At 46.2% G+C, this 576,716-nt stretch overlaps 10 protein-coding genes, 2 long non-coding RNA genes, 1 other non-coding gene and 3 pseudogenes across 32 annotated transcripts; 6 read left to right on the forward strand and 10 right to left on the reverse strand.

The window, feature by feature from the left end:
* The first annotated feature begins 6,716 nt into the window (after positions 1-6,716).
* Positions 6,717-24,760, forward strand: Pcgf6 (polycomb group ring finger 6). 2 transcript variants are annotated; one of them, XM_028874670.2, is made up of 11 exons: positions 6,717-7,176; positions 8,116-8,215; positions 8,306-8,402; positions 9,712-9,767; positions 9,866-9,925; positions 11,788-11,896; positions 15,268-15,295; positions 15,950-15,967; positions 17,858-17,956; positions 22,472-22,558; positions 23,689-24,760. In XM_028874670.2, the coding sequence occupies exons 1-11, from the start codon at positions 6,817-6,819 to the stop codon at positions 23,743-23,745; spliced, it is 1,071 nt and encodes a 356-aa protein (XP_028730503.1). In that variant the 5' UTR covers positions 6,717-6,816; the 3' UTR covers positions 23,746-24,760. The 2 variants fall into 2 exon arrangements, with proteins under 2 accessions (XP_028730503.1, XP_028730504.1); XM_028874671.2 differs by lacking the exon at positions 15,950-15,967.
* Positions 24,761-29,831: 5,071 nt separating this feature from the next.
* On the reverse strand, positions 29,832-30,198 carry LOC114696741 (annotated as a pseudogene).
* Positions 30,199-32,507: 2,309 nt separating this feature from the next.
* On the reverse strand, positions 32,508-43,001 carry Ina (internexin neuronal intermediate filament protein alpha). Its single transcript, XM_028874680.2, has 3 exons — positions 41,853-43,001; positions 36,656-36,780; positions 32,508-34,462 (listed from the first exon to the last, which is right to left on the reverse strand). The coding sequence occupies exons 1-3, from the start codon at positions 42,915-42,917 to the stop codon at positions 34,147-34,149; spliced, it is 1,506 nt and encodes a 501-aa protein (XP_028730513.1). The 5' UTR covers positions 42,918-43,001; the 3' UTR covers positions 32,508-34,146.
* Positions 35,322-35,428, forward strand: LOC114696760. Its single transcript, XR_003735058.1, has one exon. It is a non-coding gene; the product is annotated as a U6 spliceosomal RNA (small nuclear RNA).
* Nt5c2 (5'-nucleotidase, cytosolic II) lies at positions 42,498-175,271 on the forward strand. Of its 13 annotated transcripts, none has more exons than XM_037206322.1 (20): positions 42,498-42,974; positions 117,887-118,006; positions 142,028-142,101; positions 152,896-152,954; positions 157,604-157,721; positions 158,719-158,814; positions 163,591-163,682; positions 163,818-163,875; positions 163,976-164,179; positions 164,871-164,964; positions 165,985-166,038; positions 167,741-167,824; positions 168,637-168,678; positions 169,650-169,757; positions 169,995-170,061; positions 170,866-171,036; positions 172,625-172,676; positions 172,783-172,843; positions 172,976-173,152; positions 173,822-175,271. In XM_037206322.1, the coding sequence occupies exons 10-20, from the start codon at positions 164,905-164,907 to the stop codon at positions 174,053-174,055; spliced, it is 1,110 nt and encodes a 369-aa protein (XP_037062217.1). In that variant the 5' UTR covers positions 42,498-42,974; positions 117,887-118,006; positions 142,028-142,101; positions 152,896-152,954; positions 157,604-157,721; positions 158,719-158,814; positions 163,591-163,682; positions 163,818-163,875; positions 163,976-164,179; positions 164,871-164,904; the 3' UTR covers positions 174,056-175,271. The 13 variants fall into 13 exon arrangements, with proteins under 13 accessions (XP_037062217.1, XP_037062205.1, XP_037062207.1 ...); XM_037206326.1 differs by lacking the exon at positions 42,498-42,974 and adding an exon at positions 99,042-99,078 and having other exon boundaries at positions 163,955-164,179; XM_037206324.1 differs by lacking the exon at positions 42,498-42,974 and adding an exon at positions 99,042-99,078.
* Positions 82,336-83,296, reverse strand: LOC114696742 (annotated as a pseudogene).
* Positions 175,272-179,670: 4,399 nt separating the features above from the next.
* Positions 179,671-321,196, reverse strand: Cnnm2 (cyclin and CBS domain divalent metal cation transport mediator 2). 2 transcript variants are annotated; one of them, XM_028874673.2, is made up of 8 exons: positions 319,370-321,195; positions 219,081-219,224; positions 215,559-215,696; positions 213,435-213,604; positions 199,872-199,965; positions 196,484-196,549; positions 185,933-186,117; positions 179,671-185,296 (listed from the first exon to the last, which is right to left on the reverse strand). In XM_028874673.2, exons 1-8 carry the CDS (start codon positions 320,988-320,990, stop codon positions 185,087-185,089), a joined length of 2,628 nt encoding a protein of 875 aa, XP_028730506.1. In that variant the 5' UTR covers positions 320,991-321,195; the 3' UTR covers positions 179,671-185,086. The 2 variants fall into 2 exon arrangements, with proteins under 2 accessions (XP_028730506.1, XP_028730507.1); XM_028874674.2 differs by lacking the exon at positions 196,484-196,549 and having other exon boundaries at positions 319,370-321,196.
* Positions 308,746-308,890, forward strand: LOC114696761 (annotated as a pseudogene).
* Positions 321,197-323,435: 2,239 nt separating the features above from the next.
* On the reverse strand, positions 323,436-327,384 carry LOC119088093. Its single transcript, XR_005091679.1, has 4 exons — positions 327,035-327,384; positions 326,003-326,128; positions 324,954-325,025; positions 323,436-324,107 (listed from the first exon to the last, which is right to left on the reverse strand). It is a non-coding gene; the product is annotated as an uncharacterized LOC119088093 (long non-coding RNA).
* Positions 327,385-334,547: 7,163 nt separating this feature from the next.
* On the reverse strand, positions 334,548-380,312 carry As3mt (arsenite methyltransferase). 2 transcript variants are annotated; one of them, XM_028874684.2, is made up of 11 exons: positions 379,853-379,930; positions 379,584-379,624; positions 379,209-379,336; positions 378,311-378,461; positions 377,719-377,855; positions 375,788-375,857; positions 372,424-372,505; positions 368,810-368,941; positions 368,169-368,311; positions 351,556-351,690; positions 334,548-335,193 (listed from the first exon to the last, which is right to left on the reverse strand). In XM_028874684.2, coding segments are annotated over exons 1-11 (1,128 nt in total). In that variant the 5' UTR covers positions 379,854-379,930; the 3' UTR covers positions 334,548-335,085. The 2 variants fall into 2 exon arrangements, with proteins under 2 accessions (XP_028730517.1, XP_028730516.1); XM_028874683.2 differs by lacking the exon at positions 379,209-379,336 and having other exon boundaries at positions 379,853-380,312.
* Positions 380,313-386,104: 5,792 nt separating this feature from the next.
* On the reverse strand, positions 386,105-396,729 carry Borcs7 (BLOC-1 related complex subunit 7). The gene is made up of 5 exons (XM_028874685.2): positions 396,530-396,729; positions 388,169-388,231; positions 388,007-388,050; positions 387,218-387,238; positions 386,105-386,387 (listed from the first exon to the last, which is right to left on the reverse strand). The coding sequence occupies exons 1-5, from the start codon at positions 396,665-396,667 to the stop codon at positions 386,336-386,338; spliced, it is 318 nt and encodes a 105-aa protein (XP_028730518.1). The 5' UTR covers positions 396,668-396,729; the 3' UTR covers positions 386,105-386,335.
* An 18,081-nt stretch (positions 396,730-414,810) lies between these two features.
* Positions 414,811-420,733, forward strand: LOC114696710 (steroid 17-alpha-hydroxylase/17,20 lyase). The gene is made up of 8 exons (XM_028874634.2): positions 414,811-415,148; positions 416,427-416,565; positions 416,778-417,007; positions 417,691-417,777; positions 418,126-418,335; positions 418,625-418,794; positions 419,785-419,888; positions 420,291-420,733. The coding sequence occupies exons 1-8, from the start codon at positions 414,852-414,854 to the stop codon at positions 420,581-420,583; spliced, it is 1,530 nt and encodes a 509-aa protein (XP_028730467.1). The 5' UTR covers positions 414,811-414,851; the 3' UTR covers positions 420,584-420,733.
* A 10,524-nt stretch (positions 420,734-431,257) lies between these two features.
* On the reverse strand, positions 431,258-494,127 carry Wbp1l (WW domain binding protein 1 like). The gene is given in 5 exon segments (XM_028874686.2): positions 431,258-434,489; positions 434,491-434,581; positions 436,408-436,569; positions 446,475-446,577; positions 493,972-494,127. Coding segments are annotated over 5 exon segments (1,098 nt in total). The 5' UTR covers positions 494,062-494,127; the 3' UTR covers positions 431,258-433,837.
* A 3,086-nt stretch (positions 494,128-497,213) lies between these two features.
* Positions 497,214-517,630, reverse strand: Sfxn2 (sideroflexin 2). 4 transcript variants are annotated; one of them, XR_005091682.1, is made up of 13 exons: positions 517,518-517,629; positions 510,908-511,082; positions 510,550-510,720; positions 508,356-508,454; positions 505,528-505,681; positions 505,218-505,303; positions 503,207-503,267; positions 502,822-502,888; positions 502,227-502,276; positions 501,824-501,873; positions 500,972-501,019; positions 498,647-498,831; positions 498,013-498,053 (listed from the first exon to the last, which is right to left on the reverse strand). XR_005091682.1 is itself a non-coding variant. In XM_037206350.1 (12 exons), exons 2-12 carry the CDS (start codon positions 511,066-511,068, stop codon positions 498,732-498,734), a joined length of 1,047 nt encoding a protein of 348 aa, XP_037062245.1. In that variant the 5' UTR covers positions 511,069-511,082; positions 517,518-517,629; the 3' UTR covers positions 497,214-498,731. The 4 variants fall into 4 exon arrangements, 2 of the variants coding, with proteins under 2 accessions (XP_037062245.1, XP_028730521.1); XR_005091683.1 differs by lacking the exon at positions 498,013-498,053 and adding an exon at positions 498,980-499,127 and having other exon boundaries at positions 498,747-498,831; positions 517,518-517,630; XM_037206350.1 differs by having other exon boundaries at positions 497,214-498,831.
* A 158-nt stretch (positions 517,631-517,788) lies between these two features.
* Positions 517,789-566,547, forward strand: Arl3 (ADP ribosylation factor like GTPase 3). Of its 2 annotated transcripts, XM_028874693.2 has the most exons (7): positions 517,789-517,939; positions 531,543-531,686; positions 538,934-539,050; positions 553,737-553,787; positions 556,200-556,385; positions 557,353-557,420; positions 566,278-566,547. In XM_028874693.2, the coding sequence occupies exons 1-7, from the start codon at positions 517,937-517,939 to the stop codon at positions 566,285-566,287; spliced, it is 579 nt and encodes a 192-aa protein (XP_028730526.1). In that variant the 5' UTR covers positions 517,789-517,936; the 3' UTR covers positions 566,288-566,547. The 2 variants fall into 2 exon arrangements, with proteins under 2 accessions (XP_028730526.1, XP_028730527.1); XM_028874694.2 differs by lacking the exon at positions 557,353-557,420 and having other exon boundaries at positions 517,795-517,939.
* A 232-nt stretch (positions 566,548-566,779) lies between these two features.
* On the reverse strand, positions 566,780-570,541 carry LOC119088097. Its single transcript, XR_005091685.1, has 2 exons — positions 570,065-570,541; positions 566,780-569,893 (listed from the first exon to the last, which is right to left on the reverse strand). It is a non-coding gene; the product is annotated as an uncharacterized LOC119088097 (long non-coding RNA).
* Between the last annotated feature and the right edge of the window lie 6,175 nt (positions 570,542-576,716).

Here is a 576,716-nt window from a genome sequence, read left to right on the forward strand (position 1 = left end):
GCCTACACTACCAGGGTGAGTTTCCTCAGACCTCAGTAAAGGAGTTCTGTGTACCGTGATACACAGTCTAGGCCTTAGCTTGTTTGGAGTTCAGGCCCAGGGATACCATCAGGGAAACTCAGTGATGGTTAAAAGAGTCAGACACTGGATTCTGGAGGTAGGCATGGTGGCACATTCCTGTAATCTCCGCAGTTGGGAAGTAGAAGAAGGAGAATTAGGAGTTCAAGATATCCTGGGCTACAGATACTTAAGGAATCAGAGGCCATCCTAGGCTATTTGAGACTCTGGCTCAAAACAATAACAACAAAAGAAACAAACAGGCATGGTGGCACACACCTTTAATTCCAGCACTCAGGAGGCAGAGGCAGGATCTTCTCTGAGTTCGAGGCCAGCCTGGTCTACAGAGTGAGATCCAGTACAGACAAGGCTAATATGTCAGAGAAACCCTGTCTCAATAAACAAAACAAAAAACCCCAAAAAGAAAGAAACAAACAAAAAACTATGAATTCTAGCCAGGTGTGGTGATACATACTTTTAGTACCAGCACTCTGGAAGCTGATGGATCTTTGAGTTTGAGGCTAGCCTGCTCTATATAGCAAGTTCCAGGAAAACTAGGGCTATATGGTGAGATGCTATATCAAAAGTAAAATAAAACAAAACCCAAACAATAACAATGAAAAAGCTGAGTTCTAGTTTCCTTTGTCAAGTTGGCTGTTAATATTTACATCCTAGAGGCCTCAGAAGTCATTATGATTCTATCAGTTTTTATCTGAATTCCACTGTAAAAACAGGATGAAGTGTTTTACCATTTTGACCACAACTCAGTCTCATTGTCTTTTTATTTAAATTTATGTTTGTTTGTTTGTGAGTGTAAGGACATGGGTGCCACAGCACATATCCTGAGGTCGAGGGATAATCTGGGGACACTCGTTTTCTCCCTCTACCTTATGGGTCCTGGGACGCAAATCCAGATCAAAGGAACTGCCAGCATCTTCACCGAAAGCCATTACACCAGCTGCTCAACACCTGTTCTAATTTATATTCCCCGCATGGTTAGAGACTTTGAACGTTGTCGTCGTCGTCGTGGTTTTGGAGAGACCCTTCTCATGTTGCTCTTTATTCCTGAGTTGTGAGTGATGTAGTGATGAGTGTAGCTGAGTGGTAGAGTGCTTGTCTAATGTGCGTGGAGCTCTGAGTGGATCTCTAACCCTACAAACAAAGTGGCCCCTGTCTCCTCTCAGAAGAGTCTATCCAAAAGGGCCTGTCAATCATCTGGACAAAAAAAAAAAAAAAAAAAAAAAGCCCCTGAGGAAAAGCTGCTTGTTTTAAAATAATTGTTGTAAGGTTATATGAAGCTGGACGCTAGAGAGATGGCTCATTGTTTGACAACATCTACCGCTCTTCCAGAGGACCTGAGTTTGGATCCCAGGACCAATGTTGGCCAGCCCACAACTGTCTGTAACACTAGCTTCAGGAGATCCAAGACCTCCTAGAGTACCTGTGGTCACATGTGCATACTCACATGCAGATACACACACACACACATATCCATAATTTAAAAAAATAAAAACGAATTGTCTAAAAAGAAATAGTATAAAGACTGTTTGACATGTATATCTACACAATGGTCCCTTTGGTCACTATTCATCTTCACTCCTTATATTAGCTTGCTCTCCATTTCTGTGATAAAACACCATGACCAAATGTTTATGTCAACTTATAGTTTATAGTCCATCATGGAGGGAGTCAGGGCAGGAACTCAAACCAGGAACCTGGGAGCAGGAGCTGAAAGCCCATGGAGGTGTGTATGTGTCCCTTATTGGCTTGCTCCTCGTGGCTTGCTCAGTCTGCTTTCATATACAACTCAGGACCACCTGCCCAGGAGTGGAACTGTGTGTAATAATAGGTCAACCCTCCTACATCAGTCATTAACCAAGCCCCCACAGACTTGCCTGCGGGCCAGTCTAACAAAGGCATTTTTAATAATTTTTTTTTTTTTTTAAACAAAGGCATTTTTATAAGTTGAAGTTGCCTCTCTGGAGATGACCCTGGCTTGTGTCAAGTTGACAAAAAAAAAATCCTACCCAGGATACCTCTTCGGAGTGTGCTCTGCTCTGCAGTAAACTGCCTTATCCTGTACTAAAAACCTAACTTATACACTAACAAATTATGGTCCATATTACAAGAAGTATATGGAGCTATTCAGGCGGCACACCTGTAATTCTAGCACTTGGGAGCCAGAGGCAGGAGTATTGCTGCAAGTTTGAGCCTAGTCTGGTCTATAGAGAGAGTTCCAGCCAGCCAGGGCTATGCAGTGAGACCCTGACTCAAGAAACAACAAAATGGGGACCAATGAGATGACTCAGGAAGTAAAGACTTGTTGTGAAACTCCACATCCTGAGTTTAGTCCCCAGGACTCCCACAGTGGGGACACGGACACACAGATACAACACATAAGGAAAGCAAGTATAATAGAAATAAAATACAAGCTGGGCGGTGGTGGCGCATGCCTTTAATCCCAGCACTCAGGAGGCAGAGGCAAGTGGATCTCTGTGAGTTGAAGACCAGCCTGGGCTACAGAGCAAGATCCAGGACAGGCACCAAAACTACACAGAGAAACCCTGTCTCGAAAAACAAAAACAAAAAAAAAAACAAAAAAAAAAAAAAAAGAAATAAAATATACTGTCATATTTATATAGCAATAAAACTACAGAATTGACTCTCTGAGACAGATACCAGAGTTTTTTCATGTGTGCTTTTACATGAAGTCAGATTTATCAATATTTTACTTCATCTGGATCTGGAATCACTGGTAGGATGCCTTTAAAGTATGGTTAAAGAGAAATTCACCCATGTTTCTCTCTACAGCCTAGTTTCTTTTATCTTTAGTTCATGAATCAGTTTAGATTTAGTCTTGTGTATGGTATGAGGTATGATGAGGTGTGCATCTCAATGTCTTTTGCAAAAGCTTTTCAGGGTTTGGGGATGTGGCTCAGCGGTAGAGTCCTTGCTTAGCATTTACAAGGCCCTGAGCTCAATTTCCAGGACTGCCAGAAAAAAAAAAATCCAATCAGAAGTATTTAAGGGGTGTCAGGATGGCTCAGCAGGTAAAAGTGCTTGCCACCAGAAGATGATCTGACTCTGATCCTCGGAACCCTCCTGAAGGCAGAGAAGAAGAGAACCACACTCTGTGTAAATGCACCTCCTAACACACACATGTATCATGCACACACACGCACACACACACACACAATAATAATGCTAATATTAATAAAGTTGAAAAAAGTATTCCAGAAGCGCCACAGCTTCTAAAAGCCTAGTAACCCTCTGAAAACACACATAAGATTCAGTGGCGGGTGAGGGCCGGCTGTGGCGCACGCCTTTAATCCCAGCGCTGGGGAGGCAGAGGCAGGCGGATCTCTGTGAGTTTGAGGCCAGCCTGGTCTACAGCGTGAATTCCCAGCCAGCCAAGGCTGAATAGCAAGTACATGTCTCCAAAAACAGAAAAGGAACAAACAAAAAACAATGGCTATCTTGCTATATAGCCAGCCCCAACTGTGTCTCAGAAGCCAGTCCTCCAGCAATGAAGCCAGATGCAGGCACGCCATAAATCCTGCTGTTTGTACAAAGTGATGTGACAACCTGGCACATCGTGGTCCATTGCCCCAGGTACACACAGCAAAGCCATCAATCATTGACAGAAAATAAACACTAAGATGACCACAGCTCCAGGGCTTGGCCAAGAGCCAGCCACAGTTCTAGATTTCCTTGGAGATAGAAAAGAATAAGCAACTTCGTCTGCTTTTTGAACTTCTCTCACCAGATGACTAGCCATTTTCCCTCAGGATTGCTGTGAAAAAGTCTGTATGTACCTCAGTAATTTGAGATGCTGCTCCTACCAGTACTCGGGGTCCATGTGCACCCTCATTTCTTCCTGGAGTTTCTCTCCTGTTTCTGGATTACTCAAACAATGGGATATACAGATGCCAGGTAGAAATGTTCAATGATTAATAGAGGATGCCCATCACTATAGTTTTCCCTTATGGTGTTTATCAGTACCCTTCAACACATAAAAGAGCTATATTTTATTTTTCCAATCTATGTTTTCTTTTTGACATTTTAGAGACAGGAATGGCAAGGCAGTTCATGCCTGTGATTCCAGCACTTGAGAAGCTGAGCAAGAGGGTCACTGTGGTTCAGTGCTACATAGTGAGTTCCAGGTCAACCTGGGCTACAGAGGAAGATCACTCCTCAGAAAAACAAAACAGGCCGGATGTGGTGACATGCAACTTTAACCCCAGCATTCAAAGGAAGCCAGGTCTCTGAGTTTGAGGCTAGCCTGATCTACAGAGTGAGTTCTAGGATAGCCAGAGCCAGCAGAGAAAAACTGCCTCGAAAAAACAAACAAACAAACAAACACCAGGGCTAGTGAGGTGGCTCAGAAGATACAGGTGCTTGCTGCCAAGCCTGATAACCTGAGTTCCCCCCTGGGAGCCACATTGGAAGAGAGAAGCAGCTCCATCATGCCGTCCTCCACCTTGGTGCCAGACAGACACACAGACACACTAAAGAAATGCCATGAAAACTGAAAAAAAAAAAAAAGGCTTCTTTGAATTATCTTGGCACCCTTGTCAAGGGTTCTCATGACTTAAATTGAGACTTCTCAGTTTTATTCCAATTGATCTATATGGCAACTTTTAAATTTTGTTTGCTTTTTGCTTTTTTTTTTTTTTTTTTTTTAAGGAAGAAAGGATTTACTTTGACTCACGGCTTCAAAAGATTTCTATAGTTTATGGTGAAGCATCTCTGTGGTATCAGGAGTGTGTAACTCCTCATGTGTCAGGAAGCAGAGAACTCACACCAGAACCAGAAGTGAATATCTTTCAAATCTGCCTTCAGTTACCAACCCATTAGCTAGGCCACACAACCCAAAGGTTCGTAACTCCTAAAGCAGGACCACCAATCGGGGACCAAGTATTCAAACACAAACTTGCAGAGGGACCTTCCATATTCAAACAATAACATTCTGCCTCTAGGTTCTTGGGCTATCTCATATGAAAAGTGTGTTTAGTCCAACTTTAGGAAGCCTCCAAATCTTTTTTAAAATAATATTTTTATTGATTTTTATTTTTTATATTTAGGCGTGTCTTCCATGCATATATGTCTGGTGCCCAGGGAGGACAGAAGAAGGGATCAGATCCTCTGGAACTAGGGTTGCAGATGGTTGTGAGCAGCCATGTGGGTGCTGGGCCAAAGCAGGGTCTTCTGCAAGAGCAGACAGTGCTTTTAACCACTGAGCCACCTCTCCAGCCCAAGATGCCTCCAAGTCTTAATAGTCCCAATAGTGTTCAAAAGTCCGAGGACAGTGGCGCACACCCTTCAATGGGTAAGGTCTTGAGACAGTCACCTCTTCCCCGCCTTTTGAGACAGGTGGTTGAAATGCTGCCCAAGTAGCTCTCAAATTCTCAGACTCTCATATTCTGCCTATCCCAGCTTCCTGAATGCTGCAATTAATAAACATGTCATCACAGTTGGCTTCTGTGGCTATCAAAGCTATCCTTTAACTTTTTCTCATTTTTCAGAATTTTTTTTGACTAATCTGGGTCAGGTTTTTTTTTGTTTTTTTTTTTGTTTTTTTTTTTTGGTGCTAGAGACGGGGTAGGCAAGCACTCTATTTTTGAACTATTATCTTCATTCCAGCCATTTTCTTTTTCATATTGATCCACTGCCTTTAACTGGATTTGGTATGGTTCTTATAAACTTCTACAATGGGGACTGGAGAGATGGCTTGGTGGTTAAGAGCACTGGCTGTTCTTCCAGAGGACCCGGGTTCAATCCCCAACACCCACAGGGCAGCTCACAATTGTCTGTAACTCCAGTTCCAGGGGATCTGGCATCCTCACATAAGCATAATGCAAGCAAAACACAAATGCACATAAACTAAAAATAAATAAATAAATAAATAAATAAATAAATAAATGAAAAATGCCGGCTGGGCCGTGGTAGCGCATGCCTTTAATCCCAGCACTCGGGAGGTGGAGGCAGATGGATCTCTGTGAGTTCAAGGCCAGCCTTGTCTACAGAGCGAGATCCAGGACAGGCACCAAAAGTACACAGAGAAACCCTGTCTCGAAAAAAAAAACCAAACAAACAAACAAAAAACTTCTACAATGGATTTTTGTTTTTACTATTATTATTTATTTTTGTGGTGTTGGAACACACGAGCCTTGGACACAAGTGGAAGTCCCAGAACAACTTTCAGGAGTCGGTTCTCTCCTTCTACCACATGAATACTGGGTATTGAACTCAGGTCATTATGCTTGGCGGCAAATTCCTTTACCTGCTGAGCCATCTTAACTTTTGTTTTATTTTGTTTTGTTTTTTGAGACAAAGTCTCACTAAGTAGACCTAGCTTGGATAGATGCCATTAGCCACGGAAGGAAAAATGTAATTAGTACTCAAAATGAAATCATCATTTCTAATTCAACACCACAAAGCATCTATGAATAAGCTGGTGTGAGTAAAATACTGAAACTGTATCATTGTAATCTTTTTGAAAAGTGCAAGGCAAGCCTTAGACCAGAAAAATTGGGTGAGCTTCCTTTAAGGCGCGGCCCGCAAGCCCCGCCCCCACCTGAGCAGCTCCACCTCACCTAGGCAGTCTCTAGGTAAACCACATTTCCCAGAGGCCCCTGCAGAGCGCCTGCGCCTGCGCACTGAAACGAGAGGGGGGGGTGGTGCTCGTGCTCTCCTCGCGCGCTAGCTGTCCGCCTCGCCTCGCCTCGCGCTCACCTCGCCTGCTTTCTGACCCCCGCCATGGAGGAAGCTGAGACGGACGCCACGGAAAACTCCCGCGCCTCCGAGGCCAAGCGAGCCTCTGCCATGCCGCCCCCGCCGCCTCCCATCTCTCCGCCCGCCCTCACCCCGGCGCCCGCGGCCGGTGAGGAGGGCCCGGCGTCCCTGCCCGAGGCGGGCGCTCCGGGCTGCTCCCGCTCCCGGCCCCCGGAGCTGGTGCCCGAGCGCAGCCTGGGCCGCTTGAGAGGCCGCTTCGAGGACTACGACGAGGAGTTGGAAGAAGAGGAGGAGATGGAGGAGGAAGAGGAGGAGGAGGAAGAGATGAGCCACTTCTCGCTGCGGCTGGAGTCGGGGCGGCCGGAGTCCGAGGACGAGGAGGAGGTAGCGACCACCCTTCCCGACCCCGCTGCGCCTGAGCGGCCTCTGGGAGCCAGCGGGGCGCAGACCTGCCGTTGTCGCTGGAGCGAGCGGCACTCGTGTCGACCTCCATCCCCGCCCACCCAGGCGTGGCCTCTCGCCAGCTTGATTTATTTTGCGAAGTCCCCGCAGATCACTTAGGGCACGCTGGGTCCGGCTGCTTCGTTCTGTAACGAAGTCTGCGTGAGTCAGAGGGACGTCTAGGGCACCGTGAGCCCATCCGGCTCGAGTCAACTAGTCGGACCGGGACGTAGTCATTTTCTGCAGAGTGTTGCGAGGGTGATAAATCCTTCACTAACAGTGGAGAGGGTTTGGGTTTTTGTTCCGTGGTGTAATTTGCCCATTTTTGTAACTAATGTGTAAAGAAAGGCATCTCGGGGATGGGGTGTAGCTCAGTTGGTAGTGTTTCCCTGGCCAGCAGGAGGCTCTGAGTTGGATTCTCAGCAGCGCTCACACTGCTCGAGGTAGTGGACGCCTGTAATATCATTGTTCCCAGCATTCGGGAGGAGGAGGCTGCAAGTTCAGGGTCGTCCTTGGTAATATGGGGAGTCCGGGCTGGTCTAGGGGCTTTTCGTAAAACAACAAAAGAACGGATGCCCTTCCCTATCAGTGTAAAATATATGCCAGATAATTGGGATCTCTGAGAAAGTGTTTTATTGAGTATTTTGAAGGTGCAATTAAATTACATTGCTTATAATGAAATGTTGATATGGCTTAAATTGTTTTGAAATGAGGCCTTGTAGTGTTGCTTTGGCCTGGACTTGAACTCCTGGGCCCAAATGTGCCCCTGTCTCAGCTAACTTGAGTAAGGGGGAATATAACACAAGATTACCTCACCAGCTGGTTTATGGATTTGAGAAGGCAAAGGCTTGAATTCTAAAACTGTTACCATTGCATTTCCAGCGCCTGATTAACCTTGCTGAACTGACCCCATACATCATGTGTTCCATTTGCAAAGGTTACTTAATAGATGCGACTACCATTACAGAATGTCTTCATACCTGTAAGCATAAAGTTCACATTTCTGAAAAGTATTTTTAAAATTTGAAATGTCTTTAAAGCATCCTAAATTAAACATTTTCTCTTCCAATAGTTTGTAAAAGCTGCATTGTAAGACATTTTTACTATAGCAACAGATGCCCAAAATGCAACATAGTTGTCCACCAGACGCAGCCTCTTTATAACATAAGGTAAGAATATATGCATTTAAAATATATTCACCTGAAAATAACTATTTTAAGTATTTTTTTCTGAAATCTTGACATTGTGTGGTTGAGAATAAATTCTTGGAACTCTGTCAGAATTGGAAGAAAGGGAACTGCATAAGCAATGTGTGTAGAGAACTTACTGTGTACCAGGCACTGTGTACCAGGCACTGTGTACCAGGCACTGTGATACCTGCTCGAGATTGTATGGCAGTTAGTAAAAGGGAAGAGGAAGAAATGAAACCAAATGCAGGAATTTGGGGTATTTTAACCTAATATAACTAATTATATATTTATAACCTAAAATAACTAATCCTTCAAGTTAGGGTGGAGATGCTCTCAGCCTGTCGTTTCAACTCTGCAGCATTTAGATGGTTCTTGGAGAATTCCTGAAACAACTAGCCTTGGTAGTAAAACTTCAGATCGTTATAGCATATTAACTGAGTTTTCGTTTCAGTGTGTTTCCTTGGAGAAGAGGGGGAAGTTCGAGACAGGGTTTCTCTGTGTAGCCCTGACTGTCCTGGAACTCAATTTGTAGACCAGGCTGGCCTCAAACTCAGATCCTCCTGCCTCTGCCGCCTCCTACATGTAAAGGAGTATATGCCACTGCATCTGGCTTCAGTAACTTTTTTTTTTAATGTGTACTTGGAGCCCTCAGAGGTCAGAAGAGAGCATTGGATCTCCTGGAACTGGAATTACAGATGGTTATGAGCTGCCATGTGGGTTCTGGGAATAGAGCCTGGGTCCTCTGGAAGAGCAGCCTGTGTTCTTAACCATTTTTCCAAATGAGATGCTATACAACAGTTAAAATGGAGTCTCTGATAAAAGGGTGGGTGGTGGTGGTGCTGAGGGGTGATTCTTACAGAGGACCCAGGTTGAATTCCCAATACCCACAGACACACATGCAAAACACCAATACAAATAAAATAAAAAATAAATAATTAAAAAAATGTAGTTTCTGTCCTCAAGCTCATATTCTTACTGAGTGCACAAGACCAAGGAACAGATCTATTGAATACTTAAAATTACATGTACTTCCTGGGTTTTCTGAGATGAGGTATATTTTAGGCACTTGTGAGTACTGCCTCACTCTGAATCAAGATCTTCTAGCAGGTGTGGTGGTACACACCTTTAATCCAAGCAAAGAAAAACTTTGTCTTGCAAAACTAAAAAATTAAATAAATAATTTTTTTTAAAAAAAGATGTCTGCTCCTGAGGGAAAATAGTGAATTGACTTTGTACCCAAATTTGTTTTTCTAAATGCTGAGATATTCTCTGTCTTTTCTTTTATTAGGTTGGACCGACAGTTACAAGACATAGTATACAAATTAGTGATCAATCTAGAGGAAAGTAAGTTTCTGTTATTATATAGTTATGAATCCCAAAGTCTCTAACTCTGCTAGTTACATTTGACATGTAATTTAGTCTGTGTTTTATCATTTTTCTAGGAGAAAAAAAACAGATGCATGATTTCTATAAAGAAAGAGGTCTAGAAGTACCTAAACCTGGTAAGTTTGGATGTGCATCGTAATGTATTCATAGACTGAAGAGTTAAACTGTATCCTTGGGTCCTGTCCTTTCCGTTACGTGATACAGCAGACCTGGGAGAAGAGGTTTAGTTCAGCTCACAGTTCCAGGCTATATCACATCATTGCAGGGAAATGCAGCGAGAACTGGGAACTGTTAGTCACAACGTGTTCACACTCGAGCAGAGAGAAATTAATGAATGCACACAGGCCTACTGCTCAGCTCACTTTCTTATATACAGTCCAAGACTCAAACCCAGGGGATGCACTGCCCACTTTTAGGTTGGGTCTTCCCAGATAGATTAACATAATTAAAAAATTCCTCACAGGCGAGCTCAAAGGCCAGCCTGATACAGTTCCTCATTAAGACTCGTCCCAGGTGATTTTAGATTGTATCAAGTGAAAATTAATACTAACCATCACAGGTACTTTTTGGAAATGTCTAGTTACATCATCAAAGAGACGGATATTGAAGGTAATGCTGCAGTATAACCTAACTTAACAGTCTGTAAGAACTAAGAGGATTGGGTGTAGTGGTGCATGCCTGTAATCTCAGCACTCAGGAAATTGAGTCAGGAGGATTGCTATGAGTTTAAGGCCAGCCTGGGCAACATAATGAGACACTTTTTGTTTTTTTGAGACAGGATTCCTGTATGTAGCCCTGGCTGTCCTGGATCTTACTCTGTAGACCAGGCTGGCCTCAAACTCATAGAGATCCACCTGCCTCTGCTTCCCAAGTGCTGGGATTAAAGGTGTGCACTACCACCACCACCACCACCACCGATGAGACACTTTTTAAAAAAAGAAAATAAATCAAAAAGTGTGTGGGGGGAAATCACAAACAGACTCAGGAGCTAGATTTTGTGGGTTTGTTCCTAGAACTGCCACTTTATTAGGTTAGGTGACTTTAGGAAATAATATCAATAACAAACATCTATAAAATAAGGATGAATATGATACTTCATTAAACAAGTTGATTAATACCAGCACTTTGAACAGTGATGGGCACATAGTAACTTTTATGATGTTAGTAACAATATGGAAATAAGGTAAATTTGGGCTTAAATCCTGATTCTTCTATTACTTGGTGACCTTAGACAAATTGTTATCAGTTTTTTTAAGTGTAGATGTAGTACATTATAAGGATTAAATGAGAGTGCATGTAATGTACATGATATTGGTAACTACCTATAAGTGTTGTTCCTGTTTTGATGAACTCTCTATGGGCCTGATAAATCTATTACATGTCTGCATTCCATGGTGGAATGGTCCCTGAGCTTACAGCTAATTTTATTGTTTTTCTTTTCTTTCTTTTTTTTTACAATTATATTTATTTAGAGAGAGCATGTGCATGTATAAGTATGTGTGCAAGCGTGTATATGTATGTGCACATGTCAGCACCTCACCATATGAGTCTTAGGGATCAGACCCAGAGGCTTGGCAATAAACACCTTTACCAGCTGAGCCATTTTTCCCACCTTAAAATTATTGATTTTTGACAGATTAACTGATGTTATTAAGAAAAGGGAGCCGGGCGGTGGTGGCGCACGCCTTTAATCCCAGCACTCGGGAGGCAGAGGCAGGCGGATCTCTGTGAGTTCGAGGCCAGCCTGGGCTACCAAGTGAGTCCCAGGAAAGGCGCAAAGCTACACAGAGAAACTCTGTCTCGAAAAAAAACCAAAAAAAAAAAAAAGAAAGAAAGAAAAAAAGAAAAAGGAAATTTGATCAGGGCTTTATAATAGTTTAGTCGACATGGTGTAATACTTATGTGATTCATCCTTTAAAAGTCTCAATTTGTTAAAATTTTAATGCTACATCAGCTTCTTTGTTTCTGTCTCAAATAGCTGTTCCACAGCCAGTCCCTTCAAGCAAAGGAAAAACTAAGAAAGTCCTGGAGTCAGTGTTCCGTATTCCACCTGAACTTGATATGTCTTTATTACTTGAGTTCATTGGGTGAGTAACCTAAACAATCTACTGTTTGCTTATTTTCGGCATTTTGAGGCAGGGTTTTATATTGTAGCCTAGACTAGCTTTGAATTCAAGGCAGTCCTCTTGTCTCATCCTCTGCTATTTGGTTTGCAGTTTGTAAACCACCATGTTTGACTTGTGAATTACATTTGCGGGCTGAAGAGGTGGCTCAGTGGTTAAGGGCATTTGCTGTTTTTGTTGAGGACAGGTCCCAATCATGTCACATGGCTTACAGCTGTCTATAACTCCAGTTTGAGAGGATCTGTGTTGTTTTTAACAAAATCTCAAATTGTTTGATTTTACCAATAAAGACTTGGGGTGAAAGCCTGCTCACTCAGAGAGGCAGAGAAAGAACTCAGCTGACCTTCCTCCTCCGCTGTCATCCCAGAAACCTCTCTTCTCCTATGCCATCTCAAACTCGGTGTCCTCTCTTCTCTTTCTCTCTGTCCGTCCTCCTGACTCCTTACTCTTTATGTTTTCTTCTTATTAATCCTATGTTCACTCCTGTCACTGGTTGCTGGCTCTGCCTCTTTGACCTATGGTTGACTTTATTTAGCCCTTTTACAATATTCCAGCAGAAAGGTCGTGGATTAAAGATGTGTAATAGGACTGAGCCACACCACAACTACAAACAAGTTTTTCCGGTAAATAACACAATCTCAGGGTTCATGGCGTCATCAGACATCCTGTAACATATTTGACACCCACTTCTGGCCTTCTCAGGCTCCTGTAGGCATGTGTACATGTATACACTCAGGACACACACATTAAATAAATCTTTTATTTTTAGATTTATGTGTATGAATGTTTTGCTTGCATGTATGTTATATACGTGTACCATGTAAATGCCTGGGTACCCAGGGAGATCAGAGAAAGGTGTTGGATCTCTTCGAACTGGAGTGTGAGCTGCTATGTGGGTGCTGGGAACCAAACCCAGGACCTCTGCAAGAGTAGCAAGTACTTTTAACTGCTGAGATCTCCAATGTCAAATGATTCTTTACAGAAAGAAAATTGACATTTAACTTTAATGTAGTCAATTTTCTTTGTGAGACAGTTTCCTTATTTAGTCCATAATTTCCAGATTTTTAAAAATTATTTATTTATTTATTTATTTATTTATTTTGTTGTTGTTTTGATACAGGGTTTCTCTATGTAGCCCTGGCTATCCTGGAACTCACTCTGTAGACCAGCCTGACCCGATCCTCCTGCCTCTGCTTGGAATTCTTTTTTGTAGAAAACTGACCTTAAATTCTAGATCCTTATGACTGAGGGCTTCCCGAGTACTGAGACTACAAGCCTGTGCTACCAGGCCTCACTTAAAAAAACAAACAAACCCAAATTAAATCCCACCACTTATGAAATAATGAATTATGGAATATTTAAGGCTCAGAAAAATGTTTAAAAAGTAACACAGTAACTGTAGCACAAATCTTAAATGGTCTTATTAATAAGAACAAACCTGGAGCCAGGTATTGGGATGAACGCTGGAAGATCAGAGAAGCAGAACAAGCCACAGCTACTTCACCTTGCCAATTCCTCAGCTGATGCTGTTTCCTCCGACTGGAAGCCTCTGAGTCCTTATCCAGAATGAATCTTAGCTGAACTGTTGCTCAAAAGCCTAAAAGCTTAACCAGCTCTAGTTCTGGTCCTCATGCCTTATATACCTTTCTGCTTTCTGCCATCACTTCCTGGGATTAAAGGCGTGAGTAACCATGCCTGGCTGTTTCCAGTATGGCCTTGAACACACAGAGATCCAGACAGATTTCTGCCTCTAGAATGCTAGGATTAAAGGTGTGTGTGCCACCATTTTCTGCCCTCTATATCTAGTGGCTGTTCTGTTCTCTGACCCCAGATAAGTTTATTAGGGTGCACAATATTTTGGGGAACACAATATCACCACAAATAACCACTAGTAGTATCCTTATCTCATAGTAGCACACAAGATCTCAGCATGAAGGAGGATCACTGCATTCAAGGCTAGCCTGAGCTGTATAGCAAGACTTTGCCTGCTTTTATTCCCCATCTCCCCAAAAGGAAAACCTGACCAAAACCATTACTAATAGATCAAAACCAAGCAAGAAACAAAACTATTATTTTTGTTTGTAGTCAAGAAGCCTTGACCATATATATGACTGCTTGTTCCTTCCTTTATAATGACTCTCTGAAGAACAGTTATCATTCATTCCTTTGCAGTTTTTCATGTGGTTACTGAAGTTACTGATCAGTTAATTGCAAGGCACGTCTGAGATGGACACAAGAAAGCTTTTTGTTTTTGTTTTTTAATTAGACTGGGCAAGGTGGCACTTGCCTTTAATCCCAGCACTTGGGAGGCAGAGGCAGGCGGATCTCTGAGTTACATACAAGCCATCTAGGGCTATATAGTGAGACCCTGTCTCATAAAATACCGCCCCCCTCAGGAAACGAAGTTTAGAAAGTTTAGAATACTGTATTAAACTGCCGTTGTTTTACCACTAGGTGGCAGAAGTCACAATTGTATTTCTTCCTAAAGATTTAGGTAACCATGTTTTAAAAGTAAAATAAGGCCGTGTGTGTGTGTGTGTGTGTGTGTGTGTGTGTGTGTGTGTGTGTAGTAACGAGCATGACTTTGATCATAGCTCTTGTGAGGTAGAGGCAGGCAGATCTCTGTGCGTTTGTGGCCAGCCTGGTCTACATCTCAAGTCTAAGACAGCCGGACTACCCAGAGACTAGGTCTCAACCTGCCCCTCAAATAATAATTGTGTGTGGGTGTGTGTGCGCGTGCATGCTCTGGGTGTGGTAGCACACAGCTATAAAACCCCAGTGTTCAGGAGGTGGAAGCAGGAGAGTCAGGAATTCAAAATCAGCCTCAACTACATAATGAGTTCTAGGCCAGCTTGAGCTACATGAGCTCCTGTCTCAAACATAATTTAAAAAATGAGGCCAGTGAGATGGCTCAGCAGGGAAAGTCACTTGTCAAGCCTGTCCATCTGAGTTAGATCCCAGGAACTCTTACAGAAGGAGAGAACTGACTGCTGCAAATTGTCTTCGGATCTCCACATGGGCATCACTGTAATAAAAGATGAAAAAAAGTCTTTTAGCTGATTATACCTTTAATCCTAGCACTCAGGAGGCAGAGGCAGGTGGATCTTTGAGTTTGATGCCAGCCTGGTCTACAGAGTGAGTTCCAGGACAGCCAGGGCTACACAGAGAAACCCTGTCTTAAAACAAACAAACAAACAAAAACACTAAAAAGTTTTTTTTCAAGTTAAATGAATTGCTGCCTATGAAATGTTTATATTGTTAAGTTTCTTTTGTTTTATGATTAAGCAAGTAATTTAAAGTATTAAATATTGATTAACTTTTCCTTTATTTTTCAGTGCTAATGAAGACACAGGACATTTTAAGGTATTTCATTTTTTGTTTACTTTATAAGAGGATGCTATAGATATAAATTCTGAATCAAACTAGCAACCAAGTAGAGATTATCTTCAATTAAAATATAAATGTTTGATAAGTAAGTTATTGAAATTCAACAGTAATGCTATATTAGTTTCTCAGAGTAAGAGACATAAGCAGTGATTTGTTACTGATTCAGAATGTAATATAAGGAAAATAAGTAATAATTTACAAAACCAAATGCTATGTTGATTGGTAATTCATTATTTTTTTAGGTTTTTGAGACAGGTCTTATGTAGCCCATGCTGGCCTTGAATTTGTTATGCAGCCAAAAATGGCTTTGAACTCCTAATTGTCCTGCCTCTACCTTCCAGGTGCTAATATTACAAGCATGTACCACCAGGCCCAACTTTAAGGTGGTGATTTTAAAACATTCTAAGAGTCAGGTGTGGTCGAGGCTTGTTTTCCTACCACTCTAGAGGCTGCAGCAGAGGGTCCAAAATTTGAAGCCAGCCTGGGCTATTGCAGTAAGACTGAAAACAGACAGACAGAGAGAAATCCAAGGTGCTTTGTGTAGTAGGTGCTTAGAGTTTAACATGAATTTAAATTTTTATATTTAACATTTTTGGCTGAAGTTAACCTGCTTTAACTTGTCACTTCAAGCATTCACTGAGATTTGAGGTAAGAATAAACTACTTTGTATCATACTGCTTTGTCAGTTGTTGAGATATATAGCAAGCTGGAGACACCTAGAAATCTGTAATGTATCTCTGATTTAGACTGTTAATTTATAAAGAAATGGCAGGGTTGTTTTGTTTGTTTCTGGCACCTATATACTAGAGTTTTAAGGGAAAACCCATGGCTGTATGAGTCCCAACATACAAGGCTCAGATACCCATCCCGTTGTGACATTTGAAGAGATGGGTAGTTTGGACTAGGGATATAGTTCCAGTTGATACAGTACTTACTTGCATAGTACGCATGAAGCCCAGGGTTAAGTCCCCAGCACTCCATAAACTGAGTGTGGTGCCTATACCTGTGATCCCAGCACTTGTAAGATTCATATCAAGTTCAAGGCAACCCTGGATAGCATGAGATCCTGTCTGGAAAAAAAAAATTGATGAAAAGCATTAGAAAGTTTAATCAGTATTGCCACATTAGGAAAAGGAACAGATAAAGAGGTTCGGTGACTCATTTGTCTTCAGATCACTGGCTTAGCTTTTTGTGGTGGTTGTTGTGTGTTTTTGAGACAAGTTCTCATTCCGTAGCCCAGGTTAACCTGGAACTCATGTAGCCCATTCTGGTCTTGAACTCATGGCAGTCTGTCTGCCTCAGTCTCTTCAGTGCCAGGCTTCTGTGGGGAGTCATCGTGCCTGGCAACTTTAGGTGTAAATAGAAGACTTGAGACAAGAGGCAACAAGTATATACAGTTAAGTTCTGATCACATTGTGGTCTGAGAGGTCATTATCTTAGTTCTGACTCTTGAAGCTGGTTCAGAGAAGTTCTTATTGTTTGAGGGGGCAGTTCAGTTCTCTTGAGATGATTGTTCCTGGCTAATGATGTTCTCACAACGGGGTGATCTGTCTGTGAGGCTCTGCTGTGCCTAGAATCTAAGGTGACTGCCCTTTTACTGGAGATTTTCAGATGCCTTTGAGGAATCTGGAATATGATATTGTAAAAGGTTACAGCAGGGGGCAGGAGAGCTGGCTCAGCAGTTAAGAGTCTATACTGCTCTTGCAGAGGAGCCAAGTGTGGCTCCCAGCACCCACATTGAGTGGTTCACAACTGCCTGTAACTCCAGCCACCTGTGTCTAGAGAGTTTTTTTCATTTTAAATTTTAAAAACAAACTTTTTTTTTTTTTTTTTTTTTTGAGATAGGCCTGTAGCTTAGGTTGTCCTTGGCTCATGGCAGTTCTCCTGCCTCAGCTTCTAGAGTACTGGGGTTACAGGTGTGAGCCACCATGGCTTACTTTAAAAAAAAAAAATGTTTTCTCAGTATGTCATCCAGGCTGTCTCATTCCTAGCCTCAAGTAAACCCCCTGCCTCCGCTCTCCAGTAGCTGGAACTCCAGGCGTGTACTACTTTGCTGTAAGGTTAATACTCAAGTGATCCTCTTGTGTTATCTTCTCCCAAGTAGTTGGAGGCGATGCAATATCTGGATTGTTGTTTTGTCTTCTGTATGTATGTATGTATGTATGTATGTATGTATGTATGTATGTATGTTTGTATGTTTGGAGTAGGATGCCCTAGCTCAGGCTGATCTTGAACTTACAATCCTGCTTCTACCTCTCAAGTGTTAGGATTTCAAGCATGTAGCATTGTGCCTGACTTCTTTGTTTTATGTGTACTTTTAAAGTAAACCAATAAGCTTTTCTATTAAAAATTTTGTTGGCATATTTAAAAGATTTGCAGAATTTCTATTTTTTTCTTCAGCTACAAATTGACTCAAATTTATAGCAGTTTTTCTTTTAATAACCTACAGAATCTTTGCTTTAAAATTTGTTTTAAAGTTTGTAATTTTATGTGTATATATATATTCAATAATCTGAAAAGTCTTACCTGTTTTTGTAGCCATTGGAAAAGAAGTTTGTGCGTGTTTCAGGAGAAGCAACTATTGGGCATGTAGAGAAATTTCTTAGAAGAAAAATGGGTCTTGATCCAGCTTGTCAGGTACAGTACATGTATGTAAAAGGAAAGGTGAGGTTGCAAGACTACCTTTGACATATTGAAGAATTTTCTCTAGAATCATGTAGTGGCTTTTTTATGATGTAGATACTATGACTGTTAATGGAATGTTGATAAATTGTGATTTCCACCTCCAAAATTACATCTGATTTACCCTCTGTATTAGTCATAGTTCTCCAGAGAAACAAAACTGATAGAATGAATATCAATACAATATATGTATTAAATATGTATATAATATATATACTTATATATAATATATATAGGTATATACATATTAAAGAGAGATGTGTTAGAATGGTTTACAGGCTGTGGTCCAACTAGTCCAACAATGACTGTCTCCTGATGCAAAAGTCAAGAATCTGGTAGTTGCTCAGTCCATGAGGCTAAGACAGCTGTCTTCAGTCTGTACTAATACCAGTGAAGGAATGCCTCAGCAACAGGATAGATGAACTCGCCAGTGAGATAGGCTACCACAGAAGATACCACCCAGATACCTCAAATGATCCATTTAAGAAAATTCTTCACACTGGTCGGTGGTGGTGCATGCCTTTAATCCCAGCACTCAGGAGGTAGAAGCAGGCAGATCTCTGAGTTCAAGGTCAGCTTGGCCTGCAAATTTAATCCCAGGACAGCCAGAACTGTTATGCAGAGACCCTGTCTGGAAAGACAAAACAAAGAAAACTCTTCACAGGTATGCCCAGCTGCTGGGGTGTTAGTTGATTTTAAATATGGTCAGATTGACAGCAAAGATTAGCCATCACACTGTCCACTTCTTATTGCCATTGATGACCATCTCTTGATTTTAGGAAAAACTACAGATGGAGGGAATACTATTAGATTTCTGGGGCCTCAATTCCAGCTCTTTTGCAATTGGTAATAGAACAAGAGTTTACTTACTTTCTGCCTGATTGAGTTTCCCTGTTACACTTGCAGGAAACTCAAGCACCTAGAAAACTGAAATACTTGATATAGACCCTATTAGCTTCTTAAGGATTGAAAAGTACCACCCACTTATGTAGTATTTTTTTGTTATAATTTAGAAAACATCAAACTTTGCATGTTATTAAAAATTAAAGTGTCCCAAAATTCTAGTTATGGGTCAACTGAATATTACCTTTGCTTTTTCATTCATCAAATTTAACTGTCATGCATAGTTTGATAGAATATTTGTATCTAAATATGCTGCATATTGTTGACTGAATCATCTATGTGTTACAGCAATGACTGAAATTAATACTAATATTGATATCTCTTGATGGGTATATGTGCCTGCCTTCCTGCCTATCTGTCTATCTGTCTGTCTATCTATCTATCCATCCATCCATCCATCTATCTATCTATCTCCCTCCCCAGACCATTACTGAGACTGTTTTATATAACAAAATCTAGAACAAATAACAAATAACAAAATTTAGAACTATTACACACCAAGGTGACTTGATCAGATACTTTAACTAGGAAATGTGTCCAGATGGGCAGGTTCTAAGATATCTGTTGCTCCTTCTGTGACTAAATTTTGATCAGAGTTCAATTCCTATTTATTTATTTATTTAATTTTTGTTGTTTTGGGACAGGGTCTCTTGTAGCTCAAGCTGTTCATTCTCAAACTGCTAATGGAGCCAAGGCTGGGTTGAGTTCCAACTCCTCCTGCCTCTACCTTCTAAGTGCTAGAATTGTGGTATGCACTGCCATGCTTGCCACAACTCCTATGTATGAAAAAATAGAATACAGTTCCCATCTCCAAAGCTCAAGGCTGTCTTTAAAGGTTTCTCTCTTTGTTTATTTTTTATTTTACTGTTTTACTGTGTGTGAGAGAGGTCAGGGGGAATCTTTGAGACTTGGTTCCCTACTTCCACTGTGGGTTCTAGGGATCAAACTTAGGTTGTCGGGCTTGCTTGCTCAGCAAACACTTTTATCTACTGAGTCATTTACCCAGCCTATTTATTTATTTATTTGTGGTTTTTGGAGACAGGGTTTCTCTATAGCCCTGGCTGTTCTGGGACTCATTTTGTAGATCAGGCTGAGATCTGTAGCAGAAATCTTAAAAGTTCTTATTAATAAAATCAAACCCGAGGCGAGTTATTGGGGTCCATGCTGGTAGATCAGAGAGACAGAACGAGCCACAGCTAACCTCACCTGGTCAACTTCTCAGCTGGTCTTGTTTCCTCAGACTGGAAGCTTCTGTGTCCTCATTCCAATGGCTCTCAGCTGAACTGCTGCTGGAAAGCCTGAAGCTTAACCAGCCACATGCTTAACCAGCCAAAAGCTTAACCAGCCAAAAGCTTAACCAGCCAAAAGCTTCTAGTTTCTGGTCCTCACGCCTTATATATCTTTCTGCTTTCTACCACCACTCCCTGGGATTAAAGGCTGGCTTTCTGGGATTAAAGGCGTGTGTCACCATGCTTGCTATTTCCAATGTGGTTTTGAACTCACAGAGATCCAGAGGGATTTCTATCTGGAATGCTAGGATTAAAGGTGTGAGTGCCACCATTTTCTAGCCTTTGTATCTAGTGGCTGTCTGTTCTCTGACCCCAGATAAATTTATTAGAGTACACAATATTTTGGGGAACACAATACCACCACATTTCCTCTCTTTTTGTCTAAAATTAAAAAAGCTTATAACTAATACAAGAAAAACTATCTTCAATAAGTATATGCAATATACAGTTAAGATTACATTAACAGTCTAGTCCATTAACATTTGACAGATCTAGACAAAAAACTCCATTATATATATTAATGTCCAGTCCAGTAACATCTGATAAACTCAGACCAAAAAATCTTCATTACTTATCTTATTTAAAACAAGTAGTTCCTCTTCCTCCCAAGTGCTGGGATTAAAAACATGCACCACCATGCCCAGCTTCTTGACCAATATTTTAGATTAATTTTTTTCTTTAAGAGTATTTTGATTGTATGTATGTATGTGTACTGTGTGCATGCTTGGTGCTCTCAGGGGCCAAAAAAAGGGTATTGGATCCCAGAGAATTGGAGTTACAGACTGTTGTGAGCTTCCTTGTGGATGCTGGGAATTAATCCCCAGTTCTCTATAATAGTAGCAAGTGCTCTTAGCCATCTCTCTGGATCCCAGTTTATTATTCTTATTGATAAAAAACATCTATGTATTTGTGCAACATGTACAGGAATGTTTTGAATTGTGTACACTGTGAAATGGCTAAATTGAGCTAACATAGCATCTTTTTACATTCTTTTATTTATTTTTTCTGTTTTGGGGTGTATGTTTTAGGCAGGGTTTCTCTGTGTAACAGCTCTTACTGTCCTGGAACTCACTCTATAGGCCAGACTGACCTCAAACTCAGAGACCGTTTGCCTCTGCCTCCGAGTGTTGGAATTAAAGACCTGCACCACCATGCCCAGCAAACAAATGTTGACCATTTTAATTTTAGGTGTGGGTGTTCTTGTCCCGTGTTTATCTGTGAACCACATTTGTACAGTGCCTGCAGAGGCCAGAAGAAGGTGTTGGATCCCTTGGAGTCTTAGGGTTTCTGTTGCTGTGAAGAGACCATAACCATGGCAGCTCATTTAAGGAAAACATTTATTTGGGGTGACTCACTTACAGTTTCAGAGGTTCAGTCCATTATCATCATGACGGGGAGCATGGCGACATGCAGGCAGACATGGTGCTGGAGAAGTAGCTGAGAGTCCTACATCTTGCAGGCAACAGGAAATGGTCTGAAAGTCACACTGAGGGAAGCTTGAGCCAAAGAGCCCTCAAAGCCACCCCCACGGTGATACACTTCCTCCCACAAGGCTACAACTACTTCAACAAGGCCACACCTCCTAATAGTGCCACTCCCTTTGGGGGCCATTTCATTTCAAACTACCACAGAGTCCAAGTTACAGATTGTTGGTGAGCCTCAGTGTGGGTGCTGGGTATCAAACCTTGGTCCTCTGAAAGAACAGCAAATCCTCTTGACCTCTGGGCCAGTCGACTATGCTTTTTAAAAGATAATGAGAAACTTAAAATGTCTACTCTCTTGGTAGGGCTCAGTACCTATTGATCTGTAAAATGTGGGTTTGGGACAGAGAGATGGCTTAGCAAGTAAAAACACTTGGATTGCAAGCAGGTCACCTGAATTCAGTCCCTGGAACTAACATCATGGCAGAAGGAGAAAACTTACTCCATATAGTAGTCCTTTGACCTCCACATACTCACCGTGGCACACCGTGGTTCATACACAAATCTCTTTGTTTTTTTGTTTTGTTTTCCGAGACAGGGTTTCTCTGTAGTTTTGGTGCCTGTCCTGGATCTTGCTCTATAGACCAGGCTGGCCTTGAACTTGCAGAGATCCACCTGGCCCTGCTTCCTGAGTTCTGGGTTTAAAGGCATGGGCCACCACTGCCTGGCCAACGTTCTGATATTTTAAAAAGTCTACTATAAAATAGTTGAATATAATCTTGAAGTAGTCATGCTAATCTCCCCCTTGTGTGTTTTGAAGCAGGAAAGTGTTCTGATAGCCCATTGTTTTTCTGTAGGTAGATATCATCTGTGGTGATCACTTACTGGAACGGTACCAAACTCTACGGGAAATCCGACGTGCAATAGGTGATTCAGCAATGCAGGTAGGTCTTGGACTTTATCAGGCCTATGCCGAGCAGATTTACTATTTAATGAATGATGAAGTTCTATGTTGGTAGAGCTGAAGGCATGGCTCAGGGATTAAGAGTACTGCCTGCTCTTACAGAGGACCTTGGGCTACATATTAAGGCTTTGTGTCAAACAAAACCAAAGATCATAAACAAAAACCTTTGAATTTTAATTGAGTGTGGCAAGAAACTATTGGGGAGTTCTGAGCAAAATGAAAGTGACAATATGATTTATTATTCAAGAGTGCTAGTGGAGACAGCTGAAATTGCTTTATAACAGCCATGCTTGCTGGGTGTGGTGGTGCCCACACCATCACTTGGTAGGTGAAGGCAGGAGGATCAGGAGTCTAATGGTGGTCCTTGGCTACAAAGGCCTGCTGAGCTATTTGAGACACTCAGGTGTGGTAATAGGTGGTGTGAGCTGCCATGTGGGTGCTGGGAGCCCAACCTGGCTCCTCTGCAAGAGCAGTAAACACTCTTACTGCAAAGCCATCTCTCCAAGCTCCAAGAACCTCTCCTTAAAACAACACCTTACCTCCCGTAGAGTTGTTTGGGGTGGGTCACCTGAACTGCTCCGGAGGCTGGGGCAAAGGAATTGTTTCAGCCCAGAAATTCTTGGCCAAGCTGCGCAACACAGTGACACCCATTTTAAAAGGGACCAGGAGTCTGGAGAGATGACTCGGCAGTTAGGAGCATATACTGCTCCTGGAGAGTTTGCTTCCTTGCACCCATGGCAGGCAGCTCACAGCTTCCTGCCAACTCCAGCTCCAGGAGATTTGACACACCTTTTCTTCTTAGTCTTAAGAACAAGGGAGATAGGAGGCATGGTGGTGAAGGCCTGTATTCCTACCTAGCAATTATTCAGAGAATAAGGCTGGCCTGGGCCATATAGCAAGACTCCATCTCCAAAAAAAAGATACATCGGTAGTGAGTTTCTGGTGATGCCAGTAAATAAGCAGTTATATTTATCTATACTCCTTTTTTTTTTTAAACATTAAAGAATTTCTCGTTACTGTTAGATTATGAAAAATAAGCCTGTTTTGGTTTGCTCATATTGTACGTAACTAGTTTTCAAAGAACTGAATAGTCCCTTTTCCCCCTTTCAGGATGGTCTGCTTGTTCTTCATTATGGTCTTGTGGTTTCTCCTCTGAAAATAACTTGAAGACACAGGGTATGTGAGAAAGGAAACACAGTAAGGAGGCTTGCTTCTGCAGGTCTGCATTACACCAAAGAATCTCAAGAAACATGTAGCCACCACTACTTCATGCTGTTAAGAGCTAGCTTCTGTTTTCCGCACCAGAACCCTCACATTGTGTGTACAACTTGAAACAATAGAATGTATTTGCTACACTAGAGACTATGTAAAAAGCACTCAAAACTCAGGGGAAAAAAACTGAAAACACTGTATTTTATAATTCCTCGTGATTCCAAATACGAGGAAGTTGCTGGTTGCTTCCCATCTTTGAGGTAGGTTGGTTGTCTGGCAGCTAGGATTCTCCAGGCTGCGTGGGCTGGGCAGGCATCCTTGCAGAATAGCTCTGCTTTGAATTCAAAGCCAGTCCATTAAACCGCAGGGTGCACTCAGCACCAAAACTACTGGTCATTTATATGATCCTGTCCTATTCTAAACTTTAAAAAAGTGATCCTACTAAAGCAATGTTATTTAGCTCTGAGACAGTGGAGAGACTCTCTTGTTAGATACGGCTCTGACACCCCTTATTACAAGGTGCTTCTTTGTGATGGTTTATTGCATATATCAGTGCCACTGGGACAGGTGTCACTGTTCTGACTGTTGAGAATGTCACTTGTAATGGCACTGTTCTAAAGGCAGCAAACAATTCCAGGTGAATTACCACAAGTTCACAGAGTCCTATTGTTTCCTCAGTCGCTCAGCTTAACTGGTTCTGTGTTCAGTGTTTGTTTTCTCACCACTGGGGTAAAAATGAGGGTCTTGAGAACCTTGCTTTCACGAAGACTTAATTTTAAACATTATTTTGCCTAAAATTAGCGTCCTGATGCTTTCTAAGAGAAATATTTTATAGACTCTTATTTCACAGCAAAATTTCCAATCTGTACAGAAACTTACAAAATTAGACTTACACTGGCAATTATTTTGTAAAGAGTTTATGAATTGTGCATAAATCTCTTCTGATTTAATAAAAATTTATTTTAGCCAATTTTGAAGTGTGTTGACATTTTTTTCTTTATTTTTTTATTGTGTGTGCACGCACACGTGTGCCGTATTGTGGGAGGAAAGCAAAAAAATCATTTCTCTCCATCCACTGTGTGGGGTCTGGGGTTCAGACTCAGGTAGTCAAGGCTTGATGGCAACACCTTTACCCACTGAGCCGTCTCAGCAGCCCTTCACTGGATTTTCAGAAACAAAACACAACTCTTCAAAAGACGAGTGTCTGAATTAAACTGCCATAAATAGGTATTTAATCAGCATCTTTACACTCGATGCTGCTGTGTTACGCTAAGCCACTGTGACAAAGACAACTATAGAGTTCATTGCCACTTCAGCTGATGCCAGCATCTATTTAGGGATTACCAAGGCCATCCTCAGGTTCGTGAGTCACTGGCAAGGCTTGCAGGACTAAAGTAGAGATAGAAGCCAGCCAGCACTGGAGACAGGATCTCTGAGTTCGGGGCCAGCCTGGTCTGCATAGCAACTTCCAGGACAGCCAGGGGCTACATAGACCTTATCTCAAAAACAAAACCCCAAAATGACACAAAACGCCCCAAAAGTATGTGTGTACTTTTGTATGCAGGTGCATGCTCCTGTGCATACATGGGAGCCAGAAGAGGGTGAAGTTACAAGCATTTGCTAGAAGTTTGGATTGTTAAGAGTGCTGGGATCCAAAAACGCTGGTGCTCAAGACTTCGCAACGAGCATCTTTACGCACTGGCCATCTCACCAGCCCTCCACTATTTGTTTTGAGACAGGGTTAGACGTCAGCCCAGGATACAAGATATCCTGTGTCGAAGAAGAAGGTTCTCACTTTTTATCTTTATGTAGTGGTGTACAGAATGTGATTGTTGGCTTCTCTTCAAAACTAGACTGGAGAAATCTGAATTAATTTCCTACAGAGATTTAATGGTCTTTCCATAAATGAAATGCCATATTGATCTCCTGAAAGTCTGCCAAGCACTTACATAAATGGCAGTCCTACCTCTTTTTTTTTCTGAGAAGGCTGTCACTCTGGCCCATGCACAAACTCACAGTCCTACTTCAGTCTCCCAAGTACTAAGACAACAGATTTGTACCACAATGCCTGTTGAGTCAGTTCCTTCCTAATGAATAAGGGGATCTATCCATTAATATCATGAGATTGATATAGAATCATTTACTTTTCCCTTCTTGCTTTACCTAGATTTGCCACCAAGCAGGAGAGGGGTGAAAATACAGCCTGGGGAAAAACATCTCAGGCTCTCCTGCATTCTGCTTCCATTCTGACTCTAACCTTGATTCTTGGGCTTTGGACTAGAGTGTCCCATTGAACAATTTCAGGTGCTGGAAGAGCTGCTTTTCTTGGGCTAAAGCTTTATTGGCCCTGAAGGAGGTTGTCTGTCTTGAGACAGAGTCTCTCTATGCAACTCTGGCTGGTGTGGAACTTGCTATGTAGCCAGGCTGACCCTGAACAAAGAGATCTACTTAATTCTGCCTCCTGGATGCTGGGATTAAGGGCATGTACCATCACATCTGGCTAGGAATTTTTCCATCGTGTAGGAGTCCTTTTGTCCGGAAGTCAAAGATGGGCAGTCCATTTCCTCTTCATCAGTTGACATAGCAGACTAGTCTACGTGAGGTGAATTTGTTTTAATGTGCACTGCTGGTGGCTCAGCCTGTGGCCCCAGTTTCTTGGGCATCTGAAGCAGAAGAATCAAAAGACCCATGAGTTGAGCACCAGCCTGGGTAAAATAGACCTAAACCAGACCTAGTGGCATAGTCCTATAATCCCAGCATGTGGCAGGTAGGGCTAAGAATCTGAATATGAGGCTAACCTGGGCTAAATAGCAAGTTCCAGGCTAGTTTGGGCAATGGGGTCTTGTCTGGGAGAAGGGGAAAAGTCAGATGTAGGCTCTTTTTTAAAAAAAAAAATATTTATTTTTGGTGGTATATGCCTTTAATCACAGCACTTAGGAGGGAGAGGCAGGGTGATCTCTGAGTTCAAGTCCAGACTGGTCTACAGAGTTTGTTTCAGGACAGCCAGGACTACACAGAGAAACCCTGTCTCGGTAAAAAGAAAAAAAAAATTTACTTTGTAATCGTGTACATGTGTATGAGTGTGAGGGTTTCTGTGTATGATTGTGCGTGTAGGTGCCCATAGAGGCCTGTAGGGGGTATCAGATTCCCCTGGAACTGGATGGTTGTGCAAGTTTTTTAAATGGGTGCTGGAAACTGAATTTGTGTCCCCTGCAAGAGCAGCAAGTGCTCATAACTGCTGAGTCATGTCTTCAGCCCCTAGATGTAGGTTCTTAAACAAACCAGCAAACAACAACAAAACACTCGTTTGGAGTTCACCCTGTGCAGTTGTTAGCAACAGACTAGACCTGTTAGTGATACATTCCAAATTTCTAGCCTTTATTCTGTGATCTGGGTTACACTCTGCTGGGCACTCTAAAACAGCTCATTAGAGAGCTGGGATGAAATGTCACAAACATTGCACAGAGGCCACCTGCTTCATCAGGGAAGCTAGTGGCCATCTGGTAGCTGCAGAGACGCATCAATGAGGAGGAGAGATGAGAGAGTCCTCCATGATCAAGCTTCATTTTTTCCCTTTGTATCCAAAACTATGAGGAATCAGTGAGGTCCTGCAGAAGCATAAATCTTCAAAAATCTGCAGCATGACTTACTGTTTAATATAATTCCACTCTGTGTGTGTGTGTGTGTGTGTGTGTGTTTTGTGAGAAAGGATTTATAAATCTTAGTAATCTCCACCCCAGCCTAGGAAGCTTGGAAGATTTGAGCACTAAATGCAGGAGCAATCAAATTATCTTCTAGGAGATCGATAAAGGAGAAGAGAAGCCCTTTGATCTCTGTAGCAATCATTCTCTTTGTCTTCTAATGGATGCAGCGGAGCATGGTAATGTAATAAAAACAGTCCTTTGTTCGGCTGGGTTCGGCATTTCCCCTGTTTAATGGCATATCCATGTGAGATATTTGGAAACTGCAAAATGCATGATGGCATCGATCTAATATGTGTATCAAATTGGAAAACATTGCAAAGGCAGTATGGCAGGTTCTACGAAGGACATGTTTTACTTGTGTGCTCTGTTTTAACGGCTTATGAGTTCACCTGTCAGTTATTTTCATTTTAAATGACTATTTGCTTTCAGGTGTACAGGCTTATTTGGTTAGAAGAAAAAAAGGTGTGATCTTGCAGTGAGATGTTTGTTCAGGATCTTGGCGATGTCTGATATTATAATGAAAGTGACGGTCGAAAGCAGGGGCGGAGCTCAGAAGTAAGCAACATTGTCCGTTATGTTTTCTTCTATTACACCCAGGGTGACTTCTGGCTTTTCTCCAGGTTTTCCTTTAAAATCAATACACTTATTAGGTCTGCTTTCTGCTATCATAAAGGGATTCCTTCTACCTGGGGTAGGCCCAGGGGAAGGTGGCTGTATATAAGTGTCTCAGCTGGAGCAGAAGGTCCACTAGGCTTCCATGACTTTTTTTTTCCCTGATAATTTAATAAATTCCCTATCAGTGGGTTTTTTTAAATTGAGTTTAAATTTGCATAACACAAAAAGCAATCTTTTTAGGGCTGGGGAGTTGGCTTGCAGGTGCTTGTTCTATGCCCCGGAACCTAAATAAAAAGCTGGGTCAGGAGATGACTTGCTTACGATCGGCACATAGGAGGCAGAGACAGAGACCTGGAGCAAGCTGGCTGGTTTGATCAACCACAGCAATGAGCTCCGGGTTCAGTGAGAGTTTTGTCTCAATGTACAAGGTGAGAGCCATCAAATAAGTCACCTGACATCAAACTCAGGCCTGCACACACTCGCACACACTCGCACACACCACACACATGCACATCAGCCTCCTCCATACATAAAAATACAATAACTCATTTTATTTATTTGAGACAGATCTGTGGATCAGACTGTGTAGATCAGACTGGCCTCAAACTCAGAGATCTGCCTGCTCTGCCTCCCGAGTCAGGGATTAAAGGTGTGCACCACCATGCCTGGCTTAAATCATTTTAGAGTAAATGATTCAGAAGCTAGATGTGGTGGTACATGCCTGTAATTCCAGTACTTGGGAAGTTTGAGCAGAAGGAGTCTGAATTTGGCTGCTCGTACTACATAGGGGGACCCTGTCTTAAAAACCCGAGAGATTTGGTGTGCTTACAGGGGTGTGCAGCTGCGTCCTCCCTTATTCCAAAACATTTTCCTCAAAATGAAACCCTGTAGCAACTGACTAGTTACTGTCCATTGTTCTCTCTCTCACCCTGGGAGCTACCATCTATTTTCTGTTCCGATTGATCCCCTCCCTCCCTCCTTCTTCCCTCCTTCCTCCCTTTAATCAGAGCCTTGTGCATTTTCAGCAAGTGTTCTTCCCCGGAGCCACATCCTACCTCTCCAGTGGTTTTTTGTTTGTTTGTTTGTTTTGTTTTGTTTTTCGAGACAGGGTTTCTCTGTGTAGCTTTGCGCCTTTCCTGGAACTCACTTGGTAGCCCAGGCTGGCCTCGAACTCACAGAGATCCGCCTGGCTCTGCCTCCCGAGTGCTGGGATTAAAGTCGAGCGCTACCAATGCCTGGCGGTTTTTTTGTTTTTTTAAATACATTTAAAACACTGTTTCGTGATTGCCTTTAATGCCAGCAGCAGTGGTTCCAGCCTTCTGCTTGAGCTCCCAGGTAACATCTAGGACTCTATCCCCATGACTATTTGTGACTAATTTTGGAGCTAATTTGAACTCTGCTTCCAGATAATTGCTTAGCTCTTATACCCACTTTGGCCACGGCAGTACAATAGATAAGCAGTCTGGATTTATTATCCCTTGAAGATGTGTCTTTTTTTTGTAACCCTTCTTTCCTCTGGGCGGGTGATGGAAAGGTAACATTCCTTTTGCAAAGCTGTAAGCAATCCTGCTTGTCCTCACTTTAGTTTTAGTAGGGAAATCCCATCCACAGCTATCTAGTGTTTTAGAAGGAAAAGAAGTCATCCGTGGTCAACGGGTCCAGAGCCCTGGTTTGTTCTCAGTACTGCTTTTTTTTTTTAAATTATTTAAAAAAGCTGCATATTTATTTCACTTTCTGACTCTATGCTTGTGCCTTCAACACCTTCACAACAATTTTCTGCTCCTCAGTAAAGAAAGCCCCTTGATCCTGTCGTGGACACACTTGGCACACAGGGACCCACCGTAGACCCTGCTGACATGCTTCTTGGTCTTAGACAACCTCATAAGGACTTTCGGTCTCACAGCACGAACCCCTCGAAGCCTGCCTGGGCACACACCACATGCCGATTTAGGTGCTTTTCCAACCTTCTTGGTATAAAGGTAAACAATCCTGTTGCCAGGGGTTCGAGACAGCCTAGTTTTGTTAGAGGCTGTGTTGTAGGAAAGCCTACGATGGTATGTCAAATGCTGGACCATTCTGAGTGCCTCTAAGCACCGTCCCTGGAAGAGCTTTTTTTTTTTTTTTTTTAATTTGAGATAAGATTTGTCTGTGTAGCTCAGTCTGGCCTTGAACTTGAAATCTTCCACTCTCAGCCTCCCAAATGCTGGGATTATAAGTATATACCACCCACGCCTAAATTAGAGCCAAGTTTTTTTCTTTATTTTTTATTGTTGTTGTTGAGATGGGGTCTTATGTAGCCCAGGCTGGCCTCAAGCTTGCTAAGTAGCTATGGTGGTTTGAATAAGAATGGCCCCATAGGCTCAAGATTTGAATCCTTGGTCACCAGGGAGTGGCACTATTAGAAAGGATTAGGAGGTGTGGCCTTATCGGAAGAAGTGTATCACTGAGGGTGTGCTTTGAGGTTTCAAAAGCCCATGCCAAGCCCAGAGTCTCTCTTAGTCTTTGGATCAGGATGTAGCTCTCAGCCACTTCTCCAGCAACATGTCTACCTGTATCGACATGCTTCCCACCATGACTTGATAATGGACTAAACCTCTGAAACTGAGAGCCAGCCTTTAATTAAGGGCTTTCTTTTTTAAGAGTTGGCTTGGTCATAGTGTCTCTTCACAGCAATAGAGCATCAGCTAAGACAGTCCCTCTTGATCCTCCCACGTCTACATCTGCTGGAACTGCAGGAATGTGCCACCACACTGGACCCAGTACCCGTTTTGAGCTTGCACTGCCTTACAGCCCTGCAGGAAGGCAGAAGCTGAGGAAGTCTGCATCCAGAGCAGCTTGCCCATGGGACTTGGTACTGCCAAGGTTTCTGGGCAGGGAAAGCGTCTGTGAAACTTACAGAGAAAAAGAAGCTTTAAAAAGATTTCTACTCTCTTTGGCAGAACTGCCGCTACCTCATAAGCTCTGGAGTTGTAGGCTTGTGCCACCATGCTCACTGGGAAGAGAAGCCAGCATTATAGAGTGGGATAGGAAGATCTAAATCTTAGCTCAACCACTTACTGTGTGACATCCTACAAGGACCCAGGCTGAAATCTGCCATTGTGAGGCTCTGCTACCTGGCTCATAAAATGGGTGTACAAGCACAATCCCTAAAGTGTGTGTGTGAGATTTAATGAGATGATTCTGTTTATTGTCTAGTATGGTGTTTGACATTTATGACACTAAGTAGGCATTAATAGATAAATGTCTTAAGATGCAGGGAGGGTTGGAAGAATTGGCTCAGTGGGTAAAGCGTTTGCTACTCAAATATGAGGACCCAAGCACCCATGTAAGAAAAGCCAGGTTTGGTGGCATATATCTGTAACCCCAGTGCGGGGAGGCAGAGACAACAAGATTGTAGCAGCTTGCTGGCCAGCTAATGAAGATGAACCAGTGATCTCCAGGTTTAGTGAGAGATCCTTTTTTCCAAAAAATAAGGTGGGAGGAATAGGGGAAGACATCTGGCATGGACCTCTGGCCTCCATACATGCATACATGGGCATACACACATACCACATAAATCTTTTTGTTTGTTTTTTGAGACAGGGTTTAACTATGTAACAGCTCTGACTGTCCTGGAACTCTCTTTGTAGACCAGGGTGGCCTCGAACTCAGAGATCCACCTTCCTCTGCCTCCTGGGTGCTGGGATTAAAGATGTGTGCCACCATGCTGGGTGGTGGTGGTGGTGGTGGTGGTGGTGGTGCACGCCTTTAATCTTAGCACTAGGGAGGGCTGGGCTACAGAGTGAGTTTCAGGATAGGCTCCAAAGCTACACAGAGAAACCCTGTCTTGGAAAAACAAACAAACAAAAAGATGTGTGTCACCAATGCCTGGCCTTTTTCTTTCTTTCTTCCTTCCTTTCTTTCTTCCTTCCTTCCTTCCTTCCTTCCTTTCTTTCTTTCTTTTTTTTTTAATATAGGGATTCTGGGGGTTGGGGATTTAGCTCAGTGGTACAGCACTTGCCTAGCGAGCACAAGGCCCTGGGTTCCGTCCTCAGCCCTGAAATTTATATCTATAGATTCTGAGATCAGACTCTGGTCCTCATGCTTGAAAGGCAAATACTTTGGCCAACCAAGCTATCCCCCCGGCCTTCTTGTTTTTGAGACAGGGTATCAGGATGTAGCCCTAGGCTAACCTCAAACACACACTTCTACCTCAGCCTCCCGAGTGCTGGGATTCCAGGCTTTCACCATTATGCTCACATTGCAGAATGTAGGCACTGTCTGTCCTTCACTCTGGGCCCAGGTGATTAGTGGCAACTCATCAAAAACAATATAAAAAAAGTAGTCGGGGCCAGGAAACCTGTGAGTAAATGATGCTTTCCTCAGGGAACCAATAGAAACCACAGAACACAAACCATGTTGGTAGGATTAATGACCTTTAATTTCTTATATTAACTAACGTCTTACAGTAAGTGTCGGGGGTCAACAGGGGATGGTCAGAGAGAGGAGGGTGTCTGTTCAGGTCCTTGAACTACTGGAGCACGTGCGAGAATGGGAGCTCAGTGGAAGCATCATGTCCTTATCAGCACAGCTGGAGATGACGTGGGTGGGGACAGAGCACAGTTCTGTAGCTCTGGTGGAGGTGAGCAGAGAGAGACAGGGCAAATCCTGCCTCAGCTTTGGCACACGAGGCAGACAGGACACGTGGACGCCGCAGTTGGGTGCACGAGGAGCTGACTTTCCAGCCTGCCTCCTTGGATGGGGGAGGAGTGTGCACACCCCGCTGAACTCTGAATGTTTCTGCCTCTCCTGGGGGAGTGACACCCACTGCAGCCATGCGACACTGTTGGGGAAAGGCTCTGAGAGAAGAGATTATTTATTTTTTTTAAATATTTGCTGGTGGTGTTGATTGACCAGAAGTGTTTATTTTTTTTCACTTTTGGGCAGTAGCATTGTGTCTGGTGATAAAATATCCTATACGTAGCACTCTTAAAAAGCAAGGCCTCTTGAGAACCTAGATAATGGGAAGGGGACTAGATTCTAGGGCAGGGGTATGAGAAAGCTAATTCTATACCACTATACAGAAACCAACACAGAGGAGACCTTGGTCTTTCCATTCAGAGACGTACTCACTTCCTGTATTTACGCTACTAAGTCTAAGGTTGGCTTAACCACAGCGTAGGATAACTATCACTGTGCTTCTAAAGTTAAAGTGAAAAGCTACATCATTTAAGGTAGTTTTTTTTTTTCCCTTCTAATTAAGTGGATTTGGACAAGCTGAAAGCCTAAAATCTAGAGATCTTTTTTATTTTTTAGGAACATCCTTAAAATGAATCACTGCCATTATTATCTTTTTCTTTTTTTTAAGCTACAGATTTGAAAGGGCATAATGGGCAGGGATAAGTCATTACACAAATCACAGAATGGTCAACATGCATCTAACCTTACCCACCCAGCAGAGACTGTTAAAGGGAGGGAGCTCTGTTTGGGGGGAAATACTACACTAGCCTGTCTTCCCTCCTCTTGGGTGGGAGAAAAGGAAATATGGACTTGAGAGGAGAGGAAGAAATGTGCCCGTGAGAGAAACACCTATCCTTTGTGACTGAGCTCTGTCAGAGTGGAATGGGGTAATGGTGTCTGGACCACTGGTTTGTCCTCGGCAGTGACTTTATGTTTTTAGGCATCTACAGGAAGGTTCTATACTGGGTACTGGCGGGGTACAGTGGATAAACATAGGCGGTAACTGCAGCTCACAGCGAGTGATGACCAGAATTAGCACCTTCCTCTGCACCTGAGTCACCTGTCACTATGAAGCCCGCGCTGTGGGGGAGAAAGCTGTGTTCTTGGAGAACTCCTCTTACTGCTCCAGGAATGCCATTTGCCCCGTCCGTGGGTGCCTTTCCTACTGGAGACAGTAAGGATGCAGTGTTAAATATGACATTGCAGCCTTAAAGACATTCTATAGCGGTGATAGGCGGTGTGGTTCGGAAGTAAGCGGCGGAGTAAGTCAAGTGCATTCCCTCTTAGGCATTAACTTTTTTTTTTTTAAGCAATGGGATTACATTTTTTGGCTCGAAATGGTGCTTTCTTCTATATTTGACTTCTCGGTTTTCTTCGTAGATATTACCGTTTCCTCCAATGTTTCTTCAAAATTTTCCGATATCTTGGATGTCTTCTTAGAGGCGTCCTTAGAAGCCCCTTCTTCCTCCTCTTCCTCCTCCTTTTTAAGTGACAGCCCAGTGGATGAGGCTTTGGGGGTTGCAGAACTAAGGATTCTGGGAGGGAGCAGGTAACTGGGATTGGGAAGTGGATTCAGGCCTGAAATGCTCAACGCGCTGGTGCTGAACCTCGTCTCTTCGCCTTCCAGCAGCTTCCTGTAAGTTCAACAGAGAGAAGCTCTCAGGAGTCAGGCTAGGAACTTGTTTAAAGAACTTAACCCTCCATTCCTTTTTCATTTTAGAGACTCCAAAGAACACTGCAGTTTCTCCGTGAGCCTGAGGCCAGGAATACTGCATGGAGCTTGAGATTAGTATGCACATGTATGGATTCTCTCTCTCTCTGCCCCCTCCAATATCAATGTTGTTTAAAGTATCGTCAAAGGAAACCTATCCCATTCACAAGCTGTTTTCCTGCAGGAAAATAAAACCGTCCCTCGGCTACATTAGACACCCATTTTTGGCAATTAGAGTCCACAAAGCTCTGGAGAGAAGTAATTTCCCTAATTAACACCTTAACTGTAAAGGGGAAAGGAAGTGAGAAGTCCACAGAGGAGCAGGAAACTAACTGCCTAGTCTAGCCCACACTTGAGATCTGTGCCCTTTCCATGTGTGAAGGAAGGTCTGAAGGGAATAAAAGAATCATCACTTAGACACAACTTCAGGCACCAGTCTCCACTCAGCCTAGACTAGACAGTACAGATCAGATGGCTCTCTTATCTTGTTTTTCATAACTCTAGTAGGGTTTTGCTGTTGCTTCTTTATCTGTTCTTTTGTTTTTGGAGATAGGATCCCATATAGCCCTGGTTGGCCTTGGTATGTAGGGGAGGCTGGCCTTTAACTCCTTATTGTCTTACTTCACCTGGGATTACAGGTGTGTACCACCACGTCTGGCGTTTAACTCTAATAGTTTTTAATTATTCTTTTTCTAAAAATCAACTCAAGATACTATTGAATACTGTGGGGGCGGGCCTTATCTTGAAGTAGGTGCTATACATAGTGGAAAGGAGAAAAAAATGTGTTGGCTTCAGTAGCACATATACTAAAATTGGAATGATATAGAGAATGCTACCATGGCCCTGGCACAAAGATACCATACAAATTCATGAAGTGTTCCATATAAAAAAATGTCCACACTGCTGGGTGGTGGTTGTGCATGCCTTTAATCCCAGCATTTAGAAGGCAGGGACAGGTGGATCTCTGTGAGTTCGAGGCCAGTCTGGTCTACAGAGCGAGTTCCTGGACAGAGAACACAGAGAAACCCTGTCTTGAAAAACAAAACAAAGAAACAAAAAAGTCCACACTGATCTGAGGTTGAATCTGAGGGTTACCATTTCTTCATGATTTGGAGTAAGTTATAGTATATCAAAAAACTGTACCTGTAGTTACCTTTTATAATAAAAAGGTAAATGTTCACTTCAGTTATGACTTGAACAGGTATCTAAGAGAAAACCTCAGCTTGGATCATTTTCAACTTGGATCACTTTCTGTTTAATAGACTTTTTTTGTTTGTTTGTTTTGGTTTTGGTTTGTGTTCTCGAGACAGAGTTTCTCTGTGTAGCTCTGGCTGTCCTAGAACTTGCTCTGTAAGCCAGGCTGGCCTCAAACTCACAGAGATCCACTTGCCTCTGCCTGTAGAATGCTGGGATTAAAGGCATGCACCACCACCGCCTGGCTATATTTTTATTTTTTAAAGATTCATTTTTATTACTTTTAATTGTGTGTAGTGGTGAGTGTGTTTAAGCAAGTGCAAATGTCTGGGGGAGGCCAGAGGCATTGGATTCCCCTGGAGCAAGTTATAGGCAGTTGTGAGCCACCTGATGTGGGTGCTGAGAATCAAACCCAGGTCCTCTGTAAGAGCAGTTTGTGCTCTTAACCACTGGGCCATCTTTCGAGCCCCAACCCCGATTTTCATTGTTTTGTTTTTGAAGACAGAGTTTCTTTGTGTAACAGCGTTGGCTGTCCTAGAACTCACTCTGCAGACCAGACTGGTCCCAAACTCACAGAAATCAGTCTGCCTCTGCCTCCCTCGTGCTGGGATTAAAGGTGTGCACCACCATGACAGATTCTAACTCCTGTTTTAAACTTAGAGTCTGACAGACCTTCATTTTGACCTCTAGAAGCCTGTGTTACCTTTTAAGAGCTCAGCAGAGATATGTAGAATACTCTGGGACTAGCAAGGTGAAGCGAGGATATATTCAAGTGGAGGGACTGAAGGGTCTGCTTATCTGGACTGGATAGTGATGCTCTCTCCACGCTCCCTCCCTGGCCAGAAACAGACCACAGGGAACCATAGTAACACTGCCCCTGATGAGCATGTGCTCTGCAGGGTGAACGTGCCCCTTTGTGTACCTGTAAGCCGCTATCTCAATGTCAAGGGCCATCTTGACATTGAGCAAGTCCTGGTATTCCCGAAGGTGGCGAGCCATCTCACTCTTGGTGTTCCTTAGGTCATTCTCCAGCTGCCCAATGCTGTCCTGGAAAGTACATATCCCAAGTATTTAGACCAAAGTAGCAAACATTCATTGACATTTCCACAAGGCAGGATCGCAACCCTGACTACACATTGAAATCTTGTAAGGAACTGATAGAATACCTGCACAGCAATCTGTGTCCAGCCTAGGTTTTGTTTCACTTGCTCTGGGGTAGGGACTCAGCATTTGCATTTTCCCCTTTAAAGACCCTTGGGAAATTTAAATGCATACTGAAGGTTGGGAACTTCTACCAAGGGACACATAGTTTCACGGATCCTTCCTCGACTGTGTATGTATATGTACGTATGTTTATATGTCTGTGAATGTATAGGTACCCACAGAGGTAAGAGAGATTCTGGAGCTATAGTTACAAGCAGTTGTGAGCCACCTGATGTAGGTGCTAGGAACTGAAGTCCTCCAAATGAGCAGCAGCACACACTCTTCAACCTCTGGGCCATCTCTTCGGCCACATTTATATAATAAAAATGTAATGTTGGATAGATGGCTGCATATTCCGCAAAGCACCAGCTTTTAAAAAAATGACAATTTTGAATTTTTGCACATTGATTGATTGATTGATTGTTGACTTGTTTATGTGTGTGGGCATGTACATGTCACCAGGGATATGTGGAACCCGAGGACAACTTGTGGGAGTTGGTTCTGTCTTCCTGCCAGGTAGGTCTTAGGGATAAATTTAGAGTCTAGGTATCAACTCAGGCTGTCAGGCTTGGTGCTAAGTGCCTTTACCTGCTGAGCTGTCTTTCAAACATCCTTCAAGATGATAATTTATATAAAACCATTTTAAAGTGGCAAATATCACTTATTATTAGGACATGAAACTAATACAGTCTTTCTCAGCAATCAAGGTTGTAAAAATGATGTTATTTTTCTATGATTTCATGTCTGTTATCTTTTAGATATATTTGGGGTGTTTATTTCTACCCCAATGGTTCCAAAGAGCAGTGTTTGTCTTGATGTTGTAGTTTATTGCTCTTCTTTGTCTTGAAAAGTGTTCTGATGGGTGCTAGGCACCCTTGACAGTGCCTGGCTCTAGTGGTCTCCCATCTTTATCCTTCCTCAGATTTGAAACCCAAATGAGGAATCGTTTCTTTTGAGAACCATGTTAAGGGTGGTTAGGCTGAGCATCAGTGGGGCCAACTTCCCAACGTTTGATTCAGAGGCAGATGTTTGCCTCATCAGCAGGTTAATTCGATCATTTATTAAAAACTGCTTTTATTTCCCAGTTGTTTTTGGAACAAGAGGCTGCTGGGGAGCCGAGTTCTAGATAGGTGTGGGTTCCTTGCATGTTATACCTCTCACATGGCAACTTTACGGATCAGAGTGGACAAAAAGTGGAACCCAGCTCCTTCCAGAACGAGCCGACTGAAGTGCTGGCTGCTGGTGGCTCACCAAGCCTCAGTCTCTTTGTTTGTACACTCCTCCCCGCACTGGACGTCTGGCGCCCTCCACAAGGCCTCCAAAGATGGCCTCCAACGGGAAATGTGAGCAGAATGCTGCAGTCTGCCCCCTCCCCCAACCAGGCAGCGGCTGCAGGCTTAGCTTGGAGAACAGGGGAGAGGAGGCACTCCCTGCTCCAGCTGGGATCTCAGCATCTGGCCCAGGGGTGGAAGGAGGCAGCTGGGAAGAAGACAAAGCCTGGTCATACTAGCATCTGCAGTGAAGAAGAGGAAAAACCGTGTGCCCATGTCCTTACTTTGGGGTGGAGAGGGGAGACCTCAGCCAGGCAAGGCGGAGTGCGGGCCATACAGAACTAGTGCTGTGCACAATCAGTTACACGGGGAGGAGGTTTTAATGTGTGGTCGCCCACAGGAACCCACGTCCTTATTCTCACCCCCGTCTTGGCTTTACCCTTGCCTTCCATCACCCTCTACCATCGTATTTTATGAGAAAATGGGGTTTAAGTCAATACACCCCACAGTCAGTCTGAGACTAATCAACAAACGATAAAACACTTTCACTGAAAATGCACATTCCTAGCAGGGTGTGGTGGGGTATGCCTACCGAGAAGACTTTAAATTCAATCCCAGTTTAGGCTACATAGGGAAACCCCATCTTACAAAATGGAATAAAAAGCATGTTCCTGGCCCTGCCTAAGAAATACAAAATCCATTTCTTCAGAACTGGTCAGAGAATCTCTCTTTTAAAAAGCTGCTCTGTGGTCTGGGTGTGCCGTGGAGTTTAGATCACTGATTTAAACCTATCCCTATTAAGAAGCTATTGTGGTGGCCAAGGTGACAGCATGGGGGGGGGGAGACCAGATGGAACAGCTTTGAAAAAATGAGATTTCCCCTCCCGCCTTGAATCCTAATTTCAGAAATGGATCTTTCAAGCTATAGATTTATACGTAGCCACTGCTGCCTCCGGTCTCCCGAGGGCCAGATCCAGCCTGCTATTTAATTAGGCTGGGCTCCAATCTCATATTGGAGAAGAGGGTAGCCTTGGCATACCTCCCTGGAGGGCATTAACCGGCAGTGATCTTGACTGCCCACCAAGGTCTTTCAAGGAAAGCTTTGGTTTTCTAAGACACTCCACAGCACAGGTCTGAAATTCAGTTCCCTCTGAGATGGCCTCGGCCCGAGATTCTAGCCGTAGTGCCCCATCTATGTGGAGGCCGGAAAGTCCTCTGTCAGAACTGAAAGGAATGCCTTGTTCCTCTAGGCGAAGCATGGCTGCCTCTGGCCTGCACGGCAGCAGCCCTGTTCTGTGTGTTCACTGTCACCCTGAGTCACTCTTTGTCCTTTTGAAAGTATATCAAGCGTTCTGTCTTCAAATAGGCTATCAGCTCTCTGGGGCCGGGAAAAGGACATTAATCGGCGTTTTCTCTTGTCTTTGAGAGGGCTGAAAGCGTGCATAGGGAAAATGTGCTCACTAGGAGCCTCTGCAGCAGAGGGAAAGAACACCACCCACTGCTACTGCAGTGAAAGGGGAGGCTGGGTAACGGGCAGGAAGACAAAGGTTTCACAGTGAGGAGGCTTTCCACCTGGGCCAGGAAAACAAGCAGGGGTGGCAGGCCCAAGTGTCTGCAGGCCACGCCGTGAGCCCCACCCCAGCATTGGCTCCCAAGGGGCAGGAAATAGCTTTCTGTTGTCTGGCTAACGCTGATGGGAACAGCATTCAGAGCCTGCAGGTTCTCTTACCTTTTGTTTCCTCGACCATGTCTGGAGACCCTACTGTTTTCTAACACAGGAAGCCTGTATTTAGAGCTAAGAAGCCAGACAACATCATCACCACCTCTTAGAACCAGCAAAAAGAGGGCAGAGCAAAGCCCAAGTCAGCCGGCAGTTTGGGGGTAAGTTACCCTTTGTGTAGACTACCTAATTCAACATTTGAGGCTTCTGGAAGAGAAGAAATCTTAAGTGTGATTGATTCAGATCATCCAGGGCCTTGGACATGCTGAAAAGCTCAACTTACAGATTTTGTAGCAAAAAAATAATATTTATTTGAATAATAATGTAATATCAGACTAACCAAACATATTTCAAACAGACCTTTTCCCTTTATGACAGGGTGTTATTCACAAATGACAGTAAATACCTGCATATCAATAAATTCTTTAGCTTCTGACTAACATGGTACTTTTGAAATATGCCATTTCCTGGTTCTATTTTTAGTAATGTCGCCCCAACACATTAATTTATCAAATGTAAAATTCAATCCAGCTAAAATAATTTAAAATTTCTGAATTATAGACATTCTATTCAAAAGAGCTTTTATTGTTCCTTGTACTTAAACCATGTAATTTGTATTTCTTCTATATTTTCATTCGTCTGTCTTCTTCCTCTGTTCCCTTTGTAGTCACAAGCCCCAAATGTCCAATGTGGTGAAACTGAGGACACAGTGGCCTTTGTTGGGAAGGAAGAGCCAATCGTTACCTTCGTAGAGCTTATAGAGGAGGGACAGATGGAAAAAAAAAAGTCGCCTATAACAAAGAAACCATCTCTGTAATTTGCCACATGCACTTAAGCTGAAGAAATATTAAGGTAATGGGACCTTTCAAGTGAGACCACACAGCTGTGGAGCAGATTAAATGGTTTTTGTTAAGTGCTAAGCCATCCATGGAGGCGAAAATTGATGCTGTCGACAAGATGAACTTTGACTTTAGGAAGCCAAGACGGATTGTATTATAGAACTATATATATAAATAAATAAATTGAAGCAGTTAATTGCCTCGAGGCCCAGAGATTCCTAACTGGGACAGTTTGGAAACAATGAAGCAGGAGACGTTTCTGAGGCGGGAGGAACTCGAGATCAGCACCACGGACAGCGCCCAGGCAGTCTCAAGGCGGAACTGTCAGAACTGTCAATAGATGGACCAGGAAACCGCGCGCGTGCGTGTGTATGTGCGCGTCGCGGGTTGGGAGGCGCGGGAAGGGTGGGGCAAGGCAGTTGTCACGAGCTAAATTATGCCAGCTTTCATTCCTTTTTAGAGCAAAACTCAAGAAAACGAGCCCAGTTCCCAAACGTAAAGCACACCATACCCTATAAATATCAACTCTAAGGCTCAGAAAAGTCCTTTCAAAGCCAACCAAACAACCAGATACTTAAGGACCGGACCACACGGAGGCTGTCACCTGCCCCTCTGGGCTCGTCAGAGGGGTTGGGACTGTTCTGCTAGTGTGTTTATACTCTTGATGACAGGAAGGCACGCACGGTTAGATGCTTTGGACTTCCAAAAAAATTAAAGACTTCTTTGTTAGAAGAGTTCAGTCGGGAGACTAGGGTGGGGATTGTAGTTCGGTTTACAGCATGCGCCTAGCATCTGCATGAAGACTTGCGTTCGGTCCCTAAAACTTCCCCATCACCCAAAATAGAGTGCGGAGACATTAAGGGGTTGGAAGAGCTTCCAGGGCACATACAGTTCACGTTTTTTGGCTGCATGCGTGGGACCGTGATTTTTTTTGTTGTTGTATGTTTGTTTGCTAACACCTCCAGCCAACACTCCTCTCTCCTCCCTTCCCCTCTCCTGGTTTCCTTAGGTTCCCATTTTACAGGGAGAGCAGCTATGCGCGGAAAAGGACAGGGCAATCTTTCCTACGCAGCGTCCCAGCCCTTACCTGGTAGCCGGCCACCTCAGCGCTGTGCCGCTCCTCCAGTTCCAAGATCTGCCTCTCCAGGGACTCATTGGCCCCGCGCAGGCCCTCGATCTCAATGGTACGTGCCTGGAGCTGGCGCCGGTACTCGTGGATCTCCTCTCGGCTGGCTCGGATGGCTTCGGTGCTGCGCGCCGCCTGCTCGTTCAGGTTAGCGAACTTGGACTTGTACCACTCCTCGGCCGACTGCAGGTTCTTGGCGGCCAGAGACTCATACTGGGCGCGGATCTCCCTCAGCGCCGAACTCAGGTCTGGCTTAGCCACGGCCACGTCCACCTCGGCGGCAGCCTGCGAAGACGCCTGCAGCGTGGCCAGGAGCTCGGCCACCTCCTCGTCGTGCACCTGGCGCACGAAGGCCAGCTCGTCGAGCAGCGACTCCACCTTCTTCTCCAGGTCCAGGCGGGCCAGAGTGGCGCCGTCCACGTCGCGCTGCTGCGCCTTCAGGGCGCGCTCGGCGCCTTCGCGCCCGCGGCTCTCCTCCTCGCAGCGCGCCCGCAGCCGCTGCACCTCCTCGGCCAGCCCGTCCCGCTCCAGCAGGGCCTGCGCGCGCGCCGAGCTCGCCTCCTCCAGCTGCGCGCGCAGGTCGCGCAGCTCGCGCTGGAAGAGCTCGCCGACGCGCGACGGCTCGGCGTGGCGCTGGCGCAGCGCCGCCAGCTCGGCCTCGAGGGCGCGGTTCTGCGTCTCCAGCTGGTGCACCTTCTCGATGAACACGGCGAAGCGGTCGTTGAGGCCCTGCAGCTGCTCCTTCTCGTTAGTGCGGATGATCTTGTACTCGTTGGTGCGCGCCGCCGCCTGGCTCAGGTCTAGCCCGTCGGACGCCGGCAGCCGGCGGTAGGCCAGGCCCAGGCCGAGAGACGAGGCCGAGGAGCAGGCGGCCGTGGAGGCCACATTGCTGCGGGACAGCGACTGCGAGCGGAAGCTGCCCGAGCCTCCCGGCCCGGAGAGGCGCGTGGACAGGCGCGAGCCGTCCCCGAACACCTTGCGGTAGGAGGAGGAGGAGCACAGGTAGTGCTCTGATCCGAAGCTCATGGTGCCGGGGTCGGGGCCGGGCGCACGGCTGCGGCGGGACCTAGCGAGGACGCGAAGGTGCGGCAAGGCTGGGCGCGGCGGGGCGGTGTGCGGGGCTTTTAAGGCGCGGGGCTGGGGCGACGCGCTAAGGGCGGAGCTTCATCTCCCGATCTGGCGGGGAGAGGAAGGGGGGCCTGTGGGGGCGGGGAAGCGCAGTGCCACCGCAGCTGCGCGCCACCGACTTGGGCCGTCCGCGTGCGAGCCCCTCCTTGTCCGCAGCGCCGGTGCCCCAAGAATCTGCCTTGGGAAAGACCGGAGGGGAGGGGGTGCCCAAACAACCCGGACTTGCCAGTCAGAGAGCACTCAGCACTCTGGTGGCTTCATAGCGTGTCCTTCCCTTTGCCTTTATCCCTCATGGAGAGTAGGTGATCTGAAAGGTGCCCTCTACTCTCATCTGCACCCCCAGAATTCTCAAGGGTGAGGCCCTGTTGTTGTTTGTAGTGCTCCCCCCCCACCTCCCGGGAGAGCGGGCATCCCTTTCTTTATCTCCCGTCTTAGGGGTCTCCTGCTTCTCAGCAGGAAAGTGGGTCCACTTCAGAGAGCATCCTCAGCTCCGCAGCCCCAGGAGATGGTAGGATTCGCAGAAAGCTTGAGACGCCGGGGTCATCGGTGAAGATCATGAGCCCGAGTTTCTGAGGGTGCGAAGGGTTACAGAGAGGGAAGGGGCCAGGCCTGGACAAGGACAAAGCTCTGAGAGTTAGCAGGGTTCATCTCTAGGGCTCTAACGATGGCGTATGCCAAGACCGCAGACTGGTAGAAAGGAGGGTACAGGCTTTGGTTTAAACAAAAAGCAAACAAAACACATTAGATTTTAAAATGTTCCAAAAATGGGTTTTTAGCCATGAGGTTTTATCTAAAATGAAGCTGGATTGATTTTGACTTTTTAATGCCTGCACCCTGCCACTCTTTTGAAAATAGCTGGGGTGACTACAGTGGGTGGGAGTGAGGTGCCCTTTGTTTAAGTGACCTGTTTCCCACAGTCCCCGCCACTGTCCAGAGTCACATTTCTTAACCCATTATTTCTTCTCTCTGGCCCTGTATGCATTTGAGATTCTAAATTCTGAATTAGACAGGAGAGCCATTTTCTGTGGGGATCAATCTTTGAACCAAAGATTCAATTCCGAGAATGAGGTAGAAGAGACTGCTGGCCGAAACGCCCCCCCCCCCTCACCACACAGAAAGGACAAAAGAGTCTGAAAGACAAGGATAGATTGTCTGAGTTTACCGTGCAGTCACTCAGGGAAACGTGAAGCTTTTTGCTTTGCAGTTCAGAATTCCAAACTTTTGTGGTTTTTTTTTGAGACAGCTTTCTCATCCTGCTCCTCCAGTAGCTCAAGTTGGTCTGGTGCTCACTCTCCAGTCTAAGCTGGCCTTAAACTCCCAACAATCCTCCTGCCTCTTCGCGGCCCACCACAACTGGCTCTTTCTGCCTTTTTTGATCTTTGCATTCTAGACAAGTTTTGCTTCACTTTGTGGGAGGGATGCGTGTTACTTGTTACTTTAGGACTCTAAAGGTAAGAGAAAAAGAATTTGATGAGACTTTAGAACACATCCCCTGGCTTTAGGCCACAGCTGATCTGTCTCCTTATCATTCACCTAAAGGCCTGAGCTAAAAACAATCGGGGGTCTTTCAGGCTCCAAAAGACTCTGGGAAGTGGATGCTGGAAGAGTGCCAGCCCTGGGGAAGAATGGCAGCCTGTCAGTCACTGTATCGGCACTGTGTAATGTTCCTTCCTCTGGCCATTTTTTCAAGATGGCTGTCATTCCTGTTTTATGGATAAGACGCCGAGGCTCAGGATCAGCCCGTTTGCTCAGTGTCACCCATGAGCAAAGGCATGCATTCTTTCCTCAGTACGTAATTCCTCTTAGTGCGACCAAACTCTTGTCACTTTTGCAGGTGGGATAGGGCTCAGTGGGCTTCAGAGAATTTTGGCCAGTAACAAATGATCAGGTTTATAATTCGAAGAAGGCTGGACTCACGAGGTAATGGGTTTGAATTGTGACTCTTTCATTTACTGTGTGAGAGTAATAGCACCTACCTCTCCTGAGGGGTGGAAGGTTGATTCGATGCACATGGTGGTGCTTTTTAATCTGCTTCTGGATAAGGAGTTCCTTGTCATCAGCATTTTTTAAAATATGTATGAGTATGCATGTGCACCACTTATCTTCCTGGTACCCTAGAGGCCAGAAGAGGGTGTCAGATCCCCTGGAACTGGAGTTCAAGACAGTTGTGAGCCACCAGGTGGGTGCTGGAATTGAACCTGGGTCCTCTGGAAGAGCAGCCAGTGCCCTTAATTGCTGAGGCATCTCTACAGCATCATCACCATTTTTTTTTTCCCTGGTGGGATACTGCTTCACATCCACAACAGATGGCATGAGCAGGATTTGAAGACTGTAGGAAACCATCACATTTTGCACAGGCTTCTAGAATGCTCTCTGGAAGAGGATACAGGCAGCCCTAATCATGGTGCCGGCCTGGCTTGCATGACTGCAGAGTGGAAACACAGTTAGAGCTTCTCTAACTGTGTTTCCACTCTGCAGTCATGCAACCAGCCGCACATGATTAGCTGCTGTATCTTCAGAGCATTCTAGACTGTGCAAATGTGATGTTTTCCATCCACTCATTCATGCTTCTTGACACTACTAGAATTGTCTCATGTTCTGGGTGGAATTCCACTCTTCCTTTCCTTTCCATCCTTCAATCAAAGCAGGACCCCAAACACAGATGTACATAGGACAGGAGAAAAGTGAAGCAAAAGACTTAAAACCCGGCAAACGGGCAGTGCGCTTGAGAAGTTAAGGGTGAGCTCCGTTTTGCACTTTATCAACAGCTTGCTTAAACTTGCCTCCCTTTCTGGCATCCCACTCTAGCTCAGAGGTCTGGCTTTAACGATGTCAACACAGGACTCTCCTCCGGGGAGTTGTCTTGGCTGTGCCTCCATCCATACCTCCTTCCAGCTGGCCACATTTCCTGAGGGAGTACCCTGGCTGTGCCAGGGCTGTGTCTTCCTCTTCCTGTCAGCACTCAGGCCCATGGAGTTGTGGGTCAGCCATCCCCACTTATCCTCACGCCACATCCTCCAGTCTCTGCCACTTTTGGCAGGCTGACTGTTCGCCTTGGCTTCGATTCTCAGACGACTCCTGTTCTTCCCCATGAGCTCTGTTTTTCACATAGTAGGTTTTCCAGAGTCAGGTAGACCTTTGGCAAAGATGTTTTGCTGAGAGATCTACATTTGTGTCATGGTTCTTCCTAGCCATGTGACCTTGAACATATTACTGCTTTTTGCTAAACTTTAGCTTATTCATCTGTAAAACTGTCCATGTGAGTCATCTCCAAATTTGGCTGATCTTCAGAATTACCTAAAAACTTAATATCAGATCCTTGGGCTTCACCCAAGAACCATTTTCAGTGGGTCTTCACTTACCTCTCCAGAGGTTGCTGTGTGGTATAGTTGAGATTATATGTACCAAGTGGCTATCTCAAGGCCTGCTGTGTGACCGTTCAGTAAACACTGAGATGAGATCAGAAGTATCAACTCCATTCATTCAGCAGATAGTCACTGAGTGTTTACTGTGTGCCAGGCACTGGAGCAGGCATGTAGGGGTGGGGTGGGGTTGGGTTGGGGAGGATGTAACCATGGCCTCACCTGTGATGAGTTGTAACTCTACATTTCTGTTTTCCAATGGCCTTTTGGTATCTAGTGCCTCATGAATGTTGCTGGTCACTGTTTATCTAGAGTGAGCTTTCGTAGGGTGCTGTAGAACATCCCTGGATTCTCAGCTGTTCTGGAGGCAGAGGCAGAGGAGTCACTGGGGTTTAGAGTCAGAGCTAGCCTGAGTGACACAGTGAGAACCTTTAAAAAATGCAAATAAGCAAAGCATGGTGGTGTATGCCTGTGATCCCAACACATAGGGGACTTAGGCTGGAGGATTCTGAGTTCAGTGAGCCTGAGTTATGTGGCAGGTTCAAGGTCAGCCTGGACTATGTATCAAAACCTTGTCTCAAACAAACAAACAAACAAATAAATGAATAATCTCACTCCGGGGTCACCCTTCCCACTTTTTGATCTTGACTTAGGCTATCTTGGTCCCTCGGTTTATGTGATTCTCTTTTCCTGGAATTTCTTCCCATGCTCTTCCTATCAATGATTGTAATACTTTTTTCCTGTTATTGTTTTATTTTGAGATAGCAACTCTCTGTGTAGTCCTGGCTGTCTTGGAACTCACTCTGTAGACCAGGCTGGTTTTGAACTCAGAGAGATCTGCCTGCCTGTTGAAAGGATAAACTGTGCAATGGGTCGGTGGACACAGCGGGAAAAGTTACAAGCCACAGCTATGATTACCAGAGTTAGAAAGAGCTTTATTAGAAAGAAACCAGGCCTGGAGAGACAGAAAGATGGCGGAGCAGAGAGGAAACAGAAAAGAGAAGGGGAGTGCGGGGAGAGAGCTTGGGGGTCCGTGTGTGGCCTTTTAAGGCAGTACACAGTCGCCCGCGCCCCACTGATGATGTAAGACCCGAAGAGTGAGAGCAGGATCCTAACACCTGTGCCTTCCAAGTACTAGGATAAAGGCATGTGCCACTATGCCCAGCTGAAATACATTTTTTTTAAATGTAGGATTTTATTTACAAAGCTTTTCATTCTTCTTGTGCAGAAAGTTTAAAAAAAGTTATAATCTTAGTGTAAGTGGTAGCCATGGATGGTTGACTCACCAATCAAGCTATCCGTAGTACAGGAGTAGATGAAACTATTTTTTAATTAGTTTTATTTTATTATTATTGTTGTTCTTATTGTTAGTCTTAGGGTTTCAATTGCTGTGAAGAAATACCACAACCACAGCAACCCTTGTTTTTTAAAAAAGTTTAATTGTGGTGGCTTGCTTACAGTTAAGAGGCTTGTCCATTATAATCATGGCGGGATGGTGATGGAAGCGTGGTGGTGTACAGGCCGACATGGTGCTGGAGAGGTAGCTGAGAGTTCTACATCTTGACTCACAGGCAACAGGAAGTAGTCTGTCTCATTGGGCATGGCTTGAGCATATATGAGACCTCAAAGCCCGCCTCCACAGTGACAATTCCTCCAGCAAGACCACACCTACTTTAACAAGGTCACACCTCCTAATAGTGCCACTCCCTTTGGAGGGTCATTTTCTTTCAAACCACCACATTCCACTCCCTGGCCCCGAAAGGCTTGTAGCCATATCATATTGCAAAAATGCATTCAGTCCAACTTCAATTTCTTAATCTATTTATCTCCTTGAACACAGAACTTAGCTCCATTCCACTTCCTGGTGCTCCTTTTTTTCCTTAAATTTTATGTTTTGTAATTTACCCTGCTCAGCTTGCTCCTTTTCATTATAAATCTTCATTAGAGTTACCACTAATAACCACATGACAGAGTCTATGCTAGGCTGTTTTGAGATTTCCTCTGCCAACACAGTTAATCCAAAACTCTTCACTTTAGCCTCAGGCAGACTCTTTGGACAAGGGCAAAAAGCAGCCACATTCTTCTCCCAAAATATCACAAAACATTCTTTAGGTAACATGCTAAAATTCTTCTCTGAAACCTCTTGAGCCAGTCCCCTGCAGTTCAACTCATTCTCAGCACCATTGTCTTCCATGCTTCTACTGGTATGGCCCATTAAGCAGTTCTTAAAGCATTCCACTGCTTTCCTAACTCAAAGTATCCAAGTCCATATTACTCCAGACAAAAACATGGTCTGCCCTATCACAGCGATTCTCTAGTCCCTGGTACCACCTTCTGCCTTAGGTAGGGTTTCAATTGCTATGAAGAGTCACCATGACCACAACAACTCTTATAAAGGAAAATATTTAATTGTGGTGGCTTGCTTAAAGTTTAGAGGTTTAGTCCATTGTAATCATGGCAGGAAGCAAGGCAGCATGAAGGTAGATATGGTGCTCAAGAAGGAGCTGAGAGTTCTTACATCTTGGCTCACAGGCAACAGTAAGTGATCAGTCTCCCTGGGCATGGCTTGAGCATATATGGGACTTCAAAGCCCACCTCCACAGTGGCACACTTTGTCCAATAAGACCACACCTACTCCAACAAGGCCACACCTCCTAGTAGTGCCATTCCCTTTGGGAGCCATTTTCTTTCAAACCATCACATTATTATTATTATTTAGTTTTTCAAGACAGTGTTTCTCTGTGTAGCCTTGGCTCTCCTGGATCTTGCTCTGTAGACTAGGCTGGCCTTGAACTCAAAGAGATCCACCTGCCTCTGCCTTCCGAGTGCTGGGATTAAAATCATGTGCCACCACTTCCCAGCTAAAAATAAACTTTTGAGACAGGGTCTTTTATAGTCCAAGCTGGCTTCAAACATGTTGTATAGTGTTCAGAAGGACCCTGAGCTTCTGATCCTCCTGATTCTTTGCAAGTGCTGGAGTTATGGGTGTGCACCACCATCACCAGATCATGCGGTGCTGGGGAAATCAGGGCCTCACACATGCTAAGGAAACGTTCTAACTCACTACACTCCCTTTTCTGACCCTGAGTGCTGGGACTAAAGGTATACACCACCATGCTCGGCCACACCCAGCTTTTAATATGGGTTTCAGGGATTGAAATTGGGTTTTCAGACTTGTGAGTCTAGTCCCTTTGCCTACTAGGCCATGTCCATGGCCTTTCCTATAGCACTTTAATACACATATGTCATACTTTGTTCTTATTCGTCCAGCTCTCGGCATCCTAAGATTCAAATGCTACTTCTCCAATGAAGCCTTCCTTGGTATCTACAATGTAAAATGCTCTGTCTCACCTACGAAGTCTCCTCTTCCCCTTCCTCTTCCATCTGTACAGCCTTCGCAGCACTCACATGACTCATGTTTACTTATCATCTTCTGTTGTGATTATTCTAATATGAACCAAGGGTTCTGTGGTGCTTTGAAAGAAGATGGCTCCCATAGGCCAATGGGGAGTGGCACCAGTAGGAGGTGTGGCCTTGTTGGAGGAAGTGTGTCAAACAGGGGGAGGCTTTGAGGTTTCATATGCTCGAGCTATGCCCAGTGTGGCACACAGTCTCCTTCTGCTGCCTGCAGATCCAGATGTAGAACTCTCAGCTCCTTCTCCAGCACCATGTCTGCCTGCACATTGCCATGTCCCACCATGATGTCAGTGGACTAAACCTCTGAAACAGGAAACCAGCTCCAATTAAATGTTCTCCTTTATAAGATTTGCTGGGGTCATGGTGTTTCTTCACATCAATAGAAACCCTAACTAAGGCTGGGCAGTGGCGCACGCCTTTAATCCCAGCATTCGCGAGGCAGAGGCAGGTGGATCTCTGTGAGTTGGAAGCCAGCCTGGTCTACAGAGTGAGTTCTAGAACAGGCTCCAAAGCTACAGAGAAACCCTGTCTTGAAAAACAAAAACAAAACAAAAACAAAAACAAAAAAAGAAAGAAAGAAAAGAAAAAGAAAAAAAAAGAAACCCTAACTAAGACAGGCTCCTTATACCCACTCCATGTCTCTATCCCCCTCTCGCTATTAAAGGCTGTGTAATGGGAAAAAAAAGTACAAGTGCTTGTGAAAGTCTTTGGCCTGACACCAAGAATGAGATCCAGAAAGAAAAAAGTCAATAAATTTGACTTCATCAAAATTAAAAGCCTTTTGCTTTCTATAAAAGACTCTGTTAGAAAAATGAAAAGACAAGCCATAGACTGGGAGAAAATATTTACAAGTCACAGGAAGGGATTTGTATCTAGGATATATAAAGAACTCTCTAAATATAGCAGTAAGAAAACATGTTCCGGGCTGGAGAGATGGCTCAGAGGTTAAGAGCACTGCTTGCTCTTCCAAAGGTCCTGAGTTCAATTCCCAGCAACCACATGGCGGCTCACAACCATCTGTAAGGAGATCTGGCTCCCTCTTCTGGTGTGCAGGAATACATGCAAGCGGAACAAACAAACAAATAAAACATGTCCCAAATACAAAGTAGGAAAAGGTCCTGAACAGATATTGCTACCAAAGGGAACATTCAAGTGGTAAATGGGTACATGGAAAAAGGTTCACCATCACTAGCTCTTAGGGAAATGCAAGTAAAATAAAAATGATGTAACATTTGTTCCATACCTACCACAGTGGCTAAAATGCAGAATCTTCAGAATAGGTGGAAATCCAAAATGGTCCAGCTACTCCAGAGATGCCTTGGTGTTTAGCCTAGAAAATGAACCTGTGTTCACATAAAAAAAAAAAATGTGTCGATAAATGTAGTGGGGGGGATTCTTTCTTTCTTTCTTTCTTTCTTTCTTTCTTTCTTTCTTTCTTTCTTTCTTTCTTTCTTTCTTTCTCTCTCTCTCTCTCTCCCTCCCTCCCTCCCTCCCTCCCTCCCTCTCCCTCCCTCCCCCTCCTCTCTCTCTCTCTTTCTTTCTTTCTTTCTTTCTTTCTTTCTTTCTTTCTTTCTTTCTTTCTTTCTTTCTTTCTTTCTTAGTTTTTGTTTGTTTGTTTGTTTGTTTTTCGAGACAGGGTTTCTCTGTGTAGCTTTGGTGCCTGTGCTGGATCTCACTCTGTAGATCAGGCTGGCCCTGAACTCACAGAGATCCACCTGGCTGTGCCTCCCAAGTGCTGGGATGTGTCACCACGGCCTGGCAGGGGGAGTTTTCGTTGGGACTTCAATCAGCTTTGTTCCGCCAGCCGCTTCCCAAGTAACTACTCAGAGACATATTATTAATTATAAATTCTTGGCCGATACATCAGGCTTAATACCACCTAGCTCTTACAACTTAAATTAACCCATTTCTATTCATCTATGTGCTGCCCCAAGGCTTGTGACTTTTACCTCTCCTGCATGTCCTGCTTCCTTTCTGTCTTTCTGGCGACTCCTCTGACTCTGCCGTCTTCTTCCCAGCATTATCTCTGCTTAAAAGTCCTGCTTAGCTATTGGCCAATTAGCTTTTTATTAACAATGAGAGCAACACATTTTCACAGTGTACAGAAGGATTACCCCGCACATAGATGTTCATGACAGCTTTGTTTATAGTAGATTAACACAGCAAACAGCCTGTGATGTAAGTGTTCACATGTGACTGGATGGACAAGTTTCAGTACAGCCATACAGTAGAATGTATTCGGGATTGAAAAGAATGAATGACTGCTACACACAACCCGGGGGAGTCAGGCACATGCCTGTGACTCCATCACTCAGGACATGGAAAGAGCTTGAGTTCAAGGCCAGCCTGGGCTACAAGACAAGTTCCAGGTTTGTGTGGGCTGCTTATTAAAAGACCCTATTTCAGAAACAATCAAACAAAAACTTGAGTGAACTACAGGGCATTTTGTTGAGTAAAAAAAAAAATCTCAAAATATTATATATTTTGATTATATATGTTGTAGGATATTTGTGCTGAAGATGTATTTGCTATGGTTGGTATAATAAAAAGCTGAATGGCCAATAGCTAGGCAGGAGGTATAGGCGAGTTTCTAGAGAGAGAGAGGAAGTAGGAGATGAATCTAGGTGTGCAAGAGACACCAAGAGACATTGAAGAAGCAGGATGGGTGGTATGTGACAGAAGGTAAATTCATAGAAATGAGTTAATTTAAGTTTAAGAACTAGTTAGGAACAAACCTAAGCTAAGGCCAAGCTTTCCTAATTAATAATAAGTTTCTGCATCATTTTTTGGGAACTGGCTATCAGGACAGAGAAAGACTCATTACATAAATATAGGGAAATGTTCTTATGAGGTACATAATAGAGCATTTAGGGTTTTAGTTATGAAGTTCATGTCACTTTCAAATGTTGGGCAAATAGTACACACACACACACACACACACACACACGCGCGCGCGCGCACACATGAAAGAGGTAAAGCAGAAGCAACATAAAGTTAATGGTTGGTGAATTTAGTGCAGGGTGCACATAGGTTTATTGTGTTAAAACTAACTTGCAACTTTTCTCAGGCCTTAATTTTTTTCAAAATAAGTTCAGAAAATTATTAATAGATATGCAAGTGAATAAAGTAGAAAAAGGAAAATATCCTCTAAATCTGGGATTGATCCAGCAGCCTTCAGTGTCTGGGCTAATGTAAAGTGCTCCCCCCACTCCTGTCTGCCTCCCCACAGGAAAACCTGCTCATTCTGGAGAAAGGTCAAGCTCATACTCCTGTGACTGGGCTTAAAGAGATGCTTTCAGTTCTGGATGCTGTGTGGTTATCTAGCATGGTTACTGAACCTTGGCATTATTTTCCTTGGAGTAGTTTAATTTAAAAAATAAATATAGTCATGTGATATGTATTACTTACTATGCTGTACACACACACACACACACACACACACACAGCTAGAGGGATGTCTTGTTAGTGAGAACAAGACAACCCTCTAGCTGCATGAGTCTTTGGATAACTCATTTGATGGACTAGTTTATCAGTATTGTTGTTGCAGTTTGGCTCACACACTTGTGTTTATACAGTTGTGTTGTTTGATGTGTAGCCTTTCCACATATATAATTGTTACATGCTTTTTCATAGGGTGTTTGAGATTTCTTGTTAACCATTGTTTTTTGAGATTACAGAAAAATAATTCTGTGTATGGATATCTTGCCTGCATTCTTACCTAGTGCCCATGGAGGCCAAAAGAGGCATCGGATCCCCTGGACAATTGTGAGCTTCCATGTGGTTGCTGGGAATTGAGCTTGGGTCCCCTGGAAGAGCAGCCAGTGCTCTTAACCAGTGAGTCATCTCTCCAGCCCCAGCCATTATTATCTAAAAGTAAAATTGAAGCAAAAGCTTCTGTGTTTATACTTCAGCAGTGCCCTAATTATGGTTTCTGTTGTGATAAAACACCATGACCAAAAGTAACTGGGGAGGAAAGGGTTTCCTCTGTTTACCCCTCCAGGTAACATTCATCACGGAGGGAAGTCAGGGCCAGAGCCTAGAGGCAGGAGCGGATGTAGAGGCCATGGAGGTGCTGCTTACTGGCTTGGTCCCCATGGCTTGCTCAGCCTGCTTTCTTAGCAGGACCCCTCCCTAGGGGTGGCACCATCCACAGTGAGCTGGGCCCTCCCACATCAATCATCAACCAAGAAAATGCCCTACAGACCAGTTTGGTGGGATATTTTCTCAACTGAGGTCCCTCTTCCAAGATAACTGTAGCTGTGTCAAGGTGACCTAAAACTAGCCAGCACAGGCTTTTGTGTGTGTGTGTGTGTGTGTGTGTGTGTGTGTGTGTGTGTGTGTGTATGTGCGCGTGCTTAAACCTATCTGTATCCACATACCTGCGCTCTCTCTTCTCTAATCCCCTCTCCACCTTTTCTCCCTTATAGAATTGTCTCTTCATTTACCTGCTTCTAAACCCGAGGCTACACTGCGCCTGAGTTTTTGAGCCCTGGGATTAGGGAGGTAAAGGGCACGGGCAGGGTTCAGTTTCTCTTCAGTACCTCGGACAGCTCCAAGCCTCCCTCTGTAGGTGGTTGCTTCCTTTCTCCCCGCTTCTCTTCCTCCCCCTCCTTCCTCTCCTGATGGAGTCACACATTTGATTGTCATCCCTGTGGTGGGTGCCTGGCTTTTAGACGTCACAGAGTTGCAATCAGACTGAATTGGGAAGATTCTTTGCTGATTCTTAGAGGAGTTCCCATCGTGATGGTTCAGGGTTGTGAACTGATTAACTGGGGAAGAAACCAAAGATCCGAGGACTTACCTGTCCTTAGACTTCCCTGTGCTCACAAGCTTGTTGCTGGGAAAGAAAAATCTTTCAGAATGAATGCACACTCATTCTGGGAGCTAAATAAATAAATAAATAGTGAGGAGGCTGATGAGGTGGCCCGGCCAGCAGAGGCCTGTCACCAAGCCCCGTGGTAGGAGCTGTTCTCTGACCTCCTCGTGTGCTCTCTGGTGTATGTGTGCATCCCACCCGTCACAGAATAAACAAACGTAAAACAGAATTCTAGTGTGAGTAGAAAACAGAGGACGGAACAGCACTGCATGAGGGTGGGCACAGAAAACTTGAGAGGAAATGTCAGCATGGATGTGGGGAGTGTGGGGCCTCTGGAGGCGGAGTGAGGAGTCTTACACGTCTCATACCGTACATCCTGAACCCAAAGTTAAAGGATACACCTAACACTTTAAAATTATTGTTTGGGTGTACATGTGTAGATCAGGCTGGCCTCAAATTCACAGCCTGCCTACGAAGTGGTGGAGTCACAGTTGTGTGTCACTGTGCCTGGCAGTCTTCGTTTCTTTTGGATTTTTTTTTTCTTTTATTGAGGCCAGGTCTCACGGTGTAGCCCAAGCTGGACTGGTACTCACTGTATTGCCCACTCAGGCCTTGATCTCATGGCAGCTCTCCTGCCTTGGCCTTCGAAATGCTGTAAGTGCAAATATACTTGACAGTATCTTATGCTTTCCTGACATGAGAGATCTCCTGTCTCCTCATCCTCGGAGGCAGAGCATGAAACTTGTGACAGTCGGTGTCCATTGTCAACTCGCCAGAGTCTAGAGTCACTTGGGGGATGAACCTCCCTGCACATGCACGCAGGGGGATTTTCTCGATTTCCTGATTTGAGGTGGGCAGACAGCCCCCTGTGGGTGACACAACTGACTGGACCACGTAAGTGGAGAAGGAGCTGAGCAACAGGACGCGTGCACTCTTCATGCTCCGCTTTCTGACTGCAGGTGATGTGAGCAGATGAGCCTCAGGTTGCCTCTGTCGGGGTGTTCAATCAAAACAAGGGGGAGAAACTAAAACACTTGCTTTCTTTTATTTTTTTAATTAAAAGAATTGTGTGTGTGAGTGTGTGTGTGTGAGTGTGTGTGTGTGTGTGTGTGTGTGTGTGTGTGTGTGTGTGAATGCATATTGCCACAGTGAGTGTGTAGAATCAGAGGACAGCTTGAGGGGACTGATTTTCTCTTTCTACGTTGGAGGTTATGGTGTTTGAACTCAGGTTGTCAGGCTTGGTGGCCAGCACCTTAACCTGCTTAGCTGTCTCTCTGGGCCTTTTCTACCTACTTTCCTTTTTAAATTATTTGTTAGCATACAAAGTAATGGGTTTTCTTAAGACATTTTCCTACATAGATGTCATTGTGCTTGGTTTTAGTTTGCCTGTTTCTGTTCCCTCCGCCTGTGTCCCACACCCCCAACACTGGCTCCCTCCCTCCTTCAGACAGCCCCTCTGCTGTCTTGGCACGTACATTCCATTGTCTTGTTTTCTCCTCTTAAGCTCTCTCCCTCTTCTCTCATGATTCCCTTTCTAGTTTTATTGCACACTGTGTTAGTTAGAGTTTCTATTGTGGTGAAGAGACACCATGACTATGGCAACTTATAAAAAGGAAAGTATTTCATTGGGGTGGTGGCTTACAGTTTCAGAGGTTCAGTCCATTATCATCATGGTGGGATATGGCAGCATGAAGGCAGATGTGGTGCTGAAACTCAGAGTCCTACATCTTGTGGGCAACCAGAAGTCAGCTGAGGCACTGGGCAACATCCTGAGCATAGGAAACCTCAAAGCTCACCCCTACAGTGACATATTTCCTCCAACAGGGCTGTACCCACTCCAACAAAGCCACACCTCCTAATAATGCCACTCTCTATGAGGGTATGGGGGCCAGTTACATTCAAACTACCACACATAATATGTTAGTTTTAAAATTAGGTTCTGCATATGAGAAAAAGGTGGTATTTTCTTGGTTATCATTATTATATAAGTATGCATGTGTGTATGTCTGTAGCTGTGCATGTGCCTGAGATTAGACGCCTCCCTTGGAGCTGGGGTTACAAGTAGTTGTGAGCTGCCTGATGTGGGTGCTGGGAATTGAACTCTGGTCCTCTGCAAGAACAATACATGTTTTGAACCACTGAGCAATCTCTCCAGCCCCAAAAGGTGGTATTTTCTTTCTGAATCTGGCTTATTTTGCTAAACATAATAATCTCTGGTTGCATCCATTCTCCTGTTTGTCATAATTTCATTTTTCTTTATGGATGAGTAATGTTCTGTTGTGGATGCATAGCACATATTCTTATCTGTTCATGTGTTAGTAAGCATCTGGGTTGGTCCATCTCCCGGCTGTGATGAATAGCGGCAATATACATAGATTTGCAGCTGTCCATGCTAAGCTGACTTTAGCTCAGCGTCAGAGCTTGGTAATATGGCGGTTCTGTGGTAGAGCAGGGACTGAGATGAAGTATCCAGGTTAACATATGAGGAGACTGGAGGGACGGCTCAGCAGCTAAGAGCACTTCCTGTTCTTCTAGAAGACCAGAATTTGATTCCCAGCACCCATGTCAGGCGACTCACCTGAATATAACTGTGTAGCCGCATATCACTCCCGGTCCAGGGAGTCCAGTAACCTCTTCTGGACTCTGCCTCTGCCACCTGCACTCATGTGCACATACCCACGCACTGACATAAACATAATTAAAAACTAACAAAAAATATGTTTTGAACTGGGCAATGGTGGTGCATGCCTCTAATCCCAGCACTCGGGAGGTAGAACCAGGCAGATCTCTGTGACTTCGAGGCCAGCCTGGTCTACAGAGCGAGATCCAAGACAGGCACCAAAGCTACACAGAGAAACTCTGTCTTGAAAAACCAACACACACACACACACACACACACACACACACACACACACACACACTGAGACAGAGTCTCACTGTGTAACCCTGGCTGGCCTAGTACTTGCTATTTAGACCAGGCTGACCCTGAACTCACAGAGGTCCATCCATCTATGCCTCAAACATAAAAATTATTCTTGAAAAGATTAATATATGAAAGACGCCAGTTTGCAGAGGAAGACTGGATGCTGCTCTTTACCTGGGTTTCAGTTAACAAAGCATGTGCACACACAAACGAAAAGTCAATGAAATACAGAGGGGAAAGGGGGACTGTAAAGGTCCTGTAAAAGGCTGTATACCATTGGAGCTGGGTCCTTTTTGGGGTATTTTCTTAGTTTACTAGCTCACTTCCATTCCTGGGAATGCTTTCCCTTTCTTAATAAGCTGTCTGTCCCTATTTCTGTTTCTAATCATCAAGAAAAGCCCAGAGGAAAAGCAAGATTAGATAAAAGAAAAGTAAAAGGGCCTGCAGGATGCCTTGGAGGGTAAAAGCAATTGCTTCACAAACATGATGGCCTGAATTTGAACCTTGGAATACACAGTAGAAAAGAACCAACTCCCAAAAGTTGTTCTCTGACTTGTGTGTGTGTATTGTGACACACATGTACATGTGTTCAAACACATACACACACACACACACACACACACACACACACACACACACGATACACTAATAATAATAAAATTTAATTTTTGTAAGAGATTTGTTTTATTGATGTGTATATGTATATGTCTATGTGCATGAATGCCACATGTATTTGAATGGCTTGAGGGTCCAGAAGAGAGCATCAGATCTCCTGGAGCTTGACTACAGGTGGTTGTGAGCCACCTAACATCAATGCTAGGAACCAAACTCTGGTCCTCTGGACAGCAGCAAGTGCTCTTAACCTCTGAGCCATCTTTTTTTCTTTCCTAGACGTTTTCCTGGCTGTCCTGGAACTCACTCTGTAGACCAGGCTGGCCTTGAACTCACAGAGATCCATCTGTCTCTGCCTCCTGGGATTAAAGGCATGCACCACTACCACCCAGCATAACTTTTATTTTTTTAAGACAGGAACAAACGACTGGAGAGATGGCTCAGTGGTTAAGAGCACAGTCTGCTCTTCCAGAGGTCCTGAGTTCAATTCCCAGCAACCATGGCTCACAACCATCTGTAATGAGATCTGGTGCCCTCTTCTGACCTCTAGGCATACATGCAGGCAGAACACTGTATACATAATAACAAATCTTTAAAAAAATGAAAAGCTGGGCGGTGGTGGCGCACGCCTGTAATCCCAGCACTCGGGAGGCAGAGCCAGGCGGATATCTGTGAGTTCGAGGCCAGCCTGGGCTACCAAGTGAGTTCCAGGAAAGGCGCAAAGCTACACAGAGAAACCCTGTCTCGAAAAACAAAACAAAACAAAAAAAAATTAAAAAATTAAAAAATGAAAAAAAAAAGAAAGGAAAAACAAGAAGATGGCTGAAGAAGGATGTTATGGAGAACAGAAAAGAACAAGAGGTAGAAAAATGAAAAGAAGAAAAACAAAACTAAAGTTATCAATTAGTAAGAAAGTTCAAAACCAAAATTCAATAAATATAAGAGTAAAATATAAAGATAGGACATTTTAAAGTGCAAACTTGAGAGGTAGAGGTAGGTGTGTGCTGGAACTGAGGTTCCAGGCTAGCCAGGGCTGCACAGTGAGACGCTCTCTCAAACAAAACAAAACAACCAGGTGGTGGTGCATACCTGTGATCTTAGCCCTTGGAAAGTAGAGGCAGGAAGATAGGGGTAAGTGTCATCTTTAGTTTTATTGTGAGTTTAAAGTCAGCCTGAGCTGTAAGGGACACTACTCCAGGAAGGAAAAACAAAGGCTGTTAAGATAGCTTAATAGGGGGCTGGAGAGATGGCTCAGCGGTTAAGAGCACAGGCTGCTCTTCCAGAGGTCCTGAGTTCAATTCCCAGCAACCACATGGTGGTTCACAACCATCTATAAGGAAATCTGGCGCCCTCTTCTGGCATGCAGGGATGCATGCAAAATCTTTTTTTTTTTTTTAAAAAAAAAAGATAGCTTACTAGGTGAAGGCAGGTAATTGTCTTTAGGTAAGTTGCCAGGCTTGCCCGTCTGAATTTGATTCCTCACGTGGAGAAAGAGAATCTACTGCAGCAAGTTGTCCTCTGACCTCCACACACATTGTAAGTGATGTAAAAATATATCTTCCCTTCAAAAACAAACAAAAACAGCGAGGAAAAGTTTTAAAAGTCAGCAAAACTTAAGGATATAAGGAAGGTAATAATAAAAACATTAGCAAGATGGCTCAGTGGGTCACATGCTTGCTGCGTAAGCCTGGTGACCTGAGTTTGACCCCCGGAGCCCCCCCGTAGAGGCAGAGGAGAGCACCAGCGTCATGAAGCTGTTCTCTGACCTCCGCATGCTGCATGGCACTCAGGTGCCCTGCTAACAACAATAATAGTTTTTTAAAACCAGAAAAAAGTTTAAGTAGAAACAATACTAACATTATATTGAAAAGAAAAAAGGTGGGGTAAATACCAGAGTTAAAAAAAAATACAGGGGGCTGGAGAGATGGCTCAGAGGTTAAGAACACCACCAACTGCTCTTCCAGAGGTCCTGAGTTCAATTCCCAGCACCCACATGGTGGCTCACAACCATCTGTAATGAGATCTGGCGCTCTCTCCTGTATACATAATAAATAAATAAATCTTTAAAAAAAAATACAGGTGGTGTTGGAGCAGTTTTTTTTTTTTTTTTTTTTTTTTTTTTTTCCTGGATCCTGAAATTTGATGTTTCTGAGACTGAGGTTGGCAGTTACAAGCACGGAGGTAGGGAGAGTTGTTTGGAGCTGCAGATCCCTGGTCTCGGCTGTCTCTGCTCTTGCTGAGTCTGTGCTGCACGGGTGTCTGGTGTCCCTCAGAACTGGTCCACTGTGGCAGTTTTCTTCTGGTCTCTACCTAGTTTTGCAGCCTGTGAGATGAGCAGGTTGCCTCACCATTGTGGCACTCCTCAGATTATACCTCCTGGAGTAGCTAATGCTCTGCTGGGGGTAGAGGGGTGTGGAAGTGTGGGCGCCAACCACAGCATTGAGATTGTGTGGGTGGAGGGCCTGCGGGGAGATGTAACTGTGGGTATAAAGGACACTCTTGGAAGGACAGGTAGTTCAGAGGATCAGCCACTGAAGATGAGCCCGAGTAGCATCACACTCCAGGGCTGATGCCAGCTGGTGAGACCGCTTCACTGAGGGCAGGGCATTTCCCTGCTCTGCCAGCCTGAGTCAAGCCTCCTGCCTGCCGTCCCCTTCAGCGTGTCTGGTCCTCTGGTTCAGCACTGCCTCCCGGGGTTCGGTGTCCAGGAGCTGTGGCATTCACACTGATGCCTCTGATACATGATTTCTCCCTGTTCTCAGGTCCCCAGCGGGCTCAAATTGAAGAATAGGTTCTGTTCCAAGATGGTGCTGGTCTACTTCCCCATGAGTCACATAGTGGGACAAAGTGGGGCTTTTTTCCACCTCTGACCTGCTTGCCACAGTAATTCCTGCCCCACAAAGCCCACATCTGGGTTCAAGGCCCATGAGGGCTGAGTGCTTTCCCTGAGGGTAGGCTTTCCTCTGCTTTCTTGGCTCTCACACAGCGCCTACCATCTTATTCAGAAGCCAGGAAACATGTTTTCAAGAGGCAGTTTATGTAATGTTTTGTGTTTGTCTTTACCACAACAAACAGAGTTTTATTGTCCTCAATTTTCCAATTAATAAACAGTGAGAGGTTGGGTGATATGTCCGATGTGGCACAGCTAGAAAATGGTGGGTCTGGGTCTCAGATTAAATGTCTCTAACTCCAAACAGGGTTTCTTTCCGAACACGGTGTCCCTTGTTGGAACTTGTGTGTGGTAAAGTTTATAAATCAGTCATTCTAAGTGTGCCAGTCAGTGGCATTGGTTCACCCACAGCGTTGTGTGGGCACCACCACTGTCTCTAAAGCTTCTCGGTCATCCCAAACAGAAACTCTTTACTCACTAAGCAGTACCTCTTCATTCTCTGTGTTTCCGCCTCCTGGAAACTTCTGCTTTCCATATCCATGAATTTGACTGTTAGCATATCTCTTCTGTGTATAGAATCATATAATATTTGTCCTTTTGGGTCTGATTCTTCTCACTTACAGTGTCTTAAAGGTCTGCCTTAGTTCCTTTTCTGCTGCTGTGACAAAACGCATGACCAAGGTAACTTAGAAAAGAAAACATTTAACTGGGCTGACACTTCAGAGGCTGAGGGTTCACGGTGGTGGCTTTCAGGCATGGTGACAGGAACAACTGAGAGCTTGATCCAAAAGCTGGAGTCGGTGGAAAGAACACGCTGGGAATGGTGCAGGTCTTGTGAAACCTTGAAGCTTGCCCTAGTGACATGCCTCCTCCATCTAGGCCACACCTCCTAATCCTTCCCAACAGTTCCACCAACTGGAGACCAAGCTCAAAGATAAGAGCCTCATGGGGCCATTCCCATTTAAACAACCTAAGGACCATCCCTATGGTAGCATGTGTGAGAACTTCATTTCTCTTTGGGTCCTAATAGGGTATTGCGATTACAAATGAGAGAGATTCTTTCAGGTCACCAGAAGGGATGGGTGTTATTGTAAGCAACCTTTCCAAATGGAGAAATCTCATGCCTAGAAGCTCACTGACAGCCATATGGCATGGGGCCAGGGATCAAAACATCTCATTGTTCTCTCAGTAATAGGTTGTTGTCTCTGATATTTGACCATTGTGTCAACAGAGTGATATTCTGCCTGGTGACAGCCTTCTGTGTGATCTGGCACTTGTAACCAGCAGCTTCATGCCCTATAAAAAGCAACCTCCAGCAACCTTTTACTAATTCTGTTTCTGTCATTTCAGTGATAGGCTGTCTTCTCTTTCTTTGTGCCAACAGACAACCTGCAAAAGATTTTGGTTCTATTTTCTCATTGACCCTTGTTAATATCTAGTCATTTCATGTCACTTACCCAAAAAGCTACCTGTTTATGTGGCAGTTAGCTGGCCTTTGGCTCTTCTGCATGGGAAAGCACAGTCACACGTTATTGATCCTGGCTACTCATTGAGAAAAGTTCCTGGCAGGCAGGTGTACAGACAGTGATTGACTTCATCTCTGTACATCCGCTGCCCCATGCCATTATCAGGCTATGGATTGCTCTTTAGCCCTGTGGCCTTCACCTGCTTCTGGGGCTTCACATATCGGGGAGCAAAGACATCAAATCTGAGCTGATATGTCTTACGGAGGTATTTCTGCACATATTTTTAGACCATACATACTATTGCCATATGGCCATGCATAGTTGGAGTTGCTTAGAATATGCTTAGCTTACATCAGCTGCCTACTGTGTTTCTGAATAGGATTGTTTCTCTGAGACTGAAAGTCTATTTTCAGTTCTCTTGCCAAGTCTGCAGTAACAGGAAGACATTCAGAGCATAGGGTACACTGATTAGCAAATCAAATTCCAACTCACACACATCCGTTTGTACACACAGGTACATACCTGAACATGTATGAATACATGCATACACAATCTGAGTACAAAAGCCACCACTTTGTACAACAAACATAAAAAAATTCACCATCTCTTAAGTTTTAAACTGACTTATGAAAAAATAGAAAATCTAAATATGTGTATACTAAGCAGTGAGTTTCATCAATAATCAAGGACCTTCCAGAAAAGAAAATATCAGGAACATATTATTGATTGGTGAATTTTATAAGTGCTTAAAGGAAAATCAACAGTGTCTTAAGGCTTTTGGGAAGAAAACAGAAGAGAAAACATGTTCTTGCTCATTATATGAGGCCAGTATTCAGTATCATGAGTCAGACAAAGTATCTCTCGGAGACAGCTGCAGACTGACGTCCATTCTGCGTGCAGATGCAAAACTCTTCAATACTAGCAAGGTAAACCAAGCGGCCTGCTAGGAGAACTGTGCATAGTGACCAAATGGAACTTAGCCCATTAATTTAGTGGTACATCAACCAACGCAATACACCAAATAAATAAAAGACACAGCTGATCATTTCAGTAGACACGGGGAAGACACTTTTACAGAATCTAGCACCTTTTCATAATAAAAACACCAAGGTGGAAATAGGAGGGCACCTCTTTGATTTGTGAAGGACATCTACAAAAAAAAAAGAAAGAAAGAAAGAAAGAAAGAAAAGAAAGAAAGAAAGAAAGAAAGAAAGAAAAGAAAGAAAATATGATGTACAGCAACTCACTGGAACCCTGCAAGCTGCCTGGTTCAGAGGCACCATGGGAAACTGCACATGAAATGGGAAAGGAGTGCAGGAGGCAGGAGTCATCTGGTTATCAGCACCAACATCACCTCCTGTGCCTGGCACTGACCGTTGCCCTCAGTCACAGCCCTGTCGTGGCAGCTGCCTCTGTTTCCAACCCTGTGATTTCAGTCAAGACTGAATCTCAGGGCTTCAAGGGAGTTACTTGCCCACTTTTTTCCCCTTAAATGTCAGAATCAACTCCTCAAAGTTGTCCTCTGACTTCCTTTTTTTTAAAATTTATTTTTATTTCATGGTCATTGGTGTTTTGCCTGTATGTCTGTGTGAGGGTGTCAGAAGCCCTGGAACTGGAGTTACAGACAGGTATGAACTGCCATGTGGGTGCTGAAAATTAACCCCAGTCCTCTGGAAGAGCAGCCAGTGCTCCTAACGGCTGAGCCATGTCTCCAGCCCCTCATTGCCCTCTTTTATAACCTTAGTGGAAAGTATCTTTCCACATAATGGGACACAGTCAGCAAGCTGGTGATGGGACTCAGAGTCACTGCACATGTCTTCATCATGTTGGCCAATCACTGTTGTATACCAACTGCAGTATCCATTTTCTGTTTATTATTTAATAGCCAATCTAGCTGCTACAATTTTTTTTATGAGGTTGGCCTATTTCTCTCTAGTACTCAACATAAGACCCAGTACTTGGAGACTGACTGATAGCACACATTAATCACTCCACCAGGGTTTCCTTGCACCAACCTGCAGGTAATTGACAAGCTTACTGGCTACTTATTTTTGGATTTAAATTTTGATTTATTTTATATTTTTCAGACAGAATCTCACTATGTCCTAGTTGGCCTGAAACTCATTATGTACACCAGCCTGGCTTTGAACTTAGAGATCTGTCTGCCTCTGCCTCCCAAGTGCTGAGATTAAAGGTGTGTGTATGCCCCACTATGCCTGGCCAGCTTCCTGGTTGTTGAAATAGAGAGGCACATCCTGGTCTTCTGTATGTAGCTCTACACATGAATGCACAGCTGACCGCTGGCTGTGGTGATTGTGTTCACCTGGACAGTGGCCACTGTTACAGGTGCCATACAACAGGCCATCCAGGGACTTACTCATCTGAGTCGTTCTCACCTTGGTGATCTCTGTGGTAATGATGGTTCTCCTGGCTTACATCTTTGACTGTGTTGGTGAGAGGACTGTGAGGATAGATCAGCACAATTCTGGATCTAAGTGGAACTGGGATTCCATAGTGAGTTTTCTCAAAACTAGTCATTGTGCTTGGTACCTTTCTGATTGGCTGAACTCTGTGACTGGTCTGTTATAACTAGATGTGTATTTCCCATTGTTAGATTAAGGACTTGCTGCTTTATGAGTCAAACAGCAGGGATCTCTGTAGTCCTGGTCCATATTTTTAGCAACAATATGCTAACAAATGTTTTCTTTCATCTTGGCCTGCTACAGAAGCTCAGTTCCCACCCCAGTGCCACCTCACATCAAGTCAGACTTGAATTATGGCCCCACACAGTGCCTTCCTGCCTGTGACACCTAAGCCAGGCTAGGCCACATGGCATGGAGCTTACTCACCCCTAAAAACCTTGAAGAGTTAGAAACTCTATTTGCTCTCCAAAACTGCCTCTCACTTCAGGACCTCCATCATGCTATCCGTGGCTACTGTCTTGTCTAATGTTCTCTTACTTCAAGATCCTGTCATGGCTGCCCGTAGTTACATGACTCCTTCTTCTTCTTCTTCTTTTCTTCTTCTTCTTCTTCTTCTTTTCTTCTTCTTCTTTTCTTCTTCTTCTTTTTTTTTTTTTTTTTTTTGAGACAGGCTGTCACTGTGTAGCCCGGGCTGGGCCTGAACCATCATATAGACTAGGCTGGTGTTAGCGCCTTTCTTCAGACCTACTTCCTTTTATAATTTCTGTCATTCAGAGTGTGGATGTTCTGCCTGTGAGAAATTCTTCCTTCTTGCTGAGTTCATCTCTACTGTGGACCTCAATGTTTATTTCCACGGGGAGAAGGAGCTGGGACCCTCTTCAGGTAGACCTGCTGCTGGTACAGTGAGGATCTCAGTGACCTCACGGCAGGAACAGGCCTCTCTGCCTCTTCCCTGAACCACACCATCAGGCTTGAGTTTTCAGCAGGGGCCACTCTGGGCTTAGAAAGGAAGCTACAAATGGAAGCCAGTTGTCTTCCAAGGACTGATGAGCGACCTCCATGCTGACCTTCATCATAATCCACAATGGTTTTGAAAGTAGGAGTGGAGTTCTTGCAGTGGAATTCAGAAGAGTTTCTGGAGTGTCTGTTCAGACTGTGTAAAGTAGACTTTATAAAATTTGGTGCCTCTCTATGAGATAGAACCCATACTTGACACTGCTTGGATGACCCAGAGACTAGATAGCCCAGAGACCTAGAGTAAAACCAAATATTACTGAACTTAAAAAGAAAAAAAGTAGAGATAAAATGACTCCTAATGATATTCTAATATATTCATAGATCAGTGCCTTATTCAGTCATCATAGAGAAGCTAACTCTGTAGCAGATGGAAACAAATACAGAGATGCAGAGCCAGATGAGTGTGAGAGTGAGTGAGAGTGAGTGAGTGAGTGTGTGAGTGAGAGAGAGAGAGAGAGAGAGAGAGAGAGAGAGAGAGAGAGAGAGAGAGAGAGAGAGAGAGAACGAACAGTTCTTGGAACACACAGCTCTTACTGGGATGTCTCCAGCAAATCCTCCCCTCAGAGCTGAGGGAACCCGTGGAAGAGGAGACAGAGGAATGTAAGAACCAGGGGGGATGGAGAACACCAGAACAAGGCTCTAAATCAACTGAGCAAAGCTCGTATGAATCACAGAGACCAGAGCAGCACGCACAGGGCCTACGCTGGTCCGCACCGGGTCCTCTGCATAGATATTACAGCTTCCACTATAGTATTTTTATGGGACTGACTTCTGAGTGTGTGAGCAAGTGAGTCTCTGATTCTTGTGCCTGCTCTTGGGGCTCTTTTCCTTCTGTTGGTTTGCCTCGACCAACTTTGATGTGATGTTTTTTTTTTTTTATCTTTTTTTTTGTTTTTTTTTTTTTTTTTTTGGTTTTTCGAGACAGGGTTTCTCTGTGTAGCTTTGCACCTTTCCTGGAACTCACTCTGTAGCTCAGGCTGGCCTCGAACTCACAGAGATCCGCCTGCCTCTGCCTCCTGAGTGCTGGAATTACAGGCGTGCACCACTACCGCCCGGCTGGTTTTGTTTTATCTTATTATAGCTCATTTTGTTATGTTTTGTTGTTATCTCTTAGAAATTCTTTTCGAATGAGAGACAGAAAGGGAGTGGATCCTAATGGGAGGAGTAGAGGGAAGAGAAACTGTAATCAAGATATATTGTATGAGAAAAGAATCCATTTTCAATAAAAAGAAGGGGGAAAAAGATTTTGTCTAGTTGCGTATAAGGCAGAAAAAAATCTGAGTCCACACCTTCATGGTGGCACTTGGAAGGGTAAAGACAAGGATGATTGGGAGTTCAAGTCCAGCCGTGGCTACATAGTCAGTTTGAGGCCATCATGGGCTACACAAGACCCTATCTCAATTAAAGAAAAGTTGCCTTCTGTCACTTCTGTAACTGGAGGCAAGGCAAGTCCAATTGGACAAGGTTTTCTGTGTGTAGTATTGAGCCCTGGGTTGCCCCACCCGTCTTTAGTTGCTTGAATATGAGGCAAGGAGGAGTACCTCATTGCTTTACAGCAGGGTTGTGAAATGGAATCCTTTTGCAACCTGGTGGTAGTGCAGTACAGAAAGAGGTGGGGAAATGTGGGCAAAATAAATATCATGGAGTCTTGATAGAGAGATGAGACATTCCTCACCTCTCTTTTGAGAGTCTTTGTTTCCTGAATAGTGTACACTGGCAGGAAATGGGCGAAGAAAACCCACTGAAGGGAGGGAGAGTGAACACCTGGTGACTCTGGTGGGTGGTGGTGATGGTAGGTGGTGGTGACTCTGGTGGGTGGTGGTGATGGTGGGTGTTGGTGACTCTGGTGGGTGGTGGTGATGGTGGGTGTTGGTGACTCTGGTGGGTGGTGGTGATGGTAGGTGGTGGTGACTCTGGTGGGTGGTGGTGATGGTGGTGATGGTAGGTGGTGGTGATGGTGGGTGGTGGTGACTCTGGTGGGTGGTGGTGATGGTGGTGATGGTAGGTGGTGGCGATGGTAGGTGGTAGTGATGGTGGCGACTCTGGTGCTCATGCTGTTGGTGGTGATGGTGGTGGTGGTAGTGGTGGTGGTCAGGTGGAGAGTTCTAGCTGAAAATGTGCTAAGACTGGAAATCTCTCAGTCATCCATCACTCCCAAAACAAGAAACAATGGCCAAACATGTGAAGCTGAGTGTGGGGTCCAGTGCTGCCAGCCACAGGAAAACATGGAATTCAGCTACTATCACAAAAGTCAAGGACTTCTCCAAAGGTCAAGCCATGGCTTAAAAGTCTTGGTGATATTTTAACTTTTGTGTACACACACACACACACACACACACACACACACACACACACACACTGGTTCCTAAAATGATTTTCTTGAGTGCTTCCAAGAACTCCTAACAGTGTATTTATCTAAAATGCCTATCAAGCATCCAAGGCCATACGAAAAACACCTGTCTCCTAGGTCAGGCGGATAGCTTTATTTCTTATGTAATTTAAGGTGAGACCCTCCTTTCTTATACAACCTTACTAACAGACCCCTAACTTCTTACCTAACCACTTCTCAGAATGTAGACTGAGCACATAGACCCTCTTTTTCATATATTAACCAGGCATTAGCACTCAGTTGACCTCCTCTATTACCACTCCTGTTTTGGATTGTAAAAGAAAGCCTGGTAGTCACTGCCTGAGGAAGATTCTTACCTGCCTTTATGACCCTGTAGAATTCAAGCCTGGTGACCTTGCTCAGCCAGAGGATCACTATTGCTTGGGTTTATATCTGGATTCCTGGGAGACTTAGGAGGAACGTGGAGAACTTAGAGACCGAGAATGGAGAGGGATAGAGAGGATTTTGACCAGAGAGAACGTGTGGACGAGATGGAAGATGAGGAAGAGTCAGATGGGGAAGTCCTAGCTGGGTAAGAACAAGATGAAAAGGACCTAGATGAGGCAGAATTAAGACGAGAGAATTAAGATAGAACTTAGAGGGAGCAGTAGATAAATCTAGAGAGAAATCAGGCAAGAAAGGATGCTGTGGGATGATTTGTATGTCCTGTGGGAGCCCTTCTTGGGTTCCTTGTGGCGTTACCCAGCAGGTCCGTATAGAGGATGATTAGGACCATGGGCCTGAGTGCAGGTGTTTGAGATGGTCTGCACTTGGCTGTGCTGGGGGATGGTCTGTATGTCAAGTTGTTCTGATTGATTAATAAATAAAACCTGATCGGCCGTGGCTAGGCAGGGAAGATAGGCGGGACTAGCAGAGAGGAGAAATAAAAGGACAAAGGCAGAAAGAGACGCTGCTGCAGCCGCCGCCATGACCAGCAGCATGTGAAGATGCCGGTATGCCACCAGCCACGTGGCAAGGTATAGATTTATGGAAATGGATTAATTTAAGCTATAAGCACAGTTAGCAAGAAGCCTGCCACGGCCATACAGTTTGAAAGCAAAATAAGTCTCTGTGTTTACTTGGTTGGGTCTGAGCGGCTGTGGGACTGGCGGGTGGCAGAGATTTGTCCTGACTGTAGGCAAGGCAGAAAAACTCAAGCTACAAAAGGAGCTAGGCACGAGAACAGAACTGAAGCTGTGTAAATAGGATGTTATGTCAGAGGAATTAAAGCAAGTGAACTATAGAGCTCAGTGTGCTGAGATTCTATTTCCCAAAAACAGTCCTCGAAGTTCATAGTTTCTCTCCTGAGCCCCTGGGATGTATAATATTAAGGCTGGTCCCTCTAATATTATACAAGAGTCCAGTGTAGAACATTACTGGGACTCATAGCAGGAAGGCCCCTCAGCAGGGTCAGGGTTGGATGGGGGGGGCACTTTCTCCTTTTCTCCTCCCTTTTTTCCTTCTTTCCTTCCTTTCTTCACTCCTTCCTTTCTCTTCCTCCTTCTCCCCCCCTGCCCCATCCCCTCGACAGGGTCTTATGTAGGCTGGGTCTCACAATGGAGCTGAGGCTGGCCTTGGACTCCACCCTCCACCCCCCAAGTGTTGGGCTTCCAGGCCTCATACATCCCCTTCAGGGAGTCTTCAGCAGCTGCACCTGTGGCTTGGCAGATGCAGTCTTTTCTGTGTCCCCATCAGGCACAGACCCACACACGTGTTCTCTAATGAACAGAATGGCTTTATTCCCTGTCCTTAAAGCACGTGGAAGTGAAACCAGCTCCTTTGGATTGGGGAACCAGGGTTCTTAGACAACTCCAGGTGAGGCAAAAGCGACACCAGACTCTTTGCTAAACTTTCACGTGTGTGGTCAAGTTGGCTGTATTTTAAAAGTGGTTTCGTGTGTCCCAGGATGGTTTCAGGTCAATTCAGGTTATGCTGGTTGCGTAAATTAAAAGTGGTCTTCTGAAAAACTAACCACTGCTTTATATCTTCCCTCATAATTCCTTTCCAGTTTCTTTGGAGACCAAGACTAGGCCAAAGGAAAATAGGAACTCGAAAGTGAGTCGTCCGGCCTCATCCCCACCAGGCTCTCCCCGCAGCCCTCTGTAGCTGAGTTTTCGTTTGCATGCACCTCTCCCCTTCCCACCCAGCACTGCATGCCTCCCTTGCTGCCCTGCCACACTTCCCTGGTGCTGCACGAGTGCTCTGTGTGCTGCAGTGAATGACTAGTGACTTATGGTTTCTAGTGTTCACATAAGTTTTCTTTTTATTTTTGAGACAGGGCTTCCTATAGCCCAAGCTGGCCCCGAACTCAATATGTAGCTGAGGATGGCCCTGAGCTCCGGTCTCCCTCTGAATGCTGAGGTTACAGGCGTGTACTACCCTGTCCACTGAGCACATACATTTATTTAATTTTTCAAATGTTTATTTATTTTGTTTTATATGTGTGAGTGTTTTGTCCCATGTATGTGTTGGCACCCCCGCACAAGTGTCTGATGCTGGAGGAGGTTAACTGGAGTTAAGGATGTCAGTGAGCCACAGTGTTCTGGTAACTGAACCCATGTCCCCTGTAAGACCAACAAGTGCTCTTAACCCCTGAGCCATCTCTCTATCCTCACATAAATTTATTTTATTTATTTATTTATTTTAGTTTTTTGAGAAAGGGTTTCTCTGTGTTCTGACTGTACCAGATCTCGTTGTGTAGACTAGGCTGGCCCCAATTCCACCTGCCTCTGCCTCCTAAGTGCTGGGATTAAAGGCATGCACTACCACCTTCGGCAAAAAGACAAGGTTTCTCTGTAGCGCTGGTTGTTCTAGAACTTGTTCTGTAGACCAGGCTGGCCTTGAACTTACAGACTACACTTATTTTTGAAGAAATTAATTAGGCTGCTTATTCTACCTCTAGGAGTTTGTAACTAATGACTTGGAGCTTTTAAAGCATTTCCTGGACATGCAGGAGGTCTGGGCCTGATTCAAAGACTTATCTTTCTATTTCTTCTTTAAGAACAACCTAGGACTTCGCTCTCCAAGCCCAGGTTTTTTGTTTGTTTGTTTGTTTTTGTTTTTATAATTCTTTCTCAGTTCCAAGCAGGTTTCAGCTATAAATTGAGGTAGTATCATGTTTGTAGTGGACTCGCCTTAGAATGGTAATGAAAAGTAGTTGAGGGCATGTGCGTGCGAGTGCCCAGCCCCAAAGCTGGCCCCAGAAAGGGTGGCTCTTGAGAACATCCACAGGCCAGCTCAGGCTCTGAAGACTGTTTAAAGGGTTTTTGTAAAACCAGGAAATTGTTTTTTAAAAGCCTATAGTTTAGGAAGAATACATACAAGCTACTAACCCATAACAGACATGGGAGCCTGGGGAGATCCTGGCTGATGAGATTCAGGTTCTGGAAGAGTCAGGATCTGAACCAGTTTGCTGAAGATGTAAGCAGCAGGATGAGACAGCACAGAGAGCAGGCTGGCTCTAGGCTCGGCTTGAGCTCGGGCTCTCCTTGGGGCAAGGAATTTAGAGTTCTCTAAGAGTTAGCCAGCCCAGACAAACACTGGTGGCCTGAGTCGCTGTATAGTTGGTCAATACCACAAGGGGGCAGTGTGGACCAACAGCCTGTGCCTTGCCCCGACTGGTTTTGTAGATTCTTTTGAGCCCAGAGCTGCAGAAAGCAGAGGTTGGAAGCCATACCACAGACTTTAGTTTGTGGGACTCTTTTAATGGAGGTTGCAGTGACAGATTAATAACAGCTCCACCTCGTGTGGTGCGTGTCAGGGTGACACATTTGGAGGACCTAATGCTGAGGAGTTGAAGTGTATTGCCCAATTTTTAAATCTATTTATATATGTTCTAATTTTTGAGATGGGATCTCACTGTGGAGCACTTATTGGCCTACAACTTGCTATGTTGACTAGATGGCATTGAACTCACAGAGATATCTGCCTGCTTATGCCTCTTGAGTGCTGGGATGACAGATATGAGATACATGCCCCACTTTCTTTTTAAGATCTTGGTGTGTGTGTGTGTGTGTGTGTGTGTGTGTGTGTGTGTGTGTGTGTGTTTATGTCTGTGAGTGTGAGCATACCCTGCCATGGTGCACATGTAGAGATCAGAAATAACTTTGGATGTTGGTCCTTGCTTCCCATCATGTTTGAAATGGGGTCTCTTGTTCCTTGGTGCATATACCAGGCTAGGTGGCCACGAGCTTCTGGGAATTCTCTGCTTCCCATTGTGCTGTAGGAATGCTAGGATTACAGATGCACACTACACATTTGGCTTTACATTAGGTTCTGAGGATCCAAATCCAGGTTATTAGGCTTGTGCGGCAAACACTTTACCCACATAGCCCTCTCCCCATCTGGAAGATGTCTTTTTAAACAAACAAACAAACAAACAAACAAACAAACAAACCACTAGTGAACTTATTTATTTTATGCTCCTTTCTTTAATATCTCTTTATTTCAGTAGCCAAGTATTGAGGCAGGCATTATTATTCTCATTTAATAAATAATTTTACCACTTGGTTTCTAATTATTCCACACTTCCACCCAATGACTCTGATATGACCTGTGTTTAGCTGGCTACTGGTTAACTCACCGTAAAGTACAACAGAATGGAAGGACCATGGCCTTGGTGTTGGCTGATAAGGAGATTGTATAGGTCAGTACTTGACCAGTTGAGTCCACTAGGCCCCAGGGGTGACTATGCGTCATCACCTTGCCCTCTGTAAAGGCCTGTCCCAGATCAATGAATGGCAGGCAGGTTGCCATCCAGGGCTCCTCAGAGAAATGCTCACCTCTACCCTTTTTCTGCAGGAGCAGCCAAGCAGATCATGGAGCTGGGGGCTCTGCAGTTGGCTCCAGCCTCTGGGACAGGGGGCAAGGGGACAGATGGGAGGGCAGGGCCTGGGCACCCTGCCATGGCTGTGCCTTTAGTTAATATTTATCCTTCTCCTTCTGCCCAGAGACAGAGGGGAGCTTAACCACAGACTGAAGAAAACCCCAGGGCCTCAGAAAAGCCGGTTCCTGTGAGTGGTGACTCAGGCAGTGCCCCCCAACCTGGCTTCTGTGCAGGTCTTTTGTGTGGTTGTTAGAGACCACATTATTTATCTGCTGAGCAGGATTGTCTCCTAGGAGTCCAGGAGGGCCCGGGTGGGTAATAAATGCAGAACCTTGTTGCAGTCTGATTTCTGAACAAAATGACTTGCCCTGGGGAGACCCCGTGGGTCTCATCTGGGTGTGGCAATACCACCTCTAGCTTGGCTTTCTAAAACCTGTTTCTTTAGTGTTTTCATTCCCAAAGGAAGCTTGTAAATTGAGCTCCAGATTCCTTAGCACAATCTAGAGCTGATCAGAATTTCTGCCAACTCATGGTTCTTCCTCTCGTCATGTGCCCTGTCGCCCAGGCTTCTCCGTGTGGCCTGGGAGCCACCTTCTTCAGAGTCATTAAGGACATGATTTCTGGAGCCCAGACAAACTGAATTTAAATGTAGCTCCTCAGCCCCAGACCACAGCTGCTGGTGGGTCCTGAGAATCTGCATTTGGACAGTTATACCGATTCTCCTGAAGACTGCAGTGTCTGTTTGTTCAAACAAGATCACAGCTTTCCTGACTCATGAGCAGCCACACCCCAGTGGACTGCCTTCCTTGGGCCTTTTCTTCATTCTTCTGAGGACACGACCTACCAGACGTTATTTTCACCCATGACGTGATTCCTGAGAACCATTTATTTCAGATTCTTTGTTGTTATCTTTTTTAAAGCAGGGTCCAGGTGTAGCTCGCTGCATACCCCGCTGTGGCCTCGCCCTCTCACTAATCCTCCTGCTTTAGCTGCTTCATGTTGAGATTGATGTGGAGCTGCCATACCCGGGTCACTTCAGAATTCTCCACCTTCTAACTGTAATGATGTGATTACCACCTCAGTCAGGCATGCCTTGGACCTTGTCATGATGCTGTAGCTCAGAAATGCCAGCCTACTGGTTTCTGGCCAGAACTTCCTGCCATTAGCTTGCTTACTTCCCCAATACCCAGGCCGCCCTGTTCCTGGCATGCCTGTCTGCATCTCTTTTTGACAATGAATGGCCGGAGTTCCAGTGGCGCAGTGGGTTATGTGCGGTACTTCTACGAAAACGAATGGCTTTGGGCTTGGAGATAGATGGCTCAGTTGGTAAGGTGCTTGCACCTGATCTGAGTTCAATCCCCAGAACCTGCTTAAAAATTTGGGTCATGATGGTGTGCCCTTGTAGACCCAGCATGGAAGAGGCAGAGATGGGAAGATCTCGGGGGCTTTTCAGTCTAACTGATGAGCGCCTGAAAGGACAAGCAGATGCCATAACAGGCTGTCAGTCTTTTCTCAGTGATCAGGCCTCAATTTCAGTTTCCTGAGACTTAAGCAAGCAGTTTCTGGGAGGGCTATGACATAGTCCTTGCAGTAGCTCCCTTTCTGCACGTACTCTGGCTGCTCAAGGTTCAGCCAGTTGTTTACTGTCTGGGACCCCTCACCAACTTAGAGTTATGTGCATGGGTCAATGTGAATGTGTGAGGCCAGTCAGCCTCCATGGCAGCTCAAGGACAGAGCCTGGGACTTGTCCAGGCCTGCCCCAAAATGATAACTGTAACCCCTAACCAGTAAATTCAAAGGTCACACACCCTCACCCAATCATAGGACACAAAGGCTTGTACCACCCTGCTTGCGGTTTTTCCTTTAAAAATCCCTCACTCTGAGAGCTCAGGGCCGTCCTCCTTCACCTGCTGTGTTGGATGTTGGACTCGGACCAAGCCCGAGCTTGCTTGTTATCAATAAACCCCTGTGTGTTTTGCATCGGATATCGGCTCTGTGGTGGTCTTGCTCAGAGGTCTCACGATGTGACCACAGCACTCCAAGCCAAGGAAGACTCTGTCTCAAAGGAGGCAGATGGCATTCCTGTGGGTGACACCTGAGGTTGCCTTCCAGCATGCACATGTATGTGCATATACATGTGCATGCACCTTCATACAGAAACATGCATACACATGCATGCATACTTTTTCCTTTCTTCTTCCATGTCTTCCTTCTATCTGAACACATATGCTCACTTGGGTACCTTGGTCCTTTGCACCACCATCACTGTGGTCCTCTGCACCACCATCACTGTGGTCCTCTGCATCACCACCATCACTGTGGTCCTCTGCACCACCATCACTGTCTCCCTCTCTTACCTTCTGTCTTCTATCCTCATCACTGTGGTCTTCTGCACCATCTCCTGTCTCCTTCTCCTTCTCCTTCTCCTTCTCTCTTCTCCTTCTCCTTCTCCTTCTCCTTCTCCTTCTCCTTCTCCTTCTCCTTCTCCTTCTTCTTCTCCTTCTCCTTCTTCTTCTTCTCTTTTTTTTTTCCTTTTGGTTTTTCGAGACAGGGTTTCTCTGTGTAGCTTTGGTTCCTGTCCTGGAGCTCACTTGGTAGCCCAGGCTGGCCTCGAACTCACAGAGATCCACCTGGCTCTGCCTCCCCAGTGCTGGGATTAAAGGCGTGTGCCACCACCGCCTGGCTCTCCCTTTCTTCTTCCTGGCCTTTTCCTGACTGTCCATAAACACAATCAAGGTTCTCTCATCCCGACAAGGTATCTTCTGCAGCCGTAAGCCAATCTTGGAGGCTCCTCTCACAGCATAGTTTATCAGAACAGACAGCTCTGTTTGCTCCTGACTCGTCTCGACCCTATCCTTTTCCCACCAGTTCAGCGAGGCCTCAGGCAGTTTAGAGCTGCTGACGTGGGTGCTTGGATCCGAACTCACATCCTCTGGAAGAGCAGCAGATTTTCTTGATGCTGAGCCATTTCTCTGACACTTAAATTACATTTTAAATTGAGTTACTAGATATTACGTTTCCATCTGACTTTTTTCATACTTCTTTCAGTTGGGTTAAGCTCTAACCCCCTCCTTGCTTAAGCCTTCTCACTCTCTCTTACTGTCCTCCTTCTTTTAACCCATCCTTCCTCTCCAAGCCTTTCTGCTTTTCTGGCTTCTGTAGGTATGAAACACACACAACTAGAAATTCGAAGCTAGGATCTACATATGAGGGAGCACATGTGGCATTTGTCTTTCTGGGCTTGGGTTACCTCAGTTGGTATAAAATTTTCCAATTTCATCCATTTACCTAAAAATCCCATGTGTATACGTTTTCATTATCTGTTCATCAGTTTATGGACGTCGGGACTGATTCCATTCTAGCTATTGAGAATAGAGCAGCAGTGAACACGGATGAGCAGGTGTCTCTGTGGTAGGATACGGAGTCCTTTGGGTATTGGCCATGAGCAGTCACACTGTTCCTCAGCTTGTGGTCTGGCTGGAAGGAAGCTACTGTCTCTCCTGTGGTGTTATCAGGGATGCTTCTTGATTCGGAGGGATTGCTTGGTAGAGATGCATTCCTTCCTGCTCTTCAGTCACAGCCTTCTCTTTACACACACACACACACACACACACACACACACACACACACACACACACTACTGCTCTAGAGAGCAGCAGACCCGATCTTGGGATTCAGGTTTTCCTTCAGTATCTTCTTTAAACTGGGCAGCGCTGACTCAGACCAGGCAGGTGTGACTCTGGCCGGACAGGGCATCTGTGGAATGCCACAGAAAGAAAAGCATCCCTAGGGCTGTTTGGGTAGAAGGTCCCATTGCCTGACCCAGAGGGCTTAAGGGAAATGGGTCTTCTTTAATGTTTGTTGTTTTGTTTTGAGACAGGGTCTCACATAGCCCACACTGGCCTCAGTCTCACTATATAACTGAAGCTGGTCTTGAGTTCCTGATCCTCCTGATGCTACCTCCCAAGTGCTAGGATTATAGTCACATGTTACCATGCCCAGCCCAGGAAGTGGGCCTTTTGATAGTAGAGGTTGACAGCCTTGCTGAAGTACCATCTGGTGGTAGAACTGTTGAACTCTGATGCCACAGGGAAGTCCTCAGAAGAGTGAAGTCATCTCAAGAGGGCTGGCAGGAAGAGAAGGGGAAGAGGAAGTATAGAACTTAGAGGAGTCTTTACTATAACATGCAGCTTCATCCAGAAGCCATTGCTGCTTGTTCTGCATTGGGAACAGGAATGAACACAAGAGAAAGAGAACACTCCTTTCTCCCTTGTACACAAGTTCTCGGGCCACCCTGTCTCGAGCCTTCCAATCTCACTTGAGTCAGTCACCTTGGCCAGGACCTTCAGTTCCCAGAGGAGCAGGACTTTTTCCACTGAGAGGTCTGTGAAAGAGACAGTCCCTCACCCCTGAAACTGTAGGACTTGTCCACAAGGACCAGGAGAGCTTTGGATTGCACTAGACAGCTATCTTCTTCAGAAGTTACACTTCCCCATCTTCAAGAGAGACCTCCGAGGGTGCCAGGGTAGAAAGAAAAGTCTCCCGGGGAGATTGCGTCCTTCACCTCCGAGGGTGATGGTGAGCACCCACTAAAACAGAGACTTTCTGGCCACGCTGCAGAGTGACCCTGGCCACCAACCTTCAGCCATCTCTGTGCCTGTACAACTCACCAAAGGTCTTGAGACTGAAAAAAAAAGGAAGTGAAGAGTTGCTGGTCCCTAGGCCCTGTACAGAACACCAGAAGATGGGAAGGAGCCAACAGGTAGAGAAAGAATTCATCAGCCAGGACACAGTAGAGAAGTTGACTTGGTGCAAACAAGAGTGCAGCAGGCAAGGGCAGAGACGGAAGAGAAACCTGCGTTAGTCGGCTCTTTATGGTGGGGTTTACTGTGTGCTTGAATGCATGTGTCTCTATCTGTCTGTCTGTCTCTGTCTCTCTTTGTTTCTGTCTCTTTCTGTGTGTGTGTGTGTGTGTGTGTGTGTGTGTGTGTGTGTGTGTGTGATGAGGGATTGAACCTAGAACCTGAGGCATATTAGGGAAGCATTCTACCGCTGAACTACATACCCTCTCTATCGCAGCCTTTACTCTGGTGAATTTTCAACAGTTTCTCAAGTGAACAGAGTTGTGTAGTGAGGCTCCCACCAGTGCCTGAGGCATAGCCACCAGTTTCGTTAGAATGAACACTAAGCGAACTTCTGGCCCAGTGTGCTTGCTCCCCGGTTTGGGTCATGCCACACACTTTGTGCCAAAAGAAATTGTCTTACCAGGTTACTTTCACCTTGTTCATGCGTGTCTTTATGTAACACAGAAAATATTCTTTCCCAACAGAAGTGCATGCCTGTTACCTTAGCACTCCAGAGGTGGAGGCAGGAGGATCAATAGTTTAAGGTCATTCTTAGTTATATTTCAAGGTTGAAGTCAGCCTATGCTATATGAAATTGTGCCTCAAAACAAAACAAAAACAAACCTACCAAACCAAAAAACCCCCACAAAAACAACCAAAAACCTACCATAAAAAAACAAAACTTCCTTCCAAAATACTAATGTGTAAGGTATGTAGTTGGTTTGGTGATGGAGTATGATTGTTCTTAGCATGTGCAGGGCCTAAGGTTCCATTCTCCACCACACAAACATCAGAGAGCCTCACTGACACAGTTCAAAGACTAGTTTGCTTGAGTGAGGCCCGAGCATAGGTGTGTCTTAAAAGCTACCCAGGGGATTCCAGTGCTCAGTCAGAACTCAAAACCACTGATCTAAGGTTTCTTCCTGATCTGAGACAGGAGAAATTCTAGCTGCCAGGATTCCCAGGAGGTTGGGGAAGTGGAATGTCTCCAGACAGTCTGGTATCACCTGCTGTTGGCTCAGCTGGAAGCATTGCTGATCAGGCTCACTGAGCTGGAGTTCCAAGAGGATGTGTGAATGTTTAAATCTAGCAGCTGACTTCAACAAGGAGAGACCTGGGGAACCCTGTCTCTGGGGAAGAGAAAAACCTGTCCCCTCCCTCCTCTGCTGTTCTGAGCTTTGAGTCCAGATGTCCTGGAGTTCCAGTCAGGTCGAAGGAAAGGGTCTGTAAAGCAAGCAAGCAAACAAACAGAAAAAGGGCCAGTGAGGGCAACTGAGTCAGGGCACTTGCTGCCAGGTCAGTTAGTCTGATTCCTGGGACCCACCTGGTGGAAGAAAGAAAGAACTGACTCCTGAAAGTTGATTCCGCCTGTATGCACACCATGGCACACCCTCTCCAGATAGATAGATAGATAGATAGATATGATTAGATAGATAATTAGATGGATTGATATAATTAGATAGACAGGTAGATAGATAGGTAGATAGGCAGACAGACAGACATAATGAGAAGAAAACAAATACATGAATAGAATTAAGTCTCTAAATTGTTAAGAATCTTACCAGAAATTAGAGTGTGACAGCAGCAGGATCAGTAGGCATGTAAGCATAGGGAATAGCTTAGCAACCCAGGACTCCCTTGGTTGAGCTGTGCGTACACTCCAACAATGGCCATTCAAAAAAAAAAAAAAAAAAAGGGATGATTTCTCTCTCAAACTATGGGAGTGAAGGGGCTGATCTGGCCTAGACTGGTTTCGCTGCATGCTCAGTAAAGCAAACCTTCCTCTGAATGACCCTTTAGTTATGACCTCTATTTACCATCTTACACCTGTGCATAATTGGATGGACATATTAATAAGATCAGATGCATCTTGGGAAGGAATCTGTAGCCCAGGCCTGTCAATCAGAACAGAGACCCACTCTGATTATCCTCCTTAGCAACAAACCCCTTTTCCCTTAAACCCCGTAAAAGGAAGACCCCAAACAATTACTAGAGCCCTTAAGCACTATTTTTCTAAGATTTTAATTAATTACTATTGTTATTGAGTGTGTTGTGATAGGTATGGGCTGGAATGCATGGAGTAGAGGTCGGACAACTTTGACGTGTCAAACAGGTCAGCTTGAGTCAGTTCTCTCCTTTGCCCTTTCTGTGGGTTCAAACTCATGCAGCAGGATCTACTTACAAGCAACTGTATCTCTGAGTCATCTCAGTGGCCCAGCCTGAGCTTTTATTCACACCATCACTCTTGACAGCGTGACTGATCTGTGTTACTGCTCTGCATTTCAATGACGTTTCCTTGCCACTTTGCAACAATGTGGATCTTTATTTGAATTTCTTGACTATGATACCAAGAGCCTGGACACCTCCAGGCTGGACACTGACCGCCAGTAATAGACTCAAAATTCTGCACAGCAGGTTGCTGACAATCACTCTTGGACTTGGAGTCAAGGTTCTAAAATGGATCTATCATCTTTTGTAGAGCAGTGGTTCTCACCCTTCCTGATGCTGCGACCCTTTAACACAGTTCCTCATGCTATGGTGACCCCAACCATAAAGTTATTTTGGGTTGCTACTTCACAACTGTAATTTTGCTACTGTTATGAATCTTAATGTAAATATTTTTGGAGATAGAGGTTTGCCGAAGGGGTCGCAGCCCACAGGTTGAGAAGCACTGCTATAGGAAAAATTAAAATGCCTTTCAGTCTCATGGGGTCACAACTGTAGCACGAATCTTAAAAGGTCTTTTTAATAAAACAAACCTGGTGCCAGGTATTGGGGTGAACGCTGGAAGATCAGAGAAGCAGAACAAGCCACAGCTTCCTCACCTCACCAGTTCCTCAACTGACCCTGTTTCCTCAGACTGGAAGCCTCTGAGTCCTCATCCAAATGGATTTCAGCTAAACTGCTGCTAAAAGCCTAAAAGCTTAACCAGGCTCTAGTTCCTGGTCCTCATGCCTTATATACCTTTCTGCTTCCCACCATCGCTTCCTGGGATTAAAGGCGTGGGTCACCATGCCTGGCCTTTCCAGTGTGGCTTTGAACTCACAGGATGGATCTCTGCCTCCAGAATGCTAGGATTAAAGGTGTGTGTGCCACCATTTTCTGGCCTCTGTGTCTATCTAACGGCTGTTCTGTTCTCTGACCCCAGATGAGTTTATTAAGGTGCACAATATATTGGGGAATACAATATCACCACATTCCACCTCTGAATAATATATCTCTCACTCTCTGGGAGGCAGATCTCTGTGAGTTTGAGGCCATCGTAGTCTACAGAGAGAGCTTCAGGCCAGCCAAGACTACATAGTAAGATCCTGTCTTAAAAACTAACAAACATGGGACTGGAGAGATGGCTCAGCGGTTAAGAGCACTGGCTGTTCTTCCAGAGGTCCTGAGTTCAATCCCAGCAACCACATGGTGGCTCACAACCATCTGTAATGAGACCTGGTACCCTCTTCTGGCCTGCAGGTATATATGCAGACAGAATGCTGTATACATAATAAATAAATAAATCTCTAAAAAATATCAATTTTTTTTAAAAAAAACAAAACAAACAAAAAAAAAACAAACTAACAAACACAAACAACAAAATTCTGTATAAATGTTTCTGGCCCAAATGTGGCAGGGTCCTGTGCTGCTGTTCCCTTGCGGGGAGGGGGTCAAGTAGGTGCAGAGTCAACAATACACACTCTTGAGAGAATGTTGAAACAAGAAGCTCAGTTTATTCAGGAAGAGATAAGCCTTATATACCCTCTGCCCCACCCTGGGGGGAGGTCTGATGAATATGCATCTGCTGGCATGACATGGCTGCCTCTTGTTGGTCCAGGTCATCTCCAGCTCATGTCTCAGTTGCTGTTGCTAAGGCCCTTAGGCAGACCTAGGTTGGCTCTCAGAAAGTATCTTTTTACTGGTTTAGTCTGGCTGGCTCTCAAGCCTGTTAGGGATGAGTCATCCCACAGCCCAAGAAATCCCATGTCAATTAACCACTCATCACTTTGGAGTGTCAGAAATAACCTCGGGGTAGTGGGAGCCACAGCAGTGACAGTAGGTTTAACCGCGAAAGAACAGGGTGCTGAGAATTGGGCTTTGCTATCCCCAGGTTCATGTAGGAAGAAAGGAGCTGTTGTTGATGATGATTGTCTAGAGCTGTGTGAGATCTGAGTTCAGTCTCCACTCATTACCACCACTCAGACACACAAATAAATAAAAACAAATCACCAGGCACAGTGATGTGCACCTGCAGGCCCAGCTACTTGGGAGGCTGAGACGATTGGAGTCCAAGAGTTCAAGATTAGCTTAAGCAACATAACAAAGACTTATCTCAAACAAACATAATTTGTTTTTATTTGTTATTTCCATTTTAATGATGAAAACACCAAGACATGAGAACATTAAAAAAACTTGCCCAAGGTCAAAGCCAGTTAGCCACAGAGCAAGGAATTGAAGCCAAGAGGGGTTAGCTTTGGAATCCATGCTCTTAATCCCCATATCAGTATGCCTGGTTAAAAAGCAACTTGGGCCTGCTGGCCTGTAATGATCTATTTTTATCCTTTGATACCGCAGACAGAAAGTGCCCGTGGAACACTTCTGAGCAAGCTGCCTGGCCCTGCTGAGCTGCTGTCCGTGATCCGCTAGCGAGGTGTTTCCACAACGCTCCCGGGAAGTCAGAGCAGATAGACATCCCTTTGGCAGAGTCATAAAAACCAACAGCAGCAAAGACAATCAACTTTGTATAAGGTTAATAGGTCCTTAGAATGTGGAACCTGGGAAGTTATAGTTTGGGCTAGTAGTTTCCAAAAAAAATTTTTTTTATTACAGTAGACATTTATTTAGGGTAAGACAGCTGCAGAGCAAATCATTCTTAAATTGTGATTCAGGTTGAAGCAACTTTATAAACACAAGACCAGGCACATCCACAGATCTCAGCTACAGGATCACTTCTGTATCCATTGGTCTCTCACTTTTCTTTCCTGAACAACATCTTCAGATATGGTTCATAGGGTTTATTTCCTCATATCTCACCTACTGTTCCTTAGGCAAGAGCTGATGCCTTGTGGTCAGGTCCAGGGTCTCTTAATGTGAACTATTCTGTCATTATAAAGGTTCTCAGGAAACCTTCTTATGGCTTCTTTCACATCTTCAGTCTCGTATGTCATGTGACCTCACATTAACTCCAGGTTGTTGATTTCTGCAGCATTATAACAGACTTTCTAATACCATCCATCCACTGGCTTGACCTGAGCAAAAAACATTTTTTAAGATTTATTTTTATTTTTATTTGAATGTATGTCTCTGTGTGTGCATGCCACATGTGCACAGGTGTGCAGAGGCCAGAAGAGGACGTCAGATCCCCTGATGCTGGAGTTAATGCAGTTATAGGCCATCGGACTTGGGTGCTGGGAACCAAACTTGCATCTTCTACAAGAGCAGCAAACATTCTTCATTGCTGAGCTCTCCCTCTAGCTCCAGCAAAAGACAAAATTGAAAACAACCAAGCTTTCTTTTTTCAAACACAGCCTCAAGTGTAGTTAATTATATACATATATGTATATATATACACATGTAACATGTATGTGCACATATGTACACACAGATTAGCTCAGTCAGTTTCATCTGCTGCCTACTTCTCCTTGGCCAGGCTTTTGTTTCTTGACATTAGATCTCAGTATTCAGGCTGGCCTCAAACTCTCGATCTTCATGCATTCCCCCTCCCCTGAGTGCTGGAATTACAGGTCTGCACTGCCATGCCCATGCCCCTCCTCCCTGTGACTGTGACACAGTCCCAAGTCCTAGGAATTGACTTATTTCACTTCCCATATCTGTTAAAACAGCACTTAACCTGTCCTCTTAACATAAATTCCCTTTAGCTGGCTAATATCTGAACTAAAGAATTAATTGGAAAGAATTATTTTGGGCTCAGTGAAGTAAAAGTAATAAACTCACTTATTAGACCTGGAGAGGTGGCTCAGCTGTTAAGAGCACATACTGCTTTTACAGAGGATCTGGGTTTGGTTCCCAGCACCCATATCAAGTGACTAACAATGGCTTGTAACTTTAGCTCTTGGGGAACCAATACCTGTGGCCTCTGTGGATACCTGCATATACTCCACTCAGATATATACACATATACACATAATTAAAAATAAAGTAAGTCTTAAAAAAACCCTCAACTACTGGCCATTAATTTGAAACCATATTTACTTTCTGAAAATTTTTATTTGATATGTATGTGTGTGTGCCTGAGTGTATGTGTGTGCACCATGTATGTGCAGGAGGCTGTGAGGGTCAGAAGAGGGCATTGGATCCCCTGGAAGTGAAGTTACAGGCAGCTGTAAGTCACCATGAAGGTGCTGGGAACTGAACCTAGGGCATGAGCAGTAAGCACTCTTAACCTCTGAGCTGCCAATCCAGCATAAAGATTGATTTACCGTAGGCCTGGGAGTCAAGCAAGACATCTAGTTAGGAAACAGAAGGCACATGAGGAGGAAAGTCCTTCTCCCTCCTGGTTCTGATTCCCATCTCACTGGCTGACATCCAGGAGCTTCACACAGAGGTGAGCAGACCACTTCCATTTGGGAAACACCACCATTGAGGTGATTAAAAATGACTGACAACATGGAGGGCAGAGGGGCTCATGAGCCCCCACCCTAGGTGAGGAGCGACTGAGAGTTGATGGCCGCAGGGAGGAGAGAGAGCTAGGAGTGTGGCCCCCACTCATGAGTGTCTAGGCAGCACAAGTCGGGCTCAGTGGTTATCTGAAAAAGCAGGAGATGAAGACGGGGGTTGGGAGGCTGGGTAGTCGATCTGGGACGGGTGGGGAGAGAAGATGGTCAAAATACGTAGATTACATGTGTGAAGTTCTCCAAGAATAATAAAAATGTCCTGTTTTAAAAATGACAGGACTACAGCTCAGTCTTGCTGTGCAAGCATGAAGACTCAAGTTCAACCCCAGCGTCCACATAAAAGTCAGGGGTGATGGCGTGTGCCTGTCACACACCCCGGGCTGGGGGGTAGGCAGGAGCATCTCTGTAGTGTGCTGGCCAGTTAGTCAAGCCAACTGATGAGCTCCAGGCTCAATGAATCTGTTTCAACAAGTAAAGTGGACAGTGACTGAGGAAGACACTAGACATTGATCTCTGGTCTCCATGCATGAGCACACATGTGCACATGCATGTACACACACACACACACACACACACACACACACACACACACACACACTGGCTAATGATTAGGCCTTAAGCACAGCCTCCTGTGGCCTATGTATGTCACAAAGAGCCATGTGATCAGTGTTTTCTCGGCCAGCACACCCTTCCCCAGCTTCAGGCCTGCACAGTGTATCTAACAAAAGTCCCCTCTTCAAGGACGGCATCCTGGAGATAAGAAAAAGCACACATTTCGCCAACTATCTAAACTCAGTTGCTGACTAAGTAGCTTCAACCCCCATCACACACTCAATAGCTACTGCTGTGCACTTCAGGAGCTATTAACTTCTCCTCACGCCTCCACTTCACTCTCAGGGTGTCTTGTCTTCCTGTGTAATGACTTCCCCAACCTTGGTCCACTTTGACTCACTCTGGATTTCTTTTTTTTGTGGCAATATGTCAAGAACTGAGCTGTACCTTTATAGAGGCCTGGGGTCTCCGAGGGTGGCCCCTCAAGCTGCCCAGAGGCATCAGCAAATTCTAGTCCTTGCCTGCTGATGATGATAGAGGTGGCTTTTGGCGTGCGTGCGTGCGTGCGTGCGTGTGTTTTGTTTGTTTCTTGAAACAGGGTGTCAATGTACAGAACAGACTGGCTTTGAGCTTACTGTGTAGCTCAGGTTAGCCTCGAACATGAAGTGATCCCTCTGCCTCAGTACCCACCCATCCTCTTGAGTGCAGGGTTACGGGAGTGCACTCCTTGACCACATAGGAATCTTGTTACAGCAGGAGAGCTGTGGGTGTGCACTGGAGACTGCATCCTGTTCATGCTAAGTGCTGGGGACTGGCATCTGCCACGTGTAAAAAGAAAAGTGAGGGAGCTGGTTAAGAGACAGGTGCCCTGAAGGTGGTAACAGGGATTTATGACCCCTGGTCCCGCAGCCATTGTTGGTTGCTTTGGATCCGTTCTGTACTTTTTGCAATAAATATTCAGGAGATTGTTGTTCAAAATGTCCCCTTGAGCTATCAAACAAAGAAGCCCACAGAGTCAGCTGTTGCCTGGGCAGCAGCAGGCAGCCTAGAATAGTGCAGATTGGCTGCTGCCATGGCAACATTGATTTCAGTCACAAGCAGCCATTAGGTGTATAGTTAATGTCAGAGAACACATGGATAGACCACCTGGGAATTTGTTTAAATCTTCTGGGATTTTTTTTTTAAACATAGAGTCTCATCTAGCCCGGGCTATCCTTGAGCTCCAGATTTACTCCAGGCTGGCCTTGAACTCCTGATCGCCACTGTGATTTAAACTTTGAATTCCTAGGACTCAGGCCAGAGATTTTTTAACTGGCAGAACTGGCACAGAGCCTAGAGTCTACCTTTGAGAAAACTTCTGGGGCCTGAGGCTGTGGCTCAGTCAGTAAGGTGCTTGCTGTGTCTCCAGCGCTCATGTCAAAAGCCTGGCACAGTGGTTTCCTCTTGTACCCCTGGTGCTGGAGTAGTGAAGACGGGTGGACCTGGGCTCACTGGCCATTCAGTCTAGCTGAATCAGGGAGCTCCAGGTCCCGGTGAAGGACCTCAGATGTTAATTGCTGGTCTCCACATGGCCCGTCTGTTACACACACACACACACACACATACGCACGCACGCACGCACGCACTCACGCACGCACGCACGCACGCACGCACGTACGTGCACACACACGCCCACACAGACATGCACACAAACTCGCTAGGTCCCAGGTGTGGTGGCCCATGCCTATAATTCTAGAAGTCAGAAAAACTTCAGCTAACTATAGTTTGTTTGAGAGCACCAGGACACATGAGACCCTGATGCAAACTAGGAAAACAGTGTTACTCAGGTAAGCATATGAGAGTGAGACCTACTAAAGGAGGTGGAGTGTCTTTGTCACAGATCCGTGTCTCACTGATTTGAACTAGAGCCACCTTCCTTCTTACAAAGGCCTGGTATTTGTTATTTGTTTGTTTTGGGATGGGGTGCCACATACCCATCAGTCTTAGGAGAGGTGAAACTTGGGCCTTACCGGCAATCTTGATGACTTCTCATCCACCCCAGTGGCTGCCATTCCTCAGTGTGTGGTGTAAGCCTTTTTTAACCGGGTTTCCTGTTATGTATGGTAAAATTTCCTAACATCTGTGGTCACGAGTTTGCCTTGTACTCTCTGGTTTATATGTAAAAATGTAAAACAGAGATACCCCCACAATAGACTACTAGCAATGGTCGAGAGACAGCCTGAACTGACCTACTCTGGTGTTAGAATGGCCAAACACCCTAATTGTCATGCTAGAAACCCCATCCAATGACTGAGTGAACCAGATGCAGAGATCCACGGCCAGGCCCCAGGTGGAGCTCCAGGAGTCCAATTAGCGAGAAAGAAGAGGGTTTATATGAGCGAGAATTGTTGAGGCCAAGGTTGGAAAAAGCACAGGGACAAATAGCCAAACGAATGGAAACACATGAACTATGAACCAATAGCTGAGGAGCCCCCAACTGGATCAGGCCCTCCGATAAATAAGACAGTTGATTAGCTTGATCTGCTTGGGAGGCATCCAGGCAGTGGGACCGGGTCCTGTCCTCAGTGCATGAGCTGGCTGTTTGGAACCTGGGACTTATACAGGGACACTTGGCTCAGCCAGGGAGGAGGGGACTGAACCTGCCTGGACTGAATCTACCAGGTTGAACTCAATCCTCAGGGGAGTTCAACCCTGGAGGAGATGGGAATGGGGGGGTGGACTGGGGGAAGGCGAGGGGGGTGGGTGGGAGGGGGGAGAGCAAGGGAATCCATGGCTGATATGTAAAATTAAATTATAAAATAATTTTTAAAAAGATAAAAAAATGTAAAATAGTTAAAAGCAAAGAGAAGGCTTGTGGGCTGAGAGACTGGATGGTGGGTGGGATAAAGCCTGTTTACAGGAGAGCTGTGATGAGCGAGCTCCCCCCACCCCATATTGTCACACCTTTCACTTTCCACAAATGTCTGTGTCCAGAAAACAAATTCATTAAATCTTTTATTTGCATTTCTTGTCTCCAAAATAATTATGTTTGTATAGCTTCCTGGTAGCCAGCCAGAAACTTGTTTACTGTTGTTGAAGTGAAATGGCTTGTTGGGAAATGAAATCATTGAGGAAATGCTTTCACTGACTAATAATAGAAAGCCTAAAATTACCCGTATTTGTCATCAAATTGGCTCCCAAATACATGGGTACATGCTCTCTACTTCTAGCATGTCTCAGACTTTTGTTCCAATATGGGTGCCAAACAAACGATCAAGCACCGAGCCTGTGCAGGCGGAAGTCTTTGCAGGAGGCCTGCTGGTTCTGACTTCACAGTGGGAAGTCCAGCAACCTGGCACTTACTGTTCTAGCTTTGCTACTGTCTGGGTCTTGATTGGTTTGTTTTCTCCACCAATTAAAGAATTAGAAGACAGGGCTGAAGAAATGGCTCAGCAGGTATGAGCACTTGCTCTTCCAAAGGTCCTGGGTTAAAGGACCCGGGTTTGGTTCCCAACACCTACACAGCCTCCAGTTCTGGGTCATCCGATGCTCTCTTCTGGCCTCCAAGGGCACCAGGCAGTGTTTTTAGTGGCATGGGATGGGTTCCCTTCCCTAATTTTGGGTTAGTCAGCTTAAACAAAGAAAGGAGATTTGAAAGGCCCACAGCTTCAGGTAAATATGTGTTTATGGTTGACTAAGACAGAACCCCTTCCCTATTTTTGGGTTGGTCAACTTAGAGAAAGAAAGGGGGGCTGATACATTTACAGCTTTGAGTCAACATGTTTAGTTCTAGCCTTGAACATACCTGACCAGTCTGGAATGGTCAGCAGGAAACCCAGCTCTGCTGGAGGAGGAAAAAGTCCGCCAGGCCAGTGAATCAGGTCATAATGGTGAGGAAGAAGCCAGAAATTTGCTATCTTGGTTATCTCTCTAGGGCCTCTTTTCCTGTCTGTCAGGGATCTGTTTAGCTCCTAGCCCCTCAGTATGATCTCTGTCACTGTGGTAAAACATTCTGACCGAAAGCAACTTGGAGGAATGTGTTTATTTCAGCTTACAGGTTACAGTCCACCACTGAGGGAAATCATGGCAGGAACTCAAGCAGGAGCCATGGAGGAAGGCTGCTTGCTAGATCCTCATAGGCTCGTGCTTAGCCAGTTTTCTTATACTGTCCAGGACCACCTTCCCAGGAAATGGGGTGCCACCCACAACAGGCTGGGCCCTCCCACATCAGTTAACAATCAAGACAACTCCCCACAGACATGCCCACAGGCCAGTCTGATCCAGGCAATCCCTTGATTGAGGGCCACTCCCTTTTTTGTTGTTTTGAAACAAGGTCTTTCTGTATAACCCTGGCTGTCCTGGAACTCATTGTATAGCCCAGGCTGGCCTCAAACTCACAGAGATCCTCCTGCTTCTGCCTCCCAAGTGCTGGGATTAAAGTTGTGCACCACCATGCCCAGCTGAGACTCCCTTTTTATACAACACTAGGATATACCAAGTTGACAATTCAAACTAACATAGGGCACTTATTTAAGTGGGTATTTATTAAGAAGGTCAGAAGGTTGGTGATATGTCAGTTATTACTAAAAAACTTGTACTATTCTTACATTCAGATTTCTGAGGAAGAGAGCTCATGTCTTCATAAGCAGGAATATAATAATGAAAGCCGGGCAGAGGAGGCAGTTTAGCAGTTAAGAGTGCTCACTGCTCTTCCAGAGGACTTGGGTTCAGTTTCCAGTGCCCACACCAGGCAGCTCACAATTGCTTTTAACTTCAGCTCCAGGGAATATGACGCCCTCTTCTGGCTTCCTTAGGCACATGCACTCACATTCACATACTCATACATAGAGATGCAGACATATGCATAATTAAAAAAAATAAAACAAATCTTGATCTTGGCGGTGGTGGCTCATGCCTTTAATCCCAGCACTCGGGAGGCAGAGCCAGGTGGATCTCTGTGAGTTCAAGGCCAGCTTGGGCTACCAAGTGAGTTCCAGGACAGGCACCAAAACTACCCAGAGAAACCCTGTCTCGAAAAAACAAAACAAAACAAAATCTTAAAAAAAAAAGGAAGATATGGTTTGCTTCCTTTTTCCCAGCCCCTAATAACTCAATGAAATGTAGAGCATTCATCTAGTAATGTAGTTCAGTGTGTTTGCCTAAACAAGACCCCAGATTCAATACCTAGAAACACACACACACACACACACACACACACACACACACACACACACACTCTATGTTGGGATTAAAGATTTGTGCCACCATGCCCAGCTGACTCCCTTTTTATTTGACACTTGGTTATGCCATGTTGAAATTAAAACTGACTTAGGATATTTATTTAGAAGGGAGGAAGGAATTGAAAGGATATGTGTGTGTATGTGTATACATACATATATGCACGTTAATTTTTTTAGATTTATTTACCTTATGTAAATGTTTTGCCTGCACATATGTATATACACAAAGTGTATGTGTGCATATAAAATCAACAGGCATTAAAATATTCTCATAAGGTCAGTATACATTTAGTTATTAATCAATTGATTTAAAATGTATGTACACATTCAGGAGGTAGAGAAAGATGAGAAGTTTAAGGTGATTCTCAGCTATATAGTGAGTTTGAGGACAGGTATATGTGAGATATTGCCTCAAAAATAAAATATTCGAGACTGAAGAGATGGCTCAGTGGTTAAGAGCACCTGTTGCTCTTGTAGAGGACCCAGATTTTAGTTCCAGGACCCACATTTCCAGGACTCACAACCATCTCTAACTCCAGTTCCAGGAGATACAACAGGCACACATGTGGTGTGCATCATGCAACGCAGGCAAAACATTTATACACATAAGATAAATTTTAATGTGCATATATACACACACACATACACATATACATACATATACATGTATACGTAGTCTCTAATATGTCAGACCCTAGGTTAAGAACTGTGTATCTCTTAGTTGGTAAGATAAAATGGAAATTCTCCCTGCTTGAATTAGAGCGTATTAAAGGGAAGGTACTAAAGTCATGTAAGTACTTCCTTTGTTGTTCCTGTGGCAAGTTAAGGGAGAGAAAGGAAGTACATCTGACATGGGGGGAAAAGTAAGGGTAGGAGGGCCCTGTGCCTCATGCTGATAATTCCAGTACTCCAGAGGCCAAGGCAGGAGGATTGCTGTGAGATTGAGGCTAATCTAGGCTACCTAGTGAGTTCCAGGTCATCTGAGGCTGTAAAGCAAGACCCTGTCTCAGGAAACAAAACAAAACAAAACAAAAAAGGAAGTGGGGAGTTCTGCTTGATTGGATAAGGTGTTAGGATGGGAGCCAAGAAAGTGAAACTCTTCATAGAGAAAACATTGCAGGAACCGCAGGACAGGGTGCTGTGGGTGAGCGTGGATGAGATACATTCTGTACATTCTATAGTGTATTTGATTCCTTCTTCGAAAGTTAATTCCTTTTGGTTTGTGTTTTGAAACGGAATCTCTTATAGCTCAGGCTAGCCTTGAATTCAATATGTAGATAAAGATGTCCTTGATAGCTTGTAGGTACATGCTTCAGATTTAAACTTAGAGACTTAGGAAGAGACTCTCAGGAACAGGATTCAGGGAGAGTAGAATCCGTGTTTTGACAGTAGCTAAACATGTGATTGTTATGGTGTATGTGGTTATGTTGCTTCAAAGATATAAGTAACAACTGCATTTCAAAAATTAAATAAAGTCTGGGCCATCGAAATGGCTCAGCTTGTAAAGGTGCTTACCACCAAGCCTGATGACCTAAGTTCAGGCCCTCTTGGGGGCACATGTGTCCCCACAAACATAAATACAAAATAAATATTTAATCACTTAAATATTAGACAACATTTAAAAATTAAGTAAAAATACATGAGATGCTTTATTTACTTTAGCCTTTTGTCTTGTTTTTTGAGACAGCATTTTACTGTGAACTCTCAACATAGCACAAGCTGGCCTCAAACTTACAGCAGGATCTCTGCCTTTGTCTCCCAAGTTCCAGGATTATAGGTGAATGCCACCACCTCTATCTATCTATCTATCTATCTATCTATCTATCTATCTATCGATCTATTTATCCATTTTGTTTTTTGAGACAGGGTTTCTCTGTGTAGTTTTGGTGTCTGTCCTGGATCTCACTCTGTAGACCAGGCTGGCCTGAACCACAGAGATCCGCCTGGCTCTGCCTCTAGAGTACTGGGATTAAAGGCATGTGCCACCACCGCCCAGCTTTTTTCTTTTAACGTTGAAGAATTTTCTCAGGGACTGGAGATGTTAAACAGTTGGTAGAGTGCTTGCCTTGCATCCGCAATGCCTGGTCTCCATCTTCATTACCTACATAAACTAGTCGTGGTGTCACATGCCTATAATCCCAGCACTGGCGATGGAGGCAGGATGATCATCCTTGACTGCATAGGTAAATAGTTCAAGGCCAGCTGGGATTCGTGAAATTTGTTTTAAAAAGATGTGTTTTTATTCTATATTTATGAGTGTTCACTTGCCTGTATACCTGTGTACCATATGTGTGCCTGGTGATCTTGGAGCCCAGAAGATGTTGTCAGGTCCCCTGGAACTGGTGATACAATGGTGAGCAGCCATGTGGCTTCTGGGAATCAAACCTGGGTCCTCTGGAAGTATGGCATGCACTCTTAATCACTTAGCCATTTCTCCAGCATAAGGTCCTGTCTCAGAACAAGCACAAAACAACAAAAATTTTCCTTGTAAATGAAATTGTAGTTTTATAAGGTGCATTGCGTTGATTTATCAATGAGACAGGAGCCCTGGCCCAGCTAAACTCAGGGTCCCAGCATTCCTGCCCTGAGTGCTCCTCATTCATTTGTTGGTCAGATGTTGCTGTTTGAGATGTCCTTATGAAACAGCCATCATCTCTGTGGGCAGCTTTGATTTTATTGGTTGTACTGAAGTTTCTGATTCACAACCTGTCTGATGATATCTAGACATTCTGCAGCAAGGTGTGGGTGGAAGGTCTTGGAAAGTTCTGGAGTAAAGACTTCTCTCCTTCCTCATGTCCCCTAACTTTTCTTGTCATTTTATCCTGCCTCAGCATAACATTTGACCTTTTGTGTCTGTGTCTTTCCCTTAGTGTGATGTTTTTAGGTCCATATAAGGCCTATCAAAACTTATTCTTTGTTTTGTTTTGTTTTGTTTTGTTTTGTTTTGTTTTTCTGAGACGATATAACTGTATATCACAGGCTGGCCTTGAACCTACAATCTCCTCAGCTTCCCAAATGTTGTAATTATAAGCTTGTGCCAGCATACCCGTCTTAATTTTTTTTTTAATTTTTATTTTCTTCAGACAGCATCTCATATATGCCTCGAGTATACTGTCTAGCTAAGGATGCTTGACCCTCTGCTCCCATCTCCCAGGTACCAGGGTTATAGGTGTGTGCCACCACACTCAATTTATCATCCAGTTTGTAGCAGGTATCAAAATTTGAAAAGTTGTATGTCTATACCATTTTTCAATCCATTCCTATGTTAATGGACACCTGACTATCTGGAAATGGGATTATTAGATCATAGGTAATTTTATGTTTAACTTAAAAAACAACAACCCTGCTGATGTGTTTTGCACTGCAATTTGTTGTCTTTTCACATTCCCATCCCCAGTTCATAAGTGTAAGGATTCAGGTCTATCCACACTTAACACTTCCACTTTTTGTTGTTGTTGCTAATAGCATGGGGATGATGGGATCGCTCCCTGCCATTCTTGGTTTTTGAGACAGAGTCTTTCCTATGTGTAGCCCGAGCTGGCCTTGAACTCACAGCAGTTCTCTTGCCTCAGGATTAGAAGTATGAGCCGGCATGCTCCTGACAGACTATATGTTTGATCCTAATTCTCCTGTGTCTTCAGGAATCCTCCTGGGTCTTGTGGCTCAGCTCTTTATTCGCAGCCACTTGGAAAGCTAAGACAGGAAGGGAGCAGACTCAATACCAGCTTGGGTAACTCATGGAAACCCTGTCTCAACAGGGTGGCATTCTAGGGTGTGTGGGGATATTGGTCAGGAGTAGAATGCTTGCCTAGCATGCACCAGACCCTTAATTCAACTCACAGTCCTACAAAATAAGCAAGCAAATAAAATAACCTGTATCTCTGAAATTCTGAAGCACGTTGGGGTCATTAATCTGGCATAGGCCTAATATTTGAGACCTAATATTGACCTTGCTTCAGGCTTTACTCAAATAGCTCATCTCCTAAATAGTGTGTAGCAACTCTGAGACAGGCTGTGGGTAGAAGTTAAATTTGAATCTCTAGAGTCTTCTGTTTGTGAATGTTCAAGAAATAAAATAATTTTGCTAACAGTTGTAAATATCCAGTCGAAGCTTCCAAGAGATTTTTACCTGATTCAAATGAGTTACTTTTGTAACTTCATGAGGTAATTGGCTGGTGAATAACATTTAAATTGTGAGTCTGATTCCTGCCACTCCAGTCTCTTATCCTTTGAGTTCTTCTCCGGTGTACTGAAGGGAGGACTCTCGGTCATCAATGGTGTGTGGATTTGCCTCCTTCTGGGACTGTTTTTTTTGTTTTTTTAATTTTTTTGATACTTTTGTTGTTGTATTATAATGTGGAGGATTGAACCTAGGGCTTTGCACATGCTAGATTTGTAGTTGAGAATGGCTTTGAACTTCTGATCTTCCTGTTCCACCTCTTGAGTGCTGAGATTACAGGTGTGCACCACTAAGCATACCCCTGAACATTTAATATTTATTTGTTTATATGAACGTGGAGTTCTGATGACGACTTTGTGTAGTTGGTTCTCTCCTTCCACCAGGTTGGCAGGGTTGGCAGCAAGCTGGTCCTGCCCAGTTTTGTGTGGTGCTGGAGATTTGTGAGTACTAGGTAACACTTTACCAACTGAGCTGTGTCTTCAGCCTGATTGGCGTATTCCAAGTTCATCTTCCAGATTGTCAGCAGATTCTGTGAAAGCAAGCATTCACACCTGTATTGATCAGGATTCGTTAGGCACAAGGTCAGTACGTGATGTGCTTTTGGAAGAAAGTTCCTGGCAAGAAGCAGGAAAACTGCCAATGAGCTGTGGATGCTGCTCACAGTTTGGATGAATCGAGGCTTATTGTGCTTTGTGTTAAAACGGTGCTGATCAGATGGTGTGGTGGTTGGAATGAAAATGGGCCCCATAGCTCCTAGGGAACGGCATTATTTGAAAGGATTAGGACATGTGGCCTTGTTAGAGTAGGTGTGGCCTTGTTGGAGGAAGTGTGTCACTGAGGGTGAGCTTTGAGGTTTCAGAAGTTCAAACCAGACCCAGTGGCTCACTCTCTCCCTGCTGCCTGCTGATCTGGATACAGAACCTCTCCAGCACCATGTCAGTCTGCATGCTACCATGCTTCCCACCATGATGATAATGGGCTAAACCTCTGAACTGTAAGCCAGCCCCAACTAAATGCTTTCCTTTATGTTAGTACATATAGATCAAGATCTCTTTTAAATTCTCCACAGAATACCTTTATATGAATATTCTACATTTTATTTAGTTATGCCCCTTCAGTAAGCATTGAGGCTGACTCTAAATTTATATTTATATTTTATATATTTTAATTTTAAAATTATTTTCATTTTTTTTTATATGTAGGGGTGTTTTGCTTGCATGTATGTCTGTATACTGCATGAGTGTCCTAGGAAAAGAGGGAGGTGGATCTCCTGGAACTGGAGATGCTTGTGACCAGCCATGTGGGTACTGGGATTCAAACCTGGGTCCTCTAGAAAAGCATCCAGTGCACTTAATCACTGAGCCATCTCTCCAGCCACTACAATTTATATATTTTTTGTTTGTTTGTCGTGGTTTTGTTTTTTCAAGACAGGGTTTCTCTGTATAGCCCTGGCTGTCCTAGAACTTGCAATGTAGATCAGGCTGGCCTTAAACTCACAGAGATACATCTGCCTCTGCCTCCCAAGAGCTGGGATTAAAGGCGTGTGCCACTAGGCCTGGCCCTGCCTGGCCCATTTTATATACTTTTAATATAAAATATACTTTATAGCCAGGCAGTGGTGGAGCATTCCTTTGATCCCAGCACTCGGGAGGCAGAGGCAGGCAGATCTCAGAGTTCAAGGCCAACCTGGTCTACAGAGTGAGTTCCAGGACAGCAAGGGCTGCAGAGAAACCCTGTCTTGAAACACCAAAATACCATAAACACACACACACACACACACACACACACACACACACACACTTTATATTTTCTAATATATACACACAGTATTCAAGTACTTACATATGCAACAACATATGTATGTTTAAGTGTGTGGGTGTATAGACCTGTGTGTGTATGTAAGTGTATAGGTGTGCAGACCTGTGTGTGTGTGTGTGTGTGTGTGTGTGCACATCCATGTATGCACATGTGAGTTTATGTAAATGTGTGGGTGTTTACATAACTAAAAAAATGTGTTAACCTGTACGCAGCTGCCATGTAGATCCTGAGAACCGAACCTGGGTCCTCTAGAAGAGTAGCAAGTGCTCTTAACTGCTGAACCATCTCTCCAGGCCCTCCCCCAATTAAAAGAAAGTTTTGTAAATGTGTATGGGTGTTGTGCCTTGTAGCACATGCACACAATGAGAGGGGAGGCCAGAAGGGTCCGTCAAATCCCCTGAAACTGGAGTTACAGCCGTCACTGGAAGGGCAGTCAGTGCTCTGACTGCTGAGCCATTTCTTTAGCTCCTCAAATATTTTGAGATAGGGTCTCTCACTGAATCTGGCCTAACCTATTGGTAGACTGGCTGGCGGGGAGCCCAGGGCAGTCTCTTGTTTCCACCTCTTGGCCTTGGGATTATAGGCACACACAGCCAGCCTGGCTTTATGTGGGTGCTGGAGAGCCGAACTCAGGTCCTCACGCTTTAGCAGTAATATCACCCCAACCTCCTAGAGTTCTTTATTATAAAAGTAACACAATGTAGGAAAATTCATGAAGTATAAAGAAAAGCCAAACATGGTGGCTTCTGCTTATAATTCCAGCTGAAGCAGGAGGATTCCCATGAGTTTGAATCTAACCTGTGTTAAAGATTCCAATAAATAAACAGAAAAAGGAAAAACAATACTTTAAAAGAACACCTAAACTCTCGTCACGAAAGAAAAACATTGTTAACGTACCTAGTTGTTACAGACTTCTTTGTAGTCTTGTGTGTACTCTGCTTCATCGTGTTTCCTGATCACATTACACGTGTAGATAGCTAAATACTAGTCCACAAAACTGGACATTTTTTACTTATTTTGAGACAGGGGCTTATTTTGTAGTTCTGGTTGGTCCAGAATTTGCTCTGTATACCAGGCTCGCCTTGTCTTCAGAGATCCACCGGCCTCTGCCTTATGTGTGTGCCACCACCCCACGCCTATAAAACCAAGCTTTATGAAAAGATATACTTGTTTTAAAGGTGGTGTTAAACTAACTACAAACTGCTTTATATCATTTTCCACTTTGAAAAGTCTAGTAGGTGAAAGGTCCAGGGTTTATCCTCAGCTGACCTAGTCCAGTGTGAAAAACCCAGGAGGGGTAGGTGAAAGCCGTAGTGGAACCCTTACCAAAAGGACTTGGCTGTTCAAGTTGACTGAACGTTTAATATGAGTCAGAAGTGTGTCTGCCAAGAACGTCTCTTTTTTCCTTTTCTTCTCTTTCCCCCCTGCTTTCCTCGCTTTTTCCCTCTGGCTCCTTTGCTTCCTTTCTCCCTCTTCTTTTTTCTTTCTTTCATTATGTTGCTCAGGTTAGCATCATAATGAGCTCTGGCAATCCTCATGCCTGGGTCCCATCTCTCCAGCAGCTAGGACTTCAGCCAGGCACCACACTCAGTATGCACCAAGAACTTTACTGCACAAACACTAGGCTCGGTTACAAAGTGGAAGCCACAGTCCTGCTTGATTATGGTGTCCTTACAGAAACTTTGGACGATGCCGTTTAAAGGTCTCACAATCAAATCAGCCAAGTGCCTGAGGAGAAAGACAGATCCTCAGAATTAGGATGGGGGGGGGGAACAATGGAAGAGATCAAGTATCCCCAACTCAGAGAAGCCTTTGGGCAAAGTCCAGGCTCCACTGAGGTCAGTTTGTTCTCAAAGGCCTCCAGGGCTAGAACTTGGTCTTTGAGATGGAACTCCAGTGCTGCCCAGACTAAGGAATTCGGTGTTCTGGACGTAGTGGGCTGTCTGTCTTTGATGGCTCTTCTTGTGGTGAAGTGCAGTAATGGGAGTCTACACAACTACTACTCTTTGTTCACCACGAGCCAGAACTAAGCCTGGAATCGTGTATTATCTCATTCTATCAGTATAGTAACCAATGAGTTTATTGTGTGTAGTCACATTCCTCGGCCAAGTTCACTCAGTTGGTAAGTAGTGAAACTAGGATTTGAACTCATTCTGATGAATCCCAAAGCTGGTCCTTTCTGGTTACCGCCGAGTTGAGTTCAAGGGTCTCTAGAGAGGGTCTGGCCAGGGAGGCCCTCAGGTTCATTTGTCTACAAGACTCCGCAGCTAGAACTACTAAGGGACACTTCCTTTCACCTCAGGGAAAGCCTCCCGCAGAGTAGGCGGGGTCACCTTAGGTGGGGGCGGAGTAGCCAGCCCTCTGCGGAAGGGCGCAGGCAACACGCCAAGCGGTGCTTCTCCAAAGGAAATGGTTGGGTTCTTGACATGCATCACCCCAGAGCTCAGAAGCACCGGGGTTCTGTGCTGGGAAGTTCCTCGAGCCCCGTGAGGGGCTGAGGCGGGTCCACCCTCCAGAGAGCATCGCCGCGGCCGGCTTTTGCGGCAGAGCCCGAGAACGGAACAGAGCGCCGGTCCCTGGCCGGGCGCGAGCAGGGGGCGGCGCCGGGGCGGCGGGGGCGGGGAGGGCGCGCGCCGAGGCGGCTGCGGCAGTTGCGCGCTAGGATTGCTGCGGTGCGGCGGGGCCGGTGAGTGCGGCGGCACCCGCGGCGGGCGGGAGGGGGATTGGAGCGGGCGAGCGGCGAGCGAGCGGGCTGGGGAGGATGCGCGGCTGAGCGCGCGACCCCGCGGCCCCTGCCGCCCGCCTGGGGCGTCCCTTTCCTCAGGGCCCCTACCCGGGCCCGGATCCGCTCGCGCGCCCGGCCTCAGCACCCCGGGGTGGCGCACGCCCCTGGCCCCGGCCGCCCCCGCCCCGCCGCAGCCCCTTCCCCGCGCGGCGGCGACGCCCCCGGCCCACGTCACGCTCGCGCCATTGTTTCTCCAGCGCCGGCTCGCTGGGACCCCGCCTTTCTCGCGGAGCGGGCCGACGCGGCTCTCGGTCCCCCTGGTCTCTCTCCGCGGGCAGCCTGGTCTCAGTTCTCGTGGGGCGGGCGCGGGGCTTCTCCCGGGGGCTGCGAGCCTGGCGGGGTTTGGACCTGCCCGCGGGATGGCCCGCGAGCCAGTTTTGTGGTGTGCGGCACTTCCTGGAAAGCTCACAAGTCGCCCCCAAAGACGTTTGGGGACAGTCTGTCCCTTGCCTTTTTTTCCGGGGGGCCCCTGAAGCCCTGCAGGGCGATGTGCCGACATGGGGCCTGTTATAAGAATAACGTTTTGGGCGGTTGGCTTTGCCCGGCCGCCGCTTTTAAAAGCAGTAGGTGAAGGTTTGTGTCGGAGTTGTTACACAGCCTGGGTGGTTGAGGGCTGTGCTCCAATACAGCGCTCTGAAATGACTAGTCACTAAACACGGTTGCGTGTGCTCCACCACGTCTCTGCGCACGCCCATCCGCACATTGTTTCATAATGACCATAGACTTAATTTTTTCTTAAGGGATGCAAATTCCTTTAGCCGGCTTGTGAAGATGGTAAAACAGTGCCATTTATGGTAGACGTAGTGACTACAGGAGAGGCTTCAGGTCTTTCCTGCAGTCGCCTTAGCATATTCCACCAATACTTAAGAATTTATCCAAATGAAGACATCTGGGCTTGGAGGTTCAGTTCAAGAAGCCAGCGAGTTAGAAGTTGAAATAAATGCTTTGAGGGTGCCTTGCAGTGGCAAATTGATTATGCTGGGCCGTTGATACTTGGATCGGTGCTACCACACATACTTTCTAAGAGCATTTCCATTATAGCATAAGCCTATTCTGGGGGCCTTAAACCGGCTGTGTCCCCTAATGGCTTCGAACTTGGGATCTTTCTCTCTCAGCTTCCCCAAGTGCAGGCTTGTTAACAGGCTTGTTCCACCTTGCCTGGGCTTGAAAAATAGTTTTATTGCTTCACTTTTACCATAAAGCTCAACGAAAGCAAAAACCAAATACAGTAGTATTGGTTGTTGCATTATTCTCAACTTAGAATTCAGAACCAGCTAATCTGTAAAATAAGATGATGTCCTTCAAGGTTCTGTTCTATGAAAATGTACAGTCAGCCAGAAGTTTATAACTTCAAGAAGATTAATACAGATACTTAGAGTGCCTGCTGGCCTTACTAGATGACACACATGCTCCTGAAGAAAGCCAGGTTTTCTTTCTTATGGGGACTGTCAGGAGGAGGAGTGTGCTTTTATGTGACAAGACACTCTGTTGTATGAGGAAAGTAGTGCGCAAAACACGGTATTTAGAAAAAGCTGTTTTTTATTTGGGGTTTCCATGAGACAGGGTCTTGCTGTGCATTCCAGGTTGTCCTAAAAATCCTGCTTCAGCCCTCGGAGCACTGGAGCACACACCCTTGGCCTGTGTCTAAACTGTAGGCTCTCAATTTGGTGTGGTGGTACACTGTAGAGGCAGAGGCAGAGGCAGGTGGATCTCTGTGTTCAAGGCCAGCATGGTCTACCTAGCAAGTTCAGGGCTGCTAGAGACCCTGTCTCAAACAACAACAGCAAAACCCAAAAATTTTTTAAAAAGTGTCTAAGATCTCTCCACTGGGAACTGAGCTGGAGGCCAAGCTTAGGCTAGGCATAGCAGTCTACTATTGAACTACATCCCAGTCCGTTTTTATTTTACTTTGAGATAGAGCCTCATTAAGCTGCACATCTTGTTCCCCTCTCCCCCTGGTCCAGGACCCACCCATGCACCTTGAATTGGCTGTGTAGTTTAGGCTGGCCTCCAATTTGGGATCCTTCTACCTCAGCTCTCCAAAGTGCTGGGATTATAGGCATGAGCCGCCATGCTTGCCTGGGCTTGAAAAACGGGGGTGGGATGGGGGGGGTGTTGTATGTTACTGTTTCACTCTTCCCAAAAGGCTTAACTCACTGGAAGCAGAACGAAAAACAGCCTGCCTAAATCTTATCATGGTATTTATGTTTAACGGTTTTTGTTTCTAGCTTTGTGAGATAAGGTCTCACTTTGTAGCCTGGGCTGGACCCAGACTAGCAAGCAGTAGTTGACCTGTATAAGCTTCTCAAAGGCTTGGATTGTAAAACGAGCTACTATGGGTGATCTCAGTTTTATTTAGGGATGCTTGCTGTGTACATACTGCTCCTGGGCTGTCTACATTTCTAGGGACCTCATCTACCTTTTCTTTGTGGATGTTTTGTAACAGGCTTTTATGCACTGCCTGGCACACATGCTTTCAGTAAATGTTTGTTGGTGTGATGTTTTTAGCTTTTAAGACAACACCTACTAACACGAAACATTAACTATCACAAGGCATATGTTAAGTGACATGTAAGTAGTAAAAACAGTACTTTCAGCCAGGAGACAGCCTTATATACATTTTAAGGGCAGTAGTATGAGATAAAGCCAGAATGTTCTGGTAAGCTCTTTACAAGATGTAAAGAGCTTGGATTCTTTGCAGCTGCAGCAGAGTGAATAAAAAGAACCATTTATTCATTTATTTATTTGGTTTGGGTTGAGTTTTTTAGGTTCAAACCTAAGGAAGTTAATTTCATTTGATGAAGTTGGTAGAAGATTGTCATGGTGTATTAAAATCTTGTCATTTGACCCACTAAGTATTTTTTTATATTAGATTTACTGTATTTTATGTGTGAGTATTTGCCTGAGTATTTACTACTTGTGTGCCTTGTTCTTATCAATATCAAAAGAAGGCATTGAATCTGGAATTGGAGTTGCATATGGTTGTGAACCACCATGTGGGAGCTGGGAATTGAACTCAGGTTCTCCCAAAGAGCAACAAATGTGCTTAACCACTGAGCTATCCCTCCAGGCCCGCTAAGTCTTAAGTGATTTATTTTTGAGGGGTGTAAGTGAAGAGAGTTTGAAATGGGGTCTTCTCTGTATGTTAAGCAGGTCTGGAACTCAGTAGTTCAGGCTGGCCTTCAACTTTCTAGTCTCTTGCTTCAGCCTCTGCAGGGCTGGGATTACAGGAGAAAGAAATCCAGCATGCCTATTTTATATAGCTTTTTTGATTGAAATTTGATTACATCCTATAGTGATTGGTTGCCAAAGTTTTCAGAAGATAACTAGCAACAAAATAACAAAAAACCAATAGCACTAACAGAAAAACCCCTAGTAGCAGGATAACAAAAATCCTCCCCCTTTTTATTTTGAATACAGGATCAGAGAGATGAAGTTGATTTGGAGACTAATGAGCTTTTTGTTCTACCATTTGTGTGTCTTTGCTGGCTGGGAACCATTACAAGGAATGTCACATGAAAGAGCTCATGTGACAGGATCTACTTGGGAAATCTGGCACCTGAAACTTAATGTCTTAAAAAAAAAAAAAAAAAAAAGTGAGGCCAGCGATGGTGAAAGCAGGAAGATCAGGGCCTTAAGGTCATTGGCTACAAATGGAGTTCAAGGCCAGCCTAGGATTCATGAGACCCTGTCTCAAAAAACAAACAAGCATTTTAAGTGTTAGCATGCTTTCATATGAAACGACCAGTGGAATGTACATTTTTTTGAAGTGTAATAATTTATTTAACTAGTTTCTTTTTTTGTTGAGAATTTTATGAGTACTGTATATATAATCTTCCTACTATAACCCCCTCAATTCTTCCATTGTACCCCCTTTTTCAAATTCATAGTTTCTTATTGTTTATTATTGTTTCATATATGTGTGCATACAAATTTATAAATATAACAATGAGTTCATTTAGTATTGCTCGTATCTGTATGTGGCAGAGCTGACTGCTTGGTTGAATGACCTGTCAGGGAGCTCATCCCTAGAGAATATTGATTCTGACTCTCTTAGCAACCATAAATTCCCTGTAGCACTTTATATTGGAGTGAGGCCTAGAGAGATTTCACCCATCCATGTTGGCATGTCAGTTGGTAGTGATATTTTTCAGGTCCTGTTTAGCAGCCATATTGTTGAGTGTTCATGGGTGCAGCTTTCCCGTCACATATAAAAGACACTGTCTCACAGCAAACATCAGGGTCCTTTGGCTCTTAGAATTCCCTCTTCGTCCAAAATGTCCTCTGAGCCTTAGGTGTGGGCTGTGTTGTGGATCTGTCAGTTGGGCTGAACCCCCTCATTGTGTTGTTTCCTGCATTTTGACCAGTTTCTGTGACTTTCTGTAGTGGTGGCTTTCCTTGAAGAGGGTGAGAGCTGTGCTTGCAGGTGTTTAGAATGCAGTTAGAAATTACAGTGTTTGGGGAAGTGGCAGTTGTAGGTTCTCCTCTAGGTCCCTTGTCCTCACCAGCTACAACCAGCCAGCTAGGATTATAGTGCCAAGAATGAATTCCCTCTGTTGAGTGGCCAGAAGTCCAGTTGGATATAAATGCCGTTAGTACATCTTTAGGGATATCTTGCCGTTGTGGTTCCTAGGCACTACAGTTTGTTAGGACTGTTGATTGCTTTTTTTTCTTGGCAGCTTGCATATGTCTTCAGATACTCTGAGAGCTAGTCCTTGGGGAGGAGACTGATAGGTCATTTCCATCTCAATTCTTCCAAGAATTGAGTGTGTGTCTTCACCAATAGGGTCTTACTTCAGTTTTTGGGAGGCTATCAAGGGCCTTGACAATAGCTTACTTTATTCTTGTGGTCTCTTGGGCTTCCCTGACAACTTTAAGATTTATTTATGTATTTTATGTATAGGAGTGCTCTACTTGCATGTATACATGCATGCCAGAAGAGGGCATCAGATCCCACTATAAATGGTTGTGAGCCACCATGTGGGTGCTGGGAATTGAACTCAGGACCTCTGGAAGAACAGCCAGTGCTCTTAACTGCTGAGCCATCTTTCCAGCCCCACCCCTGACAATTTTAAAGGAAGTTGCCTATACCTGGTACTGGGGTTTTGTTAGATAGTCTATGGCTTTTACGGGGAAATATGTGTTTTTAAGTTCCTTGTTTTACTTTGATGGAACATCTGATATATTGATGTATGTGTCTTATTGTGGTACTGGGAACCTTGTGCATGCTAGGCAAGGGTTCTACCACTGAATATATTTTCAGCCTTTCCCCCACTCCAAACATTTTATTTTAATAAAGTTTTTCATAAGTTGTCCAGGCTGGTCTAGAAATTGCCCTGTAGCCCAGGCCAGCCTTAAACTTAAAGTCTGCCTGCCTCCAGAATAGCTGGGATTATAGGCCTTTGCCACCAGACTCATTTTATAAATTTTCTTCCCTTGGGCCAGAGAGATGGCTCAGCAGGTAAAGACAGTAGCCTTGCAAGCCTGACATCCTGAGTTTAATCTCTGTGGTCCACATGATGAGAGGAGAGAATCAACTTCCACAAGTTATCCTCCAAGGTCCGTATGCATCCTGTGGCACAAATGTGCCCCCTCCCACGATAAATAAATGCAATACAATTGTTTTTCTTCTCTCCCTCCCTTTTTACACTCTTGTTCTGTTTTGTTTTTTGATTAAATTTTATTTACTGCGTGTAAGCACACACCCACAGGCATGCACATGCAGGAACATGCCTTTGTATACACAGAACAGAGGACAACTTGTGGTTATTAGTTCTCTTCTTCCACCATGCAGGACCCAGAGATTGAACTCAAGCCAGTCTGGAATTCACCATGTAAAGTAGCCTGCCTCTCGTGTGAAGTGACCCTCATGGCTGGCCTCCAATTCCAGGTGACCCTCCTGTCTTTGCCTTCCAAGTGCTGGCATTCCAGGAGTGCCACTATGCCCCTCTTCTAGGGCAGCTTACTCAGTTTTCTGTGGTTGATTGTTGTTTTGTTGTGTGTTTTGTTTTGAGACAGACTCTTAAGGACCCAGCCTGGCACAGATGACCTTGAACTCCTGTCCCTTCTTCCTCTGTCCCCCAAGTCCTGGGAGCAGAGTGAGTGTCACTGCGCCAGCTTCCAGCACCGATTCCTGGACCCCCTTTCACTTGTGGTGCTGTGAATAGCGCCTGTGTGGTTTTCATTTTTTCTCTTGTGCATCAGCTTTACATGTTTATCCCAAACTTTCATTTGAAAATTTTAATTCTATAGAAAATTACACTGATGGTATAATGAATTCTTTTATCTTTCACCTAGATTTACCAGTAATTAACATTGGCCATCTTACTTTATGTTTTTGCATATAATTTAAACTTTTTTTTTTACATTTATTTATTTTGTATGTGAGAGGGAGGTGCATGTGTGCCACTGGGTGTGTGTGTGTGTAGAGGTCTCTTCTTCAACTGTGTAGGTTCTGAGGATCCAGTTTAGGTTGTCATGCCTGGTAGCAGATCCCTTGCCATTACTGCTGAGCTATCTCTTTGGCTCTACATACAATGTTTTAAATCTAGAACCACTTAAAAATAAATTATAAGTAGAAAGACATTTCACTCTTGAAAATTTTGATTTGAATAACATAAGAAGACTGCCCTACAAAACTACAATACTGTTATCACTTTAAAATGTAGTGTGACATTGGACTGGAGAGATGGCTCCTTGGTTAAGAGTACCAGTGGTTCTTCCAGAGAACCTGGGTTCAGTTCCTAGCACCTATATGTTTGCATGCAACTATCTCTAACTCTAGTTCTAATGGATCTGATATACTCTTCTCACCTCTTCAGGTATTAATGATGCATATGGTGCAGACATATATGCAAATAAAACATCCGTACACATAAATAAAAATTTTAAAGATGAGTGTAACATTACTACCTAATTTTCAGCTAATGTTGAAAATTTCTTGGTGCTGCAATTACGTACAGCTCCGTGGTAGAGGGTTTGCTTGGTATGCATAAAGTCCTGGCTTTGAGCCTCAACACAGAAAACTAAACAAACATAATACTCAAAACTTAGGTGTCCTAGTAATGGCCTTTATGGTGAATTCTCATATCTAGTACTGGTTTGGAACTTTTTGGCATTGGGGGTGTTGTCTGATTTTTGTTTTTTGAATCACGTTCCCACTGTACTTTCCAGGTTGACAATTCTGTTCTGCTTTTGCTTCTTCTTCTTTTTTCTTCCGGAGACAAGGTTTCTCTGTAGTTTTGGTGCCTGTCCTGGATCTTGCTCTGTAGCCCAGGCTGGCCTTGAACTCACAGAGATCCGCCTGGCTCTGTCTCCCAAGTGCTGGGATTAAAGGTGTGCGCCACCCCTGCCTGGCCCTGCTTTGGCTCCTAGTCCAGGATTTAGTAATTAATTGTTCTTCATACCCTTTAGTTTGTGTGTGTGTACTCGCACACGCACCAAATTGAACCTAGGGCTTTAGACTCTGCCACTGAGCCTCCCTTTATTTACTTTCGAGGTACAACTCTCCAGCATTTTGATTGTTTTCTTGATGTTGATATATTTTGAATATAGCTTAGTTTTGTTGAATGTCTTTCAGTTTGGGTTTGTTCAGTAATCTCCATATGTTTAGATTTAGGTTAAATGTATTGTGTTTGGAATAAATGAAATGTTAATACAGCTATCGACTGTTTTTTCCTCTTTATCTTGGTTGTCTTTTTTAAAGTTTTGTCAATTTTCCTTTCTTTTTTTTCATTTTTTAAATTTATTTATTAAATTTAATTTTACATATCAGCCACGGATTCCCTTGTTCTCTCCCCCCTCCCATCCCCCACCCCTGCCTTCCCTCCAGCCCACCCCCCATTCCCATCTCCTCCAGGGCAAAGACTCCCCCGAGGATTGAGTTCAACCTGGTAGACTCAGTCCAGGCAGGTCCAGTCCCCTCCTCCCAGGCTGAGCCAAGTGTCCCTGTATAAGCCCCAGCAATTTTCCTTTCTTAATTTATAGGCAATGCTGTTCTTTTCCTGCCTTGTCTGTCTTTAACATGGCGCTCAAGCAGCACCTGTTCTGTACATTCTCTTTCCACCACGGTGTTTGTCCTAAAATCACGGGAAGCTGGTACAGACAGGGTGGGTTTCATTATATCTTAACATGTAGAATGTGGAATGTAAAAGTTTTGATTTATTTTTATTTATCTTATTAATATTATATTGAGACAGAGTCTCATCTAACCCAGGCTATCTTCACACTCTACATAGCTGAGGATGACCTAAAATTTCTTGCCTCTACCTCTGAGTGGTGGGATTACAGGCTGCACCACTATCCCTGGTATGGCTTATGGGACACAGGGCTTCTGTGAATGCAAGGCAAGCACTCTACTAACTCTGCATCCTCAGCCCCCAATTTATTATTATTATTATTATTATTATTATTATTATTATTATTATTATTTTGCAGTGTTGGAGACTGAACTTCCCAGGTTGTGCATGGGAAATGAGCACATGCTCTACCATTGACTTATACACCATTTACTTACTTATTATGACAAGGTTTCATGCAGTCCAGGTTGGCTGGGAACTCCCTAAGCAGCTGAAGAGGACTTTGATTTTCTAAACATTCTTCCACCCTGAGTGCCGATTGAAGGCATACATCACCACACCCAATTTATGTGGTGCTGGGGTTAGAACCCAAGGCCTCATGCTTGCTAGATAATCATTCTGCTAACTGACCTGCACCCCAGTCCTATTTTATTTTTGTGTTTTGTGTTTATTAAATTTATATTTATTTTTGTGTATGTATGAGCTTGTGGAGGTCAGAAGACAAGTTAGGGTGTCATTTTCAGAAACGCCGTCTACCTCCTTTGTAACAGGGTCTCTTGTTGGGCTCTGTCCAGTGGGATCTAGTAATTCAACTCAGGTCATGCTCTGGAGGCAAGCACTCTGTTGACTGAGCTCTCTTCCTGCCTCTGGTTTCCTTTTGAGGTAGATTTTATGAATGAATTCTTAAAATAGTTCTGTCTGTGGATCGTAGATTAAATTTAATATACTTAAATTGACTTAGGAAATTTATAATATGGTGAGAACCTTTGGCATGTGATGGGGATTGTGAACTTTGGGGCCTGAAAGTAGAAATTAGCTGTACATTTTCCTAAGCATGAAGTGCCCTGTGCAGAGGCCTTATGTATTAAAATACTGTAGGTTTGAGCATTATAAATTAAGCACTTCTGCATGTCAGCCACTGCTCTTCACACCTTATACTTCTCCTCTTTTGGAGACGGAGTCTCATGTATTCCAGGCTGGCCTCAAACTTGCTATGAATCCATGGTTGGCCTTGAATTCCCTATCTTCTTGCAGTTACTAAAGGCCAATATACCCGACTAACTTTGTGTTTCCAATTAGAATTTCAGAGTACAGATAGGAGAAGGCTGTTGCTTGAAACAGAGAAACAAATTGTCAAGGCAATAGGTACTGCATTTCTCACTTGACACAGCCTCTCAGCTTTGTTATTTTTCCACCAGAGAACAAGGACTCTTTTGTTCTAAAGCCTGGTGTTGAAAGGTTAGCAAAATATTATTACATTAATCAAGCCAGGATTCGTACACATTTGTGAATCAATCGTAAGAAATTTACAGTTCATTTAGAGCATTAAAAGGAACTTGGGCAGTATTTTTGGGCTTGTACACAAATTAGCTTTTGAAACACAGAGCTTGAAATGTAGAGGTTTAGCAGTTTATTTACTTCACGTATTTGCATGTGTGCATTGTGTGTGTGTGTGTGTTGAGACAGCTGTTAGAAACAGGATCTTCCACTGTAAATCAAGCTATTCTGGAATTCACTGTGTAGCTCTTGAACTTTGGCAATCTTCCTGCCTCAATCTCCAGAATGCTGGTATTATGGGTATGAACTACTATGCCTGTATATGGGAGGGGTGCATGTATTTCTGTCTATGTATTAAGTTTACTGTGCATGATGCTTGAGATAGTGCATTATAGGGCTTAGAGTTGAAAGAAAGAGACAGAGACAGGCACCGAGAGACTGATCAAAGGCATACTTAGCATTTGGAAGTGTTATATGCAAAAATATGAGTAGTGTTCCCATCCTACTCCACTTTTTGGAATTCGTTAACCATCCTTTTGGTGTGCAGACTCTTTATTTAAAAAGTGTGCGAATGTGTGTGTGTGTGTGTGTGTGTGTATGTTTGTGTGTATGTATGTGCAGTTGAAGAGGGCATCATGCCCCTTAAAGTAGAGCACAGGTGGTAGAGAGCTGCCTGATGTGGGTACTGAGAACTGTAGTTAAGGGCAGCAGTTGCTCTTAACCATTGAGCCATCTCACCGGCCCCTGTGATAAAAAGGTCTTTTGAATGTTAGCTTTGACAACAATTTATTGTACAGTTTGAGGCAAATGATACGATTATCTATGGATTAAAAAAATGAAATGAATGAAAGGATGTTAGTGGTAGAGTGCTTTGCATAGCATACTCCAGGTCTAAGGTTCAGTCCCCAACACTGAAAAGAAAAAGAAAGAAAAAAAAAAGGCATGGGGGTGCAAAAAGCTGTTAGTCATGACTTAATTACAATTTTAAAAATTTTTTTAAATTTATTTTTTATGATGTTGGAATTGAACACAGGGCCATAAGTGTTCCAGGCAAGTGCTTTTCCATGGAGCTGCCTCTGGTCCCACTCTGTTGATCATGCTTTTTAAAAAGTTACGAGGGCCTTGAGAGATGGCTTAGCAGTTCAGTGCACTGGCTGCTCTTCCAGAGAATATAGGTTTGATCCTAGTGCCCACATGGTGGTTTACTATCGCCTGTAACACAGTCCAGGGAACCTGATACCCTCTTCTGGCTTGTGAGGGCACCAGACATGTCTGTGGTACATAGACACGCATGCAGTCCATATAGTCCTACACATAGAATATAATAATAGTAAATTATGTGTTCATGGGCATGATGTGTGTGTGTGGGTCTGCATACCATGACACAGATGTGGTCAGAGAACAGCTTTGCACCCAGTTCTCTTCCACCCTTATGTGGTTCTGGGAATCAAATTCAAGTTGCCAGGCTTGTTTCCAAGTACCTTTAACCCACTGAGCCATCTTGTCAGCCTTAATCCTGCTTTTTGAAGTAAGGTCTCACTCTGTTGCCCGGGCTGGTTTGGAACTCACTATGTAACCCAAGTTGGCCTCCAATTTGCAGATATAATGCTATTCTTAACCTCCCAAATTCTCAGATTATAGGTTTGACCCACCATACCACTTGACATGAGCATTTGGACAATTCAAAATTGAGAGATTTAGTGGTTTTGATACAACAATTTTTAGGAGTTTTTTTCCTGCAAAATTGGCATTCTTTCATCTTAAAGTACTTTAAACGTATATTTCCTTCTATTTGTTACTTTTGTGATAAGAAGGAACAAAGGCTATAACATACCTTAAAAGCAATAAGCTTAGCCAGTTTATGGGGAAGCTGGGTCAGGGAATCCCAGCCTAGTCAAAAGTAAAGAGGTCTGGGGTTGAGTGATGCCTGGTACAGGTATGGCCTAAGGTTCAGTTCCAAGGGTGAGGAAAAGATGTTCGTGTCCATCCAGTTTAGGCTCCAGGCTGAAGCAGGAAGTTCAGACCAGAGTTTGAGACCAGCAAGGGACACTATAGAGAGACTCGTAAGAACAAAGATAAAGCTATAGTGTATTTTTAAAAAGTTATAACACTATTTCAAAGTGTTCTTTAAGTCATAGGTGATACTTTTAATTACAGATATGAGAAGTTTTTCAGTATTTGTAAATTAATGAAAGAAAATTCACATCTAATTTTCCTTGTTTTTAAGGGAATGTGCTGTGGGATGGTCTTTATAGAAAGATGCTGTGAATATATGTTGCTCCCGTTGGTTGATAAATAAAGCTGCTTTGGCCTATGGTAAGACAGGATAAGAGCCAGGCGGGAAATCCAAGCAGAGAGACAGGGAGAAGAATGGTGGAATCAGGGTAGATGTCATCCAACTGCCCAAGGAACAAGATGCCAGCAGACCAGTAACGCCATGGCCACATGTCAAAATATAGATGAATAGAAATGGGTTAATTTAAGATGTCAGAGCTAGCTAGCAATAAGCCTGAGCCATAGACCAAACAGTTTGTAATTAATATAAGCCTCTGTGTGTTTATTTGGGACCTAGCAGCTGCGGGACACAGGAAAACTTCTGGCTACAGGAATGTATTATAAATAAGTTGATTTGCAGATACATTAAGGGAGACTCATAAGCACAATATAATGATAAAATCAGCTGGGTAAGCACTTTGCTTTCTTGGCTTTTACTTGGTCATATATCAAAGGTTAACGCTAATCAAGGGCTGCATAAAATGCAGCTGCTCAGTATAATACAGGCATATAAGTGGAAAGTATAGCATTAACTTCATTTTCCATAAAATTACCTATTTTATATAGGTAGTATATAAACTTTAATGTATGTAAATAAAAGAGGTATTAAGAGCAAAATAAGCTCTGGACCTGATGAGATTACATAGAATTACCCTTCTCATTTTTAATTTCAGAGCAGTGTTTTCAGAGGTGGTTGATTATAAAAACTGGTAAATTCCAAGTTTTTATTTCTAATACAAAATAAAGTTTTGTTTTGTTTTTCAAGACTGGGTTTCTGTGTGTATGTAGCCTTGGCTGTCTTTGAACTCACTCTGTAGGCCAGGCTGGCCTTGAACTCACAGAGATCTGCCTGCCTCTGCCTCCCAAGTACTGTGATCAAAGGTGTGTGCCACCACCTCCCAGCTTCAAAATAAAGCTTTTTAAAATCAAATTTTTATTAGACTTATTTATTTTTGTACGCATGAATGTATGTGTACTACATATGAGCTTGGTGCCTGAAGAGGTCAAGAGAGAGATTGAATCTTCTAGACTGGAGTTATGGGTGGTTGACAACCATCATGTGGGAGACTGGGAATTGAACCTGGGTCCTCTGCAAGAGCTACAATTGCTCTTAACCACTAAGCCATCTCCAGCCCTGTTTGTTTGTTTGTTTGTTTGTTTGTTTGTTTGTGTTTGGAGCTGAGGATGGAACCCAGGGCCTTGTGCTTGCTAGGCAAGATCTCTACCACTGAGCTAAATCCCCAACCCGTTTGTTTGTTTTTAATTTATTATTTCTAGCTGCTGTAGCACCATGCTTCCTTTCTTTGGTGAAGGGTGATGGTAGTCACAAAGGGACACTGTATATGTGTGGCCTATGAAATATTTTTAAAGTATGAAATGATAACATTTTAAATGATTACAAATTCATTTCACTTGTTACTTTCCAGATAAAACTATTTTGCAAACTGGACATTTAATGACATAGCACAGAATTATTCTGTTATATAATATATATTATATGTCTCTGTGTAACCCTAGCTGTCCTGAAACTCACTCTGTAGACCAGGCTGTCCTCGAACTTACAGAGATGCCTGCCTCTGCCTCTCAAGGGCTGGGATTAAAGGTGTGTACCATCATCACCCGGCGAGTATTAGGTTTAATAGAGGGTCTTTTGGTTTGGAGGTTTTGTTGTTGGGGTAAGATATGGTAGCAACTGATAGGTGGTGGTAGTGGTGCATGCCTTTAATCCGAGCGCCCTGGAGGCAGAGGCAGGCCAATCTCTGAGTTCCAGGACAGCCAGGACCGCTACATAGAGAATTCCTGCCTCGAAAAACCAAAGCCCAAAACAAAACAAATGTAATAAAAAAACAAAAACCTAACACTCTGTACAGGTGACAAAATGCTTGCATACTTTCTTGAACTGTCTTTGTGTGTGCCAGATGATAAAGAATCATTGTTTTCAATTTTATTGTCATTATTTGTAGTTTTCTATTTTTTGGGGGGTGGAGGCACATTTAGACTCCAAGTGAATGCCTAGGTGGTAATGAACTTTGTATTATGTCTTCTTATACATTCATACATTTAGTGCCTTTCTAGTTTTTCCTATGTTTTACCCCTGACGGTTGAACTTAGAGTCTTGCACTTGCTAAGTGTGCATTCTTTCACTGATCTGAACATTCAACCCTGTGTGCATATATATTCTCTTTCTCTGACTTTTAAAATATTTTGTTGTAGTTTTTAATTTTTTGCTCATTTATTATGCATCTTTAATTATTTTTAGATTTTATTTTATGTGTATGAGTCCTCTATCTGCTTATACACCTTTATGCCAGAAGAGGGCACCAGACACCCACTGTAGATGGTTGTGAGCCACCATGTGGTTGCTGGGAATTGAACTTAGGACTTCTGGAAGAGCAGCCAGTGCTCTTAACCTCTGAGCTATCTCTTTAAATTAGATTTCTTTGGTTTGCTCTGTATGTATGTGCTTGTGTGGGGGCATGCAGCTGACACCATACATGTATGGAGGGCAAGTCAACTTTTAGGGCGTCAATTCTGTCTTCCATCATGTGGGTCCCAGAAATAGAACTCAGGTTGTTCAGTGTGGTGGCAAGCCCGTTGATTGATTGGGCCATTTCACCAGCCTTCTTTGCTTTTTGAGACAGGGCTATGCTATGTATTCCAGGCTGACTTTGGACTCATTCTGTAGCCAATGTTGACCTAAACCTCAGCAATCCTTTTGCCTTAGCTTCCCAAGATACAGACGTGTTCCACTCCACTAGGCTTTGCCTTTTTACCTGTCTTAGCTAAGCACTTTTCACTGTGTCTGTAACCTTCAGATACATGGTGTGAATGCTTTTCCTTACAATCTCACAAAGAGGATTGATTCTTTCTGTAGATCTTAGAGACTTTAATACAGGATTTCCCCTGTTTGTCTTTAAGTTGAGATTTCTCTTCCTTGCATTTAAAAGAAGCATTTGACTTGATTCCTATTGAGATATCTGGATTACCACCAGTATTGCTGTTCTTTAGTTTTGTAGTCATTGTTAAGTAAAATAAAGGTTGTTTGCACACAGGCACTGTTGTGCTTACATAGTGGATCTGGTACTTAATAACTGACCAGTGGGTATATAGAGAATACAGTGTGGATACACTGGACCAAAGGATTATTTACACTGAATGGAGTGAAGTGGAATATGATCTCAACATTACTTAAAATGACTCAATTTTTAAAACATAGTTTATTTTATGAATAAAGACACATGCAGGCAAAACATCTATATCTATAAAATAAAGATTTTTTTTAAAAAGGGTGACAATACAATATAAAATAGAAATATAAATAAATATGTATTTAGAGTATATACTTTTTTTTTTTTTAGACAGGGTTTCTCTGTGTAGCTTTGGTGCCTGTCCTGGATCTCGCTCTGTAGACCAGGTTGGCCTCGAACTCGCAGAGAGCTGCTTGGCTCTGCCTCCTGAGTGCTGGGATTAAAGGTGTGTGCCACCACCTCCAGGCATATTTTTGTTTTTGAGACAATATTTTGTATAACTCAGGCTGGCCTGGAACTCACTGTGTAGCTGAAGCTGGCCTTGAACTCCTGATCTTCCTGCCTCTATTTTCCAAGTGCTGAGGTAACAGGCGTGTACCACCACGCCTGGCTAGGGTATAATTTTTGATATGTATAATGGTTCTCTTGGTTAGAACCATTCTAACCAAGATAATGAACATACCCCTGCTCACAGGAAGTTCCCTTGGACCCCTTTCTGTTTTCTGTTCTTTGAGTCAGGGTCTGGTTCTGTAGCTGAGGTTAGACTCTCGTTCCTTATCCTGCTGAGTCCTGGGGTTGGTGGTGTGTTAATACCTCTTTACCTTCTGAAACCCCGGGTAACACCTTCACTAGAGGTTAGTGAACATTTTCTAGTATTTCATGTAAATGTAATTATATAGCTTGCAGTCTTATATTTTTTATTGCAATTTTATTTATGTGTGTGGCTGCACATGCCAGGGTGAGTATGTGGAGGTCAAAGGACAGTTTGCAGAAATCAATTCTCCTCCCCCCCTCCACTCAATGAGGTCCTGGGATTTGACCTCAGGTCCCCAGGTTTGGTGGCAAGGACTTTAACATGATGAGCCATCTCACCTGTGCAGCATGCAGTCTTTTTCTCTTTACCCTTGGCATTATCTTGCATTTTAATGTTTTGTGTATAATTAGTTCATTTATTTTTATTGCACAGTAGTATTATAGTATATAGATATATCACTATCCATTCATAATGTTGGTAGACATTTGGGTTGTTACTAGTTTTTGGTTTATAAAACTCTTAAGAATATTCATGTATAAGTTTTATATGGATGTATATTTTAATTTTACTTGGATACCTAGTAGAAAGGCTAAGACATGGTAGATACATGTTTAATTTTTTAGAACAATGATAAATTGTTTTCCAGAGTTTGTGGCATTTTTATTCTCCTCAGCATTGCATTAGAATTAATAGTTTCTTTATTTCCAACATTTGATTTGCCAGTCTTAATATTTTAAATAATATTTTTTTTATTGTTGGATGGTGGTGGTGCACACTTTTAATTCCAGCATGCATTCGGGAGACAGAGGCAGGTGGATCTCTGAGTTCATGTGCAACCTGGTCAACAGAGCAAGTTCCAGGACAGCCAGAGCTACACAGAGAAACCCTGCCTTGAAACACACACACACACACACACACACACACACACACACACACAGAGATTCTTTCAGAATCTCATATAGTATATTTTGTTCTTTTTTTCTCTTTATTTATTTTATTTTATTTTACAATACCATTCATTTCTACATATCAGCCACGGGTTCCCCTATTCTCCCCCCTCCCACACCCTCCCCTTACCCCCAGCTTACCCCCCATTCCCACCTCCTCCAGGGCAAATCCTCCCCCAAGGACTGCGATCAACCTATTTTGTTCTTAATCACACCCCTTCTCTCACTCCTCCAGATCCACCGTGTACAGCTGCCTCACTGTCCCTACCTACCCAACTTTGTGTCCTCCTTAAGTCCATCAGGCCCAATTTGTGCTGTCTATATGCTTTTGGGTGTGGGTTCTCCACTATGGAATAGTCCACCTACTTAAGGTTACCCTCTTTTTTTGTTTTGTTTTTTCCAAGACAGGATCTCTCTGTGTAGCTTTGGCTGTCCTGTGTAGTGGAATGTTTCTCTGGTCCTGCCCAGCCCCATGATCCTGTAGCTGCTTATAAAATAATCACTTATTTACAATTCTATGACCTAAGGCAGGCTTCTTGCTAGCTAGCGCTTTCATCTTAAATTAACCCATTTCTATTCATCTGTGTTTTGCCACGTGGCATCTTGCTGCTCCTTGGGTGGTGGCTGGTGTCTCTCCCTACTCTTCTTTCTTCTCTCCATGTCTTTGCTTGGATTTCCCACTGCCTCTAAGCTGCCTTGTCATAGACCAGTGCAGCTTTATTTACTAGCCAATGGGAGCAACACATATTCAAGCATACAGAAAGACATCCCACAGCAGTCCTGGACCTGGCTTTGTAGATCAGACTGGCCTTATAGAGATCCACCTGCCTCTGCCTCCCAAATGCTGGGATTAAAGGCGTGCGCCAGCACTGACCAGCTATAAGGCCACTCTTTTATATAAAAGTGACTTTCCCTTTTCCAGAAGTTATCAGATGGAACTTCATACCCATTTCCCTCCTCCATTTGGGATTACATCTGGCTTCGGCTTGTGTGTTCTGTCACAACCTCTTTGAGTCCATATGTGTAGCTGTCTTGCTGTGTTCAGAAAATATGACTTATTATCCACTGGCTCTGATTCTTACAGTGTTTCCTCCCCTCTTCCCTGAGCCTTGGGAGGAGGATTGCGACACAGGTGTCTCATATAGGGCTGAGCACTTTACAGTCTTTTATTTGTCCTTTGGAGCATTTGGGGTCTATGTTAATGTCCAGCTGCTGCAAGAAGTTGTTCCTCTGATGAAGGTTGAGAGATGCACTAATCTGATTATAGCAATAAGTCACTATGTGTTGGCTTGATACCATGTTCATTTAGCAGAATAATAGTATGTTCTCTCCTAGGACCTGTGATCTGTCTAGTCTCATGAGAGACTCTCAGGCAGCTATACCATTGGAAAGTTCTATGTACAGTACTCAACAAAAATCTGTGCCACTGAAGAAGCTCACCCCTTAATCTCATTATATAATCTTGAGGAGTGGTGGATTTCATGCAAGCCCAAGTCTTCCCTCCGTGAAGGAATGTTTATTGGCCTGATCTCTGAGTGGGAGATAACACAGCTGTACTGATTCATGAAGGAAATATTAGGTTGTTATATTCTAGATGTTTTCACAAACATTGGTATTTTAATAAGAGTGTAACTCAGTTTTAGAATACATGCTTTGTTGTGTGAAGCTTTGGGTTTGATCTCTAGCAGTAGTAAAAACAAAACAGTAAATAATGAACAAGTGAAAACTTCAAGAAAGTAAAAATCTAAGAATAGCCTAGCTGTCAAAGTACTTAATGCAAAGATACACAGCTCTCTACTCTGTTCCTGATGTATGTTTTTTCTAATGCAATGAAAATTGTACTTTTTTTTTCTTTTTTGATACTGGGTTTCTCTATGTAGCCCTGGCTATCCTGGAACTCTCTCTATAGACCAGTCTGGCCTTAAATTCACAGAAATCCTCCTGTCTCTGCCTCCTGAGTGCTAGGATTAAAGGTGTGCATCACCACCACCACCACCACCACCACCACCACCACCACCACCACCACCCAGCAAAAGGTGTACAGCTACAGTTTTTAAAACATTTTTTAAATGGCATGTTAGTATACCAGTGTCAATATCAAACTACTAAATTGTTGATTTTCTCTTCTAGAATTCATCATTCAAATAAAATGACAACCTCCTGGAGTGATCGATTACAGAATGCAGCAGATGTGCCTGCTAACATGGATAAACATGCCTTGAAAAAGTATCGGCGAGAAGCCTATCACCGGTAAGATAGCTTCATCCTCAGAACACCTCTAGGAAGTCTCTACTTTCTACTCTTAGGCTTCAGGTGATGGAATTCATATACAGACATGTTAAGTAATTTATCACAGAGCGTATAACTAGTGGTTCAAAGCTAGTGACATTCAGGTTTTTACCTATAGCACACCATCCGCTGTTTATAGCTACTAGCAAAAATCCTGAACAAAGTCTATCTGCTAGAAAATTGCTCCTAGTTAATTGGATTGAAATTTCTTTTCCGCTTTCTTTTTGGTAGTCTCACGTAGCTCAGGCTGTCATTGAACTCGTGTCAATGCTCCTGCCTCAGCTTGCCAGGTGCTATGATTATAGATATACCGCACTCTATCTAGGTTTCTTTATTTTTTAAAAGACAGGGTCTTGCTGTGATGTCCAGGTTGACCTTGAATACATAGGCTCAAGTGTTCCTCCATTCTCAGCCTTCCAAGTAGCCAGGACAATAGGCACATGCCATCATGCCTTGTTAAGATTGACATTATTTTTTCTTTTTCTTTTCTTTTCTTTTTTTTTTTTTTTTTATTTTCCAGAGCTGAGGACTGAACCCAGGGCCTTGTGCTTGCTAGGCGCTCTACCACTGAGCTAAATCCCCAACCCCGACATTATTTTTTAAACTTATTTATGATGATGTGTTTGTGTGTGTGTGTGTGTGTGTGTGTGTGTGTGTACATGATCGTGCATGCCTGTGGTCATGCTGCAATGCACACGTAGAAGTTTGAGGACAACTCTGTGACATCTGTTCTCTCTTTCCTCCCATTTTTATATGGCTTCTGGGATTGAACTCAGGTCGCCCGACTTTTGTAGCAAGTGCTATTACCCTCTGAGGATGAAATTCTTAACTGAAATTTTAATAGAATATAACAGAATTTAAATTCTTTAACAAAAATTCTTAACTGCTATTTACCATAAACTGATTATAATCTTTTTAAATTATAAATCAAAATTATAAATTTAAAATTAAAAATCTTTTAAACATTTATTTATTATTTTTTATGAAAAAATTTTTAAAAAGATTTATTTATTTATTATGTATAGTGTTCTGTTTATATGTATGTCTGCACACCAGAAGAGGGCACCAGATCTCATTATAGATGGTTGTGAGCCACCATGTGGTTGCTGGGAATTGAACTCAGGACCTCTGAAAGAGCAGTCAGTCAGTGCTCTTAACCTCTGAGTCATCTCTCCAGCCCTATTTTTATTTTTTTGAGCAGGTGTTTTGCCTGTATGCATGCCTGTGTAAGGGTGTTGGATCCTCTGGAACTGGAGTTAGAGACAGCTGTGGGTCTAGGAATTGAACCCAGGTCCTCTGTAAGAGAAGACAGAGCTCTTAACTGTTGAGCTATCTCTCTAGCCCCTAGCTATAATTTTTAAGCAGAATTTAAAATTGTGTTTACTTAACCCTGGTGTGGTAGTACACACTTGTAATCTCAGCACTTGGGAGGTAGAAATAGGAGGATCATGAGTTCAAGGCCAGCCTGGGCTACATGAGTCCTTGTCTTTTTTTTTTTTTTTTTTTTTCTTTTCTTTTTTTTTTTTTTTTTTTTGAGCTGAGGACCGAACCCAGGGCCTTGTGCTTGTTAGGCAAGTGCTCTACCACTGAGCTAAATCCCCAACCCTGAGTCCTTGTCTTAAAATAAAGATAAAAACACAAAATACAGAATAACAATTGTGTAGTGTTTATTAAAAGAATGTTATACAGTTCTGACCTTGCCTTTCTACATAGAAAAGAATAGAATTAAGGAATGGACATGTAGCCTGGTTAGTAGTTGGTTTTTAATGTAAGCTGATGACATTTTACTAATGATAGGTCACTATGTAGCATTTGTGGGTATCAGACTATTATTCCTTAAGCCCTAGAAAAGTGAAAAAAATTTCTGGTTCCTGTCAAGTCTTCAAATTACATAGTAGGTATTGACGACTTTCCTTTCTGTGTGGTGTGTTGGTATATGCTATAGGAATTCAAGTATAGCACAGAATTTTAAAACTTTTAAATGTTTATTTAATTTTATTTTTTTAATTTTTTTTAAACTTTATTTTATGTGCATTGGTATGAAAGTGTCAGATCCCCTGGAACTGGAATACAGACAGTTGTGAGTGCCATGTGGGTGCTGGGAATTGAACCCAGGTCCTCTGGAAGAGCAGCTAGTGCTCCTAACCACTGGGCCATCTCTCCAGTCCCTTAAAACTTTTAAATATTTATTATTGTTGAGTGTATGTGATATGCATGTGGGAGTGTGGGTTTTCATTTATGGTGGTCACAAGATAACTTGCTACTGTGGTTTCCAGAGATTGAACTCGGGTTATTAAGACTTGTGCAGCAAGCATTTTTATCCAATGAGCCATCTCTTGGGCTTTAAAAACAGGCATGTTTATATGTGTAAAGGAAACATGGGGCTATAGGTATAGCTCAGTTGACAGAGTGTTTGCCTAGCGGCACAGAGTCCTGGGTTTGATCCCACACACAAATGGCATGGTGGCCCAAGACTCTGAGGCAAAGACAGGAGAGAAAGTTCAACGTTTTCCTCAGCTATATAGCAAGTTCGAGGCCATCTTAGGCTACATGAGGCCCCATCTTGAGTGAAGCAAAGTGTAGCACAAATACTCTAATGAATGCAGGTGTTCTCTTTTTAAAAAATATTTATTTATTTATTTTACGTATATGAGTACTTTGTTTTCATCCATATTAGAAGAGGGCATCAGATCCCATTACGGATGGTTGTGAGTCACCATGTGGTTGCTGGGAATTGAACTCAGGACCTCTAGAAGAACAGCCAGTGCTCTTAACCGCTGAGCCACTTCTCTGTATGTGTTTATAGAGCCCCTGCAGGTGTTCTCTATATGTATTTATGTTCAATTAGTTGGTTAGTCTTGAGGCTCTAGAGCAGTGATTCTCAACCTTCCCGATGCTGTGACCCTTTAATACAGTTCCTCATGTGGTGACCCCAACCATAAATTATTTCATTGCTACTTCATAACTGTAATTTTGCTGCTGATATGAATTGTAATGTAAATATCTGATGTGTAGAGTTATTGGATATGCGACCCCTAAAGGGGTCATGACCCCTGGGTTGAGAGCCACTTCTCTAGAGGATGGATGCATTTGGATGCAGTGTTCTCAGGAAGGGAGACAGGGCTAAACTTACCCTGGAAGAGAGATAAACATTAACATTTCTAGCAAACATCATCTGGTAAGAATCCTAATTGCACTCGGTATGCCATAGCTCAAATACATTTCTGACTCATTTAGAATGGTATTTCCTGTAATAATTTAGACAGGTTCCACACCCTACATTTTTCATCAGGTAGGAGTAATATGAAACAATGGAAATAATAATAAAAGCATCTCTCAAGGTTTATAATTTTTTTTTTTTTCAAACTAGGCCTCACTCTATGGGTCATACTGGGAATGAGTTCATTACCTTCTTGCCTTGTACTTGTGATTGCTGGTGTTATAGGTGTATTCCAGAAAGCCTAGTTTAATCCATTTTCAAACTTTGTCTGTTGTGTTGGTTTTTGTGTGGTGCTGTAGTAGTGTAATGTGATGTGATCCTATATGCTAGGCAAATACTCTGCTGGAGCTCAAACCCAGGACTCTTAAATACTGAGCCAGATCACTCTGTCCTAATAAAATACTTTTCAGTAATAAAAAAAACTGGGTTTTTGTACTCTTGCAAGTATTTGCTTTTAAAGAATTATGTATCTGTTTCTAAAATTGGCAAAAATTATGTATATTATTTTAGACATATTTTAAAATAGGTATATAGACTAGCTAAATAAAACTAATGTACATTAACTTAGGGCTGAGGAGATAGCCCATTTGGTGAGGTGTTTGCTATGCAGACATAAGGACTTGAGTTGATTTTTCAGAACCCATGTGGAAAAAAAAACAAGGCCTTGGGCTAGAGAGATGGCTCAGCAGTTGAGAGTGGCTGGCTGCTCTTCCAGAGGACCTGGGTTCAATTCCAGCACTCACATGGCAGCTCACCACTGTCTGTCACTCCAGTTCTAGGGAATCTGACACTTTCACACAGACATACACAGGCAAAGTACCAATACACCTAAAGTAAAGGTTAAAAAACAAAAGCAAAACCCAGGCCTTGTGGCTCACATTTGTAATCCCAGCGCTGGGGAGGTGAATACAGGTGGATTCCTAGAACTCTCTGGCTAGCCAGTCTAGCCTACTTGGTGAGCTTTAGGTTGATGAGATGATACCTGAGGATACCATCTGAAGTGAACCTCCAGCCTTTATCCGTGCACACATGCCTGTAGCTGTGTACACATGTCTACACAGGTGAACATACATTTTTATAGATGTGCATGTGCACGTGTGCACCCATACACACATCCACACACAGACACACCATTAATTAACTATTTTGTGAGAACACTTAAAGTTTCTCAGTAAGCTAGCAGTGGGTGGAGGGTAAGAAAAGAGGGTCGAAAGTTAAAGGTCAATTTTGACTACATAATGATTTCAAGGCTAACCTGGGCTACATGAGACCCTGTCTCAAATAACATCACCCAACCCAAAAGAAAAAAATGAAAAAGCAAAAAAGATTTCTCAACTATTTTTGAGTATACAATATTTTATTATTAGCAGTTGTTACCATGTTGTAAAATAGATATCTTGAGCTAATCTTTCAAACAATGTTTTTTTGTTGATGAAAAGTTTGAGACATGAGACCTCGTTTCAAATCTTCCTCCAGCCCCATACTCCCAAAATTAAATTGGCCCAGCATGGTGTCACACATGGCATTTGGGGATCTGAGGCAGGAAGATTAGGAGTTCAAGGTTAGTTTTGCCTAGGTCAGTTTGAGGCCAGCATAGGCTACATGAGACCTTCTTAAATAACCAAACTTTTAAAAAACAAAAACATATGTGATAGTGGTGTGTGACACTATTCCTGGGGAGACATCAACAAACATCTCCACCCCATGTAAGGAACCTCCAAAGTCCAACATGGTGAGCCAGTGGGTTTTATTGGGGTTCCTATATAGTGACCCAGACAGTTCTCTTCTGAGAAGCACACCCCAACATGGGTAATGTCTCTTGAAAGCTGGGAATCAGGAGCTCACCATATAGTGCATAGGCAGCTTGGAAGGATGGAGAATATCTTTGTGAGACTGCTGAGGTGGTCTGAGCCTCTGTTGCTTGGCTGGTTTGAGAGTGTTTTAGGCAGTTGAGTTTGTCTGCTTCTTTCAGGTGCCTCAGCCTGTCTGAACCGGTTGTAGGCAGCTTCTCTTGTCTGAAAGTGCCTCTCACCAGTCCTTACTGCTTATATATGCTTGGTGGTAAGTTTCAGGGACTTCCTGAAGCTTTTGAGTTATCTACTCCCTGAGCCTAACTAGCTTCCCTTTGGTTGACTAGTTTACCTATCTTTAGAACATCCTGTACTTTACCAAGCTTCCCTCCCACGCAGAAGTGTATCTTGGAGGATATTGCCACACAACAAATGGAACCCATTTAGTTTTACTCTTCCTCCCCTCCCCTTCCCTCCCCCACTCTCTTTCTTTCTGTGTTTGTTTTTGAGCAGGGTCTATGTATCCTCAGCTGGCTCCAAACCTGCTATATAGCTGAAATAACAGTGAGCTTCCTGATCCTCCTGATCCTCCAGTCTCTATCTCTTAAGTGCTGAAATTGCAAGTCTGTGCCCCCATGCCCAGTTTTATGCAGTGCTGGGACTCAAACCTAGACTTTGCATGCTGTACAAGCCCTCTGCCACCTGAGCTGTGTGTCTAGCACTAGAGAGTTGTTTGTTTTGTTTTTAGTTAAGTCAATTTGTATTGTTTCTGAAACTTTATTAAAGATATTTATTTGAGTTGATTTTTGCCATTGGCTTAAGTAGGCAGTCTGTAATAATGATTCTCAAAAACTGTATATTGTATGTAATATTTGAAATTTTTCTTTTAGAAGAAGCTAAATATTCTCGTGTATATGCGAGTGTGTATGGTGTGTGCATGGAGGCTAGAGGATGATGGTGTGTGTTTTACCATTCTGTTTTTACTCCTTTGAGTCAGGCCCTCACTGAACCTGGAGCCAGCCCCAGTGATCCTCCTGTCTCCCTCCCTCAGTGCTGAGGTTGCAGGTGCACATAGCCATGCCTGGCTTTTTATAAAAGTGGGTACTAGGGATGTGAAATTAGGTCTGTATGTTAGCTCAGCAAGTGTTCTTATCCACTGAGCTGTATCTCTGTCTGCAGAAGCTAAATGCTCTTGGTTAAGTAAATGCCCAGCATACTGCCTTGCTTCATCATCATCATTATTGCTATTGTGTGCTTTGTGGTAGTGTTCTGCATATCAGCATAGAAATGATGATGATGTATCATTAGGAAACTGTCCTTCAGGATGTGCGACTGTTGTTGTCTTCATTTCCTTGTTATGATTGCTCAGTTTCTGACTGGAGGATAATCATCTGGCCAAACCCTTCATTGGAATATGTTATGCTGTAGTCAGAAGGTTATCCAAGATGCTTGGGTTTCCTAGTGACCGTAGAGAAGCGCACCAGAAAGGCATTTCTTAGTTTGTCTAACATCTAGATGCTGATAGTGTTTAGTACAGCTCAGAATTTATAGTCTTCAAATCCAGAATGGAACCATTTGTTTTTTCATCAACTCTTCCTGTTGACTGTGCCTATGATGCTGAAATCAGGTATTTGGATTTACCATTTTGAAGCTCTGATAATTATAATAAAGCAAAGTTTTTTCAGTATAGGGAATTAATTTTTTCTTTGAACATAGATATGAGTTTAGTGTTTTTTTTATTATGTTGAAGTGAAATTTGCTAATTGAACTTATGAATTTGTAGTTAAGCAGTCATTTGGCTTACTTTAAAAAAATAGTGTAGCCTGGTGTGATGGCTTGCATCTGTAATCCAAGCATTCAAGAGTCTAAAGCAGGAAGAATTGCCAGGAGTTTGAGGCTAGCCTTGGCTACATTGTGAATTCTAGGCCAACTTAAGCTTCAGAAATGAGCTTTTGTCTCAAAAGAAAAAAACTGCAATTCTTTGTCTTTAAAAATATTTAGAGATATTTCACATATTTATCTGAATTATCTAATTATCTAATATTATTTTGGAGATAGGATCTCACTATATAACCCTAGTTGTCTTAGAACTTCTATGTAGACCTAGCCTCAAACTCACTGAAATTCCGGCGTCTCTCTCCGGAGAGATTAAAGTGGGATTAAAGGTGTGCACCACCATGGCTGGCCTTCTAATTTTCCTTTAAGAGTGAGTGAGTGAGTGAGTGAGTGAGTGAGTGAGTGTGTGTGTGTGTGTGTGTGTGTGTGTGTACATGTACGTGTACACAGGTGATTGAGCTGTTATTCTCCATAGGTTCTGGGAACCAGACTTGTGTCCTCTGCAAGAGTGATTTATACTCTTAACCACTGAGCTCTCTTTCCAGTGCCCTGAAATTATTGCTTAAATTGAATTTAAATCTCTAAAGCCTTGCCAGTCTTTATTTAAATCTATTGAATAATAATTTCTTCTCAAATTAATTATAAATGTAAGGAATAAAAATGAATTTGTTGGCATTCATAAAATAGTTCTTAGTACCTGTCTTAGCACGTTAGTACTGGGAGACTTAAAAATGTTTATAATGCTTTTTTTTTTTTTTTACCTCAAGGGAATTACTTCTTGGATCACTTTTCTACCTTATTCACTGAGACAGGGTCTCTCAGTCAAGCCTAGAGCTTGGAGATGTGGCTTATCTTCCTGGGGATTCCTGTCTCTGCCTTTGGAAGCTGGAATCATAGGCAGGCTGCCACACCCACTCAGCATTTAATGGTTTCTGGGGTCTTCACAATTGTACTTCAAACACTTTAGCCTGGAACTCACTGAGCTCCACCTGTCTCTACCTCCCAAGTGCTGGGATTAAAAGCGCATACCACCACTGCCTGGCCTTTTGTTGTTTCTTGCTATTGCATTGAATCTGCAGTTATCTCAAAACAAAAAGAGTTAACAAAAACCAGTGACAGTAATACATCCATTGTATATCAAGTTCTTGATAACATGCAAGTTAGTTGTACCAAGCAGTTACTTTTCTTGATAGATCCACTTAACACTATCTGAGAGCTTCCCAGCTGCTTTAATATTAATCTTTTGAAGTGTATACTCAATTTAAAAGTTATTACGGTATATATGTAATGCAACATTCTGGTTTAAATTTGTATTTTCCTGGTGAATAATTAGGTTGAACAACTCTTCAGATGTTAACTGACTGTTGAGAGATTCACTTTTTGTGACTTCCTGAAGTGTTTCCTAATTGTGTGTGATTTTTCTCCTATGGATTTGTAGACCATTGCCAGTTGTGTGTTACCTTTTTCATATTGTGTGGGGAAGATTACTGTGATGAGGTAAAATGCACCTTTCTGTACAGTTTACATTTTGTTGAGGTCAGCTGGGCAGTGGTGGTAATGCACACCTTTAATCCCAAGCACTCAGGAGGCAGAGGCAGGAGGATCTCTGTGAGTTTAACACTAGTCTGATCTATAGAGGGAGTTCCAGGACAGCCAAGGCTAAAAAGAGAAACCCTGTCCTGAAAAAAAAATTATTGCTGTCTACTCATATAAAATTGAGTTAGTATTTAGTGGTTCTTAGTTTATTATCAAGTTAGATGGTTCTTTAGTTTTATTATCCTCAGTTCCTGGCCACCCCTTACTTTCTATATATACTGTCTCTATAGAATTAGCTATTCTAGCCGGGAGGTGGGGCCACACGTCTTTAATCCCAGCACTCGAAAGGCAGTGGCAAGTAGATCTCTGTGAGTTCGAGGCCAGCCTGGTCTACAGAGCAAGTTTTAGAACAGAGAAACACTGTCTTGGAGCAAAAAAAAAAAAAAAAAAAAAAAAAAAAATAGCTATTCTATAGACATTTCATGTAAACATAGTTATATAGTCTGTACTTTTTTTTTTTAAAATCTCTTTCTTTCACTGACTTTCATAGTGTTTTTAAAACGTCACATGTGGTAACATACACTTTTAATCCCAGCACTCAGGAGGCAGAGGCAGGTGGCTGTCTGCCTGAGACCAGGTTGATTTACATAGTAATTCCAGGTCAGCCAGGGTTGTACTGTAAAAAACAAACAAACCCCCATGTTTCAAGTTTAGTTTCTGTTGTAACATGTCATATATCATTTCCCAGTCTATGTTTGCTTTTTATCAGTAGTCTTTTGGTGAACAGATGTTCTTAATTAAATTGATTTGAGGGGGGAGGCTTGATATAAAATTTACTCTTGCATAGTATGACAAATGGAAGTCACATGTTATGTGGACTTTTATGTTGGGCTCCTTTCACTTAGCATTACAAAAAATATTTTGAAAAAGTTTTTATGGAGTTGGAGAGATGACTCATCAGGTAAGATCACTTGTTCCTGCAAAGGACCTGGGTTCTTAACACCTATATGATGGCTCACAACCATCTATAGCTGTAGTTCCAGGGGATCCAGCAACCTCTTTCTGACCTCTGTGGGCACCAGGCACTCACATAGTACATATACATATACTCAGGAAGCATTCATACAGATAAGATAAAATCTTGAAAAAACATATTGCGTGCGTGCGTGCGTGCGTGTGTTGAGACAGGGTTCTCACACTATGTGGATAAGACTAGTTTTGGACTTGTCTTCCTGCTTCTGCCTTCAAAATGTGTGTAGCACCATGCCCAGCAAACAGAATGTTTTTAAAGTTTATCCATGTCAATACTTATTTTATTGGCCTAATAATATTCCATTGTATAGATATATTGTATTATATTTTTTCATTCATCTATTGTTCAGCATTTGAGTGGTTTTCCTTTGGGGGCTATTATGAATAACACTATGTGTTAGTTAGTTCTTTGTTTGTTTGCGTTTGTTTGCTTTTGTTGTTGTTTTGTTTTTTTGTCATCTTCACACTATTTGGAGTCATCTGAGAAGAGGCAACCTTAATTGATGATTTCTATGGAAGGGATTGTTTTCTATGGGGCTAGATGTTCCTAGGCAGTTGGTCCTGGGATGTATAATAAAGCAAACTGAGCAAGCCAGTAAGCAGCCTTTCCCCATGTCCTCTGCTTCAGTGCCTTGTAGGCGGAGTTTTTCTGTATGGGCAGCCACTTCCCAAATAACCGCAAGAGAGTCTTATTATTAATTATAAATGCTCGGCCCATAGCTTAGGCTTATTACTAGGCTAACTCTTAAATTAACCCATATTTCTTATCTATGCTTTCCTGGGTGGCTTGGTACCTGTCTTCTCTCTGCATCTGCTGGTGACTCTCAACTCTGCCCCTCTTTCTTCTCAGTCCTTAGTTTGGGTGTCCCACCTATACTTCCTGCCTGGCTACTGGCCAATCAGCTTTTTATTAACAATGAGAGCAACACATTTTCACAGTGTGCAGGATTATTCCACAGCAGTTCCTATCTCTAGGTTCCTGCCCCAACTTCCTTCAGTGATGAAACTGTAATTGGGATGCCAAGTAAATGCTTTCCTCCCCAAGTTGCTTTTGGTGATGTTTTATTACAGCAATAGACACCTAAAATTAAAATGTGGTGTTATGAACATTTGTGTAAAGTTTTGTATGGACGTTTGTTTTGGTCATGTATCTAGGAATATAACTTGCTTGGTTATATGGTAACTGTGCTTGGGTTATTGGTAAATTGTTCATGCTAATGTATCATTTTACAGTGCTAGCTTCAGTGTGTGAGCATTTCAGTTTCTCTGCATCCTTACACAGTTGCTGTTGTCTTTTGATTAGAATAGCCATCATAGTGTATGTGTCTCGTGGTTTCCAGTTTTTGTTCTTATGAGGTTAGTTGGTTATCTTACATGTTTTTTGCTTGTTTGTTTTTTGTAAAGATAGGTTCTCACTTGATGTGGAAGCACATGTCTATAATCTTGGTACTTGGGAATAGAGGCAGAGTTCAAGTCCACTCTCACCTATATAGTGAGTTCAAAGATAACTGAAATTATGTGAGACCTTGCTTCAAACAAAATAAAACAAAAGAAGACCCAGATAGGTTCTCACTCTGTAGCCCAGGTTGGCTCCAAACTAGCAGTAGTCTTGCCTCAGTCCCCAAGTGCTATGTTATACTATGCCTTAACATTTTCATGCTCTTTTTTAAAGATTTTTTAAAGTGTGTGTGTGTGTGTGTGTGTGTGTGTGTGTGTGTGTGTGTTTGTATTTGTATGTATACTCAAGTGTGCCACAGCGTGCATGTGGAGGTCAGAGGATAAGCTATAGAGTCACTTCTCTTCTTCCAACTATATCTGGGTCAAGGAATTGAGCTCAGGCTTCAGGCTTGCATAGCAAGCAGTTTTAGCCACTGAGTCATCTCACTGGCCCTTTTTGTCTTTTTTGAGATAGGGTCATGTAGCCAAGGTGTATGAACTATTGTATCCTGTCCCCATTTCTTGGATGCTGGATTGTAACCTACACCAATATGCCTAGTTACGCAGTGCTGGCAAGTGAACCCAGGGCGTTGTGTGCTAGGCGAGCACTCTGTCAGCCAAGCTATCGTCCCAGCCAGAATGTGTAGTCTTTATGTTTAATTTAAAGGGTTTACTTTCCATCTCAGTGTTCCTCTTTGTCTTTTGTTTCTTTTCTTTCTTTTTGTTGTTGTTGTTTCTCTTTCTTTTTTATTAGGGATTGAACATGGCTTCTCATGCATAGGCAATTACTGTACTACTTTCTTTTTTTTTTTTTTTTTTTTGGAGACAAGGTCTCACTGCCTTGTAGCCCTTGCTGGCCTGGAATTCACAGAGGTCTGCCTGTTTCTGTCTCTTGAGTGCTGGCACGAAAGTTGTGTGCCACCATGCCTGTCCTTAACTGTAATCGGAGGCTTTTCTGTCCCACCCAGTCCTGCAGAGGCTTTTAAAATAATCACTGCTGGGTATGTGGGATTTGCTGGCGGGACAGAGAACACCCCCCGCCTACACCTAACCCTGTTTTTATGTTTTTATTTACAGACAAAGTTGCACTAAAGTAGTCCAGACTGACCTTGAACTCACTCTGTGTCCCAAGCAGGCTTTGAACTTTGGATCCTTCACTTTAGCTTCCTAAGTAATTGAGATTACAGGCTTCTGGTACTAGACCGAGCTCTGATTTACGTATTTCTTCCCCTGTTGCATAAACACTATGTATTATATTTGTCTGGAGGCAGGAAGGTTGCAAATCTTTTTCTTTCAAATCTTAGCTTGATCTGAGATTTGTCATCAACTTTTAGAATGTTCTGGATTTGCCCTTTATATAAAAAATTTATAAGTATGTTTTCATATGAGCTGAATATTTTGGGTAAATGATATATTTTTGAACACAGGTATTTCCTAAAAACAGTTAATAAAATCAGAGGGAGGGAAAGGTTGATATGGAAATACCTTAATTTCCCCTGTAATATGGTCTGGCACGTAAGTACTTCCTTCTTGTAGTTTACATGGTTTCTTTTCTAAAGGGAAAGTAGTTGAACTGTTCATTAAAACTAAATTATTTATCTGGCCTTTTCTTGTTCTGAGTGAATGGGAATGATTTTGACTAGCTAGGGCTGCTCCATTCTGTGAAACTCACATTGTTTGTGTACTGTTGGAGGGCCTCTTTAGGGGGTAAATTTGCTTTTTCTGTGTTTGCCAGTAACGATTCCTGCCTCTTAACAGAACCTTGCATTTGGGTTGTCTTCTTCTTTAACTGGCCAGTGTTAAACACTCCAGGCTAGTAGTCATTTTTCCTGGCCTCTACCCCCAACCTCTTAGTAGGTTTTAAGTTTTAAAGCTGAGGATATTGGTCCCTGAGATACAGCCCAGTGGCTTTGTGCCTGCATTGGTTGGGCCTCTCAGGGCCTGTGTTCTCAGCTTTAACAAATGAGCTACAGTTCTCAAGAGATCAGTGGAGCTTGTTTGTTGATCCTGTATTCTTATCCAGAGGAAGTAGTCTTTGAGAATGTCTAAGGAAGGGTAAGTGTGCTTACTCTACTTTCTCTGAGTTTTCTCTGTGAAGAATTGTTATCTGAGTAAGTTAAGATTAATAAGCAATGCTGTGAGGCTGAGTTTGGAGGTGGGGGCAGATTAAGCAAAATTCAACCAAAGCTTATTGTGTGTTAATATATAATCTGTTGTAAAGATACTAGGCTGTTTTGAAAGACAGTATTAAGTACCCTGCTTTTCTTCCTATATAACTCACTTTTGTTTTTGTTAGACTGTTTATAAAGATTAGAAGCACGAAGTAGTGGCCTACAAATAATTGAGTGAAGTTTAAAAATTTAAAGGCATTTTAAAAAATAAATTGTACCTTTAGAAAATGGTATGAAAGATTGAAAAGCAGCTTCTGATTCTGTTTATGGACAGTGGAGGCAAAAATAATTTCAGATGTAATCAAATCCCTATTCCTCTTTGTTTTGTAATATAAAATACTGTGTTAATTTTCATCTTTGTATTATTTTCTCAGATGTTTCAGAGTCTTGAGTTATTGATTCTCCTTTTGTTACCTTTATAATGAGTGACAAGTTAGTTACCGGGTATTGTTGGTTGTTTCATTTCTAGCCTTTCCTGGGAGCTAGTTGATGCTAGATCTTTTGTGGTGTATGGAATTTTGAAGTGGTTCTAGGGTCATGTCATAGTTTATTTAAAGTGAATCAGTATTTGTTACGGGCAAAGTAAAATTAATTGGTCTACTTTACTGCTACTATTCTCTTTCTCTCTCTCTGAAATTTTACTTCTGTTCCTAAACTTCATTACTGAATAAAGAGAAGAACCAGGCTATAGATACTTCTGTGTTATGTTTTGATGTTTTATGACATCACTTGAACTTGAGGGTTTTCTTTCAAATGTGAACGTTAGAAAAAAGGGGGCTGGAGGGATAGCTCAGAGGTTAAGAGCACTGACTGCTCTTCTAGAGGTCCTGAGTTCAATTCCCAGCACCCACATGGTGGCTCACAACCATCTGTAATGAGATCTGGCACCCTCTTCTGTATACATAGTAAATAAATAAGTCTTTTTAAAAAAAAAGAATCAGTCCCCTTTAAAAAAGAAGTTAGAGAAAAGGACTATTTCTTTTAGACTTTCATGTTTCTTCCAGTGCTGTTACAGATCGCAGAAGCACGTGTATGCATGCAGTTGTGCCATGGTGTGCATATGGAGGTCAGATGGCAACTTGCGAGAGTTGATTTGCTCCTACCATGTGGGTCCTGGGGATCGAACTCAGGTCCTCAAGCTTGTTGGCAGACCCCTTTACCTGCTGAGACATCCTACTGGCTCTTCCCCCAGTATTTTAAATTAATCTCTTTACAGTGTACTTTTGAAAACTTGAGTGGAAAGATAATAAACATACATTATCTTCAGCTTTTGTAGGCTTTTTTTTTTTTTTTTTTTTTTTTTTTTTTTTTCTTTCCCCAAGACAGGGTTTCTCTGTAGCCCTGGCTGTCCTGGAACTCAGTCTGTAGATCCAGTTGGCCTTGAACTCTCAGAGATCCGCCTGGCTCTGCCTCCCGAGTGCTGGGACTAAAGATGTGCGCTGCCACGCCTGGATCTTGTAAAGCTCTGACTTTCCTTGGACACCTGCCCTCCCCTTCTAACTTGTGTGTAGTGTGGGTGAGTTTAAGAATGGTGATACTGTCAACCTGAATCATCTTCACGTTTGCTCTGTTTTTGCCTCCACATTGGCTTTCCTCTAGAACGTTTTAGAGGACACTGCCTCCTGTGTTAAGTGTGATTTACCTTAAAAATGTTGTGGGTAATGGCACAGGTCTTTAATCCCAGCACTCGGGAGGCAGAGGCAGGAGGATCTCTGACTTCAAGACCAGCCCGTTCTACAGAACGAGTTCCAGGACAGCCAGGGCTACAGAGTAAAACCCTGTCTTGAAAATCAAGACAAAACAAACAAAAAAGATGTAAGGCATTTGTTTAGACTGAAAGCACAAACTGCTGTTTTCTTGGAATAATCCAGTAAGCAAAATATATCCTTTTAAGAATGTTCCTTAGAGACAGTGTTAAAACAAACTAGTTTTATCTGAAAACTAAAAATTAGTACTATATGATTTTTGCTTTTATAATCATATTTGAAAATCCTAGTATATATCTATATATTTAAACTTCAGGTTTGGGTTTTTGTTTTAGTTTTTGGTTTTTTTGGAGACAGAGTCTCACTGTGTACTGGCTGTACTGGAACCAGCTATGTAGACCAGACTGGCCTTAAACTCACAGAGATCCACCTGCCTCTGCCAAGGGCTATGATTAAAGGTGTGAGCCACCACACCGGCCTGAACTTTGAACTTCTTTTTAAAATATAATTCTTTATTGGTTCTTTGGGAATTTCACATCATGTACTCCAATCCCATCTAGCTTACCTCCCACTTTCTCCATATCCTCCCCTCACCCCTGCAGCATTTCCCCCTCTCAGAGCCCCCCAAATCAATTAAAAACAAGACAAAACACACAAAAAACCCCACTTCACTCCTCTGTCTTTCCAACACCTCTTCATTTATCCTAGTGGCATTGGGTGCTGCTGTGTGTCATGCAATGTGTCCCTTTTGTCCAGTCAGCCCCACCCACAAAATATTCATTGCAGTGAGTCATTGGTCTGGTTCAAGGCCTCTGGCCCCTGGTACACCATCATCACTGGACCTTCACCGAAACTCCTCTTTCCAGTCCCTTCACACACTTCTGCCGGCCATTGATGTGGTAGATGTTAGGATGGGCCAATGAAAGGCCCAGGATGTGGGTCTGGGTAGTAGCTGAGTTAGTCCATTTAGGCCACGGGGATAGCCCCCTCAGGCGAGGGGTGGAGCCAGCTCTCCTAGACCATGCAGTAGCGGCCAGCTTTCCGATGCCATCTCTCCTGAGTGTGGGGCCAGCCCTCTTGCTGCAGTGTCCCAGCGAGGGGCAGGGCCAGCCATCCCAGGGACAGTGAGGGGCAGTAAAAATGCCAGTTTCTCTTTAAGGTGACGTTAGAACTGCACTGGGTGCCTATAATGATCTCTATTTCTAATTTCCTTAGTACATGTAGGAAGGATTATTTGTTAGATGAGGATTTGGGAGATGATTTATTAAATGAAGGATTGATTCAAAGGTTACCCTGGATGGGAATGCCGTGGAAGCACCATTGGACTGGGAAACAAGGTACACCAACGTTGCCAGACCTCACTAGGTTACAGCTTCTTTTCTATTTCTGTTTTTTCGAGACAGGGTTTCTCTGTGTAGCTTTGGAGTCTTTCCTGGAACTCACTCTGTAGCCCAGGCTGGCTTCAAACCCACAGAGATCCACCTGCCTCTGCCTCCCCAGTGCAGGAATTAAAGGAGTGATCCACCATCGCCTGGCTTTTCTTTTGCATTTCTAATATAGTTGCACAAGAATCTTAGAATCTGAATCTGATGCAGCTTTCTAATTAACCCTTTCCTCCACATCCTCTCTACCTGTGCACATCTCTGGCTTGGAACAAAATCTTGTCTAAGGTCCATAGTTGTTAGGCTACCTGAAACTGTTACAAAATTGTGTGTATTTGTCATTTTCTTTTGAATTGCTAAATGGTCTTATTAACAGAAAACCTGGAGCCAGATATTGGGGTGAAAGCTGAAAGATCAGAGGGATAGAACAAGCCAGCCACAAATTCTTGTCTCTAGGAAGTCCTCAGCCCAAGAGAGCTACTTCGTATACCCACATCTATATACTTTTCTGTGCCCTGCCATCTCACTTCCTCTCTCCGCCCAGCTACATCACTTCCTCTTTCTGCCCAGCTCTATTACCCCTGTCTCTCTGTACAGACCTTCAGACCTCTAGTGCTGGGATTAAAGGCATGTGCCACCATGCCTGGCTCTGTTCCCAATGTGGCCTTGAACTCAGAGATTCAGATGAATCTCTGCCTCCCAGAATGCTAGAATGTGTGCTATCATTGCCTGACCTCTGTGTTTAATATAGTGGCTGGCTTTGACCTCTGATCCCCAGGCAAACTTTATTTGTTAGAGCACAAATAAAATATCATCACATTCTTTGGACTTCATAACTTCACCGAATGAGTAGAAAGATTTCATGATCTCTAAGAGCTTGCTAGCCACTGCTTGTAAGTAGACCTTTTGGAGTGAGTCCCTGTTTACTGCAGATCCTAAAGGTCCTGCCCTTTATTTCTTACCACCACTGAGCAGACAGGTTAACCTTTGCAACCAACATGAAACAAATAAAGCAACTTTGAAGAATCTACTTAGGGGTAGGAGTGAAGCTCGGTGGTGGATTGTTTACAGCCTGCACAAAGCCTTAGTTTGCTCTCCAGCAGCATAAAGGTCTTATCTGTAATTTCTTAGAGAATGTTGAAAATCTGACATTGGTTTCGAGTACAGTAAATACACCATTTTATTTTCTGATAAGAGCCTGAAATTCAGAGGCTTTAGTATGTGCAAAGTTGTTCAACTAATAACACTGATTGTATAACTACCTTCCTCTTTTCTCCCTTCTCTCTCTCCTCTCTTTTGCCTCTCTTACTTACCTTTCTTTCTTGTCATTCATTTTGCTAGGGATTGAACCCAGAGTCTTGTGCCTGCTAGGCTTGACCAAGTGGTAGTATCTTTAGCTCTTTAATTTTAGACACTTTATTTTTCCCACAAGAAATCCTGTACCCATTAGCAGGAACTCCCCATTGTGTCCTCTCTACAAGCTCTGCCAAACACTGTTACTGTTTCTAATTTACATTTCAATTGAAGCTATTTTATCTGCTTGGTATTGGGAAGGCTATAAATCCTGGTCTCCAAATTATAATCAAGCAAATGGTAAGAGAATTATTTGCATATTGTGTGTATATCAAAATAGATAGTTGTTAAAATGAAACACTTATGGTTATTTGTTGAACCAGAGAAGTAATCTGAGCATTATTGTTTGTGGCACAGCTGGAATATTGCCGTGTTCACACTCCCCTCCACCCCAGCTATCCAGGTGCCCTACCCCCACCCCAGGATATTCTTTCTTTAAAAAGAAAAAAAAAGATGTATTTATTTTATTTATTTTTAGTGTGTGTGTCTGTGTGTCTGTGTGTCTATATGCCTGCCATATGTGTCTAGGTGCTAATGGAGACCAGAAGAAGGCATGACAGATTCCCTGGAGTTGCAGTTAGAATGGTTATAAGCCATCTGATATAGGTACTAGGGACTGAACTTAGATCTTGTGGTTATGAAAGAGTAGCATGTGCTCTTAACTGTTGAGCTATCTATGAGACCCCCCAAATGTTTTTTTCAGTGAAAGCATTTGAGATGCAGGAACTTGAATTATAACAGAAACAGTTATAATTAATCACATAAAGCCTTAGGGCATGTTTAGGAAATAGCCAACAATTTGCTTAATAAAGTAATAACTAATAACAGAAAAGTGTTCATGGTATGGATAATACAAGCTCAAACTGATTTTTAACAAAATAATAAAAGGTTTCAGCTCCTTAAAAATTCGAGAACTGGTAATTTATTAGTTGGACGGTTTTGAGCAATGACTAAAGATACTTTAGAGAGAGTACCATGTCAGAGCTGGGCTTTAGAACCATACTTCTCAGGCTATCCTGAGAGTACTAGCTTTTAACATTATTTTCCATTCTAGTTCCAATTGGTAACATTTATAAATTAGTAAAAACAAATTACACAGAGAGAAAACTTTTTTTGAGAGGTTCTCACTTGTAGCTCAGGCTAGCCTCGGTTGTTCAAAAGTGCTGGTATTATAGGCACTTTTTATTGCTACATTCATTAAAAATATTTTACTATCAGATTGCTGTAAAAGTTTCTAAGTAATTGAAATTTCTGTATCGTCACAGATTAGTGAAATATTTATAGATGAGCATTGGTTTATGGACAACATTTCAAGCAGCCCTGCTTCAGAGTAGTTAGCGTCAGTGTGAGGACAAAACAGCGAGAGATGTTTTCTGGAGAATTATGACCTGGGTAAATCTTTGGCCGCAGGACTGGAGTGAAAGGCCTGGGTTCTACAGACATTGGGGTGTAAACAAAGGCACATGAGTTGTGTGGATGTGGCCTGAAGCTCGAGTGCGGAAAAATGCCTGTGGTAGAAGCAAGGACGGGTCTGGAAAAAAGCTGCTAAATTGTTTCATAAAAACCACCGAGAGCATTTTTCTTTGCTTTTTCTGTTTTTATTTGTCTCATCCTGTAGCTCAGGCTGACTTCAAGTCTGTGGCAGTTCTTGCCTCAGCCTCCTAAGTGCTGAAAGCGCAGTCATGACACCAATTTACTATAGTTCATAATTTGAATTTGCCTACTCAGATGCACTGGGAATCTTTCCTTGGCTCGTAGTTTGAATGCATAATGGCAGCTGCTCACAGTGAAAACAGATGTCCAAGAACATTTACAGTTTGAGTCTTTCCCCTCGTTTGTTGTTGCAGTAACTGTCATTGGGCACCTGGCCAGGAAACTGTGACTCCTAAGCAAAGGGAGGAGTTACAGATAAAGTTCACCATTGCCAGAGAGATTCTATTCCAAATGGATTTGTGTGGAGCAACAGTGATATCCAATGACAAGTTAAATTAGACACAGAGGTGTTTTCTCCCACACTGTCTCAGAAGATCCATGCTGTTGCCGGGCCTGGTTCAGGCTAAACAGTCTTCTTGAAGTTAGGTTAAAGTCGCACACAATAAAGAATTCTGTTAGGGATTTTAAGAAGAATTTTGTTATGTGACTTCAGAAACTACTTTACCCAGATAGTTTCAGTTTGCAAAAACGGCAACCAGTGACAGATGAGGTAATTCTGCTTTCAATTGTAGTCGAACCCAAACCAGTAGAGCTTGCTGTTTACAGAATTTTAAATATAGTAAGTTGCATGTTTATGTTAAGTCTGAGAGTCTTAGATCCCTATTCGTAAAGCACATTATAGTAATGATTTTATTTCTTGCAGTTAATATCTGTATTTGAATGGAATTTCAAGTTTTTTTCTTTCTGCTGTGGGATATTACAGTAAATACTGCTAAACATGTTTTAATTGACGTCTGTGTTAGGTTTTTCACTGTTCCTATGTATCTCCTGGAGATTGTTTCTCCTGTTAATGCTCAGATCTTCAACTCACAAGTGGCTTATCTGTGGGAATTTCTGGCTGATAGTTATGCTTTATGATTGGATGCTTAGTTTAGTCATAAGTTTTTGGGTGGCAATTATTTATTTTAAAGCTTGCTTTTAATTTTTACAGATATGTTCATGCTCTTGAACATAGGTAGAATTATTCTACTAGTTAATAATTTAGTAAAAAGAACACAGTAAACTGGCATTGGCAGATCTGTAGAAAGGTCTTGGGACTCATAGAAAATTTTGATTAATCTATTTGTTTTGAAATATGTGGGTCAGTGACCTAGTCTTTTTATCGATACATTATAGTTGGCACAACATCTTACACTTTGTTTAGTTTATAAACTCAGGGGAGAGTGTCATTGGTTTCAGGCAGAGAGAAAAGTGTCTGTTGACTGTCCTGAGACATGCTAGGAAGCTTTAAGGTTTCTCCTGTGCCAAAGCGAAGGCTTCTCTTTCAGTAGTTGAGTGTTTATTATCTTTGTAAACCTTGATGTATGTGTGCAGTACTGCAGTTTGTCGTGGTACTCTATGGCACAGCTGTTCCTTTGCTTATGACAGCTTTGCTTCCCCAGCAAATTAGATTTCCTTCTGTATCGCTCCTCCCTCCATGTTCACAGTTTAAGTTAGGGGAAGATGAGAATACTTGTGAGGTTTTCACATAAAGATCAAATAGAAATGAGGAGGGGATAGGAGTGATTCTCTCTTAAGTTCAGGAAGAAATTCTGTGAATTAGAGTACTTGTTTTGGATGAAAAGAGAAAGGATACTTGAAGGACATTTTTCATAAAAGGTATTCTTTTTTTTTCTTTTGGTTTTTCAAGATAGAGTTTCTCTGTGTAGCTTTGCGCCTTTCCTGGAACTCACTCTGTACCCCAGGCTGGCCTCAAACTTACAGAGATCCGCCTGCCTCTGCCTCCCGAGTGCTGGGATTAAAGGCGTGCGCCTCCACTGCCCTGCAAAGTATTACTTCTTAATTAAAATGTTTTATTAACATATTGTGTGTACATGTCGGTGCAGATGTGTGTATGTGTGGGAATGCTGGCCACTGCAGGCACTTGGAGATTCCTCATGTTAAGAACATTTAACTTTTGTAGCTCTGACTCCCCTCAAAAGACAATTTCCGTGATCTGTGTCACAAAAATGAGACATGTGTTGATTGAGTAGGTAATGTAATTAGTTAAGCCAAAGAGGAATGAGAGATACGACTTGATGAATATTTAGCAATGATTATTTTGGCAAAAACAGATTTTCATATTCCTGAAGTATGTTATTCCCAGAAGTTAACAAGGATGCGCTGCTCTTGCTGTCTTTTGAGCTACAATTGATTTCCATGACAGTGCATGTGCAGTCTCTTTTCTGACCACAAAAGGAACTTCGCTTGACATGTTTCTGCCTTTCTGCATTAGCAGTCTCCCCTGCTGCTTCAGCTGATTCTAAAACCAACTAACATCTTCTTCCATCAAAATTGAAACCACTTTTTAAAATTTCCATGGTTCTCTACCTCTTTCTTAGAATGTAGAATGTGAAAAAAGTCTTCCTAGGTTCACTCCTGCCTGTATCTTGGGATATTTTAGGCATGTCAGCTGTTAAGGCTCTGAGCAAAGGTTTACACAGTTGGCCCTTTGCCAGACTTGAGCCTGTCTGAAAAGCCCCAGCATTAGTAGCAGCTTTGAGTTTTTAGAGATACAGCATTGTTTTGTGTCTTTCACCTCTGTTGGTTTCAGAAGGATTTATGTAGCTGGGGATTGTTAGTAATGAAGTAGATTTTGTAGCATGAAAAGGCAAGGCAGAACCTGGGAGGATCACTGTGGCGCCTGTACGGTTGTTTGTGTTGTTTTACGTTTGCAGCTCTGTGATAGACTGCGTGATGTGCAAGCCCTGTGTTGGCTTTTCTAGCTCTTCAAAATAATAAAAGAACTAACTCTTAACTAACAAAAAGGAGGTTCGGGTAGGTGTCATTTCTCCTCTGGTTCTTTTTTCTTTCAGCTGTCCATATTCTTTTTCTTCCATTACCATACTTAAGTCAAAATGAAATAAAAAAATGATTTTTTTCAAAAGCTAGGTGTTTTTTTTCTCTTTTTTTTTTTCAAAGACAGAGTTTGTTTGTGTAGCCTTGGCTGACCTGGAACTGTGTAGATCAGTCTGGCCTCAAACTCACAGAGATCTGCCTGCCTCTTCTGGGTTTAAGAGCATTGCCAACACTCCTGCCCCAACCCCCAAAGGTACTTTTCTTAGGGAAAGTATAAGTTTTTTATGTAACACTTCTTTGATTTATGAAACTAACCTGTATGTGGTAGCAGTTATGTCCATGAGATGCAAATGATTTTCATGTTTTTCAGGAAAATACAGTTTTGTATTTAAGTCTTCAATTGAATTATTTTAAGCAAGTCTTTGAAAACTTGTCCTTCTTTAAAGCTGTCCATTTTACTATAATTTGTAACATAAAGTATATAAGTTTGTGAAGAACTCTTTGAAAATGTGTGTGTGTGTGTGCGCGCGCATGCATGCATGCGTGCGTTTGAGTGTTTGAAACATAGTCACATGTAGTCTAGGCTGGCCTTGAAGTCATTATGTAGCTGAGAGTGACCTTGAACTTTCACTTATTCTGCTTCCACCTGGGATTACAGGTGTGTGCTGCCGTGCCTGGTTTTATGTAGTGCTGGGGATTGAACCCAGGTTGTTATGCTTGGAGGATTTTTGTTTTGTTTTAATTTTAGACAGGGTTACACCATATATCTCAGACTGACTTGAAATTGAGATTGGCCTGCCTCAGACTTCTAAATGCTCCTTCACACATGGCTTACTTCCTTTTTATTTGTTTATTTACTTGGGCTTTTGTTTTCTTTTGAGACAGGATCTATATGTAGCTCAGGCTGGCCTGGAATATGTGATTGCCTTAGACTCTCCCCTGCTGGGGTTACAGGAATGCATCAATATATCCAGCTATTTATTTTTGTTATGTTTTCCAGTCTGGGCTCCAATGCTACTCCAAGACCTTTTGATTACTTCAGCACTGGGCCTGCCTTACCACTGGGCCTGCCTTAGTGCTGGACCTGCTTTACCACTGGGCCAAGCTATTAGAAATCTTCTCCTACCCCTTTTATCTAAATGGAAACAGATAAATAGCAGAAAAGAAAACCCAGTTGAAAAATAGGCAAAGAACCTGAATAGACTTTTCTCTCAGGAAGATATATAAATTGCCAACAGATACATGAAAAGGTATTCAGAATCACAGATCATCTAATCATCAAGAAGGTTCAAATTAATTAGACATACAAGGGTGTTGCACAAATTGTTATATCCACAGTGGAAAACAGCACTAAGTTTCCCAAAGAAATTAAAGTAATCCAAGTACCTAATGAACCAGTGGTACCTTAAAGAAAATGAGATCACCTACCTTGTAAAGATGCCCTCCAGTGTTCATTGCATCATTATTCAAATAATCAAGATAGAGAAACAACCACAGTATTCATCCATTGATGCAGGGTGAATACGAACTCTATACACACATATTATTTAGCTTTGAAAAGGAGATTCTACTGTTTGCAACTACCTAGATGAACTTAAATGACATTGTACTGAGTGAATACACCAACTACAGGTAGAAATACTGCATAATTATCACTTATGTGAAATTTAAGAAAAAACTCTGTAAGTAGATGATATAGAGAGTAAACTTGTGGTTGGGAGTGGGATCTATAACTCCAGTTACCCAGGAGGCGTTTGTCTAAGATCTGTAAGTGCACTGTGAGCACGGGAAATGGTCTGGTGTACTGGAGGGGCAAAGGAGAGAGGAGAGAACTAATCATAGGGTAGGTTTAAGTTGCCAGACTCCAGTAGTCACTGTGTGTATGTAACATCAAGTCACATGTTAAAGCCCTTAAATACATACAATAATGTCAAGTCAGTGGGAAAATAAGTGAGCCAGTTCAGAAATATAACTTCATTGAACTTCATTGTTAATCAAGATGCAATTCTCTTATTCTCTTTTGCATAGGGTGTTTGTGAACCGAAGTTTAGCCATGGAAAAAATAAAGTGTTTTGGTTTTGATATGGATTATACCCTTGCTGGTGAGTACTAATTTTTGATTTTTTAAGAATTGCTGGTTTTGGTACAACATAGTGGGTCCATGGGCAATTGAGTAGTCACTTGTTCATGTGATCATTTATTTGTCGGATTGTCTTTCCATTGAGATATGTGAACACTGAAGTTACCCAGTATTCTTGAAAGTTGGTTCCTGAGCTTGTGCAGATAGTTAGAAAAACTCCTAACATTACTTTAAAACTCTTGTAAAAAAAAAAAAAAAACTTATTAGTAAAATTATAGGTTAATGAACACATTAATGTGTGTATCTGGGCATTTTTGACTCTTATTCTTTTAAGCTGTTCTTCAAAAGTAGAAAAAATTTTTGAGACAAGTATTACACTATACTCCAAGCTGGCCTGAAACTCATGCAGGCTGGCCTGGAGCTTGCATGGATCTTTTGCATCAGCTTCCAAGTGCTGGGATTATAGGCTTGTGTCAGTGCCCAGCTTAAAGATAAATTTTTGGGTTCTTCACTCTGCCATAAAGTTAATTATTAAAGTTTTAAATATTTTATTATTATGGATCAGGGTGGGGGTTGTAAGTGCTTGGATTGCAAGCATGCATCACCACACCCAGCAACAGTCTTTAAAAACTCCATCATTTCCATGTGGGTTTGATTGTGGTGCTAGTAATCAAACCCGGGCCTTGGCCATTACAGGCAACGCTTCAGTACTCCAGCTTCATAGCGTTGCACTCTTTTTTAAGAGAAGATTTGTCTTATTTTAGTTACAAGAACGTATATGTGTGTGGGGTGGGGTGCACATGGAAGCAGGTGACTACCAAGGCCAGAAGAGGGCATCGCATCCCCTAGGCCTGGAGTTACTGTGGTTGTGAGCCTCCTTCCTGCCTTGGGTGGTGGGAACTGAATTCAGGTCCTTTGAAAGAGCAGTGCACACTCTTACCCATTTGGCCTTTTCTCTAGCCCATTAATAGTTTATTCTTAGATAGGATGTGTGTTCATTTCCCATCAAAATGGTTGCATGAGCCTTGCTCAGTGTTACAATCTCCTTAAAGACTAACATGTGTCCTTTCTTCCCTTCTGTCTCTGAGATATAATTGAAATAATCAATGTGTCAGTCTATAGTTACATTTCCTCAGAATTTAAAATATTGACAGCTTGTCAGGATATCCTTTAGCTTAAGAAGTGAGCCAGGCAGTGGTGGCATACAGAGCAAGACAGGCACTAAAACTACACAAAGAAACCCTGTCTCAAAAAAACCAAAAGAAAAAGAAAAGAAAAGAAAAAAAGAAGTGGTAGGTTTGAGAGATCAGGTTGAGCACCTGTATGTGCCCAACACATACAGGTGTAGTTATGATACTCAGAAAAAAAAAATCTTCCAAATTTTCTTTTAAAAAGTTGTCTTTAGCTAGATGTGGCAGTGTGTTCTTGGAGCCTCAGCACTAGGAAGCCAAGGCTGAAGGATTTATTGAATCCAGAAGTTTGAGACCATCGTGGGCAGGGGCAGTCCTGTGAGACCCCTCTTAAAAAAAAAAGTTAAATATACAAAACTTTAAAATGTAAAAGTTGCTTTCCTGAATGATTGTCATTAAAAGTAACTGAGTAACTTTTGACACTGTTAATACACATAAAAGCAAAACAAAAATGCACATATTTGAAGTTAGAAGACTTCATTTTAGATGAACATTTCATTACAAAAATGTTCCGTGAAATACAGTGATAAAGTAAAAGAGGTGTGTGTTTGGTGTCTGTGTTTGTCTTTAAGGTCTGAGGGTTTGGGTAAACATTTTAGTGTGTGTATGTGTGTATAACAGGGTGGGTCTTGCTGGCTGGCCTGGCTGGTCTTGAATTTATCTTTCCTCAGCCTTCTCAGGACTGGCCTACTTGGTGTGAATCTATTCTTTACGAATCATTTTGTTTGTATGGTTCTGATACCTGGTAAATTCCCTCACAGCATTAAAAATGTTGTTTATGTGTATGGGTGTTTTTGTCTGCATGTATGTCTGTACTACATGTGTGCCTAGTGTGCAGGGAGGCCAGAAGAGGGTATCGGAGTCCCTGGAACAAGAGTGCTCTTAACCTCCGTTAACCTCTGAGTCACCCTAGTATATACCCCTCCCCAGAGCATTTTATAATATAGTTGCAGGGCTTGTTTGTCAGCTTGCTTTTAAGACAGGGTCTTCCTGTGTACACTGAGAAGTCATTAGCCTGCAGCTTTGTGTGCAGTTGGAGCTGGACTTGGACTTGTTGCAAACCCCCTGCCTCTGCCTCCTGAGTACTGGGATTACAAGTGCTCCTACACCCATCTTAGTTGTAGCTGTGGATAATCTATCTATTTATTGGCTTGTAAGTGTCTCAAGGGCAAGGGCTTTCCTTTTCTATATTTTATATTTAGTATAAAATATGTTATATGGTACCTGCTAAATAAATACTAACTTCAAATGCATGTGTTCTAGTCTGTTCTCTAGTCCAGTGATTGTTTCTTAACTTGTGGGTCATGACCCCATTGGGGGCTGCACATCAGATATTAACATTACAGTTCATAACAGTAGCAAAATTACAGTTATGAAGTAGCAATGAAATAGTTTTATGGTTGGGGGTCATCATAACAGGAGGAACTGTGTTAAAGGGTTGCAACGTTAGGAAGGTTGAGAACCACTGATCTAGTCTGTTTGAACCCTCACATTTTGTTCTTTTTTTTAGAATTTTCCTGATAAGACAAATCCTTTATGTTACTATATGAATTGTTAAAACAAATCAAAGCACACTGACATAACAAACCCTCCACTAAAGGAACCACTGTGTGGATGGCTCAGGTCAGTACAGTGCTCTCAGTGCAAGCCTAAGGACCCGAGTTTGCGCCCCGGAGTGCTAGGGGACGTCTCTCTGCATGCTGGGAATATGTGTTACCCCCATTGGCTAGTAAATAAAGCTACATTGGCCTATGGCAGGGCAGGGTGGAGCCAGGCAGGACAATCCAAGAGAGATCATGAAAGGAGACAGGAGAGTAAGGGGAGACATCAGCCTGCCGCTCAAGGAGCAAAAAGATGCCAGCATCGGTAACACTATGGCCGTGGCCACATGGCAACAGATTAATAGAAATGGGTTGAGTTAAGTTATAAGAGCTAGCTAACAAGAAGCCTGACCCATAGGCCATATAGTTTGTAAGTAATATAAGCCTCTGTGTGTTTACTTGGGACCAAGCGGCTGTGGAATGCAGGTGCTGTTGTTTCCACAGAAGATGAGACCCTGCATCAGCCTCCTAAGTGTTGGGATTATAAGATTGTGCCACCACACCTGGTTGGCAACTGACTTTTAAAACTCATAGATGGAATTTAAACCTAGATCAGTTTCCACTTTTCATGTAGTCTAAGATTTCAAGACAATGAAAATTGTCCAGTAATCTCTAGATATCAATAAGAGACGCAAAACAAAACAGAAACCTGAACAGCAAACAACAAACCATCAATCTCCTGTTTTCTGGGTTTTGATTTGGGGCTCCCAAATGAAAATCTTGCTTGGAACAAAAATACTCTTTCCCCACCTTTGAATTATAGTCTTTTCCTTAGAATGTAGCTAGTGTTGGTTTGTCTTTTCCTTTCCTTGTCTCTGTGTGTGTGTGTGTGTGTGTGTGTGTGTGTGTGTGTGTGTGTGTGAGAGAGAGAGAGAGAGAGAGAGAGAGAGAGAGAGAGAGAGAGAGAGAACGAACACCCAGGGATGTGTTCATGTTAGGTAAGCATTCTATTACTTAGCTGCAGTCCTAGCACATTTTTTAAAGTGATTTTTTTTTTTTTTTTTTTTTTGGTTTTTTGGAGACAGGGTTTCTCTGTGTAGCTTTGCGCCTTTCCTGGAGCTCACTTGGTAACCCAGGCTGGCCTCGAACTCACAAAGATCCGCCTGCCTCTGCCTCCCAAGTGCTGGGATTAAAGGCGTGCGCCACCACGCCCGGCTTAAAGTGATTTTAATTGAAATAGAATTACGTAACTTTCCCCCCTCCAGTTCCTCCCAGCTACCTCAACCCTCCCCCACTCCCCATGTATCACCCTCATTTTCAAGTTGATTGCCTCTTTTTTCTTTATTATCATTAAATACAGTATATACATGTGTGTGTCTGTGTCTTTGTGTGCACAGATACATAAATACAACCTGCTAAGCCTGTTTGTGTTGTCTGTGTGTGCACAGATACATAAATACAACCTGCTAGGTCTGTCTCTGTTGTTGAGTGTATGGTTTTAGGGCTGATGACTGCATTGGACACCTGAGGCTAATTCTCCTTCTCTTAGCAGTCATTAGTTGCCTGTAGTTCTTTGTCTAGGGTAGACCCCACAGAAATTCCCACTTCCGTGTTAAGATATTCACTGATACTGCCGTTGTTCCAGGTTTGTTTATGCAGCCATTTCTAGAAGAGACTGACTGTAGACTTCCTGGTCTTCTGGCTCTTAAAAGCCTTCTGCTCCCTCTTCCTCCATGTTTGATGAGATACAGATACAGGAGCTGTGATGTAGATGTATTCTTTGGGGCTGGACTCCCCATGATCCCTTGATCTCTGCATTGTCTAGTTGGGGTTTTCCTGTGATGGTCTCCATTTGATGTAAGGAGAAGTGTCTTTGATGAGGGGTCGTAGCTACACTTAGCTCTTGGTATAAGGCTCACCTTTAGACTATAGTAAGGAATTTATGCTGGTCTAGCAAAGTGGTGGGTTTAGATCCTTTTCTAATGTTTATGACTTCACCAGCCCTGGGAAGATGGCTTGTGATTTTCCTCCTGTTGAATGGGCCTTACATCCATTTAGACAGCAGTTGGTTGCCTCTCCTACGTGAGTGACACTTGCTACACTTGTGCAGATACCTAGTCATGCTGGCAATTGTCGTAGTTCACAGGTGTGGCAGCTGGGTAGGACTGTTCAGTTGCTTCCCTCCTTTGGTAGCTTGTGTAGTGTTTTTTTGGTACCATGGACAACAGTGGTTTTCAGATCAGATCCAGCTTGAATTTGAGTCTTGTGTTTTACATGTTCAATGTCTTCTGCAATAGGGCCCACCCTCAACCCGAGAGGCAAGCAAGGCATTAATAATCTCTATTGCTTTGAGAATCATTTGGACTACCCCGACCAACCATTTAAAAGGAGGTTTCTCCTAATTATTATGGGGGCTTTGTTAGTCTGTGGGTCTTGTGGGGAGCAGTCAGCCCAAACAGTTTAACTTCCTTTAAGATACACACATTTATTAATTCTTTGGGAGTTTAATATACTGTATTTTGATCATACCCACCCATAACTTCTCTTAACTCTTCTAGCTTTATCTCCAACATTCACCTCTCCACTTCTTTAAAAATAAAAAACAACAACCCAGTGAGTCCAGTCTGTGCTGCCACATAGTTGTAAGTGTGAAGCCATCTACTAGAGTGTGGTTGGCTGTCAAGGGCCACACTATTAAAGAAAACTGACTCCCCTATCCAGAAGCCATTAACTGTCTGTCAGTAGCTTCACAGGTTGGGGGCTAGTGAGCCCACCTTCTACATGCTGGAATGTTGACTACTTAGCTCAACTTCTACTTAGAAATAGTCTTAAATGAAGTGTCTCACTATCTACCTTATTTCAAGTATTTTAAGAACTAACATAAAATTGTACATTTTCTCAATTAAAAAAAAATCTCAGGGAGAGACTAGTGTCTTAGTCATTGTTTTATTACTGTGAAGAGACATCGTGACCAAGGCAAGTTTTATGAAAGAAAGTATTTAATTAAGGGCTTGCTTACAGTTCCAGAGGTTTGGTCCGTTATCATCATGGTGTGGAGCGTGGCAGCCTACAGCAGACAGCGGAACAGTAGCTGAGAGCTACATCTTGATCCATAGACAGAGAGAGAGAAGAGGGAGGGAGGGAGGGGGAGAGAAAGCCAGTGAGCACCTGGACCTGGCACAGGCTTTTGAAACTTCAAAGTCCACCCCCAGTGACACACTTCTTCCAGTAAGGCCACACCTATTCCAACAAGGCCACACCCCTAGTCCTTTTAATCCTTTCAAATAGTGCTGCTCCCTAGAGACTAAGCATTCAAATATATGAGCCTGTGGGGGCCTTTCTTATTCAAACCACCACAAGTAGAAAATATATTTGAGCTACTGCCCTTGTCTGTTTATAAGCCCGTATCATTAAGTTGCTATGGATGAAATCCAATTATCTCAAACCTAAGTACTGTAAAGTACTTCCCTAAGCACGGAGAGAAGCATCAAAATAAAGCCATTAAAGAGTACCAAGGAAGGAATTAAGAAAAGCCAGCCCCTGATAATCCTGCTGCTAGCAGAAGCATCTCAGGACTGTTGATCTTTAGCCTCTAATAAATACATAGTAGATACACTCTGATTTCATTTCATTGTTACTGGAATGGACTCAACTTTCTTGACATTTAAATGAACATTTTTTTTCATGGCTTGTTTACTTGAACTGGAGTCCAGAGCACTCCTCATGTTTCTGTCAGCAATTGTATATCCTCACCAAACTCACTGGCCGTAGAGGCATTGAAAGCGACGAGAAAAACAATCAAAAGGAGAACTATGCAGTATTGGCATGCTGCCCCACAGACATCGCAAGTCGCAGTACTTTTCTCCTCTTTCTGGTGTTAATACATAAATCTTAGCATGTTTAAACTTTGTTGTTGTTGTGAGGGGACAGTGATGGGGTCTCTCCCACAGCCAGCCTCAAGCTCCTCATGTGGCCAAGGACGGATGACCTTGAGCTTCTGGTCCCCTGCCTCCGCCCGTGTTGAGACAGCAGCCTCCTCTGTCACTCAGAATGTTGTGCCCACAGCCTCATGGAGGGGTCAGGGTCAGATGAAAATGATTGCTAAGGCATTGCAGTGACCGCACCGAGGTTCTTTTATTTCTAAAACTTACAGCATACTTTGTGGTTTCTGAAGAGTGGACTTAACTTCCATCTGTATTTCCAGCTTAAGTACCTGAGTTTTATTTACTTAAGACTCTTTGAAGGAGAGAATAAAAACATTTCAAAAAAATAGGATAACTTGATGGAACCAGTACTTTTTAAATTTTTTATTCACTTCTCCTTTGTACCTGAGAGTTTTAAACATGATCTTGGATACATAGGTCTATAATATAGGGATACAAATCATTTACTGACAATAAGTAATGAAAATGATTTTAAAACACTAATTTGTATACATTTATTAAAGACAAAGGTAAATTTGTATTGCTAGTAAGAGAGATGTGGCTGGATATTCATTCATTCATTCATTTGAGGTCTCACACTGTAGCCCTTGCTGGCCTGGAACCTCTTATGTAGACCAGGCTAGCCTTGAAACTCAGGGTGTTGTGGTTAAAGGCATATACCCTATCTTGCCTTGGCTGAATATTTAACACTGTAATATGTAGAGCATATTCAGTGTTTTTCATATTGATGGATATTTTGATTTTATATTCATCAATGCTGAGAACACTGCTTCACACAAATACATAGTACAAAGTGGCAGAAGTATGTTTAGGACAGTTTCAGAAATTGTTGGAAAGTCTGTCCTAATCTCAAGTCAAAATAACATTTTAAAATCAAGTCAGCAATAGAATTTTAAAATAAAAATTCTAACTAAATCCACCTAACATTCGATATGTACATGCTGAGAAATTATGGTAGGAACATATTAAAAGTTTTTATTTCTGTAGTTAAAATTTCTAAGAGAACAGAAAACTGTGTGTGTACAGTAAAAACCCTGACTTAGAGCACATACAGTCTCATATCAGTGTGCTGTGTGGCGAGACAGCATGCACATGGAAAGTGCACATGCCATGTGTCTAGAACGGGTCTGCGGTGAAGGCTTCTCACGCAGTATGGTGGCCACTGCCGAATACACCTTAGGTGCTGCATCACAGTTGACTCTCTATTGACGGTTGGCCATTGTGAATTCAGAAGCCTTTTAGCGTTGCTAAGGTTTTCTAGCCTCACATCCAGTTATACAACTGCAGATGGGTCAAAAGCCATGCTTAGAAGCTGTCACCTAAAATAGAGGCTAGCACATTATACTGCACGGACCTGCTTCAGCTGGCAGACCACAGGCTGGCTCAAAGAATGTGTGTTTAATGTTTGTTTAATTGGTTATATTTTAAAACTGAAAGATGAGAGATAAAAAGCTAAGCTGGCAGTAGCTGCTTTTCGTTCTCTCAAACAAGTCGGCTCTAGTTGAATAGCTACTTCTTCATCCAGGCAAGACATGCCCCGCCCTAATCCCTTCACAGGCTCATGTTCATTCTCTTCCTGACGGTGACATAGGTGTTGGAAGATGCTAGCAGAGTCTGAATGTCAGGGCTGTTGTCAGGTAAGCTATGTCAGCATCAGGGACCTTCGTTAGCCTGGCTGAAGGATACGTAGTTTTCAAGGGACAGCTTCCTAGGCTGAGTTAATTGGCTTCTTTTTGGCCCTGTTTCTACTTTTAAAAACATGTTATCTTCTGAAACTTAAAAACACCTGTTTGTGTATCCTTGTAGTATAGCATGAGCTGTGAGTGCCTTCAGACTAAAGGCTATTTGTTTTTGGAAAAAAATGCATTGATTTTAAAAATATCAATTAAAGTCGGGCGTTGGTGGCGCACGCCTTTAATCCCAGCACTCGAGAGGCAGAGCCAGGCGGATCTCTGTGAGTTCGAGGCCAGCCTGGGCTACCAAGTGAGCTCCAGGAAAGGCGCAAAGCTACACAGAGAAACTCTGTCTCGAAAAACAAAAAAACAAACAAACAAACAAAAAAATCAATTAAAAACAGTACTGAAGATACAAGGTCCCAAGAATGTGCAGATACTCTGAGGGGGAAAAAAAACAACTTAAGTTATTCTTTTTTTTTTTCTTTTAAAATAAGCGTTCTTTTAATATTCCTATTTGTATGTTTGCTTGCTTGCGTGCCTTAATGTTTGTTAAAGTTTTATTAGTATCCCTACCTGGCCGGTGCTCACTCTGTAGACTTGGCTGGCTTTGAACTTGAGACAGTCTTGCTTCAGCTTCTCACGTACTAGCAGTACATGCATGCGACATCATGTCTGGCTTAAGACTTTTTAAAAATGTATGCATGTGCCTGTGTGAATGTAAGCTTCTTACATGTGGGTAACCGAGGAGAAGGGGAAGAGGTGTTGGAAGTCCTGGAGCTAGAGTTACAGGTGATGTGGGTACCAGGACTTCAACTTAGGATTCTCTGGAAGAGCAAGAAGTGCTTTTAATTGCTTGACCATTTCTCCTGCTCCCTGGCTTGGTACTTTTAAACAAATAAGTCTCTTAATTACCATTTAATTTTGATTTTCAAGAACAGAAATATTGGCAGTATTTTAAAGCCCACTTATTTACTTTACTTACTTACATATTTAGTAGCTTGGAGGTTTAAAAATATTACTAAATGTGTTCCATGGTATATAGCTTCTTTATTTTTTATATGCAAATTGAAATTGAAGTAGTTTAAAGAAATTTCCAAATTTTTAGATTATTTGTAATTTCTGGGGTTAGAGAAAAATTGTTGCCTGTGTCTGTTGCTGGGTTACAACAACTTCAACAGTTGCTTGGGTAGTTCTGATGAGTAGAAAAGGTCCTCTGAGAACTGTTTATGTGGACTAGAAAGATTTTATTAGTATTTTCTCCTTCAGAAATGCTCATCAATGTGTTTTCTAGTTATAATTACAGAGGACTAATGCCATATAACCTAATAACTAAATAGAAAGAATGTTAATGTTGATTTCACATACAGTGTAAAGGCAAATGACTCTTCTTGGGTGGTCAGGCTGCATTATTGCGTTTCATATTGTCTGGTAGAAATGGTTTCTCCTAGTTGCAATGTCTTTAGTATTTTTAGGTACTACATTCAATCATTTATGCTATTCCTATGATTACTATCTCCCTTTTACATAAAAAGCAAACAAAAACCTACAACCCAGGACTTAGAGGAGTCTGGGGACAAAGACTACCCATAAAGTGAGACATAAGGATGTACTCATGTGTACTCAACTCAGTTCTTTTGGGATGTTTGTTTAACCTTGAAATCCAGTATTATAATTCTGCTTACTGAGCAGAAAATACACATTGACAAAATGAAAAGTTTTTAAAATTTTTCTTTTATTCCAGATGTAGACATGGTTAGATTTTTAGCAGCATGCAGTTAATATGGTGCATATCCAGATGACAGAGTTAGGTGTTGAAAGGTAGAAGATTGATATAGGGAGATTCAGCATAAGTGGATACTTGAAAGCAAGATGGGGTTGCTTTGGTTTTTGTTTACTTTATGTAAAGTAGTCTTATGTGATGTAGTTCAATCTTAAGTACCATTTACCAGTCAGTTTCTATAATAGTAACTTAAAAGCTGCTAAAGAGAACGAGACTGGGCGGTGGTGGTGCACACCTTTTAATCCCAGCACTCAGAAGGCAGAGGCAGACGGACCTCTGGGAGTTCAAAGTCAGCCTGGTCTACAGAGCTAGTTCCTGGACAGCTAGGACTATTACAAAGAAACCCTGTCTCTAAAAACCAAAAGAAAACAACACCACCAAAAAGACTATTTTGGCTTAAAATTTTATTATCAGGCTTGGCTTGTGTTCCTAACTCAGGGTGCCAGAGAAAGAAATAATACACAATACTTACTCTTATTTTCAATGCTTGTGTTTTTCTTATAGCCAATTAGAGTTAATTTTAGTGATGGTTGGAGGATTCTAGATTGGAGGGCAGTGGTAACTCCTATAAATACCAATTTCCAAATGTTGTCTCTCCGTTCCAGCTCATCACAACAGTTTTAAAACCAGCTTTTGTTTTTGTTTTGTTTTGTTGTGTTGTGTTGCTTTGTTTTGTTTTTAACAGGAGAGCCAGTGTAGCTCCTTCAAGACTGGAGTGGCACACACTACCTGCATCTGCCTCATGTGAGTTCTCATATTGGCAGCAGTCCTCCGCTGGGCTAGAGCCTCCGCAGAGGTTTGCCCTTTAGTTTCTGAACTCTGTAAGCTTCTACACAGTGTGTCTCGGTGACAGCGGTAAAAGATGCATAAGCATTCCAAACTCCTGGCAGAAACTTTGCCTAGTCAAGGAGCATCGTCCACTGACGTCAGCTCCACTTTGGTTGGGTGAACAGCTCCTACTCAGCAGACCACAGCTTCATCCCCACAGCGTGCAGATACTTTTTAAGAGCTGCTTTTCCCTGCAGATTATTGAGTAAAGAATATCTTTAAATGCGCTCAGCAGCTTCAACTTTCAAAGCTTTGCCTGTTCTCTTTATAATCTTGTTACATAACCTGAGAACACTGTGTGCTGTCCTAGTGGCTGAAGGGGGGTTTGTTTGTTTGTTTGTTTTGTTTTTTCCTATTTCTTTTGAACTCTGGCCCTTAAAACAGTTTCTTTTTGTTTTCGGATTTTGGGTAAATTGGGCTAGGCCACAGAATTTCCTCAGAGAATAAGTGAGCAGTTAATGGGAGATCATCTGTACTCTGAAACCATTGGCCAGGTGTTGGAACCATGGGAAGTTGTTAAGAGTGAGGGCCACAGTTTTGTGAGAAAAGCTGAAGTTAGAGCTTTTGCAGCTATGGGAAGGCATAGATAGAACTGCACACTCTGAGGGGATAGATTGGTCTCTGCAGGTATTTGTGGCCAGTTTAAAGGGCCTGCTGGTGGATTAGGGGGGTGCATTGGGTTGTTTTTTTTTAATTAGTTTTTTAACTTTTTTTTTTTTTTTTTTTTTTTTTTTTTTTTTTTGAGACAGGGTCTCATTAAGTAGCCTCGGGTGACCTAGGGCTTACTATGTAGAGCAGGCTAGCCTTGAACTCACGGAGGTGTGCCTGCCTCTGCCTTGAGTGCTTCTTTATCTTTAGAGGAAGGTAGCACTGCATATGCTTCAGGACATTTTGCAGCCAGCCCAGAATATTTGAGTTTACTCCCAAGGGGCACTCAGAAGCACCATCTAAAGCTCTGCTCTGCACTGCAGTTGTGGTAGCTTCTTCAGCTGTGTTTGTGTTACGGGGAGCTCTTCTCAGATGATTCAGTGGCCTGGGAGTGTGCACTGCTGAAATGATGATCCAAGAAGCTTGTGAGGAGATGTCAATAGCTTGTCTGTCTTGCTGATTAATATAGAGCTCAGTGAAATAGATAGTCTTGTCAAAGAGGAACTTGACTCTGTGATGAATCCATTTCTGCCCAAGCAGCCTATCTGTTCTGGCCCAGTTGGAAGAAATTAGAAGAGTATAGCATGCTTCAGCATCCAAGCTTACATTTTGGCGGCCTGCATAATCTAGAAGTTCATAGCAATAGTTACAGACCCAACACAAAGAATTCTCGGACTCGGTACATCTGAATTCTAGCTCAGGTCAGCCAGTGAGGAGGATACATTGTAATTCTGGGAAGTGCTCCAAACTCACTTAGAGGAAGGAAGATTAGTGTTTCTAAGGTGAAATTTATAGAAAGTCTCCATAGTTAAATATTTGAGAAGTTCTGCCCTTTGAATACACCATAAATGTGGTATTTTGGTTTTTGTTGTTGTTGTTATTTTAGGGTTTAGAATTATTTTTGTGTATTTTTTTCACCCATGAGATTATGTCTCCTTAGGTATGATGGGATGCTGTACACATGATAGGTACCTCAACAATATAGCTGCCTAAACAAGACCTGAACAGTATGTTAAGGCAGAAGTGAGAAATCTCACAGGTCCTACCTTTAGACAAAGAACTACAGGCAACTAATGACTCCTGGTAGAGAATTATCCTTTCCTAGGGGTAGCCCCCTAATTGATTATCCAATACAAAGAAAGTAGTCAGCCTCGAAATCATATTCACACAAGCCATACTGAACAGACTCAGTAGGCTGCATTTATAGATTTATGTGTTTGTGTGTACATATATGCAACAACAATAGCGAAAGAGGCAGGCCGTCAATTTTAGAGGAGGTGGGGAGGAGACATGGGGGGTTTGGAGGGAGGACAGGAGGGGGGAAATTATACAATTATATTTTAATTTTAAAAATTTAATAACAAAAATTATAATGTTAAATTAATTTGACCTTCAGTTCAAATTGTCTCATGGACATAATTTTCAGTGACAAATTAATCCATCATAACTCACGGACCACAAAAAATTGTCAATTTAGGGATGAGTTTGGGAGAATGGGGGAACAATAAGGTTTAGTTTTAATCTTTAATTTGATGGCATATTCATCAAATCATCCTTCTTGAAATATTAATAATTGAAAAATATTTCACATGGGCCAGATTCTAGAAGACAAAGGTCAGCTGTACTCGAATTTTGTTTCCTTAAATAGTTTTTTAAGTAAAATTTTTATTAGAATGGCGAAGTGATTTGGGTTTTTAAGAATATTATCAAAAGGAGGTTTACATGGAATTGGGGTGCCATCATGGCTGGGGAAGACAGGTGAGAAATGCTGGGTTTTGTTGTTTTTCTTGGTGTAAATCAGTATGAGGAGGACCAGGCCTTACTGGTCACCAGCTCTTACTCTGTGATTCATGTGAACATGTAGTACTTCCTTTGCCACAGGGGACAGCATACAGATTTGGAATTATACTTTGAAGGCTTTGAGGGGCATAGTACAGGGAGGATAAAGTGGACATTACGGGAGGAAAGAGGTCTAGCTGCTTTTGAAAATAGCCAGAGTTAGTGTTAGCATTCTGTCAGTCTTCCCTCTGGGGCAGCAGGGGCGCAGGCTGCCTGCATGGCTCGCATAAGCTGCAGCTCAGCCGTCTCCTCAGGGTTTGTAGCCTCTTGTAGCACGATGATGTGGACCGAAGGATTTTGAAAGGCCAGCTTTAAAATTGTTTTTCAACTTGACCTTTGAAAATAGATGAATAGACCATTATACTGTGCCTTTTAAAGGTATGGAGGCATCTGGATGTTTCCTGCCTTTCTTGTCTTAGCTATTCAGTTCCTGCCTTTGGAGACAACCAGTATTAGTTTCTTTGATATATTTCCAGAAAATGCTCTCTAAAAGATCATTTTTGCAAGAAGGTAGATGAGTTTTGCTCTTTAAAGTGTTAGTACCTGAATGAAAAAAGAAGTTAAAGGACATGGCTGCTCCTAAGGGATTGAGGTGAAGGTTTATCATAGATACAGAGAGAGCACAGGAGGAGTCCAGAGTGAACATGAGCAGTCAGCTGGTTCAGGCCATGTGATGAGAAGGGAGAGGAAGAGAAAGGAGGCTAGGAGACCAGAAGACCAAGACCAAAAGGCAAAAAAAAAAAAAAAAGTTGGAGTAGCCAAAATGGCTGGGTTATATGGTATATAGAGAAGAGCGGCTGGGGAAGGGGCCAGCTTAGTCCCTGGGCTGGACAGTTCAGGGTAGGGGGTGGGGTATGCCAGCCAGGAGGACTCTGTAGAGGTGGGGGACTGAGGGAGACTGGCCACCAGATTCCACTTTGACATGTTGTATGGGCACCTCAGTTAGGAGTTAGATTTTAGACCTAACAGTACCAGTTTACATAGGAAAACAGATGGCAAAATCCAGTTTGAATATGGGCTAAATATAACAATACAGTAACAAGAGTTGGGACTAGTTTTTTAAGACTAAGAACTGGGTGGATATCTTTGTCTTAGCTGGAATTTAGGAATAATAGGTCTTTTATTTTATTGGTATTTATAATGCGACTTACCTGCTCCTAGAGATGAGAAAGGTTGCTAGCCTAAGTATTTCATTTGGAAAAAGCATATTTGAAGGAGTAACATTTTATTGTTGAGCTGCAGTGATAACGCTCAAGTTTTTCCATTGTGTAAAAATTGTAGACATAGTAAAAGGAAACCCCATAGCCTGAAACCCATGTTATTTGCTTGTAATAAACAGTATGTTTCTGAAGCAGGTTAGGAGAAATAAGTAACTTTTACACACACACACACACACACACACACACACACACACACACACATTATCTGCCTGCTGTGACCATAGTAACCATGTCTGATGAGTCAAAATTTAATGTCTAATTCCTGGTTCACAAACTAGATTTTCCTAATTGTCTTAGGTAGGTATGTTTTCTTATGATTTGTTTGCAATGATACTTGCCAACTGTGGTTTTGAAGGTTGCAGCAGTGTTAAGCCTAGCAGTTATTTGGACTGATAACACTTGGCAGGTAGAGCAGAGATACTGATTAGAAGACCACAGAGCAACTACCAGAAAAAGCTAAAATTAAAGTATAAAGATAAGGGGGAAAAGCTCGTTCTGAATATTGCTGCATCAGTTGTGGTTAACGCCTTCAACAAATACCTACCTCTCTTACCTAGTTTGCTATTTGTCAGTCTCATAGTTAATGTCATAGCTATGTACAATTAGGTTCCCTCCCGTCCCCGCACTAAGTTGTGGGGGTCAAAGAGTAGATACAGGAAAAATGTTTACAGCAGGCTATAACTGTTCTGACAGAACCTGTTTCTGCTAATGGTTGAATTTCTTTAATTACTGGGTATTCTTCAGAAAAGGTTTGAGGGAGAAGGAAAGAGGAGTTGGGAAAGAGTAGAGAGAGACTCATTCATTTGGCTTCTCTTCCTGGGCTGTTCTTGCTGACTAATGAACTTCCTCTTCGTGCAGTGTACAAATCTCCGGAATACGAATCCCTTGGCTTTGAGCTTACTGTGGAGAGACTAGTTTCCATTGGCTATCCCCAGGAGCTGCTCAGTTTTGCATATGATTCTACATTCCCTACCAGGTAAATTTTCAAGATATTTTTGGATTCAAAATTACTTCCTCTGTCCCAAAATTGTAAATTCCATACTTATCTGCAAACTGTCCCTACAAAAATAAGTAATTGATTTAAAAATTACCAGAACTTTCCATGCATCTACTCAGTCGTCACACTCCTATCTCTTTTGTGTTCTCTCTTCTTTCTCTGCCCCTCCTTCCTCCCTCCTCTTGCCTTCCCTTTCCCGTCCCCCTCTTTTCCTCACCCCATTCTCCTCCCTCTTCTCTCTCAACATGTTTGTATCCTAGGCTGGCCTCAGACTCACTCCTCCTGCATCAGACTCTCAGGCACTTAGTGCTCAGCTCCTTGTGCTCTTGATGCCCCACTGATGGGTAAGAAAGGGGGTTGTTATGGCTAAAGATGGCTACAGGTGTCCTGTCTGACCTCCTGACTTCTGGAGGGCAGCTGTATGTTTTGCTAATACATTTAACTTGATGGGAAAAACCTTTTGGCGCTCTGCTTTTCTGGCTTTGATAGGAAGAGTTAATATTATGAAAGACATTTGTTTGAAATACTATCACAGTTGCCCAGTGTGCAACATTCGATGCAGGGACATGCAAGCAGGTCAATGTCCAAAGAAATTCAAGGACAAAGAAAATCAAGAGATAGCAGCTGTCTTAAGAGGAAGGGTAGTTAGTTACACTTGTTTGATTGAACCCTTGCTCCTAACCCAAAACAGTTGTGATTATTACATACGCAGAATAAGTATTAGTTGCTCTGAGATCCATCTCCCTTTGACTGTCCATCTGCCTCCACAAGTGCCGGGATGGATGAACACTTGCCTATGTAGTACAACTGAGCTGTGTCTCCAGTAATGTGATGTATCTTTTTAAATACATTCATTCACTTAGCATATATGGTTATTTTTTTGGGGGGACATAACTGAAATTCTTGTGTGGTGATTGAGTGCATAAGATTGTGGCATGTCTTACCTTGCACTATCAATGTCTTCATTTCTATGTAGAGGACTTGTCTTTGACACACTCTATGGAAATCTTTTGAAAGTTGATGCCTATGGAAACCTCTTGGTTTGTGCACATGGATTTAACTTCATAAGAGGGTAAGTACAAAGAACCCTTAGCCTCTTTTTAGTATGTGTGTGTGTGTATGCATGCATGTATACACACATGTACCCCAGGCCAACCTTGGGTGTCATTCCCCCTTGGGTGTCCATCTTCCTTTATTATTAATGTGTGTGTATGTGTGAGTGTGCACACGTGTCGCAGTGTGTAAGAGGAGGTCTCAGGACAACTTTAGAAGTTAGCTCTTCCCTTCCACTGTCGGTCCTTCCAAGGGTTGAATGGAGTCGGCAGGTTTGCGCAGAAAGTTCTAACATTAGGTCCTTCTACCTTGTTTTTTGAGACAGAGTCTCAGGGTTTGGGGCAATAGGCTAGATAGCTGGTCATGGAGCCTGGGAATTGAGCAGTGTCTACCGTCCCAGAGCTGGGGTTGCAGGTGTGTGCCTCTGTACCCTTTGTTTTAGTATGTAGGATCTCAGACTTGATCTCAGGTCCTTATGCCCATATGGCACATGTGGTGATACATTGTGTGCCCCAGTTAGACTTATCTGGGGTCAGAGAACAGAATAGCCACTAGATTAGACATAGAGACCAGACAGTGGTAGCACACGCCTTTAATCCTGTGAGTCAGGGCCACACTGGGAACAGAGCCAGGCATGGTGGCACAGGCCTTTAATCCCAGCACTAGTTGATCATAAAGGTCTGGAAGTCTGTACAGACAGACAGGAAGTGATGTAACTGGGCGGAGAGAGGAAGTGAGATGCAGAACAGAAAGGCATATAGGCGTGGATATGTGAGAAGTAGCTCTCTTTGGAGACTGAGGAGTTGGTGAGGTAAGGTTGGTTGTAGCTTGTCCTATTCCTCTGATCTCTCAGTTTTAGCCCCAATATCTGGCTCTGGGTTTTTTATTAATAAGACCGTTTAGCAATTCGTCTTACAGGCACATACTTTACCAAGTTCTAGGATTTTTTTTTTTTTTAATTTATGTGCATTGGTGTTTTGCCTGCATGAGGATGTCAGATACCCTGGAACTGAAGTTACAGACAGTCGTGAGCTGCCATGTGGGTGCTAGGAATTGAACCCAGGTTCTCTGGAAGAACAGCCAGTGCTCTTAACCACTGAGCCATCTCTCCAGCCCAAGTTCTAAGATTTTTATTTTTCCTTTTTAATACAGAAGAGATATGCATATAAAAGTCGTTTGAAATTTTTTTGAACTATATAACAATTTAAATAACTGAGATTTTAATTAGCTAGTACATTTTAATCTTTGAATGACTATCTCCAGACATTTATATAATGAAAACATTTTAAAACACAGGGTTAAAAATACAAGAGACCCTAAATACAAGGTATGCCAGGCACAAGAACGCTTGCCCATGGTACTAACTACTCTGAAAGCTGAGACAGGATTCTTGAGTTCAGGAGTTCCATGCCGGGGCCTGGGTAGTATAACAAGACCCATCTCAGGAGTCAGAAAAGTGGGGAGAAAGGCTGGGTGTGGTGGTGTGTGCCTTAGATGTCAGCACTGTGAGGCACAGGCAGGCAGACATAGTGAATTCCAGGACAGCCGGGGCTCTGCAGAGAAACCCTCTCTCAAAAGAGTAAATAAGTAAATAAACAAAAAAAGGATGGGAAGATGGGGCAGTAGAGGACAGTTGGATTGTAGAACATTTATTCAGAGTGTAAGGAGGTCTGAGTTTGACCCTCAAAAGGAAGAAGAAGGTGGCGGAGTGAGAAGAGGAAGGGCACTGATCTTAAACCAAATGACATGGCTTTATAAGATTTCCATGGCTTACTCAGGTGGGAGTTTCTCCCCTGGTAAGAAAGAGTATCTACTTAGGATTTTTGTTGTTGTTGTTTTTGTTTTCTGGCTTTTTTTGGTGAAACATCCCAAGTTTTTTATTTAAAATAAACCACAGTTGCCAGATGGTAGTGCTGCACACCTTTAATCCCAGCAATCAGGAATCAGAGGCAGATGGGCCTCTGTGAGTTCGAGGCCAGCCTGGTCTATAGAATGAGTTCCAGCACAGCCAGGGCTATGTAATAGAGAGATCCTGTCTCAAAAATGAATGAATGAATGAATGAACAAACGAACAAATAAATAAATAAATAAAACAAAACACACAGTTTGGGGGCTGGAGAGATGTTCAGTGAGTAAGAGCACTTGTGCACTTGCAAAGGATCTAGGTTCAGTTTCCAGCACCCACACCATGGCTCATAGCCATTTGTAACTCCAGTTCCAAGGGATCTGATGCCCTTCTCTGGCTTCCACAGGCACCTAGCATGCACATGATGCATGTACATATGTACATGCAGGTAGAACATTCACATATATATATATTTTAAAAATTTATATTATATATATAATACAATTTGAAACTATATTAGAATCATAGCTGCAACTTGAAATGAAAACATATCCTTTCATGTAATTTTTCTGAATTACTTATTCTTAATGGTAAAGTGGTAAAGTCATCACCGTCATATTGGGATAAGTAAAAAGACAATGTTTTTGGCAAATGCTTTTTCTTGTAACTGAAATTGTGTCAGAACATCCTCTCAATCTGAAGTCATAGCTGTGTCCCACTTAGAATTGGAGCACCTGGTACAGTGCTGTTCAACAAGCGTTATTACATAACACAGGCTCAAAGATGTCTCAGCGTACTTGTGAGAATGAAGTGACGTGCACATTCACCCTGGCCTCTCTGAGCAGGTCAGGAAGGCTGTGTATGTACCTCTGTCACTTTAAAGGGTGATTTTGTATAAGGAAGCAGGATTTAGAAAGAAAATGATGACATGTAGCATCACCAAACTAAGCTCATTCATGGTCAGACACTGTCATTGTTATTCAGGGTTCTCTTGATGTCTGAAAGGGATTTCATTGCTGTGGTTGTTAGTTGAAAAGAAGGTAGAGGGAAAACAATGAATACATTTCAGTAAATTTGTTTTACAACCAAACTTACTAATTCAAGATGTCCAAGCCTAAGCTAGGGGTGGTGGTCCACATCTGTAGTCATAGCAGGAGGATTAGGGGTTCAAGCATCCTTGGCTGCATAGGCCAGTTTGGGCAACATAAGACATTATCTCACACAAATAACACGATCATCAATCTGCTATGGTCCCCCTATAAAGCTTCAAAGTAGCTCCTTTGGAAATACTTTTGATAGTATTTCTGAAATAAGTGATTTGTGAGTAGTGCAGAGTCATTCAAGCTTAGCACGCCACAGTCCTTAGAATCAAAGGAAGGGTCTCAGAGAAGAGGACAGCGTGGAGGACATGGTCCTGCCGTGCAGTGGCGATGAGGCTGGGAGAACGCGCCCGTCTGGTTGTCACTGTGTCACGACGCCACGGGCCTCAGGACTGTGACTGCTCTCTTTCCAGTCCAGAGACTTCCTTTCGTTAAGATGCAGCCTTCCCCTGGCCGGAAATGTAATGGCTGACCACATTGATCAGTCAGGTTGAGTTGTGATTGCTAGAAAGGAGCTGCACTGTGTTTGAGGCCTGAACTGGAGTGAGGGTCTGTTAGCGCTGCTTGCTTCTGCCTGCAGGCCAAAGAGGTGGCTCTCTGTTGATTCTTTATTTCACGGAGATTCTGTTTCATAAGGATGGTAAACAGGGTGACTAAACCTTGTATGATTTTATGTCCTAACTGGAGCTCATACCATTGGAAGTTAAGTAACTTAAATAGGAATTCACCCAACTTGCACTTAAGTATAAGCTTTAAATTTGGTTTTCTTGGTATTGGTGAATCTTTTACCATGAGAATTATATTGTATGCATTTTAGACTTTTTACTCTTAGATTCTTTTTATTAATGCCTTCCTCTTTCTAAAGACTTTCATTTCACTCTCCAAGCTTCTTTGTGGGTATATGTATGTACATGCAGGCCAGGGGTTGTTGGCAGGTGTCTTTCTCAGTCACTCCATCTTATTTTGTGAGGTAGAGTGTCTCTGGAGCTCACTGCTTTGTCTGAAATGAGTAGCCAGATAATTCCCCTCCTCTGTCTCCACTCTTCTTTCCTCGTTGCTAGGGTTACAGGCACATACTGCAATGCTTGGCATTTATGTGGGTATTGGGTTCTTAACACAAGTTTCTCATGTTTGGGTGACAAGCACTTTACTGATAGGAACTGGGTCTTGCAAGTTAAGTAGGTCAGTTCAGAAGTTGGCCTGCTTTCAGTAAAGAAGAACAGAGAAAAACACAGCTCAGATGGGCTAAGGAAAGCATGCTTTTTGTTCTAAACTTCATTCAGGAGCACAAATGTCCACTAAGTGTTGGCACAGAAGCCAATACACCCCTACACGGATCCTTTCTGGATTTTCCTTGCCACTCTCTCCACATTCACCTCCTGCTACTTTGAATCTATTTATTTCTTTATTTCATTTATTGACTTATTTATTCTGAGACAGGGTTTCACTGTGGTGCGCTGGATGGCCTGCAGGACCTGTGCTGACCAGGCTGTCAGTGCTGGGAGTACAGGGGTGAGCCCCTTGTTTAGGAGCTGTTTTCCTTAAACTGTTGAAGTTGAATGGTTTCCCTTAGTCTTACCGTTCCTCACAGCGTTATTGTAGTGATGTTGGGTTGTATGTTCTTGATGTACCTCCCCTAGCACACTGAGGACCTGAGTGTTGTCTGTGAAGAGGGCTCTTCAAGGGCTCACCTGAGCCTGGTCATCTTCATAGCTGCCCAGATTTAATGTCTGAACACTCTTGCACATAGCCATCAAAATGTTTTAGTAAAAATTTGAATAATGACTATTTCCTAGCGTTAACATGTTAACTTTTTATATGTCAATTAATTCTTAAAATTTTCTTGCAGACCAGAAACTAGAGAGCAGTATCCAAATAAATTTATCCAACGAGATGACACTGAACGGTTTTACATTCTGAACACATTATTCAATCTTCCAGGTAGAGCCCCCTCTGCTTACTCTACATGCTGTCTGTCCTTCCTCCCAGGACCACTTGTTGTTACTCAAGGGAGCTAATTAAATCAACTTGATTATTTTACTTACAGCTTATTCATATGCATTCTTCCTTTTTCAGAGACCTACCTGTTGGCCTGCCTCGTAGATTTTTTTACTAATTGTCCAAGATACACCAGGTATGTTTGTACTACAGTTTTCTTTATCCAGTTGATTTTTAAATTAATGAACAGGGTTTTAGAGAACTGGCCATTGTAGGTCTTTTCTGCTTTTCTAAAGTGAATTTAGTGCTAGTGAGAGATGCTACATTGCCAGCCTGAGAGATGGACAGCAGCAGCAGCTCCATGCAGGCTCTCACCTCCCACACGGCCCCTCTTCTTGCCAGTGTGCTGCAGCCATGTTTGGAAGGGACCACTTCTGATTGGCTTCTCCTGGGAGTGAAGACGGCCAGCAGAGGTGCTAAGTGTGACACCTGAGTGGGAGGTTTGTGTGGTGATTATCTGTCCAAGCAGAGTTACACTAAAACCCCCAACTCATCTCACAGCAGCTGCCAGGAGCCATTCAGGGATGGCCATTTAGTTTCATTCCCAGGCCCAGCAAGGTTTCATCAAGGAGTGAATACTGTTTATTTTTCTGAAAGCAGAGTTTTGACTAAGTCCTGCACAGGTTAGCGGTTCCTTTTGGGGGAGTTGTGTTGCCATTGCTTGATGTGGAGCAGCCTTCTGTGCTGGAGTCTGCTAACTTCTTCCCTGCGGCCACCCACTCAGGGCACTAAACTTGGTGGAAAACTGAGTCACAGATAGAAGTGAACAGCATCTCTGTACCTAGGGACAATGCCAGAAAGATTGGGGTAGAAGAACCTCTGTTCTAAATGTCTGTTCAGCGAGAACCTGTTTATAAGTGACAAGCTTGGTATTTGGGGACCTTGGCCTTTTAGCTTCCATCCAGTATATTATTCTGCCCCCTTGTATTTACTCACAATTATTATATTCCATCTATACAATATTCTGGCCATTTATAATGCTCAGCTGAATTTTGATTAGGGGCAATTCCTAGTTGACCACAGCCTGTACCATGTGATGTGGAACCTTTGTTAGTCCCTTGGTCAGTTTGGACACTCATTGTATTTACTCTCGTTTGGATTCCCTGTCATGTTCTTTTCATTTTTCTGTAGTTGTGACACAGGATTTAAAGATGGGGACCTCTTTATGTCCTACCGGAGCATGTTCCAAGATGTGAGGGATGCGGTTGACTGGGTCCATTACAAGGTACTTGGAAGCTGCTGCCTTACGTGCCTTTCCTCTGGCACAGATCATGGTGTGATACAAACTTAGCAGGTGGAAACAGAGCAGAGTGTGCCTCCTTTTAAAAAAGAAAGTGGAGAGGGCTGGAGAGAGGGTTTAGAAGTTAGAAGCACTGGTTGCTCTTGCAGAGGATCCCAGTTCAGTACCCAGCACCCACATGGTAGTTCATAACCATTTGTAACTTCAGTGCCCAGGGATCTGACGCCCTCTTCTGGTCTCTCTGGGCACCCAGCACTCATGTGGTTCACAGACATGATGCAGGCCAAACACTCATGCACATTAACAGAAAAATAAATTATTCTGAAAATCTTAAAGGGGTTAAGAGAGATTTGCCTCCTATTCCTGTCTGACTATGCTGACAGTCTTTCTCAGTCCTGAGGCTCAGTTTTAGATTTTACTGTTTGCATTTCTGAAACTTATTTAGAAGGCTTTTAGTATACGAAATTATAGTTACGTTTTTTGTGGATGACAGCCCTTTTAAATGTTGTCCAATAACTCCTACTTGCCTAATAATATCAGCTAGTTAGTACTTGATTGATATTTACTATAAACTTTAATAGGAAATGTCTCTTAATTTCTAATTTAAAATATGAATAATTTTATATTTAAAGTCTTCTTTTGTCCTTTAAGTTTTTCACTTTGATAAACATGGATCTATTTGTTTGATAGTAAGCACAAGTTTTCTAGTAAAAGTTAAAAACAGATTTATAGGTCAGGTGTGGTGGCATACCCACAATCCCAGACACTGTACAAGGTCAAGGCCAGCCTGGATTACAAAATGAGGCTTTGTTTCAGAGAAAGAAACTCAATTTGTGAGGTGGGCATGATATCTTACATCTGTAATCTCAGCACTTGGGAGGCTGGGACAGGAGGATCATGAGTCCAAGACCAGCCTGGGCTACGGAACAAGAACTTACCTCCCTCCCCCTCCCTTTTTTTAAGTAGATAAAAACCTCTTTTCTTACTTCTTTTCCTTTCTTCCAGGGCTCCCTTAAGGAAAAGACGGTTGAAAATCTTGAGAAGTATGTAGTCAAAGATGTGAGTACTGAGAGGGAAATAAATCTGCATGGTGAAGAAGTGAGTGATGAGTCCGTTTGTTGTGACATAGACAAGGAAAGATACTTGTAGCGGAATCACAAAGATCTCTATCAGTGTGTCGTTTTAATAGTTTTCCCTGTTTGCTGAGAAACAAGAAGACACAGTGTTTAGTTTATGTTAGCTCTAATGATAGCAGCTTGAGGGTCACCGTGTGCATGTCGTCATGGTGTGATTGATGCTTTATACTATCTAGTCCTCATAGAACCATACATTAGACTCTGTTGTTACTTCTTTTATAGATGCAGACACTTTGGAATAAAGAAATACTTAAACATCATGTGGAAGGCCACACAGTTAGTAAATAGCCAAGACTCACACTCAGATCTTAAGCACTGTGATTGATCCATTAAAAACATTCATGGTTGTGACTTGTTAAAGTGTTTTTACCCTGTTAGCAAAGAATGTTGAGCACAGATTTAAGAGACATTAGATATTAGTGGATACTTTGAAAATAGCTCTAGTTCATAGCATTGCACTAATGTTTTAAAATTTTTTATAATTATGCTACAGTGTTAATGTTACTATAAGGAATGCATTGGAAGTGTGTGTGTGTTTGTGTGTAATCACAACTTTTCTGTGAGGCTAAAATTGTTTAAAACAAAGTAATAGACTAGTGTAGCTCAGCGGTAGAGCACTAGTGTGTGCAGGGTCTTAGGTATGAGCCTCAGAACTGTTTTGGGTTGGTTTTTGGTTTGGTTGTTTTTTTTTTTTTTGTTTTTGTTTTTGTTTTTGTCTTTTAATTTTTCCCCATGGGCTGGAGAGTTAGTAGTGGTTAAGAGCATTTTCTGTTCTTTCAGAAGACCCGAGTTCAAGTCGTAGCACCTATATCAGGTAGATTCACAACTACCTGCAACTCCAACTCCTGGTAGACCTAATGCCTCCAGCCTCTACAGGCACCCACACTTATGTCCACATACCACACACAGATACATAATTAAAAATAAATTAAGAAAAAACCCATCTATACACATACAGAGTCCCAAGATGCAATGACTTACTTTCCTATAGAGTAAAAGCAGAATGCAGTGATAATTTCTCAGGATTTGTGTCACTGTCCTGTCCCCTTGTGTTGACCTCTCCTTCCCTTATTGCTTCAGGAAGGAACACTGAACAGTTGAACAGTTTGAGAAGAGGAGGAAGGGGTGTTTTTGTTGCTAGGCACATCGGTTGTTACACTTTGCTCATCTCTTCAGTTGCGTGTGGGTGTTTCTAGGTAGCACCTGCATCCATCACTTTATTCTGCAAAGTGCTTTCTAAAGCCACAGTGTGTGTGGTGGACTATCTCATAATCTCTGTATAGAATTTTGGTACAGTTTAAAATCAACTTCTGATCTTTAGCATACTTAAATCCTATACTTGAGGAATCACACAGTAATTTAAACTTTCCAGAAGCAGACATGAGGATAGTAAAGATCTTTTGTTAGTGACCATATACTTATTATGACCTATGTAAAGTATGTAATATATATATATATATATATAAGTACTTTAAAAACCTAATAATGTGGCCTTTTAAACACAGAATTCTGAAGCCAACCAACTAATCCTTAAAAAACTTAATTACTCTATTCATATTTGATCAGACTCCCACTCTGACTAAACTGTACACACACAACACTGAAGTATTTTGTCACCGTTTCAGGGGAAATTGCCATTGCTTCTGAGCCGGATGAAGGAAGTAGGGAAAGTGTTTCTTGCCACTAACAGTGACTATAAATACACAGATGTAAGTACTTAATGTCTTCATTTGCTTACACAGGGAAGGGCATTGACCTAAAGAACCGTGACAACACTGGAGCCTCTGAGTGTGTGATAAGGGACATGCTGGAGTCCCTTCATTTCCTGAGCATTCGTTTTTTTTACTTTCATGGTGGCTATTTAAAGATTTTAATTTGGAGAGTTATTTAATAGATTTGTGCTGATAGAATGGCTTTTCTGCCTTTTTAGAACACTATTTATCTAGATCTGAGAAATCACACCCTTTCCATTATACCCCTTGATATTGGTAGTCCTATAGTGAGAGGTGATACGACAAGGTTTTGAATCTTAGCTATTGAAATTTACCATCTTTTATTTTTAATAATTTTAAAAAAAATCATGACTAAAGGATACAGGAAAAAAAACCACACAGACCAAATTTAGATACCTTACTTTTGCTGGTGCAATTATAGGTTAATGGTTCTAGCAGGAAGTTCTGCCCTAACCCAGTTCTCTGCTAGTGACGTGGCAGTGTAGTATCTCATGTGAGGCATTGCTTTTCTCTGAGCCTTTTCTTCAGTGTTCTTACCTCCACATGGTTTCCAGGAGAGCTGGAGAGGGGCAGCTGAGTGACTACATACATAAGTACCTAGAAGTTCATAGTCTTCCTGAGAAGCCAGCCACCTTTTTGCCTGATGAAGCATCAGTTTTTAACTTCCCCGGCCATGATTTCATAAGCTATAGAGAAAACAAGAATGTGGTGAATCTTATGTTGGAAAAAAAAGCTTGTATACATCTTATGCAAAAGTCATATATGGATCTTTCTTCTCCCCCCCACAGAAAATCATGACTTACCTGTTTGATTTCCCACATGGACCCAAGGTATTACAGTAATATAATATGTACTTTGTTAACTAATAATGAATATGTTTAATCATTTTAGAATATTTTAGAAAAGGAAGGAAATGGCCAGGATCCACCTAGAAAAGTCCTAGTTTTAGATGGCCCATTGTTTAATCAGCATTAAAGGAAGTAATCCGGGGCTACCAGAATTAAAAATCTTTGATAATCTAAATATTTATTAGCTAGAAATAAAATGAACATTTATGTGGTCTGTATGAATAGTATCAGAATAAGTTCTTAAGCAGAATTGTTGTTTGTTGTGTAGAATTGTAGATTGAGGGTGATACTAGTTAAAAAGAAACAGATTTCAATGTGAATGTTCTTGGCAGTTTCTAGATTAGTTACTGATGAGTGTTAGCCCAAGAAAGCAGTTAACCTTGGTCTTTAGAAGTCTTTCTGTAGTATGACTATGCTCAGGCTTAACAAACAGACATTGCAACTTCGTCGCACACTTGAGAATTTTAAGTCCCTAGACTTCCATAAATAAGCTTCAGTAAATGCCAGAATTACAGTGTACAGTGCTCTTCATGCTGGCTAACAGCATCTCAGAACACAGTGTTAGCACAATGTCTTCTTTGCAATGAGCTGAAGCCAGTGGCTACCTAGAGCCATTGTTTTAATAGCAAGTGGGATTTCTCCCAGTGCTGCCTTCTGTATTTTAGTTCTGGTGCTGATGGGCCCCTCTCAGTCTGTCTCTTGAATTGTAGCTTGTATCTGCCTAGTTTTTTTTTTTTTTTTTTTTTTTTTTAAATATTTTGTGTTTGAAAGTATTGGGAAATAAGTTACTATACTCCTGAGAATAATTTAAACTGTTGTTTATCAAAGCCATTTATTGTTTTTACCTGTCAGTTTTGAAAAAACTTCATTATTTTTAAGTTCCTTGTGTGTGAGTAAAACTAAGTATTTGGTGTGCGGTGATGTTCTGACTCTTGTTGACTCTGTCCCACCAGCCTGGGAGCTCCCACCGGCCATGGCAGTCTTACTTCGATCTGATTTTAGTAGATGCACGGAAACCACTCTTTTTTGGAGAAGGCACAGTACTACGTCAGGTGGATACTGTAAGTTGAGACGATATGTTCTGATACATTAGCCTTTGTGTTCCTTCTTTGCCTGCTTCCCTCTCCTTATCTTAATGGCCATAATTTCTCTTCTTAAAGTTAGACGTTTTGATCTTAACTGAAGTATCCCAACAAAGTACTAATTGAAGAGAATCAGTGCCTGGGTCAAGTAGCAACATGGGTAGACATTGTGATAAAACGACAGCGCATTTCACAGTTTTTATTCTCTTTGCTCAGAAAACTGGAAAACTGAAAATCGGTACCTATACAGGCCCCCTGCAGCATGGCATCGTCTACTCAGGAGGTGAGCTGTAGGTTTCCCTGTGTCTAGACACGTCTGCACGGTGAGTGCGGTCTTCGTTAACGTGCTCCTTAAGACTTGACTCTGGACAGTTCCGTGGTCTTTCAACACAGTGCCATATAGTTCTTCAGGACCAGAACTGTCGTCTTCTGAGGTCAGCAGTCTGCTGACCAGAGTCAAGGGGTCGAGTTTCATTGTCACTGAGAAGATCCTCTGTCCTCCTTTGCGGGCTTGTCTCAGGGTTCTGCAACTATTTGGGTGTCTTTCTTCTCTAAGGACTTTCAAGAAGCCCATGTGGATGCATTTAATGTCAAGAGTCAGAAATAGTGGAATAAAGCCAACTTAAGGAGAGACCTGTGATGGAAAATGGTTATGGTACCTTTGGTGGTCCTGAGGATTGACTAGGCCTCTCATATTCTAAACAACCACTGGACCACTGGACTCTGTCTCCAGCCCAGCTGTGGTATTTTGATGTTGTTTTTTCAAGACAGGGTTTCTCTATGTAGTCTTGGCTGTCCTGAAACTCACTCTGTAGCCCAGGCTGGCCTTGAACTCAGAGATCCTCCTGCCTCCGTCTCCCAAGTGCTGGGATTAAAGGTGTGCACCACCATTGCCTGACTAGACTTCTTACTGAGAGCTCTGGTCAGCGGAGGAGGGCTTCAAGTCTTGACTAGGTTGTACAAAGAATAGTGAACCTTGGTCTCTAGGAAAGGCTCCTCTTTCCCGTAACTATTCATTTCTGTAGTATATAGCTTGCTGCTCTGAATGCTTTAATGTAGAAACATTTTTCTCATTCACTCCTTTTAGGTTCCTCTGATACAATCTGTGACCTGTTGGGAGCCAAGGGGAAAGACATTTTGTACATTGGAGACCACATTTTTGGAGATATTTTGAAGTCAAAGAAACGGCAGGGGTGGAGAACTTTCTTGGTGATCCCTGAGCTTGCACAAGAGCTCCACGTCTGGACTGACAAGAGTTGTAAGGAACTGTCACTCTTACTTTCAAGTCTTTGCCACAACCAGTGTGTATCTTACATGACAACTCTGACTCGGTTCTCTTAGATAAACACCATTACTTTGTATACAAGACATCAAGTGGACACCCTAACCACTCATATAGCCTGCCGTTCCACACAGCTCTAGAATTTGTTCATACACACGAACACTTCTTGCTCAGGTATATATGTGTGCATAAGAGTCTGTGAACCGCGTTGGTGGCGCACGCCTTTAATCTCAGCACTCGGGAGGCAGAGCCAGGCGGATCTCTGTGAGTTCGAGGCCAGCCTGGGCTACCAAGTGAGCTCCAGGAAAGGCACAAAGCTACACAGAGAAACCCTGTCTCAAAAAACCAAAAAAAAAAAAAAAAAAAAAAAGAGTCTGTGAACCGCGACTCTGGTCTGCAGTCCATGTTTCTCCAACCACATCCAGTAGTCTCAGTCTCTCTGACACTCCCGAGCTGTGATTCTGGGGCGCTAATGGCTCTGAATGCTAATCACCGCTCTTTGTGAAGACAGAAGCCAAATTCCCTCTTAAACTGAGCTGCACAGTGTGCAGTGTGTGGCTCACACCTTTCAGTTGGGGTACAGGGAGCTGCATAAAGGTGTTGAATATGCAAGTTCTCCATCTGTATGTCCTGGGCTATCACCCTCACTGTGGTAATAGTTACCAACTCTGCCAATTGGGCCTACGTTGATGGGAACTGGTTCCTTTACCCAAAATCTGTGTGGACCTTAAGCCTTATTTTCCCACATAGGAAAATGGGAATAACAATAAGATCTGTCTCCAAGCTGGTGAGTCCCAATTGATGTAGTACACATAGAAATAAAATAGAAATGATGGCTTTTCTTCTCAGTGACAGAACCGAATCTGAATGACTCTTCTTGACTGTAAAGATGGTGGAAGAAACCATGTTCTGTGCAGTAGATTAAACTAGGTCCTGGTTCTCTGGGGAACTCAGGAGCATGCAGCTCATGCTGCCTGTTGCTGCTCCTGTTGTCTACACATTTTAAGCTTCCCTCCTGTGAGGTTTTAGAAGTCCTGGTTGATCTGCCACTCTGGACAAGTCACCTGATTCTTAGTCCTGTTTTCTAAAAATGGGGCCGGCTGGATGTCTCTGTTGGTGGAGGTGCTTGCTGCTGAGCGTCCCCTGAGCTCAGTCCCCAGAATCCACATCATGGGGACTGTCTCTCTCCCACACTGTGGCACGTGCGAGCCCACACATCCACACACAAACATCAACTTTTTAAAAGTCAGACTGTCAATAGTTGCTTTGGTGCCTGCCCCCAAAGGAGAAGAAGGTAGTACTTTAGAAGCCCCAATCAGACATGGCTGAAAGGGGGGCTGTGGTCACTGGCGTTCAGATAGGAGATTGTGGGGTCTGCCGTTGGCGGCGTCCACATGGGTGTCAGTAAGCTCCCCTGAGGGAGACCCGGGTGATTGATGTGCTTGACTCGGCCATGCTAAGCCCAGACTGTGCTCTTTGTCACATCTGAAATGTCACCTAAAAGCTAGGTGCTTTTGCTTGATTGATGTAAAACATTTTCTTTTCCTTTCCAAACTTTAACTAGCACTTTTTGAAGAACTTCAGAGCTTGGATATTTTCTTGGCTGAACTCTACAAGTAAGTTTCCCAGTTCTAAAAACCCACCTACCTTTTCAAGAACGAACAACATAGGAATACAGTGTGTTCCTTTCGAGATTTTCACCGTGCTTCCTTTTGTCCCCAGGCACCTCGACAGCAGTAGCAATGAGCGTCCAGACATTAGTTCCATCCAGAGACGGATTAAGGTATCCAGATGGGATTTGGGATAAATGTGGAAAATCAGTTGTCCAAATCATCTCTACGTTTCTGATTTATGCAGGGACTTGTGTGTAGCTGGTAACAAACTAGTTGAATAAGCTGAGGACTGTTTTTTGTAGAAAGTAACTCATGACATGGACATGTGCTATGGGATGATGGGAAGCCTGTTTCGCAGTGGCTCCCGGCAGACGCTCTTTGCCAGTCAAGTGATGCGGTATGCTGATCTCTACGCAGCGTCCTTCATCAACCTGCTGTACTACCCCTTCAGCTACCTCTTCAGAGCGGCCCATGTCCTGGTGAGTAAAGCTGTTTTTGACAGGTCGGATGTGCCTTTGGGTCACATCTGCAACCAGTGTGGTGGAGTGACATGGAGACAATTTGTATGGGAACCACGCATGGCTTACGTGGTTAGTAAGGAAATAGACCACGATAGAAACCTTCTGAATATAACAGGACTTTCTGAAGTTACTTACACTGCACAGTGAAGACTTGCCTCCTTTGGGTAGGATGTGGTGGCTTATACCTAGAATCTCAGCTTTAGTGGGGGCATAGGCAGGAAGATTGGGAGTTCAAGGCCATCTTCAACCACAGGAGACCTGTGTTTACAAACAGCCAGGTGTGGTGGTGCGAGCCTTTAGTCCCAGTACCTGGAAGGTGGAGCGAGCAATCTCCGAGTTAGGGCTACATTGAGAGACTCCTTTGTTAGTACTGATTGAAATAAATGTTTTCATGTGTCGTCCCGAAACTGCTCTGTTTCAGGACCGGTTTAGGGAGTATAAAAATAAAAGGTAAGGTTTTTCGGTTTTATTCATTTTCGTCTGCAGGAAACAACGCAGGCAGCTTAGGTGCGTCTGTCCCTGCCGTTGTAGATTTAACTCATACAGACACCGGAGACGAAAGAGGTTAGGATTCAGGCGGCGCTTATCTTTGCTGCGTCTGTAGCCTCAGCCTTTGCTCTGTTCTAGATGCCTCATGAGTCAACAGTGGAGCACACACACGTGGATATCAACGAGATGGAATCTCCTCTCGCCACCCGGAACCGCACCTCCGTGGATTTCAAAGACACCGACTACAAGCGGCACCAGCTTACAAGGTCCATTAGTGAGATTAAGCCCCCCAACCTCTTTCCACTGGCTCCCCAGGAGATTACACACTGCCATGATGAAGATGATGATGAAGAGGAGGAGGAAGAGGAATAAGGAGGCAAACTAAAACCTGAGCACCCATCCACAAGTCTGGCAGGACTCACGGGGCAAGGGTGGCCTTGTTTGGATTCTATTAGGGAGGGTGGGAGGACCTCATCAAAAGTACATTTGGAAAGTTTCTGAAGGCTTTAAATAATTCTAATCATAGCTACTCACTTCAGTTTTGTGTATCTGTATTCTCTGCAGATTTGCAGAGCTGTAGGAAGGACAGGGACAACGTCAGGCGGAGCTGCACGCAGATGGCGCCCTGTGGTTGTCATAGTGTCTGCCTGTCTGTCTTCCTCATCAGCGTGTCCTCTGCATACACTAAGGGTAGGAGGAGAGGGTTGCAGAGCCTAGAGCCTGGTGGGAAGAGGTGAGCCCCAGTGCCGTGTTCCTACAAACCCCACTTTTCCAGTGTGTCATACAGTGTTGTCCGTCAGTGGAGAGAAACCTTGTGTTCATTATCAAGTGTAGTCCTCTGTCAGGTCAAGTTTTCTTCCGTTAGCTTCTGGGTTTCCTCTGTGGCCCTGGCCAGGCTGCTGCTGTGTGGTGCCTTTGTGGGTTTCCGAGCTGGAAAGTGATTCTAGACTAGACTGGAGGGGTTTGAATTTGAGGCAGAAGTCCTTCCTCCTCCTTGCTACATTTTTAAAGATTGGTAGCATGAATGCTTTTTGTTATATGAAAACAATCCTTTTGGGGAATGTAGGTGAAGCTAGAAAGGTTCGCAGAGAACAGCAGGTGCTGCCTTCATCGGCATGGGCTGCAGGAACGTCCTGCTCCTCCCACACAGACGGGAAGGGGCGCTAGAGCAAAAGGTACAGTCAGAGTCTGTTCCCTTGAGAATCCTGCGGGAAATGACTTCCTGCTCTGAATACAGCCAGAGCCTGTGAATATGAAGGCACGTGACTGCCTGCCAGTGCGGGGAGGTGCCCCACTCACACTTGGAAGGGTTTTAACTCTCAGTTCTTTTCTTCCATTCTTGGCCCTGGTCACTAGGGTACTGGCTGCCCTAGAGCTCAGGGAAGTGTATGGCTAATGCTGACATCTGCCCGTGTGAGGTACAACTGTCAACTGTCACAGCCTGTGTTGGGCCTCAGGTGGCTTTAGGGTTGGCATCTCTTAAGGGAAATGACATTTTCAAAATTGCTAACTATATCTGTATCACTTTTAGTTAAAGAACATGCTTTATGTACAGTGTTTCATAGGTATAAAGATTTTTTCACCAAGGTTTTGGCTTTTTTTTTTTTTTTTAAAGACCAAGTTTACCTATGTAGTCCTGGCTGTCCTGGAACCCCTGTGTAGAACAGACTGGCCTTGAACTCACAGAGATGTGCCTGCCTCTGCCTCCTGGGTGCTGGGATAAAGGCGTGCTCTACCATGGCCGGCTTGTTTTAAAGTAACCATTTGATAGGGATGGAACACAGCTCAGCAAGTGTTCTGAGCCAAGGCCTGCGGCCGCACGACTCCACTAGCTGCGGCTTTAGAGAAGGTCATACTAAGGAACAGCATTCTGACTGCTATCTCGGGACCATGTGCATGGACAGTTAGATCTGTCCTTAAAATGTAGAGACTCTGATAGCCGCCATGCTCGTTACAAACTGTTGTCATTCAGGTTGGTGTCACAGTGTTAAGTCTCTCAGGCCCAGATCATCTCTGTGGCACCTGACAGCTGCAGTGCGCACACTCCTCAGTTTCCCTTAGAGCCGAGGTGGACACTGCTCTGCTCTGCTTTCTCTCCTTTGTGCCGTATCTCTGACAGTGTGCTCAGATGACTTGGGGGACTGCATGGAGAGTGCACAGTCGGGAGAATTCCCATTGAGTCACATTTTCCTCAGATCCGCAGAGGGGGCTGCTAATGAGCTAGGGCTCCACGAGGGAGCAGCGGATGATCCCCTGTTCGATATGTGCTGGCAGTCTGCATGGCAGGTGACTGAACCGCTGTGACTGGACAGTTGAAAATATAAAACGTGAACGCCCTGGCTGTCCTGGAACTCACTCTGTAGCCCAGGCTGGCCTCGAACTCAGAGATCCACCTGCCTCTGCCTCCCAAGCACTGGGATTAAAGGTGTGTGCCACCACCGCCCAGCTTCATTGTTTTCTTAAACCTGAATAACTTAGATGACAACAGTGGCAGACTTTCCATCATTCTCGAGAACCTTTTCTAGGGATTTTGTAAACACTGCTTAGTTTTCAGGCTTTATAGAACATCAGAATTCAAAAATCCCTTCTTCAGTGCTAGACTGGACTCCAGGCCTGGAGTGTGTGTGGCACTAGGGATCCCGGTGTTTCCTGGGCAGGGTCCCATAGCTGGAGAGTTGACCGTGCACACTTCTCCAAGAGCGCCCCAGAAACCATTTGAAGCAGAGAAAGTTCAGTGTTTGTTTTATGTCCAAGATTTCTGTCTGCCGTAAGTACAGGTCTGCTGAGATCTATAGTAAGCTGCCACCCCCGTCAAGCTACTCCAAGATGCTTTTTAAATTTTGTTTTAAATAGAAAAACTGGGCTACACAAACCCTGAGTCACATTGTTTTTAGAAAGCCACTTGCAAAGCTATATGCACTTACATCTCAGATTTAAAAGTAGCTTGTCTATGTTTAGATGTTTCTAAATCTTAAGCTTACTTGTTTAAGAACTTTAAAGTCCTGCAATTTTTCCGAGGCTTCTTGGACATTTTAAAATACTCTGCTTATTCACCACGAATAGCCTGAGATAAACAACTGCATGTTTCAGTCTGTATTAGGACATGAACGTGGCCCACATTCCATGTTATGGAAACTCGTTGACCTCTTTCTGATGGTGGGAAAATGACATGCAGAAGTCATCGCCATCCCTCAGCAGCCCCGTTCCCGTGAGGCTGAGAGTTAGGGCCTTGGTACTCGGTTTCTCACGGCGTTCCTTCTCGTTACTAGGCTATTAGCTTCTCTTACAGCTTTTCCTCAGAGGGAACAATTTCTAACCGTACATCTGAGGATGCCTGAGACTACAATCCTTATCAAAGATGAAACAAGTTTGCCCTGCTAGTGAGGCCCATAGATGATGTACACATGTACAACAGCCAAAAAACAGCCTGGAGACTGCAGAGTCACACTGCCACCCACCTCCACTGTGGACACCGCAGAGTCACACTGCCACCCACCTCCACTGTGGAGACTGCAGAGTCACACTGCCACAGACCTCCACTGTGGACACCGCAGAGTCACACTGCCACACACCTCCACTAACAGGAAAACAAAAATTTACCCCCCCACTGCTGTGCAGAAATAGCAGAAAGCAGATCATTTAGAAAGAATATTCATTTACAAAAGTCACAGCTTTTTTCCTCCTCAGTTTCCCTTGTTTCTCCTCATATGGCAACAACAGTGTGATGAAGATGTCTGAGAAAACACTGTAATTGCAAGAAATACAATGTAGCCACATGCCACACCAGCGTGTCTGTTAACAACAGACCATGGCTATCACGGTGGGCCTATAAGGTTATATGGCCTGCAAGGTTATATGGCCTGCTGATGCAGTCACATAAGGTTACATGTAATGTGTGGCTTGTGAAAGTACATGCTATGCGGTTTCCATGAGGTCGCCTGATGACACATTTCTCAGCACTCATCCCCACTAAAATGATGCATGAGTGGACACAGTCCCCTAAGTTCCTCTTAGAGCCACAACATAAAATCACACCTGACTTAAGTCTGAGCACCGTCACAGACATGCATACTTGTACACCACATGTCTAAGTCATGGGATTTTCCAACTTAAAATTCACAGTTTTGAGCCTGGCCACTTGATGTTTCTTCACACAGGGTAAGGGTCCCAAACTCCATCCTGTTGCTAGAGTAAGATCAGGAGCTGTTTCACACCAAACTCTTCCCAAGGATCTGTAGATGACATGGGGACTGGACTGAGGTAATGAGCCTGTGTGCCGTGAACATTGTCCCCATGGAGACGGTGATGGTCCTTCAAGTCTCAAGTTCCTCAGAGTTTGCCAAGCAAACCTTCCCAGCATTGAACGTTGTAATAAATGGCCATTCCTTACTGAGAGGTTCTCAGTAGAGTTAACCTTGGACTTGTGGGTGTGGGGTTTTCCATTTCCAGAGAGAAATGGCTGAGTCTCAGGACACCTGCCTGGGGTTTCCTGTCTTTTCAGCACCTCAGAAGCACTAACATAACAGCAGGAAGCCTCTCACCACAGCCCAGCATTCATTCCCCTCAGAAACGTGTCCCTCATCTGGTCATCTGCCAGGACAAATGACAAGGGCCACATAACAGTTCCTTTATCCTAGGACTTCCTGATCACTTGTACCTAGAAATAGGAGTACAGATGTGAGGCCCTCGGAGAAAAAATAAAGCAATCATATAGCAAAAGAGCCAGTCAGCAATCCAATAGAGTAAACTTTTGGGGCTTTAATGAGGACTGCGTCTCATTAGATTTCATTGCTTTCAAGATCTGTAAAAATAGGTGGGGCTGTAGCCCAGTGGTAGAACCCTTGCCTTGCATGTCAGGGGCCCTGGGTACCACACAAAAGCACAAAGTAAAGTTGCCCGAGGTCAGTGCCAGGCTCAGAAGTTAGCGCTGCCGCCTCTCGAGTGTCTTCCTTCTGCTGGCTGCCTGTTTCCTCGAAGCTCTGAGCTCAGTAAAGCGCAGAAAGGAACTGGCCCAGGTGTGATGGGGTCGCACAGGGTCGTCACAGAACTGCCCCTTCTGGGGCATTTTCTACCCAGCTCAGCACTGATCTAATGAAAATTCAACCACAGCAGGTCGCCGAAGGGAATGTGTGGTCGCCATCTTCCTTCCCTACGACTTTGTGCCGAGTCTAGGGAAAAGGAGCCAGACACTGGATACAGGTGCATTCTTTCCCCTTCAGGAAATGTTCATGGTCAGAGAGAGGTTTAAAGTCGGTCTCGCCAGTACTCCATGGAAATGTTCCCGCCCAGGACAAGGGTTAAGACTGACCGTCGTGACCAGGCACAGCCGGGACTCTGGAGGGGCCACTCGAGGCTTGATCCTCAGAGCGTGGGATCGTTTGGGATGGAAAATACAGAAAATAAAAACAAAAAGAAGTGGCAGTCAAGTAGTGGGTCACCACGCACCTTGAACTTCAGCCAGAAGGTGTTGTGGGTCTTGTCAACAGAGTGGGGAGAGGCCAAAGGAAGAGGTCTGAGGTGACAGCAAAAGTTGAGGGTCGTTCTTAATTTGAAGTGCATCTAATGTGCCTCCGTACCTCGTGTGTGTCACTTGAGGGTCACACGCCCATGAGCCAACCCTCCTCTCTGATTAGAGGACCACAGAGCAGTTCTCATCTTTAAGACCATTGAGAGGCCGCCGCCAAGGACAACCTAGCTCTTCCTGTGCCTGGCTGCTGTGTGTCAGGAGGGCAGCAGGGTCTACAGCAAGCTGGGTGGCTGCTTCTGCCTTTTCCAGGGAGTGGCTGCTGGGGCGGCCACTCCAGAAGCAGCTGTACCGGGCTGTAACTTGGATGTCAGACTTTGCAGTGTCTGTCCAAAGGAGATGCCCTGAAGTGATCCAGCCCAGGCTTTCCTACTAGTGCAGCCATGTGATTGGGGAGGGGACCAAGGCTGAACAAAACAAAATGGTTGGTGTTACACAGAGGAAAGAGGGAACACACATCTGCTAGAAGGGTGGACAGAACATCATTTATCTAAATAGAATAATAGAATAAACAAAACCTTTAAAAACAATCACAAGATTTACAAATAAATTGATACAAAATAAATAGGTATTGTAAATCTACAACATTTGAGTTATAAACGCATCCATAGTGACAGTCGGCTTGTGCCGCCTGTGCACGGGACCTGTGCTGGTTCAGCTTCCCATTTATGCCACTGCTCAAATGCACGACATGGACACCAGGATACAGCGGGTATAGCTAAGGAGGGTGGGAACACCGGGCAAAGCAGGGCTTGCTTTAGGCCCAAGGCAATGTTGGTAACTGGGCCACGACACCAGGAAGAGGCAGGTTCCATGATAGATAGGTCCTACAATGGTAGGTGAGAAGTAGAGGCCATCATTTAGGGACCAGGAAACTGATGTGGCTTGGGTAGTGATGAGCAAGGAGCCACATGCTACCACCACACAGGGCCACTTCTGCAGGACCTCACGAAGACTTGAGAAGATCTGCTGCCACCTACCTCTCAGATACTGGCCATCAGGAATGAGCTGGGGTAGGGCGATGAAAGAAGCGTGGAGGAAGAGCAGCAATACAGTTGTTTTTCCTTAAAAAAAAAAAAAATACCACCGTCCTCTCACCCAGTAAGGGACAACAGAACCCAAGGCCCTGTGGGTGAGGGCTTCAGAACAGTGTCTCAGTCACAGACGACATACTAACAGAAGAGACATATGTACATAATAAATAATATAAAATAAAGCATATACATTTGTGGATTTAAAGGACTGCAAAAATAAGTCAATGGATTGATAGACTCTTCACAGTAGACGAGACATGGGTAGTAGTGAATCAGAAGCTAGGCAGGGGCAGTCTAGGGCATGAGTCCAAAGACTCCTTCTTCCCTACTTCCCTCTGTTCCAGGGGCCTGGGACCCAGCTGTTTGTATGTAAGAAACCGGAGTCTCCGGAAAGAGCAGGCACTCGGGTCTGTTCGGCCCCTTTGATAGTTCTCTTTAGAGTGATTCTGGAAGATTCCATCCGCCTAAGCAAATCTATGTGGATCAGATGTGAGCAACATGAGAATCTGGTGCCTTTCCAAATGAGGCCAGACAGTACCTGAGTCATCCTTACGTGAAGTCACTGTTGACCCTCAGCTCTCCTGCTGCATGTGTTAACAGCTGTGTACATACAAACCCCCAGAACCCGACTCTCCTGCCATTTTGATATTGCTTCAAGTACCGCCTGGCATTCCCCATCAAAAGGCATTTAAAACAATCACAGTTGAGATGTCTCTAGTTTAAAAGGGTTGCCCAAGCTGCGTCAGTCACAGGGAACCAAGAAACAAAGGTCCTCAGCTGCTGTGAAGGACTGCACCCTCTGCCTGACTGGGGTGGGCCGGGGGGAGGGTGACAGGACTCCCCAGAAGGAAAGCCAGTGAATTAGCATGGACTCTGCTGGAGGAAGGGCCTGCTCATCCCAGGCTGGAGAGCAGCTAACAGCAGGCTCAGCCTTCTAACACCGCTCATCCCTCACGGAGAATCAAGCGAACCTCCATGAACCCATCAGCCACTCAAACACAAAAGTAAATGGCCCTGAGGTATAAAAATCCACTGAGTAGGTTGCTCATTGATAAATTTGTACGAGAAAAACTCCCCAATCCCCCACAATCACTTCCCTCTACATCTCTAAACCCCTCCTGATTCTGGGCTAGCCTACAACTCACCCAGCTGTCCACGTTGCACAGACGCACCACAAGCCTAGGCTCAGAATGGAAGCAAACCGCCCAGGAAGGAGCCTGATCCCCCAGGAAGAGAGGGCACACTGGTACTCCAGTGCCTAAACCAGCCCCCAGCCCCTCACAAGGAAAGCACACCTTGGGTCAGAGCAAGCTCCCAGGGCGTTTAGGCCACACAGTGGGTTGTAAGAAGTCAGCCCTTGCCGGCCTGCTCTTTAGTCCAGGGAGCAAGGTGTGTAGGGTGCACCAGTTAACCTGCCTGGGTTCACCCCGGGGGACCTCATCCCCTGCTCCAGGCACAGTGACTGTGGCACAGACCCCTGGCAGCCTTCAGGGGACAGAGGTGCCCGCGTGTGTTTTAACGAGCCAGGACACAGGCTCAGTCACTCAGCACCTACTTGGTTTGCTCCTTCACCCAAATGACTGGAGGGCAGAAGCTCATGGTCCCTGCTTAACTTCAAGTCCTGTTGCTTCATCTCTGAAGGGAAACGCCTTTGGACCTGCCATGTTTTCCTAGACTTGGAAAAGCCAGTCCTTCAGCTGTACGGAGCTGGGGGTGGCCAGGTGACTTGTCACAGTGTTCCTGTCAGTGTGAAGTTCTGCCCTGAACACCTGCACACATTTCCTGGACTAACATGAGAAAGTGGTGTGGGGCTCAGCTCCCTTCACGTGAGGTCACCCACGGCCACAGAGAGCATGGAAGAGGAGGCACCTTCAAATTAAGAACCAAAGTTTAATCTAGTTGACTAGCACCCCAGTACTCATGTAGAAACTTCAGGATTCTGTTTTCCCAAGAGTTGAATCAGCAGTGGGCAGTGGAGGGAAGTACCCTCATTTACAGTGAACGTCCTGGCCACAGCTGCACACAAGGCTGCCCTGTCCTCTGGCTGGCACTGTGGGCAGGGGGGAGGCCCATAGCAACCCGAGTCTGGCCTGCCTGCCTGCCTTACCCCTCCTCCCTCCATGTTTGGTCGTGCAGCAGCCTGGGAGGACAACAGGCCAGAGCTACAAGGAAGGGGCCCCTGTGCATGGCCATTCCATTGCTCGCCAGTCTTTCTTGGTGGGAAGCCCACGGGGTCAGGCCACAGATGGTATGTGCCCTTCCTCGCCAAGACGATGCTGCTGGCCCAGAGGGGCAAAGAGCCAGTGCCTCTCCTTCAGCTGTCTAAGGAGTCTGGGAAAGGGGAGAGCTGAAGAATTGGCCACTCAGACGCAAGCCCTGTTGGAAGGTCAAGAACTCCGCAGAGCAGCTGAACTTAGCCAGTTACCTTCGTGCACTCGGGATCCAGGGAGGAACTATTCCGAATTCCTGGGTTTTAGAACTGAGTGAGGACTCAAAGATAATTAGCTCACGAACGGGACATGAACGCAAAGCTGGCTGGCTGCAGTCTCCATCTGAGAACCCCACTCCCAGCTCCTTCCTAAGAGACTGCAGTTAGCTACAACACGAGGCGGTGAGTGACGCTCGCTCAGCTCCCCAGACTCACACATCTCTAGGATCTACAAACAGCAAAGCTTGGAAAGGGACCAAGCATGCTTCTCTCCCAGGGGCCCCTTCCGGCAGCAGGGCTGCCTGAGGCAGGTGTGCACAGTGCCTGAGGCTGGCGTGCAGAGGAGAGCACTCACCAGGACAGCCTTGGGGGCTCCTGCCGCCTCAGGCCTCAGGGAGGTGCCCAGGCGGAGGCTTGTCGGAGAGGCCCCGGCCCTGGCCAAACGGAGAGCGAGCATCTGCACACATGATGCTCCTTGGTAAATCGATTTTGTTTTCACCTGGATGTGTTTGAAAAGGGGCACTCACAGTATGGGGTTCCATATGGTAGGAACTTCATCCCAAGGTAGCAGGCTAGGTACCGGGAACAGGCCACTCAGCTCCTTTAGAGGCCACTAAGTGAAGCCAGCCCTTCTCTGGCAGGCATGGTACTTCTGAGAACACTCCAGGACCACTACCCAGAATTAACACTGTCAGTGGACATGGCACCAGAGGCCCAAACCCAGGTGTAGTAGGGCGCTTGCCACACAAGCCCAAGGCTCTGGGTCCATTCCCAGCGTGCACACACACACACACACACACACAAGTGCAAGCACACACACGTATGTTTCCAGAGTCACCAACTATCTACCAGGAGACCAACCCAACATGTCACCCTCCCAGAGCCCAACCTGGGGTTCACAGACCTCCTACCTGAGGGAGGCGGCTGATGTTGAGCCTTAGGGTTCCCTGGGCAGGAAGCCCGGGCACAGGAAGGCTCTCTTCTCCAGCAGTGACCTGGGTAGTGAGAATCCTATTGAACACTATGGTCAGGAGTTCATTTCGGCGTATGAGTATTGCCAGCAAACACAGGTAACCACTTCAAACAAACAAGCTAGTTAAGGATTCAGTCACCCAAACAGTACCCGCTGGCAGGAATTTCACAACACATGGTAAATTTGGTATTAAAATAAGACAGAGACACACAGGAGACAGTCAAAACACACATTTGGTTTCTAAATCCATTTGGGGTCAAACTGACTCTGGCTGTATGGGCAGCCTCTCTGGCACTGGCCACATCTGAAGCAAGAGGCAGGCATTCGAGCAGGGCCAGGGCCACTTGTGGGTCCTACAGCTCAGGGACAAGATGGGGGGCGGGGACAATTGGCTCTATGGACTTCCATTAAAAACACAGGTCTAGAAATGCCCAAGCACACAGCCCCCCAGCCCGGCCTCATTCCGATCATACACAGACCCTGGTGGGAAAGAGGCACTCACGGAGCCGCACACCGCGTGTTCATTCAGGAGCCCCATGGAAGGTCTCCATGTGGCACCTGGAGCAGCAGCCTGGGTTAGCAAGAGTGAGGGCCCAGAAGGTGGGGGTGGTTCAGCTGATGCCCCAGACCACCCCAGGTTACAGGAATGTGGATGAAGTCAACTTGCCTCTTGCCAATGATAAACCATGGGTTTAAAATTCATTAACATTCATTTTGGTGATAAAAATTCCTTAGGGTGGGAGCAAAATCACATTCCCAAACAAACGTTAACCCTTCCTGAGGGAAAGGGGCACAGTTAAACATATTTTCGAAACAACACTATGTGCAGAGGGGCGTCTGCAGCTTCTGCTGACGCCCACAGTGACGACAGACTTGGCACGTTCCTCAGTGACATGGTTTTCTTCATTCCTCCATCGAGTTGGACAGCGACACCCACCGGCACACGGAGGGAAGGTATCCTTCCTGGGGACAGCCGAGGAAGGCCACTCGGGCAAGTCCATCCTGTTAGGGCTACATCATGGGATCACAGCAGAGTTAGTTCAGACAGACCAACTTAGAACTCTGCAAAAGACACTTAAAAACAAAAACATGATCTCTTGAAAAAAATAAACAAAACAATTTTTAAATTCATGCAAATTGAGGGAGGAAAGAAATGATAAAAGGTACTGAAAAAATAAACATGATTCTATTTGGGCAGAAGAAGTCTGTCTCCGAATTCTTGAGAGCCATGCCCCAGCTGTCGACGCCGAGAGTCTGGTCTCCACCCGCCCCATGCCGTCCTCACAGCTTGCCATCCTCTGCGGCCGCCAGGGAAAGGGGCAAAGTCTTTGGTCTCAATGCTGTAGGACGCAGCATGGCGGACAAGCTCACACTGTGGGAAGTCATGGTCAGACAGGCCAGGAGGCCGGACGGACGGACGGACGGACGAGGGGCCCGTGCAGCCCTAGATGGCGCCTTCACTGTGCAGGCTGTGGTTGGCCTTGTTGTGCGACACACAGTTCTGTTCATTGAGCAAGTTGGCTGTCTCGTCTGGCAACCCATCATGCAGCTCGGTAAGAGTCAATTCGATTTTAGTGTTTTCACTGTCTGAAGACTGAGGGGTTTTGTCCATCCGGGATGCCATCAAGGCATTTTGGTATTGCTGTCTGGAGATCTGGGGCCAGAAGAGGACACAGAAAACAAACGGAGACAGCACTTATTCTTAGGTTCTCTGCATCACACACTGAACACCCCCAAGACACACACTGAACACCCCCAAAGGCCCAGAGCTCTAGGAGAAAATCATCCTTGAGTAGAAACCGGGCAGCTCTGAAGTTCAAGTTGACTCCAGCAATCCAGTCAGTTCTCAGCACTAGACCCATTTCTACATCTGAACTGTATGCTCGGAGCCCAGAAAGGTGGACAGCAGCAGCTTCACAGTGAAAGTCGCTTTGGTCTCCAGAAGATGTCTATTTCAGACTAAGAGAAGGCCATGGCTCCAGGGCAGAGGGCAGCCTCGTGGTGCTTTCCAGGCCACCCTGAGTCACCAGCTACGGGCCCCAGAGAACTCGGAGAACCGCTCTTTCCCTCATCTCCAGTTCCTGTACCCCGCCAAGACCGCATTTGCTGTGACTGCTCATGGCTGCTCATGGCATGGAACTGGGACCAGTGTGTTCTTCAGCCTGTGTGCTTGGCCCAGAAGAGGGAGGTGGGGTGCTCTGACAGCAAAAGGGAAGCCTGGGGGAGTGGACAAGCTGTCAGGGAAGTGAGCGACACCCGCCAGCCAGCCAGCCAGCCCTCCCCCACTCACCTTGACGAACTGTAGGTCAGAGAGGGCTCGTACTGAGTAATCCGGGATGTAGACCTGGAGGAATGAGGAATTGAGCTGATTGTTGCTGCTCCCCAAGGTTGGTGTCATGGCGTCAATCCGGTCGCTTCGACTGAGAGAGTCTGAGTGGTTCAGGCCACAGGGGCGAGGAGGTGACTTATTCTCACCTAGAAAAGGGAGAAGAAACAACTTTGAAAGCACTGTAGATAGAGCCAGCGGGGTGACTACTCCAAATAAAACGTCATTACACTGGCGCACACCATGTCTCCGGCAGACAACATGGGTCTCAGCTGTGTCAGGCCCAGGACGGGTAGAAAGGCAAAGAAAGGCTCACAGGAGGAGAACCCGCCTCACAGGAGGAGAACCCGCCTCACAGGGGGAGGACCCGCCTCACAGGAGGAGACCCGCCTCACAGGAGGAGAACCCGCCTCACAGGAGAACCCGCCTCACAGGGGGAGAACCCGCCTCACAGGAGGAGAACCCGCCTCACAGGAGAACCGCCTCACAGGAGAACCCGCCTCACAGGAGGAGAACCCGCCTCACAGGGGGAGAACCCGCCTCACAGGAGAACCCGCCTCACAGGAGGAGAACCCGCCTCACAGGGGGAGAACCCGCCTCACAGGAGAACCCGCCTCACAGGGGAGAACCCGCCTCACAGGGGGAGAACCCGCCTCACAGGGGGAGAACCCACCTCACAGGGGGAGAACCCGCCTCACAGGGGGAGACCCGCCTTCACACCCGCCTCACAGAGCCTCACAGGGGAGAAACCGCCTCACAGGGGAGAGACCCGCCTCACAGGGGGAGCCTCACCCGCCTCCAGAGGACCCGGGGGGAGAACCCGCCTCACAGGGGAGAACCCGCCTCACAGGGGGAGAACCCGCCTCACAGGGGGAGAACCCGCCTCACAGGGGGAGAACCCGCCTCACAGGGGGAGAACCCGCCTCACAGGGGGAGAACCCGCCTCACAGGGGAGAACCCGCCTCACAGGGGAGAACCGCCTCACAGGGGGAGAACCCGCCTCACAGGGGGAGAACCCGCCTCACAGGAGAACCCGCCTCACAGGGGGAGAACCCGCCTCACAGGAGAACCCGCCTCACAGGAGAACCCGCCTCACAGGGGAGAACCCGCCTCACAGGGGGAGAACCCGCCTCACAGGGAGAACCCGCCTCACAGGAGGAGAACCCGCCTCACAGGGGAGAACCCGCCTCACAGGGGGAGAACCCGCCTCACAGGGGGAGAACCCGCCTCACAGGGGAGAACCCGCCTCACAGGGGAGAACCCGCCTCACAGGGGAGAACCCGCCTCACAGGGGAGAACCCGCCTCACAGGGGAGAACCCGCCTCACAGGGGAGAACCCGCCTCACAGGGGGAGAACCCGCCTCACAGGGGAGAACCCGCCTCACAGGGAGAACCCGCCTCACAGGGGAGACCCGCCTCACAGGGGGAGAACCCGCCTCACAGGGGGAGAACCCGCCTCACAGGGGGAGAACCCGCCTCACAGGAGGAGAACCCGCCTCACAGGGGGGGGGGAGAACCCGCCTCACAGGAGGACCCGCCTCACAGGGGAGAACCCGCCTCACAGGGGGAGAACCCGCCTCACAGGAGAACCCGCCTCACAGGAGGAGAACCCGCCTCACAGGAGGAGAACCCGCCTCACAGGAGGAGAACCCGCCTCACAGGGGGAGAACCCGCCTCACAGGGGGAGAACCCGCCTCACAGGAGGAGAACCCGCCTCACAGGGGGAGAACCCGCCTCACAGGGGAGGACCCGCCTCACAGGAGGAGAACCCGCCTCACAGGGGGAGAACCCGCCTCACAGGAGGAGAACCCGCCTCACAGGGGGAGAACCCGCCTCACAGGGGGAGAACCCGCCTCACAGGGGGAGAACCCACCTCACCCGCCTCACAGGGGGAGAACCCGCCTCACAGGGGGAGAACCCGCCTCACAGGAGGAGAACCCGCCTCACAGGAGGAGAACCCGCCTCACAGGAGGAGAACCCGCCTCACAGGGGACATCACTAGATACACAGGTGTGGCTGAGACAAGGTCCAGGCCACGGAAGCTGCCTGAGACTAGGAAGGGCCCAAAGCGGCTCTTCGTTATTTTTCTAGGAACCAAAACTAATTTTCAAAGTCCCTCTCTTATCCACCAGCCAGCTCAAGGGTGCCTCGCTCGAGGTGACGGCAACCCCGTGAAAGGCCTGCCTACAGCGCCTTGGTGCTAAGGGTTCCTGCAATGAGCTCTTTGGAGCAAGTGTTGAGAGAGCAGGAGACCTAAGTGTTCCTGCTGTCAGAGAACATTCCTCAGAGCTTTTTTTTTTTTTTTAATGTACAAGTCTATGCACCACACGCAGTGCCCATAGAAGGCCAGAAGAGGGGGTTGGATCCCCCAGAACTGGAGGTACAATTTTTAGTTGCCATGTGGTACAAAGAATTGAACCCGGGTCCTCTGGAAAAGCAACAAGAGCCCTTAACCAGAGCCATCTCTCCAGCCCCCAGTTCCTGGAGCTTTAGAGATGAATTGTGTTAAAAATAAAACTCTAGCTGGGCGGTGGTGGCGCATGCCTTAATCCCAGCACTCAGGAGGCAGAGGCAGGCGGATCTCTGTGAGTTTGAGGCCAGCCTGGGCTACCAAGTGAGTCCCAGGAAAGGCACAAAGCTACACAGAGAAACCCTGTCTCGAAAAACAAAAACAAAACAAAACAAAACAAAATATAAAACTCTAGCTGTATGTAGTGGCGCACGCCTTAATCCCAGCACTCAAGGACAGAGGTAGGTGCATCTTTGAGTTCGAGGCCAGCCTTGTCTACAGAGGAAGTTCCAGGGCAGCCGGGGTTACAAGAGAAACCCTGTCTCAAAAGCCCTAAGTAAGTGAATCAACGAACAACCCTCTCTTCCCAGCCAAGGAGGCTGCTTTTCCTGTTGTAACCGACTCGAGTGTGCGGACCCTGCCAGCTGCCCAGTCAGGAGCGCTGAACTGCAGAATGCCACAGGAGCAGAGGGGACCCACTGACCTATCGTCCAGTGTCCTTAACGACGCCCCCACAGAAGAGCCAGCCTGGGGCTAGTCTGCCCCTCACCTGTGGAAAAGTCTATCACCACGGTCACAGTCTACCTCCTACCTCGAGTGACAGGCTTCCACAGTGCCACTGAGGAACCCTGAACCCCTCCTCCCTTCAGAGCGACACCAAACCCGCAGCCCACCCTCACCACTGACTCCATTTGTAAACCTCCCTCAGGACAGAGGCCGTCCGTCCGTCCGTCCGTCCGTCCACCAGGACTCCCCGGCCACCATCATTCCCCGGCACAGCTCACAGCTGGCTCCCACTGCGATCGACTCAGCAGCGCCTCCTATGGCCGCTTCCACCTCCCGGGAGAATGGCGCGTGGGTCACAGCCTTAGCAGGGGAGCACTCTGAAGGGGCAGCCCAACTCCGCTAAGCTCCAAAATCCTTATCTGTAGAATGTGCACAGTGCTCCCCAGCTCACAGGTCGGAGGGGTCAGAGGAAGATGAGAACAGCGTGACATCCAGTGAGCACCAGATGAATGCACCCATGGACATGTCTGCGCTTTCCTGTTAGCTCCTCCCAGACCTCGCCACCATGCTCCTGCCTCAGGGTCAGGCCTTACCACACGATGATGACATCACCTGTCATGACAGATCTTTCAGTTCTTTTGAACAAGGAGCTCTGAGGCTGCACCTCTGGGTTTCAGCTGCGATCACAGGTTCCCACGCACATTTTTGAAACAGTGCTCACTTGTACGGTTTTAAGGTGTTAAAGGCAGGTACCGGGCTGGCTCACTGCTTCTTGGCCAGAACTCCGGGTGGAGGGCGCGGTCTGGATGCTTCTGGGCTCCCTGTTAGTGCGTACGGCTTTCTGGTTATGTGTGAGCGTGGATCCCTTGCTTTGCCTGTGAGCCTGGCCTCAGCCTGGAGAAGCCGCCCATTTCTCTGTACCTCTTCTAGAGAGCCATGGGCCTGACAGGATTGTCTGGGGACATACCTCATGGCTTTAATACACTGCTCAGCATCTCACAGACAGTATCAAAATCTGAACAGCAACAGCAGTAATCTCACAGCATGTGGCCAGCCACACTAGCTAAAGCCTCAACACGAAGGCCGCAGGCCTTGAGAAACAACTCTACCCGCCTCCGTTTCTAAGACTCACATTCAACTCTTGCTCACAAAATGTCCCCAGGAAAGTTTAATCATTTTAAAAGTGATTACAAAATTATTGTAAAAAGAGGGGAGAGCTGGACTCTGGTGACAGGCAGGGTGGAGGCATCGGGGAGAGATTTAACTGGTTTTCTGGGGTTGTTGGTTGTTTGCTACCCTTTGATGGAAGCTGCATGTTTTCTCAAGAAGCTGCTGGAAGTCTGTCCTCCAGGCAATACTCTGACGTAAGCAGGGACCTGGGGATCCTCGAACTATTCCAAGATCTAAGTGGGATGGCCATCTGAAGGACTCGCCATATTCAGTCATAAGTGTGACCAAAGACACACAGGCTTGTCCACTCAGCGAGGGTGTTTGCCTCCAAGATGCATTTCATTCTGGTCCTGTCCACCCTCGCTGAGAGCACTGCTTCTCCTGCCGGGCTCAACAGGGATGACAGTGGGTCTCAGGTCACAGCTGCAGACCCCTGTGTAGCCCTGGCTGTCCTGGAACTCGCTCTGTAGCCCAGGCTGGCCTCGAACTCACAGAGATCCGCCTGGCTCTGCCTCCCGAGTGCTGGGATTAAAGGTGTACACCACCGCTACCCGACCCTTGCAGTTACTTTCAATTCTAAGAATTTAACGAAGCCTTCTCTATAGTGCTGCCCACACTGGAACTCTCAGGAATAGCCTCCTAATGCACCTTCCCAGGTAGAGCAGCATGCCACATAGGCCATCTGAATTCCGACTGTTGCTGCGTGGACAGTTTAGATCTCTCCGAGAGTGGGACAGTCAGTCGGCCAGACCTAACCCTGAGATTTCTTGTGAGTGAGCCTAACCCAGCAGCCCTGATCCACTGCTGCCTAGAAGATGGGTCGCCACAATGCTGTCACTCGTCAGAGTGGAATTTGTGACCCGACATGGGTTGTGTTGTGGATCCCTCTGTTTACATCCCTGTGCCTAGTCAATGAGTGGGATGAAACTGGACAGAACATGCTCATCTCTCCAGAAACAGAATTTTCTTTTTTCCTTTTTCCTTTTTGTTTTTCAAGACAGGGTTTCTCTTTGTAATTCTGGCTGTCCTAGAACTTACTCTGTAGAACAGGCTGGCCTCAAACTCAGAGATTTTTTTTTTTTTTTTTTTTTTTGCCTCCCAAGTACTGGGATTAAAGGCTGTGCCACCACCACCTGGCTCAGAAACAGAATTTTCTTTCTTTTTTCTCTTCTTTTCTTTCTTTCTTTTTTTTTTTTCTTGAGACAGGGTTTCTCTGTGTGCCTGTCCTGGAACTCACTCTGTAGACCAGGCTGGCCTCGAACTCACAGCGATCCACCTGCCTCTGCCTCCCAAGTGCTGGGATTAAAGGCATGCGCCACCACCACCCTGCCAGAACCAGAATTTTCATATGCCATCTTTGAAATAAGCTGAAGCCAGGCCTATAAAAGTCTCCAGGCCAGGAAAATCTATGACCCCCTTGCTTATTCTAAATGTCACACATTTCTTTCTTCCACTTCCAGAAGACAAATGTTTGAGTAAAAAAAAAAAAAAAAAACATCCTTTGATTTGGAGCAGGTTGTCGGGGACAAGCGTGAGGGACGTTTGTCCCTTTCACATGAGGGTCCCAGACATCAGGCTCCGCGTCAAGGGTCGTTCCTCACTGAGCTGTCTCTTGGGCCCAGACTAAAGGTTGGGAGACCATGATTGCTGGGCTGCTGTGTTCAGGGATGCAGCTTTGCCCACCAGTTCTGTCCAGCAGGAGGAACAGCAGCTGGTGAAGGGAACTAAAGAAAAAATACAAACAGCCAAGTCACAGAAGAGGTGGTGGCCGCTCTTCTGATGCTGACATTGGAGACTGTGCCGTCCACCTGTGTGGTCGCCCCAGGACGTGGGCGAACTGCAGCAGTGGCTCTGGGGGGTGCACGTCGCTACATCAAGGTGCTAGATGGCTGCATGAACTCTGTGTCTGGGTTTTCTGAGCCACTTTTGCTGGGAAATTGAAGCACATGCAGCTGAAACTTCTGTGAGAGACTTTCCAATGCTTGCCAAACACTGATACCCGGCTTGTGTGCAGAGTGGCATTTCTGCAAGTTTCCCGCCCCAATTTCCAGATGGAGGCTTTCCACCTCAGCTGGCGCCCCAGCTAGCCACCCGGGACTGTTCTGTTCAACTACGGTCAGAATTTTACAGTTACCTCCATTTCTAGAACACGTTCCCGACTTGTGTTATTAACTGATCTCTACCCCGCACAGCTGGTTTTCGCAATACCAATTGCTCTTCTGGAAGTTGAGTCTTAAGAAAGTGACCTTGGTTGTTCACTGTGTGCCTTACTGTTTTCGAACCTGTTCTCCTTTCCTGTTCCTTCTGTTGCTATGGTGTCTCCCTGGTCCAGCTCCCAGCTACAGAAAAGCGCACAGTCACACCTTAGCTCTGTAGAGTCACTTAAGGGAGTGTGGCCTCCTTTTTATCAGTATGAGCTTATTTGGAAGACAAACGACAAAATAGAATGTTTCACAATGAAAAAGATTAAGGGTCTCCAGGGATGAGCAGCAGGGACGCCCACAGGGAACTAGTGGATGGAGATGCAGCTGGAAGCCATGGAGACCAGGAACAATGCACTCAACAGCAACTACACCCAGCAGAGCATGCGTTTACCTCAGATCCCTGCAGCTGGAGTTACAGGCAATTGTGAACCATGCACAGGTGTGTGTGTGTGTGTGTGTGTGTGTGTGTGTGTGTGTGTGTGTGTGTGTGTGCGCGTGCTGGGAACCAAACTCAGGTCCTCTGAGGAGCAGCAAATGCTCTTAAGTACTCAGCCATCTCTCCGACCCCACAGGGAGGAGTTTTATACTGAGTGGGCAGGAAGAGGTATTATAAACATCTGGGACTCAGTAAACCCAGTCACTTTGGACCATACGTGTTAACTTTGACTCTCAGCAGTCACTACCACCAGTTTACACCAATGGTGTTTGCTAAATCTGTGGTTTCTCCATCTTGTCTTCAAAGCTCTATCTATGTTTCTGTGATGCGCATGAGCTGTCCTGACTTCACCTGTTCCCAGGTGGTCTTCCTTTCACCATGGCAGTCACAGGATCAAATGATGCCCCAAATGAGGACCATGAAAGTTACTCAAACGGACATGGACCAAAAGGCACAAATGGAGAAAATGTAACGCAATATGTTGAACTTCCTTAGTGGGGACGGACTAGAAATAGGCTTTCCGAGTTGGCATGTTAGCTGGGCTTGCATGCTGTGGTTTTGGGCAGCTGTGGGCAGAACTGGTCGACAGGAGTTTCTATTTCTATTTCTTTTTTTTTTTTTTTTTTTTTTTTTTTTTTTTAAACAGTGGTATACCTGTAAGTTTGTGCGCAGAAGTTTCTATTTCTTGTCCTCAGTATTTTCTTGGTAATTCTAGACTGAGGCAGGGATGTTTTGTTTCTTTTGTGTTTATGAATTAAACCCTCTCCTTTCCCCCAGTGTTTCTAAACCCTGAATCTACTTGGCTTGAAACCAAGCATTAGAACACTGGTTTGCTGCACTCTCTGCACACTGAAGACCGGACAGTTCACTGAAAAGCTTCGCTCCAGCTCTGTCGGTCTGGGGCTGGAAGGAGTGTGGCACCAAGTGCTTTAACTGCTGTTTGAGAACCGAGGCTTCAAGTGGACTCTGGTTCGGAACAGTAGCCTAGGAGATGTGGTGAGATTTGGGGGTTTGTGGGCTGAATTTTCTACTAATGACTAATGAATAGTCCCCCACCCTCATGGCCAGAGGAGGGGATGCTGACTCTACCATCTCCCTCTCAGTTCCTGTTGGGCTTTGATCTATTGAAATGTCCTTCTGTGCCACAAGGTCACCTCCAATAAATTTGCTTAATTAAAAAAAAAAAAAGGAATATCACACATTGGCGTCCTTTCTCTGAAATCCTTGAGACAAAGGGCTACATTTCCTAACGTAAATTGGTCCGTGTGTGCATTCCACACCACACGCCCTGTTCTGTAATGCTAGAGCAGCCCTGCAATTCAAACTGGGCGACAGTGAGGCCCGGGAGATCCGGACCCACAGAGGGGACAGAGCACCTGCTCCGCCCAAGTTTGGGTTCACGTTGCTGTTCAATTTCTATGTCAGTGTTTTATGGCAGGAATACACATAAGACTTCAATTTTATCTGGGCATAGGGGCACCTGGGATAAAGACAGGGAGATCCTGAGTTCAAGGCCATCCTCAGTTATATAGCAATTTCAAGTCTGAGGCCAGCCTGGGCTACAAGAGACATCATCTCAAAACCAGGACAAAACAAAAACAAAATCAAGACCTTTTCAAGCTGGGCATGGTTGCATATCCCTTTAGTCCTAGCACTCAGGAGGTAGAGGCAGGTGGATTCCTGTGAGTTTGAGGTCTCCCTGGTCCACATAGTGAGTTCCAGGACATCCAGGACTAAGACTCTATCTGAAAACCGATTGTTTTTCTGGCCTTTTGATTCAGTTTGTTTTTTTATCCATCCTACACAGAAATCCTTTCTTTTGGCAGCAGACACAATAATGAAACACATCTTCTTTGCAACCATAGGCACCTTCTGGAAGGAGCCGAATAGCACTGGCTTGTCTAACACCCACTCATGAGGTAGCTCTGACAAATGTCAGCAGGCCTGTGGGCCAGGACCTTCAAGGCAGGGCTGTTGATTCCTGACCAGATGGAGCAGGCATAGCAAAGAAAACCCAAATTCTACAGAGAAAGTAAAATTCAAATGTTTAATGGGCTTTGGCCAGGAGTCATCAACTTCAGTATCCTGCGACTTTCTAACAAACAGGAAACATGAGCAAAGAAAATGGGAGAAAACCACAAATGCTTGTGAGTGCACGTGTGTGCTTTGTTGGCTGGCTTGAGTCTGGGAGCTCTAGGAATATCTTATGCTCAGAATATCTCAAGCCAAACTCTGAGCCCAAAGAGTGCGTGCGTGTGTGCTGTGTGTGTGTGTGTGTGTGTGTGTGTGTGTGTGTGTATGTGTGTGTGTGGAGGCCAGAGGTCAACCTTGGGTGTCCCTCAGGTGCTGTCCACTCTTTTTTAGACAGTGTCACTCACTGGGACCTGGGCCCACTGGTTTGGCTCAGCCGGCTGGCCAGTGAGCCCAGGGGTCCTGCCTGCTGTTCCACTCCCCAGTGCTGGGATTAAACAGACACGACGAGGCTTGGCCTTGGGGAGCTGGAGATCTGGTCTTCTTCCTTGTGCAGCAAACACCTCAGCAGCTGAGCTATCTCTGAAGCCCCATTTTGGGTTTTTGGAAGCCAGGGTTTTATCCTGCAGCCATTCTGGCTCCAAACTGACTCTGTAGCCCAGGCTGGCCTTGGACGTGTGGCAATCTGCATGCTTCAGCCTTCTGAACACAGACTAGGCGTGTGGCCCACCACTCCTGGCCGACAGCAGACCCAAGGGAATGGTAACTAATTGCCTTCTAAGATAAGCATTGCTTCCTCAAGCCCCAGAATTATAGAGCTGGACTGAAGTTGGGGCTGTATGTAAATTTCATCAGATTAAAAATAACAAAACAGTGGGGGGAAGCAATACAGAAAGGTTGCATTAACCAACACAGACGCTCAACAGTCTCTCTCTCTTTGAGACACGGTCTTCTTACATATGTAGCTCATGCTGGTCTTAAACCCTTGACTCTCCTGCCTCAGACTTCTGTGTGCTGGCATTACAGGTGTGCACCACAACAAGCTCAATTAAGGCTAAGCAATTTTAATTAAAGAAAGATTAACTTTTCTTTTTAGTGGCTGGGCATGTTAGGCATGGCCATGATCCCCTGCGGGGAGATAATCCGCAGCTGGTTAGGAATGTGCATGGCACTAATTCCTAACCCACAGTGAGACCCCCCGGAGCAGCAGGGCCATCTGCCTGAGGAGGACAGACATACAGCAGCCAGCTCCCAGGGAAAGAGTGCCCCAAATCAGGATGAGCCAAGTCTTTTTCTCATTTGCCAAGAAAAGTCCATACTCCCTAAGATTTTGTCCAAATGGATTCTCTGAGAAAGGAGAGCAGTCTAGACTTGGGTTAGACCCTCAGGTCTCTGCAAACTCCACAGCCCATAATATGCTAGAGATGGAGTAAGACTGTGGGCAGAGCTGGGTGTTCCAGGCCAGTGCAGGCAGGATAGGCACCAAGTGCTGGCCAGGCCCCATGGCGACGCTTCCTACCCCTGGTCACCTCAGTTTCTAGGCCAGAGTTCCCTTCCAAGCCCTCTGTGGCTTATGTTTTCCTGGACAGCTCCCTCTGAGTCAGCGACCTTCGAGTTTTAGGGCTGGCAGGAAACAGGAACAGCGCTGTGGAAAGAGAGCGTGCAGCCCCGGTGGCCAGGCTTCCCCGGGGTTATGAAGAGGAAGCATGCAGAATTACCTGGAGAGCCTGCCGCTAGCACCTCTGTCCTGCTGACAACAAAAGTCCGCGACAGGGACAAAGGAACTGAAACGGAGAAAAGCAGGGTGAGATGGCATCGAGTCCGAGAGATCGTCACACCCAAGGGACGGGAGCAGACACTGTCTCGCGAACATTCCCCCCGGAGTGGCAAAGCCCACGCGGTGTTCCGGCGTTAGGTGATGGAAGGGACACAATGCTTTCCAGGAAGAGCAGGCAGGGAGTGTGCCTCCGTGACGAACCTCACTCTGTGCTCTTTTCTGGAAAGTTCTCAAACCCCCAATACCCAAATGGGGTCCACAGCCCCCAAACAAGCTTTTCTCAAGGCCCAAATCACAATTAGCCACATACAACTGGCGGTGCATCTGGTGTGGGCTCTAAAGATAGGCCGAAGCCACACTCCGGCACTCACCACGCAACCCTGCAAGGCCTCAGGTCCCAACTCACTGCTATTCTTGGTTTCATAATCTCGGCCTGGTGTTCTGAATTGCTTGGGATGACTGGAGATTTCCAAACAGGCAAATGTGTAGAATGCCATGCTCAGACTGCCTGAGAATGGCAAGCGAGGCTCATCGCTGCTCTCTCAGATGGGGGGCTGGCCCCACCACAGGGACAACTCCAGGGGCAGGCCATGGGGTCTGGGGGACAGGCCTTCCCACATGGCCTAGGAACCAAGGACTGGAGGCTTTGCCCAGATTGCTGGCTTTATTTTACTTATTTGTTTCGAGACAAGGTCTCAACAGGTAGCCCTGGCTGGCCTGGAACTTGCTATGTAGGCCAGGCTGGCCTTGAACCCACAATCTTTCTGCCCGTGTTTTCCTGGTGAACAGATGACTTTTCGTGTGTGTGCGTGTGCCATGACACGTATGTGGAGGACAGAGGGAAGCTTGTGGGTTCTTTCTTTCCACCGTGTGAATCCCAGGAATTACACTCATGTCGGAGGCTTGGCGGCAAGCACCTTTACCTGCCGACGCCACTTCTCCAGGCCCACAGCTAACTTGAAGAGACACAGGCAGGTCTTAATGTGGCGACAGCTGTACTGATTGGACATCTCTGTGGATACACGGCCCCCAGACCATGGTCACGAGGGTCAGTAAACAGCAGCAGCCTTTGAGATGAACAGCGAGGGCTTTCCTGTCAGGAGTCATCTCTTTGCTGGCTTTTGTTGTTACTGTTTTGATTGGTTGGAAAGGTCTCCTGTAGTCTAGGGCTGGCCTCAGACTCACTACATAGCTCAGGCTAGCCTAAAACTCCTGGCCCTCCCACCTCCTTTCCCACGTGCTGACACTGGAGGTGTGGCCACCACCCCAGGCTTTTTGCTGACTTTCTCAGTGGGATTTTCCTTAATCTGCGCTTCAATCTGTGCCGGGCTAGTGCTGAGGTTTAAATATCCAGTAACCAGCAGAGACAGACTGCTCTCATTTCTTTTCAGAGCTACCTTGTAGGTGTGGGTCTGCTGACCTGGGCTCACTTGAGGTACGTGGTCCCAGAACAATGAGAACACCTTTCATGATGTAACATTTCCTTCTGTGGTTTTGTTGTTGTTTCTTATCGTTTGTTTTGACGTGGAGACAAGGTCTTGCTATGCAAACCTAGCTGGTTTAAAGCTCACAAAGTAGACAACACTGACCCTGAACTTGCAGCAATCCTCCTGCCTCTACCTCCCGGGATCCTCTATATTTTCAGGATCACAACACACTGTATACACAGCGCCCCATTCAGCTCTCCTGGTTACTACAGGACACCAAAGGTCTTTTCTCAGTGTCATACAACCTGCATCCTGGGCTGTGACGCAGGTCTTTGCATGCCCGCTCACAAAGCCTCTCCAGTGTCCCCAAGCCGAGGGAATGAAGGCCACCTCCAGTTTACAACAAAGACCACCTGCATTCGTACGTGGTGGCAATGGGGGCAGTGTGCCCTTGGGACTGTGACACCTGCCCAGGACAGTGAGGAGTCTTGACAGTTCACTGGCTTCCTGATGGTAACAATCTCATGTCTGTCACACTGCTGGGTGGGACAGCGGGGGAAGACCAGTGTCACAAAGATAAACTTGCCTGAAGGTCCCCAGTCCCCATCCCTGTTAAGATTTTTGTTTGTTTGTTTGTTTTTGTTTCAGTTTGACAGTCCTCCTTTAAGGTGGGTTAGGGTTAGCTTTGGGCTTTGTGAAGGGTTCCTGGTACAGAATGGTCTTTATATTTTGGCCACAAGGTGGCACTCCAGCACCTCCGTTTACCTGCCTGACCTGCTCCTTGCCAGAGAAGGCAAGCCATGAATAGCTAGAGCCCCAGGGGCTGGGAGCGCAGTAGAGTTGGAAGCACACACCCCTGCTGGGACAGGTTACCTTTCAGGCACCTCAGAATCTCAGAGAACTTGCTCAATTCCCCATGGCATACCCACCCACCCCAAACAGCCCACTCTCTAGATAAACAGTCACAGCTCCTTCATCCTCAGGAAGATGCAGCGGAAAATCCCCAGAGTGGCTACGAGATGCACAGCTCAGGCTTTGGGTGGAGATGGGGACACTTGCCACGCCAGGCAGGAGAACACTATGGGAAGTTCTAGACTTCTAGGAAGTACTAAAGCTGACCAGCAACTCAACAGAACTGAGCGTGCACACCCACCAGAAGACATGGAGTTTTCACAGGAAACAGCCTGTGATGGCTAATCTAAGTGTCAACTCCCTGGGTTTACAATCACCATGGAAACACACTTCGGGTACCTCTATGAGGGCATTTCCAGGGAGGTGCGGCTGGATGGAGAAGAGTGTGGGGATGCCATCCACAGGCTGGGGTCCTGGACTGAACAAGAGAGTGGGCTGGGCACAGGATCCAGCCCTTCCTGCTTCCTGTGGAGCCACCACAGGCTGCCTCGTGGTCCTGCCACTGAAGTCCTCCGGCCACGAGGACGGTCTCAAACCATCACCTGATACCATCACCTGATATAAACCTTCCTGCCTTAAGCGGCCTTCGTCAGGAATTTTGTCACAGCAGTAAAGTAAGCGATGCCACACTGCCCTGGCACTGACTGGCAGCGAGAGAGCTAAGCGCCGTGCTCCATGTTCACATGGGAGGAGGGGTGAAGCGTGACCACGGGGCGCAGATGGGGCAGCACCAGGCTGGGGCACCACAGCCATCTGCTGCATCCCTGTGGGTCCATCCATTCAAGGAGGGAGAGGGGCCGTGCCACAGGGTTCCTATATTCTGTCTGTCTCCCCTGGTCTGCACAGATGTTTGCTGTAGGTGGAAACCTAGGGAGGTATAAACTTGAGATGTGGACGGCTTCTGTCTCTAGGCTGCTCCTCGGGGAGAGGTCAGGGGGTGCTGGGAGGATGATGGGAGGAGCCCCGTGCCCAGAGGCTGGGAGCACTCACCTGGAGAGGCTGTGAGGGCCATTACACCATAGTATGAGAAAGCGCTCGCTTCAAACTTCATGCCTTCCTTCCCAGCCTCCACTTCTACCTTCCCCTGTGGAGGAGGAAAAGGGGGGCTTTCAGTTGGATTTGCACATAAAGCTAGTTCTTCCCGGGTTTATCTAAACTCTTCTCCCACAGTCCCCAGAAGACAGGCTTTGGAAAATAAAGGGAAGGTATATTCCTTCCTTTCAACTAGAAACCCGGATTTGACTGAGCATCTGGAAGCGACAGTATCTGTGGACCCACCTAACACCTCCCCATGTCCCCAGCTCTTCAAGGGCCTCAGTAATATAAAGAATTGGGGAGACAATGCTGAGGAGACTCTCCTGGCTGCCCCAGGAGGAGCTGGAGCTGGGAAGCAGCAGGGTCAAGGGTCAGCATGTCATGTGTCCATGGAACAGAGAAGTGTGAACCGGCTCCAGGGATCTGTTTTCTTCCCCAAGCCCAGGGCCCTGGGCATCCGAGCAGACACCTTGCCAGGCTCCCTGAGGGCACTGCTGGAGAAAGCAGCCTGAGAAAGTCCCCCTCAATCAGAAGAAACTCCTCTGAGCAGCCACCCTTCATGCTCTGGCATGCCTGAGACCTCTCTCCCCCATCACCTTTTCCATCCCTGCAGCCTTAGGGGTGACCATCAGCCTTGAGGGGTGCTCAGCAGCCTGTTCCAGGCTACAGAAATATGTCCCAGCGAAGGGCTAGAGCAGCGTGTTCACATCACCCATATTAGCTCCCCAGGACATCCTGTGCAAGGGTGAGCCAGCAAGCTACCACTTGCTAAAAAGGAACCATTAAACCAGGCCTGGTGGCACATGCCTGTAATCGCAGGACTTGGAAAGTCAAGGCAGGGGGATGAGGAATCCAAGACCCTCCTGGACCATAGAGGAGTGTCAAAAGCGAGGGAGGAGGGGGAGAGGGGAGGGAGGAAGAGAAGGCCGGCAGGCACGCGCACTTCCTAACTCACTAATGCTCACGGAGGCAGGCCCGGCTGCGGAGCTGGGAAAGGCAGATGGAACAAGCTCTCAACACCTACCGCCCCACTCATGTCAACTCTGGTACCTGGAGCACTTCCTACTAGAGTGCATTAAATTCTAAATTTGGGGAGACCCTCCTACAGCTCACATCTCCAGAAACCCACTTATGCCTCTCTTTAGGTTCCCTTCACCCCATGGAAACCCCAGCTCGCCCAGTCCCAACCAACTCCTGATATAAGGAAGGAACTTCAGATCCAGATCATTTTTGTTGGTGAGGTGCCTGACGCTCTAACCCTGCCCGTGTGCATGCCAGGCAAGTACTCCACTGCCCGGCTGCGCTCAGCCTCTCAACCCATAATTTTAAAGCAATCTGCAAAGTGTAAAAGCTTCCCAGCCACGCAGCTAGGCCTGCAAGAGGTGCTGTGAGCACTGAGGAGCCAGCTCTCACTCCCTGACTACAGTCCCATGGGTGGAAGGCTGCCCAGAAAACTAGTTACAGAGGCCTCAGACAAGCACACCCTGAAGAAGAGACACAGATTTAAAGAGTCATGACCAGGCATGGTAGCACATGCCTGCAGGCCTAGCACTCAGGGGGCAGAGGCGGGAGGGTTTAAGTTCGAAGCCAGTGTGGTAGGTCTATGCAGCCAAAGTTCTAGGCCAAGCTGGGCTACAGAGCAGACCCTCTCTGGAAAATACTCCAGGAGTGGGGACTGAAGAGACGGCTTAGTTGGTAAAATGCCTGCCAAACAAGCATGAGGACCTAGGTTTGGATCCCTAGCACCCATGCAAGACACAAACGCCAGTCACATCTGAAACCCTAGTGCTTGGTGGAGCTCACTGGCCAGTCAGTCATTTTAGCCAATCGATGAGCTCTGGGTTCAGTGAGAGATCCTGCCGCAAAAGATAATGTGGAAAGCAATAATGGAAACTATTTCTGGCCTCCATATGCACCACCATGCATGCATGCACACAAGCACATGCATGCACACATACGCACGAGCGCATACACACACAAGCAAATTTCTGAGAGACACATTTACTTCCTGTTCTAGCATGCAGACATGCTTTCTGCAGGAAGCCTAAGGATGGCAGATCTGGCTGAGCCACGGTATGAAGGAAGGTCTAAGGCAGGTGACAGCAGTCAGGCTTCCAGGCCTGCACCGACAGGCAAGGCCACAGAGCTCCTGGGACGGGCTGAGGACAGATTTTGCAGAGGAACAGTGGTTCAGGAACAGATAGCCCAGTGTGGTATTGTGTTCCCCCAAATACTGTGCATGCTAATAAACTTATCTGGGGTCAGAGACAGAGCAGCCACAATATTAACCATAGAGGATAGACAGTGGTAGCACACGTCTTTAATCCTAGCATTCCAGAGGCAGAAATCCATGTGTTCAAGGATACAGACAGACATGGTGACTCATCACGCCTTTAATCCCAGAGAGTGGTGGTAGAAAGCAGAAAGGCATATAAGGCGTGAGGACCAGAAACTAGAAGCATTTGGCTGGTTAAGCATTCAGGCTTTCTAGCAGCACAGTTCAGCTGAGAGCCATTCTGGACACAGAGGCCTCCAGTCTGAGGAGACAAGACAACCTGAGCATCTGGCGAGGTGAGGTAGCTGTGGCTTGTTCTGTCTCTCTGACTTTCCAGCATTCACCCCAATAATTGGCCCTGGGTTTGATTTTATTAATAAGACTCTAAGATTCCTGCTACAGCCCAGACCTTAGTGTGGCTCTGCTGAGACAAGTCACAGGGGCTATTTCAAAGTTGGTGTGGAAAAGCAGCGGAAAGAATGGGGTGCTAGGCAAGGGGGTGCCAGGGCAGGGTTCTTTGAAGGGTAGACCCCTCGAAGAGGAAGAGAAGGAGGTGACAACAGGGACAGAGATGAATTCAGAGAAGGTGAAGCTGGGAGCACTCAGAGACACAGGCGCCATGACAGTGTCATCCTGAAGAGTCTTGGTCTGCACAGCACTGATGCACACTACTTCAGGAATGGTGCAGCACACCTCTAGTGAACTACTCAGGGATGGTGCAGCACCTCTCTAGTGAACTGCACAGAGTCAAACCAAAGCCCCCCTCCCAGAAACAAGCAGGGGCCAGCCTCTCCGGAAGGAGGTAGAGACTGGCAGGACCCTGTGCTGACTGGGAGCGTCACCTGGTAACTTCCAAAGAACAGGGTCCCAAAGGCCGGCCCAGCTCCCAGGTGTTCTGGGCTCATCAGTATGAGGTGTGAACCGTGTGGGAGAACCCAAGCTCTTCAGGTAACTTCAGGAACACGCAAGGTTTGGAGTCTCATGTTCTGGCTATCTGTGGGCAAAAGCCCCAGATCTGGAAACTGTTTTCTGGTCTCCAATACTCCCACAAAGGCACAGGGTTGGGTCTTCTGACTAATCAAGGATGGCTACGGAGAGATTCCACACCCACAGTGGAGACCACAACCATCTCCTAAATCCTCAGGGCAGGCACCAGGTAGGGTAGGGCCTGCTACCTACTCTCCTCCTGGATGCCAAAGTCTCAACCGTCAGCTACAGTGACCATGCTAGGCCAGTGGCTCCCATGTGCCCATGTGTTTGGGCTCTGAGAACTGGCAGCAGATAAGAGCCACCCCATTTTTATTCCATTATCTATTGCTGCCACCATTTCAGAAAAGACCACATATTTTAACTGCCCCCTCCAATTTAGAAAATGTAGTTTCAGCCGGGCAGTGGTAGTGCATGCCTTTAATCCCAGCACTTGGGAGGTAGAGCCAGGCAAATCTCTGTGAGTTCGAGGTCAGCCTGGTCTATAAAGTGAGATCCAGAACAGGACACCACAGAGAAACCCTGTCTCAAAAAAATGAAAAAGAGCCGGGCGGTGGTGGCGCACGCTTTAATCCCACTGGAGCAGAGCCAGCGATCTCTGTGAGTTCGAGCCAGCCTGACTACAAGTGATTCAGGAAAGGCGCAAAGCTACACAGAGAAACCCTGTCTCGAAAAAAAAAAAAAAAAAAAACCAAAAAAAAAAAAAAATGAAAAAGAAAGGAAGGAAGGAAGGAAGGAAGGAAGGAAGGAAGGAAGGAAGGAAGGAAGAAAATGTAGTTTCAACAAACATGCCTTCAAACTGAACATGAATTGCTCTGTGTAAAATGTCCTGCAATCATTCTTGTCTCATCTTTCCTCCTACTGGTGACAATGTCACAGCCGTGTTCAGGGCCACTTACAAAATTACAACAGATTAAAAAGTACAACAGAAAGTGGGAGATGGGACTCTGGAGGAGTCAGGGGTGTGTGTGAGCATAATTAAAATACAGTGCGTACACTGAATTTCCCAACAAATAAATGCATAAAAAAGAAAATGGGGCTGGCAAGATGGCTCAGTAGGCAGAGGTGGCTGTGGCCAAGCCTGACCACCAAGTTAGATCCCCAGGATCCACAATGGAGGGTGAGGACTAACTCCTGTGGGGTGTCTTCTGATCCCCAACACATGCTGTGGCACAGTTTTGGCAGAAAAAAAAATAGTGCCCAAGTTATAGAAAGTAACACATGAAGCTGGGCGGTGGTGGCACACACCTTTAATCCCAGCATTCTGGGAGGCAGAGGCAGGCGTATCTCTGTGAGTTCGAGGCCAGCCTGGGCTACAGAGTGAGTTCCAGGACAGCCAGGGCTACACAGAGAAACCCTGTCTCAAACAGACAAACAAAAAGAAAGTAACAGATGAAAATAAAGACAACAGAGGTGTACAGACAGTTCAGCGTTTGGAGTACTTGTAGCTCTTGCGGAGGACCCAGGCTTGGTTCCCAGCCCCCACAATGCAGCTCATCATTATCTATAATTCCAGTTTCAGGGCATCTGATGCCCCCTTCTGACCTCCAGGGACACCGAGCACATTCACGGTGCACAGAGATGCATGCAGGCAAAGCACTCACACACATAAAATAATAAAATAAATCTAAAACAATCAAGATCACAACAATTTATAGGATTCCTATGGTCCCAGGAGCCTATAATTCTCTATCTGCTGAGTTTAAACCTACCTCACCCAGGCCACCCTCTCCGGCCCAGGCCACCCTCACTGGCACAGGCCACCCTCCCTGACCCAGGCCACTCTCACTGGCACAGGCCACCCTCCCTAGCTCAGGCCACCCTCACCGGCACAGCCACCCTCCGCAGAGGAAAACTTTTCTGACAGACAGGTTTAGGGACATCTGTTCATTTAAGTGTCAGTAGTTTCAAAAAGATCATTTCAAATAACCTTAGTAGTGTGAGATCAGAGCCATCCCTACAGGAAATGGCTTAAAATCAAGTAGGTGTCTTTGCATACAACTTTTCCATACAGGAAAAGGACCTACATTATTGACTTTACTTTTGAAATATTCATAAACTTATCCTATAAAATTACAAAACAAAAAATCAGGACAGGACATGATGGACTCCAGGCTTTCTCAGAGGAGCCAGGGACGTTTGCAAGCTGACAGATTGGGAAGGAGGCCTAGCCAGATATGGTAGCACATCACTATAATCCCAATACTCAGGAAGCAGAGATAGGAAGATCACAAGTTCAAGGCCAGCCGGGGCTACATAGCAAGGCCCTGTCTAAAAACAATTCTTAATGGTTTTTAAAAGGCTCTGGAAGGAGGTGTAATCGTGTCAAGCAAGGACAGCTGCCTGAGTAAGAACTCAGGCACAGGCTCCCCACCCACCTTACTCTGGATGAAGTATTTGCAGACTTCTAAGAGCCGGCGTGCGCCAGTCAGCTCCCTCCTCCGGCCACATAGTCAGAGTCTGTATGGCCCAGAAACCCACAAGGTAGTAGATAACCTTGGGTGGTTAGTGTGGCCGACTGAGGCAGGCTGAAGACCTCCCCCACACTGGCCAGCACACACTGGCTGGCTCACTCCCAGGCTAGATGCTTGCTATGCCCGTCTGGTTTAGGTCGCCCACACAAACCAACCAGTGGGGCCCGCCATCAGAAAGGATGTAGCTTGGCTGGTAGGGTGACTGCCTAATGTGTACAAAGCCCTGAGTTTGATCCTCAGAAAGCCTGGCACATGCCTGTAAACCCAGCACTTAGGAGACATGGGCAGTTCACAGTCATAATCAACTACGAAACATGCTCAAGGCCAGCTTGGGCTGCATGAGATCTGGTAAAAGGAAAAAAAAGGGGGGGGGGTGCAATGGAAAGAAAGCAAGGGTAACTGGATGCTGAGCGCAAACACGGGGTGTTTCCTGGCCATGCCACTCAGAGATGCTGTGTGTTCCTTGTGTGACTGGATCTTGCATGCTCTCTAGTCACGGCTTTCTATCTGGTGCTGCACATGGAAGCCTGGGGTTCTGCAAGTTCACTTCATAATGTACACTTTTACATCGGTGGCCAAATATTAATTTGTACACATCTTCATCCTCTGGTGGGCCCTGAGCCCGGGTGCTTACACCATACTGGTGCCAAGCTGCCTGACTCAGATGGCAGTGGCTAGGCCTCCCTTCTGCACCTGCAGGGAGCTTGTCGGAAATGACGCACCCGGGGATCTGCACGATTCAGGCGTAGGAGTCAGAGCCTGAGCAGGAGAGGATGGGAGGGAGTGGACCTCACAGGGACAGTTCAGGCACGCCACTGCAGGTTAAACAGTGGCGGCGGTGTGTACTGTGCGAACATTCAGGGTTGCTCAAAGGCAGCCAAGGACTAGAGAGGTCAGTCACCCAGGACCAGAGGCTCAACCACACTGGACAAGTGGAGTTGATCACACACTCAGTACTAAATACTGATCTGAAAAAGAGTAAACCTATTGTAGAGCAAAAATGTCTTTGAAATCTGAACCAGAAGCTTTTGAAAAAGTGTGAATGGGACAGTTGAAAAAGAAAAAAGAGAGAGCATTAATTTGCACATGAAATGAGCAAGAACATTAATGCCAGGGAAGTTCTTGTCCACTGAACACCCGGCAAAGACTGGCAAAGGGCTGGGCCTTCTGTGCATGGCTCGAGACTGGCCACGCCCCTCTTGAGACTGGCCACGCCCCACAAGTGCTGGGAAAGGCAGTGCACTCTTCTCCATTGACTTATTTAGATAGGCCACTCCTCAGAGGACCAACAGCACTTTACTACAAAACACCAACTGTAAATGACAGTGATCTAGCACATCTTGTCTTTGAGAAGGAAACCATGTCTAGCAGTTACAATTACTGTGCGCACACATCAACTTGTTAGGTTGATTTCTGTTACGTACATGGATAGTCTGCCTGTATGTGCACCACGTGCATGCCCACGGAGGTCAGAAGAGGGCACTGGATCCCCTGGAACTGGAGTTATGGGTGGTTGTGAGCTGTTGTGTGGGTGCTGAGAACCAAACCTGGGTCCTCTGCAGAGCAGCCAGTGCTCTAACTGCTGAGCCAGCTCTCCAGTTCGCGACATAATGCTCTCCCACGCCACCATCTCAAACTTGAGCAGCTCCTAGTCATGTGAGGAGTTTCTACTCTTTTATAATGGATTTGCTATATGTTTTCATGGATAGTATTGGAAAACAATGGTTTATATATGAGACTGTTCATTTAGGGAATATAGTCTGTTTGTTAGCACCTTTTCTGTCTATTTATCATTTGTTCTTTATTTTAAAAATTACATTAGTTGCCAGGCAGTGGTGGCACATGCCTTTAATCCTAGCACACAGGAGATAGAGACACTCGGATCTCTGAGTTCAAGGCCAACCTGGTCTACAGAGTAAGTTCCAGGACAGCCGGGGCTACACAGAGACACTCTGTCTTGAAAAACAAAACAAAAAATTGCATTATTTATGTAGCCATTTGGGGGAAGTGTTTCCTCTCATATGCAGAAGCAAACAACACCCAATATGAAGAGAGGAGAACAGAGGGGTGAGGAGAGGCTGGAGGGGATTCCCTGACGACGGAAATGGTCAAAACACATATAGTCACAAACAGAGATGTTCTGAGACCATCAGTCTGTACAAATAATTTCAGATAACAATTTGTAATAGAAAATACAGAGAAGCTGGGCAAATGTCTCAGTGGGTAAAGTGCATGTTAGCATGTGGACCTGGATTTGATCCCCAAACCCAATAAAAGCCAGGGGCAGCTGTACACATCTGTAACCACAGTACAGCAGTGGATCCCCAGAGCTCTGTGTAAGTTTCTGTGGAAGAACAGTGAAATTTTATTTTCTTCTACACAAATGAGAATATATTATATTCACTGATCTTTCCAATTATGTATTTATTACATAATTGTATACACTAAGGTATATAATGTTACTTCAAGTTGGAAACTAAAAGCTTCATTACATATTTCAAAGACTTTTCTGTCTCTTAAAGAGGCAGGGGCTCACATGGTTCAGGCTGGCCTCAAACTCAATGTGTAGCCCAGGATGCCCTGGGCCTCCTGCTCCTTCTGCCGCTGCCTCCTCAGTGCAGGCATTACAGGTGCACACCACTCTCATCACAGTGCTGGGGTGCAGGAAGGCAAGCATTCTCCCAGTGGGGTGCACCCCCAGCACACCACTGTGGAAACATTCCTAATTTCATCACGATCAACCCAGGTAGTTTATGAAACTTGTCTTTTTATATTTACTGTAATAAACACTGGGACACAGTATGACCCCTTTTTATGAATCACATATAAACTGCAGTGTCCGTGTCTGTATTCCCAGTACTTGGGTGGTAAGGACAGGAGGGTCAAGAGTTCAAGGTCATCCTTGCCTACACAGCAAGCATGAGGCCAGCCTGACAGTATGTAATATCCTGTCCCAGAAAAGCAAAGCTAACCGTCCAAAAAGAATATTTCTCTGGCTTTGTCTGACTATCTCTAAATCTTAATTTTATTTGACTGGTTATATAATTTAAAATTACTGTCCAAGTGTCTTAGTACGCTGGTGGGAAAACATTGCCACTGTAATTATGCCTTGGGGGCCTGAGAAAAGGCTCAGAGGGAAAGGCGCCTGCCGTCACACCCACAGTTGGATTCTGAACCCACATGGTGGAAGAAAACAGACCGCCGCGCGGGTTGTCCTCTGACGTCTACGTGCTCACCAGGGCATGCACACACGTATGTGCAGTTGTGGTGCAGATGTGTGGTTCTTTAAGCTATGACCCCCCCCATGTTTTTAGATGAGGTCTCTCATAGGTCTGGGGCTCACAGAGTAGACGAGGCTGTCTGTCAAAGAGCCCTGAGGACCCAGCAGTGGTCACCCCCCCAGTGCTGGGATTACAGACTCACCACCATGTGCTCAACTCCTTTCTTGGGTTCTGAGGAGGCACTCAGGTCCTCACTCGCTAGGCAAGTATTCTACCAAGTGAGCTATGGTCCCTGCCACATTCCTACTTTTAGATACATGTTTCCAGAAGTCATTTAAAACATGGAGAGCCAATACATATTTCATCGTGACATCATGCTATTATCATATCATTTATTAAAATCCATTTACATTTTAAAATAAAACTTAAAGTTTTGTTTTTATTCATATATAGTTTATATTTTGTTATATGTGACAAAATATTCTTTTAATTAGGTTCACTTAAATCATTTCTTTGAAGAAGCTGAAGTTCATTTAATATGGGACTTCAACTAAAAAATTTAAATGATGGGCAAAGAGAAGCAGTTCAGCTGGCAGAGTGCTTGCCAAGCATACGCCAAGCCCTGGGTTTGGCTTCAGAACCATGTAAACCAGGTATGGTGACATAAACATATCATCCCAGGACTGCATAAGGCAAAAGGATCAGAAGTTCAAGCTTGCTGTGGAATAATCCTCCTGTACACTGTGAATATGTATTACTCTCATTGGTTAATAAAAAGCTGACAGGCCAGTAGCCAGGAAAGAAGTATAAGTGGAAGAGCCAGACACAGAGGACTCTGGGAGGAATAAGGGCAGAGTCAGGAGATGCCAGCCAGCTGCTAAGGAAGCCGGACATGTAGAAAATGAGGTAGCAAGCCATGAATCACAAAGCATAGATAAGAAATATGGGTTAGGGGCTGGAGAGATGGCTCAGAGGTTAGAGCACCGACTGCTCTTCCAGAGGTCCTGAGTTCAATTCCCAGCAACCACATGGTGGCTCACAACCATCTGTAATGAGATCTGGCACCCCTCTTCTGTATACGTAATAAATAAAATCTTTAAAAAAAAAAAAGAAATATGGGTTAATGCAAGTTTAAGAGTTAGCTAGTAACAAGCCTGAGCTATTAGCCAACCATATATAAGTAATATTAAGCCTCTGTATCAGTTATTCAGGAGCTGGTGGGCAGGAGAGAAACACCTGACTACACAGGGTGGGAGACACTGTGAAGGTTGAACACTTGCTGCCTAACCATAAAGACCCCAGAAACCCACATCAATGCCAGCTGGGTGTGGTGGCTCACCTCTAATTCCAGCTTCAAAAGGGAGACACTGAGCCAGCTGGCCAGCAAGACTAGCCATATGTGCAAGAGTCCCTGCTTCAATGAATAAGGTAGAAGAGCAATAGAAGATGATCCCCAATATGAACCTGGGCCTCTACAAGGACATTAACATGTGTACATATGCCCAAACACATGCGAAAATGTGCTTACCATATACACATTGGAAAAAAAGGTCAAGGTCACCTTCAGTTACATAGGAATTCTGAAGCCAACCTAGGCTACACAAGAGCCTGTTCCAAATAATATTAAAATGATATGTTTCTACAATGTAATTCTAGTTTCCAAATCAATTACTTAAGGAGTTTTTCTGGAGTTGCAGAAGAAAATCTCGCTGCACCCAGGCAAGCAGAGAAGGAAGGCACTGCTGCTTTCCTCTGGTTGCATGAAATGCAGAGAGCATGCTCCATAACCTGGCATGGATTGTGCTGGGGTGGCAGTATTTTAGGGTGGAATGTACTTGGCAAAAGAAGACAGCTACACCAGATTGACCGAGGGTGGCGTGATGTTTTGTCCTGTTATTCGCTGGTACCTCGGATAATTGGCTAGTTTGCAAGAACATGGCTTTTGCCAATGTCTGCAACTTAAGTACCCCCATAGGCCTGTTTATCAACCACACATGCTACTTATAAAACCCATGACATCAGCTCAACAAGCAAGCCACAGTATCTAACATGCAGATGTATTCAGACAGATAGATGTGTCTAAATGACCTATCAAATATGTACTAAATGACTTTCTTATAAATAAAAAGGGACTATAATATCTCTTTTCCAAAAAATGTTTATGTATCTATTTGTTTGACAAGGTCTCGTGCATCCCAGGTTGACCTTCAACTCACTATGTGACTCAGGATGACCTTTAACCTGCTGCTCCTTGCCCCACCTCCCTGCTGCTGATGTTATATGCCACCAGGCCTGGTTTATGTGCTGCTGGGGCTTGAACTCAGGGTCTTGTACACTCTAGCCACTGAGCCACATCCCCAGATCCTCCATAAAGCTTTTTAAAGATGTATTTATTTTATGTATATGAATGTTTTGTCTCTATGAACGTGTGTGTACCACCACATGCCTGCCTGATGCCTGAAGAGATCAGAAGAAGGCATTGAATGCCCAGGGCCTGGAATTACAAATGTTTGGGAGCCACTGTGTGGGCACTGGGAACTGAACCAGGTCCTCTGAAAAAGCCACAAGTGCTCGAAACCACTGGGCCATCTCTCCAGCCCCCCAATTCCCATAAAGCTTATTTTGATAGTTCACGGTTTGGGGCTTACAAGATGAGTCAGTGTGTAAAGGCACTTGCTGAGTAAGTCTGGTGACCTGAGTTCAATGCCTTGGAACTCATTAACAATGGAAGGAGAGATCTACTCCAAAAGTTATCCTCGACCTCCACACAAGCCCCTCCCTCATCACTGACGCACAAAAGACAATCATTTTTCTGGGTGGGGGCGGGGATTGAGACAGGGTTTCCCTGTATAGCCCTGGCTGACCTGGAAATCACACTGTAGACCAGGCTGGCCTCGAACTCAGAGATCTGCCTGCCTCTGCCTCCCGAGTGCTGGGATTAGAAGTGTGTGCCACCACAACCGGGCAACGGTAATTTTTTAAGAACTGAAACAAACACATACATTTTTAAAAATCTTTAAGAAATACTAATTGGATCTGAAAAGATGGCTCAGTGGTTAAGAGCAGACATTGCTCTTTCAGAGGACCTGAGTTCAGTTCCCAGCACCCACACCAGCAGCTCACAACTGCCTGTAACTCGAGCTCTAGGGGATTCAATATCCTCAGCAGATAAGAGCACCGGCGGCTGCTCTCACAGAAGACCTGGATTCAGTTCCCAGCACCCACATGGTGGCTCACCAGCTCTGTTACTCCAGTCCCAGGAGATCTGATGATGCCTTCTTTCGGCTTCTGTGGGACTCAGGCACACATGTGATGTACAGACATACATAAAGGCAAAACACCAACCAAAAATAAATCTGTGAAAGGTGGCTTTTGTTGTTGTTTGTTTGGTTTTTCGAGACAAGGTTTCTCTGTGTAGCTTTGGAGCCTGTCCTGGATCTCACTCCGTAGACCAGGTTGGCCTTGAACTCACAGAGATCTGCCTGGCTCTGTTTCCCGAGTGCTGGGATTGCTTGGAAAGGTTTCTGAGACAGCCTATGAGGCAGTGGCTATACGCAGACATCCTAGGGGGTCTTTCTTCCTGTCACTTGTTTCCAGACACCAGCAGAGTCCCATGACCACACTCCTGCCTGAGCTCCTGACATCTACACAGAAGGGAGCAACTTCATCCACTGAAATAACTGGGGTCTTGCTCAACTCCTGCAAACCTTAGGGCCTGCCAAGTACTAATTGTGCTCTTCTGATGCCTCCATGCAGGAAGTAACTACAAAACTGAGGCGGCTTAACAGTTCGTGTGTGTCCTAGACATTAAGGAGCCTCGGCTCCATGAAAAAGTGACTTGCTCCTGAAGAAGCACCAAAGTCCCCAAATGAGGGCTTTACTCAGGGTAGCCAGGGCTATGGGTACCTGTAATATCACAAGTCCTCAAAGAGGGCTGCGAGCAACAGCCTCCCCACCACATTTGGAGGTGTGTCACATTAGTGAGAAGGCATTGGTCACTATTAATCACCACGACTTTAGGATCATCATTATTCCATCAGCTCCTGGCAAATGGTCTGGTTAGGAACCAGCATCATAAACAATAAATGGATGAGGTTCATGGTGTTACTAGGACAGATACTAAGATATGGTGATAACAGGAGACAGCCTACGGTGTCTTGGTTACTATAAAAGGCCAAGTCCTGAAGAGAATGGGCCAAAGAAAAGAGGCTAGAAAGAGAATCCAAGGAACCCAGAACAATACATTTCAAATGCCCACCAAGACCTGGCCTGCGACAGGCACATTACCAACACTTCAGAAGTGAGTAATGGCATTCCTCACTTGGCTCGGCACAGCAGCAAAGCATGAAGCGCCTTTGGTGTGAGACACGAAATGAGTGGCCCTACCTCATATTAGAATCATCACCCAGCTATGCAAGCAGAGATCCAAGGCCCCCTATGAACACACATAGGTAAGTTAAGTAGGCAAAGCCCCTTGTCTACACCAGGCCTCCTCAGAGCAGGGAAGACGGGACTCAGTGAGGGCGGGTGGGCGAGCGAGCGAGCGTAGATGACTCCTGACCTGCAGGATGAGAACGAAGTAGTCTACAGGTTTGTTTCGCTGGTAGAGGTAGCACTCGGGGGCTTTCTTGTTCTTCTCATCATACTTCAGTTCCTGGATGACATTGGGGTGCTTTAGCAGCCTGAGGAGGATCTTCTCTGACATCTGGGATGGGCTAAACGCTTCTACTTCTAAGACATAAACACAACTTGACATTACACTTCAAAGAAGGGCAATTGAGGAGCTCAGAACGGTAGAGCACTTGGCGACAAGGATACACACAGATGAACCAGACTTCCGTTTGTGACCCCCTGGGGTCAGATTACCTGGAGAAATCGCAACAGTGGCATAGTATGTCTGGTCCTTTTTAATCTTTCCTGTTCAGCCTGCCCTTGGTCTCTGTCTCCTATGAGTGCCCTATACCTCTGATTGATGGAAATGGAAACCCACCATCAGCAGACTCCCTGCTTGAGTCCAGGACACCCTCAACACAAGCCACAACAGCATGACTGTTTGCCCACAGCCAGGGGGGAACCACGGTCGGAAGCATTGGGGGGGCGGGGGTGGGTGGTGGTTAGTGCCTGTGCATAGACCGGGGCTCCACCTCCTGCTCTCCCACAACGCTCTCCTGAGGAATTCCAGGGACCACTGAGGGGAGAGTCAGAATAAAAGCAAGGCCGTGCACACATCAACATGCACTCCGACTTGCCAATGAAGAAGGAAATGGTAGTCAGCACCGACAAAGACAGTCACTTATAATAACAGAAATTTCAAAGCTGCTGACTCCCAGGTGCCATTGTAAATGTGGACTTCACGGTCTCTCAGAGGCAGAGTAGGGTAACACTGAGCTGTAAGTGTGGTTCTTCCACAAGTGAGCAACAACAGTACCAGAACAGGAAGAGAATAATAGCAAAATATTATCTAACTTATTTTTTAATTATATGCTATATACGAAAGCTACAAATTCTGGATTCACATCTGTGACTTTTTCATAGTAAGACAGTACATTGCAGGGAATTTGGAAAATACAGAAAAGTAAAGAAAATAAAAATCATCTGTAAGCTGACTGCTTAGAGTCATTCCGAGCAATTTGGTGAGTATTTCTTTCCAGTGCTTTGCCTAGGCATGTGTGCCTGTATACTTGTGTGTATGAGTACACACAGAACCACAGTGTGGTCTTGGTATACACATACGCTGATATCCAGGAAGTCATGGATATTTTCCCATGTCATAAATGTGAATAGTGAGCACATCCATGGACCTGACAGTAGGTGACAGTCTACCACGTGTTCCTGCTGACCTTTCAGGGTACTTGTATAAACACATCGCGTGTGGTTGGAACCTACTGGCCCATCTTGGAAACAGGTCTCGTCTGCAAGCCTCTGGGAGCTTTCAGGTTTTTCTTCCACTTCCCCTGGCCAAGAGAGCTCACCCTTCATCTTAGAGGGCCATTTGGGGATGTGAGGGGATTAGTCAATCTCTTAGGTCTTTCAACCGTGACCACTTGGAAGCAGTCAGTGCTGGCTGGGCTGGTGGCTTTAACCATGTGAGCATTTGCCTCTGGATGGGGTCCAAGTTAACAACCTGACTTGAAGAAGCCACCGAGAAATCCAGGCCAAACTCATAGAATCTTTCATTTCATCAAAACCGTAAAAGATACGGATTTAATTCTGCATGTCTGCTTTTCTTCTTTGTGAGTTTTAGTACCTGCATTACCACTGGTGTCCAAGTGTTCTTCCAAGGCAAGCTGAAGAGAGAATTACTCAACTGTCCAATCAAACGAGGGGCTCCTGGCCTGCACTGTCAGCCTACTCCACCAGCTGGCTCCCCCGCGGGGCTCAGCTGCAAGTAGATGACCTGGCCTACCGTACACATGCAGTGTGGCACTGACATTCATCCTTACCTTTCAGACCAATTTTAAGTTACTGGTCCACCCCTGGCAAATGTCTCAGAGGGTTCATGCCGACACTGAACACAGGAGAGGAGAGAATTTAAAGAGAACAAAACAGAACAAAAACAAAAAACAAAACACAAAGTGGCATTACTTGTCACCCCATTTCCCAGCCTCCACCCCCAGCCCCCCAGTCAGCGTGGTGAGGAAGGCTCCAGGGCCTGCAGATCTCACACTGTGATAAGCACACTTGCCTGTTGCTAGGAAACGGTGCATGGCCAGGAGAAGCTGCGGTGATATTTTAACCTTCATCTCGCTGTCCGTCTGCTTAAAGGCAGAGAAGTCTTGCTTTCTCTCACGGTGGGCCACCTTCTTTTTTGTTCTGTTATCAGCTGAGGGGATGAAAGAAAGAAAGCAGATCAGACTCTTCATCGATGAGAGAGACAAAACACCGTTTTGACCTCTCCAGGGACCAGTGGACTGGGCAGTGAGCACAGCAGCTCCTCAGTCCGCAGTAAGCCACAGCAGGAAACTGGACTGTCTTAGAGAGCCCCACAGACAGGACACAACCCCACAAGAAGCATACAGAATCACAGAGCAGCAGACCGCCTCAAGTGCTACCAAAACCACTGCAGGGGAGGAGCAGCCACAGGCTACACCTGAGGGAAGCTGTCTGTGCCTCTTAGAGGGCCTCTCGGCCTCAGGTGACAGACAATGAACACAAAGGAGATTCCTCAAGAACCAGGCTCCTTCCAGGAATGCCCGGTTCATCCTCGAGGCTTCATTCCTGCCCCAGACTATGAGATGGTCGAGGTCAGGCAAACCCGGGGTGATCCCGGAGGAATGAGCCAGCCTCCTCTGGACGAGGCCAGAGGAAGTCCTCAGGTTCCGGCTTTTGTTGCCGACTCCAACAGCCACGCTTTACGGAAACTTCCCTTTTTGTTTCAGTTCTACATGTCACAAAGTCATTATTCTGTTGATTTTTCTCAGTCATTCAACATCATGAAAAGCCATTCTTGCCTTGTTAGGACACATGACATCAGGTGGCAGACACCCATGGCTATGGTTTGCCAACCCCTGATCTAGAAGGGATCTCCTCCAAAGCCATTTTTTCAAAAAATAAGGTGCTGATGAAGAAAAACCCAACGTGACGAGACACCAGCTGTGTACAGTGGTGTAGACTTGTAAATTCCAGCACCTAGAAGGCTGAGGAAGGAGAAGGATATGGTCAAAGCCAGCCTAGGCTACATGTGAAATTCCTCTCAAACATCACCACCTCAAAAGAAAAGAAAGAAAGACAAAGAAACAAAGGACAAGGGCCCAACCCTGTCTCTGCCCTCAAGGTCTGAATTGCTCTCTTGTCCAAGGTCAAATGTCAATGACTAGGCCTTCTGTGAGGCTTCTACACGTCTATCTCAAGGTATTTTGAAAATCGGAACGTGTAAGTCAATATGAAACTTAAAAAAGTTCTCTAATGGCAACTAGCTGTAATCATGGCTGACCTCTCACCTAGACTGAGATAACCCGGAAGTCATAAGTTCAGTGTTTCACACCAAGAGGTCACGTCATGCAACACTTCTCCATGACCTGAGTCCCCTCACTGGGGGTTTAGTAACATTTCCATTAAAAAGTATTTAAGATTTCATAAACTCTTATATTGTCTCCCATTGGCAAGTGCTACCCCAGGGAAAACAGAAACACACAGGCACAGATTCGATCTGGACGAAGAGGGGCTGGTGGCTCTGTGGGGAAGGAACCAGAGCTGGAGCTTGGAACCCACATAAGGCAGGGGAGGAAAGTCACTGCATACCCCGCCCGGCCCTCCGCTAACCTCCACAATGCACTGCATGTGTGGGCTCGCTACATCGGACAGGATCACAGAAGGATGGGAAGAGCATAATCCAACAACATTCTCTACCAGGAGGCCTCGGCTGCAGTGGGGAGGGCTCTGCCTATGACCGTGAAGCACACCCCTAGAGATCCAGCAGGAACTGCTCCACCTGCCCTTGACCTTGAAGTACCTGCCCCTGGGGCGTGGCCTCTCGGGACCCTTAAGACCTGAGATGCACATAGACATCGCTCTCTTTGCTTCCCTCGTGGACTTGAATTCAGGACTGACCCAGCAGCCAGAACAGTATTCCAGAACCTGTGTCAAATCTGTTCTGTACAGTGAGTTTTTCCCCTTAATAAACTCTTTGCCCTTTAAACAGACTCTGTAGATTTCTGGCTTTATCTGACTACCTTCCAAATGTAAAAAGCATAAAACAGACAAGAATGTACACAGATGGAAGGTAAACAAGGACACCCTTTTCAAAGATAATTCTTAGCAATTTAGAAGTTTTTCTTTCGTTAGGTGCTACAAAACTTTGGAGATTTTAAAATGTATAACATTCCCTTGTAAAAAGACTGAATAAAATCACTCTCCTTTTGAACAAGGCAAGCTTTTCCTGGAATGCCACAGGGCACAAGGATGACCCAAGTCCTACAGGCTCTGTTTCAAAGCTGAGAGAATAAACAGAGTTCAGGTGCTCTGTCCCCGCCCAACTCCCAGGAGCCTCATATGGGGCTGGAGAGCTGCTTCAGTGGTTAGGAGCACTGGCTGCTCTTCCAGAGGACCCAGGTTTAATTCCCAGCACCCACATGGCAGCTCACAACCACCTTCTGGCACTCTTGGATACTGCATGTATGTGATGCATGTGTGCAGGCGAAATACCCATACACAAAATAAACAGATTTTAAAAAGAAAGATCCTCGTATGATAAGGTGGGCGGAGGGTAGAGGGTAGAGTCCGAAGTTCCTTGGTGCAGGGAGTGAGTTGTGCTCGCCAATGAGACAAGCAGCAGGTCCAGGGCTCAGGGCAAGTTCACTGAGCCCGGGACTGACTGACCTAAAAACTCACGGTTCCCATCCGCCCTTCAAACATACAACAAGGAAACTCTATTCTCTGTGCACATGGTGGATTATGTACCTGCGCATGCATCTGTGGAGGGCAGAGGTCAACATTTGAATGTGCTCATCGAGTGCTGCCTACCTTATTTATTTATGATTATCTTAGAAAAGGGGTTCTTATCGCGCCTAGAGCTCACCAACTGGCCTGAGGAGTCACCCCCACACACACACACACACACCACTATTTCCGAGTCTCTGCCTCCCAGCACTGGAATCACTGGCACACAACCCCCCCCCCCCCCCAGCTTTCATGTGGATACTAGGAACCCAAACTCAGGTCCTCATGCACAGTGGTCATCCTGTCACCTGAGCGTCTCCACAGCTCTGCTCTTCTTACGGCACACACCACTGAAGGCCACTCCAGGCCACACCCGGCATTATTGTCCCAGTCAACTGTCCTTGCTCAGTTTATCTACCCCCGGCCCATAGGTTCTGGAACAAGGAAATGTAATCAGCTGCCACCTCCCAATTTAACTAAACAAATTCTCTTGTTAAATATGTGAATTACAAACTCAAGGAGAAACAAATTTATTTGAAAACACTTTGCCTAGCTGTGTAATATAAACCAGCACAGAAGGATGTAAAACTGTCTGAAAAATCGAGAACAGTTTCCTGTTTTGAGTGTGGACTCATAGCCAAGAGAAGCTGCCTGTGTTAGAGAAGCTGCCTGTGTTAGAGAAGCTGCCTGTGAGGCAGCCCAGAGCCGGCGTGACGCGCACAACCGCACACCGTGTGATTATAACAGAGCGCCCACCACCGGGGAGCGGTGTTCACAGGGCAGGCTGGCAGCAGCAAAGGTCTGGACACACGCAGACGCTGGTACTTACTGTACAGGTCTGTCTCATCCAAGATCTCAGACTTGATGATTTCTTCAATCACGTCTTCCAAGGTGACAATCCCCAGGACTTCATAAAACGGGTCCCCTTCACCCTCATTGTTCACACGCTGCACAATGGCCAGGTGGGATTTACCTTTAGAGACAGAAGACAAAGTGGCAGAGGTCATTTCCCAGGCTCCCAGCAGGCTCCTTGGGTGCCTTATGAACAGCAAGACACTTATTCTCTCTTACTGTGCTGGGGAGCAAACCCGGGCCTTGTTTCTTCTATCACTCTGCCAGGTCAAGCTTTGGTCCTCCTCATCACTCATCATTATTTTTGAGACAGGCTCTAGCTGATTCTCCAGGATGGCTGCCAGTGAGGACCCCTGGACCCTTCCTCCAGTCTCCACCTCCCCAGTACTAGGGTGAAAAAGCACACGTCGCTGTACCTGGCATTCTCTTTCACTGGCATGTGTACAGATGTATGATGTGTGTATGTGTGCCTGCTTGCACGTGTGTGGGCACGTGTGCAGGCACGTGTGCACATGCTTGTATGTGGAGCCCTGAAGCCGACATTAGGTAGCCTCCTCCATCACTCTTCACTTTTGAGGCAAGGTCTCCCACTAAACCCAGAGCTCACAGAAACTGGCTAATCTAGACAGCCAGCTTACCCCAGGGTCCTGTCTCTGCCTCTGGAGGCCACTAAGCCCGCCCAACTTTTCTACAAGCGTTGAGGATCTGAACTCCAGTCTTCATGATTATGTGGCGAACACTGCCTGCTGAGCCACCTCCCTGGCCCTCCTGCCTTGCTGTTTTTGTATGGATGCTGGGGATTCAAACCCAGACATTTGTGTAGCAGGGCACTTCACTGACAGGCCGTCACTACAGCCCGGCAGCAAAACTAGACAGTGAGTCACTGAAGTCTGTTTCAGCATTTCTAAGTGTTGCCAGCTCCACAACCAAAATGGATGAGGCTTCCTGAGCCATTAAGGCAGGGATGCTGAGGAACACCATTGTCCACAGGCTGCCCTGTACCTAGCTCTTCGCTTCTTAATGGACATGGCATTCGGCTCTTCCTCCAGGAGACATTAACAGGTCTCTCAAAAGGAGAGAGAACTCTGCAGATCTCCAGGGAGATCCAAGACCTTTGAGGCAGTGCCATGTCCCCCCAAGTCCTAAAATGTTACCGGCCTTCTCCACTGTGCTGATTCTGGACCACAGTGCAAAGATCCCTCGCTTGCCCCAGAATGCCACCCTGGAAATAAACAGCAGTTATCACTACCCACCAGCACATACCCACAGTAGGAAGGGAGAGCCCCTGTCTCTAAGAACATCCTCGCTACAGCAGTACAATTAGATCCTTACACCACATGGGCATCTTTGAACATTCCACTTGATGACCTGAGACACACAACACAGTCTAATGTAACAATGGTTGTCTTGAGAAAAAGACACTTATGTGGCTTGGTTGTGAGTTGTCTTCAACACACTTTACTTTTTATGGTGCTGGGGAAGGAACCCAGGACCTCAGACATGCCAGGTGAAGACTTTACAACTGAGCATACATCTACCCAGGCCAAGCTGATGTCACTAAACAGAATGACCACATGACAAACCATGGTTTAGACATGGGTATCTGGTAGACAGACATTTGGAAGGGAATCAACAAGTGAGCTTATTTTGTCAAGAAAAACCATGGGCAGAATTTGATGTTAATGATTAAAAAATTGTAATTTCGGGCTGGAGAGATGGCTCAGAGGTTAAAAGCACTGGCTGTTCTTCCAGAGGTCCCGAGTTCAATTCCTAGCAACTACATGGTGGCTCACAACCATCTGTAATGAGATCTGGTACCCTCTTCTGGCCTGCAGGCAGAAAAATAAATCTTTAAAAATAAAGAAAAAATTGTAATTTCAGTAGAAAATTATAATTCTAAGAAACTCACATCCAACATCATGATTTTTGATACATTCTTAGTAAAGGCTTTTGTGTGCAATGAGTGTGTGTGTGTGTGTGTGTGTGTGTGTGTGTGTGTGTGTGTGTGTGTGTGCCTGTGGAGGCCAAGTGTGTCTTCTCCACTGATACTTTCCTACTGGTTGAGACAAGGCGTCTCCCTGGACCTAGAGCTCACCAGCTGGCAAGTCTGCTGGCCTGTCACCCTCAGAGCAGGGCTGGCCTTACAGGCATGTGCTGCCATGCCCTGCTTCCTCCGTGAGGGTTGGAGAATGCAAGCTCAGGGCTTCATCAGTTCACAGCAAGTCCTTTCCCCAGTCCTCAGTAATGGCTCCTTTGATGAGATGGGTGGTCACAGTAAAGAACGCAACCATTAAAATAGTGCGCAATCTGGTTCAGCCACCTTTTAAAGATCTATGAAACTGAGCCAATTCTTTTGAGATTTGTATGTTTTTATTTTATGTGCTGGATGCTTTGCCTGCATGTATGTCTGTGTACCATGTGTGCTCCTGGTGCCCGTGGAGGTCAGATATGGAATGCTGGACCTCTGGGACTGGAGTTGTAAGCCACCAACGTAGGAATTCAATGAACCCAGGTAGGGCCTCTGGAAGAGCAGCCAGTGCTCTTAACTGCTGAGCCATCTCTCCAGCCCTGCTAATTTTTCAACTGACTATGGCAATAACGTGAGAATTATGCATGGATAAAATAATCCCGAGTACAAGATGGACATGGACCTTTAAACTTTTTTTTTTAATTTTAAATCATTTGTATGTGAGTGTGTTTTTCTGTGGGCCTCTGCATGCGGGTGCAGGTGCCTGTGGAGGCCAAAGGAGTCATCCAAACCCCGAGAACTAGACTTACAGGCAGTTTGTGCAGCCCAACAAGGGTGCTGGGAACTGAACTAGAGTTCTCTGCAAGAACATTATGTGCTCTTAACTATTGAACCATCAACTTTCCATCCCCACAGCAGACTTTAAAAAGATTTAAAAATGAACAGGTGAGTAAGGACTGAGGCAGGTAGAATGCCATGCATTCCGGGCCAGCCTAGGCTACAGAGACAGTGTTTCAAAGAAGAAAGCAAAAAGCAACCTATGGGCCAGCGACCTAGCTCAGCCACTACATAAGTTTGCCAAACAGATGGAGCAGACAACCTAAGTTTGATCCCTGGATCCTGTGGTAGAAAGAGAGCTGGCAGCTGGGCAGTGGTGGCGCACACCTTTAATCCCAGCACTCAGGAGGCAGAGCCAGGCGGATCTCTGTGAGTTCAAGGCCAGCCTGGTCTACGGAGTGAGATCCAGGACAGGCACCAAAATTACACAGAGAAACCCTATCTCGAAAAACAAAAAAACAAACAAAAAAACAAACAAACAAACAAAAAACCCAAAAAACCAAAAAGTTGTTCTCTGACCGCCACACATGCACCTTTGCATACATACACCTGTGCTTTCTCCCTGCTCACATATGCAAGTAACAAAATTTAAACAAACCAAAACCAAAAAAGGAAATCATCTTCCCGGGGTCTCCATCGTTAGACCTTTCATTATCATGACACTGTCAAACGAAGACATTGCCATCGATATATTATGTCTCAACTCCAGACACTTTGTTTGGACTTCACTGATTTTTCAAAAAAAAAACATTTTTTTCTGCTTCCTTGTCCAGCACCCCACTGTCCAGCTGTGTGTCTCCCCAGTCTCCCAAGGCCTACAGCAGCTGCTTAGTCTGTGTTTCACGACTTTGATCATCTTGAGGTGCACTGCAGGGCTGGGGATTTAGCTCAGTGGTAGAGCGCTTGCCTAGCAAGTGCAAGGCCCTGGGTTCGGTCCTCAGCTCCGGAAAAAAGAAGAAAGAAAAGAGGTGGGCTGCTCAGGTCCCCTCCAGTCACCAACCCTATGCTACCTCCCAAAGAAGGGAGAACACGTTGGTTCTGTGTGGAAAGGTTGCAGAGGAGATATTACTCATACATTATATTCCTCAAAATTCTTCTGCAAAGATTTCAAGTAAAAGAGTTATCAGGACAGAGTCCCCAATGCCCATCGGCGGGACTTCAGGTCTACAGTGTAGACAACCTGTAAGAAACTTCTACTGGGCAGGGTGTGGTGCACACCTTTAATCCCAGCCCTCGGGTGGATGTCTGTGAGTTTAAGGCCAGTCTGGTCTACACAGCAAGTTTCAGGGCGGCTAAGGATGCACAGAGAGACCTTGTCTCAAAAGAAAAGAAATAAAACATCTGCTGGACTAGGGAAGTGGCTCAGTCAGTGAAGGGCTTACCTCACCAGCACCAGGACCCGAGTGTGGATGTCCAGAACCATGGCAAAAGCCAAGCAGAGTGCACATGGCCGCAAGGCCAGTTTGGGGGCGGCGCAGACAGGCAGACCTCTGACACTCATTAGCCCACTTGTCTGGCTGAACTGATCATGAGACGGTCTCAAAAAAATACAATGTAAATGACTGAAGAAAGAGACCTAAAGTCTACCTCTGGCCTCCACACAGGCAGATCCATAGTCTTACACTAACAAGTACGCACTGCGCTCACACACACCACTCAAAGGGGTAATGTCAGATGTCGGGGCAGTATAAGCCTCCCTTTTCCAACATCTGCCTGTGAGGCCAGACTTTGCTCATCTGCTCCAGCAGACCCACACTGCAGAGAGAAGGCAGGGGTGAGTGTGAGTCCAGCTGCCTCCCCCCAGGACGATACAGACGACGCAGGAACGTCTACACACGGCATCACTTCTAGTTTTCCGTTTTGGAAAACAGCTACATGGAATAAAAATGCTATTTATGTCAACACACAATCGGCCTTTGAAATGGCTTGATAGGTAAGTATGTTTTAAGTTTCAGGGTTTTAAATTCATATACAGTAAATATCAAAAGTTGTAATCCATATAACAGAAGTTTAATGGGTTTTTTTTTTTTTAGTTAGTCATTATTGTGTGTGTGCTCTGTGGGGGTCAGGAGACAACCTTTGTGAATGAGGTCAGGTGGGTTCCGGGAACTGCCCTCAGGAAGGCAGGCTTTCCAGCAAGTGCCTTTAGCTGCTGAGTCATCTCTCTGGACCTGTCAATAATTTTTATGAATCTAAAAGATCTGTTAAATTCAACAAATTAAAAGGGCCACGTGACAATGCTTTGTGTTGCTGCTTTAGGGGATGAGTGAGGGTCAAGGAAGAATTGGGCCCCCGAGTTCAACAGTCCTGGATGTGAACTCTGGCAACTGCCTGCCCTCACGCCAGCATCAGGAGTCGATCACCAAACAGGAGAATTTCTGAACTCCAGTCTCCTTATCTCAAAAAACAGGCTGTGGTAACCGCTCCTGCACTGGGTTGGTAGGAAGGCGGATACCCAACAGAGAGGTGCCCACAGTCCACCGGGTGATCAGTAAGGGGTAACTCATTGTTATGGTAACTCATGTTGGTCTAAGGTACCAACAACTTATAACCAGCTTAACGGGAAGAAGAGAATCTAAGTTAAACATATACAGTGATTAAGAGACAGGTTTCAATTTCACACTAGTCTTTTAAAATGCAAAAAGACATCTCTCAAACATAGTATTGGTTTTCTCAAAGCATCTAAAATAAAACTATAAAGGAAGCGAATAGAAACATGATACAGAAACTTCAAAATCAGTTAATATTCATATAACTTTTAAAAAAATGACAGGGCATACAAGGAGTGCTTTAAATATAAGGCTAGGCAACCTTCTGAACTGGGCAAGTTCATCTAAACTCAACCAGCCAAACTACAAATATTCTCAGGAGACCAGCTGGCTCAGGCTCCTAGTACTCAGAAGTGGCCCTGGTTCTGCAGGGTGGTTGGCCCTGCTGCACCCACAAATCTAGGCTTCTATCCTGCTAATTGCCACTGAGGTGACAAGGTCTGTAAGTCTAGAAATGTGAGTTGTTCGACAATTAGGTATACTAATAGTTTTCATCCCTAGCAAGCTCACATTCAAAGGACGGAAATATTTTGGGCAAAGGAGACTTGGGGGATACTTAGGAGCCACAGACACAAACCATACAGGAAGTCAAGTCTGCTCTGGTCTAGCCAATAAGGCCAGTGGGTTTCTCACATCTGCCTTCCCAAGGACCCAGCATAAGCAGTTAAAAATTCTTGGTGAATGCTGTCTGTCGAGAAAGTTAAATTCTTTTGCTATTCCCAGCTTGTGATCATTTAAAAGGAATTTTCCAAAGCAAGGTCTAATATTAGACTCAAAATGAAGTTTCCATTCCACTGAGGCGCTTCGCTCACCAAAGTAACTACTGCATAATCAGATTGTCTCGGAGCGACTCGTTTACATGCATATGGACATACTTGAAATACCAGCTCCAAAGCACCACAGATCTGCGAAGGGCCTTACTCTGGGAGAAGCCATTTTTGTGAATTAGGCTTCCTGGACTGAAATGAAGTTTTCCTCCAAGCCCCTGACAACCACTCACACCCTCACCTCTAACTCGAAGCTTGTGCACTGCCCCAGAACCACGTTCTCTTAGCTCTGGAATTCCGGGCCAGAAGTCCTATTTCCTGAACCCACTTGCTGGTGTGCAGCTCACGGGGGTGTTTGGGGGTGCCTCTGGGGGCCATGATTCCAGACACCTGTGCCACTAGCCACTCACTGTAAGAACCTGAGTCTTTGGGCATCACCTGGAGATAAAAGGAAAATGCAAACAACTTTCTAAAAGTGAACTTTATCTTTTGATCTGAGAGAGGGTCTCCTTCTGCAGCTCAGACTGGCTTCAAACTCACAGCAATCCTCCTGCCTCAACCAGAATAGGAACTTTCTTGGCTGCACGGTTGGAGGAGTTAAGTTGGAATGGGAATGGAAAGCAGAAAAGCAGACATCAAGGTCTGCAAACTGGATGTGCGGTCGGTTGTGTGAGCCTCTGAGGCCAGCACCTGGAGGCAGAGGCCAGAGGCTAGGGAGCAGAGGTTATCCTTAGTACAGGTCAAGTTCTTCACCAGCTTCAACCACATGGGACCATGGCTCACAAAGTAATAACCCCAACACGAGAAAAATATTAAAAATGGATCGGTTCTAACTTCGAAAGAATAAAAATACAGGGCAGGTGAGTAGGCTCAGTGAGAAAAGCACTCGCCACCAATCCTGACGCACACTCAATGTCCCCTCCACAATAAGCAAAAAAATAAAAATACAGAAGTCAACAAAACGTGTAATTGTATGTGTCAGAAAATGCTAAGACTTTGAAATATGCACGATAGGTTAAAGAACTAAATGGATGATTTATAAAGCAAAGCACAGGGCCAGGGATAAGGCTTAGTTGGTAGAATGCCTGACTGGCACACAGGGAGCCCTGGCTTCAGACTCCGACACGACACGGAACAGGATGTGGTGGTACACACCGTAGCCCCAACACTAAGGAGGTGGAGGCGAGATGGTCACAAGTTCAAGATCATCCTCTGTTACACAGACAGCTTCAAGCTAGCCTGGGCTACATGAAACCCTATTGCAAAAAAAAAAAAATGCATGAATTTCTGGCATGAGGCTTGGAAAGGGCATTCTTTGGCCCAGCTATAAGGTGTTACAGTATTAGTTACTTTTAACTGTTCTGTATTTAAACTCATAATCTCTGTATTCCTAGTTGGGTCCTTAAATAGGACCACAAAGTGGGGCAAAAGAGAAAAATCTAATTTCAGGGTGCAGGGCTTTCTGGCTGTACCTCTGCTGGATTCCGAACTGTGACATGGTTATGAGGTCATCAGCTAGGTGGTTTTCCACCTGCATGTACTCAAGGCAGAGCCTTGCACAGGTGGCACTTAGGAACCAAGTCGTGACTGTGCACTAGACCAGGTAACACATACAGCGTAGAGAGTGAGGGTCAAATTCTCCATGCCCTGTGTATCAAAGTTTCTTATTTGTGTCTTCTCTGAGGCTGGTAGGCCAGGCCAGAATGCTAAGGGGTCACCACATCAGCATGCTGCTGGGTGTAAGAATCTTTCTCTGTCCTGCCAGCCAGCTCCCATATAATGACATGGAGACTTATTATGAAAGCTCAGCCTTAGCGTAGGCTTGTCCCACTAGCTCTTATAACTTAAATTAACCTGCTTTTATTAACCTACACTTTACCATGTAGCTTTTTACCTTTCATTCTGTAGTCCGACTCCCTCCCTGTCTTATTGGCCTCTCTCCTGAATGTCCATTATCTCCTCCTACTTCCTCTCTCTGCCGGAAGTTCTGGCTATACTTCCTGCCTAGCTATTGCCGTTCAGTTCTCTATTAAACCAATCACAGCAATATATCTTCACAGTGTACAAATATCCCTCAACAGTTGGGCCCAAATATTCAGCGTCAGATACCATCTGTGTTTTGATTATCAGCTGATGTCAATACCCAACAGGATTAGGCTGAAAAGCGTGTGTCACTGCCTGATGAAAAGACAAACGCCTTTGCTCCCCCGCTTCCTTGCAGGCAGTGACGTGAAGTTCAGCAGTAGACAAACTGAACCAGTTGGGGAAGGGAGCCAAGGGGGTGGATGAAGAAACCAAATTAAGAACAAGCACACCCAGCTGTACTAATAAAAAGTGACATCCAGTAGTCAAAAGACCTAATGATCTGAGCACAAGGCGAGGGGAGCCTGTGGAGTCTTCAGACATGACTCAGGGCAGGAAGTAAAGAAATAGGCAATCCTGTAAAGAGAAACAAGCCGGCATTTCAGATTCGCCATTACTGCTGCGCTGCACAGCTCCAGGGGGCATCATCAGCGAGGGCCGTCACTCCCTCGCTCACCAAGGACAGAGCAAATGAAATGCTTGGCAGGCCTCCTAAGAAAGCTACAGTAGGAACTCAATAAACAGGAATCAATAGAGTTCCCAAGAGGCAGCTCTATGGGACTCATGAAGAAAGAAATGAGTGTTCGCCCAAGCCTGAGCTCTGGCCCCAAATCACTAATAACCTGAGATGGGAAATACAATTTAATGGCTGTAGTTACGATCGCCCAAAGAAACTAGACTGTGTTAGTCAAGGAAGGAAGCCAACACACTTCAAATGTCATGAGAATTGGGTTGAATCTGACTTAAATGAACGGAGTGATTAGGTGAGATCTGCCTAGAACATCACACACAGGTCATAAAATCCTCACCCTGTAAGTATCAAGAACTCAACAGTCACATAAGTTCACTTATTCATTCAACAGATGTGTACTAAATGCCCAGGTTCACTCCACAGGAAACTGAACAGAGCTTTGGCTGTCAAGGAACATTCTAGCAGGAAGGCAGACACCAAGAGAAACAGACAGAAAGGCACAGGGACTGTGCTTGACGTGCTGTGAGCAGGGAAAAGGTGGTGGGTCCACATTCAACACGGCGTGACTGGAGGAAGGCCTTCCTGCCAAGACTGAGGGACGCGAAGGGGCCAAACAAGTGCCGGGTAGTCTGTGGGAAGAGGAACAGCAGAGGCCCTCACGGAAGAACACTTCACATACTGAAGGAATAGAGACAAGTTGGAACAGAACCAGGCGAGGAAGGAGTTAATGGGCAGAGCTGGGGCAACGCAGTCCGTGAAAAGTCAGATGGCTACCTTCACAGTCACTGGACTGGCATAGAATCACCTAGATACACCAGCCAGGAGGTGGTGGCGCACACCTTTAGTCCCAGCACTCGGGAGACAGAGGCAGGGGGATCTCTGTGAGTTCAAGGCTAGCCTGGGCTATAGAGTGAGTTCCAGGACAGGCTGCAAAGCTACACAGAGAAACCCTGCCTCGAAAATCCAAAACCCAAACCAAAAAAAAAAAAAACCAAAAAAAAAACAGTTAAGGCCCACCCAAGGCTTCCCAGGATACCCCTGGCTTGTGTCGGGCCCAGAAAAACCACTACCAGAAGAGAGGGACGACCAAAGAGTCTCCCATGTCAAGAGGTAGGGAACGTCTCTGGAGTGCGGGTCAGAAGACAACGCGTACCAGTTACAACTCACAACTCTCAATTCCAAATACAGGAAAGAGGTGGCGGACGGGGCGGATGGGATGCCGCACGGATTGACGGTGACAGGGAAATTTCACAGTAGCCTTAACAGGGCCACAGAGGATTCGTGGCCGCTGGCTGAGTTGGCGGGCCCCGCTCGGCCTGGGTGGGAAGGCAGGTTCGGTAGGAGACCCCCTGACACCTGGGTGCTGAAGACACAGCCGTTTCCATACAGACAGAACCGGTTCAGAATAGCTCCGAATCGGTCACACGTGACACCTTGGAAGGGCAGGCTCGTGATAGAGACCAGCTTTTGAGCCTTCCTGGGCTCTTAATCCCTTAACATCTCCCTTAACCTGTAACTCTACCCACGGTACAAAGTATATCGGGCAGCTTTTCCGCGTGCCCTCAGGTAGAAACTCTTGCAATTCTCGACTCTGAGCACACTGTCTAAATCCTCCCAAAGCACCGTCTCGCTCCACCTCCCAATGAGGTCCTTTTCTTCTCCTGAGAGGACCTCCCTTCCCACCGTTCTCCTACGGCACCCAGCCCAGCGGTTCTCAACCTCCCGAGGGCTGCGACCCTTTACAGGTTCTCGTGCTGTGGCGACTCCAACCATAAAATTATTTTTGTTCTTGCTTCATAACTGTAATTTTGCTGTTATGAATCATGATGTGAACATCTGTGTTTTCCAACGGTCTCAGGTGGTCCCTGTGAAAGGACCCCAGAGGGGTCATAACCCACAGGTTGAGAACCGTTGACCTCATGACAGTTCATTCTCTGCACAGAACAGGAGAGAAGAGGAGGCCAGCAATCACAGGACTTAATAAAAGCTTGTCTCACCACAGCCACCTGGGCTCTGGGTGCCTTGGCTCTCAAGAGGTGTCGCTCTTGACAGGAGATAGAAATGGGCCCTTTTCTCGCCCATTTCCCCCTCAAACAACAGATACAGAAACCCAGAGGAAAACCCTCCCTTACAAGTCACACAACTCATACGAAAAGCAACTTTTTCATGGATTTTTCCAGCAAATACACAGCTGCATGCTTACGTGTGCATGTAGATCTACTGCCTGCTATGGTGATTGATCTGATCTAAGAGCTGCAGGGGCTTAGCTTGCCAAAGGCGCAGTGACTGATTGAACTTCATTTAGGGAGCTAGCACCTAGCTCTTTCTGTACTCCTCAAAGCTAAAGTAAGAAGAAAACAGCAATCTTCATGTTTCGTTTCGTTTTGTTTCGTTCTCTTAAGGGCTTATTTTACCTCACCGTCCCCACTAGAGCGAACGACATTTTTTCCAATTGAATTTTCCCACCATAAAGTAGCCAGAAAAATGTGACACAGATCTTAAAATAGTGCTCCATAAACAATGTGTGCATGTATATATAGAAGTACTTGCTGTATATAGAAATCACTGGGTCTAAATGATGATAGCTGCCGCTATTCTGGGACACAAAAGTCCCCCTTTACCAAAAGCATTACTATTTCCAAAAATCCCAAAGGCTGATGAGTAAGTGGCATGGGGCCTCTCATGGGGCAGCGCCTCCACACAGGACGCAGTGACATACCCCCTTCCCCCCCCAGTGCGGCCTGAGCCTGAGGAGATGTTTATGTGATGCAGATATTCCCTCTCGATAAGACCATGCAGTTGTTGGAAATCAGAATTATACAATGCAGGGGCAGGGTGGCTTGGATTTCAATGGCTGGCCTACTCCTACCCTTTCCCTGCTGGAGCAAGCCTGAGGTCGGGCCATGGCTACTGACTGGGTGACCGTGCCCTGTGGGATGCACAGACGTGTCTGGAGGCAGAGGCTGGGCCTCTTCAGCAGTGCACACTCTGAGTTCAATCTCTAGCACCTTCTGAGGAACAAAAGCAGAGAAACAGAGTAGAGAAGCCTTTTCCCCCAGTGGCCAAAGTCCTGGGGGAAGTTGAAGGTCTTGGCCTCCTGGCCAGCGACCTCCCTCCCCAACACTGTGGCCTGGAGCAGCCTCTCCAATGGGCTCAAAGCTCCATCCACTTTTCCTAAGAACCTGTTTCTGAACCCTGAAGCGGAGCATGAACCCCTCCTTCATTCTTCAGCCTAGAATCTTATGGCCCTAAACTTACTGGGGGAATGGAAAATGCCATTCAATCGGAGGCATCTTTTCTGTGACTGCCTGGTGCCAGAGCGGGAACCAGCCTCACTCAGGCCGAGCAAGCACTCTGCCATGAAACCCCACCCCCAGGCCTGAGACACCTTAAAGACAATGTTTCAAAGAGCTGTTTGTAGATTTTGAAAAATGTTTTCAAAATGCGTGGTTGAATTTCACTTCACGCAAAGCTCTACATAGTAAGATCATTAGTGTTGTACGTCGTCGAGAAAAACTAAGACGCGTGGGTAGCAAAGGACACAATTCTCTCAGCAGAGATTTGGGGGAGGGGCTGCTCCTGCCAGGACATCAGGAAATCAGGACATATTTTCACAGGACCGTCCCTGAAATACACCGGGATCTCACACGCTGCCGTGCTGTGGGATGGTCTGTATGTCAAATTGCTCTGATTGGTCAATAAATAAAACACTGATTGGCCAGTGGCCAGGCAGGAAGTAGGTGGGACAAGGAGAGAGAAGAATTCTGGGAAGCAGAAGGCTGAGGCAGAGAGACACTGCAGCCACCGCCAGGACAAGCAGCATGTAAAGATGCTGGTAAGCCACGAGCCACGTGGCAAGGTATAGATTTATAAAAATGGGTTAATTTAAGATATAAGAACAGTTAGCAAGAAGCCTGCCACGGCCATACAGTTTGTAAGCAATAGAAGTCTCTGTGTTTACTTGGTTGGGTCTGAGCGGCTGTGGGACTGGCAGGTGACAAAGATTTGTCCTGACTGTGGGCAAGGCAGGAAAACTCTAGCTACACTGCCGGGCACACATACATGTACGCGACACGTAGTGTGTCAGTAACGCCACAAACGACACATTTACTTAGATCTCTTCACCGGTTTGTTTTGAGGGGAGGCATTTTGAGACGGAATCACAGCTAGCTCTACCTACCCTCACACTGACTCTGCTGCCAAGGATGATCCTGAATCCCTGCTCCTCCTGTCTGGACCTCCCAAGCCCTGGGATGACAGGTGTGTGCCGCCATGCCACTGCCGGGGGTTCTGGGTTCATGTGTCTTACTCAAATAATTGAAATAAGTGTATCCAGGTGTGCAAAGCTGCAAGAAAACTTTCCTCAAAGTTGAAGTGATGGTACAGACCAGAAACAAGTATGCTGTCAAAGACAGCAGGCCAAGTGAGTGAGTACTCGAGGGGCCTGACTGTCGTCAGGGGCTTCCTTTTATATATATTCCTTCATTTTGACTGACAGACTTGGTTTACAGGGCTAGCTATAGGTAGATGTCTAGCCCCTTAAGAAAACATGAAGTTTTTTAAGAGACAAGGTCTCACATAGTACAGGCTAGCCCTGAATTTGCTATATAACTGTCTTAGTTAGGGTATCTATTGTTGTGAAGAGACGCCATGGCCATGGCAACTCTTATAAAGGAAAACATTTCATTGAGGTGGCAGCTTACAGTTTCAGAGATTCAGTCAATTATCATTCTGGCAGGGAGCATGGCAGCTAGGAGCATGGTGGCCTGTGGGCAGACATGGTGCTACAGAATTCTACATCTTGATCCAAAGACAACAGGAAATGAATTGTCCCACTGAGCATGGCTTGAGCATATATGAGACCTCAAAGGCTGCCACCATAGTGACACACTTTCTCCAACAAGACCACACCTACTCCAACAAGACCACACCTACTCCAATAAGGCCACGCCTCCTAATAGTGCCACTCTCTGGGGGCCATTTTCTCTCAAACCACAATAACCAAGGATGACCTTAAACTCTTGGCCTTCCCACCTCCATCTCTCAAGTGCTAGGATTTCTTGCTATCATGTTTTTTAAAGAAAAGCTAGAAAATGAGTGTTCATATTATGATAGAATTTTCTTTTTTTTTTTTTTGAAGACTAAGTCTCATTTACCCCAGGCTGGCCTTGACTTCTCCATACAGCCAAGGATAACCTTGAACTCATGCTTCCCATCCAAGGGTCACAAGTATGCACCAGCACATCTGGTCTTATTCATGCTGGGGATCAAACCCAGGGTCTCATGTATGCTAGACAAGCAGTCTATCAACTCTGCTTCACCCTGCAACACTCTATTACAGTTTTAATTTTAAGATAACCACATATTCACAAACAGTCATGAGAAATAAAATTCCCTATATTTGTGTTCACGGTCCCATGTGACTTAACCCTTTTTCTCTAGCCGTAACATACTGCAACACTCGGAGGACATAATAACCAGGATGCCAGCAGGGTCCCCTGCAGAACATGCTGGTCACAGGGATCCCTCCAGTGCATTTTGCTTTTGCTGTTTCTGTTTTGAAACAGTCTCACATTGTGACCCAGGTTGGCCCCAAACTCATGCCAAACCTTCTCCTTCGGTCTCCCCAGTGCTATGACTACAGGTGTGTGCCACCATGTCTGGCTCCAAGAGAACTGTAACATTTTCTTTGATGAAATAAGCACTTAGCATCTACTGGCAGTGGCTTTTAACCTTCAGCTTTTAAGGAAAAAAAAGTTTATCAATAGGACATCTTTCAATCAAAAGAATTGGTGTCATCTGAACCTTACTTTTGAGCTAGGGTTTCATTATGTTGCCCAAGCTGGTCCCCTCAGGTTCCTGAGTATCTGGAATTGCAGATGTACCTGTCTACATGCAACTTGTGAAAAAACCCAAGAATAGTACAAGATTAGGCCATCTGCTCCCCAGCTGAAGCACACAGAAGGGTATAGCACCATGTTCAGACGGACGCTTTAGAGAGCAGCAGCACAGTCCTGAGCCTTGACCCTGCAGTGTCTGCAGAGGCTCCTCTGTGTTGGTGTTAACTTTCCAGACAGCTTCTCCCAGGGAGACAAATCTAAGGGCCCCCAGCAAATCATCTGACCACTAACCTAGGAATGCTGTGAAGGGATTTGCAAGTGTCAGTCAAAGACCCTACTGTACTGATTTTAAGAGAGTGTCTGGGTGGGTCTGGTTCAATCAGATAGAAGGTCTTCAAAGCCTGAAGGTCTTCTGAAAGAGAGAGACATTCTACCTGTTGAAGACAGCTTCAGATGGTGGCTGTGGGTTCCAGCCCACAGATGACCTTCTCTTCCTGATGGCTAGTCCTGTTCATTTTGGACTTTTAGATGGCCCCATGACACACAAACCAGTTCCTAAGTGCACACGCATCTCTCCTTTTTTTAAACTTTCTTTTTATTTTTTGTGTCTTTCACATCATGCATCTTCATCCCATTCATTTCCCCATTCCTTTGTTTCCATGCTCTGCCTCTTTAACCTCCCCGCCACCCCAAATAAAATTTTTAAAAAAAAGGAAAAGTCAATTTCATCATGAAAGCTGCCGTGTGACACAGTGAGTCACACAGTTAACCCTTTTATCCATATATCTTCACTTGCAAGTGTTCACTGCAAAGAGTCATTGGTCTGGTTCGAGGCCTCTGGTTTCTGCTACACCATGGATGCTGGGCCCTCACTGGGACTCTTCCTGGGTATCCTGTTGTTGTGGAGATCCTGGAGCTTTGGGTCTGCAGGGCTAGTCCCTTCACATGCTCCAGTAGATCACAGATGGGGTGGATCCCTTGCTGCAAAGAGCAAGGGGTGGGGCCAGTTCTGCTTTCACATCCTCAGGGCACGATCTCTCTCACACCTACACCTTCAGGGCCGGCTCTACTGTGGTGCCAGGTGTGGTGTGGTGTGGGGGCCACTCTCCCAAGTGCTAAAGCTCTATGAGGGGCAGAAACAGCTCTCTGGCTCTAATGACCTCAGGGACAGCTCTCCCACCTACCTCAGGCGTTGATGGGTGTGGCGCGGATCTCTCCCAAGTCCCATGCTGCCACATGACAGATGAGTAATGGGGACAGTTCTCCCATGCTCACAATTGGCTCACCCACACCTCCACCAATGGGGTTGGCTCTATTGTGCTGCCTAGGCAAGGGTGCCCATGCATCTCTTGCTGGTTCCATTTCTCTGCCTTAACCTTGACTGATAGATGTAGCAAGCAGATGTCAAAAGTCAAAGCAGACTTAGCCCAAGTACTCATGTCCAAAGCCAAGACAATGGACCACAGGTCACCTGTGAAGACAAGTGAATGTGTGAGGCCATGTGAGACAGAGCCACTCAGTGAACCTCTGGTGGAAACAGCTGACAGAACTAGTAAAACAACAACCACCTTTCAGAACAAAAGGTTAACCTAGTGGTTGACACACTGTAGTTATGTTCTAAAGACAAGCAGCCGAATCACTCGCCACTACCCTATTATTTTCAACCTCAGCTTCCCCTCTCGGCCGAGCTCCAACTATAAGCCATAGATGGGCTCACATTCCCAAACCACCAGCAGCTCAGTCTCTGTCTTGCTTGTTCTTCAGTCTTGTGGCCAGAGCCTTGAGTCAGGAACCCAAAGTGAAGTAATTAATAGAAAATTCCAGTCATTATGTGACTCGCTTGATGGTCCATCCAAATGATTTATGAGAAGGTCTCACGAACCACTAGGACAGAGACTGAGGAGTTTTTCCATTATTTTCCCCTCTCTCTGAGTATTTAAAGACTTGGATTTTCCCATCTTTTGAGGAAATATGTTCTTATAAATAGTGAGGCATGCCGGGCATCTCCACTTCATCTTTTTTGGTGGTCTATAGCACGCACTGGAATGTTTTCCTAGAAAATGATTAGCAATGGAAAATATGGCTAAAGACAAAAGATGGCTCTTGGGCTGGGGTGATGGGAACCTTCTCATCTTTCCCAAGAGACAGGTGGCTCTTCTATAGAACTGAGGACTCATTTTAAAGCCAAGGAGTCTATTTCCATCTTTCCTGTAGACACGTAGCTCTGGTCAAAATGATGGATGAGGACTGGGTATACTAGTTAGGTAAGGGTCCCACAGACCAGTGATAGTCCAGCACAGCTGATAGCTGCTATTCAAAAAGAACAAACTTCTGCTGGCTTCAGTCTTATGCCTCTTAATACTGCCTTGAGTTTTCATGTGCAGGGTGACAATCATTTAGAACTTTGTAAGCTACACATTTTTATATCAGGTAACCTCACCTTTTGGGTGATTTCTACAGTAAAAGTAAGACATGCAATTATGCTGTCATGCATAAAAATGGATTTTACTGTGATAGTTCACAGTGGATCAAAATGAGTTAAGCATAGACACTATGCTCACAAATACTGTACCCCAGGGCTGGGATTGTGGCTAAGTAGTAGTGTCCTTGCCTATTATACATGAGGTCCTAGGTTCAATCCCCAGGACCATAAACAAAAACCAAAAGAATACTTTATAACAAATTATACCATATATGTGCCTAACGATGGAAATTTTAGGAAAGGAAATCATTATTTCTTTTTTAATTGGCTTAACAGGGAGGGTCACCCCCAGCTTACTGCTTTGGCACTTGCCTGTACATGCCAGACACTGGCATGATCCCTGGCACAGGAAAAAAGAAAAATAAAACCAACAACAACAACAAAATCTGCTCAAAGGAGAAATTAAGTATGAGTTTTATTATAAGAAAAACTTTATCGGGCTGGGGAAATGGCTCAGTGTGCCTAAGAGCGTTTGTCACCCAAGTATGATGACCTGACTTTGGAACCCCAGCACCCACACAAAAATCCAGCAGTGGTTGTGTTTGCCTACAACCCCAGCATTTTCCTGACTGGAGTCTTCCATTTTTAAGAAGTCCTTGTAGGTGAATGCAGTTTGCACCAAGGCTGAAACTATTTGTCTATAACACAGTTGATGTGCTGTTATTGTCTATTACACAGTTAATGTGCTGTTATTTACAGTTGTATAATACAAAGAAAAAGAGCTATCAATGGATTGAAAGAGTCACTGAACACCAGACTTGGAAGAAAAACTCAAGTTCAAATTCTTATCCAGTGTAGCCACCTCTTCTGAAAACTGAAAACCACAGAGCATAAAGATACTTCAAGATTTTCTTCACTGTGTGATTAAAATAAATCCTGGCATTCTACTCTTCTGCTTCCTGTCCCCCCAAACACCAAACACTTCATTGTTACAGAAGAGAAAAAAATGTAAGCTGATGACTTTTAAAACCTAACATTTTCTACTCTTTACCATCTCCTCCCCCAACTCTACTGCCCATTTTCCCTCCAGTATCTCTTAAAATGCACCTAAAATCATGGTTGGGATCTGAAATGTCCCCTAAAAGGTTGTGTGTTGAAGGAGTGGCCCCTGCTGCAGCAATATGCAGAGACAGGCTTTGGGGAAGTGACTGGGTCATGAGCATGGTGATCTTATTGATGGACCAATCCACTAGTGAGTCCATCATTTTGATGAGTTATTGAGAATTGAGGGAAACAGGACATGGATCCTACTTAAAGAGTGTACACACACACACACACACACACACACACACACACACACACACACACACACAAAGATGGGTTCTCACGTGTAACTCTGGCTGGCCTGAAATTCCCTATGTAGACCAATCAGGTCCCAAACTTACAGAGATCTACCTGTCCTCTGTCTCCCAAGTATTGGGACTAACAGTATAGAATTCTACACCCAAGGCTTTCAGATTTTAATTCTCTCTCTCTCCCCCTCCCCCACCTCTCCCTTCCTCCTTCTCCCTCTTTCCCTTCCTCTCCCTCTCTCCCTTCCTCCCTTTCCCTCCCTCCCCTCTCCCTCTCCCTCTGTGTGTGTGTGTGTGTGATGTGTATGCAACATGTATTCAAGTGCCCTGTGTGTGTGGTGTGTGTGTGTGTGTGTGTGTGTGTGTGTGTGTGTGTGTGTGATGTGTACGCAACATGTATTCAAGTGCCCTGTGTGTGTGGTGTGTGTGTGTGTGTGTGTGTGTGTGTGTGTGTGTGTGTGTGTGTGATGTGTGTGCAACATGTATTCAAGTGCCCTCGAAGCCAGAAAAGTGGGTCAGAGTCCTTGGAGCTGAGTTACAGGTGGTCTTGAGCTACTACCCAATGTGAGTGCTGGAAATCAAATTCAGGTCCTCTGAATGGACAGAAAGCACTCTTAATCACTGGCAGATCCCCCAACCCCAAGAGTTTGTACTCCGTAAGCGACAACTTGTCCTTAGCCCTTTCCTCTTGCTCTCTATGCTTCCTGTTGATAACGAGGTGAGCACCTGCTATGTTCCAGAAGCCCAGAGGCAAGAGCCAAGTAAGCCCAGGCTGAGACCCTAAACCAGGAGCCACAGAGAACCTTTCCTGTTCCAAGTGGATTTTCTCAGTTCTGCCACAGCAGGAGTCAGCTCTCTCCATCCCAGGCTGTCAGTCATCCCAGGCTGTCATCCCAGGCTGTCCTCCTCAGGCTGTCCTCCTCAGGCTGTCCTCCTCAGGCTGTCCTCCTCAGGCTGTCCTCCTCAGGCTGTCCTCCTCAGGCTGTCATCCCAGGCTGTCCTCCTCAGGCTGTCCTCCTCAGGCTGTCCTCCTCAGCTGTCATCCCAGCTGTCCTCCCAGACTGTTCTCCCCAGGCTGTCATCCCAGGCTGTCATCCCAGCTGTCCTCCTCAGGCTGTCCTCCTCAGGCTGTCATCCCAGGCTGTCATCCCAGGCTGTCCTCCTCAGGCTGTCCTCCTCAGGCTGTCATCCCAGGCTGTCATCCCAGGCTGTCCTCCTCAGGCTGTCCTCCTCAGGCTGTCCTCCCAGGCTGTCAGTCATCCCAGGCTGTCAGTCATCCCAGGCTGTCCTCCTCAGGCTGTCCTCCTCAGGCTGTCATCCCAGGCTGTCATCCCAGGCTGTCATCCCAGGCTGTCCTCCTCAGGCTGTCCTCCTCAGGCTGTCCTCCCAGGCTGTCAGTCATCCCAGGCTGTCAGTCATCCCAGGCTGTCCTCCCCAGGCTGTCCTCCTCAGGCTGTCATCCCAGGCTGTCCTCCCCAGGCTGTCCTCCTCAGGCTGTCATCCCAGGCTGTCCTCCTCAGGCTGTCCTCCTCAGGCTGTCCTCCCAGGCTGTCAGTCATCCCAGGCTGTCAGTCATCCCAGGCTGTCCTCCCCAGGCTGTCCTCCCAGGCTGTCCTCCTCAGGCTGTCCTCCTCAGGCTGTCCTCCCAGGCTGTCAGTCATCCCAGGCTGTCAGTCATCCCAGGCTGTCCTCCTCAGGCTGTCATCCCAGGCTGTCCTCCTCAGGCTGTCATCCCAGGCTGTCATCCCAGGCTGTCCTCCTCAGGCTGTCATCCCAGGCTGTCCTCCTCAGGCTGTCCTCCCAGGCTGTCTTCCCAGGCTGTCCTCCTCAGGCTGTCCTCCCAGGCTGTCAGTCATCCCAGGCTGTCAGTCATCCCAGGCTGTCATCTCAGGCTGTCATCCCAGGCTGTCATCCCAGGCTGTCAGGTGAATGAAAGTGCTTTTGCCAGCTGAGCCATTTCCTCGGCCCACTCATTTAAGAAGATGAATTATTTGCTTACATGTCATCTGTGCCTGTGTGTGTGTCCATGTGCACAAGAGCAGGTGAGTGCATGCTATAGCATACGTGTGGAGGTCAGAGGACACCCTAGAGTGTAGTCCTCAACCCTCACCAAGGAAACTTCTCTTTGCAACAGACCATTGCAGAAACCATGACGGTTTGAAATGCAGAGTTGTGGAGCTCAGTCTCAACCAACGCATCTACAACACCACCCTGCACCTGAGGCTCAGGATGAGTGTGGAGGAGGGTGGGACCAGGAGGTCTGCTGTGAGACTGTGTCTCTAGAAATGCCAGAGACGCTACACCATGAAGTCTCACCAACATGCTAGTCTAAACATGATCTGAACTTGGATGCCACCAACAGACATGCTGACACAGAGGGGAAAGGTCACAAGGCCCCAACCCTAGACAGAGAACTACAGGGACTAAGGGATTCTAATAGTGGGAGGAGTCGTCTTCCTACGGAAGACCACGCCACTGGGTATCCAACACCAAACTGTCAGCCCTGAAAACACATACGTACAAGCAACAGTATGCAGATTGCACAGGTTGTATTTAATGTGAATATACATGCATATATGTGCGCGCGCACACACGTGTACACAACACATATGTAACAACAATTAAAGGAAAAGAGGTTATGAATTTGAAAGGAGTGGGGAGAAATGCATGAGAAGGCTTAGGGGGAGGAAAGGGAAATTATGAATTATATGCTCTCAAAAATTTATTCAAAAAAACACCTACATGTTCATCAATAGAAGCCTGGCCTAAATGTAGGCCAGACTTATGTAATGGGAGAACTTTAACTCTTAAAGAGCCAAACAGTAAACAATAAGTGGCTATGAAAACTCTCTACATGCAATAAGAAAAATCTACACTATTAGAGAATGATCCCATCTGTATTATTTGTACATCCTTAGAAAAACTATGGAAAAAACAATGACATTTTGATTTAAATTGACAAGTTGTGTCCTTCAGAGTGATTCTGATAAAGTGCGTTTGTGATTCCCAGAACCACATGGAGACTCCACATGGAGACTTCAATTCTATACACTACTGTATGCAATCATAAATGATAAAGAGCTTATTTTCACTAGGAATCACTGTGAACCAAATCCCGTCAGTCATGGAAAGAATGCTTCCTGAGACAGGCAGTCCAGTGGTCTCTGACCTGCTGTGTAACCTTAAACCCCTGATCTACCTGCCTCCACTTCCCAAGTTCTGGGATTACGAACATAGGCCACCATGCCTGGCGAATCAGGCAATGCCCCATAAGAAATCTCCTCAGCGCTCTCAGCTCTGCCCCCTCCCTGGCTAAGGTGTCCAGATGCACACCGCACACACCGCACACACCACACACACCGCACTTGGGCATGGACTTGCTCTGCACTCATCAAACCCCACAAGTAGACATCAACTCAGTTGTGACAGACAGCTCAGTGTGCCTCCCACTTCCTGCCTTGGGATTTCTCTTGAAACTCTGCATTTATGCATTTGAGCCCAGAAATAGGGCAGAACTAAGGTCCGTGGGAGGACCACTCCCTCCAGTACTGAAGCAGCAGCTCCCAGAGCATCGCCAGCCTCCTGGCAAGCTGCACACCTGTTGCCGGGAACCAAGGCACCGTTGGTTGTCTTTGGAGTCTTCCTCTGCCTGTCACTTTGCTTCCCAGCTCTCCGGGATTGTGTCTCACAGGAAGAGTCCTGCATACGCCTTTCTGTCAGGCTGATGTCTGAGCTGACTTCAAGCCGAGTTAAAGTTTTTCCTTCTTGGCTTCCCATTTGCTACGCTCTTCTTCTTGAGTGATTCCAATACCAGAGGCCTTGGAAACACCCACGTTCCAGCAAAAGATGGGTCCTGCCCCCGTCACACACCACGTCTGTGTGCTCAATGGCAGGCCCACTTTCATATGTCATTCCTATTCTGACATGACTAGCAATACATTTGGGGTGGCTGCAGACAGGGACAGACCGCATTTAGCTCCCAGGTGCATCCCAGCTTAATTTGCCTTATAGCTGGATCCTCAGAATGCCTGAAATCCCTCAACAGCAGCACACACTGTAGCTAGAGTTTTCCGCCTTGCCCACAGTCAGGACAAATCTTTGTCACCTTCCAGTCCCACAGCCGCTCAGACCAACAAGTAAACAAGATTATATTGCTTCAAACTGTATGGCCGTGGCAGGCTTCTTGCTAACTGTTCTTATAGCTTAAATTAATCCATTTCCATAAATCTATACCTTGCCACGTGGCTGGTGGTTTACCAGCAACACACAAAAGGAGAAAGAGAGAAACTCGGGGTGAGAAGGACAGTTGTGGCCACCTGTTAAAGCATCTAGACTTTCGGGGTCTGTAAAGACACAATCACATAACCACATCTGACTTCCCCAGGCCCTGGAGTGGCTCAAGTCACTAAGTGTCATGTGAGCTCCCTTTATTTCCTAGTGAATACGCTTCTGATTATGTACTAATCATGGCTGAATAAGGCAGACACAGTACAGACCGGAAGCTCTGAGACCTACACATCATTTCCAAACTTCAGGCACAAAAACGTTCCATGGGCAAACCTGGTGTGGCGATACACGCTTGCAGTTCCAGGACTCGGCAGATGAAGGCAGGCGGGAGGGTCAGGAGTTCAAGGCTATCTCTCCTCAGCTACATATTAAATTCAAGGCCAGCCTGGGATACATGAACCCTACCCTCAATCCATCTAGCCAGGCACGGTGGCTTATGCCGATAATCCTAGCACTTGGGACCAGTCTAGGCTACCTAGTAAAGCCCTACCCCAAAAATGAAGAGATTGAAAAAAGTCTTCATGCTCAGCCATCTTTAACTGCCCCACGAGGATCCCAAACCCAACATGTTCAAAACTGAATCGATCATCTTTTCCACAATCATTCCTCCACTTACAGTCCATCACTCTGAGTCATGTGGGAGTCAGGGCTACTCAGTTTCGTCCCACCCTCCCTCCGGCTTTCTCCTGCTGTAACCTACTGCCCTACACACAGTGCTATGTTCTGAATCTAAGGTAAGTGTCTCCAGCGTATCTCTGACTTCACACCCCCTCCTGAGAAGCAGCCTGCTCTGGTTCTGAGCTCCCACAACCTCCTCCCCTACGCTGCCACAGGCCTTTCGAGTAATCTTTGAAACTTCAGGTCACCCCCTCAAAGCCATCTCTCGGCTGCCACAGTAATCGTTCTGAAAAGAAGAATAACTATTACTCCTTGCTACTCTACCATGGCTGCCCATTCCATCAGGATCCCAGTGCCTCATGGGACCTACCTACAACCCCTGTCACGCCAAGAGGCTTCTCTAGTCACATGTCTTAGAATCTTCGCATTCCACCCCAAGGCACACTTCTTGCGACTCCTGAAACTCAAACTGGGCCTCCCCTTGGCTCCTTCACACCTTAGCCTTCCTCAAAGAAGGAAGATGAACTCATCTATCTTGTCCTCCTGGGTGGCTCCCTAACCTCACCCACACCACCAGTGGGATGCAGCAGCTTTTTTTTCCACAGCATTTCTTACTCTGCACGGTCACCTCTCTCCTTTGGAGGAATCTCTCTCAAGCCTCTGAGATTTACATTATGGACAGGGTTCACTTTTATGGCTCACATCTGGGAGACTAGTATAGTCCCTGGCACATTGTCTCGGTACATGTTGAATGTCTAGCTCAGTTCATTGTCAAGAATGGAAGGTGTCAAGCTTCAAAGGAAAGGTGGTATTCACTTTCGTAAGACCTTGTCATAGAACAGACCTTTTCTTCCTGGAGCACAATGCTATAAATGAGGCCAGTGAGTGACTGTCAATTGACTATAATTTTAGCAACTGTTTCCCAGAAGACTGACCAATTGTTGCCTAATCTAAGGTTTTGTACATAAACAGGCATTTATTTCCTAATTTCATTGTACTGGTTTTATCATTTTAACTCCTACTGGCACCAAATTCTAGACAAGTTACAAGAACATTTGTCCCCGGATGGAGGCAGTTTGGAAAACAAGTAGAAATCAAACTGTAGGCTCCTTCCTGTTGAGGTTGAGAATATCTTCAAAGAATTTCATTGTCTGCTTAAATACACAACATGAATTTGGCCTGGACTTCAAGACTCTACTATTCAAATAAGACAGGCTGTCAAGCAATAAAAAAGATGTGTATTTACTTCACCAAATGAATGCGCAAAGGAACAAGTGAACGGTCAAAAGAACTCAGTATTCATTTGCTTTTCTAAAGATCCTTGAAAAATGATCTGCCTCCCTCAAAACCACCACCTTCCACAAGCCTTAGGGAAGCAGCACCAGGACATCACCCTGGTTCCTGGGCTGCCATCCAGAAGATCAAGGGTGTCGTTCGTCACTAATTCCACACCAAAAAAGTCACAGTTTTTGGAGTTCAACTATGTGTGACAGGCCCCCAGAGAACACCATCTCTGATGACAAGCTGAAACTCTAAAATTAGACAGGGCTGGGTGTGGATCCAAACTGAGAGCAAGTCATTCATCCTCCCACGGCCTCAAGTCACTTCAGTCATCTGTGGAATGGAGACAAGTCCCACACTGACTCTGGAAACAGTGAGGATTGGACAGTGCCTGGCACACAGGAAGAGCGCACAAATGATGAATGATTAGATTACTGATGCACTTTTTCTGGGTCCGGAAGCTAAAAGTCACCTCAAATGTCCATGATACCTTACCAGTATCTATAGAAACAAGACATTGGGTTGGATTATTCAGCCACAAGTAGCTTCTTTAGACATCTAAATGACAAGCTTCAATCCAAGGCCATCATGCAGACCACCCAAGCATTCCTTCAGTCCAAGGAAAGTGTTTTTGAGGCTGTCTCGGCTAGCAATTCCATAAGTCGTTCATTTTCTCAGAACTACAACTCTGCAGCTAGGTGGACCCCAGGGCTATGGAAGAGACCCCCTTCTCACCTCCAGAAGTGGTTGCTCTCACTTACTGGATGAGGCAGGGGGAGGGTGGCCATGAAGGACTTGTGTGGCCACTGTCTTTGTCATGGCTCTTCCGTGAAGAAACAGAAGACTCCAGATCCAGTTGGCTAAATTCTAGAACAGAGAGGAAGGAAGTGCTTCACATCTCCTGTGAGTGGCACCCCAACTGCTTCTTTATAGCAACCAGCAGATTAACATTCCCCACCTTTCCTGACAAGAGCCCAGCTGGGGATCCAGCCACCCACAGAGCACCTAGTCACTTCTGGGTGGTAGACGACTACATAGCACTCCCCTAGAGGAAGCAGAATATTTTCTCAGTGTTGGTTGTCATCCCCACCCCCTTACGACGACATCTGTACCTGACGCTGCTCCCATGTAATGTTACAGACACGTAAGAGTAAGAAGTTGTTTCTATAGAGGCGCATCCTCTACAAAGATTTGGTGAAAAGCTGCAAAAGGACACAAGTTCGAGACAATGAATGAGGGACATAGAAGAACTATAAAAACGGAGGAAAATCTACGAAGAATATGCACTTGCCTTGCTCTAGAAAGAGGTTGTATTACTTATACCATTTGAAAAGAAAGTTTAAAAAGTCTGCAGGTGCACACCTGTAATCCTAGCTCTTGGAAAACAGAGGCAGGAGGACCAGTTAAGGCCATCCTAGGATATATGAAACCTTCCACCACCACCACCCAAAAAAACTCAGGGTTGGACAGATGGCTCAGTGGTTAAGAGCAGTGGATGCTCTTTCTGGAGGGCCCTGGTTCAGTTCCCAGCACCCATAAGTCGGCTCACAATTGTCCATAACTGTAGTCCCATGGATTCAATGCCATCTTCTGGTGTTTAGATAAAACACCCATATACACATCTCATCCAGTGACTGGTGGAAGCAGATGCAGAGATCCACAGCCAAACCCCAGGTGGAGCTCCAGGAGTCCAAACGGCAAGAGAAAGGAGGGATTATATGAGCAAGAGACATCCAGACCATGATGGAAAAAGCACAGGGACAAATAGCCAAACTAGCGGAAACACATGAACCGTGAACTGAATGAATAGCTGAGGAGCCCCCATGGAAATGGACCAGGCCCTCTGGATAAGTGAGACAATTGATTAGCTTGAACTGTTTGGGAGGCCCCCAGGCAGTGAGACCGGGACCTGTCCTTGGTGCATGAGCTGGCTCTTTGGAACCTAGGGCCTATGCTGAGACACTTTGCTCAGCCTTGGTACAGGGAGGAGGGACTGGACCTGCCTCAACTGAATCTACCAGCCTGGGCTGAATCCCCAGGGGAGACCTTGCCTTGGAGGAGGTGGGACAGGGGAATCCATGGCTGATATGTAAAATTAAATTAATTATAAAATAAAAATATTTTTAAAAAAAGAAATTCCTTCCAGGAAAAAAAAATAAAAAAAAAACAACAAAAATCACATACTAAATGAGATCAACTTTAGTAAACATAAGAATTTACTAAGTTTGCCTTTTTTAATATTTTCATAAACAAAGGCTTTTGTCACATACCTGGAAATCTGCTTTGCCCCACTGTATATTTGAGATATGTATCATTTTTCAGGTTTCCATACTTTGGCTAACTTGGCTGTGGTGTGCTGGGCATTGATGACCCCTCAGGCTCTCAGGGAATGGTGTCAATGTTCCCCATAGCTAAGTCCTAGCTGTCACATCACCTAACAGTCAGGAAGGATGGGCCAGCAGAAGCCAGTTCCAACACACCCCAGCAGCCAGTTCATGAGAGAGGGTCACTTCCGGCAGCACGGGAAGACAGTCTTAAAGACTTCCAATTTGGCCTTTGTCAAGTGCTCACCTGATAGGGGCAACACTTTTCAGGTTGAAAACATGACTGCTAACACACATGGGTACCAGTTACTCTTAAAAGAAGCTGCATTTTCTCACATTTTTGCTAGAGAATATTTTGTTAAACGGATCCCATTTGGAACTCATGAATTAGAGCAGCATTCTTCTGGGGTAAGAGAAATCCCATCAGAGGAGGGATGTCACCAGCAATGATGCTTAGATGATTAACAACCATGAGTCAGCTCCCTGCAGGACTCTGTGCCCCCGCAGGGGGAGTGCAGGGAAGCAGCAGAGATCAAGGGTGAGGACGGTGGAGGAGGACTCTCCCCTGCGGGTCTCATCCATCATCCAAGTCCAGTGGAGCCCAGACTTGGCAAGACCACGCCTGTACCTCCCGCTTCACACTCGTCTCTGCCACTGTCTGCCTAGGAGCCAGCAAGGCTAACCCCGCCTCTTGACCATCAAGAAGCCCAGCACTGTGAGCTCCATTCCTGGCTTACCCAACAGCTTGTGGCTTCTCCACACACATGCCTGATGAAGCCAGAAGTCAGAAGCCAGGGTCTCGAGAGCTCAGCTCTCTTCCAGTGTTCTATGAACTCCGGCAGCGCTGGCCTCCCTGAATCCTCAACTCTGCCTGCTTCAGGACATCTCAGCGGCCTCTCCACACACAGGATCTGAGCAGCAGGCTGGCGGCTCACAGGGAACACCTTCTCCCAAGACGGCCTTCTCTCCCACTACCTGCTGTCTTCTGTCTGTACAGACTGCTTTAATGTTTTGTAGTTTTCTAGTCATTTTAGGAAAGAATAAATCTGGGCCAAGGACCACAACTCTATCTAAGAAAGAGTACATGTTTTCTTTTCTTTTTTTTTCTTTTTCTTTTCTTCTCTTTTTTTCTTTTTTTGGTTTTTCGAGACAGGGTTTCTCTGTGTAGCTTTGCGCCTTTCCTGGATCTCGCTCTGTAGCCCAGGCTGGCCTCGAACTCACAGAGATCCCCCTGGCTCTGCCTCCCGAGTGCTGGGATTAAAGGTGCGCCACCACTGCCCGGCTGTTTTCTATTTTTATCCTACTGTTTCGTGTCTCTCTAGAACAGACACTCCATGAGGACAGGAGTTCCCATCACTGTGCTGACTACTTCTCCATATCTAGAAAAGCTGCTGCTACATGAAAGACACTCATCAAATATGTGTTGGATGGATTAATAAACCCTAGTGCTCAAAGGAAGAACTCAAATGAAAATACTCATAGAGAAAGTGACCAGCATGTCCAGAACTGACCACCTGATGCAGAAGGGATTGCTTTAAAGGAGAAAATGCATTCTTTGTCTTCCTTCCTTCCTTCCTTCCTTCCTTCCTTCCTTCCTTCCTTCCTTCCTTCCTTCCTTCCTTCCTTCCTGTCTCTCTCTCTGACTCTTTCTTTCCTTCTTTCCTTTCTCTCTCTCTCTCTCTCTCTCTCTCTCTCTCTCTCTCTCTCTCTCTCTCTCTCTCTCTTTCTCTGTTTACTTACTTATTGAGCCAGAACCTCATGCAGTCCAGGCTAGCCCAGAACTTGCTGTATAAACAAGGATGAACTTCTGGTCTGTTTGCCCCTACCTCTCAAGTGGTGGGAAAATAGACATACACCACTGATGCCCAACTTACAAAAATGCTTCTTCTCTAAGTCTTAAAAATGTTTCCATCATCAGACAACATGGAACCTTATAATGACTTGTTTTGAGATGCATGTCTTACTGTTTTGTATAGACAGGCTTCAATTTCCTGGGTCCAAAGCGATTTTCCTGCTTCAGACTTCCTAATGTGCACACCACCATGCCAGCTCCCTTTTGATGATTTTTAGTGGTTGCATAGTAGTCCAAGAGAGTATCCCAGAGGGTAAGAGGGCAAGCTGCCCCACCCTCTCGAGGCCATTTTTCAGCTGAGTGCTTCCAGGACTGATACGAAGAGCCTGAGCTACTGCCTCCTTGGTGAGCAGGAACCATCTCCAGAACTCGCTCTAGCTCTGCTAACACTTCACTACTTTCTGCAGCCAAAACGTGCAAAGAGCTCTCCTCCAACATCCACTTCTCCATAGTCCCGCCGAATGAAAGCGCTGGAGAAGACAAAGGGACCACTCACTCTGTCACAACGACCCATGCCTGCCCTCAGCTCACGCGACTGTCTTCTAAGTCAACTTTGATTCTGTCATACTCTCAGGGTCTTTTTCTCCTTACTGGTCACTCTATCTTGGTTGCCTTTGCTGGTTCTTCTCATGCCCCCGACTTCTAGAAAGGAGAGTTCTCTTCGTTGTAGTGCGTAGCCATTCCAGCTTGGATCTGGAGTTCCAACCCCCATTGAGACTCTGGCAACTGTCACGCCTACGAGGCGGGGCGAGGGGAGGTGCCTGGAGACCCCAGAGCTAGCTCAATGGGGGTTGGAACTTCCAGATCCAAGCTGGAATGGCTACCCACTACACTTCGTCCCTTCCCTGATCCTCTTCTCTACTAGACTTACTTCCTTGGGTATCAGCTGTCTGCTCAGGACTCATCTCTGCTCATGTCACCATCCAGAATGCTCTCCCAAGTTCATATTTAACTAACCATCTGCCTGCCGAACATCTCTACCAGGCTTTTTACCATGCACAGCAAACCTTATTTTTGTTTGAAATCTGTCTCTCCTCCTGGAGATGGGGGCACATGCACCCACATTCACCCACCTACATCTCATTTTAAACTTTTCTTTTTTAATCCAAAAACTTTTGTTTCTCGCCACCCCCAACATTGCTTCCTCGATCCGAGTCAACACTCCGTCCCTGAGTCACCACAGCTGAGCTTACACACTGACCCCTGCCTTACTTTCGCTCTCCACAGTGAATTCTCTGGAGGAGAACCAAACACCCCTGTCAAAAGCTAACTAGGATCGCCACTTGGTTTTTTCAAAACCCCTCAGCGGTTATAAGGAGCTCCTCACAATACCTGAATACAAGAGACATCCGGGGACGAGATCGAGAATGGTTGGACGTCAAAGATCGTTTATTTAGCACACGAAAGGTCAATGGATAGATCCCAAGTACTGCAAAAACCAAACAACACATTGTATGCACACATTACCATCACCACCACCACCACCACCACCACCACCACCACCACCGGTAAGGGTTCGCTGGTCTCTGCTCACAGTGACACCATCTCCTACCACTCCTGGCCTCACTCGGTTAATTGCAGGTACTTCTTGCTGTTCCTTAAATACGACAAACATACTCCTGCTCTCCCTGTCCCCACGTTTGTGGATCACTCTTCTCTACTCCCCTACTTCATTCAGGTTTCTGCGTAAGCATCCTCTCTGAGGCCTTCGCTGACCATTCTAGCTGGAAGAGCACCTCTGGTCCCCTGCCATTTATACCTTTTGCTGGGCCACATACACTGCATGACAGTACCTGACTTTTTTTTATTATTTATTTATTTATTTATTTATTTATTTATTTATTTATTTATTTTAAGACAAGGTCTCACTATGTAACCCTGACTGACCTGGAACTTACTACGTAGACCAGGCTGGTCTTAAACTCAGAGATCTGCTTGCCTCTGCCTCCTGAGTGCTGGGAATAAAGATGTGCACCACTGCACCCAGCATGACATTGTATCCTGCATTTACTCAGTCTGTTCTATGCTTCCATACAGAATCCACAAAGGAAGGGGCATGACCTTTGTTAGACATGCCCTTATTCACTGAGCACTGACTAGCATGTAGTAGGAACTTCATCCTTACGTATGTGCACAGACACATGTACTCACAAAGTTGGGAAAGTACAAGATTAAAAAACAGATAAAGCAGGAACTTGGAAAAAACACTCAGTAAGACAAACCCTGGCACAGTGACCCAGTGCTAAATGTTAACATTGCTCACGCCTTGGTGAGCTTAACAAAGCTGTGACCCTAAATGAATAAAAAGCACGGATATTTTTCTAAATACCCAAAGTAATGGGTTCATTACGGCATTTTGATATACATGAGAAAACATGAGACCTAGGTTTTGGGAGACCTTGCCTCAAAGGAACAGGCAGAGAGTGACAGGAAAGACACCACACACTCATGCACACACTCAGCAGGCAGGCGGGCACACACCATGCACACACTCAGCAGGCAGGCGGGCACACACACATGCACACACTCAGCAGGCAGGCGGGCACACACACATGCACACACTCAGCAGGCAGGCGGGCACACACACATGCATACACTCAGCAGGCAGGCGGGCACACACACACATGCATACACTCAGCAGGCAGGCGGGCACACACTCATTCATACACTCAGCAGGCAGGCGGGCACACACACATGCATACACTCAGCAGGCAGGCGGGCACACACACATGCACACACTCAGCAGGCAGGCGGGCACACACTCATTCATACACTCAGCAGGCAGGCGGGCACACACACATGCATACACTCAGCAGGCACAGGCAGGCGGGCACACACACATGCACACACTCAGCAGGCAGGCGGGCACACACACGCACACACTCAGCAGGCAGGCGGGCACACACACATGCATACACTCAGCAGGCGGGCGGGCACACACACATGCACACAGTCAGCAGGCGGGCACACACACATGCACCCACCCCTTGAAAGCATTTCTTCTGGCTTGCAGCTCTGATGGTTTCTTGCTATGGCTGCTTGCCCTACCAGCTCAGGTCTGTGCTGAGGCCGGACATCATAGCGGAAGTGGTATAGTGAAGCGTGGCTGCTCACTTCAGGGTGGCTGGGAAACAGACAGAAGGGGCTGGGGACAGGAAAGTACCACCAGTAAGGGACCAAGAATTCTGGAGGACAATATACATTTATAACATAATACCACCTATAATACGGAATAATAGTATCTGCCCCCCCCCACCAAAGTTCTGGTGAGGATTGAGTTAGCATATAGAAAAATCACCAGGACAGCTACAGAGCAAATTATAAATCGCTCCGTGAATGGTACCTATGATTATCTTTAGCATTGTTATTGATCGAGGCCATCTGTCAAGGCTACAAACACCTTGAGGACAAGAAGCGTGTCTTGCCTGTCTTCCCAACAGTTAGCCTACCCCTGGTATCCAGAAAGTATTGCCTGAATTTAACAGCCTACTCTCAACTAAAACAGGTCTCAAGTTACAGTGTATGAAGGGCATGAACAAGATAACCAGCAGAGGTGGAGATAAATGGGTCAGTGAGAAAAAAGAAAAGAAAAAGAAAAAAGCCCCCACAATTTTACAGCAGCCAAACCTGCTTCTTCAATGGCTTTATAAGGACAGGCTCTTAATGGACACCTTGCATTAGGGAAATTTGTTGGCTTTCTGAGGTAACAGCGGATCTAATCTCAACCCTTGATCTAGAATTACAGATTTAATATGAAATTTGAGATGTTCCCCCATACATTTCATCATGCAGTTTACACCAGAATTAATTAACTTTTTCCAACCACTAAACAGGTGAGACGGCCTTGACTCGTTCACTTCCTATCATCCCCTGCTTTTGCAATTTCCCAGCAGCGTGTCCCATCTGGGGTAATTAGCCCTCCAGATGGAAACTTTCCTGCACACTGTTCCACTCCCGGCCGTTTAGAAAGCATGCTTGCGTCAGGCCCTGCTCTCTGGTTGGATAAAGGGGCTGTTACTTCAAACCCCATTTTTCCTGGCACCCCCTTGTCACACCTCAGCGAGTGCACAGGGTACATGCCTTCTAATGACCTTTCAAAGCACAGTGCTTTCTGCAGCCCACCAGGTCAGGGCTTTGCCTTTCCTCTGAGTCCAATGAAGTGCCTACCGGCTCCACTTCCTTCACCCTCCAGTGACCGCAAGAACAGTAATAAAATGCACAATTATTGGGGATGCTCTGTACTCATATAATTATTTCTAGAACCTTACCATGAAGAGACTATCACTAATCCCATTTTATTGGTCAGAATATTGAAATTTTAAAAGGTAACTAACATTCCTGGGTTTCTCTTCTCTTCCTTTCTTCAAAGGACTCTAACAAATCAGTCAAAACAGTTTCTTCATATAAAATAAAGTGCTGCAATTTCCATACTTACTTTATAAAATCAGGGGAAGAGGGTATAGCTAAGCTGTATAGGCCGACCATGCTTGATGTCCAAAGTTCTATCCTCAGCAACTCTCTCCCTCTCTCTTACATGCTCTCACACATGCGCATACACACACACACACATCCAAGGAGTATATGGCTAAGAAATAAACATAATTAGAATTCAGGCAATTCCTATTCCTCACCATTGCTTTGTTTGACTGTTCTGGTTAGACATTTAACGAGGCTTCTCACTGAACCCCCTTCCACTCTTGACTAAAGAAAATCCTGCTTGAGAGGTTCCGTTTCATATTGTACTTCTTGGTTGATGTTTGGAGGTAGCTAAGAAAAAGCAAGAGAAGACAGAAAAGCCAAGGCAAACTGTCTCTCCAAAAGACCTTACATTTCTTTTCTCAACAGACTGCACCTTCAAACTGTCCCAGTCACAATGAACTATGAGTTAAGTGCTGAATCCATTCTAGAAGATTCTCCAGTGCTTTGGAAATTTACTCCCAGTGAGTAAGTCCAGCCTTTTCTTTTCCAATCCAAGCTTTTAAAAACAGTGTACATGTCATGTCATGTCATGTCATGTCATGTCATGTCATTTTCCTTTGTAGCCGGTTCCCACGGTTTCCTCTGCTACATGCACCGCACCAAGCTCTGGCCCACTCAGAATGTGTATTTTGAGATGAGAACAATGTTGCTGAGGCTGGCCCTAAACTCCTGGGCTCAAGCAACCTTCCTGCCTCAGCTTGCTGAGAGGCTGGGCCTAAAGCATGCTCCACCACACCAGGTACTCAGCTTAGTTTCAATCAGTGAAATTTCACTCATCTTTACAGATGTTCATTCTATAATTCTCACTAGTAAGAATTATTTTCATATTTAAACCTAGTGTCCAATGCTCAGTTTCACTCACTTTAAAGAGATGCATTTATACCAGATTATTTTATTTTTATTTTCCCCTTATTTTCATTTTCTGTCTGAGTATTTACCTGCTTCTATGTCTATGCACCACGTGTGTGCAATGCCCTTGAAGGCCCAAAGAGGGCACAGATACCCTGGGACTAGAGTTGAGAGGCTCACGAGCCAGCCACCACATGAGTGTTGTGAATTGAAATTAGGTCCTCTGTAAGAGCCATCTCTCCAGCCCCCCAGGTTCTCCCCGCAGCCCAAACAGGGTTTCTCTGTGTAGCCCTGGCTGTCCTGGAACTCGCACTGTAGACCAGGCTAGCCTCAAACTCAGAGATCCACCTGCCTCTGCCTCCCAAGTGCTGGAATTAAAGGTATGTGCCACCACCAGCTGGCCCCAGACTATTTCTAAATGATGGCACCTCTACCTGCCTCTTAATTTTTTTAAAAAAGGCCTTGGTTTAAAACACAAGGAACATTCATATATTCAGAAATCAAAATCTCAAGTTCACTAAACCATATCAACTAAAAATTGTATTACGTATTCCTTACTTGAAGCTTGAACTATACATTTCAATCGTACGTTAAAAAGTATATAACCGTCTAATTCACAGCTTAGAATGCTATGAAATTAAGTCCCACTGATGCCCTAATGGCAGAAGCACATTCCTCCCTAATGTAGGAAATAACTGGGATGAATTTATTTTACCAAGTAAATAATTTATTGAGAACTGCAAAACTAAACCTACCACAAATCTGTTAAAGATCACTGAAAATAGTTGTCCTATAACTGAACATGCCTTGTACCTGCTCTGCAGAGGAAGTACAGAACCAGGCTTCCGTGACTTCAACCTTCGATAGGTTCCACCCATCTTCACATTTAAAGGGGGGTATAAAATAAGAAATACTGTTTTACTGGCATGCCTCCAGTTGTCAAGGAGATTTAACAGTCTCCCCTTAAGTGCCCCCTGGTGTTTCCTCCTTTAGCTATATCTTGTATCTTTCCTGATGTGCGTTTAAAGATATTTCATTACAAGTTCTTATAAATTAAAGACTCCGTGCCACCGTTTGTTTTGCAAATATTGATTCTGATCTGCGGCTGCCTTTTCACACAGCTTATGGATTACAGCCAAAGCTGCCACTCTTTCCTTTCATGAATAATGGATTTTTTTACTCTTCCCAATTGGGATTATAGTAATATATTCTCCTACAAATGATCCATCTGGGTTTCAGTCCAGTATAAGTGGCCACCTGTTCTTTTGAATGTTCCACGTAGCCCTATGTTCTAAAACTCTTAAGATGATCTATCTGTTCATAAGAAAGCTCATGTGTGGTACTCATGATTTTATAAACTTGGTTGTTTCACCCTCCTAAGTTCTCATTTGTCTTTCCAAAAGGAAACTTACATTTTAGTCCAAGTCCTCCTTCGAATGTTTTAAATTGTCCTTTACTTACCCGATCATCCCCCCCCATATTACACATGCATGGCAAATGCCACCTTTTCAGATACAACAACTGTCTTGGACAGTGTTCTATTGCTGCGGAGAGACACCATGACCAAGGCCACTCTTATAAAAAGAAAACATTTCATTGGGGCTGGCTTACAGTTTCAGAGGTTTGGTCCACTGTCCTCATGGCAGGCAGCATGGCAGCATGCAGGCAGACATGAAGCTGAATTCTACATCCAGATCCATAGCCAGCAGGAAGAGAGACACTGGGCCTGGCATGGGCTTTTGAGACCTCAAAGCCCAACCACAATGATACATTTCCTCCAAGAAGGCCACACCCCTAATACTTACAAAGAGTACCACTCCCTGGTGAGCAAGCATTCAAACCTATGAGCCTACGGGAGGGGGAGATTGTTATTCAAACCATCACAATGCTATAAAGATGCTAAGGCAAGGCATATTGTCAGGCTTCCCTGTTCCTTCTTCACAATGTCCAGGAGTTCCATCATCAAATTACAATAAACCTTAGCTCTCACTCTTTTGAAAAAGAGTATACTCTTTATTCTTGTCCACAATGGTGCCCATTGGTTATGTAGACATAGTGGTTAAAAAATTACCAATCATATCTCAGAAATTATAACTTTTATACATTGCTGGTGAGAATGCTAATTACCATAACATTATTGAAGGGCAATTTGACCCAATCTAACAAATTGCTGATATAGGCTTAGATCTGGAATGTTCCACAAAGGCTCATGTGTTAGAGGGTCCATCCTTAATGTGTCATTATCAGGAGGTGACAGAATATTAAGTGAGGCCAGGGAATGTAGAGCAGTGGTAGATGCTGGTCATGCATGCACAGGGCCCTGGGTTCAATCCCCAGCAACACAGTTTTTAAAAGCCAGGCAGGTTTGTTACTGTTCCTTTTTAGTGTGTGTGTGTGTGTGTTGTGTGTGTGTGTGTGTGTGTGTGTGACTGTGCATGTGAATGCGCACATGCATGTCATGACACTCACGTGGAGGTCAGATGGCAATCCCGACGACAGTCTTTTCTTTCTACGTGGTTGGAGGCCACATTTACCATCTTACACCCAGAGCTGCCAGGGAAATCGAGTCCCACTTCCCATCTCACCATAGCATAGGTGCACTGGAATTACAGGTGAGCGATACTGCATCCAGCTTCACTGGGAGTCTAGGGACCCAAACTCACCTACGCTAAGGGTTTTAGCCATTGAGACATCTCCTGAGTCCCCACTGGGAGGCTCTAGAGTAACTGAGGCCATGCCCTTGAAGGGACTGTGGGACCCCAGTCTCTTCCTCTTTTCCTTTTGCAGCCTTGAGGTAAGTGTCCCAATTGTGGGGTGTGTGACTTTGCCCCCTCACTTGCTCCTGTCATGCTGCTGCTCCCCCAGAGACCCAAAAGCCACAGGGCCAACTTGATGAACAAAAAGCTCCAAAACAAAGCCAACATCAACTCCTTCTCTTTACAAGTTGATTATCTCAGAAATTTCATTACAGTTTTCCAAAGCTAACAAAATTGCAAACATAGGTATACCTTATTTGAAAAATTCTGCTTCTGGGACTGATTACACAAGTATAAAAAGAATTTTTGAACAAGGAAATTATTTGCTACATTGTTAACAGTACAAGTAGTTTGGAAACAATGTAAATATTCCAAGAATAGTTAAGTTGATGCTACTATAGCCATACTAAAAACACTAAGCAGCCACAATGAAGAATGCAAATAAAGCTGGTCTTTTATATTCCAGTAAGCAGTTATCTCGATGGTTTAGCAGGTAAGAGCCCTGGCTGCTCTTCCAGAGGACCCAGGTTCAATTCCCAGCACCGACATGGTAGCTCACAGCTGTCTATAGCTCCAGCTCCAGCTCCAACATTTTCATACAGACATGCATGCAGACGAAACAACAATGCACATAAAATAAGAAAAGAAACTATCTCTAAAAAACTGTGTGTATGGAGGTGGTGAAGGCACAGAGATGTGTGTGTATTAATTATGATATATGCATGGAGAACAGTAGGGAGGTACACAAATTAGAACAAAGTACAATGACATGTGTATGAAAATGCTATAAAGAAACTCATTATTTTCTATGAGAACTTAAAACTTTAAAACTATATTCTAAAAATGACAAGGCCAGGGAGAAGGCTCAGCCAAGGACTTGTATCTGCTGTACAAGTCCAATGACCTGAGTTTTACCCCCAGAATCTAAGAAAGCAAGATGCAAGGGGGAACACTCTGAAGGCCAGCACTCCTATGGTAAGGTGGTGGGGCAGTACTTCCTGGACATTCACAGCATAGCCAGCCCAGAATATTCAGCAGCAGAAACAGGAGACAAGGTGGTAGGCAAGAATAACTCTTGAAAATTGTTCTGACCTCCACATGGGCAGCAAAGCTCATGTATACTCACATTTACACCCATATCATACACTCATATACACACACACACACACACACACACACACACACACACACTAAGGATTTAAGAAATGGCATGTATACAATGAAGGAAGGAAATAGTAATTACATATATATTTGTTATTGCTCTCCTAAGGATGTACAAGAATTAGTAACATGTTTTCATCCAGGATTAGAGTGCTGAAATGGGCAAGAATCTTCACTATAAATCCTCCTGTATTCTCAAAAAAATAAATTGTACAGTCAGGTGTAGTGGTACATAACTATTATCCCACTGCTGGAGAAGCAGAGGTAGGAAGATTCCAAGTTCAAGACCAGCTGGTTAACTCAGGCAGCCCAAGTTACATAGTGAGAGACCCTGTCTCAAAAAGAGAAATATAGGCAGTTTTCCCATCCTGAGAGCCGCTTCCGAATTACCACACAGAGGCTTATATTAATTATAGATGCTCAGCCAATAGCTCAGGCTTATTACTAACTAGCTCCTACATTTTAATTTAACCCATATTCCTTATTTACACTCTCCATGTGGTGGTATCTTTATTGGCATGGCACATTCATCTGGCTTCTCCTCGTCTCCTCTCATCTCCTGACTCCGTCCTTCTTTCTCCCTGTATTCAGTTTGATCACCCGCCTACACTTTTTGACTGGCTATTGGCCAATCAGCATTTATTAGCCAATAAGAGTAATACATATTCATAGTGTACAAAAGGATTGTTTCATAGAAGAGAAACAACCTTCTCACACTGAAAATACTGCATATGCAAAAGAAAAACATTTTTAAAGTTTCTATCTGGTGTTTCTGACTTTTCTAACTTATTTCTACACAGCCTCACTGCAATCAGGACAAATGGTCAGCACAAGACCTATGAGGCTGCCACTGGGACAGCAGGGTATACTGTTCACAGTTTAATCCCTGCAAGTAGGAATATACTGTAATGATATAAAAATGATAAAAAGTAACACACGAACAAGTAAGTCCCTTATTATCAGGTGAAGTAACTGCATGTGACATATTCTTACACTGGTGTGATGAAGTTTGCTCATGCCAGCATTATCCCACACAAGTGACACATTGCACAATAGATGACAGACAGGTGCAATGTCACAAGACAGCAGGGACTGTTACTCTCCATTATAATCTATGTGACTACTGTTGTGCATGTAGTCTCTCCTTAAGCAAAAGGTCATACAGTAGATGACTAGTTTCTCTCATCAAGAACAAGGAATATAGGCTTATCACTTAATTTAAAAAAAACATGAAACCTAATGAAAACAAAAATCACATTGAATTCCCTAACCAAGAGACAGTTTTTTTTTTTTACTTTTATGTATTTTGCTTACTTTTATGTATTTATGTGTATGGTTGGGCTTTTTTTTAAGGGCTAATGGTAGGTTGCCTATGCTATGGCGGAAGGTCCCACACCCATGTATATGCTGGCAGCACTAACTGATTACTTAAAAAAAAAAAAAAAGGACTTGAAGGTGTGAGGGGGACTTGGTGTGGGAATTGGGGAGTGAGAAGAGATTTGGGAGGGGATAAAGATGCACTGTATACATGTATGAACCTGTCAAGGAATAAATAAATATTCTAAAGAAAGGTCCTCATTCCAATGTCAATGGTTTACTGCAAATGTAGAAACACCAATGATTTCTGCATATTCCTCATGTATCTGCTTCCTGCTGACTCTTTATTCCTTCTAATCATTTTCACTCAGGTCCTTAGCATTTTCCATATATGACATCATGGCGTCTCTAAGCAAGGACAGTTTTTACAGCTTCCTTTCCAGTACAGGTGTTTTCTCCCTGAAGAGCTGTGCTGTGGGATGTTCTGTATGGCAAATGTGTTGCTCTGATTGGTCAATAAATAAAACACTGATTGGCCAGTGGCTAGACAGGAAGTATAGGCAGGACTAACAGAGGAGAAAAGAAAGAACAGGAAGGCAGAAAGAGTCACTGTCAGCCGCGCCAGGACAAGCAGCATGTGAAGATGCCGATAAGCCACGAGCCACGTGGCAAGGTATAGATTTATGAAAATGGATTAATTTAAGCTAAAAGAACAGTTAGCAAGAAGCCTGCCATGGCCATACAGTTTGTAAGCAATATAAGTCTCTGTGTTTACTTGGTTGGGTCTGAGCGGCTGTGGGACTGGCGGGTGACAGAGATTTGTCCTGACTGTGGGCCAGGCAGGAAAACTCTAGCTACAGAGCTATGCATTTTTCACTCTACTACAGTCACACCGACAACGTAAAAAATCCACATGGCTTGGAGGCAAGCCAATGTTTCTCAAGTCTCTTAAGTTAACAAACCTAGACAAACTTAGACAGCATGCACACATGAAGATCCCTGACAGAACGGTAGCCAGAGATAATGCTTTACAGTCCAACCTCACATGGCGGTCCATGTATGTGATGGCTGAGCAAAGTGGAAAAGTACTGATCTTTCAAGTATTGAGTAACCAGTCAATTATACATAGTGATGTTGTCAGCTAGGCCATTCTAACTTCCTTTGCCAACTATCCAACAAAGCCCCGAGGGGCTTCCTGGCCCTAGATGCAGGAGACTGGCTGGGAAATGTAAGGAGTGAGCACTGAACCACCCAAGTGCTTCAAGTCCTAATTGCATGGGAATAACCATAAACAAGGCTAGGGGAATCTGCAGGGCTAATCCTGCTTTTACCGACAGAGACACAAGTGCCCGTGAAAACTTTGTAAAACTGCCTCCCTGGGGGGGGGAAACATAATGTGACTGCAGAATAGATTTTACAGACTGACTTGAGCAGCAGATGAAAATGTCTAAAATGTGGACTAAGGGTGGCTATGGTGTGTATCCAGGTCAACGCAGCCATCACACACACACACACACACACACACACACACACACACACACACGGTGATTTTTGGTGTGGGAGTTGGTTCTCTCCTTCCACCAGGATGGTTTACCAGGCTCGGCAGCAGACACCTTTAACCTTCTAAGCTGCCTCACTGGCCCAAACCTTCTTTTCATAAAAAATAGACTTTACAAACACCTCAGATTCCAACAGTTTACAGCATGTGACCTCTACATTTTAGACAAATGCTCTAAATATTAAACCAAGAAGCCAGGCAGCACATTTGCTTATGTATATTTACACAATGAGACTGACAGCACACTTGAACTCACAAAGACTGAGGCAGCGTGCTCAGGGCCGACACAGGTCAAGCCAGCTGAGGTCCCAGTACTGACAGGGACAGTAGACACAACCCCATCCCTGGCCCAGAAGCTATCTCCAACCGATAATCGCTTGCAAAGGAAAACAGTTTTTTCTAACAGAGTCTCACTGGGCATCTCACAAACCACATTTAAAGGTAGATCCCAACACACAATGAATTCAATAGTATTTTTTGCCTCAGTGTTTTTTGGTTTTGTTTTGTTTTGTTTTTTACCTTACAGATCTTTTGCTTATTATGGTGGTTTGAATAAGAATGATCCCCATAGGCTCATACATTTGAATGTTTAGTCACAGGGAGTGGAACTCTTTGGTAGGATTAGAAGGACTATGAGGTGTGGCCTTGTTAGAGGAAGTATGTCACTGGGGATGGGCTTTGAGGTTTCAGAAGCCCACGCCAGGCCCAGTGTCTCTCCTTCTCTCTGCCTCTGAATCAGGACGTAGCTCTCAGCTACTGTCCCAGTGACCGCCTGCCTGCCACCATGCTCCCCACCATGATGATCACAGACTAACCTCTGAAGCTGTAAGCAAGTCCCCAATTAAATGCTCTCTTTTATAAGAGTTGTTTTGGTCATGGTGTCCCTTCATAGCAATAGAACACTGACTAAGATACTTATGTTTTCCTATTTTGTTTTTATGGGTTTTCTGTGTGTGCAAATGTGTGTGTCTCAGCATCTGTGTGTATTTCTTATACTTTTTAAATATGCAGGCATGTACATGGTACACATACATGCATGCACACACTCATACACATAAACAAAAATAAATCTTTTTAAAGTGGTCCATCTGTTCACACTGCGTTTATACCCTTCTCCTCTTCCACAAGCAGGCCCAGGACAAGAAACTGCTCAGGAACCGGGACTTGCTCCACGGTTCATGAAATCTAAGTGTTCCAATGCTGAGGGAACAGGTAGAGTTTGGGGTAGGAGGGTGGTATTTGAAAGAGGGCCTCATGTAGCTGAGGCTAGCTCAGACTCTAAGCAGCCAAGGATGACCTCAGACTCTTGATCCTCCTGCTCTCATCTCGCAGGGGCTTAGATAACAGGCGCACACCAGCAGCAGTAGAGGAAAAGTCAGGGTCCAAACCAGCACTGTGCTTCTCCCCATCATGGAGGAGAGTCTAGTCCTTCCCTGGAGTCTGAGCTCACCCTGCTGGCTTCCCTGGTAGCCGGCACAATGACAGCAAAGATGCAGCAACTCCACCTTGGCTCTCAGTTCAATGACCTTTGGCTAGCATCTCCCCACACCCCCACACCCACCACACCCCCCCACACCCCCAGCCAATGCGCTATAGGTGCCCAGGTTATATGCAGGGCTGTCATGGAGGCTGAATCCAGCATTCAAGACCCCCAGTCCAGTCACTCGTAACAGGAAGTCTCCAGATCCCATCCCCAGTCACTTGGCTCCTCCCAGCTCTTCAAGTTTTCTCAGCTGAGTCCCCAGCCGTCAAGGTATGGAACAAACCATCTATGGGGTGCCCTGTTTTAAGTACATGGAATCTTCCAGCAAAATGGATGTTTATAAACTACTAACTTTGGGGGTAGATTGTTACACAGGAATCAGTAATTATGGCAGAGTTCCAATAGCCATCCTGAGTTCCAGAATGAGACAAGGAGAATAATCGAAGTGGTATGGGGACAGGAGACATCATCTTCCAGTTACAACTGCTTTCTAACCGCCAACCAAGTTAAAAGTCCTCAAGACACTCTGGTAAGTTCAACAATCCAGGCGCAGGGGTCAAGCTATCCAGTGAGACCTGGCGGAAAGGAAAGGAGAGTGGAGTCTTTGTGTTTTCTCTCCATCTCTCCTTAGGGTGGTCCTTAAGGCTGTGTTCCATCAAAGCCACAGGGTCTATGAAGAAAGGAGAGGACCTGGGAGCCAAAGACAGTCCAGGAACACCACCATTGGAAGCTGCAGGACGACGGCTCTGGAAAGGGGCTGTGGAGAAGGCAGGCCAGCGTGGAACAGAAGCGGGGGGCTCAGTGGTAGAGTGCTTGCCTAGCAAGCGCAAGGCCCTGGGTTCAGCCCTTAGCTGAGGGGGGGCAGGATTTGAGGGTAGACTATATTATAATACAGTAGGAGCATATCAAAGCAATTAAGGACATAAAATGTAAATACTTCAAGGGGGAGGCAATTGGGTAAATGCTATGTAAGAAAGGACACGTAGTCAATTTTATTTTTTAATTTGGAGACAGGTTCTCATTAAGTTGATGCACAGCCTTCACTTCATGCTGTAGCCCTGGGCCTTGAACTTGTGGGCCTTCTGAGTATCTGGTATGCACGTGTGTGCTCCCAGGTCCCGTTTGAAGTGAACATTTATATATATAGATACACAACAATATAAGTAGTTTTCAACTGGTACGTTCAATCTTTACACAAAGCAAAGAAGTCTTAACCACAGTAAATTACAGAATAAAATTTCATCAACTCTCATAATTTTTAAAAATCCCCTGGGAAGTAAAAAGAAATATGACAGAACCCAGAAAGAAAGAGGAGACATGAAATAAGCAGAAAGGATCAAGGGTGCTCTGGCCGTGACCTCCGTCACCACACTGAGTGTCAAGCGGATTTAACTGATCTGGCTGACTAGGTTGGTACCCTGGTTCTCGGTGCCCCGTGTACATTCCTGTCAGAGCTGAGTGTCAGACGGCAACATTCTGACCTGGGGGCTGTTCTTCCATTGTTCTTCTATCTGAAGTGTGGCAGAATATTCCTTTACACTGTGTGAAGATGTGTCACTGTGATTGGTTTAATAAAGAGCTGCATGGCCAATAGCTAGGCAGGAAGAGGGGGACTTCTGGGAACAGAGAGGACTGGAGAGGAAGAAAGGTGGAGTCACCAGCCAGACGCAGAGGAAGCAGCATGAGCAGGGTGGAGAGATGAGGTTACGAGCCACGTGACAGAACGTAGATTAAAATAAATGAGTGAATTTAAGTTATAGAGCTAGTGGGACAAGCCCGAGCTAAGGCCAAGCTGTCATGATTAATAACAAGTCTCCGTGTCATTACCTGGGAGCTGGCAGGACAGAGAAAGTCTTGATACACAGAAGTGTACAAGTAGCAGAGCCCCACAGCGGTAGAGAAACTACTCTTTTTTCCTCTCTGATTTGCTTTTCAAAAGCTAAGAATAAATGAAGCCAAACTTTGGATCTCTAAAAAAATGTCAAGTTGAAAAGTCTCTAGAAAGACTAACAAAAAGAGACATAATACAAATTATACTGTCAAGAATACAAGAGGCGTAACAACAGATCCCAGACACCGGAAAGGACAGACAGTACCACGAACAATTCTATACACACAAATTCAAGCCAGACAACTGTTTCAGAGGTCTTTTGCTTTTTTATTTTGGTGCGTTTGTTGCCCAGGCTGGCCTCAAACCTACCGTGATTCTCAGTCTTCTCCACCTCTGCTGGGATTACAGGTGTGAACCACCAGTGCCCAAGTGTTGGTTTTAAAGAAGTGGTGAATCAGAATGCATCTGAGATGGATGAAATCTGCAACGTGAACTATATTAATAATAATTTAAGTGAAGTTAAAAGCCATTTCAGGAAGAAAAAGTTCCAGGCCCAGATGGTCACACTGGTAAAGTTTACCAAGTGTTTTAATTTATTAATCAGACAGGGTCTATGTAGCCCAGGTTGTCCTAAAGCTTATATGTAGATCAGGCTGGCCTGGAACCCAGAAATCTGCCTGCTTCCCCCAGAGTGCTGTGATTAAAGGCGCGTGTCACCATGCCCATTCACCAAATGTTTTTAAAGAACTAACATCAATCAAACAATCTCTCTAGGAAAGAGAAGGCTCCCAACCCGTGGGGTCAGCACTAACCTGATACCTAGCCAGACAGAATGTAAGAAAACTGCAGAACAAATGAGGAAACAAAACCACAGCCTAGTCTTGCCTATCAATGCATGTACAAAGTACATAGGCATTAGCAAACTAAAGCCAGCAATATGTGCAGACAACATACCGTGACTCGGTGGAACTGACCCAAATACAAGTCTTGTTCAGTATGATGTCAGTCATATGAGTCCCATGATGTCAATCGTATGAGTCCCATGATGTCAATAGTCCAAAGAAACCCACGTGATGCTGAGATAGCTGGGCCAAACCCCAAACATTAAGGCTAAAAAGAAAAAAGCCACAGCCAACAGGGAAGAATTGCTCCCCCAGCCCCTCAGATACTGCTAAAAACCTTCTAAGTAACATCCAATTCCAGGTGACTGAATGCATCCGCTCAAGACTGGGAGGACAGCTAGGGTGTTCACTGATACTTCTTGCTTATTGCTGAAGAATTTCTTCAATTTAGTAAGAAAGGGAAAAAAAAGAACAAAAAACAAAAACCACTCAGCTTGGAAGGACAAACCAATCGTCCCTATGCAGAAGAGCATTACTATCCACAGAGAACCTATAACACAAGCAGAACAGACTGTAGCGGGTAGACTGTAGGGACAGCCAGGGGCAGTGCTAAACATCTGTACCCTGATCCTGAGAGCCATAAGTCACATCTGCACCTCCGTTTAATTCATAACCTAGGGGACCGGGCCCAGCATGGTGGTTCACAGATCTCTGTGAGTCTGGGACATCCAGGGCTACTTAGTGAATACAAAACAACAAACAAAAAAGCCAAGTTAGTGTTGCACACCTTTAATCCCAGCACTCAAGAGGCAGAGGCAGGTAGATCTCTGAGTTCGAGGACAACCTGGTCTAGAGAGTGAGTTCCAAGACAACCAGGCCTACATAGTGAGACCCTGTCTCTAAAACAACAAGACAAAACAACAAAACCAAAACATTCACAGTGTAGCAAATAAAGTCAGTTTCACTGCATGTTAAATAAATTACATTCCTTCTATAGTCCATCACTGGAGCATGCTGTCCCAAAGAGTCAGTACACAGAACTATAGTCTAAAAACCTGAAGTCAATGTAATGACTGTCATTTTTCCACAGTCCCCACCCCCAGCAGGTGTAACACACTTCTAACAAGCTAAGGAAAATGATACAGTTCATTAAGAAGCTGCAAACTGCCGGGCGGCAGTGGTGCACACCTTTAATTCCAGCACTGGGGAGGAAGAGCCAGGTGGATCTCTGTGAGTTCGAGGCCAGCCTGGTCTACAGAGTGAGTTCCAGGACAGGCACCAAAGCTACACAGAGAAACCCTGTCTCGAAAAACAAAACGGAGGAGGAAGAGGAGGAGGAGGCTGACAGGCTATGGTCTACAGGCCCTGAAATTGTAAGTCTGTTTGGAAGCCAACCAGATATGACAGTCGACGCCTGTAATCCCAGCTCATGGGAAGAAGAGGCAGGAGGATCGGAAACCAAAAGTGAGGATGGGCAAGAGACCTTGTCTCAAACAAAACAAAACAAAAACTAAAATGAAAGTAAATTAAAATAGTTTCAACATTATTCTAAGTTACATCAGCAAAAAGGAGGAAATCTGGGGGCCAGAGAAGCAGAAACAGGTATGCTCAGCCTTTCCAGAGCTAAGTGAGATCCTCACCCACCACAGGGAGTTAAACAAAGAATAAGGAAGAAAACATGGTGTGAGGAACTCTGCTCTGTCCTTCAGAGACTAGGAAATTAAAAGCGGTATTTTAGGGCTAGGAGATAACTCAGTCTATAAGGTGCTTGCCTTAAACATATGAAGTTTTGGGGTGGGGAGAAGGCTGAGTGGATGTGGTGGCACACTTGTAACCCCAGCACTGTGAAGGCAGAGACACCCGTATCCCTGGAGCTTGCTGGCCAGCCAGCCTAGCTATGTGGTGAATTCCAGGCCAGGGAAAGATCCTGTTCCAAAATGGAAAAAAAAAAAAATTAAAAGTAGATGGTATCCAGGACTGTCCCCACCTTCCATGTGGACATCCACATATGTACGTCTATGTACACATATGTGCCCACACCCACATACATACACAGAAGTTCCATTTCCCAGCTCTTTGCAGCTAAGAGCTAAAATTTTTGGTGTGGTGAGGCCCACGAATGCCATGTACTTCTGTGGTATGAAGGAAATCAAAGGCCAGCTTCTGCTACTTGGGCAGATGGGCACAGCCATGACATCTGATGCTTCTGCAGAATCCTGAGTGCCTATACAGCGCCTAGAAACTAGCTCTATATCAAGATGTGTGAGGTATGACCTCAGTGTGGACAACACAGGCATGATTCTCAAACTCAGAGTGACAGGGAAGATGTAGGGATCCCAGAGACGAAGCTGCTCTGGGGACAGGGTGTGAGGGGAGGGGAGCAGTTCTGGAACCCAGCCCACAGCAATAGGAGGCAGAATTCACTATAAGCAAAGGCAATGGACAAAACAAAGAAATCAAACTCCAGAGTTATCAGGTGGCAGAACTCTTTGGAAGAAAGTTGAAGAAAAGCTACAGCAGCTCCCAAACACCTGGACAACTAAAGGCTGAAATGGGATCAACCAACCCTGCTAGTGTATGACCAGAAACCCAGCTCTTCAGCTTTTCCCAGAAAAGTCACGTTCAGAAAATCAGACAGCAGTACAGAGGAAGTCTGGAAACACTCGGCAGCCAAACTGGATCAATGATGCACAGTGGGCACTGGATACGAACCAGATATCATGCGCCGAAAACCTAACGCCACTATCTCAAAGGAGAGATGCACCAGCCACTCCTTCACGAAAGCTTCCTGGGCACCAAGATCTGTGAGATACGTGCGACAGGGACAAGAGACTACACCAGAGTGAGGAAACAGTGCGTATGGTACTCTCTTGGCCAAAGGGCTCTGCTCGGAAAGACCCATGGGAGAAGAACAAAGTCATCTGTCTACCCATTTGCCTCCTGGTGCGTGCTCACCCTGGTGAAGCTGTAATTATGGCCCCATTTTCTGGAGGAACATAAAGCTGGGAGAGATTAACTTGATTTACTCACAGCTGTGGAATGATCGAGCCAAAGCTCAATTCCCAGGGCTTTTACAGGCTGAGGTACACACATGGCAGGCTACAGAACTGGTGGTGGCCATGGAATCACATTCGCACTCGCAGGCAGGCAGGCCGGCACACACAGCTCAACCGCTCAGCAGAACTATAGCTCCCAGGAAAAAGTTGATGCCCACTCCCACCCCCAGCCCCCAAGAGGTACGGTACCTGAGCGATCTTTAGCAAATGTATTTACTCTGGGAGCAAAGAAAGAATGCCCAAGAAGGAAATTTCTGCCCTCTAAAAGCTTCATTTGCTTTAGACACCAAGATTATTTGCTCAAATCGCCCATAGTCATTTGCTCAGGAATTATGCTATAGATGCACATGTAAATAGGTGTGTACAGCAGAAATAACAGTGGTATACTTATACATTCATGGGGAGAGGAAAGCTGAGTTAAATTTATCTTTAATCTATGGAGAAAATGGTTTGCTAATAACAGAGTTCAACCATCACTTTAAAATTAAGAGTTATCAATGCCATCTGTGGTGGTGGATGCTTAAACCCTAACATCAGGAGGCTAAGGAGAGAGAGTCCAGAGTTTGAGGCAGCTAACATGATGACACCCTCTCTAGAAAAGTTGAGGAAAGTACAGCTCATTTTAAAATGTAATATATAATTAAGAAATACAGATTAATAGTCATCTACAATAGTCAAACTTATAGGCATGTTAGGTATGTTTTCAAGGTCATATACACAGATCTATTTAGATAGATAGGTGATCTTCAAACACTTTAAAGAGCTACAGAATATGGCATTTAATGTGTTTAATAACCTAAGGCTTTTCATGATAGTGAGACACATCTGCTCTAGCAGCACCAATTTACTTCAAAGGAAGATGGTGGGCATCAAAGAACCTCTTTATGGAGTTTGCCTTCTTTATGGCAAAATCTAGCCGCTGGGCAAAGAAATTGCCCTTGTCTCAATTGCTGACAGTATACCATCTAAACTGAACCAGCAAGACACAAGAAAGGCAACTGCCGAACTTTGCCAAGACAAGATAGGACAGTCCTTCAGAATTCTCTGCTTCACAGGAAAGTCTGTCAGCCATGCCAGGGCTGTAGGCCAAAGTTAGACGCCCAAACATTGCAGAGGAACTTTGGGCGACTGTCCAGGCAGCCTGATGCCTCTATCATTAGGTAATATTTCTTCCTTCTGGGGTCTTTGATGGAGTTAAAAACTAAATAGTTAAACTTATAGTTTTCCTTAGGTATGATAGAAATCAAATTAGGTATAAAACTTTCGACTCACAAAGATAGGATAGATAATGGAATATTTTCTCTGATTTTGCCAAGTGTAAATGGACTAGATATTATGACTGTGATTCATACTTGATAGCTGTTTTTTGTTGTATATAATTTTACTATGTTAAAATTAAAATCTTCCTTTTTAATTGGACAAAAGGGAGAAATGCTGTGGAATAATCTTTGTACACTGTAAATATGTATTGCTCTCATTGTTAATAAAAAGCTGATTGGCTGATAGCTGGTCAGGAAGAGATTGGGCGAGACAGCCTGATACAGAGAGAATGTTGGGAGGAAGAAGGGCAAGATCAGGAGTTGCTAGCAGACGCAGAGAGAAGCAAGATGGGCATGCTATACTGAGAAAAGGTAGCAAGCCACGTGGCAAATCATAGATAAGAAATATGGGTTAATTTAGATGTAAGAGTTAACTAGTAACAAGTGTGAGCTATTGGCTGAGCATTAAGTTTCTGTGTGGTTACTTGGGAGCGGCTTGTGAAACAAAAAACGTTCACCTACAGGAGAGCATACCACCAGTTAAACAGCTAAGAACTTTTCTAACAATGCAGTGGTGGCACACACCTTAATCCCAGTACTCGGGAGGCAAAGGTAGACGTATCTCTACATTCAAACCAGCCTGTCTATAGAGTGAGTTCTAGAACAACCAAGGCTACCCAGAGAAACCCTGTCTCAAAAAAAAAATAAATAAATAAATTAATTAATAATAATAATAATAAGGAACTTTTCTAAGTAGCCCCAAGTACTTGTATCAAAATTGTTCTCTCCCATCCCTTGCACTGGCCAAGTGCCCTGTCTACTTGAAAGTTTAGTGGAAATAGAAGGTGCTGCCAGGATTGTCAATGAAAGGACACTGGTCCTGTGGTCACCAGTCACCACGAAGCACCAGAAACTATAATGAAATGGGTGACGAGGACATTAAAAGGCAATGCTTTGGACTGGAGACATGGCTTGGAGGTTAAAAGCACTCACTGCTGTTTCAGAGGACCCATGCTCAATTTCCAGCACCCACATGGCAGCTTTCAATGGCTTCTAAGTCCAGCTTAGAATCCTCCCCTCCCACCTCACCAACCTCCACCCCCCAAAAAAGGACAAAAAGAAAGACAACCACATTTAAGTGCTTAGAAAAGACCACAATTACTTGACAAAGAGTAATCAAGACTTGACTAGTTCTAGCTCAAAGACAATGCTATCTGAACTATTTAGAACTAGAGGACGGCCAAGACGGTAATGGAAGGTTCCCCTGCTCCTCCTGACCCACTTGCCAGGGCATGAGAGCAGAAGCCTGATTACCTAGACAGGCAGAAGCTGCTTGTGAAGGCAGACTTGTTCCTACCCACCCAGTGGAACATGGTATTCTGTCCTGTACACTCAGAAAGCCAAAAAAAAAAAAAAAAAAAAAAGAAAAAGAAAAAAGAACAGAATCTTACTACAAAAGCCAGTGTTGCCTGACGCCTAGAGTCGGCATAAGGTGCTCACTCTGAATTTTACACCTCACACCCTGATCTGTTACTTTCTTTAGAACTCAAAACCTTCCCTTTTGAAAATACCCATTCACGGGCGACCTCTGGAGCAGTTGAGGGGAAAGCTGGTGGCCAATGTTACTAAGTCTTGATTCCTAGAAATCAACTTCACTGACCAACACACCATCGTGGCTTCCAAACTGGATTTAATACCCTCACCCTCGATTACGGATGGAATAATTTAATGTTAGTTAAATGTTTAATGTTAGTTAGTATAGTAACTGCAAAGAGAAAAAGGCATTTATGAAAGAGAGTTTTAACCCAATTCACTCTTGTAAAGTCACAAATCATGAGCTAAGTCCACCAGACGCTGTCTCACTGCAGAACCTGGTTAGTCCCTCAACTGTTGCTAACGTGTCTCCGTGTGCACACAAGACTGCGTTTTTTTCAAGGAAAAGTACAATGTCTTAAGATTCTCAAAATAATATATAAACAAAGGGGGCTAGAGAGATGGCTCAGTGGTAAGAGCTGGCAGCTCTTCCAAAGGATCCAGGTTCGATTCCCAGCACCCACATGGCAGCTCACAACTGTCTGCAACTCCAGTTCCTAGGGATGCAGCTCTGGCTTCTGGCCTCTGCAGGCACTACTCTGCTCAAATGTGGGGCGTAGACTACACACAGGAAAGACTCCTATACATAAAATAATAAAAAGTTAATGATATGGAAACAAACTTTTCTATAAACCACAGATTTAGGCAGGGATGTCCAGCCTTTGGACACTGATATGATGGTGTCATCTACGATGTGTCTGGTGGGCCACATTCACAGCTTTGTTAGGACACCTGTGGCTACCAGTCACACTTGGACAAGGCTGAGAGAGGATTTCCTTATAGCCAAATGAAGCCGCTTTTGCAACATGTATGCTAACTTCCATTAGAGTAGGTTTATGTCCAAATGTATCAACAACTGATTACAGCAATTTCCCTATCAAATAAGGTAATAAATGCAGTAGCCTCCAGAATTACCCATGGCCATGCTGCGAGCCCACATCCCGAGTCCTTAGAGAAGACAATGGATGCTGCCCAACTCCTGTTTTACTCTTTTTAGACCTTCAGTTTCCTCTGTGTTTGAGAACAGCACCCCATGAAACCCACACTTCTCAGTGTTAACGCCTCGATTTCTTCCCACAGGCTGACTCCAGCTAATCTGCCTCGTCTCCCTCCCTCCCTCCCTCCCTCCTCCAAGTCTTTTCTTCCTAGTGTGCTCAGCTAACTATTTCAACCACTCTCTTCCTCAGGCTCATTTAACACAAACTGAGGCAGATACCAATTCCCCTGTCAAAGAGGGAGGGAAGCTATTATTACACACTGTGATTTCGTCTCCTCCTTCGGTTACATGTACACAGCTCTGATCTTTTCAAACTTACAAATCACCACATACAATGACATCACATTTTGTAAAATATTAATTCTGGAGCCCTAATCCTGAATGGGCAGCCTTCCACTGACTCTCCTACGGCAGAATTACTTTGCACCAAACAACCAGACGCTCACTCAAACGCAGTTCTTGCCACATTCCGTGTTGGAGCTCTGACTACACCCCACGGCCTGCCATTTGCAAGACACCAGCCTATGGGGCACGCCTGCGTTAATCCTCGCCTAGCACTGCCTTCAGGCAGACCTGCCCTTGGTCACGTGTCCCTCACTCAGCCCATCTGTAGCCGTGAACGCTGAGACTGTGTCTCCTCCTCTTCCTATCTTCCAGGCCTTGTCACTTCCAAAGAGACCTGCTTTCTGAAGCAGAGGTCTTCCTGGCACATCTTTGAGCCTCCAGCACGTGACTCAGGCCGGCACTTAACGTCCGCCAGTAACAGATGCCGCCGTCTACTCTCCTCAGAGATGCTGGGTAAACTGCTCTTTGACAAGCTCTGGCATCAGACGCCATTATTTCTAAACCTTCTCTGGCTGATCTCAGCTGTACCAATCCCTCAGCTGCTACTCCGGCATCTCCACCCTCCTTCGACTCATACCTGAGTCCCCGTCACACAAGGCCTGCTCTTGGCTCTCACAGGGCTTTACATCCTAACAGGGTGTACGCTCATATTCAATGCAAGCTCCGCTCGGAATCTATCTGATTCTTATTTTGATTCTATAGTGATTGAAGTGACTGGGTGCCTGTGACAGATCATCTGGGATGATAACGACCACCACCCCTCCCCCCACACCATGTCAGCATACAATGGCTCACGGAAAAAAAAACAAACAAAAAAAAACGGTTTATTTGTCCCCCTCCGCCCAGAGCTGAACCGGCAGCTTGCTTTTATCTCAAGACTCAGCAAGTCTGGGCATGGTGGCACATGCCTTTTATCCTAGCACTCAGGAGGCAAAGGCAGGCAGATCTCTGAGTTCAGGACCTGGTTTACATAATGCATTCCAGACCAGCCAGGGCTACATGGTGACATCCTATCTCAAGAGGAAAAAAAAATCAACAGACGTGACTTCGGTGCCAACTCCAGGCTAGACAGACCATGGCATCAGAGAGTCCTCTCTCTTAAAAGCAGAAACCATGTAAAAACGAACGTCCAGCCATCTTGTTAGAGAAAGAGAGAAGGAAAAAAGACCTCGAGGAGCTGGCCCATGTGGCAAGGGAGGAACACAGGGAGGTGAACCACGTCATGGCCAGCATGAGGGCTTCTGCTGTGTAAGGTCATCACGGTCCTTCCAGTCCTGTCTAGCTGAAGGCAGCCACCTGAGTGTGCCCAGCACAGCACCAGGAGCAGGACAAGTCAGCCATCTTCAATAATGCCCTGAACTACGGAGTCAGGACCAGTGAGGCAGCTGCTCTTCTGGCCATGCCACTGAGAGCATTTGTGAGGCAGGAATAACCAGACTCTATTCTTAACCAAAGCCAGGGACCCAACATCTACACTTTAAGACAGAGCTTTCAGCCAGACGGTGGGAGCACACACCTTTAATCCCAGCACTTGGGAGGCAGAGGCAGGCGGATCTCTCTGAGTTCGAGGCCAGCCTGGGCTACAAAGTGAGTTCTAGGACAGGCTCTAAAGCCACACAGAGAAACCCTGCCTCAAAAACATAAAAAAAAAAAAAAAGATACAGCTTTTGTTAATCCATTATGGTTAGGCAGAAGTAAACATCCAGTCTAAGTACAGAAGATCAGAGTGTTTTTAGAATAAGTCTCAAGCCATTTTTGTCTATGTGTACAAGTGCTGGACACACATCATACTGAACACAGGATCATCATGAAATACACACACAAGGGAATTTTCTATCATGTATCTATGTGGCTATCTGTAAACCCTGCTACCTCTCAGTGGTTAGCTGCATGTGCAACTTCCTTGGGGACTCTGCCACCCTGACTCCTCTCCTGGCACTGGGTCTCTAAAGCTACCCTGATTTTCTCCACGGAATCTTCTGCAGCAGGTCTCCCTCCTGCTCCCATTTTTAAACATCACTGTCACACTTGCCATTCTGCTCCTAGGAGTCCACTCTGCCTTAACACTAACTATCATTGCGTCACTGACCCTCGCCCCAAATCCCACATCCTCATGCTCTGTGCTGGCTAGTCTGAAGGTCCCCCACAAATTTGTGTTCCGAATGCTGGTCCCCCAGCTGGCACTGTTGTGGCTGTGGAGCCTTTAGGGGTGGATCTCTCTGGCTAGGTCTCTCAAGGTTACAGCTGCCTCTGCTATCGGCTGTACAGTGCCTTCTGGTCCTCTGCCGCCGCCATGTGAACAGTCTCGGCCACAGTCTCCCCAAACCTTGCTCTAAAACTGCCTGCTACGACTTTCCCACCAAGATAATACAAACCTTCCACCTCTGAACCAAAATCAATCCTTCCTCCCGTAAGTTGCTCAAGACAGGTGCTTTGGTCGCAGCAATGGGAAAGTAACTGGTGCTCTCTCTGTCTACAATGACCAGGCATCGTACATGTGATTTAAAAAGCTTTTTGTGGTGTATACACGGAGCCAGCCCTATTCCCCTTTCTTACGTGTAACTGGAGTTACAGACAGGTGTGAGCTGCGATGTGGGTGCTGGGATTTGAACGCAGGTCCTCTAGAAGAGCAGTCAGTGCCTTTAACCACTGAGCCACCTCTCCAGCCCCCAATTCCCCTTTCAACGTCTACACAAAATCTCTACTAATTTCTTGACCAGCTAGCTTCTACCAAATCACTGTCTACCCACTGGGGACAACACAGAACGCTTCCACCTTACGCTGTTGCAACTGAGTTCTCACTAACTTCTACAGCAGCCGAGTTGACTGCTGGGGGGGGGGTGGCACCAAGTGCCAATCCCGCTCATACTGAAGGCTAAACACCGCACTAGTCTTTGTACTCTGGGAAGCCTTACTGGCAACGTAGGTGTGACCATTGGGACCGGCTTGTTCCCCGTGCGAGCCGACACAGCACTGAAGAGCATGGCGCGTCAGGCCAGGAGCGGCTGCTGCCTATGGTGAGACACATGGAGGGAACGTATCTACAAAGGACTGTGGTCTCTAGGCTGACCTCCGATACTCAGAGCCTGAGTGTACCAGCCATCCGGGGGCCCCACAGGTGGCAGGACCTGTTTGCTCTCTGCCTAGAAACCTCAGAAGGCCCTCCATGCTGGAGAGACGGCTGGTGCCTTACACAGGTTCCCAGCACCCACATGGTGGCTCACAACCATCTGTAATTCCAGCTCCCGGGGATCCGATGCCTCTCCTGATCTCCATAAGAACCTGGCTCACGTGTGGTGAACAGACATACACACAGGGAAAACTCACACACATAAAATAAATAATAGCTGGGCGGTGGTGGCACACACCTTTAATACCAGCGCTTGGGAGGCAGAGGCAGGCGGATCTCTGAGTTCAAAGCCAGCCTGGTCTACAGAGTGAGTTCCAGGGCAGCTGGGGCTACACAGAGAAACCCTGTCTCAAAAAAACAAAACTAATAATTAATTAATTAAATCTAAACAAGGGAGAGAAATCTAGTTCTATCCCAGTTCTTTCTTTTGGTGTTAACTTCATTAATGTTAATTTTCTACACATCCCAAGGTTTACTCTGTAATATAAAGGTACCGAATGTAAATTCGAGTCACAAAATTAGACTCCAGTGTCGGAGTGAGCTTGAACTGACTCCCTAAACACTGTAAATGCTGCCATCTAGTTCTGAACACAAACGTTCACGCACACAAGAAGAATTCTTGTTTCCAGCTGCTCAGATGTCTGAGTCAAAATCAGTACACTGATGAAAAGAGCCGGCCAGCAAGCCCTGAAGCCAGACAACCAGCTCCTAACCGAAGCTTTAGCCCTGGCGACAGCCAGCGCAGCAGAACACAGGCAGGCCCTCCCGGGGCTCCAGGGGAGCTGCTCCCCTCCCGAAAACGGGCCGTGGTCCGCGCTTTTCCTCTCCTCCACCGCATCTCTACGGGACTTTGCTTGCCATACAAAATCCTTCATCTTCTGGAGATGGAATCATCGAAGTCATCCTGTGACAAGCATTTATTGTGTGATTACTGCGGCAGGCTTCGGGCTGGCCCGAGGGACACACATGGTCCTTGTCTTCCGTGAACTCACAGTCTAGTGAGATGGACCAATAAACAACAACAACCAGTGCACTAGGAAAGGAGCACACCAGGCTGCTGACAGATGAGACTGGGGAAGGCCTGCCACAGCAAAGGACCTGGGATGGGGGCATCTGCAGGGACAGCTGGAGGACACTGCAACTCTGAAGGTTTTTCCCTTTTTCCTGTACATTTGCATAGATACTTGATTTTTGGTCAAACAGGTTGAAAACAGTTCCAAAGTGGGATGTTTCTTAGTATGTGTTACCTCGTGTTGTTGACCGTGGAAGAGTGTGTGGGGCTAATGCAATGATGGGAACCAAACATGAACCTTAGGGCCAACAAGATGGCTCCAAGGGGAGGGGCACTTGTCACACAAGCCTAACAACCTAGACTGTTGGAATGAGAGAAGTTAGTCCCCAAAGTTGTCCTCTAACTTCCATACACATGGCACGTGTGCTTATGCACTCACATACACATATCACACACATGGGGGGGGGATAAAATAAATTTAATTACAAAGAGCCAGATGCGGTGTTACTGTCTGTAACCCCAGCACGCTGGCGGAAGCACAAGAGAGATGCCTCCTCAGAAGCGCGGCAGGAGGAGCGGACGGCTCCAGACTGCACTCTGCTGACCTCCGGCCACAGGCCGGAGCCATGTGTGAGCATCAGTGAGCTGTAGTGCACAGTGTAAAGCCGAAGAGGCCTGGACTCTTGACCCTCCTGCTTCTGGCCCCTAAGTGCCGGGAGTGGTTGCATATGCCACCATTCCAGCAAAGTTAACTTTTTTGTGAGGAGAAAAAGAAAATTCCCAAAGTGAAGACGAGCAAACACCCCAGACACTTTAAAACTCAACCAGAACTCCACTTCATGAGATCGGCAGCACCTGGTGGCAACTGTCACTCTGTTCCCATGAGCACTCTGTTCTAGTCCAGTGATCGGGAAAGCCCCACTCGGATTTGTCTCTGAAGTCTTCAGGTACAAAGACAACAGCCTCCTGAGTCCCATTCCATTAACCCAACAATCACGAGAGTGTGCCTGCCACTGACCCCGATGGCAGCCTGTGACCTGCAACCATGTGCATTATAGTTGTATTAATATTGCAGGGTTCCTGAGATGAGCACAATTTAATTTTTCTTCCCAAGGAAACTCAAAGATCCTTAGAGGAAGTCACCACACCCCCACAGAGCTACAGTCTGAGGACAAACTATGCCCAGCTGACATCTAATATCCACAAGAGAGAAGCTAATGGGAGCTGGGCACACTTGAGCCATCTGATGCTCCACACGCTAGTCCGATGGGAACAGCTCCTCGGGGACCTGTGGCTGGAGTTCACAGCCCTCGCTTCTTAATCTTCTTAGTATGGAGAATAGTACAAGAGCCTCCTTTTACCCCAAATCCAAAGACAACCAATCAAAAGCATACATTGAGCTCAGTCAATAGAGGGCCTGCCCAGTGGTTCTCAACCTTGGCTCATGATTCCTAACAGTAGCAAAATTACAGTCATGAAGTAGCTATGACATGATTTTATGGGTGGGGTCACAGCATTAGGAGGGCTGAGAACCACTGCCTAGCATGCATGAAGCCCCAGATTCAATCCCCAGTACAACATAAACCAGGTGTGACGTGCATGCCTGGAATCCCGGCATTCTGGAGCTAGAGGTTGGGAAATCAGGAGTTTTCAGTCACCCTCGGCTACACACTAAGTTCAAGGCCAATCTGAGACACAAGAGCATGTATGAGGCTGGTTGGTTTTTTTTGTTGTTGTTTTGTTTTGTTTTTTTAAAGTGAAATTTTAATTAATAGCCCTAGCAAGTTGTAAAATGAGGTTCCTAACAACATCTCAAAATGCCAAAACACAAAAGTAACACAACAGAAGAGGAGGTCAGGGCTTCCCATTTAGCTTTTTGATAAATCCTTAGTATACTTCTAACACTGACTCAAAGAGACAAACATGGTCCCTGCCTCCTTGCAGCTTACAGTAGAGGGCTTGAAAACCCCCAGTGCTAACACTGAAACCCACACTGTAGCAGGGTTCCAAGGTGGGCACCTAACGCACACTTGAGGCTTTGTAGGAATCTGCCCACCTTCAGTTCTGCGTGGATCTACAAAGTTCTTTCCTGATCTCAAGCTTCTTTTTACTTTGCCCCCCCCCACTCTTAAATCCAGTCTTTCTGATGATTGTATGGCATGTTTTAGCCTATTTGGGGATCAGATAGCTCCAATATCCTTCTCCGCCCCTAAAGCCACAATCTGGGAGTGACTTTATGTATGCCATTCTGTTCTCATTGATCGCTCTCTTCTGAATTTCCCTCCTCTCAAGAATGTCAATATTTCAGAGGGCTTCTTTCAAAAGGAGTGGAATTTAAGCTGAAAATGGCCCAGGGTGCCACCAGAGAGGTGCCAGGAGTCTCTTCTCTCCCACAGTGAAAACAGATTGCAAACTGGTAGCTGAGTCATAATTATGATCCTCAAAGCAGTGGCTAAATTCTAGAGGGACCAATTACAATCCCCTAGATGTTCTCAGCATTTTAACCAGCCATACTTCGCCTCTCTTACTCCATAACCCTAAACTACAGCCTGCTATCTCTTACAAGATGACATACCAAAGACCTTCACAGTTGAAAAGAATCCTTGCATATTAGTCATTTGGCGCAGTGGTTTGCAGACCATGATCCAGAAAGTGCTGATACAAGACTCAGATTTTGTGTGCTGGAGAGTTAAGTCAACTCATGAAGACTTTAGCAGAGAGCTCCTCCTGCTTGCCACATGCTTGTGTTTTCGCATGTGTTGATCACTGTGCTGTCACTCTGTGAAGGGCCTGTCTGTCTAATTCCAGCTCACAGAGTCCATTGGGGCAAACCTGCTCCAGTAGGCACACTGCAAGTTCATAAGTCTGTCCAGTTCAACTCCAAGCACGGCTGAAGCGCATCTACCCGCTCAGGCTCAGCCGCACAACGGCCAACTCGACAGACAGCACGTCCCTGTCAATACAGCGTGCTAAAATTTGAGAGCCAATCTAAAGAGTTCTGGTTGACAGTCCCCTCCCCATGACTACCCACTGTGTGTTCAACTAAGGGCTGCACACCTCCAGCAGCAGAGAATTTAGCATCTTTCATGCTGTCATAGGACTTCCATGGTCAACTGTGTCTTAACACATACACACAAGCACACACACATGCACGCACACATGCACGCACACATGCATGCACACGCGCACGGTGGCTTCCATCCACAAGGCACAAATCTTCCTTTACAACTCTTTGACGACTTGCTCCTATCCTCAATCAAGCCCCGGGCTCTCCAGAGCAAACCACTTTGTTTTTCCCCAAGTGGCTTCTCGTCCTTTCTCTACCTCTAGACACATGGCCAAACCCCTGTCCTAGGACCAGCCTCACTTACATGCTGTCTCCACCTCAGTGTAGAATAGCACAGAACTACTGGCCCTGCCAATTCTAGATGCAATGAGATGAGGTGTAATTTTTTTGTTGACACATCACTACTGACTCACATTTGGTTGGGGACCAACACCCCCAAATGCTACTTCTAAGCCACATACCCAGCAGCAGCATCTAGTGCTTACTTACGCAATAGGTTCTATGATCAAAACAGAACTTACATTCATACCATTAATTAAAACTCATTTTATAGTAACTAGTCCATCATTTTGGTTTGACCAAAATACAGCTGTGTTCCAGTTTAGACATGGAGCTGCCCTCTAGGTCTCAGCTTCATCTCACACACACACACACACACACACACACACACACACACACACACACACACACCACTGCCCTGCAGCCAGGGTAAAAGCCTAGTGTAGGGCCACAAACACTACCACACATTCCAACTCCTCTATTCAAGTCATAGAAAACCATTGAACACATAGCCCTCTAGAATTCAGTTCTTCTCCAAAGCAACAATAATGAGGCGGCTCACAACCCCCTGTAACTCCAGTTCCAGGGGATCTAACACCCTCTTCAGATCTCCATGGGCAGCAGGCACGAACATGATGCACAAACATACATGCAGGCAAAACCCTCATACATACCAAATAAAATAATAACCCTTTAAAAATGATTTTGAAAAGTTATCTCACAGAGACTTAATCAAAAACACTATTTGGAAGATTAATCATAGAAATAAAGTTGGACGGGGAAACAAACAGAAGTGTACTCAGAACCACAAAGGCCTTTTTCTTTCTTTGTGCTGAGATACTCCAGACACAAAAGTGAGGAGCAAATTACCCACATTTTACTGACCAAGACGACAAGATGAACCACTACCACTACGCACTCAGAGGGTTGCCAAATAAACCAGGGCTAGCATCTCAGTTCCACAGACAGAAGTGTAACTCTGACAATCAACAAAACATTGCAGCAGCCTTGAGTTTAACACGACTCCAAAACAGACACTTGGTTGTTTGGGGGCACAGAACCCAGCAGTTTCCTGACCAACTACACCCCATCTCTCCAACTCTCTCCATCTGCAGAAGAACACAGCGAACACGGTGAGCCAGCCATGCCCTTCCTGGTCTCCAAGAGAAAAATCATAGCTCCAACTGGAAGGCAGCAATGGAATCTGCTTTCCTTGTACAGTATAATTTGTAAACAGAGCTTTTCAGTATGTTTTGTTTGAGACAGGCTCTCACTATGTAGGAACTCACAGATTATCTGCCTGCCTCTGCCTTCAGAGTGCTGGGCTCAGCTACAGTTCTACTCAGAATCAACAGGAAGTTGCTCTTTCTCCCTTCAAAACAAAACAAAACACACCACACCACAGATTTGGGCCTTCACACTGATCCACCAAGAGAGCATGCCTCACTTGGAAACTAATGTCTGTACTGAAGGCAGTTCTTAAGATGAGAGATTGTAACCTTGGTACTGAGGGTGCTGAGGCAGAGTGGACAAGTCTGAGGCCAGCCTAGACTACATATAGAACTGAAACAAAAGCATAACACTTTGAGTTGTCCTGATGCCTCCTGCCTGATAAGGGTCACTGAGTTAGGAGATAAGCGCACTCAAAGCATGGAGACCCTTTCTAAGCAATTCCAAGGCCAAGAGCCAGAAGTGTTAGATCTGGTAACACAAAATGTAAAACCTTCTGTAAGGAAAACATTGTAAACATGAAAACCATGGAAATGATGAGGAGACACTTGTATACTAAGCATCAGTGTCTACAGGTATACCTGTATCAGAGAGAAGACAGTAACAACCCCAAAAAGGAAAATAAGGAACCACATAAAACCTCGTAACATACCAGCAGCCAACACACGGTCACGCTCACAGAAGAACAACAATTACAACAATGAAGGTTTTTCCTGTGTCAAATGGGCAAAAATGATAAAGATGAAGATACTTGAAGCACATGAGCATCCACTGAAGAGTCGAAAACATCACCAACAGCTGTAGGCACGAAGGAGGTGAATCTGTATAGATGCATACTCCATAGACCTAGCAAAGCTTCAAAACTTAGAACATACACACTTCCATTTTTGAAAATCCAAGCACACACTGAATCTAGGGATGTGTATATTTGCACAGAAAAGGGGGTAAAATCAGGTTAAATTCCTAACAGTGACAACCACAGCCAGAATCTAGAGAAAGAGTGGGTGACAGACTCAACTGTACTGGAATGTCTGCTCCCATTTTTATAGGAGCACTTTATTCCCAACAAATTTAAAGTCTGTTGTCCAGTGTCACTTTCCACACTTAACACAAACAGTTGACATGCCACCTTGTCTGGGAAAAATGCGTTTTTCTCCCCTTTTTCTCTGAGAGCTTTTCCTGGAAGTTCCCACAGACCAGTTAATTCTTACCCCTTCTAACTAGACCCACCAGACGACTCCACAAGAACTCCTCCATGTCAGTCTCTTCACTTCCAGGGGAACACTTGGCAAAAACAGACTTGGAAGGCTAGCTCACTTGGAACCCTTTTTAGAGCCAAGGTTGCGCCAGGCATACCTAGAGTGAAAGTGAGCACGCGGTTCTTGTAAAGACCCAAGTAAGAGCCACGGCCAGGCCCTGGGTGGAGCTCCGGGAGTCCAGTAAGCGAGAAAGAAGAGCGTTTATATGAGCGAGAATTGTTGAGACCAAGGTTGAATAAAGCAAGGGACAGATAGCCAAACGAATGGAAACACATGAACTATGAACCAATGGCTGAGGGGCCCCCAACTGGATCAGGCCCTCTGAATGGGTGAGACAGTTGATTGGCTTGATCTGTTTGGGAGGCATCCAGGCTGTGGGACGGGGTCCTGTGCTCATTGCATGAGTTGGCTGTTTGAAACCTGGGACTTATGCAGGGTCGCTTGGCTCGGCCTGGGAGGAGGGAACTAGACCTGCCTGGACTGAGTCTACCAGGTTGATCTCAGTCCTGGGGGTGGGGGAGTCTTTGCCCTGGAGGAGGTAGGAATGGGGGTGGGATGGGGAGAAGGGGTGGGGGGCCGGAGGGGGAGAACAAGGGAATCTGTGGCTGATATGCAGAACTGAATTGTATTGTAAAAATTAAAAAAAAAAAAAAAAAGATCCAAGTAGCAAATCATTTTCTCTGTGCAGACCATACTGTCTCTGTCAAAAACACCCAACCCTTGACTATCACAGTACAAAAGCAGCCACAGATGTTTGTAGACATGTGTGTGCTGCGTTCTGATATTTCAAGCTCATAAATTTTTTTATCTGCACCTAGATACTGTTCTTTGATCTTTTTTTCACCATTTGAAAAACAATACTATTTTCTTTTGGGTTTTTTGTGGCAATGAGAGTAGACCACCCGTCAGGCAAATGCTAAGCTTCATCTCAAAAACCATCTTGTGGGGAGGAGACATTCTTTACACCTGGGGTACATGAAAGCAGGTGACAAGCCCAGATGCCATCAACAGGGTAGAAACACTGTGGGATAGAACACAATGGAACTTCACTCAGCTGTAAAGAACATTATCTATGTTATTTGGATGAAAATAGATGAAACTACAGATCATGTTAAGTGAAACAAGCTAGATTCAGAAAGACAAATTCTTCTCTATGTGAAATCTAGATTTAAATATATATATATATACATATATTGTCATACTAATATATAATGCCATGCTAATATATGTCATACTAATATATGTCATATGACATTCCATGTCACATACACATACATGTACATATATACCTATTACATGTGTATGTGTACATATAATGTACATATATACAACATGAAGACTGAAGAGGACTATAGAAGAAGAAAAGATCCAAAAGGAGAGAGAGGAGAACAAACTGATAGTGAGGGAAGACAGTGAAAATATTGCACGTTTTCTATCTTGCAGGATCTAGGGTTAAATATAAATACACATGATACGAAAGCAAGGGAGACTCAGGGTGGAAAAGAAATGGAAAGAGGAGGGGAGCAAACACCAAGACAAAGGAAAGAAAGACTAACGTGTTTCTCTCATGCTCAGAACCTCGATTTCACACACACACACACACACCACATAGCATGAAAGCAGGAAGACTATTTAGGGGTAAAAAGGGACAATGAAGCGGTAGGAAAAGGGAGCCAGGATGTGAATATGAGTAAGGGACAATGAAATGTGTAAAAACGTCATACCCAGGTGTGGTGGCACCTGCCTTGAATCCCGCACTCCAGAGGCAGAGGCAGGTAGATCTCTAAATTTAAGGCCATCCTGGTGTGCACAGTAAGTTACAGTCCAGCAAGGGTTACATAATGAGACCCTGCCTCAATAACTAAGTAAATAGATCATAATGAAGCCTATTAGTTGATAAGCTAACTAGAAATAAATTTAAGCTAAGAAAAATAAAAGCAGGTGGTAGATCTCAGACAGTTTCCACTGGAGGTTAACTTTTTAAAGGTATAAAAATAAGGAAACAAAGTCTAATAGAATACTACCTGCGTCCTTTTACAAAGTCTTTAAAGGCTTTAAAGCTAGTGGCCACAGCAGCAATGTAGCTATTACAGAGGTGCTTTCTCTGAAACAGCTCATAAAATCCACAACACTAATTCCAGCACTTGGGAGGTGGAGGTCAGATAAGGAGTTCAAGGTCATCCGTGGCTACACAGTGAGTTTGAATCCAGTCTGGGCTACTTGAGACCCTGGCTCAAAGGGGGGAAACATTTTTACAATATTAAAATGGATCCCCAGGTGCCGAGTGTGTGGCTCGGTGGCACAGCACCGGCCTAGCATTAAGAAGCCCTGGATTCAATCTCCAGGACTGGGGACAAGCAGGGATTCCCAGTCATTAGAGAAACAGTAAAATTGCAATGTGATAGCACTACACTCCCATTGGACTGGTCATAATGTACAAGTTGGCAAGAACTGAGTTGTTGCCAAGGGGAGGGAAAACCTGAGCTCTGCAGCACTGCTGTCCTGGAAAACGGTACAGCCACTTAGAACAGCTTGCTTCCCAAAAAACGTGAACTACAGACATACTTACTGTAAGACCTTCAATTTTACTCCTAGACACCTTCCCAAGAGAGAGGGAAACATATCTACCCCAACATTTAAGCAGATGTCCACAGGAGCATTCTTCAAAACCGCTCCCAACCTGGAAACAACACAAACCCCATCAACTAGCCAACGGAGAAATGGAAAGTGCCTGATCTACAGGACAGAGCTAACCAGGGAAGGAGTCACTAAGCACAGGCACTTCTTAAACATACCTTAGCCCCTAACCACTGCACCTAGTGCAGAGAGCCAGATAGAAAAGACTGTATTTACAGGAAGCTTCTAGATAACTGAGTCTATAGCAACAGCTGGCCAATGATTGCTTGGGGCTGGAGATGCAAGCAGTCTGGCTATAAACCAAGAGAAGGGACTTCCAGGAACACAGCAACGCTCCCATGCGGGGTTGGTGGGATAGCTGCACAACTCTATAATTTACTGTAAACTGGATAATGGAAAGGGGTGGATTTTATGGTACGTAAATATCACTTCAATCTAAAGAGAGGAGGGGGACTCCAGGGCTGGGCAGTTCCCTGTATTCTTCAGGCACTTCCTTGATTCTGGAACCTTGTCTCATCACTCCGAGAAGACAACTTCCTTGGCCAATCACCTCCTAGACCCTACCCAAGCACAGCTGGTTCCACTTCTGGCCTCTCAAGGTAACGGTGCCTACCTTTGAAGCTTGTAGGACTATGTGTATAGGTATCTTGGTCTCCTTTACTCCTAATCTGACTAGTCTGATGAACTCCTTATCAGTCTCTTCTTTACTACATCCCCACATGCAAAACCATTGTAATACTGTAAAACTTCATCAGGGTTTCTGTCACTGTGATGAGACATCGTGACCAAAAGTAAGTTGGGGAGGGAAGGGTTTATTTGGCTTACACTTCCATATCACTGTTCATCATCAAAGGAAGTCAGGACAGGAACCTGAAGGTGGACTGCTGCTTGCTCCTCATGACTTGGCTCAGCCCGCTCTCTTATAGAACCTATGGCCACCAGCCCAGGGATGGCACCATCCACAATGGGCGGGCCCTCGCACATCAATCACTGCCTAAGAAAATGGTCTTTAGGCTTGCCTACAGCCCGATCTTATAAAGGCATTTTCTCAATCAAGGTTCCTTTCTCTCAGATGACTATACCTTGGGTCAACTTGACATAAAACTAGCCAGCACAAATACTGAGTCACAAAAACTACAGAAAGGCACCATTTAAACAAGATTCAATTCCATGTTAACAGTAACAATGGCAAAAATGCATACTTTTAAAATTCCCAGGGCCAACAAGATGACAAAGGCATCTGTGAAGCTTGAAGACCGAAGTTCAATCCCCAGGTCCCACAGGAAAGACTGGCTCCCACGAGTTGTCCTTGACCTACACGCATACATGCATACACAAAATGGAATGTAATTTTTAAAAATGTAAGTCCTTCTCCCCTATCACCCTCTCATCTAAATAATTATCTAATTCCCTTGCAATTTTTCAGAAAACATTTTAGCTTATTAATTCCAGGGGTTTCCTTCAATTTAAGCAGGCATGTACAGATGTCACATACTGTATTTTAATGCTAAACATAAACATTGACATGTGAACAAGAACTCTTCAAGCTGCTGGAACTTATGAGACAATGAGAACATATGGCTCCATACACCTCAATCCAATTCCTAACTTAACCAACACAACCCCGGCCCGCCAGAAATATTATCCCAAGCAGGCCTTCTGGTGGCACTCAGTTAAGAATGAAGCCTTCTGCTGGGACTGTGGTACCTGTGGATCTTCCGTGACAGACAGCACAGACTACAGGCTTAGGAAATGCTTGAGAAACTCAGCAACCTCAAACTGTGGACATGACTTTCCTGCTTCTTAAGTAACTCCTGGAAGTTACTGTTCTTATTTTCAAAGAAAACTGCAGTTTATCTTCAAGCAAAAATGACTCAGAGATAGAACATATCAAGGCCCGCCACAAAACTGCCGACTCGTCACTTGAGGAAAACGAGCTTCAGGACAACAGTGTCAATGCTAGAGGGAATGCGATGCCATGCGAAGCCATCTCTAACGAACAGACCCTGAGATTAACAAGCTCGGGTATTAATTATTAAAGCAATGAGGGGTGACACAAAAGGGGGTACCACTCTTCTGATTTAGACTTCCAAAAAATAGATAATACAAAATGTCTATAATTTTATTAAATATAAACCTTCTCAACTTGACAGTAAGGGCCACCCTAGAGAAGAAGAGGTGCTGTGCTGCTTCCATTTTTAATGGCTGCTCCTGGGGGTGGGCGGGAGGAGGCGGGCTGGAGCACGGCAGGACGCCTCCTCAGCTGAGACCTGCACATCAGATGCTCTGCACACATCTTGGTCTGTGCTACTGTAAAGGAATAGCTGGCAATTTGGAAAGAACAAAAACTTACTCCCGTGTTTCTAGAAGCCAGGGTGCCACGCTCAGGAGAGCAGCAAGGTCCAAATCCAGCAAAAGCCAGCCTCCACTTTGAGAAAGTCAATGCATCCCAGAGAGAGGAGGGGCTGGGCCTCACGCGGCAGAAGGGCGGACAGGCGGCAGCTGGTGAAGGAAGGCCCCTTAGAAGACCCCTCATCCACCAGCAAACCCTTGACTAATGACCCCTTAAGGGCGCCATCTCTTAATATCCTCAGGACCAACCTTTCCGTTTCATTGCCTGAACTTTGAAGGTGGCATATTTAAACCCTGGCAACACATAACAACTCATTTAATCTAACAAGAATCCTCCTAGGCATGTAAAAAGTGGGAGACTCAGAACGGAAAAGAAAGCCAACGTAACCTGGCTCGGAGCTATTAACAGACAAACTTGGTAATTCTACCAGTTTACATCTCCTAGGCTGAGTTTGTCAAATTAACTAGCCCCAGCAAATGGTCAATTAGAGGACACCTGGCAAAAGACCACTGTCATTTCTCAATTAACATCTAATTAGCCCTAATTAACTGGATATGTCAAGTAATTTTAATGTAACATTATGTTGTTTACGAAATTACCCTTCATTCAAGTTGGCAAACTGTAAAGCCCTTGGGGCGGACTCAACAAACACTTGCAGAATACTGTTTAAAAAATTGAGACTTTGACATTCACTACTTGCAGGCAAGACTGATAAATATTTGTCTTTTTCTGTCATTGAAAGCAAAGTAAAGTAAGGGCCTATTTATTTAATTTGTAAGAGACAACTCCAAGAACAGAAATAGCTGGTCCTCTGAGTTCCCACATTTGTCCCTGTCCCTGTGAGCATTTGTAGTTAAACCTTTTCGTGTGTGCTATATGACATGAAGGAACTTTAATATGCTCCCTAGCATCCAGTATAGACTGCACAGAATGTTTGATAAAAATGACCTCTTTTCCCTACATTTCTGCCACACAGATGCTCAAAATCCATTTGGCTAATTAAAAAAAATAAAGAGATAAATACAAATGTCTGCAGTAAGAATAAGATTCTCCGGCCACAATCAGCCTCGAATCAAAGCTGACTTCTGTCATCAGGTTCTAATTAAGAACGGCAGATAAAGCAGATGGAGGACAGCTTCAATCCTCACGCTAAGTTGATACTGCTCCGGTGAAAACACAGAAAAGTTGTTTGGACAAGCCAACTGAACAAACACGATATTGGATGTCTAGAGGAAAGCCGGTCTTAAAGAGTCTACTTTCCAGTAGACGGCGATCTGGACCTGGACTGATAACTGGTTGGAGGGGAAGGGATCACAATGTTGCTGACATTCCAGCCAGGCCGGGGAGGGGTGGGGGTGGGGGGCTGCCAGGGTGGGGGAGGGGTTGCTCTCCCCCCTCCTTTAAAAACATTTTCTTATTTCATGTGTACGGGTGTTTTGGCTGCACTTGTACATGCACACCACATGCATGCCTGGTGCCCGCAGAGGCCAGAGGAGAGCGCTGGATTCCCTGGAGCTGGAGTTACAGACAGGTGTGAGCTGCCCTGTGAGTGCTAAGAATCGAACCCAGGTCCTCTGCAAGAGCAACCAGTGCTCTTAACCTCCAGGCCTCTTTTAAAGGTTTCTTCTTTTGGAGCTGCTCAGTCTTCATCCCGTTTTACTTACTCTTAACACTTATTCTACAATATAAAGATATTTTCACAGAACATTGTTACACAGAGAGAGACACACAAACAAGCACACACACAGGCACCCACTAAATCAATAAACTAATAAATAAGTAAACAAAATAATAAAGATATTTGAAGTTTCATGTTTGGATTTTTGGATTTCAGTAATGCTCAACCAGTAAAGTCTATGGAAATATTTCAAAATCTGAGAAACTCCAAAACCTGAACCCCTTCTGGTCCAAGCATTTTGGATAATGGATAGCCAACCTATAATGCTCCATGTAGCACCTTAAATTGTACCAAAAGCAACACAAAAAAATAGTGTCTTAAAAAGATGGGTTTCTTTGGTTAGTGCCTAATTCCTTAGACGGGTAAGGAGTCCCAAAACAAAGGAGGCCAGCAAGAGCTGATGTTGGCGAGAAGAAAAGCCACACAATTCTCAAAACCAGAGTTTGCTGATATGCTATAAAAATGTAACTGAACATGATACAGTCGGAGTCATTGCCTACTGGTGCCATGCAAGTGTTAATGGAAAAATATCACAAAGGTCAAAGTTCAAACTGCAGGCCCTAGCACTCAGAACCTAGCCTTTGTAGATCTGTCTGGCTTTCTGGTCTTCTCCAAATTCTCTCACCACTTTGGCTTTGCTCACTCATTTCAGAAGAAAGGAAACCGAAGCTTTATCACAGCAGAAGCCTTGTCCATCCTTCGAGGCCCTCTTCAGAAATTGTATAATCCAACCCCACAGGGTTCTCTGTCTCAAAGTACCAGTTTAGACAGTCAAAACTGGCAGGCTCTTTCTCCCTACAACTGAAGACGATGCTGCCGCTTCCTGGAGCACCAGGGGATCAGAGCCTCCTTGTCTCTGCATCATCCACGTCTCACAGCACAGCGGCACACTGCACACAGCAGCTGAGCAGGTGCCTCGGAACAGTCTGCAGCACAAACTGAGGAGGAAGCCACATCAGGGCCTTTGCTATGTCATGGGCTTTTGTTAATGGATTCACAAACTTACAAAAACACATTCATTAAAGATGACTGAAATTCCGTTTTAAACTGGGGGTGGGGGGGTTGCTGCATGTCTGCAATCCCAGGCAGAGGTAAGCAGATCTCTGTGAGTTTGAGACCAGCCTGGTCTACATGGCAAGTTCTAGGCCAGCCAGGGCTACAGAGTAAGACCCTATCTCGACATCAACAACAACAAATAATAATACACTTTTATCTACAGAACTGCAGAAGGGCCATTTCTAACGATGCACCTCACTGAGTAACCCTGAGTGGGTGACTTGGTCACCGTAAGCTTCGGTTTCCTGACTGTAAACCAGGGCTAGCGGTGATTAAGTCATGGGACTTCTGTCAAGTCAAATGAAAGGGCGGGTGAACGTGCATTCCAAGGAGCTCAGTCCTTAAAAACTCTTCCCTTGCACCAGGTCAAAAGTTGTAAGTAATAATCGAAGTAGTCCTGAAACCGGTATGGTTTTGTAGACTTCTATTTTCCAGAATTCTTCACAGAAGAATCTCATGCCTCAGCCCATAACTGGTAGGTGGAACAGTGACATTTTAAAGTTCAGCCAGTTTCCTCAGGATACACGGGTAACTCAAGACATTACCAATGTTGTATCTTCTCATTTGCACGTAGTCAATGACTCCAACTGTACTTTCCAGTTGTTCCCATGTAATACAGCTACCAACCTGGCCACGGCATCACCACCGTATTACCAGCCCCTACTGGCAAACCTTACAGACTTCCAGCCGAGCTCCTGTTCAAGTGCAGACTGATATCTTAGTCACAGGCGTACTGACTAGTGACTACAGAACACGTCCCAGGAGCTCCTGCCAGAGGTCACACATACTATATCACTTAGACATGGTTCCCTGGGCAGCCAGCGGTCATGTTCCCCAGTGATACACCAGTGAATCCCAGCAGGCCTAGTGAAAAGGATCCCATTGAATATTTTTAAAAACATTAAAATTTATTTATAAGAAGTTTGGATAAATGACTACAGAACATAACAATATAACGCCACTGCCCCAAGAGAAACTACTGAGAATACTGCAGGAGAGAAAAGGCACATGGCACACGTCACTAAAAGGCATATTCTAATGAGTTTCTGTGAAAAAAAAAAAAAAAAAAAAAAAGCACTGAGAAGTGACGTGTCTGATACAATGCCCGAGTTATAATTGGCTGGGCTGGAAAAACCAACAACAAACATCTCCTTTGCTTTAGAGGTGAGTTTCCCAAATTGCTTTCAAAAGAACACCCTAGCTTTCTGACAAATATCAGTAGCATACCAAATAATTACACAGTGCTAACATAAAAGACAAGTACCCAGCGGAGGAGGGCGAAGCTGGCTCCAACGGTTTCCGGGAGGCGGTGCTTGAGGCAACTTAGCTGATTTATCAACCGGAAACATCGATACTTATGAATTTTTCATTCTTACCTTAGTATTTTCCTTCTACCAAATTAATGAAGAACTGAGTGCATTCTAGACACTTTTGCCTAGCAACATCTATAGTCCTCTTATTCATAAACTGTCACCACATGAGTGAAATGGCCACTGTCTACTTAGAACTGACAGCCTAAAGTTCTCCTGCAGGACTCTCCCAGCATCCTGCAGGTACCTCCCCACCAAAGTCACCAGCAAGTGTCTCAAGACTGTATGCTCTATGAGACAGTGAGCTCCACATGGCCACATTTCAGGCACCTCTGGCACTAAGACACTGACTGGACAGGATATGCTCAACTTCACCATTACAAGCAGACTGGTCAACTGGGACCTTCTCACAGGCCTATCCTCAGACAAACGAGATGGAGATATCAGTAAAGTGACATCTCGGGAGCCTGTGGTGATATAGTGCCCCCCAATATGTTGTGTATGCTAATTAATAAAATTTATCCTTGGGAGGCAGAGGCAGGCAGATCTCTGTGAGTTCAAGGCCAGCCTGGGCTACAGAGTGAGTTCCAGGAAAGGTGCAAAGCTACACAGAGAAACCCTGTCTCAAAAAATAAATAAATAAATAAATAAATAAATAAATAAATAAATAAATAAATTTATCTGGGTCAGAGAAAGAAGAGTCACTATATTAGACATAGAGGCCAGAAAATGGTGGTACACAGGCCTTTAATCCTATCACTTGGGAGGCAGAGATCCACCTGGATCTCTGTGAGTTCAAGGCCACACTGGAAACAGCCACACAGCAGTGGCACACATCTTTAATCCCAGCACTTGAGATCTCATGTCTTTGCTTGGGAAAAACACATGCCTTTAATCCCAGGAAGTGATGGCAGGAAGCAGAAAGGTACATAAGGGATGAGGACCAGGAACTAGAGGCTTTTCAGCTTTCAGGCTTTTAGCAGCATTCAGCTGAGACACTTTGGGGTGAGGACTCAGAGGCATTGAGAGGATTCTGAGGATTCGTGAAAACAAGATCAGCTGAGGAGTTGGTGAGGTCAGGTGGGCTGTGGCTTGTCCTATTCCTCTGATCTTTCAGCTTTCACCCCAATATCTGGCTCCAGGTTTTGTTTTTGTTTTTATCAATAAGACCGTTTAGCAATTCACGTTACAGGAGCCTGATGAGGCATGTTCACTGTCAGATAGGACCTGTCTTCGTTCAGCTTTAATGCAAAGAGCTGGGCACTCTAGTTGGCAGGCAGTCAGCAGTCAGTTAACTGAGTTCTCCAGACTGACACCCTAGCTCCTAGAAAGATGGTGTGCCATACATGTGCACAATACTGTCATACATCCACACATTAGTGCCATACATCTGCACACTTGTGATATACACCTATACACTAGTTCCACATATCTGCACACCAATGCCCTGCATTTGCACACCAATGCCCTGTGTCTGTATACCCTGTGTCTGCACACCAGTGCCCTGCATCTGCTCACCAGTGCCCTGCATCTGCTCACCAGTGCCCTGCATCTGCACACCAGTGCCATGAGCACTAACTCTTGCAGAGGAGTTCCAAAGAACTTGCCGATGCCTTTCGGGGTCAGCAGAGGGTCTGTGTCAGTGTTCAGAGGCAGCCCACCTCTCCAAATCCCGCCCAACAGCTCTCGGCTGACTTCGGCAGACTGGTCTCTTGCATCCCTTCTCTCCAGCAGATTTTCCACAAGAGAAAAATAGACCTTTCCAAAAAGGTAAATTAGTCATCCCATGTTCACAGACCCTCCAAAACTTCCAAACAACTCTTTGCTGCTCTTAGGAGAAAACCTGGGACCCTTAGCACTGCCTCAAGAGGCTTCTCTCCGCCAGCCCTTCCAGCTCTCCTGACACACTGTCACGTCCACACCCTACCTCCCAGTACTTGCCCAGCCGTCACACTAATGTTCCTGGCACAGACGATGACACTTCTCACTTTATCACATCCCCTGGAACTGTTTATTTCCCACACCCTAACTCCCCAGTTAACACCTCCTTCACCGTCAAACCCCAAGTCACCCAAACACTGCTTCCCTCCCCCTCCCCCCATCTCACCTACCAGAGCTTGCAAGGCACACCCCACGCAGGTGCTGTTTACCTGTGTGATATCTGCTTAGTGTCTATCTCGTCATCCCATCCTGCCCCCGAACCACACGTGCCCTGAAAACAACTGTGCTCAACCAAAAGAATCATCTGTTTTCAAAAAAGAAATGATTTTTAAGCTTAGTAATAGAGGTTTTAGCTGGGTGCTAAAACCCATTTAGAGTGTGTGTGTGTTTCATTACTTTATAAGTTTTTTTTTTTTCATTCATTTTTTTAAAGACTCAGATGAAAATGTAAAAGCATCCTGGTGAAAGAACACCAGAGGACTGATGCATTTTTCTAAGGCGTAGAAACAAAGGCATTCTAAATCAACAGCTGTGCCTGAACCTAGAGCAGCCTGAACTGTGGCTTTAAATACAGAACTGAGCGCTTTCTAATTATTTGAAAACCCAGGGAACTATAAAAGGATTACAGCACCTATGGAGCAGTGAGAAAAAGATTAAAATGTACGCCAGGAGAGGGATTACAAAACAGACTGAACTCATGAGTTAGCAGATGCAGCAGAGCGAGCCAGTAGCCAGGAAAGAAAACCAGCTCCTTAGTGGCTTGGAGATATTTCCCACCCTACCAACACTTCCTGTGAGCAAGAAGTTCTGGCATTTGGTGAAGAAGTGTGTGTGTGTGTGTGTGTGTGTGTGTGTGTGTGTGTACATATATATGTTCATATATGTGTGTATATATATTTACTAGTAAAGAGATTTTATATATTACATGTGACATGTGTCCATTTCTTTCTCAGAAGACAATACTGTTTTCTTCACGTTGGTACCTGTGTTAGCATGTTGTAGGGTTTTTCTCCTCTTGTGAAAAGTAAATATATGGAAAACAAGAACTAAGTCAAAGTCCCCAGCCCTTTCCCAACGGTGCCTAAAGTCCCAGCTCCAGTTATAAATCAAAGTAGTTAAGTGAGTCCTGCAGGCCACAGAAAACACTGAAGTGCAGAACGGAAGCCGCAATGCCTCCTGGGTGTTCAATTACTAATGTACTTCCCCTAAGACCTAACCCATCTAGTGCATCTGGCAGGAATTCGGCTCAGTGGAGCAGCACAGGCTGGGGTGAGCAGACATTAAAAAAGTGTACTTTTGTTAGGCCAACGACAGATGCAGAGCTTTTAAAAGTCTTCTGCAGTGAGTGACCCGGGCCTGCGAGAGACTTCTCTGTCAATGCGGATGTCCAACTAGTATCACTGCATGCTTTCAGGTATCCAGAAAAGCAAAACCGCTCTGGACAACCATCAATATACAAAAGACGGCCAAATGTGTCCATTACATGGAGAACAAGGACTCCCTTACACAGTCCCCACGCTGCCTTCCGCAGGATTGCTCCCTCCTGCTGAGATGCCCTGACCCCCAGCACAGCCTTTGCCCTCCTTCAGGACTGTCCTGAGGACACCTCCCTCCTCCACGGCTGACGCCCTGCAGAATATTCCCTCTAGCACCAATGAACTCATCCTGCTTTTCATAACCACTACTAGGACTTTTCCCTCCGCTCCTTGAGGTCTTACACAACAGGTAGGAGAGCTTTCCATTGTCTGCTGTATGTACTTTGGGCCAGATATTTACGGAGCTGTCAAGACCTGGAAAGACTCAAAGGCCTGAGACTCAGCCTTGTCAGTCTGGGAAAGCAGTTGATGACCACAGAGCTGCTGGCATGGTTGAGCTGATACAAGCAAGCGTTTATCAAGAAGCCCCAGCGGCAAACCCAGAGGTGAGCTAGACAAGATTCCTGCCTCTGAGCTGACAATCCAGTAGAAGAGGCTACCAATGAAAAGAATGGTTACCCACAGGAAAAACGACAGATCTACACCGTGCTATCTAAGGTATGAGCAGGGTCCTGTTGCCACACCGAAGACGGAACAAACTCAGCCCGAAGGCTGGTGGAAAAGGCCTCCCCTGCGAATCCAGCTCATGTAATAGTCAGGAAAAAGAACAAGAAGAGGAAGGAAGAATGTAAGCAGCCAAGAAAACAGCACATAAGAAGGCAGGAGAGATAAGCACCAGCAACCCCACACCAGTGTGACCAGGGTTTGAAGGACAGGTGAGAGGCGAAGGAGGGGTTGCTGAGCTCTCCCGAATAGAAGGAAAGCTACCCTCTAGCTGAGCTACTAAGGATTTGTTTTACATTCTTGGTCAAAAAGAGGCAGCTGGCGTGGTGACGGAGCTCAGCAGTGGCGTACTTGCCTACCATACATAAGGCCCAAGGCTCCTTCCCCAACACTGCCCCTGTCCCCCCAAAACATCAGGAAAGACAGCGCCTAGTCCTAACTTTGTCATTAACTACCCAGTTCCTCTGGGCACAAACGCTCACCCGGAAAACGAGATGCATGAACTGCATCCACCGCGTTCTCTTCCCCATCCCTTTCCCAGAGAGCAGAGAAGCCCCAGGTTCATTTAGATAAGGGCAGAGGAGGGAAACTTAACGAAGTGGCACTTTTTTACAGAAAAAAAGATGCCCAAATGACTGGAGAAAAGTTTGTGGGGTTGTGTTCGATCTCAAACTGTCATCCCAAAATTATTGACTTAGGAAGAAAGGGCCAGTGAGGAGATTCAGCAGGGAAAGGCACGTGCAGCCAAAGCTGTGACCTGAGTTCAATCCCATATGGTGGGAGAGAACTGATCTCCACATTCATGGGCGTGCACACACATACACACACTAAATGTAATAATTTTTTAAGAGAGCAGGTACTTTATAATGTGGTATTCCTGGAAACAAGCAAAAAAAAAAAAAACTTAATTCTAATTGTAAGAAAACAGTCACAACTCCAGACTGCAGAACCTTATACAAATTAACTAGCCTGGATTCTACAAATCAACATGCCAGTGCCACCCCTACCAACACAAGAAAGACAGACAGACAGACAGACAGATGGGGGGAGGAGGTAAAGGGAAGAATAGTTAAAGAAAAAAGGCAAGGAACTTTTCTAGATTAAAAAGCCATCAAAGAGCCGGGCGGTGGCGGCGGCAGCGGCGGTGGCGGCGGCGTACACCTTTAATCCCAGCACTGGGGAGGCAAAGGCAGGCGGATCTCTGTGAGTTCGAGACCAGCCTGGTCTACAGAGTGAGATCCAGGATAGGCTCCAAAACTACACAGAGAAACCTCGTCTCAAAAAAACAAAAAAAAAAGAAAAAGCCATCAAAGAGACACGACAATTAAAGGAATATGGACTGAATGTTAAATAATATGTGTATATTGATGTTCAATTTGTTGATTATGTAAAAATACAGGGCTTAGTTTGGAGAACCTCTTAGACTTCAAGTTTTTGTTTTACATTTATTTATTTTGTGTGTGTGTGTGGTGTGTGTGTGTGTGTGTGTGTGTGGGCGTGCATACATCAGAACAACATGCAGGCCTCAGTTCTGTCCTTCCACCACGTTGGCAGCAAATGCTCTTACCGCCTGAGGGAGCCGTCAGCCCTGCCCTCCCACGTACTAAAACATACATGCTAAAGTATTTAGGAGTAAGGTCTCCTAATGTCTACAATCTACGTTTAAATGACCGGGGTTCAGGAAAGAAGGATACATGTATTTGCACACCCACACATACATGGAGACACCTGACAAAACCTTAACAAGCGGTGAACCTGAGTGAATGGTTTACAGGAATTCACTCTATCACTAAACTGTGGATGCAGAGGAGAGTAAGAGAATAACGTTGAAAAAGGCAAAGGAATCTTTTGGGTAAATATAATAGTTATGAAAACAGGAAGACTTTAAAGACTGAAGAAAATTAAGAAATACCAAGTTTTCATTTTAGGACATAGTGGAAAGGATGTAAGTTCCAGGATCGTTTCAGGGGAAAAGGAATTTTTTTCCCCGTTTTTATTTATTTATTTATTTATTTATTTATTTATTTATTTATTTATTTATTTTTCTATTATCAGCTTGATACAGTACAAATTCTTATCCTAATAGTGAAGTGTTTCACTGAGGCTTGCCCAGTGATTAAGTAAAACCAAAACTTATTATAAGCCACAGTCATCCTAGGGTCCCCCCTGCTATATAGCCTCCATGGTTCTGTGGGTTGTAGTCTGATTGTTCTTTGCTTTATATCTAGTATCCACTTATGAGTGAGAACATACTATGTTTGTCCTTCTGGGTTTGGATTACCTCACTCAGGATGGTATTTTCTAGTTCCATCCATTTGCCTGCAAATTTCATGCCGTCATTGTTTTTCTCTGCTGAGTAGTACTCCATTGTGTATATGTACCACCGGGAAAAGGAAATTTTAACAAGAAATTAAAAGCTGAGCAGTTTCAGATGGACAGGAACATGAGCAGGTGTTAGCCAGATGCGTGGGTACTGACACCTATGTACCATATGGACATGGAGTAACTGCTCTGGCCAACAGATAAAGGCAGGGCTGGAGCCAGAGAGTGAGAAACTCTTCAAATTTCTCAGCAGCATCTAGATTCTACGCAGGAGATGACAGAAATGTTAGAAATATTTACTAATTTTCTTCCAAATAATCAAAGAAGTGCCTGATTAATTTAGGGAGTACAGACAAGCATACAGTGAACTTAATGACTGTCATAGTTAAGGTGTCTATTGCTGTAATAAAAGACCATGACCAAAAGCAGCTTGAGAGGAAAGGGATTGTTTCATTTTATAGTTTGTATTCCATCATTGAGAGAAATCAGGGCAGGAACTCAGGGCAGGAACCTGGAGGCAGGAGCTGAGGCAGAGGCCCTGGAGGGGTGCTGCTTACTGACTTGCTCCTCATGGCTTGCTCAGCCTGCTCTCTTACAGAGCCCAGGACTGCCAGCCCAGACAGAGCACCACCCACAGTTGGGCGGGGCCTTCCATCAATCACTAATTAAGGAAATTCCTTACAGCCTGATCTTATGAAGACATTTTCTCAACTAAGGTTCCCTCATCTCAGATAACTCTCGCTTGTGTCAAGATGACATAAAACCAGCCAGTACAACAATCACCTCATTTCTAACATTTCAGAATATTTTAGACTTTTTTTCCATTTAAAAATATATATTTATTCATTGAGGGAGTGCACGTGTGGAGGTCAAAAGACAAGTTACAGGAATCAATTCTCTGCTTCCACCATGTAAGTCCTGGGCTCGAACTCGGGCTTCAGACTTGACAGCAAGTGCTTTGACCCACTGAGCCTTCTCTCGGACTCCTCCTCCTCTTCTCTCCTCCTTCTTTTCTAATAAAACACAGGGTCTCTCTCGGTTGCCCAAAGTGGCTCAAGAAATCCTCATGCTTTGGCCTCCCGAGTAGCTGGGATCACAGATGCATGCCACCTTAGGGAACTTTAAAACAAGCTGAAACTATATTTTTCTTTTCACTCAAAGTAGTAATTCTTCCATACTATTAGAAGTCTTGTAAGTGTAACTAAAGTTGTTCTATCATATGTATATACTCAGAGGTGCTTAGCCAGTCCTCAATGCTGACTTTTAGACTAATGTTCTCAACTACGGAGCCATCTCTCCAGTTCCTACTTTACACACACACACACACACACACAACACACACACACACACACACACACACACGGTGATACGGCTCAGCCACTGAAAGTGCCTAATGCTTTTGCAGAGGACCCAGGTTCACAACCACATGTAACTCTAGTTCCTAGGGATCTACCCTCTTCTTCTGGCCTCCAAGGGCTCTTGCACACATGTGGTGCACATAAACTCACAAAGGTAAACACACTTACACATTAAATGAATGATGAATGGATGAATACATAAATAAATGGATAAATGAATAAATCTTTTTTAAAAAAAATCCAGGGCCAGCAAGATGGCTCATTGGGCAAAGGTGCTTGCTGCCAAACTTGGCATCCTACATTTGATGCCCAAGATCCTTGGGGTAGAGGAGATAATAGACTCCCTGAGTTGTCCACTGACCTTCACTTGTGCCTCACACAGTAAATAAATTAATTTAAAATATATATTTAAGCTAGTGGCGCACGCCTTTAATCCCAGCACTCAGAAGGCAGAGGCAGGGGGATCTCTGTGAGTTTGATTACAGGGATTGCCAGCCTGATCTATACAGCCAGTTCCAGGCCAGCCAGAGTTACATGGTGAGACCGTGTGTGTGTGTGTGTGTGTGTGTGTGTGTGTGTGTGTGTCTGGGTGTGTGTCTGTGTGTGTGTGTGTGTGTGTGTCTGGGTGTGTGTGTGTCTGGGTGTGTGTGTCTGGGTGTGTATCTTACAGAGCTGAAAGCAGAGGCTCAGATACTTGAACACCCATGTTCACGTACATAGCAGAGGTAACCAGTGTCCATCGAAAGACGAGCAGACACACCAAAGGTGTCATACACACGAAACAAAATACATTCAGTTAATTTTGACATATGCCAAAACATGGATGAGCTCCAAGGACATGAAGGAATAAGTCACATACAGAAGGACAAATACTATATAGTGCCACTTGTAAGATCCCTAGAACGGTTACAGTCAGAGACAGACGGCAGGACTGGGCGTAGTGGAACACTCATTTAATCCCAGACAGACACAGGTGGGTCTAGGCTAGCCTGGACTACACAGCAAGTTCCAGGCCAGCCAGATCTATATAGTAAGACTTTCTCTCAAAAAAAAAATCCAAAAACAAAGACACTGGAAGTAGAATAGAGGTTTTCAGAGGCTGTGGGGAGCGATCACCTAGAACAGCAACTCAGCGTTCAATGGATGTGCAGTTTGCACTTGGAAAGATTCAGAAAGTTTTACAAGGGTTGCAAAGCCTTGTAAAAAAAACCTTTAACATTCCTGACTTGCACATCTAAAATGGAAAACTTAATGTTATGGATATTTCACCATAATTTTTTGAATAATTAAAAGTTTTAGAAAATTTTTGGATGAGCACTCTGTGTTTTCCGTTGTAACTGGTTCCTGAGATCACAGATATCTGGAGTGGAGCCAATAGGGAAAGGCTAGAAAAGAAAGTTCTGGTTCCTAAACATAGGGCTATTACCTTCTGGGGCAATTATACCACTAGCCTTGGTATTACAAAGAGCTCTGGAATCACACCACATGTCAATAATACTCCCTCAACAGTTCCCTCCCTCTATGCCAGGTCCTCATGTGAAAAGAGACAAAATAAAAAGGACAGTGACAGATAAGTGTTTGGGGGAGGGACTGGAATTTTAGATGGGAATGTCACAGCCTTATTAAAGTGGCCTCCGAATAAAAACCTGACCTAGGAAAGGTGGACAGGCACAATGTTCTCGCAGGCAAGGCACTCCAGGGAAAGTGAGCAGTGGCCACAAGGCCACAGGAGCATGCTGGAGTATCTGCGGCGGTGGCCAAAATGCAGGAGGGCCAGGGTGCAGGAGCCGTGAGTCAGATGCAAAAGGAAGGACGGAGCCAGAGGGGTCTGCACCCCATGGGCCCCAACAGCTCTGCATTACTCTTCTCTATCTTGGTTATGTTGACATTAAAAGAAGGGCACCATCATATGACTGTAACGAGAGGAGGCTTTCCACCGTCTGTCTGGTCCAACACTACATTCAAGGATGTTCATCCTGGCTAAGGCATGCTTTGTGAATCAAAGTCAAGAAGACCATCTTAGAAGTTGTACAATAGTGAAGGGGGGAGGGAGAGAGGGAGGGAGGGAGGGAGGGACGGGAAGACAGAGAGAGAGAGAGAGAGAGAGAGAGAGAGAGAGAGAGAGAGAGAGAGAGAGAGAGAGACGCCTCACTGATTCATTTTAAACAGACTAATGAGCTGAGCATATAGACACATACCTACAATCCCAGCCTTTGTGAGACAGAAGCAAGGATATCACTAGTTCAAGGTCAGCCTAAGCTACACTGCAAGCCTTTGTGGCAAAATACAGAAGGAAAAAAAAGCCACACTAATTTAATTTGAAAATAAAATGCACTTGTGGAGCACACAGAACATCAGCAGGCACAAATCAAAGAATTCCAAGGGTCCAGGTGATAGCAGTAGGAGTTAAAACAAAACGGAACCCCTTAGGAAGCATTTCAAAAGCAAATCACTAACAAGATACAAAGAGAAAAACAGTATCAACTCATATGTATAACACATTACAGAACAGAAATGGGTCGAATTTAACTTTGTGTCACCCACAGCTGTTTATTAGAACACTAATAAAGCTTACTGATTAAAAATGAATCAAAGAAAGCTTTCTGAAGACGGAGAAAGCTGAAGACAAGGACAAAAGTCTCAGGAAAGGCTGACTAGGAATGAAGAGAAATTCGGGAGGAGAGGGAAAAAGAAAGCGAGGCTGGAGGGGAGCAGAGGCATGGTGAGAGCCAGGCTGGAGGGGAGAGTGGTCCATAGCCACTGCCAAGCTCAGCCAAGGAGCCCAACAGCCAGGAAGCCTGACAACCACCATGCCAGTGACGTCACTGGCTAAGACTCTGAAGTCAGGCTGTTGAGAACTCAAGCTGAAGATTCAACCAAAGGAAGTCACGATTTTTCTTCAGAAATCATGCAGTGAAAAAAGAACAGAAGAACAGGTAATGATTGCCCTATTATCCAAAACTCTGCCAGAAATACCTCCATTTACCTTTGAACAGGTGACGGGACCAAGTGACCCTTATGGAAATATTTATAACATTCAGTAAGGCTAGGGCCTCAAGCTACCAGGCTGGGTGAAGGAGTGCAGGAAAGGGACATTGCTGCCATCTGTGGAAAGGACAGCAAACCTTCACACCTTCTCTAACATCGAGCTTGGAGAGGGGCCTTCTGAGGTCACAGCGAAAGCATGACCCCGCTGACTTGTTGGATAGTTAGCTAATGGGAGCTAAGCCAGCTTAAACCAATTAAGGTTCTTCCGCCAGCACCGAGAGAAATCACAGCCCGTTCGTTCCTGCTCCAGAGGGAGGCACAAAGATGCTGCTGGCGGCCTGCACTAACTGGTGGGCTTCACCATCAGTAATCAGCTCAGACCTGGGAGATACTTTTAAATACCCAGGAACGGAGTAAATAATGTTTGTGCAACACACTTGGCACAATGCTGTCTGTCAGCAAAGCAAACATCAACTTACTTCTCTTCCAAAATGCTTGTTTTCCTGAAGTTAGCTAACAGAATAGACACAAAGTCTATTTGTCGTCATCTTGCGTTATTTTAACAGAGACACATCCTAAAAAAATCACATCCTCAGGTGATTTTGTCATTATGCAAACATCCTGAATAGCACACAACAGGGTATGTGTACACACACACACACACACACACACACACACAGAGAGAGAGACAGTATATCCTATTGCTTTTTTGGGTCATGAACAAGCAAAATGAAATCAAACCTTGCTAAACTATTGGCTACTGATGAGTCTGGGGAGGGACAACCATTGTGTCCAGTTGAGTGCCACTGATGAAGCCACTAGGCTCCAGTGAAAAGCTTCAGACCCATTGTCTGTCACACGGATGGCCCTGGCTAAACTCAGCGGGTCACAAAATAAAATAAAAAGACATAAATGAGCAAAAGGGACTTGAGAGAAGGGCGGGGAACAAGGAGGTGGGAGTGACCGTGACTACAACGATGATATCCATGTGTGAATCTGTCAGAGAACAAATGTAACCAAAGTTACGACGAAAGCATACCGCAATCTAGAAACAGGAAATGTGAGACGAGAGAGGCTGACGGCAGGATAGCAGAATGCTTTACGGTACATTGTTTCACCAGGAAGAATACACTACCGTAGCTGGGCGGTGCACACGCATTAATCCCAGCAGAGGCAGAAGCAGGCAGATTTCTGAGTTCAAGCCCAGCCCGGTCTACAAATTGAGTTCTGCAACAGCCAGGGATACACAAGAAACACTGCTCTGGGGGGGGGGGGCGGAGGATACACTCTAAACGAGTAGTATGTGTAATATATAATAAGAGAGTGAAGTATAATAAATGCATAGGCGATACCCTAGTCACTCTTTACCAGACAGCACTGTATGTTGCTGTGCCATGCTTTCCTATGACTGGCAGTGCAGTGGGCACATCTGTACCACCATCGCCACAAACACGACTAATGCACTCCACCCCAACATACAGCCTAAGCAGCAACAGTTTTTCTGCTCCACCATAGTCCGATGGGACCACCATCCTGTGTTCTTTCACACTCACCAAAATGTCTTACGTGGTATGACTGCAATTGTTAGAGTGTTTCTATGTGAGTCAGAAAAAAAATCACGTTGTTTATCTGAGGCCATTCAAAATTTTATAGAACTAAACTAATACCTGATCCTTACCAAAGTTAAAAAGTCCTATTATTTTAGTAATCAGCATAAGACAGTCTAGAAACTTCTAAGTACCCTTCAAGTCCAGGGTTCCAGCTTTTATTCTTCTGTCTCTTTTGGACCATCTTGATTGGGTTTGCAGTGGCCATTACCACAGACCCACGGAAGCCCCAGTTCCCAGAATCTCACCTGGCCCCTCAGGACTGCAGCTTTGTACTTAAAGTACACATCCAGCTAGAGCTGAACCCATCCACCCACCTTCCATTTCATCGGCGCTATCATCAAAAAACTGGATTCCCGCAGGCTACCAACAACTCCAATAAACTGGAACATGCTCATCTGAGAACATGTTTTGAAATCAAATGCAACCCAAGCCCCAAGTTCCTTTATTTCATACATACAAAGAGCAGGAGGCTTCACTGTACTTCTCTGGTTTCCCAGAACCCCAAGTCTTCAAGGCCATAACGATGGTGACGGTATACAACGCAGAGGCAATGGGAAGCTGGGGTCTCTGCTCAGGAATCAATTCTACAGAGATGTTATTCTTGACAAGATTTAAATCAAGGACACCCATGGGTGACAAAAGAAAGCACACCTTAGAAGAGATGGCGGGGCACATCGTGTTGTCTTGGTAATTTTCCGTCATAAAGGCCACACTAACAGTCCCGAGTCTTGCCTGAGTCTCAGGACTATCTAAACCCCAAATGCCACTCTACGGAGGGAGCTCAGAGTCCAGTCAGCACATTGCTTTTAGGATCAGACGGGCAAACGGAAAAACTGAGGCTTTGCAGACTCCAGTAAAGATCACAAGATGCCCTCAGCTGTCTTAGCTGCAAGGGGAAACAGTGATGCTCTCAGATTACCACTCTGCACACACAGGTACTTAAAAGGAAAGGAGGAAGGGAGGGAGGGAGGGAGGAAGAGGGGCTGGGATGTAGCTCCAAGAACACTGGCCTGGTGTACATGAGGCCAGGATTCCACTCAGTACTGCAGAGATCCACCACTGTCTTTTCTAGTGACCTGGAAACTGATGGTGGTACTCTGAAAGGTGCTAACTAAGAGCCAGGCCTCCTCTAGCCTCTGCAGAGAAAACCCTTGGGGAGTGATCTTCTGAAGAAGGCGGCACTGTCAAACAATTTCGATATTAGCTGGATTGTTTTCTGAACTCATCATAGATCCCTGCTCTGCTACAAAACCATAAAAACTGTCCAAATTCCAGCCAGTCCCATAGCCCAGGCTGGCCTCAAAGCTGCTATGAAGCTAAGGATGAGTTTGAACTCCTGATCCTCCACCTCTGAGAACAAGAATTACAGGAATGACCACCACACCTGTTTTACCCAGTGTTGGAGAGCTAAGCCAAGATTTCATGTATGTTAACTGCCCTATCACCTATGCCGCATTCCCAGCTCCCCCACGGCTCAAGTTTTACTGAAAAATACAAAACCTACTATAATCTAATGAAACAAGTCAATAAAATAATCCCAAGGAATACAGATGTTTTTCCAAAAAAAAAAAATTTTTTTTGGTTTTTTTTTTTTTTTTTTTTTTTTGGTTTTTCAAGACAAAGTCTCTCTGTATAACAGCGCTGGTTGTCCTGGAACTCCCTTTGTAGCCCAGGCTGGCCTCAAACTCAGAGAGATCTGCCTGCCTCTGCCTCCCAAGTGCTAGGATTAAAGGTGTGCACCACCACTGGCTTTCAAAAATACTTGAAAGGTTTTATTTTATGTGTATGAGTGTTTGCCTGCATCTACGTATATACATGCCTGGTGCCCAAGGAGGCCAGAAGACAACAATATCAGATGCCTTAGGACTAGAGTAGAGTAGCCTGTGAGCCTCCAAACAGGAGCTAGGAACCAAACCCAGATCCTCTGTGAGAACAGCAAATACTCTTAACCACTGAGCCATCGCTCTAGGCCAAGAAGTTCATATGTTTGTTTTTTGTTTTTTTCTTTGTTTTTCAAGACAGGGTTTCTCTGTGTAGCCCTGGTTATCCTAGAACTTTCTCTGTAGACCAGGCTGGCTTCAAAAGTTCATGTGTTTTTAAAAACATTTTTCTATTTTAAGAACCATTTGTTATCTAGTAAGTTCAACAGGTTGCAGAATATAAGATCAATGTACAAAAACCACTTGTATCTCTATACATTAGCTATGAACAACTGGAAAACAAAATTAATAAAGGAATTCCATTACTGTGGTATAAAAAACCAATTAAATACTTAGGAATAAACTCAACAAACAGAAACTACCAACAATGCACTGTAGGAGAAGAAAGACCTAACCGAGCAAGAGGACAGACATCCCTACTCCTGGATGAAGACTTGCTATTATCAATGTTACAACACTCTCCAAAGGGACCTAAAGATGTGCTGAGTCCCTACTGCTTATAGAAATGCACAAGTTGATCCATGAAAACTGAAAGGTGCATACTTCCCAATTTAAAAACTCATTACAAAGCTACATGAACCAAGAAAGTGTGGTATCAGCCTAAGAATATCAAGAAGGATGTAAGGCTCAGAAATAAGTCTTCATTTTTATGGCCCACTAACTTTTGACAAGATGTCAAGACAACACAATAGAGAAAGAAGAACTTCTTCAACAAATGTACTGTGACAACCGGGCAGTCCCACTCAAGAGAATGACACTGGACCCTACCTAATGCTGTGTACATTAGCTCCGAATGGATTAAAGACCTGAGTGTAAGAACTAAAACTGTAAAACTCAAAGACGAAGACATCGGCATAAATCTTCATGACTGTGGACCTGGCAATTGTGCTTTAGACATGACCAAAGAAAAATGACAAATTGGCTTTACTAACTTTAAAGACATTCCCTTTTCAAAGCCAAAAGACAACTCACAGAATGGGATTATATTTACACATCATATATCTGATAACTGACTAGCATTCCACATATAAAAAGAGCTCTTAAATTTCAAAAGGAGATGTTTCAGCAGTTAAGAGTACACACTGCTCTTGCAGAGGGCTGGAGCTCAGTTCCCAGCACCCATGTCAAACAGATCATAATACCAGTTATTGCAGCTCTAAGGGATCTGATACTGACCCCTGTGAGCACCTGCATTCACATATACACACCAACACACAGATGTACACATACATTATCATACAATTTAAATATATAAATAAAGAAATGGGCAAAGGAACTAAACAAACATCCCCCAAAGATATAGCAGTGGCCGTAAACACAAGAAGAGATGTTCAACATCTTTACAACTGCAAAAATGCAAATCAAAGTCACAGGAAATATCACTTCACATTGTCTAGCATGTCTATAAAGGGTGTGTGAGTGTGAGTGTGAGTGTGTGTGTGTGTGTATGAAGAGACTGGAACCTCATACACGGCTGGTAAGAATATAAAATGGGACAGTCACTTTGGAAAAGAACTTAGAAATTTCTCAGAAAGTTAACAACTGAGTAACCATGTGACTCCTACATAGTTACCTAAGAGAACTGAAAACCTATTTCCACATAAAAACCTGTGCACCAACATTCACAGCAACATTATTCAAAAGGCAAAAAATGCAAATAACACAGATGTCTATCCACAGGTAAATGCATGAACAAGATGTGTTAAAATCCTTGAGATGAACTGAGCCATGGTGACCCATGTCTTTAATCTCAACCCTCAGAAGGCAGAAGCAGGCGGATCTCTGTGAGTTCAAGGCCAGCCTGGTCTACAGAGTGGAGTTCCAGGACAGCCAAGACTGCACAGAGAAACCCTGTTTCAAAAAATAAAACAAAACAAAATCCTTGAGATGAGATATTTGGCCATCAAAAAGAGTGAGGTGCTGATTCACTCTGTATTGTGAATGAACCATAAATACAGTTCTGCTGAGAAAAGGAGCCGGCCCTGAGGCTGCATTTCATCCAGATGTAATGTCCAGAAGAGGATCACCCAGAGATAGGCAGAAAACAGATAGAGGGAGCAGAGACTGTGGGAGCAGGAAGTGGGGAGTGACTGCTTCCAGGTGGAGGGGCTCTTGGGGGGGGTATGAAAGCCATTACAGTAGTCATGGTTGTACAACCTTGAGAATACACTAAATTCCCAGCCCATGTGCTTTAAAGGGCTAAATTGCATCCCTATTTTTAAAATTTGTAAAAATTTGTAAAAAAAAAAAAACAAAAAAACAAACTATTTGTGTCAGCAATAAAATCCTCCCAGGGGAAATGAAGTAATATTGAGTTCCCTAGCATGAGCAAAGGTGAGTTTTTCCAAGATCAGGACACATAATGTTCTTAGCAGATCTGAATTTTTTCCAAGTGTATCATTGTACAAGTAGATTTCTGCAAAGGTCAGCTGTGGTCACCCCACCCATACCCACCAACTACTTGTACTTTTTTCACATTCCCGTCTAGTCTAGGCATGTGCGTATTTTTACAAGTCTATAATCCTTACAAATAATCACCCTACATTTCCCAAACAGCCTTCAAAATTATCATTAAATGATTGTAATTAACTGACATCTCTAACTCCCTTACCGTTCTCCTCCATGCCCTATCGTCATGTGTTATTTCACCATTCATAGGTAAGGTTACGACACACACAAATATGAAGGCCAACACGACGCTTTTCTTTCCTTGAATTGCTGAATAAAGATTTCAGGAAACTGCCAACCCAAAGGACAGTTTTAGGAGTCATGAATGCCTCTCAAAAGTGTCACAACTACACTGCTCCAAGTGACACAAAACTTGCTACATTAACATCACTGTTTTTACACTTCTGATATAATCAACACTGAAACCATTTTATCAGAGTAATCTGAGAATTTCCTTTTGTATTCAATCCTGGGACATTCAAGGGCTTTCAAAATCCATGGAAACTTGCTGTAGACGTTTTCATTCTTGTTGTCCCTTCCTGTCGCCTATAGTTACAAAGTGATCTTGTCATCCTCGGACTTGTACTTTAGAGAAATTAGAACATGTAATCAATTGTAATCAGGTTGTCAAGTCAGCAAAGAGCCGGCAAAGGGCGGGCCCAGAATTCAACCACACTGAAGAGGGCTGGTGAGACAGCCAGTGGATGGAGGGGCTTGCCACCAAGCGATCCCAGTTCAATTCCCAGTCCCCACGTGGTGGAAGAAGACCAGCTTTTCTGACTGCCACATCTGCACCAGGGCACACATATACACATACCAATAATGATAACAAATAAAGAAAAGCTGTTCCATAGAAGAGAATGGGGGGGGGGGTGCTACACCAGTCAGTCTCTTATAAGATTCTAACATTTACAACCATGATAGGCCCCTGACTGTCAATCTCCAGTCCGGACTGAGAACTGCTACTGTGAACTGGTCCATGAAAAATTCATGTTGAAACTTAATCCCCACCATGGGGGTACTAAGAGCTGGGGCCCTCAGGGCAGGCCAGGTCATGAGGGTGGCCTCAAAAATGACTCAGGCCCTTATCGCCAGGCTGGAGGGAACCGGCCTAAGGCTCTTTTTGATCTGTCCCTTTCTGTCATACGAGGACAAGGTAAGAAAGCCTTTACTAGACACCAAATCCCCGATCTTGAACTTCCCAGCCTCTAGACTGGGGAAAACATGTTCCTCTTATGTACAAAGTACCCAGTATCTAGAATTTTGTTACAGTAGTATGGCCTTAATCTGTTCTTGCCACTATATGCAATTATCAATAAAGTACTGTTAGAATATAAAAATAACTAACTAGGCATTAACTTCCAAGTTCTGTTAGGAACATGTTTGTATTTATTTTCACTTTTTTTTTTTCTTTTTCTGAGACAAGGTCTTGCTGTGTTTCCCAAGTTGGCTTTAAAAATCACCATCCTCCTGCCTCAGCCTCCCAAGCACTAGGGTTACAGGTGTGCACCACCCTGCCTGGCTCACATTAGTTCTTACTGTATGTTATATGAGTTAGAGACCATCTCCATTTTCTACTAGGATCAAAGAGGTAAGTTACTATCCAAAGCAGATCCAAGGAAGCCTACTTTTCTTAACTATGTTAACCAGCCACATCCTTCCTGCAGCATGTGAAGTCAAAAAGAATCACCCTGGCCAGGTCTGACAGCCAGCCCATCAGTATGAAGACACCAAGTGTGAGAGATGAAGAGCCCAGTCGGTACAGTATTTGTGCTCAGTGGAAGCACTGATGCGAAGCAGGGGAAGGCTACAGGCAGTTAAGCCAACAACGGGGTTTCTTTCCTCACATGGGGGGCATGGGACGGTGTGCAACAGCTACAGACTGCAGCCTCCTTGGTGGAACACGCATCCTGTTGCTTGCACAGGTGCCCCAAGGAGCCCTGGAGCGTTTTCTGCTGGATGTGCATGTATCTGACCTCAATGCTCTGCCCAACCTAGACTCCAGACAGGTATGTGGGTGCCACTGGAAAGCCCCAGGGCATGTGACTTGACCAGGTCATCAGGTCCATCTGCGCCAAGCTGTAGAGTGAGGGACATGTGATTGAGGTTCTGTGTAAAGTCAAGTGCAAGGTCCCTGGCCACCAGAAGATCCACATCTCAGAGAAGTAGGGCCTCACCACTGAATACAGATGAATTTGAAGACAAGGGAGCTGAGAGGCAGCTCCCACAGGGCCAAGTACAGCCCCAGCTGTGGCCCTGGACAAGGGGCAGACTCTGTACCCCTGACGGCTTGCACTGTGGAGTCCCACACCCCATCAGTCATGTTTACTAAGAAATCTCACATCAAGTCTGAAAACAGATAAGTAAATAAAATCAAAACAGGAGAAGTGGTTGACCCCACCATTGCCATTTCCACCTGATCTGGCCTAACAGCATATATTCCACAAAGGTCACTTGCTGTTAGCCTCCCACCTCCCTGTTCCCAAGCCAGCCACCCCAAATTTCCTTCAGTGTAGATGTTCTAGAATTGTCAATCCACGTGATGTCAAACCAAAGAACTTCTTGCTGGCTCTCCTTCAAAGCTCACAGCATTTGGGGGTTCCTGTTTGAGTGTTCTGAGCAAAGGGGACTGAAAACAAATACTACACTAAATTGTGTGCAGCTGGACATGGTGGTGCACATCTATAATCCCAGAACTTAGGCAGCTAGGGCAGTGGAATTTCAAGTTCAAGGTCAGCCTGGGTTGCATAGTCAGACACCATCTCAAGAAGAGCAAAAATAAGTAACTGGCAGTATTCCATCTATTTAATTCAATGGTAGACAATCTCAATTTCTATGTATTTAAGTTTGATAAATATTCTTTCTATGCCAAACAAGTCTTAATAGAATTAAAGTTCACTACCAATAATATAACAATATAAAAATCATATTTTACATTGTTTTATTACATATTTACTTTTTTTTAATATTGATGCTACTTTATTCAAAACCATAGTAAACATCTAATTGTTCTTAAAAATTTTAAATAATTCAGGGATGAAGCGATAGCTCAGCAGTTAAGAGTACTCACTGGCTGCCCTTCCAGAGGACCCAGTTTCAATTCCCAGGACCAACATGGCAGCTCACGCTTGTCTGTAATTCCAGTTCCAGGGGATCTGACACCCTCATACAGACATATATGCAGGCAAAACACTAATGAACATAAAAATAAATTTAAAAAATTTTTAAAACAATTCAACAGCAAATAAAAACATAAAATACAGTGTTACCTCAGAGTGTTCTGTGGGGTTTCTTGGTTAATGCTATTTTAATTGTACCTAAATTTCCTAACCATTAAAATTAACTGGCCCTCACAAGAGTATGGAATGTTTCAGGACCTGAATGACTCTGAGACCCTTTGCGGGGAGGGGCCAGCACTATATGGAAACCCCACAAAACCCAAGAAAAAAGGCCTGACAAGGTCCTTGCCTGATTTACCCAGGCTGTACCCAGTCGAACTCTAGGCACTATTTACACAAAAAGCTTCCAAAATCAAGGATGATTTCTATCAGAATTTGGCTTATATTGTGCATTTCAAAAATTCAAAGGAAGTCAGCAGCGGTGGCTCACACCTTTAATCCCAGTACTCAGGAGGCAGAGGCAGGCGGATCTCTGTGAGTTCGAGGCCACCCCGGTCTGTGGAAAGAGTTCCAGGAAAGCCAGCTCTACACAGAGAAATCCTGTCTCAAAAAAAGGAGGCAGGGGGTGAAGTAAAGTGCATACAATAATCACAAAGAGGAGCAAGCTTCAGTGCACTCAGGAACATGCTCTGCCACTGTGGGACACCTCAACAGAAATGTCAGTGGGTAGAAATGAAAAGAGTCAAGGAACCGCTACCCCGCAGACCCAAACCAACCTACACCACTCTAAAAAGAAAACCAGCTCATGAGAAATGAGAAAATACGTCACTAAATCAAAAGGTGTACTTGTGTTTAACAACCAAAGGCTTTGAGCAATCTACAAAGCAATACCCACGTCCCCAAATACACTCCCACTCTGATCATAATAAAATCTCAATTATCAACTAAGCTAAAGTAAAACACAACATAAAATCCGATTATACAATCAGACCTATTATCTACGTAACAAAATGCCAGGTGACGATTGTTTGAGGGCGAGAGATCTAAAATACTGACATCAAAGTCGCAAGATAAAAACCAAGGCAAACCTGAAAACTCCATTTCTCAGTGATGTGGCTAACCTTTAACTCTAAATTGGGGAAGGGAGGGTTGGTCCCTTAGTATGGAAAGAATGCCAGTCTAGAAGTCAGAGGCATGAGTTCTGGTCCAGTGGATGTGCCAAGGTAGTAGGGCGTGGCCCCAAACACATCCCTCCTTTCCAGGGGTTACAGAGGCCTTGCCCTATGAACATCCTCAGGGTATCTTAACAATAGTGGATTCCACAGCCCATTCACCAGAGCCTATAGTCATGAAGTCTCTGAGTGACACCTAGGGTCTTATCAGTGACCCAAATGAGTCTTGTCACCTGGTGAAAATCTTCAGGCTGCACATCTTCTCACTCCGATTCTAAACTCTTTGACTTCTCAATGACATTAGAAAAGCATGCAAAATTACAACAGCTTAATGTATGGTACTGCACACAAAAAAATTAGATGGTAGAAATATACAGATCCACTCCCTTTGATGCCATCCACACCTTTTTAAAAACAATCTCCGACATTCTAGACAAGTAGAACATCAAATTTGGTGAGGGGAAAAAATATTTCCATATTAAGCCCTTGACAAGTCATAGGGAAAGACTTACTGAGTTACAGAAACAGAGAATTATGTACCTAATGGGTTTTCTTTGTTTTTTGTTTTGAGATAGAGTCCCACATACCCCAGACTGGGCTCAAACTTACTACTTAACTAAGGATGACCTTGAACTCCCGACCCTTCTGCCTCCACCTCCCAAGTGCTAAGATGACAAATACATGCCACCATGCCCAATTGATGTGGTGCTGGGATTGAAACCAGGGTTGTGGACGTGCCAGATGAGCACTGTATCAACTGAGCTACCTCCACAGTCCATACCAGTGTTTTAAATGGAGATTACACATGCATCCTTGCTCTGAAGAACACTGGATGTTTACCTGTTTCTAACTAAGTCACAGGCAGATGAGAACCCCACCAAGTCAGTCCTAAGCAGCTATAAACCATAAGTCCTGCAATACTGGAATGTAACTGTTACAAAAGAGGGGGAAAGAAAGGAAAAAAAAAACAATAACTGGTTACTAATTCTTCAGATCACCTCGGTATAGACAACTGGGTGGCTAGAGTCCACAATCTTTTGATAAGAAGGTGATAACAGGAAAAGGAGGGGCCTGACATGCTTTCTGTACACAAACAAGAGCTTTTTGTTGAGTCTTTCTTCCCACTACATTGTTTTGCTTTAGACAGTTTCCTTGAGTTCTCATCATCTTCTGTTGTGACTTTCTGAGCTTCTTTTTTTATTTGGATTTATCAGCACCTACAAAACTAATGACCTGTGGAGCTGTGAGGAGCGGGCTTGAAAAGGATGGCCATTAGCAAACAAGTATTAATATGGCAGCTACAAAAAAATGAAGAGAAAATCAAGGCCGAAACAGAAAACTGGGGTTGAAAAATTATTACGTGACTCAAAGGGAAGGAAGCAGGTGAAACGCTGTTATAGAACTTAACCATTAGAAAACAGTTGTAGGGGTGGAGGGTTGGCTCCATGGTTAAGAGCACTTGTTGTTTTGAAGGACCCAGGTTAGATCCCAGCACCCACCTGGTGGCTCATGAGACATGCATGTGGTGCACAGACCTACATGCAGACAAAACACTCATATACAGGAAAGGCGCCAAAACTACACAGAGAAACCCTGTCTCAGGGGGAAAAAAAAAACACTCATATACACAAAACAATAAAAAGAAAGCAGTTGTAAAACAGCACACTAGAGCAGTACAATGTTACTGCAAAACAGCCACAAAGCAATCTCGGTGCTGGGTGTGTAACTCTCTCAAAAAACAATTTCTTGGTATTAGGGTCATACAAGCAAAAGCTTGGGCATGTTACAATATTTAAAAAGAGGGCACCAACCTCTCTCTACCCACTATCACCAAAGCATTGGCTCTAAAAGCAACAAAAACACATTTCATATAAACATATGTAGAAGTCTATTGCCCAAAAAGCTCTGAGGCAATGTTTTGATAAAAGCCCAAATCAATCTCACACTCATGGAAACAGAAATACTGGAGCTGAAGAGATAGTTCAGTGCTTAGGGGCACTTGCTGCTCTTGTAGACGATCCAGGTTCAGTTCCCAGCACCCACTCGGTGGTTCACAACCATCCTTAACTCCATTTCCAGGGTATCTGATGCCCTCTTCTGACTTCCACAGGCACCAGGTATAAGCATAGTGCCCATACATACTCATACATAAAATAAAAATAAATTTAAAATAATGGAAACATCAGTATTTGGAACTAGTATAAGAGCATGATTAAGAGAATGAGTTCTGGAGCTAGAGGTGTAGCTCAGCACATGGAATAAACAAGCAAACAAAAAACAAAAACAGCTAATTCTGATGTCACACAGACATAAGTTAAAGCCCCAAATCAGTGAATTACTATGTGACCTCGAACAAATCATTCAATCCAAGCCTCAATTGTGGTCATTGGTAACAGAGCAATAACACTGCATTCAGACATGAGATTTCAACAGGGTTCTCCACAGAAGCCTTCGGCCCTGTGCCTGGCAGACAGTAATGGCACAAAACCATCTTTATCACCACCACGATGATCAAATTATAACATTAGTACCATTACTACCTTCCACTCTCAAGCAAAACTACATGTTACCTACAGAGTTTAAAAGTCCTGGCCACAGCAGGGGCGGTGGTGGTGGCACACGCCTTTAACCCCAGCACTAGGGAGGCAGAGGCAGGCAGATCTTTGTGAGTTCGAGGCCAGCCTAAGCTACAGAGCGAGATCCAGGAAAGGTGCAAAATTACAGAGAAACCCTGTCTCGAGGAAAAAAAAAAAAAAGAAAGAAAGAAAAAGAAAGTCCTGGCCACTAGAAAGGAGACACTCAAGATGGTTACATAAAGGAAGCATCTCTTTCCAATTCCCAAACCTTTTATTCCCACCACCTTGGTGAGGACTAAACCAGACTGATTATCAACATCGACAAGAAAAGCTTCAACAGAGACCAGCTCAATTATGCAGGGAATTTCCAATGAGATTTGGGTGAATGATCTAACCAGTTTGGGTTTACAGGGAGATTGTGGAGTGTTTTGTTTTGTGCTCTTTCTGTTTTTTAGAAATGGAGATAAAAAGGGAGAGGAAGAGGAAGGAAGTTTTCAAAGCGTCCCATACACCATGCGTTATTCATCACAAATGATAGCAGGAGCTGGTGAGGTGCTTGCTGCCAAGCCTGACCCCTGGGTTTGATCTCTGGGATGAAAGGAGAGAACCTGTTGTAGAATATTATTTTAAGGTGTGTTACTTTTGTTTATGCTCTGGAACATTAGTTTAATGATGTGAGATGTGTTACCTTTGTTTGATTAATAAAATTCACCTGCAGTCAGGAGCCTGAGTCAGCAACTAGCTGACAGGAAGTGGTAGGGAGGAACCGGGGGAGAAGGGCTTTTAAGTGGGAGTGAGAAGGACCAGGGCTTTTTGAGACTCGAGCAAAGAGAGGAGGTGAGCAACTTGCTGTTCTGCCTCTCTGGGTTGAATTCTACAGCAACCTTTGAATCTTGAGTTCTTTAGAGGGACAGAGATTTAGATAAATTCCCTTGGTAGCTTTGAAAGAGTCGGTGCCTGAGGGGACAGACTCCCCTCAGACTGTGGCCTTTGCGGCCTAACTGCTGCTGGTAGTGGCGGAGCTGCAGCTGCTGATTAGGACAGCCATGGCTTACAAGGCAGCAACAGTTTTTAAAAAGGACAACAATTGGCACCCCAGGTGGGGCGCCAAAATGTTATTGGCAGTTTTTGTTCTTTTGGAGACCCACCACCCAGCTTCCAAATAAATCACACATGGAGGCTTATTCTTAATATAAATGCCTGGCCTTAGCTTGGTTTGTTTCTTGGCAACTTTTCTTAACTTTAAATTATTCCTCTACCTTTTACCTCTAGGCTTTACCTTTTTCTATTTCTGTATATCTATCTTTCTTACTCTGTTGCTGGCTGCGTAGCTGGGTGGCTGGCCTCTTACATCCTCCTCCTTTTGCTCCTTCTTTCCTTCTCCTTCTATTTCTTCTCTCTGCCTGCCAGCCCTGCCTATCCTTTCTCCTGACTTGCTATTGGCTGTTCAGATCTTTATTAGATCACCAGGTGTTTTAAACAGGCAAAGTAACACAGCTTCACAGAGTTAAACAAATGCAACAAAAGCAACACATCTTAAAATAATATTCCCCAACAAGAACCAACTCCCACAAGTTGTCCTCTGATCTACCACACACACACACACACACACACACACACACACACACACACACACAAATAAATAAACTTTAAAAATTTTTAAATTATTTCTCAGAGATGAGGCAAGCCCACTGGTAAAGGCTTGCCTACCACGGAGGCCATGAGTTCAATCCCCAATACATTAGAAAAACAGTTACATGTGAATTAGAAAATCAGGTGAACTACTTCTCATACATTAAAAAGAACTAATACCTGAGCAATATATTAATACCTGCTTTTAAAAGTACCTGTAAATTTAATTACAACTTTCTGTTAGTATGCCAAATATAGCATCATTTATAGTATGTAAATGTTTATATTATTCCAGTATAAAGAGTGTTATGAATTGGTAAAACCAATACAAAATATTTTTTAATTTGTCAAAATATATTGCTATCAAAATATAAATGTCCTTGTTTCAATTTCTGTGGGGTTTTTTTTCTTTTTCTTTCTTTCTTTCTTCCTTTCTTTCTTTCTTTCTTTCTTTCTTTTTTTTTTTGAGAGCTTGAGAGTTGAATGTGGTTTCATAACTTTTTTCTAAAAGAAAAAAACAGGGGCTGAAGAGTGGCTCAGTTGCCCAGCAACTGCAGCAAGACTTGCATCTGATTGACATGCAGCAGAGGACCTGCATCTGATGCCCAGCACCCACATGGCAGCAGAGGACCTGCATCTGGTGCCCAGCACCCACATGGCAGCAGAGGACCTGCATCTGGTGCCCAGCACCCACATGGCAGCAGAGGACCTGCATCTGGTGCCCAGCACCCACATGGCAGCAGAGGACCTGCATCTGTGCCCAGCACCCACATGGCAGCAGAGGACCTGCATCTGATGCCCAGCACCCACATGGCAGCAGAGGACCTGCATCTGGTGCCCAGCACCCACATGGCAGCAGAGGACCTGCATCTGATGCCCAGCACCCACATGGCAGCAGAGGACCTGCATCTGATGCCCAGCACCCACATGGCAGCAGAGGACCTGCATCTGATGCCCAGCACCCACATGGCAGCAGAGGACCTGCATCTGGTGCCCAGCACCCACATGGCAGCTGGTTCACAGCCTGACAGCTCCAGTTCTAGGGCGTCTGACAGCTCTGACCTCTGCAAGCATTTGGTGCATGTACACACATGCGCACACGCAGGCACATACACAAGCACATAAAATTAAATAAATAATTTTAATTAAAAAAAAAACAGAACTAATGTAAGTGATTGTAAAGTTATTGACCAAATTCATTTTTTAAAAATCAAAGGGAATTGCCGGGCAGTGGTGGCGCACGCCTTTAATCCCAGCACTCGGGAGGCAGAGGCAGGCGGATCTCTGTGAGTTCGAGGCCAGCCTGGACTACCAAGTGAGTTCCAGAAAAGGCGCAAAGCTACACAGAGAAACCCTGTCTTGAAAAACCAAAAAAAAAAAAAAAATCAAAGGGAATTGTTTAAGTAGCAAACAGCCATTCTGTCCTTTTAAAAATATGGCTTAAATCTCCAATTTGCCACCAACTGTCTTTGCTTTTCAGAATCAGTTACTAGACTGAACGTCTCTTCCTTTTGCTCTCCCTTTTTTTTTTTTTTTTTTTTTTTTTGGTTTTTCGAGACAGGGTTTCTCTGTGTAGCTTTGCGCCTTTCCTGGAACTCACTCTGTAGACCAGGCTGGCCTCAAACTCACAGATATCTGCCTGCCTCTGCCTCCCGAGTGCTGGGATTACAGGTGTGCGCCACCACCTCCCAGCATTTGCTCTACTTCTTAACCAAACACTGCACATCTCCTTGGATAAGAACTAAAGTGAAGTCATAGGTGTTAATATTCTAGAACATTTTGTCATTTGAAGAACACATTTCAAAAGGAACTGAGAGCCAGGCTGTGTGGTGAGCACCTGGGACCCCAACAGTTGGGGACTGACTCAGGAGGGTCATGAGTTCCAAAAGGTCAGTTACATAGGAAGGTCTCGGCCAGACCCTGAAGAGAGGGGTACCAATAAGAGGTGATTCTGAGGGAAAACAACTCCTCCTAAAATTAAAATTAAAAAATTAAATCAGCCACAGAAAAGTGGTTCAAGCACAACCAACCAATAACAAACTTCAAAATAATATAATTTTTTTTAAACTCTGAGTAGGAGTAGGAAGTAAACAACCCGTTCTAAAAGAAAAAAGATACAGAAGTGAAGAAAGCCCCTAGCAGGGTGTACAACCCAGAGGTTGTCGGGTTGGGGTTTGGCTCTGTTCTAAAGAACTAGGCCTATGTGGAACTCTAGTCTCAAGCAATCCTCCTGCCTCAGCCTCAGCCTCAACCTCCCATGTAGCTGGAACCACAGGTACACAACATCATCACGCCCGACTCAGTCTGGTATTACAAATCTATAAGGTAATTTGTAAAAACTTTAAACAACAACAACAAAAGGACAGAAATTGTACCAGCACTGGGAATTCAGGGGCATCCTAAAGCATTTAAGACATCTTCCTGTGCTGCCGAGTGGAGGAAGACACTAGCTCAGGGCTCTAACAAACAGCTTGGCAGTGAATGGATACCCAAAAGCTCTGTAGCTAGAGATACTGGACATTTTCTTTTTCTCCTCCTGCTTTTAAATGCAAATTACTAAGCCCCGAAGCACATTCTGCTCTATTTTTTTTATATGAAAATTACTGCATTGTGGTCTTGTTCCAGAGAGGACACCATTCATCCAAGAAAAGGGAGTGAGGACAAGCACACACACTGTATGTGCAAATGACCTCACCCAGTGAGCTGTCACCAGGTACACATGGCTTTTGTCAGGGGAGCGACCCCATTAGTGATTGAAATTCCATGTGAAGAATGAGAATTTAGTTTTCGGGTCATGCAAGGTTGCACACACATTGCAATGCCGGTGCATGCCAAGCACCAATGAGGAAACTCAGCATCCCTTGGTTTTAACAACACTAGCTTCTTACTGGAAACTTTCAAAGTCTCAGTAATAACAGTACCAGCTGCTATTCACCTATTTAGGACAAAACAAGACAAACAATACTACAAGACAAGAAATGATGTGCTATGAGCGCTCAAACACCAGACCCTGGGCCTCTTCCCCGTTAATACCCTAGAACCCGGAGAGTTGACTTGGAAATGTACTTCACGTTAATGTATCCAGGGATTGAGATTAAAAGAACATTTTTTAAACTGAAGAAAAATCAAATCATCATTGACAACAGTATTCACATCACTGTGCCAGGTTCAAGCTTTCTACAAAACCACACTTGCTTTAGGAAGTGAAAAAAGTAGGACAGGTACAGGCGCATTAAAAGTTAACTTACGGCTAGTCTTTCCAAGTTACATGTTAATAACTAAGTTTGCTTTAAACAAAACAACCCCCTCCCCTTTTCCAGCTAGAGAAGTCACACCCAAATAAAGTGGGTTTAAAAAAAAAAAAAAAAAAAAAAAACACGGTACTTTCTTTACCCTTGCTCCACCCTCAAAGACCCCAGTCTCCCCTGCAGGATGCCAGATAGCCAAGAACAAAATCCACCGAAGATACACTTGCAATCTTTGAGATGTCAGCGTGGACGTCTAAGGAAGAGGAAAAGGATTACACTCGGGCTTTTAAGGCTGCTTAAGTGTCTTCCCTATGTCTGTATCAGATGTAGCCATCTCGGGAGCCGGCCTGTACTTTCACCTACCCATTCGGAACCCAGACAATGAATGAAGCAGATCCCTCAAGAGAGGCCCTAAGGGGTCAAGTTTCATGCACTGAAATTACAAAGCCTATTTTTTGACGCTGTGGGAAAAGTAACGACAGTCTGGGGCTTTTAAACCTGGACGCGCTTACTAGTTCAATCCGTCCCCAAGTCCATGCCGCCCTTTCAACTCTGCAATTAAGAGAGGGAGAAATTCCGGTCAACTCTCCTTGGGGGGTTGGTCTGGAGGTAGAGAACTCAAGGAGGGAGGAGGATGGAGACAGAAAGAGAAAAGCCAATTAAAAAAAGAGCAAAAATTCCCACCTTTCTTAAATTCTTCCAGCATAGCGTCCAACTTGGTGTCATTGAAAACAAAGTGCAAGGGGTGGTTGTAAAATTTGGTGATGGTTTTCAAGGGAGTACAGTCATCTGGATCCACGAAGGCCAAGTCTTTGACAAAGAGCAGGTCCACGATGTTGGAACGCTCTCCTTCGAACACTGGGATTCGAGTGTAGCCACTCTCCATGATTTCGGACATGGTGTTGAAGTCCAAGATAGCCTCGCCGGTGATCATGAAGCAGTCCCGGAGGGGAGTCATCACGTCCTCTACAGTCTTGGTGCGGAGCTCCAGCGCCCCTTGGATGATGTTCAGCTCCTCCTTAACGAGGTCGTTATAGGGGTCAGTGACCCGGAGCATCTCCAGCAGTTTTTCCCGGTTATAGACAGTGCCTATCTCCTGGCCCAGGACGCAGTCCAGCAGTTTGCTAACCGGGTAAGAAGCAGGGAAGGTCATCATCATGAAAAACTTGGTGAGGAAGATGGTGTTGGCCCCTACTGCCAGGCCGTGCCGGGAGCAGATGGCTTGGGGCACTATTTCCCCGAAGATGACGATGCCAATGGTGGAGACCACCACCGCCACAAGGCCTGAGCCCGCAATGTCGTCGAGCAGGATGGTGAGCGTGGTGTTGACCAGCACGTTGCCCAGCAGCAGCGAGCACAGCAGGTAGTTGCCCTGCCTGCGCACCGGCTCGATGCGCTTGGCGTAATTCTTCTCTTTCTCGGTGCCGCAGTTTTGCACGATGCGCAGCTCCATCGGGTCCAGAGCCATGAGCCCCAGGTTGAGGCCGCTGAACATGCCTGACAGGCACAGAAGCAGCGAGATGAAGATCACTTGCAGCCAGAAGGGCAGCAGGAACTTCTTCTCCTCGCCCACGATCATCTTGGTGTCCTCACCGTCGTGGTAGATCCAGGTGGTCTCGGCCCAAGGAGGAGGCGGGAGTCCCGCCACCCCCGCGCCACCCTTGCCCCCGACGGCGCCACTCGGGGACCCGGAGCCGCCGGCGCCCAGTGCGGGCGTGGAGAGAGACGTGCACAGGTAATAAGACTTGCTCTTCTCCATCTTGCGCAGCGGTTTGATCTCGATCTCGATGATGCCCGATGTGCGGCGATTGAGAATGATGTGGGGCAAGATGATGATGTCTGAGGTGCGGATGCCGCAGCGCTGGGGGCCGCTGTCCGGCTCCGGAGGCGCGGGGCCCCCCAGCCCGCGCTCGCCGGGTGTGTGCCGGCGCCGCTCGTGCTCAGTGAAGGCGATGCGGGACCATGTCTCGTTGTTGATGTTCTGCCCGTACACCCGCAGCTTGACCCGGGTCCGCTCGCTCACCCGCAGCGCACCCCCTTCCATGAACGACACGTCGTTCGTGTCCTCCAGCCGCAGCCCGATGATCACGGTCTCCTCGTTCTCGCCGGCCGCTGTGCAGCCGCCCGCGCCGCAGCAGCAGCTCAGCAGTAGCAGCGGCAGCAGCCGGCCCGCAGCTGCCTGCAGGACCCCCCGACCGCGGGCACTGAGACTGCGGCGAGCCGCCATCTTCCAAGTGGGCAGTGCGGCGGCTGCCTGCCCGCCCGCCATCTTTACTTCGGGTTCACAAGCGCCACAGCCAATCATAGGGTGGCTGCTCCAGCTGAGGCTTCATCCTTCCCACCCGGCGGCGCGAGCGCAGGCACCGGCGCCCGAGCAGGACTGCAACCGCGCGCCCGCGCCCAGCACTCGGCAGTCCGCCTCTTTGAATGACACTGACTCGGACTGAGCCAGCTGAGGAACCCCTAGCTCGCGGGAGGAGGGAGGGGAGGGAGGGGAGCGCTAGCCGCTCCCGCGAGAGGCAGGTCGGCCGGCCAATCAAGAGCGGGTGCCCGCCTTCCCAGCCAGGGGGCTGGAATGGGGGCGTGGCCGCAGTCGGCGTGCCGCACCAATGGCACGGGAGGTGGGCGGAGACACGAGGGCCACTGTCCTCCTCAGCATGCCAAGTTTCCAACTGAAAGGCGCGTGACTCTTGTGTATGCGAGGGGAGGAGGCGTGGCCATCCCGGACCCAAGAGCCAGTCAGAGGTGAGCGCTGTAGGGAAAGGGGCGTGGTCTTCCTCCAGGCGGCCAATGAAAAGGAGCGGTCCGCGGGTGCGGCGCTCCCTGTGGGGTCTCTGTAGTAGATCTCCGCGCGTGGCTTGGCAGCCCTGCAGTACTGCCCTGAGGCGCGAGGCGGCGGGTCCTCGCTGCGGGGCCTTGCGGGCTGCACAGGGCTCCGTGTCGGTGCAGAGAGGGCCGGGCCCTCCTGCCCTGGGAGCATCAGAGCCCACTGGAGACGGCTTAGGGTGCGTGTAACCTCCAATCAAATCGGGATACTACTGGTCAAGCCCCCAGCCCACTACTCCTGCACAGCGCTCCTTGGGAGATTCGAGGTGACAGGGTGGCCCTAGCAACGCGGTGGACCCGCGGTCTGCAGGCCTGAGTGCCCTCAGCTGCTCACGATCCCGTGGCGCCACCTGCCGGCCCTCCCAGATGTCCTGTAATGTTTTCTAGACCTCAGCGATCTCCCCAAAGTGTGCCCAAGTAAAGCGTGGGGAAGTTAGCGGGCAGCTTCCCAGACTTTAGTCATAGGAATTCTCATGCAGTCGTGCTATAATCACAGAATGAGACTGGGCCTGTTTGTTGTCGTTGTTGTTTTTACGGGCACCCAGGCAATTTTGGGAAATAGGAAGGGGAGAAAGCTCATAAAAGCTGCTTTTGTTTTTGTTTTTGTTTTTGTTTTCGAGACAGGGTTTCTCTGTGTAGCCCTGGCTGTCCTGGAACTCACTCTGTAGATCAGGCTCAGATTCACCTGCCTCTGCCTCCCGAGTGCTGGAACTAAAGGCCTGCGCCGCTACTTGTGTATTGGTGGAGACAGACTCTGGAGCACAGGTCACCAAGATCCTCGAGTCCATTGCATCGAGAATAGATCTGGTAGCAGAGTAGTTGCCAAATTGAACCTTTTGCCTCACAACTTAAGCATTTTTTAAAATGTTTCCCATTCTTACTTTGTATTCTGTAATCACAGTAGTATTTTCCACCCAATGCATTTTTTATAATATCTAAGACAATTAATTCCCGGGCTCATTTCAAAGGCTCCTTACCAACCGCTCCTCTTTTATGCCTGTCCCCTTACCTTCCCCTGGGCTTGCAGCTAGTGACTTGTCAAATGAGGACCAGTCGCCCCCTTGTTTGAACACTCCCCCTGAACCTCACCCGCTGTGGAAAACACCCAGGTACCCAGATCGCCAACAAGGTGCCACAAGCTCTGCTGCCACCCCTACCTCTGCCCCTGGCAGGCTTTCTCCTGGCTGTTTCTCAGTCACTGCAGGGGGATTCTCCCCAGGGCCTTTGTGCTTGCTGTCTGTTTCCTGTGGGTGGGACTCAACTTCTTCCAGATGCCAACATAGCCCCCTTTCAAGGCTTCACTCAAAGGCCACCATACTCCGTCTCTCCTTTAGTTTTCTTCAAAGCAAAGATCTCTTACTAGTGCTATAGGTAAAGTATTCATTTGGTTAAGAATCTTTCCTTTCTCAAGAACTGTGTCTGCATTGTGCAGGACTATATCACCACGGTCTAGGACAACCATAGTCACCACATCATGTGAAAGGGGTTAAATAAAGGAACTTTAATTATTTTAAATAAATATTCAACTCTACTCTTAGCCCCTGATTTCTGACGCTTTTCTCCTACTTCCATATTGCTATATTGAAAAAATTAGTTCAGATGAAGAAAATGATTCTTAGGTTTGTTTGTTTGTTTTTTGAGACAGGGTTTCTCTGTGCAGCTTTGTGCCTTTCCTGGAACTTGCTTTGGAGACCAGGCTGGCCTCAAACTCACAGAGATCCGCCTGCCTCTGCCTCCCAAGTGCTGGGATTAAAGGCATGTGCCACCACCACCTGGCCGATTCTTAGGTTTCTTTTGTGTGGCATTTAAGCTGCTGGCAGTGGTGCACCTTTAATCCCAGCAATAGGGGAGAGGGGTGGGAGGGTGGAGTGTCTCTGTGTTTGAGGCCAGCCTGGTCTACATAGTGAATTCCAGGACAACCAGGGCTACACAGAGAAACCCTGTCTTAAAAAAACAAACAACAACCAAAGAAACAACGAGGGAAAAAAAAAGAGTGGTGTTACAGTTTTTAAGTTGGGATTTGTAGGGATATTAAAGACAAACACAGTCCTTCTAAGGTAGCTGATTGAAAATGGAGTCTTTTTAACTTAATAGAAAATGTGACCCCGAGTGTGCTAAGAGAGAAGGAGGTTAAAGGTTCTGGAATATTGAATGCACAGTTTGGAATGGGAGTGTGGAGAGAGGAGGAAGTACTTGCCAGACCTACAGACATTTCCTGTGCACACAGAGAAAGCAACAGCCAGCGAAGTGTGGTCTTAGCAGCCTAGAAGCTAGTGAGAAGCTCAAGACTTGAGAAAAACAGACAGGGACCTGCCCAGCAGACACCACAAAACAAAACACTCTCCGATTCTCCGGGGGGATTGCTGAGTGATTTATGTCCTCCGTGACGGGCACAGACTAGGACCCCGTGTGAATACTCAAAACACAAAAAAAACAGTGTAGACACCCGAGGCAGCAGCTTTTCCTTCTGTGAGAGCTGTCCTTCAGGTCTGGAGGCTTTCGAAGCTCAGCGATCTGCTTTTCCTTGGAGAAAGGCTGCGGGGTGGGTTTGTAGTAAGTAGCTCCAGTTGGGATAGGGGTGTCCCGACCTGTCACTCTAGGGATAGAAGACAAGGTCAGTGAAGTCATAGGGCATCTCTTCTGAAATTTGGAGGGAAAAATAACACCACAAACCCCTAACTTCTGACCACATTTTACCTCCATAAAAAAGCTACTGAAGGACTGAGATTCTTAAAGGGTGGCCACGAGTGTCCAACCTTTGCTTCATTTTGACTTTGCCTGACCTTGAATGAGTCATTCAAGCGAAGTCAAAACCTCCCTGCAAACACCTGCCCTAGCTAAACTTCCCTTCCCAGAATTCTTCACTAGAAAATAAGCGAGAAGAATGACAGCTCAATTTTCTTCTGTGCAGAAGGAAAATTCCCAAGTCTGCAGGTTCGGGAACTGGTTCTGTAGCCAGACCCAAATGTCTCTCCAAGGTTGAGGTATGGGATTTTCTAAAAGATTGCAAAAAAATAAAAATAAAAATGGTTCTCTATACATTTTGTCAACATAATGTCTAATTAATAGAGAATATTTTTGTTCTGAAGTTTGTGGGTTGTAAAAAGCATTCAAAGTTAATGCTCTAAATGGGATTTGGGGGTTGGGAGGTAGACCCCAAGGCCTTGAACATCTAAGCATATGCTCTGTTGCTAAGGCTCACTCCAGCCAAGAGTGACATTTGAATGCCACCAGAACACAGTCTTCAGAGGAAAACCAGGAACTAAGAAAACACTAGAATTACACGAACTTGCCCTAGAATCCAATCTGTTGGCCCAGAGGGATTTCTCAGAAGCAAAACTCTGCACTTGCTTAAAAACACAGGACCCTTTTAGGCAAAAATGAGAATTTTTCACGAGTTAACGAAAATACTCAGTTAAAATAAAATCTGCAGCACACTTACCACCTCAAGAGGCCTTGCAGGCTTTTGCTTAGAACTTTCCCATTTCCCTCCTTCTTCTAGATGTTTTCTGGCCTTGTTACCGGGAAGAAAAAGGAAAATGTGGCTTTTTGGCAGTTGTGAGAAAAGATCTCTCCTTTGAAAAGGATCTGACTTCTTTGTTAAAATCTGGTCCTCAGCTACCCAAAAGGAAGTGGGCATATGAGAAGCCTTATGCAGCCTTAGGAGGGCCCATTGCCTCTTCTTGCTTGGCCTCCTCCCTCCTCTTCTTCCTCCTGTCTCCCACTTCCTCTGGTCTGAGTCCATCTACAGTAAGGACTTGGCAGATGAACAGTACTCAACACTTTTTAAAATCACATTTCCAGGAGCTGGGGATGTAGCTCAATTGGTAGAGTGCTTTCCTCGTATCTATGAATCCCAAGGTTCAGTTCCCAGCACCCCAAAAAACCAGGCTTGACCTAACATTGGAAGATAGAGGCAGAAGGATCAGAAGTTCAAGGTCATCATCAGTTACGTAGCAAGGCCAGCCTGGGCTGCATCAAGACTTTGTTCCCCAGCCCACATTTGGTGGGGTGAGGGTAGAGTAGGTAAGAGATAGGGTTGGAATGGACTGAAGAACCAGCACCAGGCCGAACTGTATGACTCTGAGCCCTCCATGAGAACCTCAGCTGCGTGCCTCCCACAGCAGAGCAGGAACCTGTGTCTCTCTCAGGCTGGCTAAGTCCGCTCCCACAGGCTGTGAGTCCCATTTTCTGAGGAGGAAGCCAAAACACATAGAGGAAGCCAAAACACACTAGTCAGTCCACCACCTCTCCCCAGGCAGAGACAAAAACGCTCACAAAATGCAAGTACAAAGTTCTGCCGCTCTCTCCAGTTCCTCTAAAGCACCTGCACATTTTAACGATTGATTACTAAGCTGAAGGTTTAACTTATTTCTTATCGCTCTCTCAAAGCATTTCTTTCTGTCTCTGTGTATCTGTGTGTGGATGTCAGCATGTCTATGTCACCACGTGTGTGGCAGTCACATGACCACCTCTGGAGTCAGTCCTTACCTTTCCATCTTGTTTAAGACAAGGCTTCGTGGGGGTTTGTTTGTCTTCTCCACTGCAGACACCAGGCTAGCTGGCGTGAGCGTTGGGCATGCTCCTGGCTTCACCTTCCAGGTCCTAGGAAAAACACTGGGATTACAGACAGAGGTGTCACTGTGTCACACTTACACGGCGACTTTACCCACTAAGCCATCTCCTCGGCCTTCCATTTTGTTTTCTTATTTACGTACTTATTCATTTGAGACATGTACCCCAGGGTCTCACACACCTCAGGCTGCCTTTGAACCTGCCATGTAGCTGAGGATGACCTGGAACTCCTGATCTTTTCATCTCCACCTTTTGAGGGCTGGAATTACAGGCACACACAACCATACCCATGTACGTGTTGCTGGTGATCAAATCCAGGGCTTCTTGTATACTAGGCAAGCATTCTATCAGTTGAACTACATTCCTCAGGCCCTGCTTCTTGAAATTTTAAATTAAAAGTGTTATATTTATTACCCCATTTCTTTTTTCTCACTTATTGATAGATCTATCCGTTTGTGGTTATTGCTTCTCTAATGAGTTCTAAGCATAGTCCCAGGCACTGAAGAGCTACAATATTTAATTGGCAGTTGCCCCAAGATGAATATGCTGATATGCATCTGTAATCTTAGCACTCAGGAGACTGAGGGGAGAAGATCCCAAGTTTGAAAGTTTGGGGCCATCCTGGACTATACCGTAAAACTCTACCAAATCTTACCCCCTAGCAAAACAAAACAAACAAACAAACAAGCTTCCCAGTAAGGAAACTAGCAACCAGTGGCTACACAAAAGGACAAAGTGTCATCTTAAAGGATGCCCAGCTACCAAGGAGGCTGAGGCTGGAGGAGCCAGAGTTCAGTGCCAGAGTAGACAACAGGGGCCTTGTCTCAAAAAACAAGGAAGATACAAATAAACTGAGGCAGGCTGGAGAGACGGCTGAAGAGCACTTACTGCCCTTCCAAATCATCCCAAATTCAGTTCCCAGAAGCCACACAGGGAGCTCACAACTACCTGTAACTCAGCTCCAGGGGCCCAACACCTTCTTCTGACCTCCACAGGCACTCAGTGTCCTACATTCATGCAGACAGATACACATAAAAAAACAAAAGATTTGAAATGGTTTTAAAAGCTGAGGAGAGCATCGTGGTTTTCAAGTTGCTCCTTGAGCAGTAGGGGTTTTAGATCAGGTGTAGGAGAGGTCTCTGTAACTCTCAGAGTTGGGAGCTGAGACAGAAGGATCACAAATTCAAGAGCATTTTGGTCTCAAAAGAAAGAGGGAAGGAAGGAAGCTAAGCAGTTGGAGGGGAGAGGTCAGCCAGTAAAGGGCTTGACCTGTAAGCAGGACAGCACACGCTAATCTCTAGACCCCACGTGTTAAAAGCCAGGGATAGTGTTGTGTGCTTGCCACCCCGACCCTGGAGAGATGAAGACAGATAGAAGGATGGAGCTTGATTGGCCAGCCAGCCTAGCCTACTTGGTGAGTTCCAGGCCACTGATAGGCCTTATTTCAAAAATTAATTAATTGAGAGAGAGAGAGAGACAGAGACAGAGACAGAGACAGAGACAGAGACAGAGAGAGAGAGAGAGAGCAGGTGGATGGCCTCTAAGAAACAAAAACAACACCTGAAGTTGTCCTCTTTATAGTTCTCTCTCTTTCTCTCTCTCTCTCTCTCTCTCTCTCTCTCTCTCTCTCTCTCTCTCTCTCTCTCACACACACACACACACACACACACACACACACACACACACACAGGTTTTAGATTTGTAATGTAAGAGTTATTCTAAGAAAGGTTCACTTGCTTAGGGTACATTATGACACCTTAACTAGGTATTACTTAGGGACTGACCGGCTTCACCAGCAGAGAATCACCTTCTTACTGTCCTGAAGGCTTGACATCCTAGATCAAAGTCGAGCAGGATGGGTTTATGATGATGTTTTCTTCTCAGCTTGGAAACAGACACTTAGTCCTCACATACCCGTCCTCTGAGGCTGTGGAGGGAGTCAGCTCTCTGGCACCTTCTCATACAAAGACACTAGTCCACTGAATCAGGATCCAACTCTTATAATTTCATTAACCTTTATTTACTTTGTTAGAAATTCCTCCTTGCCAGGCAGTGGTGGCACATGACTTTAATTCCAGCACTCAAACTCAGAGGCAGATGGATCTCGCTGAGTTCAAGGCCAGCCTGGTCTACAGAGCGAGTTCCAGGATAGCCAGGACTACACAGAGAAACCTTGTCTTGAAAAAACAAAAAAAGAAAGAAGTTCCTCCTTCCTTTCTCTCTCTCTTTCTTCTCTCTCCTCCTCAGCCTCCTTTGCTTCCTCTTCCCCTTCTTTTTCAGTTTGGTGGTTTGGTTTGGATTTGAAAAGGAGTTGTACTATTTACCTCAAGCTGGCCCCAAACTCTCAATCTTCCTGCCTCAGCCTCCCAAGTGCTGGGGTTACAGGCATGTGCTACCACATCTGGTTAGAGTGTCCATTTTAAAAATATAGCCATATTAAAAAGGGGAGTTATAAACTGAGGCTATTCTCTGTCCCACCCTGTCCCGCAGCTGCTTCCAAGTAATCACTCAGAGGCTTATATTAATTATAAATGTTTGGCCAATGGCTCACACTTATTACTAGTTAGCTCTTACATTTTAATTAACCCATATTTCTTATCTATGCTTTGCCATGTGGTTCATGGCTTGTTACCTCATTTTCTACAGGTTTTGCTTCCTCAGTGTCTGCCCCAACTCCACCCTTCTTCATCTCCAGTTAGATTGTACTATTTTGGCTATTAGCGAAAACAACTTTATCAACCAGTGAGAGCAACACATATTCACAGCTTGCAGAAAGACCGTCCCACAGCAGGAGTGACATAAATATGAATACCTATTGAAGGGACAGAGAGAAAGATGGAAAACCATACTAGCCAATGGGAAAGTAGGGGTAAGGCTGGCGAGGCAACACTAACTTTAGAACAGTTGGGAAGTCAGTTCCATAGCCCGTGAAAAGGACCAATGGGATTGTTGGGAATTGTTGGGGTTGGTCTGTAATGGGTTGAATACCAAGTTTTAGAGCTGCGGTTTTACTGTATAGGAGTCGGGAGTCATGAGAAGTTCTCAAAAAACTGTGTTATAGAAGATCGGACTGGTGGGTACCAGCACAGTGGCATCAAGGCCAATGGTTTAGGAGTTTAGGGAACTCCACTTTTTGTTTATTCCTGTGTGTGTGTGTGTGTGTGTGTGTGTGTGTGTGTGTGTGCGCGCGCGCGCATTTGATGTACATATTTATGCGGGGGTATGCACATATGACTAGAGAATATGTACACACTTAAAGGCCAGAGGTCAACACTGGGTGTTTTCCTTTATCACACTCCACTGAACTAAGGCTCACTAATTCAGCAAGGCTGCCTGACCAATGATTCCAGGGATCCAACTGTCTCTGAATGTCCAGCACTGGGGTTACTGACCAGCTCCGCCACACCTGACTTCTACAGAGGTGCTGGTGATCTGAACTCAGGTCCTCATACTTGTGGGCGAGCACTTTACTGACTGAGCATCTGCAAGTCCAAATTTGAGGAACTCCTGCAGAAACCATCTTCACAGTTTACAAAGCACTTTCTCATGCACAGTCCTGTGTCACTTAAGGATGTGGATACATCCTGAGTAATGAGTCACTGGGGCACTTTGTCACTATGTAAGTGTCAAGTGCACTTAAACTGACCTAGATGCTGCAGGTTAGTCACTCCATGTGGCCTCTTGTGGCAGGTTTGAGATGTGAGGCTCTACCAGACTCAGGTAGCATATTGTCTTCCAGTACGCTTTTTTCTTAAATAAGTAAAAGGAATATACCTCAAAATAACAACAAAAAGTATAGTAAAAAGCTAGGCATGGTGGCACTCAAGAAGCTGAGACAGGAGAATGATGAGTTCTAGGCCAGCTTGGATCACAAAGCAAGAGCCTGCTTCAAATATATAGATATATGAGATCAATAAAGCCAGGAGCATAGTTATTAGTTCCCATTACCAGGCATCACGTACTGCATGGAATCGTGTGTACTCCACTGCTCCATGAGTGGCAGGGGGTAGGTCTGCTTATTCCTGCAGCATCACAAACATGCCAGCGGTGTGCTGTCCTGTGACATTTGACATGTGTTACCAAGCAATGGGAATTGTCCGGCTCCACATTATAATCTTTTTGAATGTGTGGGTCTATGTGTGTGCCCATGTGGATCTGTATGCATCACATGCTTACAGGTGCCCTCAGAGACCAGAGGACATTTGATCACCAGGAGATGGAGTTACAGACGTTTGTGAGTCACCTGATGTGGGTGCTAGGAACCGCACCCAGGTCCTCTGGAGGAGAAGCACTCTAGTGCTAAGCCATCTCTCTAGCCATCTCTATTACAGTCTTAAGGGGCCACCATCATGTCTAGTACATCCTTGACCCAACTGTTACTTCAGGGTACAAAGATCTGTTACTTTAAATTGCCCCTCACGGTTAGAATACGCCCCTTCTCCAGCCACAGATAGGACAGGAACAAAGACCAGTATCACATGCCACAAGAGTCCCCAAGAGACTAGGATGGGACACCATAGCTTCCATTCAGGAAGTCTATACCGGATCACAAGCTGCTGTCCCCAGAGTCCCAATAGGAATTAGGAATTTCAGAACAAGCATGCAGCTTCCCAGGTTGGCCTAGACTCCTGGTCATAGGCCAGGGTTCCTGATATAGTCCATTTAACTCTTAAAAATATTTAAGCTGAGGCTCTGTGCCCATTGTCCCTACACTAGGGAGACTGAGACAGGAAGATCATCTCACATAGCCTGTCTCAAAAAACAAAATAGGGACTGGAGGGTTGACTCAGGGGGTTAGAGTGCGTGCAGAGGACCCAGGTTTGGTTCCCAGCACTCACCTGAGGGCTCACAGCCATCAGTAACTCTCGCCCCAGAGGATCCAATGCCCTCTCTGGCCTCCACAGACACCAGGCACACATGGTGTTTCTGCATACACAGACGAAACACTCATACACGTAAAAGTGTACTAATGTTGAAAAATCACCCCCAAACCAGGCAATGGTGGCACATGCCTTTAATCCCAGCATGCAGGAGGCAGAGGTAGGCAGATCTCTGAGTTCAAGGCCAGCCTGGTCTACAGAGTGAGTACCAGGATGTCCAGAGCTATACAGAGAAATCCTGTCTCAAAAAACCAAATAAATAAATGAAAGAAAGAAAGAAGCATAATAGCATAATACACTGAGCTATGTCTGCCCCACTTTGAGACAGGGTATCTCTGTGTGTACAGCCCCATCATTCGGATAATTTCCATATTCACAGACACAAACTTTCCTTCCACGAAATTTGAAAAGGCAGCCCCGAGAAGGGGGAGTAAGGGAGCTGGTTCTCAGGAAAGACATGCTCTGGTCATGTGGCCTGGTTGATCCATGCAGAATAAAGAATCTCCAAGCCGGGCAGTGGCGGCGCACGCCTTTAATCCCAGCACTTGGGAGGCAGAGCCAGGCGGATCTCTGTGAGTTCAAGGCCAGCCTGGTCTACAGAGTGAAATCCAGGACAAGCACCAAAACCACACAGAGAAACCCTGTCTTGAAAAAAAAAAAAAGCACCACTTTTAACAGGTGGTACTGACTCCGTGAGTTTCTGCTACATTATTTAAGAGGAAGAATAAAGATATCTAAGGTATCTCCTTCATGGTGCTTCCGGAGGTAGATCCAGTTGAAAGGAATAATAAGGTTAATTGATAAAAAGGAAGTAAGGACAGTTAATAAAAGATGAATGGGGAGGCCCAGAAGCCACACCAGTCATCCTGCACTTAGCGTGCAGATCCTCCCTCCCCAGCACTTGACATTTGAGGTGCTGCATTCTAAAGGAAGCTCATTTACCATTCACAAAGGAAGCTATGCGGGAGAAGCTTGTTAACTCTGGGGACAGAGGCGAAACTGTCCAGGCCAGGTCACCTGACACAGGGAGGCTCTGAGCTATATGTCAAATTTCCATAAGCAGCCCGGTCCTCGGGTTCCCTCCTGTGAGCCTCCCTGCCACGCTCCACAAGCTGCTTGGCTGCTGCTTGTAATGAATTAAAGATATGTCACAGGTTATCATTAGGATTGTATAATTCCAGCTTCGCCTTTGCAAATGAGTTCAGTCTGGGAGCTGGGGAGATAACTCAGTGAGTAGAACGCAACGCTTGCCACACAAATATGAAGGCCTGAGTTGGATCACCCAGATAAAGTAAATAAATTGTGTGTGAGCATGTGTGTGTGTGTGTGTGTGTGTGTGTGTGTGTGTGTGTGTGAGCGTGCATGTGTGAGTTAAAGCTGGGCATGGTGGCTTTGCCTACAATCTCAGCCCTGAGGTAGAGAGAAGCAGACCCCAGGAGCTCACTAGCTAGCAAGTCCAGCTTACTCAGCAAGCTCCAGATCAGTTAGAGACTCTGTCTCAAAGAAATGAAGGTGGACAGTGCCCGAGGAATGACGACACCCACGGCAGACACCCAAGACCCCTCCACACACACAGAGTTCAATGAAAGCTCTCTCCTGGGTCCTAGAACACAATCTATAAAAGAGTCCTTTTACAACCCAAGTTGTGGTAGGTAGTTGAAGACATCTGGTTACTCATAGGAGTCAAGACATGTGCCCACAGTGTTTAGAATCACACTGAGTTGTTTTAATCTTGGTCTGGACTGGGACTGGGGCTCAGTAAGTCAAGCGGTTGCTACCCCAGCGATGAGGACCCTAGTTTGAATCTCCAGTACTCACATTAAAGCAGGCCACAGTGTCACAGGTTTCCATAACCCCAGCTGCTGCTGCTGGCTAGCTGCCTAGTGAAACAGCAAGCTTTGGGTTCAGCGAGAGACCCCGTCTCAAGGGAATAAAACAGAGATAAGAGCAGGGCACCCTCCTCTGGCTTCCACAAGCACGCCAGTGCATTACAGATGCATACAAATAAATAAAAACAAACAAATGCCTTTTTGAATTAAGAATGATGGGCTGGAGAGATGGCTCAGCAGTTAAGAGCACTGGCTGCTCTTGCAAAGTTTGGTTTCCAGCACCCATTTCAGGTGGTTCACAACCGCCTGGAGCTCCAGCTCTAGGGGTCTGATGCCACCTCTGGACACACACACACAGCATACACTCACTGACACACATAAACTCTTACAAGTACTTAAGAATGTCCCATGAAAGGTTCTTTTCTCCCCCTCCTTAGTTTAGAAAAACCGATACCTCTCTGGGCGCAGGCCCCGGTCACAGTGACGTGGTTAAATGCACCAAGAAAGCTGAGATCGTCAGTACACACTAGACCACTGCGGTGTCTCCCTCAGAACGGAGGAAGAAAGCTGAGATCAGCCAGCATGCCAAGTACACTGGCTCCTTCTGTGGCAAGACCAAGACGAAGAGACGGGCCGTGGGCATCGGGCACTGTGGTTGCCACATGTGAACAGTGGCGTGATGACCAGACCTGCGACACTGCTTCTGCTGTTACAATCAAGTCTGCTACCCGAGAACCGACGGAGCTAAAAGACCAGCAGAAGTTGCCCTTTCAGACACCCCTAGCCTGCAACAAATGTGTTAGTTTATGTAAAAATAAAGAAAGAAGCTGGGCGGTGGTGGCGCAAGCCTTTAATCCCAGCACTTGGAGGCAGAGCCAGGTGGATCTCTGTGAGTTCAAGGCCAGCCTGGTCTACAGAACGAGATCCAGCACAGGCACCAAAACTACACAGAGAAACCTTGTCTCAAAAAACAAACAAAAAGAAAAAAGAAAAATATGAAAGGCAGGTCTAAGCAACCTTTTCTCTTTATCGTGTCCCTCTGGAAGGATCATCCTGCACTCAGGGAGCATGCAGTGTGTTCAACCACACTGCTCTCACACTGCAGGAGGTTGTAATTGGGCACATAAGGAACTCTAGAGCCAATTCAAGGTTCCTGAGGCAAACAGGGCTGGAAAAAAACTGTCTGTCAAAGTCAAGGATGAGAGCTGAACCCACTCGGAATTCTGAGACTTTCCTTGAACTCATAGAGATCCACCTGCCTCTGCCTCTGCCTCCCAAGTGCTGGGATTAAAGGTGTGCACCACCACTGCCCAGTGAGATCTCTTTTAAAAGATGAATCTGCCCTCAGAATTCATCCCGGTGTTTTATGGGCCTACACATTCTTAAATTCCTAATTGAAATTTCGTGGACCATGTTAACCCCATCTCAGCCCTGTTGCCCAAACCAGAGAACAAATCTAGAGCTCCCTGCATGCCTGGCAAGGATTTGACCAGCTCCATCTCCAGCCCCAGGCTTGTTTAAAGTCTGAATTATCAGCTCCTGATGAGAAGGACCAAGACTTCTGTGTCCCTTCAACTTACTGCCATTGGTCCTCCCCTTTAATGCTCATAACTTCTTTAATATGAGACCTAGAAACAAATCCTGCATTTCCCTAAAAATTTAATCAGATATATTATTTATATATATTTATAAAGGGGTAGGAAGCCTATTTGCATCTCTTAGTTCTACTTAAAAAAAAAAACAAAACACCAGTTAAGACAGACCAGGACAGTCACTATGATGTCAATCATCAAAGTGAACTAAGGTCAAATTTATTATTCATTTTATTCTTCATTCAATTACAGAAAGAAAGAAGAAAAGGTTGAAGACAGGGAACTGAAGGGTATTCCTACAAAATTTGACTTGACAATATTTTGGCATAGTTAGTGTAAATTTAGTAGGGATTCTGCTTCCTGAGGAAATACAGAGAAAAATGCAGATGTGTCCTGTGGTAGGCCAGAAGGAAGATGTTCTCCCACCATCCTCCTCCAATTTTAATAAGCTTCCAAGTTCTACTTCTGACCACTAGGTGGCACCAGAACTCTGAAATAGTGAAATAGAAACACTAGTGATTTGCTGTGAACCTTAGATTAATACCTTCTAAAACTCACACTTCGGAGTAATCTAGATTGTGGCGCCTTTGCCATCTTCCCGTAATCTCTGCACGGGGGAAGAGTGGGTTTAAAAGCCTATGTGAGCCGTTCTTTTGTGGCCTGCTGCTCTTGCGGTGAGCTCTGGGATGGCCTTCGATCTAGCAGCTTTTCTTTTTGCCACAGCAGCCTCCAGAGCCGTCGGGTGCATGTCTGGGCTTCCCCTTGTCAGATTCCTCTGCAAGCTTGAATGGATCTCTGATTATATCCTGTCAAAAGGCAAGACAGAATGAAAGGACAAAGGGGTTTTGATGTCCCCGAACACTGATATTTCTGTCTGATTTGGGCTGATTTCCCAAGGAGGGAGATAAAATGTTACAGTACCATCCAGACCTTGGAGGAGCATCGTCATTCTAGAATTATGATGACCTTTAAAGATAAGCCTGGTGGCACATAATTCTATCCCTGCCCCCAGCAATGGGAAGGTAGAAGCAGGAGGATACAGACTTTAAGGCAGTGAGTTGGAGGCCAGCCTGGGCTACAAACCAAGGAACTAAAGATGGCCCTTTCAGATTTACCCTCCAGGGTAAATTTTACTCTAAAGACTGTTCAAGGTAGGGGAGCTAATTCCTGTTTGTTTTTGTTTTGGAGACAGAGTTCCAATGTAGCCCAGGCTGGCCTCCAACTCACTATGATACTAAGGGATTGCTGAGATTACACATATATGCCACTACCAATTTATGTTGTACTGGGGATTGAACCTGGGGCTCTGTACGTGCAGACAATCACTCTACCAACTGAACTAGATCTCCAGCCCCCGAGTGGCTTTATTGTTGTTGTGTTGAGACAGGCTTATGCCATAGCCCAGGTTTACCCAGAACTCTTGGTGATCCTCCTGCCTCAGTATCCTAAGTGCTGAAGCTACCATACCCTGTTTAAAAGTAGTTTCTGCTGGGCCAGGAGAGTTCAGTTCACCCGACTGATTCTGCCCTGTGAGATTCCCAGAAGCACCTGCCTTTTTACCTTTGGAACTAAAATTCTGAAATGCTAAAACTTCCCTGCCTATGCCTTAGTCTCCGGAAACATGCACATAAGACAAGAAGTTCAGCTGGAGGTACCAGTACACCCATGGATGTCCAGATTAGAGATGGCCATGCACGGTCACTCTGCCCTTAGAGCACAGGGTACAGCTCTCTAAGGAGACACAGTTGTCTTTAGTTTTCCTTTTACCTCCAAATGAGCTGCTTCTTATAGCAGCCCCGGTGGACCAGGAGCCAGCGGGGGCCAAAGATAAGGAACCAGGGGCAGAAACAAGTCTCCTTAAGGGAGATAAGCTGCTAAGTTCACACTCCCGATTTGACTGACGGGCATTCCAACAGAAGCATGGATGGCCGTTATAGAGACTGACGGTCTCGTTCAAATGGTGGTCACACCCTTGCTTGCCCTCAGTTTCCACTTTTCGTTTATGTTAAGGGTTTCTTATTTTTATCTTACCAGTATGGGTGTTTTCCTTGAATGAATGTCTGTGCACCACAAGTGTGCAATGCCTGTGGGGACCAGAAGTCAGATCCCCCAGAACTGGAGTTACAGGTGGTTGTGAGCCACCATGTGGGTGATGGAACCAAACCTGGGTCCTCTGCTAAAGAAACAAGTGCTCTTAATTAGTGAGCCATCTGTCTGTCCATCCTATTTCCACCTTTCTAACGCCAAAAGGTCACCCTGGACCTGGGCTTTGTATCCAGCAGAACAGCAGGGCTGCTGCTCCTGCCTCCAGGGAGCCCTCACCTCCACAGCACGCCTTTCTCTCTGGGGCACCACGGAGCCCTCACCTCCACAGCACGCCTTTCTCTCTGGGGCACCGGGGCCCTCACCTCCACAGCACGCCTTTCTCTCTGGGGCACCACTGGAGCCCTCACCTCCACAGCACGCCTTTCTCTTTGGGCACCGGCCGTCACCTCCACAGCACGCCTTTCTCTCTGGGGCACCGGGCCCTCACCTCCACAGCACGCCTTTCTCTTTGGGGCACCGGGGCCGTCACCTCCACAGCACGCCTTTCTCTTTGGGGCACCATGGGGGCCTCACCTCCACAGCACGCCTTTCTCTCTGGCCGCCCCACCCGCCCCGGGGCCCCCTCACCTCCACAGCACGCCTTCTCTCTGGGCACCCTCACCCCCAGCACGCCTTCTCTTGGGGCACCGGGCCTCACCTCCACAGCACGCCTTTCTCTCTGGGGCACCCCCCCCCCACAGCCGCCTCTCTCACCCCCTCCACAGCACGCCTTTCTCTTGGGGCACCGGGGCCGTCACCTCCACAGCACGCCTTTCTCTTTGGGGCACCGGGGCCGTCACCTCCACAGCACGCCTTTCTCTTTGGGGCACCGGGGCCGTCACCTCCACAGCACGCCTTTCTCTCTGGGCACGGGCCACCTCCACAGCACCTCTGGGCCGCCCCCCCCCCCTCACCTCCACAGCACGCCTTTCTCTCTGGGGCACCGGGGCCCTCACCTCCACAGCACGCCTTTCTCTCTGGGGCACCGGGGCCCTCACCTCCACAGCACGCCTTTCTCTTTGGGGCACCGGGCCCTCACCTCCACAGCACGCCTTTCTCTCTGGGGCACCGGGCCCTCACCTCCACAGCACGCCTTCTCTCTGGGCCCCCCCCCCCCCCCCCCCTGGCACCGGGGCCCTCACCTCCACAGCACGCCTTTCTCTCTGGGGCACCGGGGCCCTCACCTCCACAGCACGCCTTTCTCTCTGGGGCACCGGGGGCCCTCACCTCCACAGCACGCCTTTCTCTCTGGGGCACCGGGGGCCCTGGCACCGCTCACCTCCACAGCACGCCTTTCTCTCTGGGGCACCGGGGCCTCACCTCCACAGCACGCCTTTCTCTCTGGGGCACCGGGGGCCCTCACCTCCACAGCACGCCTTTCTCTCTGGGGCACCGGGGCCCTCACCTCCACAGCACGCCTTTCTCTCTGGGGCACCGGGGGCCTCACCTCCACAGCACGCCTTTCTCTCTGGGGCACCGGGGCCCTCACCTCCACAGCACGCCTTTCTCTCTGGGGCACCGGGGCCTCACCTCCACAGCACGCCTTTCTCTTTGGGGCACCGGGGCCCTCACCTCCACAGCACGCCTTTCTCTCTGGGGCACCGGGGCCGTCACCTCCACAGCACGCCTTTCTCTTTCAGGTGGCACCGGGGCCTCACCTCCACAGCACGCCGTTCTCTCAGCACGGAGCCCTCACCTCCACAGCACGCCTTTCTCTCTGGGGCACTGATGGTTTATGGTAAGCAGGCTTAGCCACTCTTCTCTTTGACTCATAAAAATCATTTCCAGAGGCCAGGAGAAGGCTCAGGGGGAAAAGCGCTCACCGCAGAAGCATGAGGGCCTGAGTTCAGATATGAGCATCTACATAAAAGGCCAGACATGGCTGCACATGCCTGTAACTCCAGCACTGAGCAGAGTGGAGACAGGATTCCTGGAGCTCATTGGTCATCCAGTCTAGCTGAAACAATGAGCTGCAGGTTCAGTGCATGAGCCTGTCCCCCAAAATAGGGCAGAGAGTGACAGAGACAGATACCAGACGTTTACCTGTACTCTCTGCACATGCACACACAGGCATGTCCACCTGTGTGTGCATATATATATATATATACACACATGTGCTGTGGGATGTTCTGTATGACAAATGTGTTGCTCTGATTGGTTAGTAAATAAAACACTGATTGGCCAGTAGTCAGGCAGGAGGAAGTATAGGCTGGACAAGGAGGAGAAGAATTCTAGGAAGTGGAAGGCTGAGTCAGAGACACTGCCAGCGCCGCCATGACAAGCCGCATGTGAAGATGCCGGTAAGCCACGAGCCACGTGGCAAGGTATAGATTTATAGAAATGGGTTAATTTAAGATATAAGAACAGTTAGCAAGAAGCCTGCCACGGCCATACAGTTTGTAAGCAATATAAGTCTCTGTGTTTACTTGGTTGGGTCTGAGCAGCTGTGGGACTGGCGGGTGAGAGATATTTATCCTGACTGCAGGCCAGGCAGGAAAACTCTAGCTACACACATGCACACACATGCATACGCCACACACACATACACACAAATGATTTTTCATACTCTTCGTCCCTTTTGGTGTTCTATCTACTAATAGGAACTTATCAACATCATTTCCAAATGTGTGTTTCTGGTCCTGAAAGACTAGAAGGAAATGGGAGTCGGGGGCATCTGAACAAGCATCCCTTTGCAGCACAAGCCCCCGTGATACTGGAAAAAGGATGCAGGGGTGCAGCATGCTGGTTGAAATGCCCACTCTAGAAGCAGATGTGTGTTCTAACTTCTAGCTGTGTGGTCTTGGATGAGGAAATTCATCTCCCTGCATCTCAGCTTCTTCATCGGTAGGAGGAGCATCACAAAGGTCATTGTGAGGACTACACAGCACCTTGAACACGTGACTGTCCCATATCTTGGCACTGCTAAATTGTCCCACCTGCTCATGTTATCACCACCATCCTGGCTGCAGCAAGACATTCCCGCAGAGTTGGCTTGCATCATTGCAGATGCTGCCTTGTCTTAACAATGTAACTCTTTGATTTGATACAAGGTCTCCTATAATCCTGGCTGCCCTTGAATATGTAGCTGGGGATGGCCTTGAAATCCTGATCTTCCTGCCTCCATCTCTCACTCCAGGCACATGCCGTCACACCCAGCAATAATGTAACTTTTGAAATGGCTAAACTATACTTTACTTGTCAGGATTAAAAAAAGAAACAAGGTTAGAGAGGTAGCTCAATGGGAATGTGCTTGCCTCGTATGCACAACATCATGAGTTCAATCCCCAGCAATGGAAAAGAGAGAGAGAATACAGAGGAGGAAGAGGAGGAGGTCTCAAGTCTTCCACAAGCCAATCACAAACCAGCATCATCCACACCTCCGTGGCAGCTGCTGGAGGACAAATACAATTTCCTGCAGGCTCAGTACAGCAGGGTTTATCATCAAGTTTTCCCATAAAAATGTGAAGTATCTCTTCCTCCAAGAGAGTGCAAGGCTATGTCTCTAGGTCACACAGCTGTTTCATCCTGATGCCCGGCTGGCTGCAAACAGAACCAGAAGAGTTACAACTTGAGAGAGATAGTGTGGTGTCTACCTCTTTCTACGCCTCTAACCTTACTTTGAAAGTGGGAAAACATGACACTAAGTAAGATCCTAGCTTGCTGCTGGGTGGGCTGGAGGCAAAGGGTGAGATAAGAAATAGGTCCGAGCTGTTCTCTTGCAGTGAGAATGGATGCGGAAGGCTGGAATACCTAGGAAGAGAGGCTTGAGGGAGAAACCGAGGCTGCTGATGGAGGTTGGTGACTCTGCCTATGAGCCTTGCCTTTTCAGTTGGCCTTATAGGAGTCAAGAGGCCAGCAGAAAGGCAGAGCGTGTGCCAGTGTGGGAAGGCTGTCCACTCGAGGAACCACACACTCGGTACTGTATTGATGTACAACACATGGAGCCTTGCAGGCACCGCCACATTGAATCTGAAAAGTGAGAGCCTGGAACATGGGAGGCTGGGACATTTCTCTGGTGAGAAATAGAGCTGAGAAAATTAATAACGGTGTCAATTCATGTGGCCCTTAGGCCGCACCTGGATAGTGCCCACCACAACCAAAGCAATCATTGTACAGACTGGATCACCGTGGGCCTGAGAGAGACATGGCCAAATTGGAGTGCGTGGGGCGGGGGGGGGGGGGGACACGACACGGGGGATGGGACCTGCCAGGACAAAAGCACCCTGTGAGAAGCCCTGAGGAAGCCCAGGACACTGCCTGAACTGAGCAGCAACAAACCGCTCACACCCAGCACTTCAGGATCTGTGAAGGCATGTTCGTGTACAGAATGGGAAACAGGCTGTCAAAAACACTCCTTGAGAACAGCATGGTCCTTCCCCGCACCTCCTCATTCTACAGCATGTTTCTGATACAGGTCAGGCTATTGCCAACTTGGGACAGACTGATGTCCCAAGATGGCCAGGACAGGGTGTGATCTGTCACCAAGTCTGACAGGAAAAAGAAATGGTGGGCAGGTGAAGACAACAAGAAAGCGGGTGTGACATGGCTTGCTTTGGGCAGCTCTCCTGGGAAGACAGACCCACAAGCTCCTGGAGTCTCACAAGGCTTTGGGAAGGACCTTAAACCTCCACGAGAGGAACAGCATTGCCTAGGAAGGTGAGCAGGTTCTATAATCCAGCATTCATAGCAAAACAAGATGAACCCACCAACTCCCTAGCACTGGCTAGGATAGGGTTGGAGGTGCCTCATAGTAAGAGTTATAGAGAATGACCTGGGTCTCACACGGAGTTGACTAGTTCTCAAAGACAAAGATATGTGGTCACTAAAAGTATACGACTCCACAGCAAGAACATTCTGTAGGGTTGGAGACAGCTACTGAAGTTTGTAAGGCGAAGCCACGAGAGTACTGAGTACTGTGGTGCTGACTACTGGGAGGCGCCCCAATCCTGGAGGGTACTAAGGGATGGCTGTTCTGTTAGAAAAGACATGCGGAGTCCTGTGGGGGAATCAGGAATCAAGATTTGGGAAGCCAAGGTGGTAGTGAGAGGGGAAGCAAAATAGGACCCTGCTCACTTTCTGCCCTTAGATGGAGAGTAGGAGAATGCAGAACAAGCCGGGTGGTGGTGGTGCACACCTTTAATCCCAGCACTCAGGAGGCAGAGCCAGGTGGATCTCTGTGAGTTTGAGGCTAACCTGGTCTACAAAGCGAGATCCAGGACAGGCAGCAAAACTACACAGAGAAACCCTGTTTCAAATAAAAAAAAAGAAAAAAAGAAAGCAGACCGAGCTATCAGACTGACATACTGCCATCAGAGAGAGAACGAAAGAATCAGAGCGGGCTGGATGTCACTGCTTGTCCACGGCGTCTCCAACAAGCCACATACAACTTGGAGAATGACTGGGAGTACAGGGCGTCAATAAGGTAAGACCTAGTGTCTATGCTGAGTGCCCACATTACCCAGGGACCCCGAAAAAAAGGCAATCCCCCCGAGCCTGTGTTCACACCTTTCTCAGCAATCCTACTACACTAAACCCCCGAGACTGGCTACTGTGCCCTCCCTTGGCAATTTCTCGGGACAGCAGAGTGACTCAGGGCCCCCTTCCAAGCTGATATTGTCTGGTCCCATTCTTGTAAAAGTAACCTGGGAAAAGAGGAAGGTGTAGAACACAGTAGGATGAAGGTGTATCTCTTCTGACCGAGGAGATAGAGAGGTCACTGACTCCAGCAAGATCCAAGGCCCCAGGCCCCCCATGAGTTCCCTAGGGGTAGCCAGATCAGATGAGACCCATTTGTTTCCAGACAGAGTAGGAGATAAAGCACAAGCCTGAGAGCTTCCTGTGCCCCTGTGCCCTGCATGGTAACAATATACAGACATGTACAGGGATGGCCAAGGAGCAGATTCTGGGCACTCCTCTGCTAGGTTTGCCAAAGCAGCTAGATGTCACCTGTACAACAGATGGCATGAGCTGAGCTCTCCTGCAAGAACATGAGGTACCTTGCTCTAAGCTCTGGAGGGAGCAGAAACTGGATAGACATCAATTTCACACCGTGTACAATGTCCTAGTACGAAGGTACAGAACAGACACATTCCTCACTGGTCACATGCAAACTGGCCAACTAGAAAGCCAGAGGGCAGACCCTCACTACGTCCAGGCAGGGGAAGGTATGGAGCCCAGTTACTTACAAAACTGCTTCCCCACCCCAGGGCATAGCGCTGGGGGGGTTTAATTTACACTGGAAATGTGAGGTGTGCAGATGGGTCGGCTGGAAACCGAAGTTGTCTACATTGCAGCTCAACCTGCCACTGGCATCATCTGGCTTTTCAGACAGGAGAAAATCAGGGCAGTCAGCGGGCAAAATTCTGGATGGTATGGTTGCCAGCATGTAGGCATGACAGACGGTCAAGCATGCTGATGACTGGGCAGTATACAAAGAACAACGTCACGGATGGCACAGTAGTAAGCAAAACAAGCACCTACTGGCGTCACCAAGCCTTTTTTCCTCTGAGGAAGATCACCAAAGTCTTGAGAACCTGTGCCAGACTGACAATACCAGGAGCAGCCACTTCCCAGGACACGCTGTTAGGGGTAATACCCAAACACATTGTGACATTTTTGTCTGCCACAGAACCCTTACGCAGCAGGCTTGGTGGAGTGCTGTGGAACAATCTGTACACTGTAAATATGTATTGCTCTTATTGGTCAATAAAGAGCTGACTGGCCAATGACTAGGCAGAATAAGGTTAGGCGGGAGAACCAGACTAAGAGAATGCCGAGAAGAAGGGTGGAGTCAGAGGAGACGCCATGAGACGCAGAGCGAGCAGGATGGGAGGAAGTACATACATGAGGTAAATGAGTCTCGGCAGCACACAGATTAATAAAAATGAGTTCAATTATAAGAGCTAGCTAAAAATGAGCCTAAGCTATTGACCAAGAATTTATAATTAATAAGTCTCTGTGTGGTTATTTGGGGAGTGGCTGGCAGGACAGAGATGATTGGAGGTCTAGATGAAAACCCTGCCTACAAAGGAGAAAGAAAAGTTTGTTAAAGCAACAGATTCAGACCCTGCAAGGCTCATCTCTGTTGGGTTAAGCTGAAGTCCCTAGAGAACATTAATCATTTAAAACACCTCTTGCTGCCATATCTGATCCTTATGAGTACCTGGGGGCTCTGAGTCCTGCCCCAAAGACCATCCATTTCCAAGCTGGGTATATAGGTTCTATGGAGTTAATACAAAGACAGACGGCCTGGCTATTTCATTCACTGTAAGCATTAAATCCAAGTACTCACACTGGTAACCTCAGCACCCGGTAAAGTGGAGGTAGGAGAATGCTGAGTTCGAGGCTAGATTGGGCTATAAGGCAAGCCCGCATCAAAAAAGTTCTAAATAAATAAATGCAGAGATGGGGAACAATATGGTAGCTTCGGGTGGCTTGTTGCCCTGGTAGGCTAGCTATTCCCCTCCAGTATTAGGTGTCTCCAGCTCTTCCAACTCGGTCCTTATTAATCTCTTAGACCCTTGTAGCCTCCATTTTGCTAGAAATTTGCATTCAGGCTTCCATTCATCACTGTGGTCTTCAGTTGGTTTTTGTTGTTGTTGTTGTTGTTGTTTTGCTTTTTGCTAGTTTGGTGTGTGTGTGTGTGTGTGTGTGTGTGTGTGTGTGTCCTGGAAATGGGGCTATTAGCAAACTTAAATTAATGCCTAGTCAGTTTCTTACCCTTTTTGTGGGAGATATGCTAAACTGTCAGTTTTGTTCGGCGACTCCGCAGAAAAGGTGGATTATGTCTTGATGCACATTCCTGTTACTTGCCCAGGTGTCTGGCCTCCTCTCATATAGCACGTCTATGGCTGCTGTGGACTCTCTTTACAAGTTGAACAAATGGCCTCACAGCACGCTGCCAGCACAGTGCTGACACCCCTTGCAGGATCAGGGTGTACTGTGGCAGAGGAAGGCACATGAAATAGAAAGAATTATAAGGAATGTTGTGATTGGTCTCGGAGCTGAGCAGTGGTGGTGCACGCCTTTAATCCCAGCACTAGGGGGCAGAGGCAGGTGGCTCTCTGTGAGTTCAAGGCCAGCCTGGTCTACATAGTGCGTCCCAGGACAGCCAGGGCTACATAGTAAGACCCTGTCTCAAAAAACAACAACAACAACAAAAAGATTGATCTTGGTATGGCTGCAGCCATCTTCAGCTGTAACTACCATGGTTATTAACCCAAAGTACCCTAAGTATCAGCATTGCCTGCAGTTTTCCAATAAATGATAACAGATGAAAACCATTAGAGCATCATAGAGAGCATCAGTACCCAGCTCCATTAGAGCAGCATAGAGAGCATTGGTACCCAGCTCCATTAGAGCAGCATAGAAAGCATCAGTACCCAGCTCCATTAGAGCATCATAGAAAGCATCAGTACAGCTCCATTAGAGCATCATAGAGAGCATCAGTACCCAGCTCCAAGATGCACTGGTCACTTTGATAAATTCCTAAGATAAAACAGACATATCCTGGCTACTGTAAAGTCACTTCTGTCATTTTCCACAGACGCTCCTCTTTCTGGCCCACATTTTAGGGTTCCAACCAATATTGCTGCTGTCTAGGACCACACTTCTGTCAGTAAGACCATCAATAAACTGTACTGTGTGTAGGCCTGGATCTGTCTGCTCTCCCTCAGCGCCTCACATCAGTCCTCAGACACTAGGACTCAGTGGTCTCATAGCAGGTCTCTAATATACCTGATTCTCTTAAAGAATGTGACAGGGAAATACCACAAGGCCTAACTGTATATCGATGCATGCTCACTGTATAAACCATAATACCATACAAACAACAGAAAAGGAGAAAGTTTTGGATAAAGATAATTTCTGAGACCAGAGTAAACGGCACATGGGAGAACAATTATAGAATCCTGAAAAGAAGGCTGGGCGGCGGCGGCGCACGCCTTTAATCCCAGCACTCGGGAGGCAGAGCCAGGCAGATCTCTGTGAGTTCGAGACCAGCCAGGTCTAACTTCCAGGGCAGCCAAGGCTATACAGAGAAACCCTGTCTCAAAAAAAAAAAAAAAAAAAAAAAAAAATGACACAAGGCAACATTCAACATTTCAAAATAGTGAAGAAATGGTGATTATTTAATAAACAAAGCAAATCTTGGATTAGTTGATATTTGGACTAGTTGATATTTGGAATGAAATGTTATAGGCTCTGTAGTTAAGAAACAGGACCCCGAAGTTTCTTCTACCAGAAAATTGTTCATTATGTCCACAGGCTTCTAGGGAATTATTATCCAAATACTAGAGTCCCCAAATGTTTCAAGGTTGAGGCTCCTATACATTTTTGGCTTGTCTCCCATGTATGGCCACATACATTTTTATTGGATGCTTTAAGTTACTGGGCAATAACAGCGAGAATGAGATGGGGGAGGAGGAGGTAAGGGGCTGTGGGAGAGATGCAGTCAGTCTGCACCCAGACAGGGAGCTACTGACCACCCCACATGCGCACACACGGACACCGACCAGCCCACGTGGCTGTTTCCTGGGCTTTTCTCTTCTTAGTCCTTAGGGGCTCCCTCCTTCCCCAACCACATAACTTGATGTGTCATTCTGTAATCAGAATGAGAGACAGGATGCTGTGGTGGTAATCTAATTGTACTGAAATATTATTTTGATGTATGTTAATAAATAAAGTTGTCAGAGCTATTGACCTAGCAGATTGGTGTGCACGCTAATCTCATAGATCTGTGGTAATATACCAGAGAATATGTTTGCTGGAACAGAGACACAGTGGGAATGCAGCAACATACTGCGCGGGGGCTGGGCAACAATAAAATACTTGCTCTCTACATGTCTGTGTCAAAAAGAAAATAATGCATTGGGTCTAGAGGTGGGGGGGTGTAACACTTCTATTTTAAATTTTCGCTTTAGGTAGATTCTGTTCTCAGCACCTACATGGTGGGTCCCAACCATCTGTGACGCCAGTTCCAAGGGATGCAACACTGTCTTCTGACCTCCACAAGCACCAGGCACACACATGGTGCACAGACATCATACATGCAGGCAAAACACTCATACACATAAAATAAAATAAATAACAAACCTTTTTTGTTTTTGTTTTTGTTTTGTTGTTGGTTTTGTTTTTTGTTTTTGTTTTTGTTTTTGTTTTTCGAGACAGGGTTTCTCTGTGTAGCTTTGCGCCTTTCCTGGAGCTCACTTGGTAGCCCAGGCTGGCCTCGAACTCACAGAGATCCTCCTGGCTCTGCCTCCTGAGTGCTGGGATTAAAGGCGTGCGCCACCACCGCCCGGCTATAAACCTTTTTATTTATGACTAGAATGCAGTATTTACTGGTGGCATGATTGAGGAGGGACAGCCCTGTGGAAGCCCGCCTAAATGAATGCCCATCACCTGTCTAGGAAATCATGCGTGACCCCACAGCCGTTGACCATAAGTCATTCTTCAGACATGTTTTCAGACTCAGTCTCACTGAACTTCTAAAAGCCCCACTTCTCTAAGACATGGATCTTCTGGTGGTCTGAGAACCTAAACTTGGTCCTGCATAGGACCTCTATCACATGTTCCATGCTCTGCAGCTTGGCACAAATGGATGTGATGATCTGGCCACAGCAAACTTTTGCCCACTGTGCCCAAGGCCTTCCTAAAGGCACCTTGCATCCTTGCCTGCAACCCTGACAGAGTGGTCATAAGATCAAATACATGAACTTCACATGGAAAAGGTTGTCTCCAAGGCTCCTCGGGCAACCCATTCAAGCAACAGGCTACATATACCATCACCCTATCGCAATATTTATGCTAAACTAAATTCCAAGATGTGAAAGCCAAGCCATAAAAAAAAGAGGAAGAGAATCTTCATAACAGATTTGACAATAGATTCTTAGACATTCTCCAGGAAGTACCAACAACTAAAAAAAAAAAAAAGCAAATGAGTTACTCAAAACCAAACTTAAAGACCTTTTTTGCAACCAGGAATACTATCAAGACAGTAACAAGCCATATATCTGACAAGGCCTGGTATACAGAACACACATGCCCAAATCTGGGGTGCAGGTCAGTGGTCAGAACTTGTCTGCAGTGTGTAAGGTCCCGGGTTTAACGCCAGCACCAAAAAACAAAACAGACAGAATGCAAACATTAAAAAAAAACTCTTAAAACTCAGTAGCAAAAGGCAACCAACCCAATTTAAAAATGGGCCAAGACATGATGAGCCATTTCCTCAAAGATACGCAAACTGCCGCTAAGCACAGAGAAAGGTTCAAAACTGGTAGGCTAGAAACTCAGATCAAAGCCACACAACTTGCCTCCCACGTTCCATTCCCAGCACCCACAAGGTGCCTCACAACCCTCTTAACTCCAGTTCCAGGGGACCAGATGCCCTCTTCTGACCTCTGCGGGCACCAGGCACATACGTGGTCCACAAACACATACAGTCAAAACATTCATATGCAAAAAATAAAATTAAAACAATCTAACATTAAAAAATAAATGAATAAGCCAGGCACACACCTTTAATCCCAATACTCCAGAGGCAGAGGCAGGTGGATCTTTGTGAGTTTGAGGCCAGCTTGGTCTACAGAGCAAATCCCAGGACAGGACTGTTACATAGAAAAACCCTATCTCAAAGAAAAATGAGTAAAATGAAAAAAGCCAAATGAATGAAACAGGCCTAAGAACAGGTTAAGATGATTCGTGAAATCATCTCTGATGTAATGGAAGGAGGCCAGTTTCTTCAGTTCCCGTCTCTTTTCTTGCCTTCCTGCTCCTGACCCTTCCAGTATCCGGGAAGCCTTCCTAGCTTTCCTTTCTTAAAATCTTTCTTAGCACAACCGCTTGCTGTGGCACAGGGTGGGCACTGGTGTGCACAGCTTTCTTCTGGAAAGCTCCCGTCCTGGTGAGAAGCCATGGCAACTCGTGGCTGCACAGCAGCAGAGAGCTACTGCCCATCAGTACAGACTCACAGGGGTTCCTACTCACAACGGGCCCGGAGAGGCGGAAGAGAACACCTTTAGAGTCTACATTCTGAGGGCACATCTGCACCTTGTGTGACAGAAAGGAGTCTACAGGGACTTGTTCTTGCTAGTGGCTTGTTTGTTCCAAGTTACCTCCTTGGCCTGATGGCCCTGGAGGAGACAAGGACAATAAGGGAAGAAAGTGCCTAGACGTGGCCAACTGTTCGGAGGACAAGGGGAGAGGGTAAGAGGTGTTGATAAGGACGGAGGCACTGCCATCACAGATCTCAGGGACAAGGCTGGCCACCTGACAAGAGGGCGGGAACGCTGGGGAATGATCGCTGTTGCTCCCCCCCCCCCTCTGCTGAGGCTGCTGGCTGTAGATAAGGGAAGGCGGTTTTCAGGGTATCAGATCACCTGCCTTCTGCAGAAGCACAACTTAGAGATTCAGTTCCGTCCCTGCTCTTGCCACCTGTGGTGACCAGCAACAGGACTGCTGTGTTCTGGCGACGGGGCTGGGATACAAAGTGGTGCAGCTACTGTGGAAAACAGCTCGGTGGTTCTTTACACGCTAGGAATATGCCCGGATGTGGTAGCACATTCCCTTTAATCAAAGTACTCTCGAGGCAGGAACAAGTGGATCTCTGTGAGTTCAAGGCCAACTGGTCTGCATACTGAGTTCCAGGCTGGCCAGGGCTACACAGTGAGATCCTGTCTCAAAAACAAAGAAACAACCAACATCAAAAGCCACCAAAAGTTAGAAATGTAGACAAAACAATTCCATTCTTAGGTATAGATGCAAAACCTTTAAAAGCAGAAACTCAAGCAAGTATTTGCACATCCATGTTCCTGATAGCACTATTTATAGTCTCCAAGAAGCAGGACGACACATCCAGTGGAGGACAGACACACAAATGTGCTCTAGCTCTACCCCGAGGAGTGAAGCTCTGATGCATGCTCCCATTGAAGAAGCAGCCTTGGAAACACAGGTGAAAAAAGTCGGATACAGAAGGCCATGTGTGTATGAGTTTGGCCATATGAAATGTCCAAAAGAGGCAGAACCAGAGTCGAAGCCAATCGGCCACTGAAAGCCAGTGGGAAGAGGGCTGGAAATCGCTGTTCAACGGGTATGAGGTACTGAAAGTTCTGGAAGCGGAGAGTGCTGATGGCTGTACGACCTCATGAGTGAACTAAATGCCACCGAGTTACTATTTCTAAAAGCGTAAATTGCCAGGCGGTGGTGGCGCACACCTTTAATCCCAGCACTCGGGAGGCAGAGCCAGGTGGATCTCTGTGAGTTCAGGGCCAGCCTGGTCTACAGAGCCAGATCCAGGACAGGCACCAAAGCTACACAGAGAAACCCTGTCTCAAAAAACAACAACAACAACAACAAAGAAAAGCATAAAATGGGGAGCCATTGAAAGGGCTCAGCAGGTAAAGGTGCTCACTGTCAAAGCTGGTGACCTGAGTTCAAATCTCTAAACCCCATGTGATAGAAAAAGAGAACCAACTCCCACAGCCATCCTCTGACTACTGCACACCTACACACACACACTCACACATACACACCACACACACACACACACACACACACACACACACTCACACACACACACTCACACATACACACACAAATAAACATATAAATTAATTAATTTAAAATGTTAAAAACACACACGCTGTAGCTAGAGTTTTCCTGCCTTGCCCACAGTCAGGACAAATCTTTGTCACCCGCCAGTCCCACAGCTGCTCAGACCCAACCAAGTAAACACAGAGACTTATATTGCTTACAAACTGTATGGCCGTGGCAGGCTTCTTGCTAACTGTTCTTATATCTTAAATTAACCCATTTCTATAAATCTATACCTTGCCATGTGGCTCGTGGCTTACCGGCGTCTTCACATGCTGCTTATCCTGGCAGCGGCTGGCAATGACTCTTTCTGCCTTCCTGTTCTTTCTTTTCTCCTCTCTGTTAGTCCCGCCTATACTTCCTGCCTAGCCACTGGCCAATCAGTGTTTTATCTATTGACCAATCAGAGCAACACATTTGCCATACAGAACATCCTATAGTGCACACACTAATAAACATATAAATTAATTAATTAAAAATGTTAAAAATCGTTTTTAGTGCTGGAGAGATGCTCAGCACTGGCCACACCTCCAGAGGACACAGATTCAAGTCCCAGCACCCACATGGCAGCTCATAACTGTCTAAAACTCCAGTCCCAGAGGAACTGGATGCCCTCTTCTGGCCTCTGCAGGCACCAGGCACAAACGTGGTGCACAGACAGACTGACATGTAGACAAAATACCCACAGAAATAAAATCAAATAATAATAGCTTTAAAAATCTTTTCAACTTTCTAAGTGGTTAAATTGGTAAGAATTATTTAATTTTATCTTAGCATTGGCGATTACCAGAAGGAACTGGTATAGGCTGTTTATAATGTTCACCTGGGGTTAGGGTTTGTTTTGTTTTGTTTTTGAGACAAGGTCTTCCTTTGTTTCCCACGTTGGTTTTGAACTCCTGGATTCAAGTAATGCTCCCCCTTATTTTTAGTCAGCAGAGTTATGGATATGTGGTACTGGGTCCAGCATGTAGTGTGTTCGTGTGGTAACTCTGAATCTTTTTGTATCTGGGCCCTTTGGACAGTTTCCCAGAAAGTATATACACAAACACAATTGTAGAAGACTTACAGGTACCTTCCATTCAGTTAACTCACAGGTATTTCCAAAACTCAGAGATGATTTATTATTGACTTGCTAAGAATTAGGGCGGAAAAGAATTTAGGGGCTGGAGAGATGGCTCAGGGCTTAAGGGCACTGGCTGCTTTTCCAGAGGATCCAGCTTTGATCCCCAGCATGCACATGGCAGCTCACAACTGTCTGTAACTCCAGTTCCAGGGCATTCACAGTGCACAGACATACATGCAGGCAAAACACCCATACACATAAAACAAAAATAAATCTTTAAATAAAAAGAATTTGTCACATCAAATCCAATTATTTATATGTATCAGTTGTGGAAGCCAGCAGCAAAGAAACCTATTGTCTCCTCAGCAGAGCCTGGAGTTTGTGCTTGTTTTAAGGGCGCTGTTTGAAGTAGGGAACTGAAAGTCAAACTAACCTTTGTTTCTAATCCAGAACAGCCCTGGGCAACCAGCAGCTCGGCTCCAACAGGTGTGAAGAGAAACTCTGGAGCAAAACGTGAGTTCTTCAAGATAGCCGCGGTCTCTCCATCCACGTCAACAGCTTCGCCTTCCTAAAGGGCAGCGAGAAGTGAGTATCAAAAACGTCACTTGAGTACTTCCGTTCCAGCAATCAAACCCAGGTTGCCAGGCTTCCCCGGGAAAGCACCCTTACCTGCTGAGCCATCCTGCCAGCCCAGCACTTTGAATTTATTAGAAAATGTCCAGGAGCTTACTAAGTATGGCATTGGGGGAAAGGACCACACCAACCCCTAATGTGCTACGCGCTCGTCTTCAGACCCTCCACTGATGCCACGTCTATCTGCAGGTGGTCAGCTGAGCAATGTCAGGATCACTTTTCTCAGAATGTCGACACTGCCTCAGTATTTAATGTCAGAGACAGCTAGGGAAACCATCTCACCCTGAACTTGACTTCATCAGCTAAAGGGCAGCTTTGGACCAGTTGTTTCTGAAGTATATTTCTCTGACTCCCAAGATGCTTGGGAAGTGAGTTATATAAAGTGGTGGTTCTCAACCTGTGGGTTACAAGGACCCTTTGGGGTCTAATGACGCTTTCCCAGGGGTCATCTAAGACCATCAGAAGAAACAAATGTTTACATTATGATTCATCACAGGAGCAAAATTACAGTTATGATGTAGCAACAAAGTAATGTTATGGTTGGGGGTCACCACGACATGAGGAACTGTAGTAAGGGGTTGCAGCGTTAGGAAGGGTGACAACCACTGATAAAAAGCAGTGCATGTTATTCAGTAAGTATTTTCTCTTTTCTTAATTTTTAAACTTTTTAAAAAGCATTTTTGTATGCGTGTGTGCACATGTTTGAAGGCACACACATGTAAGCACAGGTAGAGGCCAGAAGAAAGTACTGGGTAATGCCTCCTATTACTGTCTGTTCCTTCAGGCAGTCTCCCCCGAGCATGGCTGCTACGCCCACAGCTGTGACACCTGTGTAGCTGTAGCAAAGCATGCCGCTGTGCTGGAGTCCGGCAGCTGAAGGGTTGAGGTTAGTGCTTCTTGGAGCGAGGCCTCAGGCGGTTCCCCCACAATCAACAGTCGCCATGCAGCCTGAGGATTCCAGGAGGCCCTGGAGGACAAGATGGCCTTGACAACAGTCCTTGTTTGCACTAATCATGCTTTTTCTCTGTATGTCTTTTCTGTGTGGGGGGGGGGAGTGAATCATGAAGGAAAAAAACAACTTTGGAGTGATTTGCCTTTCATGGAAAGGCTAGCCAGGACTAGAAAGCTTTGGTGCCTTTATAGTAAGGAAGAAAGTCAGCAGATCATAAAAAATATAAAGCCAGCCCTAAGGTATTGGTATAAAAGGGTATATGACAATTAAAAAGATAGATGAATGTATAATAATGAAAAAGAAATAAATGAAATTATACAAAAAGTATATAGAGGGTGAGTTAAGCCTTGGCTGGTAAAAGTCTGGGTCTCACAGATGTGATCTTTGGCGCGAGACAGATTTCACAAAATTCTGAGATCATGCCCTTAAGCAACAACCACAATGAACTCCAAGCTGCGGAAGTGATACACAGAAATAGATACTGATGTGCTTTGCTATTGTCTACACAGAAATAGATATTGATATGCTTTGCTATTGTTTTTTGCTGATTCTGTGAAATTGTAAAAGTTTGCTGATTCTGTATAATTGTAAAAATTAACAGTCTGATGTAATCCCCTGCCAAGTTCCTTGATTGTAAAAGAATATAAGCACTGGTTTTGCAGAAGTAAATCTACAGCAGCACATCAATCCATTGTGTGTCTGTCTGTCATTTCCTCGCCGATTCCTGACTTCTCCTCGAGCCTTCTCCCTGGTTCTCCCGCAGTGGTGGTCTCCCTCTGGGTGGTCTGCGGCAGGTGGCGCCCGAACAGGGACCTGAAGGACAGGTAATCTTTCCCCTCTTTTCTTTCCTCAGAAGTCAGGTACGGCTCTTACCAGGGAGCTGCAGTCCCACCGGTAAAGGATCACCGGTTAAGAGTAAGTAATCAAGGAATCATGGGGCACTCATTAACTAAGAATGAGAAAATGTTGGTAAGCTATGATACAACACATGTTAACCAAATCAGGGTTCCGGACATCAGTTTCAGATGTGGAACAGTTTATTGAATTTCTAAGAAAGACTAGCCCTTGGTTCGTTGAGGAAGGCTCCTTGACTTTAGAGGAATGGAAGAGAGTGGGGAGAGAAATGCGTCAATATGTACAGACCCATGGCGAAAAGACTCTGCCCCCTCAAGCATTTCAATTATGGTTTCATTTGAGGGATCTCTTGTCAGAGACAACCCCGTTTCAGGGACTTTGCAGGGAAACCCCTTCTGATCAGGGGGAATCCCCTATTTATGCAGAAGTAGGCCAGGAGGAAGGAGACGAGGAAGAGTATCTGCCGCTCACCGCCTCTGCTCCTCCTCTGCAGTATAGCACTATTATAGAAGACAATAATGATGATTGGGGTCTTGATGATCAACAAGCAGAGCAGGAATGGGAAGACGATTATCGGGATCATTCTGATAATCCCCGATCTTTTAAGGTGCTCGGCGCTGCGGCCAATCAGTGGCCCGTGCCAAAACCCAGGAAGCATCCTCCACTGCCTCCTGTTGGCTTCCAAGGGACCATGGCAGAGGCACGAAGGATGGGGGACGCCTCTTTTGGGGTCTTTCCTGTTACAGAATCATGGGATGATGAGGGTCCTGTATGGGAGCCCCTCTCATTAAAGGTGTTAAAAGAATTGCAATCTGCAGTGAAAAGTGTTGGGGCTTCTGCTCCCTACACACTGCAAGTAGTGGATGTGGTTGCCAGCTCTTGGTTAACACCCTATGACTGGATGCAAACCGCAAAAGCCACTCTCAGCCCTGGGGATTATATCCTCTGGAGGACTGAGTATGAAGACAAGAGTAAAGAAACTGTGGTACAATCCCTCAGAAAACGTGGCCCTAAGCCCACTATGTCAATGCTTATGGGGACAGAGGATTACACCACCCCACAGTCTCAGACCAAGATACCTAGAGATATCTTGCAGTTGATAACAACCAACGCCGTACAATCATGGTGTAAGATTCCTCCTCAGGGAACCAAAGGAGGAGCATTGGCTAGCATTAGGCAAGGTACTGAAGAGTCTTATCCAGAGTATATAGCTAGACTTGAGGAAGCTATTTCTAGAATGCTCCCTCCCTCTGAGGGAACGGACATTATTTTAAAGCAGTTAGCCAGGGAAAATGCCAATGCTCTCTGTCAGGATCTGATTAGGCCAATCAGAAAAACAGGAACCCTACAAGATTATATAAAAGCATGCCAAGATGCCTCACCGGTTGTAGTGCAAGGAATGGCCTACGCCGCAGCAATGAAAGGACAGAAATTTAGCGCCTATGTAAAACAGACATATGGGAATGGCAAGAAGGCCACCCAATCTCCTACTTGTTTTCAATGTGGGAAAGAAGGACATATGCAAAAAGATTGCAGGCAGGGAAACAGAGCAGGACCCAGAAAGGGGGTTCCTGGCCTATGCCCTCGCTGCAAAAAAGGTAGACATTGGAGAAATGAGTGCAAATCAAAGTTTCATAAGGATGGAACTCCCCTAGGTAGAGGAGATTTCGATGATGATCTAGAAGAGACAAAAAACTAGGTCAGGGGTGTTCTCCTAACCCCGCACCCAAGGGAGAGGAGGCCAAGCAAAGGGCACCTCCCTCAGGGTTAAACCCTGATGCTCCAGAATTTACTATTCATGATTTGCCTAGAGCAACTCCAGAGAGTGCCGGCTTGGATCTTGCTAGCACTAAGGATATGATATTATCCAAATGGGATGGAGTGACATTGGTCCCCACTAATGTGAAGGGCACTCTGTTGCCACAAACTGTAGGAATAGTCATTGGATGAAGTTCCAATTATCAAAAGAATTTTGAAGTTCTACCAGGAGTTATTGATGCAGATACAAAAAATACAATCAAGGTTATGGTGAAACCATTAGCTGAAACTATACAAATTCATAAAGGACAGAGGCTAGCTCAATTGATTCTTTTACCTTTTGTTAAGTTACCCAATCCTGTTATTAAAGCTGCTCGAGGGCAAGGGCAGTTTGGATCCACTGAAGGTGCATTCATGAAACAGGATCTCGGGGAGAGACCCTTTAAATGTATTATGATCAATGGACGGAAGTTTCGGGGTCTGATGGATACAGGTGCGGACAGGACCTGTATAGCTGCCTCAGATTGGCCCAATAGCTGGCCCGTCCATAAGACAGGTTCTTCTTTGTTAGGGCTTGGCTCTGCTTCAGGAGTTATGCAGAGCACTGCATTATTAAAGTGGAAGAATGAAGGCAGGGAAGGATTGATTCAACCTTATGTGCTTCCTTCTCTTCCCTTTACACTATGGGGAAGAGATATGTTAAATTCCATGGATATAAAGTTAGTAACCTCAGACCAAATTAGTCATCAAAATTTTTCATAGGGGCCACTGCAGAACATCTATATGCAGATAAAATAGAGTGGCTTACTCACGAGCCTGTATGGGTGAGTCAGTGGCCCCTAACAACAGAAAAAATACAGGCTCTAGAACAGCTGGTGCAGGAACAATTACAAAAAGGACACATAATAGAGTCCAATAGTCCATGGAACAGTCCTGTCTTTGTTATTAAAAAGAAATCAGGAAGATGGAGACTGTTGCAGGATCTTAGAGCAATCAATGCAGTCATGAAAGACATGGGACCTTTCCAGCCTGGTCTGCCCTCACCTGTGGCTGGGCCACAAGGATGGCATATAATTGTCATAGATTTACAGGATTGCTTTTTTACCATTAAACTTAACCCCTCAGATAGTAAATATTTTGCCTTTAGTGTTCCCTCAGAGAATTTTAAGCAGCCTTTTAGGAGGTATCAATGGGTAACTTTACCACAAGAAATGAAAAATTCACCCACATTGTGTCAGAAATTTGTAGACTTGGCTTTACAAAAGATAAGACAGGAACATCGTGATTTGTATCTTATCCATTATATAGATGACATACTTTTGGCTCATAAAGATAAAACTCAGCTGGAAAAAATATTAGAGAGAACTATTGAAGCATTAACCCTATATGGTCTGGTAATAGTCCCTGATAAGGTGCAAAGAGATAGGCCTTTGAATTATTTGGGTCAAATTATTAAAGAAGGTTATATTACTTCTCAAAAGGTTTCCATTAAAAGGGATAAATTAAAGACTTTAAATGATTTCCAAAAACTTCTAGGTGACATTAATTGGCTTAGACCTTACTTAAAAATTACTACAGGTATGTTAAGTCCATTATATTCCATTCTTCATGGTGATGCAGATCCAAAATCAAAACGAAAATTGACCAAGGAAGCTATTGAGGCTTTACAATTAGTGGAACAAGCCTTAACTGAAGCCAGAGTACAACAGATAAATTATAAAAAACCTTGGTCTTTACTAATTTTTGCAACTTCCTATACACCTACTGCCTGTCTTTGGCAGGACGGGATGTTGGAATGGCTACATTTACCACACACTCAAGCAAAAATGTTAGCTGATTATCCATATTTATGTTCCCTGTTAATTTACAAAGGCCACAATCGGTCCAAAAGATTATTTGACAGAGAACCTCATATTATTATCATTCCATATAATAAGGCACAATTAAAAAATTTATATCAATTTAATAAAGATTGGATATTGGCATTGCAACATTATACAGGCCAAATATTGTATCATTACCCTAAACATCCTATAATAAAATTTACAAGGCATGTGGAACTGATATTTCCTGTCTGGTTCTCTCACAGCCCCCTAGATCATGCTGTAAATATTTTTACAGACGGTTCTTCCACAGGAAGAGCTGCGGTTTTCACCCAGACACATGGGCTGTGGGTAGAGAAAGGAGAGAAAACTTCTGCACAGCAAGCAGAAATAAGAGCTGTTATCTTAGCTTTTGAGAAGTTTCCTCAAGAGCTTAACCTTTTTACAGATTCTAAATATGTAGCTAATTTGTTTCCAGCATTAGAAACTGCTCTTTTATCAGGGAAGTCCCCTATTTTACCATTTTTACAAAAATTACAGAATTTGGTACACAATAGATCACAAAAATTTTATGTGGGACACATAAGGGGACATAGCAAATTACCTGGCCCACTGGCTCAAGGAAATGCTATGGCAGATCTACTAACACAAAATTCTTTAGGAGCCTTTACTATACAAAAAGCTCAACAGAGTCATGCAATGCATCATCAGAATGCATCTGCCTTGAAAAAGATGTTCTCTATAACAAGAGAACAAACAAGACAAATAGTGAGGGAATGTACACATTGCCCTCCTATTCATCACCCACGAAAAATGGGTGTAAACCCTAAAGGTTTAAAACCAAATGTCATTTGACAAATGGATGTGACTCATGTCTCCTCCTTTGGTAGGATGGGATATGTCCATGTTACAGTGGACACTTATTCTCACTTTACTTTTGCCTCAGCTAGGACTGGAGAAACAATCAAAGATGTGGTTCAACATCTCATACAATGTTTTCAGATTATGGGCCTTCCATCACAGATAAAGACAGATAATGGGCCAACATATACTTCAAAAGCATTTGAGCAATTTTACAACCAGTGGGGAATTGCCCACACTACAGAAATACCCTATAATCCACAGGGACAAGCTATCATAAAAAAAACTCATCAAAATCTGAAGCTACAAATAGAGAGGCTGCAAGCCTCAAATCAGTACTTTACTCCTCATCATGTTTTATCTCATGCCCTGTTTGTGCTTAATCATCTTAATACTGACGACAAAGGACTCACTGCAGCCCTAATTCACTGGGATCGTGAGTTCCACAGTACACCTCTGCCATTGATGTATTGAAAGGATTTATTGTCTGGCACATAGAAGGGACCAGATGTCCTCATAACCGCGGGACGAGGGTATGCTTATGTCTTTCCACAGGATGCCGATTCCCCTATCTGGATCCCGGATCGCCTTATCCGACCTACAAAGAAAAAAAAGGCGCAAGCGCCACCGGAAAAAACAACAAAAAAAGCTGGTGACAAAAATAAAAAAGATAAAACTCGACAACGAAAAACCAAAAATGACTTGGTCACAAATTCGGCTTCTGACTCGGAACGCAAAGAAGCTGCTGATTAAACAAAAAAAAACCCTCACCGCTTCATTTTATTTCATTGCCCTTTTGTCTTTGCTCTTTGCTCCGCTACCGGTAGCTCAGGGAGTTTCCTTTTGGGCGTATGTTCCTAATCCCCCAATCATTCAATCAGTGGGATGGTTAGATCAAAAACCCATCAAAATGTTGACAAATGATTCAGTCAGGTTAGATGGAGCTCAAGATTCTAACGCTCGAAACAGCTCCTCCTCTCTTGTAAATTTTAAAGACAGAACAGATTCACTACCAATCTACCTGACGCTACAAGGGAAAGTGCCTTACGGCTGCTTTCCCACATCTTATAGAACCTTCCTGACTGACGGTCCAGACAAAGCAAATGCTGATAGGCGATGGGTTTGGGAGCTACAGATACAAACTTTAAGAGACAAACTGTATAGAGATAATTTTACTCAAGTTAATACTATTCCTATAACTCCTTACATTCAAAAATATAGAGACAAGGATCAATTTTGGGATTCTTCCTTGTCAAAGTTTCCAGCTTGATTGACTTATGGCTTTCCTAATACTGCTGCGTGGTATGAACCACGGGGGTCGTTGGATGTGCTTAAAGTTTGGGACTACTCTAATTCTAATGACAAAAGAGAGACTTATAAAAATTACTTAAATACTCATAAAGAGAAATTTCATGAGTATGTCTTTGAGGAACATGGAGAGCCCCTTAGGAGATGGTTTTCTCCAGGCCTTGTAGAGCCCACCTGGTTTGCAAAACAAGACAACATCACTAAAAAACATTCTGATTTATTTAGGATTGTTACAGCTGCCAATATGATGCTAAAAAAAAAAACCTAACCATACTCAACCAGAGGCCATTGGTCTTCGAGCCTGCGTATCCTACCCTAATGCTTTACTCTTGGCACAATCTTCCTTTGTTAATATTTCACAAGATGGTAATTCATTTCGGATAATTTGTAGTTCTTGTAAATTAACAAATTGTATCACTTCCTCAGAGTCAAAAGATTTGGGAACTGTGATTATGGTCAGGCGACCTCCTTTTGTCATGTGGCCTGTAAAACTAGGCCCTGAGCCTTGGTATGATAATTCAGCCTTACAAGTATTAAATACTTTGAGAGATTTAATTCGGCCAAAACGGTTTGTTGCTGCATTAATTTTGGACATTACTACATTGATTTCTATAATTACTACTTTTGCTATTACAACTACAGCTCTAGTTCAAGAAATTCATACTGCTCATTATGTAAATACTCTTAGTAAAAATATTACTATGGCTCTGCTCGAGCAGGAGGCTATAGATAAAAAATTAGAGTCAAAAATTAATGTTTTAAAAAAATGGTTTTGGCCTTAGGACAAGATATTTCTAACCTCAAGACCACAATGTTTGCTCGCTGCCATGGTAATTTTAAGTCCATCTGTGTTACTCCATTACCTTATAATACCTCTCAGCCTTGGAAAAAGGTCAAGGCCCACCTACAGGATGTCTGACAAGATACAAATATTACTCATGATCTAGATACACTTCAAAAAGATATCTCAACTATGAGTCAGGCTCATTTACAGATAGGAGGTTTACAGGACCTAACTTCAAAAATAAAAAAAAAAAATCAAAGATTTAAATCCGATAGATTGACTACAATATTTTATAGTCATTGAAATGCTTATTTTACTGATGATGTTTGTCATCTTTCTTTTCCCCTGTCTCATTAAATGTCTCTATACTTCCGTACAAACAATGCAACAGGACGTGTTCGAGCTTCATTTTAAAAACAAAAAAGAAAAAACTGCTACGCCCACAGCTGTGACACCTGTGTAGCTGTAACAAAACATGCCACTGTGCTGGAGTCCAGCAGCTGAAGGGTTGAGGTTAATGCTTCTTGGAGCGAGGCCTCAGGCGGTTCCCCCACAATCAACAGTCGCCATGCAGCCTGAGGATTCCAGGAGGCCCTGGAGGACAAGATGGCCTTGACAACAGTCCTTGTTTGCACTAATCATGCTTTTTCTCTGTATGTCTTTTCTATGTCGGGGAGAATAAATCATAAAAAAAAAAAAAAAAAAACAACTTTAGAATGATTTGCCTTTCATGGAAAGGCTAGCCAGAACTAAAAAGCTTTGGTGCCTTTATAATAAAAAAAAAGTCAACAAATCATAAAAAATATAAAGCCAGCCCTAAGGTATTGATATAAAAGGATATATAACAATTAAAAAGATAAATAAATATATAATAATTAAAAAAATAAATAAAATTATACAAAAAATATATAGAGGATGAATTAAGCCTTGGCTGATAAAAGTCTGGATCTCACAGATATGATCTTTGACGCGAGACAGATTTCACAAAATTCTAAGATCATGCCCTTAAACAACAACCACAATAAACTCCAAGCTGCGGAAATGATACACAAAAATAGATACTGATATGCTTTGCTATTGTCTACACAAAAATAGATATTGATATGCTTTACTATTGTTTTTTGCTGATTCTGTAAAATTATAAAAATTTGCTGATTCTATATAATTATAAAAATTAACAGTCTAATATAATCCCCTGCCAAGTTCCTTGATTGTAAAAAAATATAAACACTGGTTTTGCAGAAGTAAATCTACAACAGCACATCAATCCATTGTGTGTCTGTCTGTCATCTCCTCGCCGATTCCTGACTTCTCCTCGAGCCTTCTCCCTGGTTCTCCCGCAGTGATGGTCTCCCTCTGGGTGGTCTCCGACACATGGCATTCACACTTTCTCAGCTGGTTGGCAGCCAGTGAGCCCCGGCAACCCTCCTGCCTCCGCCTCACTTTGGAGCTGGTATGATCTAGGTACACAGGACAGCTGCTTGGCACGTGGTGCTGGGATCTGAACTCTGGTCCTCGTGGTCTTATAGCAAGCACTGGACCACCTCTCTGATTCCCCCTTCTAAAATTTATTTTAAAGACAAAATCCAGTGATGTATCCCAAGCTGATCCGGAACTCACCTTATATCCCAAGCTGGCCTTGAACCAGCAGTTCCTCCTAAACCTCGCATGTGCTCAGACTGCAAATGGGCGCCACCATACCCAATACAGCATTTTCAGTAAGATTTTCTTCTCTCTCCCTCTCTCCCTCTCTCCCTCTCTCCTCTCTCTCTCTCTCTCTCTATCTCTCTATCTCTCTCTCCCCTCCTCCCTTCCCCTCCCCCTCGCCCCCTCCCCCCCCTTTCTTTCTTTTTGGACAGTGTCTCGTGTCATTTAGGCTGGCCTCGAAACTGCTGTGAACCCAGGAATGACCTTGTGTGAGAACCAACCTTACATTTTAAGTTTTAATTACTATGCCTAAGAGATTCATGAACCAACAATGCCTCTGGTCTGCAAACTCCTTGCCCAAGGACAGATAGTTCCTGAAATGCTGGAGACTATTGTTTATGGGAGATAACAAGCCACATGTTTTCACTCCCCTAAACAGGTTTGTTTGACCCATCTATACCGGATGTGCTTGATCACATGTGGGCGGGAGGTGTGTAGACAGGAAATACATCAGGATGTACACTTACCCTGACTGTACCTGGTGGGAAATGCAATGAATTATGGGTTTTCCTCCTTAAGCCCTTGCAATATTTAATTTGGGGCCATTTCCCAGGAACCTGGGTATGGACCTGGCCAGTGCCCATCCACCTGGCCAGTATTTAATTAAAGCTTGCTTCAAGTTTGACTTTGAACTGTGGTAGTGGTCTTCTTCACGATCAGTGGGATTAACACTTGAGTTTCTAATCCTCCTGCCTCTACCTTCCTGGGATGACAGGCATGTACCACCATGCCTGTTTTCATGCAGTGCTGTGCATTAACACCAGCTTCATACATGCTAGGCAAGCACCCTACCAACTGAGCTACATTCTCAGCCTCAGATTCTGCTTAAAAAACAAAACAAAACAAAAATCCCACAATGAGGACCCTGCATCTAAGCATCCTGTATTGCCTCCTCTGGCAGCTACTGATGAGTCCCTCTAGGCTGGCCTCTGCTTTGGATGCTCATCCATTTGTTTATTCTGAACTGGTTCTTGGAATCCCATTTGTTGACTATCTGGTTTTATTTGCTCACAAAGTGTTGTTTGTTTTGAAAGTTTTCAGGTTCCTGCCCTGTTTGTTTGCTCGAGATCTAGAAGGCATTTGGTTTCTAGCAATGGTTTGGTCTGATCATTTGTTGGGAGTCTTTTTTTCCCTGACACTCCTTCCATATCTAAAGTAAAGGGAAATGTTTGGAAAAAACAGGTTACTTGGTATTCCAGCTAGTTGATTCCAGCATGTAAATTCAAATTGCAAGATCCAGCAGAACTGGGATTACGGGTAGTTGTAAGACATCGTGTAGAGCTGGGAATGAAACTCAGGTCCTCTGCAAGTGCAACAAATCTCTTAACCACTGGGCATCTCTCCAGACCTGCTAAATTGACCTCTAAGTTGGCTTATTTTGCACACTAACTAGATTCTCCTGCCTCTAACTCCCAAGTACTGGGATTAAAGATATACACCACACCCAGTTCAATTAGAAAAAAAAAAAAAAAAACTTTTTAAATCATAAATATGAATCTGCTTTAACTGGCATTTAAATCATCTTTAAAAATAAATAATAAAATTAGTAATTTACAAAACTTATAAGACCGCTACATAGAACTGCATCTAAGTTAAAAAATGATAAAAAAAAAAAAAAAAAAAAATGGAAACAGCCAGGCGGTGGTGGCGCACACCTTTAATCCCAGCACTTGGGAGGCAGAGCCAGGCGGATCTCTGTGAGTTCGAGGCCAGCCTGAGCTACCAAGTGAGCTCCAGGAAAGGCACAAAGCTACACAGAGAAACCCTGACTCGAAAAACCAAAAAAAAAAAAAAAAAAAAAAAATGGAAACGCAATTTAAAATTCTTAGAGGTTATATCAAAACTAAAGATGGGGGCTAGAAAGATGGCTCAATAGTTAGGAGAACCTGCTGCTCTTCCAGAGGACCCTGGCTCGGTTATTATAAAATAATTCATAAGGGAGAAGACCGTCGTGTGGGGAGTCAGGCACTCAGGCTGGCTAAGGAGAATGGGGACATCCAGGGATTCTTTGGCTGGTTAAAATGCTTGCTTTTCTCATCCAATACTTTTGCTTCTTTAGGCCACACTGTGTTCTTTATTATTTTAATTCTAGGTGTTACAGTCTATTATATATCACATATAAACATTATGTCAGATACAGGGGTGAAAAAGAGAAACAAAACCAGACCCAGATCATGGCTGGTAGATTCGGTGATAGTATCCAGGGATTTCTTCCTTAAAAATCTTACCAATTTTTTCTCTCTCCTGAAGACTGCTTCCATACCTAACTCAGCCTCATTTCTATCCGATTCTAGGAACAAGCCTTCTCAGCACCACAGGACAGAAACAATACTGGGCCTTGGCATGCACAAAATGTGCCAACAGGGGGACTGTGAAGACCCAAGAAGAAGAAGCAGAAGGAAGGTGGAGGAGGATGCGGAGGAGGATGCCGAGTGCGGAGAAACGCGGTCTGTGCACCCATGTTCAAGAGGCTACAAGGCCAAATGATTGAACTCAAAGACGGTGAGGAGTAAAAATGCTGCAGACCAGAACCAGATCATCTTGGCGTGTTTTTAGTCCCCTGACATACATCTGTTGCCCACACCAGTGTCTACCCTAACATTCTTCTGACTATTGAACCTTACAATGTATTCTCAGCAGACCACCAGCTTCACCAACCCAAAATCAAGAATGTCATCAAATAGCATCAGAAACCTATAGCAGAATATTCCCCCATTTGGCTTACCACCAGCCGCCTAACTGTGGCTTCCACCAATGTATTTGGTAGAGACTTGGATTTATAAATGTCTTTGTTCTGGAACCTTCCCCATAGTGTGATGTGCTGTTTGAGGAAATCTGAACCTATGTTCCTTAGACTAGGGTTATCATATTTGGTCGCAAAATAAACCAGCCCTTATCTCTTCGAGGAAAGAACTTCACTTTTGCATCAGTGACATTCTACTTTTCTCAGCTAGAATATGAGTCTGGGTATTTGATTCCAAAGACTGTACTATTCTACATTGAGAAAACAAAGCCCTCTGTTTACAAACGGCTTGATTACACGACACTGCTGTGCCATACTGCTTTTCCATATGTTCACTGGTCTCTCAATAGAATGTCTGGATGAAGCTTTATCCAAGTTCTTAGATGTGATTATAGTATTGTAATTAGAAAAATATTTCATTCGTATGAGATGCAGGCTGAGATATTTAAGGCGGGGAGTTATCGTGTCTCTAATTTACAGATGTATATCAGGGTATGTATGTTTTACAAGAAGTATGCCTGCCATTACACTATTTTGTCACTATGTGAACACCATAAATTTGTACTCACACAAGCTTAGATGTTATAGCCTTGAACACACCTAGGCTATACATTGTGTATCTAGTACAACCCATCACTCCTGTGGCCACAATAAACAAAATAACACAAGATTAAATCAAGCTAAAGAGGAAATGATCAGGCACAGTCAATTCAAAGTGCGAGGCTGCTGATGAAACAGAACACATACAGTTTTACAGTAAGTGGTTTTCTTTTTATGTACGAGTATATACATTTGGGGTGCTGTTCTTGCAGAGAACCCAGGTTTAGTTGCCCGCCCCCACATGGTGCCTTACAAGCATCTGTTAACACCAGTTCCAGGGGATCAAATGACCTCTTCTGGCCTTTATGGGCACTAGGCTTGTTTGTGGTGCACACACGCGCACACACGCACACAAAACACACACAGAAAATTTTTTTAAGGATGCTTGGAGCTGTGAAGATGGCTCAGGGAAAGCACTTGTTGTGTGCATGAAGACTAGAGTTCGAATTTTCAGCATCCACATAAATACCATGTAGGCATGGCAGCCTGCCTGGAACCCTACTGCTGGAATCTGGACACAAGAAATCCCTGAAGCAGCTGGGCGGTGGTGGCGCACGCCTTAACCCCAGCACTTGGGAAGCAGAGGCAGGTGGATCTCTGAGTTCAAGGCCACCCCAGTCTACAGAGTGAGTTCCAGAATAACCAGGGCTACACCGAGAAACCCTGTCTCAGGAGTTTAAAAAAAAGGAAATCCTTGAAGCATGCTGGTAGCTAGACTCACCAAATCAGCAAGCTTTAGGTCCAAGGAACCTCAATAGAAAGGATGAAGAATGATCCATGAAGACAAAGTCAACCTCCACACATGTGTAAACATACATGTGTGCACACACATAAACACACACAAGTAATAACAGATAAGAGGAGGAACTGAAGAGTGGTTGAGAGTGCTTGCTGCTCTTCTAGACAACCTGAGCTGGGTTCCTAGCACCCAGTCAGGTGGTTCCTGAGGACATGTAGCTCTAGTTCCAGGGGATCCAACAACTTCGGGCTTTTGTGGACACGGTACTCATGCATAACCTGCCCCCACACACTTAAAAATAAACTTAGATTTTGGGGGGAGGGGGTTGTTTGTCTGTTTTTGCAAGACAGGGTTTCTCTGTGTAACAGCTCCAGCTGTCCTGGAACTCACTCTGTAGACTAGGCTGACTTCCAACTCACAGAGATCCACCTGCCTCTGCCTCCTGAGTGCTGGGATTAAAGGTGTTCATCACCACCACCTGGCATTATTGTACTATTTTTTTTTAGCCTTAATGCAATTAAAATATTTTTATAATATTGAGAAAAATTCTTTTCTGATTTACTTAATAAATACACACAAGCAGGAGATCAAGCAGTGTGACACCCAGACCTGCGATCACTTACAGCCTCCTCGGCCTCCACCCACCTCCTCACCTTGGGCCTCTACAGAGTGAGAACTTCCAGTATTTGAGAAGTGTGTGAGCCAGATCTGAGTGTCCTATACACCAAGAAAATGTGTTTCCAGATGGAGTGGGTAAGAGCGTGGTGGGGTGGTAAGTGCCACCTGCTACTTACCAACTAACGCAGAAGACAATATCCAGGAATCGAACCACAGCAAGAGACAGGAAACAAAGACGTACCAGCCATGGAGACAAGAGTGATTTAAAAACTGAAGGTGAAGGTACAGCTGCTGATAGCCCTCAGGAAATGAGGATGAGACCAGCTGTGGCGGCACAAGCCTTTAATGCCAGCACTCAGGGGATAGAGATGCAGGCAGGTTTGTTCTGAGTTCAAGTGCGGCCTGGTCGACACAGTGAGTTCTAGGCCAGCAAGAGCTACATATAGTAAGACCCTAACTTGGGGAAAAAGTCGGGAGAAAGATGGGATGGAAATACCCAAGGACCATCAGGTAAATGAAAAGAAAGAGACTGCCACCAAAGCCCTAAATGATGGCCACTCAGTGTGTCAAGGAAGTCAGCATCCTTATCATCTCTCAAAAGCCAAATGCCTCCATTCAACACAATGACAGAACCACTGAGATAAAACCCACGAATGAAGACTCCTAGAGCACTGGAGAGAAGAGCCTGCCATCTTGTCTTTGCCTGTAAACTGGATTATGATGAAGACTGAAAGAAATTCAGCGGATGCCTAGAAAACTGCAGAACACTGAATGTGAACAGTGAGAGTCTAAAGAAAGGAGAGGAAGGCTCGAGAAGGTTGGAGAAGCGCAGGAGAGAAAGAGGCCAAAAGACAAAGGGGACCCAAAAAGGCTCCCCAGGAGCCTTCTGGGGAGCCTAGTACGTTTTCTGAAGGAACAGATGGAACAGGAGTGCATTGCTGGAATGGCAGAGATGCCATTAATTATCCGGAGGGTCTGACAGCCATGCAGAATCTTAAAAGGTGGCCTTCCAGGATGTGGCCCAGAATGAGTAAATATGTCAAAATATTCCAAAGGCTGCGGACCTCATGTGATGGACATTTAACAAAGTCCTCATAGAAGGAAAATCAACCAGACATCTAATGCATGTCACAGAAATACAAAGCAGAGTGTCTCTGCCCTCCTCTCAAGAGCTGAGGTGCTTTGAAGATAATTCCTGCCCCTCTATACCAGCATCTTACAGGGTTGGCCACTGAGTATTCATTCAGATAATATGTTCTTATTAGAAATTCCAAACCTGAAGCACTTATTAAACCTAAAATATTTTAAACTAATTAAAAGGGTCTGTTAATTTCTATGCCTTTGAATCACTGGTCAAAAGAAACTATAAAAAGTTTATTACTCCATTGTAAGCAAAATGAAGACTTCGATTAAGGGAAAAACAAAATTCACACAAACCAACCAACATCAGAATAGTGAGAAGCAATTTAAGGTCAAATTGAAGATCTAGGAAAGGTGCTGTGGCTGGGGTGGGGGTGGGGAGGCACCAGGGTAAGAACGCTACAGAAATAACGGGTACCAGTCTTGCCCACCCCAAAAAGCTGAAGATGGAATGTGGGGCCTTGCATGTGTGGGCAAGTGCTCTATTCTTGAGCCATACTGCCATCCCCATGGGCAGCTTTTTACCTTGAACGTGAAATTTGCATCGAAGATTAGTTCTCTTTCATGCCCTGTGATTCCTCCTTTGTAAACAACTCGGCATCTTTTAGCTGGTTCTGTCTTAGGGAGTTTGAAGAGTCGAAACGTGGCAGACACAAAGCGACAGTCACCTGAAAGCAGACACACAGGGCTCACTTCCAGCACCTGGCGGCATTCAACAAACGAGGATGGAGCATACTGTAAAGGTGAATTTCTTTCCTGCACGCCATCAATTCTCTTTCTGGACGCTTCAGTCTATTACTGAAATAAAATAGTTTATTAACTCCTCTGAGGGAGGAGCTGAAATTATTCAGAAGACAAGGTGGACACTTTCAGATGACGCAGTTTCCCTCAGTAAGAATCACTCAATAAGGGGACTGGAGAGGTGGCTCAGTGGTTAAGAGCACTGACTGTTCTTCCAGAGGACCTGGGTTCAATTCTCAGCACCCACATAGCAGATCACAATTGTCTGTAACTCCAGTTCCAGGGGACCTGACACCCTCCCACAGACATACATGCAGGCAAAACACTAATGCTCATTTTAAAAAATAATTGCTCCTTAAACTAACTAAGCACTGAGCGGAAACCATCCCCACGGCAGTCACAGGGTCTCTGCTGTTGTTTCTTACCAAGAACACTTTCTAGTTCCTTGTTTTGAACTGTAATGAGATTGGCAGTGACCAAACGCGGAGGACAGAACCCAATTTTCTGGGCAATGATGGCAAGATCCTTCCAGTACAAAGCACCACCCAGGCATTCACCTTAAGAGAAAAATTACAGAGCAGTCAGTACTTAGAGCAGCATTGTGGACATTTATAACCTGTACAATTAACTAGGACATCGTATTAAGATGTAGGACCTAACTGGCCATGGAGGCGCCCACCTGGAACCCCAGCATGTGGAAGATAGAGGAAGATAATGAAGAATCCATATTCATCCCTGGTGAGTATGAGACTCTTTCTCAATAAAACAAAACCACAAAAGCAAAGGATGTACATTGCACGAATTCCTAAATGATCTTACAATAAAAACCCAGAGCCAGATACTGGGGTAAATGCTAAAAGATCAGAGACAAAGGAACAAGCCACTAGAGAAACTTCTTATCACTACCGAATCCTCAGGCTGAATGGAAGACGAGATCCTATCTCCACGAATCCTCTGACTGAATTCCTCTGAGTCCTCAGCTGCAAGGACCTAGTTCCTGTCTCTTCAAGCCTTATGTACCTTTCTCTGCCCAGCCATATCACTTCCTTCCTAGTGCTGGGATTAAAGGCGTGTGTGCTTCCCAAATACTGGTTGGTAGCAGAGGCATGAGATCTCAAGTGCTGGAATTAAAGGCGTGTGACTCCCAAGTACTGGGATTAAAAGTGTGTGCCACCACTGCCTGGCTGTTTCTCTCCTAGACTGAATCAATCTCATGTAGTCCAGGGTGGCTTTGAACTCATAGAGATCCAAATGGATCTCTGCCTCTCGAGTGCTAGGATTAAAGGTGTGTGCCAGCTGGGCAGCGGTGGCGCACACCTTTACTCCCAGCATTGGGAGGCAGAGCCAGGCAGATCTCTGTGAGTTCGAGGCCAGCCTGGTCTACAGAACGAGATCCAGGACAGGAACCAAAACTACACAGAGAAGCCCTGTCTCGGAGAAAAAAAAAAAAAGTGTTTGCCACCACTGCCTGGCCTCTATGTTTAATCTAGTGGCTGGCTCTGTCCTCTGATCCTCAGGCAAGCTTTATCTGATACACAATATATCACCACAGATGTAGCTTAGTTGATAAAGGGCTCACCTAGCATGCTCCAAGTCCTAGATTGGATCCCCAGCACCACATAAAAGCAAATGGGGTGAAATATTTCTGTAATTCCAGCACTTGGGAGGTAGAGTGAAGAGTTCAAAGCCAGCCTGGGCTACATGAGACCTTGTCTCAAAATAAAAAAGTAATAGTAATAATGAAGATAATAGCTGGGCATGGTGGTGTATGTCTTTAATCCCAGCACTAGGGAGACAGAGGCAGTCAGATCTCTGTGAGTTCAAGGCCTGTCAGGTCTACAAAGCAAGTTCCAGGACAGCCAAGACTACACAGAGAAACCCTGTCTCTCTCAAAAAAACTAAAAAAGAAAAAAATGATTATAATAAATTTAAAAAAAAAAATAGGGCCTAGAAATAGGGCCTGGAAGTAGCCACAAGGCCTGGAGAGTGATGACCAACCCCAGAATTTGTTAGCTAATGGTCTCTGAGAATCCTTTTCAGGACAGTCCTGATGTGTTGGTTCTACTAAGGCACAATCACAATACGTGTGTGTGTGTGTGTGTGTGTGTGTGTGTGTGTGTGTGTGTGAATCCACACTCGGAAAGGTGCTGTTAGTGGAAACTCTGCTTCTTAACTCCAGATGAATCCCATAACGATCTATTACTAGAACAATAACTGCTACTAATGCTCATAAGGCATTTTTATAGATTTTCTTCAAGTACAAAGATATTTATACAAGTTTTATGTGTTACACCAATAAGTTGGAGACAAACTTAACCGTCACCAGTAAGCAAACACTTCAAGCTGAACAACACAGTTGTGTAAATACTGTTATACATGTTTAGACCAGAACTGGAGAGATAAGTCTGAAGTTAAGAGCACTGGCTGCTCTTCTAGAGGACCCAGGTTTGATTCCCAGAACCCACATAGCAGCTCACAATTGTCTCTAACTCCAGTTCTAGAAGATCGAACACCCTCATATGGCCTCCACAGGTACCAGACCTACATGCAGGCAAAATACCCACATAAGAAAAATTTTAAAAATGTTGGGACTTAGGAAATTTGTTTTTTGTATTTTTTAGAATGTTTTGTTTTAATTATTTTGCTTATTTACTACCTTGCTTTTTTGGAGATAGGCTCTCACTATGTAGCCCTGGCTGGCCTGGAACTTTCTATGTATGCTAGGCCTTGAACTCATAGAGATCTGCCTGCCTCTGCCTCCCAAGTGCTAGAATTAAAGGTGTGCAACAATACTTGGCTTATGTATGTATGCATGCATGGATGGATGTATATATGTATGTATCTCTGTGTGTTTGTCTTCTGTGTGTATCAGAAACAGCACATGCCACAGTGCGCATGTGTGCATGTGCATGTGTGTGCGTGCGCGCGCGCGCGTGTGTGTGTGTGTGTGTGTGTGTGTGTGTGTGTGTGTGTGTGTGTGTGTGTGTGTGTGTGTACACACATCTTCTTGGGTGAGGCACAAATGCCATAGGGCACATATGGAGATCAGAGATCTACTCTCTCCATGCACCTTTTTATATGGGTTCTGGGGATCAAACTCAGCTCATCGGGCATGGAAGGAAAGTGACTTATCAATTGAGTCACCTTATAGGCCCTGTTTTTCTGCTTTTAACATTACTCATTTATATTACTGTATAATAAGAAAAATGTTAACACGATCTATTTAAAACTGAGATTTTTTTTTTAGACTATGTCTCATCGTGCAGCCTGTGCCAGCCTTGAGTGAGTGCTGTTCCTTTTGCTTCATCTCCAAAGAGCTGAGGTCACAGGCATGTACCACCACTGCCAGCTTAATGCAAAAGTCGATCATGAGCATGCATTTATCTCCTTAACATCTAGAGACTCTTAAGTGGCAATAAAGGAATAAATACTCTATCTCATTTCAACAGAGAAACCCTGTCTCTCTCAAAAAAACTAAAAAAGAAAAAAATGATTATAATAAATTTAAAACAAAAAAATAGGGCCTAGAAATAGGGCCTGGAAGTACCCACAAGGCCTAGAGAGTGATGACCAACCCCAGAATTTGTTAGCTAATTCTTCAGAATAGTTTTTTAAAGTAGTCTGTTATTATTTTCATTTTACAGTTTAGAGAAACAATAACAGATTAATTAAATTGCCTGAGATTATGTCACTTTTTAAAAAGTTTATGTATAGTGGTGGTGGTGGGGGCACATGGGCATTTGTGCCACAGTGCACATGTGCAGGTCAGAGGTCAGCTCTGTGGAATCCGTTCTCTCCTTCCACCTTTACATGCATTCCAGGGATCAAGCTCAGCTTGCCAGCCTTGAACCACAAGCCCCTCTTCCCACTGAGCCATCTCACCGGCCCTCATATTGTTTCTGGGTGGTAGACAAGGAATCGAACCTTCTGGCTGTACACCATTTGCTCCCCCAGCCCGTGGTCTCACCCCAATGTACTTGCAGGATGGAGTTCTACACTAGTCAGTAATCACTGATGTAAATAAAGCAAGAATGCATACCCCATAAAACCTTGTGTGACTTGATGTCTTCTGGTACTTCAAGGCTAGCATAGACGTCACTGAAATACAGCTCCCCACCATACTGAAAAAGAGCAGCATGCATCCAAGCAAGGTTAAAGATTACATTCATTCCAGATAACAACAAAAAAAAAAAAAAGATTTTTAGGAAAGCAACTTCAAAATTCCAGTGTTTGAGCTGATACTGACCAAGCTGATCCTTGAACAAGTAACAGCTGCCACCATCATTAAAACCAACACACAGGGCCCCAGGTGTTTAATTCTCCAGTGTCCTATGCAACATAAAGTTGCTTTCTAAGACTCGGAAAGGGGGGAGTCAACAGGAAGTGGAGAAGCAGGAGAGGATGGAGGGAGGGTGAACGTCACCTGTGTGCACTGTTTGCACGTTTGGAAACAGTGATAAGGGCTGGAGAGATGGGTTGTTGGGTAATGTGCTTGCTGCTATGTGACACCTGCTGAGTTCTGGTCCCCAGCATCCACGAAAACCAGGGGTGGTTCGCATCTAAAACCCCAGCTCTGATGGGGCCCACAGCTAAGTCCCTGGAGCTGATCAGCTGGCAATTCTACCCAACTTGGTGAGTTCCATGTTCAGTAAGAGACCACAGGTCAAAATAATAATAATAATAATAATAATAATAATAATAATAATAATAAAGTAACATAAAAGATTTGTCTTGTCAGGAAAATTCTTTAAAAAAGAACAAAATGTGAGGGTTCAAAGAGATTAGAACAGTGGTTCTCAACCTTCCAACGCTGCAACGCAGTTCCTCATGCTGTGGTGACCCCAACCATAAAATACTTTGCTGCTACTTCATAACTGTAATTTTGCTACTGTTATGAATCGTAATGTAAATATCTGATTTTCAGGATATCTGATATGCAACCCACAAAGAGGTCACCACCCACAAGTTGAGAACCACTGATGTAGAAGAACCAAGTTCACGGGGCTGGAAAGATAACTCAGAGGTTAAGGGCTCATGCTGCTTTTCCAGAGGTCCTGAGTTCAATTCTCGGCAACCACATTGTAGCTCACAACCATCTATAATGAGATCTGGTGCCCTCTTCTGGCATGCATACATATATGCAGGCAGAACATTGTATATATAGTAAATAAATAAATCTTTTTTAAAAACATGCAGATGAAAGCATTATTCTGTTCTATTAAAAAAAGAAGAACAGGGGCTAGAGAGATGGCTCAGAGGTTAAGAATACCGACTGCTCTTCCAGAGGTCCTGAGTTCAATTCCCAGCACCCACATGGTGGCTCACAACTATCTGTAATGAGATCTGGCACCCTCTTCTGTGTACATAATAAATATTAATAAATTTAAAAAAAAGAAGAAGAACAAAGTTCAGCTTCCAATACCCATACAGTGGATCACAACCACCTGTAAGTTCTGATCTCTGTGAGTACCAGACACATATGTGGTGCACATGTAAGCATATAGGCAAAATACTCATGCATATAAAATAAGTACATCTTTTTTTAAAGTTTTTAAATAAACAAGAACACAGGAGGGAAAAAGTGAGCGTCTCTCCTAAATACATTCAGGTTGCCTGAATTTTTAGTGAGTCCAAACAACACAGCCCAGGTGTCTAGACAACTAACAGACACATCCATAGAATTAACAGTCTTATCCTTTGAAAATTACAGTAATTGAGCCATGTGGTGGTGGCACACGCCTTTAATCCCAGCACTCGGGAGGCAGAGGCAGGCAGATCTCTGTGAGTTCAAGGCCAACCTGGTCTACAGAGTGAGTTCCAGGACAGCTACACAGAGAAACCCTGTCTCAGAAAAAAAAGAGAGAGAGAGAAAGAAGAAGGAAGAGAGGAAGGGAGGGAGGGAGGGAGGAAATTACAGTAATGAAGGCAGGTAGTAGTGGTGCACGCCTTTAATCTCAGCACTTAGGAAGCAGAGGCAGGAGGATTTCTGAGTTTGAGGCCAGCCTGACCTAAATCATGAGTTCCAGAATAGCCAGAGCTTTTACAAAGAAACCCTGTCTCAAACAAACAAACAAACAAACAAAGGAAAGAAGGAATGAAGGGAAATTACAGTGATATTATTACACATTAAAAATCTTATGGCCGGGCGGTGGTGGCGGCACACACCTTTAATCCCAGCACTCGGGAGGCAAAGCCAGGCAGATCTCTGTGAGTTCGAGGCCAGCCTGGGCTACCAAGCGAGTTCCAGGAAAGGTGCAAAGCTACACAGAGAAACCGTGTCTTGAAAAAAAAAATGTATATATCCTTAGCATCTAGGTCAAAGGAGCCAGCAGGGATTGAAAGTCTTATTTAGCTAATTTCAACAGCGTGGATGCCTATATTCTATAGTAATGTTTAGCTTCTCTCAGTTGCTCTCAGTGAAGATCATGAGCTGGTATACAAATGGCATCCTTGAAATAACATGAGATCATTCCTACACAGATACTTTAAAATTTTTATTTTATTATTTTTACGTGCGTGTTTGCCTACAGGTATGTCTGTGTCTTGGTACCCTCAGGGACCAGAAGAGGGCATCAAGCCCCTAGAAATGGAATTACAGATGGTTGTAAGTCACCATGTGGTTGCTGGGGATTGAACCTGGGTCCTCTGAGAGAGCAGCCAGTGATCTTAACCACTGAACCCCGACCCGAGCCCTTTACAGATACTTCTATTTGAGCAATGTAACGGCTCCGTAAGCCAAAAATCCCAGAGTTTCAGAGTGCTAGGGATTGAGCCTTGGGTATGCCAATCACACATCTGCCTCTGAACTACACCTTCAGCCCTCCAAATCCCAGAATGCTTTGCTTTCTAGAACCAAGAAACAAATCCTTTCATAGGCAGGAAGGATGGGAAGCTCCTGGAAGTTGCCCTTTTAAAAAGGCATCCATATAAAACTTCCATCTTAGATTTTTGCCAAAGATAAGATATCTTGGCATCAGAAATAGTATCATTGAGAAACAGGGTCTGTTCTAGAAAAGGCAAATTCATAGAAACTTTTCAGTGAGTCAACAGGTTCTGGTGACTCGGCAGGTGTTACCTGGGAGCCAAAATCAATCAATCAAACAGGAAAGAAGGTGAATGTTCTAACAGTCAATGACCAGCAGCCTGAGAGGAAAAAAGCCCTGTCTAGGGCATTACTCTCACCCCATGCCACCCCACCCCAACTTTTGTGTACTTTTTTGTTTGTTTTTTGAAACAGCATCTCAGATAGTTGGCCTTGAACTCCTGATTCTCCACCATGACCAACTTGGCTCCCTCTTAACTTGGTGCATAAATCAAGAGTTTGAATTCTTAGTTCCAGAAGAGAACGTGATCCTGTCAGCCCTCTCTGGTGTTAACAGATCATGTCTCCCTTCTGCCCTCACCTTGAGCACGTGATACACCTCCCGAAGCACTTGTCCTTTATCAGGGACAAGGTTGATAACACAATTGGATCTAAAAAACAATAAGGGAGAAAAAGAGCAGATGTTGTAGGACTCAAATCCTTGAAGACACAAAAGGGGCTTCCATCTTACCGGCAGAGCTACCTGCTTCTTCCTGACTCTCCTTTCTTCCCCATACTCAACTTGTCCCGAGATAAGGGAGCTCGGCAAGTTGTTTAAGACATATCTGTAAGCAAGCGATGAGTACAAAGTGCAGGAATATGACGCATGGTTCTTGTTTTGTCCTGATGTTCACCAGGCAAGAAAACAAAACCCGGATTCCATGTCCATCATGGCAGGAGTTCAAATCCCTCAAAGGCAGCTTTCCTAGTATTTTCATTTGAGGCTAGGTGTATAACTCAATTGTTAAATGCTTCTTTAGGGTTCAATTCCTAGCATCAAAAGAAAAAAAAAGCCCAAATCTGTCACTTGGGCACGATTTAACAACGACTTGGGAAAATGAGAAACACAAAACACCATAATTTGCCATAAAAAAAAAAAATGCAGTTGTTGCTAAATGTGGTGGTGCATGCCTTTAATCAGGAAGCAAAGGCAAGCAGATCTCTCTGCATTCAAGGTCAGCATGGCCTACACAGCACGTTCCAGTCCAGCCATAACTACATAGTGAGACCCTGTCTCAAAACAAACAGAACAAAACAGAATACCACATAGATGATGGTAGTCTCACAAAATTACAATAAAGCCTGTAATTGTCTAGTAGAGCAACACCCAGAACAAGGCCATAGTACATTAGCCAAGTGTTTGTGATGAGGCTGGCGTCCACACCTTACTGACTGCCGGCTGAAGAAAAGTACAACGCATACAAACAATGATGCTCCTGGCCTTTGTTTACGATGCTCTTATCCTGATTTTATGGTGAATTTACTCTGCTTACAAGAAAACACGCTGTAAAACAGTCTGCTAGGCTTTCTGCTAGGCTTTCAACAGCAACCTCACACGTCTTGAGCGGCCACCACAACCCTGGCTAGCATCACCTCTTGTGTCTGGACTGCTCTGTTCGTTGGGCCCTGGTATCAACAGGCTGGCTTTATGGTGTACACCACACAGCCTAAGTGTGCAGTGGGTTCGATCATCAAAGTCTGGGTGAGTACACGCTGATGTGCACACAATTAGGAAACGCTCCAATACAAAGTTCTTACCACACGACCCAGCGTTACACTCCAGATAAGAGGTGAGTGTGCCTCAGGGAAGCGCAGGCTGTGGTCTGGCTGGTCGGGGAGCTCACCCGCTTTGGGGAGCTCACCAGCTTTAGGTCCCTCACCGGCTTTAGGTCGGTGGGGCAGATGTGTTCACACTGCAACGTGACTTTGTCTTCTCCTAACTTACCAACAAATGCCCAATTGAGGGACAAAACAAAACAAACTCATAATATTTTGAGTTTATGCTTTTGTGTTGGGTTGTATACATAGCTATCCTTGACCACATGGTTGTGCCAGAGGCTAGACATGCCTGGCAACTGTAAATTCTCTCTCAGGCAGCTGGGTTTTGTTGCTAGTGGACTATAGAGAGCTCATTACCGCTTCCTTCCTTTATGAAGGCCTGCTAAGTTCAGTTTAATTCCTTTTCCTCTTTTAAACTTTTAAAAATATTTATTTTTACTATATGTACAGTGGTGTTTTTCCTGCATATATGTCTGTGTGAGGGTGTGGGATCCCCTGGAACTGGAGTTACAGACAGGTGTGAGCCGCCATGTGGGTGCTGGGAATTGAACCCAGGTCCTGTGGAAGAGCAGTCAGTGCTCTTAACCACTGAGCCATCTCTCCAGCCCCTAGTTTAATCCTTCAAAGAGTGGTAGCATGTGTGTGCTCAAACTGAACTGGGCTTCACGCATAGCGGAAAGGCTGTAGCCCTACACAACGATGTCATGGCTCTCCTTCTGCACCCCAGCCTCTGCCAGCTTCTCAATGCAGCAGTGAATAAAAGTCACATTGGGTGCCTGGAAACCAAATTTTTCCATGTGGTACTCAAGATAGGTTTTAGCCACGTCCACCTAGAGAAAGAAAAATACAGACTTGGTAATCAACATTATTAAAAAATAAGTATTTTTTCCCTGAAAACTGTCCTATTACTAATGCCATATGCTCCCCTGCCCTGGGTTATTTTGGATAGATACACAAGATTCACGAGCCATGTAAGATACACAACAGCCTGGGACAGATGTTCCCAACTAGGTGAGTCTTGCCTAAGGTAATCTCTCATCCAATGACAGATCTTTCTGGCTAGAAGGACGAAGAAAGGAGAAGAGGAAGTGTCGCTGGGTTAAACCTCTGACTGACTTCTCCACGACAGTCACTGACTGTCAATGTCTTCAACTTCTAGGTCACTAGAGGCAGCAACAAAACCCAGCCTTCTTAAATCCCATGAAGAAAGGCAGGAAGCAGTTTCAGACCTCAAAGAATGATCTGGAGAAACCTCTCCTCCTTTTCCTCCAAATCTTTGCGTTACCTGGACCTCAGTCATGTCTATTCCAGTGACATGTCCCTTCTCGCCAACTAGCTGGCTAAGCACATAGCAGTCTCTGCCACTTCCGCAACCCAGATCCAAAATCCGGCAGTTTTCCAGGAGCTCAGGGACAACCAGACCACAGCCATAATACCTGAGAAACGGAAAAGACATGTTTTAAAAACAGACTAGCAAATTCTCCAGTAGTAAAGCTCTACTTCCTCCCTCTGTTCCTCCATCACCCACTTATATCACTGTCTTGTCTCTCCACTAAACCGGAACCATGTCTGCCATAGCCGGGTCGATGGGCACCATGCAAGGCGGCAAGACTCAAGAAAACCATCTAAAATACTTGTTGAATGAATACATCTAAGGCACTGGCTGCTGAACAAGAAAAGTATTCTGCCCCCAGGTGCACGCACTGTGACTTGAGAGGTAAAAACAACAGTATGAGAACCCTTTCCCATGGTTGACTGACAGTGAGTGCCCCCGGGAGAGGGTGCTGTAGCGCCTGGGGGAAGAAGGCTTCATGACCCCAGGAGGGCTTCACTGAGGTGCTGGAGAGGCAGGGGTGGGGGGTGGGGGGGATGGGGGGTGGTAAGGTACCCTCTTTGATAACTGCTCTCTGGGTGGGCAATACCATGGCAGGGAAAGGCAAGATCAGGAGCCATGACTGTTTAGAAAGTGTGAGCTAATCTATTAAAAACTCGAATGTCTCCTAAAATGGGAAGAGATGGAGAGCATCTTTGAGCTGAGGCACAAGACGCTCAGTGGCCAGCTTTGGGAGTTTCACAGTAGATATGGGAAGCAGGTTGGCCAACAGAGATGGCTAAATTCCCTAGTGACCAGTATGGGAAAATTGCAGTCTGGAGGCTTCTTGGAAACAGCATATACACTCTACCTCGAGGTAACGTCCTCATGTACATTCTTCAGAGTTTCCCGGATGTACTTGGGGGCCAAAGTGACTGGGGTGACACAAGCATTAGTCTGGAGGTCTGCATATGTCTTCAGTACATTCCCGTAGTAGTTCTGACTCAACGGGCAAGGAGGAGAAAGAAGCCAGGAGAAAATGGACTGGAGTTGTTGCCTGCAGAGCTCGAGGCCTCTGCCACACTCACAGCTTCACTCCAGCCCACCGACCTTTGCTCAAGGTAAACAAACGCTAACCCCACGTCCCAGCCTGCTCTCCCCCAGCGTGCTCTGCGATCAGAAGCTGCTTGCAGGCAAGACTCCCATAGAGCAGCGATCTCACACCAGCCATTCCCTGGACCCTCACCTGAACGTCCTTGTGGATCTCAGCGTCTCGGGGAGCGGCCACTGACAAAGGGGAGAACAGAGGGTAAACCGGGTGACCACACTGAGAGGGACCCGGCTGCGGGCAAGATGGAGGACAGCAGCAGCACAGGGCGGAGTGGACGGGAGGCCTTCAGCGAGGCACAGGCAGGCCCTGCCCAGAGGTGGGAGCAGGGTGGAGGGCGCTGTGGGCCTGTGGGAAGGCAGAGGTCAGAGGGGACGGGACAGAAGGCGGGAAGGACAGCTACTCACTGACTCCACGTTCCTGCACCTGGGATAACCCAACTCCGCTCGGAGCAGCGCCGAGGCCACGCCTCCTGGCTGACCTGCAACCCCGCAGGGGTGGATGCAAAGCCGCCCGCAGCAATCTAGCCCTACACACTGCTGAGTCTCATTGTCACCATGGAGTCCTTGCATCCCGTATAATGGTTTTATTAGCTAACATCTTCCTTTGCTGATCCAGAGTTTCATTTATAAATTCTGTGTGTGCCTTAAATGAACACCCACATCTATTTTCCTCCTTGTGGAATGCAATCACCTTTCCGCCATCCGGCTCATTAAGTCCTTCATTGAGATGTTATTTACATCTATAACATTCACCTTCCTTAGTGCACAGCTCTCCGAATTTTGCAGGTATCAGGCGTCGCGCTGTGCCTTTAATTCCAGCACTCAAGACAGAGACTGGAGGAGAGGCTGGCAGATCTCTGAGTTTGAGGCCAGCCTGATCTACAAAGCTAGTTCCAGGAGAGCCAGGGCTACACAGGGAAACCCTGTCTCAACCACCACCACCACACACACACATACACACAGATAAAAGTGGTTCTCTATCAGAAAGCTTATGCGTGCCCCTTGGTAGGAAATCCTTCCACACCCCGCACCTAGGCAAACGCAGAGACTTGGCTCTCCACCCCTGCAGCTTCGCCTTTTCTGGAATGTAGTACAGGTGAACTCTTAGCCCTGTGGCCCCTGTTCAGCTGTATGCAGAAAAGCACTACTACAATAACTCACCAGTGTAGATGGAGTTCCATGTACTGCCACTTCTCAGGCTGTTTTTGTTTACATTACATCTGATGTATCTGTGGGGTGGGGGTGCCCTGGGACACGTGCAGCCAAGGGGCTTTAAGGAAGTTGGTTCTCTATTTCCACACTGTGGGCACCAGGGGTAGAATTCTGTCATAGGGTCTGCCAGCAAGTGCCTTTGCCTGCTGAGACACCTCGCCGGCAGGATGCATTTTTAAAAAGTGTTTCTGTTCCCATTACTTCTGTACGTCTTTTATATTGTTCAGTGTGTGCATGCATGAGCACCATAGCCCATGCGTGGAGGGAGACGGGCGACTTTCACAGTTAGTTCTCTCCTTCCACAGTGGGTTCCAGGGATCCAGCATCAGGCTTGTGTGGCAAATGCTTTTCGCTTTTACAGCTACGCCACCTCAATCCCCTGCATTTGTTTGTATGTCTTACCTGCTTTGTGGTTGAATCAAACTTTGCTGTTCATCAAGATAAGGCGATGTAGCAGGATAAATGGAAGGATGTCTAGATAGGAAAGTAGACTCTTAGGAAATTTACTTTCCTGTTTTCAATCCCATGTCATTTCAGAAAGAAATGTTGAAGTCCCTCTAGTAAGTCTCCAATTCCCTGCTGTTAATTGTTGTTGAAAGTTAACAGGGTGGCAGGGAGACGGCTCAGTGGGTAGGGTGCCTGCCACCAAGACTGAGGACCTCGTTTCCATCCCCATAATGCACATGAGAACCAACTCCTGCAGGTTGTCCTCTGATTGCCACATGCAGGCCACAGCATGCATACATACATGCACAAATAAATGTAAAGTTGATGGGCCGTGGTGGCACAGGCCTTTAGTCCCAGCACTCGGGAGGCAGAGGCAGGCGGATCTCTGTTAGCTCGAGACCAGCCTGGTCTACAGAGTGAGATCCAGGAAAGCCAAGGCTACACAGAGAAACCCTGTCTGGAAAATAATAATAATAATAATAATAATAATAAAAAATAAATAAATAAATAAATAAATAAATAAATATAAAAAATAAATGTGAAAGTTTTTCAATCAAATCTTTATTAAATTAAATAACAAAACGCAAAGCTAAAAGAAATTAAAAAAAAAAAAAAAAAAAATAAAAAAAAATAAAAATAAAAAATAAAAAACAAACCCAGGGCTGAAGAGATGGCTCAGTGGTTAAGAGCACTGGCTGCTCCTCCAGAGGACCTGGGTTCAATTTCCAGCAACACATGGCAGCTCACAACTGTGACTCCAGGGGGTCCAACACCTTCACAGATACACATGTAGGCAAAACATCAATGCACATAAAATAAAAATCAATCATTAAGGGGCATCCCCTGGGCAGTTGTGCAAGAAAACCAGCTGGGCAGGAGCAGCAGAGAAGATCCAAAAGCAGGGTCCTTCCACGGTTTGAGCTCCAAGCTCCTGCCTTGAGGTCCTGCTCTGACCTTCCTCGGTTAGATAACTTGCAAAAGGTCGCAGAGCTAATTATTAACCACTCCAAAGTGTTTCCTCAGAACACAACACAGTGCCTGGAGGATGGCTGACTCTTTGAAAATATAAAGGTAAATATTTTTTAAAAATAAATCATTTAAAAAACCCACAGGCAATCCTTGTTGGAATAGTTTTAGATTGGGACATTTCTAACTATTAAGTGTGTAAAAAAAATGACAACTTTAATAGGCATCATATACTTTTTAGCACTTACGTAACAAAGCTCTCCTGAACATCACTTTTCAGAAAAATAAAACATTCTCCCCATAAAATGAGTTCTTTGAACCAAGCAGTTCCTTTCTCCTTGTTCTGGTGACAGCTTTGTCTCAGTCAGAGGGCTGGGAGAGGATGTGCTCATCTTCACTTGTACTGCTACCCTCTGTCTGTGGGTTAGTCACAAGAATCACTTGGTAACCACACCCCTATAAACCACAATGAGCAAACCATCATCAGCTTTAACTCCCGCCACTCTCCCCTCATGGTGCCTGGTACACTGGGCTGATTTTGGGTCGGATGGTGAGCAGCAATCATTCTGATCAGGCAGGGCCTCTGCTGCCAGTTTGCTGTATTCTGGCTTTGGGGGTGTTTCCTAGTGGTCAAGGTTGATCCCTGGGTCTCACGTGTGCAAGGGAACCACCACGGAGCCACACACATAGCTTCTGTGCTGTGTGTCATCTCTGCTGAAGGCAGGCATTCCTTTTTTTTTTTTTTTTTTTTTTTAGTTTTTAGATTATTTATTTTTATTTTATGTGCACTAGTGTTTTGCCTGCATGTATGTCTGTGTGGGAATATCATATCTCCTGGAACTGGAGTTACAGACAGTTGTGAGCTGCCATGTGAGTACTGGGAACTGAACCCAGGTCCTCTGGAAGAGCACTCAGTGCTCTTAACCACTGAGCCACCTTTTCTTTAGGAAGGCAGGCTTCCATTTGAGCTCTTCAGGCAAGCTGTATCAAACATTAGCAAAATTATTATTTTTTTTTAAAGATTTATTTATTTATTATGTATACAGCATGTATGACCAGAAGAGGGCACCAGACCTTATTACAGATGGTTGTGAGCCACCATGTGGTTGCTGGGAATTGAACTCAGGACCTCTGGAAGAGCAGTCGGTGCTCTTAACCTCTAAGCCATCTCTCCAGCCCACAAAATTAATTTTTTAAGGAGGTAGAAAATTGAGAAAGGATCTTTAGTCCAGGCTGGTCTCAAACTCCCTATAGCTGAGGCCAGCCTTGACCTACAGGTCCTCTTGCCCTCAGGTGCCAGGATTACAGGTGTGCACCACCACTTCCATCTTGATTTTTTAAGATTTAAAAGAAAGACCATATATAGAGAACTTCCTGTTCTTATCTCCAAGGGTAGTCCTGAGAAGACTGCCACATACTTGTTTGGAAAACTACTGGACCAGCAATTGTAGGCCAGACCAGGAAGGCTGATTTTGGTTAAGTGTTCAGAGCCATGTTTCAAGAGACAAAGCCTTTGTCTGGCAAGATGGCTCAGCAGGTAAGGGCCCTTGCAACCATGGCTGATGACCTGAGTTTGTCCACCAGGATCCTCATGATGGAAGGAGAGAACTGATTTCATAAGTTGCTCCTCTAACCTCCACATGTGTGTCCCCCCACCACCTCCACCACATACACAACAAAGAAATAGAAGAGAAAAATTGAGATACTGTTTCACTACATGGCCCTGGCTACCCTGAACTTTTTTGTAATTAGAAAACAAAGTAGAGCTTTCAAAAGCAGTCAGCCTCCCTAAGAGTCCTCAAGGGCTGGGGAGGTGGCTCAGCAGTTAAGGGCACTTGCTGATCTTCCAGAGGACCCGAGTTCCATTCCCAGCACCCACATCATGGCTCACAACTGTCTGTAACTCCAGCTCCAGGAGATCCAACACTTCTGGTCTCCTCAGGCACTGCACACATGTGGTACATAGACATACATTCAGGCAAGACATCTATACACATAAAAATAAATTTAAACATCAATATCCACAAATGTTGTTATATAATCTTGCTTTTTATTTTTAGATGAAAATCACATTTTCTTTAGCAAATGGATGTTTTACTGATTTTTTTAAATACTCACTTTTTATTATGTATATGTATAGGTCTATGTGTGTTCAGGCATGTATATGTGAACACAGGTGTCTGAGGAGTCCAGAAGAGGACATTAGGTCCCTTGGAGCTATACTTGAAGACATTTGTGAGCTGTCTCAAGTGGGTGCTGGGAACTGAACCTGGGCCCTCTCCAGAAGCAGCAAGTGTTTCTAACTTCTGAGCCACCTCACCAGCTTTTAATGGCCATGTTTTTTGCTGGGAGTATATGGAAAGGGTCTGTTCTTAGACAGTTTGTGGAAGGCAGAGAAATGGTACCACAAGCAAATGCCATTTTAACTGCTGCTCCTTTAACACTTTGTGCTAAATTCTTCCTCATATTGATCTAGATATATTCTTTCAAATATTAGTTTTGTAATGTCATGTCTTTATAAGGCACCAGACTTTTTTACATTGACCAAATTTTTAGTAGTAAGCTGAGAGAGAACTCTTTTCAAATCTAATTCATTTTATCCATGTCATAGTCAGTGATACATTTATTAACTTACACTTTAATGACTGAAGTATATTGAAGTATGAAGCTGTAACAGCCACTTGTGGTTTTCTGTATTTTAGACTTTGTGGTTTATTTGAGATGGGGTCTCTTTATGTAGATCATTGGTAACTTAATTATCAGCACATCCACTTGTGTGACGTTACTTCCAAATATGAAGGGAATGGAATGGCTATAAATGATTACAAAATGAACCAAGGTCACTTAATCAAGAGTCACAGAAAGAAAGGAGCCAGTAACAAAGGTCAAGGCAAGGGGCTGCAGCTGGCCAGAGAGGACATCGTTGGCCTGATTTTCACATAAGAATTTGCTGTGACTAAGGGAGAAACAACAACCATTATCCATGTTCTGTGTCCATTAAGTGAAAATTCTTGAATGAATGATTAAAAGTTTTTTAAAATATGAATTAGTCTCACATGTTCACAACAGAAGCCCCTCCCTCCGCCCCTTCTTGGAGACAGGAAGACTGTAGTGCCCTGAATGGTCTCAACTTCCTAGGCTCAAGTGATTCTCCTGTCTCAGCCTCCCAAGTATCTGAGACTGTTACTCAGTGCCCAGGTGCAGTGGTTTGTAATCCCAGCACTTGAGAGGCTGCAGCAGCAGGATCGTTAGTTCAAAGCCAGCAGGCTACACAGAGCACACTGCCTCAGGAAAAAAAAAAAAAAGACAGCAGTGTGCTGTGGATATCGCTCTATATAAACAAAACACTGATGGCCAGTGACCAGACAGGAAGTATAGGTGGGACAAGGAGAGAGGAGAATTGGGGAAACAGGAAGGGGGGAGAGACACTGCAGCCACCGCCAGGACAAACATGTAAAGATGCCGGTAAGCCACCAGCAACGTGGCAAGGTATAGATTTATAGAAATGGGTTAATTTAAGATATAAGAACAGTTAGCAAGAAGCCTGCCATGGCCATGCAGTTTATAAGTGATATAAGTGTCTGAGTGATTATTTTATACGTGGGTTGTGGGACTGCGGGGCTTGGTGGAACCTGGAGAGAAGCCCTCCAGCAACAGCAGTGTGCTTAAGGATCGTGTTAGACAATACAGCCACACGGCTTTTAACAGGCCATCTTTTATTTTCAGTGCTAATTATTGAGCCTATTTATTTTAATATGAAATTCAACACAACTTAAATATCTGATAAGAGTATGGGTTAATTCAATTTAAGAAGCGATTCCATGCCGGGCGGTGGTGGCGCACGCCTTTAATCCCAGCACTCGGGAGGCAGAGCCAGGCGGATCTCTGTGAATTCAAGGCCAGCCTGGGCTACCAAGTGAGCTCCAGGAAAGGCGCAAAGCTACGCAGAGAAACCCTGTCTCGAAAAACCAAAAAAAAAAAAAAAGAAGCGATTCCAAGGCCAGGCAATGGTGGTGCACGACTTTAATCCCAGCACTTGGGAGGCAGAGGCAGGCGGATCTCTGAGACCAGCCTAGTTCCAGGATAGCAGGGCTACACAGAGAAACCTTGTCTCAAAAAACCAAAAGAAGTGATTCCAAGTTCAGTCACCTGGCTTCTTTCCACAAGTCTTTTCTGGATGAATTTTTGGAGAGGAAAATGGGAACCAAGCCCACAACCTCCTCCTCAGCATCAGGCAAAGGAGTCCACTGCTGTTGTGACACGCTACTTCAATAAGTGACTCAGCTGGTCCTGCAGGTCAGGTGACTGTTCAACACTGGAAATCAAACAGAGAACAGGGTTGTCTGAAATGAGCAGGAAAGACAGTTCTTTGTATGAGCTATCCTTTAACACCTCACTCTTGTTACACCTAAGTCAAAACTGACCTCGGTCCACGTGGGCCTCGGAAGTGTTTCAACTCCGAGTCTGGCACTGTGGCACACCTGTCTGTCCCAGTTACTGGGGTGGCTAAGGCAGAGGAGGGTCACTTGAACCTGAGTTTGAGGCCACCGTGGAAACACAGTAAGACTCCAGCTCAAGGCTGGGAGAAAAGGAACCCACGAGGAAGGGTTTGTGCCGATGAGCATGGCGGCACACACCTGTAACCCGCCACTCCAGAAGCAGAGGCAGGACCGTGAGTTCAGGTTAGCCTGAGCTACAGGTGAGGCCTTGAATCAAAAAGAAAAGAGGCTTACAAAAACTTAATACAGTTAATAAAACGAGACTATTTAATAACGTTAGTATGTCTGCTCTGTTTATGAATATTACCAATTTAAATGCATGTCTATTCCTAAGGGTGGCCTCTGTACCCTGTAACTTCTAGAACTTAACAGGCAGTGAATCCAGTTCCTGCGCACCTTTAAAATACACTGTGTTCTTCACATTTTAAACAGGCTATCCAGAGCATGGTCATTTAAAGGCACATGTCAACCAGTTTTCCACTGATCCTGGAGCAGTGCACCAGCACGTGCAGTCAGCCAACACTCTGAGTCACTCCAGCATGCTCCAGATCTCTGAGGTCACTCCAGCAGCCCAGCCCACCACCTCTGAGGGGTCACTCCCAGCATGCTCCAGTCAGCCCCACCCACCACCTTTGAGGTCACTTACTTCTTCTGAATAGCTTCTTGCCTAAGTCGGGAAGAGGAAAAAGGAAAGAAACAGGGAGACCCAGTGAGCCGAGAGAAGTCATCGTTGACAGATCACACGGGCAGGCTGAATACACCTGGTTAAACTTAGTCTAATTACGTGGGGACGAATAACCACGTATCTACACACTGAAAAACATTAGCTATCGGGACTTGAATTCTCAGCCATACAATCCCAATAGGGTATGCAAGCATCTTCTCCACCACATAAAATATTAGACAAGAAAAAAAATACAACACAAGGCAAATTCAGTTGTAGTTTTTGTCAAAATTACAATGAGGGCGCTGCTGAGTGTATATTTCAAAACCTGAATGATTTCTATGTTGCTGGCGCTGTGTTATGTGTAGGAATACCAGTCACCATCGCACTCCATCTCCAGGGGAGGAGAGACACTGGGCACAGAGTGGACAGATACTGATCTAGTCTCTCTGGTGCCACACATTGGTAGCGTGATCCCAGAAAGCTCTGCCCATGGGTTCTTCCTTTGTAGAGCTTCCGGTTAACACAGGGAGGTTCAAAACAAGTGGCCCCAGCGCCCACTCTCCCACATCTCAACTTCCCTGAGGCCTTGGTATCTTTCCCCTTGATCAACCCTACCCACCTCCCTCCACCCCCGCCTCCCTCCCCCTAACCTCCCCGCCTCCCTCCCACCCCCCCACCCCCCACCCCTGCCTCCCTCCATGGGAAGATAGGAACACAGGCTGAGACTGAGGCTACACAGCCGGTGACTGCCGGTTAGGGCATACTCACTGGTACTGAAGATGTGTTGTTATTATTGCCATTTTCCTTAAACTCTGCATAACAGAGAGAGAGAGACAGAATAGTCCACTTCCCTATGGTCATACAACACACACACACACACACACACACACACACACACACACACACACCATGAAAGAAATAGTTTCTTACATCTTCTGAGTGCAAGATGGCATCTTCCTGTAGAACCATGTTTCGAGCTGCCTGACCCAGCAGCTAGAAGACAAAACAAAACAAACAAAAAAACAGTAATGATCAAAATTCCCAACTCTGAGACTGGCTTGGCAGTGTAGGCTTGTAATCCCAGATGCTAGGGAAGCTGAGGCAAGTTGGAGGCCTGCCTGGACTACAGAGTAAGGTCGGCTAATTTAGTGACCCAGTCTCAAGAAAGAAACTCCATTTCACTGGCACAGTGGCCATTCTGACACAGCTCCACACCTACAGCCTCCTCAAGAATCAGGGCTCCAGAATACCGAGCTCTCCATACAGCCCTTCATCAGATGCTAGCAGAAGTCAGCAGGACTGCTTTGGCTGGACCACCAACCTCTGGTTCTTTAAAAACACACTTTGGGCAGCTACAGTGGCCGCTCAGTAGCTAAGAATACCTGCTGCTCTTACAGAGGACCACAGGATCCGTTCCCAGCACCCACGTGGTGTATCACAATCATCCATAACTCCAGGAGAGGGGCATGCCTCTTCCGACGTCTGCAGGTACCAGACACACACGGTACACATACATACACACAGACAAACACTCATACACATAACATTATATAAATCTAAAAACAAAAACAGACTTGGGCTGAGGCTGTAGTTTAGTGGGTAGTCTGCCTGCCTTGGGTGCACAGGACCCGAGGTTCAATACCCAGCACTGCACAAACTGGGCGTGATGGTGCAGGCCTGGAGTCCCAGCATGCGAGAGTAGCAGCAGAAGGACCAGAAGTTTAATGTCACCTCCAGCCACACAGTGAGCTCTCAACTAGCCTGGGCTCCAGGAGACCCTGTTCCAAAGAATAAAAAAGGGCAGACTTAGAGTCTTCAGGTGAGCCAGGCACTGGTGTGGTGGTGGTGGTGGTGGTGGTGGTGTGGAGGTGGCGGCGGCGGCGGCGGCGGCGGCGGCGGTGGTGCACATCTTTAATCCCAGCACTTGGGAGGCTGAGGCAGATGGGTCTCTGAGTTCGAGGCCAGTCTGTTTACAAAGTGAGTTCCAGGACAGCCAGGGCTACACAGAGAAACCCTGTCTCACACCTCCCACAGAAGAGTCTGGGGGTGCAATGAGAGAAAGGGGGAAGAAAAAGGCATGGGAAGAAGCTCAGGGGCTGGGAGTGTCCTGGAGTGGTGGGTGACTGTCTGGAGTGATAAGGCCCTGAGTCTGATCTCAATACCACAAAGGAAGAAAGAAAGGAGAAGAGAGGAGGGAAGGAGAAGGGAGAAGCCTCACTGTCACCACTATCCAAGGCTTAAAGAAGGAAGGACGGCCGGACGGAGCTAAGAAAGAGACAACAAGAGGAAATGTGGAGGCCGACTTCGGAGTTCAGTGACAGCTGGGCCCTGAAGCCCAAAGAGAAACGGTGAGCTCAGGTTCAGCACCGTGACCTGATCTCAGCAAAGCTGAAGCTGGGTGACAGGCGGGCAGAGACCGAGCCTCTTGCCGCTTTCTGGCCCTGGTACATCACCCTAACCCTGCAGAGGCAGTTACGAGCATCCTACCAACATATCAAACCCTCCCTGTTCACCTTGGCTAGGAAAATTCTAGCAACTGATAACTCCAAATTAGCCAGGATGTGGTGATATTTGAACAAATAAAATTTGCCTGAAGATCAGAGGACAGAACAAACCTCTAAACAGAGGCCAGGCAGTGGTGGCACACACCTTTAATGCTAGCACTTAATGGCAAGCAGAGGCAGAGATCCGTCTGGATTTCTGTGAGTTCAAGGCCACACTGGGCTACAGACTAATCCAGTCTAAAAGAGAAACAGAGCCAGGCAGTGGTGGCACACACCTTTAATCCCAGCACTAGGAAGGTGGAGACAGGCAGGAAGTGATACGGCTGGGCAGAGAAAGGAATATAAGGCAGGAGGAGACAGGAACTCGCCCTCTTTCAGGCTGAGGAGTTGGTGAGGTAAGAGGTGGTGGCTGTGGCTTGCTCTGCTTCTCTGATCTTTCAGCTTTCACCCTGATATCTGGCTCCAGGTTTTTATTATAAGACCATTTAGGATTCATGCAACTCCAGGAACATCAGCATTGTTGAAGTTCATTCTTCTTTTTAAATTTTTAAATTAGTAAATCTCATGTGCTTCTAAAGTTTGAACAATGAAATAAGCCTTCCACCTCTGCCCTTCCTGTCCTGTTCTCTCCCATGTGCAGCAGTTTTATCAGTTTGTGCTTTCTTTCTAGTCCGGATACCTGCAGATGCTCAAGTCCATTATGTAAGATGGTGCAGGTTTGCATACTGCCTACTTCCATCCTTTCAAATGTTGTAGACCATCTCTTGATTACTTTTACATTTTTGGTGGGCTTCTTTTGTTTTGTTTTTTCTTTTTTGTTTGTTTTGAGACAGGGTCTCTCGATGAAGCTCTGGCTATCTTGGAACTCACTATGCAGACCAGACTGGCCTCAAACTCACAGAGACTCGCCTGCTTCTGCTTCCCAAGGGCTCTATGAAGCCTATTGCTTTTGCTGTGTCCGTATTGTGTGTGTGTGTGTGTGTGTGTGTGTGTGTGTCTGTGTGTGTGTTTATGTACATGACTATGCAAGTTCACACACAGCTATGTAAAAAGGGAAGCCAGGGGAGGACTTGAGATGTCTCATCTATCACTCTCTGCCTTATGAGCCTGAGACAGGGTCTTTCACAGAACTGGAGGCTCACTGTTTTGGCTAGGCTGGCTGGCTGGCCTGATCTCAGGATCCACCCGTCTACATCCCCAATGCTGGCGTTACAAGTATGCACAGCCACGCCTGGCTTCTGACATTGGTGCTGGGAACGGAAACGTAGGCAGGTCCTCGTGTCTGCAGAGCAAGCACTCTTGCCCAGGGAGCCATCTCCGCGGTCCCATGTCTTGTTTTGGAAAACAGGGTCACACACAGCTCAGTCTAGTCTCAGACTTACTGGGTAACTGAGGATTGTGGTGATATTTTGTATGTGATCTAGCAAATAAAGCTTGCCTGAAGATCAGAAGGCCAGCCACTAGTTAGCCATAGAGGCCAGGCGGTGGTGACACACACCTTTAATCCCAGCACTTGGGATCTCATGCCTTTGCTCCCAGTATTTGGGAGGCACACAGGCCTTTAATCCCAGCACTAGGGAGGTTGAGACAGGAAGTGATACGGCTGGGCGTAGACAGGAATATAAGGCGGGAGGAGAAGGGAACTCAGCCCTTTCAGGTTGAGGGTTCGGTAGAGGTAAGAAGACTTTCTAGTGGTTGTGGCTCTGCTTCTCTGATCTATCAGCTTTTATCCCGGCATCTGACTCCTGGTTTTTATGATTAGACCAATTAGGATTCATGCTACAGAGGTGATCTTGAACTTCTGATCTCCTGCCTCTACCTTGCAAGTGCTGGGATCACAGGTGTGTGACTCTAGATTACATTATTACCTAATACAATGAAAGTGCTATATAACTGTTACACAGTATCTAGGGAACAATGAAAACACTATACATGTTTCAGTACAGATGCAGACATTGACTACATTTTCAGTCTGTAGTTGGCTGTGAAGCTCAAGGACACCAAAGGCCAACCATACCTCACTCCCATCCTCTTATTACAACCTATACAGGTACTGCGCCATACCTTGTAATTGTCCACTTTACAATATAACCCTGAGATAAATGGATCTATCTGCATATCAGTGATATATACACTATATATGATATATATCACTGGATATCTGTGAGAGAGAAGAGAGAGATCTTATTTTTCTATTGCTGTGAAGAGACACCATAACCAAGGCAATTTATAAAAGCATTCAGTTGGGGGTTTGCTTAAAGTTTCTGAGGATGAGTCCATGACATCATGATGGCAGGGAGCACAGCAGTAGCTGAGAGCTTCTCTCTTATCCACAAGCTGGAGGCAGAGAGACCAGGCCTGGTGTGGGCCTTTCAAACCTCAAAGCCCATCCCCAGTGACACACCTTCTCTGACAAGGCCACACCTCCTAATCTTTCCTAACCAATCCACTAACCATTCAAATGAGCCAATGAGGGCCACTCTCATTCAAACCACGTGAGAGAATCTCCTCAACTACTCTTTTACAACCCCAAATATCACACCACAGCACACAGATACACTAGGACACTCAGCCAGTCTCAGCCCACAGACTTGGAGGCTATTTCTAGTCTTTGCTACTGCAAAGATGAACCAAAACGCTCCCATGAGTCTGCATCCTAGAGCATCTTTGTGATGAACATGCAGAATCTTGATCCTGGTTCAAGTTCTGTTACATGTTGACAAATTCTCCTGAGTCACAGATGTATCATCTTGCACTCCCACCAACAGCATATGAAAGAGCAGGTTCCTCTCTGTGGTGCTAGGAATCCAATTCAGGCGCTTGCTAGAACTCTGTACTCTATCACTGAGCTACACCCCCAATTCCTGTGGCCAGTTTTGTGTGTGTGTGTGTGTGTGTGTGTGTGTGTGTGTGTGTGTGTGTGTGTGTGTGTGTGTAGAAAGGGTTGACAGGCTATCTTTCCTCACTTGCTCTCTGCTTTTGGTTGGGTGTTTGTTTGTTTGTTTGTTTTGAGACAGGGTTTCTCTGTGTAGTCCTGGCTGTCCTAGAACTCACTCTGTAGAGCAGGCTGGCCTTGAACTCAAAGAGATCCACCTGCCTCTGCATTTGTTTTTTAAGACCTGGTCTCTGGGGGGGGGGGGGGGGGGGGGCAGTGGTGGCGGTGCTTTAATCTCAGCACTGGGAAGGCAGAGGCAGGATCATCTCTGTGAGTTTCAAGACAGACAAAGCTACACGAGTCAAGGCCTTTCCCAGAATGCAAGATGAACTCGCTGACACTTTGCAGCATTTTCTCAGATAAACCAACTAGACACACACCACTTAACACTTCTGGATTTACCTTTTTCACAAGGAATAGCATAGAAACAATCTGTACAGAATCTTTCTAGTTCCACAAACTTTTCTCTACGTGTTTATCATTGGCTTGCTCATAATTAACGCAGTGTGTTTTTCTCACCTACCCGTCTTCACTGAGTTTCTCATTTTCACAACTATAGTGTGCTCACTCCCCCGCGCCCCCCCCCCATGTCATCACCTCCCACATTTTTGTTAAGTTATACAGCTGAGGCTGGGGATAGAGCTCAGCAAAGTGCTCGCCTTGTAAGAACAAGGACCCGAGTTTGATCCCTAGAACCCAAGGGCTGCGGGAGCCAAATGTGGTGGCTCGAACCAGCAAGATGGGCAGGTCCCAGGGCTCCATGGCCAGTGTCCTTCACTTACTTGGTGAGTCCCATGCCAAAGAGACCTAGTCTTAAAATCTTTAAAAAGTAGATGACACCAAGGAACAGCACCTGAGGTTGTCTTCTAGAGACATGCATGTACACACGCATGCACACACACACACACTAAATTCACAAATTACATCACTACAGTAACAAAGACAAGTGCCACACATAGATTTAAAAACAAACAAACCACAGTGGGGGCTCTGGGTATAGCTCAGGGGTAAAATGTTTGCCTATAGTACTAGGTTCCACCCCAGCATTGCAAAAACTAACAATTACAACACCCCACAATGACCCTCACTAATACAAGGCTCAAATGGAGTGTCTGAAGCACAGGTGTGCAAGAGAAAAGCCATTTGTCACTAACTGGCTGTGGGCGTAAGTACATTTCTCCTCACTTTCTGGACCAGCCAGACTGGTACCCAATCTTTGTACACATTTCATCTCAAGGCCTTTAATCCACAGTCCTACCTACAACTCTCTGCTCTGGCTCCAGAAACCCACATGGATGGCTGTGCATTCCATTTCACTGTCTGTACAAATGTCACTTTCCCAGAGACCTGTCACCACTCTCTGCTCTGAGATTCATGTTCCTTAGAATGTTTATTCACCACTTAAGGCTGGGTGTTTCACTGGGTTTATTATCTGTCTCTTCCCTACAGTGTGAACTTTGACTCTGCCTTCTCTTCAGACTACATAAATCCACAGCATCTCAGTGTAAGCTTCAGGGTTGGGCTACAGTGTTCAGTGACAGATCACTTGCCTCCTATGAATTAGGCCTAAGTTCAATGGTCAACACCAACAGCACTACCACAAAAAAATGCTAAGCTTCCTGGGTACCTGGATTTACCCCTTAAAACTAGAACAGCTCCTTTTATAGTTAAATATAAATCCATCTTTAAAAAAATGGGGTACAGGGTCATACTATGAAGCCCCGTCTAAGCTAGAACTTGCTATGTAGTCCTTGCTGGGCTAGAACTCACTATGTAGACCAGGCTGTCCTTGAATTCACAGAGATCTGCCTGCTTCTGCTTCCCAAATGCTGAGATTAAAGGCGTGTGCTACTACAGTCATCTTTAAAAATGTTTAATTGTGTGTATTTATTTATTCTGTAGAGGAGAGAGGGACATGTGTGTCATAGCACATTTGTGGAAGTTAGACAGTAATCTCTGGAAGGTGGTTCTCTCCTTCCACCACATGGGTCCCAGGCTGGGACGGAACTCAGATGGGCCAGCTTGGTGACAAGCACCTTTACTTGCTGAGCCATCTCGCTGGCCCAAAAGCCACTTCTTTAAAGTTTAAACATATTTATACCATGTCTTCACCCAATTTGTTCATCTAGGGAAAAAAATGTGTGTGTGCAATTATATGATGTGTGGGATATTTTGCATGCACATACATTTCCTACAGAATAAATAGACTCTATAAATCCTGAAAAAGTAAAGCCAACATGATTGCCAACAAAACTGACACAGGAATTCTGTGCAAACCACGATTTGCATAATTTATATTTGGAAAAGGGAATGTAACAATTCTTTAAATTCTTCAAGCTTTCTCCTTAAAACAGTGTGTCCGATGGAACCATACAAAGCCTATCAGCAGAGAACAGCAGGTTGGTGACTTCAACAGCTCTGTAATATAGTAAGGACAAACACTTCTTATACAGCTGGGATTTCTGTTTGGTTTTGTAGCCAGTCAGTAAAAGCTAGCTCCACAACAGGTTATCATAACTAATGTGAGTCAGAGACTGTGAACATTCATACACAAACCCAAAGACCTGAGAACATACAGTTTGGTTACCACAACTACATAGGAAAACAGGTATGTGGAAAAGGAGAGACTTGCTATTCTATGAAAGCTAGGTTGAAACTGTAACCACTTGTTGAAGATGAGTAGCTAAGACCACCTGTTACTAAATTAAGGAAGAATGAACCAATCTGCAGGGGAAATTCATGGAAATCTAAAAAGACCGTGTGCTCTGTTTTACAGATGTATTCTAGGCTTCCATTTTAAGAAAGGCAAAACTAAAGTCTTAGCTATGTGTGGGTGGTTTAATCTAACAAAATGGACATACGCTTCATTTCTCTTGGTTTTTACGGGGGGGGGGGTTGTTTGTTTTTTGTTTTGTTTTCAAGACAGGCCTTGGCCATCCTGGAACTAGGGCTGGTCTTGAACTCACAGAGATCCGCCTGCCTCAGCATGAGCTACTACTCCCTGCTCCATTATTACTTTTGTTCGGAGTACCAGCTGTTAATAAGCACTTAGTATTTGCTGAATGAATGAATGAATGAATGAATGAATGAATAAATGAGTGGACAAGGTAGAGTCAGTTAGAACCCTTTCTTCCTGCCATTAGTCACCACTGCCCAACTAGTTTTTATTTTTTAAACAGTCCCTTATGTATTCCAGCCTCTTGCATTAGCCTCCTGAGAGCTCAGATTATAGGTCTGCCCATCATGCACCCCATACGTTTGATTCCCCTTTAGTAAATACATACCAATGCAATTGCGGGGTCACTGTATTTCGTCTACCTGCCCACGAGCATGTTTCATGAAGAAAAGTGCTATGAACATGCACATGTCTTTGTGCGGGCACACACTTTCTCTGGAATAGATACCTACTTCAACATGCAGAGTGTACATGTCATCAAATCATTCCATTCATAGAATTCCATGGAGGAGGAGGAAGGAGAAGAGGGCAATGGGAAAAGCTACTCTAAGAAACAATGAAGACCGTGGTCAGAAATATAAATAATAACCCACAGACAAAGGGGTGACAGCAATCTGGGAAGTTGAGAGCAACGTCAAGCCGAGTTTCGAAAGGGGACTGAGAACAAAGGGGCACCGGGCAGGAGCGGCGGCTCGGCCTGTGCCTCTCTCCCCTTTCTAGAACACAGGCTCCCATCACGTCGCCTCTTCCAGCTCTCCCCGCTCACCCTAAACTGAAGAAACGCGGCCAGAACGCCCCAGACCGGGGCCAGCAGCCTCCACTCCCAGGATGCAATGCGCCGCCCCTCCCGGAGCGAACGCAGGCAGCTCCGGCCCGGGAGCGCACGCCCCGCTCACCTCCGAGCTCCGGGAGCCTTTCAGCACCTGCTTGGTGAGCGCGATCACGTCGGTCCCGCAGGTGTTCACCTTCTCGGTGAGAAGCCCCTTCACCGACTGACCAAATCGTGCTTGCGAATCCGGCGTCCCAGTCGCCATCGTCTCAACCGGGGAACACCGCAGCCGGACGACGGCGAGTCCCTGGGGCCAAAAGAGATGCAAAGCGGCCAATCCCGCCAAGAGGAAGGACCAATCCCGCCAAGAGGAAGGACCGCATGCGCTTAGCTCAAGCTGCTTACCAAAATGATTTAAAATGCTCAGTTGATGAGAGTGGGAGACAAGGTCTAAGCAAGCCACCCTAGAGCGGATGGAATATAACTTAGGTGAATCTATAGTTTAGAGTCAGAAGAGCTGGATTCCAACCCATTTAATTCTGCCATTTAAGCAGTGGTGTGGCTACAAATTACTCAACCCCTGGGTCTTAGGTTCCTCATCTGTGTTACGGACATCACTGCATGAACTAGACGTGGTAGCACAACTCTGTAATCCCAGCATTCTCTAGATGGAGGCAGAAGGGTCAGAAATTCAAGGTCATCCTTGGCTATTTGGCAGGGTGAAGGCAGATTGAGATACATGAGACCCCCATCTATAAATAAAGTAGAATTCCCTTCAATTCTAACAGACATTTCATTAAAATTGTCAAAGGACACAGACAATGCAAAGAAAAATAAATTCAAATTTACTAAAGTGAAAAAAAAGTCAACATCACTAATACTTTTATCAACAGTAATTTTTACTGATGACTAGCCTATTAATTAAAACCCTACTTATAATAACTTTAGAAGTGGAGCTTAGCAGAAGGATATTAGTGTTGGGTATTCATGCCAACTCAAGTGGCAAGGAACTCTGCAATGGGCAGATACTCCCTTGTAAATTTTGTAAACTCTCAAGGCATGCAAGTGGCCAGAGGCACACACCCCACCCCTGCCGCCCCAATTCCCAAAGGGTTCTAAAGGACTGTAACTGCCTTTCCCAATCCTAACGTGGCAGAGTGACCAGGCCCCACCCTACAAGAAAAAAAAAACTCACCAATCCCTGAGTTTGCCCCAAAATCAGGCCATATAATCCCGCTAATCCCAGGCCATCCTGGAAAGCCCCACCCTCCCCCAAAGAAACTGCATGTATTCTGCCCAGTTCTCGGCTGCTTCTCACCATGGTAGAGGCAGCAACCTTCCTGGGTTTTTCCCTCCCAATCTCTTTTGTGAGGTTTGTTGTTCTTGTTAGGGTCCGAGAGAAGGCCCCAAGAAAGACCAACAGTCATGTATGCAATTTAGCAAGAGCGCTTATTTCCAACAGGTTGGGGTGGCAAATAGCGACCCCCCCCAAGGGAGGCTGCGAGTTCCTTTTTGTTTGTTTGTTTTGGTTTGTTTTTGTTTTTGTTTTTCGAGACAGGGTTTCTCTGTGTAGCTTTGTGCCTTTCTTGGAACTCACTTGGTAGCCCAGGCTGGCCTCGAACTCACAGAGATCCGCCTACCTCTGCCTCCCGAGTGCTGGAAATAAAGGCGTGCGCCACCACCGACGCCGGCTGAGTTCCTTTTAAAGTGAGTTAGGGGAATTCCAGGAAGGAGGGATTAATCGGGTGCTGATTGGTGGAGGAAAGATTACTCTGGGAACTGATTGGTTGGAGGCTGTAGAGGTTAGGGGCTTGTTGACAGGAGGGTAGGAAAAACTCTTTAGCTAGCAGAAGACTTGGGGGCGGGGCGCAGGGGTTATCTGCTGAACCAGTAGAAGGTTGGGGGTCACCTGCTGATTGGTTGCCCCTGAGTTGAGGTCTTCCTGAGAACTGCTTGCTCAGCTCCAGCCAATTCCAGTAAACCGAAACTAAGGCCTGCCTGGTCCCTTCAGGGCTCTTTGAAGCCTGTCATGGCTCTGGTCTGGCTCCCCAGTCCTCTCAGTACTGTGTGACGTTGTGGTATTTCTTGGCTTACAACTGCCGGGATACCTTCCCATCCGATCTGTAACACTTAAACAGTTAAGTTATTGGGAGTAGTCCTTGAAGGGGACACTGAAACCCTGGTCCCATTTTGTCTCTCTTTCCATCTGAGGTAGGTAGTTTGCACGTAATTGGCCCCCATAATCTCACAGGGAGTAGGGGGTGTGGCTTTGAGTGGGTGTGGCCTTGTTGGAGGAAGTGCGTCAGTGTAGGGGCGGGCTTTGAAGTTTCCTATGCTCAGGATACTACCCAGTGTGTCAGTCAGTCCACTTCCTGTTGCCTGCCTGTCAAGATGTAAGGACTCTGAGCACCACTTCTGCCTGCTGCCATGCTCCCCATCATGATGATAACGGACTAAACCTCTGAAACTAAGCAAGCCACTCTCAATTAAATGTTTCTTTTATAAGAGTTGCCACGGTCATGGTATCTCTTCACAGTGATAAAAAAAAAAAAAAAAAAAAAATCCAAACTAGGGGCTGGAGAGATGGCTCAGAGGTTAAGAGCACTGACTGCTCTTCCAGAGGTCCTGATTTCAATTCCCAGCAACCACATGGTGGCTCACAACCATCTGTAATGAGATCTGGTGCCCTCTTCTGGCCTGCAGACATACATGCAGGCAGAATATTGTATACATAATAAATAAATAAATCTTTAAAAAAAAATCCCTAAAGACAACAAGTTTAAAAAAAAAACAAACTAAGATACCTTCCCAAACATGAAGTGAACAGTCCTTCACCACATACTGCCACCATGGTGCACTGTGGTGCCACAGGCCCAAAGCACTGGGGATAAATAATGTACACTGGAACCTCTGAAGGAAAAGAATAGTAATAGAAAAGTTACACTCCAAAAATCCTAAATTGAGAGTCTGCAGAGATTTTTTTTAAACCGTTTGTTCAAGAATATTCCTAACTCAAGAATCTCAGAACAAGCTGAGAGCCACAGGAAGGATTATTGCCTGAAACCATTGACACAGAATTCTACCATATGTCCTCTCCTTACCATACTACTTTTTATTTATACAATAATTTATCTCTTTAGATATTTAACCACAGAGCCATATCTCCATCTTCAGTTTATTTTATTTTTCTGTGCATTTGTATATGTAGAGGGGGTGGTATGTGTACATGTCTGAAGGTGCCCTCAGAGGCCAGAAGAGGGCATCAGGTCCCCTGGAGCTGTAGTACAGGTGATTGTGAGCTGTTCAACATGGTTGGGTGCTGGGAATCAAGCTCTGTTCCTCTGCAACATCAATTTGCTCTTAACCATTGAACTGTCTTTCTAGCTCCTATTTATACTTTGAAAGACTTGCCACAAGTTAGATACTCCTGAGTTACCTCATGATACACATTTCTTTCACTAGTATTAGTGACTTCCTTAAATCTACCTTTTCTGGAGGTGATCATTACATTAACTCCATGTCTTTTCTCCCAAGCTATTGTTCGGGCAGCCAATTTGGATATTTGTTTGTTAGTTTTTGAGACAAGGCCTCAGTATTACCTCAGACTGGCCTCCAGTTTACAGAGAGCTCCCTTACCTCCTAAGCACTGGGATTTAAAAGCATTCACCACAACAACAACAATTTTCTTTTTATACAGAGATATTTCAGATAAAAATGTTAAAATCCGGGGGCTGAAGAGATGGCTCAGAGGCTAAGAGCATTGGCTGCTCTTCCAGAGGACCTGAGTTCAATTCCCAGCAACCACATGGTGGCTCACAACCATCTGTAATGAGATCTGGTGTCCTCTTCTGGCCTGCAGGGACACATGCAAGCAGAACACTGTATACATAATAAATAAATAAATTAAAAAAAATGTTAAAATCCCAGTAGGCCATGCTCAAAGCTAAGTGGATATGACTGTGGCCTTGCATTTCCCAGCTGGAACCCTGCAATCTTCTGGGACTCTAGTAAATGAGACCGGAAATGGCCCTTGTGCCACACTTGTGACCCGCGATTTTACTGTATCCACTGTAACTGTAGGTGAATGAACGTCAGGAAGCACCTTTTCTCATTTACCTGAAGAAAAAAAGAAAGGTTCTTTAGCAACTGTGGTGTTAGCATTGTCAACTGGGCAGGGCCGAGAATTACCTAGAGATAAGCCTCTGAACGTGTCTACAAGGGACTGTCTATACTGGGTTAGCCTCTGAACATGTCTACAAGGGACTGTCTATACTGGGCTAGCCTCTGGATGTGTCTATGAGGGATTATCTATATTGGGCTAGCCTCTGGATGTGTCTATGAGGGATTATCTATACTGGGTTAGCCTCTGGATGTGTCTATGAGGGATTATCTAGATTAGGTTAATCTACATAATGACATGAGAAGACTCACCTGAACTGTGGGCAGCACCATCCCCTGGGCTGGGGTCCTGAACGGAATAAAAAGGAGAAAATAAGTTAAACATGAGTACTCATTGCTCTCTGCTTCTTGACTTTGGATAAACTGGATTGGCTGCTTTAAGTTCTGGCCATCATGACATCTGCACTATGATGGACACTCTTAAATTGTGAGCCGAAATAAACTCTTCCTTTGCTTGCCAAGTATTCCATCACAGCAGTGAAACCACTAACCAAGACAGCAAACCTTTGAGATGTAATCTTAGAGGCTGTCAAGATCGTGTATACAATTATTATAAATATACATGGCCATTGCAACGACAATAAAATGTGACTTTCTCAAATGTATATATAATTCGTCATTTTATTATTCTTATTGTACAATCAGTAGCATTAAGTACATACTATGCGACTATAATCACTATTTCCAGAAACTTTTCATCATTGTAAACAGTGTACCAATTAAACAATAACTTCCCATTCTCTTCCCCACCTACCCTCTGGAAACTTCTTGTAGCTGGAAGTTTCTCTGGTCACGCCCGGCCCCGCTGTCCAGATGAATCTTTCCCATTTGAGGTCCCATAGCCACTTATAAAATAAACATTCTGAGGCTTAATATTAATTACAAACTGTACGGCCTATGGGTCAAGCTTCTTGCTAGCTAGCTCTTATAACTTAACCCATTTCTATTAATCTATGTATCACCACGTGTTCTCAAAAGAGCAAGCCGGAAGGTGATGGGGTCCCATAATCCCTCCCAAACATACTCCTCTGATAGACCTAAGGACCCTTCACTAGGCTCCATCTGTTAAAGGCTGAACCTCCCAACATGGCCTCACTGAAGACCAAATCCCCAACATATAATGTATGGGGGACAAAGAAGTATCCAGACAGTGGCTAGAAAAATGACTCAATGGTTAAAAGCACATACTACTTTTGCAGAGGACCTGAGTTGGGCTCCAGCACCCACATCAAGCAGCTCACAACCACCTGTAACTCCAGCTCCAGAGATACCCAATGCCTCTGGCTCCATGGGCACCTGCACTCATGCACATACTCAGACACACACATACACACACACACACTCACTCACACATACACACACACCACATACATACCACACACACACACATACCACACACACACACACACACACACAAACACATACATACACACACACACACACACACTCACTCACACATACACACACACACACCACATACATACACACCACACACATACCACACACACACACACACAAACCACATACATACACACACACACACACACCACATACATACACACCACACACACCACACACATACACACCACATACACACCACACACACACATACACACCACACACATATACACACACACCACACACACACACACATATAATTTAAAATAAAATAAAATAGTGGAAAACAATCAGACAACAGTATTGTATGTTCCTGGTGCTTCTGTTTTGGATAATTATTCATCTAATAACCTTGACAAAGCTCAGCTTAAATTATCTTTTTCTTTCTATGTGAGTTTTGGTAAATACCATTTTAAAATTTGCAGACATATAGTGATGTATAGGTTTTCTTCATTATCCTTTTTTTTTTTTTTTAAAGACAGGGTTTCTCTGGGTTGCCCTGACTGTCCTGGAACCAGCTGTGTAAACCAGGCTGACCTTAAATTTGGAGATTCACCTGCCTTTGCTTCCTGAGAGCTGGGATAAAAGGCAGCCACTACCATGACTAGCTCCTTTATTAACATTTTAATGTCCAGTGACCAGTAGTAAAAAGCTACAATTTCCTTTTTCTCATTTCTTTCTTTTTTATTTTTTTAAATTTTATTTTATGTGTATGAATGTTTTGCCTGCATGTATACATGTGTGCTATGTGTGGGCTGCTCTTGCAGAGGACCTGGGTTCAATTCCCAGCACCCATATGGCAGCTCATAGTTCTCTGCAACTCCAGTTCCCGAGGACCCAATGCCTTCTTCCGGCCTCCCTGAGCAGCAGGAATGCAAGCAGTGCACAGATATACAAGCAGGTGAAGGGTCCGCACACACAAAATAAATAAATAAAAATTATTAAATAAAATAAAAAAGATCATTCTACCTACTTAAGAAAGTAATTAGCTTATTTTTTTTAGTAACAAGAGTGCTAATTCCATTAAGGAATGTAAAGAGAAGAACTGGAATCTGAGATGAAATTTAGGATTGAACAAAACCCTAGCATTGAGATCTGTTTGTTTGTTTCTTTGGTTGGTTGGTTGGTTTGGTTTGGGTGTTTTTGAGACAGGGTTTCTCTGTGTAGCCTTGGCTGTTTTGGAACTTGCTCTGTAGACCAGGCTGACCTCAAACTCACGGAGATTCGCATGCCTCTGCCTCCTGAGTGCTGGGATTAAAAGCGTGCGCCACCACTCCCTGGCTGCTTTCGTTCTTAATACCCTGCTCTGGTGACCTCTTTCTCAATAGAAATATGAAAAGATTGAAACACATTTTGCTTGCTACTTGGTAGGTTTTGTTTTATATTTCGTTTGTTCGTTTGTTTTTGAGACAGGCTGGCTTTAAATTTACTTTATAGCAGGGGGTGGCCTTGAACTCCCAATCCTCCATCCTGTATCTCCTCAATCCAGGGATCATGGGCATGTGCCACTATGCCCAGCCTTGTCTTGGAATTTTTCACTCAAAAAAACTTCCACAGTTCCATTCCCAGGTAGTAGAAACAGGCCAGGTTCAAGAGTGTGAGAGAGCTTTTCTCTCTGATCATGGTGCACAGTGCTTTGCAATAGTGAACCTATGTGAACTCCAATCCATTGGCCACGGTAGTGTCTGGCTACCTGTCCCCAGTGGTTCGAATGGATTCAGTTCATCGTGGTGATGAAGGCGGTGGCAGGGGACTTTGTGGCCATGGGAACATGAAGCAGCTGCTTGCTTGCCCACATCTCAGCAGACCAGGAAGCTTACTTCAGGGGATGGTTCACCCCCAATTCATTCTTGGTTTTAATGATTTGTCGTTGTTTTTAAAATAGGAAGGCCAGCCTGGCTACATAGTCATCAGGTGCATTAGTCATCTAAAGAACCTACTTTTTCTGGAAGTGATGGCACATGCCTTTATTCCCAGCACTCAGGGAGCAGAAGCAGGAGGACCTCTGTGAGTTCAAGGCTAGGCTGGTCTAAATAGTGAGTTCTAGCCCAGCAAGGGCTACACAGTGTGAGACCCTGTCACAAAAAAAAATAAAAATAAAAATAAAAAAAATAAAAAAAAAGCAAACCACCAACAAAACCAATAATAAAAGAGAATCTGTTTTTTTATTTTATTGGAAAGTAAGTTTCTATTGCATACTTTCATCAGTGTCTGAGACAACTGCCTGCTTCTCTAATGAGGGTCTATTCTGACAGGCTCTCAGAATAGGAATGTCATCAGCTTTACTATTTTTGCTACACTTACCCATTTAGTGTGTGTGTGTGTGTGTGTGTGTGTGTGTGTGTGTGTGTGTGTGTGTGTATACATGTGTCATGACATGTGTGGAGGTCAGAGGACAGTTTTCAAGAGTTATTTCTCCTTAAGATTTTGGGATCAAACTCAGTTGCTACACTTACAGCAGACACCCTTACCTGCTGGGCCATCTCAGTGACTGCCCCCCCTTAGTATTCTGAGAACTGAGTCTCCTTAGGCTAAATTCTCTTGCTTCAGTGGGGTCAACCAGGCACAAGTGCAGAAACTGTTGGTGAAGTCAGGTGAGTCAGGTTGAGAGCCGATGGTTCTCATCTCTAGTATGAGGATCTTCAATCAGTAAACTCTGTTAAGGTCAGTAGCAGCTCCTATTTCTTAAATGTTGAATATGATGATGCTTAAGACCTTGGTGGATAAGATCACCCAAAGGAAATGCTGATGGAGAAAGGCCAAGGTCAGGCTAAGGAACCTTGACACACATTAGACAGCTGTGGGACAGAGAAGAAGGAGCAAAACAATTTTCAAGAACCTGGAGCTGCAGAGGGCTGAAGAAAAGTAAATGATTAGTAATGTCTGCAAAGTGTTTTATGAATGGAGGTCTGAAAGACAGCTAACGCGTTTAGTAATGAGGAGGTCACTGTTGACCTTGTCAGCAGCTCCAGTAGTGTGGTGGGCTCAGAGACCAAATTGCAATGAGTGTACACACAATGAATAAAGAATAAAGACACCAGCCTCCATCACTCTACCAAGAGTCTGGAGGATGGAGGAATGGCCCAGAGGTTGAAAGCACAACACTGCTCTTTCGGAGGACCCAAGATCAGCTCCCAGCACACACATTGAGCAGTTTACAACTTCCTGTGACTCCAGCTCCAGGGGATCAGATGCCCTCTTCTGGCCTCTATGGGCACTCACACCCATGGATGTACATTTCTTTAGACACATACCCATACAAATAAATGAAACATAAACAAATAAGTAAATCTAAAATTAAAAAGTCTGACAGGGCTGGAGAGGAGGCTCAGAGGTTAAGAGCACTTGTTATTCTTGTAAAGGACTTGGATTCGGTTCCAAATACCAACATGGCAGCTCACAGTTATCCACAATTTCAGTTGCAGGGACTCCAACCCCCTCTTCTGACCTCTGCAAGTACCAGGCATCCAAATGGTGCACATACATATATGCGGGAAGACACTCAGATAAATAACACTGTGGTAGTTTGAGTGTAATTGACCCCATAATCTCATAGGGAGTGGCACTATTAGGAGGTGTGGCTTTGAGTGGGTGTGGCCTTGTTGGAGGAAGTGTGTCACTGTGGGGGAGGGCTTTGAGATTTTCTAAGCTCAGAATACTACCCAGTGTGTCAGTCGACTTCCTGTTGCCTACAAGATGTAGGACCCTCCGCTACTACTCCAGCACCACAGCTGCGGGCACACCGCCATGCTCCCGGTCATGATGATAACGGACTGAACCTCTGAGACTGTTAGTGAGCCACCTCAATTACATGTTTTCTTTCTAAGGGTTGCCATGGTCATGGCACCTTTTCATAACAATAGAAACCCTGAGACAAACACTTTCTCCTCTAAGTCACCATACCAAATAGGAAAAGTATCTATAAGTGTGCCATGTGCCAGGAATTTTTCATTGGGTGAGAAAGCAGGTCTTCTCATGCATCATTCACATGAATGAGAAACTCCACAACTATGATAACTGTGTCCTTCATATTAACTGGCAAGACCACACAGGAGAGGTCAATAAATGTGATGCTATGGTAAAGATTTTAAAATGTGATAGACATAAGCACACTGGGGGAAAGCCCTATAAATGCTGAGTGTGGCAAAGCCTTCACTGGGAGCTCTCATCTCAAGTCCTTATGAGAGTTCACATTGTTGAGAAGCCCTGTGTCTGTGGGTGAACGGTTCCAGGGACTCACCTCTCAGAATGTTACAAGCGAGAGGAGCTTCAGTAATAGTTCCGGAGAAACTGTACCCACGAGAAGACTCCCATGTGAAGAGTGTGGGAAAGCCTTCAGGAACACCTCCAGCCTCTGCATGAGTCAGAGGAGCCCCATCAGTGTTCTGGATGTGAGGAAGGCTTCAGTTGAAGCTCCAGTCTTCACATCCACCAGAAAGCACAAAAATATGTATATCTCAAAATATCAGCTCTATAAGCTGTTTTGCTAAGAGTTTATATATCTATATATCGGTTTTTTGAGACAGGGTTTCTCTGTGTAGCCCTGGCTTTCCTGGAACTCACTCTGTAGACCAGGCTGGCCTTGAAGTCAGAGATCTGCCTATCTCTGTCTCTCAAGTGCTGGGATTAAGGGTGTGTGCCACTGGCCCAGAAAGAGTTAAAAATCTTAAAACCGTTAGTGCCCCCAGGAAGGAAATGCTTTAACAACCTAAACTGACCTTAGGCACCTTGGCAGCAGTCTCCAGCAGAACATTCTTTCTAAAGAGACTTAGGTGAGTCAATGTTCCTATTCATCAGCTCAGGCCAAGAGTGATCCACAGCTTGATTCTGAGTATGAAATCTCTCTGTGCATGCCCAAGATGGGGCGTCATGTCCCTGCCACACATATGGTATTTCCTGGAATTCTAGCAGCAGGACTTAGTAGTTGCAATACCACCCCAAACCCATGAGCTATGCTCGGCCTTTGAGTCACCCTCAGGCCCACTCTCCAGGGATGCAAACTCATGCTTCAATTGCTTCTTCCCCTTGCCACTCACACCCAGCTATTTCCCCAGCCCCAGGTTTGGTTCTGGGTTTTCTTCTGGTTAAAAGCACATGATGCTGGTCTGGAGAGATGGTTCAGTGGTTAAGCTCACTGGCTGCTCTTCTAGATGACCTGACTTCAATTCCCAGCAACCACATGGTGGCTCACAATCATCTATAGTGGGATCTGATGCCCTCTCCTGGCATAAAGGTGTACATGCAGATAGAGGACTCATACATAAAATAAATCAATCAATCTTTAAAAAAAAAAAGCACATGATGCAGTCACTAGAAAATAAGCCCAATTTAGAGATGCAATGATTAACAGAGTCTACAAACTAAAGAAAATCTCCAGGGCACTTATCAATGTCAATCATTTCCTGATCAGCTGAGTGAGTGGATAATTATGATTCTCCTAAAATCAAATATGATGTTTAATGCTGTCTAGGAAGCGGTGAGTGTTTATGGATACTCTGAGGACCCTCTGAGGTAAAGGGGACTTGGTAATAACAGGACACAAGGAACGCGATGTCTGAGTTGAATCAGGTGGCAACCTGAGAAATCCCAGAACATCATGGGAGCCGAGTAGGCTTAAATGAAAGGAAGAAGCAGGAACTCCAAAAAGGAGTGTCCGCCATGGCTATGAAGCATAGCACAGTTCCCCAAGAGCCGGGGCAGGCTTTGGGAGCGCTGCTGGGGAGTCATGGAGGATGGGTCACTTTCTGTCATCACCGTGGATTACATACCAGTTCTTTATTAGCACCACCCTTCTCGTTGTTAATGGGAGGAGTCATGACCCTGTGACAGCTGACACCCCGCACAGGTGCTGGAGCTGTGAACAGGAGACGGATGTTGAGGGATGTGAGGTGCTAAGCCATTGTCCTGATTTTTTCGGACCTGCTCTGACTGAAATGAAAACTCGCATGGAGGAATTCAAGGGATATATAAAAGATCAAAGTCCTAAAGATGAGAACAGAACATTTCCCTTCTCAGCCTGGTTTCCCAGGAGCTCTCACGGGCAGGCTTTTGCTCAGGATCTTTGGGGAAATAAGGGTCTGTGAAGCCATGTGCATGACAGGCTTAGTGGCTTCAAAATGAGGTGGGGTGGGGGCGGGGTTGGAGTGAGCCTGTCCCTGTGAGTTTTAGGCAGACACCTGCAGGAGAACCTCTGGTCTGCCCTCGCTGCCTTTCCCATCTCCACAGAGAGGCTTGGCTAACGTCTAAGCCCCTTTCGGGCCTCAAAGCCAGCACGGTAATTTGCTGTAGCGTCTCACCATTTCCAAGTTACCATAGCGCGGCAGAGTGTGAGTAAAGAGCCTGGACACTTCATTCACATGGAGCCATTGATAGGACGTTTGTTTTAGGGAGAAAATGCTTTATTTCTAGCTTTATTGCTAGTAAGTTTGCGCAAAGTGCCTACTCTTTGAATCTGGTTTTTTTTTTTTTTTTTTTTTTTTTTTTTAACAGAATGAGGACCCTGAACTAAATGATTTCATCATGCTGCTGCTGCAAAATACAACTACTGCCTTAGAAGCAACTAACTCTTTTGTTTTTTTAGTGAAGCAACTAATTTAATGTTAAGCTTTGAAGTCCATAATTGTTATCTTTAAAAAATATTGTTTATTTGAGTTATAGTATGTCCAAATCAATTTAACACATATGTGGGAGGGGGCGCTTCTGAGTGTATTTACCCACTGAGAAGAAAGCAGAGATGGCAAGTTGGAGATTCAGAAGGAAAATGGCAACGACAGGTTCTGTGAGAGGCGAAGGAATAAGTTCAAGGAAATGGGGGAAGGCTGCGTTTTTATGGTGTGTGTGTGTGTGTGTGTGTGTGTGTGTGTGTGTGTGTTGGAAATATTTCCATATAAACATATAAAGTATGTCTTTCCACTGTTTCTGGTCAGCTCCTCCCAGTGACAACGGCAAACACTGATTTCATAATTGATGCTGCACTCATACGATATGACTTCTGCAAGACAGGTTCCTAGAATTAGAGAACTAGAGCAATTCTTCCAAAGGATGCGTGTAAGGGAAAACCCAGAATGGATTTCGAAAAGCAGAATAGCATGGCTATTAAAGGTTAAGAACTCCAGGGCCGGGAATATAACTCAGTAGTAGAATACTTGCCTCGCATGCACAAGAGCCAAGGTTCTGGGTTCAATCCCCAGGGCCAAAACCAAACAAAAATAAAACACAGAAGGAAGGGAGGGAGGGAGGAAGGGAGGGAAGGAGGAAGGAAGGAAGTGAAGGAAGAAGGGAGGGAAGGAGGGAAGGAAGAAGGGGGGAAGGAGGAAGGAAGGAGGGCAAGGTAAGAAGAGCTTTATATTGCTGATTCCAGCGGCATCCTTAGCTAGCTGGTGACCTTTGTTCAGTTCTCCGTCTCCATTTTCGACTGTAAAGGGGCACGATGGCAGCTGGTCCCTCCACTGTGGCTTTTGTGAAGGGTTGACAGCATGGTGCACACGATCCATAGGAAAAGCCAGAATAATGGTTAGAAGGGACTGGGTTTGGGAAAGGGACTGAGAATCCTCACTCTTAGGATCATAGGAAAGTAACTGACAACAGGCACATCGAGGGAGATTGAATTTAATGATCTCCATTTCCTCAAGTAAAAGTAGAATCTCTGGAGACAGAAGACAGTCTTTTGTTTTTTCATTTTTATTTTATTTTATTTTATTTTTGAGACAGGGTTTCTCTGTAGCCCTAGCGGTTCTGGAACTCACTCTGTAGACCAGGCTGGCCTTGAACTTAGAGACCTACCTCTGCCTCCCTAGTGCTGGGATTAAAGGAGTGGGCCTCTGCCACCCAACGATAATCTTTTTTTTTTTTTAACTTATTTTATGTGTAGGAGAGTTTTGTCTACATATATGTATGTTTATGTGCCATGTGTGTACCGAAACAGTCAGAAGATGGCATCAGATCCCCTGGAACGGTAGTTACAGAGAGCTTCCAAGCCACCATGTGGGTGCTGGGAACTGAACCCAGTCCTCTTAACAGGCGCTCTTCACTCTTGAGCCATCTCTGTGGGAGGGGGTGCAGGAGAAGGACGGTCTTCGATCTGTGAGTCTGGAATGTTGACTGCATATTTCCATGGATCCTAGAGTCAATCAGGATGATCCAGAATAGAGAGGAAGAATGCAAGCTGGTGCCCACAGTTTAAAATGAATGAACCAAAGAGCCAGGAACATCTGCCTGTGGTCACAGGGACTCAGGAGGCTGAGGCTGGAGGACAACTTGAGCTCTGAGGTTTGAGGATAGCCTGGACAATACAGTGAGCAAGGTTAGAAGAACAGTGTGAGTGCTGAGGCTAGCCCTGATGTAAGATGCCACGGAGGTGTGTTGGGGAGGGGTGTCTCTGAGACATATGAATGTAATGGTTACCATGAACTGGGCTCTGGAGCCCTTGAATGGAAAGCTGGGCGGCCATTCTCATAGTAGAAGTGATTGGCATTTTGCAACAGAGGGAGACAAAACGGCAGTACTGACTTAGGGGTAAACCCAGTCAGTGCCCTGGCTAGACCCGATGAAGGATTGCTCAAAGTTTGGCAGTGAGTTTGAAAAACGGGGAGCCTGGGGCTGGAGAACCAGATTAAGGGGCTGCTTTCTACTCCTAAAGTGAAAACCAAGACAATTGCCGGACAGCTCACCCCAATAAGCAAGAAATGAGAACTTTGTGAAAACAAGCAAATGTCTTGCTCTTCTGCCTGTCATGGACTGTACAAGATACACATGCACAGTGCATGAGACACGGGAGACTCAGGAAGCTGGAAATAATACTGCTACAGTGTGCCCAGACGAGGCAATTCCACCTCTGTCGTGACTGCTGAAGAGCATGTGATACAGGCTATTGTTTGATTTGGTGATGCAGACAGAACCCAGGACCTTGCACATGCCAAGCTACGTTTTCAACGTGACTTTTCTATTGTTGTTAACGATTTTTTAAATAAAGGCTCTTACTGCGTACCTCTGGCTACCCTGGAACTTACTTTGTAGGCTGGCCCTGAACTCACAGAGACACACCTGCCTCTGCCTCCTGAGTGCTGGGTTTAAGGTTTGTGCCACTACAGCCAGCTTGTTGTTATTTTGGGGTGCTGGGGACTGGAGCACCCTGCATGCTATGCTAGTGGCCGACCTTGAGCTGTAATTCATATTCTACCCAATGCGCCCCTTAGGGTTTTATTGGTAAAACTTCCTTAAAACACAATCCTCAGCTTCTGCTGGAAACCTTCAGTTCAACCTGTATAACAGGGACTCGATATTACCAGAGGATTCACAGCCTCAAGGGAGTGGGTGTTCTTGGTGTCAGTCATGATAGAAGGTGGGTTCTCAAACAGGCAACCTATTCTGGCTTCGGCAGGCACTCATGCTGGAAAATACTCATACACATAAAATAAAAATAAATAAATCTTAAAAATAAATAAACCCAGAACAACAGAGAGAGAGAGAGAGAGAGAGAGAGAGAGAGAGACAGAGAGACAGAGAGAGAGAGAGAGACAGAGAGACAGAGAGAGAGAGACAGAGACAGAGACAGAGAGAGAGAGAGAACCAGTACCACTAAAGTGGAAGCTTTGCACTGGTTAGCTCCAGCTGAGAAATCAGCTGTGATTAAGAAAAGACCAGTGGACTGGAGAGATGACTCAGCAGTTAAGGGCACTGGCTGCTCTTCCAAAAGTCCTGAGTTCAATTCCCAGCAAACACATGGTGGCTCACAACCATAAGATTTGGTGCCCTCATCTGGCCTGCAGGCATACACGCAGGCAGAACACTGTATACTAAACAAATACATCTTAAGAGAGAAGGGGGGAGCTTTCTTCTTCTTCTTCTTCTTCTTCTTCTTCTTCTTCTTCTTCTTCTTCTTCTTCTTCTTCTTTTCTTTTCTTTTCTGCACTTTCTCCTTCTGTACTACCCCCTCCGCATGGTCCCTCTCCCCCTCACCCTCTCTCTTCCAATAAAGCTCTAGAAAGGTGTGTGTGTGTGTGTGTGTGTGTGTGTGTGTGTGAGAGAGAGAGAGAGAGAGAGAGAGAGAGAGAGAGAGAGAGAGAGAGAGAGAGGCATCGTTGAGGCAAAAATCTTCTGGGAGTATTTTGTCAGGGTCAGCACGCAGAAGCTGTGGTCCAGTGCGGCCAAGGTTACATTTCATGCCGACAGCCAAACTTGGTAGTGTGTAAAAGTCACCTAGGTAGTATTGGTTTTGAAGTCATGGAGGGGTCATGGAGAGCAGCTGAGGTTTGGCACTATGTGGCAGGGCTGGAGTCCCTAAAGAAGGCTGGAAGAGGCCATTGGTGATGGTGTGGCCTCAGTGACAGTGGAAACCCCAGCATATTGGAGATACCATACCGTGGCATGACCACCAAGTGGAGTTGGCCTGAGTGTAGACATGGCTGTGCATGCTGCTAACGGCAGAGCTCAAAAGATGGTGAGTGCCAGATGTCAGCCAGAGTTCCACTTCTGGACTTGGACTTCGCTTTGATTTGATTATGACTGCCCTGTTTCTTTTCTCTTGGAGTAAGAAAGTATGTAACATTTTTTATTTTATAGGAGATCTCACACTTAAGAAAATTAGGGCTTTTAAAGAAACATTTAAAGAGACTTTGGATTTTTTTTTAGACATATTTTCACTGTGTGGCCTTGGCTCACTGTGTGGACCAAGATGGCTTCAAACACATAGAGATCTACTTGTCTCTACCTTCTGAGCGCTGGGATTAAAGGCATGTACCCCCGTACCTAGGTCAAGACTTTGGACTTTTTTTTTGTTTGTTTGTTTTGTTTTGTTTTTTCGAGACAGGGTTTCTCTGTGTAGCTTTGCGCCTTTCCTGGAGCTCACTTGGTAGCCCAGGCTGGCCTCGAACTCACAGAGATCCGCCTGGCTCTGCCTCCCGAGTGCTGGGATTAAAGGCGTGCGCCACCAACGCCCGGCTGACTTTGGACTTCTTAATGTCAAATCTTTTAAAGACTGTGGGACTTTTAAAGTTATATCAGTTTTATATTATTTTGTGATATTAATATTAATATAAGATCTTGGGGATGAACAGGAAAGGCAAGGCTATGTTTTATTAGTGATGTGTTTGTGTGTCAAGTTGTCAAGGGGTCAATTGTGCTGGTTGGTTTTTGCCAACTTGACCCCAACCTAGACATACCTGGAGAAAGAAGAGTCTCGGCTGAGCCTTATCAGACTGACCTATAGGCATGTCTGTGGGAGCATTTTCTTGATAAATAGTTGATGTGGGAGGGCCCAGCTCTCTCTGTGTGCTACCCATGGACAAGTGATTCTGGGCTGTATAAGAAAGCAGACTGAGCAAGCCATGGGGAGCAAACCAGTAAGCGTCACTACCCCAAGGCTTCTGCTTCAGCTCCTGCCTCTAGGTTCCTGCTTTGGTTTCTCTCAATGGACTGTGACCTGGGATACGTAAGTCAAACTGACCCTTTCTCCTCCAAGTTGCTTTTGGTCGTGGTCTTCATCACAGCAATAGAAACCAAAGCAAAGCAAGGAACAGGCATGCTCATAGACAGGAGATTAGAGGGGTCTGGGTCTGGAGGGGAGAACTGGAGAGTGATTGCTTAATGGTTCCAGTGATGTAAATTCTGGAAGTGGCAACAATGTGCACAAGCTTTATACTGCTAGAATGGAAAAGTTTTGCTGTTGATTTTGAGTGAGACATAGTCTTATATAGCCCAGGATAGCTTCAAACTCCTGTGAAACTGAGGCTGGCCTCACTCTCCATCTGTCTCCTGAGTGCAGGTATGTACTGCTGTGCCCTGGCCAAAATGTACATTTAAAAATGATTAAAGAGCCAGGGAGTTGGTTCAGTGAGTTAAGGACTTGCCACACACACACACACACACACACACACACATAAATATTAAAATACTACTCTGAAATTTTGTGGTTTTATGTTTTATCTACTAGTTAAGGAATTTTATATAATTTTAATTAGTATTTTATTATTTTGTATGCATGCGTGTTTTACCTGTATGTATGTATTTATACCGAGTGTCTGGTGCATGCAGAGGCCAGAAGAGGGCATTGGATCCTGGAACCAGAGTTACAGAAAGATGTGAGCTGCTGTGTGAGTGCTAGGAATCAAACCTGGGTCTTTTAGAGGAGCAGCCAGTGCATTTAGCTGCTGAGCCATCTCTCGGGCCCTTAGTTCAAGTGTTTTAAATGATGCATTTTATGCTTTGTATACGTAACGTAATAAAATGATTTTTTTCCCAGAAAAGATTAAGGAGCCCACTAAAGACTATGTAACTAGACCGTGGCCAAGCCAGATTTGAACAGAACCTGCAATGTCTCTTGAATGGAAACTATGCATACCTGAGCAGCCACCAAAATTTAGGACATCCGGTTCTTGGCATCCCTGTCTTGTGTGACCTTACACAGACTGACCTTTGAAGATCTCGTTCTCTTCAGCTATTAAATAATAAGACTTAAGTATCTTTGACGGGCTTGGCTTGCTGCAGCCTGATGACATTAATTACTATCTATGCAGCGCTTCTGACATGACATCATGCGGACTCTGAAACCTTGATCTCATTCTGATACCATTTGCCTCTGGGATGTTCCATCACGCAGGAGCCCCCGGGGAAATGGCCAGCTCTCTGCTCCCTAACCTGCTCCTCCTCCAGGGGTTCGTCCTGAAGTTGAGCCAGCCTTGAGGAGGCCACATTCCCTCTCCTCTCCCTTTTCTGGGTGAGGACTCAGGCTTGGGTCCATTCCAGGATAAACTTCTCCAGGCCAAGAGATAACACAACTTCAAGGTGACAACCAGGGAGGCCTTTTAAAAGTCCTCCTTCTCCGTTAGAGTTGCCGAGCCTCTCCACAGCTGACCATCTGCTGACACCTGGCTACCATGTGGGAACTCGTGTGTCTCTTGCTGCTCATCCTAGCCTATCTCTTTTGGCCCAAGCCAAAGACATCTGATGCCAAGTTTCCCAGGAGCCTCCCATTCCTGCCCCTTGTGGGCAGCCTGCCGTTTCTCCCCAGACACGGCCATATGCATGTCAACTTCTTCAAGCTGCAGGAAAAATATGGTCCCATCTATTCTCTCCGTCTGGGTACCATACCGACCGTGATCATCGGCCAATATCAGCTGGCCAGGGAAGTGCTCATTAAGAAAGGAAAAGAATTCTCCGGTCGGCCCCAGATGGTAAGCAGTGGCAACCCTCCTCCTCCTTGACCCCTGGGGTGGCACAGTTCGTAATTTTCCCAAAACTGGACTAACGGGGCCATTCCCTTAGACCCTACCCAACCTCTAAACTGGGAAGGAGGAATTAAAGGGACACCTCTTGAATGGCCTGTCCAGCAAGGTGGTGCCGGAATCTGCAGAGTTAGGGGAGCCCTCACTCCACGCACCTTCCCCTCTATTATATGACAGTTTTATATGTCTATTATATGACAGTCGTGCCAGAACACACTGCCAAAGCCCATAGCCCGGACCCAGGGCTAAAGTTCTCCTTAAGTGTGACTGTTACATTTGCTGGGAGATAGGGGCAGTGACTGCGTCCTCCACAGGAAGATGCTGGGAGAAGCATCTGGTCTCTTGGGGGGCTAAAGATTGCAGTTTCCCCGATCACGTGGCTTTGGCTCACAGAGAGCTGGGGAGGGGGTTGCAGGGGGACAGGGGACAGGAAGATACAGTAGTATCTCACGGCCTCTGACCTCACTGTGCTCACTGTTGAGTAGCCAGCCTACACACACCACCCATGCTCCCATGACCCTACTGCCAGGGTCCCCCTGAGCACCCCCACACAGCACAACTGGCCTCAGCTTTGAGCAGGCCAAAATTGATTCATTTTCTTTGGGCAAGTCAGCCAGAGTGGCCCTGCCCCACTGCCGGGCTCCCCCAGATTTGGTTTCCTCTCAGAAGCAAGAGAATAAAAGAGGCCGGCTGGATGGGGGTCTGGAGGGTCAGGGATGCGAGTGGGAGACTTTGGGCCCTCGTGCTTTCAGAGGTACCTTTCAGGGGACATAATTCAACCTTAAGTCCAACCTGGGAGGATAAAACATGTGCTGTCTTCAGATGCGGGTTTGAGTGCACAGGCCAGACATGGAAAGAGAAAGAAACGGCCTGGATTCTGTGACTTTAGCAGCCTGGCGGTGGTGGGAAAGATAGGCAAGTCTCCCTGTCCCTAGGACAAGCACGCCCAGCTTTACCCCACCCATAGGCTGCCTCTCCTGGTCAGAAACCGAAGCAGAGAGGCCCAGAAGGCACCTTACTAATAAACGGAACCCAAGAGCGCTTGCATTCAAATCAGGGTTCCTTCTGTCTCCTCACTATACTGCCTTTCGGGACTGTAAGGAGGACTTAGGGCCTTCCTGATAAGAAGCGAGTGGGGCTGTTACGGCATGAAGGTAGGTCGAGGGAGAAGCCTGAGCGTTCCAGGGCTTGCCTAACAATTCCTACAGCCTTGCCTGCTCTCCCAAGGTGACTCTGGGCCTCTTGTCGAACCAAGGGAAAGGTATCGCCTTTGCTGACTCTGACGACGCCTGGCAGCTTCACCGGAAGCTGGCGCTCAGCTCCTTTGCCCTGTTCAGGGATGGTGACCAGAGACTGGAGACGATCAGTGAGTGAGAGGCCAGCCCCGGGGCTGGGGAGCAAACAGAAGGCTGCGGAGCTGGGAGAGGATGCCGAGGGCTGGGGCCGGCCATTCCTTAGCGGCGGCTGCCATCCAGCGGCCGTCTGCTCTCTAAGCGCTCCCCGGATAAGTAGACCCAGGTGGAGAGGTGGTGTCGTCGCCGGATGAATTCCTCTGTTTAGCATTCCCTCTCTCCTCAGTATGTCAGGAAGCCAGCTCACTGTGTGACTTGCTGCTCACCCACAATGAGGAGTCCGTAGATCTGTCCCAGCCTATCTTCATGTCAGTAACCAACATCATCTGTGCCATCTGCTTCAGCACCTCCTATGAGAACAGGGATCCGATATTGACCACCATACAGACCTTTACAGAAGGCATCCTGAATTGCCTAGACAATGAAAATCTGGTGGACATATTCCCTTGGTTGACGGTGAGACTGAAGTCACCCCTCTCCACTTCCAATCCCACAAGGACAATGTCCTTAATGCTATTAGTTTCCATGGCCATCTTTCTCATCTGACTCATCCAATCGTCATCTCTAGCTCCTCTGCCTCTTACAGCCGCACACGACTTCACTGGCTTTTTTACCCTCAAGGCAGGCTCTCATGTAGCTCAGGCTGGCCTCAAAGCCTCTGTAACTGAGAATGACCTTGAAATTTTGATCCTCCTGCCTCCGAGTCTCAAGCGCTAGGACTATAAGCCTGTACTATGCTGCCTTGCTGGGTCTCTTTATAAATCTTGTATCTTAATATTCATGGCTCTTACTATTTTCCAAGCACCATGTGCCAGCAGTAAGCAGCCTGTGTTAGGCACTGGGTCCTCCTAGACATGTCAAATTATCCTCTTGGTACAGACGGGAAAAACAGGCTGAAGCTAGTTGAGGGGTTTGCTTCCTTATTTGCGTCTGTCCTGTGGACACACAGCTGGCAGGGCTTAGTTCTGAACGCAGAAGGGGACGAGGGTCCACCCTGTCCTCCACTGTTTCAAGTTGTCCTTCTTGGCCATGGTGATCTTATTCTTTTGTCATCTAGCCTTCCTGGATGAAGGTCCAGGTCTACCTCCAGGAAGAATTCTAGCTGGATAGATGAATTTGACCTTTCCTTCTGTTTCCAGATTTTCCCCAATAAAACCTTGGAAAAGATAAAGAGACACGTTAAAGTTCGAGATGAAGTACTGATTGACATGTTGGAAAAATGCAAGGTGAGTGACAGAGGCGAACTGAGGTTGGTGTCATCGTGAGAGCAGGCCTGGGTACATTTGGGACACTGTAAGATCTCCAGAGCCTGGCAGGGGCCTGGCACATAATAGGCTACCACTAAAAACTGACTTATTAATGAATGGGAGCGGGAAAGTGAGAAATTGAAAATGTTCCTAGAAGGGACACAGAGGAGGACCCAGGGCTATCGCTACCTCTACACACCCACAGGTCCTGCTCAGCCCCTCTCCACCCTCAAGGAACCTTGCTGTCTCTAGGCTAAGATGGAGTGTGGTAGGGGTACTGGGGTGGGCTCCTTCCTTATCCTCATCTCTCACTATCTCTCATTCCAGGAGAAATTCAACAATGACTCCATCTCCAACTTGACAGACATTCTGATACAAGCCAAGATGAACGCAGATAATAACAACACCACTGACCACCAGGGTTCATTTTCAGATAGTCACATCCTTTCCACAGTGGGAGACTTCTTTGGGGCTGGTATAGAGACCACCACCTCTGTGTTGTGTTGGATTGTGGCTTTCCTGCTACACAATCCTGAGGTGAGTGTCTCCTCACTCTTGCTATAGAATCCAACTAAGCTCCATTTTGGGGGGTGGGGCGCAACGCCTGGAGCCTTCTGTGCAGACAACCCTGCTCCACCTCTCACAGGCAGTGGCTGACTCTGACCCCGGGTTAATGTCCCATCGTCTAGAAACAAAGCATAGGCCACAGAGTCATTACTGGATAGAATCTGTCAGGGCTGTTCTGGGTGTGCCCAAGGGTTCTGCTAAGTCTACATTACTCTTAGACTTGAACAACTTGATCACATGACCATGCTCTGGTCCCCAGGTGAAGAAGAAGATCCAAAAGGAAATTGACCAGAATATCGGTTTCAGCCGCACACCAACTTTCAATGACCGAAATCACCTCCTCATGCTGGAGGCCACTATCCGAGAAGTGCTTCGTATCAGGCCGGTGGCCCCCATGCTCATCCCCCACAAGGCTAACATTGACTCAAGGTATGCCCTGCTGGGGATGTCTTTCTGTATGCCATGAAGGTGTTGCTCTGATTGATTGATAAATAAAATGCTGGTTGACCAGTAGCCAGGCAGGAAGTATAGTGTAGGCAGGATAAGGAGAGAGGAGAAGTCTGGGAAGTGGAAGGCTGAGTCAGGAGACGCTGCCAGATGCCACCATGAGAAGCAAGAGGTAAAGATACCAGTAAGCCACGAGCCATGTGGCAAGGTATAGATTAATAGAAATGGGTTAATTTAAGATGTAAGATCTAGCTAACAAGAAGCCTGAGCCATTAGGCCATACAGTTCATAATTAATATAAGCCTCTGTGTGTTTACTTGGGTCTGAGTGGCTGCGGCCGGGGCAAGACTGGAGAAAACTCCAACTACAAAGCCCTTCTTCCCAAGACACTCAGCCTAGGATGCGGCCACTAGCTGGTCTATTTTGTCCCCCATCCATGTCTTACCTGCCCTTAGCTGCTGATCAACCTATAGTCAAACAGTGACTGCTGTCGATCATCCCACCCTAGCCACCATAACCACTGCATCTGCCTCCCCTGATATCGATGGATTAAGCTACAGATCCATCTGGCTTCCCTCCAAACTTCCCGCTGCCCTTGGAGACACGGGTCTGGGCTGAAGGATAGGGTACTCAATGTTCCAGTCTCATCAGGCAGCTGTAGTACATATTCACACACACGCACGCACACACGCATGCATGCATGCAAACACGCGCACACACACACGCATGCACCAGCTTCCAAGGCACATCTGTGTACTGACAAGCACAAATGTCCACATACACAAGGTTGGTCGGCAAGCGCTTGATGAGTGGATGAGGCTGGATCCAGGTGCAATCCTGGCAGAAACCAGAAGCTAAGGAAAAGGAGGAAAGGAGAATGGAGGCCTGAAGGGGTCTTTCCCCCAGTAGAGACTTGGGGCTGAGCAGGAAGGGGAAGACAATATGTCTTTTTCTTCACCTTGTCTGGGTCAGCATTGGCGAATTTACCATCCCCAAGGACACACACGTGGTCATCAATCTGTGGGCCCTGCATCACAATGAGAAGGAATGGGACCAGCCAGATCGGTTCATGCCTGGTGAGTGTCTGTCTGTCCCATCCTGGCTCCTGGGCTACACAGCCAGCCTGGATTTTGCTCCACTGGGCCAGCATTCCTTCCTGCCCATTAGACTTGCTACTAGAAAATTCTTGGCTGCATCCCATTGGCCTGTTGCCATTTCCATTCTCCTGGAGACCGTCCCCAACTCTTCAAAGCTGGACTTTGCAACTCACTCTTCAAATTCCTTCTGTGAAAGTCTGCAGGCATCTGTCTCCCAGTAGGCCTGTCCCTCTTTTCTTGGGTGGTGGCATTTTCTCCTGGTAAGACATCTTCCTCTCTCTCTGTCCTTCCTGAATATTTGATTTCCTCATGGCCTAAAAGTGGGTTGAGGTTCCCTGGGCAAAAGCTTGGCTGCTGGCTGATGCTTCCCTCTGTCTCCAGAGCGCTTCTTAGACGCCACGGGAAGCCATCTCATTACACCTTCGTTAAGCTACCTGCCCTTCGGAGCTGGGCCCCGCGCCTGCATCGGAGAGGTCCTGGCCCGTCAGGTGCTCTTCCTCTACGTGGCCTGCCTGCTACAGAGGTTTGACCTGGATGTGCCAGATGGTGCGCCGATGCCCTGCTTGAAAGGGGACCCCAAGGTGGTCTTTCTGATTGATCCCTTCAAAGTGAAGGTCACAGTGCGCCAGGCGTGGAAGGATGCCCAGGCAGAGGTTGGCACCTGGAGGCCATGACTCCTGGTCCCATGCTGTGCAGCCCACAGCGCAAAACTAGAGTTACGGCTCCTCCTGACTCCTACATGCCTCCTCCTCCTCCTACCCCATTTTCTAGTTTGCAGAAATAGAGGGTGATATGCCTAAATTAAAGATTTGCCGATAAAAGTCTCTGAGCTATCTATCATTTACTCATTTGCTTACTCATTCAGTCAACAAATGTACTTATGTATTTATTTTGTGTGGCAGAGAGGGATGGTGTGTGTGTGTGTGTGTGTGTGTGTGTGTGTGTGTGTGTGTGTGTGTAAGTATACTCACAGGAGTTGGTCCTTTCCTTCCACTATGTAGATTTTAAGGATAGAAATCAGGACATCAAGCTTGGCAGCAAGAACCTTTACCTGACGAGCTGTCTCGAACACCTCTCAAGACATTTTACTGAGTACATGGTGTATGCCTTCACTGACTCGGGACACTCACTCAGCCTGTGTGAGAGGCACAGGGGAACCAGAAATGTTAAACACACAAGGTTGTCCCTTCAATCGGAGGGATGCATATAATCTGTTATCTGCCCAGAAGGCTGGGGGCAGACATAGTTAATAGCCTGGTGACCCTTACAATATCTGTATGGCCAAGACCACACCTAATTCTCCCTTAGACCATTATTGTGAGCTTGTCAACCTGTAGACCCCATCTTTATGGAAGGTGTCACATGTAGTCAATCTACAGACCCCATCTTTATGGGCAATGTCACATGTACTTTGCCTAGATTTTCAAGGGAGTCATGTCTCAAGCCTTATTGTGCACATGAGATTAGGTTAATCATTACCACAAAAGTTTTCACCAAACTGTGCTGTGCCTAAATATGCCTAAAATAAACTACTTGGAGCTGGGTGGTGGTGGCACATGCCTTTAGGCAGAGACAGGAGAATCTTTGAGTTCGAGGCCAGCCTGGTCTACAGAACGAGTTCTTGGACAGCTAGGGCTACACAGAAAAACCTGTCTGGAAAAAACAAATAAAAACAAAAACAACAATAAAAAACAAATAATTCTACTTGGGGTCAGACTCCCCAAGTGTGATCCAACACTGGCTACTTAGTTGTGTTGAACCAAACTACTTTCTTGCCTTTCGGGGATTGTTACTCTCTAGGTCTTGGTGGTCCCAGAGACATCACACACACATACACACACACACACACACACACACACACACACACACACACACACACACCTGGTAACATTTTAGAGAAGACAGAAAAATGAGAATTTCAGACTTCTAAATGCTCTGGAGTCAATGATACTGGAATCGTTGTAAGAGAATGAATGGTACAGGGGGCGTGGCCACTTGAAACAAGGAGCCTGGGGATGAAGGTGAGGATGTGGGGAAAGTGACTACTCTGGAGGAGAAGCAGATGAAATGGTCTCAAGGTCACCATGATTGGGGGTGGGGGGGCAGCCTCTGGTGGGGCGGCACTGGAGACAGGCCAGCTCCCGTGGGGCCTCTGTAAGGAGAGGGAGAGTTTAACTTCTATCCCAAACACACAGGAAGTCACCAGCAGATTATCAACATGTGAGTGAAACAATGTAACTAGTTTTGTTTCGAGACAGTGTAACTCGAATTCCCGGGAGCCAGAAGACTAGGGTGAAAGCTGAAAGATCAGAGAGACAAAGGAATAAACCACCTTTAAAACTCTAGAACTCCTCAGCCTGAAAAGCTTTCCTCAGCCGAAAAACTGTAGTTCCTGTCTCCTCATAACTTATATACCTCCACCCACCCATATCATTTCCTGTCTCAACTTTCCTAGTGCTGGGATTAAAGGCATGTGACTCCTAAGTATGGGGATTAAAGGTGTGTGCCACCATTGTCTGGCTCTGTTTCTCTCCTAAACTGAGCCAATCTCATGTAGTCCAGGGTGGCTTTGAACTCACAGAGATCCAGACGGATCTCTGCCTCCAGAGTGCTAGGATTAAAGGTGTGTGCCACCACTGCCTGGCCTCTATGTTTAATCTAGTGGCTTGTTCTGTTCTCTGATCTTCAGGCACATTTATTAGGGTACACAATCTATCACCACAAGACAGAGTCTCATACAGCTCAGGCTGGCTTCTACCTTGCTAAGGCTGGCCTTGATTCTCCTCCATTCACCTCAAAAGTACTGAGCTTACAGGCCCAACCACATCATCACCTCCAGCTTCACCGTCGTTATGGAAGTTCCTCCTGGTTACTTCGTGGACAGTTAGGAAGGAGGTTGCTGTGCCAGCGCGGGATGTAGTGAGGGGCTGGGCCATGGCCACAGCAGGGAGGGGAGTGAGTAATGGCAGGACTGAGTCTTTGTTTGAAAGACGCGCTCATCTTGTTTACTCAGACCTATACTTTCTGCTGCATGCACCTCATAGGTTTGGCTTTGTGACCATGTGTAACCCAGACTAGGCCCATCAGAGCAATGCCATCTTGGTCTACAAGGATGGGTCATGTCCCCCCATCCTCTGCTTTCCCTCAGGTGAACATCACCATGAGAAGACTTCTAAATGGGTGTCTTCAGCAGCCACACCTGGATTTCTCTCCCTTCCCCATTCAAAACACCCTGGAAGTGGGAAATGCCTCCTCACTGGAAGATAGAGTTAATTCTTTTAAACTGATATTGTGTGTGCGTGCATGTATGGGTGTGTGAGTGCACATGCACACTCATGTGCTCGCAAGCATGTGCATGCTGTGGTGTGCATGTGACAGGTATCTTGTTTGAGGCTGGGATCTTTTGCTGCTAACTACTTTGTGGCTGCGTGACCTAACGTCAGGTGAGTCTCCTGTCTCTACCTCCTATCTCTTGGTTGGGTATGATTACAGACACTTGTGCTACTGTTTCTGGCTTTTATGTGGGTCCTAGAGATTACAAGTCAGGTCATCAAGTTTTGTATGGTAAGTACAGTGATCCATCTCCTCAGCTGAAATCCAGCATTGTTAGACCTTGGCCAGTGGGCAGCCATTGTGGAAGACAGTGATGTTTGACTTCTAGCCTAGAAAGAGGTCTCATCCCCAAATCCCTGACGCTAGCCAGACCAGTGTCAAATCAACAATCAGGTCCTTCACCTCTGATGAGATGAAAGACCCTGGAAAGGTCACGGGGCCTGCCTGAGATCCTGCATGGCTAAGCTTCCAAAGGGACATTGAGGGAACTCCAAGGAGTTAGGTCACAGCATGTTCTTTCTTAAGAGAGCTTTTAACACAACTGTAGCAAGACTCCCCCAAATCAATCTTGCTCTTCAAGAATCAGTGACATCAGACCTTGCTCAACAGCCTGGAGGAGAGCTTGTGGGGAGAGGCGATGTTGACACCATGTCAAGCTGCAGAGAGATTAAACTGGAGGTCACCCTTTTCCTCTGCCAGCTGGCTACAGAAAAAGAGCCAAACTTCCCAGGGATGGATGGAGGAGAAGGTAAGTATTTCACATCTGCTCAGATTTGAAAGACACTTAATGAACTAGTGATGCACAGATAAGCAAATAGGCAGAAAGTCTGTTCTCCACAGTGGTAGACGGTGAGTTTAACCCAACAAGAGGAAACCAGCGACCATCAACCATCAAGGGACTGATGTTGAGTCCAGAACCCAAGACGTTAGTGACGCCACCGTGAGTAGTCAGCCGGGTTTTCCCACCTGTCCTCAGGATCATGCGAGGGGCTGTGACATCTGAGAAAACAATTGCATGAACTCTGACTGGTGCCCAAACTTGATCCTGCCTAGAATGGGAGACTTTCACCCACTGACCTGAATCACCAAATCTCAGAGCCTCTTTGAGGCTCAAAGTAAATGCCTTCTTCCAAGACTTAGACTCCTATAATCAAATTCCTCCCTTTGGCTTTCAGACTATTGAAATGTAAATTTCCCCAGGACTCTCAGGCTGGGTAAAGGAAGAAGGCAGCTGAGGCCTGGTCTAGCCAGAGGAAGAGCTTGTCTCCCAGAGTTTACACACTCCTGACAACCTGTCACCTCATCTGGCAAGGGAGACTGAAGCCAAGACAAAGAAGGTGGGTAGGACCACACCTCAGTCAGGACTGATTAGTTATGCGATTTCTTTAAACCTAAAGCTCAGGACCCCAAAGATGGTCTTTGTGGGAGGTTCATGGGCTCTCTTTGTTCCTCTTCCCAATGTGACACATTGAAGTAATCTCTTTTTTCTGCTCTGCACTATTTCTGGTCTAATTATGAAGATAAAGTGGAAGAGCCTGTTTCTTAGTGTTCCCAGGGTCCAGGGTTTGGTCCTATCTCAGAGTTCAAAATTAAGCCTTCTCATTTTCTTGCATATTAGTACATGACAAATAGGTTACATGCACAAGAGGACCTATCAGATGCCCCAAATCACTGAACCAGGAGTCTCAGCTCTAAATCTCAGGTTCAGTGCTGAGCATAGGAAATATGCAGAAAGAAGCCCACTTTTAGTTAGGTTTTTTTGTTTGTTTGTTTGTTTGTTTGTTTGTTTGTTTTTCAAGACAGGGTTTCTCTGTGTAAACCGCTCTGGCTGTCCTGGAATTTGCTTTGTAGTCCAGGCTGGCCTCAAACTCACAGAGCTTTGCCTGCCTCTGCCTCCAGAGTGCTGGGATTAAAGGCGTGCGCTGCCACCGCCCAGCTCTATTTTCAGTTTTCCATTTGCTCGTTTTGAGAGTCTCCTGAAAACCAGGTTGGCCTCAACTTCTCTGCCTAGCTGAGGATGCTGGGACTCCAGGCATGCACCACCATGCCCATCTTCCTTTCCTCCCTTCAGTGCTGGGTATCACAGCCAGGCTTCATCCATGCCAGGTCTGTGTCCGACCACTGCACTACACTCCCAGCCCCTTCATCGTTACCTGTTGGTCTTTAGACTGCTCTTCGTCAGCAAAGTGATGGTAAATCAATGTTCAACACTCGTTTGGGAAGGACACCCAATTTTTAGTGCTTGCCAATGAATAGGTTTTCTGTGCCCCCCCCCCATAAGTTTCTCTACTGACGCAGTAAGCCAGATCAAGCCAAGATGAAGAAGTATAAGAGCAATGAGCAAAGCAACACCCAGGAGGGTGCTTTGGTCCCAGAGATCAAGGCCAGAGAAGTTGCGAACCCCGGCCAGGGCAGGGAATTTTATAGGTTGTAGGTGAGTGGTGATGATGCATCTGCCATAAGCTGAGTTTGTGCCCAAGTATAGTCAAAAGCTGAGCACTTAGGTTGGGACTTGGCGGCTGGCAACCTCAGGGGAGGAGCTGCCATAGCCGCCAATAATGTGCAGTTGGTCCCTTTCCTTTGTTGGGAGATGCTCTGAGTAGGCGGGGCTTGAAGAAAGGGGGTGGGGCTTCCAGGACCATACAGGGGTGAGCCAGAGGCTCCAACCAAACACTAATAGCTACCAATGTGACGTCAGTGAACAGTAAGGATGAGGTAACTGTCACATTACATGTACTTACCATTACATGGGGAAGGGGGTCCTGGGAAACACGACATTGGGTAGTTTCCTCGCGTGTAAACATCAGTGTACTTACACTGCCTAGCAGACGGATGACCTACACCACAGCAGGACCACACTATCTAGCATGCGGCCGTGTTGAACACTACAGGCAAGTGCAATTCAATGGCATGTGTTTATCCACATGGGCTTGCTTCTATGAGCATCACTACAAACTTATACTAATACGCCATGCTGTGCTTTGTGACAGCCACAACGTCACCAGGAGACCGGAAATCTTCAGCTTTACTATAATCTTATTGCTGTGTATGTGGTCTGTCATTGAGAGAAACTTTATTGTGACTGCAAATAGTAAATGCCCTATGTATGTTCGGGGGCATAGATAATACATGGAATGCCAGGAAATGGCCCACTTGAATAGTCATTACCTGTTTTCAATATATTCATGTGTGGGTTTAATTTTTTTAATTGCCTGTTTAATAAGCAGCTCTTAAAAATCTTTGGACATTCAATAATAGTTAACTCTTGTAAGTTAAAACACCTACCCCCCCACCCTTCCCCACAGTTCCTATCCTTCAGAAAAAGAGTTCCCACGGGGCCCTCTGGGAGCAAGGGAAGGGGCACGGTGTTCCCCAGAGGATGTGTGCAGTGTGCAAGTTAGTGTTTCCTGAGGCCTCTGGTAGACATAAAACCCAAGGTAAAGGCTGCTCTCTGCGATCACACAGACAGGTGTCCACCTATGGCTAGCAGGGGACCAATCAGAGGCAGCAGAGTGAGGGACACTGGGAAAGAGGATGCTTAGAGGATGGTCCCTGGCCTCCCAGCCCGAATCCTGCATCCTATTCCTACTGCCGAGTCCCTGAGCAGCCATGTTCTCACATGTAAGGTAAGCTCACTCCCGAAAGCTGCCCGGTCCGACGCCTGAGTCAGGATAAGACACTAAGGGCGGTGTGGGCAGGTAAGTCCCTCGTGTGTGACAAGGGCAGCCTATGGAGACAGATTCAGTGCTACTTAGAGACCAAGTGACCACAGACAACTTACTGGGCTTTCTCGTACCCAGGTTTCCCATCTGTAATATGTGGGTGCAGTGGGGGGGGGCAGAGCTGAGGTGTGTGTAGAGGAAATGTTGTTGCTCTGAGGTTTGAGGATGGACTTATACGGCATGCTTGGTTCCTCAATAAACATTGGCCTTATCGGTATTTCATAAAAAATTAAGGCTTTACCTGAGGGTTTTACTTCTCAGAAGTAGGCTGGGTTGGGGGGTTTGTTGAGACTTCCGGAACCCACCTGCACCCAAGAGCCAGGTAGTGCTGACGGCCAAGAAGGGGGCAGGGAGCCGAGGACCCACAAGACGCCCACGGCTCCCACGCAGGTGTTCTGTAACGTTTCCCAGTGGCTGCAGCAGGCTTATAAGGAGGCGATATTTCCAAACAAACAAAAGTTTGCCCCCCCCAAAACTGACAATTCTATTTTTACCTTCTCTGGAGGAAACACACACACACACACACACACACACACACACACACACACACACACAATCCAGCTTTAACTCCTGAGCTTCTGACCATTTCCAAGGGCCGTGCCTGCCTCACATAAGTGAACTTTTGTTGTGGGGGTTTTATTGTTGTTGTTGTATTTTTTTATATTTTAAGATTTATATATATTTATCACATATACAGTGTTCTGCCTTCATGTGTCCCTGCAGGCCAGAAGAGGGCACGAGATCTCATTAGATGGTTGTGAGCCACCATGTGGGTGCTGGGAGTTGAACTCGGGACCTCTGGAAGAGCAGTCGACGCTCCTAACCTCTGAGCCACCCCTCTAGCCCTGTTGCACTGTTTTTTGAGACAGGGCCTCACTGTGAAGCTTCAGCTGGCCTTGAACTCACTGAATTCACTTGCCTCTGCTTTCCAGTGTTGGGACTACAGGAAGTTCAACTTTGACCTGAAACCCCACAGCGGTACTGCCTATCCCTGGGGGTAGACAGGAGAGTGTGAGGCCCGGATAGGTGGCTGAGGAAATGTTACCTGTCTTCACCTTTTAGGGAGTTTCACACTCAACAGGCCCTTCACTGATTTTCTCATCTTTGGGAAGTCACTCGTTTCTTCAGATGGCTTCTGGACACATTTCAGCTCTTCGCTGTCTGGCCCTCTGGTTAACAGAAGAACAGTCTTTGGGACCAACAGATCTGGCTTCAAATCCTGGGTCTGCTATTACTCAGCAGTGTGATCTTGGTCAGGTCTAGTCCCTCCCTCTGAACGTGTCTTCCTCCTCACCACTGACAGAGCAGGAATAATTCCAACCTGTGCCTTGAGCTGTTTAGGGTTAAGAAAATGTGACTAGGGAGACGGCTGAACAAGACTTGTGTCGTGTCAACGGCCGGTAAGTAACAGGACACGGGCCAAGTTCAACCCGAACAGTTTATTATCTGCTTAGCTCCTGGCTTCAGCTCTCGCGATCCCCGGGTGCAGAGACAAGGCCTTACGCTGCTCGCAGCTCTCTACACCACACTCCACGTGGCTCCTGGCTGGACCTCTTGGGCCTTTCTGCGCTCTTCAGCACCTGGCACATAGCAGAAGGCACCCACTAATCTGGCACTCGGTGACCCGGCAACCACGGAGTCACTTTCCCAGGAAGCCTGCGTTGAGCTCTCAGCTGTACTAACACTAGCAGTGTGCCTCATTCCGCTCCAGGTCTCCATTCTGAATACGACCCAGGTTTCAGGCAGCTGTGTATTCCCGGTGCCCAGCCCATGGCAGGTGCTCATTAAAGACTTCCCAGTTCTACATACATACATACATATACATGCATGTATCTTGAGGCAGTCTCCTTGAGACCAGAGGGTGGCCTTAAAACCACTGTGTAGTCAAGTATGACCTTGAACTCCTGACCCTTGTTAGGTCTCAAACCAGGGACAAATGGCTGAGGTGTCTATTCGTTCTTCCTGTATAATCCAGCCATTTTGGCTACACCAGTTTTTACCCTTGTAGTCTCTTGATATCCGGGTTCTCCCCTCCCCCTCTCCTCACACGGCCTGGCTCAGTCTGGCTATGCTCACTCTGGACTCTCCCAGACGCCCCTGCCTCTCACTGTGCTCTCTCTCTTGTCTACGGTACGCCTTCTCCTCCACCGTACCTGGCAGCAGTCATGTCCTCCTTTTTAATGCCTCCCCCCTCTTCACTTCCGATGTCACCTCCCAGACGCTGGGAGTACAGATTGTGCCACCACACTTGGCTAACCTCAGACACTTGCTCCCAGGCTGGACCCTGAAACCCAGACACCTCCCCAGCCACAGCTCTTCTTCGGGCTCAGCAAGGAACCGCCAGCACTCAGCCTCGCCTCTTTCTTTCTTTCCTAGAGCCAAGCCTTGATTTTTTTTTTTTTGTTTTCGTTTGTCCTCAATAGCTAAAACCAGGAAACTGAAAACACAAACAAAAACAAACAACAGGAAACTGGGGTTGTCTTGGGCTTCTGGGCAAATACGATCTCTACTTGAACTTGGTCACGTGAGGCAGTAGAGACAATCTTCATACCTCATTAGAAAAAACAAACTCCCATGACCCAGTGTTCCAGGGGCCTAGAAATCCAGTGTACATGGACACTCCCTGGCAACGGGCCCAGAAGTTAGGCCATTTTCTCTTCGAGTCCCTCAGGCATTAGCTCTACGAAGGCAGGAACGGTGTGCACCTCCAGTCCTTTCCTGTGGGTTTTTGGTTGTTTTGCTTTAAAACAGGGCCTTGCCAGCTTAAGCTGGTCTGGAACTCACTGTGTATCCGCAGCTGCCTTTCCCTGGGTGCTGGCTGCAAGCATGCACCACCATGCTGTTCCCAGGCTTCAGAGGAACTGTCCTTACGTGCTAACATGGTTTCATGGGTACTGCCTGGAGCCTGGCCGCTCAGTAGAGAGCAACTATCTCAACGGAGGATCAATGACAAGGCCATGTCCGGCTGATTCAAACTCTCAAATGTAACGGGGCTGACTACCAGGCAATCTCTACAGCTCAGGACAACAGTTGCAGCCACTGCCCAGGGGACTCGGCCTGTAGTGAGCACACCTAGGAAGCAGGAACCCCCTCTGTGAGGGGGGCTGGGCTGTGCTTTGCCACTCACAAGTTGCCTAAAGAGAAGCCGTGTTGGGCACGGGCCTCCTTCCCCAGCAGAGGCAGCAAGCTAGACTTTGTTCAGGGCCTGAGGCCTGACTCAAAGCTCTACAAGATGTGTTAAAACAAGAGGATGAGCTGAGCAAAGGAATCGCTGGTCCACAATGACAGATACACACCTAAAAACCCGCTCTGAGAACCTCTAGCTCGGCATTTAAGATCTCAGGTGGCCTCCCAGGCGTCCTGCAGTCTCTGACCCTACACTCACATCTCACTTGCATGCTGACTATTCTGCACAGGCGTACTGTGCCGTCTTACCTATGAGCCCTGAGAACGGGGCACGTGGCTCTCGCTTCTGTCACACTCCCTCAGATTCCAGCATTTGCTGGGTACAGAACAGGCAGCTCAACACACACTGTGCTGACCAACTCTTAGGGCAGAGTGTGATGGCTTCACTCCTGCAATTCCAGCATTAGGCTGAAACAGGAGTTCCACCATGAGCCAAGGCTAGGTATGATGTTCCTGGAAAGTCTGGGCTAGAGTGAGATCCTATCTCAAACAAAAACAAACCCTAAAATCAGGACTGGAGAGATGGCTCAGGGGTGTAGAGCACCTGTTCTTGCATAAGACCTAGGTTCGATTCCCAGCACCCATATGGCAGCTCACAACAGCATTCGTAACCCCAGTTCCAGGGGATGATGCCCTCTTCTGGCCTCCATGAGTACTGCATGCATGTGGTGCACAGCTATATACAAGCAAAACACCCCCAAACATAATCTAGAAAAATCAATAAAAAATAAAAAGCCCCCAAACCAATCCAGTTTGGGAAGTCTGACGACACTTGTCTCTGCCTTTGGGATTGGATTTTTTTTTTTTTTTTTTTTTTTTTTTTTTTTTTTTTTTTTTTACATGTATTCTAATTCATTTATGGAAATGTCGATCAACCAGAAGTATTTTCTGGTATATATAGGAATCCGAATTTTGAAACGGAAAATTCCTCAGGACCAAGAATGGACTCGGCAGCAACCCCCTGCCTACCACTGGCCCAGGACCCTGTCCTTAACTGCTCTGTGACACCACTTGGTCTCGGTGTGGAGAAGGGCAAAAGTGAGGGTGGTGACCTGAGGTCCGGGAAAGAAGAGGAAGGAATGAAGTGTGCCAAGGAAGAGAGCAGCAGACCGTTCGGGACTGGTTTATTAGGGGCTTCTCACAGTGGTTAGATCCACCCTGCCTTCAGAACAATCCCAGCACAGGAGATGCGTCCCCCGGACTGCCCAGGAGTCTGAGCAGCGGACTCTTATTGCTTAAGATACACATATTCACAATAACTGACGGACGCCGACGTGCCTCACACAGGAATGTGTTAGCGACTGCAGAGCTGACTGGAGCACCAAGCCCTCTGCCGAACCCCCCTCCAATTACCTGGAAACCCAACTCAGCCAAGTCCCCCCAGCCCCTAACTCATATTTCCTGTGCTCTCTCTGAGCGTCAGTGCGGCCTAGAGCAGTGGGGGCCGGACTGTGGCTCGGTCATCTTGGCGGGTGCTTCAGCGAAGCCAGTCCACTCAGGCCAGCTCCCATCCTGCCAGGGGAAAGAAACCTGAAGGGGTCGCCCCCTCATCAGCAGTTAACTAAAGAGGGGTTCGTTTTGGGATCCTAGGTTTTGAGTTGTCTGGGATTCTAACAAGAAGGTAGCGGGAAAGGTGGTGAGGGCCGAAGCTCGGGGCCCTCCGACCACACACCAACCCTCTAGGCCTCAGCAGAGGAGGTGCATGCTTGTGGCATCACGGCGTCTGTGAGAGACTCCTGGTGATCCTGGGCAGGTCGCTGTCTGAGCCACAACCAGTCCAAGCTTGTCCCTCAAGCCTCTAGCAAGCTGTCTGAAGGCAGCAGAGGGAGGGAGACCAGTTCAGAACACGTTTCCATGTACAGGGAAGGGGATGCAGGCCTCTGAGTGTCCGTGGAGCCATGCGCCGATCGCAGTGGTGAGCTGAGTAAGAAACCTCTCCCTGGAGGGCAGGGTCGCTGGCACACACAGGCGCTGCCGGCGACACCCGAGGACAGTCAGATATTTGTTCGGTAAACAGTAAATGCGTAAAATAAATTACCTTGAGTGGGCCATTGGTGCTCCAGACATGTGGTTAACACGAGCAGAATGGTCATTCAAAGTATCTTCACAGGAACAGGGGCATGGAGGCCACATACAACTCGCATACTTGCACTCGATAACACACACACACACACACACACACACACACACACGCATCATCTAACATCACTGTGTAGACTTCACTTTTGTTCGACAAGGATTTTGGTTTGTGGCATCCACATACAGACACACATCACCTCACAGCCTCAGATGTGTAGGTGTGTGTTTACATGTGAACTTTTTCCTTTCCTCGCTATGACAGTGCCGAGTCTACATATCATCGTTCAAGAGCAGGGGAAACCAAACTCTCCGCACGGACAGGCTGGGTGGGGAATGCTCATTTCAGCTGCTTCTACGCTCCGCTCTCCTGTCAAAGCACGATCAGGTCTCTAGGGCCAGATGACAGCAACCAGGCCCCGAGGTCCTGCTGGAGATGGCTGTCACCTCCTGCCTGAGAGACTCTACAAAGGCTGTACAGGAGAGCGAGTCAGCCCTCTCCAGCAGGCTCTGGGCAGGGGCAGCCGTGAGAACCACAGATAACCAAGGTGTTCCTTCCAAGTGGTCAGCTTAAAACAAACAAATACACAAACAGACTTGGATAACTCAAGAGAAAATACCGTGTAGGGGCCGAGGCTGCCTTGCCCAGGACATACAACTTCCTCAGTCCATCTGCTTACAGAGGACGAGGAGACTGCAGACTGTGTTCAGGGTGGGTGGGACCACTGGTCACCTGTGAGCATAGACAATGGGCAGACATGGAGGATGCCATATCTCTACCAGATGTCAGACTTAGGCCTCCACTCACAGAAGGCCCAGGACTACCACACTCTCTCCTCCTGGCCCAACAGTAGCCAGACTCTTGGAAATGTAACCTGGGGGAGAGCTACAGAATTCCCTTGTCCAGAAGAGGATCCTTGCCTACCCAGGGATACTGTTGGCCTTTCTTCCGTGTTTTTAAAGGAGAACACAGTGTAAGCGTCTACTCCTGAACCAGGCTGAAGCCAGTCAAAGCCTGCTGGGAGGGGCCCCCTCTACAACGCACGGAGGTGTACTTTCCAGCTGGGGCCTGTCAGATCAACTAGCCCTTCGCCAGCCTGTCCATCAGCTCTCACCCTCCCACAGGATTAGACCAACGCCAGCTCCGCAGACACTGGCAGGCACAGGTGACAGCCACAGACAGGCCCCCGAGGGTTTCCTTCGTCACCCGGGGCCAAGATAAACTGTCTCTCCCGGACCGAGACACAGCGACGTTCTCTTCGAAGCCACTCTGTCATCGAGAACCATCTTGGAGCTCAGGCCCAGTCCTGGGGGCTTTTCAGATACGTTTCTCGGTCAAGCAGGTAGGTGAGATACAGCTCTGAAAAGTGGGGTGTGGGCTGAGTCTCAGAACCAGATTCTCAGTCTTCTACAACACTGTGCTTTTGTGGGGGAGAGGAGGCATCCACACCCCAAACTTGTACCCGGAGATGTGGGACAGGTGGGCCAGGAGGGGAAAAAATCAAAGGACAAAGTGGTTGTCCCACTTCTGAAAGTCACTTTAATGCTTCTCTCGTGGGTGTCCCCCACTCTGGTTGTCTGTCAAGCTCTCGGGTGCAGGCAGGGCCTGTTCTAGCTGGGGGAGCCGCTGCGCTGTGAGTTTGGTGAGTCCTGTTCGTTGATGGTGTTTAGCAGCAGGCATGCGGGCGGCCGGGGCAGGTGGGGGTGCCCAGGCTCTCGAGCCTGCTCCTCAGAGGACAGGCAGAGCCTTTCCTCTTCGTCAACGGGAGGCCGCACGTGACAGCTGTCACAGAAGTCCAGGGGCCCATCCAGGGCATCGTCGATGAGCGTACTGAACTCTTTGAGCCCATCCTCAGGGTGGCCCCGGTTACACACACACACCTCAATGCCCGAGTCCCCCGTGAAGCGGCGATGCCTGCCAGGTGTCTTGTCTTTGCTGTCGGGGGGTACACTACCATGCTCCGAGCTCGAATCTTTCAGTAGCTCCTCCTTACACTCCGAATCCCTGTCCAGGAAGGCCCCGGGGTCCGGCTCCCCGTGGCTGGCCACCGAGCCACCGGATTCCATCCCGGGGGCTTTGGTGGCCGCCCGGTCAGCGGGCACTTCCGAGGGCTCAGGGTCAGCGACACTCGGGGGTCTTGTGCTGTTTCTACCGGGTCCGGACGAAGGACCACTCTGTGCTCCCTGGGAGGCCTGGGGCGGGTCAGCGCCTGGGGGGCTGCCGCCCGCAGGGCCACCCTGAGGAGGCAGGAGCTGCTGCTGCTTGAAGCTGGAAGGCACTGTACGGTGGAGGAGGAGTTGGAGGTCTGTTCACCACTTCCTCATAAGGAGGTAGCAAATAGTTTGGCAAAAACCCTAAAATAGGGAGGTACGAGGAGAAATTACTTCACTGGCCGGCAGCCGGACAAAGCTCACCCTAGACAGGACATTGTCCCCCTCCCACCTCTGAAGCGGGGCCACCAGCTGTGGGTAAGGGGAGGGGGCCGCAGCCGCCCACAGCAGTGGTTCTCGACCTCCCCTTAGTGCTTTCTCATGCTGTGGTGACCCCAACCACGAATTATTTTTGCTGCGACTCCACAACTATAAATTTGCTACTGTTATGAATGGTAAATAACTGATATATAGGGTATCTGATATGTGATCCCTGTGAAAGGATCGTTTGACCCCCAAAGGGGTCGCAACCCACAAGCTGCCTAGGGGAAGAACAGTGTGGGTGTGAGCTGATGATCCTTCCTGGCATCTGGCCTCCTGCCTTCCTGGGGTGAAGGGACAAAGGGGGCAGGTGTGGTGAGCCAGCCAGGAGACAATTCCTTCCTAGAATGGACCTGTTTCCCAGGACACACAAGCCGCACACGTCTTTCTTTTAAAAAGCTTCTGGTTTTTCAGTTTTGTGTGGGGTAGGGGAGTAGAGGGAGAGAGGAGAGCATGAGTTTATACACTTAGGCGCAGTACCTAGTGCTGCCAGAGGAGGGCGCTTGATGGCCTGAGTTACAGAGGCCTATCTACGTGGGGGAACTAAACTTGGGCCATCAGGAGGATCCACACATGCTCTCTCTTAACCATTGAGCTCTCTCCAATGCTGGCCCCCCATTTCTTGCTCAGACTGTACCCTCCACCTGTCCTCAGGCTTTGGTCAAGGGCCCTAACGTAAACATTATGGACCACACACTTTTCTCCCTACCCCTCAGATACGTCATGTAGAGGGGCGTTTTCCTAAAGGTCAGATATCCAGATTGCCTCTTTCACTACAGTGTGGTTGAAGGTGATCTGCAAAGACAAAACAGACTTCGCCTTGACTCGGCTCAGGAGTGGTGGGTTACCAGTCAGGGGTGAGTGTGTCACATTAAATACATGCCAGGTGAGCTCCCTCCTGAAGGTGCCGACTGCCTAGAGGCCCAGAGCATCTATCTCATTTAAAACCGCAGCAGCAACTGCCAGCATTTGATGAGCACTCACTATGCACGGGGCACCATGCCCAGTAGCTAACTGGTTCTTCCCGCTATGAAAGCCCAAACGTTGGGGCACCATTCTTTCATATAATGTGCCAGACGGCTTAAGACAAGATGCCTGGCTGGGGCCTCCTCGGACCACGTGAGAGCACGGTATGGGGAACTCCAGTATAAGGATTTCAGTTACCTCACCAAGTTCCCTGGTTCTCAGGAAGTCCCCAAACTACCCTTAGACCTGCCTCTTTCAAGAAGACTCCGTAAGGAACAGCCATGGCAGCAAGCCAAACAGGTGGATTCAGGCCGATGAGCGCCAGATTCCAAGCCACTAAAATTATACTTCCATTGACTATGTGCCTTAAAAAAAAATCCAGTTGGAGGCCATTCTCAGGCTCCATAGGGAATTGAGGCCAGTCTGGGCTACATGAGACCCTATATTAATTTACAGATGTATATATAAACTATATATACATGTACATATAATATACTTGTATATGCGTGCATATACACCTGCTGAAGGATCAGAGACCTGGCTGCTGTGAGCTTGGGAATGGCCCTGAGGACTTGGGGACCCCAACGGTAGCCTGCTCCACTGTGTGATCCTCTACTCCAGAGAGGCTGGGTGGGGCAGTGGGGGCGACCTTCGGGCTCCTGGCCACTGATGGACCACTTGGGTCCGGGCTCTGTGCAACCACGCTCCCGAGGGTGGGGTCTGGGGGCCTGTGGGGTACGTACTGAAGTAAAATGGCAGCGCTGAGTAATTGTGAGCTTCCCGGTAGGCGATCAGGTTGATCTCATGTTGCCGCTGCTGGGCCTGAAGGCGATGCTTGGCCCGGCGGTGGTGGCAGACACAGCAGCAGCTCAGGATGATGATGACGGTCCACACGAGCCAGAACCCTGCGAGGCGGGGAGGCGAGACAGAGAGGCACACGCACCGTGAGGACCAGTGAGACGGGGCAGCCCTCAAACAAGATCTAAACAGATGGACGGCGCCCCCATGGCTGGGCGGTGCCCTCGCGGCTGGGCACACAGTCAGGCTGCACCCGGCCGCTTTCTGTGAAAGCCACATACATGTTCAAAAGTGATTTTACTCCAGGGAAAGATGCTTGGGACATAAGGGAGGGACACAGAAGGTGAGGAGGGCCACGCCATCCATCACTCCAGCACACTGACGAGCTCTGCACTTTAAATGTGGTGGGCACTAATAAGAAAGCTTAGACAAAATAAATACTTTAGACTTGCTTGGTACCTATCCTCCCCTCCCCTGCCCCAACCCAGAAGATCAGCAATTGCAGGGGACTTCAGAGCAGTCCCTCATATAAGAATTCTAAAGCCTGGTGGTGGTGGTGGCCCACGCCTTTAATCCCAGCACTCGGGAGGCAGAGGCAGGCGGATCTCTGTAGTTCAAAAGAGGCCAGCCTGGGCTACAGAGTGAGATCCAGGACAGCCAGGGCTACACAGAGAAACCCTGCCTTGAAAAATCAGAAAGAAAAAAGGAAATTCTCCGGGTTCACCTGATGAGAAACGAGACAGGCCTTTCACACTGCCTCTGTAAACTGCAATCATTAATCAGATGGAAAAGTTTTAATTGCCCAGGCCCCGTCTTCCCTAGAGAGTGTAAATGACTTCCTGCACTATCTCTAATCCGGTACAATTCCATCTCCAACCCACTGCCCGCCTCCATCCCTCAAGCCTTGCGGGCAGAGGACACCACAGCCCTGCTTTCTTCCTCCACTCCAGGGCGTGTGGAGTGTAAGTCCACAGCCCTCTCATTTCCTACTGTCTCAGTGAACCCCAACATGAGAGCACCTCCTCAATTTTGAACAGAAAAGGCTTTAACACTTTTTTAAAAAAAATATTAATGGTCCTCTCTTGCTTAAATATATACAAACATATAAGGGAGAAAGATTGAAAGGAAAAACCCAAGAATAATGACCTTTTAAAAATGTATAGAGCTGGGCGGTGGTGGCACAGGCCTTTAATCCTAGTACTTGGGAGGCAGAGGCAGGCGGATCTCTGTGAGTTCGAGGCCAGCCTGGTCTACAGAGTGAGTCCCAGGACTGTTACATAGAGAAACCTTGTCTCAGAAAAATAAATAAATAAATAAACAAACGAATGAAGGAATAATGTACATGTATGAGTGTTTGCCTGCATGTATGTTTGTGCCTGGTGCCCTTGGCGGTCAGAAGAGGAAGTTGGCTCTCCCGGCACTGGAGTTACAGATGGCCGTGAGAATCCATGCAGATGCTGGGGACTGACCAGGTCCTCCACAAGAGAAACAAGTGCACTTAACCACTGGGCCAGTCTCCAGCCCCAAATTATAAGACAGCATTGTGAGAAATTTAAGCTTTTTGCTTTTTTTTCTTTTTCTTGTTTGTTTGTTTATTTGTTTTTGAGACAGGGTTTCTCTGTGTATCCCTGGCTGTCCTAGAACTCACTCTGTAGATTAGGCTAGCTTGGAACTCAAGATCTGTCTGAGGTGCGCACTACCACCACCTGAGGCTTTTTTCAATTATTTTATTCTTTTAATTATGAGACTAGAAAAAATTCAATTTTAAAAATGGTGAATAGTTTTATTTTTAAGTATTCTTTCCTGTTTTTGTTTGTTTATTTGTTTTTTCAAGACAGGGTTCCTCTGTGTAGCTCTGGTTGTCCTGGAACTCGCTCTGTAGACCAGGCTGGCCTCGAACTCAGAGATCCTCCTGCCTCTACCTCCTGAGTGCTGGGGTTAAAGACATTTGCCACCACCTCCCAGATACAATAAATTTATTTCAAAAGAGTATTGCATAGGGTAGATTTTATTAAAACATATTATGTGCATGCATGAAATTATCAAACAATTTTTTAAAATTACTCTATATGTATATATATATATGTATATATATATATATCAGTGCAGAGGTATGAATGCTTCGTGCGTGCAGAGGTCGGAGGATAGCTTCTAGTGCATGCCATGCATGTGTGTGTGCAGAGGTCAGAGGATAGCTTCTAGTGCATGCAGTGCATGTGTGTGCAGAGGTCAGAGGATAACTTCTAGTGCATGCCGTGCATGTGTGTGCAAGGTCGGAGGATAGCTTCTAGTGCATGCCGTGCATGTGTGTGTGCAGAGGCCGGAGGACAGCTTCTAGGAGCTGGGTATCTCCTCCCACCCTGTGAGTTCCAGGGACAGAGCTCAAGTCCTCAAGGTTGCACAGTGCGTTCTTTTACCCACTGGGTCACCTCGCCAGCCCGGATCTATTCAGAGGCAGGCAGATCTGTGAGTTGAAGACTAGTCGGGTCTATACAGTAAGTTCCAAACAAGCTAGGGTTACATGAGACCCTGTCTCAAAACAGTCTTGTGTGGCCCAGATTATACACCGGACTTTTGACCCTTCTGCCTCCACCTCCCAGGAGCTAAGACTACAGACGTATCCTGCCAAGTTCAGTGACTCAGAGCTGGGGAGGCATCAGGCCCCAGTGCACACGAAGCAACACTTACCTCCAGAGCTAGACCCCAGCCCCTTTACAGAGGTTTTTAATTCCTCTGGGGATATAGTCACACACGTGAGTTTTTAAATGACTTCTATGGGCCATTTTCACAATATTACTTTTGACATATACAGTCCCTAATAGCAAATAAAAATGGCAGATTATAAACAACACAAAGGAACCCCCCTTTTGAGACAGGGTCTCACACAGTATCGGCTAGCCTCAAACCTAAAGTCCTGATCATTCCATCCCTATCCTCAAGGGTTAGAATACAGATGTGCACCACCACACCCAGCTGATCCCAATTTTTTCTATATGACTTTTTGTTCTCATTAGTTTACTTTTACTAAGAGCAATGAAGTCAGGGAATGGTAATAAATCCAAATTAAAATATGAAGTATGCTAATAGCCTTATATGCCAGGCTGTTGTTATCTTTTTAAGTTGCAACAGAGTTTAATTACTTATTTCGGGGCTTATTTGTTTTAAGACAGAGTCTCACTATATAGACCAAGTGGGCATCAATACCTTCTCTCCTCTGAGGGCCTGAATTACAAATGTCTAGAGTGTACTCTGGACAGCATATCTGACATTACTTATAGATGACACATAATACAATGCATTTTTTTTCTTTCTTTCTAGAAAAGTACAAACATGCGTGTGTGTGTGTGTGTGTGTGTGTGTGTGTGTGTGTGTGTGTGTGTGTGTGTGTGGCTTGTGGGGTTCAGAGAACAGCTTTGGGGGGGTCAGCCTTGGAGGCCAGCACCTTTACCTGTCCAGCCATCTCACTGGCCCAGAAGAGGGCGCTGGATCCCCTGGAACTGGAGTTACAGCTATGAACTGAACTCCAGTCACTGTGAGGGCAGGAAGTGTTCTGAACAGCTGCTGCTCTACCTCTCTAGGCCAGGGGTTCTCAACCTTTCTAATGTTGCAGCCCTTCAGTTCAGCTCCTCATGTTGTGGTGACCTCCAAGCAGAAAATAATTGTTGTTGCTACTTCATAACTGTAACTTTGCTACTGAGCAGTGCTCTCAGTTCCTGAGGCCATAGATCTGTTTTCCGATGGTCACAACCCACGGGTTGAGAACCACTGCTCTAGGCCATCATTTTCTTTCCCCTGGGGATTGAACCTGGTACCTCATAGGCGTTAAGTGAGCATGCTGCCCCGGAGCCCTCTGTCCCCCTGTTCCTACACCCCTCTGTCACAGCCCAACTTTAAAATCGAATGTTATTTTCACCTGGGTCATTTCCCCAGTGTTTCCACATCTTCTACGTTTTCTGTGCTTCAATGTATGTGATCCAAGGCTTTATTCTCAGCTTGCACGACTTTTGCTTTAAACTCAACTGCTAAGTAAAGAGACTCTTAGCCAAGTGTAGTGACACATGCCTGGAGCCTGGCACTCCAGCAGAGGCTAGATCTCCAGTTCAGAGCCAACCTGGGCTGTCTCAACAACAAGAGAAATCCTACACACCACTTTTCACGTTCACCAGAGTCCTGATTCTCTGCCTTTGGGTGCACAGGCAGGGCTGAACTTCTTGGCCTCTGTGTGTATGGGGGAAGTTATGGGACTAATTCGACTGACAGAAAGTATCAGCGGCATGTCATTTAGAGACTAGGATGGTTCATGTGTGAGACTTTCCATCAGTTTCCCATCTGCATTCCAGTCATTGCTGGCTCTGGGCTATGAGACATGCCCAAGCGGGAACAAAGCCCCCATTCCACCTTCAATGGACACACAGTAAGGGTGAGAAAGAAACCTGTTCATTTGGTCAGTAGGATTCTGGACATGTGTGTTCCTGCAGCAAAACCTAGCCTATCCTGACTGCTGCAGTGTGCAACAGGGTTTTCTATCCAAGCTGTAAGTCATTATCAGGAATCATTGAAAAGACTGTATTACAGTTTACTCTGTGCACACACTCACACACATGGACAAAGGACAAAGGACCACTCAGAGTTGTTCTCTCCTTCCGTCATGACAGTCTGGGATCAGCAACTACCACGTGAGCCATCTTATCGACTTCATGACGAGTTGGAAAGGGGTTCTTGATAAAAAACAAGGCAGAGGGCCCCTTAACTGAAGTAGCGTAGGAAAAGCTTTCTTTTTTCAAAAACCACAAAATGGAAAAACTAGGGAGCCCAGGAGGCCAGGAGGGGAAGAGGCGAATAATAGAGTGACCGCTGGTGGGACTCCACACGCCCACTTTCTCTTCTCTCTCTCCTTGTTTCTTTTCCATGGTCCTGGGAACAGAATCCAGGACCTCGTGCTTGCTGGAACACATGCTCACCAGCAAGTCACACCCACGGCCTTCGCCCACGTTTCCCACTTGCTCTGATGAGAAGGAAAAGTGTCTCTACCACGCCCCAGCTGTGAGATGTCACATTCGTCTCAACTGGGCGAACCATTGCTTCGTTTCTAACAGAGGAGCACAAGAGGATTATCTGTGCGGCTCAAGACGAGGGCACACACACAGAGTAGACAAGGTCCTGCAGATGACACGCTGGGTGTCATCTAGGGACAGAAAAACGGACATGGAGCTGGGAAGGGAGACAGAGGACATTCTGACATGGCCCACATCGACTGGACTGTCCTGGAAATCACGTTAGTAACGCTGTAAAGTGACTTTAAGCAGTGGTGGGATATTAGATGAGACCCAATGAGGTTGAATTAAATTTTAAAATTCAGCTCGATTTCAGAAATACAAGAAGGTAGGTTTTATTGTTTTTGTTTTTGAGACAGGATGCTGCTATATAACTGTAGCTGGCCTCAAACTTGGGGCAATCCTCCTGCCTCAGATTCCGAAGTGCTGGGTTTACAGGTGTGTGCTACCATCCCTAACAGGAAGACATTTTTGAGAAGCTGGGTCACACACCAACCCAGAGGACACCTCCCGGCCTCCCCAAGTTATGACTTTGCTGTGAGGAGTATTTGTCATGCTAAGCTAAATGGAAAACATGTTTTTAAAAACAATCACAGTCCCATGTAGGAACTGAGTCATGCGCCCCAGAGTTCACGACAGACTTGGGAAAACACCGCTCCTCAACTGACAGGAAATTCCCTGCCAGCGAGCCAGAGCAGACTGGAGTGACTTAGCCCCCTCCCCTCACATGACAGGGGAGACCCCCTCGGCTCTGACAGCTCCCATCAAGAACTTCTGTCCTGATGCTGCTCAAAATCTCTGAACTTGGGAAAAGAAGATTCCAGAGGCTTGCAGTGTCAGACAAGCCAACTGTGACCACAGCTCGAAGGTTCAAATCCCAGTTCTCACTAACCTGTGACCCTTGTCTGTAAATAGGGAGAACCATGGTCTTTGCCAAATCTGATCACTCGAAGGCCTGAGTTAAGACATGGAATACTCCACGCCTGTGTACTGTGCAGTCTCCGGCTCGTTACAGCTGTTGCTGTTACAGGCATGACCACAGATGGCACTCTGACCCCTCCCCGAAAACTAGTCCATAAAAAACATGCGTTAGGATCAAGTCCAAAGTCTGCTTCGAGGTTCTGTTCTTGGCAAAATTCTGTGGAAAACTCAGGCCACTCCTATGTATTGAGCCCCAGCTGTGAAGAGGGTGCTGTGTCCGCTGATATGGGCTGTCGTGTGCTGGCCATCCTGCTGTGTCCAGGGGCCTGGACCCCTAGGGACCTGTGCTTGGAAGGAAGCTCCCTGCCAGCCAATGTGCTCGGGAGCTAAATGCCTTAAGTTGGCCTTCATATCAGCTCAACCGTATTTCTAAGATCAACTAAAAAGAGAAATAAAATTAACTTGGACTTGTGCATGTGTTGAAACACCAATCACACAGTGCCCCACAAATAAGGCCAGTTCCTCACATGTTATTTAAAATCACACAGTGAGTATTAGCCTGTTAGCATTAAGTGGATTGCTAACAGTCTTTTACATGTCATCTCAAGAAATGGCGCCTTTCCTCTCAGCTGAAATTCAAACCTGGGAACCCTGACACTTGAGTAGAATTCCTCCGAATCATCTTAGGAACACAAAGTCCAACTTGGACTTCTCCCTGGGAAATGTGGTCTGGAGAATGGAAAAGAGCCTCAGACGAGACCCGGGGACCTGGCTTCATGCTTGGTTTTTTTTTTTGTTTGTTTTGTTTTGGTTGTTTTTGGCTTTGAGGGTACTCTTGAACTTCTGGGGTCTCTGTGATCGATCTTTTTCAGGGAAACAAAGCATGCATTGAAGCCCTTTGTGACTCTATGATCTGAACCTCTCCTCCTTCCTAGCCCTCTGAGAACCTGAGACAGAAAGTGGCAGCCACTTCTTAGCTACAAACAACAGAGTGATTTCTGAATTCCTCCAGCTCAAGACATGGGAACAGCATGAATCCTTCACAGGCGCAGAAGACGCTACTTAGCTATCTACAAGTTTTCTAGAACCCACCTCTCCTAGGCGAGTGAGCACAGGTTTGGGACAGTGACCTGTGGTGATATATTGTTTGTAATCTAGGAAATAAAGCTTGCCTGAAGATCAGAGAAGCAGAGCCAGCCACAGCCACCACCTCTCACCTCACCAACTCCTCAGCCTGAAGAGAAGAGCCGAGTTCCTGTCTCCTCCCGCCTCATATTCCTCTCTCTGCCCAGCCACATCACTTCCTGTCTCAACCTTCCTAGTGCTGGGATTAAAGTTGTGCCACCACTGCCTGGCTCTGTTTCTCTTTGAGAATGGATTAATCTTGTGTAGTTCAGCGTGGCCTTGAACTCACAGAAATCCAGATGGATCTCTGCCTCTGCCTCCCGAGCGCTAGGATTAAAGGTGTGTGCCACCACTGCCTGACCTCTATGGCTAACTCTGTGGCTGGCTCTGTCCTCTGATCTTCAGGTAAACTTTATTTGCTAGGAGTACAAATAAAATATCACCACAGTGGCCCTCTCCTACAGTGCCTTGGCTAAGAGCACTCTCCAGTATGTGTATAAGTCCTCTCCACCCTAAAGGTGCACCTCAAAGGCCACCTTTTCCACACACGCCACCCAGATCTTGTCTGGCCAAAGCAAATTCCTTCTGAACGTGAACCAGCAGACGGGGCACATTCCACACTCCTGTGTTGATGGAACACACCGCCATCGTCTCTCGACTTGACTACCTCCCGATGCTGAGACTTATGCCCTCACCCGTTTCTGAACCGGAAGAGGCCATGGCATCAATCAAGGGCTTGCTAGAACTGCAAATTCTCAGTTCTAGCTCACACCTGAAGGGAGCAGGGCTTGGAAATCCGTGGTCTAAGACCCCGGAACACGGGTTTGCGGCACGACTAGAAGCACAATGATGCTCAAATACAGGTTTCCGTGGCCTCAGGTACCGTGCTGGTCACTCAGGAGCACCCATTCCCACCTCACACAGGCCCGGGGACTGGATCAGGTTACAGCAACCTGAAAACTCGCTGGACAAAACTCAAGGTCAGCCTGTGCCTGTAGGTCTGTACATTGTGTGTATGTCGGTCCTTAGGACGCGGGCAAATTTAGTTTAGCTGAGGTAAAAGGGCTGGTGGGAACGGCATTTCCCCCAGGGCCTTTCTTGTGAAATGAAGAGGCACCTAGTCTGACCTTGCCCACGATTCCTGGCTCTTTTTTTTCTCTCTCACAGAAAAGGGGGCAAGAGGTAGGAAAGCAACTCAAAGCCAGTTACTTTTGCAGTTCTGGCAAAACTGAAAGGCAGTTAGAGGAACATGGGTTAACCCCACAAGAAGTGCGTGTTCTTTCATATGTTTTCTCAGCACTTGGGAGGCAGAGGTAACAGAATTTTGAGCTCATGGCCAGCCTGGGCTACACCACAATTTCCAGACCAACTATATACAGAAAAAAAAAAAAAAAGTATCTTGAAAACAAAAAAAACAAAGAAACAACAAAATAGCATGTGTGGGTTGGCTGAGAACTTCAGAGATGATTCCAACCCTCAAGGCCCTCCTATATACTCCTTGAAAGGCTAGGCCTCAAGTAAGGAGGAAGACCTCAGGATTTCCTAACAGGGACAAAAAAAAATATGCATTGGGCATCTCCTGCCCAAGAAACCACCGAAACGTCTCAGTCTGTGGTCTCCATCCCCGGAGAAGTTGGGAAGCCTCGTGATTTGTACGAGGGAAGCTGCTCTCTGTTGCCCGTCCCCTCCCCTAGCTGACTGTATCTGGAAGGTAACGAGACAGAAGCCCCTCTCCCAGACATCTGCTTCTCCCAGGCCTTGCCACTGGCCCACCTCTTGGCCCTGACTCTGGTGACCCAGTTTCGGTGGTGACAGCGTCTGCTCTCCCCCACCGCCCAGGAGGCTCTGTCAGTCTGAGATGGGGCCCACTGCTACTCCTCCACTCCTTTCCGTAAGTGGTGCCGGCTGGGCCCGGGCCCCAGAAAAACAAACCGGAGCTCTGTGCTTTTTGGCAGCCTGACTTGGCCTTTTGTTTTGACAAGGGGTGGGAGGGAGAACTTGAACCCTGTGGTTATCTGCATTTTAAAACATTTAAACACAGCGAGTCCACCTGCTGGCCTTGGTGTGTTCCCTAGTCAGTTTCTCAGCTCCACCCTTCTAAAATAGCAACTCTCTACCCTCCTTTGGCTTATAGACACCAGGCTTGGGGGGATCGCGAAGCCCTGTCCTTTCCTGCACTGAACTCCTGTCCATCGGGTGGCCTCAGTCCTAGAAAGGGAAGGGTGAGGGTGAGGAAGAGGTCCTATTTGAAGGACACACCCATGCTGGCTTTCAAAGACCACTGCACTTCACAGGGAGAGACTTCCCAGCCAGGAGTCTGGTTTCCTTGCCAGATCAAATGCCGGTCGGTCCTAGCCGTTTTCCTCCTGTCACTGACTGGGAGGAGAGGGCGAGGAGAGAGAAAGGCCCATCACGGGCAGTAGATCGGGGGCAGGTTTGACAAGCCACTTCAACATCTGATTTCACAGCGAGCACAATGAGGGACCGGAATCGTCTGGGCAAAGAGTCCACAGTTGCTTCTTTTGAGAAACAGCTGTGGGAACCACGGAGTGTCGGTCACCGGAGACGCCTCTGCCCTCGGGACTCCCATCCTCCCACTCTGGCAGCCAACACCGTCTCATCTGAGTTCTAAAACGATCAGGGCACAGAGTGTGTTTAGCAGAAGCGCTGTCCCACAACCTTGACCTCCACAGAGGCCGACTGCAGCCCCGTCGGCAGCCCACGGTGCCCAAGAGGGTCCCCACGCCCTCCTCCTCTAGAAAGGAATCACTTCCGTAACCCGGAACCAGATTCTACTCACCAACACTGTCCCCAAGAGAATCAGAAAAGGCTGGCCAGCCCGCCGTTTCCCAAGGAGCAGAGGCGGTAACCGGGACCCTGGGATGCCAAGAACCCCCTGGGCAAGGACTTACACCAGAGTTCATAGTAGTAGTTGCAGCACTGAGACTGTCCACAGCAGTGTCCCGTGTCACAGATGTAGCTCTGGTTGTTGGTACCCACACAGGCTTCCTTATCCTGCAGAACCAAGAAACAACAGAGGAGCGTATTACACCACGGCGTGTGCCCATGGCCTTCTCCCCCACCTCCTCCACCTGGACGTCTGCTGTCTGTCCCCCATACAGCACCGGGGTTTACCCCATTATGGAAACAAGATAAGAAGAACCACCCAACCACAGCAGAGCTTAGAAAAATAAAGGTTTATTTATTAGGAAAGGGTCATGACACAGAGCCACACAGTAAACAGTGAGGCTCCCCTCAGACAGGACGGGGGTGAGGGGTGGGCGGCGGGGGGGTGCGTATTCTATCTACGTCCAAAGAGAAAGAGTCCGTGTTTAGTGTCAAACTCAGTTGCTAGGAAGGTGACGATCCCCCTGTGACAAACAGTAAATGAAATCACTTTCTGTAAAACTTTCTGGAATATTGAATGCAAACAGGACTCTAGAATTACCATCTAGTCAGTCATTCCAATCTCCCTTCCAACGTCCCTCCCAGACTGCTAACAGTAAGATTGAAAAGATGGTTGGAAAGCAAAACATGGGTTGGGAATGTAGCTCAGCTGGCAGAAGACTTGCCTAGGATGCACGAAACCACGTGTTCAAACCCGTCACACTGTGAACCCCAAGTCTGCATTTACGTTAATTAAATAAAATTAACCTTGGGTCAGAGGCTGCATTAGCAACTAGTTGACAAAAAGTAATCATAGAGCATCAGAGGGCATCTGGAAGAGACAGAGAGATCCCCCAAAGTCGTGGGGGAGTATCTGGAGTGGCATGGCTTTTTTTTTTGTTTGGCGGAGTGGAAGGATGCTCTCTTTTGAAGATGCCAGCAAGGAGAGAAGGTTAACTAGTTGCTACTCAGCCTCTCTGAGCTAGCAGGTTTTCACCCCAGCCTTGGAATCTTGAGTCTTATTTATAAATAGAACAATAGAAATTTAGCGGCAGTGACCAAGCCAGTACCTATGGAGCAGAATATTCCCACCAGCCTGAGTTGCCGGGTTGCTGCCAGAGAAGCAGGCCGGTACCTGCAGAGCCCACACTGCTGGCTGAAATAGCAGTAGATTAAGGCGCAGCCGCTGTGCCGAAGGTAAAACAACGTGATGGTACACAGCTGCCATCCCAGAACTTAGGGGCGGGGTAGGAAGATCAGAAGTTAAGATCACCCTGGGCTACACATGACCCTGCCACAAATGAACACCAAAACAAAACCCTGAATAAACAGATAAGCAAAACCACAAAACCTTCTCCTCTGAGTGTTCCTTCACTCTTGGGAAAAGGTGGCGAACCTAGACAGGTGGCCTAGTCCAGTTTCAATTTACTAGAGCACTTTTACTTACTGAACGATCTCTTGAAAGTCTTGACTTAGGCCGGGCGTGGTGGCGCACGCCTTTAATCCCAGCACTCGGGAGGCAGAGCCAGGCGGATCTCTGTGAGTTCGAGGCCAGCCTGGGCTACCAAGTGAGCTCCAGGAAAGGCGCAAAGCTACACAGAGAAACCCTGTCTCGAAAAAAAAAAAAAAAAAAAAAAAAAAAAAAAAAAAGTCTTGACTTGATCCAGGACTCATAATGTCCCTCGTCAGGGCAGCTACATAAAGGGCACTGCTGAGGAACCACGCAGCACTTTGCCAAATTCTGTCCATAACACTGGTGGAGGAGGATGGGATGAACGTTCTTAAACTATATTTCCCACTAAAGATACGAAATACTAACCAGGCATGGTGGCTACGTGGGTAAGCCTAAAATTCTGGAGGCTGAGGCAGGAGGACTGCATTGAGCTCGAGACCAACCTGGGCTTCACAGCGAGTGGAGTCCAAGCCAGCCTAGGATACAGGGCGAGGATCTGTGTCAAAGAGAGGCAGAGGATCGAGAAAGCTCGCTGGTAATGTGCTTGCTGCGTAAGCACCCACATAAAAATGTGGGCATGGTGGTGCACATCTGTAACTCCAGCAACATGGTAGGGGTGTTAAGTGGGAGGAACAGCCCACAGACAGAGGACCTGATGGAGACGAGAAGATCCCTGCCAACTAGCCAGCCCAGCTGATTCGGTGAACTCACTCCAGGTTCAGTGAACGCTCATCTCAAAACATGAAGTGGAGGGGCTGGAGGGGTGGATGGCTCAGTGGTTAAGAGCACTGGCTTGTTCTTCTGGAGGATTCTGTTCCTAGCATCCACATGGCAGCTCACACCTGTCTGTTAACTCCAGTTCCAGGGCTTCTGACAGCCTCACACAGACATACATGCAGGCAAAACACCAGTGAACAATAAATAAATCATATATTTAAAAAAATGAACTGGAGTGCAACTGAGAAAGATACTTAATGTCAGCCTCTGGCCTTCTCATGCACACATGTGCACAGACACACTAACTGGTACACATATATCACACACACACACACACACACACACATGCAAACATGCACAAACACAACACACAAATGAAATAACATACTAACCAACCTTAACCTCAGCTAATAAATATTTTGAGCAACTTCACACATGTATGATGAAACTTACACACACGTCACCTGCCATATCTGGCTTTCAGTGTTTCATTTACTATAATCAGCCTGTGCCAAGCACCATCTTGGGTAAATGGGAGGCACAGATAAAGGAAACATTGTTCCTATCTTTAACAAGCTCAAAGTTACCAAGGAAAACCCTGCCCAAGCAAAGAAACTCAACCCGAAGGTTCCATCTGCATCTACTGCCCTGCCCATTGGCGTAAATCCCGGCAGACAGCTGCCAGGGAAACTCTGGTCACGTGGTCGGCTCTAGCCTTACCTACACTGGCTTCAGCATACACAAAGCACCCACGAGCGTCTAGAGGCCAGGCAGCTATAGGAGGGACCTACAGCTACAGAGAGAGACAGGAGAAAGGGCAGAACTGTATACCAGATCCTTCCTCAGTGCACATTTCTACCACACACTCTCGGGGCTGGGTAAACTGAGTCAGTGGGTAAACGTCGAACAAACTCAACAACCTAAGTTTGATCCCCTGAAACCCACAATGAAGGAGAGTACCAACTCCCGCAAGCTGGCCTCTGACTTCTGAATGTGTGCCGTGACATGTGCATACTCACACATACAGTAATGAAGAATAAAATTAATTCGGAAAAAGAACTCTTCCGCCCCGGGATAGACCAGCTCAGGAGACACAAGGAAGGGCAGTAAACGCTGACAGCCAGCGAGTCTCCCAGTGTTGCGAGTTCCTTATTCTCGCATTCCCGAGCCCAGAGAAAGCAGAGCACTGTCTAGCAGGCGGCTGTCCCACTGGAGGCGCCTTCAGAGGCAGGGTGCATGTGGAGACAGCAGGGCTGTGCTTGCTGCGTCCTCCAGCCCCAGCCCCTCGGGCGTCAGAGCAAACCACCCCTTTCATAAGGATAGCAAGCCTCTCCAAGCTCACCAAGCCCTGCCAGTGCCATTCTTTGGCACACTAGTTTGCAAAAGCAAGTTCAAAGTAGCCGTGCACTTTTAAAACGGGCCATGCTTCCTCTACCCCAGCAAATAAATTCAGCGATCCTTCTGCCTGGGGAAAATCCACCAGATGAGGCAGAGGCGGCCAACCGGTCCTACATGACTTGTGCAACGAGCACACTTGAAATCTAAACAAGTAATATCCTCATGACCCACCGCTGTCCACTCTGCTCTTGACCCTTCCACGCTCCTGTTAGAGACAGGAGGACCCCACTCTGCCTTGCTGCTTGGCTCCAGTGCAGAGCTATGTCCTGGCACCCCTTAACCCAGTGCCTCAAACCCGCTTTAAGCTGGATTGCTCACCCCCCCCCACCCCACCCCACGCCCAAAGGCGGGGACCCTGCACTCTGAGCTCGCCTTGTTCTTGGGAATCTCGCCCCTCTGCAGCATGGGAAAGGAAAGGAGGCGGGCAGTGATGAAGACAGGAAGTAGGCTCAGAGGAAGACGTGAGAAGGATCGCTGGGATGAGAAGTGCGCTCCCCCAGCCAGACCTGCGGCAGGAAAGAAACCTGGCAGGCTCAGATTCTGCCACAGTCCTGCCACTTCAGAGGAACAAGACTTTGGGCAAGGGACTTGATGGCCCTAGGGCCAGTTAACGCGATCCGTAACATCCTCAATCTTCAGGCTTTTTGCCTGGTTGGTTTGGGTGCGGGGATGAAACTCAAGGTCTGGTGCATGCTAAGTGTAGGCTTCATCTGGTTTTCTTCAAGCCCACTGCCTCATCCCACCTCCAACAGAGCATCCCCAAGCCAATGTAAGAGTTCATAAAATCCACGGCTCCTCTCACTCAAGCCAACAGCCTCTAAGAATGGTGGGAGGCGCTGCCCGGTGCTCCTCTACCCCTCCCCAAGCAGCAGCCCAGCCAGAGATCACCACTGAGAGGGGGGTTCAAAGGCCACTCGTGGCTCAGCACCCACAGAGCTCAAGTAGTTAAAAGTGAGTTGGGTCTGCGTCCAAAGCCCCATTCCTGCATGAGGTTTATTTAATACGCAGCCTTGGGAAGCTGGTTTTCCCATGCTGCTGCTAATATCAGTATTGTTCTGTGAGCCATGATTACTGTGAGGCATGGAGGACCATCCCAACAGCACTTTGTCCTCCTCGGGCATTAATAAAAACAGGACAGCCTGCTGCTCTCGTAGACGTCTACTTGGGAACAGTGTACCTCATCTACACCGAGCAGTGGGAAGGGGGGACATGCTGGGGCTCCTCCCTTCTGAGCTCAACATGCCACACTCTGGCACATCAGGGAGCAGAACAGAAGTTCCCCCCAGTGGGGGATGGAATGCGTGCAAGGCCCCCGTTCCTCTGCACGTGACGGTCTAGACGGCTCCTGGGAGGAAGGTGAGCGCCACTCAGGACGAGGAGGAGGATTAGAAAGTGTAGCTACAGGAAAGGCACGAGAAGAATGTTCCAGAACAAAAATGCTATCAGCGAACTTCTTGGGCTAGGAGATGACAGAAGTAGGGAGGTTAGGTGAGCCAGAGCCTAACAACGCAGGCAGAAGACAGGCCAGATTGACATTTTAAAAGTTACCTTCAACCTCCTCAGGTACTGTAGGCACACGGTGCGCAGGCACACATTCAGGCAAAATCCATACATATAAAAATAAAATATCAAAGAGAGGGGACACACACACACCACACACACACACACACACACGCACACAGGGTGGGAGGGGGGAGAGAGAGAGAGAGAAAGAATCTGCAGTCACCCTCTCCTAGAAAGGCATCTAAAAGTCCATATAGGACAGAAAAGGAAAAACAAGGTAAGAAGACATAGAACGTATCAAAAAGGAACTGCAAAACCTAAGTGCTCTTGGGGCTGGAGAGATGGCTCTGAGGTTAAGAGCACTGGCTGCTCTTCCAGAGGACGGGGGTTCAATTCCTAGCATCCACATAAGGACTCACAACCACCTGTAATTCCAGTGCCAGGAGATCCAACGCCCCCTTCTGGCCTCAATGGGCACTGCACACACATGGTGCACAGACATGCATGCAGGCATGACCCCCATACACAATTTTTAGAGAGTGCTGTTACATCGAGGCCTTCACCTTAAGAATGGCAGCAGTGAATGAACAATCTCTGTTCCAGGGCCATGTGTACAGCCCTGGCAACACACGCTGTGATCAGCTCTAAGAGACACCAAACAAAACAGAGTAGCACAAAGAAGAAACAATCAAGGCCAACACAGAGACTCGTGAGCACATTCTTACAATGGGAAAAGGCTGAACGGTGCGTCTTTTGCACATAAGCAAAAAATTATCTCATTTCTTTAGTGGCAGCATAAGCTGTGGGACTAATGATGTCCTTAACAGTTTCCACATCTTGTAGTTGCTATTCTTAGCTGCGCCACTGTAAAGGTCAATTTAATCAACATGAGAACTTTCTCAGTGCCAGCATTTTAGAAAGAGACACTGGGCAGTAATGGTTCTTCAGGCATGGTTTTAATTTGCCAGTTTATGGGGCTGGAAAACCCTGGGAGCAACTGGCTGATGCCAACGTCATCTTCACATCCTTAGGAAAACACTCAAATTTTAAAGGTTAAGAGTGAAAAACAGGAAAATCAAAGTCCTTTACTGGATGTTAAAGTATACAGGGCACCAGCTCTCTTGGCTGTCTGCTGTGAATGACATGGGAGTACCCACTTCTGGCTCTCCATGCAGAGAGAACGAACTTCTAGTGGAAATGTTTGGCCTCCCCCACCCCCCTAAAATCACTTAGCTATGCACGCTCTTTACATTAATCATACGCCAGGCGACGTGTGGGGTGAGGCGCGAGCAGGACAATAAGGACAGGTAGGCAAAAGTTCTACTATGAACTACTGGCTACATAACAACAGCGTCTTAATTAGCTACTGAGCCTGCAAGGAAGAGCTCCAGGAACCGAAAATTACAGAGGGAAAGTAGAAATCACACCCAGAAATGAGGCCAGACCTTTCTGGTTGCCCTGCCAAGTGGGTTATTTGATGATCTGGGGTCACTCTGAAGCAGGGAGATGGAATTGAGACCCAACATACAAAGATGAGACCCACTGAGCATGGTGGTAGACTCTTTTAATCCCAGAACTCAGGAGGCACAAGCAGGTGAAGCTCTGGGTGTTCAAGACCAGTATAGTCTGGGGCTGGAGAGGTGGCTCAGCAGTTAAGCGCACTGGCAGCTCTTCCAGAGGTCCTGAGTTCAATTCCCAGCAACCACATGGTGGCTCACAACCATCTGTAATGAGATCTGGTGCCCTCTTCTGGCCTGCAGGCATACATGCATGCTGAACACTGTATACATAATAAATAAATCTTTAAAACAAACAAATCACAAAAGATAGAACCCTCAAAGGGGAAATACAGATCAGAAAAAATAAAAGAGCCATTAGATCTGAATGGGGAAGGGAGAAATTTCCTCTAAAAATCCATGATCATGGGGCCTTCCCTCAAACTAACATAAGACTTGACTTGCCTTAAAAAAAAAAAAAAAAAAAAAACTTTAAATTGAAAATGTAATAAAAATTGGTTTCAGAGTCAAGCATGGTGGTGTTTGCAGAATCCCAGCAGTCAGGAACAGGAGGAAGGAGAGTCATGAGACCGACCGGCTACATAGTGAGACCCTGTCTGGGGGGGGGTGGTGTCCTTGGGCTGGCCAGATGGCTCAGTGGATAAAGGTGCTTGCTGCCAAGCCTGACAGCCTGAGTTAATCGCCAGGATCTACATGGTAGAAAGAGAGAACTGACTCCTGATACAAGGGTTGCAAGGGAGAGTTCCCAGGCTAGCACCAGCCATCTTGCAGAAGAAATATAAAACCCCAAAGAAGTCTCACTCAGAAGCACAGTGTTTTATATTGTGATGTTAACATGTCATCTTGGGGACAAAAGAGAAAAAAAGGTTCTAGTAGAATGTGATGTGTCTGTGTGCCAAGGGGACAAGGAGTCAGTTGTGCTGGCGAGTTTTACGTCAACTTGACATAAGCTAGAGTCATTTTGGAAGTCGAGTCCAGAAAATGTTGCCACCAGATTGGTCTGTGTGCAAGACCGCAGTGCATCATTGCTGACTAATGTGTCCAACTCACTGTGAGCATTGCCACCCCCGGGCTGGGTGTCCTGGATGCCGTAGGAAAGCGGGTTGAGCAAGCCACGGGAGCAAGCCAGTAAGCAGCACCCTCCACTGCTCTGCATCATCAGTTCCTGTCTCAGGATTCCTCCTAACTTCCTTCTGTGATGGACTGTGATGTGGAGCTGTGAGCTGAAATCAACCCTTTCCTCCCCAATTTGCTTTTGGTCATGATGCTTCATCACAGCTGCAGAAAGCCTAAGACACATGGTAAGGAATCCCATAAATAAAGCTCTACTGCAGATGGGTTTACAGGTAAAACACACAATATATAAAACACGATCCGTCACAAACAAGACTTGGAAAATCCAACAAGTAATAGGGTAAGACCAGCTGGAAGGAAAAACAACTTAGGATAATAGAGTGTTCAGATAAGACACAAGAGGCTTCAGCCAGGTGTGGTCACTTACACCTCTAATCCCAGAACTCAAGAAGCTGAGGCAGCTGAGGCAGGAGAATCACCATGAGTTCAAAACTAGCCTGAGGTCCAGGTCAAGACCCTATCTAGGGAAAAGACAGAAGGAAAAAATGAAAGGGAGTGAAGGAAAGAGGAAAGAAAGGAGGGAGGCGAGAAGCAGGGAAGAAAGGAAGGAAGGGAGGGAGGGAGGGAGGGAGGAGGGAGGGAAGGAAGGAAGGAAGGAAGGAAGAAGGAAGGAAGAAGGAAGGAGTGTACAGAGCCAGCTGAGCAGGGAGAGTACCTTGCAAGAATGAGAACCTGAGTGCAATCCGCAGACCCACCAGATACAAGAGGAAGGCGCTTGTAATCCCAGTGCCGGGGAGCCAGAGACAGGTGGGTTCCCAGGGCTCAGTGGCTGTGCAGCCAGCTACTGGGGAGTCCTAGGCCAGGAATGTCTCAAAAGGGAGGGGAGGATGGCGCCTGTCCAAGACTGTCCTCTGGCCTACACACACACACACACACACACACACACACACACACACACACACACACACGCTTGCACACCTTGTACATTTGTGCACCTGCACATGAACACACATACACATCAAAGGTGAGGTTTCAAATAACTAAAGCCCAAAAAGAAAGAATATACCGAGAGAAGAATATTAGCAAAGGAGAGCTAGTGGCCGACGCTTGTTCCAGCAGCACAAACAACGACACAGAGAGCAGAACGGCCCCGAGCAAGCATGAGTACAAAGTCATGAAGCACTCCGAGTCTTGGGGAGAAAGAGAGAGAGAGAGCAAGAGTGAGGCCAGACACCTTTAACCCAGCACCTGGGAAGCAGAGGCAGGTGGATCTCTGAGTTCAAGGCCAGCCTGGTCTACAGAGTGAGTTCCAGGACAGCCAGGGCTACACAGAGAAACCCTGTCTTGAAAAAACCAAAAAAGAAAGCAAGAAAATAGATTTGGAAAACTCATCCATGAAAGTAAAAATGCAGGATGGAGGTGATGTCAATGGATAATGACATTATTGTCACTAAAGCCAGTGACCTCAGTTCCTAGGACCCACACGGTAGAAGGCAAGAAGAACTCTTACACACTGACCTCTGACCTCTACATGCAGGCTTCCTACCCACATACAATAAATAAGTAAATATAATAAAAAAAAAAATCCTCAATAGATGGGTTAGACAGAGATTTGGCAAAGTTAAAAAGAGAATTAATAAACCAGGGAGCAGATCTGAGAAAATTACCCAGCAAAGTGTGCTTTTCTCAACTAGGAAAAAAAAACATGGAAATGGAAAATAACAAAATGCTCATGAAGAAAAGAAAAGAGAGTGGAAGCGTGGCTGTATTCAGAGATGACTGGAGACAATTTCCAGAACAGTTAACATGTGGAATTTAGGGGTGGTAATGAATACACACACACACACACACACACACACACACACACACACACATAAATATGTACATTTTATATGTGTGTGTACATTTTATGAAACTACAGAACAACAAAGATTTTACATTCTCATTATCAAATAAAATTGGAATTTAAAGAGTAACAAGCTTCACAGGATATTATAACAGAAAAAGAGGACAAAGATTTAGGTAGAGCTGGGCAAGCGCATGGGATGGCGGCATCTGATCTACGCCCCGCAGGACAAGGAGACCCTGGCTAAAGCCGACGTTCAGGAACACTGCTCTAGGCAGGGGATGTAACGCGCATGCACCACACTTGGTGTTCTCAAGGACCAGAAGAAAGAGAGCTGGCGTGGACGGTGCGGCGGGTCTCAAGGAGAACTCAGCGGATGACAGAGTCCCGCGCTCTGCACAAACCCTTCGGCGATGCCCGGGCGCTGTTTCAGCAAGTTTTCTCCCTTAGGCTGTGGAGATTTTAATAGATTTAACAATATTTTTGAGACTCTCACATTTACTTTCCAACTGCACGGTAAACAATAAAACGATTTTTTCTTCCATCCTTGAACCTTGAATGGAAAACAGACCAACTCTGGCACTGCACATCCTCCGGGCAGAGGTCTCCTGATTCGGGTACTGAAACCAAAGGAAGCCAGCTTCCCCACATCCTGAAAATGCAGGACCTTCAGGGCCAGCTCCTTAGGTCCTCAGAAAAAGGTCCACAGGTGGTTAGGAAAAGTATTCTCTAAAGCTATACAGATTTACCTAATTTTGGGGGGATGGGGTAGGTCGGGGGTGAATTGAGACAGTCTCTCTCTGTAGTCCTAGAACTCAGTATGTAGACCCGGCTGGCGCTGAACTCACAGAAACACATTGCCTCTTCCTCTCAATTGCTGGGATGAAAGACGTGCACCACCATGCCCTGCTACCTGCATTTTGAACAACCAGGAAGTCAAGTTATCATCTCTAATATTAAGGGATGCAAATGTAAGGCTACTCGAAGAGCTAAGGGAAGCGTGACAATCTGCTCAATCGGACACTCTGAACATGGCACAAGGGATAACGGAGCGGGGTTCCTGCCTGCTGATTCCACACATTAGCCTGGTCTGCCTTTCTTCCATAGTGACACTGGACACTGTCATACACTCATTCTGTATCCTCCACAATATATACTGCGCCTGGAATTTTTTTTTTTTATGTGTGTGGTTGCTTGCCTGCATGTATGTCTGTGAACCACATGCATGAAGCATCCTTGGAGGCTAGAAGGCATTAGATCCCCCTGTGACTGGTGTTACAGGTGGTTGTTAGTCATCATGTGGGTACAGGGAATCAAACCCAGGTCCTCTGCAAGAGCAGCCAGTGCTCTTAACCCCTCAGCCAACTCTCCAGCCCCCTGGAAATGATTTTTTAAGCTTTGCTAGCAAAAGGTAAATTTCATCCTTTCTGATAGAGCAAGCCACTTGCAAGAGGTTAACCAAGACTCAGCTTTGTACACGCACTGGAGACTAGGGAATGGATTTTTAAGCTGTTTGGTGGAATTCAGCATTTTCCCAAAAGAACAAAGAGCCTGAGCTAAAAGGGCAAGTCCCCTAAGAGAGGCAGCAGACCCATCCGGTAAGTCTCAGTCACCTCACAGCTCAGGTCTGACTTGTGCTTCACTCCTTAAGGGCTCTGGCTCCGTCCCCACCCTCTAGATACAAAGTCCACTACCAGGTAAAGCCAAATCCCGGAGCCAGTGACGCACTAGAGGAAGCGCTGAGCTAAGAGATGCCTGCTGCCCTTTCTGTGGGTGCTGGAGATCTCCCGAGCTCCCCCTCAGGTATTTCTTAATGTGGAGCGAGAACCTCTGGAATCAGTGACTAAAAATTCTCCTTTTTTCTTCCCCCCTCTGTGTAGCCTGGCTGTCCTAGAACTCACGCTGTAGCCCAGGCTGGCCTCGAACTCACAAAGATTCGCCTGCCTCTGCCTCCTGAGTGCTGGGATTAAAGGCATGCACCACCACCTGGCTGAAAATTCTTTCCAAAACATTCCCTGAAACAAGCATGGTGGCAAGGGTCTGTAATCCTAGCACTCGGGAGGCAAAGGCAGGCGGATGAGGAGTTCCAGGCCATCCTTACCTACATAGCAAGTCTGAGGCCAGCCTGGGCTACATGAAACTGTCTTAAAACACACACACACACACACACACACACACACACACACACACACACACACACACACACACAGATACTTTAAAATGAAAAATAAGTGCTGGAGTCCAGCTCCAGCAGGTTCAGATTCCCAAGAGGGAGGTGTGACCCTTTGAGAGCAATAGACATTTAGATACTTGCTGAACTTCCCAGCTTTTGCCTCAGGAAAAAATGCTGTAATGAAGTTAATGGCCGCTTTCGGGCCTAAATCATTGAGTCAATCTGCTTTCAAGCTTGCCTGTGGCTAGACTATTGTACAATTACAGAGTACAAAAGGTGTAGCCTTATTCAATAAATGAGCAGTCATCCTGATTCACCTTCAGATCCGGTCAGTCATCTGCATGCCCCCCCACCCCTCGACTCCATACCTCCTCTTTGGGACCTGAACCCCACTGGAACAGGTCCCCGGCAAAAAAGGGGCTGGAGAGATGGCTCAACTGTTAAGAACACTTGTTGCTCTTGATGAGGTCCCAGGTTTGACTCCCAGCAACCCCATGACAGCTTACAACTATCTGTCTGACCTCAGTGGGTACCAGGCATGTATGTGATGCTCAAACATACATGCAGGCAGAACACATATACACATAAAATTCAAAAATAAATAAACTATACAAAAAGTAAATAAAAACACTCCCTGGGATAGCCGGGTGATGGTGGTGCACGCCTTTAATCCCAGCACTCGGGAGGCAGAGCCAGGTGGATCTCAGTGAGTTCAAGGCCAGCCTGGTCTATAGAGCAAGTTCCAAGACAGCCAGGGCTACACAGAGACACCCTGTCTCAACAAAAACAAAAACAAAACAAAAACAAAAAACAAAAAACAGTCCATGCTTTCCATAACAGTTAAGGACTAATGTTTTTTCTAGAATCCCAAACATGCTCAATAGTTACCCACAAGAGTACCAACTTAGAAGCAGGCACATAAATCATTTACCCTTTGTCCCATTCCATAAAAAACACAATAAATCATAAACATGCATTTTAAAAATAAGTGACACATTCATTAGGCACACTCCCAACTGGCCCATACTGCTATTGCTGAAGCCACATCATTAAACAGCCCCCAAACGGAGCAGCAAGCGGAGAGATTAAAATCCATTTCCTGTGTTGCTATTAGGAACCTGGACAACAACCTCACAGAGAGTCACCTGACCCTATAGGAAAATCCCAGAGTGAAAATCTGAAGCTGCAGCACACCCTGAGGTTTTCTTACAGTCCACTCCCTGAGGTTCTCCCAGCGCCACCCCTGCCCCTACAGCCCGGGGCTACAAGATCATTGGACCACTCTTCCGTCCCTGGACAAAGGCAGCCCAACTCAAGGGGGCCCCAGAAATCCCACCTCACCAGCTGCTTCTGCCACAGGCCACGAAGAAGAAGGACTCCTGAAATGGGGCCACGCAGAGACGGAGGGCTGAAATAAGCAGGGTGGGGGCAGGGTAGAGGCAGAGTGGGGGCAGGGCAGCTGCTCACTGTCTACTTTTGAGCCCACCCGGTACCTTTATCTTTTTCTTTTTAAATTGTTTCTATTTTCGTTTTGCCTACACTGCGCATGTGCACCACACTGAGTGCCTGGTGCCTGCAGAGGTCTGAGGAGGTTTGTCTGATCCCCTGGAACTAGAGTTGTGAGCTGCTCTGTGGGTGCTGAGAATAGAACCCGGGTCCTTTGGGAGAACAACAGTGCTCTTAACCACCGAGCCATCTCTGGGCCCCCATCCAGGTTTTTACACAGGTGCTAGTGGATCCCCTGACTGAGCCGCCATCCCAGCCCGTTTTTCATCTAAAGGAGAGGGAAAGGAAGGGAGGGAGTCTGGGAGTTTTAAAGTGAGAAATATCCACATAAGAACATAAATGTAGGGGTTAGAGAGACATTTCGGCAGGAAGTGCTTGCTGCTCTTCCAGAAGGTCTAGGGTTCAATTCCCAGCACCCGCATCAGGTGGCCCACAGGAACCAAGGCAGTGACTTCTTGTGGCCCCCATAGGCACTTAGCGAATTTTTTTTTTTTTTCATTTTTCTGTGTACCCTGCTGCCTGACTCACTGAGACGTCTGCCCCATGCTAATACAAAATAAGTAAATAAATACGTAAAACAAATCGCGTAAAATTGCTTGCCTTGACTCGAGAAGCGCAAGAGCAGCGAGGGTCATTCACTGGCGAGTTCAAGACCATCCTGGTCTATATAGTGAGTTCTACACGGTGTGAACCTGTCTCAAAACCGGGGGGTGGGGGAGGCAGGGGGGAATGTAGGGACTGGGGAGATGGCTCCGTCAGGAAAGTGCCATCAGTGCAAGCATGAGCACCCGACTCCAGTCCCCAGAACCCAAGGAAAAAGCTGGGCACTGCGGTGCACACCTGCAATGCCAGTGCTCGGGAGGTGGAGGCGGGGAGATCCCCAGGCTGGCCAGCCCGCCAGCCTAATCAGCGAGCCCCAGGTCCCACTGAGAGCCTCCGTCTCAAGAACCACAGTGGGTAGGTCCCAAGAAATGACATTTAAGGTTGGTCTCTGACCGTCCCCATGTCCCTACCCCCACCCCACTCCCGCCGCCACACAGCTACCTGAGTGTGCACCCCCCCACCACACACACAGAGTCAAGTTCATCTTGCCCCTTCACAAGCACAATCTAAATCAATAAAATTCAATCTGTGTGGTGCGTGGGCCTAGAACCAGAGTCTCGCTTGTGCATGGCTACTGAGGGGTCCTCGGCCCCCGTCACCCTCACCCCTTAATGACTTGTAACACAGCAAAGTCTCGTGGGTCATTTCTACAAACGGTGACATGGACACATATAAGTTCACACATATGACATGTCACTCACACTTGTGTGGGGCACTCAAGCTTCTCAAACCTCTTAATCAGCCTGCCCTCGTCCCCTGTAAGGGGTCGAAAGTGCCACCACCTGAGAGAACCAACCCTGAGACCACCCAGTTCATCGGTGACTTTTACTGAATCCTAAAAATGGGTCTTGGTCAAACGAAATACCCCTCCCTTCCTTCTTCAGATTTATTTTATGTGCATGGGTGTTTTGCCTGCATGTATGTCTGTGTACCACATGCCTGCCGGGTGCCCATGGAGGCCAAAAGAGGGGGCTGGATTCCCCGGAATTGGAGTTACAGTGTGGGGGCTGGGAATCACACCAAGGTCATCTGGGGGAGTAGCCAGGGCTCTTAACCACAGAGCCATCTCTCAGCCCCAAAATACTCATTGCTTTGCCCCCAAAGAAAAGGTATCGCTTTCAGAGCTATGGATGTTGTGCTGACTTTTTTAAGAGATTCACCAGTGTCGCCAGCAGTGAAACAATACACACGGTACATCCATCTCCTTCCACATTTTAATCCTGATCCTCCTCCCACGGGAGGCTCCTACCGAGCTCCTACCAGAGCTTCCCTCACGAGACTCACGAGACTGTCGGCTTCGAATCCAGAGCTGGAGATTTATGCATCAAAAAGTTCAACATTGTTCAAGATAACTGTTTACTCCTACAAAGAGTGACATTGAAAAATGGCCTCTCCAAAACAGATATGAGATAAAAAGGCTTTGGGACACAGAGGCTGTCTCCAAGACTGAAAAACTTAAAAGAAAGACGGACTCTAAAAGTGTGGCACCTTATGCTTTGAGGTTAAGACAGCCTTGGGTTTTTTTGGGTTTTTTTGTTGTTGTTGTTGTTGTTGTTGTTGTTGTTTTTTCAAGACAGGGTTCTCTGTGTAGCCCTGGTTGTCCTGGAACTCGCTCTGTAGACCAGGCTGGCCTCGAACTCACAGAGATCCACCACCTGCTTCTGCCTCTGGAGTGCTGGGATTAAAGGCTTGTGCCACCACCGCCAGGCTAGCCTTGGCTGGCTCAGGAAAGGGTGCAGGATGGGTCTGTTATTAGTCAGATTACAGTAAACCTAAGATGCTGTAACAGGTACATGGCTGGAAATACGGCCGATCACTAAACTAACTGCTGCCTGATGTGTAAGCTGCGAGTTATCGGCAAGACTGAGATCGATCCCTGCGGGGGCGGGGGTTGATACCCACAAGGGAAGAGGTGAGATTTCAGGTCTAGAAGGGTTTAGGTATCATCTCCTCCCCACATGCAGAAAATAACAATCTGTGCTTGACGAGACATGATCCCCACTGACTGAGGGGGCAGCGGGATGTAAGATTCCAAGTCTTTGGGCAGGTCCTGAGCACAGGAGGCTTAGGAAGCAAGGGAAAAGTGTGCTGCCTTCCCTTTACTACATCAGTCATTCCAGGCACAACAACACAGGCCTACAATCCCAGCGCCGGGGAGAGCGAGGCAGGAGGGTTGTGAGTTCAGAGCCAGCCCTGGCTGCACAGCGAGCCCTCCATCCTCTCGAAGGCCATAACATCCACTCCCTCAGAACAGCAGCAGCCTGGTGTCAGGAGTTTCTACCCTGGTGCTCTCCATGCCGTCACCACTGAGCCCAAAATCAGCCAACAGGGTCTAGACATTGCCAAATGTCATGGGTGCCCACTGGTGTTTGTGACACACACACACACACACACACACACACACACACACACACACACCTGGGTTTGGGGGGTTTTTTGGTTCTTGTTTTTTGCTGTTGGTTTTTGAGACAGGGTTTCTCTGTGCAGCCCTGGCTGTCCTGGAACTCGCTCTGTAGACCAGGCTGGCCGCTGAAACTGCCCCTAGTTTTAGAGCGCTGCTCTAGACAAATCACATAACCGAGCTCTATTGGTCTCTTTCCTGATTGGCTTCTGGATTCGTGCTCTGTGAACCCTGTAGGACTGAGGACGGTATCACAAGTGCGTCTACAACAAAAACCCATCAGAAAGCCCTGGTCTTGAGGACTGTGGAGCCGAGATGCCCTCGGAACAACACCCTACACACACAACTCCCACTCCAACCCACATTCTTGGTCCCTCGCACAGCCCAGCAGAGAACTTCCCGGGGTTAAGAGCCTAGAGAGCTCATTTCCCAGATGGGTGAGAAATAAGCCCCTGGCTCCCGGGCCATGACAGGTTTACAGTAACCCAGCACAATCTGAGCCTGGCCCAAGAATTCAGACCCTCGCTCAGAGGTGGCAGGGTGGCTGCACATTCCATGTCTGCTGGAGTCTGCCCCAGCTTATCTCAGACCTTCCTACCACACTCAGGGGTGGGATGTCATGAGTATTTGTGGTCATCGGGTAACCAGGATTTCCAAACCCTTGACTGAAAACCACACACTAACAAGTTAGGCACTATCTGAAACCAAGATTGAGACCTTGCGTCACCATTCAGTGGGAGTTCCTGAAATCATGTGTGCGGAGCAAAAGAGCCAAACAATAATAAATACAAAGCCAGAGGGAAGCCGCGCCTGGGATGGACCACAGTAGAGTGAACGCTGTGCCACTTCCAGGAAAAAAAGCCAGTGTGCCCCACTCCAGCCACTTGCAGAGCAAACAGCCTTTTCAGGAGTCACACGTGGCTCGTGGGATGCTCTTCTCTTACAGTTGAACAAATGACTTAGAATTAAGTCATTGACCAGGATTTATTTTTTAAGTCGTAAATATGCTTTTCTTCACTGCTCAAAGCTCCCTGTAATGGACACAGAATTGCAAAGGCTATAGTTCTTATTCTTACATATTTGTAAGTACACTACATAACACATTTCAACATACCGATATACACACTAATCTGCAATGCAATGTACATCCTAGACGAGAACACTGATTAAAGAAATTCAGAAATATGGCATTATTTCTTTTCTTTGAGGCAGAGTCTTGCCATATAGGCCAGGTTGGCCTTCAGCTCACTACACAGTCAAGGCTAATTCCCAACTTCTCATTCTCCTGCCTCAGCTTCTTGGGATCATGTGCCCAGCAGTCACCTTGAGGGGCTGAATGACTATTTCCAGCAACAGAAGCCTCCTGTGAGGTCCAGGGTTCGAACTCTGGCCCAAGCCAGTGGCTATAGAGGATGCAGGAACAATGAAGGCATCTCAACATCTAGGGCTGTGTCAACAAACTTACAGACCAGCAGCAAACAGCAGGATGCGCAGGGGCAGAGAAGTCTGCTAAGAAATGAGAAGAAATTTCCAGAAGACAAGGAATTTTACTTTTTTTTTTTAATATAACCAAATTAGGTTTTTGAAATAACCACATTATTGTTTTCATGGACTACAATTTACCTCTTCAAGGAAAGGGGGTGGATCAAACTTAAGAGCCATCACTGGGGGAAGTGACTGTTGTCTTTGGCTCTGTCCTAGAGAAAAGTCAACGTCAACGTCAACAGACTGAGTCCTTGTCCACTAGGTCCTGTCCTTTCTACCACATTCTCCTCAGCGATGTCACAAAGAACAAGTCACACTCCTCTAGAAACGCGGCGCGGGAACACAGGCCTTCCTCACCTGCCACCGCAGGACAGAGCAGGAGTGTTCCCCTGGCTGTCTCAAGATTTTTACAATCAGTCCATAGTTCCCTTCCAAGCTGGAGCTTGCTTAATTTGCCCTGAACCTGGCCAGGTTCAGAAGGGTCAGGGTGACCAGGAGTCAGAGCCTGGTCCTCCACAGAGCAGAGCAGGTGGCAAGACTCGCACAAGCCAGAGAGCTAAGGGAGAGGCCACTAACAATACCACACTCATCTGTACTGGAACACAGACCTCCGGATCTTCATTCTCCCTTTGCCTATGGAGATAAGAAAACCTCTCGATGGGTGGGATCCCGCAGTAATAAATACTATCCCCCAAATAAATGTTGGCTAATATTCAGCAAGCCCAAATCCAGAGGTTGACAAATTACCTCTTCCTTGTCCCCAGTCAGAACTCTCACCCTGCAGACTGGCCCAGGAGTCATCACAGGCTTTTTCCAGCTGGTGTGACCCTCAAGTCACTTTGGTTTGGTTTTGTTGTTAGGATGCTGGGAACCAAAGCCAGGCAGGTGTTTGGCAACTGCTCTAAGCTCTACCCAGGAGGCACGTCTTCAGCCCCTCAGGTCACGTGCTCACTTCCACACCTCCAGAGTAGCTGGTTCAGCACTCTGCTTGTATGGTCCATACAGCATCGGACCAAGAAGGATATGAAGACCCCAGTCAGTCAACAATGCAAACAGCAGCTGGGCACAATGGTGGGTGCCTATACAGAACCGCTACAAAAGAAGCCAAGGCAGGAAGATTAAGGGTTCAAGGCCACCCCCATCTCAACTTTTTAAGAAAGGTTACAAATAGTCCCTTAGGCCAGGGGTTGGCCTCCCATGCCCCTAATCATGACAAATTTCAACACGGGCAAAAGATTCCAAGAAGATCTGAAGGCTTATTTTCAGTTGCACTGGAAACTATTTCCAGTGTTAAAGGACATGCCCCCCCCCCAAATGATGTAGGCAATTTGGGGCACAGTGGGCCTTTCCCACAGAAGTAAGACAGTATTTGAATGTAAATTATTGTCTCCAAGGGTTAGCCTGTAATCCACTGACTAGAACAACCGGTCACCCTCTACATCTAACAGCACCCACTGTGCAACAATTGACACTACTGGACCGTGTCTGCACGAGGGTCACCCTGCCACACCTCCTGTCCCCTTTAAGGTCACGTGACGAAGGTCTGCACTTCCGAGTTTCTCCATGACCCATACACTCATTCTAGGGGAGACTGTGAACCTCTCAGGGGCCAGGAGAGCACTTTCACCTCTTTGTATTCTTGACGTGCTCAGAACTCTGCTTGCACAATGCTGTGCAGACAGAGAATGCTGATCCCAAGCCTCTTCCAGTATTAGCAAGCCAACACCTCCTACCTCAATCATGGACTAGAAATCACTCCTGACTGCAGGCTCAGCACCTGCTGCTGCAATATTGTTCTCTGAAAATCAGCCCTCTACCTTCCCGGAATACATGCTAGATGTTCTCTTCCAGAAAACCTGTTTTCTGATCTTGAGACAACAAAGGGACAGTGTGCCCAACTGTGTGCCATGTCTAAAACCTGGTACACGGCAGCATATCCAGGAAGTTTCTACACCCTGATCCTCCAAACACTGTACGATCGTTCTCTGGTCAACAAGGTAGCTTCTAGGGGCCATGCGCACTGTCCCTTGCATGAAAGAATTCATACATCCTGTGTCTCACTTGCTCTTCACAGACACTGAGTCATGTCATTCTTTCTATCTATCTATCTATCTATCTATCTATCTATCTATCTATCTATCTATCTTGATGAAGGGTGCTACTGGTCCCTCCTACTCCATAAAAGATCTGTAGCCTAGGGGTTGATTTCACCAGGTAAACTCAATCCCAAAATTCACAGAGGAAGGTAATTTCTCTCCTCATCTGCAGGAACAAGCAGAGGCAACCACCTCATCTGATCCATCTGGAAAACCATTCATCCACTGTAGAGGCTCAGACCAGAGACTATCTCAGGAAAGTCTGCCTTGTCCACTCACTGGGCTGAGTCGTCAGGTTCACCACCCTCCATGACCTTACCCCTGGGCATTCTGTTATAGTCCCAGCACATTGTCCTGTCACTAAACCCTGGAGGCCAGAGTCCCTCAGGTATAGCCAGAAACACCTGGAACAACTTAAGAGAAATATTATTCCTGAGCCCCACAAGAATCTATAAAATCTACATTTGAACAAACCCCACTTCAGGTGACTTTTATAGCATATGAGGACAACTGTACCAGGTATAAGGTCCCTGGAAGAAAAGACCTTGTACCTTCACATCTTTGCGTCAGTAAACAAGAACTCAGCAGACAGGAAGTACTTGCCCAGAACCCACAGGTTATCACCAAGGAACCTTTAGACAGCTGGCTTTACAGGGCTCCAACGCAGGACTGACAGGTCCAGAAATGCTAGAGATAGCAAGACTACATAATCCACAAAACTTCTGCAGGCAGGAGCTGACCTGTAGAGCTGAGGGTGGCAAGGGCCCTTCAGAAGCCTTTGGGTCTAGCCGTTTGCCCAGGAAATGTTCAAAAGCCAGTCTAGAAAACTGGTGCTGGTCATTTAGGATGCTCTGGGGGGTTTATTTCAATGCTACCCACCACCTCATTCTCTCAGCTGAGTTGGGGTTCTGGGACACAGGCCTTCTTCACCTTCTGGCCACCCCACTATATAAGATAAAGGTATCTTGGTAAAGTAAGAAATGGCCATGGGGGGGCGGTGCATACCTTTAATCCCTGCTCAATAGATCTTACCATGTTTGCAGATTAAAAGTACTTTTCTTAGGGAGGAGTCAAAAGTGCTCACAGTGGGGCTGTCACTGTGCCAACTGCATCAGAGGACCACACGGGACTGTCACTGTTATCAACTGCATCAGAGGACCACACGGGACTGTCACTGTTATCAACTGCATCAGAGGACCACACGGGACTGTACTGTATCAACTGCATCAGAGGACCACACGGGACTGTCACTGTATCAACTGCATCAGAGGACCACACGGGACTGTCACTGTATCAACTGCATCAGAGGACCACACGGGACCGTCACTGTTATCAACTGCATCAGAGGACCACACGGGACTGTCACTGTTATCAACTGCATCAGAGGACCACACGGGACTGTCACTGTTATCAACTGCATCAGAGGACCACACGGGACTGTCACTGTTATCAACTGCATCAGAGGACCACACAGGACTGTCACTGTGCATCAACTGCATCAGAGGACCACACGGGACTGTCACTGATCAGAACACAAACTGCAAACTGCATCAGAGGACCACACGGGACTGTCACTGTTATCAACTGCATCAGAGGACCACACGGGACTGTCACCGTATCAACTGCATCAGAGGACCACACGGGACTGTCACTGTGCCAACTGCATCAGAGGACCACACGGGACTGTCACTGTATCAACTGCATCAGAGGACCACACGGGACTGTCACTGTATCAACTGCATCAGAGGACCACACGGGACTGTCACCGTATCAACTGCATCAGAGGACCACACGGGACTGTCACTGTGCCAACTGCATCAGAGGACCACACGGGACTGTCACCGTACCAACTGCATCAGAGGGCTGTTCTGAAGCCCACAAGGGAAGTGACAGAATGCTTCAGGTATTTTCCCAAACCCACTTTATTTTTTTATTCTATGTGTTTTTCACATCATGTATCTTGATCTCATTCATTCCCCATCCCTTTACATCTGCCCTCTGCCCCTGCACCCCCTCCCCGAATAAAAAAAATGCAAGAGGAAAAAAAGGAAGAAAATAAAATGAGGGGAAAAAAAAACTTAAAAAGGGAAGGAATTAAAAATCTCATCATGGAAGCTTCATTGTGACCCAACAAGTCACAGCATATACCCCCTTTTCCATACATCTCCACTTGCAAGTGTTCACTGCAGAGTCCCTGGTCCGGTTCTAGGCCCCTGGCATCCACTAGGACTCTTCCTGGACATCCTGCTGCCATCCTGTGCCCAAACCCACTTTTAAAGAACTCAGGAGCCGGGCAATGGTGGTGCACGCGTTTAATCCCAGCACTCGGGAGGCAGAGCCAGGTAGATCTCTGTGAGTTCCAGGCCAGCCTGGGCTACAGAGTGAGATCCAGGACAGGCACCAAAACTACACAGAGAAACCCTGTCTCGAAAAACCAAATAAAAAATTATAATAAAAATAAATAAACAAATAAAGAACTCCAGGCAACTCCTGGGAATCCGCTCACCTTGCCCTCTGCTCAGAGAGTGAGCAGCTGGCCCTCAAAGCTCCCCTCTGGACCCGAGGTCTGAGCTCACCAGTGGCTTGGCTTCTCCAGGGAACAAGCTGCAGAGGGGGTGTGTGCCTGTCCTCACCCCTCCTGCAGCCCTGCTGCTGGGTACAGTTACACATTCCAATATAGACATGCCTCTCAGACCAAGGAGGGGGAGGGGGGTGTCCGGCTCTCAGAAGCCCTGGAACAAATACTTGGAGCAGTGTCTACACTCAGGGACAGCAGCTGGTCCCTTGCCACTGTTTTCTCATTCCACACAGGGCTACCAGCAGGAATTGAGTCCCCCCACCCCACCCAAACTGGCCAACAAAGCAATCAAGCCTCTGCCACAGGAGTCTGTGTGCCTCAGCAGGGCCAAAACAACCAATTCCAACCCCACCCCCCTCAAGTGTCCAGGATATCCCTCAGCCACACAGCCACCCCTCCCCCAGTCCCTTCAGAACCGGTGGACTGGGAAGAAATCTCTCCTACCTCACCAAATCAAAATGGAGAAGGAAGAAAAGCGGGTTAGCAAGAACCTCACTTCGCCTCACCCCTCAACAGTTTCCTCCTCCACAAAGCTCCATAGGCGGCTTCGTGGCTACTCATGGAAAATCGGAAATGGACAGCCCTAGGGTCACCTCAGGGACATTGGGGATTAAGAATATGATGGCTCTGGAGGCTAGGAGCAACCAGCAAGAAGGCTGGAAACGTCCGTGTGGGAGCTAGCCTGTCAGGACTGAGACACTTTCTAAAATACGCCCTCTACTCAGCACCACAGAACAATAACAACTCCCACCCTCCCTGCCGTCCCTAGCCCGATCCACGATCCACGGAGAACCAGTTCATTACCTGTCTAAGCCCCAAAAGGAAAGGCATCCTGCAGAGCATCGTCCCCTAACGTTAACAGCACAGGGCTCTCAAAAGTTAGGGTCTCGGAGTAAGCATGGCCTGGGGAGGCTCGGGCGCTCTCAGTTCACCGAAGAGAAAGTAAACAGAGTCCTGGGACCCAGCAGAGCTCCTGCTCTCCTCTCTACTCCCCCCGCCTGGCCCCGACCCACCCCCACCTTCTCGTGACATATCTCAGACGCAGCCCAGCCCAGGCGACTGCCAAGGGGGAAATGACATCAGTTCAGCCCAGCAGAACAACTTCGGACAGCTGCTGAGGAATCCTGAGGATGTGCCGTCAACCGGTGGTACCGTAAACCGGTGGTGCCGGGACCAACCTAGAGCGGAGCCTGCTGGCTGCCCTGGCTCAGACTCCCCGGCTCGGACGGGGCTCCCGGCGGGCCGATAAATCAAGTCGAGGAAACTAAAGAGAGCTGCGTTTCTCTGCATAGGGTGTTGATTCTCCTCGGGAAAGAAATTCAAGCCTGGTTACTGTCCTTTCGCAGAAACTTCCACCCCGCCTCAATCGTTTAGCGGGCGTCCCCACCCTCTCTGGGAAGAGGCAAATGCTGGGGGGGCGGGGGGGGGCTCCAGAGACATGTCTCCCAGCTTAGGTAGTAACTGGCTGCTGTCTTGGGCCCCCTGCTGTACAGGGGAGTTTATATTTCATAAACAAACTGGGCGTGTCCAGGTGCCAACATCTTTCCTCACTTGCCTTACAAAGGGTACGACAAGCCCCACCACACCCTCCAAGTTGCCAGTAATGCACATCAGCTATATTTAAACGAACTCTTGGTTCAGAAAAGCTCACTCCCTTAGATTTGCTGTGCTTCCTTTTGGAAAATCAACCAGCCAGCTTTGCCCAAGAAACAAAGACACCGGGGGTCAGCGTCCTGACCTGACCTTTCCTGGTCGGTGAGGCAAGCCAACTCTCAAGCGAACGGTAGCCTGTGGGAGCGCTCCCCAGACCTGAATCCCACACCAACAACAGCGTTAGCACAAGGTCCAGATTCGGGTGTGGGTTTGCAGAAATAACTCTATTGGGTGTCTGGGTGTGACATGGGCTCCCCCACGGCGCTGTACCACACCCCCAGCTCAGAAATGACTCCACGACAATTTTCAAAGGGAACTTTGAAGTTCAAAGCCACTTTTTAGTAACTTAGACTGCAAATCAATTACATTTCCTTCAACTCAAGAGTCCATATAGTTCATCTTTGTCGAATCTTCTGCAATACTTTCCCCAGTGATATTTACTGAGGGGTCTCCATGACAGTGCCACTCTGCTGGACATGACTCATGTAAGCCAAAAAGATTTCTGCAAATTGCCATCTCGAACCCCCACCTAGGACAAGAAATTAACAAGGCACAGCACCGAGCGCAGTGAGGCGCCCCATGCGCTGTCTGGTCATTAGTCCACAGACACACAGTGTGCTCGCTGCAGGTCACAACTGACGGTCAAGGTCACAACGACTTTTCTGACAAGAAAATGAATATGCCTAGCGGGCTGCGCCATCATGTGAGGCTCACGTAAGAACAAACCCCAGCCTCACTGCTATAAGAAAAGAAGAAAAAGCTGATGTACAGAGTGGTGGCCTCTCTGGGTGTCTGGAGCCCAGAGAGCCGCTTTGGGGCAAATAATGTATTCTCGAGACACACTGGTCTATCCCGTGCCCTCCTGCACAAGCTAAACTGCCAGAGATGAGACTGCACATCACAACTCAGCAGTCAGGACGGCCAGGGCGGCCGCTTTCGACCCCTTCCCCTCAGGTCTTCAGTTTCCTGGCAACCCCTGGGAACCAGAAAACATGTGAGACACAATTTAACTTTGGCAAGCCAACTGGCGGAAATAAGTCCGGTCTCTCCCGGACAACTGTGGTGCGCACCGACCTAACAAGACAGACAGGCACCTGCGGTTCTTGGGAAAGAGTGAGTGCCATGATGTGAATGTCCCCGTTTATCTATCCCACACCCACTGACCACCCACAGTGCCAGGCACTGTTCTCAGCGCCAGGGACACTGCCACTAAATAACGCCCATACTGTGCTTTGACAGCTTACAGAATTATTCTGTATTTCTTTTTGTTTGATGGGAGTGGAGGGTTGAGACAGGATATCACGCAACCCAAGCTGGCTTTGAACTCACTATTTAGCCAAGGGTATCCTGATCCTCCTGCCTCTACCTCCCAAGTGCTGCGATTACAGGCTTGAGCCATGACTCCTTGCCACATTTCTTTGCCCCCCTGACCCCTATTTTTGAGACAGGGTCTCAGCTAGGCCACACTGGCCACACACTCACTCACCTCTGATCGCCCTATCTCCACCTTCCTGGTTCTAGGATTAGAAGAGTGTACCACCACCCCTGGATAACGTGGGGTGGGGACAGAACCTGAGATGTCGTGTACACCGGGCAAGCTCTCTACCAGCTGAGCTACATGCCGACCCCTGCATTTCTAAACAATATTCATCAATGGCGATTTGGGAAGAAGTAAAAACTCCGACAGTGACTGCCTCCTCACAAATCATCCCTAGGTGGCCACTACTCCAGACAGGGCTTCTAATCAGCGGTTGTCTGGCTTCGTCTTCATACAAGATTATACATTTCTGAGCACAGGGCAGCATTTCAGCCAGAAACATCATCGCTAGAACAGCACCAAACGCTCTGAAAAAAGTGCTGACGATGTTTCACGCTAACCTACTTCTTGCCTAGGCCTGTTGGCAACTAACATTCCTTAAGCAATGAGATCCGGGGGTGAGGGCAGAAAAGAAGGGGGGCTGGCTAATTCAGGCAGTCTCAGGAAGATGAGCTTCCCTTATGCCAGGCCCTAGAAATATCACCACAACCTAGTGGCAAATATCACCACCACAACCCAGTCAGCTCTGGGACTGGAGAAGCAAGACGGGCACTGTCACCAGCTCGGTGCCACCAGCTGGGAGATTCTTTCATCTCACGTGATCCAGGCTCAGACTGGATGAGCCAAAAATAAAGTCCTCCTTCAAGTAATCTTCGTCATCTTCCTGTCAATGTAGAATTAAATTAAATGCTGAATTTACCAACTTAAAAAAGGAAGTCACACTAAACTAGAATTAAGCAGGATTACGTTGTCAAAATGCTGTAAGTTAACCACTGCTTAGCACCCGGAGCCGCGTCTGGGGCAATCCTCCTGTTGACTCGGCCCTCTCTCCCCAGAGAACCCTCCACGATAGCATTGCCAAAGATCGTTACCCTTTGGGTTCTGGTTAACTTCCTATTTTAAGACACACTGTGACAGCACATATATTCACAGACTTCATTCTTTGATGCAGTCCGTTTAAGGCTTTTGACAGTGTTTTTTCAAGGCAATCTATACATCTGCAACTTTTCACTCCTGGAGTAGGAACAGAGAGCTGGTTATTTGTTCAATCCTAACCACAAGCCAGACTCTGAAACGCCGCCACCTCACCAACACCTCAGCCCCACAACCCCATGATGTCATGGGACGATCCCTACTTGGTGGCAGAAGCCGGGGCATGCGGCACTCGCTAGCTGTGGGAGAGGAGACTTCAACAAAGGCTCTGGCTTCAAGGGTTCTTTATGATACAAGAGTCAAGATACCAGAAAGGGGCGGGGATTAATCCAATAAGCAGATGTGAGGCTCAGTGACTGCCAAGCAGATATGTGGACAGACAGCCTGGTGGTGGAGAATTCCTTTAGAAGACTCACAGGGAGTGGACAGCAGTGGGAGCAATGAGGAATCCGGGCCTCGGCAGGCACCCAATTTGGTGAACTGAGTTCTACGAGACTATAAAGGACTGGGGAAGGCCTCAGATTCTCACTGGCTCTCGATATGTAACAGAGCCCACACAGGGACCGAGCTGGAGACATTCCTGGGCCTTGGCTCTCTCCACTATGGAACTGTCCCTGCTCCCAGGTCTTGGGATCCACTGAGGTCAGACAGGAGAGCTGAGGGTTGGGGGGTCTAGTTTGCAGTCAAGGGGTGTAAAGCAAGAATGCTGTTGTCAGAAAGGACCCTGCCAGGCTTCTGGGGTGGCAGGTGCTCTGTAGGCCCAAGGCAGCCTCGTTTCCAGCATAGGCAGCAAAGATCACCTAAGATTTTATCTTTCTTGGGTTTGGGCACAAACCCATTTATTTGTGTGAAGGAAAAAAGTACCACAAAAGGATAGAGAGATGGCTCAGTGGTTAAGAGCACTGGCTGCTCTCCCAGAGGACCCATGTTCAGTTCCCAGCACTCACATCAAGCAGTTTCCAACTGCCTGTAACTCCCGCCCCAGGGTATCTGGTACCTCTGAGGGGACTACACTCATGTACACCCTCCCATCTACATATAATTAAAACTAAAACTAAAACTCTGGAATGGCTATGGGAAAGTTGAGTATTTAAAAAAAAGAAAAAAGTACCACAGTAAAAGCTAAGGGCGCGAAAGAGAGACATCTTTGTGCGATAGAGCTATGCATCAAACAAAATGATCCTGAGGTTTTTATGGTGGAGAACGCCACAGGTCAGATCCCAACCCCAGACAAATAGTCACAGACTGCTGCCAAGCAGCAGAGCATAGACTTCTCAGCCGCCAGGAAGCGAGAATCCTGGCTTAGCTGTGTCCGGGAGCTGGACAAGGGCAGCAGGCACGTAGCAGGCCTGCTGAGGCAAGAACAGCACACTTCGCGCACGGAGTTCCATGAGTCACTCAGCTGGTTCCTTCCACAAAGCATCCTGAAAAGCCCACGATTCCTCTCCTTGGGGGATTTTCAGGGAAGATGGCTGGGGAAACAATCCTTAGCTGCAGTGTGTGGTCACTTGTTCCACATCAAATGCTATTCAGAAAAAGGAAGATTCCAGCAGACAGAGAGCTCCTATGTCCCAGACAGAAAAAGCCACGCTTTAGTGAGGTGAGATAACTCACTCAAGGATGTACAACTCACAAGAGATGGAACCGGCATTTCACCCGGGCCTTGTGTGGCTGCAAAAGGGTTTTGACACACACAGAAATGGTATTTTGATATTAATTATAATTGTCGCGCGGCCTCATCTGTGATACTCCTATTCCTGGTTGCCTCCAGCCACCTGGAGGAACTGTGGTGGTCAAGTTAGTCTAGTCCTGGAGGATGATATTTTTAGTGTATGTGCTGCCAAAGCAAGCAGAACGGTTAGTTACCCAGCGTGGGACAAACCCAAGCATCCACTGAAACACCCACAGGCTAATAAGTAAAAGGCCTGGGTAGAAAGATCAACCCAACAGCTACTGAGGGACAGAATGGCACAAGGCGGCCACAAAGACACAAACTGGGTTTGTGTGGGGAAAGTGAGCACGATGTGCAGAGCCAAGCATGACGGACACATGGAGCACGTGAGAAAGAAAGGAAGGACGGCTCAAAGCATGGTGTACACACTCATAATCACAGTACTTGGGAGGCAGAGGCAGGAGGATTACCACAAGTTTGGGGTCAGTCTGGCATATACAGTGAGGTCTAGGCCAGCCAGGACTGCCTCAAACAAAAACAAAGCCAGAAAAAAAAAAAAAAGAAAGAAGCAAAGATCAGTTAGTGGCAGCGGGTTGGAGGCTGACACGCATGTATGTCTGGAATCCCTTCAAGCGGGACATTTTCCCGAGTGGGAAACAGGACAGAAGCTCCGGGGACCTCATTCCACTCGGCATCCAAGGCCCGTGGCTCACTGTTTTGATTATATTGGTTGCTTCAATATGGCCTCAGGGCTGGCTTTGCTCTAAGTGCAGGGGTTAGAGGAGATAAAGATACATCGGTGGTTCCGCCTCGGTGGGTAGTCAGTTGATTTTGGGTTTTGAGATAGGGTCTCACTTTGTAGCCCAGCTGACCTGGATTCACTACATAGGCCTCAGCCTCCCCCTAGTGCTGGGATTACAGCATGGGCCACCAGCCTGGCTTCAATGTTTTAAAGGGCAAGAGAAGTCAATTTGCAGGAGTCAAAACTCACTGCCGAAGGTTTCCACTTCTGCTACCCACCAAGCAAATCCTCCTAGAGTGGAAAGATCCTCCAGGGAGGAGAATCCGCCCACCATGCTGGCTGCAGAGTGAAGCTCACCGTGACAGGAGGCATCACTGGTGATGATGGACAGGCTCTCCCAGGAGCTGGAGCCCGAGCAATTCAAGTCTAACCAGGGAGGCAAGCATGGAAATCAGCAAGCTGTCTGAGGACATTTTTCATATCTCCTAAACCACACTGAAATAAAAGGACCAGGGGCCAGGCGGTGGTGGTGCACGCCTTTAATCCCAGCACTCGGGAGGCAGAGGCAGGTGGATCTCTGTGAGCTCGAGGCCAGCCTGGGCTACAAAGGGAGTTCCAGGAAAGGCTCCAAAGCTACACAGAGAAACCCTGTCTCAAAAAGCCAAATAAATAATCTTCTTTTGTTTTTATGTAAACTCTGAGCAAGATAAAAATAATGTCCAGGCAATGGTGGTGGTGCACTGTCTTTGATCCCAGCACTTAGGAGGCAGAGGCAGGCGGATCTCTGTGAGTTCGAGGCCAGCCTGGGCTACAAAGGGAGTCCGAGGCCAGCCAAGGTTACACAGAGAAACCTTGTCTTGAAAAACAAAAATGATAATGATGATGCCACGCACTCCTTTGTGGGCATAAAACCACCATGATGGCTGACCCACAGAAAGGCTTACAGCATTTCAACCTGAAGCAGCCCTGGGAGGATGATCCCATTGTCTGGAGAAAGCATCTCGGTGGTTCCACTCACTTGTGACTCTTCACAACTGCTCTTCCCGCTCCTCCCTCCCAGCCTAGCTCCTCCTCTAAGGTCTAAGTGACTTGGGGGCAAAATGTGCTCTTTTTAGGTTTTTGATAAAGTTTCATGTAACCTAGGTTTGGTGAGGATCTATGTCTCAACAAAATAAGGCAGAGAGAGCAACTGAGGAAGACACCCAAGCTCAACCTGTGGTATCTACATGCACATGCACACATGTGCACGGGCACACCCCACACACGCACACATGCACACAAGTGCACGGGCACACCCCCCCACACACACACATCTACACCACACACAGGAAGAAAAGGAAGGATGAATGGATGGGAGGAAATAGTTGAATTCCTACACATGAGTGCTGCTAACATTTTCCTGGCCACCAGGACCCAACAAACCACTACCCGATCAAAAGAGTACCTGAAGCTGAGCCAGGGTTCAGGAAGTTTGATGAAGGGGTTGGAAAACCCTCTGTGTGTACCTATTTATTATTATTATTATTATTATTATTTGTTTTTTGAGATAGTCCCATGTAGCCCGGGCTGTCCTCAGACTTGCTACTTGCAGAGGATGACCCTTATTTCCAGTCCCTCTGGCCGCCACCTCCCAGGTGCTGGATTACAGACCTACGCCATGCATGGCCTGGTGTCTCACTATCTGTAAGTTTAACTTCTCAGCTGAGGAATTACAAGTATTTAAACCATCTCGCAGGCAAAACTCCCTTGCTCACTGTAGCACTAGGACAAGAGCCAACTTCCTCACATGTTTTGTTCATCATGGGAAGAGGCTGAAGCTACTTGGTCTGCCCTAGTCCAGAAAGATCAGCAACCCCTGGAGGGACCTCTTCGCACAAAGGATGGGTCAACCTGGAAGCACAGTGAAGTACCACGCTGTCCCTCCACTCCTGGATCTGACATAAATGATCTGTTACACACTCCTTCACAAAGGATGCTCAGCTTTGTGTCACGTGACACCCAACCACAGTAACACCTAACCCTGGAACTCACTTCCAAACTCCCTTCATCTGGGGTCCAGATCATGAAAGGAGCAGGAGAGCCAGCCAGGTCTCCTCCCAAAGCTTAGGGGACAGCGCTCAAGGTGACTTTTTGTCTTAACATGTCTATTTTGCCTGCGTGGACACATGTGCCTACCGAGTCCAGAAGACAGCATCAGAGCCCCTGGAACGGGAATTACAGAGAGTTGTGAGCCACCATGTGAGTGCTGGGAATCAAACCCGAGTCTTCCATGAGAGCAGTCAGTGCTCTAACCACTGAGCCTTCTCTCCGGCCTCCAGAAAGTATTGAAAATGCACTCCCATTCCAAAGAGTGACTGCTCTCCCCTGAAACTGATTAGCAGGTGCCAACTCCGTTGCCTTTACGCACATGGCTCTTCACTGCCAGATTCTTGAGAAAGAAAACTCTTCCAAGGTCACTGTGTTTGAAACAACAGAGGAGGTACAGCCCCACCCCCCAACACACCCAGCCATCACAGTTTACCAAGAACTCAGGCAAGCCATGGAAACAAGAGGATCTACTCTAGGAAGACAGAAGTCAAAATTTATAAGCCTTTTCCCACCCCTTTCCGCTGCTGGAAGAAACACGGTATTACCTGTCCCCACTTGCCAGAGGGCACAACAAAGGTCTGAAAATGTGCGGTGACCTAGAACTAGACTCAGGATGGATGACGGAAGAGACAGAGGGCTCCTGGTGGGACTCCAGGGACTGATGTCCAGGAGACTTGCAAGCTTTGACGTTCATTCCACGATGGCCACTGCATCACACAGACTGTGAACCTGGGCCAGCTAACCTCTCTGGGCCACTTCTCTTGGCACACTCCCAGGCTAGCCATTTCCGTGATGAGCAGGCCGGAGTTAGGAAGCCTGTGTGAGGCTGCATCAAAGCGAAGCTGAATATTTCATTTCCAGCTGCTGGCTATCAGAAACTAATTAAGTGGAGGATGAATGTAAACTTCATATTTAAATTTTTTAAAATTTATTAGGTGTGTACAAGTGTTTGCCTACATGTATATATGTGCACGATATTCATGCCTGGGGCCCAGGGAGGTGATTAGAAGTCACTGGATCCCCTGGAACTGGAGTTATGGATGGTTGTGAGCTGCCATGTGGGTGCTGGAAAATGAACCCAGGTCCTCTCCAAGAGCAACCAGTGCTCTTAACCACTGAGACATATCACTGGCCCTCAACTTCATACTTTTGATGAGAAGTGCCTGGCACACAAGTTGCTACTGATACTCTGGGTGAAGTGTGGTCCAAATCAATGGTGGGAACAACAAATGTGCTTTTGCCGTGAAGCAGGGTGTCTTGATGCAGCCAAGTGCACCTGTGGTGGAGTAAGGACCATTCTTGTATATACCACAGGGACCTGGAGACAGAAAGCAGGAATCTAGAGATGCACTGTGAAGGCCAATCTGAGTGTTCTCCACTTGATTAGGGGGAATGGGTAGTCCTAAACTGACAGATACTACCAAGCTCTGTCATCTGAGACCCAAAAGAACTAGCAGAATCTGAAAACTTTTTTAGCCTCTCTAAGAATGATGATATCGCCGGGCAGTGGTGACATCGAATGTTTTTAATCCCAGCACTCTGGAGGCAGAGGCAGGTGCATCTCTGTGAGTTTGAGGCCAGCCTGGTCTACAAAGTGAGTTCCAGGCAGCTGGGACTGTTACACAGAGAAACCCTGTCTCAGGGAGAAAAAAAAAAAAGAATGATATCAGGCCGGGTGGTGGTCCCGTCAAATGTCTTTAATCCCAGCACTCTGGAGGCAGAGGCAAGCGGATCTCTGTGAGTTCAAGGCCAGCCTAGTCTACAGAGTGAGATCCAGGACAGCCACCAAAACTACATAGAGAAACCCTGTCTTGAAAAACAAGCAAGCAAACAAACAAAAAGAATGATGATACCTGCCAATATATTGTCAGAAAACCCTTAAGCAAAGAAGGTGAGAGGCCCAGGAGCAAAGGATGGACCCAGCATCTTCTGACTCTCGTGCCCTGCGACGCAAACTCCAGCAGAGTTCCCTGAACAATGACTCACTAAGAGAAACAGAGGGAGCTGACAGGATACTCAATTTGCCGCTAAGAGAACGAAGGCAGGCAAGAAAAATGCCAGACACTGAACACCAAGAGGTGCGGCTGTCCTCACTCTGAGAGCATCTACGTCTGAGTCCAGCCCAAATCAGGACCGATGGATCAGCGAGACAGCTCAGCGGGTAACAGCGTTTGCTGCGCAAGCCGGACAGCCTGAGTTTAATCGCTGGAATCCATGCTGCAAGTAAAGAGTGACTCCTGAAAACTGCCCTCTGACCTCCACATGCACTGCCACAGCATGTGTGTCCCATACCTTCCCACACACACACAACAGTAATAATAATAATAATAATAATAATAATAATAATAATAATAATAATAGACAGGGCTGGAGATGGCTCAGTGGTTAAGAGCACTGGCTGCTCTTCCAGAGGACCTGGATTTAATTTCTAGCACCCACATGGCAGCTCACAACTGTCTGGGTGTCTGACCCCTCTTTTGGTCTCTGTGGACACAGGACCTATCCTTGGTATACAAACACAGATGCAGGCAAACACTTATACACATAAAATAAATAAATCTTAAGAAAAAAGAAGACGCACAGGGCCCCCAGGACTGCTTTCTGAACATCTGCTCACAGCACTATTACCACCCCGTGGGTGTTTCAGCAGCACGGCCCACGTGCTGGGACATGGCCAACACGGTCCATGAGGGCGGGCACCGTTAGCCAAGCAGGGACCCACAGGTACAACCCTGGCTTCTGGAGAACCGAAATGGGAGAAAAGCCGCTAACGGGGGTCTCTTCATCTTTCCACATCTCTCTGAACAGTTGTGCAATCTCGGATGAGAGGAGGAATCGACGAGAAATCCTTCCTACACTAGCAATGGAGGGAAATCCAGAGTTAACTGTTCACGTCGTGCAGTGCACCAAGGGTGGAAAGAGATGTCTGTACCAAAGAAAATGAAGAGGAAAGCGGGGTTCACTATAATCAGACCCGACTGGGTGAAACTGAGCCAGTGTTGGGCGTGGTGATGCACACCTTTAATCCCTGCCACTACTTGAGGGGCCGAAGCGCTTGGATCTCTAGAGTTCCAGGCCACAGAGTGAGACCCTGTCTCTCCAGACAGACAGACAGACAGACAGAGAAGCTGAAGCTGGAAGAGCATTTCGGATACGCACAGGATTGAGAAGTTTGAACTCACTGCTTATTGAAAACTAAGTCTCATAAAAACTTTTTAGCCTCTCTTAAGAATGATGCTATCAGGCCAGTGGTGGTGGTGGTGGTGGTGGTGGTGGTGGTGTGGCATTAATCCTTTAATGCCTTTAATCCCGGCACTCTGGAGGAAGAGGCAAGTGCATCTCTGTGAGTTCAAGGCCAGCCTGGTCTACAGAGTGGCTCATAATGGGCTCAACTTTGTAATACAATTTTTAATCCTAGCTCTTAAATTCTCATATACAAGATCCTCTCCTACAACATTAATGGATTATGTCCATTTCTTAGGATGTGATGTGGTACAATGGTTACATTGAATAACAAAACTCTTTTCTAAAAAGAAAAAATTTGTTTTTGAGGGCTGTGGTTGGCTCCTGCCTTTAATCGCAGTACTCAGGTGGTAGAGGTAAGCAGATCTCTGTGAGTTCAAGGCCAGCCTGATCTACACAGTGAATTCCAGGACAGCCAGGCTACACAGTGAGGCCCTGTCTCAAAAACAGAAAGGGGGGGGGAGTGGGAAAACCCATGCAATAGGAGAAAATATGCAACTTATGCATCTGGTAAGAGTCATAGACTTCCTAACCATGGGATTCTTCAGAGGCATAGTCGTTAATGTCTATCCCTCTCCAAAAGAAGCAGACTTCTCTGGCCATACGGACCTCGAATCACAGATGCTGGCCGTGGCGCTGTCCTGGCCATGCCGATAGCAGCGAGGCAGCTCAGAGGTACAGCGTCTGAGGAGCAAACGCAAGAGCTCAGCCCATTGCCAGTGCTAGGGAAAACAGACCGAGGCGGCCCGGAGAGGTTAGCGGGCTCCTGCCTGAACGGTGGGTGCCACAGCCATGTCTGCAATGGCCATCGGAGGCGCTTTAAAGGCAAGATCACTGTCCCATCTGTCACATAAAGGCACTTAAGCTGGGCAGAAGACTGGATGTCTCCTTCCAAAAGACTTACACAAATACCACTAAGCCTATGAAAAGGGCTGTGGCAGAGTGCTTGCCCAGCATATATGAGGTCCTAGGTTTGGTTCTCAGCCCCGGAAAAAGAAAAAACGTACAGAGTCAGGTTTTCCACCCTAAACAATCAACCAAAACAAACAGCAAAAGTCAACACCACTAGTCACTAGGAAAATGCAGATAAAACCTCAGTGAGAAACAGTCACACCCCCTCCTCCATGGTAAAGCAAAACAAAACAACCCACAAGTTAGCAAGTCTTGGAAGTCACGAGAGACCTCAGATCCTCATCTACAGCTGCTGAGGGTGTGAAGGACGCAGCTCCTTCACCAACAGCCCAACCAGCTCCCAAAGGTAAACACGGTCACCTCAACAGCACGTGACCCAGCAACTCTGCGCAGGTCATCGCTGGGAGCTCTGAAAATTTACTGAACACTTGTAGACCAAAGTTCACTGCAGCACTGTTCACACTTACATACCAATGTTCACACTTACAGACCAATGTTCACCGCAGCGCTGTTCACACTTATAGACAGTGGCCCAGCGTTATAAATAAACGGAAAACTACTTTCCCCTAGCTGGACCTCTGAAGGCAAGAGGGTCCTTGCCACCAGCAGGCCTACCACAGTCTCCCAAACACTTCGTCACAGCTGTCCATCTGCTCAAATTGCCACGGTCTGACCAAGAAATATGATACCAGGTGGATCTCTATGAGTTCCAGCCAGCCAAGGCTACACAGCGAGACCCTGTCTCAAAAAGCTGGGGGGCGGGGAGTTGCAGGAAAAGAAAAAAAAATGAGCCCACTGGGCATGGTGGCGCACACCTTTAACCCCAGCACTTGGGAGGCAGAGGTAGGCGGATCTCTGTGAGTTCGAGGCCAGCCTGTTTACAAAGTGAGTTCTAGGACAGCCAGAGCTGTTACACAGAGAAACCTGTCTGGAAAACACAAAATGAATAAACAAAGAAAGAAAGAAAACCAATGCTGGGAAAACACTTCTCTGATATGCAACCTGATGCACAGGCCTCAGGGACTACTACAACAGTCTAAAGTTAACCAAAGCAGATTTTTAATTCCTCCACTGTGGGAGGCGCCAAGGGCACTGGGAAAACCAGGAATGTTAAACACACAAGGTTGTTCCTTCAATTCACAACCTGTTATCAGCCTAGAAGGCTGGGAGTGGGTTAATAGCCTGGTGACCACAACCTATCTTCCCCAGACCCTTATCAAGAATTTGTCAGTCTATAGAACCTGTCTTTATGGAAGGTGTCACATGTAGTCAATCTACAGACCCCATCTTTATAGGAGATATCACGTATACTTTACAAAGAGTTTTGATGCAGTCATGTTTTAATCCTTATTGTGCACATAGGACCGAGCTAATCATCACCAGGAAAGTTTTCATCAAATTGTGCTATGCTTAGATATGCCTAAAATAAATTACTGGGGTCAGACTCCCCAAGTTTGAACTAACACTGGCTACTGAATCATGTTGCAGGAAACTGACTCTTGCGGATCTTACTCTACTGGCTGTGGTGGTCACAGAGGTAACCCCCATCCATTCCACCCCACTCCAATCCGGGCACTCCACTGACATCCTGGGTCCAGGAACAGAGACGTCTCGAGGCTTCCCCAAAGGAAAGCTAACACCGACCGAGTGGTTACTATGCGGCAGGCACCGTTGTTTTAGGAGTATTACCGACAAGCGCTAACTCCCACTACAATTCTATAACAGCATGCTTATTATCCCCATTTTACAGGCAAGGAAACCAAGTTAATCACAGAGCTCGCAGCTCTACGGGCGGTGGGGTGGAGCTCCTTTCTGAGGCAGGGGGTCAGCTCCTCAGCCCTCTCAACAGTGCTGCTTCCAAGGGCCCCACATCTCTGACGAGCAAACAGAGAAACGAATGGAGTTGGGCATAGTGGCTCATGTCTATGATCCCAGGACTTGGAAAGTTGAGGTGGCAGAACTGTTTGGGGTTCGAGGCCAGCCTGGGCCAAGAGTGAAACTCTGAAGGAATAAGAGGAAGGAGGGAAGGGGGGGGGGGTCAGAGAGGGCCTTGCTCTGTTCAGGGGAGGAGAACACAGACTGACTGACTGACTTGTGGCAATCGGAATCAACCTCCACTCTTCTAACACCACCTGCTTCTCATGGCCCAAGGCCCACAAACCACTTCCTTAGCACCTAGGCCAGCATGTCTAGCCTTTAACTACGGGCTCGCTGCCCTTGAGTGAACCCTGCCTGTCCTTGTTCGTGGGAATTATGAACTGCAGACGGGAAGGAGGCTGGAGCTGAGCAAACAAGATAGGCTTCTGAGGAAGTAGACTGAAATGGTCCCAAGCTGCCCACACTGACGGACAGTCAGAGGCTTGCCGCCACAGGTACGAAGAAGCGGACCTTCCACACATGGGGGTAATGAGCCCCTGCCCACCGTGCTGGGGATATAAACAGAGAGCAACGTGGCACTACACTCTCTATTTTAAATGTTCCTGTAGCCAACCCTGTAGTTTTCAATTCTCTGTCCAGGAATCCGACCAAGGCACAGAGAGTAGTATGGTACTGTGCAGGGTGGTTAAACAGAGCGGGAGCATACTGGCATTTTAAAAGATCAGAGGGCTCAGGACACGGCTCAGTGCGGGGAGCACTTGCTGTATGTATAAGCAGAAAGACCAGAGTCTGGATCCCAGCCACACCACTAATCTCATTATATAAGTTATTAACATATAAAAATCACTATTTATGCAAATTACTACATAGGTAGTCCTTGAAAAAAAGGTTAGGTGGGTGATATATAAAAGTTGGCTCCAGGGCTGGAGAGATGGCTCAGAGATTAAGAGCACTGACTGCTCTTCCAGAGGTCCTGAGTTCAATTCCCAGCAACCACATGGTGGCTCACAACCACCTGTAATGAGATCTGGTGCCCTCTTCTGGCCTGTAGTCATACATGCTGTATACACAATAAATAAATAAATCTTAAAAAAAAAATAAAATAAAAGTTGGCTCCAATTGCCACAACTAAATCACTACCTCTCCCTGCCTCCCCCAGCAAGGGGGCCTTCCTTTCTTTATATTCCTTCCTATATTTATAGATTTATATAGGAAGAATCTATAAATATATATTGGAGACAGAAAGGCACCAAATAGACAGCAAACCATACTTTTCCACTTTTTGCTTTAAATCTTTTTGGATTTCTGTATTATCTGCCATTGTTATGAGCATGTGCTGATTTGTGGAATTAAAACCATCAGTATAAGAAAAAGGGGTCACTAAAACTCAGATGAAAGCAGTGAGTTCTTCTCTAGGGAGAAGAAGCAGATGGGAGCCACAGCTGACCTCAGGCCAAGTGGGACCGCTCCAGGTTTTCTGTTCCCACCCTTGAAAGTACATCAGGAGGGTCTGTAAACTCAAAGAGGAATTACTCCACAAACAAGAAAGGAGCAAGCTGGCTGAACTGGCCACCCTGGTCAACTCTATATCCAGTCCCAAAGAACTCCAGTGGTCCTGCCTCCTGATGCAGAAGGTCACATCTGGCAGCTGCCCTCTCAAAAGGACCACAAGGAAAAAGAATAGACAGATCTCCTCCTCAATAAGTCCTCATCTTCTGTTCTTTCTGTGTTTGGTCAGACTGCCAGGGAGAATTAGAGGAAAGTGCACACCTTTAAACCCAGCACTTGGGAGGCAGAGGCAGGTGGATAACTGTGAGTTTGAGGTCAGCCCAGACTATACAGTAAGTGCCAGGAGAGCCAGGGCTATGTAGAGAGACCCTGTCTCGAAACAAACAAAAATTTTATATGAACAAAAGAAACTGGAGGATGGCACCCCAAAACCAGCGTGTTGCCATGCCCAAACTGATCACTTCCTCCATGAACACAGGCTTCCAAGCTGAAAGAATATGTAATAAAAGAAAGTTACAACACAAGATGTTTCTTGCTGGATATTTGAAAATCTAACTAGACGTGTTTTTGTAACTCTATTCTGGGACCCACCCTTCCAAACCACAAGATTTGTGCCAGCTTACACTTCTTTTCACCTTTTCCAAAACAGCTTGTGAAAGTTCAAGCCTATAAAATTCCTGAGATCCTGAAGCAAAACAGCCTCGGCATCATGCCAGCATTGGCCCGGGGAAATGATGGACATAGCTCACCCAGCTTTCCTGGTGTGGTGGTGCATGCTTTCAATCCCAGCACCCGGGAGCAAAGACAGGCAGGTCTAAGTCCAGTGCCAACCTGGTCTACATAGTTACAGAGTGAGTTCCAGGCCAGTCGGGATACACAGTGAGACCCTGCCTCAGAAAAAAAAAAAAAAAAAAAAAAAAAAGCCAGGTATGTCGTGGTGGCACACACCTTTAATCCCAGCAGAGGCAGGCAGATCTCTTGAGTTCAAGGCCAGCCTGGTCTACAGAGTGAGTCCCAGGACAGCCAAGGCTACTCAGAGAAACCCTGTCTCAAGAAAAACAAAAATAAATAAACACAACACACACACACAACTCATCTATTTTCCCACAGAAGAAAGTGTAAGCCGGTGGTTGGTGGTGGGACACACCTTTAAACCTTTAACCCCAGTACTTGAGGCAGAGGCAGGTGGATCTCTGAGTTTAAGGCCAGCCTGGTCTACACAGAGAAACCTTATCTCCAAAAAAAAAAAAAAAAAAAAAAAGAAGAAGAAGAGAAAGAAAGAAAGAATAGTGTGGATAAGAAAAAAGCCAAAAGTAAACACAACTGAGCTGGGAACGTCACTGGGTGATCAGAGTCCCCAAACCCTGTTCCCTGCAGGACTGGTTACAGGAAGTCTTGAGAAGGTGACCTATTTTAATCCCCACATTAAGAGTTCCCCAAACTGGCTCAACAGGCCATGGGGTTCAACAGGATGGGATCCTCTTCCCTTTTCTGACCTCCCAAGTTTCAGTGTTCTGGATTTATCTGTGTTTGTGGTTTTCACATCCCACATACAGTTCAGGCCAGACTCAGCTCCACCTAGTGGAACTGAAAAGCATTTCTACACGGATGCCGCAGGTCCTCAGCTGACACTCTTCTGTCACTCCGTGGCTGGCTGTGTGGTTAAACATGGAACTGGGGGTCCCCAGTGGTATGCAAGATGGAAAATGAACCAGGCCACTGATGGTCACACAATTAGTCCTGGCCACACAGGGCCTAAGAACTAAGACAAGCAATGGACACATTCTCCCAGGGGTCTGGTTGGCGAGACACTCACAAAGCAGGTGGGATTCTGAAGCCGAGGCCACCCGAGGTGTCCCCAACACCCAGGAAGACTTGCCTGCAGGTCCCAAACACAGACTAGCTGCACCTGCAGCCTTGAATGTCGGCTCTCCTTTAGACTTAGCCTAACTCAGCCATCCGGCCTCCCGGGGCGGCAGAAGCCGAGACCACTCAGTGGTTTCCACAGACTGAGAGTGTGCGTGAGAACAAGCCAGGGATCCTATGGCCAAGAGGAGCCAAGCCTTGGAGTGAGCAAAGGAAAAAGTTCTAAAACCCTGACTCAGTTCAGATTTGGTTATGGGGCAAAACCAAATTATGTTCTTAAACTGAAACCACAAGGGCAGATCAAAGCCGGAGAGAAGAAAGTTCAAGACGGGGTGAGTGGGAGGTGGGGGGGAGGGTCACCTGCTCACTGAACCGGAGACCAAAGACTGCTCCATCCAGATGTTGGACGCCGGCTGACAGAACAAAGCTGACTGGTGGAGGGCAGCACTGACTTCACGGCCACCACATCAGCACTCTAAACCGCCCCACCGAAAGCTTGCCACCAGGGCAGAAAGAAGGCTCAGTGGGATGGAGGAGCCATCCGGTAGGAGAGCATGCGTGCACACTCAGAGTGGACACTCGGTCAAGTCAGTAAATCTCTGGCACGCCATCCACACACTGTTCCTCTTGGTAGGAGGCCTGACCTCAAACCGTACATGGCAGACGCTGGAAACCAGAGGGTTTCTTACCTCGGCCAGACCACCCCCTGGTTGTGAGATGCTGTCTTGAGCAGCGGGAGATGGCAAGCGGACTCCTGGTTCTCACAGGTGGGATGCCAGCCACACTCTCAACACATCTCCAGACACTGACAACTGTCCTCTGGAGGGCACAAAATGACCCTTAATGAGAATCGCCATTTTAAACCCACAGAGTCACCATGAACAGTGGTCTACACAGATAACCGATAGGAAACCCTAACTCCAGATACATGAGAGAATCGAGCAGCCAAGTTACACTCCAGACCTGGGTCCCTCCAGCCAGCTGCCAGCAGCGTGCCAAATACAATGCACTCTGCGGACCATCAATAAGAATCACAGCGATGATGATGATGATGATTATGTTTAAGTGCATCTAAGAGTCTTCTCTATATTGTATTTCCCCCTCATAAGTCTGTGCGACACATGCTAATGCTACTCTTATTTTGAAGAGGAGGACACTGAGGCCCAAGAGACTAAATAACTTGCTCAGTAGTGTTATAATTGGAACTCAGATGGCCCAACCACAGAGCCCATGACCCCATGACCTTCCCATGGTGTGGGGCTGTGCCAAACCCACATGCTGGAAGCTGTTAGAACACACTGCCCATGATGTAGTCAATAGCTATATGTAGCTATTCGATGTAAAGTAAACACCATGCCACTCTGGACAGCAGTCTGGCAGTTCCTTGAAAAGTTATCCAGAGTTACCCGTTGACCCAGTAGTGAGGTATCTAGACAGAACTGAGAACAGAAGCCAGTGTGGTTTACACTTATCCCCCAGCACTGGGGTGACTGATGCAGGAGTGGTGAACCTCAGGCAGCTTGGCTACAAAGTGAGACCCTGTATCCAAAACAAAACAAAACAAAATCCGTGAGCCACCAAGACGGCTCAGTAGGTGAGGACGCCCCCAGAGAGCCTGGCCATCAGGGTTCCACTCCTCCAGGCTGCCCTCTGACCTCCACACCCACCATGCACATGCACCCGAATGCAGGTATGCACACACATAATAAACAAACAAATGTGGGAGAAAATCAAAACATGTATCTATGCAAAAATGTCTACACCACCGTTCCCTGTAGCATTATCCCTGACAGCGTCAAAGTGGAAACAGCCCAAACGACTACCAATTGATAAATAGATAAATATAAAATATGGGGCATCCACGCCCTAACAAGAAACCAAGTGGGGCTGGGGAGATGGCTCCCTGAGAAGGAACATTTGTCCTGTAACCACGAGGATCTAAGTTCAAATCTCCGGCGCCCACACAAAAAATACTGGGCAGAGTGTGACCTGAGAACCCAGCACTATCAGGAGGAGCTAGGCAGATCCAAGAGCTCGGGGTCCAGTTAGCACTGCCAAGGCAAGCTTCAGTTCAGTAAGACCATCTCAAGGCAGCGAGATGGGGTGACAGTCCTGCTCCGGCCCACACATGGGCGCATGCGCACACAGACCCATATCCTCATAGGCATGTACCACACACAAACACCACACACAAAGAAACTGATGCATGCCACAACACAGGGCAAAAAAGGCATTATGGTCAGTAAGAGACGCCAGTCTGGGTCCCTGCTTTATATGAAATGAGCAGAACAGGCAAGTCCAGGGAAACAGAGGGACGAGCAAGTGCTGAGGCTGGTGGAAAGGGAAGTGGGATGGGGACTGCTAGCTGTCACGGGCTTCCTTTGGAGGGTGACAAAGTGTTCTAAAATGTTAAGAGCAGGAGGACGGTGACATGATTCTGCGACCGTATGAAAATAGGTAATTTATTAGGTAAGTTTTATTGTTGGTTTTGAGGCAGCCTTGGCTGGCCTGGAACTCACTATGTAAACCAGGCTGGCTTTGGATTTTATGTAAGATTTTAAAGGTGTGAAAATATAATAAAAATGATAAACCAGGCGGTGGTGGCGCAAACTTTAATCCCAGCACTTGGGTGGCAGAGGCAGGCAGATCTCTGTGAGTTCGAGGCCAGCCTGGTCTTGCAAAGAGAATTCCAGGACAGCCAGGGAGCTACATAGAGAAACCGTCCTGAAAAACAAAACAACAACAAAAAGATATAAAAATGAAATATGGTTTCAAACTCAGTTTCTCAGGTACCTTAGCCAAAATACAAGCACTGACAGGCACAGGCAGCGGAGCAGCCACTGGACTGCACAGCCCAGGCAGAAGTCCCTTCCAACACCACGGAAAGTGCCACCAGAGACCACAGGGCTTCCTCAGCGCTGCCTCAGCACTCCACCAAAGCTGCCTGGCCTCCCTGGCCACATCTGACTTTCTGACTGCACACCTCCACTCAAAGCTTCCACATGAGCCGGACATCACCGCTCATGGCTCTCCGGTTTCTCCTCCCTCACACTCTGCCCATATCTGATGCCGCAAGCGCATCAAGTCCAAATGCCTATGTCTCCATGAAACCTTCCCCTGGCTGCTCAGCCTCCACCTGCCCCCGCAGAGTCCAAGGCTTGCCCCTCATCCTACGTTTGCACCTCCACTCAAACACAATCCCTCCGGATTATAACTCATGTGTGTGCTTCTCCTCCTCCACTCCCGATTACCAGATCCTTGAGGTAAGAAGGGATTCTGATGGTTTCCAGAACCTGCTGGAGTTCAGAAATGTCCACTAAGTGGAATTCTAACAGAAAGGTTTACAGAACTCAGGAAATGATTTTCGATAAAATGCTCACTTTGGAATAGCCAAACAGCTTATGAAAACAAGGAAAAGGGGCTAGCTTCTGTAAGACACACAATCCTACTGTTCTACAGGAAGTTAGGAAAGTGACTGCCCAGGAATGCTATTTGTATGACCAGAGACGTTCAAGGCTATCCTAGACTACACAGCAGGTTCAAGCCTGGCTTGGGCTCCACGAAACTTTGCCTCCAGATAACAAGAGAGAGGGTGTGGGGGATGGAGCCCGGTGTGTGGTGCTTCCTGGATCCTAGTACTCAGAGGTGGAGGTGCGAGCATCCCAAGTCGGCAGTCTGGGAATGGAGCAGGGGTTCTAAACTAAAACCTAAGCCACGAGAGACAAGTAGAGTTGGTGTGAACTCGAGGGGCGTAGCAAGAAAAAGCAGGAATGAGGCCCAACTGAACTCCAAGTTTTGAAGTTGGCAGAGGAACTGTAAAGATGGTATCTGCCGGTTGTCCCCAGCCCACAGGATCACCTATGGATAGAGACCTTTCTACTAAAACTTTAAACAAACAGCATCAGAAGGAAAGGAACTCTCCATTAGCTCAAGCATAAATTAACTGGAGGAAACAAATGCCAAGGCCTTCCTGTTTGCAAACTGAAGCTTTTTTATTCTTTTCAGATTCAAGGAATCCCATCTGTGAGTCACGATGCCCTATGAGAGAGTTCCTAATTGTAGGAGTCCCTAGGCTGGTGAACTTTCCTGGTCTGTACGGCAAGAGACGACCATTATGAAGAGCTGGTAACAGGAAAAAGCCACTCATAAATACATATATTTCACATATTCAGTGTGCATATAGCTGGGCATGGTGGTATACACCTGTAATCCTACCACTTGCAGGCTGAGGCAGGAGGATCACAGGAAGTTGGTGATCAGCCTGATCAACACACTGAGTTCCAACCAGGGCTATAGCTAATAAGATCCTGTCTACAGCACTCGGGAGACAGAGGCAGGCGATCTCTATGAGTTCGAGGCCAGCCTAGTCTACAGAGGACAGTCAAAGCTACATAAAGAAACCATGTCTTGAAAACAAAAACAAAACAAAAAAAAAAAATAAATAAATAAATAAATAAATAAATAAATAAATAAATAAATAAATAAATAAAGGATCCTGTCTAAACTACACCCACCCACCCCTACTCTGGCCAACACAGATCCTACCATGTGGCCCAGTGGTTAGACTGCTAAACCCTGTAAAAAAAATAGAGAAAGATGGCATTTGACAGATTCATTTCAGAGAGGGAGACACCGTGATGTACCCATACCACATTCCACACAGAGTTCAAGGTCCCACCTGAGTGACCTGGGGGTCACTATAGAAATGAAGGACTGAAGGATGTTCCCTGACAGATGCTCTCTGCAACGGTTTCCCTTGCTGACATGTACAAAACCAAAACCCCAAACAAAAACCCTAAACTGACTAAGCTGTGTTGGATTCAGAGTTAATAATTATATTGTAACTTCCATTCCAAAGGTTAAAAACCAAACCACAAATTTCACCATAGATAGCTGGCATCACTGATTGGACGGAAGGGCCGGGGGAGAAGGGGTGAGAGGAGAGTGTAAAGGTGTCACGGGGACGTGTGGAAAGGGTAGGGAGAGGTAGGCAGTGCCTAACAAAAACTTTCCCTCTCCACAGGAACTGGACGTAAGCACACGACAGCTGTGGTCAGTGCCAGCACCAACCAAACGGAACAAAGTACAAAAGCCACCCTGTCCCCAGAATGAGTACTGGAAGTGCCAGAAATGTAAGAAAGCAGCCTGTGACTGACAAGCTGTGATTAGGACCATACACGGAAGACGCTTTCCCACATCTCACCATCCCCAGCTCCAGGATGTGGCAGGAACCACCACTTTCCGATTCTTTTCCTTGAAGAAGGGGATCTGGTTCCTACTAGCAACCAGCCCACCTCAAAAGGCTCCACATTCCTAATCAACCCCACCAGCAAAGTGACTGAATGACTATAAGGAACAGCCCTCAGAGACAGCCACAGAAATGGAAGAGCAAATTCATTCCATAGTCTCTTCTGTCAATACCTGTACTTAACTTTACGGTCCTGCCATTTATAGTTAACTAAGAAAACCAAGAACCTCGACAAAGGCCAAAAACTACAGGGTTCCAGCCCTAGACAGGAACATATTCAAGGTCCTTCGCGTCTGATTCCCCAGATAAACATACCCCAGCCCATTAAGACACAGCAATAGATAAGTGACAAACTGTAGCATACACACAAAGGGGAGTATTATTTGGTCACAATATGGATGAACCTTAAAAACATGATGGTATGCGAACATTACACAAACTACCTGGAACAGGTCAATCCACAGAGGCAGAGCGCATGCAGACTGGTGGTGGTCAGAGCTGGGGGCGGGGGGCGGGTGTGGAGACAGGGAGTAGCCAGTTATGGGGACAGGCTTTTCTTGGGGATGATCCAGCTGTTTGGGAACTAGACAGAGGCGGTGGTTGCACAACACGGGGAATGTACTGAATGCCACTGAGCGATTCGCTTTAACACTGTTGGTTTTGCGGCGTGCATGTCAACGCACTGGAAAATCTATCAAATCACAGAACTTGGGGGGATGAAGGAAAAGGATCTTGAGTTCAAGGCCAGCCTGACCTACATAGCAAGATCCTGTCTCAAACAACACAAAACTCAATCATCTGCGGGTTTTGCTTTTTGTCTTAGGAAGAGGACATTCAGGAGCAAAACAAGATCCGTGTGTAAGGGCTGCCCTGAAGCTCTAAGGGAAAGGCACGGACTTCGCTAGCCATTTCTGCTCTTCATCAAAACAGCCAAGTGTTACGTTGTACAGGCTGTCCCTGCACTGTCTGGGCATGTGAGTGCTTTTCTGAAAAACAGACAATGAAGGGAATAAAGTGAAGAAAATAAGAGGAGACGACCTTTGCCAAACTGAACAGAGGAGGGGTTATTCCCCTACAGCACCCCACCCAACTTGGCACCAAGAGTAACGCTTCAATTAGGGTTTCGAAACAGCTAGCCTGAGCTAGAATCAGCACAAGCAAGCTTCCCTGACTGGACAAAGAGCAAGCCACCCAGCAAGAAAAGCCAGGGTGCTCCATTTGCTGCATCAGAACCACCTTTTGCTCAAAAGCTCTGAGCTGGCTCAGATCAGCACCGGTGACTTATTCTAACCAGGACAGCCAGCCTAACAGCATGGGCTTCTCACAGCTCCGATGTGCCCCTCCTCCTGAGGGGTTCTACTCTACCTCAACCCTCCTGCCTTCCAAGAACCCTACCTCCAACAACATACCACCAACGTGCCATGCTTTACAGCACTAACTAAAATAGAGCCAAGATGCCCTCGGAATTTTCCTTTGTCCAGCCTGAAATAAATATCCTGCCGGACCCTCCTCCCTCCGGGGCCAGTAAGTAACCTGTGATCCCTACATACACTGGTGTGCACAGTCTCTGGCTCCTGACTCCACTGCGGAGCAGAAATGAGCCCCACATGCGCCACTGTGCATCAATATCCAGGAATAGTCCCTCCAGCGCACCTACCATACCTGCCCTCTCAGAAGACCCTCAAGTCGCCTGGCACCATTGCCTCTGACATCCAAATCGTCACAGGTGTCCCTCAGCTAAACACCAAAGCCCCCTTCACCCTGTCCATGCCAGGCATGGGCGTTCCTCCCGAGAGGACTCAACTCTTTGCAAACAACTCTCCCTGACACCCACTCCAGCCAGGCCTCGACCACCCCGGACCCCCAGGCTGGCCCAGATGCCCTCCCCTTACCTGCGGGGGCTCAGCCCTGACTGACAGGGAGCTGGGCAGCGCCTGGAGGAGCAGGAGCGCCATGCCACCCAGGAGCCTTCTCCTCTCCATCCCCCTCCTGCTCCTGCTCCTCCGCCACGGCGCCGCCACCCCTCCTCCTCCTCCCTCTCTTCTTCCCTCTGCTTCCTTCTTCCCTTCTTTTCCTGTTTCGCTCTCCCCTCCCGCTTCCGGCTCGGCTCCACCCCGCCCCAGGCAAAATGCCCTCCCAGATACGGAGGAGGGTCTCCAGTTCCCGCGCCTCATTGGCTCCTGTCTCCCATCCATTGGTCCAAATAGCTGTGTGTCTAGTGCTAGTCCCAGCCCCCCTCGTGCTGGGTGATTTAGCCAATGAAAAGTGGGAGGAAGCCGGGCCATCTTGAATGCTGCGAGGTGCATAAAGTGCCGTGCACCCCGCCCCGCAGAGAGTGGCGGAAGTACCGAGGCTCGGGGACGAAATCACCCGGATGCATTGAAAAGGTTTACCGTATGTAGCCATTTTGAGTGTGGCGGAAGTGTTAGGTTCCAAGTTAGGGGGTGGGAAAAGGAAAAGAAAAAAAGAGGTGGTGAAACATGATGATTCTAAAGGGTACTTCTAAAGAGTAAAACAATTGCAATCTAAAAGTTTCTGGTCCCTTTTGTATTAAAGTACAGGCTATTATCAGGATCCCTTTTCCAATCTCATTAACCAAGCAGCAGCTTAGGTCCATTTGAATTATCTATTAGGTAGTAACTATATTAGAGACAGTGCTCTGCCATCCCAAACTCTAAGGACAAAACTCTTAGGACTCTACTCAGAAACAGCTCTGATATCCACCACTCATCGTTTCAGCCATGTTAACTTCTGGCTAAATGAAAATGGCTTCCCTATGCTGGGCAGAGGAGCGGCTTCTCCACCCTCTCAGGTCCCAGCCACACACCACGTCGACATTACTAGTCCACACAAACCCAAACATTACTATGTAGCAGCCTCCCCCTTGACAATGCTCATCCCACTGGGTGGGGTGTACCGCTCTGTGGTAAAATGGCTTGCATGGGCAAGGCCCTGAGTTGAGTCCACAGTGTGAGCCATAAGGAAAAGAGAAAGGGAAGAAATACGGTAGCCAAACGGTGGGGGTGCACGCCTTTAACTCCAGCACTCAGCAGGTGGATAACTGCGAGTTCAAGGCCAGCCTGGTTTATAGAGTGAGTTCCAGGGCAGCCAGGGCTACATAGACCCTATCTCTGAAAAAACAAAAACTATGAGAACAGGCATGCCAAGAGGCTTGAAGATCTGAAAGCTAAGGAAAGCTGATCTTTACAAAGAATACAGTGAGAAAATTCTCTCAAGTTCTAGTGTTTCTTTTCTCGTATGTCTGTGGAATAGAAAAGCTGAAGCCAAATCTCCCATCTTTAAAAAGCTGGCTGGAAGCCTGGTGGCAGTGGTGCACACCTTTAATCCCAGCACACGGGAGGCAGAACCAGGCGGATCTCCGTGAGTTCAAGGCCAGTCTGATCTACAGAGTGAGATCCAGGACAGGCACCAAAACTTACAGAGAAACCCTGTCTGGAACCCCCCACCCCCACCCCCAAAAACAAGCTGGCTGGATGGGCTGGAGAGATGGCTCAGAGGTTAAGAGCACTGGCTGCTCTTCCAGAGGTCCTGAGTTCAATTCCCAGCAACCACATGGTGGCTCCCAACCATCTCTGCTCTCTTCTGGCCTGCAGGCACACATACAGACAGAACATTATACATAACAAATAAACAAATCTTAAAAAAAAAAAAAAAAAAAAAAAAAAAAAAAAAGTTGGCTGGAAAACAGACTTTCCTGCTCACGTACCATGTACTAGCCAACATCAAACTTCCCATAACAAGGAAACCTGCAAACGTGCTAAGTGAGAGAAGCCAGAAACAGAAAAGAAGGCCACAGTGTGATTTGAAGACAGTAAACAGATGATGAGCTGGAAGGGGATGGGGCTGAGAGAATGAGAAGTAACTGCTAATGAACTTGGGGTTTCTTGGAGGAGGGATAATGAAAGTACTCTGAACTACAGTAGCAACAACTGTACAACTTTGTGACTGGACTAAAAAGAACTAAATCATACAATTTTTTGCTGTTTGTTTTTCAAGACAGGGTTTCTCTGTGTAGGCCAGGGTAGCCTTGAACCCACAGAGGTCTGCCTGCTGGGACTAAAGTTATGCGCCACCACTGCCCAGCTTTAAATCATATAATTTAAGGGAATCAATTTGGCTAGGTGTGGAAGAAAAGATAGGAGTCCAGGACAGCCTGGGCTCCATCCGAAAGAAAACATCAGGCCGGGCGGTGGTGGCTCACGCCTTTAATCCCAGCACTCGGGAGGCAGAGGCAGGTGAATCTCTGTGAGTTCAAGGCCAGCCTGGTCTACGGAGCAAGATCCAGGACAGGTAACAAAACAACACAGAGAAAACCTGTCTCGAAAAACCAAAGGAAGAAAAAGAAAAGATCAGTTTCATGGTGTGTGTGTTACATTTTACATTTTAAAATGGGTGTGCAGTCAATTGCAGCTGAAATCTTGGCATCAAGGACGCACTGTCCTTCAGTGGGACCGTGTGGTATCAGATCAACATGACCAGCATTATAATGAGCACACCTGCACATCCTCAGGCTCCATCCACAGAACTGGAAGCTGGGGTGTCTTTCCGCTTGTGTTTCTCAATATCTTTAGGTGACCCTGGGGTACAGTTTTCCTCTTTGTTGCTCTGGCTGGCCTGGAATGTGCTATGTAGACCAGGATAGCCTCAAACTCATGAAGATCCACCTGCCTCTGCTTTCCAAGTGCTGGAATTAAAGGCGTGCCCAGCCCGGCCTACTATACGTTCCTAAGAGCCACAGTTGTAGGGTAGGGAAGACTTATGTTAAAACTTTATATGACACAGCCAGGCGGTGGTGGCGCGCGCCTTTAATCTTATAAAACCATTTCCAAGTGCACAGAGAGAGAGAGAGAGAGAGAGCGAGAGCGCGAGAGCGCACAGGTGAGTTTGGCTGTTATGGTCCACCAATTCCAGTCCCAAGGCAGCACAAATCCCATTCTTGGAGACCAGTGGAGCATCAATACAGGTGGGTGGATTCTTCCCCCTTTTTAGGGAAATGAACAATGGTCTCCAGACACCAGACAGGTCCCCTTACAGCTGTGACATCCTCTGGCATGCCCAGGCTAAAGTCAGACCACTTTCCATCAGGAATCAGAAGCTTGGTTTACAGACAATGTTTCATGGTCTTTCAAATCGTTTATTCAATTCATGGCAGCGTTTGAACACAATCAGCAAATCTTACCAGACAAAACTCATATACACACTGACCCCAGGTAAACTACAGTCCCCAGGGGGCTCCAGGAACAGACAGGAAGTAAAGCGGCCCTTTGCTGTGTGCTCTCTTTGGCTGACTTCCTCTCAGAGACGTCCAAGTACAGCTCCCCTGTCTTACCAGTACTCACCAGTCTTTCTTTGGTATTTAATCTATTGGGCTTAGGAAGGGAGGCCACCAGGAAATCATTCCCATTAAAATGTGTGGCAGATGCCTTCACTCATAGAGGGGACTTGTAAACCAGGGGAGGCAATGAGAGAAGAGACTTCTCTCAGAATAAGGGTCCCAGAAATAGATCTAGACATGATTTTCAGACAAAATAAAGTCATTATCAAAGGGATAGAACTTGATGCCCCACGTAACTTGGGTGAAATGGCAGTCTGGCTGTACACTCTTAAGGCTCTTTGGTCCTGGTTGAACTGTGCTCGGGTGTCCAAGCACAGCTTCCTTTTCCTATGGTACACACCAGTCTAACTCTCACAGCCTGAAGAACTCAAGTCTAGCAGCATTCCCAAGGATGCATCCAGTCAGGGCACAGTGGGGAAGGGTAGAGATGAGTCCCCAAGAGGACACAGACTGACCCCTTTCTGTTCCTGAACAGGGGCTGGAGAGACGGCTCAGCAGGAAAGAGCAGCAGCTGCTCTTCCAGAGGACCTGGACTGGACTTCCAGCACCCACGTGACGGCTCACAGTGGTGACTCCAGTCCCAGAGGATCTGACACCCTCCTCTGACCGCTGTGGACACTGCATGCAGAGAGACACACATGAAGGAAAACACCCATACACATAAAATAAAAGGAAAGTGATCAAAAGCCTTTTCAGACTCACACGGGTAACGTTCCCCTTGCTTGGGAAGGAGGAAGTGGGAGGATAGAGGAGGAGGACTCAGTACATCTACAGTCCTGACTGGAGAAGAGTCACAGGTTTCCTAATCACTCCCAGATACCAGCAGCCTCTGCTCCCAAAGGACAGGGTCAAGGACAAAGCAGACAGGATACCTCTGTCCTTGTTCCTCCCCTGCTTTTTTGAGACACTCTCTCTAACTCAGGCTAGCCTCAAATTCCCCACATACCTAAGGTTGACTTTGAACTTCGAATCCTCCTGCCTCCACCTCCCAAGAACAAGGTCACAAGCATGTACAATCACGCCTGAACCACATGGTGTGAAGGATTAAATCCCAGGCTTTGTGGATGCTAGGCAAACACTACCAACTGAGCTACATCCCCAACCACCTTGATCCCCATTTGAATTTTTGTCCCGGTTGTTTATATGGAAACAGGAACTATCTCCCCACCCACCCACCCACTCTATCTCCCAATCCAGCCTGGCTTTCAGACCTTATTTCAAAGAGGAATATGGACAGCTGCCATCGAAAAGCTGGTCCACACAGGGCAGGGATTGGTCCTTGAAGGCATGGCGCACTTAGAGCCCCTTATTGAAGTAGGCAAAGAGGACGTGTTCTCCATACTTGGCCTTGATGGTGTCCTGCAGCTCGGGTTCTAGATGGGAAACTGCTAATTTGCTGAAAAGAAAACCAAAAGGGAGTTATGAGGATGCTGTTACTCAACACAATCAGCAGTTCACCCTGAGAAAACAGCCCACCCCACGTCCCCTCTAGGAAGCACATCCTAGTTAGCATTAACTATTAACTTGACACAGCCTAAAATCACCTGAGAAGAGTATCAACTGAGTAACTGTCTTTATCAAGTTGATCAGTCTCGGGGCATGCCTGTGAGGAACTGTCTTGACTGTTGACTGATGTGGGCCACTGGGCCACTGTGGGTGGCGCCATATTCCCTGGGCAGGTGGCCTTGGGCTCTGTGAGAAAGTGAAGCATGAGCCTTGTGAACAAGCCAGCAAACAGGATGCCTCCATGGCTTCTGATTCAAGCTCCGGTTTGAGATCCTGCTCTGACCCCCTGCCCTGCCTGGGCACACAGGTACAAGGCAGACAAATCCTTGCTCCCAGGTGAACGTGTCTCCCTGACAGAGGTTTCCTACAGTTCTACAGGATGAGAGCAGCACTGCTTAGAGGTGCACATCCATGGCCTCTCCGTCTCTCACTGCAGAACCCTAAAGACGGACTTGAGGGGTGACCGATCCCCTTTTTCCTCCCCCAGTGAGACCACACTGAGTATTTTTTTTCCTGCTTTTCACTAAAAAAGGGGGAAAGGGACTGGAGCAGGAACTTCCAGAGGATGCTAGTTCGAACCCCAGCACCCATGTAAGGCAGCTCCAACCTGCCCATAATTCCAGCTTCAAGGGATCCAAGGCCCTCTTGTGACCCTTGCTACCACCAGCAGACACAGACAGACACGGGAATAAAAAATAAAGGGACAAATCCCCCTTCGCCTAAACTGCTGTTAGTCATGGTGCTTGTCACAGCAGCAGAATGGGACTAGTGCAGAGCCTTCTGGTTTTTAAAACACACCCTTCTGTGTGTGCGTGTGTGCGTGTGCGCGTGTGCGTGTGTGCACGCATGTGTGTGCATGTGTATGTGCGCGTGTGTGTGCACGTGCACATGTGTGTATGTGTGTGCATGTGTGCATGTGTATGTGCATGTGTGTGTGCATATGTGTGCGCATGTGTGCGCGCGTGTGCATGTGTGTCTGAGTGTGTGTATGTGTGTGCATGTGTGTATGTGTGTGCGTGTGTGTGTGTGTGTGTGTGCGTGTGCATGTATGCATATGTGTGTGTGCATATGTGTATGTGTGTGAGCGTGTGTACAGAGGCCAGAGATTAACTTCAGATGTCTTTCTCAATTGTCCTCTGTTTCATTTTTTGGAGACAGGATCTCTTACTGAACCTGGAACTCACCAATTCAGCTAGGCTGGCTGGCCAATGAGCTTCAGGGATCTGCCTGTCTCTGCCCCCCTAACACTGGGGTTACAAGCACATAGCACTACAGCTAGGTTTGTATGTGGTTTGGGGGGATCTAACTCAGATCCGAGGGCTTGCAGGACAAGCACTTCACCAGCCAAAATCACTATCGGCCTCTCTGTGTCAGAATAAACGTTACATCTCACCCCCACATCATTCTCCCTGGACTAACGTTCTTAGTCTAAACGTCTGTCTTTCTCACAAGTCTGTAAGCATGGTGCTCAGGACACAGGAGGTGACTGGCAGGTGGCCAAAGAACCCATACAGAGAGGGAATGGCTACTATCTCAGGTCATACACCAGCTACACCTGTTTCCTGGAACCAGCCTCCAGCTGACCCCAGGCTGACGTCCCTTTCCCATCATCTCTACCCCACCCCCACCCCCACCCCCACTCTCCCCCGTTCCAGGAAACACAGAGGAAGCCGCCAAGTACAAGTCCGTGCACAGACCCGAAGGTGAGCCAGAAGAAGCAGAATAAGCGCCTTGTTCAGCCAGCCAGAAGTGACCTTCCTCACCCTCGCCCAGCAGGACAAGAAGTTTCCTGTTGCCCCCCAGCATCTCTCTAAGGCACTGGGTGGGAGCAACTCTAATCCTGGCTTCTCCCCCAACTCCTCAGAGCCCCGGCTGGAGTGCCATTCACACAGCTACAAAGCCAGAGTTCAGGTGGCTGGGCACCTGTCCTTAGGAACATCTACTTCCTGTGCGTCCCTCTCTCAGCAAGTCAGCGTGGGAGCAGAAGCAGGGCGTTTGATAAAACAGAGCAGGCAACAAATGGCAGATACCATTCCTGAGGGAAGAGCCCACATGCCACTGGCACCATGAAGAGGAGGCTGCAAGAAAGGAGAAGAGTGTTAGGGACATGTCCCTGGCCTGGCCACACCCCGTCCCTGAGCCCACACATCTGACCTGCCTTCCTCCAGCCCTCTCTATGCCCTGTTTTGTTTTAAGACAGGGTCATGTAGTCCAGGGGCAGGATCAGCGGAGGCCGAGACGGATCTTGAACACTGATCCTCCTGCTCCTACCTCTACTGGGATGGCATACCTGTGTGCCGCCACTGCCCCGGCTGGGAATTGAACTCGGTCTTGTACATACTAGGCAAGCACTCTACCACAGAGCTATGGTCCAGAAAACTAACTCGTTTGACCTGGTGATAAAATCAGTGTCCCTTCCGCACTCCCACCTCCACCTCACCCCATATTCCTCCCCCCCACCCCCCCATTCCTCCAACCTCCACCTCACCCCATATTCCTCCTCCATGCGAAGGAAACAGTGACGGAGGAAGAATGCCAAGGTCACCTGTGCCACACAGGCAAAGAAAGGGACATCGCCAGGAGGGCACGATTAACGCACTGGTCAATGGCCAGGTCCCTAAGATTGCTGCATGACAGGTCATTTTTCCTGTCTGCGAGGCTGGGACGCCTGAGAGCCCCAGCCAACCCTGCCCTTCGTTCTTATTTCTCTAAAACTGCTCTAGACCTGAGGGAGAGGCGGCCCTGGGAAGAACTTCAGCTCGGCCATCTGGGTGCTAGGATGTGACATGAGCCACTGTGCTCAGCCTGGCCACTTCTGAAGACAGGTCCCGCTTTGCGCTCCAGCCAGGAAAGACCCTAAATCACCAAAACCATATACTCACAAGCAGCCGCACAGCAAGACCTGCAGGGGGGCATGCAGCACTCTGACCTTCTGCACAAACAAGAAAGACAGAAACCCCACGGGGCTCAGACACCTGCAGTCAGCCTGCACCTACCCCACCCCTCCTACCCCACCCCTCCTACCCCACCCCTCCTACCCCACCCTTCCTACCCCACCCCTCTTATCCCCACCCCTCCTACCCCACCCCTCCTAGCCCACCAGCTGGCAGCCAGGCTGGGCCCTGCCGCCCTGATGGGGAGACGGCACCCCCTGGCTCTCTGCAGACAAGGTCAGGAACCCTGTTCTCACATCTGACATGGGCTCTACTGGAGGAAGATGGGGTGGTGGCTGTCGGGGAGGAGGGAGGCCATTTCCGGGGCTCTCGGCAGGGAGAACCCTCCTACCTTCATCATCCGGAGTCTCTCCAGCCGCTCCATGATGACTGGTAAGAGGACTGGAAGAGACAGGGCAGCTGAGGGGGGGGGAGACTCTCCCCGAGCCCCAATGTTGCAGTCACAGACCTCAGCTCCGGGAAAACAGAGACTGCGCGGGCACTGCTACCCAGACTCTCCCCCAAGTCCCTGAAAAAGCATGCTTCCCAAAAATGTGTTCACCAGCCACAGAAGGCAGACACACTTGGTTCGGCCCTGGACTCAAGCATCCTTCTCAAAATCAAAACTGCTGCTGTGCAAACGAATTGTGTATCCTATTGTGCATACGCCCCTGCTGAAAACCAGGGGGGCTGAGGGTCTCTGCTTCTACCACGGTCTCCCAGACACCCCCACTGTTGCGTAGTGAGTATCAGCTAAATGAAGTTGACCTGCTCCCCCAAATCGGATGAACTGATGTTCTAAGAACATGTGTGCGTCCCTGGGCCTGCAGTCCTCACAGAAAACAGCCTGAGAAGGTGTCCCACCTCCCAGTTGAAAGCTGAGGTAACTGAGGCCTCTATCAGGTACTCAAGGGTTCCCCCAAGATAGGATGTGTTTCCCATCTTACTCATGCCAGGGGCTGCCATCGTGATCCGAGAAACAACCACTTGGGTGATGCCCACAGCCGCAGCTCTCTGAGGACAGAGAAGGGATGTCAGGAAGCATGCACACAGTGGGTGTGGGCTACACTGCAGAGTCGGGGTTCACGGCCAAGGCTGACGAGGTAAAGGGGGTGGGATGGCCCCACAGGAGCCATGTCCTTACCCAGCCCTCCCACCTGAAATGATGCGGGAAGCCTGTTCTGAACAAAGAAATGGGGGGGGGGGGATTTAAGAGAAAATGAGGGTGGGCCCAGGAAAAGTCTTCTCAAACTCATAATGGCACCCAGGTCACATGTGAGATCACCTAGGAGGGGACAGGGGAAGTCCGGGGAAAGTCTCTCCTCTGCTTACCTGAGAATGGCCAAGCTCATTTTGGTCCCTGTCCTTCACACAGATGCCCTCGATGAGTTCCCTAGACAAACAGAAGTTTCTGGACTTTAGGAGCAATTGCTGGGAATCCATCTGGCATAATTCCCACATCAAGAACCGAAGCTCTAGGAAACCCTCCTGCAGCCTGGCCCTTCAGCCTCCCATCTTGGCTAGAGAGATGGCTCAGAGATTAAGAGCCCTGGCTGCTCTACCAGAGGTCCTGAGTTCAATTCCCAGCAACCACACGGTGGCTCACAACCATCCATAATGAGATCCGGTGCCCTCTTCTGGCATGAAGGCATTCGTGCAGGCAGAACACTGTATACATTTAAAAACAAAAACAAAAACAAAAACAAAAAGAATCCCACAGCCTCCCCTCTTCACTCCTGTGAATGGTACCTCAGAAGTGACCCTGAGCAGTGGCCAAGAGAGTCATCCCCAGCTCCACTGCCTTGGAGGACTCCTGAAGCTGCAGGTCATAGGTGTGACCTTGAGGACGGTCTTTTACCCTTCTAAAGCCTCAGTTTCCCTCATGTGGAGAATGAGGATAATCCTGGCACCTACTTCATGGAACCTAATGAGAATTGTATGAGCTACTGGCCAAGCTCTAAGTCCAGTGCCGACTTAGTATCCACTCCCCAGAGAGTAGCTTTTCTGTTCTCAGACAAACTCTTGACTCCCCAGTTGGAGAGCTAGGCGGCCGAGAAAGGACAGCAGAGTGGAAGGATGTGCCGCCATGATTCTGGCACGCTCTCTCCCCAGGGGCTGCTGTGGGAAACCCCCATTTGCCAACAAAATGTGGCTGCAGATGCAGACAATGATGGCAGTGGCGTCCAAGATAACCTGTCCCGATGTCACTATACTCTAGAAAAGTACAAAGCAAAAGCAAAGACACAGAAGGTGGGCTGCGGATGCGGCTCCACAGTCACCCTTGGGCTCAACACCCAGCGTGGCCAAGAGAAAAAAGAAGAAGCCATTCCTGTAGCGCACGGCCGCAGCCCCAGCGCTCCAGAGACAGAGATCAATGCAGCTCAAGGCCAACCTGGCCTGCACAGTGAGTTCCAGGCCAACCAGGACTACATAGTGAGACCCCGTCTCAAAAAACAAAAATAGCCCTGGAGAGATGGCCCAGAGGTCAAGAGCACTTACTGTTTTTGAAGAGGACCCAAGTTCAGTTCCCAACACCCACATCAGGAAGCTCACAATTGCCTATAACTCCAGGAGAGTTTGAACCAGAATCCAATCTCTGTGGGCACGTGCACTCATGCGCACACACCCACACATACATACACATAATTAAAAACAAAATCTTCAGGCCGTGGTGGCGCACGCTTTAATCCCAGAACTTGGGAGGCAGAGGCAGATGGATCTCTGTGAGTTCAAGGCCAGCCTGGTCTACAGAGCGAGCTCCCAAGTCAGCCGAGGATACAAAGTGAGTCCCTCTCTTAAAAAAAAAAAAAAAAAACCTCTGAAAGAAGACAGAACCGTAAGACAGAAGCCGTTTCTGCATTCCCTTTTGAGGAGAGCTGAGCCGGCTCCTGGGCACGGCTACCTCCTCCCCGCTTCCCGAGCACCTGGTTGTTCCAGCATTAGCTGATCTTCCCCTTTCCCTCCATCAGCAGTCTGAGAGCTTGGGCAGGGGCAGAGTTCACGGCTCTGACAGGATCTAAGCTAGGGTGCAGCATTAGGGATAGAGCGCTTGCCTAGCACACACAAGGCACGGGGTTCAATCCCAGCCCCGCAATAAAAAATGTCCTGTCCATCTGTCCATGCTCAGTCGCCTCACTTAACACACGACACACTGTATTTATATCACCATTCTTTGGGCCATCACAGAGGAAGGGCAGCCCTTGAGGACCGTTCAGAGGCTGGGCCCATTGGTCTTCTCAGGCCTGCCTCGGTCCCAGGAAGCGAGTGGCTCCCTGCCTTGGCTCCTTCCCTCCCCGGCGAAGCCACCCTCGGTGGAGAAGAAGAGCGAGGCCCCTGTACTCACTGCTGTCGCATCATCGGGATATTGACACAGTTAGCTGCAGCCACGGCGGCAAAGGGCACCCATCGGCCCACCAAGGGTGGGGCTCTCTGTCGGAGGCAGGGGATAATGGAAGTTATTCAAGCTCATGCGAAGGTCGGGGTAGAAAAGGCTCTGGGTTATACAGGAAGAAAGGCAGGAAAGCATCGCTAGTGACATGTCCAGACATCCACTCTGGGATCCTCAAACTCCTGCAAGGACCCAAAGCTGTTGTCTCTCGAACTTTGCTGCCCTCTGGTGGCCACTGCGCCCACAGCAGCCCAGCCATACATACCTTGGTCCACATATTCATGCCCACTGCAGTGGCTACGGCAGTGGTAGTGGCTGTGCAGTAGGAGATGGCCATCTGCCTAGAGGAGGAGAAACGCCAGGTGGAGAAGTGCGCAGGTTCTGGAGTGGGGTCCACAGTGGCCGAGGCAAGGCCGGGGCTGCCAGGGGAAACCCTAGCAACGGCACTTCAGGCCTGTGCTGGCTGGCTCCAGAGCCATCTCAGACTCCCTGTTTCCATCAGTCAGTGCCTGGCACCCTTGGTCCTCTTCACTACCTTAAACACATCACTTTTCCTGTCTCAGAACCCATGCACACGGCTGCTCTCTGTCTACAGAACATCCCTGGGCTCCAGCATGCCTGAATCCTTATGCTGGCTAGTTTTATGCCAACTTCACACATGCTGAAATCTTCTGAGAGAAGGGAATCCCAATTAAGAAACTGCCTCCAGCCAGGCAGCAGTGGCGCACGCCTTTAATCCCAGCACTCGGGAAGCAGAGGCAGGTGAATCTCTGTGAGTTCCGAGGCCAGCCTGGTCTACAGAGCGAGCTCAGGACAGCCTCAAACTCAGAGATTTGCCTGCCTCTCTGCCTCCTCAGTGGAATTAAAGGCTTGTGCCACCACCGCCCAGCTTAGGACATTTTCTTATTAGTGACTGGTGGGGGAGGACCTAACACATTGTGGGTGTGGCCATTCCTGGGCTGGTGGGCCTGCCTCCTGCCCTAACTGCTTTCGATGACAAATTGTTATATCAAACTGTGAGTGAAAAAACCCTTTCCTCCCCAAGTTACTTTACTTTTCTTTTCTTTCTTTCTTTCTTTTTTGGTTTTTCGAGACAGGGTTTCTCTGTGTTGTTTTAGTGCCTGTCCTGGAACTCTCTCTGTAGCCCAGGCTGGCCTCCATACTCACAGAGATCCGCCTGGCTCTGCCTCCCGAGTGCTGGTGTTAAAGGTGTGCACCACCACCACTGCCCGGCCCCAAGTTACTCTGCATGATGGTGTTTCACTGAAGCAATAGGAACCCTAACTGAGACTGCCCTTCTCTCTCAGGGCCCAGCTGGCTGCCATCTCTACAGAAAGGGCTTCCCCAGGGCCCGTCTGGAAGAGCTGCAGCGCCGTGCTTCTGCAGTGCTGTGCTTCTGCAGTGCCGTGCTTCTGCAGTGCGCTGCTGTGCTGCCGCAGCTTCTGCAACTGTGCTTCTGCAGCGCTGTGCTTCTGCAGGGCTGTGCTTCTGCAGGCTGGGCGTGCTGTGCTTCTGCAGCGCTGTGCTGCCCTGCCAGTGACTGTGCTTCTGCAGTGCTGTGCTTCTGCAGTGCTGTGCTTCTGCAGTGCTGTGCGCCCACAGTGCTGTGCTTCTGCAGTGCTGTGCTTCTGCAGTGCCGTGCTTCTGCAGCGCTGTGCTTCTGCAGTGCTGTGCTTCTGCAGTGCTCTGCGCTGCCCTGTCACCCATTCATCTGACAACAGCATCGCAATCCGAGTTCACTGTGTTTGTTGGTTAGAAGACTTTTCTGCACGTTGGGTTTGGTGGGTTTGGAGACAGGACCTCAGTCTGCAGTCCTGGAACTGCTATACAAAACAAGCTGGCCTTGAACTCAGAGGTCTGCCTGCCAGCCCGTTAAAAGATCTCAAACAGGCCTGCTGTCTTGCTCATCAGGTATCTCAAGCTTCTAGAACCTTGCCTGGCACACACAACACACTCGGGAAAGTGCTGGATCAAGATGGCTCAGTAGTTAAGCGGACTTGCTGCTCTTCTAGGACTGATTCTCAGCTCCCATGTGGGATGACTCATAACTACCCATAACTCCAGGGCATCTAACGCCCTCTTCTGGCTTCTGCAGGCATCTTTACATATGTGGAGAATAGAAACACAACACACACACAAAATAAAAATAAACCTTGGGGCAGGAGAGATGTCTCTGTGGTTAAGAGCACTTTTTTCTTTTGTTTTTGAGAAGGGCCTCACTCTAGCTCAGACTGGCCTGAAACTCACAGAGTTCTCTCTGCCCTTGCCTCCTGGGTGCTGAGATTAAATGTGTGAGCTACTCTGCTCAGCTTGGTTTTTGTTTTTCTATTTTAAAATTATGTGTGTGCATATTCATGTGTGCATGCCCATAGAGGCCAGAGGTCAGATGGCCCTGGAGCTGGAGCACCCGACACAGGCGTTAGGATTTGGACCTGGGGGCTCTGAGGAGCAGTGCGTGGTCTGAACTACTGAGCCATCTCTAAAGCCCAAGAACTCCTGCTGCTCCTGCAGTGGACCCAGGTTTGGGTCTGAGCAAGCACATGGTAGCTTCCAGTTGCAGAGGATCCAATGCCCTCCTCTGACTTCCGCAGGCACCAGGGATGGACGTGGCACCAGGTGTGCACATCCATACACGCAGGCAAAATGCTCCTACAGTAAACTAAAGTAAATCTAAAAAGTAAAAAGAAATAAATCTTAAAAAAAAGAAAAAGAAAAAAATCTGGGCAATGGTGGTGCATACCTTTAATTCCAGCATTCAGGAGGTAGAGGCAAGTGAATCTCTCTGTAAGTTCGAGGCCACCCTGGTCTACAGAGTGAGTTCCAGGACAGCAAGGGCTATACAGAGAAACTCTGTCTCAAAAAACCAAAACCAAAACAAAATATAGTAGTCAAATGAATGAACTTTTGAAAACAGTCTGGGCAGAAGATACTCTTGGTTGGTCTGAATATTTCAAACACTGGGAAAGTGCAGCCCAGGCACCTGCCAGAGTGGGCCCCACCCAGCAAGGAATGCCGTCTGTCTGTCCGTCCGTCCGTCCGAGACAAAAGGGCCACTCCGCAGGAAGAGGACAGCCTTCACGGCAGGTCTCCTACCTGACTGACGTGGGGGAAGCCGCGTTCCTGTTGGTGTAGTTGACTAAGGCATTGAAGGACTGGTTCACCCACTGCCAGAAGATCACCGCAGGCATGGTCCTACAAGCCAGGGAGAGCAGAAACGATGGAAGAGAGGACCTGGGGTGTGCTGGGCACTAGAGCATCTGCAGCTCCCTAGGCGATCCCACTCTTTTTCATGTCCCTGGACTTTGGATGGGACGAGCCTTTGCCTGGAATAGTCCCTCTTCTTTACACTGGGTGAGATCCTGCCCTGTTGAGATGCTTTTCTTGGAATTTTCTGACCCTTCCTCTCCCGCTCCTGAGACAGTCATTCCATGTGTCCTGTTCCCATGACTCAAAAGTCTCCCCCAACCTTCCACTTCCCAATCTCCACTCTGTTCTGTGTCTCCTGGAGGACAGAGCCTAAAGTCCTTCATCCCTGGCACCTGGCCCAAGGTTTAGCTCAACAACTAACTAAATGAATACTCAGGGGTGGAGACAGGGGGATGGAGAGTCATACATCAGAAGCTTACTCCCTTCCAAACCAAGCAGAGCAAGAAAAGGGCCCCTTCATTTTTCATTTGGAAGTCACATTCAAAGCATAAATCAACTGTGGAATTCTTACTTTAAGAACTTAGGAGAGGGGGCTGGAGAGATGGCTCAGTGGTTGAGAGTACTGACTCCTCTTCCAGAGGACCTGAGTTCAATTCCCAGCACCCACATGGCGGCTCACAACTGCCTGTAACTCCAGTTCCAGGGGATCTGACACCTTCACACCAATGCACATAAAATAAAGTTAAATAAATTATTTAAAAAAAAAGAACTTAGGAAGAGGAACTGGGGAGATGGCTCAGCAGTTAAGAGCACTGGCTGCTCTTCCAGTGGACCCAGGTTCAATTCCCAGCACCCATATGGCAGCTCACAACTGTCTGTAAATCCAGTTCCAGGGGATCTGACACCCTCACATGGACATACATGCAGGCAAAACACCAATGCACAGAAAATAAAAATTATTAGAAAAAAAAAGAACTTAGGAAGAGCCAGGCATGATGGTGCACACCTTTGATGCTAGCACTTGGAGGCAGAGGCAGGTGGATCTCTCTGAGTTTGAGGTTTGGTCTACATGGCCAGTTCCAGGCCATCCAGAGTTACATTGGGAGACCGTCTCAAAAAAAAAAAAAAACAAAAAAAACAAAACAAAACAAAAAAACGAAAACTACAATAATGACAAACAACAAAGAACTTAGGAAGTTGATGAGATGGTAAGGTGGGTAAAGACGCCCGAGTTCTACCTCAGGTCCCACACGGTGGAAAGAGAAACCACTTGTGTAAAGTTGTCCTTTGACCTTCACACACACTCACACACACTCACACACACTAAAATAAACAAATGTAATCCCAGCACTCAGGAGGTAGAGACAGGTGAACTCTGTGATTTTGAGGCTAGCCTGGTCTACAGGATGAGTTCTAGGACAGCCAGGACTACACAGAGAAAGCTTGTCTTGAGAGAGAAAGAGAGAGAGAGAGAGAGAGAGACAGAGACAGAGACAGAGACAGAGACAGAGAGACAGAGACTTAATCCTTTAATCCAAGTACTCTAGAGGCAGAGGCAGTTTGAGTCTCTGTGATTTCAAAGTCAGCCTACTCTACATAGAGTTCTAGGCTGGCCAGGGCTAAATAGTGAGACTGTCTCAAAATAATAATGATGAGGGGCTGGAGAGATGGCTCAGAGGTTAAGAGCATTGGCTGCTCTTCCAGGCGCCCTAAATTCAATTCCCAGCAACCATGGCTCACAACCATCTGTAATGAAATCTGGTGTTCTCATCTGGCCGGCAGGCATACATGCAGACAGAACACTACACATAATAAATAAATAAATCTTTTAAAAAATAATACTGATGATAATAATAACATAAAAAGCTTAGGATGGCTAGCCCACTGACTATTAGGTCTGTTCCCGCGGCAGCAGTGCCCACAGCTCTGACTGTGGTCGTAAACTGTTACTTGGCCTCTAGACTCCCAGCTAGCAAAGGGGAATGAAAACGGCACCTGTGTGTAGGGCTGTTGAGAGGGAAAAGTCCATTCATGCAAAGAACTCAGCAGTGCCCGGGATCTGGTAAGCGACTAGCCGAGAGGTCTTTATCACAAGGGTCCCTACCCAGCTTGCCCCTCCCTCCTCGGTCTCAGGACTCACCTGTAGAACTGGAGCATGAAGCCTGTGATGATCATGCCCCCGGGGACCTGGAAGGACATCCGCCCAATGACGTTCATCTTCTCCCCAGTGTCAGGGTGGAAGGCCGAGTCATACAGCTTCTTAGCATACAGCAGCTGCTCCACCTGAGTGCCAGGGGGCACAAGTCCCATCCTGTGCCCCAATGACAACAGCAGTGACCGCCTGACCTGATGATCCTTGTCTCCTAGTCTTCCCTGCTCTTCTTCCTTCCTGAGACCTCTGCCAACGCCTTCACCTTCGGTTTCTCCCTCCCTCGGAGAGCCCAGCCACGTTGTCGTCCTGCTGGAACCTCCAGCCCCGCCCCTGGCCGCTCACTCACCTGCTCTTCTCCACCATTGCCTTCGCCCAGTCCAGCTCCTGCTCTGATGCAAAGACAGTGCGAGGATCCGTGATGTTAAGAAAGTGCTTCACACGCCCCAGGAACGTGCACTGATCCCAGCGGGGCGCGTCAATGTTAAAGCCAGACAGGTCAGCCTCCATATTGTTCCTGCAGACTTAAGGAACAAAGAGAGTGAGAGCTGGCCCCTAAATTGGTTTGCCCCAGAGGCCCTGGCAGACAGAGACTGCCTGCCTTCACCAGACCCTAGGCACCCCTGGGATGATCTGGGGGCCCTTGTGAATGGTAATCAAACTAAGTAAGTGCTTCCTGGGTCCATGTTAGTGGCCATCAACCCTGATGCTTGATCACACGAGGGAGACAGTATCTGCCCCAGAGGAGCTCAGTCTGACTAGGCAATGAGAGATCACCACGAACTAGCATAATATCCCCCAGCACTCCTGGAAGGGAGACAGGAAAAGTGGCCGTTCTGAAATAGAAGCCCTCGGCTCTTCACCAGGCCTGCCTCCAGAGAAAGTCTTTCTCCACAGCCTACCCACCATGGCAGCGAAGACATGGCAACAGGAGGAGGAGTGAGGTGCCTGGGTACATCGTGTCCACAGTCAGGAAGCAGAGAGGGGTGAATAGTGGTGTCCAGTCTCCTACGGGGCTGAGGAGTGGGGCTCTAGAAACATCTGTGGGACGTGCAGGGCGAGGCTAGCTAGGGACACACCAGACACTTGTCTGACCTCAGTGGCTCTCTAAAGCTTTGGAGCTAGCATTCACAGCCCGGTTACTCCTGTATTTCGGATGCCTGAAAATCCACAAAGACAACTCCAACTCTACTACAAGTTCAAGACTCAGTCCGGCTCCTCCCATGCACCAAACTTGGGAAGGCACCAGATCTCATTACAGAAGGTTGTGAGCCACCATGTGGTTGCTGGGAATTGAACTCAGGACCTCTGGAAGAACAACCAATGCTCTTAACCTCTGAGTCATCTCTCCAGCCTGCAGGGGTTTCTCTTTAATGGCACTGTCTCTTTAACAACTCTAGATGCTTTCTCGAATCTACCCTGTCTACCTGATCCTCATATCATTGTGCTTTTTCTCACTGTAGTTCTAAGATCAGTGAGCAGTAACCATGCCACAGCACAGCCTAGATGTTATGTTGTCTTGAAATTTCTCCAAATAACTTAGTCAATTACCTTTTAATTTGGCCTCACTTAAACTTTCAAGATATGCGCAGAATGCATATTAATTGCCAGAATGGAACATGAATGATTTCTAGCCCTGTTCCCAGTGGGGTCTTGGTTCCCGTCTGGAAGCTCACCAGGCAGGCTACCACTGTCTGCATTATCTGGGCTTTCTTGGGTTCCAAACGCCAATCAAAATGGCCCACTAGGGGCTGGAGAGATGGCTCAGAGGTTAAGAGCACTGATTGCTCTTCCAGAGGTCCTGAGTTCAATTCCCAGCAACCACATGGTGGCTCACAACCATCTGTAATGAGATCTGGCGCCCTCTTCTGTATACACAATAAATAAATACAATCTTTAAAAAACAAACAAAAAAAAAACAAAAAAAACAGCCCACCAGGTTCTGCTTATAACATCTGAGAGCTTTTATAGCCATGGCTCCAAACCCCTCCACGTTGCTCCTGAAACCACAGGCCTGCAAACCAAACGATCGGGTCTAACACAACAGCCCTTCTCCTTACAATACTGGTACTGATACTTTCTTGTTGCCACGACAAAACAAACTATGAAAGTTGCAGGGGAGGGGGAGTTATTGTGGCTTACGGTTCCAAAGAATGCATCCCATCACGGCAAGAGACATGGCAGCAGGAAAGTGAGGTGGCTGGGCACGTGGTGTCTGCAGCCAGGACACAGAAAGATGAATGCCAGTGCCCAGCTGGCTTTCCCTTTTCCTTTTCCTCTTACATTCAGTCTAGGACCTATGCCACATTTAAGGCAGGTCTTTCCTACCCAGTTAAAGCGCTCCGGAAACACCCCAGAGACTGATTCAGAAGGACGTCTCCTTGGCGATTTTAAATGCAGGCAAGCTGATGATGAAGATTAGCTGTCACATGGGTCATTTGTCTTTTTTTTTCCCTAAAGTACCACCTTACTTAATTAGTCACCTGTAAAGTTGGGGAATGTATTCAATTTGCTCAATGATTGTCCTGACGCCTAGCAGAGTATTTAGTGTCTGCTGGGGGACAGTCCAGCTGGCCAGCAGGAAAGTATGAGGGCTTGGAAGTACAGATGTGTAGGCTAAGGAAAGAACTGTGTCCGGAGCACTGAAGCCATTTAAGTGACAATTTTTCTAGCGAGACTACTCAGAAGAGAGAGGGAGGTGAGGCTAAGTAAGCCCCGAAGAACCGCTGTATTTAAGAGGCAAACCAAGAAAGGCCGGCTCTCTCAAAAGATGGGAAAGAATGCAGGAGAGGGAGGCAGGTGGGGGCAGCATGGGGGAAGGAAGAATGGAGGTCAGCTCGAGAGTGTGTGGTTATTAGGGTGGGAAGCCTGATGCAGGAGGTTGACACACTGGGAGCCAGTCTGTAAGCAGAAAGAAACTGAAGAGAAAAGGCCAACCTGCAGCACCCACAGTGTCTACAGTGCCCCCAGTGCCCCCAGCGCCCACAGCGCCCACAGCACCCCAGAGCCCACAGCGCCCCCAGCACCCCAGCACCCCAGCACCCCCAGCGCCCACAGCACCCCAGAGCCCATAGCGCCCCCAGCACCCCAGCACCCCCAGCGCCCCACAGCACCCCCAGCACCCACAGCACCCCAGTGCCCACAGCACCCCAGTGCCCACAGCAGCCCACAGCACCCCTAGCGCCCACAGCGTCCACAGCAGCCACACAGCACCCCAGCGCCCACAGCACCCCAGAGCCCACAGCACCCACAGCACCCCAGCGCCCACAGCACCCCCAGCGCCCACAGCACCCCAGCGCCCACAGCACCACCCCAGAGCCCACAGCACCCACAGCACCCCAGCGCCCACAGCACCCCCAGCGCCCACAGCACCCCCAGCGCCCACAGCACCCCAGTGCCCACAGCACCCCCAGAGCCCACAGCACCCCCACCGCCCACAGCACCCCAGAGCCCACAGCACCCCCAGTGTCCACAGCGCCTGTGCCTGGCCCTAAATGCAACGCCTTAAGTGGCAATCTCTGGAGGAGGCAGGAAGGACTGCAGGTGTGCACTGCAGAACGCTGATTTCTGCCTCTCTCGCTCTACTTGACTCCTGCGAGATGGTTCCAATACCAAAGGTATTTCCCTGAATCTAACAGCACTCATGGTAGAGGAAAAGGGTTCACTTCCTAGATATGACAGGAAGCGTCTCTTGCCTCGACCCAGAACCAGAAGAAAGCTCAAACTCTAGTCCCTGCCCTTCCCTTCCTGTGCATCTTCTCTATCCAAATTGCTGGTGTCTCTATGGCTAATTCCGGTCAGCTAGTTGCTAGCTCTGTCCCGAGTGTCACAGTTATCAGAATATCCCACAACAATATGGGTTTGTGACAGCCATTATCATTCAAACCACCAGATGACTGAGTGGTAACAGAGAGGGCCTGGAGTTCAGTTCCCAGCCTCCACGTGGTGGTTTTCAGAATCATCTGTAACTCCAATTCCAGGGGATCCAACACCTCCTGACCTCTGTGAGCACCAGACACTCATGTAGTGCGCATATATGCAGGTAAGCACATAAGGTAAAAGGGGCCACGAGCAGTGGCTCACAAGAAAGTCTACTCCTGCTGGGCAGTGGTGGCGCACTCCAGCTCCTGGGCTTCCCTGCTCCCGGTTGGCTCAGCCATCCCCTCTCCGGCCCGCCTCTCTCTGGGTCCTCTGTCTTCCTCTCTCACTCTCCTCTTATGGCTGTCCATTCTGCTTTTTTTCTCCCCTGTTCTGGACTCTTCCAGATGTCTCTGACTGTACTCTCTCATATCTACAAAAAACCTTCTCCTCAACCAGACCACCATGAGTGGTCATGTCCTCACTTTACACACATGGTACTTGGTCACCACATACACACACAAGTAAAGAAATGTTAGTTTTTTTTTTTTTTTTTAAATGAGACAGCAGTTGTGAGAGAGACAGTGGAACAAGAGAGAGGAGCAAACAAGTGAAGCAGAAGAGCACTGATGCGTCTTCCTAGAGAATGTTCATCTCCTCTAGCAAACGGTACCAGAGCCCAGAAAAGGGACCCCAGGCAGAGTTCTGAGCTGGAGGACTTGCCCAGCAGGCACCAGGCCTTGGGAGATCTAGGCCAGCTCAAAACTCCAGAAGACCAGACCAAAGACCACTGAAGTAGTGGAACACTGTCAAGGTTGCCGGGAGCAAGCTGGAGAATGGCGGCAATAATTAAACCAGCAGGCACAGGCCCGTGCTTACAGATGTTCATTGGACTCCAAGGTAACTATGATGACAGACGCCACACCTCCAGAAGGAAATCTGAGCATGCCTCTTCCCACAGAAGGGCCCACAGTGTAGAAACCAGATTGGGGGGATGGGTGTGTAGGAGGTGTGTACTCTAACCACTCACCTGTACTTTTTTTTTTTTTTTTTTCATTTTTCAAGATGGTTTCTCTGTGTAGCCCTGGGTGTCCTGGAACTCTGTAGACCAGGTTGGCCTCAAACTCAGAAATCTGCCTGCCTCTGCCTCCCGAGTGCCTGGAATTAAAGGTGTGTGCCACTACCGCCCAGCTCATCATTTTAGTCAAAATTCAGTATTGACTTTTTTTCCCAAAGATCTGATGCAAGTATGCAGGTAGCAGATGTTCTTGTGAAGGGGCCCCAAAATAGCTTGACCACACAGCAGCCATGATAGGCTTAGGGGCCTAGACACAGCTTCTGTGACAGGCTTACTGGCAGGCAACACCCAGATCCAAGAAAAGCCATAAGCTGATACTACCCCCCAGGGGTGAGAAAGTACCTGACACCCCAAACATTCTAACCATTAGATAAAGTGGCCAGATATCCTTGAGTCTAGCACACACCTATTTTTTGTTTTACAGATACCCCTAGACAACTGTCAGCCAGTCAGGGTACTGGACCCTGGAAATCCCCTCACCCCAACCTCTGCTATGATAAAAACTCTGCCCCACCTGAGCTCAGGGCTCTCGGCTCTCACTACTGTGTCGGACAGACAGAGGGACCAAGCTCCAGAGCATAAAATAAAGGTTCTTTGCTTTTACATGCAGGATTCGGTCTCCGTGGTGGTCTTTGGGGGGTTCCCTCGTTAAAAATTACATTCTGGTATTTTTGTAAATTTTGGGGGCTGGAGAGATAGCTCAGCGTTAAAAGCACTTGCTTTCACAGAGGATCTGGATTCAGTTTCCAGCACCCACATGATGGCTGACCCCAGCTCCAGAGTACCAAGCTAACACGATACAAAACACTCACACACATAAAATAGTTGTTTGATTGTTTTTTGTTTTTTTTTTTAAGGTTTTATAAAAAGTACTTTACTTGAATCTGAAAATACCTGAAAACTAACAGGGCATAGTGGTTCATGCTTTAAACCCAGGAGCACCCAAGAAGCAGGCAGACTTGTGAGTTTAAGGCCAGTGTGGTGTACAGTGAGTTCCAGGTCAACCAGAGTTACATAGTGAGACTCTGTCTCAAAACATAACAAATAAAAAACCCTGAAAACCCACTTAAACCTGCCTTTGCTTCAGTCTTAACTAGGTTGGTAGGAAGAGGGGTGAAGCCTGGAACCCAGATTAAACTATTAATAACATGCAGCACTTCCCTTGTGACAGGCAATGCTCTGTGTACTTGACAGATAGATAACAGGTACACGTGCATTAGCAAACTTCCAGAGGTACCATCTCTATCTAGACTACCAGCTGTTAGAAAAGTTCTCTGTTTACTAATAGATATAAACTACTCTGGAGGGAAGGATACAGTGTAGCTCAGTGGTAGAGTGCCTACCCTGCACAAGGCCCTGCATTCAGGGTTCATTCCCCAATGAACTCCTGGCACTCCTACCTGGGCCAAAGTGTTTACAAGTAACACTGTAAAACGAACAGTTTACACATTAGTTCGTGTCCCAAGTCTATCACCTACAATAACTGACTTCTAGAGTTGTACGGAAATAAATTCTGAGTAAGAAGCATTCCACTAGGAAGAATACACTTTCTGCGAAGGCAGATTATACCAGTGTCGAGAACCTGGCCTGGCACAGGGGCAAAGGTAACTAACTCTCCGGTGGTCCTGTGCATGAGAGGAGTTCCAGGGGATCCCAGACAATCTAACACTCCCGCTGTCAGCTAACCTCGATGCTAGGGACCGGTCCTCAATCTCCCTTATCGCCGTCTCTCAGGCGACCTCCCCGAACCCAGCGGAAATCACCTATCCCGGATTCTAAGGAGACTGTGGAGATAGAGGCGCAGCCCATAACTCCGGTACTCCAAAGCCTGGCAGCCGAAGACAACGGGGTCAGAAGCGAGGAGTCCATGGGAGCCCTGGTCCGTCCCACCCGCCACGCGGCTTCTGCAGGAGGAAGTCAGCACGCAGTGCCTGGCAGCCCCAAGAGAGCAGAGGCAGGCTCCCCTCGGAGACGCGGAGACTAGAAGGAGCCGTGCAACCGGCCTGCACTTGAGGCCCCTTACCTGCTCCCGGAGGGATGCACCCGGAGACAGCCACGAGGCGTAGCTGACTCGGAAGGCTGAACTGGGTACCGCGGCTAGGCCGGGGAACACCCCCTCGCACTACGCCCCCTTTTCTGACCAATCACAGGCCTCAGGCTCCCGCCAGCCACGTGGGCGATGTTGCCCCTCCCTCTGGGTCGCACGCCAGCCCGCCCCGGCCTTCCGCCACTCCCAAGACCGCCTGCGCAGTGGGCGGGCACTTTGGTGCGCTTGCGCACTTTGGGTAAAGAGGAGCAGAACCCCGCCCCATCCCGCTGCTTCGCTCCTCCGCTGCGTGCCAGGGACGTCAGGGGCGGCGCCGCAGCAGTTACCCCTGGTAACGGGGGAGGCAGAAGGAGGAGGAGGCGGAGGCGGAGGAGGAGGAGGGACTCGGCTTGAGGATGGTGAGTGTGGGGGCCCCCTGGTCCCTCTGGAGCTGGCCAGTCACCCCCCCCTCTCCTGTCCCCAGGCCCAGGGCGGGGCGCTGCGCTTAAAGCCAAGGGGGACGTGGGATGGCGCTCGCCTTGCTCTCTAGGGTTCTAGATCGGTTTGGGGAGTGAAGGGGGAACCCCAAAGGTGGGCCCTGGAGGAGGGAGGCCTAGGCCTGGGGAGGAAGGAGGGATTGGCGGTGGGTCCGAGGCTTGGGAAAGTGACTTGCGGAGTGCTTGGCTGGCGGGGGAGAAGCCTGGGCTCCATCATTATTCTGGGTACTGAGATGAGGGCGGCTCCGGGGAGCTGCAGAGGTCAGGCCAGGCACACAGGCTTAGATCTTCCTGCGGAGTCGACCTCTCGGCTCCTCGGGACTGTGGGGTCCGTCTGAGACCCGGCCAGAAGTGGGAAGAGGCGCGGTGCTGCGGTCTTTGAGATCACCCTGGCGGCACCAGGGAGATGTAACCTAGCTTTCCTGGATGCACACCAGTGAGGTGTGCCGGGAGTAAGTCCCCGGACAAAAAAGCGGTACCGCTGGGAATGGATGCCTGATTTCACGTCTCTGTGGTGGGTACGCGCCTGCAGTCCCAACTTAATTCGCCGAAAGTTCTGCAAGGTCTAATGGTTGTTGATGAGCGATTTTTCTTCCCATATTTATTCCATGTTGATAGAAGCAAATTAGCCTCCCGTGTCGTAGCATTTCCTTCAAACTTGTTGCAGCGCCCTTTGGCATGTGGCCACACGAAAGGTTTTCGTTCCAGTTAGGCCCCTCAAACTAAAAAGAACGAGAAACTATAGACTGAGCATCAATTTGAAGCAAGCCCTTTCTCCATTAGCTGTAATTAAGGCTTTTCCAAATTGTAAGTTACAGTATGTGACAGATTTAACCGGCGATGCTCAGTTCCTTGTTGATATTTTAAATTATTATTTTATTTAATGTGTATGGGTGTTTAGCCTGCATATGTTTTTGTACCACGTGTGTGCCTGGTGCCTGCAGAAGCCAGAACAGGACTCTGGTTGCCTGGAATTGGAGTTATAGATGGCTGTGAGCCACCATGTGGATGCTGGGAAGTCAACACTGTTCCTCTGGAAGAACGTCAGTACTGCTGAGCATCTATCCAGCCCTCCTTGTTGATTTGTATGTGGTAAATGGAGAGTAAAACTAATATATAGGGGAAATGAATATTTTAGAGCTAGTCGAGGAAAACTAGATTTTAAGGCATTTAGAGCAGGTTGGTTGGCTTACTGACTGGTATGAACCAGTTACCGTTGCTTTCCCCCTACTCCTCAGTATTTTTGTGAAAATCTTGAACTACTTCTGTTGACGTAAGAAGAAAAAGCTAGGATATAGCTCAGTTGATCGAGGTTTGCTTAGCAGGCATGAAGCCCTGCGTAAAACCGAATGTGATTGTACCTGCCTATCTCAGCACTCCAGAGATGGAAGCAGGAGGATCAGAAGTTCAAGGGCTACATAGTGATTTCCAGGCCAGCTAGGGATACCCGACACCTGGTCTCAAAAAAAGAAAAAAATAGATGTCCAGGAGGAGAATTACACATCTACTTTTGGTCAGTTTTGTTTGTTTGTTTTGTTTTTTGAGACTGGGTTTCTTTGTGTATATAGCCTTGACTGTCCTAGAACTAGCTCTGTAGACCAGGCTGGCCTCAAACTCATGGTCAAATTATTGAACAAGTGAATTTTAACCAAAACTAAATAAATAAATAAATAAATAAATAAATAAATAAATAAATAAATAAATAAATAAATAAATTTACGTTGTCAGATTGTTAAGTAGAATTATTTAATCTAAGGTTGTCAATCACAGTTCACACTTGTTACAGTTACAGTTATTTCTAACCTCAGGCTAAACAGATTTTAACAAGTGTTTTCTTTCTATTATTTATAAATGAGCTGTCCATTTAAAGGCTAAGCTTATCTTAACAAATGAGTACAGATGTAAATATTTACGCAGAAAACAAATGGATTTGAGAAAGTGGCCATGGCGGCTCACACTTACAACCTCAGCCCTCGGGAGGCAGAAGGAAGAGGATCAAGAATCCAAGGCTAGCCTGGGCTACATGAGACTGTCTCATGATAAACAGATGATTTTAAAATTAATGAAAATAATTAGAACTGCAATTAAAAAGGCATGCCAGGCTGGGTGTGGTGGGTCATGCATGTAATTGCAATACTCTAGATGCTCAGTTAAGAGGATCACCATGAGTTAAGAGGCCATCCTGGGCTACAGTTAGTTCCAGGGCAGCCTCAGCTAGAGGGAGACCTTGCCCCAGTTGCCATCCCTTAAAGAAAGAGCCACAAGCCAAACCAAGAGCAAATGAGACGTTTTCTAAATAAGAAACATGAGAGTTGTCTTACTTTCTTCAGGTTATCAATTGAGTGGGCTGTATAATTTCGTGATTGTTTAATTATTATTTAATTCATATATTAATAATTATAGGTCATAATAAGTGAACCACTGGTCATGTTTCTAGGTGCAAATTGGCACTATGTGTAAGTGTATAACAAATTGGCCATGTGAGTATAACATTGTTAGATACTACTAAAGTAGTCAATACTCAAAATTAAATTTTAAAAAATTTATGTGTCTTAGTGTTTTGTTTTGTTTGGTTTTTTTGTTTGTTGTTTTGTTTTGTTTCTTTTCAAGACAGGGTTTCTCTGTGTAGCTTTGCGCCTTTCCTAGGACTTGCTTTGTAGACCAGGCTTGGCCTCGAACTCACAGAGATCCGCCTGGCTCTGCCTCCCGATGCTGGGATTAAAGGCTGCGCCACCACCGCCCAGCATGTCTTAGTGTTTTGCCTGAGAGCATGTATGTTCACTCTGGGCATGCCTGGTACCCAAGGAGATCAGAAGAGGGTGTTGGATCCCCTGGAGCTACAGTCAGTTGTGAGCCACTGTGTGGGTGTTGAGAACCGAACCCAGTCCTCTACAAGAGCAACAAGTGCTTTTTTATTATTTATTTTATTTTCTATGTGTGAATATTTTGCCTGAATGTGTATATATGTACTGCATGAGTTTGTGATGCCTTCAGAAATCAGAAAAAAGCTTCAGGTCCTTTGGAACTGGAGTTATAGATGGTTGTGAGCTGCCCTGTGGATGCTGGGAATGAAACCCAGGTCCTCTGCAGCAGCAAGTGCTCTTAACCACTGAGCTATTTCTCCAGCTCCAAAACAAATTTAAAACTTTTTATTGGAGTTAATCATTTTAATTGGTGTGTATTTTGGCTGCATGCATGTATGTGTACCATGTATTCTTGCTAACCTCAGAGGTCAGAAGAGAGTGTCAGATCCCCTAGCCCTGGAGTTATGGCTGTAAATGACCATAGGTGCTAGGAGCTGAACCCAGGTCCTCTGCAGGGGTAACAAGTGCTCTTAACTACTGAGCATCTCTCTAGCCCCAAACAGATTTTTTTAAAGTAAACAATAAGAAACTAGGATTGTGGGATGTGGTGATGCACACACCTTTAATCCCAGCATTTGAGAGGCAGAAGCAGGTGGTTATCTGAACTAGAGGCCAACCTGGTCTACATAGTGAGTTTCAGGCTTGCCAGGGCTATATTGTAAGACCCCTCCGTCTGGAAAAAAGAAAAAGAAAGAAAGAAGAAGAAACTAGGGCAAATTAGTTGAGATTATCTGATTTTACAAATCTATTTTTTTTTCTTCTTCAAAAATGTAAGTTATTCTTAGAACTGGAAGTAGAACACTGAGTTTAAACGGTCAATGTCATGATTAAGTGTGTCTCATATAGTATCCCATGAGTCCTGTGGTTAACCGTACAATTGAAAAGTGAGCTGTGCTGGGCATAATGTCCCACCCCTTTAATCCCAACACTTGGGAGGCAGGCAGATCTCTATGAGTTCGAGGCTAGCCTGGTTTGCATAGTGAAACCCTATCTCAAAAAAGAAAGAAAGAAAGAAAGAAAGAAAGAAAGAAGAAGAAGGAAGGAAGGAAGGAAGGAAGGAAGGAAGGAAGGAAGGAAGGAAGGAAGGAAGGAAGAAAAGGAAAAGGAAAGTGAGCGTTTTAAATGTCAGCTGTGACTAATTTTTTTCTCTCTTTCTAAATTTGGGTGACTGAGGGGCTGGAGAGATGGCTCAGTGGTTAAGAAAACTGGATGCTCTTCCAGAGGACCTGAGTTCAATTCCCAGCATCCACATGGCAGTTCACAACTGTCTGTAACTAGATATACATGCAGGCAAAATACCAATGTACCTAAAATAAAAATAAATACATTTAAATTTGGGTGACTGAAACAAAAAACATTCTAAGCTTCCCTGAACATTTAGGGTCAGTTGTTTTACCCTGGTCTTAGAATCACATTCTTTTAGACTCATTTTATATGTATAAGTGTTTTTGCGTGCCAGAAGAGGGTGTTGGAGTCCCTGGAACTGGCATTATGAATGGTTCTAAGTCACCATCTGTCTGCTGGGAATGGTCCTCTACAAGAAAGAGCAACAGAGGCTGGAGAGATGGCTCAGGGGTTAAGAGCACTAGCTGCTCTTCCAGAGGACCTGGGTTCGATTCCCAGCAACCAGGTGGTGGCTCACAATCATCTATAATGAGATCTGGTGCCCTCTTCTGGCCTCCAGGCAGAATAGTGTATACATAATCAATCAATCAATCAATCAATTAAAAAAAAAAAAGAGCAAACAGTGCTCTAAACTGCAGAGCTGTCTCTCCAGCCCGCACTGGAAGATTCTTGATAAGATACAAGATGATGGTAATTCGGCACATACTAACCACTGTTATTTACCATGAACTCAATTCAGCAATTATTTATGGTCTACTTCCTACTTACGTGTAATTATTATACACGTACGACTTTTGATGAGTGTTACCATATTTATGTTTTGGGGTCAGAAATAGTAAGTGAAAAAAATACAGTTTTTAAAAAGGAGCTGGAGAGGCTTCAGCAGGTAGGTGGTGCACTGCGCACGTGCAGGCAAAACATCACACACATAAATTGAACAAATAAGAGCCCGGTGGTGGTGGCACATCCCTTTATCCCAGAACTTGAGAAGCAGAGGCAAGCGGATTTCTTGAGTTCGAGGCCAGCCTGGTCTACAGAGCAAGTTCCAGGACAGCCAGAGCTGTTACACAGAGAAACCCTGTCTCCAAAACCCAATAATAATAATGATAAGAAAAAGGAAATGGAAAAAGAAAAGAAAATGAGCTGGAGAGACAGCTCAATAGTTAAAGAGAGCTCACCATTCTCTCAGAGGATCAAGGTTCAGTTCCCAGAACCCAGACACACCACAGCAGCACACAGACACACCACAGCACACACAGACACACCACAGCAGCACACAGACACACCACAGCACACAGACACACCACAGCAGCACACAGACACACCACAGCACACAGACACACCACAGCAGCACACAGACACACCACAGCACACACAGACACACCACAGCACACAGACACACCACAGCACACACAGACACACCACAGCACACACAGACACACCACAGCACACACACACACCACAGCAGCACACAGACACACCACAGCACACAGACACACCACAGCACACAGACACACCACAGCAGCACACAGACACACCACAGCACACACAGACACACCACAGCAGCACACAGACACACCACAGCAGCACACAGACACACCACAGCAGCACACAGACACACCACAGCACACACAGACACACCACAGCAGCACACAGACACACCACAGCACAGCACACAGACACACCACAGCACACACAGACACACCACAGCACACACAGACACACCACAGCACACACAGACACACCACAGCAGCACACAGACACACCACAGCAGCACACACACACACCACAGCACACAGACACACACACCACAGCACACAGACACACCACAGCACACAGACACACCACAGCACACAGACACACCACAGCAGCACACACACACACCACAGCAGCACACAGACACACCACAGCAGCACACACACACACCACAGCAGCACACACACACACCACAGCAGCACACAGACACACCACAGCACACAGACACACCACAGCAGCACACACACACCACAGCAGCACACAGACACACCACAGCAGCACACAGACACACCACAGCAGCACACAGACACACCACAGCACACACACACACCACAGCACACACACACACCACAGCACACACACACACCACAGCAGCACACACACCACAGCAGCACACAGACACACCACAGCACACACACACACCACAGCAGCACACACACCACAGCACACACACACACCACAGCACACAGACACACCACAGCACACACACACACCACAGCACACAGACACACCACAGCACACACACACACACACCACAGCAGCACACACACACACACCACAGCAGCACACACACACACCACAGCAGCACACACACACACCACAGCACACACACACACCACAGCAGCACACACACCACAGCACACACACACACACCACAGCACACAGACACACCACAGCAGCACACAGACACACCACAGCAGCACACAGACACATCACAGCACACACACACACCACAGCACACAGACACACCACAGCACACAGACACACCACAGCAGCACACAGACACACCACAGCAGCACACAGACACATCACAGCACACAGACACACCACAGCAGCACACAGACACACCACAGCAGCACACAGACACACCACAGCAGCACACAGACACACCACAGCAGCACACACACCACAGCACACACAGACACACCACAGCAGCACACACACCACAGCAGCACACAGACACACCACAGCAGCACACAGACACACCACAGCAGCACACAGACACACCACAGCACACACAGACACACCACAGCACACACAGACACACCACAGCACACACACACACCACAGCAGCACACACACACACCACAGCACACACAGACACACCACAGCACACACACACACCACAGCACACAGACACACCACAGCAGCACACAGACACACCACAGCAGCACACAGACACCTCTAACTCTAGTTCCAAGGGTACTGATACCCTCTTCTGACCTCTGCAGCTTCATGCACACATGTGGTGCCCATCCATATATTCAGGCTTACAAACATACACATAAAATAAATGTTTTTCTTTTATTTTCCTTTATTAAGAAATTTTCTACTCCACATACCACCCACAGATCCCCCCTTCTTCCTCCTCCCAAAATGTTTTTCTTTAAAGAGAGAAAATACACTCATGGCCACTCTAGTGGATCATTTCTGTAATGTTAGCTCTGTGAAACTTGATAAGGGAAGACTGAGTTTAACTTCAGCCTAGACAAGTGAGTCCTTTCCTAAAATAAAAAAATTTTGAGAAGGATGGGAACATACTTCACTGGTAGTGTTCTCGCCTAGGATGTTCAAGGTTCAATCTCTAGTGTTTGATTTTTGGTTTGTTTGTTTGTTTGTTTTCTTCAAGACAGGGTTTCTCTGTGTAGCCTTAGCTGTCCTGGAACTCACTTTGTAACTAGACTGGCTTCGAACTCACAGAGATCCGCCTGACTCTGCCTGCTGAGTGCTGGGATTAAAGGCGTGCGCCATCACTATCTGGCTGTTTCTTTTTTTTGTTTTTGTTTTTGTTTTGATTAATTAATTTGTTTTGGGGGATATGGTCTCTACATAGCCATGGCTGTCCTGGAACTCACTATGTAGATCAGGCTAGCTTCAAACTCACAAAGATCCCCTCTGCCTCCTGAGTGCTAGGGTTATTACAGGTGAGCACCACCAAGCCCAGCTAATCCCTAGTGTATGCACACATAATCCCCCTAACACACACACACACACACACACACACACACACACACACACACACACACACGACTGGCAGTGTTTATCCCAAGCTCTATACATTTAAAAACATTATTTTTCAACCATATTGCTTCTGTGTGCCTTGCCCTACAACATCACCTTGTTTAATCATCTTAGTGTTTCTCATCAGATTGATCACTGTGCTCATTTTCCACATGAAATCCTGGGGAGGGTTTCTGTCACGGGGCAGCTGAGTCCAGTCTGAAGTTAGAAGCAGCACCCTTTTCATCGGGCCTCTGCTGCGAGGGGCTGACTCCTGAGGAGGAGCAATCTTTGTCTCTGTTGAGTAGAAAGATGATGAGAAAGAAAACAGGTGTGAATGCTGATGAGATGGCCCAGTAGGTAAAGGGGCTAGCCTCAGACCTCTGTTGGATCCCGGGACCCATATAGTGGAAGGAGTGCACTCATTCACACTACCTTTCTGCTGACTTGCACAAGCACTTTGTACTAAGCACATACCCATGCACACACATGAAATAAGTAAACAAATACAATTTTAAAAAATAATTGCAAAAAAGAAGACAGAATTTGAGGTTCTCCCTTTCACATCAATAGGATCCTGTTAAGAGGTGAAATGAAGTGGAAATCTGTCCAGTTAAGCCAGTTAGGCAGTGCATGTGCTAGACAGCTTTGTACTTAAACTTTAGCTGTTCCTCACAGCTAAACATGTTTTCCATAGTTCAGCACATTCCTCTAACGCCTCTCCCCCACTTTGATTTCTTTGAATGACCTAGTTTGTGTCTTTTGGGGTCAGAGCACCATGCCTTTGCCATGAGTTGAGTTTAAACAGATTTTGAGGCAGATAAATTTCTGTGGTCCAAGCCAGGTGTGGTGGTGCACACCTTGAATTCCAGCATTGGAAGGCAGGGGTAGGCCAGCCTGGTCTACAGAGTAAGTTCCAAGACACCCAGGGTTACATGAGAGATCTATCTTAAAAAACAAACAAACAAACAAACAAACAAACAAATAAACTATATAGTCCATAGCACCTCTTCGTGATCTGGTTGTAGAAAAGTTTGTTTAAATGTTTTGTGTCTGAGTCAGAGTGCTTCTGCCCCCCTCCCCCGCTCCCCCACCGAGTACAGAAAACTTGTACATGCCCAAGCTGGCCACGTATGCATACAGTGGACTGGAGTTCTTGTTTCTCATTACCTGCATTCAGTGTCCTAGGAGTATAAATCCTACCTAGAGATCATTCTCTTGCTCACTTTTCTGCTTGGAGAACATTATAGGTGTTAATGACAGTTGAATGAATGGTTGTTTGGATCAAAATTACACTGTAAAAATGAATTTCATTGTCTTTATGCAGTAAAACCCATCCTCATCATAAATTAACTTTTAATGAATGCATCTTTTCATTTGACACTTAAAATAAAGCCTGGCATGGAGACGTACAAGTGCAGGGTGGAGTTACTCGGCTCTCTTTCATCTAGCCTCTTAAATCCTCTTACTTTGTACCTTTCGGGAGAACCCTGCTGGCTATAAATATCCTCTTCCCTATTTAGCAAGCCCTGGTAATCCTGTGATCCCGTCCTCGATGCTTGGGCTGATACAGTGCACTGCTGCTCTGGCCCTTGTATTCCCGGGTCCAGCTTAAGAGCCGTTTATCGTTTTACTGGAAGGAAGAAAATATTAGATGAACTTTCTCTTTCTGTGTCATTTCCTTACTGGGTGAGGCATCTGACGTTACTGGAAGATTATACATTAGAAATTCAAAGTATGTGGGGCTGACTGCTCTTCCAGAGGACCCGAGTTCAACTCCCAGCACCCACATGGCAGCTCACAACTGACTGTAACTCCAGTTCCAGGGGGCCTGACACCCGTGGCAAAACACCAAGGCACGTATCTAGTGATTTCTTCCATGTTTAAGATTTAGTTATTGCAGCCAGGTGGTGGCGGAGGCAGCGGCGCATACCTTTAATCCCAGCACTCAGGAGGCAGAGGCAGGTGGATCTCTGTGAGTTCAAGGCCAGCCCGGGATACAGAGTGAGTTCCAGGAAAGGCTCAAAACTACACAGAGAAACCCTGTCTCGAAAACAAAACAAAACGAAAGAGAGAGATTTAGTTTCTGCTTTTCTAACTATGTGGGTTTATGCATGGGTACAGGTGCCCTAGGAGGCCAGAGGCATCAGATCCTGCTGGAGCTAGGATTATGAGCAGTTTGAAGCCAACCCACACTGGTGCAAGACTTGAACCTGGGTCCTCTGCAAGAGTGGTATACTCTCTTAGCTCTGACCCACCTCTGGCCTTACTCAATGATTTCTCAGTGAAGAGGCAGCTGCTGAAAAACTGAAAATGCTCATTTTAAACTTTGTAAATAATAAAGTATTTTCTATAAGAAGACAACAGGTTCTTCCTTGACAATTTCTGCAGTAGGAGTAATGCATGAAAGTTTTACTTGTGGTATTTAATGTGTTAATTTGATAAATTCCCATTTTTGAGTGTATGTTAGGAGCTAATGAGACCCTTCCTGTATCCAGACAGGGACTCAGGATGAATAATTTAATGTTTCCCCTTGTTCTTCTTGGTCCTTTTATATCCCAGGCCAGAAGGATCTGAAGGGTGGGTTATAAATGAATGATTTCAGTATAGCTAATAAAAAAAATAGAAAAACAGCTTTGTTTAGATGTTGATTATGAATGCCTTGTCCAGTGTCCCAACCTCTCTGCTGTCTGGTTTTTCTGAGACAACTGATCTGTACTCTGCAACTCTCCTGGTCAGGTTCTTACAACAGTTAATGAGGGTCAAGTATTTTGAGCCAATAGTCACCGGGGAGACTCTCATACATACGGCTTGAGAAGGGACTGGAGTCAAGGTAACCAGGGCTAAGTGAGATGAAGATAGAAGCAAGAATATGCCCTTCCTTAAATAACATCACAGATATAAATAAATAAATAAATAAATAAATAAATAAATAAATAAATAAATACATACATACATACATACATACATACAAACATACATAAATAACATCACAGATACTACTTGTCTTTTGTTAGTTCCAAATTGATACAGCTTTTGTCCTAAACCTTTAGAATAACCTTTGTCTGTCTTAGACTAAATCTTCCTTTTTACTGTTGAAAAAATGGAGGCATAGAGAAGTTAATGTGGGCCTCAGCGGTCAGTCCAGGGGCCACAAGGGAACAGAGCCTGGGGTAGGGGGTGTTGCTGATCTGCCTGAATATTTCCAGGTCATTGTCCAAACACATAGCTGCTGAGAAGTATTTCACAGAAATACTATTGGATCTTTATCAACAAACTGGCTTGGATCCTCGCCTGGTGCAGTGGAAATAGCAAACACAGTCATTTTATGTAATTCTAAATTCTAAGACTCAGCTTGAAGGGACTTCTACTCTGGCTAGGAGATTAGATTATATGCCCTTAAAACTGCCATCTTTTGGGGCTGGAGAGATGGCTCAGAGGTTAAGAGCACTAACTGCTCTTCCAGAGGTCCTGAGTTCAATTCTCAGCACCCACATGGTGGCTCACAACCATCTGTAATGAGATCTGGTGCCCTCTTCTTGTGTATATAATAAATAAATAAATTTTTAAAAAATAAAATAAAAAATAAAACTGCCATCTTTTGATTTGTTTGTTTGAGACAGGGCCTCACTATGTAGCCCTGGCTGTCCTGGAACTCACTCTGTAGCCCAGGCTGGCCTTGAACTCACAGAGATCTGCCTGCCTCTGCCTCCTGAGTGCCAGGATTATAAAGGTGAGCATCAACACACCCTTGATTCTTTTTGAGCCCCGTGCCTATTGGTTTGGGATTGTCAGCTGCAGGACGGAACACATAAAGAGCACATACAGTTCTTCTTATCTTTTCCTAAGAAAACAGAGCTGGGGCTGAGGAAATATGTCAGTGGCATGGACAAGGCCCTGGGTTCAGTGCCCAGTGCCAAAGAAAGAGTGTTGATGGGGAGATGGTTCACTGCCTGCTCTTGGAGGGGAGCCAGGTTTGGTTCCCAGCACCCACATAAATGACGGTAAACTTCGGGAGATGTGACTCCTCCTGGCCTCTACAGGTACCTGCATTCATGTCCACATGCTCATGCACAGACACAGGTGGATACACATAAGTCAAAATAATGTGTGGCCGGGCAGGGGTGGCGCACGCCTTTAATCCCAGCACTTGAGAGGCAGAGGCAGGCGGATCTCTGGGAGTTTGAGGCCAGCCTGGTCTACAGAGTGAGTTCCAGGACAGGCACAAAGCTACACAGAGAAACCCTGTCTCAAAAAGTAAAATAAATTATAAAAAATAATATTTAAATACTGATTAAATCATAATTATGACGCCTTTAATCCCAGCACTCGGGAGGCAGAGGCAGGCGGATCTTTGTGAGTTCGAGGCCAACCTGGGCTACCAAGTGAGTTCCAGGAAAGGCGCAAAGCTACACAGAGAAACCCTGTCTCAAAAAAAAAAAAAAAATTCATAATTATGAGGGGCTGGAGAGATGGCTCAGTGGTTAAGACCACTGGCTGTTCTTCCAGAAGACCTAGGTTCAATTCCCAGCACCCACATAGCAGCTCATAACTGTCTGTAATTCCAGTTCCAGGGGATCCAGCACCTTTACACAGACTCATCAATGCAAATAAATAAATCATTAAAAAAAAAACTTACAAAAAAAATCATAATCATGAATGCCTTTTATAATTCCCTAATTGTTCCATCTGATTTTTCATCTGAAAAACAGGGATAATCTATTTTACATACCTGTCCTGTAAAGATGAAGTCATGAACATAAATTGTAAAAAGTAGAGCCTAAGTGTAGCGTGCAGCTACTGCTTCATGCAGCCTGTTTGTGTCTTTGCACAGCACCTTAAAAAGCACTCTGGAAGCAGAGGCAGGCGCATCTCTGTGAGTTTGAGGCCAGCCTGCTCTACAGAGGGAGTCCCAGAACGGCCAGGGTTACACAGAGAAACCCTGCCTCGAAAATCTTCTTTTCAAGTGACCAAACTCTTGTGATCTTACCATCGTCCTAAAAACTGGGCTTTGATCTGCATCACTTAGCCCTTTCTCCTCTTAACCACCTCCCAGTTCACAGTCTTTACTCTCTATTCATAGCCAGGGTTCTCTTTGATCTACAGTGGCGCTCCAGGAGCTCAACTCCAGCACAGTGCTCTTTGTAGGTTAAGCCTTCTTGCTCAGGACGGGCTTGGTCTGCCCACCTTGGTGGCATCTGTTTCCTGTCGTCCCATCACTCTCCCAGCACAGAACTCTTGCCCTTCTTATCCTGTCACTTTGTGGGGATGGTGCGTGCCACACAGTCCTGGAGAGTCCAGTGGGTTTCAGGGACATTCATAATGTTTGCGTGAGGCCTGTTGGCACAATCACAACCTTAGAGTCCTGTATTAACTTGGGCAAGTAATTCTGGCATCTGTCTGCGTGGCAAGAAGCTTCGCTCTGGTAATGGGGAAATGTGAGCAGTGACCTAGTCTGATGTGATAATCGTGCTAGTCTAAGTGTCCATCGAGGGCTTGAGGAACGTGGGTGGGTAGCACTTCACACTTGCAGAAGATCTGGGATGACAGCTCCACCCGACTGTGGGAGGAGCAGGAATAAGCCATGCTGCTTACCAAATTGCTGCATCTTCCTACACTTCTGCTAAAACTTGGAAGGAAGGAGCAGGTGGAACAAACGACATTAGAGTGGAAAGATAGAAGCTGTCCATAGCCGAGAACCTTGTTCAAAAGTCATTCTGATGTCCACTAATGCCGAAGCCACTGCCCCGAGTAATCCGTCTCTCTCACGATTGTTCAAGGGCTTGCTCTCTATTTTGCGCAAATTGAAAAGTGCACCAGACCAGGAGGTGCGAATCCTTCTCCTGGGCTTGGACAATGCCGGCAAGACGACCCTGCTGAAGCAGCTTGCATCTGAAGACATCAGCCACATCACACCTACACAGGTGAGCACTCCCGGGCTCCAGGAGCCGCCACCCAAGGAAATGGAAATAGCTGCCCCAGTTTCGTGTCTCTTGCTGTGATCAAATGCCCTGACTGAAAGCAACTTGGGAGAGAGAACGTTTATTTTAGTTCCCAGTTCCAGGGAAGTAAAGGCAAGAACATGAGGCAGGAGTCCCATCTACAGTCAAGGGCAAAGAGAGAGCAAAGGCTGGAGAGTGCCTACTTGTGCTGAGCCCCTCCCTCCCTGTACCACACAGTGCAGGACCCAAACTCAGGAGCCGCAAAGGGCAGGCCTTCCCACCTTAATTAGTGTAATCATAACAGACCCCCCAGATGTGCTCATAGGCCAACCTGATCAGACAGTCCCTCATTGAGACTCTCTTCCTGGGTGGTTCTAGAATATGTCAAGTGGACTATTAAACCATTACAGCAGCTGTGGGAGATAGAAATGTATACATGGCTAAGGTTTGTTTCTAAGAAAAGTCTATATTGTCTAAGAATAATCGGATTTCAAATACATATACAAGAATGTCCATGTGTGTGAAGTACTTAGAATAGTCCAACTCACAGAGATAGGAAGTAGAACATGGTTACTGGAGCTGGGAATGGGCCAAGAGCGAGCTTTGCCTAATGTACAGAGACAAGTTTTGTAAGATGAGAACCATTCTGGGGGTAGATGCAAACAATGTAAATGTGCTTACCAAACTTTACGTTTTAAAATGGTCAATTTAAAAAAAAAGAAGAAATTAAATGAAATTATTAATCCCAACACTTGGGAGGCAGAAACATAGTGAGTTCTAGGACAACTCAAGTCTTTTTGTTTGTTTGTTTGTTTTGTTTTGTTTTGTTTTTTGTTTTTCGAGACAGGGTTTCTCTGTGTAATTTTGGTGCCTGTCCTGGATCTCACTCTGTAGACCAGGCTGGCCTCGAACTCACAGAGATCTGCCTGCCTCTGCCTCCCGAGTGCTGGATTAAAGGTGTGCACCACTGCCACTCATCTGAACTCAAGTCTGAAGAGAGACCTTGTCTTAAAAAACAAAGGATACAAAGGTATATTTTATGCCATGTACATCCTACCACAATTTTAAGTGTATATATACACACATTTCAATCATTTTTCTTAGGCCTAAATCATCATTACTTAGACACCACACACACACACACACACACACACACACACACACATACACACACACACACACACACACTTTTTAAAATTGTGCTAAGGATGGAACCCAGAGCATGGTACATGATGTGAATTGATGGAGTGTGATGGTATATGCTTGTAATTGCAGCACATGGAAGGTAAAGGAAGGAATATCAGGATTGAAAGTCTTGATCACATAGTAAATTCTAGGTCAGCACGGGCTTCAGAGAATGTCTCAAAAACATGGCAGACATCTGTAACTAAGAGGCAAAAGGAGGAGGATTACTATAATTTTGGGCTATTATGGTCTATATAGTGAGCTTCAGGGCACTGAGAGCCTATCTCAAAGAGCCAAAAATAAAATCTCAGGCTGGAGAGATGGCTCAGTGGTTAAGAGCACTTTGGATCTTTCTGAGGACCTGGATTCAGTTCCCAGCACCACATGGCAGCTCACAAGTGCCAGTAACTCCAGTTCCAGGGCATCTGATGCCACCTTCTGGCTCCACCAGCCCCTGCACATATGTGTGTGGTGCACATAAAATCATGAAGGCACCCAAGTACACATAAATAAATTTTAAATAAACAAACAAAGGTCATAATCAAGGCTGGGAGTGTAGATAAGTTGTAGAACACTTGCCTCAAATGCTTAAGGCCCAGCATCAAAACCAAAAAGATTTTTATCTTTAGTTATAAAGTGAACACAAAGAGATTATATTAGAAAATAAAAGGGGGTGGAGAGATGGCTCATGGTTAAGGGCACTGGCTGCTCTTCCAGAGGACCTGAGTTCAACTCCCAGCACCCACATGGAGGCAGGCTCACAGCCATCTGAAACTCCAGTCCCAGCGGATTCAGTTCATTCTCTTGTCCTCTTTGGATGCTGCATGCATGTGGTACAAAGGCATACATATAGACAAAACACCCATACACATAAAAAAATAAAAATAAAAATAAAAATCAGCCGGGCGGTGGTGGCACACGCCTTTAATCCCAGCACTTGGGAGGCAGAGGCAGGTGGATCTCTGTGCGTTCGAGGCCAGCCTGGGCTACCAAGTGAGTTCCAGGAAAGGCACAAAACTACACAGAGAAACCCTGTCTCAAAAAACCAAAATAAATAAATAAATAAATAAAAATCTCAGAGGTTAAGAGCACTGGCTGCTCTTCCAGAGGCCCTGAGTTCAATTCCCAGCACCCACATGGCAGCTCACAACCGTCTATACTGGGATCTGATGCCCTCTTCTGGCCTGTAGGTATACATGCAGACAAAGTACTCTATATAAAAATAAACATCAATAGGGGCTGGAGAGATGGCTAAGCGGTTAAGAGCACTAGCTGTTTTTCCAAAGGTCCTGAGTTCAATTCCCAGCAAACACATGGTGGCTCACAACCATCTGTAATGAGATCTGGTGCCCTCTTCTGGCCTGCAGGCATATATGCAGACAGAACACTGTATACATAATAAATAAATATATCTTTTTAAAAAAACATAAATAAAATTTTTAAAAAATAATTTTTTAAGGAAGAAAAAGTATTCTGAAAGAAAATCAATTTTTTATTTGCTTATTCCTCTTTTTTTTCCTTTTTTTTTTTTTTTTTTTTCTTTTTCAAGACAGGGTTTCTTTGTGTAACAACCCTGGCTGTCCTGGAACTGAAGCTGTAGACCAGGCTGACCTCGAACTCACAGAGACCTGCCTACCTCTGCCTCCTGAGTACTGGGATTAAAGGCATGTGCTGCCACCACCACCACCTTGATATATAGCCCAGGCTGCCCCTGAACGCAAGTATAGCCAAAGCTAGTCTCCCACTCAGGCTCCTTCTGCCTCACCTTCCCTGGTGCCATGGTTACAGGTGTACAGCATGGTCCAGCCATGTACCAGTTTTTCGAATTTAAAAAAAAAAAAAAAAAACTAGTTTGTTGGTTTTATTTTTATTTAGTTAGTTTATAATTTTTTCGAGAGGAGGTTTCTCTGTGTAGCCCTGGCTGTCCTGGAACTCACTTTGTAGGCCAGGCTGGCCTCAAACTCAGAGACCCTACTGCATCTGCCTCCCAGTGCTGGGCTTAAAGGCATGTGCCACTACCTCCTGGCTTGGTTTGTTGGTTTTAAATCCAAGTTTATCAGCCTTCCTCTTTTCTAAGGGGGCAAGCAAGCAAAATGCAAAGGATAAAGTGTGGTATTCACAGCCTGGGAACTCAAGAACAGGTCCCGGTAAGGAAGCCTGAGGAAACTTGGATTAAGCCCTGTCAGTCAAGAGAGCCTTTAAACGTGAGCATTGGAGGCCCGAGCAAACAGTGTTAGCCTTTTCTGTCCCCAGCTGTGATAAGCCCTGGGGTTGGGGCTGCTGCACTTCACAGCCCGTGAGTCTTAGCGATTCGCAACTCTGCAGAAAAGTCATTTCAGCTGCTACCAAATGAACACTTTTACAGCCTCTGAACAAATTTAATGTATAGCCCAAGGAGGAGCAAATTACAGCAGTCTAGCCTACAAGGCTGAAAACACATATTAGTGTGTCAGGATCTCTGCCAGAAAGAGGAGGGCTAGGGGCTTAGTTCTAGCAATAGCCTGCCTCTGCCCGAGAACTGCCGCGGAGGCCGGGGCGGCGCAGAGCAGGCCTCGCCTGGAGCCGCGTTCTGCGCCACCCCTCAGGCTTTGTTTGATGTACCGGAGATGGCTGGTTTTATAGTGCTGAGATTCCACTGACTCTCGAAAAACACTCTTACTCTATTTTTGTTTAATATTTGAAGACATTAGATGTTTGTTACTGTAGTCAGCAAGGTTGAGAAGCTGGAGAAGATAGCGCTGTTGAGATGCCTCAGTGGGCACGGGTGCTTGCTGCCACACCTGACAACTTGTGTTCAGTCCCTGGGCCCTGCATGGGGAGGAGAGAGAACTTGTCTTCCATGTTCAGGCATGAGGCACAGCACCCCACACACACAACATACACACAAAGAAAGACATTTTTTAGAAATTAAAAAGAAAATATTTATAATGCCTGTGGTGGTTTGAATAAGAAGGGCCCCCATAGGTTCATATATTGAATGTCTAGTCACCAGGGCATGACACTATTTGAGAAGGACTAGGAGGTGTGGCCTTCTGGGAGGAAGTGTGTCACTGGGGATGGGCTTGGAGGTTCCAAAAACCCATCAGGCCCAGTCTCTCCCTCCCTCTCCCTCTCTCCCTCTCCCTCTCCCTCTTCCCCTCCCCCCTCCCCTCCCCCTCCCTCTCCCGATATAGCTCTCAGTTACATCTCCAGCACCATGTCTGTCTGTCTACCACCATGCTCCCTGTCATGATAATGAGCTAAACCTCTGAAACTGTAAGCAAGCCCTAAATTAAGTCTTTCTCTAATAAGAGTTGCCTTGGAAACCAGGTGGTGGTGGTATACACCTTTAATCCCAGCACCTGGAAGGCAGAGGCAGAGGCAGGTGGATCTCTGAGTTGGAGGCCAGCCTGGGCTACAGAGTAAGTTCCAGGACAGCCAGGGCTACACAGAGAAACCCTGTCTTGAAAAACCAAAAAAATAAGAAAGAAAGAAGGAAATAGCATTGTTGAGGAATAGAATTTTCAAATTATAACTGGTCATGGTGACACACTCCAATAATTCCAGCACTTAAGAAATGGAGGTGCTGGGCAGTGGTAGTCGCAGCACTCGGGAGGCAGAGCCAGGCGGATCTCTGTGAGTTCGAGGCCAGCCTGGTCTACAAAGTGAGTTCCAGGAAAGGCGCAAAGCTACACAGAGAAACCCTGTCTCGAAAAACCGAAAAAAAGAAATGGAGGCAGGAGAATTGGAAGCTCCTGCTCATCCTCAGCCACTCTAGTGAGTTCAATGCTCTCCTGCACTACATAGATCCTGTCTCAAGAAAGAAAAAAGAAAGAGTAAGAAGTAGAAGAGAGAGAATGTTTCAGACGCGCACAGGCTGTCCTGTCAGCAAGACACCGTGAGGCAGCCACTGTGACTTCATGGGTTTAAGCCGTCCCGCAGAGTTCTTGAGCAGCTCGTGTATTCGGTCACGGGTGATTCAGGAGAGTGCTAGTCAGCGCCGTCCCCAGTTGTCTTCGGTGAAGGTCCCTCCGTGGAGCTGAGTGGCACTGTTCCCTGGACCACTGCCCTAGGCTGGGCCTGGTGTGCCAGGCTGTGGGGCTGGCATGCTGCCAGGCGAGGCAGATGTTTTTGGAGGCATCCCCAGACCCACATAACTCCGGTTACTCTGGATGAAATGTACTTACGCTGTAGCAAAGTGTTGATCAACTACTTCAAGTCTTGGTTTCCTTTTATCGTTCTTGCAAGAGGATTTTTCCCCTCTTGCTCATAAAGTACCTTCCTTCTGAACCCCAAAGGTCTCGTTAGCTATTTTCCCTCCACTAATTCCCAGTTGCCATGACTTGCTTTCCTCAAGTTTTACTCTAAATAACTGCCCTAAAAACAAAGATTTTTCCCTTTCTCCTTTTTTCTTTTTATTTAATTTATCCATTTTATTTTTTGAGATAGGGTCTTAATCTATAGCCCTGGCTAGCCTGAACTCACCAAGCAGCCCACCATACTGGCCTTGAACTTGCAGTGATCCTCCTGCCTCGGCTTTCTGAGTACTGGAATTAAAGGCATGCACCACCAAGCCTGGCAGTTTTTCTGCTCGGGTTCATCCGAGGTCCTACTAAAGTAGTTTCAGATGAGTATGTGTTTGTTTCCATCACAGTCTGGGATTGAAGCCCCACATGGAAGACCCCACCTCCTCACTCCACTCACGGTCCAGCTACAACCCATCTACCCTACCCTAGCCTCAGCTCAGCCCCCTGTCCTCCTGTTGACTGAGGAGGACATTTCTTTTGATCCTCCAGATGTGCGTGCCTCTCTCTAAACTTAGTGTCTGTTCTTGTCTTTAACTTCACCTTCTGGTTTCTGTCACTTACATGTAGTATCCTGTTAAACTGATCATCCTGAAGGCCTCATAGGGAGGGGCCTGTGTTGATCATTGGTAATCTCATGTCTCATTATCCTTAGCAATATCCAGGTATACATATACATAATATGTATTTTTCTATGCCTTTGGAAAGGTGGAACCCAGGGCCCATGCATGCTGGGCAAGCTCCCTACCTCCAAGCCACACCTCAGCCCTAGTATATGTGTTACTTACTATAAAAAATGTAAGCCGGACTGCAGTGGTGCACGCCTTTAATTCCGACACTTGAGAGGCAGAGGCAGGCTGATCTCTATGACTTCGAGGCCAGCCTGGTCTACAAAGCGAGTTTCAGGACAGCCAGAGCTGTTACACAGAGAAACCCTGTCTTGAAGAAAAGGAACAGAAAACATCATGTGAGCCAGGTGTGGTAGCACACACCTCTAATCCCAGTATTTGAGAAGGGAAGCAGGAAGACAGGGATCCATCTTCTGCTACTTAGCAACTTCTAGTCTAGCTGGGACTACATGGAGAGCTTGACTCAAAAAAAAAAGGAAGGAAGGAAAGAAAGAAAGAAAGAAAAGTAGCCTGTTAGCCTTGATATTATTAACAATGATTCCACTGAATGAAATAAACATTTGTAAGTATGTTTTCTTTATTATCACAGTAAGCCATTTGGAATATTAACAGTATCACTTTGTGTCCTATATGGCAAAGTACTTCAGAGCTAATGTAAAAGTAGCTATTAAGATTCCAATGTTGACTGGGCAGTGGTGGAGCATGCCTTTAATCCCAGCACTCAGGAGGCAGAGCCAGGTGAATCTCTGAGTTCATGGCCAGCCTAGTCTACAGAGCAAGATCCAGGACAGGCACCAAAACTACACAGAGAAACCCTGTTTTGAAAAACAAAATAAACAAACAAACAAAAAAGATTCCTGTGCCTTAGCCAGGTGGTGGTCCCAGCACTTGGGAGGCAGAGGCAGGCATTTGGAGCTAGCCTGGTAGAGTTCCAGGATAGCCAGAGTTGCTTAGTGAGACCCTGTTTCAAAAATCCTAAAAATAAAATAAAAGTATCTGGCAGTATAGCTTAGTGGTGCATCCTATGTGTTGTATACCTGAAGCCCAGGCTCTCTCCCCAGTTTTTGTGAGCTGTTAAATGTAACTGCAAGAATTAATTGGTCTTTTTGTGTCCCACCCCCGTCTGTTTCAGGGTTTTAACATCAAAAGTGTACAGTCACAAGGGTTTAAACTGAATGTATGGGACATTGGCGGACAGAGGAAAATCAGGCCATACTGGAGGAGCTATTTTGAAAATACGGATATTCTTGTAAGTAATCCTGATGTGCCCATCAGTAATTCCATTGCTAACAGTGATCCAGTGAGCAAGGCCAGCAGAGGGCTGAAGCGTGTGAAAAAATATCCTTGTACAAGATGTTTGGCTGTCACTCAGTGACAGTGTTGTGCCCATACTCACCTCGGCAAAATGTTTATTAATCACCACAATGGTACGAATAGCAAAGGAAGAAAGAAGAGCTTGAACTAGCTCTGTCACCCCAAATTAGTCAAAAATTACCTATGTCCAGTCCAGAAGAGAGTGATACAGTCTGTTTGGAGGCATGTTTTCAAGTGCCCTTTTTTCCCCAAAGGTTCTCTTTTCCCAAATGACTCTGGCTTGTGTCAAGGTGACATAAAACTAGCCAGCACACTAGACAAGCACTGTACAAATGGAATTACAGTTTTTTAGTTTAAATTTCTTAGATTTACACAAAGCTCAATAACAAAATAGTATAATGAAACCCAAAATATAAAACTCAGCCAAGCAGTGGTGACACACGCCTTTAATCCCAGCACTTGGGAGACAGAGGCAGGTGGATCTCTGTGAGTTCCAGGCCAGCCTGGTCTACAAAGCAAGTTCTAGGACAGCCAAGACTATTACAGAAAAGCCATGTCTCAAAAAACAAAAAACAAAAAACAAAAAACAAACAAAAAAAAAAATGACATTCAACTCAGCTTTATTCTGTTCAGTTTGGACAATTTTTTTAAATATATTTATTTATTATACATAGTATTCTGCCTGCATGTATTCATATAGGCCAGAAGAGGGCACCAGATCTCATTGTAGAGAGTTGTGAGCCATCATGTGGTTGCTGGGAATTGAACTCAGGACCTCTCTAGGAGCAGCCAGTGCTCTTAACCACTGAACCATCTCCAGCCCTGGTTTGGACAATCTTGTTTCACTGTACTTTTAGTTATTTTAAGACAAATCTCAGGCACTGTAGGGTTTGTTTTATGTTATTGTTTTTCACAAATACTTGAAATATGTGAAAAAAAGTATAAATGGGGCGGGCGTGGGTGTTTGTTGTTTTGATCTCAAAATTAAAAACAAAGTATGACTTAGCATCCAAAATATGGAACACTTAGATATGAAACTTGGGCATAAGTCTTTGTGTGGAACCAGGTGTGGTGGCACACACTTGAATCCCAGTGCTGCAAGGTATTTGATTACACTGTGTAAGATGTGATGTCACTGCAGTTGGTTTAATAAAAAGCTAAACGGCCAATAGTTAGGCAGAAGGTTTAGGTGGGACTTCCAGACAGAGAGAGCTCTGGGAAAAAGAAAGGAGGAGTGGCCAGCCAGAGGCAGGGGAAGCAGGACGGGCAGGGGGAGAGGTGAGCCACAAGTCACGACGTGGCAACACGTAGATTAAGAGACATGAGTTCATTTAAGTTACAAGAGCTAGTTAGGCCGGGCCGTGGTGGCACATGCCTTTAATCCCAGCACTCAGGAGGCAGAGTCAGGCAGATCTCTGTGAGTTCGAGGCCAGCCTGGGATACAGAGTGAGTTCCAGGACAGACTCCAAAGCTACACAGAGAAACCCTGTCTCGGAAAAAAAAAAAAAAAAGAGCTAGTTAGAAACAAGCCAAACCTAAGGCCAAGCTTTCCTAATCAATAAGAAGTCTCCATGTTGTTAGTTGGAAGGTGGCTGGTGGGACAGAGAAAGACTCGTTACACATGACTCCCAATGTGGGTCCACGTAAGGCCTGAGCACTTAGGAGGCAAAGACAGGTGAATCTCTGTGAGTTTGAGGCCAGCCTGGTCCACATAGTGAGTTCAGGTAGCCAGGGCAACGTAATAGAGAGACCTTGTCTCAGAAAACCAGAAAAGAGGCTGGAGAGATGGCTTAGTGGTTTAAGAGCACTGGCTGCTCTGCCAGAGGTCCTGAGTTCAATTCCCAGCACCCAGATGGTGGCTCACAACCATCTGTAATGGGATCTGGTGCCCTCTCCTGGCCTGCAAGGATACATGCAGACAGGAAATTGTATACATAAGAAATAAATTAAGAAATAAATCTTTTTTTTTTTTTTTTTAAAGATTTATTTATTGGCCTGGAGAGATGGCTCAGAGGTTAAGAGCACTGACTGCTCTTCCAGAGGTCCTGAGTTCAATTCCCAGCAACCACATGGTGGCTCACAACCATCTGTAATGAGATCTGGTGCCCTCTTCTGGCCTGCAGACATACATGATGTATACATAATAAATAAATAAATCTAAAAAAAAAAAAAAAGATTTATTTATTTATTATGTATACAGTGTTCTGTCTGCACATATCCTTGCAAGCCAGAAGAGGGCACCAGATCTCATTACAGATGGTTGTGAGCCACCATGTGGTTGCTGGGAATTGAACTCAGGACCTTTGGAAGAACAAGCAGTGCTCTTAACCTCTGAGCCATCTCTCCAGCCCCAATAAATAAATCTTAAAAAAAAAAAAAGATTTTGTCTACAGCTATAGCATAATCCAGACAGCACATGGAAGAATATAAGAATTGGTCAGTGGTGTGAATGGAAGGCACAAAGCTAGACCCCCATATCCCCACCCCCAGGCCACCCCTGAACATAACCAAGCGTGCCCACTAAGAGAATGAGATAGTTCGGAGGAGGAAGGGTGTTCAGTGCGCGTGGTGCTGGGCCAGGGGAACATCCACACACCAAACACAGAACCGTCTAGACACAGACCTTACCCCTCCATAAAAACTCAAAATCGAACCCTTTTTTTTTTGGAGGAGTATGTTGAGATAGAGTCCCACTATATAGACCAGGCTAGCTTTGAACTCACAGAGATCCACCTGCCTCTGCCTCCTGTCCGTGAAAGAAAGAAATAAGCTGGGCTTTACAAGCATTTAAGCCTTCTGTTTTATGAACGGCTCTAGTAAGAGAATGGGGACACCAGTGAGACAGCTGCTGTGAAACGAACTTCAGGGGAGCTGCACCCCAGATAGGCAGCCCTCGACAGGCCACAGTACAGATACCACCACGTCCAACCTGGTGAACCAGTGAGTTTTACTGGGGTCACTACAGGAGTATGAGTAGGGGTTACTTCCAGGAGCAGAAATGACTGTATCACCAGTCACCCCAGCATGGTGAGAGCTCACGAAAGCTGGAGTGCACAGTCTGTGGAGCACACTGCTCAGCCTGCAGGCAGCTCAACAGGGTGGAGAGTGTCCTTGACGGTTTGTGGGGCCCCAGGGACTTCCCTGGCCAGGACACACCGGAGGAAACCCACCCTTGGCACTGAGGTTTTCATTCAGTAACCTTATGGCCTCTGGGAGTGTTCTTTTCCACCCAAGTAGGGATGTTTTTTCTTTCCTTTTAACTAACTGAGTTAACTAACTGAGTTAACTAGTTAGCAGGGTTAGGTAAGTGGAAGTGCCATCACTGCACGTGGTTGTCTCTCCAGTGGTTTTCCAAATATGCAAACACTCAGAGGCTAGCATTACATCATCTATATAGCAAAACCTTTCCAGGGGATGGGCAGGGCAACATCCTGAACCACACGACAGATAGTGGGTTACAAAGATAACCTAGGGAAGGGCTCTGAAAGTCAGCTGTCACCTGTTCTCAGCGGGTGTCAGGTGACCCCAGAAGTTCACAACCAGGAAGTCAAACATAATCAGCTCTAATACAGCAGGAGAGGTTCCATCGTTTGTACCAGTTGCTTCCTCCACAGGTCAAGGTTGGATACACAGCACAAAGAGGAGGTGTTACGTCATTAGCTCCCGGTAGTCCGGAGTCATTCTCTCTGAGCCATTTCCATATCCTGGAGCTCTTCCAGGGAGCCTCCCTACATTTCTCCACACCTAATGAACTCTGTAGCCTGACTTAATCTGCTCAGACCTACTCATGGCCACGGGTGAATGTGGCCCTGCTGTCCCCTGCTGCACCTGATGACTCTGGATCATAGTGGCCCTGGGTCTGCACTGTAGCTCTTGACCCCCCATTTACCGTACCTGACTGTTGGGAGACTTCCTGGCTAGATGAATCATCTCTGTCCTTAGGATGACCTTTGGCTGGAGGGAAATGTACCCTCCCTTCTTCCTCTGGGGGTATTAGCCACCCCGGGACAGGCTTGATTGTCTTTACCTGTGTTGTATCCTGGAGGTCCGCTCCTCGGGCTCCTAGGACTCCTCCGCACACTTCCTCCTTCGGAACTTCGACACAGATGGTGCCCATCTGTCTGAGTAACCCAGACAGACCTCTTTCATGGCTTTGTCTTTTTTAACGTTTCTCTAGGCTGTTCTCTCACCTCCCGGACTCTCATTATGTGTTGTCATTTAGATCTGTCAACGCCTTTTATTTATAAAAATCTTGGCCAGGTGTAGTGATGCACTTTGATCTCAGCACTTGGGAGGCTGAGGCAGGAGGATCTCTGAATTCAAGGACAAGGACAGCCAGGGCTACACAGAGAAATCCTGTGTCGTCCTCCACCCCCCCCCCCCCAGTGTTCCTGGTGACTTTCATAAGCCACCTTCCCTCACGTTGTCTCCATTCTGCAGCCTGTGCCCTAAGGAACGGGAAGTTTACCTCACTTGGGTTTCCTGATTAATCCCGTCCACTCCCATGTCCCACAGCCTCACAGGCATGCTGAGACAGACTCTTTCGTTGCTTGTTTAAACCTCCCTAATTCCAGCAGTTCAAGTGCTGAGCATTTCCTGATTACCCTAGTTTCTTGTACCAAATCATTGTGAGCTCCCCCCAACATGCTGGATCACAAATCAACACACACACCCCCCCCTCTCTCTCTTTCTCTTTCTCTCTAAGATTGGCCCCTTGGGGTATCTTTTATTGCTTTTATATTGGATTTTGTTTTGGTTTTTCACCCTCTGAATCTTTCTGTGGGTTCTGAGTTCTTGGGTCCCTGGAAGGGCTTTTGAGCATGGATCTAACTTGCATTCTCTTTTCCTTCCAGCCCCCATCCTTAAGAAGTAGCAGCCACACCTCCATCCCATCCTCTTGCCACATCTAGTCCACTTGCCACCCCAGAGGCCGGCACGGAGGACGCTGCCTCATCTCCCTCTCTTGTTGCACGTCCTCCTTTACACAAACGAGTTCCGGCTTGACTGCCATCCCAGCCCCATGCACTTCTGACTGCACACCACTGTGGCCGAGCAACCTGGGCTGCTGCTGGTAGACAGACTCGACCCTTGTGCATTAATCCAGGACTGTAACATTTCCTCTAACCCGTAACTGCTTTTAGGGCAGCTCTGTATTCACCTGGTATTCATCAAGCAGGCATGGCACCCGCACCACACAGATGAGGGAGGAGTGCCATCCTGGGATTCCTCCCCCCGCCACACACTCCTAATCCTGACGGCTCAGCCTTAGTTCCACGGCTCACTGCCCCAGCGAGAACCATGCAGCTGCTGTCGCAGCACAGACACGCTAACACACGCCCTCCGGGAAGCGGCGACTGTATTGGCATTTCCTCCACCGAGGCCTCCACTCAGGCCTCTCAGTCTCGGTTGCATATCTTGCTGCACACGGTCAGGACCGTGCACTCCTCCCCAGCTCGTGTTTGGTTCTTTCGTGTCCCTGTTCAGGTGCCAATTATGTTGTGTGACGAAACTTTTCCTGGACAGATACAATACACACATCTACTCGCCCCAGATAGGCAGCCCATGACTGACCCAAGTACAGATACCACCAAAGTCAGGTCAGTGAGTTATATTGAAGTTACTTACAGGAATATGGGCATGGGGTTACTTGAAAGGATTAGCACTGGCTCAGGACTCTCCAAGACCAAGTTCTCAGCACCAAGATTTCTTTTTCCCCAGAGGGACAGAGGGCAGGAATAAGAGACAAAGACAGGAAACAGAGGATGAGGGAGAAGGGATATTTGTCCTGGAGGGACAAAGGACTGCCTTTGGATAGAGGAGACGTGGCCCACAGGCAAATGATGGTTTATAAAGGTAAGGAGGAAACCCCATGTTAGGATGAGGTGTTTAATTTTAATTAGACATGTTAATTAGGTGAGTCAGGGAGAGCTTTTGATTGCTGGACTTCAATGCTTTGATATTTGGACTCAGTAGTCAGCCTCAGGAGGAGGAAGTGGCCACATAAGGGAATAGACCTTGGTGGCAGCTTTAGGGATGGAATCTAACAGTTTTTAGCAAGGCAGAGGGAATGGGGAGAAGGGTAAGGCCTCCAGAGCCATGTTTTCCAGGCCTGGGCTGGCCAGAGTCCCTACATTACTTACAGGAGCAGAAATGACTCAAAAACAGCTGGCTTCTGCTTCTCACGGGCAGCTGTTCTGGTCACAGAGTCTTCTGAAACCTTGGCTAAGAGTCCTCTTTGCAGCTCAGCTCCTCTCCTTAAAGGGGGACCCTTGGCTTTTGCTTGCTATGGCAGGGACAGACCTAGTGAATCTGGTCAGTTTCAGGGACTTCCTGATGCTCTTTTGAGTTGTTTACCTTCCTGCTTAAGGAGCTTCCCTGCAGGATGGAACGTTTCAAACTTGAAGGCGCCTGTTACACAGCAGCAGCCCAGCTGGTATAGACACATGCACCAAGCCACACAACCTGAGTTCACTCTTTGGGATCCCAGGGCGGTAGGAGAAGAAAATCAATTGCTACAGGCTGTCCTCTGGCCTCCACACATGCACTGTTGCACTAGCTTGCATTCACATACACACAAAACATAAAAAAGTAGAGAATGAGAAAACACACTGTGGATTGGGAGATCTTTATAAAACACATATCTGATTAAAAAAAAAAAAAACAAGCTTATGTCTAAAATATACAGAGAACTTAGGTTGATAATAAGAAAACAGCCTGATAATTTACCTGTTTATCAGTGTGTGCCCCCCAATCTCTGCCTGGCAGGGAGGAGTGCTGGGGTTATAGGTGTTTATCAGTGTGTCGTCCCCCATCTCTGCCACTGGCGTTATAGATGTTTATCAGTGTGTCGTCCCCCCATCTCTGCCACTGGCGTTATAGGTGTTTATCAGTGTGTCGTTCCCCATCTCTGCCACTGGGGTTATAGGTGTTTATCAGTGTGTCGTCCCCCCATCTCTGCCACTGGGGTTATAGGTGTTTATCAGTGTGTCCCCCATCTCTGCCGCTGAAGTTATAGGCGTTTATCAGTGTCCCCCCCATCTCTGCCACTGGGGTTATGGATGCTCCACTACATCCACCTCACCCATGTGTTTCAGGGATGAGAGTCAGGTGTCAGCTTATGTGACAAGCACGTTCACCCACTGAATCATCTTCCCAGCCCCAACAACCCGAGTTTTTAAATGAGCAAAAGAGCAATGAGGCACGATGGTTCGTGCCTGTAACCCCCAAATTTTTGGGCGGCTGAGGCAGAAGAGAATACCACAGCAAGTTTGAAGCCAACTAGACAAATAAAACTGTCTCAAAACCATAAACTAATTAAATAAACTAATAGGTAAAAAGGATCTGAGTAACCAGCTCAGTAGAAAAGACAAAGATGATGAATAAACATTTGAAAATAATTGACCTTGTGTCCTTAGGGAATTGTGAAGTACAATATCAGAGAGATGTGACTGCCACCTACTAGAGTGGCTAAAATCCGAAACCTGGACCCGGGACAGATGCTGGCGGGGCTTGTAGCTGTGGAAACGCATTCCCTGCTGGAGGGGGCAGGGCTCTGCAGTCCCTCCGGAAGGCCGTTGGTAGTTTCATTTAGAGCCGAACAGCCTCACAAATACAGCGCAACAACCGAGTATCCAAATTCATTGAGAACTTTTACCCTGCCCTAACCCCGTACGCAAATGTTTGTAGCAGTGTTACTCCCGGTGGTCAAAAACGAAAAGCACTCAAGATGTCCTTTAATAGGTGAATGGATAGCAAACTATAATCCGTCATTTTAGGGGTATTCTTCAATGATAGAGATGGTTCAGCAGGAAAAGGCACTTGCTTGCCAAGCCTGACCACCCAGGGTCTTCATGAGGCCCCACACTGTAGAAGGAGAGAATCGGTCCCACAAGTTGTCCTGTGACCTGCATAGACACTCGGTAGCACATGCAGAATTTCACATCCACAAAATGTAAAAATAAAGCCCACCAAGCTACTTGAGGTAGTGTAAACTTTGGAGCTAGGGGGATCAGAAGTTCAAGGCCAGCCTCAACTACATGAGACCCTGCCTCAAAAAAAAGGGGGGGGGGCAAGCTGACCATGGTGGTACACACCTTTAGTTCCAGCACTTGGGAGGCAGAGGCAGGAGTTCTCTTGAGCTCAAGGCCAGCCTGGTCTATAGAGCGGGTTCCAGGACAGCCAGGGTTACACAGAGAAACCCTGTCTCAAAACAAACAAACAAAAAACTCTGGATGTGATTCCAGTACTCTGGGAGGTAAACAGCCCTCTGTGAGTTCAAGACCAGATCAAGTTCCAGGCCAGCCAGAGCTATAGTGAGACACTGTCTTTAAACAAATGAACTAGCCGGGCGTGGTGGCATACTACTTTTGATCCCAGCACTCAGGAGGCTGAGGAGGATCTCTGTGAGGTCCAGGACAGCCAGGGCTGTTAGACAGAAAAACCCTGTCTCAAAAAATCAAAATAATAATAATAATAATAATAATAATAATAATAATAAAATAAACTGGGAAAAAAAGACAAAGCTGCTTTAGATGAAGTACCCGGAGAAGAGCAGTACATAAGAACATTAATGGTTGAAGCTCCAGAAGGCCTCAGAGCTTCTGGTCTGCACATAAGCTCTACCCTCCTGGAGGTGGCCTGCAGCATGGTAGGGCCCTGGATCTCACATTCTCAGGAGCTGTGAGTGCCCAGGAATAGCAACACCCAGCAAGCATGAGAGCAGCCTTTGGCCACGGTGTGCACTAGTACAAGATATGTAGTCATCCTCATTATTGTCCAGCGCCATTCGAGACTAAGCAGGTTTTGGAAAGCAGCTGAACCATGCTCCTCCCCCCTCCCCCTCCCCTGGGGTTGGAGTCTACAGCCTTGAGACTCAGCTCTGCTTGCCTGCTTGTTTCATAGCAGCCCTGAGCAGGTTGATGGATTCTGTGTTTGTCTGGGTTTAATAATCTTCCATTGTTAGTTGAAAGAGACCTATTACGCTGGGCGCCATACTGCTACAGGAGTAGGACTGAGGCCTGACACTTTTCCTTGCCTGGTTAAATCTTTTCAATTCTCTCTGGAGTGCCGTGGTAAAATCTAGCTTTGGAGCAGAGGTAGACAGATTGATCCGGCCTGCATCCTGTTTTGTGTAGCCTGTGAGCTAGAATGGTTTTTATATTTTGAAGAGGTTGAAAAAAAATCAAAAGAAAAATACTGTTTTGTGGCACCTGGGAATGATGTGAGATTTAAACCCAGCGTCCGTAATGCAGTTCTGTTGGAACCCAGCCGCCAGCATTTCCTGCATTTCCCACAGCTGCTTTCTCACTGCAGCAGCCTGGCTTCGTGGTTGTGACAGAGACTGCATGGGCCACAAAACTCTGATGCTCACAGAAGTTGCCTCCCTCACTTTAGAACATGAAGTTGGAAGGTCAGAGTTACTCTCCAGGACAGTGATGCTGAGAACATCTGATTTCTGCTGAGGAATGTAGGGAAACAACTAAAAAAGAAACATTGAAATAAGATGGAAAGAGGGAGCTAGAACAGTCTTCCAGGTCTCTCTGATAGCCAGGTGTGGAGTGCACTCCGGGAGGCAGAGGCAGAGGCAGAGGCATGGTCTGTAGAAACCCAGGCCAGCCAGGGTTCTGGAGTGAGACCTTGTCTCAGAGAAGAGGGAGAAGGACAGACAGACAGACAGACAGACAGAGGCCCTCCAGAGCAATGGATGTCAAATGTTTTAAAATAGCTCTTCCCTACTTCCGTATTGGTGCTCCTGGAGGACAGAAGGCACCAGCGACTGAGAACCCTGAGTTACAGCTATCTGATTTATCCGTTTCTTTGTCCTCTTAGACCTCAGCTGTGAGGACAGCCACCTGCCTCCCTTGTCACCTCTTCCTGCCTGCCCTCTGGTGGGGAAGGACCAGAAGCAATAAAATGGCCAAAAGGTGGCGGCAGGAGGGAGAAGAACGTCTCCGTTCTCAGAGACAGCTTCCGGAAACAAACAGATCAGAGCACTGTGACTCGATGCCTCAGCTGCCTCCTGGGTGCTGGGGATGATAGCCTTGCTGTAGACAGGTTTCAGGGCCTGCTGTTGGGAGGGCGTTATCATTTTCAACCAGAAGCACACGTACTTAGCTCTCTCTGATACTTACTGGCTAGAGACCAGAAAAAAAAAAATATTAATGATCAGTTTGTTCTGAATTAAAACAAAAAAATTTTTTTTTAAAGTAATCAAGAAAAGGAACTGTTGCATGACTACACGGGAATGTACCCATTATCCATAACTACACGGGAACATACCTATGACTACACGGGAATGTACCCATGATTACACAGGGCGTACTCATGACTATACGGGAACATACTCATGACTACACTGGAACATACCAATGGCTACACGGGAACTTACCCATGACTACATGGAAACTTACCCATGACTACACGGGACGTACCCATGGAACAGAACAAACAGACAAAAGAGCTCCAGGAGGAAGCCGACCCTACCTGGAGAGGGAGAGCAGGAAGCTCACTCGGGAGGGTCTTGGAGGCCACTTAACCCCATTTGTCCCCCAGAGACTCTTAAGTGTGGTAATTACTTTCTAGACTTGATCCTAGGTGTTTTGTTTTGGTTTTTGGTTTTTGATTTTTTTGTTTTTGTAGCAGTGTTTAAATTCTATACAGACGAAAGCTAAGTAGGAGAAAAGAACTGGTGTGTGGTTAGAGCCGTGCTTTGGAACCTGGTATGGAACCTGGTATGGAAACACGAGGTGAAGTTTCGTGTCCAGTAAGAACGGCAAACACTTGGTCAGTGGAAACTGTTCTCTGGACTCCTGGTGTTTGGACGGTCGACTCTTTAAAACCTTTCCACTGCCCGCTGGCCTGTCCGACCACCTGTTTTTGCTTTCCTTTACGTTTATTTGTTGGGTACACGCTTGCCATGGCGCGCCTGTGGGGTCCCTTCTCTCCCTCATCAGGCGGAACTCCAGCTCCACCATGCAGGTTCTGCCGTTTCCTTTCTATCACGGACCGGCCTCCTCTCTTCTCCCTCCGCGTTACTCACACCTTGGCCCCCACACCTTCCCTGCGTTGTCATCTGTGTTCTGTGCAGTGACCTGCACACACCCTGCAGACTGCTGCCTGATTCCAGAGCGTCCTCCCAGCAATCAGCTGGCTTTCCTTCCCTCCTTCCTGTCCTGAACTGTGGCTTCAGTCATGATTGTCCTAATTGAACTGTAGACGTGCAGACAATTCTAATAGAATCATGTTTACACTCCTCCCAGCACATTCATTCTTTCTAAATCTGTATTTACAGTATCAGTGAGCCCCAGGCTGGAGAGGTGGCCCCAGGGTTAAGAGCACATATTATTCTTGCTGAAGGACCTGAGTTCAATTCCCAGCACCCACGTCAGCAGGCTCACCAACTGCCTGTAACTCCAGCTCCAGGGGATATCACACCTATGGCCTCCCCAGGCACCCACACACATGGCCTGCAGACAGACATATGTACATGATTAAAATTTTTTTAATTTAAAAAGATGCCTGGTGGAACCTGGTATTGCACACTTTTAATCCCAGCACTCAAGAGGCAGAGCAGGCGGATCTCTGTGAGTTTGAGGCCAGCCTGGTCTACAAAGTGAGTTCCAGGAAAGCTAGGACTATGTAGAGAAACCCTGTCTCAAAAACAAAACAACAAAGCCTGAGCCCCCAACATACATAACTAAATAAATTTAAATTTTATTTAATTTAAAAATAAATAAGCAAAAATAACGTGGGCCACATGGGCTTTGCCTAGTAAGTTATTGTCACATCAGGTGTAGAACGTCTGTGACATGGGCACCATCTACTGATCATTCACTAGCACTGAGTCTGATGGCCAAAAGAATATTGAAATCCCATCTTCCCCCGACACACACACCCTGTGATTCTCCAAGTGGAAACACAGGCCATTCTTGAGAGACAACATAAACTCGGATTCTGCTGTAATAGTGAGTGCTAGTGACTAAGGGGAAGAACTCTATGCAAAGAAATGACCATTTCCTTTTCCAGAAGAGAACAGGCTTTCAGTGAGACAGAGAATCTGAGTCAACAACAATGCTATGTGCATGGCAGAATCCAATGTTGTAATTTAAATTATGGGATGGAGAGGTTGGTTTCCATTTTTAACTGAATGTGCTTTTTTTAAAGAGAGCCTTCCATTACACTATTAGCTCAATAATAATAATGTTAAGTTTTTTTTCTTTTCTTTTTTTGAGACAAAACAAAGTCTTACATAATTAGGCTGTCCTCAAACTTAATACTTACTGTGTATGTAGCTCAGGCTGGCCTCAGAGTCTTAATCCTCCTGCCTCAGCCTCCCAAATGGTGAGACTGCAGGTGTGTTATCACCAACCTCACCAAGTAGCAGCGTTAATTGTTTAAAGAATTTTAAAAATATACCCAGTGGTGGTGGTGCACGCCTTTAATCCCAGCACTCAGGAGGCAGAGGCAGGTGGATCTCTGAGTTCAAGGCCAGCCTGGTCTACAAAGTGAGTTCCAGAACAGCCAGGTCTGTTACATAGAGAAACCCTGTCTGGGGGGTGGGGGACATGCTGGAGAGATGACTCAGTGGTTAGGAGTACTGACCGCTCTTGCAGAGGATCCAGGTTCATTTTCCAGCACCTACATGGTGGCTCACAGCCATCTGTAACTCCAATCCTAGGAGATCCACCACCTTCTTTCTTCTGGCCTCTGTGGATATTAAGTACACATGTGATACACAGACATGCATGCAGACAAAACACCCACCTGTACATATAAATAAAATGTTTTAAAAGTACGTAATTTTATTTCTGATTTTCTTTTTAAATTTGCCTATGAAGAATTAGGAAAGAACTTCTCTTTTCTTCAAGACAAGGTCTCACTCCAGAGCGAGTTTGAAATTAGCCTAGACTAGCCTCATTCTCATAGCAATCCTCCTGCCTCAGCCTCCCAAGTGCTGAGGTTACAAACATGTGCCACCAGGCTGGGTAGAGCCTTCTGTAGGAAATTTAAATAGCTGATGTGTTTAGAGCTGTAGCTGTGGGTGATTTTCATTCCCTTTTCAACTTTATTTCCCTTACTGTTATGCAAAGTTACTTATGTAGTAACAAAAACTCATGGCAGAGGGGGAAGCTTCAAATATATAACTTACAATGAGTCTCAAATTTTCTTTCTGCTGGGGATGTAACTGAGGCCATTCATGTGAGACCATGTGTTCAGTCCCCAGGACCCCATAAAACACACCTGTACCCAGCAAGTCAGGCAGAATCAAAATTTCAGGGTCATCCTTCAAGGCCACCATGGACTATATGAGACCCTGTCTCAAAACAAATAAACAAAAACATTATCTGCTAGTGTAGCTTACCCATCTATTTCTAGTCTTCAGTCTTGACGTCCCAGCAGCCTGGGAAGGTAATGAAAGAGATGGGAGGAAACTGTCTCTTGTCTCACCCAAAGTCAGCATAGAATTAATGGTCGTACTCTTAGAGAAATGAGGTCCCAGAGTATAGGATTGCAGATGCCGTCACCTTTAGTCCCTCCCATCTGTCCTGTTCTGAGGACATGGGGCAGCACAGACGCATATCGGAGAGAGCTGTGGAGTTCGTTGTCGGGTGTGCTTGAGTTTGAATCCCGGCTTTGTCACATACAGGGTGTAACTTGGGCGCCATTTGTAGCTGAAGTTTTCCTGGTCCTGCCTGGCCCACAGACAAATCTCTCTCACTAGCGTCCCTCAAGGAAACACACAGAGACTTATATTACTAATAAACTGTATGGCAGTGGCAGGCTTCTTGCTAACTGTTCTTATATCTTACATTAACCCATTTTTATTAATCTATACCTTGTCATGTGGCTCGTGGCTTACCAGTAGCTTACATCTTGCTACTCATCGGCGGCGTCTGGCAGCGTCTTCCTGTCTCAGCCTTCCTTTCCTCTCTCCTTATCCCACCTACACTATACTTCCTACCTGGCTACTGGCCAACCAGCATTTTATTTATCAATCAATCAGAGCAACACCTTCACAGCATCCCCAGCAGGTTATTGTTTAGACTTTATGTGTCTTTATGTGCCACATAGGAGAATAGTGTGTCTGTCTCACGGAGCTCTAGGAAGAACTAGTGGACTAGGAAGCCTCACTCACTAGTAAAAGACCAGAGCCCCACAGAATGCAGGGATTTTACCCTCCTTGGCCTGGAGTTTCCCTGGATGTGTTTTCTCAGCATCCTTGGTTAGTTAGTTAATTAAGTAATTAATTTGCTTATTTTGGTTCCCCAGATGAACTGAGAATTGCCCGTCTGTTCCCATATGATAGGTTAATCTGAACTCTCTGAGGACCTTCTGTTCCTTTTGTAAAACTTGCCCCTTCTCTGGGTGGGAGAGATGGCTCAGAGGTTAAGAGCACTGACTGCTCTTCCAGAGGTTCTGAGTTCAATTCCCAGCAACCACATGGTGGCTCACAACCATCTGTAATGAGATCTGGTGCCCTCTTCTGGCAGGCAGGGATACATGCAAGCAGAACACTGTATATGTAATAAATAAATAGATCTTAAAAAGATAAAAAAAACACAAAACTTGTCCCTTCTCTTTCTATGTCTGTTTATTGAAGTAATTCTTGTCTTCCTTTGCAGATATATGTAATTGACAGCGCAGACAGAAAAAGATTTGAAGAGACGGGTCAGGTAAATGATTGTTATGTCAAACTCTTTCCCAAACACGGGCATTCATGACTCTACCTGAAGTATGAGTGAGGAAAGGGGGGACTTCTTGTTATAGTTCAAGGAGGAGGCTCATTCTGGCGAGAGGCAAAAATACCAGCAGTCCAGAGCGAGTGGTTTCGAGTCTTTTACACTGTCCTTTGATGAAAGCCTTTTAGCTTAATCGAGCTTAATATATAAGACATAAGTAGATGGAGTTGGAGAGATGCTCAGAGGTCAAGAGCACTGGCTGCTCTTCCAGAGGTCTTGAGTTCAATTCCCAGCAACCACATGGTGGCTCACAACCATCTCTAGTGGGATCTGATGCCCTCTTCTGGCATACAGGCATATATGCAGACATAACATTGTATACATAATAAATAAATAAATCTTTTATATATATATATATATATACATATGTATGTATATATATACATATATATATATGCAAATGGAACTTTGTACCACACCCAAAAGTCCTTTTGAAGCCGGGCAGTGGTGGCGCACGCCTTTAATCCCAGCACTCGGGAGGCAGAGCTAGGCGGGTCTCTGTGAGTTCAAGGCCAGCCTGGGCTACCAAGTGAGCCTTTCCAGGAAAGGCGCAAAGCTACACAGAGAAACCCTGTCTTGAAAAGCCAAAAAAAAACAAAAACAAAAACAAAAACAAAAACCCTGTCTCGAAAAACCAAAAAAAAAAAGTCCTTCTGATTTTTTCCCAGACCTTGTAGAAATGAACTCACGAACACTACAATTAGCTTTTCTATTCACACTTTGTTTGTTTGTTTGTTTGTTTGTTTCAAGACAGGGCTTCTCTGTGTAACCACCCTGGCAGTCCTGGAACTCGCTCTGTAGCCCAGGCTGGCCTCAGACTCACAGAGATCTGCCTGCCTCTGCTTCCCGAGCGCTGGGACTAAAGGTGCGTGCTCCACCACCGCCGTCGGTATTTACACTTTTCAATACTTAATTGACCAAGAGTAACTTTGGCAAATTGAGGAGGATGAGAAGAAACATACATACAAGCCAGAACTAAGCTCCTCATTTTCAAGCCAGGAGACAAGGTCAACCTTGAACTCAAGCACGGCTTCAACTGCAGGCCACATGTCAACGTGGTTAGATGGTGTGATTTGTGTGCTCAGTCACACACAGAGCCGTGCTGGGCATGGGCCGCTGAGGTCAGAGTGAGGTCACCAGCAGGAGCAGCAAGGGGGGAGGGAGTCCCCAGAGAGGCGTGTTTGGATCTTAGTGCAGAAATTCTGGCCTCTTTCCAAAGGCGGAAGTTCCCATGTCTCTGTTCCTTTTGCTTGGCAAGCGGGTGGAGGAGTCTGCAGACCCCTGGAGACAGCGCTGCTCCCTTCCACACCCAGTGGTTTCTGGGTCATCGCTGCGCTGAGCCCCAGCTGCACGTGAGCTTGGGGCAGAGGTGTCCTCGGAGTTAGCTGCTCTTGAGCTGTCTGGTTCCTTTTTGTCTCTTCGGTTTTGGTTTTGGAGACAGGGTCTCATTATGTAGCCCTGGCTGTCCTAGAACTCACTCTGTAGACCAGGCTGGCCTCAAACTCACAGAGATCCACCTGCCTCTGCCTCCCGAGTGCTGGGATCAAAGGCGTGTGTCACCATACCTGCAGCTTTCCCGGTTTATTTTGAAAGCTGAATGTTTAAAGTAGCTAAAATGTGAGCTTAGAGGGAGCGAGGCGGAGCCTGTCCTTTTGGTAAGTGTATCTACTCATTTGAAATTACTGCAGACAGAATTAGCATCACTGTAGAGTTCAGCCTGTGACCTGGAGGGCCAGTGAAGGTCTAGTCCCTTCCGGTTCTTTCCGGATGAGAGTTTGATGATGTTGATGCATGAGTGCATGCTTTGGAGATAGGGATTAATAGACACAATTATCTCTAATTGTCATTTTCATTTCCATGCATACTTGCGCCTACACACATGCACTGAGTTATTCGTAGGGGTGGGTCCAGCCCAGTGAGGGACACCTGCTTAGCATGTGTGAGGTTCTTTGTTCAATCCCCAGCACCAGAGGAAAAATACAAAAGATATTTGCAGGTGGTAAGCTTGAATAAGTCTGAGATCTCTAGCTGCTGTCTACCTTCTCCCTTAAACAGTGGCTCTCGGGTGTTTCTCAGTGTGGCCTGTGAGTCGCTTACAACAGAATCGCCTGGGGAGTCCGTTAATAGTGCTTCCTGGGCGCTGGCTCTGGCTTTCTGCAGTCAGCACCCCTAGCTGGAGCCCAGAAATTTGCTAGGGAATCTCCCCCAGTTACAGCCTGAGGGTCTCTGCCTTGAAAGTTGCTGCTGATGAACTTACCTGCTAAATGTGTTGTCAGTCCAAGTGCGTGGCTTAAATGTCACAGTTCTCAAACTCCTCTCCTCTTTCCTTCCCAAAAAATGGTCCAGGAACTAACGGAATTACTGGAGGAAGAAAAGCTAAGTTGTGTGCCCGTGCTCATCTTTGCTAACAAGCAGGACCTACTCACGGCAGCCCCCGCCTCCGAGATCGCAGAAGGGCTGAATCTACACACCATCCGGGACCGGGTCTGGCAGATCCAGTCCTGCTCAGCTCTCACAGGCGAGGGCGTCCAGGTGAGACCTTGGCAAGGTTCCGTTCCCGTCAACATGGCAGCTCACCAAGGCAGCCTTCCTCGCTGGTAGGGTTGATCTAGACCAGTGGTTCTCAACCTGTGGGGCACAGCCCCCTTTGGGGTTGAATGACCCTTTCATAGGGTTCCCTAAGACCATCAGAAAACACAGATATTTACATTACGATTCATAACAGTAGCAAGATTACAGTTATAAAGTAGCAACAAAGTATTTTATGGTTGGGGGTCACAACATTATTAAAGGACTGTATTAAAGGGTCAAACCATTAGGAAGAGTGATAACTACTGCTCTAGACAGAAAAAGATTTGAAGCAAATGGCCTTTGATTGGCAGATGAACCATTCTAGAAAGTGAAGGGCACAGAAGGAGGTTGCTGCTTGGCTGCTAGAAACCAACCAGATACCATAAAGTGTTCCAAGGAAGGAATAATCCTGCACCTTCAGCATACTCTACCTGCGTGGAGGAGGGCTGGAGAGATGACCTGGAGGTTGTTCTAACTCTGGAATTGTTTGACGATTGTCTTGGCATTCTGTGTTACATCCATAATATTTTATGGACACTAACAGCCTGTGATCTCACGGTGATTGCGTCACCACACAGGGGCTGCTTGGCCTCTAAAGACCTCTCCCCTGCCCCCGGGCTTGGTATCTGTTTCCAGCCACTGGTGTTGATTTCCCACTGGGAGGCTTCTATGGACACAAAGCCCTGTGCTTTATACTGAGGAACTGTACACCAGAGATTGAACACCCCCTTTTTTAATATTAATTTAGGGCAGAACACAGCCCTGCCCCCGTCATCCGAGAGACTGTATTCTCAAGAAAAGTCACACACTTCCAACTCAGGTGCATCCTGCCAAGCATCATCAACTCAGTGACACGCCATAGCCAGCCCTTTAAGATGACCCAGAGTCCTCCACATTCCTCTTTTCAAGTGTCCTGTATATCTGCCAGGACGTGCAACCATACTGTGAGGACTGGTCCGTACTGCTCCAGGACGTAGCGTCCCGCCTTGCCACGTGGTATGTCGATAATGACATGACAGTTTGCTTTTCTCCCGACTTGGCATGTTGGTTGCAGACCTGAGGTTTGATTCCCGACCTTTGCCCACGGCCCCTTTCCATTCGCTTCTCCCATCTGATGTCGCCTCTCCTCAGACGTTTAACACCCACTTGTCTTTAGATGGTCTGATTGCATTTATCCCAAGCAAATAATCACATCCTAGAATTGTGTTAGTCCTAATATGTTTGCTACATGGTTTTTGTTTTGCTTTTGCTTTTATAACAAAAATAGCCGGGGCTGGAGAGAAGGCTCAGAGGTTAGGAGCACTGGCTGCTCTTCCAGAGGTCCTGAGTTCAATTCCCAGCAACCACATGGTGACTCACAACCATCTCTAGTGAGTTCTGGTGCCCTCTTCTGGCATGCAGGTATATGTGCCGACAGAACACTGTATACATAATAAATAATTAAGTTTAAATAAATAAATAAAAAGAAAGAATACAGAGAGAAAGTGGGCACAACAGTACAAACCTGCAATCCCAGTTCCTAGGGGTAAAGGAGGAGCAGGGGTTCAAAGCCATCCTCAGCCAGCCTGGACTGTGTGAGATTGTCTGAAAAGTAAGTAAAAAAATTATTTTCTTGCTCCTAAGTCCTGCTCTATAAAGGGACTAACTACCATTCTTCTAGAGTCTTCCTTATGAAATTGCTCCCACATAGGTGATTATTTATGTATATGAGCTTGTCTATCAGGCCTTTGATTTAACTGCGTTTTCCAGGGTAATTTACAGCCTAGTCCAAGTGTGCTATGACATGGAATGTTGGTAATAGGTAAATGCTGCTGTGTAGTTTTATTTAACCTCGTCCGATTACAACCCTCTCTAAAGATGGAGTGATCTGAGCCCACACGTGCCTCCTGTCTGTGCACAGGTCAAGAGACGGCAGCTTGCCTTCTTGTTGGTTTTCCATCACAGACGATGGAGCCCAGGTCGTTGTGAGTAGCAGGCAAGCACTGTACCTCCTGAGCTGCAGCCCCAGGCCGGGAGAGGCTTCCCTGTTAGAAAACATTCCAGCATGTGGACTCTGCCCTCCCCATGGCTCAGAACACAGGTGTTAGGAGGCCAAGGGCATCCTGGTGTTGGGAGCTGGAAAGATGGCTGAAGAGAGGAGGCAGGTTGTATGCCACACTCCTCAGAACGTGGGCTCGTGGTCCTGTGACCCCTCTCTTGGCCCGAGTGGAGAAAGCATGAAAAAGCAAAGCCCGAATTCACAGTGAGGCTCCTTCTTCAGCCTGCCTTGGGCTATGGAAAGGGGCAACCAGGGTAGTGCTCTAGAGTCCCTTCTGAGCACAGTGGCCTTGAAGTCAAGGGCACCATAGGAACCTGAGGCAGCCAGGGAGCTCCTGGCTGGGTAATCACACAGGTTCACAGCGCCCCCTACAGGGAGGGCCCCTTCCCTTCCGTTCCCCTCCCTCTCCTTTCATCCAAGCTGGAAATCAAACCCAGGGCAGTGAACATGATAGGCAAGTGCTCTCTCTACCAGTGAGCTCCAGCCAGCCTCCTTTGTAGAACCCTTCGACCACGACAGCAAGCTCCCAGGCAGTGGGACAGTGTGGGCGGGAAGAGCAGGGACAGCCAGTTTGGATAAAGTGAGGTTACAGTAATTTGATTATTATTATTTCTTAAAAAAAAAAAGTGCTTCTTTAATCAGGGACCTACAGGAGCCATGGGCACAGGAAGCAACATCAAAAGAGATCCAGGGGCAGCAGGATGGCTCAGTGGATAAAGGTGATTGCCACCTCACCTGATGGATGACCTGGGTTTGATCCCCAGGACCACAGGGCAAGAGGAGAGAACTGACTCTCAAAAGTTGTCCACTGACTTACCCACAACAGATAATTAATTAATTAATCAAATTGAAACCAAATGAATGAGAGAGAGAGAGAGAGAGAGAGAGAGAGAGAGAGAGAGAGAGAGATATCGAGATCCAGCAAAGAACTGAGAGCAAAGAAAATGATTTTGTACGGAGGACAAATAGTTTGAAGGTCACTTAATTAGTTTATAGATAGTACCAGGGTGTATAGAATTGGATAGTTAAGACTGGGATTTCAAGGTTAATGAGATTAGATTATGGTTAATAGAATGATATAAATTTAGAGAATTTAACCATTATTTGAAATGGGTTATTTAATAAAAATGTTAATTAAGAAGGGAACCTACTGTCTATTGTCCTTCCATGGTAACCTTTGGGGACCAGAGAAAGGCCATGGAACCTTCTGTGGAAGCACTTTTCACCATCAGGCGGCCATTGACCATGTTCCTCCCTCAGGTGATGCCCCTGACCTACACTTCTGTCCACTCAGCCAGTTCCTTGGTTTTTTACCTTTAAAAGAATCACCTCAGTGTAATTCCTTCCAGGGCTGTATGACTAAAGTACAGGCCTTTCATGGCTCTTAATTAAGGCCTAAAATATCCCTAAAAATGAAGAACTCTGCTAGGAAAATGACTGTAATCCAGGCATTTGGGGTTCACTTTCAGGTAGGAATTCAGTATCGTAATGATTAAAGCTCCCCAAATCCCAGCTTTGTTCTCCTCTTCCCGCCGCAGGGCCCCAGAAACTGCCCAACTGGCTGAGCTGCTGACATCTGTACCACCTCTTTAACACCCAGAAAGAAAGCAGGAAAGTCTGAAAAAGGGAAAGGGGCGAAGGTCCAGGATTTGTTTGTAGTTGTGGGGCTGAAGGCATCCCGCCATCCAGCCTGTGCGTGTATACAGGTGTTGGATGAAAACATGCCTGGTAGCCTACAGGAAGGTTCAGCACACTCCCCGTAAACCTGAAGACACAAGTTCAGTCCCTGGAACCTACATGGTGTAAGGAGAGAACCAACTCTGGTGGGTTCTTCTCTGTGCTCCATATACGTGCCATGGCTCACCTGGCCACCCGAACTACACACATGTACACACACACACACACACAATGTCTGAAGGAATAAATGAATGAGGGGCTGGAGAGATGGCTCAGCAGTTAAGAGCACTGACTGTTCTTCCAGAGGACCCAGGTTCAATTCCCAGCACCCACATGGCAGTTCATAACAGTCTATAACTCCAAAACCTGACACCCTCACACAGATATTCATGCAGGCAAAACACCAATGCATATAAAATAAAAAATAAATAAATTATTTAAAAAAAAAAAAAAAGAAAGGGGCTGGAAAGATGGCTTAGCGGTTAAGGGCACTGACTGCTCTCCCAAAGGACCCGGGTTCAGATCCCAGCACCCACATGGCAGCTAACACTGTCTATAACTCCAAGATCTCATACCTTCACACAGACGTACCTACAGACAAAACACCAATACACATAAAACAAAAGTAAATAAATTCTTTTTTTTAAAAAAAAAAAAAAAAAAAAAAAGAAAAGAAAAGCCTGAAGGGCGGTGGTGGCGCACACCTTTAATCCCAGCACCGGGAGGCAGAGCCAGGCGGATCTCTGTGAGTTTGAGGCCAGCCTGGTCTACAGAGTGAGTTCCTGGAAAGGCCCCAAAACTACACAGAGAAACCCTGTCTCAAAAAAAAAAGAAGGAGGAGAAGAAGAAGAGGAGAGATTAAAAATGAATGAATGAATGCATGAAAAGTGAAACATTTTAAACAAAAAGCAGATCTACAAGTGTGTCATACTGACCAATAGCAAGGACCTTCAAGTGGTCTAGTCCAGAGAACAGCCACAATCAGATAGGGATGTGCCAAGCAGGGCAGGTACACTACTTTCTGCTAGTTAAGTGGCTTGAACACATGATCTGAGACTGGGAGCTGGTGACTCCAGGGATGGAATTCCTGGGGTGGAGTTTGTACCTGATACTGTCAAGGCACGCTTGTGTGGTCTTTACAGGACAACACTGTGAGTTCAGCTGTGAATAGAAAGAGTGTTGAGGACATCAAGAGAGCTGGGACAGGTCTTTCCTTGCCTGACTGAGGGCCACTAGGCGGCCAGTCATGATTCAAGTGGGTTTTCTTTTTAAGATTTATTTATTTATTATGTATATGGAAACTCTTCCAGATCTCATTTCAGGTGGTTGTGAGCCACCATGTGGGTGCTGGGAATTGAACTCAGGACCTCTAGAAGAACAGTCGGTGCTTTCCTTTCCTTTTTTTTTTTTTTTTTTTTTTTTTTTGTTGTTGTTGTTGTTGTTTGTTTTTTCAAGACAGGGTTTCTCTGTGTAGCTTTGCACCTTTCCTGGATCTTGCTCTGTAGACCAGGCTGACCTTGAACTCACAGAGATCCGCCTGCCTCTGCCTCCCAAGTACTGGGATTAAAGGCGTGCGCCGCCACCGCCCAGTGCAGTCGGTGCTCTTAACCTCTGAGCCATCTCTCCAGCCCTCAAGTGGGCTTTCATGGGAAACTGTCGTGAGTAGATAACAGTAAAGGGCACCAGACAGACACTGAAGAAGAGGGTCAGTCTTGGCGACTCCTTCCTGCTGAGAGGACTCAAAGGAGTGGTCGGAAGAGACCAGTTACGTCAAGAAGGTGAAGGCAGAGAGAAGTGAAAAATGTGTGAGAGGGATTACCGAAAACTCCCTCAGCCAGGCCCTGCCAGCACGGGGAGGAATCTCCCTCCATGCTTTGCTTTCGAGGCTAGGCTGCTTGCTAGGGCCTCCTAGCATCCGTCATTCAGCACTGGGCCTCTTGTCCTTTTTCTTCTGAATGAGCATCAAGGAAATGGAAGAAAAAAGGGGGGTGGCATACAAATGCTTTGGCTCAGTTAGAGAAAAGGCCCTGCTTCCACCTGCGGCCGGAATCCCCCCCACACTCCCCCAGTGTGCTTGTAATTGGTGGTGTCCTTTCAGGGTTGGAGACATTTCTTTCTGAAACACGGTGTATGTGGTTGTTCTGGCTTTGGATTTCCTTTTAAAGCAGAAGTTGGCAGTTTGAACTTGGTCACCTGCCTGCACCAATGGCTTTGAACGGGCAGTGTTCATAGGTGTTGCTCTCTAGACCACCACCTCCAGGCCACCACCTCCAGGCCACCACCTCCAGGCCACCTTTTCACTTGGCATCTACCCTGTTCCCCCCCCCCACTTCTGCAAACAGGAAGGATGATCAGGTCACAGACTCCTCCACCATCGATTTCTTAAGAGGGTCAGCAGTGGGCACCCAACCAGCCTCATGCCTCTGCTTCTTTTTCCTTGATCCAGGGGAGTCTTTCCTAGTCTGCTAACAGAATTTGATTGGTTTTTCTTTGGGGGGGGGGCGCTAGAAGCAGAACCCAGTACCTTGTTTATGCTAAGCCCTTATTGTACAGTGGAGCTGCTACATTCCGCAGTCCTGAATTTCAGTATTTAAAAAATGACGTCCAGTCCTTCTTTCTAGGCCTGGGATCAGTTGGTAACTCCAGCTTTGTTTGGACCTGCATATCTGTCATTCGGACCTCAGGTTGAGTTTTATATCTGCAGACCTCTGTGAACTAAAGGGAGCCTGTGGCATGTGATTTGCTCCCTCCCTGGTGCAGCTGCCCTTTGTCACCAGAAAAATATGAACAGCAAGCCATATTTTATGTGTGCTGAGTTCAGCTGCTCCTTGACCCCGGGGGCCTAACGGCACAATGGGACAGGCCTGCGGCATTGCTCAGCAAGGGTCTGAGCTCCTTGTCATCTTAAAGCAATTACTGAAGTGACCACACAGTCAGCCCAGCTTTAAAAACCAGCCCGCCCAACCATAGCCACCACTGCTTCCTTCCAAGGGTGCCCTGGACTGAGATCACATTAGAAAGAGTGGTGGAGCCAGCGGCCAGCTCTACCGAGGCAGGTCCTGCACCTCGAACCTCAGGCTGTGCGTTAGGATTAGTAGGTTTCCACCATATTGGAGGGCGGCCTTGCCCCACCTCCCCCACCCACAGTTACGGTGGGGATGTTCTTGCCACACAGAGACATTTATTTCCTCTCCAGGAAGCTGTACAAAGCCCAGTGTTTGAGGGTCTCTGTCTCTCTTTAGTCTCTATTATTGAACTGAAACTAATCAATTCAAATTCAGTTTGAGCCAGATTGGTCGGAAAGGAAAGGGGAGACTATTCACACCAAAGATAGTCATTCCCATAACGGAGATCAAATGTGCAGGAAATCGGTCAAACCAGTTTTTAACAATAAAACGTCTGACCATTAAACAAACCTATGAGTTCATTTCCTTCTTCAGGGACAGCAGAGTCGCCTCTTTAAGTAAGCAATCACCTCTTCTCAGAGAAGCAGAGCCCAGCATCCACTTAAACACAGAGAAGCCCACCGTTCACTTAAAAACAGAAGCAGAAGGCTCCTGTGACCACTGGAGGATGTGGCCCAGGTCACAAATGTCCAGCCTTCTGCAGGCCTAGATCCTGGCAGACTAGGATCTTCTGGTCCCTTTTAGAGCTGTGGCTAAGTAGGCAGGGTTCCTCTACAGGGATACCTCCAGTCTTTGCCCTGTATTCAGCTGAAGGAAGCCATGAGGGAAAACCCCCCACTAGAATGGCCTTCTTGCCTGCCTTCGAAGGGCCGCCCAGCTCCTCAGTGATTAGATGCAGGGCTCTTCCTAGGCCACCCGCAGTCACGGAGAAATGGTGAATAGTCTATGGTTCTCAGTGGGAAGATAAGCGTATTTCAAGGCCCACCTCTGCCCCAAATTATTCTATTCTTCATTTCCTTGTTTGCGATATGGAAACAATAATACATTCACTGGGTGGTTGTGAGAATTAATTTTAAAAACTGAAAGTATGGACTATGTTAAGCCAGACAGCATGCTAGTCCCTTGCTTAGAGCCTCCCGCCCATCTTGGTTTTTGGATAACACTATTATCTTTCCTTTCCAGTGCGCTACCTGACAAAGCTTGCCCTTACTTGATTTATGAGGTATTGTCACAGAGGATTGTGACCTTCCCTCTCCCCCTCCCCTCCAGCCCCCAAATGCTGTGACTCAAAGGAGCCTCCTCCCAAGCTCCTGCAGAGGCCCCGGGCTTTGCTGCAGGATGTCACCAGGGGCTGGGGGCAGCCATGGATGCTGCCCCTGAGCGCCCTCTGTTGACAAGACCGTGGTGGGCCGACCTCTAGATTCTCAGACATCTGCAGGACAGCACCCCTCGGCAGGCTGCGCCCTTTAAGCCCCTTTTGCCTCCACAGTGTGAGGCTCCCTCCACCTTCTGCTTTGAGTGCCTGCAGCTGAGTAAATATTGTCCCTGTCTCTCTGCATGCACTTATGTTCGGTGAGATATAATAAGAGAAACCCCTCTTCACCAGTCATAAACCAAGGAAACAGACAAAGCAGTACGGGCCGGCGTTGTGGGGGGACACTCTCGGTTCCCAGAGAAGCAGGTCTGAGGAGACACGTCTGGAGACAGGAGGGCCTTGAGACGGCACCTTTGGGTGTTCACGCTGCACGTGTGCCGAGCTCTTCAGCTTTGGAGCAAGACAAGATGGTTATCTTATTCATCCCTCTTGTATGTGTAAAAATCCTTTTTGTCTCCTGGCAGGTGATCATTTTTTTTTTTTCCTAGAAACCAATTAGCTACTAAAATTAAACGTGCTCTCTTTAAATGAATCCTTTTCATAAAACGGCTTTAAAATTGTTCGGCTTTTCAGGGTATGCCGCTGACCCAGTTGTAATCAGATGCATTGGGGTCCCCTCACCCAGGCCTCCGCTGCCCAGCTGCAGCCAGGTGCTCTCCACCTGAAGGAGAGAGCTTTGCCAAGCCCAGGCCTCATCTTGGCAAAGCAGAACGTCCCTCAGATCATCGGGTTCTCCTGCCCAAGTGCCCTGATGGCAGCTGGTGGAGTTTTAATCACTATAAATGCAGGTGACCATCAGATTAGCCAGGAGAAGGGGACCTGCTGGTTGTTCTGCAGTGATGTATTGTTTACGGGATTAATGTCCCGGTGGCCAAGGGTGTCAGCTGATATTTATTGCTATAAGCTGTCTTAGCTGTTCCGGTTCAGCGGCCAGATCCACAGCCACCAGAAACGTGGGGTTTAGAGTGTGGGGTGTCACGTGTGTGCGTGTGTGTGATAGCACACGTATGTGAGACCCAGACTCTGGGCAAGATGCCCTGCAGGGCCCACCTTGAGTTCTGTTCTGTGCTCCTGAGGGAGCTTGCACATGCCTGAAGGTCAGGCGTCTCTGGGGAGGAGTGTGTGTCCAGGTATGCTCCAGAGGGGGTTGGAAAGGAGGTCATGTCTGACAGGCCTGCATCTGTGAGGAACTGTGCTGCTACCAGGTGGCTGTCAGCAGTGTGGGTGTGGGTGGGTGTGTGGGTGTTAACCTCAGTCCCTCTCCAGCCAAATAAAAAAGGACACTTTCAAGGTCACTGTGCCTTTAAGGGGACCTTCTCTCCTTGCCTCTCTGTCCCTCTGCGTAGTAGGGCTTAAAGCAACAAGAGGCCACTTTTAAACCTCTCTGCAGACATAAGTGTGTACTGCTCCTGCATGTGTGGACTAACACCCACTGTGGAGGGTTGTTTTTCCAAAGTGAAATTTAATTTAACCCGAGTGTACACTATCACACTGTAAACATGCTGGGGCACCAGATGGGTAGCTCATTGAATTAATGCCCTAGCAAAGGTCAGCTTTTAGAAAAAGCCAAAAATGGCTGGACTCTCTCCTGATAGCTCCTCAGTCAAGCCCTGGACCTGGGCAGGTGTGTTTATTTTTTCAGAGGGAGTTCCTGAGAATGAATCTCAAGTTCAGATGCTGGCCTCCCTGCTCAGACCCCTCCACCCTTCCAAGAGGTCTCGGCCCTGGTCAGCCTGTTGGGCCTCTGGGGCAACAAACTCCGTCGAGTCGAGTCGGTAGTGGCAGTGCCCTCCAGCCTGAGCTCTTGGGATCTTTCTTGCAACTAACACTGCCTTTCTCTGCCCGTTTCCCTCAAAGGATGGCATGAACTGGGTCTGCAAGAACGTCACCGCGAAGAAGAAATAGTCTAGAGCCGTGGAGCTGCAGGAGCTGTAGGAGCCGCGTTCGGCCCGAAAAGCACTGGTCTGCTGTTTTCTGACCAAATGCTTTTTCATCTGCACAGTCGCCGCTGTGTGACGAGGGGACAAGAGCTTCCGAAGAACCCCTCTCCAGCCGTAGGTTTTAACTGATCTCCAAGGTTCAGTATCGTTTTTCAAATAAAGGAATTATATTATTTCCTCTGCATAATTGCAATAGTATTAAATGTCTCAGAGCACATGATCAGGAATGGGTAAGAGCTTGCGCTGCAGTTTAGACAATTTCAGTGAGCTTTTTGTAAAAAAAAAAAAAAAGGAAGAAAAAAGAAAAAAAAGGAAGAAGAAGCTGCTGCTTGCGCTGCGTCCCTTTATTTACTGACCTGTCCCTTTACTCCCTTGGGGTTTGGAAACCACACGCATGGTGGTGCTGGGCAGAGATTTGATTTTTTTTTTTTTTTTTTTGTTCTCATCCCCAACAGAGCCAGGGCTTTAGTCTCTCCAGCAGGAAGCTGCTTGGGGAGGCAAAGGACAGCAGATGGTTAAAACCATCTTGTCAGGTAGGTAAGACACTGTATGTAATCCCCACTTTATAGGCAGAAGAAAAAAAATCCTTGCAAACAGGTCACTACAGAAACATCCCCACTCCAGCCCCCCAGCCCTCACCCCTGCCAGCCACGCGGGGCAGCAGATTCTTATGACTTTTGACTGTAATGACATCTGGAATGTAAGAAGAGGTGGGAGGTTTAATTCCAGAAAAATTACAAGGTCCTTAAAAAGCCCTCACTCACATGGAGAGCTCAGGCTAGCGTAAACAGGCTTTCTCCAGCTCAGTGGAGCAGGGCCAGTCGACTCCAGGTTCGCCGCCCGGCCGCCGACTTCTCCACTGCAGTCCTGTAGAGGGGATTTCTAAAGCTCAAAGAATTCTGTGTTTAAATGATCACAATAGGCCGATGCTATCAGATTTTAAAAATAAATGCAGCTTTGCCATGAACCTGCTCCACTGAGAAAAGCCAGGCAGATCGATTTTGAGAAGAGATCAATTTTTACAGTGCGGGCACTCGGTGGTGTGGGAAGCTCCCGGATGGGAAGCATCTGCTGCGGGGAACATGGGATGATCGCAGGGGTTGTGCCCAGGGAAACCACTCACCCCATGCTGGTCTCCTCTGCTTCTTTCCAGCAAAACGTGTTGGCTGATAGGGAGCGGTGCAGAAGCCCTGCCCTTCCTCCCTGAGCCCTCAGAAATCCCAGCCTCAAACCCCAAAAGCAGGCCAGAGCATCGCCTGCTCCTGAATTAAACTCTGTTCTGGGCATGAGCTCAGGGCTTTTCAGAGAATAAATAAGAGACTATCCAATGCCTGGTAGGTCCAAGGAGGCCAGCTGCCTTCTCATCCTGGGAGGTGGCCCTTTCCAAGTCCACCGTGATGTGTGAGCTAACAGAAAGTGCCACAGAAGCCCCTGCCCCATGGTACCCAGCTATTCTGGACTCTGGGGAGGGAGAAGCTTGTACAGTTTGAAAGGCAGCTGAGATGAAAAGTCTGACAAAGCCTGGGGGAGTGGTGGCTGTGGTTGCAGTGGACAGACCTGTGAGGGCTTGCAAGACAAAAGAAGAAGAAAGTGAGAGGGTTTAAACCTCAGGCTCGTTAGGCCTGCCACCTCTTCCACCGACTTCTCTGCTTTGAAGGGTGGCAGACAGAGCTATAAGGAATCAGAAAAGCCCTTTCTCCAGCCTCCAGATGGAGCTTTGGCCTTGAGACTTGCTCTTCCTTCCAAATAGTGCCCCCAGGATGTTATCTGAAGGGCTGCATGCCTGCTTTGAGGTCTAGTTTTGGAATGCTGCAGCGGGGACTTTGACTCTGAAGAGCAGGATCTGTAAAATGTGTTTGGTCTCTTAGCACCAACTGAAGGAACTGTTCTAAAGAGCTGTCCCCAGGCCCCAGCTAGCGGCCAGAGCTGCTTGCCCTGCTCTGATGGAAGCCGCTGTGAATGTCCACATTGCTTTTCAGCCAGAGACACCAGAGACAACTGTGGTTGTCACAGGCTTTCATCTTGCCTGTGAACCCTGTTGAACCCTCCGGGGGCTCAGGATAGATGAGAGGAGCCTGGAAAATGCAGAGTTTGAAAGCTCCCATTTGTAAAAACAAAATGTTTGTCAAGTCCCCTTTCCTCTCTACGGTGCCACCCGTGCCCCTGTGGCCATGACCAGAGGACAGATTCTGAATCTAGAAAGGGGATCCCCCAGCCCTGGGCCTCCCCCATCCCAGGGAGCCCTGGTAAGACTTTTGCTCTGTGCACCATTGCGTCTGAATGTGCAGGGGGCGAGGGCTGAGGCCAGAGGGCAGGCAAAGTCCACAGTGTGTACTAAACCAGTTGTGGGAAAAACTGAGCCCTCCTCCCACCCTCCCCGTGTGGCTGCTTTTGGCTGGATTCCCTTAGCCCAGTGCAGTACACCCTTTCCCCTTCGCTCTCCCTTGGTTACTATGGAAACAAGGGTGTCATTGATGTGGGCTGAGCTGGGGAACATGTCGGCGCACAGCTGAAAGTCAGCGATTATGCCGGCGCTTAGCTCGGCCCGGTAGAAAAGTCCGCAGCCTGAGATGCTGCACACAAGGACGGTCTTGCCCGAGTCCGCCCTCCTCCTCCTCCTCCTCTGTCCCCTGGCCTTGACGATTTCTTTATTGCCCCTCCGGACTAAAGTGGTGGCTATTTTTAATGCCACTCTGGGCCCCACCCTCACTGTTGGCCGCTCCTTTTCCGGCCTGGCCTGGAGGGTGACACCATGTCACCCTCACCAGGACCCAGGCCTCCATTCCCATCTGCAGTATGCTTTGATTTCCCTTCCTCTCCTTCTCGGGACGCTTCTTCCTTTATTTTTAGCTCTGCTCTCCATGTGGTTTCAGGGTTCAGTGTGATCCATCGAAAGGTTCTTTTTTTATAGTCCCTTTTGAAAATGATAATCAAAGGAAGGGACGTGGTGTTTGGTCATGTGGAAAGCTCAATGTATAATTTAGACGTCTGTCAAAACTGCGACAAATAAAATGTAGCTGAAATGAAGGCAGTCTGCAGCGGCTTGTGTTCTTGCCGAGGCTCCAACAGGACCCAAGAGGCTTTGCCCTTTTGGAGATTAGCTTTCCTCAAGGGAAGGCTGTTCTCAGAAAAATTCGTGAATACCATCACCAGGTAATGCGCTTACCACCCCAGGCACGGCAGCAGCTGGGACAGCAAGCCTTTATTATGCGCCTCCTGCATAACTAGGCAGCATTAGCCCCACTTTGCAGTTGAAGAAACAGAGGCATTTGCCTCGGTTAAGGAATTTGCTGGGATCACAGCGCCGTTCAGGATTGTTGGAACCTGAACCCTGGGTCCCCTGCTGTCTCAGAAGAACAGAAAATAGCAGGGCAGCTCACTTCCCAGCAGTTCCAGCAGCTGCCTCCTCACGTCCCTCTGCACCAAGTGTCTCGCTGATAGCACTGCCCCTGGATTCTGGGTCCCCGGGGCCAAGTCCTCTTGTCACAGCAGTAAGTTGCAGGGTTCTTACCTTCCTCTGCTTAGGTTCGGCCCTGTGGACAGCAAAAAGAGGAGAGAGAGGCCATCAAGGACATTAGGGCTACCAGGGATCCTTGCTGCCTGCTACTGAGTCCTCTTGCAGGAAGCCTTCAAAAGAAGAAAAGAATGCCAGCCTTTGGAAGGTGGAGGCAGGAAGTTCAGGACTTAAGGGCAGCCTAGGCTACCTGAAGCCTCGTCTCAAAAACCCGGAAGTGGCATGGGGGATACTTGTGAAAAGTCCCATGGTTGTTTAGCAGAGGCTCAGGAGTCGGCTTCTGGAGCCAAAGATCTCATCCTCTTTGTCAACGTACTCCTAGGGTCCTTCCTACCCCAAGGGACCAGAACCTGCAGGGTGAGCTGCTGGCAGGAAGGAGGTGGGGCCCAGAGGTGGGAGGAGATAGAGGCGTAGGGCCTAGATGTGTTACAGGACATTCAGTTCAGCTTGAGTTGGGCATCAAGGCTGGCTTTTAATTCGCATATACTCCACACCATATTTGAGAAGTTGCTGTAATACTCAGGGAGATTTAATTGCCATTCTGTTGTTTTCTTTGTCTTTTGATAAACCTGGTATTCCTTCCAAGGACTAATAAAGCCCTAGTGAAGTGCCACGGACATGTATCCTCAGCCAGGCATGGTGGCACGGGCCTGTCATCCCAGCACTCGGAGGCTGACAGGTTCAAGGGCAGCCCAGGCTACATATCAAGACCCTATTTCAAAGCCAACAGGAAAGAGCTGGCTGTGGTGGCGCACACCTTTAGTCCCAGTGCTTGGGAGGCGAAGCAGGTGGATCTCTGTGAGTTCAAGGCCAGCCTGGCTTACATAGTGAGATCTGTCTAAAAAAAAAGGAGAGGAAAGACAATGGCTCACAGAGTAAAGTGACTTGCCCTCCGTCCCTGGCAACCTGAGTTCAATCCCTAGAACCCACACAAAGTTCGAAGGAACGAACTGACTCTTCGGAGAGCAGACACTCTGTGCCTCAGTTTCCTGTGTGTAGAAGAGGGGACCGCTCACCAGGAGGATGCAGACACTGGAGAGCACGGACACACAGTGTGTGGTATGTGTGAACTCTGCAGCCATTACAAAAAATGGCCGACTTTCCCAGGCCCCCAAGACCTCTGCCCCCCCCTCCATTCCTTCTGTTCCTGTGATTCTCCAAGCAACACAAGCAGGTCTGCCAGCAGCCTTCTCTGAGGGCTAGCAGACCCCATCCCACCCCCCCCCAGGCCCCAAGGCCGCCCCAGCCACACCTCTTGCGATTAGATCTGTAAGTGGGAACAGGCTCTTGTCAGGGACTCCTGATCGGCTCCAGGCAAAAACACAGTTTAGCGCTCAGTCAAGCTGCATTTTTAGGGCCTCTGTGCCCCCCCCCATCCCCCTTAATTGCAATCTGTTCTGTAATTTCTTTTTCCAACACTGCAGAACACAGAGAAGCTGCAGCCACCACCAGCAGGGCAGGGAGGAGGGAAAAAGCTCCTGTTCCCTACAGAGCATCTGCTGGTCCAGCACTTGGTGGATACAAATAGGAGTGCAGTGTGGTGTGTGTGTGTGTGTGTGTGTGTGTGTGTGTGTGTGTGTGTGTGTGTGTGCGAGCCTGTGCAAGCGAGCACCAGCCAGAAGCATGGATGTGTGGAGGGACAGTCTGCAGCCAGCAACTAGACCTCTATGTGTCAGGGGCAGCTGAGAAAAAAATGGTTAAGGCTGTATTCTCTTGTCCCAGAAGCATCTCGTTTATTAAATCTTTTTTTTTTTTTTTTTTTTTTTTTTTTTTTGTTTTTCGAGACAGGGTTTCTCTGTGTAGCTTTGCGCCTTTCTGGAACTCATTTGGAGACCAGGCTGGCTCGAACTCACAGGATCGCTGCTCTGCTCCGAGTGCTGGGATTAAAGGCGTGCGCCACCACCGCCCGGCTTTAAATCTTATTTAACCCTCGCAAGGACACTATTAACTGGAGACACTGAGTCAGTCACTTGTCCAAGATTTCACAAGAAGAAGATGACATAGGCAGAATTTGAACCCAGGCCTGTTGGGCTGCTAATCCCAAGATACTTCTTTTCTTTTTGATTTTTTTAAAGACAGGATCTCACTATGTTATCCTGGCTGGCCTGAAATCCATAGACCTGCCTCTGTGGTGGGACTAGCTGGCTCTTTTTTACTTTTTTTTTTTTCCTCTCAAGATAGGGTTTCTCGGGCTGGAGATATGGCTCAGAGGTTAAGAGCACCGACTGCTCCTCCAGAGGTCCTGAGTTCAATTCCCAGCACCCACATGGTGGCTCACAACCATCTGTAATGAGATCTGGCACCCTCTTCTGTATGCATAATAAATAATAAATCTTAAAAAAAAAAAAATAGGGTTTCTCTATGTAACAACCCTGGCTGTCCTTGAACTCACAGAGATCCGCCTGCTTCTGGCTCCCAAGTGCAGGGGTTAAAGGCATGCGCCACCACACCACACCTTTTTGACTTCCAAAGCTGTTCTCTTGGAAGCACAGAAAGGGGCTGGAGAGCTGGTAGAACACTTGCCTAGCACCGGGTGCATGTGGACCACAGACATATGCACAGGCAAAGCACTAATATGTGTAAATAAAAACAGTAATTTAAAAAATTGTTGCTGGGCGGTGGTGGTGCCTGCCTTTAATCCCAGCACTCGGGAGGCAGAGCCAGGCAGATCTTTGTGAGTTCGAGGCCACCCTGGTCTATAGAGTGAGTTCCAGGAAAGGCGCAAAGCTACACAGAGAAATCCTGTCTCGAAAAATAAAATAAAATAAAAAAATTGTTTCAAAAGAAAAAACACAGGAATCTCCTACACAAAGAAATACAGAGTGATTTCTTAGTGTGAAGAGCTGTGTTCCAGGGACAAAAAGCCCTTGCTAAAGAAATTAAATATTAATGACAATTGCAGAGAGCAATGGGGTGCAGGAGCGGGCAGAAGCCTTGGCTGAGGTACCCAAGGCTGGGACCATGCCCCTTCTCGGGATTAGCTGAGCATCCTGCTGAATAGGCATCAGTAGTCATCCGAGGTCCCAGATGAGGAGAGGGAAGCCCCCAGGAGACGCATGTGGCTTGGATTCCTGCTGACTCCAGGACTGGATGCCCTTTTTCTCCATCAGGACTAGGAGCAGCTGGAGGATGGCCTCCAAGGCACGGCAAGGTGGACCAGAGGTGACCTCACTCTTTGCCTTTGGACTTCCCCTGGCTGCTGCTCTTGAGGCCACGTGCACAGGCGTCAAATAGAACCCAGCCCCACCCTTCAAAGAAAGCAGCTGGGGTCACCTGTGAGTGCGATCTGGCCTAAATCTGTCGCCTCCCTTCCAGACCAGCCCCAGAGTCCACTCTGACTGCCTGAGGGCAGAGGAGGAGGGCAGCCTGCAGGACAGACACACCCCTCCAAACGCCCACAGCTTCTGCCTTGTGAGCCTTCTTGAAAACTGAAGCCCAAGAAGTTTGCCATCTGTCCCCATCTTCCTCCTATCACCTCCGGACCCACATTGGACAGATTTTACGCTGGCTGGGATGCAAACCATCCACAAGGCACAAACTGGACATTCACCCGTTTTCTAGTCCCACCTCCGTACACTCTTCTTCCGGGCTGGAGCCCATCAGCCTTCCTTCCTCAGTCTCCCTTGTATCAAAAGGTCAGAATATTCGAACCACAACAGCACCCATACACAGAGCAAGCTGGGCTGATCGGGGGCTTTCCAATATGGATGGGACTTCCCTTAAGCTCCCAGATGACAGGGCTAAAGCAGTTTTCCGCAGATGGTTTTGGAAAGGAGGGGATCAGCTTTGCACGTCGCCACTCGCCCATCTCGAAGCCAAAAGACTTAATCCAGCCCAACTCTTCCCCCAGTTCACTGAGCTCCCACGGTGCAGTCTACAATTCTTCCTGACTCACTCATGGGCCCCTTCCCCATCCTGAGACCTCCAAGAACTAGCAGGGCAGTGAGTCGAGCGAAGAGCAAGTGGGAGGAAGCAGCATTCATTCGGTGGCTGCGAGGCTGATCCGGGCAGGAGGCGGGGCTTGCGCAGCTGCAGGCAGCCCCCTGCCCCGAGTCTGTGAATGGGCACGACACCCTCCCGCCTGCCCAAACTGCTCCTGAAACAGTTGGTCCTAATGAACACTAAGCAGGCAGGGCAGCTGTGTGCATTATCCATATGCATGGGGAGGTGTATATTTATCCTCACATCCCACCCCACCCTGCAGCTGCTGCCAGCTCCTATGCCAGGAGAATGAGTGGGCACCAGGGCTCAGGCTCCTCCGGGTCCCCCGCCCACCCCACTTCCTAGCCTTCCCTCTCCAACCCACACCCACAGCCTTCACTTGACCCATTTAGAGGCAGCGCGTGTGTGTGTGTGTGTGTGTGTGTGTGTGTGTGTGTGTGTGTGTGTTGGAGAGCAAGTGAAAGACGGTATGCACACATCCACACATCATTTCCCCAGTTGGTGCTTTTGATTTTCTCTGAAGCCTCTTGATTGCAGGCACACAATGGCATCTCGCTGCCCTGCTCCCTCAGCAGCTTGGGGCTCCGTGCTGCCTCCTCCCTGGAGCTGAGATTTTTCTGCTGACTCTGGGCCCAGGGCTGGCAAGCGAGGAAGAGAAAGCCTGATCCAGGCTTCCACCCTTGACCCTGGTCCTTTCTGAGCTCTCTCATCCACACTGGCTTGTACTTCCTCTGTCCCCACACTGGCCACCTTCCTCCTGCTGCTTGGCCCCACTTTCCTGGGAGGGTCAGAGCTACTATGCCAAAAGGCTCAGAAGCCTGCTCTCCAGGCCTTGCTTAGGACTTTCAACTCAAAACAAACGTTTATCTTTTTTGTTGTTGTTTTTTGAGACAGGGTCTCCCTATATGGCCCAGGCGGTTTCAAGCTCCCAATCCTGCTGTGTCGATATGGAAAGTGCTGGATTTACCGACACGCACCAACAGCCTTCTGTCCCTTGTCCTTCTATAGACTTTTGACTGTGGACTTCACACAGCCCTTCCTCCTGTTCTAAAGGCACTTTCTTCCCTGCCCCCACTGGGACTCCCACACCTGCTCTAAGAGCGAACCCCTCCAGAGGTCGCTGCCCCTCCTTGGGGTCTCTCTTATCTCTCCTTTAGGGCTGGATCCAGCCCCACCTGCCTAGGAGGCGGGGTCCACACCGGCTGAATGTAGGAACGTGCTTTTCACACCCTTACTCGTTGAGCAAGTAGCTCCTGAGCAGAAGCCAAGCTCTTCCAGTGGCCTCTGGTCCTGGTGCTGTGCCCCCACCGCCTGGATGACCTCATCACCCATGACCCTGTTCCTCCCCCACTCTTGCCAGCCACACTCACCTCCACCCCGTCTCTTCCTGAAAGCATGTGCCCATCCCTTCTGTGTGTACCGCCGTTGCTCCAAATGTCTCCGGATCTTGCCCCATCACATTCTTGAAGTTTTCGGCTCCCTTTTCACCGTCCTGGTAAAGCCTACCCCTCTCCCTATATAAGAACCCCACATCCTTCTCACATCCCCTCCCCTCCCCCACTTGCTTTTTTTTTTGTGGTATCTATCACCATGGTTATTTATTGCTTGTCCCTTCCTCATGAGGCTATCAACTCTAAGATGGACAGAGTTCATGTTCACTTACATGCTCCAACACTGGAGTGATGCCCAACACCAAAGGATCTCTCTCAGTGGATATTTGCTGCATGACTGACTGAATGAATGGATAACAAGGCACGGTGCTAGACTCTGAAACATAAAAGATGACTAATATTGCATATTTCCACAGAGAGTCATATCCTATGTTAGAAATGTAAGCCCTGTGCCTGAGGTGAAAACCACAAGTAGATTCTTTTTTTTTGGTTTTTGGAGACAGGGTTTTTCTGTGTAGCCCTGGTTGTCCTGGACCTCACTTTGTAGACCAGGCTGGCCTCGAACTCACAGACACCACTACCCCTGCCTCTTGAGTACTGGGTAAAGGCATATACCACCACTGACTTTGTTTTTTGTTGTTGTTGTTGTTTTGTTTTTTGTTTTGTTTTTGTTTTAATTATGGATAAGCACATGCAGAGACTGTGGCCTGGAGCTAGAGTTGCAGACACCTGACATGGTTGCTGAGACTTGAATTTGGGTCCTCTGGAGGAGCAGTACACGGTCTTAACCACTGAGCCATCTCTTTACCTCTGTGAATCACATTAGAATACCAAAGAAGACAGGCACATGCGTGGGAGTCTGGTTAGCCCAAAGGATCAGGAACCTGTGATGTCTCCCGTACCTGAAAGCTGGCTAGACCCGCAGCAGCTCTGGCAACTCACAGGACCAGCTCATCACCTCTCCATCCGGGTCTTGGGGAAATGGGGCCGGTGGATCTGCACAGAGGAAATGAAACTGTGATGCTACCCAGAAGAGTCCAATGTCCAAAGCCCCTGGGACACGCAGCCGTGTGGACTGTTTGTTGGAAGACTGAGCCTAAGTGTATGGTTTAATGGGTAGAACCTAGGGAGCTGCAGCTGGCAGGGCTGGTTAACTGATAAATCCCCGTTAGGCTACAAGCTGTCCATTCGCATCCATGCCTACTCTTGTTTGATGCCCTGCAGCAGGGACACATATGGACAGTGTTTGATACCAACATCAATTGACAACCAGGACATCCACGTGTCAAATGACTCCCTGCCATCTTTTTTTTCTGGGTAGACCGGAAGTCCACATCATTCTCAACACTCAGCTCCTGGAAACCCTTCCCCCATTCTAGTCCTGACCTGAAATTTGACATGGTGTCTGTGTAGCCCCCTACCTCCATTCTATAGGTGATACATTATCCCACATATCACCCCTGTCTTGCCTCAGTGTAAATAATGAAAAGTAACCCAGGGCACAGAGCA

The sequence above is a fragment of the Peromyscus leucopus genome, chromosome 1 (genome assembly GCF_004664715.2).
Source record: "Peromyscus leucopus breed LL Stock chromosome 1, UCI_PerLeu_2.1, whole genome shotgun sequence".
In the NCBI taxonomy this organism is placed as follows: domain Eukaryota; kingdom Metazoa; phylum Chordata; class Mammalia; order Rodentia; family Cricetidae; genus Peromyscus; species Peromyscus leucopus.

Bases quoted from the DNA above. Each gene is read 5' to 3' on its own strand.
- Pcgf6 (XM_028874670.2), top strand. From the start codon at position 6,817: ATGGAGGAAGCTGAGACGGACGCCACGGAAAACTCCCGCGCCTCCGAG. The intron at 7,177-8,115 runs GTAGCGACCACC...TTGCATTTCCAG, and splicing joins AGTCCGAGGACGAGGAGGAG to CGCCTGATTAACCTTGCTGA. The intron at 8,403-9,711 runs GTAAGAATATAT...TTCTTTTATTAG, and splicing joins CAGCCTCTTTATAACATAAG to GTTGGACCGACAGTTACAAG.
- Nt5c2 (XM_028874677.2), top strand. From the start codon at position 42,916: ATGGTGCCGGGGTCGGGGCCGGGCGCACGGCTGCGGCGGGACCTAGCG. The intron at 166,039-167,740 runs GTGAGTACTGAG...TCACCGTTTCAG, and splicing joins AGAAGTATGTAGTCAAAGAT to GGGAAATTGCCATTGCTTCT. The intron at 168,679-169,649 runs GTATTACAGTAA...CTGTCCCACCAG, and splicing joins ATTTCCCACATGGACCCAAG to CCTGGGAGCTCCCACCGGCC.
- Ina (XM_028874680.2), bottom strand. From the start codon at position 42,917: ATGAGCTTCGGATCAGAGCACTACCTGTGCTCCTCCTCCTCCTACCGC. The intron at 36,781-41,852 runs GTAAGGGCTGGG...TGTACTTTCCAG, and splicing joins CTGAGGTGGCCGGCTACCAG to GACAGCATTGGGCAGCTGGA. The intron at 34,463-36,655 runs GTACACAAAGGG...TTGAACTTACAG, and splicing joins ATTGAGATAGCGGCTTACAG to GAAGCTGCTGGAAGGCGAAG.
- Cnnm2 (XM_028874673.2), bottom strand. From the start codon at position 320,990: ATGATTGGCTGTGGCGCTTGTGAACCCGAAGTAAAGATGGCGGGCGGG. The intron at 196,550-199,871 runs GTGAGTGCTCCC...TCTCCGTTTCAG, and splicing joins GGCCCTCACAGCCTCTCCAG to TTCCTTTGTCCCTGTCGCGG. The intron at 186,118-196,483 runs GTAATTCTGCAT...TCCCTTTTCTAG, and splicing joins GCTAGCGGCAGGCTCTCCAG to GTGAGAATAAGTCACCTCCT.
- As3mt (XM_028874683.2), bottom strand. From the start codon at position 380,017: ATGCAAGGACTCCATGGTGACAATGAGACTCAGCAGTGTGTAGGGCTA. The intron at 378,462-379,583 runs GTGAGGGTCCAG...TCCGTTTCTCAG, and splicing joins AGATCCACAAGGACGTTCAG to GTATTATGGCTGTGGTCTGG. The intron at 368,942-372,423 runs GTATGCATTCTT...TTTTCTCTTAAG, and splicing joins GTCACACAAGGTTTTATGGG to GTGAATGCCTGGGTGGTGCT.
- Borcs7 (XM_028874685.2), bottom strand. From the start codon at position 396,667: ATGGCGACTGGGACGCCGGATTCGCAAGCACGATTTGGTCAGTCGGTG. The intron at 388,232-396,529 runs GTGAGCGGGGCG...TTTGTCTTCTAG, and splicing joins AAGGCTCCCGGAGCTCGGAG to CTGCTGGGTCAGGCAGCTCG. The intron at 386,388-387,217 runs GTAAGTGACCTC...TTTGATTTCCAG, and splicing joins CAAGAAGCTATTCAGAAGAA to TGTTGAACAGTCACCTGACC.
- LOC114696710 (XM_028874634.2), top strand. From the start codon at position 414,852: ATGTGGGAACTCGTGTGTCTCTTGCTGCTCATCCTAGCCTATCTCTTT. The intron at 416,566-416,777 runs GTGAGTGAGAGG...CTCTCTCCTCAG, and splicing joins CCAGAGACTGGAGACGATCA to TATGTCAGGAAGCCAGCTCA. The intron at 418,795-419,784 runs GTATGCCCTGCT...TGTCTGGGTCAG, and splicing joins AAGGCTAACATTGACTCAAG to CATTGGCGAATTTACCATCC.
- Sfxn2 (XM_037206350.1), bottom strand. From the start codon at position 511,068: ATGGAGGCTGACCTGTCTGGCTTTAACATTGACGCGCCCCGCTGGGAT. The intron at 505,682-508,355 runs GTAGGAGACCTG...TTCCCCTGGCAG, and splicing joins GCTTCCCCCACGTCAGTCAG to CCCCGGCCTTGCCTCGGCCA. The intron at 498,832-500,971 runs GTATCTGCCATT...TTTTCTTTTCAG, and splicing joins GGGCTCTTCCCTCAGGAATG to CAAATTAGCAGTTTCCCATC.
- Arl3 (XM_028874693.2), top strand. The intron at 531,687-538,933 runs GTGAGCACTCCC...CGTCTGTTTCAG, and splicing joins GCCACATCACACCTACACAG to GGTTTTAACATCAAAAGTGT. The intron at 556,386-557,352 runs GTGAGACCTTGG...TATATCTGCCAG, and splicing joins TCACAGGCGAGGGCGTCCAG to GACGTGCAACCATACTGTGA.